This window comes from Carettochelys insculpta, chromosome 1 (genome assembly GCF_033958435.1).
Source record: "Carettochelys insculpta isolate YL-2023 chromosome 1, ASM3395843v1, whole genome shotgun sequence".
NCBI classification, from domain to species: Eukaryota; Metazoa; Chordata; order Testudines; family Carettochelyidae; genus Carettochelys; species Carettochelys insculpta.
This window is the reverse complement of record NC_134137.1, coordinates 249,218,246-249,645,141: the sequence shown is the minus strand read 5'-3', so window position 1 is coordinate 249,645,141 and position 426,896 is coordinate 249,218,246. Positions and strand designations below refer to the sequence as shown.

The 426,896-nt window shown below is 44.4% G+C and overlaps 5 protein-coding genes, 1 long non-coding RNA gene and 1 other non-coding gene across 23 annotated transcripts; 4 read left to right on the top strand and 3 right to left on the bottom strand.

Moving 5' to 3' along the window:
* Window positions 1-58,753: 58,753 nt before the first annotated feature.
* PPFIBP1 (PPFIA binding protein 1) lies at window positions 58,754-254,480 on the top strand. 17 transcript variants are annotated; one of them, XM_075004068.1, is made up of 33 exons: window positions 58,754-58,912; window positions 76,659-76,842; window positions 117,878-117,966; window positions 167,504-167,601; window positions 170,076-170,281; window positions 187,085-187,171; window positions 189,760-189,873; window positions 190,726-190,857; window positions 192,651-192,752; window positions 200,445-200,537; window positions 201,078-201,170; window positions 203,969-204,083; window positions 207,314-207,463; window positions 209,661-209,722; window positions 210,562-210,646; window positions 215,409-215,566; window positions 218,690-218,820; window positions 221,144-221,197; window positions 221,830-221,890; window positions 222,921-222,950; window positions 225,282-225,453; window positions 226,858-226,890; window positions 229,976-230,117; window positions 230,578-230,706; window positions 231,821-231,971; window positions 233,781-233,892; window positions 235,032-235,120; window positions 239,824-239,946; window positions 243,337-243,462; window positions 244,532-244,720; window positions 246,765-246,944; window positions 247,604-247,669; window positions 250,043-254,480. In XM_075004068.1, exons 4-33 carry the CDS (start codon window positions 167,538-167,540, stop codon window positions 250,127-250,129), a joined length of 3,336 nt encoding a protein of 1,111 aa, XP_074860169.1. In that variant the 5' UTR covers window positions 58,754-58,912; window positions 76,659-76,842; window positions 117,878-117,966; window positions 167,504-167,537; the 3' UTR covers window positions 250,130-254,480. The 17 variants fall into 17 exon arrangements, with proteins under 17 accessions (XP_074860169.1, XP_074860164.1, XP_074860185.1 ...); XM_075004063.1 differs by lacking the exon at window positions 76,659-76,842; XM_075004109.1 differs by lacking the exons at window positions 76,659-76,842; window positions 207,314-207,463 and adding an exon at window positions 207,650-207,682 and having other exon boundaries at window positions 58,755-58,912.
* On the top strand, window positions 244,783-244,891 carry TRNAL-CAA (transfer RNA leucine (anticodon CAA)). Its single transcript has 2 exons — window positions 244,783-244,820; window positions 244,846-244,891. It is a non-coding gene; the product is annotated as a tRNA-Leu (tRNA).
* Window positions 254,481-254,948: 468 nt separating the features above from the next.
* Window positions 254,949-258,116, top strand: REP15 (RAB15 effector protein). Its single transcript, XM_074983716.1, has one exon. The coding sequence runs from the start codon at window positions 255,975-255,977 to the stop codon at window positions 256,674-256,676; it is 702 nt and encodes a 233-aa protein (XP_074839817.1). The 5' UTR covers window positions 254,949-255,974; the 3' UTR covers window positions 256,677-258,116.
* Window positions 258,117-262,138: 4,022 nt separating this feature from the next.
* CYB5R3 (cytochrome b5 reductase 3) lies at window positions 262,139-283,695 on the bottom strand. The gene is made up of 9 exons (XM_075004050.1): window positions 283,576-283,695; window positions 275,951-276,082; window positions 271,625-271,697; window positions 270,830-270,936; window positions 268,409-268,538; window positions 267,054-267,137; window positions 266,861-266,946; window positions 264,738-264,837; window positions 262,139-263,984 (listed from the first exon to the last, which is right to left on the bottom strand). Exons 1-9 carry the CDS (start codon window positions 283,594-283,596, stop codon window positions 263,812-263,814), a joined length of 906 nt encoding a protein of 301 aa, XP_074860151.1. The 5' UTR covers window positions 283,597-283,695; the 3' UTR covers window positions 262,139-263,811.
* A 9,376-nt stretch (window positions 283,696-293,071) lies between these two features.
* LOC142007162 (uncharacterized) lies at window positions 293,072-324,897 on the bottom strand. The gene is made up of 3 exons (XR_012643898.1): window positions 324,824-324,897; window positions 294,395-294,521; window positions 293,072-293,213 (listed from the first exon to the last, which is right to left on the bottom strand). It is a non-coding gene; the product is annotated as an uncharacterized LOC142007162 (long non-coding RNA).
* On the top strand, window positions 296,963-316,493 carry LOC142007161 (poly(U)-specific endoribonuclease-A-like). The gene is made up of 7 exons (XM_074983715.1): window positions 296,963-297,023; window positions 306,847-306,946; window positions 310,232-310,343; window positions 312,094-312,215; window positions 312,304-312,416; window positions 312,939-313,092; window positions 315,957-316,493. The coding sequence occupies exons 1-7, from the start codon at window positions 297,013-297,015 to the stop codon at window positions 316,218-316,220; spliced, it is 876 nt and encodes a 291-aa protein (XP_074839816.1). The 5' UTR covers window positions 296,963-297,012; the 3' UTR covers window positions 316,221-316,493.
* A 26,181-nt stretch (window positions 324,898-351,078) lies between the features above and the next one.
* Window positions 351,079-423,655, bottom strand: A4GALT (alpha 1,4-galactosyltransferase (P1PK blood group)). Its single transcript, XM_075004036.1, has 2 exons — window positions 423,445-423,655; window positions 351,079-359,836 (listed from the first exon to the last, which is right to left on the bottom strand). The coding sequence occupies exon 2, from the start codon at window positions 359,785-359,787 to the stop codon at window positions 358,714-358,716; it is 1,074 nt and encodes a 357-aa protein (XP_074860137.1). The 5' UTR covers window positions 359,788-359,836; window positions 423,445-423,655; the 3' UTR covers window positions 351,079-358,713.
* Window positions 423,656-426,896: the final 3,241 nt, after the last annotated feature.

Sequence of the window (426,896 nt, the reverse complement as noted above, 5' to 3'; positions counted from 1 at the left end):
CTGCACAAAATACTGGGATGAGTGTGTGTGTGTGTAATGTCTGTAGGAGGTTTGAGAGTGACAATATGGGGTATGTTAAATTTTGTTAGAATGCTTAAATTATATAACACCTTTTGGAGAACTTGTATTTTGGAGAAATTGAGAGTTTTCTATTACTTAATACTGATTGAAAATGCTTTTTTTTGCCACTGTAGTCTTTTAATAGGTAAATATTGTATTTAGCTTTTTTCTTTCTAATTTTATAACCTTGCAAAATATGTGATCCAGTTACGACAGATAACCATTGGGCACGTTACCCTTAATATACTGTATTAAAATGAAATGTTAGTTTTCAGGTATGGGTGTCTTATCTCATACATCATAGCTACGTCTACACTAGGACGCTACATCGAAATAGCTTATTTCGATGTAGCAAAATCGAAATAAGCTGTTACGACGTGTAGCATTCACACATCCTCCAGGGCTGGTGCCGTCGACATTCAGCGTCGACATAGGAAAGCACTGCTTCGAAATGGGCCCTGCAGGGGAGCGTCTACACACAAAAGCAGCCCCAATCAGAATAAGGGTGTTACGAAGGCCTGCAGACAGGGTCACAGGGCGGACTAGTCCTTCCAGGGCAACAGCAAGCCGCTCCCTTAAAGGGCCCCTCCCAGGCACACTCGGCCTGCACAGCACAGGTCCGCAGAGCCCACAACCACTCCCAGACCCTGTGCACACAGCATGGACCCCCAGCAGCAGCAGCAGCAGCCAGAAGCCCACACAGCTGCCCCCAGGGCAGTGGCCGCCCTGCTCGGTGCCATGGAGGAGGCCGCCCAGCATCTCCTGGAAGATGAGCTGTCCTTCTCGGGGGAAGAAGGAGCTGCCCCAGACCACCATGTAGCCGTCCCGGCCTCCCACCGCTGGGTGCGCCGCCAGCTATGGAGGTACCTCTCCAGCACAGCGTGGTGGGAACTGCTGGTGCTTGGGGAGTGGGACAACGACCACTGGCTCCGGAATTTCCGGATGAGCCAGCAGACGTTCCTCGAGCTCTGCCAGTGGCTCACCCCTGCCCTACGGCACCAGGACACTCCCATGTGGCCCTCACTGTTGAGAAACGGGTCGGCATCACTGTCTGGAAGCTGGCCACTCCAGATAGCTACCGATCCGTAGGGCAGCAGTTCAGTGTGGGCAAGGCCACTGTTGGGGCTGTCATCATGGAGGTAAGGGGACCCCGGGGGGGGAGGGGGCTAGGGGAGGCGGGATCTCGGGGGAGGGCCAGGCACACCCTGCACACCCCTCATGGGTGCTCATGCCGGAGGCCCTGTCGAGGCTGGGTGGGGGCCAGGAGGACTGGCAGGTGTGGCTGGGCTGGCTCCTGAGCCCCACGGTCCCTCTTCTTAGCAGGCTCTAGGGCAGGTGGAGGGTGGCTGGGAGGGATGGCGGCGGGGGGGTGCCAACTGCTCAGCAAGACACTCGAATGTCCTCAGGAAGGATCCCCAAGCCTCCTGGCGCCAGGCCAGCGCGCTCTCCTGCAAACGGAGCCAGCGCTCCTCCACTTGCAGGTGGCGCTCTGAAACCTCCACCTGACGCTGGAGGGTGGCGAGGAGGTGGGGGTCAGCAGCCACCTGCGGCTGGCTCCAGTGGTGGTGGGCTCGTCCTGGGGCCGGTCCCTGCCCCACCGCCTGGCTGCCCCGATGTGATGGCCCCGATGGGCTGTCCGGCGCAACAGATGCAGCACCCGTGCTGTTGAGGCCCTCAGATGGTGCGGCTGCGGAATAGAGCGGGGAAGAGCGGAGACAGCCGTTAGTCTGGGCCCACGTCTCCCCACCCCTCTGCTGCTGGTTCCCCATCCCCTGTCCCCCAGGGATGACGATGGGTGTAGTGTCCCCCCCATGGGTTACCCCCTTCGGGGGTTCTGCTCCCCCCTATTCCCAGGGATGGGGCGTGGCACCGTCCTAGGGGATAGGTGCTGACAGGCTCTTAGGGACATGCTATTGCTGACCCGGGGCTGTGGTCTGGCCAGGCCATGGTGGGCCAGGGTCAGCTGGGTGTGTGGAGGGCCCTGGTTGTGTCCCTTGCCCCCGTCCCTTAACCCAGGGTGTGCACCTGGGGTACATACCTGACGGTCTGCTCCCAAGGTCGGGGGACACCTGGCGGGCGGACGCCCGGCTGGAGCTGTGGGAGGGGAGGTCGATCAGGAGCCCCCTGTTGCTGCAGCCCTTCTCCTCCTCCTCCGCTGTCCCAGGGGTGGGCTCCTCTGAGGGCCCCTGGGGTGCAGGGCTGGACTTCAGTTCTGGGATCTGCTGGGGCTCGTTGGTCGAGGTGTCAAGGGTGGACGGGGCGGGGGCGCAGTGTACTAGGGGCCCAGGATCTCCCTGAGCTCCCTGTAAAAGGGGCAAGCGGCAGGGGTGGCCCCAGACAGGCTGGCTGTGTCCCAGGCCCGGGTGTAACCCTGCCACAACTCCTTTACCTTACTCCTGACATGGTCAGGAGTGCGGACAGGGTTACCTTGGCCAGCCAGGCCTTTGGCCAGCCGGGCAAACGCATCTGCATTCCGCTGCTTGCTCCCCATTACCTGGAGCACCTCCTCCTTGCCCCAAAGCCCCAGCAGGTCCCAGATCTCGGTGTCAGACCAGGAGGGGCCCCACCGCCTCTTCCCCCTAACCCCCAGCTGGACGGCTGTGAGCCCTGTGGGTGCTCGGGGGGGTGGCTGACTCCTATGGGCGCTGGGTGGGGGATCGGGGCATCTGGAGGGTGTGTAGGCTGTGCACAGGTACTGCTGCTGCCTGCACGCTCTCAGCTTCCTGCCACAGGAAAGCAGGGGGCGTGGAGCTTTAAGGGGCTGCTGCACGTGGTGACCATAGAGCTCAGGGGCTGGACAGAGTGTCTCTCAACCCCTCAACTGATGTCCGCCATGGAGGACCCTGTTATTTCAACGTAGCGGGACGCGGATCGTCTACACACGCCCTACTTCGACGTTGGACGTTGAAGTAGGGCTCTATTCCCATCTTCTGATGGGGATAGCGATTTCAATGTCTCACTGCCTTACGTCAATTTCAACTTTGAAATAGTGCCCGGCGCATGTAGACATGCCAGGCGCTATTTCGAAGTTGGCCCGGCTATTTCGAAATAGCCAGCTAGTGTAGATGCGGCTCATATGTGCGGATAAATGAATGAATCAGTCAAAAGATTATGCCATAGGTTCATGAAATGAAAGAAATGCATTAAAAATATTTGAGATTTTCTTCTAGAACATTCCTTACACTTCAAAAACACAGATTCAGATGGTAAGCAGTAAGTCTTCTAAATGTAGAATTATGAATATTGTAATGGAAGAGATGGCAGTTTATGTAAACATGCCTAACATTAAAGGTGATGATTGATGCTCAGCAGATGTCAGAAACATCTAGTTAAGGTGCAGAATGGTGGATAGAAAATTTCCTAGGCTATTTCAGCAATAAAGAGTTAACAAATAATTACCCTGAATAGCCACTAGGTGTCAAACGTCCTCTGATAATAGTTTGACTCTGAAAGGGTGGGATACTGTAATTTTGTTTGATGCATTAATGCCTGTATTTAACTGGAACAGTTTATAAGAACAATATCTTATAAACAGTAGAGAAAAATACCAAGGCCTTGTCTGCACTTATCAGGAGACTGGTGCTGTGGAGATCAATCTCCCAGGGGTCAATTTTTAGTAGGTCTACTAAGGGCCGGCTAAATCGATCACTGATTGCACTCTCTTCAACTATGAAACTCCACCCGAGCAAGAAGAGTAAGGAAAGTCGATGGGAGAGAGTCTCCCATTGACCCCCTGCGGTGGGGGTGCCACAGAAATGCAAACTAAGGTACCTTGAATTCAGCTATGCGATTCACGTAGCTGGAGTTGCATATGTGAGTTTGACTTTGTCTCCTAGTGTAAACCTGGCTTGAAATGTCCAATATGTATACATTTCCAACTATGGAGACCCTGATATCTGATGTAATTTTAGTGCCAGAGCTGAATTTGTCCCTTGATATGGAGCAACACAGAAAATCAGGGCCCTCTTACAATGGTGATAGAATTTCATTTTTATAATTGTTTCTGTAAATGTATTCTAACTGTTATTTTAATTGTAGGGAAAACTATAAAACACAATGACATTTTGCTTCTTCAACATTAATGTAAAAATAAATTCTAATTAAAATAAGTTCTACATGAGTAACTTGAGAAATAAGGAAACAGTTTAGAACCAGATTGTTCAAAGAAGAGTCCAGATGTTCCCATGCAAGAATATGAGTATAGCTTCTTATAAGAGATATTATTGTGCATACTCAAACCACCATTTTGGGATTCCTTCCAGATTACTCCTAGAATATATATAATTTTTTTTTATTTTTTATTTTTTATATAATTTTTATTTATTGTTTATTTTTTTACTCAAACCAGTATAGAACTAGTTTTGTTCAGCTCATTTGCTGGGCCTTTTGTGATCAACAACCTATACAGTATGGGCGTCTGTTAGTACCTTTCTTGAATCCTTTCTGTTTGCAAAACCATTTTCCAATCCTGGTCATTTCACGCCATTCTACATTTTACAGTATCTCTTGTAAATACTTATGGTGATGAATGGAGAAGGAAAATTTAAAATGTATTTTACACACAGTTCAGGTAATTATGTGTGCTTGTCTAAAGCCCAGTGTTTTTAATTGTGGGCATGGTAACTTCATAGGAGTTAAGATTGTGCCAGGATTTCTGTTTTTAGCAGGGGTGAAAAGGGTCTTGAAGTGTCTGTCTTTGGAGTTATAGGATCAATTTCATAATCTGCTTGAACATTTCATGGTAGTTTTTGGTGAAGAAAAAATAGAAAGTTCTGATGGTTTGAAAAAGTATCAATTGCCTGAAAATGTTTTTCTGTCTGACTATTTGTTTCAATCCCCATTTTTAAACATCCTAGAGCAATGTGATATATGAAATTTCGGAAAATCTCTTCCAGAATATTTTATTTTGGAATAAAACGGCTGTTTAGACACAGCCTTAATGATCAGGGCCATTGGGTCCAATGGTCAACATACTGCAGCTCATCAAGGTTCTGTGAATGGCCTGCAAGACATTTTGTTCACAGATGTCAGGGTTGCTAGATTCCACTGGTTTCCATCCACATATTTTTTCCTACCAGTGTCGCTAAAGGAAAACTCATGTTAAGCAAGGGCACGTGAAGTGAGGTGTGTGCTGATTGCACACAACATTGACTTTGAGAGCCATGGATTCCCTCTCCACCCAGTCAGCACACACTGCACATTCTAGGTGAACAAGTGCATTTAGCAAAATTACTGTATCCTGGGAGGCGGTCAAAGTTATGACGATCTTACAGCTCGCTGCCATGAAGGAGGGCCACTATGCAGTGTACTCGCTAGCCACCGCTGTCTATCCCTGCATTAGGTCAACAAGAGAAGCAGACTCCTAAACCTCTGTGTGGTACAGGCCTTTTAATGAGATAGAGCACTGCCCTGTAAATTTGGGTTTGCTCAGCTTTGTCCAGATTAGGACTTTAAAAGACATTTGGCATAAATATTTATAGAATCATGGAAATATAGGACTGGGAAGGACCTCTAGAGGTCATCAAGTTCGCTGTGATGAGGCAGTGCCAACTAAACCCAAGTAGGCCATCTCTGACAGGTATTTGTCCAACCTGTTCCTTAAAACTCCAATGAAAGGGATTCCACAACCTCCCTCAGAAGCCTATTCCAGAACTTAACTACAGGTTGAACCTTTCTGGTCTGGCAACATCTGTGATCCTGATGTTGCTGGACCAGGGAGCCCCTGGACCAGAGAGCCATAGTGGCAGAGGTTGTCAGAAGACGGAAGCAGTGTAGGTCTGATGAGCCTGCAGAGCCTCCAGGTTGAGGGCAGCAGAGTCCATGAGGCTGGGATTACGGAAGCCATGAACAGCAGAACCAGAGGGGGCAGTGGGTCTTGGGGCAGCAGGGTTGAGGGCAGCAGAGCCTGCAGGGAGGCTGATACCCACCCCTAGCCCATAGGGTGACCTCCCCTAGTCCAGCAAACTCCCTTATTCTAGACCGATCATGTCACAAGGGTGTCAGACCAGAAAGGTCCAACCTGTACTCTTATAGATAGAAAGCTTTTCCTAGAAGCTAACCTAAATCTCCCTTGCTACAGAATTAAGCAACTTCTGCTTCTTCTTCGAGTGGTCCCCGTGGGTGCTCCACAATAGGTGTTGGGCTCGCCCGGCGCCGCAGATCGGAAATCTTCTAGCAGTTTCTCCTGGATCGCGCATGCGCCAGCACGCGCCGTTCCCTTGCGCGTCCCCGGCCACGTGTGCGATCCGGTCCCTGCCAGTTCCTTCTCAACCGCCATCGGCTGCAGACGGAATCCACTCAGGCTAAGGCCAGAGTCAGATTACTTAGTGTGTTTTCTTTTCCACGTGTGATTTGTTTTTCGGTTATTAAACAAAAAGAAAAAAAAGAAAGAAGAGAGAAAGCAAAGACAAAGAGAATACCAGCAAAAAAAAAAAAAGGAAAAAGAGAGGAGCAGAGAAGAAAAGAGCGGACGTGAAGGCCATTAGGCCGCCCGCTGCCGCGGGCCGGTTATCACTCTTTGGGGTGGAAAGGCACGGATTAAGTGCTAAGTACCCTCGTAACAATAAAGGACTCACCACAATGGCCTCTTCAGGTTTTACACAGTGTGAGTCATGCCATGAAGCTATGCCGCCCTCCGTGGGGCATAGCGAAGGCACCCAACGCCTGGGGGAATTACAGGCTTCCCAGCCGCATTCTCACTGTGCTCTGACCCCCCTCCCCTCAGTGCAGAAACGGAGGGAACTTTCCCTGGCTCGATCCTTGCCGTGCATCTGCAGCGAGCAGGACGAGCGGAGCACACAGCTACCGGCCGCATACTCGGGGCGGCACCGTCACAGGCAGCACAGACCCCCCGCGGCACCAGCGGTGCAGGGGTGCCAGGCACAGAGCCTGCAGGCACCGGAGGGGGATACCCGCGCGGCACCAACAGCGGGGCTGAGATCCCTGCCACGGAAGGGGGCAGTGCCGGCCCCGCAATGGAGGGGCAAGGCAACATCAAAAACCCGGCACCGCAGTCCATCTCTGGACAGGGCTGCACTGCTGTTAGCACCAATCCCTCCCCCTGTGATATACACGCCGCACCGAAGGCCTGTGTCTCCACTGGCCCATCAAGGGAAAAAACAAAACAAAACTCCTTCTCTGTTCCTCCAACCAATGTCATCATGGCTTGGGCCACCTTCACCATTTTCTGGGATTGGATCCCCTGGAGTACTATCACAAGCCAGTTTCACCTCTATCGGTGTCGTCGCGGAGGTCTCGCTCTCCGAGACATCGGGGGTACACACCCCGTGAGTAGTCCAGGTCTCCATCTCCGGACCCTTGCCCATGCTGCCATGGTCGTCCTTATTATGCTGGACACAGACAAACCACAGGCCTGCACCCAGGGGTAGGCCCCCCCCAAACCCGGCCGCTCAATACCCCCGTGGGTGCTCCCGATCGGGGATGGGAACACAGTTGTCTCAAGGGGAGTTAATTTTAGAACCCCGAGACTTTCCTTCACAATCCTCCAGCGAGCAAGTGTGTCGTCGCCCACGGGAACCCAAGGGTTCGAGGGAGGTTTACCTTAGTGGTTCCTCCTCATCCTCCCCAGATGAGGCCATGGCCCCCGGGAACGTCTCTCCCCAGGATGACCTTAAACAGTTTCAGGAGCCGTTTAGAAGGGTGGCTTTCACGCATGACATTCAAACGGCAGAGGCGTGGGAGAAACATCACAAACTTCTGAAAAATTTGAGACCCCCGGCTTCATCCAAAATTGCTATTCCGCTGGACGAAACCATTCTGGAGTCAGCCATTACTATATGGCAGACTCCGACCTCTGTTTTGCCTACGAGCAAGAGAGCGGATAAGAAATACTTCGTCCCGGCAAAGGGCATGGAGTTCCTCTTCAGTCACCCTCAACCAAATTCTTTGGTGGTCGGGTCGTCCCAGCAGAGGTCAAAGGCTTCTCAGTACAAATCGGGGGATCGGACAAAGATGCTAAGAAGCTAGAGCTGTTTGGCAGGAAGGTATATTCCTCTCCTATCCTGCGATTGAGAATGGCAAATTATGGGCACACCTAGCAAACCATAATTTTGGTAATTACTCCGGGCTTACTCCCCTCATGGATTTACTTCCGGAAGACAAAAAGCCGGTGTTAAAGGCGATTGTTCAAGAGGGCTACGCAGCATCGTGGACGGGAGCTCAGATTACCCTGGACGTGGCGGACACGGCGGCACGTTCAACAGCTACAGCGGTGGTCGTGCATAGAGAATCCTGGCCCCAGACGTCGGGTATCTCGAGGGACCTACAGGCGAAGATCGTGGACCTTCACTTTGATACACAAAAGCTGTTTGCAGACTCAACCAACTCGGTCCCTCACTCCAGTAAGGACTCTAGAGCTACACTTAGAACCTTGGACATTTATACTTCCCCATACAGGAGGGGAAAAAAAAAAAAGAAAAATTTTTATCCTCAGCAAAGACGCTACGCTTACAACCACAGTGTGCTCAATATCAATGGGGCTACGGCCAAGGCGCTATCAATAGCGGCAGCAGTACAGAACTCCTAGGCGACGTTCTCAACAAAGCCGTATGCCCTCAGGTCAGGCCTCAAAGGCAACAAGTTTGATGGTATGTCAGTACCCTCGCTCAATGCCACTCTCAGCTCATGTTTCATCATCGCCTCAGACCGTTCCACTCCCAATGGCAAAAGATCACCACAGACATATGGGTGCTGGAGATCATAGCCACGGGTTATGCGATCCCCTCCCAGTCGCTTCCACCGACGAAGCTTCCCACCAGGCCTCACCTCAGGGACGCTGCCATGAGGCGAGGCTCAAGCAGAAGGTGACTCACCTTATGTTCATAAGGGCAGTAAAAAGAGTGCCGGAATAATTCCAGGGGAAGGTTTTTATTCACGCTACTTCCTACCAGAGAAGAAAACAGGACACTAGAGGCCCATCTTAGATCTTCGGGGCCTCAACCATTACTTGCGCAAGCAACGGTTTCAGATGATCACAGTTGCTTTGATACTCACGGCACCGGACGATGGAGACTGGGTTGCAGACCTCGACTTAAGAGATGCTTACTTTCATACAACAATCCACCCAGCACACAGACGCTTCCTCCGCTTCACGGTCGGCCAGGAGCGCTTCCAGCACAGGGTTCTGCCATTTGGCCTCTCCTCGGCCCCCCAGAGTCTTCACCAAAACCTTGGCAGTGGTGTCAGCCTACCTGCACAGACAGGGGGAGTTTATTCTCCCAGATCTGGGCGACTGCCTGCTGAAAGGGGACCTCGAAGGCAGAGGTCTCACGCATGATACGCGTCACAGCGGACACGTTTCTTCGCTGGGCGTAGTCATCACCCTCGCAAAGTCAAAGGCTGAACCCACACAACATATAGAGTTTATAGGGGCACGCAGAAACTCTATCACAGTAAGCGTGTACCTACCCGACACCCGCTTCCACGCAGTCAGTTCGCTGGTGAAAGTCATTACATACAGCCCCACGGTGCCGGTCTTAACATGCCTACAGCTGCTGGGCCATCTGGCGGCAGCGACGTTTGTGGTACAGAATGCCAGGTTGCGCATGTCAAGCCTGTAGCATTGGCTGGTGAGCGTTTACAAACCGGCATCCCACACTGTCCACAGGGTGGTGTCGCCCACAACAGAGGTGCGTAGATCCCTGGCATGGTGGGAAAACCCCGAGAATCTGCTAGTGGGGGTGCCTTTTCACCAACCACAAATTTCTATTTTTCTTACCACCGACGCCTCCCACATGGGATGGGGAGCGCACATCGGCGACAAGGTAACGCAAGGGCTATGGTCCCCTGCGGAACAGGCACTGCAGATATCCATACTGGAGCTCAGAGCAGTGTTCAACGCCTGCAAACATTTTCCAGATTACCTACCTGGCAAAGTAGTCGGGATTCAATACCGACAATACCTCCATTATGTTCTACATCAGTCAACAAGGAGGAGCACGATCCTGTGCCCTATGTGCGGAAGCAGTCCGATTGTGGAATCGGTGCATTGCCAACAACATAACGTTGAAAGCCTCGCACTTGCCGGGCGCTCACAACGTGAATGCAGATCAGCCGAGCAGGCGCTGCGCAATCACTCACGAATGGCAGACCCGCTCCGATCTGCTACAGCATGCTTTTCGTACATGGGGGTTTCCCCAGATCGATTTGTTTGCCACCCAGTAAAAAAAAAAAAAAAAAAAAGTGGTCCCCAGTACTGCTCCAGGCCAGGAGTGGGGCGGGGGTCCCTGGGAGACGCATTCATGTTTTCATGGAAGGGCTCCCTACCTTACGCGTTTCCCCCGCAGTGCTTATCCGCAAGGTCTTGCACATAGCCAGAAGGGAGAGAGCTTGCATGATACTCATAGTCCCGCTTGGGATAGGCAGCAATGTTTTCCCTTGCTTCTGCGCGTGTTGGACCGCCCACCACTCCCTCTACCGGTGGCACCGGACTTACTCACGCGGGCTCAAGGGTCCATAGTGCACCCGCACCCTCAGGGTCTGCACCTACAAGCATGGCTAATCCATGGCTCAGCTCCTTAAAGAGCACATGTACGGAGGGAGCACAACAAGTCCTGGAATGTAGCCGAAGGACCTCCACCAGGAGGACTTATAAGCAGAAATGGACTCGATTCACAGCCTGGTGTTCCGCCATGCAGTTAGCTCCCCTTGACGTCACTATACCTGTAATACTAGAATACTTATTGGACCTCAAGAAAGGCGGGTTTTTCTGTATCCTCGCTAAAGGTCCACCTCGCCGCTATATCAACCTTTCGGCATACAGAGGAAGGGCCCACGGTATTTGCCCATCCTATTGTTACCAGGTCCTTGAAGGGGCTGGTAAACCTGCACCCCGCCTCGGAAACCACTTCCACCATCGTGGAATTTGGACTTGGCACTCAGCACACTATCGGATCCACGTTTTGCACCATTAGCCACAGTTCCCATACGTCTCCTTATGATAAAAAACAACCTTCCTCCTTGCAACTATGTCAGCCCGCAAGGTGCGTGAGCTCGTGGCAGTGATGGCAACGCCACACTGCACAGTATTCTCAAAGGAGGCGGTAACCTTAAGGCTGCACCCAGCCTTTGTTCCAAAAGTCTCTTCGGAGTCCAATCTTAACGACCCAATAGTTTTACCCTCGTTTTATCCGAAGCCTCACAGCTCCGGCACGGAGGCACGCCTGCATCTCCTGGATGTGAGGAGGGCGTTGGCCTTCTACACAGACAGAACTAAGTCCTTCCAGAAAACGGACAGGCTTCTAGTCTCTCTCGCTCCCGGGTCAAAGGGAGAAGGTCTCTCTTCACGAAGAATCTCAAAGCACATTGCGTCCTATATAAAAATGTGCTTCAAGCTTCGAAAGGCTCCTTTGCTGGCCCCGCCTAGGGCTCACTCAACCAGGGCGGTGGCGGCGTCAACAGCCTTCTTCAAGGGCATCGCGTTAACAGACATCTGTAGAGCGGCGACCTGGTCATCATATGACATCTTCACCAAGCATTATGCCCTGCCTCGGGTATTCCAAGAGGATACCCATCTGTCGACAGCAGTCGTCTCGGGGACAAGCTGCACATAAACCGATTTCCCGCCTCCTTACTTGGGTTACTGCTGGGTAGTCACCTATTGTGGAGCACCCACGGGGACCACTCGAAGAAGAAAGAGAAGTTACTCACCTGTAGTAATGATGGTTCTTCGAGATGTGTCTCCGTGGCTGCTCCACCACCCGCCCATCCTCCCCACTTCGGATCTCTGTCTAGTGTTTTTCAGGAGCATCCGAGGCGGTTGGTCAAGGAACTGGCAGGGACTTGATCGTGCACGCAGCCAGGGGCGCACTGGGGGGGGCGGCGTGCACTGGCGCATGCGCGATCCAGGAGAAACTGCTAGAAGATTTCCAATGTACGGCGCCGGGCGAGCCCGACACCTGTTGTGGAGCATCCACAGGGACACATCTCGAAGAACCATCATTACTACAGGTGAGTAACTTCTCTTTTTAAGGTAATGGGGAACAATTGATTACAGTCCTCTTTATAATACTCTTTAAAAAATCTGAGGACTTGTCAGTTCCCTACACCCCTCATCTTTTCTCAGGACTAAACACATGTCCACTTTAACCCTTCCTCATCAAACAGGTTTTCTAAATGATTTAACGTTGTTGCACTTCTCTGGACTCACTCCATCTTTCTGTAAGCACCCACAGTTGAATGCAGCACTCCAGCTGAGTCCTTACCAGTTCCAAGTAGAATGGGACAGCTACCTTTCATGTCTTCTACACATCACTCTTGTTGATATGCCCAGACTATTTGCTTTTCTACAACTATATCCCATTGTTGACCTATATATAGTTTGGGATCCACTATAACCCTCAGATTTTTTTCAGCAGGATTTCCAGCTAGCCAGTTATTTTCTGTTTTGTAATTTTGCTTTTTATTTTTTTCTGCCAAAGTGAAATACTTTGCACTTGTTTTTAATTGATTTCATCTTGTTGCATTCAGACCAATTCTCTAATTCATCATGGTAATTTTAAATTCTAATTCTGTCCAACAAAGTGGTTGCAACCCCTCCCAGCTTGGTTCCAGCTGCAGATTTTATAAGCATACATTTCATACTGTTGTTCGCGTTATTATATAGCATTATTCAACATTTTCATTAAGTACGTACTTTCTCTCATTGCTGGCCCTAGCAGGGTTTGGATGAGGGGAGTTAGTCTTAGTCCTGGGAGACCCCGTCTCCCAAAACTGGTCCCTTTTGCCTAGAGCAGAGTTCTGCAACCTGCAGCTGCAAAGCCACACACAGCTCTTTAAGGATTTCTTTGTTGTTCCCAACACTATAATTGCAAAGTGTTTAAAAAAAAAACGGATTATTTTCGATAAACGGTCAACATCTAAAAGCCCAACAATGAAGAACTCATATCCCAATAACAAACAATGTATGATCTCAAAACATTGATTAACTCCTCCTTTAATATACGCACTACAGTTTGGGATATGATACTGTATTTGTTTTGACCATGTTGCTAATAATAATCTTGCTTTTGAAAAGGAAAGGAAGCTTGTGGCATTCCTGCTGTGAAGAGTGACACACATTTTAAGAAAGAAAACTGAAACATAAAGTGAAATGGGCACAACTGAAGTGGGTTCAGGAGTGAAAGTCAGGAAGACAGGAGTACAAACATGTAAAGTGCGAGGAAATGAAATACATAAAAAGTTTGTGAACGTCATGAAGTAAACGTATCACATTACAAATCATTTGGTGCTGTTCCTCAAATACAAGTTACAAAATATGGTTTGATATTATTTATTAAAGACTATCTTGTATTTACATGCTGGTCCCAGCAGGTGCTTGAGTTACTGAGTTTTTACCAAATTTGAAAAAAATGGCTCTTCTTACTATTTTGGTTGCTGACTCTTGACCTAGACCCTCATTTAAGCTTACAGGATGTTCTGGATATCGACGAATGACAGCAGCTGCCATGTTTGTACACTGGGATGTTAACAAGAATAAATGCATTTTTTTTATGCCACGCAAAAAATGTGGAGTGTGCAATCAAATTTTATGATCATGTTTTGGCCATCTTTCATGTATTGTGAGTGCTGGTGTCACATGTTCTCAGGTGTAAGGTGGAGACATATGCCTCGCATGGGTAGAAAAAGAGGACCCTGAGAGAGGAGCAGCATTGGTCAGATTCCTAGCTTTTCACCACTTTAAACTGACCACCTGGTTCCTGGCTCCTCACCGCTCATGGGAGCAGGGAGCCAGGTGCAGCCAGGACAGGGGAATGAAGGCAGCAGGGCCCCTCCCCCACCCAGTCCCAACTTCTGTGAAATTTGACTTACGTGTGGTGGCCCAAGAGCACAACCTATGTGTAAGTCAAGGTCTACTATATATAAAAAGACAAACTTGGAAAGCTATGTAAACAGAAAATTTGTTTAAGGGCAGTAAAGGTTTCAACAAGACACACCAACCAATGCCAAACCTTGGAAAGCATGGAAATATGTCCTTGTGTATTCTTTAAATTCACAATGCCTGCAACACCATGGTAACGCTGCCCAGGTAGTATGCATCTTCCATTGCTAATCCATGCTTAGAAGTATTCTGTCCCTAACTTCATCAGACTGGAGCTGTCATGCAAAACTTCAGTGGAGACCTCATCAAAGTTAAAACAATAACTTTTCTAATGGACTTTGGACAGCTATGTCACAGTTCAGCTTATGTGATTTGGCTGAACTGTGAAGTCAGTCTTTCGTTTCTTGTGGCAGGAATCACATCATGTGTGGTCTGTAGAGGAACTGTTTAAGACAAAAATATTTTAAAAGACAAATTTGCTTGACAAGAGTCCCTTTCTCATAGTGACAGCATTTTGTCAAACTGGGAAAGCAAGTGAATCCGTTCCTCAATGTCCTCCCGTTTTGTACCCATTTCTGGCCTAGGGAGTCTTTCAGAATTGCATCAACCTTCATTTCACAGTTCAATGTAGTTGCAGTGTCAGATTCTTTTTGTACCTCCCAAGAAGTGGATAGTCTGTAAAAATCGGAAGTGTTCAGAATGTGCTAGTAAGTATAATGTCCTTAGGGTGCAATCAGCTGAGATTTTTTGAATGGCTGTGACTTGATTTCATGTAGAAACTCATACAGTATCATTTTTCCTGTTCATTTACTGTTAAACACAGTTGTTTCCTATTTTGCCTTTAGAGTTTCAGTATTCCAACTACAAAGACAATTCTTCCATATTAAAAAAGTTTTCTATTATAGTTGTATATGTGTATTTATATAATATAAAGTTCTTACCTGCATAGGGTACGAGACTTAAATATTTAATATAGTTTTTTTTCTTTCATGAATAACATTTTATTTTAAAGAATTCGGTACGGGTGTGACTTGTTGGTGAAGATTTATGATAGGAACACTGTAGAAAGCGATATTAAGATTCTTGATTTTAGCAAACTGCCACTTGAATTTTCATGTAAACAGCTGTCACTGGTGAGGTGTTGATTTGTAAATGTTAGGCTTCTTATGTAATCCCTGAGGTGCATTGTATTAAAGTAACTTAAAATATGGTTGTAGGTTATTATCTGAAAAGCAACTGTTTTGCTGTAGTGTGTTATAGCTCTTATGGTGGTATATGTGCAACTGAGGCAAGAAACATTTTAAGCATCCAAGATAAATATGTGTACTGCATATCCCAGAAACGAGAGGGAGGTATTTCCGAGTTCATGGGTGATCTGGAAGGAAACCCTGCTATCTGCTGTAACTTTGTGGGTGCTTAGATATGAACAGAAGATCAAACAGAATGAAAGATAAAGCCACAGGAAAACAGAGAAGATTTGGACAAGTACTTCAAATAAGTGAGCCAAGCATAATCCTTACAGCACCACACCATTTCACTTTGGCAGAAAAAAATAAAATGCAAAATTACAAAAGAGAAAATAACTGGCTAGCTGGAAATCCTGCTGGAAAAAATGGTCATGGTGTGCAAGACCTTTATCAAATTGGTCTCCTGAAGTTAATATTTTCTTTCAGTTATTCTGTGTTTTTCACTTAATAGTTGACATGTTTACAGTTCTGAGGCTGTGGCCACACTTGACCCAAACTTCAAAATGGCCATGCAAATGGCCATTTCGAAGATCACTAATAAGACGCTGAATTGAATGGTCAGTGCCTCATTAGGATTAGGATGCTTCCGGCAGCGGTGCTTTGAAAGCACTGCTTTCAAATGCATGCAGCTACATGGGGGTCCTTTTCAAAAGGACCTCGCACATTTTGAAATCGGAGGGGAATAAGGGGATTTCGAAATGTGTGGGGTCCTTTTGAAAAGGACCCCCATGTAGCCGTGCCAAGCCGCATGCATGCAAAAGCAGTGCTTTCAAAGCGCTGCGGCCGGAAGCCTCCTGATGCTAATGAGGCACTGAACGTTCAATTCAGCGCTTCACGAGTAATCTTCGAAATGGCCATTTGCATGGCCATTTCGAAGTTTTGGCTAAGTGTGGCCACAGCCTGAATGTCTACTGAATGGAGGCCATGTCTACATTAGGAGTTTATGTTGAATTTAAAGATTTAGAGTTGATTTTATAAACCATCTGTCTACACCACAGTGCTCAATATGTCAATTTTTAAGGGGCTCTTAGGTCAATTTTTGTAATGCAGAATTCCCCAGGAGTAACTCCTAAAAGTCAGTTTTACAATGTCAACCTGTACAAGTACAGACAGCAACTTTATTGAAATCTGTTTAATTAACGTCTGAAACTGTCCCACAGTGCCCCTTGATGTGTCCTTTCTGGTCATCACTTCACCTCCATTCCAGGTGAGCAGGAAGGAGGTGACAGGAAGCAGTGGTCATCAGCCCAGGAATTTTGATTTGATTTCCTTTCCTCTCTGGCCAGCATGGCAAGCAGATGTCTGGAGAACACCTCTGCAGCACACCCTATAGCCATGAGTTCCCAGGATCACTAAATAGCCCCAGCATGGAGCCCTCAGGAGATCTTGGACCTCATTGCAATGGCGGGGAGGGGAAGAAGCTATCGTCCTTCAGCTCAAAGCCAGCAAAAGAAACGCTGATATTTCCAAAGATATCGCAAGGCATGATTGTTAAAGGGTACACCAGGGACCCTCAGCACTGCTGCATTAAAATCAAGCAGCTGAGGTAAGGCTACCAAAAGTGCAAAGAAGCTAGTGGTCAGTCTGGGGCATCTCTCCAGAAATGCTGATATTATGAGCTTCATGCTATTTTGGGGGGCAGAGGTAACCTCTTCCCCCAGAGGACACATCAACTCTTCAATAAACAGTGCTGCCTGGCGGGATTATCAAGTGTGGTTTGATTTGCTGAACAGGGAAGAGGTGGACAACAGCAGGGTTCAGATGAGTACAGAAGCAGATCCTGTAAGCCAGGAGCTCTTTCTTGACTTGGAGCCCATCCTGTTATCCCAGGAGGAGGCTTCGAAGGCAAACCAGGATGCTGGAGAGGGCATTTCCAGTGAGCATGCTTTTGTCTACTGATAATAGCATGTTGCAGTTGTGTGGGGGAGGGGGTCTAGGCCTGGTTCTCTTAGAACGGCTTGTTATTACTTCTGGTGACGGAGTACTGGTGCTGTTTGGACATCTTACTGAAGGTCTTAGGTAGGCACTTAAATTCTCCTCACAAGATTTTTGGGGAGACCTGACTTGTTCCTGCTTCCATGGTAAGACACCTTACCACGCCAAGCCACCATTAAGTAATCTGGAGTCATAGACGCACAGGGCATTCTTGCAAATTTCCCAGCATTGCACCCAGACAGAATGAGCAATCTTTCCTTATCCCTTTTTCTTATTCTGAGGAGGCAGATGTCTTGTTTGACAGTGTAGCACATACAGGAAGTTTCATTAGTCACTAATGATTTTTCTTTTTGACCCACCCAGCACAGAGAAAAACTCATGCAGTCTGACTGGCTTTTAAATCATGGTGCATCAAGCCACCACCACCCCTGGGCCAGGGACTTTTAATGATTTTTTAACTCCTGCAGCTGCCTGTTTTTACATCAAGGCACTGCTTTAAGAAGCCCATGTAGCAGTCTCTCTCCTTCCCCCCGACCTGTGTCATGCTGGCAGCCAATTGGACATGTGGCAGACTTTTTTCCCGTGAACTGAAGATAGCTTGCCATTGCGTTGATGGTAAATATCAGCTGCAGAAGAGCTTAATTCGTTCTGCTTGGAATCATGCATTCTTCAACCTTAAGGGTCCACAGAATGACCTTTCATTTGCAGTATGTTCTTCCACAGAGACAGACAGCCGCTCATTCTGTCAGTGTGCTCATTGTTCTCAGTAAAGATAAAAATGTTGCTATTGACAATGCCTTTAATATTTCAACTTTTTTTTTTCAGGAAGCAGCCTTGCAAACAGAAGCAGAGGCCCCATTCCCCTGAAATGAGGTTGCCACAAATGCGGATGAGGACGAAGTCGCAGCAAGAAATGAGGGAAAATTATGTTGAAGCAGCAGCAAAGGAAAAAAGATGAGCCGAGAGAGAGGAGGAAAAACAGAGTAGACCATCAAGCAAAAATGACATGCTTCAGTGCTATCAGTAATGACAAGGCAAACTGACATAATGGAAACAATGCTTGAAAAATCAAAATCAACAAACTCTGCACACCCTGTCCAATTAGGGTGACCATCCGTCCTGCATTGAGTGAGACAGTTCCATATTTAAAAAAGGACAAATTGTCCCGTATTCAGGCCATCCCCTGTGACCTTTTTCACCAGCAGCTGCGCAGCTGCTGGCAGGTCACTTCCCCGAGCCTCAGGGCAGCAGGGGAGTGGGTAGCATGGGTGACTGCCACATCCCTGCCGCTTCCCTGGGGCTCCGGGACAGGGCCAGTGGCTGCCACTTCCCCAGGCTCCTGGGGAGCACTGGCAGCTGCAGCGTCCCTGGGGCTCCAGGGCAGGGCCGGTGGTTGCTGCTTCACCAGAGTCCCTGGCAGGGCCAGCAGCTGCTGCCTCCTTCCTGGCTCCCCAGGGCTTGACGGAGGCGGGAGGAACCGTGCCTCCCCCTGTATCTCCCTGTTCCATATTTGGAACAGGGAGATATGGTTGCCCTGTGTCCAATATATGCCCTATTACATGCCACCTTATCCATACTCACTCCCCTGAGCTGGTCAGGGGTCTGTATCCCCCAGCCACTGGAGGCACCCCCATTACCTGCCACCCTTACCACATTCATTTTCCTCCCCTGCTCAGTGCCCCATATCTCCTGGCCACGCCAGGCTCCACCATTTGGGACCTCTGTCAACACAATCAGTCCCTTTCCCTGCTTGGGGGCCTGCATCCCCAGTACAATCTGTGCCCCCCATACCTCCTCCCTCTGTGTATTCTGCCCCCTCTTCCTGGTGGGGACCCAAAATGAGGGTGGGAAGGTCATGGAGATCCCTGCACTTCACCTGCAGGGAATTACCCACCAGCAGAAGGCTAACATACAATAAACCATGAGCTTAGTATCCTTCTGTTTTCCCTTTACCCACCACTCTGCCAAAAGGGCCCCCTAAATAAAAGCATTGTAGGTTGGAAAAGAAAGTTTTGTTTATTAGTTAACATGTTTTGGGGTTGGATGTGGTATTGAAGGCAGTCATGCGGTTGGCGGGAGTTTCAGAAAGGGAAAGAAACAGCATGGGTGTGGGGGGGGTAATGTTAGTTAATGCCCTTCACACTTGTTCACAGACTTGGTTTTCAAAGCATCCCTGATTTTCATGGACATGTGTTTGGTTGCTGATAATTTCTACCTAGGATATCTGCCTCTGCCTGTCCACGCTGGCATGAAATTCTCCCCCTTTGCCTTACCAATATTATGAAGAATACAGCAGGCTCCAATGACAAGGATAGTGTTTTTTTCACTGAGGTCTGAGCGGGTCAGAAGGCAACCAAAATCTGGCTTTTAAACAGCCAAAGGGATATTCTACCACCATTCTGCACCTGCTTAGCCTGTAGTTGAAGAGCTCTTTACTGGAGTTCAGTGTGCCTGTGTATGGCTTCAAGAGCCAAAGGGACAAGGGGTAAGCAGAGTCACCAAGAATAGCTATGGGCATTTCCCTGCCCCCAGTGTTCATTTTCTGATCTGGGAAGAAAGTTCCACTCAAGAGCCTTCAAGACAAACTAGAATTCGAAAGATTCATGTGACGTGCACCCTTCCTGACCACCCCATGTTGATATCAGTGAAATGATCTTTGCGATCCACCAGTGCCTGCAATACAGTAGAGAAGTACCCCTCACAGTTAATGTACTGTGAGGCCTGGTGGTCCAGTGCCAGGATGGGGATGTGTGTTCCATTTATGGCCCCACAGCAGTGAGGGAACTCTATGGCAGCAAATCCATCCACTGCATCCTGCGCATTCCCCAGAGTCACCGTCTTTTGTGGGAGAAGTTCATTGATTGCGTTTGCTACCTGGATGACAATAGCCCCCACTGTAGATTTGCCCACGCCAAATTAAGTTCCCAGTGACTGGCAGCTGTCTGGCATTGCAAACTTCCACAGAACAATTGCCACGCACGTCTCAAACAGGTTTCATTCTGGTATTGCTTCAGGGCAGGAGAGAGCACTTCACAAAGTTCCATGAAAGTGGCCTTATGTATGTGTAAGTTTTGCAGCCCCTGCTGATTGTCCCATGACAGCAAATGATGTGATTCCACCAGCATGAGCTGTTTTTGCAGGTCCAGAACATGCTTTCCATGCTGTGCAGTGACGTCAGTATTGCCAACAACGACACAGTATCGGAGGGGTAGCCATGTTAGTCTGGATCTGTAACAGCAACGGAGGGTCCTGTGGCACCTTATAGACTAAGAGAAAAGTTTTGAGCATGAGCTTTCGTGAGCCCAGACTCACTTCATCTGATGAAGTGAGTCTGGGCTCACGAAAGCTCATGCTCAAAACTTTTCTCTTAGTCTATAAGGTGCCACAGGACCCTTCGTTGCAACTACACAGTGTTATTCTTCAGCTCTTCGGGTCCATTAGTGCACTCAACATCAATCCAGTGAAAGTACATGGACATTATGTTCAGAATACATTGCATCGCCGTGTGGGAAGTCACCACAAAACACCACCAAACATTGAAGTGTCTCGGGATCCATGTTATTCTGTGCAAGGGTGATGATAAAAAATTCTTTGTTAAAGTGGCTTGAAAATTCCCTTGTCAGCTTCTTTTCAGCAAGAAGTGAGGGAAATGCATTCTGGGATGATGACATCAAAAGCCCAGACTCACTTGTGGCCACTTTTTTTCACCACAAAACACTGGCGCAGAATCCCAAAATGCAATGGGTCTGCAGAAACTGTGGGATAGGTGCCCACAGTGCACTTCTGCCACAGTTGAACTTAGGCAATCTGATGGAGACACAGTAAATTGCTTTTGTGAGCAGTTTCTGACATTCAAAGTTGACTTCAATAAATTTGACTTTATTCCCAAGTGTAGCCATACCCAGGCTGTGGCCACACTTGGCCAACACTTTGAAATGGCCATGCAAATGGCTATTTTGAAGATTACTAATGAGGTGCTGAATTGAATTTTCAGTGCCTCATTAGCATTAGGACGCTTCCGGCCACGGCACTTCAAAAGTGCCGGTTTCGAAAGCGCACGCCTCAGTGCGGCTACATGGGGGTCCTTTTCAAAAGGACCCCACTCCTTTCGAAATCCCCTTAGTCCCCTCCGCTGAGTCTTTCAGTAGTGCGCTGTTTTTTTATGTCATGCATACAGGAGCAATACATTCAGAAAAAATGTTGAGGGTTGCTACTGGCAACATTTAGTTGTGGAAAATATTTTAAACATACTTGGCTGGATTTTTCCGCTACCTATGCTAGTCTCACACTTGTGTAATATCACTGACTTAAATGGAACTGATCCTGATTTTATAGGGTATGAGTGACAAAGAAGTAAATCAATCCCACTGAGTGACGTTCAGTTTTCCGTTCAACTTTTGTAGTCTGTTGCATTTTAGATTGAGGTGAGATGTATTGAGAGAGACTTTGTGGAATTAAAACGCTTCCATTAAGGCAACACAAGCTGGACTTACAGAAGTATTAATTGAAAATTTATCCATATAATTTTTAGCTTAACTGTGCATCCTGCTGTTCCTTGCATGCTTTGATACCTTACTCTTTGATTAGCCAAACTCAGATATATTAAGACACAGTAACAGGAAATTCTTTTCCAAATTTAGCCACAGATGAGCTGTATTTAAATCCTGGAGGCGGTCCCACCCTAGTAAGAAAAAAAAAAAGATGAAGCTGTTCAAGTATTTTTGGAACAAGAAATTACATTACTTGGTTTCCCTAAATAGCTTCTGTCTTGGAGAAAGGTATGGGGAGTAAGTTTTGTGGTGAGATTGCAGAAAATCTTTTAGGAGGCAACATTGAACAAAGGTGACTAAAAATTAGTAGCAGTGTTCTTCGGTGTCTAAGAGTAACTCAAATTAGTGGTGATGGGAGTTAGGTGCTTGAACTGAGAGAATCCCCCACCCCTACTAAGTCAAAAACTTGAATAGCTATTTTTCAAAAAAGCAATATATAATTTATATGTGAATTACTCAGGATAAACCTATATGATTAGATAGTTTTGGTAGAATTAGCCAGAATCCTGAGAATATTTTATTTTCAGCCCTTTAATTTTTTCCTTATCAGTCTTTTGTTTCTTTAGAGGCCTTCTGAGAATTGGTGCTCAGTGAAGGTTAACAAGACTAGACGCTGTAATGCTCCTAATATGTGCAAGGTGAACCCCTAAATTTCTACTTTCATTGTAACAGAATTGTGAGTGAAATCCCGAAAAGCATGCCAGCCTTGAAAGAAAAGCCTTAAAAAGTGAGAAGGCCAGTGCTAGTGGGTTCAGCCCAGGGAAAGAAACAGAACTTGAACCTCAGAGATGAGCTGCTTCAGATCCCTTGGGTGGTGGAGTGGGCACATAGATAGCAAAAGATACTTGTTGAACAGAATGGCTGGTGAGTGTCTTTACATTAGCTTAGTTTTCTTTTCTTTGTTACATTGTGAACTGGAACCAGGGTCCTTGTCCAAGGCAGAACCCTGCTAATAATTCAAGCCTCCTGAGCAGAAGGCAGGCTGACATAGGAAGTAGTCCAGGGAAAACCAAGATGTCTGATGATACAGATATACTGCTCACTTCTGTGTCCCTGGAATGCAACCTAAGGGTCAGGGAGGGACTGGGTTCCTTTATAGCCTTGTTGATGGGAAACTAGCTTCCAGATACACAGAATGGAAGGACTACCAGACCAGGATTAAGGCTGTCAATTTAGGTTGTACGTATTCCTGCAAGTTTCAATATGACATAATTTTTAATGAAAGATTAATTTTAGTCCAGGGCAATCCTGAAGCATTGGCAACCCTAGTCTGTATCCAGGCTGATGGCCTAATCTGAGGTCATGGAACTATTGTTGAGCTAAATTCTGGTTTACCTCAAAAGCGATGACAGTAAATGAGACCTGGGCCTAGTCACAAGATGGAGACCACAAGGGGATCTGAAGAGATGGTCAGTGGGGCTACCGGAGTGGAAAAACCTTATAACACTCCTAGCCACAAGGCAGCACACCATCTGGTGAGTCACTTGGTCACACTGTCTAATCCAGTTCCCTTCCGATGGCTTTGAAACTCTCAGCCATAAAGTGCTATGATGTGAATATTTTTATTCATGTTTTCTCCTTGAAGATATGATGTTTTCATGACTGTTAAATTCAAGTCAAAATAGAAAGGAGCAGCGCTCTGTAATCCTTCAGCAGGACTATAATTAGAATTTAATAACACTAATTAGAGAGCGTTTTTGCAAGTTAATCTTTTTATATAATGTGTAACTGATTGTATGCTTACATTTTTTCAACTGAAAACCAGCTAATGGTTCTGAATTTAATGTGCCGGTATGGATTGTATGACATAAGTTGTATTGTAATTATCATGGATATGATTTGATGATGGTCACATTTGGCAAAATTCACATAATTCAAGGTAAAAATGTACAAAAGCAGGGCATTGTCTCAGCAACCAGACAACTCCACTGCACATGAAGGAAATGACACTGAGTGACCTACAGGCTGTGTGACCATGCCTCAGGACTGAAGGTACTGCTTCCTACATGAGCTCCGCAACCTGGGATAACAGCTGAAGCTCGAGCACACATCTGGAGCTGAAGCCAAAGAACTCATGGACTGTGGCTGAGGGGCTATGGTAATATGGCACTTTGGAATATGCTAATGAGGTGTCCAGGAATATGCAGCACCTCATTAGCATAATGGCAGCCATGCGTGCTTTGAAACTGCCAGTTTTGAAATGCAGCTGCCTGTGTAGCTGGGGGCCTTTTGAAATGGACCCCTGATTTTGAAAGCCCCTTATTCCCAAACCAGATAGGAAGAAGAGGCTTTCGAAATCAGAGGTCTGTTTCAAAAGGCTCCTGGCTACATGGGCAGCTGCGTTTCGAAACCAGCAGTTTCGAAATGTGTGTGGCTGCCATTAGGCTAATGAGGTGCTGCATATTCATGGAGCACCTCATTAGCATATCCCAAAGTGCCACATTACCGTAGCCCCTCCAAAGGGACAGGCTAGTGTGGCCACAGCCATGGACATTTGTTAAAGTTACAGACCGTAACCTTGTGTGACCAAATCATATCCTTAATATGTGTATGCTTTTTTACTTTCTCTCCTCCACCAAAATCCCATATGCACTACGTCTGTAACTAAAAGCTTGATCTTTGCAGCACTTAGGCACAGCAGTAACTTTACTCACATGAGCAGTTCTGTTGGGAATTGCTCACATATTTAATAAGCATGTTCGGGGGTCAGGCCTAATATACAAATTAGAGACCAATCGTACAGTTCAGTCGCTTCAGCCACCTTTGGAAAAAAGACAGCAGTTGTTTTAACAGAGAAGCTTACAATAGGAATTAAGAATTTGAGGGAGATTATTACCAATGGAATAGCAGGTTTGACCTTATGTAGGCCAAATGTCATTACCAGAATTGAAATTTGACCAAGTTGTTCTACCCTTGTAAAAATGACCATACGGTGGGTGAGTAATGATCAAAAGTGGTCCCCATCTCGTCTGACCTAGTGTAGCTGCTTTTGTTAAACTGGGTTTTGAAAATATATAGGGTGACCATTATTTACAGAAAACCCATGAATAGCTCTTTCTTGCTTTAATTTTATTAAGCATGAAAAATAAATACATATCTTTTCAGTTCTCTGCACCTCACAAACACCACTTAGAAATCCAAAGGGCAGCTGGTGAAGTATTTTAGCTACTGTAAATAATGCTGTGTTGATGGGCCCTGCAAAGCTATCCATTAGCAGTGGGAAATTCAACTAAGACCAAAGCCATAATAACATGTCATTTCAGTGACAGAGCTGAATTAAGCAAAACTGTCTAAACTGGATGCAGACATCACCACAACAAACATCACCTGCCTTATATGAAAGTTCAGTTCAGTACAATTCCCAGATTTTTAATTTTGCCTATCAAATTCCTTAATCTGACTTCTAACTGTTCTTATTTTTTAGAGCCATAGAAATTAGCTGCTAAATACACTGTTCAGAAAGGATCTGTGTAACTTAGGTTCATATGTCCCATTTTCAAGAAAAGCTAAGCATCCTAAGTCTCACTGACTTACAATGAGACTTATATTCCTAAAGCATTAGGCTCCTGTAATTTTTGCCTGTCATCTACTTTAAGATGAACGGTCATAATCAGGAGTTGACTTTACATTTTCTTTCAAACAAGTGAAATGATCAGTTACGTATGCTTTAGATTTATTAAAAGAGCAGTTAGCAGTCAGAACTCAAGCTTGTTAAGTGGCTGGTCTATCTAATACATTTACCTGTCTTGTTTTTAAAACTAGAAGTGATGATTCAAAGGATTAGATAACCTGCCCACAAGGGTGTGAAAAATCCACTCTCCTCCTGTGAGACAGTTAAATTGACCTAATCCCCAGTGTAGACAGCACCAGGTCAATGGGAACTGGAGTACCTACGCTGCTGGGAGAAACCCTCCCACTGGCATAGCAGCTTCACTGACGTGCTAGAGTGGCACAGATGCGGCAGTTTGTGCAGTCATGCCCCTAGATAAGCAGTTCCCAAACTTTTCAGCATCACACCACCCCCCCTTGTGAGTTTTGCGAAACCCTCACGCCACCCACCTCTTCTTTACCCTCATCCAACCCCGCCTTTAACAAAAATTCAATTACTAACTTACAATAAACACAAAAACTTGATATAAAATGTTATTTAAAATTAAAAATAAGCACAAATAGTTTTCCTTGGCCTTTTGCTGGTGCCTGGTGCAGCTCCAGCTGCCTGAGCTGCCTGCGCCAGCTGCCCTGCTCGCCTGAGACCTGTGCTGCCAGAGCCACCTGCCCAAATCCCACACCACCAGGGCCAGCTACCTGCTCATCCACCAGCTGCCCGCCCCAGCTGCGGGTCAGTCACCTGAGCTGCCGGCCCAAGCCCCATGAATCCTACAAGCTGGCCGTCTGCCTGAGCCCTGCCAGCCCTGCGAGCCACCCACCCAAGCTCCTCCCCTCCCTCAAAGCCAGGCACCACCAGCCCCCCTGCTCTTATCACATCCCCATCCCCCTTACCTGAGCCAGGCACCCCCAGCCGCACATCTAACCCCATTCTCCTCCTGCTCCCCCCCCTGCCCCCACCCCGCAACCCACACTCACTCATCTTTGCATGTGGGTCTTTGCCGGCTGCCCGCTTTTTATAGCGGCTACATCAGGTCACCCACGTAAATGGCAGGGGCTGAGAGCCAGAAGCTAAGTCTGGCTCTTTCTTTGGGTGGGGGGAATGATGGAGGGACTGGGTCACCTTGCACCCCCACCCCCTGGAATTTCTTCACGTGCCCCCCCCCGCAGGGGTCCCACCCCCCAGTTTGGGAAAACAAGCCCTAGATTATGCCAGCTGGCATTTGCAAAAGGCTGTGAAAGGAATTTGGTGCCCAACTGCCATTTCAGTGGGAACTGAGCATCTAACAGCTTCAAAAATCATAGGTTCTCTCCCACACACACACAATCTCCTTCCTTTTCCCATGTGCAACAGACAGAGGAAGTTTTGGTGCCAAGACAAAGTGTGTAACTGACATTAGAGAGGGATATATGAGGCATCATGTTTCACTTGTGCAAGCTGACAGATTTTTCATTTGTAAACCCACCGTTGGTTGAGCTGTGACTCCTGAGGGAATTCTACACCAAAATATTAAAAATGCATCATCAAAAAATAAAAATTCTCTGCAAAACATTTTAAAATTCTGCAAAAATGTTGTAACGTTTGTCAAATAAAAGTGGGGGAGCACGGCACTTTGGAGTACAGGCCACTGACAGCACAGAAGTGTGGGGTCCCTCAGCAGCTCCCTCTACCCCAATGGGACATGGCTCAGCAGTGAAGCTGCACCCAACCCTGACACAGTGCAGAGACGAAACCTGCCCCAGAAACAGCCCAGGGCCCTGCTCCTCTGTGCTAAGTGCATTTGGTGTGAACAGACAGGCTCAACCCAGCATGAGTCAAATGTGGACATGCTTGGTGGGGACATCCAGATATAGGGTGTGAGGATTTGGTGTGGATCAAGCTAGGTGCAAACATTGATGTGGCTGTACAGGGGCTTGTTGCAGGGGGGTTCTAGGTGCAATGTTAATGGGACCCTGTGGAGGGGAGCATGTCCAGGTGAAGGTGGTTGGGACTGAGTAGGACAGAGTTGGGAGCATAGAGCTTGGCAGGGGTGGTGGCTGGATGTGGCAAGTTTAGTGGAGGATCCAGATGGTGTTGGAGTGGGGATCCAGGTGCAGCTAGTTGGAGTCAGTGCAAAGGGGAGCTGGGTGAGGGTGTCTTGTCAGGGTGGTGTAGGTGTGGTGGAAGTGGGGCTCGGCAAGGGGCATCTGGCTGTGGGGTTCAGGGGAAGATAGCCCCACACTTTGCTCCCTCCCTCAGCAGCTGAGGAGCAATGAGTGCAGGAATCAAGCATGGGGGCAGTTCACAGAGATTCCTGCAACCAGGGGAGATGTCTGGGGGGAGAGTGCCATGTGGCCCCACATGCCATGCAGGGAAAGAGGAAGTCCTAGACTCCCGTGTCCATCTAGGGCTAGCAAGTAAGCCTGGTGCAGGATAGGAGCCAAAAACCCAGTCCTGGCCCAGACTTCCCCAGTCTGGTCTTTGCCCCACAGTGATCTACCTCTTTGCTGGCTGCCCTGAGTACCTAGAACATGCTGCTAGTGAGGATCACATGACCACTCGTTTCTTCCCTTTGCTTCTCCACCAGAAAGTCTTTTTTTCTGCAGGGAAGCAAAGAAATCAGCAGGGAGACGTGAATTCTGTGCATGCTTAGGGATGCAGAAATCCCCCAGGAATAATCATCAGATCTGAGTTCCATTGTATGCACACCCAACCTTTCTTTCAGTGGGGGAAGGAGCAAACTCATGCAGGTTTGATTTAGGACTTTCAAAAATCTTACTCATCAGGTTTTGTATTTGAGGCGTCAGGATGTAGTTGATTTGATTACATCTGAGCTGTCAAGTTCCTAGGTTCAGTACTCCCTACCCCAAACGATTTATGCAGTTAAGGAAGAAGGAACCATTTGATCATGTAATTTAACCTACTACGTAATAACATTTCAGCCAGTTACACATGCATCGAGCCCAATAACCTGGATTCGTTAAAGCATAACTTGTGTTTGGCTAAAGCATATGTTCCAGACAGGCATCTAGCGTTGATGTGAAACACCAAGGCTATATCCAAAACTGCAGGCTTCTGTCAGAAGCGTTCTGCTGACATCCCTTCTGCCTCCTGGAGCGAGGAAGATGGATGTCTCGGCAGAGGGGGATTTCCCAACATTTGGCCCCATATGTAATTTGCATATCTTTTGCCAATATTCTCAGCAATCTAGACATAGCCCAAGAAATGGAGAATCTACCATTTCCCCCCGTAGACTGAGCATGATTAACCACTTGAACACTGTAATTATTCCTCTTTATTTGGCACTGGTGAGGCCACATCTGGAATATTGTGTCCAGTTTTTGAGCCCCCCCCCCCCCAGTATAAAAAGGATGTGGATTTGCTAGAGCAGCTTCAGTGAAAGGCAACAAAAATGATTAAGGGCCTGGAGCACAAGACCTATAACGATAGGCTGAGGGATTTTGGGCTTGTTTAGTTTACAGAAGAGAAGACTTAGAGGTGATTTAATTGCAGCCGTCAACTTCCTGAAGGGGAGCTCTAAAAAGGAGGGTGAGAAACTGTTCTCAGTGGTGTCAGATGGCAGAACAAGGAGTAATGGTCTGAAGTTGAAGAGGGAGAGGTGTAGGTGAGATATCAGGAAAAACTACTTCACCAGGAGGGTGGTGAAGCATTGAAATGCGTTGCCTGGAGGGGTGGTGGATTCTCCATCCCTCGAGGTTTTTAAGTCCCGGCTTGACAAGGTCCTGGCTGGGATGACTTAGTGGGGGTTGATCCTGCTTGAAGCAGGGGGCTGGACTAGATGACCTCCTGAGGTCCCTTCCAGCCCTGTGAGTCTGTGCCTAATTTCTAATTTGAATTTTATCTTCAGGGGAGAATATGAAATAAAAATAAGTCTTGTACATCTTGATGTTTTCATGACCCTGTTTTTTTTCTCTTTTTTTTTTAATAGCTGAATTGAGAGTTGTTGCAAAAGGTATTCTTGATTGACAGCATTGAAAATGAAATTCTCTTGCTTCAGAAAAGGTACAGTGTGAGCATACCAAAATACTACTTATATATGTAACATTTTTTATCTTCAAAGCATTCTTCACAAGCATTCCAAAGCGAACAAGCATTATTATAATTTTAACAATGGCAAAACTTAGACATAGAGGTTAAATGACTTTTACCATGGGTAAATTCACACTGTGAACTCCATTATAAAACCTGTTAGTGAGGGATATGGATTATTGCAGTCCTGAATGTAACAAAAACAAAATGCATGTGTGTTGAGACAGCTGACAAAGAGCATGGAAGCTGACATCATGATCAAGAGAGGAGCTGTCGTGGCAGTAGATGAATTTAACAATCTGGGATTATATTTATCCGAGCAGAGAGACTATTCTAAAGAAAGCGGAAGATGACTAGGGCTTACTCACTCAGCTACAGGCTCCGGTAAGTAAGAGTGGAAAAACTATGGCATCGCAAAACTTGTGAAGGTGAACTGTGTGAAGAAAACTGAATCTTTAGAAATGAGGTACTGATAAAGACTATTCCATATCTTTGGACAGGAAAAAAAAAAAGACAAATTCATATGCCGCTTGTTGTACCCGCTGATACTGAACATACATTTTTGTAATTATATGGTGGTATCATTTCAGTTTCTGGGGCACCAGTGTTCCCTCATCACAACGCACTCAATCACAGCCAACATTCAGGCTGCATCTACACTGTGAGATAAAATCAATTTTAAGTCAGTTAGCCTGATTTTTCCACGTGCTTGTCCTCATTGTAAATTCCATTAGCTCGATTTATGGAGCACTAAAATCGACATCGAAATCCTAGAATCGTAGTAACCTGACATGTGTAGCGTTCGGTTTGAATTTAAAATTCTGAATGAATGGTAGTGAAGATGTGGCATGTCTTTAAATCAAATTCATTAGCCTCCAGACATGTCCCATATATGCCCCACAGTTCTCTACTCTGGCCCCTTCCATCTCCACTGCTCTCAAATGCACAGGAATTAGACAACAGGAAGACCGTTACAATTCGAAACCTGGAAGCCTTTGACTGTAGGGTCATGAGAGGCTGAAAAATCTTCCTTCTTTTTCTTTGCTATTGGTGCGGCTGTGGGGTCTGTGCTTCTGTGTCTGCCCCTGCTAGCTGCATTTTTTTTTCCTGCGCTGCCTGGCACCAGCCTCTGCCCTGCCACACCATGTGTCAGCTAGGCTGTGGGTGGGGGTTGTGCTTGTCTGATAGGACAAGAAACTTTTTTCAGCCGTTTACGTGTTGTCCTGGCCCCCACATCCCCTCCCTGCCCTCCCTGAGAGGCCCCATGCATTCTGGAACTTTCCCTCACCCACATCACGTAGCAGCTACTCTGTGGGAGGGGGTCATATTTGGACAAGAAACTTAGTTCCAGCCATTTACATGTTGTCCTGCCCCCCACATCCCCTCCCTTCCCTCCCCCCCAGAGGCCCCACACACTTTGGAACATTCCGGCGCCCAGCCGCATCACATGGCTTGACCTTGAGCCAATAAAAAGACATGCTGTGCAAGGTGCCAGGCAGCTTGCACCCGGTGAGGGTCACGATTTTCAGGGCTGGCTCTAGTCCAGAGTCTTTTAGCCACTGGGGAAGTCTACCCTGGCAGTCACGATTTTCGGGGTTGGCTGTAGCCAGGGGTCTTTTATCCACCAGGGGGATGTCTCACTCAGGGGACACTATTTTAGGTCAACTGAAGAAAATAATTTGTCATTTCACCCTTACCACCAGACTATCCAGTTATGTGGACTCCCTCCTCAAACCCCATACCACCAACACTCCCCACTATCTCCAAGATACCACTGACTTCCTGAGGAAATTACAAAACATTGGAAAAGTTCCTGACAACACCATCCTTGCCACCATGGATGTAGAGGCTCTGTACACTAATATTCCACCTGAAGATGGATTACAAGCAATCAGGAATGCCATCCCTGATGTCACCACAGCCAGTCTGGTGTCTGACCTCCGTAACTTTGTTGTCACTCACAATTCTTTCCAATTTGGGGACAATTTATACCTCCAGATTAGTGAAACTGCTATGGGCACCCCCATGACCCCACAATATGCTAATATATTTATGGATGACCTGGAACAATGATTCCTCAGGTCTCGTCCCCTATTACTCCTCCTCTACGTACGATACATCAATGACATCTTTATGATTTGGACCCATAGTACAGAGATTCTAGAAGAATTCCACAGAGACTTTAACACTCTGCACCCCACCATCAACTTATGCTTTGACTACTCCACGTGAGAGATACATTTCCTGGACACTACAGTACCACACTCTGCCAGAAACCCACTGATCACTATACTGACCTACACACTTCTAGCTTCCATACTGCACACACAACTAGATCCATTGTTTACAGTCAAGCTCTTAGGTACAATTGCATTTGCTCTGATCCTACTGACAGAGACCAAAAACTACAAGATCGTTACCAAATATTCATAAACCTGAATGACCCCCCAGGGGGATTAAAAAGCAAATCGACAGGGCCAGACAAATACCCAGACAGCAGCTACTCCAAGATAGGCCCAAAAAGCCAAGAACTGAACACCACTGGTCATCACCTACAGCCCTCAACGCCAACCACTGCAACACATTATTAAAGACCTACAGCCTGTCCTTAATCAGGATGCCACACTCCAGAAGGCCCTAGGTGACAGGCCTGTTCTCTCCTACAGACAACCTTCCAGCCTTATGAGGATTCTCACCAACAAACACAGTCTGTACCACAGGAACACCAATCCTGGAACTTTTCCTTGTAACGAGGCCCATTGCCAACTTCGTCCACATACATATTCTGGAGATACCATCACTGGACCTAACCAGGTTATTCACAGAATCACGTGCACATTCTGAAGTTCTTCAACTAATATCATATATGCCATCATGTGCCAACAATGCCCACGTGCTTTGTATATTGGATAGACGTCAAACTCTCTTAGACAAAAAATTAATGGGCATAAAACAGACATAAAACACTCCTGATTCACAAACCTGTCAGCCAGCACCTTAATGGAGTGGGCCATTCTGTTAATGACCTGAAAGTTTGCGTTTTACTGAAGAGGAATTTTCACAGCAGTTTGGAAAGAGAGGCTGCTGAACTCTCTTTTATATTCGAATTCAGCACATTAACACATGATTTGAACTGGGATGGGAATTTTATAGCTCATTAGAAGGGCTCTTTTGCATACTTGGCGTTATCTAATTCTTGACTCCCGCCCCCCCCACACCTCTCTGCTCTCTGATTTGCTCACTTTGATAATAATTTTTCTGATTTGTCAACCTTGATTACTATTTTTGGTTCTCTGTGCCTTAAATATTGAGTCTGTTCTGGTATGGCTGTGGTCTGAAGAAGTGGGTCTGTCCCACGAAAGCTAATCACCTAATAAATTATTTTGTTAGTCTTTAAAGTGCTACTGAACTGCTTTTTTGTTTTGATAGTATATAGACTAGCACGGTTATTTCTCTGTTACTATTCCACAATGCTAAGATGTGTGTGTGTGAACGAGTGAGAGAGAGGGAGAAAAAGATGAGAGAAGTAATCCAGGGGTTAGGCTGTTAGCCTGAAACATGGAAAACCCAGGTTCAATTGTTCTACTCTGACACAGACTTCTGTTTGACCTTGGGCAAGTCATTTCGTTTCAGTGAGCTTCTGTACCCCATTTGTTATCTGTTCCCAAGTGTAAATAGCACTGCACTACTTTGTATGGATGAGTTAAGAACAAATACATTCCACTTTTTGGGGTTGCTCAGATACTACAATAATAGAGACCATACAAGTACCTAAGATACCAGCCCCTGATGCAAATACCATCTGCTGCCCTTGTCTAGTAGCAGCAAAGTAGTGGAGTTTTGATAACAAGCCCCCTTTCACATCAAGCAACTGTGTTCACATCACAGGCATAGGGTAAGTATGCAGAGTCCTGAAAACATAATGAAAAGAAGAGTGTAGTTTGAATTCCAGTCCAAACAGATGGGAAAGTTCACCTGTATATCTACTGCAAACAATTGATCTAATTGGCTTTTTAAAACAATTGCCAATCTTAAAATACGAAAACTATTCTGCTGACACTGGCCTCTTGCTATGAAGCATCCGATGAAGAAAATCATATGGAGAACGCAGAATGATAGGACTTAAATCAATGGAAAAAAATCTGTTTGCTGATATTGGCTATGTGCCTGTTCCAGAACTGTACATTCCTGAACTTTGCAGCCTTAGAATAACTGTCTTTGGTGATAACCCTTGAAAAGCAGGAAATTAGCATGATGAACCAACCATGAGTTACTGCAGAGGAGCTGTGTTCACAACCAGCCACACCATTTTTCAGGCTGATTAATTTGTGACACATCTCCAGCGGAGACACAGCTGTTCTCTAAGAAACCTGCAAAGAGAAACAACACATTAACCAAACACTTCTGCTCTTCCTCAAACACTGTTAGATTTTTCTGTCAGCCTGATGAAATTCCTAACCGGAGTGCTAATTGTGACTCTTTAAATTAAGCTTTGAAGCAGGTGTGACTGTGTGTGCAGTTTAATGCAAGAAGCCAGAACTGTGCTATACTGTTGTCTGTATTATTTCCTGTCTCCGAATAGCTCATCCAGATGTTTCCCAGCCTTCTCTGTCTAGATATCCTGAATGCTAAAACCACAGATACTAATGAGCCTAAGGTGCAGCAGAAAGTATTTTATTGCTGTAACAATTCATCAGCAGAACAAGCTGCCAGTGGCAGTTGTAGATTCACCATGGCCGTGTCTACACTAGCCCCAAACTTCGAAATGGCCATTTGCATGGCCATTTCGAAGTTTACTAATGAAGCACTAAAATGCATATTCAGCGCTTCATTAGCATGCGGACGGCCGCAGCACTTCGAAATTGACACACCTCGCCGCCGCGTGGCTCGTCCCGACGGGGCTCCTTTCCGAAAGGAGCCCGCCTACTTCGAAGTCCCCTTATTCCTATGAGCTGATGGGAATAAGGGGACTTCGAAGTAGGCGGGGGTCCTTTCAAAAAGGAGCCCCATCTGGACTAGACGCGCGGTGGCAAGATGTGTCAATTTCGAAGTGCCGCGGCCGCCCGCATGCTAATGAAGCGCTGAATATGCATTTCAGCGCCTCATTAGTAAACTTCAAAATGGCCATTTGCGTGGCTATTTCGAAGTTTGGGACTAATGTAGACGTAGCCCATTATTGCACCATTGCAAATATATGCCTGGGATATGCCATGCGTTTCAGAGACATGCTTGCCATATGCTTCAATCCCATTTTATAGCTATCTCTTTTATTTCTTTGCGCTCACTCATAAGACTGAAAACAAAAAAAGAAAACTGCTGCTTTTCTGAAATGACATTTTACAATACAATGCCAAGTCTCCAGTCCCAGACAGTTCTCAGTTCATGTTTATGAGTTTTTTTTTTCTTTTCTTTTTAAATGTCATAATGCCCATCAAAGGAAAGTAGTTTTTTTTTGGGGGGGGTGTGTCATATGAACAATATTAGAGCAAGATTTTATTCAACATATTTGTTGCTTTTTGTAATTCATTCATTGAGTTATGGTCCCAAAATCCTCCTAGAAGTGTCACAGACCCACATATTGGGCCAGTCTTCACCTACTGCATTGGAAAATTTAAGTCAATTAACTTTTGCTGACTTACACCAGCTGAGGATTTAGCCCAGTGTTTCAGAGCACTAGAGTCTGCATGTGCTTCTCTGATTTACTTAACAGACATGCATAAATCCATCTAGGCTAGCTAAGTGACTCCCTAGTGACTGCACAGCTATAAATGCTTCAGGAACAAGTAATTACAAATAAAGTTAGCGTTAGCTTTGAAATCTTCTCTCCTGATCTGTTTGCTCATATTGATAACATTGCCCTTTAATATTGTTTTGTGCCATATTTACTCATTTTCATCAAAGTACACTGGAGTTAAGCTTTTTAGTACAGTGGGAACTAAAAGCAGATACTTGGCTAAGATGCAGAATACCTACAAATAAATAAATGACACTACCCAACCACTGAACACAGAAATTTCAAAGCTCCACAGTGCTGCTCATTTCATACCTGTGTGTCCCTTAAAAGCAATATATGACTAGAATTGCTTTTTGTTGAACCTGTCTCCTCTGGCACCCTTGTTTCCTGACTGGTGCTGGATGAGAGAATTTGCTGGACCACGGGAGGTCAGTATTGTCTATCAGCATTACCAACACTCCCACTGCTTACAGGGCACTTAGAAGACATTTAGGGGTAAAGTACAGCTAAATAACAGCACAGAACACTGAGAGCCAGGGCTGGTGGCTGTAAACAAACTTTATTCGGACCATGGGAAATTTGGCCACACCCATGATAAGTGGTTGTCTGGCTAACTAAAATCATTCCGGATTACAGATGTTGCCGGACAAGAGAGTTCCAGATTAGACAGGTGCAACCTGTACTGCAATCAAGAGTGATTAGGCCAGGAAAGACCATTGTGGTCAGCTGGTTCCTATGGAACCTCCCCCAAAATAATTCCTGTTTGAAGTAAAGCAAATCTTTTAGAAAAAATAATCCAGTCTTAATTTAAAAATCACCAGTGATAGAGAAGCCACCAAGACCCTTGGTAAATTGTTCCATTGGTTAATTAACCCCACTGTTAAAAATGTGTCTCATTTCCAGCCTGCATTTGTCCAGCCTGAACTTGCAGCCTGTTAGGCAATTCACAGGCGATAGGCATAGTATACACCATGCAAGTAGGTGACATGTGCCTGTAGTTATACAATATACATTATCTATGTATGTTAGGAAGTTACGTTAATTGAAGGTACAATGCTCTTGCCACGGTTTTGTTCACCCACATCCTGTATCACACAACCCTTTGGAGAGTCGAAGTCATCTTTGACATTAAAAAACAGAAAACTTGTCAAAGTCGATGGCTGACTGCTTTGTACAAAGTCTAATAAGGTAATATTTTCAGGCTTATCTGTCCTTGGAATGTGGTATTTAAAATGACTTATGGCAAAGTATAGGGAGGTAGTTTCATGAACCAGTATCCTGAGTGCCAGTATCTAAAACAAAGATAAGGTACAGAGCAACAAATTAAAGCATTGCTATGACCCAGTGAGTTTGATTTTCTTCTCATATGGATAGGTTTGTAACTTGTAAAATGATAGGACACATACTGCTAGCTGAAAAATTTATCCTGGAAGCACAATCCTGTGCAAGTTGAACATGCAGTGGGTATTTGGTTCCCAGAAGGACAGTAGGTATGTCTGCCTTGTCTATGGCATCGGTTTGTCTTTAGCCAACATATTTGGCTAAATTCAGTTATTAGGTCCCTCAACCATTTTAAGAAGGAGCCACAAGAGTCGTCGAACAATTGGCTATATCTGTTAACTGACTTTGGATTTTGTTACCAGTGGGCTCCATTGCACTAGGTGTTCCTAGTCGTAGTCTCTACCTCAGAGACCTAGAGCGTAATTTGAAACTGACTGTAAGGTGCAGTGATACAGGAACATTGAGAGAGGATAAGGGCTGTCTAATGAGATTACATGACAATTTAGATTGTGTAATTTGATGCTGAGCTATTTGAAAATGGTATTGTTAGAATTTATAAATGACTAATTCCTCTTTCTGCCTCTCCCATAATCTAGCTGATCTGTCAGCAGGGGACCTTCATGGGTGTATGATGGGTGATCAGTCCATTATAAAAAATGTATTCCCAGAGAATCTTTAATGGACAAAGTACTGATACACCAAGTGTATTGTGTGTTAGCTTTGTACTGGACTCTCTTATCCATTGTCTGTTGACTGTTAAGGCAGACTGATGTGGCCCTGTTTAGCATATCTGTGGTTTAGACAATTGGTTTTTGTTAGTCTTCTGCATCTCTGATGGAAAAGTCCATTTTCCTCATTTTAACTCCATTCAACTTCCATTCTGAAGGCTCTACAATGGTCATCCTTAATTTATCTGCAGAGACATGGACAGAACTCTCTCCTTTCAGCCTCTAACAACCAACCATAGTCTGACAGATGTCTCCCAGAGGTGGAGCTAAGAATGCTGCCACTGTGGCATGTCCAGTCTCTAGCAGGTCATGGAAAATTACCAGGATGGGTTCACATAATTCATGTATCTTCAGCATGCAAGTGTCAGGTGCTACCACTAGGACACAACACAATGAATTGTAGCGGCTCTCTGGTGTGTGGTCTTAAAGGACACGGCTCACAGAACATCACTCAGTCAGATGTCTGCTACTGCCTGATTAGCGCCTATGGAGAAATCCTTGCACGTGACTTCTTTGTTTCTTTCTTGGACTATAAAAACAACCCCCACTTCTCCAGTATACGCACAATATTCACTTCATTTTCTCACATATCGGAAGCAGAACAGCTGCATCTCCGGACAAGCTGAGGATTCATTTCAGGATGTAGCTGAAAATGATAGGGGACCATGGGTACTGGAACCAGAGTTGCTGCAAGTGCTGACACACCCCCTTTGAAGTGGCTTCCGTCGTATTCAGGATTTGCAATTTGGTTCAATGGCTCTCAGTACACCCACTATGTGCAACTTTCCAGCACCCCTGGAAGGCACTCTCTGCAACCTGACAAAATAGACTTTGTCTCATCTAGTGCAGCACCTCCCTCCAGCACCCTATCGCTCTTTGTGCAGGGCCCACAAGATCTTCCAAGATGAAGGTCTTTATTGGGTCCATAATCAAGAGAAGAATTTCATAAGCGGTTGCAAAGGACTCATACCAAAGTCATGAGGAGTGACACACATGCATCTGAGGGGGGCAGAATTTGGCGCACAACACTTTTTTATTAAAATAAAGCTGGGTGGGGCACAAAATGCTTTGATTCTGCTAGCTTCGGAGATTCCAAGATAAGAAGAGACCACTGTGATCATCTAGTCTGATTTCCTCTAACCGCAGGCCATCAAACTCCACCTGGTAATTTCTGCATTTTATTTGATGATATGGAAGAGCAGCTGTTCAGTACGAAAGGAGATTGGATGCTCTTTGTCGTCACCTGTGAAATGCCAAGAGATGCTGACAGAACGGCATTAATATTAGGCACCCTGATGTTTCCAAAGCAAAACCTAGATCCAGAATTAAAAAAAAAAAAAAGTACAGAAGGATGATGTGAGTTCTGAGCAGAATGAAAATCCAGCCTGTTTCTGTTGTTGACATTCTACTGTTATGTTCCAAATTGAATGAGATGAATTTCGGAAATGTCCTAGAACATACTTGGATAGTTTTTGTCTTTAGAGGATCTGCACCAGTTGTCTGGCACTCCTTTGATATATGTTGCCTCATTAACGTGAAAGGGATGAGCTACATATTTTTTTATGAAGAGCAGGAATGCAGTTTACGTTAATGTTCTGCTCTATATAAGATAAGATATGGTTAATTTAAAAGTTCAGCTGCATACATAATGCAGCTCTAATAGTTGACAGCCCAAACTGCCACCAGGGATTGTCTTAGCTGAGAGATGATACAGAGCATCATTTAATTTAATCCTGAGAAAATTAGTCTACATTTTGTTTGGCGGTATTGAAATGTCTTCTAAGGAAGGCTGGCTGTGGTTCTGTCTGTCTGTTTTTCTTTCTGTCTCTCTGGATGCATAATCAGATGGTTGGATGACTAGACATCAGGACTCCTAGGCTTTATTCCAGTTTCTTAATTGCCATGAGTAAGTTATTTACCTTTTCTATGGTCCAATTTCCCCATCTGTGACACGGGTGTAAGTTCCTGTCTTTATAAAATGTTATGAGACTTGAAGATAAAAAGCATTATGTGAGTACTGAACTGTGAATAAGCAGCAGCAAGGTGTGATGCTTAATTAACACTGTGAAAAGCCTTGCTTCAGTTCCAAGGCCACCAGGGAGTCAATAGGTGAACACAGGACTGTCCACTCCACTGGGTTCCAGCGCAGGGCCCTCAAGTTGGAGAAACCATATCAAGCTTCTTCAAGTCTTACAGTGCCCTGAGCTCCTTCCAGCTGTCCCCTGGATCTCTGTAGGCTCTGGGTGCGGTTTGGTCACAGAGATCCCTTGGAGACTGTCACTTGATGTGCTGAAATACCATGGAGCCAGCCAGCCTGCCCTTGGGAGCTCCCCACCACCCTGTTTCCATGCTTCACCTGCTGCCCATGAGAAGGGAGCATGTGCCACTAAGGATCTGGATGATGGGATAGATTGCACCCTCAGCAAGTTTGTGGATGACACTAAGATGGGGGTGCGGGAGAGGTAGGTACGGTAGGGTAGGGATAGGGTTCAGGGTGACTTAGATAAATTGTTGGATTGGTCCAAAAAGAAATCTGATGAAGTTCAACAAGAACAAATCCATAGTCCTGCACTTAGGACAGAAGAATCCCATTCCCTGCTATGGGCTGGGAACCAACTGGCTAAGTGGCAGTTCTACAGAAGAGGACCTTGGGATTACAGTGGACCAGAAGTTGGATGTGAGTCAATAGTGTTGCCTTGTTGTCAAGAAAGTTAGCCACATATTGGGCTGCATTAGCAGGAGCATTGCCTGCAAATTGAGAGCGTCATCATTCCCCTTTAGTTGGCACTGGTCAGGCCACATCTTGAGCACCCCCACGACAAAAAGGATATGAACAGAATCCAGGAGAGGACAACAAAAAGTATTAAGGGGAATGGGTGCACGACTTACAAGGAGACATTGAGGGATTTGGGGTCTCTGCAAAAGAGAAGAATGATGGAGGATTTGATAATAGCCTTCAATTACCTGAAGGGGGGTGGTCCCAGAGAAGATGGAGCTAGGTGAGTTGTTGGCAACCTAAGTAGCAAGAAGAGCCATTTTTTTCCAATTTGGCAAAAACTTAATAAAGTAGGGTCCCCACATTCATGAACTTAGGGTTTGTGAATTAAATTATTCATGAGCCAATGCTTCCTCGGGCTCCGGAGTGGGGAGTGCCGGCAGCTGCCACTTCCCTGGGGCTCCGGGCAGGAGTGCTGGCAGCCACCGCTTCCCCCAGACCCGAGGGCAGGAAGCGCCGGGAGCTGCCGCCTCATGGGGGCTCCAGGCAGGAGCCCTGGCAGCTGAGCTTCAGGCAGGGAGTGCTGGCGGCTGGCATGTTTACAAAATTCAACATTCGCAAGGGTTCTGAATATGGAACCCTCACAAATGTTGCGACCCTACTGTAATTCCAGACCTGCAATGCCTGTGAGTACAAGACAGTCCTGAATAAATCACGTCAAATGGTAGTTTTTGCAGCCCCTATTTTAAGAACAGTGCGCACAATCGTTTGTAATGCAATACATGTTTGCTGCAGGACATTCACAAACTTTTTACATATTCTGTTTCCTCCCATGTTACATGTGTGGTTGTACCACTGTATTACTGACTTTCACTCCCAAACCTTCTCCTTCTTTAGAGGACACCTGGGGGAGTTATCCACATATTGTTTGCTGTTGAGATATGAGTTGTTCATTTTTGGGATTTTTACACTTCCACTATTCGTCAAAAATAATCAGGAGGATTTATTTTTTTTAACTTTACAATTATAGCATCAGGAGCCACAAAGAAGTTCTTAAAGAGCCACATGTGGCTCCAGAGCTTCAGGTTGCAGGGCCAGAGAATTGTTTCAACCTCCCATGCACAGGGTATGGTGGAGCAAGGAGCCCGGCCTTGTTCCCAGGGCCCAGGTTCCTGAAGCCCCAGAACGGGCATGGTTGGAGAAGAAGGGGGCTGGGGAACAGCATGAGGGTATGAGGAAACTTGGGGGTGAAGGTAGGGAGGGCCAGAGGGCGAGGCCCAGCAGACCAAAGAGAAGGTGGAGGCCCCACACCAGGTGTAGGTGTTTCGCATGTGGGGAAGTGGGGCACATAGCCACACAGTGCCCCAATCAGGAGGAGCCCATGCAATGTGGCATGGGGTGCCCGCAAGATCCGGGCGCCCTGATTCAACTTGCTGGTGTTTCAACAGCCCCCCCATCAGTACACCCGCTCGGTGAAGAGGAACAGGATGGAAACAACTGCATTGGTAGACTCTGGGAGTTCAGTTACTTTGGTATCGAGGATGTTAGTGGGACAGGACCAACTGACCCAGGCCAAGCACACAGGGATCTCTTGTGTTCACGGGGACATTAATTGTTATCTGGACATCCTGGTAAAGATATAGGTCCAAGGTAGTGTCTCAAACATAACTGAAGGGTGGTTCCCAGGCTCCCCTATCCCATGGTCATAGGACAGAACTTCCCCAGGTTCAATGACCTACTACAGTGGGATGGGGCCAAAGGGAATAGCTCAGTCCCAGCCTTTTGTGAATTTTCCCAGGACATGTTCTCAGGGCCAGGGAAGGCCTGTAAGACGAGGCGGGAGAGAAGGGCAGCCAAGAGGCTGGGAACCAGGATATTGTGCCACAACCAGGATATTGTGCCACAATCTGGAGCAGGTGCTGTCAGGGGGACAAACCTGTCTGACTACTAGGGAAGAAAGTAGGGAAGTAGGTGAGCCAGAGGTGGGCCTAGCTCATCGGGGAGGGGAACAAGGGGGCCCACTGACCCTGAACATGTGGGTCTCTCCCAGGAAACGTTTCGACAGGATCAGACCAATGACTCAGTGTTCCAAAATGTCCATAAGAAGGTGGTCAAAGTCAATGGGACCCCTGTAGAGGGAAGGAGCAAAGGTATATGCCCTTATGTAATTAAGGGGGACTTGTTATACAGAGTAGCCCGGATACAGGATCAAGAGGTAGAACAGCTTTTGGTACTTCAGAAGCACCGGAGGGCGGTAATGGAGCTGGCCCACACCCACTTGTTTGGGGGAAATCTGGTGGTGGACAAGACCCTAGACTGCATACTGTGGAGATTCTTTTGGCCGTGGATCTATATGGAAGTCCGGAAATATTGTACTTCCTGTCTGGAATGCCAGTTACACGGGCCCCAACTGCACCTGCGGGTCCCTACCGATCATCAAGGTCCCCTTTCAGAGGATTGCCATGGACATAATTGGGCCACTAGAAAAGCCTGCCCGGGGGCACCAGAGTATCCTAGTTGTTGTTGACTATGCCACCTGGTGTCTGGAGGCTGTGCCCCTGCGCAATGACCTGTCCAAAACAACAGTGAAGGAGCTAATCCCGATTTTCTCGTGGGTGGGGACACCTAAGGAAATCCTAACTGATCAGAATCCTCTTCGTGTCCAAGCTCACGAAAGACTTATGTACCCTGCTCTGGATATGCACCCTGAGGACATCAGCCTACCAACCCCAGACTGATGGCCTTGTTGAATGATTTAATAGAACTCTGAAAAGTATGGTAAGAAAAGTTGTGAGCTGGGACACCAAGGACTGGGACATGCTGCTGCCATTTCTCATGTTTGCGGTAAGGGAGGTCCCTCAAGCTTCTCTGGGTTTTCCTCATTTGAGCTCTTGTATGGACGTAACCACCAAGCAATCCTGGACCTCGCCAAAGAGGCCTGGGAGGATCAGCCCAACCCAAAGTGGAACATCATTGACCACGTGCTTCAGATGAGAGACCGAATCGCCAGAGTCACCCCAATAGTGCGGGAGCACATAGAGAAAACGCAGAAAGCCCAGCAAGCGACACCCTGGAAATTCCAGGTGGGAGACCGGGTGATGGTGGTGGTGCCAACAGCTGAGAGTAAACACCTCACCAGGTGGCAGGGGCCATACGAGGTGATAGAAGTTGTTGGCGAGGTGGCTTACAAGGTCTGCCAGCCTGACCGACAGAAGCCAGAGCAGATATATCATGTCAACTTGTTAAAACTGTGGCAGGACAGAGAAGTGCATCTGATTGTTCTGGGAGCACCAGCTCCAGAGGAGGACCCCCAGAAGCAGGTGTGAATATCTCCTGAGTTGACCCCAGACTGCCGTATTGAAGTAGCTGACATGATAGAGAGGAACCCTGATGTGTTTTCAACTAAACCTGGAATAACAACAGAGTTGTACCATGACATTGTCACCGATCCAGGAGTTAAGGTGAACATCAATCCCTACCGGGTTCATGAGGCAAAGAGAGGGGAGATCCAAAGAGAGGTTAAGAAAATGCTGGAGCTTGGAGTTATTGAAGAGCCATACAGCCAGTGGTCTAGCCCTATCATATTGGTACCCAAGCCCGATGGAAGCCTACGGTTTTGCAACAACTTCCAAAGGCTGAATAAGGTATCAAAGTTTGATGCCTACCCCATGCCACAGGTAGATGAACTGATCGACCAACTGGGAAAGGCCCAATTTCTGTCCACCCTCGCTTTAACCAAGGGCTACTGGCAGATCCCTCTGCCCCAGGGGCCAAAACGAAGACAGCCTTCTCAACCCTGGACGGACTCTTCCAGTGCACCATCCTCCCCTTCGGTCTGCATGGCGTACCCACAACATTCCAAAGACTCATGGACAAGCTATTAAGTCTAAATGCCAAGCGGCTGCCTACTTAGACAATGTCATTGTCCACACTCCGGATTGGGATACTCACGTTGAGAAGGTGGAAGCTGTGTTGGAGACCCTGAGGAAAGCTGGCCTTATGGCAAATCCCACCAAGTGTGCAATTGGGCTAGCTGAAGCCAAGTACCTCGGGTATGTTGTAGGAAGGGGTGTGGTAAGACCTCAACTGAATAAAGTAGAGGCAATACAAAATTGTCCCCATCCATCCTGAAAGAAGCAGGTCAGAGCCTTCTTAGGACTGATTGGGTATTACTGCTGGTTCATTCACCACTTTGCTTCCAGGGCGTACCCATTGACTGATCTGACCAGAGCCCATGGCCCTGATATTGTGAAATGGACCCTCGCAGCAGAGGAAGTTTTCATAAACCTGAAAACCACACTCTGCAGTGACCCCGTCCCTGTCGCCCCTGATTTTAAGAAGGAATTTGTCCTATAGACTGATGCCTCAGAAGTTGGGCTGGGGCGGTATTATTGCAGTTGGTAGGGGAGGAGGAACATCCCATTCTATACCTTAGCAGAAAGTTACTACCATGTGAGCAAAGATATATCATCGTGGAGAGAGAATGTCTCGCGGTGAAATGGGCCACCCTACGCTATTACCTCCTGGGGCGGAAGTTCACCCTGGTCACCGATCATGCACCCCTACAATGGATGCACCACAACTAAGACAAAAACGCGAGAATCACCAGATGGTTCCTGTCCCTGCAGCCCTTCAATTTCAAGGTGCAACATACATCCAGGAGCGAAAATGGAAATGCAGACGGCTTGTCAAGAGTGCACTGTTGCCCGACCCAAGTAGCCCAACCCTAGGGTGTTGAGCAGGGGTGGGGGGATGTGTGGCAGGCCCAGGGTGGAGGGCCCCTCAGAGGAAGGCCAAACAAACAGAAAGGCCTGCAGGACAACCACAGGCAGCTGGGTGGGAGATGGCTCAGCCTAACTGGGGCCAGCTGGCCCCAATGACTGGGCTAATAAGAGGCCTTTAAAGACCCTTCATGGCGGAAGCATGGGGAGAGAGTGTGAGGAGACCAGAGTAGTGAGAGAAGCAGGTTGGAAAGGAGCAGAACAGGAACACCAGGAACCACAGAGGGAGAGTGGGGAGCTGCAGCAGATTGAGAGAGGGACTCGTTACAGCTGCAGCCTGGAAAAGGTACTGGGGGAATCATCTGGGGAAGTGGCCCAGGGAAAAAAGCTGCTGCACCAAGGGCTGAGGGAGTCAGCCCTTCCCACTAGCAGTGGCATAGGGTCCCTGGGCCAGAAACCGGCATGAGTGGGCGGGGTTGGGTTCTCCCCCAGACCCTCCCTCACCCCAGCAAGGGCAACTGGGCCCTTGAGTGGGCCCAATGGACTGCATAGAGGCCAGAGGCCCAGGAATAGGACTGACTTTGTCACACTTGAATATACAATTTTTAATTAACCTTTCTGTTTCAAAATTGTTACTTGCTTTTCTTAGGTAACAAATTTAAACTTTGTTTTTCTTTCATTGGATTTAGTTAGTCACCTAACTTTGCTATTTATAAACTGTTCAGCTTACCCATGCTAAACCAAACAATATTAACCAACCCATAAATGAATTTTCTTTGCTCTGCTATAAACTATGCTTAATTGTGTAATTAACAGTGATACTTGGAGGCAGGACTCACTACAAATGTTGGTAATAATATTACTAGTCTTATCTTACCAGGAAGAGTGAGTCCCCATCTAAAGAGGACTCATTCTTAAGGTTTCTCTGTTGAAAGTTCTCCACAGAAAGACCTACAGAAAACATTGTGTCCGACGTAACCATTGTTACTGCCTGAGTTCTGTTTAGTTTTGTCTCATGTTATTTTTCTTTCTTTAGTAATAAAATAATTGTAGTTAACAACTGTGGTTGTTTTGCTTTGCAGACACCACTACTAAAGACAAGAACCCCAGGTGATTAAAAGAGTGGGCGTCAGCTCCAGGAATTGGCATTAGAAGAGATGCTTACTAAGATCTGGTCTGCCATTTCATGTTTCGCTAGATTACAAATGCAATTACTTGGCACTTTAAAATGCTCATTTCTATCCCACATATACAAAGGATGAATGGGGCCCCTGGTGTACAGTTATTTCCCAAGTCAATGAGTCAGGGACTTTTGGGGGAATTACCTTATTGTCTTCCTCTTTTTAAAGTAGGAAAGCTGGGTTTGTAGTTAAAGCACAAGTGTGAGAGGTTGTGTTCCTGGCGCTGTCATTGAATCTGTGTGTTTATGAGGAAGTCACTTAACTTCTTCATGCCTCATTTTCTCTGTCTGCAAAATGGAGCTAACTCTTTGCTATCGCACCAGAGGCTGAAGTTTAAGTTATTCACAGTTCAAAATGCTTTGAGATCCTCTGATGAAAAGCACAATAGATACAAAAAGTATTCTTTTGGTGATTTTTTTTTTTTTTGGTTACCTGCATGACTGTTTGATGAAGGGTGACAGGCATTAAATACATACCTCACATACAATCCCTGCTGACAATGTGACAGACTCCATTTAAGGACACCAGCATTTTTTAAACTCTGATGCATTTTAGGATAGTTCTATACTGCTCTCTGGAGCTGCATCCACACTACAAGGTAAATTTGAGTTTCAGGCAGATAGCTCATTATTATCATGTGACTGTCTTCACCGTAAATACTGTTAGCTCGTTATTACCATGTGACTGTCTTCACTGTAAATACCATTAGCTGCATTTAGGGAGCACTAATATTGATATCATAATAGTGTTGGTACCCGCTGGGTGTAGCATCAAGTTTGAATTTAAAAGATCAAATAAAGGCCAGTGTGGAAGTGCCACGTCTTAAAATCAAATTTATTAGCCTCCAGAGGGTTCCCGTATGTAACCCACAATGCCCTACAGTGCTATGCTCTGGGTGCTAGTCCCCAGGCATGCCAGAATTAGGTAACAGGAAGACTGTGAATTTCACAAAGGAACCAGGAAGCCAGTGGCTGTGGGCTCATGTTTGTATGAGAGGCTGAGAAACATCTTTCTTTCTTTGCTATTAGCACTGTGAGTGCGTCTACCCATTACAAATAGCCCCAGCAGGGAGTTTGTGGTTCTGTCTCTATACTTGGTATTTTTTTCTGTGCTACCTAATGCCAGCCACTGCCCCACTGCATCACATAGTAACAAGGCTGTTGTGGGGGTCGTGTTTGCTTAAGAAGCCAAGAAAGTTCTTCTCCGCTGTTGACATTTGTGCACAACCCCTCCATCCCCCACAGGTGCCACGCAGTTGAGGTCTTTCCCACGCTCAGCCACATCATGCGGGTAGCCCGCAAACCAATAAAAGAACATGCCTGCTGTTTGGTGCTGCCCATGCTGCCAGGCAGCACCATGTCCTGGCTTGTGCACAGTTAGGGCTCCAAGGGTGAGAGAGAATTGTGGGGGCTTGCTGCCACACGGGGGACTACTTCAACTGACTCCCCACCAAAAATATTTTCAGGGCCTTTCTACCACCAGGGGGGACTACTTCAACCAGCCTCCCTACCCCGACAAGGACCCAGGGGGCTAGCTGCCACTGGGGGGGAAGTCTGCCCTGGTGACTAAGATGTTCAGGGCATTGCTGCTATCCCCCCACATTGGCAAATTCCATGTAATGAAGAAGGAAGACAAAAATATTTTTTCCTAGCCTTTTCTATCCCCTTTCTTCTAACTTTACAATGAGAATACAGACAGTGCTCAGAAGCTGAATAATGAACTGGGAATCGAAAAAATCCTTCCCTCAGCAGCTCTCTTTTTTCCAAATCTTTACTGTCAACTATTTCTCCAAGCTTTTCATTGTCCCTCTTATTTTCAGGGATTAGATGCAATCATAGGAGGAGGGGAGACAGTTGGTGGAGGGCCAGTTGAAAAACACGCTTGCTGATTTTTATAAAATCCTTGATAATTCAGTTACAGAAGAAAGAGAGTTCTGTTAACTTTTCCATCTTTGTTGCTGCACAACTGGAAAAAATGGACACTTGCTTACCACGGGAAGGGAATGAAGACACTGCAGTGTGGGAAGAAGATATAAAATATCAACGACCATACCCAGAATGCTATGGAGATGAGGGAACTGTGGGATAGGTTCCCACAATGCTCTGCTGCAACAGTTGATGTTTGCCAATTGAGGGCAGCAGCAATAAGTCGACTTTGTGAGGAACATGGGGGGAGGTAAGGCTAGTCAGACACAAATTTATAAAATGCAGCATTACAAAATCCATATTAATAAATTAGAATTTATATCGTAGTGTAGATGCAGCCTTAGTCTGACTCTGAGCTTTGATTCCAAGACCATTTACCATTCACACACAAATTAATCCAACTCTCATCAGCAAGCTTTGAGGACCTGGGTCCTAGAGCCCTGCTGGAGGGAGTAGATCAGAACCTGAGTTCCAGTAAGACTCTGGTCCAAACCCTGCTCTTTTGAGTGCAGGTCACACTGCAGGCCCATCTGAGAAAATCTGCTTTATATAGTACTGATGCATTAGCCTGGGGTGGCAGGATGTAGGTCCAGCAATTGTAAACCCAGGTTTACAAGGAGTGTGCACACTCAATTGTGGGCTTGGAAAACACTGGATCCACAGGCCTGGGTCCCACAGACCAGGGTTCAGGACGTCCATAGGGTATATTTACCTTGCAGTTAGATACCTCCAGCTGGCATGTGCCAGCCAAGCCTGATGGAGGTGGGGGGGCGGGGTTGGAGAGAGGGCAAAAGAGGCAGTTGCCATGGGTCCTGGCAATTAAAGGGCTGGCTGTAGCCTCAAGCCCTTTAAATCACCACTGGAGTGCCGCACTGTGCAGCCCTGAGGGCTGGGGAGGGTCCAGTGTCACACTCTGAGCACTGCTGAGGGCTGGCTGCCCCTGGTACCACCCCTTCCACTCAGCACTGCACCTCCTGGGGGCACAAAGCTGGGCTGCCGCTCACACTTCGCACCAGGCCCATGAAAGCTGTCAGACTCCTGGTGTGAGCTGACTTGGGCTCATTGGGTTGGGCTAAGGGGCTGTTTAATTGTGGTGTAGAAGTTCAAGCTTGAGCTGCAGCTTGAGCTCTGGGACCTTCCCACTTCAAAGGGTCTTGGTCTAAACCCAAACCTCTACAGTGCAATTAAACAGTACCTTAGGCAGAGCCCAAGTCAGCTGCCCCAGGTCAGCCATGAGTGTCTAACTGCAGTGTAAATAGAGTCTGCAGCTTGGAGCAAATTGGACCAAGGTATTATCAAGGAAGCCTCCATGCAACTGATTAAAAGAACAAGAAGTCCTGTGGCACCTTATAGACTCAGAGATATCTGTTAGTCTATAAGGTGCCACAGGACTTCTTGTTTTTGAGGATACAGACTAACACGGCTACCTCTCTGATACTGATTAAAAGCAAATGCCACTCTTCCGCTCACTTCTCTGGTAACTGGTGAAGTCGTTAAAGGGGAAGTTGTGAGATATTGTTATGAGAAAAATATTTCTGTCATGAAAATGTCCTAGGCAAGCTGCTGCAACAGAGGCTCAGGATAGGTGTAAAATGAACATAAGAGTCTTCCCTAGAGTTAAAGCTGCAAACATAAGTGAGAATGCTATGATGATAAATACCCCAGGTAAGGCAGTGGTGTGCCAAGGCAGAGCAGGGTAAGGCACAATATAATTGACAAGCTAGGTGGTGCTGCATAGTGGGCTTACAGGTGTCTAAGGGAGAAAGCACGCTGTCATAGCAGATGTTCCAAACCAGCTGGACTATTCATAACAGCCATTATTAGGCACAGCTACAAAATGCATCTTTGCTCTTTATTGTGGTGTCCTTCAGGCTTGCTGTACCCTGATGCCATTTCTCAGTATTTCTATAGACTCCTTTGCCCTGATGCTAGTGCTGAGTGAGCAGTGTCCAGTCCTCTGTGTGTGTGTTTAGAGAGAGAGAAAAAATTGCACTCATTTTGCACATCCACAAAAGGCCTGTTCAGTACAAATTAGTCAGAAAATGGGTGTAAGCATAAGAGTAATTGCTCTTATGCTTTTTCACTAGTTTTATAGCTTAAGTAGGTCATTGTAGATTTTTTCAGATCCGAATCCAAACATCTTCAGTATTAGGAAGGGGTGTCCTGGCTGGGGCTTGATCCAGCAATCAATTTTAATAAAAACATCAAGCAGGAGCTAGTGAAAAATTTTCTTCAAATTGAGAGAAAGAGAGAGACAGAGTTATATAAGAACACTGTACTTGCATGAATTCACTAAATAATACAGTCAGATTAAGATACATTTATATTCAAATGCAAAATTGGAAAATCTCTGAAGTAGAAAAGCAAGGCTCTCACAGGGACAGGAGGCCTAGAAATTTGACATAAGGATGCGAAAATGACTTTCAAGCTGCAATCTCTTCTTCACTGCTCCCAACAGAAGGGATCACTAACAACAACAGGAAGACAAAACCCCTTTCACATGCTAAATCTTGGCAATAATAAAAACACAGACACTGAAAAAATACTCTGTTTGACTACCCCGGTATTTCCTGCATACCTCGTGCAAACTCCATGTAAATGGAGCTTATAGATTTTATTTTTACATCACTCTTACAGATGCCCATTGAAACTCATCTATTAGTCTCCATGTTCAAGCTGGCCAGATTCCAGGAATTAATTACTCTGTTTTCACACCAGTTGGTGTATGAAGGTTTTCTTTTAATCTGGAGCTTTCTTACTCACTTGAAAAGAATTTTGTAGTGGTTGTTGACCTCTCTTTTTCTGCTTGTGCACAATGGAGAGAATAATTGCTCAGAGCTTTCAGATGAGAGAAAACATGTGCAAGAAGCATCGTCTTGAGAGGGATAATAGTTGTTCTATTGAGCATCCTGCAAATGAAGAATGAAAGGGCACATGCTTGACACAAGCAGAGGCCTTGGCAAGTTACCACCTGGATGAAGCATCGTAGTCAGTGTTTCTTAAATTATGTTCCATGGAACACTGGTGTTCCATGAACAACTTTCAGGTGTGCTGTGGAGGCATAGCAACTAGCAACGTATATATATTTTCTGTTACTAAAACCAGATACAGTGTTACTACTTCATTACTAAGATACCTGACTAAAGTACTTCTTTGGGGTGGGCTGGGGTTGTATACAGGTTGCTGGGTGTTTTTTTTTGTGTGTGTGTGTTTGTTTTGTTTTGTTTTTTTGTTTTGGTCTGGCAATTTTTTTAAGAAAATGTTCATAGGTGTTTTTCATTAAAAATATTGTTTGGTGTTCTGTGGTCTCAAAAAGTTTAAGAAACATTGCTCTAAGTGACTATTATGCCAAACCCATGGGAGATAATTTTACTGCCCACTGATCTGGAATTCTGAAATTAACCAGTTGCTACTTTTCTTTTAAGGGCATCCATAAAATTTAAGGCTGGGACAGCTAGGAGTTTGATTCAAACCATGCAGCTGAAGTCTTTTGGATCTACCCAGTATTTGGATAGAAATCACAAGCATGGATGCATTATCCATCGTTTGCAAGGTCTCAGTCTTCCTGCTGAGAAATTTAAATAAACCGTATAGGGCAGCGATTCCTCACTTCTGCATCACTGTCCTTCTCCTATTGACACAGCTACCACTTCTCAGGAAGGTGGATTAACTACGTCGATGGGGAAGATGTTCCTGTCAGCACAGTCTTTCTCTTGGTGCACAGTTGATAACGAGTAAGACGTCTTTGTGTCACTCTCCTATTTGTGAGTCTGTTGATGGCTGACCAGCCCAGTTTTAGAGCCACAGGACTTATGGCAGAAGGGGCGGAGGTTGGTAGCTGTTGGAGGGGCGTGGGGCAGTTTGACGCTTTTTGCCTCTCCTCATCTGCACTGCAGCAAGACCTTTCAAACTGTGCCACCCCCTCATGGATTACCTCGCTCCCCGGGGACAGTCCTGGGCAAGGTTCTTTCAAGTATCAACACGGATGCTGTGTTTTCTCCTGTGTGCCTTCGGTGTGCCCTTAAATTGCTTCCTCTGGCTCCCAAGTCTCCTCCGACTTCAGCATAGTAACGTCTTCACTAAGGCATTACAGAGGAGTGGATACCCCTGTGCAGCTATGCTGCTGTGGTGCTGTATGTGAGGCCAAGCCCCCGCTTCAGTCTCTGAGCAGATCTCCTTTGTTTCCTATCAGCCTGTACAGCTTTATGCCTCAGCCTGTTTGGCTTGCTGCACCAGAATCAAACGCTCACGGAAATGTTCTTTGTTGCTTCTCGGAGGTACATTTAATCATCCTTCAATCAGTTCATGATACCAAATTAGGGGAACAGCCGCCATCAGGAGGACAGCCCCAAACTGCTAAGTGACCTGGATTGACTGGGGAACTTGGGAGCTTCAGAAGAGAGGGTTTGTGTGCTAATAATGTGAAACCCTTTCCCCAGGGGGGCTCAAAATAAAGAACACAGAGATGAACCTACACCCCGTGTGTAAAAATAAGACTATGCTCTTTTTAATTCAAATCTGTCACAATGACTTTTCTCCATAACACAGCACTGGAGGAATTGCAAGTGCAGCTTTAAAATGGGGCCTGGACACATGTGAGCTTACCAAGAAATGGTTAAGAAGGTTAAGAGCCACTGGAAGTCCATGTGATATGGACACATAAGCACAGGGTTGGGCACCAGGCAGGCCTGAGTTTTAATCCTGATTCACTTTGGAATTTATGGAAGCCATTGCACCACTTTACCTCAGCTTTCCCATTTGGCAAAGATAACTGTGGTATCACAGGGTACAATCCAGGTTAATGAGCAGCTGTGTTGCCACTGCCCTGCGGCGCTGGGTGTCTTATAATGCCTTGCTGAAGTAGCCAGGCCACTCACAAACAGCCTCCCTGCATGCAAGCGACACCTGGTGTGTGGGTGGGTGTGTCTGATGGCAGCCGGCCTGTTACACTCAGGCCTGCCAATGGTGGGGGAGTGGGGAGACAAAGGGAGCAGTTGACCCTGGATCCACAGGGCTCTTAGGGAGCATGGTGGAGGGGCCCAGGGCTGACTGCCCTAAGCCCCACCCCTTCCATGCTTGGCTCCACCCCTTTTGGATCATGGAGCTGGATCCCTTTCCTACCTTGTCCCGGGGTCTGGTGTGGCTGTCAGGGCTGTTGATTACATTTAGGTTACATTCTAATATTCACTAGCTTTGGTTATACTGACTGGAGACCCCAACACATCTTCAGTCTGAGGTTTCCCCCTAGAAATGTGTGTCCTGTATTGCCCAGCCTTCTCCTGGAAAATACAAGTTTTATGAAGTCTATTATATCTTCAGTAGAAGTAACATGCACACAACTTGCCATCCTCAATGGAATTTTCCAGAAGCTTCCATTTAAACTCACTGGATTAGCTAAAACAATAAAACACATTTATTAATTACAAAGAGAGAATTTAAGTGAGTACCAGTAATAAGGCAAAAGAGTGAGAAATGTTTAGAAGAAAACTAAAGGACAATAAAGAATAAAACAAGAATAATAAAAATAATACCTAACGAAACAAACTGTAACAGATTCAAACAAAGTTTCTCACCATATGCTTTCAGCAATCTTACTCATCAAACCCTCTAGATCAGACCCTGTCTTGCAGAAAACAATTAAGGTTTTCTTTTACTTCAGTTGCAGTGAATTCAATGGAGTGAGCCACCAATGTCTTGGGTGTTTGTTCCTCCTTTTATAGTTTCAGTCCCCTCCCCTGAAGCAGAAAAAAAAAAAAAACATTTCCAGCTGGCTACCAGGAGACAAGAGATCTGTGTGGAAGGATGCTCCCTGCTACTTTTTTCTCACCTGTTTTGAGCTGCCTTTGTTTCCATTCCTGTTTGATAACCCTCTTAACTGCTTAAATGCAAATTAAACAGCGTACACATTCCTTTGTTTAAGACAGACCTTGTTACCAATCTCAGTTTGGAACATGGGTGGGGTTGCCAGGTGTCCAGTTTTCCACCAGACCACCCTGTTGAAAAGGGATCCTGGCAGCTCTGGTCAGCACAGCTGATGAGGTCATTAAAAGTCCATTTGGCATAGCTGGCATGCTCCCTACTTGGCTCTGGGTGGCACTCTGGAAGCAATGACAAGTCTGTTGGCTCCTAGGCATAGGTGTGTCCAGGGGACTACATGCACTGCTCCTGCCCTGAGCTCCAGCTTGGCACCTCCCATGGGCTGGGAACTGCATCCAACATTGGGCAGTGCTGGGGGGGGGCACCATGCAGGCCCCCCGGCTGCTCCTCTGCCTAGGAGCTGAGGGCGTGTTGCCACTTCTGGAGAGCCATTCAAATTATGTACCACCTGTAGCCCAATGCTTCATCCCTCCTGCACCCCAGCCCCCTACACGGAGCCCCCTCCTGTGCTCAAACTCCCTCCCAGAGCCCACATGCCACTCTTCCTTCTATAGCGCAACCCCCTGCCCTAACTTGAGCCCCCTTTTTCACCCCAAACAACGTCACCCCAGTCCAACCCCAGTGCCTGTATCCTGTCCTGCACCCCAACCCCTGACCCAGCTCTGAGCCTCCTCCCATGTCCCAAACCTTTGCCCCATCTTAGAACCCCTTTCCACACTCCAGAATCTGCAGCCTCTCTCCAGAGCCCCTCCTGCACCCCAAACCTCTCATATCCATCCCCATCCCAGAGCTCTTTCCTCTGCTCCCATGCCATGCCCAAGCCCAGTGAAAATGAGTGAGAGTGAGAAAGAGCGAGGGATAGAGGGAGGGATGGATGGAGGTAGTGGGGACAGGGACAGGCCTGCAGAGAAGAGGTGGAGCAGTAGGCAGGGGAAGTACAGGGTGTTTGGTTTTGTGCCATTAAAAAGCTGGCAACAATACATGTGTAAATAATACCATTGAGTGGAACTGTATAACTTCACATAACAATGTTGCCACATATATTCTATCACAATGATACTGATCAGAAAATTAAGAATTGTCAAATGATACCTCAGAAGAAATATTTTGTACAAAGATTATTTCAGCAGTGTGCAGGGTGTGAATACAAGAGTACATTGCCACAATAGTATTTACCCACCTGCTTCAAATAACTGTGTATAGAATGGGATAATAGCCTCTCACCTGAGCATTGTAAAGATAATTACATTAAAGAGAGTGGGATGTTCAGCTACAACAATAATGAGGGCAATGTATTTATTAATTAGTTCTTCTGTGCAGTGCTTTGAACATTCAAAATGATATATCCATGCTAATCCATACAAACATTTGAGCTGTTGGAGTTAAAAAGGCAAGGTCATGTACAGTAATTATCTTCAAAATGCCACTGGCAGCTCTCAGAATTATAGGCTTAAGGATGCAGACTCATTTTGAACCAAAAATACAGAGACTATTATCATTGTGCAAAATATATTAGACAATGTAAACCCTTCTAGAGCAAATCAGTGGTAGTGACAAGCTCCCAGTTGCCTTGCTAGGAGGGTTTGCTGAGATGTTTATTTTCTCAAATGTTGCATTTTCAGGAGTGTATAAAACAATACCCTTTCTTACAATTCAGCCTGAAGCAGTAAGGGCTAAGCTATTTTGGGAGATGAGGGATAAGCAAAGCAGAAAACCTTATCAGACGTTTGTCTTGACTTGCAAGGTATTTTCTTTAATGAAAGAATTCAAACAATGGGCATAAATGCTCTGTCACTTTAGATTTGCATTCAGACAAAACTTGGGCCCGGCTCCCAAAATAGCCCTGTTTGGATTAGATTATTGAGAGTTATTCCATGATTTTTACGATTAAAAGTTAGTTAAGAGTCAGAAAATGAAGAATGAAGAGAAATAAATGGACAATTCAGTACACAGACAGAGATTAGTAGTGTTTTTCACAAGCAATTAACGTTGGTTCAACATTTTATTAGGATCTGAGTCCAAAGCTAACAGGAGTAGTGAGCTGTTTAGATCCAGGATCTTTGTGTTTGAACCCAACCCTAATATTTATTAATTATCTGGAACATAAGGCGCATAGCCGAGTAGCAAAATGTGTTGAAGACTCAAAAATAATTAGTCAAGGCTTGGGAGCATGTCCAGGAAGGCCACCAGAATTAAGTAATTGGATAAAATAATGGCAGCTATATTTCTGTGTATTACTTCAGGTAAAATGCAATTGTTTACATACACACTGATTTTTTTGACTTTGTTGTAGCTTTCCAAAACTGTGATCCAGGACGTCATTCTGAAAAAATGAAATAAGATGTTTTCTTGACTCATTACACTGTATACAAAATTGATGTTACAGTATACCCTCACCTTGAGTACTGCTAGTCTCCTAATTTCTGAAAGTCTAGATCAGGAATAGAATAGAACAGTAATGCTTTTAGGGCTATGCCAATTCATTGTGTGTGTTGGGGGAGAGAAAATTAATCGCTGTGTGGCCAGTCAGAAAAAAGACCAGGCTCCAGTTAAATCCCAAATGAATCCTGACAAAGGATTTCTGTAGAATTTAGGTGATTTATAGGACTTTTGCTGACCATTTCACCTTCCACGAGGAAAAGGTGGTAGATGTGACTAATTTTGGGGACTGTTTGGGAGGATGGAATCAATGAACACTGGGTTACAGTGTCACACCACTTCTACACTCATGTCATTCCACTGACTTCATTGGTTTATACCAATGTTAGTGAGATCCATAGTTATCATTGAGGAAGATGAGGAGAGGCTAGCGAAGACGGTGCAGGTGTTAAATGAAGAAAGGAAGAGGTATGGACTGATTATGAACATCGATAAAACAAAAACAATGGTATTTGCAGCTAAGGAAATAGGAAGGAAGATCAGTGTTGATGGTATTGAACTAGAAAATGTAGAGAAGTTCACATATCTGGGGAGCAACATAAAGTATTATCTAGACTGTAAGAAGGAAATAGCAACTAGAATAGAGAAAGCAAGAACGAGTTTGAAGGTGACGGATAAGATCTGAAAAAGCAAAGTGATTACCTTAAGAACGAAGCTGAGTGTTTTGAAAATGTGTGTATTCAGCAGCATGTTGTACAGATGTGAAACATGGGTGATAATGAAAGATTCAAAAAGAAGAATATTGGCGTTCGAAAGGAGTTGTTATAGAAAGATTCTGAGAATAGGATGGATGCAGAAGGTCACCAAGGAGGAATTATATAGAAAGATACAGCTGAAAGAGAACGTGCTGCAGAAGGTTGTAAAATGGAAGCTACAACTATTTGGGCATATTTGCAGAATGAACGCTGAACAAAAAATCAAGACCCTACTATTCGGCATAATGGACAGTTCAAATAGGAGAGGCAGACCCCACAGAGAATGGATAGATGACATAGGAGATTGGTGCAGAGCTAGTCTACGGAAACTAAGCCACTCTGCACTGGACAGGGAAAAATGAAAGGAAATAGTGAGAGAGGCATCGGACACCAACCGGTGCTGAGCCCACGGTTATTGATGATGATGGTGAAGTGAGACCCCAATTCTGTTCTAATCAGACTCTGCTACTGCTGCTTTTCAGCACTATATGAGTGTTTTCCAGAGCGCTCTGAGTGATATGACTACCATTTGGCTCGTGTGGTCCTTTCTCTCACTCCTTTATTCAAGGATAAATGCTGTGGTATATTTTTATTTGCATGTTAAGAAACTGGTAATACAGCTCATTTTTTGTGAGAGGGTGACAGAAATAACTGAAGTGATTGGTGAAGTGTGGAAAAGTTACACAGGGCAAGAAAGATCATGGGCTCAACAGAAAAATGTCATCCACTGATGTTTCACAATTGGCTTCTCCTGATTCAAAAGCAGCTAGTTGGGGAACAAAGTTAGACCTTCCCAGAAGGTAAGCTAAGGGATGGTGGGGTTTCTGCTTGAATAAAAGTGATTTCACAGTGTAATTAAGATAAGATACACAGTACTTTTGGAAAAGGCCAATGTTAACTTTACTTCCTGGTTTCATTCAGGTACGATCAGTTTAGGACTAAAAATGGTTAATACCCCAGCCCATGGCCGAGGCCAATACCCATCATCTCCAGAAGGTACTGTTACCAAAAAGGCATTATACAAACTAACAAGACCACCTGTGGCACCTTATAGACTAACAGACATTTTAGATCATAAGCTTTTGTGGGTAAAAACACGCATGCATCTGACGAAGCCGGTCTTTGCCCAGGAACACTTATGCTCCAAAAGATCTGTTAGTCTATAAGGTGCCACAGGACTTCTTGTTGCTTTTGAAGATACAGACTAACTCGGCTACCCCTCTGATACTATACAAACTAATACCCTTAAATGCTTGTTTATTAATGTTATATGATTGATTATTATTATTATTATTATTATTATTATTAATTTTAAAGTGGTTTGTATAATTATTAGACGATCCCAAACATACAGGAAAAGCGGTGTCTTTCCCGATAGTCCCTAAAGGCGGGGACTTGTGACCGCTCTTCCTGTCTGGCTCGTTGGGAGTTGACTGTGCGCTGAGTTAATGAGCATGTGTTGCTCTGAATAAAGCGCGGATTGAAAGGAGCGGGCGTTGTCATTACGAGGGGGCCGGACTCCGGAGATGTTCCGTGTGCAGGACGGGCGTGCAGAGGTGTAGAAAGCTGCGCACGTTTCCCTCTCTGCGCTGGCCGGGGCAACTTTCTGCTCTCGTGGGGAGCAGACCCGTGCGGTGCTAGAAGTAGCCCCGTGCGTGTGGGTTTGGGTGGCAGTGCCCAGACGCTGGTCTCCGGTGGGCGCGTTGCCAGAAGATGAGTTTTGGCGGGAGGTGCTGGTGAGGCTTTCGGGTTTGCCCCGCCTCTAACCAATCCGTGCCGGGACCCTGGGAACCAGGGCGCGTTGCCTCCGCAGCGCTGGGCTTGCTGCTAAGGCGCTTGTATGGCGCCGCGGGGGGCTTACATCAGCCTCGTGGGCTCTGCGGCCAAGTGAGAAGAAGGGATTTGTAATGCATCGACTGCTCAAGTTCGGCTGTCCGCGTGCTTCGTGCGGCCCCGCCCCCTGCCAAGTCACACCGAGAACACCCCCCCCCCGCTCCTCATTTCCAGCGGGACTCGTGCGCCCCTCCTGGAATGCAAAACAAGTCTCGGGCCGCTGAGTGACTGTCGCCAGCCCCAATGAGCGAGTGGGTGCGGGTGCCACTCCGGCCCCGCCCCGCGTCTCTGCGGCCATTCCCCGCGGGGAGGGAGGTACCTGGAACGGGAGTGACGTAAGCGCCCAGCACAGCCCTCGCTCGGGTTTCTGCCATGGAGTGAGAGGCAGCGGGAGAGCCCGGGAGGAGACGAGGGAGTCGATGGTTCCCGGGGCTGCCTAGGGGGGGCGGGACCGCGCTCAGCCCGGGAGAAGGTGTAGCTGAACTTTGGGGAAGGGCCCCGGCTGTGTTCCGCCCAGGTAAGCGGGTCTGACTGCACTTAGGTGGAAGTCAGGAGAAGAGGGGGGATTGCAACACCGCGCTTGTGTGCAGCCGCTCTTCGGGACAGCTTCCCACTGCAGTTCCTGCCCCCTCCCCAAACAAAACCAGCCCCTTTGCCTTCTCGCCGGCCCTTGGAGGTTACTTACTTTAACTCACTTTAAGAGCAGGACTGTTCAGCAGCGGATCTGGCAAAGCAAGCGGTGGAGGGTGGGGAGAAAGCACTTCTTTTAGGCTGCCTTGTAACATCAGGGTGGCTGGGTTAAGGAGACTGTTTCTGTTTGCAGTAGTTGGAAGGATTTGGTGTGTGTGAGACTGCTACCGCCTCCCACATACAAGGAAAATGCTGGGATCTTGCAACCAGGAAAAAGGGGAGTGAGGAGAGAGAGGGTGTGATTTGTAGTACTTTTCCTTGGTTGTAATGCTGTTTAAAAAAACATCCTTACGTTGATGCGGGTTAGTGACTGAGACTCGGGTTCTCAAAGAAATTCTCTCATAGAAGTTGATTAGCATTGTGGGTTTGTATCAGCCCCAAGAAAGTGCAGGAGCCACTCATATATTTAAAAATCTGCACTCAGTAAGTTATTTGCATTTTGTGGGAGGCAGTGTGAAATTCAGCTGCATGTGTTAATCGCAAACCTGTCTCCGAATCTAATGGAAAGCAGGCTCTAGGGAAAAATTTCAGTGGAGCAGCACAGATAATCATCTCTGCCACTTCTCACCTCCCTCGTGTAATTTCAACACAGGAACATTTGCTGTTGCTTTTAAAGTTGTGCTCTTTCTGAAAAATGAAGGGTTGGTGTGAACATAGACATCTTTATTTCCTCTCTTGCCTGTGAAACTGGAGGCCACAGTAAAATTAGGCATTCTGGCTCCTGCTTATTCATTGCAGCAAGACAAATCCATCTTTTGCCTGCTAAAATGGGAGAGGTTGAACTACCTGTATCAAGCTGCTAGGTTATGAACTGTGTTTAAAACTTTAAAAGGCATATTTGCCGTTGTTACTTCTAGCTTGGCTTTTAACTTGTTTTTAGAGATTAAAATGGGCTAGAGCCGTTACTGTCCCCCATCAACAAACATTGCTTCTTCCTGGATATTTAACTAGGGTTTGGCTGAAACAGTTCCAAGTTTGCTTCCCTTAGTCCAGAGGAAAGGAGTCCTTTTTCCTCCCCAGTTGTATGATCCCCACAAGGGAACAGGAATTAGCCTCAGTGTGTGTGAATGGCTAGCTGGCATGTAGACTCATGGCACTAGAGTGGTGCATATGGAATAGCAGAATCTCCAAGCTAGCCAATGAGGATGAAAACTAGATGATGTATGTGCTCTTCACTGTCTATGTCTGGGGAAGTAAGCAGGCGATGAAAAAATTTAGATCACTGGACTCCTTGCCAACTGGCCACTTCATAGGCTTGAAAAATGAATTTAATTGGAAGGGCTAAATTTAAACATGCCGGACTTCTGTTCCTGAATAATACAGTGAACTATAGCAAGAGGGTTGAGGTTGACTTTCTGTTTGGGTTGCCTTACTGTGGGCACCAGGATGTACTTTCAGAAAGTCACTAGTTACCAGCTATGGAGGTGCACATCTTTAGGAAAGTGGTAGGAGAAAAGGGGTGCTTCGGTTTAAGTTCTTTAGTAATTCCTGGATTCAGTAGCAGTCTTCCAAATAAAACCACTATAGTAAGCCCTAGAGATATGCACAGCCAAGGTGTGTGTGTGTGGGGGGGGCGGGGCGGGGGTTAATGCGACTGCTGCCCCTGATGGGAGTGGGAAACCTCTGCACAGTTCTTGTATAACTACTTTGGTTATGCTTTTTTTGCAAGGATACACCAATAATAACCCCTGGTGTGACTACAGCTATGCCAGTATAGCTTATTTACCTTCTCTAATGGCATTAATTACGCTGGTGTAACTGTATCGGCATGAGGAGGGTTGTGTCTATTTGACTTCTAAATGTAGATGCTTTACCATGCACAAGAGTTGTTTTAACTTTACCTGTTTAGCTAAAGTTCAGTTATCTTGGGAACTTAGAAAGGCTTTACTAGTTCAGTTTGTTTTGCCTCAAGAAGGATTTCAGCAGTAAAATATTTAAGTGGCTTGTTAGACCAGGTGGATGAGGTAATATCTTTTATTGGAACAGCTTCTGTTGGTGAGTTAAGGTAATAAAATATATTGTCTCACTCTTCTCTCTGATATCTTGAGACCAACAGGGCTACAACTGCATGGCATAAGTTGCTCTTTGTGGTACATAGTGGAAAGTGTATCAGAGTTGAGCAAAACAAATATTGGCATTCCCCAGACTGAGTCCTCAAAGGGAGAATTTTCTTCATACTTGTGTGATCAAATATCTGACAATAAAATGTCTTGGCATGCCAAATCCAGACTGATTGCTTCTATTAAAGGCAGGAGTCATAACTTAAGAATTTACATTTCTGAAGTGCAAGTGCGACTTCTAATTTCTGATAATGTCATAGGTGCATATTTTAATAAAATCACTAACATGGTAATCAGTGAGACAATATTAGAGCACTGGATCAGGAACCAGGAGGTCTGGGTTCTGTTCTTTGCTTTGATGCCAGCTTGATATATTGAGTCTTCTAAGATCTGAGTGCCTCACTTCTTTCATCTCTTGACCGTGGCTAATAATATCTACCTTGCAGGGGTGATGTGGAGGCTCAGTCCATCAATGTTGGTGTAATGCTTTTAAGATCCTCTCCTTTAAAGTGCTATAGAGGTGATTTGTTTTTATTAATCATAATTAAAAAATTTATGTATCCATCCATAACCTGGATTTAAAAAAAAAACCCTGCTTTCAGTTAGCCAAGGTGATACTGACATGATATTGAATGTTATATTGTTCACTGATTAAGATTGGTGTGTTCTGTCCTGGAGTACAAAGTGTATTACTGTCCTTGAATTTAACGAGAGCTGCGCGTGTTTATCTGAGAGCACGGGTCAGCAACCTTTCCAAAGCAGAGTGCTGAAATTTGACCTTGTGACCTCTTTGTGGTCTAACCACTGTCGGTTGGTAGCATTAACTGGTCTTTTGTTAATCCACAGGCTTTGAGCAAGCTTCTGGCTGCATGGGAGAGGTGAAGCGGGGCTGAGCTCCTATTTTGCCTGCTGGGGGTTGCTGACCCCTGGCCTAAAGGATGGTGATTCTCTTAGGCTGTGTGTACACTACCTCCCTACTTCGAAGGGAGCATGGTAAGTAGGGTGTCAGGAGTTTATTAATGAAGTGCTGCGCTGCAAATGCAGCACTGCATTAAGCTAATTCTCCCCTGCAGAAACTTCAAAGTGTTAAACTTCCAAGTGCTGGCTCACGTTTAGCCGTGGCTAACCTGCTGGTATTTCGAAGTGCCTGGGCAACTTTGAAGTCCTTTTACTCCACAAAATTTGGAGTTTAACACTTCAGAGTTGCTGCAGGGGAGAATTAGCTTAATGAAGTGCTGTGTATTCAGCTCAGCACTTCGATAAACTGCAGATATCCTACTTACCATGCTCCCTTTGAAATAGGGAGCTAGTGTAGACTCAGCCTTAATTTTAGTAGCATCGTGTCGTTTTTGAAGTATGCTTCAAGTGAACAAGGCACAGCTATGCTCAACATAGTTTAATGGTCTTGTATGAATGTCCAGGATGGCCTGAGTCAGTGTTTGAATCCAGTGCATTTATAGCAGGAAGTTTGGTTTGGCCCCATGTCTAGTAGGTGTTGCATTTAACAGCTTTACTGAAGGATTTTTAAGTGGGTCTGCCCTGCACACTGATATTTAAAACAGAAATCCCCATTCCTGCATTTAAAGTTCTGTATGTTGTAATTCTGCTCAGTAACATCACTTGTTTACTGCACACCGGTTGAACCCAGCTAATCCAGCACCCTCAGTATCTGACCAGTGCCAAACAAGAGAATTTGCTCAACTACAGGAGGTCAATGTTGTCTAGCACATTACCAACACTTCCACTGCTTACTGGGCTCTTAGAAGACATTTAGGGGTAAATTACAGCTAAATGACCTCACAGACCACTGAGAGCCAGGACCGGCGGCTGTAAACAAATTTTATGGGACTGTGGGAAACTTGGTCACATCCGTGATAAGTGGCCACCCGGCTAACTAAAACCATGCTGGATTGCATTTGTTGCTGGACTAGAGAGGTTCAACCTGTACCTGGGAAATTTATGGGACATATGAGGGCCATTTATGCTCTGTAAACAAGTTGAAGTCAGTGGAGTCCCATGGAGTTCAAGTCAGCACTGAATTTGGTCCATTCTCCTCTCTGAGCTGTGCTCGGCGTTGTGCAACAGAGGGTGTGGTGTTGGTAAGAATCCTTCCGTCTCACCCTGACCCGCTTCACCATCACCACTAAACTGCTGCATAGCTCAAACATATCCCTCCTACTGGGCAGGAGCTACATGGCACCAGGTCTTTGTCATTCATGTCTTTCGCAGCCCATCCTGGCTGCATGCTTGACCAATGCCTGCAGAGATGAGCTTTATGCCTAGGGTCCCCATGCTGAGGCCCTGCTTCCCTCATCTGTTACAGCGGTACTGTGTAAGGTCTACTGCCAAAAGAAGCCTCTGCAACCACATATTTTGCCCATGATGTACACACACCTTCCCTCCAAATTGTTTAAGGCTTGGAACAAATAAAGATGCTTCCCTGAGAAACTCCATCCTCGATTTCTCATACAACCTTTTTTATCTGTGAGCTGTTTTCAGAAGAGTTTTATCTCTTCGTGTTTGTACAGTGCCTAGTACCAAGGCACCTGGTCTGGACAGGGGCATTTGGTTGCTGCCACAGTAGAAATTATCCTAGTCCAGAGCCTGTTGGGACAGAAGAGAGGAAAATAGGGAGTGCCACTTCAGATATGGTTAGCAAAGTTTCCAAGTGTGTTCCTGACTTCTATGTCTTTGCCTCTGTAACCACTCATGTGGCTCTCACCGTCGAGGTATGCATGTCACAGAAATGGTTTCTCTGTTGTTGAATTCATTATTTTTCCAGACTTCAAAAAGGAATTCACACTCTTCTGCAGCTTTCAAACCACTCAGTTCCTGTGTGACCTATTTCTCTCTTGCACATCAAGAATATGAATATGGCAAAATATTTAAATGTTCTAAGCTGATAGCATCTGACTCATTTTTCTTGGCCAGATTTACTGTATATTTCTGTGGTAAGCTTAACCTCGGAGACCTGATTGTGGTGATGTCCTCTCTTTCCTTTTTTTTTCTCTAAATCTCTTTAAGTGCTTGACAAAGGAGGTGTGAAAAGTGTGGATAATGGTTCCGATGAGGAAACTGTAGCCTAGTACAAACTTAATTCCAAACGCCCTGGAATCTGGAACCTCTTAATAGTGGGCACTCACTGTTACCAGTCGTTCACAGGTGACATGTGCGTCTTCAGTTTTGGGAAGGCGCTCTCACGTGCCCTGGAAGCTTCGTAAATGTGAGGGCTGGGGCCTCTGGTGCCTGGACTGTGGTCCCAACTCCCCTCTGCCTCTTGGCCCCAAAGCCCCATGGCTCACTCCTCTCAGCCCTCTCCTTTGAGGTCTCCCCACCCACCACTTGCTCCTGTCTGCCCCCTTTCTGGAACAAAACGCTTTTATCTGCCTTAGGTGAGCAATGGGGAAGGGGGATGGAGAGGCGGACATGGCGAGTGGAAGGAGGCCTTGGGGGAAGAGGTGCGTGGGGGCAGGGCAGTGCATTTGTGGGGCCATGGTAATATGGTTCTATCTCTTACCTTCATTCTACGGAGCTTTCCTTCTGGCCTTCCAAAGGTGGCGGTGGACCACGCTTTCAGTCATTTTATTGGTAAACTAGCTATGGCTCTGGGATCTAATCTTGATTAGCCTTAGCAAGAGGCAGTCTGGGAGGCAGGGGGGAAGATAGTCAGCACCACAGAGGGAATTAAAATGCCCAGCAAAGTGTGTGCCCACATTGTAACCGCAGGGTACAATTTCAGCGTGTGCAGACCTATCTGAGCTAACATAAATCTAGCTAGTTCAGGTCCTCTGCTTCAGTGCAGTCTAGATGGCTGGATAATTACTCAGAGCTCTGGGTGGTCTTGTATGGGCCCTGCTGCGGCAGCTTCACTGAGCCAGTCCCTAGATCAAAGCTAGTTCAGATATATGTGTGTGAGCTGCAATGGCTCTCCCTTAGAGTATACACATCCCACCCTTTTCTCATATTTTTAGTAGAACTGTCCAGTAATTATGTTGCTTTAACACTTTTTTAAAAATAGACCTACTAAGCCTGATTCTCCTCCCACACCAGTTTTATAGCTATTAACTCTGATGTCAGCGAAAGTTGAGAATAACTCCAGTCCTATTGTATTAGGTAGATGATCTGAAAACTGCTTAGAGTCATGGTGTCCAATCAGTCCTGAAATAGTAGCCATGTGGCTACTGCTTTAGTGAACTAGCCACATTATACTGAAATACATTTTTTGTTCAAACTAGCTATACTTAAGGGGCCGTATAGCCATGTGTGACCAGAGTGTTGGACACCAAAGGCTTAGTTCTATATGAAGACGAATTCGGACATGGAAATTATCAATATAGTGCAAGTTTATCTTCATGTTTTATAAAAGCTGATCTTCGCAGTACCCCAGGAGAAAGGGTGAGCATTATCCGTACGGGATATTTGTCTTTCCCAATGTATCAAATCCAAATTAGAACAGTGCTCTTTTCTGAGAGCATTAGATGATGGTTTTTCTAGCCAGTAGGTTATTGGAAGTATAAATGCATCACTGATGTGCAGGGATTTGCACAGGAATTTAAATTTGACTGCTTTTGGAGGGGCAGGTTAGAGCAGCAGCTGGGTTTGGGTCCACGGCTGGAGGAGAAATAAATATTTTTTTCGGTGTATATTGGAGAAGAGATCAATGTTCCTTCTGACTTTTTCCATCCATGGGCAGAGCAAATTTTATGTGCACTGAGGCATGGGTAGATGTGCACCACCACTAGAAAATAAGGTTAGAACTATAACCCAATGGCAGGAGCATGCTCAAGGAGTGCTGGGCATGGGGCCCTTATAATGGCCACCCAGCCAGGAGAGATTCAGAGGCCAGCCAGCTGATTAGCAGAGTGCCCTTGGTGCCTACAGTTAGCAGCATGTGTTCTCTTCACAGCCAAGGCCTCCAGTGCTGATTACATAAAGTGAGATAAACAATGGCGGTATCAGTGGGATACAGTGTTCTGAGATCTTTCCTGTGGAGGTTGGCTTTATTTGATTGTTTTCAAACAAAATATCCAGCTAGGGAATTAACAGGGAACATTTTCCAGGGTGATTTGAATTAGGCAGTCACTTTTCTGATGGAACAAAATTATTTGTATTTTTGGTTCATATCAAGCTTGGGATAGTGGCTTTTTTGCTCTTTTTCTAACCATAGTGAGCAAACTGTTCATTACCCGTGTGGGGTTTATTGTTTATACTAAAAGTTGGAATTTTGTATTTTTTTAATTGGTTGTCAAACTGGATTTACAGTCACCTGTGATGTGTATTGTGTCCTTCCTGTGAACATACAGGGTTCCCAGGTTGTAGCTTTCAGAGCTTTTTATTCCTTTATGTCTTTGTTGTGGACTGGAAAAAAATATGGTAGATAAAAGCTGTATTTTTTTGCAATGAATTTTTGTCTGTTTTCTGTCAGAAGTTCTAATTAAACCAACCATGTGATGAAGCTGATTGTGGTACCTGGAAGTATTTTAAATAAAATAAATTGCAATGATAGCTGCCATACACCTCTTTTGCTCCCTTTTGCATGGAAGCAATTTGAGGGAAGGAAATATTACCTGAAAATTTGGGCAAGGTTTGGGAGTTTTGATGAAGGTGGGGGTGGGGGGTAGAGGGCAAGCCCTCAAAGAGTTATAGAACTGTGAGAAATCGTAACTTCAACTCCATGGTTCCTCACCAAAATGTTCTGCTCCTTCACCTTTCTCTCATGGTGGACAGCGTACTTCTGCAGCAGCAGTGCTCTGTGTGTTAGGCTCCTGTTAAAGCCGAGTGTTTCCTCTGAGGATCTAGCTATACATTATAGCCAATTGACCACACCATGGTTGATCTTTTGGAATTCGAGTTTGCAATGTGTGTGAAGACATGGCAAAATCTTATCTTTCTGGGCTCGGCCATCAACCCTGGTGGAACGTCGGTGTGAGCCTGGATTTGCACAGGGTAAGAAGATCGATTCTGATACATTTGATTCTAGCTATGCTAATAGTATGGCTAGAATTGCGTATCTGGGATCGACTTTCTACCCTAGTGTAGATGTACCCGGAGTGTGGAGGTAGTTAAAGCTGCTTTAGTATTCCCTCAGCTTGGTCAGAAATGGTCCTTTCTAGGCAAAAGACATGCTGCATAGCAGCTGCCCCTCTCCTCTGTTCTTGACACACTCTACCTCTTCCATTAGAGCATTTTAGTCTAGTGAATGTAAGTGTGTACTTTAGGAACCAAGAATGTAAGCCAGGCTTATGTGATGGGGGACTATCCTGTGAAGGAATGATGGAAGTTGTGGGTAGTGCTGAATAATCAGCTGAATGTGGGCTTTGAGTGCGAAGCTAGTGCTCATAGAGTGAATGCAGTTTTTGGATGTACGCATGATGGAATATCGAGTGGGGTGGAGAGGTTATTGTACCTCTGCACTGGTTACAGGTGTGACTGCTGGCAGTAGTCTGTCCTGTTCTGGTGTCCACAATTCAAGAAAGATGTTGATAAAATGGAGACGATTCAGAGAAGAGCTTGAAGTACAATTAAAGGCTTTGAAAATCTGCCTTATGCTGATTCACTTAAGGAGTATGTCAATTTAACTTACTCAAGAGAAGGTTAAGGGGCAACCTGATTATAACCTGTAAGCTCCTATATGGAGAACAAATCTTTGATTGTCTCTCTAATTTTTCAGGGAAAGGTTTGACATCATCCAAAGGCTAGGAATTGAAGGTAAATGAATTCAGACTGAAATTAAAGGTAAAAAGTGTAACACAGAGAGTAATTGACCACTGGAGTAAGTTACTATGGTGGATTCTCCATCAGTGACAATTTTAATCAGACCAGCATGTTTTCTGAGGGTAGGTCTACACAGCAAAGTTATTTTGAAATAACTATCCTTGCATCTGAACAATGCAAACGCTATTTTGAAATAGTTTCAGAATAGTGGTTGGCTTAGTTGGAAATAAGTAAACCTAATTCCCCAAGGAATAGCACCTATGTTGAAATATCTATTCGAAATAGGGGCTGTGTAGACAGGGAACAGAACCCATTTCAAAATAAGTCATAGTGCATCCAATGGGTCTATTTCAAAATAGCTCTATTGTGTGTAGATTCTCCATTGCAACATAGCTGAGTGCTGTTTTGAAATGCATTTTGTGCGTAGCCACATTACTTTGAAATAAGCTATTCTGGAATAGTATATTTCAAAATAATGCTTCTGTATAGACTTAGCCTGAGAGACCTCCTCTAGGAATTATATTGAGTGAATTTCTATGACTTATGTTAGACTAGTTGATTTTGTTATTGTCCCTCTTGGTCTTGGAATATGGGACTAGGAAAAGTCCCCTCAAATGTACAGATATGTTATCTCTGCAGAAAGTGGAACATTCCCTTCACTTGGTCAGCTATGAGCAACATTTTCAGGACGTTCTTATAGTTTTCAGTCTACTGCATTGCGGAATGGAGGGGGAACATAGAATAGGGGTTTAAATGTTCTTATGGTTTGTTATAGTCCCTTTTTAATTTGAAGCCTGAGCCATGGGTACAAATGTTTGTGGTTTTCAGTTGCAGCACACATGTGACTTTTTAAATACTTCCTCGTTTGTTGTGAACCCCAAACACAATTACAGAGCATGTTAAGTCCTGGGAATCAGGTAGTGAAAATAATTCTGTGTAGATCCATTGTAGTTTTATTTTCTGTGTCCGAGCCAAATGTAAAAAATAAAATCCACATAAAAAAGCAGCCACAGCTTCTAACTGGGAAAGCAGCTTATTAAGAGCCTGAATGTGGGTTGAGGTGCCTACCTAGTCAGAACTTTTTTGAGCTAACTCAGCAGTTCCCAACCTTTTCCAGGCGAGGACGTGTTTTGACAATTCAGGAAGACTTGGTTACCCAAGACAATTCAAAAGGGGTGGTGGTGGGGGGAAGCAGGGCTGTAATTAGCTAATTTGCACCTGAGGCAAGAATATAAAATTGTGCCTCCTCATGTTTATCTGTTCATAGTAGTTATTTAATAGCAAAAGGGAAAACATGTTGTTAAAATAACATTACATTTTAGTATAGTTAATTATTATTTTATTATTATAGTTAATCTGAGTTGTGGTGGGGGGAAAGACCCTCAGACCCAAACTGCTCCTCCTCCATTCCCCCAGCTTAAACCCCATGCTCAGAGGCTGGAGGGGCTGCAGGGAGTCACACTTGGGGACTGGAGAGAGATACAAAAAGTGAAAACTGACAAATCAGCGATGAAGAACAGAAGGGGGAGCAAAAGGGGGGAAGAGCGCAGTGGGGCAAAAATTACTTCCTGCTAGAGTCTATTAAGTGGCTTGCCTGAGATGGCTACAAATATCAGAGGTGTAGAAGCTGTCTTTGTAATGTGTAATTGCTTCTCTATTGATAGAGCTGCTGGATCTGGCAGTGTTAAGGAGCTGCAAATGGCTCCTTTAAGAGCCCCATGCAGCTTCAAGCTGCTTGTGACCCTTAACAAATCTAATCATGACCTTTGTTTGGGTTCCAACCCATAGGTTGGGAATCCCTGAGCTGACTGCATAAATGGTGGACAGACCATTATGTTTTAATATTATGAAGTGTTATAACAAACATTCTAGTAGTAGTAGTAATGGTTCTGTAGCACTTTCATGTCTTCATACCACGTTAAGTCCTGGGAATCAGGCAGTAATTGGGTATCAGGGTCTTTCTCCTCACCACAACTCAACTCCCCAGCTAAAGCCTCTCCAGCGCATCATCAGTGATGTGCAGCCCATCCTGGACAATGACCCTTCACTCTCACAGATCTTGGGAGGCAGGCCTGTCCTCGCCTACAGCCAGCCTGCCAACCTTAAATTCTCGCCAGCAACTACAGACTGCAACACAGTAACTGTAAACCTGGAACCAATCCCTGCAACAAACCTCACTGCCAACTCTGCTCACGTATCTACACCAGCAGTATCATCCCAGGACCTAACCACACCATCAGGGGCTCTTTAACCTGCACATCCTCTGATTATAATATACGCCATCATGTGCCATCAATGCCCCACTGCAACTTACCTTGGCCAAACTGAACCGTCTCTAAGTTAAAGAATAAATGGACACAAATCTGACCTCAGGAGCGGTAACGTACAAAAACCTGTAGGAGAACACTTCAATCTCCCTGGACGCTCAGTAACAGCTTTAAAAGTAGCCATCCTACAACAAAAAATTTCAAAAATAAACTCCATAGAGAGACTTCAGAGGTGCAGTTCAATCCTTGGTTGATGGAGTCAAATTTACAAATGAACAGAGCCTGGGAGTGGTTGGCCCATTATAAAAGCAGTTTCTTTGCTCTTGATGTTCATACCTCCACATTAGCTACTGACAATGGGCCACGTCCTCTCTGACTGAACTGACTTGATTTCTCTTCTTTTGATGTTCACAACTCAACATTTAACTGCCGATAATGGGCCACATCCCCCGTGACTGAACAGACCTTCTCAACTCTGGCCCTCCCCTTGGCTGAGATTCCCTCTCTGAACCCCCCACCCCATGCATCTGAGAAGCATCTTTGCCCATGAAAGTTATGCTCCAAATTGTTAGTCTATAAGGTGCCACAGGACTTCTTGTTGTTTTCAAACCACATGTTAATCCCTACAACCACTCTTGGGATCTAGATAAATATCATCCCCATTCATCACAGGAGGAGAGTTAGGCAGGAATTTTGAGTGACTTGTCCAAGACCTGAGAGGAAATCAGTTTCACAGCTTGTTTGAAAGAGAGAACCTCCTCTGTTCAGATCACAGAACAGTGATGGCCTAGCCAGTTAAGGCATTCCTGATTTGCCAGAGCTGTGGGGTGTGTGTGTGGTTTTTTTTTTAACTAACTGTCTTTGCAACAACAGATTACCTAAATGGGTACATAAACATTGACCTCCTGTACCCTGGGGGCATGATCCTTAAGCTCTTACGTGAGTGTCCTTAAGGGAGCAGTTCCACTGACTGACTGAAACATCTGATGGGAAGTTGTATGCTGATCTGTGCAGATGTATGCTTTTCTCCTTCATTGTTTGCTTATATATCTTACTGGAGAGTGTGAGGCTCATACCTGTGAATCACCTACTGCAATGTATTAAATCCTTTGTCATAGGAATGAACAGGAATCTAAGAATAGGACTTCGTTTTAAAAACATGCTGATTTATGATGAGTAGTTATGTTCAAAGGCTTTTATGGCACCATATGAGACTGGTTTCAGAGAGCAGCTTTATTTGACTGTTTTTCATGAGAGAATTGATTAAAATAACAGAGGGATGGAAAAGCTGGGGTCATAAAATGGATGATGGGCACTAGGGGAGTTTATTTTGGCTAACTTCATACTTATTTAATGAATGGTCAAAGCTATGTTATTGACTAGTCAATTTTTAGGTAACCACCACTGGAAAATTTAGAACTTCCATTTCAAACATAAGAATAGAATCCAAGTTCTCATTACAAGAGCTTATCAAAGATTGTAATGACTGTGACAGGGGAATTTAAATTACTAAATATGATTTGAGCTGGAGACCTGCAAACAGCAATATTCTTTTTATTCCTTTAATAAAAACCTTCTTATTTTGAAGACTCTACCTCTATAGTGCCTTGTATGAATGACAGAAGGATACTATTAAAAACACATATGCGTTTACCAAATTAACAGGGTGTTGTTTTGGTGCTAGCAGAAAGGGTGGCACTCTGCTAAGTCTGTGACAGCTTTGCACATAGCTGTCCATCTGTTTCTCTGCAACGTGCAAAGTGATCTGAATTTTAATTCTATACCTGTTACATGATTCAACTGTTGTTGAACTAAATTATATTACTGAGTGAGCCCAGTCAGAGTACGGGTTGAATCTCTCCAGTCTGGCACCCTCAGGACCTGACTGATGCCAAACCATGGGAGGTCAGTATTGTTTAGCAGCATTACCAACACTTCCACTGCTTACTGGGCTCTTAGAAGATATTCAGGGATAAATTAGAGCTAAACAACAGCACAGAACACCTGAGAGCCAGGGCTGATGACTGCAAACAGCCTTTATGGGACCTGGGAAACATGGCCACACCCATGATAAGTGGACATCTGGCTATTTAAAATAAAGCTGGACCATGGATGTTGCCTGACTAGAGCTGTGGTCTCCAGTACGCTCTCAGTTCTCCACGTGTGGCAAACAAGGAAGCATATTTTGGCAAATGTGACTTGGGACTGGCGCAATGGATCAGGCGGTGGCTCCTCAGGTGCCACGTGGTGGCGGCTCAGGGACTTGGCACTGTGCCACGTGGCTCTCGGGGGGCTGCACAGCTTGGGCCTGGCCAGCTCCAGCGGCATGGCTGTCCGGGGCTGGGCAGCGGCTCTTGTGAGTCACCGGTGGTGAGAGGGAGGGGTAGGGCACTTGGCTGTGGGGATGGATAGGGTGCTGGGATGCGGGGAAGCAGGGCACGTGGCTATCCAGGTGTCTTGCTTTTGGACTAGCATATGCAGGACAAGAGCACATCACCTTGTACTTACATTCAGAGATAATGCTGACTCAATTCAACTGTACGCTGTTCTTCTCTGCCAAAGGAACCCAGTCTGTGGCATGAATCAAGAAAACTGGAACAATTCCTCCCGGTTCGTCCTCAGAGCCAAATCCCATCCCTGGTGTAGGCTGGTACGGTTGAAGTCTGTGGGTAGTAAACATGTTTCCCCACTCCTCACACTCTTGGGATGTTTTGGCTCTTTGTTTCTTCTACTTTGTATTACAGTAGAACCGAAGGGCCACCTTTTGGGCACCGTACAAACACACAGCCCATACTCCGAAAAGCCTACTCCCTAAATAGACAAGGCAGACAGTGGATGAGAGGGGAAACAGCTGCAAAGAGAGGTGAAGGTCTTGCACAGGATCTCAGCGACAGAGCAGGAAATAAAGCCAAGTCTCTTGACTGTCAGTCCTGTGACTTACCCACTGGACCTCTGCTTCCTCCAAATGTTTTTGGTTTGGTCTGTCCTAAAATACTCCAATTGTAAGGAAATGGCCGGTTTCTTGAAAAGCTGTCATGTGGCTCGTCGGTTGAATTTTCTTAAAGTTTGGAGGTGATCAGAAAAAGTTGGATTTTTGGTTCAGTCCATTTGAAAGGATCAGACCCATCCATGCAGCCTGGAGCTGAACTTCCCTAAAGTTTGGAAGTGCTCGGATGAGGGATGTACAGCTCAGGTCTGTCTCCTGGGTCCTTAACTCAAATTTTGTTTTTCTTCATATAAATCATTGCTCTGGGGTGGGGCTAGGCATGAGGGGTTTAGTTTGCAGGCGGCCCCGGGAGAGAGGACTACCTCAGATCTCTCTTGCCAAGCAGCTTGGGGCCAGGTGAGAAGCACCTGTCCCTGGCCACTGCAGCCAGCACAGCCAGGGTGGGGTGCATGTCATGTCATTTCCCACCCCCCCCCCCCCCCCAAAAACTGGAGAACAGAAATTCACAGAAACAAACTATATGAAATCTAGAGGAGACAACTGTCTCTGTGAGCAGACCCCCACATTTCCATTTTGTGAGAAACAATTACATTCAAGGACATCCCCTTGTCCTGACACAGCCAAACCCTCACCCAGCGTCACATTATAATACGAGGAAGCTGAATGCCATGTTTTGTGTTCTTAGCTCTTACGTTTAGGAGGAGTTCTTGAACAAATGGCCAGATAGCCTGACAGACTGCTTCACAGACCACCTCTCTCAAATACATAGTATATTTTCGGTAAGCCATGCCCTGGGGTCACACTTCTGCAGGTATTTGAACTGTGTAAGCATTAGCACAGATCAGTTGTTTAGAATGACCTAGATCAAGGGGAGTTTGTAAATAAAATGCAGTAAAAGTAAGAAAAAGAAAACATAGGTTCACTGGAGGCAGGAGACTTCTGAAACTGGGGAAGTGGAATTGACAGGTCTTTTGGGACAAATTAAGAACCTATAGTTTAGTAGAGAACCTAGTTCTGCTGTAGAATTCTGTAGGCTGGTATTCAACTTTCAGTGGAAAGGTGCCTGTTCATTATTAAACTTCCAAGATGTTTTTCCCAAGGGATTCTGGCACTGATGGGTGGGACTTGATGAGCTTTAACTAATCTGATTTCCTCAACATGGATATTCAAAGATGCCTCTGGTGCCCTGGGATTTTTTGAGTCCACATCTTTTAAGTTCCAGATTATCAGCCTATCTACCAGAGACGCTCTCTGGAGCAAAATTGTTTTAGCAAATGCACCAACCCTAACCAGGAATTTTCAGGGAACCTGTCCATTGTAGCCAGTGCAGGGTACAAATACCTAGTAGAACAGAATTGGGCAGTGGGGATACCATGGCAATTTTCACTATTTGTAGCTTTAGTTGTACAGAATATAAATTAGGGCATGATATGACTCAGAGGTGGGTGCACTGAAGAGCCTGTTTTAGTCAGCACTAGGCGTTAAATTACTCTTTGCAGGCAGGAGGACATGCTAAACTTAGTTTTGCTGGACTTAGTCTGGCTGCACAAAACCATCCTTACGTTGAATTCTGTCTTGCAGGTGGGACAAAGGAAACTCTGTGTGTTCTTATTGTGAATCTCGGTGGAAAGGCTGTTTTGGTTTTCATTTTGACAGGGCCCTGGAAAGCTGGTCAGTTGGCTTTCCAAACCCTGCTGTGTTTGTCTGTCACCCATGTGAGGTTGGTTTTAGCCTGTCATAACACTTTATTTGTTTAAAGAAACATCAGGCAAAGTTCAGAAATATTTAACAGCTAAGCTTGTGTAGAGGAGAGTGCTGTAAATAAGGACACCTAATTGAGTAGGTATGCTTCAGTCATCCAATGGGCCTTTTTCTTGCCTTCTTGCTGATGCATGCTGTGGGATGCAGATAGAGGGAATTTAGAGGCAGTCACTCAAGTGCAGAAGGACACACATTTCTAACCTACATCCTTCTGGCAACAGTTAGAGGTACTGAAACTAGCATTTCTAGTGATGCTGTGGCACCCCCTCTTGAAGTGGTTTCTGTCATACACTGGGTTTACAGTTTGGTTCAGTTGCTCTCGGCATCCCACGCTGTCCCAGCATCCTGGCAACCATTATTCTCTTTTGGTCTACACCCTGTTGGCAACCACATACATAAATGTTTAGCTCCTAACTGAAAGCAGCTTCTGGTGTAAGCATGGAGTAGTTTTACTAGTGGGGGAGACTATGTAGTGTTGATGCTTTTAAAATTCTCATCTTGGTCTGCTCTTTATAGTGATAAAAACATCTGTCTCCTGTTTACACTAACATGTACACTTCCAGATGTAAAACATGTTAGCATACCAAGGCTATATAAGGGTATGCCTGCACTATGGGGACTCGCCCAGCATAGGCCCGTAATGTAAACTCAGCTTCTACTGATGGAAGGGATTTTTTGCCGGGTGTAGGAATACCAGCTTCCTCAGTGATGTTTGCTGTGCTGACAGGAGCCCTGAGGACTGCGTTGGCGTAACTGTGTTGGTCAGGGTAGGTGGTTTTTTCACATCCCTGACCAATATAGCTGTGCTGGTATAACTCTGTGTATAGACCAAGACTCGGCCACTTTCTAGGGCATCTTAAAACTGATCGTTCCATTTCTCCCTATTGACTCTTTCTTACCTTGGCTGCCCCAGTGGAAGCGAATGATATACCCACCTCCTTCAAGGTTGTTTCTGTCACTTAAAAAGTGTGCTAGAAAGTGAGTTTAACCTTAACAGTGCAGATTTCTCTGCAGTAATGGTTTCTTGTTCAGCGTTCCTTTGGCAGTTGCATGGCTGACTTGGCTTGTTCATGCAACACAGAGAGGAAAAAGTAAATGATGTTGTTCTAAGAGTGGTGCAGTGTAAACTTCTGCTTGCTTTAGTGGCTTGGTCCACAGAGGTGACAAGAAGAAATCTCTTGCCAGCCCGGCGTGTGCTTGTGTATGTGTTTCACTATATTTTTAGAATCAGTTTTGGATCTCTAACTTTTGCATAGTCTTATCCACGTGGCACAGAGTAAGGACATGTACTTGGGGAAAAGTTTTATAACTGTCTATCATGGTAGTTGGCCATAAATTTAAGGTAGAAAGAGACCTTTTTATCCCAAAGGTCAGGCAAAGGTATCTATGTGATTGAAATGGTGCCAGCATTCTCCTGGGGTGACTTCAGACAATATGGTCAAATTGCTAACTGAAGGTCCTACTGCTGTGTAGCCTGTCAAAATAGCTACAGGTCAGCTGTCGGAAAAGAGGGATAAGGGCAGAGTCACTCAGATCAGATGATGATCTGCTACTAGGCTGTAGTGTATGGAAAAAGTGGAAACACCTTAAGAGGGAATCTTCTTACCCAGCATGCTGCGGTCTGTGAACTTGTTGCTATTCTAGATAAGATTTCTAACTTACCCAGTCAGCGGCACCCATGTCATTCATTGGAGAGCTGTTGTTTCTAGGCGGTATCTTATTTGTGTTGGAAGTCATGAAAACTTCCCCTACTGACTTGATTCTTCATAATCCTGTAATGTAACTTGGCAGCTTTGGAATGGACTTCTCTTCCCTCTTTTCTAGTTTGCATTGCAGTTCTGAAGTGTCGAAAGTGATGGTCATCACTGGATTTCCACACTAGCATGGGCAGCATGGCTATAACAGGACCTCTGTGGGACTCCAGAGCACCACCCATCCGACCCACACTATTGTGTCTGGCAATTGTCCTGCATGACCACAGAGACCTGCCCCTCTCCATCTAGACAAGGTATATTTCACACCATTCTCCTTGGGACTGGCAGCTAGATGTTTTATTCTGGACACAGGTAGGAGGCTAGACTCCTTTCACCTCCATGTTATATAGATGTGGATCTTCAGGGCAGTCTGCAAGTCTCCTTGGGATTTAAACCTTCTCCTTCCATTCCCCCTCTTCGCAGGAATTTTACAAATAAATCAACGAGCTCCAGGTGGCTATAACAGCAAGAACGAAAAACAGAACTGGCTCCATTGGGAAGTAAAAGTACTTGTGCAATACCTGTGAAGGGTATGGTACCTCACAATGATGCCTTACATTCCTTCAGGACATACCTGAAATTATTTGAATTAGTTAAGCAATCATTGCAAGTTTGTACAATGAAACGTTCAATTATTGTAACAACTTTTCTTTCTTCAGTTCTGTACTGCCCAAAAAAAAAAAATCCAAACCAAAAACCCACACCAAAACCATCCTTGCAAATGATGGACTAATGGATCTAAATTTTTGGTCAATGAACTACTCCTATTAGACTAAATGGGGATTATCAATGACCTTAACACCCTCCATTTTGCCTTGCGGTGCACATAACTGGGTGCCACTTAATTTTGTAGCAAACAGACTCAATTATTTCTGTATGAATTATTCCCAGCAGGTGAGCTGTACTGCTGTGTCACTTGTGTATCATGTCAAATTTGAGTTATTCTCTCAAAGTGGCAATGAGTGAGATTAAAGTAAGTAATTCCTAGCTTGAAACCTCACAGTGGCACTCATCTATTTTCACTAATGTGTGAGGATATCTTTGCAGAAGTGTATCAAGCAAGAGACTGCAATGGGCCATTTATCAAACATGCCCAAAATAAATCTCTAACCGTGATTGCTTCAGTTAGAAGGCTGTATTTAGAATTTTGTCCAGCTGTTTTGCATTGCTCTAAAAGGTCATCTTGCTCTCAATGAAATACAGGACCAGACTACATAGTCTCAACAAAACATACACATTTGTGCCCTATTTGTATCCTTTTTTGTACCAGTGTTACTCCATTCACCTTGCTGGGACTGCACAGACATAACAGAATACCTAGTGGGGACTATCTTATTGTTAGGTTTGCGTAATGCAAATTGTGAGGGCTATTACTTATGCCTCTGAAAGGGCATTCATAACTTTCACTGTTCTTCCCTCATCAACTTCATTACATAGCTTAATATATTAAAATAGGCACATAACATTTTCTGTGGATGATACATTCAACCCAGTTGGTATAGTCATTGGTGCACCTGTCTGCGGTGCTGCAGCCACGTATTTGAAAACAAAATTAGGGGCCATAAGAGCTTGCAAATCTTTTGCTTCCAGCAGACTTAATCCGTGGAATAATATGGAGAAGACAGAATGACAATAGTTTTGATTTATAAGAATGCTTTTCATTATGAGATTCTCAATACCTCGATCTTTCCGTAGAGGAAATGCTTCTGTGTAGCCACCTCTTGGGAGAAACATGGCTGGTAGTGGTAAAATATCAGGTGGTCACTATATATACTGAAACTAAAATTTTGCAGTGACCCTATTCTCCCAGAATGTTCCATGTTATCATTCAGTGACCACCAGATTGTAGGATCTGTGTTTTAGTTCCCAGCTGTTAGATGGAGATTAATTTCTACAGTGATTGCACCTTATACCTTATTAATACAGCTGGCGTAGAACCTGCTCTTAAGGCAAATGTGGGGCTGTTGCCTGTATAATGGCTGCAGGATTTGTTCTTCAGCTGAAAAACTGGAAAGATACAGTTCTTCCTCGAGTGTCCCCGTGGGTGCTCCACCATAGGTGTCGGGCTCGCCCCGGCGCTGCAGATCAGATCTTTCCAGCAGTTTCTGCCGGACCGCGCATGTGCCGACGTGCGCCGCTCCCTTGTGCGCTCCCGGCCACGTGTGCGATCCGGTCTCCGCCAGTTCCTTCTTAACCGCCATCGGCTGCAGACGGAATCCGCTCAGGCTGCGGCCAGAGTCAGTGTATTTAGAGTTTTCGGAGTTTTTAGAGTTCTTAGTTAGATTGTTTGTTTGTTTCTTTATTGCAAAAAAAAAAAAAAAATATAAGTAGAAAGTCTTAGTAAACGAGAAGGAGGAGCGGAGGCAACCCGGGGACGTGAAGGCCAGTAGGCCTCCTGCCGCGGCAGGCTGGGGTCCGTGAGAGGGGAACAGGCACAGAGAAGGTGCTAAGTACCCTATTAACAGCTCAAAGACTCACCGCAATGTCCTCTTCAGGATTCAAGAAGTGTGAGTTGTGCTGCGAAGCTATGCCGGCCTCTGATGGGCACAGTCAATGTATTAGGTGCCTGGGGGAATCACACGTCACCCAGAAATGCTCCTTTTGTGCAAAGCTCATGGCCAGAGCCAGAAAGGATAGAGAAATGTGGCTGAAAATGCTGCTGTTTGGTAAGGCCCTCCAGCCAGACGTGCCGGAGAGGCCTCAACTGGAGGGACCCACAGGGCTCCATAAAAGGAAGGCGGTGTCCCTCACCCCTCGGTGCAGAAACGGAGGAAGCTCTCTCCAGCCCGATCCCTGCCAGCGGCCACAGCGAGCGGGACGGGCATAGCACACAGCCCCCATCCGCAGTCACAAACAAGCGGCAGCGCAGCAGCGCACGTGGCAGAGGCTGAGCCTCTGATTACTAAGCAGCCGGCCCGCGCAGCATTCAGAGCGGCGGCCAGGCAAGCGCCGGAACCAGCAGCACCGCCGCAAGCGGCACAGACCCCCGTGGCGCCAACGGTGCAGGGCCAACAGGCACCGGAGGAGACCACCCGCGCGGCACCGCAGATAAGTGTGCCGCCGACAGCGGGGCCGAGATCCCCGGCACGGCAAGGGGCGGAGCCAGCCCCGCAGGGGAGGGGGAAGGCAGCAGGGAAAACCCGGCACCGCAGCCCTTCTCTAGACAGGGCTGCAGGGCTGCTCTCAACAAGTCCTCCCCTTATGCTGCGAACACCAACCAGGAGACATGGGTCTCCCCCAGCCTACCCAGAGCATCCTTCTCCGTTCCTCCAACCAGCATCACCATGGCTCGGGCCACCCTCGCCCTTTCTGGGATTTGACCCTCTGGAGTACTATCACAAACCAGTTTCACCATTGTCTCAGTCATCCAGACGATCTTGCTCCCCCCAGACATAGGGGGTATGCACCTCGAGAGTGGTCCAGGTCTCCATCCCAGGAACCATGCCCGTGCTGCCACAGTCGTCCTTATCACGCTGGGCATAGACACCACAGGCATACACCCAGGGGCAGGTCCCCCTCGACCATCTAGTACCCCCGCAGGCACTCATGGACGGGGATGGAAACACAGTTGTCTCAGGGGGAGTTGATTTTGGAGCCCCGAGATTTTCCCTTGCAAGCCTCCAGTGAGAGGGTGTACCACCGACAGCAGGACCCTGAGAGTTCAAGGGAGGTCTACACTAGTGGTTCCTCCTTGTCCTCCCCCGATGAGGCTACGGCCCCTGGGGATGTTGCCCCCCCGGACGACCTCAAACAGTTTCAGGAGCTGTTTAAAAGGGTGGCTTTCACGCAAGGCATCCAAACAGCAGAGGTGCAGGAGAAGCACCACAAGCTCCTCAAAAACCTGAGGCCTCCGGCCTCGTCCAAAATCGCTATCCCACTCGACGAAGCAATCATGGAGTCTGCTACCACCATATGACAGACCCCGGCTTCCGCTCCACCTATAAACAAGAGAGCAGATAAGAAATACTTTGTCCCGGCAAAGGGCATGGAGTTCCTGTTTAGTCACCCACAACCAAATTCTCTGGTGGTAGAATTGTCTCAGCAGAGATCGAAGACTTCCCAGTACAAAGCGGGGGGAACAGACAGAGATGCCAAGAAGCTAGAGCTATTCGGCAGAAAGGTATACTTCTCCTCCACCCTGCTGCTGAGAGTGGCAAATTATGCAGCACATCTAGCGAACCACAATTTCGACAATTACTCCAGGCTTACTTCTCTCATGGATTCACTTCCAGAAGATAAGAAGCCGGTGCTGAAGGCCATCGTGCAAGAGGGCTATGCAGCTTCGAGGACAGGAGTCCAGATCGCCCTGGACGCAGCGGACACGGCGGCACGCTCAACGGCTACGGCAGTGGTCATGCGCAGGGAATCCTGGCTCCAGACATCGGGTATCCCGAGGGATCTGCAGGCAAAAATTGTCGATCTCCCTTTCGACACGCAGAAGTTGTTTGCAGAGTTAACTGATTCGGACCTTCATTCCAGTAAAGACTCAAGAGCTACACTCAGAACCCTGGGTATTTATACCCCTCCATACAGAAAGAAAAAGTATTACCCTCAACAAAGGCGATACCCGTACCAACCTCAGCGTGCTCAGTACCAACGGGGCTACGACCAAGGGCGGCATCAACAGCAACAACAGTATAGAACTCCTAGGCGACGTTCCCAACAGGGCTGTGCATCCTCGGGGCAGGCCCAAAGGCAACAAGTTTGACGGACAGGTCGAGGGCTGCACTATTACTACCATTGCGCAATGTCATCCACAATTAATGTTCCATCATCGCCTCCGACTGTTCCACTCACAATGGCAAAAGATTACCACAGACAAATGGGTACTGGAGATCATAGCCACGGGGTACGTGATCCCCTTTCGATCGCTCCCACCGCCAAGACCTCCGCCCAGGCCTCATCTCAGGGATGCCTCCCACGAGGCGAAACTCAAGCACGAGGTGGACCACCTTATGCTTATAGGGGCAGTGGAAAGAGTGCTGGAGCGACTCCAGGGGAAAGGGTTTTATTCACGATACTTCCTCACAGAGAAGAAAACAGGAGGCTGGAGGCCCATCTTAGATCTTTGAGGCCTCAACTGGTACTTGCGCAAACAACGCTTTCTGATGATCACAGTCGCCTCTATACTCACGGCACTGGACGATGGAGATTGGTTTGCAGCCCTCGACTTACAAGATGCGTATTTTCATATAACAATCCGCCCGGCTCACAGACGTTTTCTCTGGTTTATGGTCGGCAAAGAATATTTCCAATACAAGGTTCTGCCGTTCGGCCTCTCCTCGGCCCCCAGAGTCTTTACCAAGACCCTGGCAGTGGTGTCAGCCTACCTGCACAGACAGGGGGTATTTATATTCCCATATCTGGACGACTGCCTACTGAAAGGGGCCTCGAAGGCAGAGGTACTACGCATGATATGCGTAACAGCAAACACGTTTTCTTTGCTGGGCCTGGTCATCAACCTTGCGAAGTCAAAGATCGACCCCACACAGGACATAGAGTTCATAGGGCACACACAAATTCTATCACAGCAAGGGTTTATCTCCCCGATGCTCGCTTTTGCGCCATCGGTTCCCGAGTACAAGTCATTACATACAGCCCCACCGTGCCAGTTTTAACGTGCTTGCAGCTGCTAGGCCACATGGCAGCAGCAACGTTCGTGGTACAGAACGCCAGATTGCCTATGCACAACCTGCAACATTGGCTGGCGAGCGTCTACAAGCTGGCATCCCACACCGTCTGCAGGGTGGTGTCGCCCACAATAGAGGTGTGCAGATCCCTGCAATGGTGGGTAAACCCCAAGAACATGCTAACAGGGGTACCCTTTCACCAACCACAAATCTCTTTTTCTCGCCACCGGCGCCTCCCACATAGAGTGGGGAGCACACATTGGCGAAAAGGTGACGCAAGGACTGTGGTCCCCTACAGAACAGTCACTGCATATAAATATACTGGAGCTCAGAGCAGTGTTCAACGCCTGCAAACACTTTCGAGACCACATACAAGGCAAGGTAGTCAGGATCAATGGAGACAATACCTCCACCATGTTTTATATAAATCAACAAGGCGGAGCTCGATCCCGTGCCTTATGTGCGGAAGCAGTCCGGCTGTGGAACTGGTGCATCGCCAACAATATAACGTTGAAAGCCTCGTACTTACCAGGCGCTCGCAACGTGAAGGCAGACCAGCTGAGCAGGCGCTTTGCACTCACGCACGAATGGCAGATCCGCTCCGATCTGCTACGACCGATCTTTCATACATGGGGGTTTCCCCAGATAGACCTGTTTGCCACTCAGTACAACAAGAAGTGCCCCCAGTACTGCTCCAGGGCAGGATTGGGGCGGGGGTCCCTGGGGGACGCATTCGCGATTTTGTGGAAGGGCCCCCTGCTTTACGCGTTTCTCCCCACAGTGCTCATCCACAAGGTCTTGCAGAAAGCCAGGAGGGAGAGAGCCCGCATGATCCTAGTGGTCCCAACATGGGATCGACAGCAATGGTTCCCCATGCTTCTGCGCATGTCGGATCGTCCACCGCTTCCCCTTCCGGTAGTGCCGGACCTGCTCGCGCAGGCCCAGGGGTCCATAGTGCATCCACCCCCCATGGCTCAGCTCCCTAGAAAGTACATGTACGGAGGGAGTACAACAAGTCCTGGAAAGTAGCTGAAGGGTCTCCACCAGGAAGACCTACAAGCAGAAATGGACTCGATTCACTGCATGGTGTTCCACCAAGCAGTTAGCTGCCCTTGAGGTGCCTATACCTGTAATGCTAGAATACTTACTGGACCTCAAGAGAGGCGGGCTCTCCCTCTCCTCGTTGAAGGTCCATCTCGCCGCTATATTGGCTTTTCGGCATGAAGAGGAAGGGCCCACGGTGTTTGCCCATCCTATTGCTACCAGGTTCTTGAAGGGGCTGGTAAACCTGTACCCCCCTCAGAAACCGCTTCTACCATCGTGGAGCTTTGACCTGGTGCTCAGCGCGCTAACGAGACAACCGTTAGCCACAGTTTCCCTCCGTCTCCTTACGATAAAGACGACCTTCCTTCTTGCAATCATGTCAGCTTGCAGGGTGAGTGAGCTCGCAGCAGTTATGGCAACACTGCCCTGCACAGTATTCTCAAAGGAGGCGGTAACCTTACGGCTGCACCCAGCCTTCGTTCCGAAAGTTTCTTCAGAGTTCCATCTTAACGAACCTATAGTTTTACCCTCGTTTTACCTGAAGCCTCATAGCTCCAGCAAGGAGGCACGCCTGCACCTCCTGGACATGAGGAGGTCGTTGGCCTTCTACATAGACAGGACTAAGTCCTTCCGGAAAACGGACAGAATCCTAGTCTCTCTCGTTCCCAGGTCAAAAGGAGAGGGTCTTTCTTCACAGAGAATCTTGAAGCACATTGTGTCCTGCATAAAGATGTGCTATGAACTTCGAAAAACTCCTTTTACTGGCCCCGCCTAGGGCTCACTCCACCAGGGCGGTGGCAGCATCAACAGCCTTTTTCAAGGGCATCGCGTTAAAAGACATCTGTAGAGCGGCGACCTGGTCATCCTATGACACCTTCGCCAAACATTATGCCCTACAGCGGGTATACCAAGAGGATACCCGCCTCTCGACGACAGTCCTTTCGGGGGCAAGCTGCACGTAAACTGACTACCCACCTCCTTTCTTGGGTTACTGCTGGGTAGTCACCTATCGTGGAGCACCCACGGGGACACTCGAGGAAGAAAGAGAAGTTACTCACCGTAGTAACGATGGTTCTTCGAGATGTGTCCCCGTGGGTGCTCCACCACCCGCCTATCCTCCCTGCTTCGGATCTCTGTTTGGTGTTTTTCAGGAGCATCCGAGGTGGTTGGTCAAGGAACTGGCGGGGACCGGATCGCGCACGTGGCTGGGAGTGCGCAAGGGAGCGGCGCGCGCCGGCACATGCACAGTTCGGCAGAAACTGCTGGAAAGATCCGATCTGCGGTGCCGGGGCGAGCCCAACACCTATCGTGGAGCACCCACAGGGACACATCTCGAAGAACCATCGTTACTATGGTGAGTAACTTCTCTATTTGGAGTGTCCAGATACTCTCCTTTTTGTTTTGTTTGTTTGTTTTTTCTTGTTGATGTTGTGTGAGGGCAGGGGACTGGACTCAACAACCTTGCGAGGTCCGTTTCAATACTACAGGTCTATGAATCTATGTTGGAACCTCTTACTGTAGTCACACTGAAGAGTACCTTGTTCTAAACTTACTCCACTGAAATCCTAGGTTGTTGATATGTACTACTTAACCTGAGTCAGGGTATCATAACCTAGCACTTGTAAGCTGTTCAGGAACTAAAGGAAGGCTGAAATCCTGGCCTGGTTAAAGCCAGTTGAAGTTTTGTCATTGATTTTGATGGGACCTGTAGTTCATCTGCCATCTTCTTTGTTTTAGAAGTTCATACACATTTGTGGTGACAGAGCCAATGATGTGATCATTTAATACATATGGTTTGAAATAGCCCACATTTATTAAGTGGCTTTTTGCAGTGTGCCGTGAAAAATTATGGGGGATTCTGACATAAACCGGGAGCTTGAGGCATTCGATAGAGTGCGATAGAGTTTGTTGCTCTCTTTGCTAGCTGGTTTTCTGGCTTTTGTTCTATTGGGCTGCTTGGTGATATTTTAATTGATTTGTAAGTCTGGTTGTCAGGGCACCTTGAGCTTGCGTACAGGCAGTATTTGTATGTCTTTTAAATCTATGAATTAAATAAATGAGTGTGTTCTTGAAGTGTGTATACGATGATACACAGCTGTAAACCATAGCTTGTGTGTGTTGGTAAAATCTATAACGTTAAGAAATAACTGGAAGCCTGGTGCTTACTAGACTTTTGTGGGAGAAAAACATTACTTGGTTTCATGTAACAATGAGATTAGTGAATTACAGAATGCAGTTTGAAATCCAGTTCCTCACCTTTCCTTCTCTTCTATCAAAGCTCTTCTTTAAGCCCTTATTATCTTGTGCCTGCATTGGGGTAAACCGGTCCTCTCTCCCCTGTCTGCTTCTTCCCCTTTCCACTCCATTCAGTGTGTTTCAGCTAAAATGCTCTCCCATATTCCTGGTTTATCACGGTGATTGTTACCAGCTCCCACAGACGCCCTTCCCTGGCTTTCTCTTTCATTTTACATGAAGGCCAAATGTGCTGCACGGTGACACGCCTGCCTACCACTCTGCCAACTCCACTTTCTGTATTGAACCCCTCACCCCTCCCATTCACATTCTAGCGCTTTTTCTTCTTTCTGCCATTCCCCACGCCTGGAACAGACTCTGGCCTTCTCTGCATTCCTTCACAAATCCCTTCTTCTTTGCCATTTATCCCTACTCTTACACACATTCTTGCAGGTTCTTGTGGCGATCAGCACAGTATAGCACAGGTTGAACCTCTCTAGTCTGTCACTATCTCATACGGCAACTTCCGCAATCCAGCAAGGTTTTAGTTAGCTGGACGACCACTTATCATGGGTGTGGCCAAGTTTCCTGTGGTCCTATAAAGTTTGTTTCCAGCCACCAGTCCTGGCTCTCAGTGTTCTGTGCTGTTGTTTAGCTGTAATTTACCCCAAATGTCTAAGAGCCCAGTAAGCAGTAGAGGTGTTTAGTAAAGTGCTAAACCAGGGGTCAGCAACCTTTCCAAGGCGGAGTGCTGAAATTTGACCTTTGACCTCTACGTGCGGTCTAAGTGCCAGCAGTACTTTTTAAAGTCACTAATAGTCTACTTAAAACAACTGAAACAACTTTTACCAAAAGCCAAACCCTGATTCAACTAAGAACATGCTTGCTAAGTTTCAGTCTGGGGCCAAATTATACCCAGGACACACTTTTGTGCCCTATGCGCATCCTACATCTAACTAACTGTTACATTTATTTAATTTTACATACTTACTTCAGGCGCTGATTATACATCATTCCCCCAGCTTTTGCTTAAGGCAGGGGTGTGCAAACTGAGGTGGACATGAAATTTCACAAGGTGGGGCGCAGCATGACTGGCTCCCCCCGGGGCTCTCCACTGCCTCCCCATAACTTCTGTGCACAGATGTGCTGCGCTGCCTACCTCCCTGCCAACAGAGGGCTGGCTTCATTTCCGTTCTCCCTCCACCCCCTCGTGGGGACGCTCAGTTCCCTCCCTGCAGTCTTTTGGCTCAGCTGCCCATCTCCCTTCCTCCACCCACAGCCTCTGTCGTCATTTCTGCGCCCCGCCCCCCCCCCCCCGCGGTCACATTTTGCAGAGGCAGCTGAGTGGGGGGTTACCTTTTACTGGCACAGCCCCTGGTTTCAGCTTTCTGAGAGAGTCCAGGCTTTGTTTGTTTGTTTTTGCTTTTTGTTTTCAATTGCAGTTATCTTGATCTTTGTTTAGTTCTTTTGTTTCTTTTAAAAGGCTGCCTACGAGGGCTGGAAAAGAAGAGGGGCAGGAGCTGTCTTGTATTTTTTCCTCCTAAGCTGAGTCAGGCTCTTGAAACAGCAACATGAACTACCTGGGACTGCTGGAGTTGTGAGGTCTTCTTAAACAGAGTGAATTTTTTTTGTTTTAAGAGCTGCCTGGAAGGGCTTGGGAAGGTGGCTCTTTTGACATGCGTTGCCTCCATCTGCATAGTGAGTATTCTCTCTCTAGTTGGACCATTGCAGTTTATGTTGCTGCTTCATGCAGACTGGCACATGCCGAAAGGTTCCCCCCACCCCCGCTGGTTTTTCCATTGGTATGGATTTTATTAGACAGGTGGTGGTAGGGGGGGGTCAGGAAGGGGGCAGCTAATTGTAGGGACAAAAAGGTGGGGAGCAATGTAGAAAGTTTGCTCATTCCCAGCTTAAGGTGTGGGGGCGAGGGGTCAAAAATTAATTGAGCAGCAACACAAGTTAACACAGGTCCCAATCTGGAACACATGAAATGTGGAGAATGAATGCTACAGGCACCAAGCCCATGATATGTGGTTTGGGGGATGGTCTCCTTGGAAAGGCATAACAACAAGTAAAACTGGTGTATTTTTCTCTGCCTTCTCAAGCCCATCCTCTCATCTGGCCTTATAAATCACCAGACACATTTATTATCTTGGGCTCTTGGCTCGCACAAGATGGATACATGGACTTCAGCAGCATGCAGTAACTCGACATACGTTAAGAGAAGTGGGGATGTGGAATTATTTCGTCCTACCTCAGGGTGTGTTCTCTGTAAATGCTGCACTTTACAGATCTGATGACTGGAGCCATGGAGCTGGGAGCTCTTCCTCCCACCAAAGAAATTTTCGTGTTATGCCTGTGGCAGTATAAATGTACCTGGTGCTGTATTGACAAAAGAGAGTTAACAGCCCTGCCTGAACCACTTACAGTCAAAGGTCCCAAAACTGCAAGTTGACTCCAGTGGGGATCCACCCAGATTTAATAAACTTGCAGGACTGTAGTCTAAAGGAAGACCTGACATGGGTGACAATAGCAGCATGATGTGGTAGCTTTGGTAAGTAATCCATATTTGAGTTATGGCTTTGTAAAGGGCTAACATGGTAGTCATAGAATCATAGAACAGTAGGACTGGAAGGGACCTCGAGAGGCCATCGAGTCCAGCCCCCTGCCCTCATGGCAGGACCGACCAAGCACTTTCTAGACCATCCCTGAAAGCCATCTATCTAACCTCTTCTTAAATAGCTCCAGTAATGGAGATTCTACCACCTCCCTTGGCAATTTTTTCCAGTGTTTGATCACCCTGACAGTTAGGAACTTTTTCCTAATGTCCAACCTGAACCTCCCCTGCTCCAATTTCAGTCCATTGCCTCTTGTTCTATCCTCAGAGGCAAGGAAGAACAAGTTCCCTCCCTCTGCCTTATGACACCCTTTTAGATACCTGAAAACTGCTATCATGTTGTGAGCCGATGCCCAGGTGCCAGCTAAGGGTCCAGTGGGGCAAAAGGGGGTGATGCCAAACCTGCACCAGCAGCCACGCTAAGCAGCCAGAGCAGGCTGGGTTCTTTGGTTTGTGTTTAGTTCGGGTACAGCAGCAAGAGGAAAATTTCACTTAGAGAGGCTTTAACAGTTACTTTTTATTTATACAAAGATAGAAACAATTTAACTAAGACAAATGATTAAAGTACAAGTTAGTACTTGTGGTTTCTAAAGGGGAAACAACACAATTTAACTTAGGAAAAGTTTTAGACAAACTAGCTAGCTTACACTAATACAATTAATGTGTACACAAGAAAGGCACGTTGCAGGTGTGATTTTCACCCCTGCCTCTTAGACCTGGTGGAACCAGAGTCTTTCCCTCAATTCCTATAGGAAAGAAGTGTAATACAGGTGTAATTCTTACCCCTGCCTCCTAGATATGGTGTGACCCAGAATCTTTCTCTCAATCCCTTGGGAAGAAGTAGATACGAACCAGGCGTCCCCAGTCTCGGGAGTTAATTCCAGACCTGGCCAGCAGGTGTAGGTGATTGAAACTCAAAGGGGGGTGGGCTGCCAAACCCCTTTATATCCCTTTTGTCACGGAGGCTTCTTCCTGGTCTCAAGTGGCCAATCGGGAGGAATGTTTTTTTTTTGAACCCCAGGTTTCCCAGGGAAGGTGCAAGGCTCAATTTGCACCTGTGAATTGTGGACAATTGGGCACCTGTGGAGGTGATGGGCGGGGGTTCCCCGTTCTTCCTGGGGAAGTGATCAGGCGTGTCAATCACCGAGATCAGCCAGAAGGGCGGCCATTAGCTAGCCCATTCACTGTCTGGTTTTTGTGTATAGTAGAGAGGCTGGGCGAGACAGCACACCTGCGTTCCCAGGACATCAAAGGCTACCTGTCTCCCCTGCTTATTTCTCTCTGTGTCTCTCCCTGTGTGTGTGTGTGTGTGTGTGGGGGCGGGGGGGAGAGAAGAAGAAAAGGCCACATGGGGGGTTCATGTCTGGCTACACAGGTCCGCCCTCAATCTTCTCTTTTCCAAACTAAACAAGCCCAATTCTTTCAGCCTTTCTTCATAGGTCATGTTCTCTAGACCTTTGATCATTCTCATTGCTCTCCTCTGGACCCTCTCCAATTTCTCCACATCCTTCCTGAACTGCAGTGCCCAGAACTGGACACAATACTCCAGCTGAGGCCTAACCAGCGCAGAGTAGAGCGGGAGAATGACTTCTCATGTTTTGTTCACAACACACCTGTTAATGCATCCTAGAATCATGTTTGCTTTTTTTGCAACAGCATCACACTGTTGACTCATATTTATCTTGTGGTCCACTATAACCCCATGATCCCTTTCTGCTGTACTCATTCCTTGGCAGTCCTTTCCCATTCTGTATGTGTGACACTGATTGCTCCTTCCTAAGTGGAGCACTTTGCATTTGTCCTTATTAAACTTCATCCTGTTTACCTCAGCCCATTTCTCCAGTTTATCCAGATCCTTTTGAATTATGACCCTATCCTCCAAAGAAGTTGCAACCCCTCCCAGCTTGGTATCATCTGCAAACTTTAATAAGTGTACTTTCTATGTCAATATCTAAATCGTTAATGAAGATATTGAACAGAACCGGTCCTAAAACAGACCCCTGCGGAACCCCACTAGTTATACTTTTCCAGCAGTCTTCACAAGCTTAATAGCATGAGTGGTTTCATCTGAAAGATTGGGCTACAAGCACCACGGTGCCTGGTTAAACAATTTTGGTGACAATTTAATACAGGCTTTGAGGGAAAAGTGCACCTCATGACTGGCTACCACCACTCCAAGATGGGACCCTCCAGTGAACACCTTCTGGCCAAGCCTAATCCTGCCCACTTTGAGAGCCCTGCTGAGATCTCAGAACTGGGACAGAATGGCACATGACCAGGGTCGCAGTGCTGGCTATCTCTTCCTGAGTCTTGGGCTGGTTTATATTTTTATTTTGACCCCAGTATAAATTAGATGGGCCATGAGATGAGCCTTTATCACTTGAAGGGTTCTGCTTTGCGGAGCTGACACTATCAGGCCCTCTTCCCATCCCCGAGAGCTGGGCTGGGGAGAGAGAGGCAGCTGGCAAAGGATCTGGCTCTGCAAACCTTACACCAGCCAAGAGGTCACCTCCTTCTGCCAGAAGAATTCTCTGTTGAGCCCTTATGGCTAGAATCTGACTCTGGCTCACCCTGAGCACCACAAAGGGATCAGAACCGTGTCCATCTCCTATGAGATCCACCCATTTTTCTGGATTTCACACCTCTTCACATGCAGAAAAACATGAGTTTCCAAAAGGAAGTTGTGTATCCTGTGGTACATCCCAAAGCCAGTGGTGTGTACTGTGGTTAATGTGTATTATGGCTAACCAGAGTTTCAACTGGGCCCGCACTAGCAGCCCTACTTTACCATTTACCCCACCCTTCTAGAGCTGGCTAAGTTGAGCCTCTAAATTCAGATCAAGAATTCAATGTGCCAGGCACCAGGCAAGGGAGTGTTCATCTTCAGGGGTTTTGTTCAGGCCTATCTTTTGTTTAGTTGCTTTGGAGAGGAGGATTATGGGTACAATAAAGTATAGCTTTTTTTATCTTATATATAGTTTTAAGTAGTTGAAGTAAAGTAGTTCGCCTGATCTCTTTATTTATAATGCCTACACAATCAACTTTATGTGCTGACTTGTCTCGAAACTATGTAAAAACCAAACAGACTGGGCCAGCTTTTGGAAAAGAACTAATTTTTTCTTATACTTCAAGTTACACAACATGATAAAAGTGTGCTATGACGCTGGATCTACCATGCAATAAATAATGGAAGTTGGACTTAAGGCTGGCGCATGGTTATCCATTAGGTCTGCTAGAAACTTGGAGAGCCTCTCCTTCTCTTTTTGCTTTGCTATCTATTGTTTACACAGTGCTGTTAGCATAGATGGGACTTTAGAGCAGAAATCTTTTGCTGCATAGCTAGAGAGTTTACAGACTAAACCAGACAACAGTTACACAAAATGGGCCAGAACATAAATTGGTTGGGATGGACTTTTTAATTCGGAACTTGCCATTAAAAAACCCACACTCTCTTTATATTAGAAAGAGACTAAGATGAAGAAATAGGCAGTAAAGCACAGTAGAATGCACTAATGGATGGCATTCAGGTACAGGTTGAACCTCTCTCATCTAGCACCCTCAGGACCTGACCAGTACCAAAGCAGAGGATTTTCCAGACCACAGGAGGTCAATACTGTCTAGCACAGAGGTCAGCAACCCATGGCATAAGTACCAAGAACAGCATGAGCCAATTCTCATTGGCATGTGAGGCGGGAGCTTAGCTCTGCCCCTTCTCCCCCATGCAGCTGGGAGCTTGCTCAGAGCCATGTTGCCTGTGGATTAACAAAAGACCAGCTAACGCTACCGACCACCACCTGAGCAGTAAAGCTCCGCACCTTAATTTGTGTACTGATGAAGCTGTCGTAAGAAGGTCCATTAGTGACTTTAAAAAGTGTCACTGGCACTGCGACTGTAGATAGAGGTCAAAAGGTCAAATTTTGGCACTCTGTCTCAGAAAGGTTGCTGATCCTGCTCTAAAGTTTTACATTGTTTGTTTGGTTTTGGCTTTTAGTTATGTAAAAAATTCTGCATTTGTGAGTTGCACTTTCATGATAGAGACGTGTATTGAAAAATAGTCTTTTGTTACCCTTTTTAAATTGCAAGTGTTTGTAATAAAAATAATACCAAGCAAGTCCTGTGCACTCTGTGTTCTGCATGATAACTAATACCAGTGTATTTAAAAATGTAGAACATAAAGGTATTTATAATAAATTTCAGTTGGTATTCCATTGTTTAACACAGCCGTTTAAACTGTAATGAATAACTATGTACAGTGGACCCTTGAGTCCTGTGTAGGTTGTGTTCCTGGGCAACCATGCAGAAGTCAAATGTTGTGTAAGTTGGGACTGGGTCGGAGGAGGGGCTCTGCTGCCTTCGGGTCCCCCCAGTCCTGTTTGAGTGTGGCAGGGAGCTGGGAAACCGACTGGTGCTGCTGCACCTGGCTTCCGGCTGCCCGCTGCTCGTGGGAGCCAGGAAGATGGTCTGCACAGCAGTGCTGGTCAGTTTCCTGGCTCCCCCACAAGCTGCGGGGACCCAGGAACCAGGTAGCAGGGTGAGCGCTGTGGATGGCAGGGATGCAGCAGTGCTTGCTGATTTTGAGTTGCATTATTCCAAGAATAGTGCAAGCTGAAATTGTGTAAGCTGGGGAGTCTACTGTATTTTTAATTGACTTAATTACTTTTGAGCTGATTACTGTTAAGCATTTAACTGATAGCCCTGAAATATGTATATATTTCTGTAAATAAATAAATGAATTTAAACAGCCATATTTCCATGGCTTGATCCACCAGTGCCTGAGTGTCTTTTCCATTTTTCATAAACAATCAGACAAGGCAATAATATTTTAAAAAAAAAAAAAAAAAAAAAAAAGAGTTGATGCAACCAGATTTGATAAACTGTCTTTCAGATGAGTTAGAACTGAGGTCCTAGCCCCTTGTTATCATTAAAAACACTGTGGTGCCTTTAACAAGAGTAGGATTGTTACCCTGCGGTCCTGGCTAAATTGCAGCTCTGTGTGTGTCTTCTCTGCAGAGTTGAATTTATGCACTTTCAAATTTGGCGAGCTCTCTGCAGAGAGGCCATGTTGCAGCATAGCTCGTGAGTAAGACTTCACTGGCCCTGTGCTCATGCATGTGTAGTGCTAAGGCTTTTGGGGCTATATCCCACGATTTTTAGACCTGTAGTAAGAGGAGATGCTCTGTGCGTCCACTTTCAGGGTGTTACGGGAGAATTTGTCTGTCCTCTCTGGTCATATGGGAGGAACTGTGAGGAGGAGACTGGTGGATCTAGCAGCACTCAAGTGGCCATAGCCTGTGTCCATGCTGCAGAATGGATGTTAGCAGCTGACAAGTTGATTAAACACAAGGTTTATTTTTAGCCTGTGTCCCGGACAAGCCAGCCAGCTTGAGTGAAAAGCATCACCACTCTTCATCTGACGAAGCGGGTCTTTTGCCAATGAAAGCTTATGCTCCAAAATATCTGTTCTGGTCTGGCTATGGTGTGAAGAAGTGGGTCTGTCCCATGAAAGCTCACCTAATAAACCATTTTGCTAGTCTTTAAAGTGCTATTTGACTGCTTTTTGTTTTGTTTCCAAAATATCTGTTAGTCTTTAAGGTGCCACAAGACTTCTTGTTCTCGAAGATACAGACTAACACGGCTACCTCTCTGGTACGTGTCACTGCTCTTCAGGTTAGGGCTTTTGTGTGTGGATGGGTGTTTAGTTTGGGTCAACACTCCAATTACAATTTGGCAGGGAGGCCAAGTTCTCAGCTCGTTAGTCTGTTCATCTAAATCCTACAGCAATTTAACATCTCATCATTCTCTTATCTGTTGTAGTGCTTTGCTGTGGAATGTCAAACAGTCGCTCTGTCTCACCCTCGAAAGGGTTGCATTTCAGTAATGCACAGAGTGATTTCTGAGGAGTTATTACAAAATCCATTAAGTTATGGCTTCTAATACCATTCACTAACTTTTTTATAGTTGAAGCATGCGAGAATGTAGTTTGATGCAGTCTTCAACAGCATTACTGTGTCGGGTAGATCTAATAGCAGAATTGTATTTGGTATTCTTTTTTATTTTGTCTGTAGAAATGGCCTTTTCTTTCCTCACCTCTCCCCACCTCCAGCCCAGACATCTTGCTTTCCTTTGCCCATCTTCAATTCTAGTCCATTTTGGTTTGGTTTGCATCTGTTCCCCAGCTCTGTGTGGGAAGTGGTGTGTAGTAGTTAGAGCATGGGATTGATAGTCAGGACTTCTGGGTTCTTTTTTTGGTTCTTAGAGGGAGTGGAATCTGCTGGGTTGGAGGAAGAGGGTGTCATCAGGATTCCTGGGTTCTGACTCCAGTTTCGGGAGATGATATCAGCTTTTCTGTGAAACAATGAATATGAGTTTCTAAATCATGTTTCCATTGAAAAGTTTGATCATCTGCCTTTAAAAACAAAAAAACAAACGCCGCTTTTCAGATTAGTGGCAGTTTACCCCTGCTCCATAAACAAGACAATCCTTTAAATGAGGTTTGTCTCTCTGTACATTCAAATTATATACGTTTCAAAGTGCAGTACTCAACTTTACTACACAGATTATGAAGTCTGGATAATAGACCATTCATATTCAATCACTTTATATAGAAAAAAAAAACAAACTTACCCTGTGTTCTAGCTCATGGGAAGTATATCTCCAGTGCTTGGTGTTTTTGATATTATTTGGAAAAAGCTCCTGGGAATATGTTCTTTCAACGGCCCCCACCCCCCTTTTCTTTGTTTTCTGTTCTCTGTACTAATAATTTTAGCTCCTTGTCCACTTTCTTTTTCTTTTGAGGAGAGACTAGGAAAACAATGATTTCTTTTTGCTGCCACAGTATCTTACAGGACAAATAAGTCTCATTTTTCATTTTCTTGGCATGAAAAAAGCCTTTCATTAGTGGGAAATCATAAAATAAAGAAAAATACACTTTGACCTTTTATTAGATAGGAAAATAGTGTGATGTAATCCAATGGCTATTGGAGAGTATTTGTGAAACAAATAGTACTGAACTAAAGCCTTTTGTCTTTTACATTTTTCCTGACCTTTGTTGTCCAAGAAGTCCTGTACTTTGCCACAGCTGCAGGTCCCAACTCTTGTCATTATACTGTTTGTATGGATTTTAAATTTTAATTTTTTCAGATGTGGATCCAGTCAGGTAGCTTTGGCTCGAAGCAGGAAGGAGGGTTAACAGGAAGCAGATTACAGCTCCCTGATTGTGTGTCTGGCTCCAGACAGCCTATGGAATATGTGCTCCTCTAGCCTGCATCAGATAGCAGTAGTCCTTAAGAGATTATTTGCCATCTGAGTGTACCCAGAGTGCAGAGGACCCAAGCATAACTGCTTCCTCACTTAGGCATTTTCCTGCTTTAAGAGCTACTGGGAAGGTGGCTAGTCTTTGCCACCATCCTGCTAGGGCAGGTGGCTGTGGCTAGGCTCTGCCTCTCCTTTGTGCCATCTGATTATAACAAAGAGAGCTGATGATGTGATGGAGAATCTCTTCCTAAGTTTCTAATATGGGCCACATTCTGGCTGTTTTGTAAGTGACTCTACAATGGATATGTTACCTCTTATGATGCACCCGTCTTCTGCTCTTTCCCAGATCCCAAGTAGCGATGACTCGTGCATAATATCCCTGGTGGGCAGGTGAACGGTTCCCATGACTGAAGCAGTAGGCATGTGTGTGCAGATGTCTGAACCCACCCCCCCCGGACATCATCACTAGAATGCCTTTTTGCAACTCCCACCATAGAAAATCAAGAGCTCACATGTTAGAGTATTTTGAAAAACGACATCATGGGGGAGGAATCTTCCAACCAGCACTTTCTCTGCACTTGTTTCATGCTACCATTACATACAGACTCTGATCCTGCTGGACTAATTAAGATTGGGTTTGAACTGGTGTGAACTGAGGATTTACTCAGTGGAGTTACACCAAAGTAAAATGTGTGTGAGTGAGACCAGCTTCATCCTATTATGTTTAAAAGGGAAAAGCACGTGGTTATTGGCATATGCTCTCGGAACGTATTGTTAAGCTAATCTGAGACTTTCCATACCTTTCCTGTCTCACACACTGACATAGGCTTTAGTTTGCTTCAAGATGTGCACTTGCGAGATGGAAAAATGCATTCAGTGGTCCCTAATTTGCTGCAAGTCCCACCGAATGCTTTGTTACAGCTAGACATGCACGAGCCTGGGACCGGTCCTGTTTAACTTGTTCATCAATGATCTAGAAAATGAGGTAAGCAGTGAGGTGGCAAAGTTTGCAGATGACACCAAGTTGTTCAGGACAGTCAAAACCAAAAGGGATTGTGAAGAACTACAAAAAGATCTCAGCAAACTGAGTGATTGGGCAGCAAAATGGCAAATGAAATTTAATGTGGGTAAGTGTAAGGTAATGCACGTTGGAAAAATTGCACGTACAACATGATGGGGTCAAATTTGGCTACGACAGATCAGGAAAGGGATCTTGGAGTTATAGTGGATAGTTCTCTGAAGACATCCACGCAGTGTGCAGCAGCAGTTAGTAAAGCATATAGGATGTTAGGAATTATTAAAAAAGGGATAGATAATAAGACAAAAGATATCATACTTCCCCTATATAAAACTATGGTACGCCCACATCTTGAGTACTGCGTGCAGATGTGGTCTCCTCACCTCAAAAAAGATATATTGACATTAGAAAAGGTTCAGAAAAGGGCGACTAAGATGATTAGGGGTTTGGAACAGGTCCCATATGGGGGCGAGGCTAGAGAGACTGGGACTTTTCAGTCTGGAAGAGAGGCGATTGAGGGGCGATGTGATAGAGGTATATAAAATCATGAATGGTGTGGAGAAAGTGAATATAGAAAAATTATTTACCTTTTCCCATAATACAAGAACTAGGGGACACCAAATGAAATTGATGGGTAGTAGGTTCAAAACTAATAAAAGGAAATTTTTCTTCACCCAGTGCACAGTCAACCTGTGGAACTCCTTGCCAGAGGAGGCTGTGAAGGCCCGGACTCTATTAGGGTTTAAAAAAAGAGCTCAACAAATTTTTGCAGGTTAGGTCCATAAATGGCTATTAGCCAGGGATAAAGTATGGTACCCTAGCCTTCAGTACAGGGGCAGGAGATGGATGACAGGAGATAAATCACTTGATCATTGTCTTCTGTTCTCCTTCTCTGGGGCACCTGGCATTGGCCACTGTCGGCAGACGGGATACTGGGCTGGATGGACCTTTGGTCTGACCCAGTATGGCCATTCTTATGTTCTTATGAGCTTGATGCCATGGCTAGGAACAGAAGACAGTAATTGCTACAGACTGGAACCCTTTCAAGATTGAATGTAGTATAATCAGTTTTCGGAAATGCTTCCAGTCTTTGCAAGTGGTAATTTTACTTGGTTCTTCACAAAGCATTATTTAAACCATCCCCACATCCTGGAACAGAAACCTTGATTACCCGTCTGACAAAGGAATTTATTAGCAATACCTTTGTACAGGTTGTTCCTCCCGTGTCTGGCAACCTTGGGATCTGACTGTTCCCAAACAACAGACTTTGCTGGAATGGGGAGGTCAATGTTGGCCCCCCTACTGCTTGCCTATGAGCTCTCCCTGGCTGCTGGGCTCTCCTGTTGGCTGCTGGTCTCTGTCCCAGGCACCCCTTTTGACCGCTGGCCCTGCCCACAGCTGCAGGCCCAGATGCGCTGTTGGCTTTGACTGGGCCACCTGCTGCTAGTCCGGCTGCAATCCTGGCTCCAGCTGGGGTCCAGATCACTGGTCCTCCTGCCACTGGAATCCTGCCCAGAACAAGCTCCCAGGCTCCGGGGTTCTCTGGTCCAGGAACATCTGTGGTCCTGTTGGACCATGGTTGTCACTGAACCAGAGAATGCTGGATTAGAGAGATTCAACCTGAAGCTTATAGTTCGTGAACATCTTTAAATATTATTTGAACTGTCAGAAAAAAATTTAACTGTGGCATACTGAGTGAAATCACTGATTACTTTAGAACAGTCAGATTTCTGTTCACCTTGATAACAAAGAGTACATTGTTGCATACTCTCTCATGCATCTGTGGTGAAGCAGGTTTTTGCCCACAAAAGTTTATGTTCCAAAATATCTGTTAGTCTATAAGATGCCACAGGACGTCTTGTTTTTAAAGATACAGGCTAACTCGGCTACCCCTCTGTTACTTGTTGTGTAGGAGAACTCTCTTTAGGAATGGACAGAAGCATGTGAGTATATTAAAGAAGAATCTTTTTCTTCAACTGTTGGCTGTTTAGATGGAATTTTGCACTTTGGAAACCACTTTACGTAAATTTGCTCCACTTGCTGGAGTTGGCAATTACTGCCTGCTCCTTTTTTGGGTACAGATGGCTTTAAACCGGTAATGTGCTGATAAAGAGAGATGCGAGTTGTGTGCATGTGTATGGGGCAGGAAATATTTGTGTCAGGACCTAAAACCTCAGTTTTGAGCCATAGGGAAGTTCAGATACATATCTAGATTTATGTGGTTTAGGCTCAGCCTTAGTAAGAAATAATACTTATCACTGATGTAGCTCTTTCTGCTGTGCATGTTTGCATAACGTTTTCAAAACCTTGCACATTGGGGATGATACTGATCCTCTAATCTGGACCACACAGTGCCTGCTTTAAGGAGCATCAGTACATGGTAGTGACATGTCGATTCAGTACCTCCATAGTATGTGCAGATGTTCCCAAGCATTCATACAGTGGTCCCTCTTACAGTTAACACTTCCCAGTGACCACCATTATTCCCACGTTTATTTCCCTGCACTCAGAGTCCTGCTCTAGGGTGACTGTTGACTCTCCAGTAACAATCATGTTAAGTATCCTTTCATTGTGCCTAATAGGAATCTGAGGCAAGGAATGGAGGAGTGACTTGCCTAAGCCTTACTGAGTGAGTGAGGAGCTGACTGGGGTTAGAACTCTTTAGGACCATGGTTCCCTCTATTTTTTTTTCCATCCATGGGCAGAATCAATGTTTTTCTGTGAACCAAGGCATATGGGGATGTGCACCACCAGTAGAAACATATGCTGCTGGTTGTGTGTCACTTTGGCACACTGCTAATCAGCTGGGCAATACCTGAATCTCTGCTGGGCGGACACCCAATATCTGAGTTTACAGGGAACACTGTAGTGGCGCCTCAATCCAAATGCAGTACATGAGCCCATCCTGCAACTTATGTTCCAGATAGTATCACGCCATATCTCTGAAAAGTTTGTGTGAGCGGAAGGAGGGGACCATCCTGCATAGCTGCCTGAATATTGATCTGTCATCCTGTCTTTAGACAGATTTAATTTCTTTCTTTCTTTTTCTTATGCTGGTTTCACACAGGTGTAACTCCATTTACTTCAGCTGAGTTACGCTTGATGTACGTGGGTGGGAGTAAGGGCAGAATGAGTTCCAGGCACCCTCTTGCTTTACCTTGGTTAGGCTTTTTGGGCTAGAGTTTACCCTAGCAGCGCTGCAGCAAAGCAGTTGTACAGCTGCAGATGTGGTGCTGTAATGTATCTGGTGAAAGTGCTCCATGCTGACAGAAGAGAGCATTTCCCTTGGTATAATAAAATTTTCTCCCCGAGGGGTAGTAGCCAAGTCAATGGGAGAAACTCACCTGTCAACGTAGCACAGTGCTCACCACTGCATACACCATGTAACTAGTGTTAACTTGGGCAGAGGCGGGGAGGAGGGTGTTGTGTCTTGTTCACACCGCTGAGTGACACAAGGTATACCAACGTAGCCAGTAAGGTAGACAAGCCCTTAGACTGAGCAGGGTTTTTTTCAGGGAGTTGCTGGAAATAAAGTCGATGGCGTAAATATTGAATGATTGAATCTGTTTTTCCACAAGCCTGGCTTCATAAAATGTGAAGTTTTATGTGACATTCTTTTATAATGACCTGCTGTATCTGGCTCCATACGATACACTTAACCACCCCCCACTCCCATTCCCTGAAGCTGCGCCATGAAAGAGGCTGCTAACAAAACAGTTTGTTTCTAAGCATGTCCTTGGAATAAATACATTAGGAGGGCGGGGGCGGCGGAAGCCCTCTATTCCTGGCTGGCACATTTTTCTCAAAGGAGTTATACAAAAACCCTCTGAATGAGAAATTGGGCTGTAGACAGAGGGGAAAATACATCATAACAAACTACATTGCTTCTGCGCACACAAGGATTGCTTCGTGCAGTGAGCAGGGTAGTTTAAATCTCACTGATTTCATGGTGGTACCAGCTGGCAGATCTCTGACTTGGAGAACTGACCCCTTGGGGGGGAAAAAAATTGTGAAATTTCTGGTGGGTGCCTGTGATATACTTGGCACAAGAGTGACACGCATCCTCAGGGCTATGTAGAGAGAGTAATCTCTGGGTTGTGGCTGTAACTGGTCCTGAAGGATGTGATAAGGAAGTTCCCTGTGTTCACCCGTACAAGAGCCCACCAAAATCTAACACTTAATAGGAATTTTTAGTTAAACTACAGTTTGAAGCTCTCTAGTCCGACATGCTTGCGTCTGGCAACATCTGTAATCTGGCATGATTTTAGTTAAGTGGACAACTGCTTATCATGGGTGTGGCCAAGTTTCTGGTCATCCCATAAAGTTTGTTTCAAGCCACCAGTCCGGGCTCTCAGCATTCTGTGCTGTTACCTAGCTCTAGTTTACCCCTAAATGTTCTTTAAGACCATAACCCTAACCCAGTGAGCAGTAGAAGCTTCTAGACAACTTTCATCTCTTGTAGTTCAGCAAATTCTCTCCTTTGGCACTGGTCAGGTCCTGAGAGGGCTGGACTAGAGAGGTTGTACCTACAGTTCAAGTTGAATAGTAGAAACAATGACAGTGAAATTTGGATATTTCCCATGTGATCAAAGCTTTTATAGAACTAGCAATAGCATTTTTCTTTAGCTTACCTCTCCAGGTTTTAAATTCCCGAACTTCTAATAATAAATACTGTTCTTCTTTTGTTTTTGAGTCCCATGTAATAACTTTTGCCTGTTGGTGCTCGTGAGACCTGTAACTCATGCTGGCTTTGACACAAAGGTACCATATACTAATGGAGGAAGGTTGTCTTGTTTTTATTTTTAGTAGCTATGAGAGACAGTGTAGGTATCCACTGGGTGATTTGCTAATAAACTGCTGGGTCTTGGTTTGAACCGCTTGTATTTCCACCACTTCAAAAGCTTGGCAGATGTAACAAAAGAATTAATGGAACTAGACTGTTTGAAAGGAACAAAAATATATGTGCTTCTTTTGTTGTTGAATAGTTGCACTGCTCTATTTCTAGTTTAGCTAGAGCACACTAGTAGTTCTTTGTGGAAGGGCTGAGGACATCATGTACCAGTGGCTCATCTTTTTTACTTTTGTGACCAGTTTTGTCTCATTGTTTCTTCCTGGTCCCCTTGTTTTATCCATCTATTGTCTTTAGCCTTATCCTTAGATAGTCCCTGTCCCCAAGAGCTTGCAGTCTTTTTTGTTGTTTCTATAATGCCTAGTACAAGGGGTTCTGGGTACAGTCATGAGCTTCATTATTACAGTTTCCAGGCTGACATCTATGTGACAAGTGCCAGCCACAGGGATAGGTAAAGCACAGGTAATAATCCTGCAGAAACCCCTACATTGCCTAGACTTGCTGCACCGGCAGTGGTAATAAAGTAGTTCAGTGTCCATTAACATTCAGCCTGTTGCTTTCTGTAGCTGTGGTGTACATCTGTCCATTGAAAAATATGCCAAGGTAATGCATTTCATTAAAAGGTCAGCCAAAAATCCATTGGCTGTACACTTCAATTGTTATGTAATTGGGTTGGATTTGAATTGGCGACCTAGGGCTGACAAGGTTCTTGTATCCCGTCAGCAATCCCCTGAGCCGTCCTTTTTTCCTGCTTCTTTTTCTTTTCTTTTCTTTTTTTTTGTGTTTTGTTCAAAAGAAATACAGTCAGATCTTCCTGTCATTTCAGTCGGACAGGGCAGTATTTGAAAACCGACTTTGGGAGAGAGAGGCTTTATTCTTCTTGGTCTAATCAGAGCCTATTTTTCCTCCAGACATTAAAAATGAATTATGAAACTTTTTGGGTTGAATACAAGCGCATCATCGGTGTTGTGCCGGGGAGAAAAACAAATCTGTTGTTGCAAGACACTGACCTCTTTCGAGAAGTAGATAGACTGAAAGCTAATGACGCTTATTCTCTGAGGATAATACTCGAGAATTGTCAGTGAAATTGGAGTATTTAATGTTAGTGGCTGCATCTTTACTTACTGCTGAGATAAAATGCTGCACTCTGTGTAAGGAAGGGTTTTTGAGTAAAACAGATTAAAATGGTTCTAGCAGCTATGTTGGGAAGATTTTTTGCATTCTGGAAGCATGCTGAAGAAATGATAGTTTATAAATTATACCAATATAAATAAAACCTAATTCTGTTTAGCTGTCAGCTTTAAATATATATGTGTGTGGTGGTGTAGCCATATTGGTGTCAGGATGTTAGAAAGACAAGGTGCGTGAGGTGATTTTTTTTTTTTTTTTCCCATTGGACCAACTTCTGCTGGTGTGAGGGACAAGCTTTCCTGCTTATACTGAGCTCTTTTTCAGGTCTGGGAGATATGCAGTAGACCCTTAAGTTACGCAAAGGTTGCGTTCCTGGGCAACTTTGCGTAACTGAAATTTCATGCAAGTTGGGAGGAGCTAGGAACCAGGAGGCAGCCTGGCTCCCAGCTCCCCTGTGCTTGCGGGAGCTAGGAAACTGACTAGGGTTGCTGCGCTGGTCAGTTTCCTGCCCCCCAGACCCCTGGGGACCTGGGAATCAGGAGGCTGCCTGGCTTTGGGCTTCCCTCTGCTGGCAGGAGCCAGGAAACTGACCGGTGTAGCAGCACTGGTCAGTTTCCTGTCTCCTATGAGCGTGGTCCCCCAAGAGCCTGGTTCTGGATTGCCCACTGCTCACAAGAGAGAGGAAACTGACCAGCGCTGCTGTGCTGGTCAGTTTCCCTTGGTCCTCTGAGTGAGGAAGAGCTGGTGCCTGGCAGCCTGAAGCCTGACACCAACTCCCACCACTCAGTCATGTTAAATGGAGATGCGTACAAGTTGAGTGCGCATGTCTTGGATTTCTACTGTACTTGATGTCACAAGTTGGAAAAGATTGTTTTGTGTAAGTAGCAAACACACGTTTCAAGGGACCTGTCAGTGTGAAGTGGCCTGACGGCACCACTCATTCCCAGCCTAGAAGTTGTGTGTGTAGGCAGCATGGTCTAGTGATTGCAGTAGGAAAGTGGGGCAGGAACTTCAGGTTCTGTCCGTGTGGCTTCCAGTGATTGACTGAGGACTTGCTTCTTCAGGGTACTGAGTGTTTTGCAAGGTTTAGCACATTGCAGAAGATGCTCAGTATGGCATGGGATTAGGCCCTGTGTGATCACAAAGGAGTTATTTGACATGTTGTATGGTTCAGATTTTCCTCTGTAAAACAGGGATAATGCTTCCTTCCTCACAGCAGTTATCTGGGGCTAAATTTGTTAATGTCTGTGAAACGCTTGGAGTTGCAAGGGTGACAGGAGCATAGAACTGCGGATATCCACAATTCCCTTTACACCGTGCTCTTGCTGTCCCTTCACCCTTCCCGCTGACAACCTTGCCTTGTTGTGCTCCAGCCAGCATTTCTAAGGGGCTGCACGGGGGTAGAACCTGAAGGTTTCACCTAGCTTCCTATGTTCACAACTAAAATCCATTTTTCGGGTACCATCTTCCACAAGCTATCAAACTCTTCTGTGTGCAAGCAGGGGATTTATCAGCCCATCCCCATCACCCAGCTACTGCTTTCTTCTCTTAGGAACAGAAGACCACCTTGCATAATCCATTGCCCAGGACAGAGCTCTGGGGAAAGACTCCTGCAGGTGGATATGGAGTGGGACACTAGATTGTGGGGAGCACAGCCAGTCTGCAGAGCCAGGCCACATCCCGTGTTGCATCCTGTTCCTGCCTGTGCTCATAAATCAAGTAGCTAAGCACTTCACTAACCTAAATTGTGTCTGTCTCTCTCACTCCCACCTAGTGGCACGGAGACCAGTTAGAACAGTGGTTCCCAAACTTTGCCATCACACCCCCTTTCGATTTTTGAGAAACCCTCTCACACCCCCCCCCACATCTTTTACTGCGGACCAGCCACCCCTCCGTCCCCAAAGCAAGGCACCGCCTGCCCCTCATCTAACCTCATCCTCCTCCTCCCCCCCAACCTGCACTCACCTTTGTAGGAAGCACCTAACTCCACACGGGCCTTCGCCGGTTGCCTGCTTTTTTATAGCAACTGTGCCAGGTCGCCCATGTGAAATGGCAGGGGCTGAGAGCCAAAAGCAAGGGTTGTTTTTTATTTCAGGTGGGGGGAATAATAAGGGGGTTGCCTCATGCCCCCATGGAATTTCTTCATGCCACCCCAGTTTGAGAAACCATGAGTTAGAGAGAGATTAATGGATCTGCTTAACAGCCTGGGTGAAACCAAGTTCTAAATACCTATCCCTTTTAGATGTGGTCTAATATGTTGGAAAAATAATGCTGATATGGGTGTGTGTGTGCGTGTAAGTAACCCACAATATTAAAAATCTCTCTAATGGGATGGAAGAGATGAAACAGAGCAGATCAGGGGTTGGTGATGAGTTTATTTTGTAATCCAATTGCAGCACTTTATACACTCTGTAAAATAACACAGTGAGTAGGAATGGTCTTTTCAGGATTATTTAAAACTCACTGTTGACTGCTTGTGTGTCACAAGCTTATATTGCACTTGTGTTTGTCAGTGCATTTTAAGAAATAAAACAAACAAACCAAAAAAAACCTGCAGCTGCAGTTGTATTTGGCAACAGTGGAATACACCTCAGTTGTAATGCCATTGAAATGAATGACAGTCCTCATCGTGTCTACAGAATAGTATCAGAGAGGAATTTGTCCTTATGTGTCTCCAGGTAAGATATAAGTGAAATTAAAGGTAGACTCTTAAGCCGCTGTAGAAGGCATGGAGAAAAATTAGTCAGTGAGATAAAACGTGGTGGCTGCATTTCATATTAGGTAAAGCATTTTTCTTTTATAAAATTATCATAATGGCCCTTAATCCCACAGTTCTGTCTCAAAAAAAAAAAAATTGTTAGTTCTGACGTTTGGACCCCAGTATGTCAAGCATCAGGTGAAAGACTCTGGGTCTAAAAGACATCTGGAATTACCACAAGGATGGCTTGCTGTTAGCATCTCTTTTAATTTGTAAGCTGCTCTAACTTGTCATATGACTGGCAAAATCAATTAATGGAATCCAGGTGATAACAGCAAACTTAATTGAACTAAAAGGCAGACACAGCAAATGGTCTTCATCATTTTGATGTTTGCTAGAGGAAAAAGTCTTTTTTTTTTTTTTTTTTTTTTTTTTTCATAATAGGGACAGTTGTGAGATTTCTTGAATACATGACTAATTACCACCTTATTCCCACAGCAGGGAGCTGGGGCATGAGCATTTTTTTTGTAGTCAACCTTACAATGTACTTTTGGGTGAAAAAGGAATATTTGGAAGATTTTAATTTTTAACTTCTGCAACTTTCATCCATTTTTTTTTATAGGTGGAGTATTATGCAGAAAAAATAACCAGCATAATTCTGGTATTGTTATGTAAAGCAGAACTGAAACAAGTTTTATATGATTCTGTATCGCAGCCTAACCTAAATGACACAATTAGTGCAGAAGAGCACTTTAATTTTAGGGATGACCCAGTCAGTGATTAAGATACAAATTAGTCATAGACTTAAATTTTTTCCCTGCATAGGTCATGTCTAGTTTCATTTTTAGACTCTAAACAGCCACTTACATGAATAGTTCATTGAAAGGATTTTGTGTTATTTTCATCCTGATCACACATGTTTACCCCAGACAGATGAGTTAATGTAGTACTTATCTGTGTTCTCTTTTGGCAATATATAATAGGTCAGTGGATAGGAACCATTTTGGGTCAGGGGCCACTGCCCCACACAAGAATTAGTCATCGGGGGACCACACAAGTGAGAAGCCAAACAAACCCTTTGCTGGTGTGGCATCCAACTGAGAAGCATTAAAAAAAGACTCCCCTTTTCTGCACATATCAGCTCCACAGCCGGGGGGGAAGGGCTGGCTGGCTAGTAGATTTTGTGACCTCCCCTTGGCTCTGGGGTGGGATCAGAAAGAGGGGTTCTGTGTGTTGGAGGGGGCTGCTGGGAAGTGGCCTTGAGGTTGAGGGTGTCCAGGCGTGGGATACCAGTAAGGGAGTGGATGCAGGAGAAGGATGGGGTGTGGGGTCTGGGTGCGAGGGAGAGTGTAGGAACTGGTTTGAGTTGTATGGGCGGGAGGGGGGTGCAGCAAGCAGCTGTTGGGGTCCCTCCTGCAGCTGCCTCAGGTACCGAAGGGGCCCTGCCCTCCCCTGCTGCCTGGGGTGGCTCTGAGCGCCTGGCGGTCAAGCTGGAAAAGGTGCCTGCTCTTCCCTGCTGCCTCCTGTCCGCGCCGGTGGGGAGCACAGAAGTGACTCTTGTGCTCGTGGTGCTGCTGACCGCTCCCTCCGACCACCTCCCCTGCATGCAGGCTCTTCACTTGCCTACATGCAGGCTGAGGGGCTGGAAGCTGCAGGTGAGTGCAGGGAGGTGAGATGGGGTGGGGTTGATGGCCTCCCCCTGTGGGTGAGTTCAGTGGAACCCCTTGGTACATCAGCAGGCTTGGATCAAAGTGTCGGGCCTGGATCCAGACTGTGGGCTGGGGATTCCCCACACCCATTTGTAGGATAATATGTTTTTGATTCAGTTTTCTGAGGTTAATGTCCATGATTCACATTATAAGTTGAGGACAATTTCCTTTCCTGAGAAATGAAAAAAAAAACCAAAGGAGATTTAGAGTGAAGGTTAAAAAATTCTATGTCAAGTGGCCTTTGTCAAATGGTTTTGCCTCTCTGCCTCGACTTCCTCATCTGTAAAATGGGAATATCAACACACATCACATGAGGCCTGATTACTGTTAGTGAAGTAGTTGGAGATCCTTTAGATCAGTGGTTCCCAAACTTTTTGAAATCATGCACTGCTTTTGATTTTTTTGAGACCTTCATGCCCACCACCACCACCTTTTACCATCATCCAAACCCTCCTCCCCAACAAAAAATTCAATTTGTAATTTAAAATAAACACAAAAACTTGATATAAAAATGTTTTTCTTGGCCCAAAAATTTAATAACAGTGTAACTTAACATCAGAAATAGCAGAAACAAAATGAATTTAGTGCTGCATTTTCTTCACAAGTTGGGAAATCGTAGGTTTGTGCAATGCAAATTGTTTTTGACATCCAGTTGATTTCTTTGTTTCATTTTTAACGTGACTAAACTTAAAAAGCTTTTTTCACAGAAGTACATTGACAAAAATGGAATAATAATATGTAGCCCTTTCTCTCCAACTTTCAAGTACATGGGGAAATATTTTATCCCAAATCCCTCCAAACTTGAGTTTTTGAAATTTATCGTTTGCACTTGAATCATATTTTATTTCGAGTGCTTGTTCTTGCAATCCTTCTGGCAATGTGTCGACATCAACATTGAATGGATTGTGTACTAATTTGTAAATGGAGTTGCCAGAAAAGTTGTCTGGAAAATAGCAGACAGCAGATTCAATGGAGCCGTGCCACCCCCACCCTGAGCCATGTGCCGACAGCTGGAGCCTTAGTGCCTCCCCATCTGTGGGGCCTTCTTACTTCCTGCCAGACTTTGACCCCCTGCTGGGCCAACACCAGCCTAGCCATAGGCTGGGAAGGCTGGTTCCAGGCCCATGCTGGACATGGCCCCAGCCCCATGGGCACCAGCTCGGTCTCAAATGGGCTGCTAGCATGGCCCCAGAGCTGCAAGCGCATCGCAGGCCCTGCAGAGACAAACTGCAGTCCTTGTCGGGGTGCTGGACACAGCAGGCCCAATCCCAGCCTGGAGGCCACCTGTGGACTGGCCAGGCTAATGGCAACAGCCGCCACCTTGTGAGTGCCTGGTGCAGCCCCAGCCGCCCGCCCACCTACCCAAGCCCTGTGCTGCCACAGCTGCCCACCTGCCCACACGCCTCCAGGGACAGCTGCCTGCTCTCCCACCAGCTGCCCGAGCAGCCCATCCAAGCTGTGGGTCAGCTGCCCAAGCCTCATGAGCTGCCTTCCCGAGCCCGAGCCCGAGCCCCACCTCTCCCCTCCCACAAGCCAGGCACCACCAGCCCCCCCGACTCTTACCCCATCCCTCTCCCCTACCCCAAAGCCAGGACCGCCAGGACCCCATCTCCCTGTCTAACCCCATCCTCCTCCCCCTCCCAACCCACACTCCTTTGCAGGAGGCAGCTAGCTCCATGTGGGTCTTTGTTGGCTGCCTGCTTTTTGTAGCAGGTGCTCCGGGTCACCCACATAAAATGGCAGGGGCTGAGAGCCGGAAGCAAAGGCCGGCTCTTTCTTGGAGTGGGAGGAATGTTCCTTGTTCTCCCCATTTTGGGAAACCATACTTTAGATGGAAAGTGCTAAACTAGTGCTGAATATCAGAAAACTCATTTCTTGATACCCCAGGCTGGGGTATGCAAGATCTCTAAACTATGTGAAGGGTTTTCCTGCAAGAAAACCAGGGCACTGAGGGGCATTCTAACTATTTACTCTGAATTAAGCTATTTAATGTTACCTTTAATGTTAATTTTTGGGTGTTTTTGTAATTTAAATGCACAATCACTCTACCTTTCACATCACTCATTGCAGTAAATTATGCATTTTGAAGTGGGAAACTTGCTGGACAAACTGGCTTCACAAACATCAAAGTGAAGCCAAATCACAGAATGTGTAATTGCATTTTGAACATGCAAACCATATTCACTAGATGCTGTTTGCAGTAGCAATCAGATGTTGCTTATATCCCTTCCATAAGGTTAGCATGTGACTTTAGTGACCTGGTTTTCTTTTCCCCTCATCTCCAAACTTTTAAAATTTTGTAGCTGTTAGTAACGGTATACGAAATACCAGTGGTTTTGCTCACAGGGCTTCGTGCATACATTAAATTTCGGTCATGAGGAATGCATTCTGAGTGTTAGTTTATCTCTCAACTTGGGGTTGGAAAGAATGCAGAAGCCTAAAGTGAAATTCAGTTCAAACGCCTGCCTTTGTCAGCCTAGGTTCTGTTGAAAAGGGAACAATCTTTACATAGAGCTTGGGCTCAGCTATTGAGTTTGTGGTGAAACCCACTGGCAGGCAGACTTCTATGGGTGTTTTGCTTTTGTTGTGCATACTGCTACTGAAGACAAAACTGGTGGGCCAAGACTAAAAGGTTGGTGTTTTACATATTACAATTATATGACCTAACATTTTTTTTTAAATTCTTTGAAAGCATTGTTTAAGAAATTTATTAGAGGTACAGTGGCAGGAGTTGAAAACTTTCTTTCCAGAAGTATGCTGAACTCATTGCATTTTGGTATTTGGCATGATTAGGGGCTTTGTATCAATATGGTGAAGGGCGTTGGTTTTGTTCTAACTGTAATCCTCTTAACGTGGTTGCAAAACAGTGTTTGACTTAATGCCTGTTGTAACATAACTTACCAAATATTATACTGGAATAATAGAATATTAGCCAAGATCGTGCAGATTACTTTTTTTTTTTTAAGCTCTTACTCCCTACTCCTCCACCAAATAAAATAAAAAACAGCACTGGGCTTCCAGGAGACAGGAAAACAAATACTTCTTCAGTGTCTTGCTCTTTGATTATTGAAGGCCTTAGTATAAATTTATTGTCACTGCCTCAACCTTGGTATGCAGCCATCACTGATTTAAAAAAAAACAAACAAACCTGTTTGACAATTGGGTGACACATAATAATTGCAATAATTATTATTACTATGGTGATTGCTTTAGAAGTATGTGTACCAAGTATTCCTTTCCTTTGATTTTTAAAGGAGGCTCTTTAAAATAAATAAATAAATAAAAAGCCCCTGCTAAATCACACACGGTGCGTCTACACTAGGAAATAACTTCGACGTTAGCTTCGCAGTTAGGCACTACTTTGAAGTAGCCTGCAGAGAGTCTACAAACATTTTTCTTTACTTTGAAGTTAACTTTGCGGTAGGGAGTCCAACTTTGAAGTCTTGTACTCCATTCCCAGGAATGGAATATGCTCTACTTCGAAGTTAGGGTGTGTGTAGACACTCAACTTCAAAGTTATTTTTGTAGTGTAGACACAGCCGTAATGAACTAAATATTAAGAGAAAAAAATGGAGAAGTAGGGGGAGATTCCAAACTGTTCTCCATGGCTGTCAGTATAGATCAAGAAAAACCATTAGCAGTAGTGGTAGGGTTTTCAGGGAAGTGTCTGTCAATCAGAGCATTTCCGTTCTGGGGATGGGGTACAGCATTTGTACATAAAATACAGCAAGTACTGGGCATGTGGTTCTTGAAGGGAGAAAAAAAGACTGAGGGTCAGATCCTGGCTACAAGACCATCTATGATATGAAACTTGCAGAGACTGTGTAAGCCACCTGGGATTCTGATGAGGAAGAACATCTGCTGTGGGACAGCCCCTTAATTACAGCCTCTCATTACTGAGGGAAGTCTGACTTTTTGCAGATCCCAGCTGTCCTAACTACAAATAAGTTTTTGGGAGGAGTGCCCCACTGGGCCAGGTGTTACTCTGGGGTGAGGAGATGGAATGGGCTGTGCGGTCTGAAGACTTGTCCTGGGTGATATCTCTGTCATGGGCCTGCTGCGGAGATGGGGGCCCATCAGGCTAAAGAACCCCCCATATCTGTGAAAGCAGGAGAGCTGTCAAATGGAAGAAGACCTGGAAGATACCCACGTGCACCCCAAATGCTTCCACATTTAAAAAAAAAAAAGAGGGGTGGTGGAAAACCCAGGTCATTTTTCTTTTCCCAGTGGAAAAAGGTCAGGATAAGCAAAGTAGCAGTACCTGGCTCTTATATCGAACTTTGTATCTCAAGGCACTTTTACAAAAGATCAGTGTCAAACCCCCCATTTTACAGATGAGGGTACTGAGGCACAAAGGGAAAGCATTGATCTGCTCAGGGGGTAGGAAAGTTTATTTGCATAAGTTCCTGTTGCCAGAATACCTCCATGATCTCTATCCACAAAGCAGATATTTCTTGTCATCTTGCCTTCCCTTTCAGTGCTGGCTCCTGAATTGCTCCTTCACTATGTGCGTGTGCATGCGGGGGGGCGGGGCAGGGAATCAGCCAGTTCTCAAGCCCATGTGTTGCTTGCCACATGTAAATCCAGGACAACTGAGTTCATAAGTTCAATATGGAAAAAGATTTTTCATTGTTTTTCTGCAAGTTAGTTATAGAATCATAGAATAGTAGGACTGGAAGGGACCTCAAGAGGCCATCGAGTCCAGCCCCCTGCCCCCACGGCAGGACCAAGCACTTTCTAGACCATCCCTGAAAACCATCTATCTAAAGTTATTATAAAGTACTTCAGTCCAGTGTGGAAGAAGTTGTATAAATGCAAGTTTTTAAAGAATATGTTTCCTTTCTGTGGTCAGGCTCTGTTTTTGAGATTCACGTGGAGTGTCATCTTTTAATTGAATTTTTTTAATTTAGTTTTTTAATTAAAACACCATGTTTTAATAATTCTCTTGGAAAATAATGAATAAGCAGGTTGGTGGCTGGGAAGAGTCACCTGGACTGTCTTATGAGCCGTTTGACAAACTTAATTTCATCCTACTATTCTGTAGTGGAAGGAAGTCCAACAACTTTTTATAGTTTAAAGAATTCACCTTTTTTGCATCAGGAATAAAAGTAAACAGATCAGGCTAGCCTGTTACTTGGTAGTGAACGGATAGATATAAAGCAGACAGACCACAGCATTCCAGTCTTCCAGATAACATACTCCCAAAAATGCCTTTGGAAGAGCGCTTACAACAGGTACAGAGAAGTAATTGAGTCAGTCTGTGCCGCGTAATCTGGTACCAAACAGTTAAATTGCTCCCAGCACACACGCTCCTAAATTGTGTTTCTGATCCTCACTCCTTGCATTCTAGTTCCACCCATTTTTAGCTTTTTCCTTTGTTCAATTACCGGCTAGTCCATTCTCTATAATCTGCAAAAGAAATGAGTGATTGTAGCATAAAAACCCTTTGTTTGGCAAGGTAAAGTAGAATTACAGACTTGTTAAGATGCAGTGGTTAGAGTGAGTTCCCTGTTTTCTCCCTGATTAAGGCTGGAAAAGACACCAGATTTGTGGTCTTGTGTGTCAGCTCAGTGTTCTGTGTGTTGTGTAATCATGACTGTGTTGCATTACTGTCTCTGCCCTTTGCCCTAGCTGGGGTACGTTAGATCAGTGTTTCCCAGAGTGTCGTCTGTGGCCCAGTACCGGCCCTTGGAGAGGGGGGAAAAAGAAAGTCCTTAGAAAATAAACAAACAAACTTTACAACTGATAAAATTCTACTGGTTAAATTGTAATTAAGGTAATAACAATAAGTTAGGCACTTAAGTATTTTATATCAAAATTTATATTATTGTGAATAAATAAGCAGTGAAAATTTGTTCTTTTTTTTTTATATGTCTTTATATTTTTGGGCCACAGAAAAAGGTATTGAAAAAAACTGGGTTCCAACTATATAAAGTTTGGGAAACCCTGCATTACGTGAACTATGTATTGTATTTTTCTCTGTGTTAAGTCAAAAATTATTAATTTTCCCACAAATTTTTGGCAGTTCTGTTTGACCTTTTCTTAAATTGGGGTACAGAGAATCTGAATTTTTTTAGTGAATTCTGACGTTTCACCCTAAGAAGCAGTTTTCTTCTGTGGAGATTTGCTTTTTGTATTTTGTCTGCAAATCGCCTTAGTTTGCAAACATAGATTCTAAACCTCAGCCAGCTAGCTATTGAGAGAGAGAATTGTAGCATCATACTGCTTATTTTATAATCTTTTTAACCTTTATAGAAGGCCTACCACCATAATATTTAATAATAAGCCTAGCTATATCATGTAACTGAAAGATTTTGCCCGTGCCCTTTTGGTGGCAGTTTGTAACAGTATGTTTACCACACACCATTTTGATGCATCTATTCCCTAGTGTTGATCACTGAAGAGTAATATTAACGTCCATTTGAACCAAAACACTTCACCCTTTTCAAAGTAACAGAAGTCCAAATGCAAGTTCCAGTCTTCACTCTGTCTCTCTGGGATACAGCTGGTGCTTTTCTTCTCTTATGGAAACAGCAGCACTCCTTGCTGGTCCCTCACAGTCGAAGTGAGGTCACATCCTCTTTCCCTTTTCTAGAAGAGCCACTTTTGTGGTCCTCAGCTATGAAGGAGGCATCGGGTCTAATCACCTTCTTTTTCTCTCCTCAAGATGGTGGCCTTTGCTCTGCCATAAGCAATGCCTCTCCCGCGTACTTTAGCATGGATAACTGTCAGGGTGGTTTTTCTGGGACATGTTAGCATCTTAATAAGCTTAGCTCATTTTCAGGCCTTCTGACTGACAGGACATCCCCTTTTCCTGGTCATTTTGCCATTTCGCAAAGCATGTCTTGCTGTATCTCCTGGATTTCCTGGAAATTAGGTACACAGCACAGTGCAGGACCTGCAAACTGCTTCCCTCCCACATACATAAACACTGACAATTTTAATCATACGTCTCTCTACGATGTGAAACACAGCAGAAAACAGTTGGATAGTTATTTAAATAATTTCTTCTGTGTGCCTACTCTTTTACAAAATGTGTTCTTATTTATCCACAAAATGTGTCACTCCTTGGATTTTTAAGACTGTCAACCACCTGTAGTGTTTGAAGAAGCTGCACTCGTGCCGGGTTATCAACCATCTCCTTTGCTGGTGTGGGAGCAAAGAGGCTTCACTTGTAGCAGATGCTTGAATGGAATCTTCTCAATGGTACAGCCTGATCCTCTCTAGTTCAGCACAGAAACTGATTGGCTCTAGATGAGACAATTTGCTGGACCACAGGAAGTCGATATTGTCTGACAACATTGCCAACACTTTCATTGCTTACTGGGCTCTTAGAAGACATTTAGGGGGTAAAATACAGCTAAATAACACTACAGAACACTGAGAGCCAGAACTGGTGGCTGACAGATGTTGCTGAACTACAGAATACTGGATTAGAGAGATTCAACCTGTAGTGATGATTGTGGATCTCAACAGCTAACTAAGGGAGAGCAACAGAAATCTGAGCTATTTCTGTAGCAAAAATATTGAGGTAAGATGACTGCTAGCCATGTTGAAATATACTAATTTTTTAACCACCTTTAAAATCAAACCACTTACAAAAGTTATTAGGTGATGATAAGATGCACTTTCTAAAAACACTTGTCCTAGGTTTAGGGGTTCTGAGGTTTATAAAGTAATTGGAGATGCACATCTCCTAGAACAGAAGGGACCTCAGGAAGTCATCTAGTCCAGTCCCCTGCCCTCTTGGCAGGACCAAGCACCATCCCTGACATCTATTTGCCCCAATCCCTAAATGGCCTCAAGTATTGAACTCACAGCCCTGGGTTTAGCAGACCAATGCTCAAACCACTGCAATGGGCTTATTAGTAAAATCTAAGTAGATTTAAAATAAAAACTATTTTGAAAATTAGTATAGGCACACATTTGAGCTAAGTTTACACTGCCCCTCCCTTTTGGAAGGGGCATGCAAATGTGGCTGATCAAAAATACAAATGAGGTGTGGATTTAAGTATCTCACACTCCATTTGCATACTCCTGTGGGATCTTGCTTACGAAAGAGGTGTTTTTGAAAGTCAGAACAGCTGTGCAGACAGGGTTCATGCGAAAGGAAGCCCCATGTTTGAAAGTACCCTTCTTCCTCATTTTTTTCAGGAAGAAGGGTGCTTTCGAAGGTGGAGTTTCCTTTCAAATATACCTCATCTACACAACTGCTTTGGCTTTTGAAAACAGCTCTGTCAGAAGTGAGATCCTGTCTGAGTATGCAAATGAGGTGCTAGATATTTAAATTAAGCCTCATTTCATTTTCAATCAGCAGCATATGCATGACCCTTCCGAAAGGGAGGGGCAGTGTACACGTAGCTACTGTGTAAAACAAAATGAAAAAGCTCGGATTCATCTTTATGGTAACAGCTCACAATGTAGTGTTTGTACTTTTGAAATTTTTTCCCCTCTTCTTTCCACCTGTGAGTGACCATGTTGGTGGCTAGAAATGTGGGCTTTGCTCAATTGTGAGTCTGTTGAAAAGGAAATAAATAAAGCCACTTGCTTTCTGTCATGCCAAAGTATCAAAGAACAGCTTTGATTTACAGAAATAGCCATGGGGAAAAAGAGACAAAAATAACTACAGTGTTTATAAACAGATGTTAAGGGCACTCCACTGATGGCAGAACAAATTAATGAAAGCTCCGCCTTTGGGGTAGAAGTCCGTGAATATAGCTCTCCTTATTGAAATGAACTACATTGGGGGTGGGGAACCTCGCATAACTAGAAAAAGCTTCACCCTGACAGCACATTCTATTCTTCTTCTTCTTAACACAGAGCTTCATAAAGTCCACGACAGATAAGGATGGAGTGGCCTTCGGTTCAGTTAGCACGAGTGGGTACAGGCCAGTTGGGGGCCTGAATAAAGCAAATTTATGATTTCCCCCCCCCCCCCCCACCTCAAACACTGGGAAGACTTTTCTTTCCTTCCTCTCCTCAGACTCTTACCCTCGGCCTCCACAGGATACTGTGTTCCTCCTATTGCTGAGTTTTTCCGTCTTCCTGTCAAATGAGCAGGCTAGCTCATTTCAGCTGGCAGCTAGCTCCTGGCTCTGTTCAGCAGCATGTCTACTGTGCCTTCTGACTCACTTCTGTGTCTAGCCCTGGCCATGTGAAGCCACAACCCTGCTACAGATCCGGACAATTAATGAAGCTCAAGCATCTTGCCATTGGTTTAATATATGGGATGAAGACGTCCTTTTCCTTATTAAGATGTTTTCCATTTGGGCTCTTTACATTAGACTAGATGCACTTGAAATAACATTGTCAAGTAACTTTTTCCCTCGCTATCTGCTCTTGTGTGTAAAGTTCTGCAGTACCTTTTTTAGAAACTGCAAACATTTTTTTTCCATGAACCAGATTTTGTCCCGTTTCCATCTGACAAATGATATTTTTCCTAACCCTGGCAAACAGAGCTCAGATTAACAATTATTTTTGCTTAAGAGCTTGCGGCCCCATGTCTGCAAATGTATCTGTCAATAAAAATTCCTTGTGCCCACGTGGATTCTGACTACCTTGAGAGCAAGGGACCACTTACGTGACCTTTAGCAGGATCGGGGCCTGAATCTCTGTCACCTTATCTGGACAAACTCTCTTGGTGCCCTGGCATTATGACTGATGTTAGCAACCCTGGCCAGCTTCGGGGACAGTTAGATGCTGCAGCACCTACCAGTGCAAAGCTGGATCTACAAAGCCATTTAATGTATTTGGGTTATTTTCTTCAATTCACGTGTGGGTTGGTAGATTCATTAGTTGATTTCACAGTGCTGTGATTATGTACAGAAAGTGCTTGTGGCATTAAAATACAGTTGACCTATGATGTGACCTCATCTTCTTGCCTTTAGGAATCAAAGATGTCAGATTTAGAAAAGATCTAGCCCAACCCCCTGCCTATGTAGAATTCTTTCCTTTGTTTGCTTCCTAATCTTTCTGTCCATTCAAGTTTAAAAGATTTTTGGAGCCGATGAACTTTTAGCACTACTCTTAGAAGACTGACTGAAAGTTTTCCCTGACATTCAGTTTAATATTCCTTCTCTGAACTTCATACAGTGTTCCCAGTTATACCTTTATGTATCTCACCCTCCATTCTCTTCACTCCTTTTGTGTTTTTACACTTTTGAATATTAGTAGACAGTTATCATTATGCTGCTTCAGCCAGTCATCCTGTTTGTACTTAATCCTCTTCACTTTCTTTCCAAAGTTTATCCCTCCAGGATTTTCATCATTTTTCTTGTAAAATGGAGTCCAGACTGGAGTCCAATATATCTAGACACGGTTGCAGCAGACGCACCTAGAGAGAGGATGTTTATTACCACCTGTTGCTCAGTGATGTGTGTTTACTGCTCAACATACACAGCCCAAAGTACATCTGTCTCTTTACCTGCTATATACCTCATTGTAAAGTCACGTCTAATTTACTCCTTCTAATATTATCCTCCTGTGGATTCATACAAATAATTTCTTTTATTCATCTATTTATCCTCTGAATTTTGCTTTGTTTTCATGTTTGAAAGAATGTGATGTCTGAAAGAGAAATTTAATCGAACCCATCAAATTCAGTGGTTTCATTTTGATTGCAAATGTGGGATAGAATCTGTGAGGAGACACAATGCTGCTTTGAGCAGCAAGTCTATGTGGGGCTCAAGTAAGTGGCACTTGTGGCTTTCTCACTTTCTGATGGCTGTGTCTCTGCTCGATGAGTGCTGTCTGTAGAGCGTAAGATTAGGGGCCAGCCAATTGCAAAGCATTTTGTCTTTGTGTCACTGCTACATGCTCTTGATCCTCTTGGCCAGTGGAGAGAGGTATCTGCCTATGGTATAAAAATAAGTATTGGGAACAAATTTCATTAAGGATTACTAGGAATTAATAGAATAATTTCCAATCTGCATTTCGTGATTTCTCTACTCGTATCCTCTAGTTTGTCTTTTTCATATTCACTTACATGTGACACCATGTTTCTTCTTCATCCAGTATCTCACCTAAGAGTTATTTATTATTTTAAATTACCTCAAACTTTGTGCTGATTAATAACTGAAAATTTCTTGTTGTTTTTTCTGTTTTTTAGTGCCAAAAATTTATATGGATCAACTTGTTAATCAGCTGTATAGTCGGAAGAGCGTCTGTTAAGATCAGCATTAAGTCTCCTTTCCCAGTGTGAGTAATGCCCCAACCTTTTGAATCCTCATTATTGGCATCTTTAATGTCCCTAGTTACTTTTGTTGCTTGTACATTATACCTACAAGGATCTATTCAATGTTTCCAAAGCTGGGGAAGGTTTTACAGTATAAAATCCTTTTGGTGAATTCTAAGTTGATACTGTCCTTAGTATTTTCTCTGCTTTAAGGTAGTAGGACTGTTAGCTGTTAGTAGGTGTTATTTTGCTGTACTGTATATCACATAGAAGACTTCCACACACACACACCTACAGGAAGTGTCTCTAAAAATATTCATGAGAACTATTGTTCTGGTAGAACCCCAGGTGGAAGACCATTTTGTTAATCAATAAAATATTGTGGCTTTTTCCCCTCAGTATTAAGATCTATAATTTTACATGTATCTGAATTTGACAAATTTTGGGCTAGACTCTGGTCTAAAAAACTGATCATGTCGGAGTTAGGCAGTGTTGATTTATCTACATTTTCATATCCTGTATGCTGGGTAAAATAGGAGGGGACTTTGTTTCTGAAACTAAACTGTTTCTGTATTAATAGAATTATTTTCAGAGGGGCTGCAGCTGCTGCTAATATTCCAGCCATGTGTACATAGACTAACTTCCTGATGCTCCCTCCAAATTCTTCCTGCACCTATTCTTCTCCTTTCAGGCTCCACACAGGTTGCTATAATCGTCCTTTTAACAATTTCTGTTGTTGATTTGTTTTGTGTTCCAATGCATAAATATAAGTATTCAGGTTGCCAGTACACACCTGTGTTTTATTTTAAGAAAATATACATATATAAATGCATGCGCTCGCACAGTTTCATGTACAAACATTGTAGAGATAGCTACAGATATTACAGAAGCAGAAAGAAGCTTTATAGAAAACATGATGAGCAATCAAAACATGCCATCTGAGCAACAGGACAGTATTAAATGCCATTGAGGTTGCTAATCAAAGAGGATCATAATTCTGTTTGATTCACTACTAGATGCATAGAGATATAAGGCCACACAAACACATCTTCCATTTTTTAAAATGAATTTGTATTGCCCAGACGTACCCTGACAGATGTTGTGTTATTCATTGCGTGAGTGAACATAACCTCAAATTTGAAGGAATGAGGAAGGAGCAGAAATAAAACCCAAACAATATTCAAAAGCACGGAACACTTGGCTGTCCGTTGCACTCAAGCATGGAGGCAAATCGCAGCACATCAGCATAAAGAAAATTCTTCTTGTTCTAAGGAGTTGATATTTGCAAATGGAGCATAGTAAACTTATCGAGACTGGTAGTGTGGACCTGTGCTAAATATTAAAATGGATTATTCCATTCTGTTCTTACCGACAGGTTGGAGGCTGGTGGTGATAGAATTCTAAGGCGAGTGAGGAAGGGGCATGGTGTTGTTGGAATTTCATTTTTTTTTTTTAAACAAATGCTGATTGTTGTAGAAAATGGTGTGTTCTTGGAATTCATAATATAAAAATGTCTTGTATTGCTTGTGGCTCAGGCAGTAGCCATGCTGTTTTGCAGTCTTTTCACCTAAAACACCAACAGAGATGCTCCAATACAAAGAGATAAGGAGAACGTACATAAATATTTAGCATACTTCGCATTTTTCTCACATCTGACCTCTCTGTGGCATCCGTTGAATGGTGTGTCCCCCCTCCCCCCCCAGTTATTTATGATGGCAATCACTTCATATTCAAAAATTTTAAACTCATCATACCCAGAGTTTTTGAACATAATTTCCATTTTTGAGCTGTCATCGTTTTTCCTCTCCAATACTTCACATACTTTTTCACGTTTATTTAGACAAGCTTATTCTGCCAACAGAAAGCCAATTGAGTGGTATTTTTTCTTTTCTTGGATGCATAATCCTATAAAGTTTATGTGGTTAGAATAATCTTCCTGAGGTGGCAAAGAATTATGCAACCTGATTTAAAATGTCCCACTTTCTGAGTATCTCATTTCGTTGCATGTTTGTGTTTTTCCGTAAATACCTTGAGGGAGAAAATACATAATTTCATCATCTTATAATACTACTTGGCACTTACGTGGCCCTTTGGATCTTCAAAGTGCTCTATGAACATTACGTAATTAATTGTTACAACAATACAGTGTAGTAGTTAAAGTGAATAATAATTACTATCTTACAGGTGGGAAACTGACCTGGAGTGGTTAGGTGACTTGCCTTAGGCCATGACATGGAGGGCAGGGCAGTCATTTTTCACAGTGAAATTATAACTCTAGAGATACTGACTGCCTCACAAGTCTCTGCTAAGACAGTACCACACCCTTTTGCAAACTTTCTCTGCTCAGGAAAACTTTAGAGACAGGCAAAATTAATATGTCACTAGTGAAAGAGAAATATTAATTCATATACTTTAGGAGGATGCTTTTTTTATTTTAAGTGGTCTAGTCTGGCTTTGTGAACCAGTATTAGTTATTTACTTGTATAATGACCAGTTTTACAAGTTACGAAGAAATGGTCCCTCCCCCAAGAAATATGAAGTTCAAGGTCCCAAATCTACAATTGGATTCATGTGGGCAGAGCCCTGTTGATTGCATGAATCTGCTTGTTTGTATCTGATTACAGGAATCTGGGTTAAGCAGACAGCCTACGAATGAGGGATGGGGCTTGATAGTGACTTCAAAGCGGAATGAATGATCAAGCAGAGTGGTGAAACAATATCTTGTTTACTCATTGATTTGTTTTTGATTTCTTCATTGATTGTGTTTTGCTTATTGTTGGTTTGGCCGGCTGGCTGACGTTTGGGTGTGGTGAGAAGGAGTGGTTTTATTAGCCTAAAGAGGGGTGTGTGATTTACTGGAATGTAGAAGAAATACACGATTAGGAACTGGTGGACTAGTTTGGTGGGAAACCCTCTTCCTCCATCCCACTCCCTCTCTGTTCCTTCCTCCCATTCCATACTTTCTCCCCTTTGCAAAGCCTATTTCAAAACGAACCTTTTTTGTGGTGTTTGGAAAATGTTCCTTTTATTTCTGGATTCCAGCTGGGACTGGAATTAGGGTTGCTGGAAATAACAAGAGGAAGCTAAGTCCCAAGCCAGTTGTGCAGACCTGAGATTGTTACATACTTCAGCTAAGCACCTCATAGAACATGAACCCTGAACTATGCACCTGTGGTTGAGTCCTTGGGCACAAGCCAACTCTGTGAAATGCATAGGATTTTTTTTTTTTTGTTTTAATTTTTTTCCCAACTTCAGTGGAAGTGGTTGGACCAGCCCCCTCTGAGTGCCTCATCAGTAGACTTTGTCGAAGGATTAGCAGGGCACGCACTGGATTTAGTGTAATTTAATTTATTATTTTGTAGTGCCCGAAAGTGTGCTAGGAGTTTTACAGAACAGATAGTTCATTTAAATATTAAATTGTCATGCCTGGTGGAATAGACATGTTGTCAAGCCTGACCCCACTCTGGCATTTCGAGTGGAGAAGGTGGGTGTCTGCAAGCACTTGTAAGCATCCTGTCCCTAAAAGCTTTGGCTTTAAAAACAAGCCTTCCCAAAGTCGCAGATTCCCTGATCTGGGGAGATATGCTGCCACCAACCAAGTGCAAAATCTCCTTTTTAGAACCCAGAAAGACTCGGGATGTCTCCTTCTGGGGTAACCCCAAACTCTTAACTCTACCTTGGGAGGTGGCTTGAAAACAACTGCAATTTCTTAATAGCTGATCTTTGAGTCACAGGTCTGTGCACACACAACCCCCTGCTAGGTGTTACAAGGCAATTGAAAGGAGGTAAAAAGGATTAAAGCACAGATAATTATTTCCCTGGGATTCAGTTTAAAAGTTACAGTGTATGAGGGGTTGGGGAAAAGGTACATAAATCTGCTTGAGAAGTCCCACAAACCAACTCCAGAATTAAAAAAACAAACAAAAAAAAACAAAAACCTGATCATGTCTGACTAAACTTCTCTTTGTACTCACATACCTGTTGTTATTCCAGGATTCCCCTCTGGGTATGGATATTTACTGAAAAATTCCATGCCTGGTCCCTAGCTTAATCCATCTCTCCCAGCTCACCTTTGCTCACAGAAAAGACAGCATCAGGTAGTCAGATTCAATTTAAAAAAAAAAATCACACTTTCTTCCCATTGGCTCACCTGGCTCTTTGCCAGCACTTCCTGGTGATATTCTGGGACCCCCTACATCTCTGGGCTTAATCCTGTACAGGGAGTTTAGTTAACGGAATGCTGGGATGTCTAGAAAAGAATAGTAGCCCTCCCATCCATCACACATGTAAATAATACAAATAATCTTCAACTTCTAGTTATGATAAAATACTTTCCCTGGAACAAAGGAAACACATTTTGTTTGGGTCATCAAAGGATGAGGAAGATAATCTGAGAATAGAATAATTTCAGAGCCAGGTAACCTTGTGGAGGAAGGATATTTCATCTGCTGGCAGAGAAGTGGGAATTGCACTGGGAATATTTTCACCTTGTTTTAAATATTCTCAGTGGTGCTTTCCAAAAGGTTTTCCAAATGGCTTGTGCTGCTTTTCTGGCCCTTACAATGGTATTTGATGAACTTTTTGCAACAAGAGTCTTGTGTTGCTAACCAGACTTTTAATGGGCATACTGCATTTACTGCCATGTTGATACAAAGATTGGAGGATTGGCTGTTTTCAGCTGTCAACTCTAACTGCAAGTATGAAACCTTGTCGGTCCATTTTGGTCTGAAGATGGAGGCATACCCAGTTGCCTTTTAAAATCTTGAGTGATCTGTTTCTGAAGCTTTTGTTTCTGCATTTCAGGCAGCAAATATTGTCTTCTTTAGGAGGGGCTACACTTTCAGAGAGGCAGACAAGTGTTTTGCTTCCCCTTTAAAAGAATGCATTTTAGTTTTCAGCGTTCTGTTGTTTGTAACACCATATTCTTTTTCCTACCCCCCCCCCCAAATTTTGTGTGTGCTTGTGCACATGCATGCATACTGGGAAGTAGGAACTAGGAGAACCTTTTCTGTATTTGTACATGGTATCGACACAGGCATATCTGAGTGCCAAATTTAGCCCTAAGTCTTAGATTTCCCCTCACTTTGCTTCTCTTGGTCATTTTGAATGGACCAGGAGGTATGTCTGTTTTGTTTGACTCCTATTGCATTCTTTAGTTTGACAGTGCCTTGTTGCTCACAGCACATTTGTTCATGGACCTGAGTCACTGACAGATGTCAGTAAAGCTCTGAGGATTGATGTGTGAACTACTTGAATGTGCGACCCTCTCCCCATGGATTCTTCAGAATTTGTGATTGTGTATGAATTGCTCATCTCAGGGTCAGCGAGGGAGGGCAACCCTCCAGGACTGTCTTGGAGTCCCTGGGAATTAAAGATTAATCTTTAATTCAAGATCATGTCATGTGGTGAAACTTCCAAGACTACGACCAACCAGATGTTACCAATCTTAACGTCACCACAAGTATATAAAATAATGGTATTAGAGTCTACGAAACTAAGGTCTCTGCAGTGATTTGGCTGTGTATCTTTTATATGTATATTTTCACCTACATAAATTTAGCCATTGGCTTTACTTTGGGTGGTGCTAGTAGCTCCACTTATAGTTACAATTTCATGACACGTCCCATTATTAGACTTTGGTTTTAGTTGCATATAACATCATCAAACTTGAGCCCTCTAGTAATAAAATCTCCAAAAATAGTCAGTCTGATCCAGACACTCAGCATGGAAAGTTTGAGGAAAAATGGTTCCGGTGTTTTCAAGGACAAGCTTAAGGTAAAATATGTGGGCCATGCTAATTAGCTGTAAGAATTATAGTGAAAAGTGCTAATGCATCCAGGCTGTGGAGTAAGGAACATGAAATTTGGCAGGGGCTGTGCCTTACTGTGAGGAATGGGCCTTTTTCTTTTGACTGTGAAAATTCCCACCCACATTTGGCGATGTTATAAACCTGTGGAAAAATTGCAGTTTGCAAATCTCAGTAGGGACTTATTAGTTTAGCTGTTGGACTTCCTGAGGATTCAGTCTGTTCCCTGTGCTCCAGCCCCATTTGCCAACCAAACTGTGCAAATATTTGCATCTGAAGGCATGTGTCCACTGTGTTGGGGATCAATGATGTATGCTGCAGCGATCAATTGACCGGCCATCGATTTATCATGTCTGCTTAGGCATGATAAATTCATCTTCAAGCACACACTCATCAATGCTGAATAGAAACAGAGAGGGAGCCATGCTAGTCTATACATTATCAAAACAAAAAGCAGTCAAGTAGCACATTAAAGACCAGCAACATAATTTATTAGGTGAGCTTTCGTGGGACAGACCCACTTCTTCAGACCATAGCCAGACCAGAACAGACTCAATAGCTATAATATATTATAGCTCACCTAATACATTATGTTGCTGGTCTTTAAAGTGCTACTTGACTGCTTTTTGTTTTGATCATCGATGCTGGTACTACACCAAGACAAGAAGAGTAACCGGCATCATCAGGAGACTGGCCCCCACCAACCAGGCTATAAATTACATAGCACCATCCAACCCGACAGATCCCAACATGCTTTACAAGCTGCATATCTTACACATACATGTATCCCTGGAGTGGAAAGGTGCCAACCAATCGGTGCAGAAGAATAATAAGAATGGATAAGTGTGTTTTGCAACACTTTTTTTTGGAAGTGGCACCAAAGTAAGCTCTTTTTTTTTTCGGAAAAGTTTGTGGAATCTGTAAGATTTACAGAGCGTACCAGGTAGGCCCTCAGTTTTTTATGACCGTGTCAGCAAGACTTCTGCACAGTAAACTGCATGCCTCTCTATGCAATGCATATCAAGAGGATGAAAAGATGAGCTGATGATGGCAAGATTTGAACCAGTGATTCCTAGGAACCTACGTATTTCCAGTCTGCTGATTAAAGCAATAACTTTCCTGCTGACTTCAATCAAGCACGGGTTTTAAGTTTCAGGAATTGGAAGATGTTAACGTGTAAGTGGTAACAATGAGGTGTAAATGGTAACAATACATCTATAACAGTGTAGAACAATAACAGAGAGGAAGCCATGCTAGTCTATACACTATCAAAACAAAAAGCAGTCAAGTAGCACTTTAAAGACTAGCAAAATATTTTGCTAGTCTTTAAAGTGCTACTTGACTGCTTTTTGTTTTGATAGTGTAGAACAATGGTCACGCAGAGTCTCTTAAAACATGCTTGTGAAATGTTAATTCCCAACAGGAACCTCTGTGGTCTGACCACTCCTCCAGAGCCTGTTTTTTCTTAAGCATGGCAGAATTAAGGCACTGTAGTTCTGTCATGTGAACATAAAGCAACAATGCTGTTGAAAATTAGAGACTGATCCAAACAGGAGTCTTGGATCTCAACCTTGTAAATTTGCTAACCCCTTTTGGAAATGCAGTGGGGGAATTCAGAGCTCCTATATAAAATCAAACTTTGTGGTTCCAGCTTATCTCAACTTTTAAATTTATGTAGGGATTTATGGGGTATTTAAAAATAAGATAGATTTGTTCAAAAGTTCATCTCAAGTTTAAGAACCTTTTGAAAGTTGTTCATTCAGCATTTGGAGGTGAGCCAGTATCGTGCAAACTGTCTTCATACTTTTTTCAGGAACACAGCACGTTTCAGAATCGTAGTACTAAGATAATTGGCAATGAGCCAAAGGGAGAGAAACATTAATTGGCCATATGCTATATATCAGAAATACCTTTAACACTTTTTTCATCCAATATATAAATGTCATGATTTCTGTTTGCAGGGTCTTAAACCGCATGTATGGCAGTATCAGTACATTTTTCCCCCCGGCAGAATATATGGCATATATAGTTATAAGCACCATTTTTCATTTAGCCACCAAGAATAGCACACACACAAATATCATTACTACAGGTTAACCATCTCTAATCTGGAACTGTTTTGTCCGGAAACTCCGTAATCCATAATGATTTTAGTTAGCCGTAGGGCCAGTTATCATGAGTGTAATCAAATTTCCTGTTGTCCCATAAAGTTTGGTTATAGCCGTCAGTCCTGGCTTTCAATGATCTGTGCTGTTGTTTAGCTGTAATTTACCCCAAATGTCTTTTGAGAGCCCAGTAAGCAGTGGAAACGTTGCTAATGTGCTAGAAAATGCTGACCTCCCCTTGTCCGGCATATTTTCTCATCTGACACTGGTCAGGTCCCGAGGGTGCTGGCTGAGAGAAGGTCAACCTGTATATGACTGTAGCAAACCCCAGTTTCTACTGTAGAGTTGGTGTGTTACACTTGGAAAATACCTTCCTCGTACAAAAGATGAGAAAAGAGGAATCACACTGATGGGGTCCCTGAATGGCTGGAATGTCTGTCCTAGCAATGTTGCTATACACATTTTCCTCTTCCCCCTCTTTAACTGCTAATTAGTACTTAAGCAATATTGGTTATAACACAAGACACTTGGTGAGGATTCAGAGCTGATTGGCCAATTTGTCGTGAACTATTAATGATTTACTGGAGCTAATTAGTCTTTTAGCTCCATCCTGGTTAACTGGTTCTGCAGTCAGTTCCACTTACTAGATCATCATCATGCCTTGGGACAAGGTAGGGAAGTCTCTTCTCCTCATACTGAGTCAGGCCAGCCCATCTCAGTGTGCAATTCTGTGCCATGTGGCAGTAAGGCAGCAGCAGGAATGTCTTTCTGCAAATTAGACTTGGGTTGAAACACAAGCTGCTGGACTTGATGCTGGGATGACTGTTGCTTGTGGTGAGAGTTGCTGAGATGAGCCACAGGGCTTCTGCAGATTCAGCCAGATGGAGGCTGCTGTTGGTGCTCTGATAAACCTGGGTCTGTCGGTATCTCTCTGTAAATTATCTGAATGTCATCTTATCTCTCCACCTTGGTTGTTTGTGCTACCAGATGTCACTACAGCATGCTATGGGACAAGACAGACTGAAGGGGTGGGGTGTGTGTGTGCGTACACGCCTTTCCCCATCCACATGTGGGTCAGACCAAGGAGAACTTTGCATGCACTGCATACTCATGACTCATCTCATAGCATGGGTGAGGTGGGGGGGCTGTATTTTACTTGGCTAATTGGCAGGTCAGATAATTAAGAAAACTGGAGACGTTCAGCAGCAGGTTGACCTCTCCATGGTTGTCAGCTTGTTTGCAGTGCTAGCTGGGGGTGGAGGGAGTCTCTGCTGTGCCCCACCAGCACCGTAGCTCCTCTCTCTAGCTTGTAAGTTGCCCCTGCAGGGATCAGGTGTTGCCACCCCTGTGGCAGTGCAGGGGCTGTCCAGAGTGCCACTGTCCCAGTGCCACTCACCCCCCCACTTCAGGGCTGCAGATGGCTCCCGGCAATGCCACTGGAACAATTCATCAGTAGTGTGATCTCCCCTGTGGCTGGGGACTCAATCATCTCCTCCTCCTCCTCCTCACAGTCTTGGCTGGGGCAGGGGGTGTCTCTGTTCTATTATTGGAGCTTGTTTGTTGTCTGAATCTGTTCCTTGTCCCACAGCATGAGGGCAGGTAGCAAAGGACGGGTATCTCATGCTGGGGGCCAAGAAAATGATTTGGTATACTCCTGTTTACCACAGGGCTCCTACTGCCCCAGCAGCACAAAACTGAAGGATCATTTTTTAGCAATTTATATTGGTGTGTAATAGCTCAGTCAGCTAGACTTAGCTCAGACAGGTGACAGAGAGAAAAGATGGTCTGGCTCGAATGGTAAACTGGGATTTGGGAGAGCCAGACTCATTTCCCTAATCTGCATAGGATTTCCTGCATGATCTTGGTCAAGTCTCTTACTCTCTCTGAACTTAGTTTTCTATCTGTAATATAGAAATATTTCCCTGTCATACGGGGGGTTTGTGAAGACATGTATTAAATATTTTAAGAGGAATTCAGATATGGTGACAGTAGGAGCCAGATGAGTACCTAAGATGGATAGAAGAGGCAAGAAACCCATCTTTTGCTGGTACTATAAAGCAATGTTTCTTAAACTTTTTGAGATCACAAAGCAGCGAACAATATTATTTTTACATGGAACACCTACAAAAAGTTATTTTAAAAAATTGTCGTCAGACCACAAAGAAACCAAAGAGCAATGTACGCAGCTAAAACAAAATGAAGTAATTTAATCAGGTATCATAGCAGTGAAGCAGTATCATTGTGTCTGTTTTTACGAACAGAAAATATAGACCATCGGTGTATGATATCAAAAAAGCATCATACGCTTGCGGCAGCCCTGCGAGTTGTTCACGGAACATAGGGTGAGAGACCCTGCTGTAGAGCATCATGGTTGTGAGAGACAAACATCAGTATACAGTGAAATATGGTGTGTTGGTCTCAGAGCTGTTCCTTTCATATATGTAAGTTTGCTTGACTATTAATGCCTTCTAATTTCCTACCACCAAAATGTACTTAAGTTAAAGGCTTCCACTATTAAAATAAAGATTGTATATAATTTACAATATGGTACAATAACCAAAGTTATTTCATAATCCAAACTATGATGGGCCTGTTTACAGCTGAGAAAATATTTATTATCTGAAAATACACTGCAGCTTAGCTGATGCTCCTGCTGCTTTGCTTGCGTAAAATAGAACTATGTGCAGTAATGCAAGTGTCACCAAGCATTTGCGGATAGTATCTTGGAATCAGTAAAACCAAAGTGATGTTAAAGGTCACACAAACTCTGCACAAGACGAGCTTCCTGGCCTGCAGCCATGCTACCTTGTTGCGATCCTGTCAGATCGCATAAGTGAAGTAGCATTAGACTGGGTCAGTACTGGAATGAGACCTGCAACATACACTTTGCAGCTGCAAAGACACAGGATATACCTTTGCAGTGCCACGTGTGCCTTCGTGTCTATGTCCCTGTCCTGTTTGGTACCTTTTTTATATTTGCATGTAAGCCCTTCTCCCCCTTCCCCTCAAAAATAGAGGTATAAAGGCATGCTGGGAGCAGGGCAAAGTGAGCAGTTGCCCTTGGGGGTGAAAGGAAGGGCCGAATGCCCTAACCTCCCCCATTCTTTCTTCTTACAGTTATTTTTTCCCCCTTTTGAAAACCATCTGCAGCTGAAGTTCAGACAATAGTCTGTTTGCATGGGAACTTCTGGCTGGTCCATTCCAATGTATAAATTTCTCACTCTTACCCTTCTTCCTTCCAAAAAATAGCTGCTAAATCAGAGGCGTTGTTTGATTATGCTGACATTTAGCAGAGGTGTTGGCGACTGTTTTATCTCGGGGGAACTGACTTGAAGCTGTTTCCTCAGGCTTGGAACAAGTCTTGTACAGAATATTGTAACTTTACATGAAATGTTGCTACACACATTTCACCATCACAATCATGTTCAGCAGATCGTGACTTTTCACAGGGTAACTCACAAGAGGTACTTTGTACTTCTCATTTACATTCACCACGAGGTATAATAGGGCAGCATTTGCATTCTAACTTACCTGTCCTTCCCCTGCACGATGACATTCCTTTCCCTTCATGGCGACTTTCACCTTCCCCTGCTCGCTGCTCTATTTCTTGGATGTTTAGCTCCCCATTCCCTTCCCAGATGGGTCCCTACTTAGAGGCCTTGCTCCACAGCAGACTCTTGTGAACTCCCCATGTGTGGAGCCCCAGAGGCATGGGCAGTGGGGTAGAGGAGGCTGTGGAAGACTGAGCTTCTCCATATTCACTCCCATGGCCCTGCTTTAGTGGCAGTGCTGGGCTCTGGGACCAGGGGAGACATGGCATGCTGCCTGCCTGCCTGGGACTGGGGAGGCTGCAGCACTGTGCTCTTCCCCCCAGTTGCTCCAGGACTCTGGAGCAGGATGGAGAAGGAAGAGTGGAGGCTCCCACTTGGAGCTGTGTCGGGGGTAGGCTGCCATGCTGCTGCCCTGTACTCCCACTTCTGGCACTTTGGAGGGGCTGCAGCACTAGCTAGCCCGGGGTGGAAGCTACTAGCCATGATGGGGGTGGTACTCTGGGGTTCCCAGAAGGGAGCGGGGTTGGTGGCTAGCCTTCTCCAGCCAGATGTTCACAAGCTGCCTACGCTAGCTTTGCCATAAACCACCTCGGGAGCAGGGACTAAACTGGAGTCTTAAGAATCACCAGCCACTTCCTCGTTCCCGTGAGGCTGTTGCACCTGCAAGAAGCTGTTGCTATGTGGATGGATATTTGGCAGCTTTCCCTCGTCCATGTTTTCTGAGCTCACTTCCTTTCACAGGCTAATGACGGTGTTAGAGGCCACTCTGACAGCCCCCCACTTTCTGTGGCAGCAAGTGTTGACACTCAATATACTCAGTGGTCTGCAAGGATAAGAACTACGCCAGGGAGGGAGTATGCCAAAGCATCCCTGGGAAATAACCTTGCACTGAGATTGGTTACCATTTTCAGTTTGTAACAAGAACAATGTGACTGATGCAATTCTAGCTGGTTCGTACAAGGCATTTCCACTGGATGAATTTCCTCTGCCTTAACCAGCCAAATTGCTTGAGCCATCTCTCAGCACTACAGTCAACACCTTTCAGCCAAGGCTTTCTTTCCAGCTAAGAAAAGGGTCTGCCTTCGCCTGGGCCATGACGCTGGGTGCTTGCTCATAAGCCCTTCTGGAGAAAGCTTGTAGTGCGCCAGCCTTGCAGCTGCCCACATGCATGCCTCATCTTTCAAAAAGAACATTGCGGTGACATGGAGCTTTTCTCTCGAGGGAGTGGATTAAAGGGGCCAGTGTGGTGGAAGAGGAATACTCCACACTAGGGTTCCCTCTAATTTTTCCACCCATGGGCGGAATAAATTTTGTGTATGCGCATCACCCGCAGAAACACATCCTGCCAGCTGTGGGTGTTTGGGTGCTTTGCTAACTAACTGGGCGGCACCTGAATCTCTGCTGGGCAACCACCCGAGCATTCAGCTTACATGGAACACCGCTCCATACTTGTGTAATGCCTTTCACCTAAGGCCTGCAAGCCCTGCCGACGAGTACATTGCATAATGTTCCTGGGAGGCGGAGAGCGACTTGTCTTCACGATGCCGATGGCAGAGAGAGAACGTGATGTACTAAGCAACTTGTTCACAGTTGGCTTTGGGGTCTGTGGCAGAAATGGGAGTGTAGTCCAGCATACATGACTTTAATCTCCTTAAAAACAATGAGACGTCCTGTGGCGCCTTATAGACTAACAGATTGATTGGAGCATAAGCTTTTGTGGCCAAAGGCCCACTTCATTAGATGCAGCTTTGCCCACGAAAGCTTATGCTCCAAAATATCTGTTTAGTCTTTAAGGTGCCATAGGACTTCTTGTTGCTTTTGCGGATATGGAATAACACAGCTACCCCTCTGATACTTTCATCTCCCTAGTTTTTCCAGTGCATGTGGTGGTAGGTGCATCACTGGGAAATGCCCCTTTCTATTCGTTCCCTTTAAACTCAGCAGATAGGGCACTGGACTACAACTGCTTAGGTTCCGAGTGAGCACAGGCAACAACCGTGTGCGCTAACGGTCAGGTATGATCTTTCGAAACTTCGAAAGACAGGTTCTCTCGTGTGCTGCAGCACTGGTGCTCACGTGTTAGGTCGTCATTGCGGTGTACAGGTTGTACCTCCTTTGCCCGCCCTTGGGGCCCGAGTGGTTCTGAACGAGGGGTTGGTTGGATTAGGGGAGGTCAGGCCTTCTGGATGTCCTGGGGCAGGGCGCCTGCCGACTGGGCTCTCCTCATGGCTTCCACCAGCTCCCTGTCGCTAGGCTGTTGGCCGGGGCTCCTCAGTGGGCATTGTGCTCCAGCCAAGCTCCCAGATCTAGCTCTCTGCCGTGGGGATGCCCCTGGGGCTCGTTCTCTAACTGGACTCTGCAGCTGGCTCCCACCGCAGCCAGGTTCCCGGCAGCCATGCGGCTGCCAACAGGGTCTGTTCCCCAGCTAGGCTCCCTGGCCTGGCTCCTTGTCATGGGCCTCCCCTGTCCTGCTGAGCTCCTTGCATCCGTGGGGCAGCTGGCAGGGCCCATGCCTCATCCAGACTCCCCAGCCTAGCTTCCCTCCTCAGGGCTTATGGGCCTCTCAGCCAGACTCCCTGACCCCAGATGGGGCCCCCACAGTGGAGCTCCCAGATCTGACTCCCCACCCTGAGGCTGCCCTTGGCACTCCCCAGAATGGGTTGCCAGTGGGGATTGCTGCTACCAGCAGGGCTCTGCTGCGCCTCACCCAGCTGGTGCTCCCTGGTCCAGTTGCGCTCTGATCCAGCTGTGTCTGTGGTCCTGCTGGATGAGGGGTGTTGCTGAATGAGAGAATTTCAACCTGCAGTAAATTCTTAAGAGTAACAGTTCAACAAGCAAGTTTCCTTGATCGTAACAATTGCATTTGAGTTGTATCAGAGTCTTTGCATAAGCCTGATAATCAACACAGGTGTGCAGAAATGTTGCAGTTCTCTAGCAGATCAATCTTGCCAATTTATTTTTCTATTTTTTCCTCAGATTCCAATAATATAATGCAAGCAAAACATTTGTAATGCCACTGCTTTCCTCTCAAGTCTTTGATTAGTTGATAATGCTGAGTCAGATTTTGCAATCACTGCAGATTACTGCACATATGCTTTTCCTTTCTTACGGCACTATACTTTCTTCTAAAGCAAATCTAAACAGAGTATTTTTAAATCCGTCCAACTAGATGCACAAATATGAATGTCAAGAATGTTAACTAGTATTTCTCTGAAAGCGGCTTAAGATTATCTCATTAAAAAGCAATTTTTGTCTGCAAACCAAGTAAAGTAATCAATGATATTTCATTAAAATTTGGTCTGAAAAACCAATATATTTTTGATTTACGAAGCTTCTTTAAGAAACAGAAATTTGCTAATTGGAACTCTCCAGAGGGATTTAAAAAAAAAAATGGAAAAACTCCAGTTCAGAAATAAACTGTTCAAAGTGCAGTACCCTGGCACTTATCATTATGGGATACACTCTCTCATTATCTTTCCTTCTGGGCAGCGTGATGGCATTTTATAAAGGGTATCTATTGCCCGCCCTAGCTTGGAAGAAGATGTAAAGTTCATCTAAAGTTGAGTTTGAACTGGTAGTTAGAAAATCGTAATACCAATTCCCGGAATTTAGTTTTATTTCCAAGAACATTACAAAGACATGCCAGGCTGGGAAATTGTTTCCATTGCAGTTTCCTCAGTTAACTAGAGGTGGGGACAGTGAACGGTATATAAAATCTACATTTTTCTTAGTTGGGCCTCCTGCAGGTCACCCCTCCAGTAGAGGAGCCAGGTTTCTCAAAGAGACTCTCATTCATTTGACTTTGACAAGTGCCGCCCAGGAGCTGAAATCAAAAGAGAATGTGATATATATATAACGTCTATAAAACTGGGGACTGTTTGCACATAAAGTATTTTATTTGTTTTGTTTTAGAAAAGCCCTGCATACTACTATAGAGTAACTGATAAATGAAATACATGTTGACGCTCTTTAGTCCAGCATCCTTGGGATCCAACTGGTGCCAAACAAGAGAATTTGCCCAACCATGGAATGTCAGTATTGTCTAGCACGGGGGGTCAGCAACCTTTCCGAGCCAGAGTGCTGAAGTGTGACCTTTTGACCTCCTATGTATGGTCCCAGTGGCAGTGATACTTTTAAACGTTACTAATAGTCCTACTTACAACAGCTTCACTAATAAATAAATGAAGGTGCAGAGCTTTCTGTTTGCAGGGCTCCACCTACAGGAACAGAGAGAGAGAGCACCTAAGTCTGAAGTACTCATTGATATCACTGATACTCCCTCAGCATAAGGACAGCTTGGATGTCACTGAAAGAAGCAGTGCCGCCGAGCGAGGGCAGTGTTTCACTAGTTCCAAGGGACTTCAGTCAGGGATTTAGGCCCAGCCATGATGCAGAGGGGCTGGTGGGGGCGCCAACTCTGATGCCACAGCTAGGGCTTGGCCCCAGCCTCAGATTTGGGACACACCCGCCCGCCCACCCTGCTGCAGTGGGGACCTCCACAGAAGGAGCTCTGGCCCTGGCCCCAGCTCAGTGTCACAGGCTGCACCCCCCGCTGCACTGAGCGCCTCCCTGGTGGGGCACACCATGTTGGGAGCCTCTGTGTCCATGGCTTGGCCTCATCCTCGTCATGTGGCCCACTCCTGTGGTACAGGGGAAGGAGAGATGGGGCTGAGCTCCCACTGCATGCCACCTAAAATCAGCTTGTGTGCCAGGAGTGGTACATGTGCCAAGGGTTGCTGACTTCTTGTCTAGCACGTTACCAACACTTCCATGGTCATTGGACTCTGAGAAGCATTTAGGGGTAAATTACAGCTAGATAACAGCACAGAACACTGAGCCCAGGACTGGTGGCTGTAATAAACTTTATGGGACCACAGGGAAACTTGTCCACATTTCTGAAAAGTGGACGTCCAGCTATCTAAAATCCTGCCAAATCGCAGATGATGTTGGATGAGAGCATGCTGGACTAGAGAAACCTGTAGCACACAAGTCAGTGTATAATTTATAGAAAGCTCTTGGTACTTAGCGTCTAATATTTTTAATAATGTTTTATCTCCAGATTATATTGTTAAGTACTCCCATGTTGAGAAAATAAGGATAAACAAACTTTTTTTAACGGTTTTCAAGAGGCTTTTCCCCCACCCTCACACTTTTTTCACTTTTTTCAGCCTTTTTGGAGACTCAGTATGATTATTTTTAATTAAAAGCTTATTGTACAAAGAGAGGATATATCCTTAATGGAAAGTGTTATTTAAATATCAAACCCCCCTTTTTTTGCAAAGCTAACTTGTTTCTAAGGCCTTGATCAAGGTCTCTGCTTCATGTAGTCTGATCCCTGTACCCTTGTTGAATTTCCTTGGAGGTTCTGTGTTGGGTCTGGAATCTGCCCTACAAATTGTATTACAGCACTATGGTGTGTGTGTGTGTGTGTGTGTGTGTGTGTGTGTGTGTGTGTGTGTGTGTGTGTAAATATGTAGCTAGTTACATAAATGATTATGCATCCAACACTGAACGCACTCATTTACTGAACAGCATTGAAAGTTTGTTGGTGAGAATTTTGATACATTATTGATTTTTTCTTCTTACTCTTATTAATGAATGTTTGTTCTGCAAAGTTTACACTGGAAACTTTTGCTAGTATAGTGATGTTGATTAGGGCAAAGCCCCAATGTAGTTATATTGGCATAAAGATTTTTTTAGTTTGTTTGCAGAAGTGATATAAACTATACTGGCAGAAGTTGCATATAGATTAGGAGGACTTTGCTAGTGTACTTTTGCTGGTATAGCTTTATTGGTAAAACTTTCAAGTCTTGGTTAGACTCTGCCACTCATGCAGAGCACTAGCATAAGCCATGAATCGTCTCGTTGATTGCAGTGTTAGTGTAAGGAAGCTTGACTCTTTGCTTGCTTATTTAGTACCACTGACACTTACTGCATCACAGTAAATTACTGTGTCATTGCTATTTGGAAACATGCACAAGTACTAAAGTAGCTAGACTTTTTTGTATTGTCATACTAGAATATAAAAAGTAATCTCTTTGTGCTGGACAAGCTCTAATTTAGTCCATAATATACTGAAAAGTAAATGTAAACCAGTCATGTCAAACTTGTGGCCAGACTGGGGTGGTTTTATTTTTTTTTTCTTTTTGGGGGGAGGGGAGAGGGTTTGGCACACTGACTAGATGTAAATAAAACATCTAACTGTGGCCCGCCCAGTCACACACCCTTCTCTGGCACACATGAACAGCAGCAGGCAGGACAAACACTAATCCTGGCTCCTTGGGCTGCCTATGTCTGGTGCACGTGTGTTAAAATCCCAGGGAGCCAAGGGGGTTTTAATATGCATGCACCGGACACAGACAGCCCAAGAAGTCGGGATTGGTGTTTGTCCTGCCCACTGCCACTCGTGCATGTCAGAGAAGGGGGAATGACCACTCTAAGGAGAGGGACTGTGAAACCCAGGTGGGCCCAGGCAGAGAGGTGCAGCTGCCTGGGGCAGTGGCAGGTGGGGAGCTGTGGGAGGCAGAGCAAGGGGCAGAGGAGCATGAGGCAGAGTTATATGGGGAGGGGATGCGGGAGTGTGCAGTGCAAGCCTCATGGGGCCGGGGAGGACAGTGCGTGGAGGGGGGCAGTAAAAACCTCAAGGGGCCTGAGGGGACAGTGCAATTGGGGCTGTACTGCAGTGGGTGGCAATATAAGGAGTGCTGCACTGTATTGGGGAGCAGTGCAGGCCTCAGGGGGCAAAGCAATGGGGGCTGCACTGCAGTGGGGGGAGTAAGACAGCGGGGGAGAATGCAGTGCAGTGGGGGAGAGGGGATTGCAGCATAAACCTCAGGATGTCTGAGAAGGAAGCACAAAAAAACTGCGCAGGGGGAATGCAGTGGGGAAGGGAAGGGAGGGGAGGGGAGGGGAGGGGAGGGGAGCACAGGGTTTTTCCTTCGGTGGAACTGAAAGGAAATCTGTGTTCCAGACTTTGGACAACAGCCACAGAAGTTGTGAGATCCTCACCTGGTCTCTTTCCCCATCACCCCTCCCCAACTGGGGGCCGCCCAGTCCCACGCAGGTCCTCAATCCTTGCTTCCGCTGTGCAGGAAAAATGTTGGATTGTGATGTCTTCTATGGGCCACTGAAAGGTGGGGGAGAGGGGATCTCTAACCTCCCTATGGGGAGAGAGGCTGCTCTTGGACAGGGGAGGGTTTTACTGTGTTGTGCCCACCCTGAACAAAAGTGAGAGGGAAATGCATAAAATCAGCCAAAGCATCAATGAAACATGGTCACAATGATTGACAAAGCCAAGCCTGTACAATGGAAACATTCCAACCTCAGCACAGTACTCCCTCTAGTTACGCAAGGGTTGTGTTCCCAGGCACCCTCACGTAAATCGAATTTCACGTAAGTCATGGGGCGGCTTTTCCCTGGTGGAGTGCACGTTCTGCGGCCGGGGAAGCAGCAGGAGCACTTGGAGCTCCTTCTGAAAGGTAAGTCCTGGGGTCGCGGGGGCAGCTGGGGAGGGTTAAGCCTGGTAGTGGGGTGGAGCCATGGGAGGGGGGCTAAACCTGGGGTGGGTTAGGGCTGCAGGGGAGCAGGGGGTGGAGTTGAGCCATGGCTGTGCACGGGGGCGTTCCACCAGCGGAGCTGGTGATGATCAGTTTCTCTCAGCCCTAATCTTCATTCTCTGAGTCTGTACAGCTTCATTTCCTTCAAGTACCACTTTTTAAAATTAACTCTTGTTGTAGTTCCTTCCAGCCACAAATCTCAAAGCCCATTCATTCATTCATTCATTTGGGTTGGTAGCTCACAACTTTCCTGTGTGGTAGGTTAACCTCCTTTTTAGAGATGATGAAACTGGCAGCACAGAGAGCGCAGAGCCGGCCATAGAACACACGTCCTGACGCCTGGCTTTGCTTTTTCACTGCAAACCATCCGTCCCTTCTTTCTTCGAGATCTTTTTAGCTTTTCTCCCTTGTCTGCTTTTATTATCAGTGTTTTCTATCTCTTTCTTCCCTCACTGCTAGGTTTGTCTTTTCTCAAATTTTATGAACGAGTAATAAAATTATAAAACAACAAAATTCATATTAAGTACTAAATTCTCCATTAAAATTGTGTTATAGTTGAACAAGACCTGAAATTATTATAAAATATACCTAAAACGTAATCTCTAATAAATAATTACGACTTTCCGATAGAAGTACATTTTCTTCGGTGGGCCTGAAAGCTATCCATTTTCATTTGTGCAGCTCTCACTAGGCTTTGAGTTTGACTTGCCCGTTGTAAAGGCAATTGGTACTGCAGGTTAGAATTTTTGCTTGTTTGATTCATTTTTCCTTTTTAATATGACTAGAATGTCATATGGTCAGGTCTCAGCATGACTAGTGTCTTCTGGAAACCTAGAATAGGTTTTATAAGATGCTTTCTTTCCTGTGGTGATGGTTGGGGGCAGGGGGAAGATAAAGAGTGGGTGAAGCCAAGAGCATGTCATAACTTTAGCCATGGAAACAGAATCCAGTGCTTTAAAACTAAGTATAAATATCGCTGAAAACAATTCTTCTATTTTTAACCTGAGTCTTGAACCAGCCTCAGAGTCAGTGTTGACAAAAGCAGTTTCAGTAGGAGGAAGCCTTAATGGGCTTAAGCAAAATCTTTTAGAACATGTATTACAGTGTGAAGCGCAGTCAAAAAAATTATTCAAATACTTTCCCGATGGACTCTATTTTCTTATAGACCTTCTGCCCTAAATTCTCAGTCACTGAGGGCCGGTCTTCACTCTTTGTTATATTTGCTTTCCACAGTCAACTGTCTCTGTAACTTTTCATGTGGTGTACTTAAATACTTGGATGCTAATACCTAAATTTATCTTTGATTAGATACTATCTGTATCTTTGACTAAAAAACAAACTTTGTATTTGTGGATAATCTAAGCACTATACCAGACGTACAGACCCACTTTTTTTTTTTTTTTTTGCATGTATAACGTGTAAACTTTTAACATAAGCTTTAATAAGATTTTTAAATTAGTTCAGTGAGCGTGAGAGCCTGTAAATAGTTCCCAAGACCAAGGCACAGTTCTCTGATCTAATTCCACTGCCTTCAGTTACACTGAGGATGGGGATCAGCCTAAGGTGTTTAAGGCTGCTGCTACACTACCATTTTCTCCTCTGAGGTGCCATGGAAATGATGCAATTCAAATCAGGCTAATGAGGCTCTAACGTGCGTATTCAGCCCCTCATTAGCATAATTGTGGCCGCACGAACAGACTTTGAATTGCAGATTGACAGTGTAGATGTGGGCAGCTTAGTAATAAGCGCCCCACTTAGATGTTTTCTTATTTCCACAGGACTAATTGGGAGTAAGGGAATGTCGAAGTGGGGCACTGGTTTTGAAGCTGTCCCCATCTACACTGCCAGTCTGCACTTTGAAGTCTGTTTGCCTGCTTTGAATTGCCTCATTACCATGGCACCTCCAATGGGAGAATGGTAGTGTTAGCAGCAGCCTAAGTGATTAGTTGGAGAGCTGCGGCTGTTCTTCCCTTTAACTGCATTGTACAGCAAGGGGCAACTTCCCTACCCTTCAACAGCAAGCCTTGCTGTAATCTGGAGGAGGAGCCTGTGTTCTGTCTGAGAGTCTAATTCTGTCTTTTAGTCTCTCTGCCAAAATTGCCAACTAGCATGACTGCCACTGTTTGATTCTGACGCCTCATTACAAAAATGTGGGCAGATGCTACCAATTCATTTCACCTTGGTCACTGAATGGATGAGGGCTTGATAATGTAATCGGATATATGGGAGCGGTCCCTTGCACTCAGGGGGAGTCCTGTTCACTTCAGGAGAGCTTTGTGGTACTGGACCCTTCCATCTCTGCAGACAGCACCCGCTCCCTCTTGACGTCAGTGCTAGGACTACTTACATACTTACAGTTAAGGCATGTTTAACTTCTTTGCTGTCTTGGGACTTGAAAGTTCTCAGCCCCTGGCACGATCAAGCCTTGTACACGCACTTCCATTTGATCTCTTGATACCAAAAATATTGTTGCTAAAAGTGACCTAGTAAAAAAGCTCTGTTTCCAAGTGGAAATCTCTGCACAAGACTGATTTAGATGCAAGGACATTTGGGGAGGAGAGAGACTGTCCAAAGCTTGCTTATTTCAGCCTTGGAGATACAGCCTGACCGGAGCTGGTAGGTAGTAAAATTTGACATTTCAGTGAAATGCAGGGACAACTTGTGAAAAATTGTTCTGTTTTCTGTTCAGCTATACTTTCAATGTAATACTTAAATCAATTAATGTCCCTGAAGGTTTTTGTAAATTTAAAATTTGTTCTTTCACAGCAGAGCAGTTATGCAGTAAGCTTTCATAATGGGCAGCCCTGGGACTGGGCTGTGATGGATATTCAAATATTCTGTGTAAAAGAGAGGTATACCTAGCAATGCATAATATGAAAGACAAACAAGATTAGATACTAAGAAAGCAACAAAAATGCATGCAGAGTACTTTATTTACCAACAACAATGGTATCGTACACTGTAAACTGATACTGTATTTGCTGTGTTTATTTGTATTTACTTTCTCTACTGTACTTGTGGAAAACATATCTAAAATGTACTTAAGGTTAAAATGCTGGTTATTTGAGAGTTTCAGATAATAGCATGTCGGATAGGAATGAGTTTACTCAACTCAGGCACTGCATTTCTTTCATCAGACAGAACCCAAGTGCATTGCAAATTGGCATGGCTGGCATTTCTCATTGTTCGCTAGTGAAAACATATACATGTAGTGACTGGTGATTTCGGGTCCTTTAGAGTTGTCTTGAAGAGGCCTGATTTTCAGAAGCCATCTGAAATGTGTCCCCTTTAACACACCTCGAATAGATCTGGTTAGGGAAATTTCTTGTTCCATGAACAATTCATACGAAAATGGAGGGGTTTTCTCATTGTTTCTAAATTTTTTTTTACATTTTTTGAAATTATTTTTGAACATAGTTGAAAAATGTTTTAATATTTTTCAGCAATTGAAAACAAAAAATAAACCAGCTGAATAAAATTTTTTTTTTCTATTTAAAAAAGTTGCCCCTCCAGCTGAAAGTTTTTTGGCATTTGTTTAGTGACAATTTAAAAAAAAAATCAATAGCAGATGGAATGTTTGCATTGTGATGAGAGAGCCATACACCAGCGGTGTGCAAAGTGGGGATCAGTCCCCCTTGGGGGGCTTGAAGTTTGGTAAGTGGGGGTGCAGTACAATCGGCCTCTGGGTCTCAGGTGCATCCATCTCATTAAAAATATTGAGATATGTCGCTGTTTGCTGGTTTTACGTCTGTGTATTCACATTTATATAGCAATCAATAGTTTTTAGTTTCTACATATTTTCTTGCATGTGCCAAAAGGTTCTGCCCCCCACCATAGGAAGGTGACTGAAATTTCCATTGGTTTGGATTATATTAAGACTAGGGTGGGGGGGCTGCTAAGTGCAGGGCCAAAAATGGGGCCTGACATGAGAAGTTTGCTCACACCGTCTGAATCGTGGCCTCTGCAGACTAATGAATCTGACATCCATGTGTCCATTGAGAGCTTTGAGTGCGTATATTGCACTTTATTTTTATGCAGCTTTGCTTCTAAAGACCGGCCATGTTCTCCCTGAAAAACTACCACCCATAAGACCACGATTCGGGACATAAAACCACGATTGTCTTAGACTGCTATGACTTCCAGCATAGCACTTCCTATCTTCTGCAGAGCTGCACATAGAAAGCTCTCTTCAAACATTGAGACTTCAGACATAAACCTGATTCAGTCAAGTTTGGTATGAAATTACTGTGTGAAATGCCTGCAGATGTGCCTGTCTTGATCTGCTAAAGAAAGCCCCTCCCTCAGGCTGCTTAGCGTTTGTCTCAGTTTCGGCAGTGCGTTCCAAACGAGAGAGTCTCCAACAATTTTTGCCTTTAGTGTTTTGGCCAAACTAGCAAAGCACTGAAGGAAGTGGGTGCTACTGAAATAGCTCGTGGAATTGTTGAAAGGCACCATCAAGCACTTGAAGTTGCTGCTGTCTTTTGCGACTTAAAATTTGAAAATGTCTTTCAGAATAAATCGAAACTTCACAGGGAGGAGCAACCTCTTGTTGAGATCCAGAATAGCAGGTGTTCAAGCGCATGGTTCGTGCTGCACAAAACCATGCTTGTTTGTATTTTGGCCTGGGAGCTAGTAGTCACTGCCGAGTCACCTAAAGTGTCTAGAATTGCCCACCCTGACAGCTGTGCCAGGGAAATTCCCTTTGGGAGCACTAGAACGTGTGGTATTTCCCTTCCACTTTCCATGTCACATTTGGGACAGCCGCTGTGTTGAGAAGCCAGACCTGAAAGTAAAACCAGCAGCGCAGCAGTAGCTTAAATATGGACTAGCTGATGGTGCTGAAGTCATTAGAGGGGTTTTTTTAATTAGATTTGATTGGACTGTCTGTCCCCTGTGCTTTTTAGCTGTTTGCTCCATCACCTTCCTGTCTTCTCATTGCCCAACCCCCTGTCCCCATCATCATCTTTCTATTTACCTTATCTCCTACCAAATAAAGTTCACCACAGGCAAAAAAATTTAATGCTAGCATGGTGAATAGTCTCAGAGGTAGGTGCGTGAGTCTGTATCTTCCCAAAACAAAGCAAGCAGTCGTGGACCACCTTAGACTCAACAATATTATTTATTAGGTGATGAAAGACCCGCTTCTTCAGATTCTGGAGCAGAACTGAGAGGAAAACTGAGAAACTGGCTAAATATAAAAATTAAAAAGGAGGGAGGGGAGGGAAGGGAAGAGGCAAAAGGGGCAGGGAGGGCGGGGAAAAACCTCTGGAAAGTGTCATGTAAGTGGGATGTCTGCCTTCCCTGTGAATATCAAAGGTGGGGAAATTGTCCTTGTAATGTGTAAGATAATTGAGATCTTTGTTGAATCCATGGTGATACATTTCATACTTGAAAATGAATTCCAATTCAGATGTCTCCCTTGTTAATCTGTTGTTAGAATCTTTGTTGTAATACACAGACTGTTAAGTCATTCATAGTGTGTCCTGCCAAGCTAAAGCACTCACTCACCAGTTTGTGTATTCAGATGCCTAATGTCTGATTTGTGCCCATTCATCCTTCTAGAAAGGGACTGTCTGTTTCATCCAATGTACATGGCAGAGAGGCATTGCTGGCACATGACGGCATATATCACATTCGTGGAAGTGCAGGAAGATGAGCCCCTGATGGTGTGACTGACATGGTTAGGTCCAGTGATGGTGTCTCTAGTGTAGATATGTGGACAGAGCTGGCAACAGGTTTGTTGCAAGGAAAGGTTCTAGGGTTGGTATTTCTGAGGTATGGCGTGTGGCTGCTAGTGAGAATTTTCTTGAGGTTGGGTGGCTGTCTGTAGGGAAGAACAAGCCTGTCATCTAGGTCCTGTGAGAGTGAGGGGTCATCTTCCAGTATTACACATAGTCCAAATTACAAAGGGAGACATCAGAACTGGAATTCATTTTCAAGTTGATACTTATCATGGTAAACTAAAAGATCTCAATTCTCTTACGCATTCCAAGAACAATTTCCCTACCTTTGATAGTTGTAGGAATGGCAGACGTCCCACTTAATTTAATTGACGTTTCCAGAGGGTTTTTTCTCTTTCTCTGCCCCTTTTGCCTCTCTTCCCCACTCCTTTTTAATTATTATACTTAGCTGATTCTTCAGTTTTCTCGTTACCTAACAAATAATGTTGTTAGTCTTCAAGGGGCTACAGGACTGTTCGCTTTGTCATCCTAACATAACATTTTGTCACCATCATCTTGTTTATTTTGCTTCTGTTACATCTCTTTCTGCTCTGATATGTCTGTCCTGCCTTGGGCCAAAATTTGACCTCTGCCCTCTATGTACAGTCCTAGTGCTAGTGATGCTTTTTAAAGTCACTAATAGTCCTGCTTACAACAGCTTCATTAATAAATTAAGGTGCAGAGCTTTACTGATGGGAAGGTGGTTGTTATCTTTAGCGAGTCTTTTGTTAATCCACAGGCTACATGGCTTTGAGCAAGCTCCCGGCTGCAGAGGAGGAGTAAAGCTGAGCTTGTGCTTTGCATGCCGATGAAAATTGGTTTGCATGCCAACTCCTGGCACCCACGTAGGTTGTTGCTGACCCCTGTTAAAAGCTCTTCATGGCAGGGACTGCATGTTTGTGGATAATGCTTAACACAATGATACCTGGACCTTAATAAATCCTTAATTGCTATCATCATAAACATACTTAGTAACCAAACAGAAGGGGGTGAGCAGTAAGGTGGCAAAGTTTGCAGATGACTCTGAACTGTTCAAGATGGTCAAGACAAAGGCACACTGTGAAGAACTTCAAAAAGATCTCACCAAACTGAGTGATTGGGCAACAAAATGGGAAATTAAATTTAATGTGGTTAAGTGTAAGGTAATGCAAATTGGACAAAATAACCCCAAGTATACTTACAATATGATGGGGGTTAACTTAGCTATAATTAATCAGGAAAGAGATCTTGGAGTTATCACGGATAGTTCCTTGAAAACATCCACACAGTCTGCAGAGGCAGCCAAAAAGGCAAATAGGATGTTAGGTATTATTAAAAAAAGGATAGAAAATAAAACAAGGAGTATCTTACTGCCCCTATATAAATCTATGGTACGGCCACATCTTGAATACTGTGTACAGATGTGGTCTCCACAACTAAAGAAAGATATCCTGGCATTGGAAAAGATTCAGAAAAGCACAGCAAAAATGATTAGGGCTTGGAACAGGTCCCGTATGAGGAGAGGCTGAAAAGATTGGGACTTTTCAGTTTAGAAAAGAGGAAGCTGAGCAGGGACATGATAGAGGTATATGAAATTATGACCGGTGTGGAGAGGGTGAATAAGGAGAAGTTATTTACTTGTGCCCATAATGCAAGAAGTAAAGGTAATGGGTAGCAGCTTTAAAACTAAGAAAAGAAAGTTCTTCCTCACTCAGTGCATAGTTAACCTGTGGAACTCCTTGCCAGAGGAGACTGTGAAGGCTAGGACTATAACAGAATTTTAAAAAGTGCTAGATAAATTCATGGAGGTTAGGTCCATAGAAGACTATTAGCCAAGGGCAGGAATGGTGTTTCTGGCCTCTGATTGTCAGAGGCTGGAGATGGAGGGCAGGAGACAAATTGCTTGATCATTGTCTTCAGTCCACCCCCTCTAGGGCACCTGGCATTGGTCACTGTCAACAGACAGGCTACTTGACTGGATGGACCTTTAGTCTGAGCCAGTATGGCCATTCTTAGACAGTTTCCAATCTTGTGCCAATTCAATGTATACAGATGACTGCTTTGCCACAGACATATCTGTAGGTCTAGCGGCAAACAAGGGTAAACCCTTCTTATTTCTGAGCCAGAGGTGCCTCTGCCCCCAGGGTGCTAGACATACCTACATCTGTTCTAAGTGATCTACCTGTGAGTTTTCATGGGAAAAAAAAGTTTAACAGCTGTCAGTCGGGGGACAGGTTTGTTGTTTGCCAACAATATGCCTAAAGCTCTGTGATTGAATATACACAGCTGTTTTTACCAGAGTTGCAAGTATCTCTAAAGGGACAGTTGAAACTTTTGTTAAACATTATATTTGTTTATTATATATGTGTGTTTATTGCTTATTATAGTTGTGACTTCATTTTGCCAGACCCCATAATGATAGACTTAAAAGGCCAGCTTTAAAATAGCCTTCAGAATGGGAAGCCAGGCAAGCCTGAATTTAAGACTTCCATGGGACAGTTAACTCAGCCCAATAATGTCTAAGCATTATAATACACACGGCCCTCTGTCAAAACAACTCATAGCATTAGACTCTGCTAAAAACAATGTCTGATTTTGCTAACAGAGGTTTCTTTGCTACTCCCCAGTATGGCATGTTGAGAGTTTTTCAGGAACCGCATTGTTGTTTTACAGCTAATATACTGGTAATTAAAGCCCGGTCCTGCATAGCATTCAGCAGACAGGATTTCATTCCCATTGAAGTAAATAAATATATTGTCATTAACATTAGTGGGGCTACGACCTGACCATGGGCATCGAGGGTACTCGGCATCATGCAGGATTGAAGCCTTAAACGGTGGTTGTGCAAAGAAGCCCTATTGTTATTTAAACTACTTTATAGCCTCTGTATGGTACAAACTAATGTTCAAGGTTCAGCATATTAGTTTTTATTTAAAAACAAACAAAAGTACTGCTGCATACGCTCAGTAAATTTTTTCAAACTTAGTACTTACTTAAAAACTACTCTTCACCTTGCTGAATATTTTAATGACACCAGACGATTAGTTTCATTTGATTACTGTGAGTAAAGTTATCAGTTATCTCGGGTAAATTATTTTGTGTTAGACCCATAGGCCATTTCTGCACAGGCCACTTTCTTTGAAAGTGGCATGCTAATAAACAGCCCAAAATATGCTAATGAGGTGTGGATGCTAATTCCCCACACCTCACTCGCATAAGGTCACGTGATTTGGCGCCCGGAAAGACGTTCTTCCGGACTCCAAAATGCCATTTAGAAGCGCGGCCTCTGGGGGGTCTTCCGGAAGGAAGTCCTTCTTCTGGAGGCCCCTTCTTCCTGAAAATTTTTGGGAAGAAGAGGCCTCCAGAAGGAGGACATCCTTCTGGAAGACCCCCCAGGGGCCGCGCTTCTAAATGACATTTTGGAGTCCAGAAGAACGTCTTTCCAGGTGCCAAATCACATGACCTTCTGCTAATGAGATGTGGGGAATTTGCCCCTCACCTCATTAGCATATTTTGGGCTGTTTATTAGCATGCCACTTTCAAAGAAAGTGGCCTATGTAGAAAGGGCCATAGTGATTAGAGATGTAAAGGGCTGATCAGATTATCAAATTCATTATGTAAAAATAAAATTTTCACAGATTTCCTTTACAAATTCTTAATAAGATGCCTCAAAATAAAACGATCACTATTCAAACAGACAAACTGCATTAAGAACTGATTTAAGTTCAGTAGGACAGAATGTGAAAACTGGGTCAAAATATATTGAGGGTGCTACTTTTTTCAGCTTTATAACTTTATTTTTTCCATTGGAAAGGAGAAATTCTTGAAAATCGAGTTCATAAACATGCCCAGTTTTATCTCTTTTAACTACAGATCACCAAGACAGGAAGTGCAGAAAGTCATGCTGTGTGGTGGAAATCCCTTCAGAGCCCTTCTCGCAGCATGTTTCAGATAATTGGAAATAATGTGATTTTTATATTTTGGGTTCATTTTATTTACCATCTGGGTTTTGAAGCCTTAATGGTGCATTCATCTCACACTTGCAAACTTTTTCTTTTCAAGCATGAAGGATAGAAATAAGCTTTTCTTTTTTTTTTCCCCCCTCCAAGGAGTTCCTTCATTTGTCTTGCAGTGAGGTGGCTTTAATAAACGGATGAAATATCATGAGACCTGCAATCAAGTCACAAGAATTGGCCCACTATACCCAAGTTTCATCATATTAATCCACTGTGAATCCCCTTTTTAGCTGTAGCGCTCTAATGTGGCAGTTGGCAATTGTGTGCCAATTTCTGGTGCAGTAATCTCCCAAGATATGCACATTGGATATGCGCGTATCTCGTAATTGGGCGATTCGGACAGGGGATCCCCCTGTGACGGGGGCAGAAGAGCTGGCGGAGCACTGGGCTCTGTCAGCTCGCTCCGCCACCACCCCTGTTAAGTGGGATCCCTGTTAAAGGGCAGCTGCTGCCGCCGTGGCACAGGGGACGCGATCCCTTGCCCTGCCCCCCGCCCCCAGCAGTGTTTGGTGGGGCTGAGCTGGTGGAGCCAAGTGCTCCTCCAGCTCTCTTCCCCCTTCACAGGGGGATCTGCCCCTGCCCGGTTAAAGAGCAAAGCTCTGCCAGTGCCACCCCAGCCACTGCCGTTGGGGGTGGGGGGCTGCAGCTGGAAGTTGTCTGGATGCATAGTCCTGCCAGCAGGCATGGGATCCCTGGCTGGCAGGGGTGCGGGGACCCTGCAGTCTCATGCTGGGAGCTGGCTGGGGAGCGGATCCCAGCCAGCAGTCCCAGCTGTGGGAACTCCGGCTGGTGGGGTCAGGGTTCTTCCACTACTGCGCAGCTTGGAGGTGGCTTGTCTTCCATCCCAGATGAGGGCTGTTTTTTGGGAAGAAGAGGGAATATAAGAAGAGCCCCAGATGAGGCTGTTTCTTGGTGCTGGGTTCCTGGTTCCCCTCGGCTAGAGGGACTCAGGAAAATGACCAGCCATGTTCTAGTCAGATTCCTGGAATCCCACGAGTGACCAGGAGATGGGAACCAGGTTGCTGTCTGATTCCCAATTCCCTACCACTGTGGGAGCCAGGAAACTGACCTGCCCTGGTTCCCATCTCTCCCAGCTTGCACAAAAATAGAGTTGCGTGGGGGTTACAAGGTCATTTTACCTCTGTATTCCTATGACTCAGTAAGCAATTGTGCTGCAAATTCTCAAATTGGAAAGTTGCAAGTTTGGGGATTTGTGTAGAAAACATTTGGATTTTTTGGCCCCTATCTGTTTACGGGTGCAAAAGTGGGATAAGCACATTTTGGGTGCTTACTCTAAAATGTTCAGTAGTGAAGTAGTTAACAGCGTTAAATTTATCTGTTTTTTAGCATTCACAATTAATGTCTTGTGCTGATGTGTGATGAGCAGCTCCCAATCTTGTCTTTGGCCTTATATGTGCGTACCCCACACACTTCCTGGGTGTAGTTCACTGTGCCATGTAGTGGCGCCTAGATCAGTTACAGAGAATGAGTCACTTCCACAGCCTTAGCTGAGAGCCAGCCGCCTTGTAGCTGAAACTGTAGAGGCTCCTGCACTAAATTCCACAGTGCCCAGGTTCAAATCTGCCTGTGGGCAATTACCTGTGTACAAAAATTTTGCTTTTGTTTATACAGTGGTATTGCTAAGCAGTACAACTCTCCGGGGATGGGGGTTGGGGGGCAGTTATATTGGTATAAAGATGAAGTAGTTTTACTGGTTTAAAATCAATATGTGTATCCCAGTACCTCAGTTGATCTTTGTGCTCTCTCTCTGTAGTCTGATGGCGGCAACTCCTGCATCCTTTTGCATCAGTTCCCTTCTTCAGGTTTTCTTCACAATCGTGAAGGCTAAGTATTTTTTTTCTGAAAAATCTAAACACTGAAAGTTTGGCTAACAGAGCTGTAGTATTTCACAGCAAATTCCACAGCTGCAGAGTATGTTGCTGTCCTGGTTACAGTACTTAGCCATGTGGCAAAAGTGATGTCTTAATCTATTGCATACATCCAAAACCATTATTTTCCAGAGATGGGCCTGAAGCAAAACTCTCAATCCAAGCATCCTAAGTGGCTGCATCAAAACCTTTGATTCAAATACTCATGCAATTAGAGGTTTTCAGTCCAAATTTGAATTCATCCAACTTTTAGGGCTTTTTCCAGTTTGGGTGTTTGGATTTGTTTGTTAAAAGAGAGAGGCATGAGCTGTGAACACTAATCTTAACATGGCTTTGGGTTTGTGATTTCGGTGGTTCACTACATTTTTGAAGATTTAGGACTCTGAGTGAACAATGTCTCGCTTGTTGTATGGACTGTGTGGCCACAGAATATCAATATTGTGTTGATGGGGAATGTGTGGTATTTCCTTGCTTGTATTTCCAGTCTAAAAATGAATGTCTTGACTGTTCTTTCCAAATCAGCTGATCTCAGCTAAATGTGTGAGAAAATGAATGTATTGATTACTCAGATTATTTCATGTGACCCATTGAAAAGAATAATTAAGATATGAACTGCATAGTCTGAAATGTATCTATGCCTACCCTGTGTCCCCTCCTTAACCTCAGAGCACTTGGATGGTAATGGTAGAGGTAAGTCCAAACAATATATACAGCCAAGGGCCTTCTTCAGGTAGACTATTGGTGCATTTACTTTCTGAAATTCCTTGCAAAGTGCTAACTTGTTCTTCACCAAAGAAACTAACTTGCATCTTACTATGATTTTGAAATTCCTTAAAACAGAGGGTGTCTAGGGTAGGACAGACAAGCCAAAAAAAAACAACCCAAATACCTTTAAAATTGTGGAACAAGGTGGATATTTTTGTAAATAGTCTCAGGGGTTAGCTTTGTTAATCTGTAGCTTCACAAATAATAAGCAGTCCTGCAGCACCTTTAGGCTATTTCTAGACTGAAGAGATCTGTCTGCAAAAGGTATGTAAATTGCACAGCACATTTGCATATCTCCTGCTGACAGTTTTGTCAGGAAAGGCTTTCCTGACATTTGGCCCATCTATATGGGACCAAGGAAAAACCCTCTCTGCCAACACCTACCTTCTTCCTCCTGGAACAAGGATTACCAGGATGTTGGCAGAAGGCTCCCTGGAGCAGCAGACTTCTGTTGGGAGCCTGGAGGTCTCCTGACAGAAGTCTGCGATTGAGACATAGCCCTAGAGACTAACAAATTTATTAGGTAATGAGCTTTCGTAGGTAAGAACCACTTCAGATTATTGTACCATGTTGTGTTTTGTACCATGTATGTTTTATAATCAGAGATGAGCCTAAACCTTAAATTTTGGATCTGAGACTTTGGAATGTTTTCAAATCCCAATGTTTATAATATATGTACTCTCCCTCTCTCTGTGTATCTACCTGCCAAGGTATTTATACCATGATTTATACCACTCTTGATCTAAATGTTGAGGTTTAATGCCATGTTTGCGTTGTTATAATGTGAAGTATAGAAACTGTTTAGAGAAGCCAGAGAAAATGTATTCTAGAGAAAATGTGTTCTGTGACTGGAAATTGATTGATTGTGCATTTTATAATCGGGGAGCAAGTAACTGGGAGAGGATTTTCCTGGCTTTCCCAATATAAATGTTGGAAGAATATATTGGAGGAAGTGTACCATCCTTTCAAATAGTAAAAATTTAATCTTTTGTTTTTTACCTGAGGATCTTAAAACAACTTTGGATGTTACGGACTAAATTCTCTGCTGAGGTAAATGAGAACAGTTCCGTTGACTTCTAAGTTCCATCCACTTGCATGAGGTAAAATTTTGCCCTGTATGATGGTACATTCCATTTTAGATACTATAACAAAGGTCTCTGATGAAACTCCCTGGGCAAAGAATCCTCAATTATAAAGTATGTGATGGGATTTAAAGCTATTGTGGTCTTTAGCAGTTGTAAAATCTGAAAATTGTTTTGATGTCCATAAGTGGAGTTTGGCAATGATAGCCAAAAAAAAAAAAAATTGAGTGAATAAATCCCACTTATTCATTTAGTTGGTCTTCAAACTCCCCTTTATTTATTGGTGAACATTTGCCTAAACTAGGTTTTTATTCATAAGGATGTTTATGCAAAGGACCAATATCCTTGGTAAACATTCACATACATTTGCATAAATATTAACATGGGAAGAATGTTCATGGCCATTTAGAAAAGATTATTTTTATTGACTCAAATGTCAAATATTGTCTAGCAAGATATTACATTTGTAAAATAAAATCCTGACTATTTTTCAGATAACAGGTGAGCAGAAAATGGAGACTTTTTATGTTTATAAAACCGTGATGATCCAGGAACGGCACAGAAATTGTGCCAGGTGACTTATGTGACTAATCATAGGACAAAAATAGTGAGTCATAAATACTCATTGAAACCAATTCACACTTCATTTCAAAAAGAACGTTACAGATTAGGGAGGATTCAGAGAAGCGTGATGAGAATGCCTAAGGGTACAGGAAGAAAATGTTCCTGTGAAGAGAGATTACAAAGATTGGAATTGTTTATCTTAGAAAGTAGGACAGGCTAAGAATATTTAAAACATGGTTTAGAGAAGGTAGATCAGGAGCTTCTGTTCTCCCTGTCTTAAAAGCCAATAGCACAAGACTATTTAATTAAATTAAAAAATAGCAAATTCAGTACTGATAAAAGGAAAAATTTTTTTTTCACTTGAGTATTTTGGCTATGGAACTCATTGCTGCAGGAAGTCATTGAAGGCAAGATCTTTCAGAAAAGCAGGATTGGACATTTACATGAATGGCAAGAGTTATTAACAATACAATTTCTGAAGGCATGTTGAGCCTCGTAGTTCAACTCTTAACTATTGGAGATCAGGATGAGGCGTAGAATCATATGGTACTAGAATTGTAAGGGACCTCAAGAAGTCATCATGTACAGGCCCCTGCCCTCAGGGCAAGACCAAGCAGGACATCTAAGATAAAGGGTAAGTTACACTACATTTTCCCATGAACCATATGGGGCTGGCTGCTGTGGCAGACAGAAAACTGGACTAGATGAATCTCATGTTTGATCTACTACGGCAAATTGTCATGTTCTTATTATCGGTCAAAGTACAAGTGACTCCATTAAAATCATGATTAGTTAGGCCAACATAACTCCTTACTGCCTTGAGGAATTAGAGTTCAAGGTTGGACTGAGCTCCTGAGTTGGCAAGAGACGGAACAGCAGTGCAGCTATGGCTCCCAGCATGGGGGGAGGAAGCCGTTTATCACTGTTTTATGTGTGCTCTTGGTGACCTTTGAGCGATGCAGTGTCATGGGGATCTGGAAGACCCTGCCCCAGTTCATGCACATTCTCACTGGGTCTTTTAGTTGTGGCATGATATTTAATGTCTGTTTAGCTATGGTAAGGACTTTAAGAAAGATATTAGGGGATAAAGAGGAAAGACCACCCAAGAATGAAAGGGGCAAAGTGCACAATGGTGGGGACGAAATGAGAAGGGTGCCGTGCAGCTCTGTCAGAAGAATGAATGTGTGACCTAGGAAAACAGTTTGCTCTAAAATCTAATGGGCTGTAGGATTCTTAACATCCCCCAATATGGTGAAAGAGTCCTTCCAAATTTTTGTGTTTGCTGTTCAGATAAATCTTTGTGCTCTGGGCAGAGAGTGAGCACTTAAAAAGCTGCTTGAGTAACTCAGAAACAATGACAGCGGGGCCCAAGCTATGAGGTGTTCTGCATGAATAAGTATTTAGAGGGACGATACTCCTGCTGGATAGACATGGTCCCAGGCTGTGTGATGAACATGTACCTTTGGGAAAAGGGAAAGAGATGTGTGATGTCATAAACCAGGGGTGCCCAACCAGTTAGGGTAAGAAAACCCACTATATGTTATATTTAGATAATATGTGGCTCAATGACCCCTCCCAGAGTCATGACCTCCCCCCCACCCCGGCTAACTCAATGTTGGCAACACACCGAGCCGCTGGAGCCGCCGCTGCTGCCATGCACTTCTCCCACCAAGCACTAGGTGCGTGCACGAAGTGGCAGATGGCACTCTCGACATTCAGGTCCAGGCAGGAAACGCATTTAATTGCTCAAAAAGCCGCATGCAGCTCAAGAGCCTTGGGTTGGCCACTCCTGTCATAAACCAACGCTGTTAGCTAGCTCTATTCTAACATCGTCCCAGTGAGCTAATGTACAGTCCTGGGAAGTTTCTTGCTACTAGCCTGCCCACTTACCACTTCTTCCTGTAGTACCCCCAGGATGTCATATCTCGGTAACACTTAATTCTTCTTAAACATCCATCGTTTTCTTTATATCTACAGTTACTTTTATCTTCCCTCTTATTGTATGGTCTGAGCACTCCTTTTGGTGTCTCTGAGAAGATTTATTCTGCTATGCAGTAATAATTTTTCATTCAGGCTAACAATCTGACTAAAATCTACCGATCCAATATTACGATCTGAGCCTGCTACACACGTGTAATTTTCCTTTCCTTGTTTTGTTTTAGAAATTCACTTAACAGTTAAAATCAGGTAATCTTAAATTCCTGTTCCTCTCTCTGCACTTACTGATGTATAGAATTTGCTTTTTAATTACCTGGTTCATGGAGTATAGATCAGGCTGAGCAGACTTTTTATGTTGGGCTCCACTTTTCTTCCCTGCAATTAGCCCCCCCCCGCCCCCGGCCCCCCGATTCCCCACCAGCACAACCGGTCTAATGTAATCCAAACTGCAGGATGGTAATGTTCATTTATTTAAAAAAAAGCAGCTTTTGGAATCTCATGAGTGAGTGCAGGAAAGGGGTTAATCCCTCCTGGTGTAACTTGAGTCGAGGTCAGCCAATGGGAATGAAGAAACTTTGTTTAAACTGAGAACAGTTGCAGCTTTTGGGGGCTGTTTTCTGTAGAACAACAGAGAGAAGGCCTGCAGGGAGAGATGTCTACTAGGCAAACTGAAATGAAAATCAGAAATATCCTGACTGTCGCAAAACCAGACATTAAGGTGTAAGTAAAAGGGAAATGTATAGTTATACATGATCAGGTTATGGTTGTTTTAAATGTGGTTGGACTGGTTGATCTGTGTTTCTCTTTTGTGTTGTTATTTGACTTGAGATTTCCCCCTTGTAACTTTTAAGCTGAATCCCAGGGAAATACTTTTCTCTGTGTGCAACCCATGACTTACCTTTCTCTTGTTTTGTGAATAAATCACTGTTTTTAAACAATTGATCTGAGCCTGTGCCATAAGAACAGGCTGGAGTTTCCCCACAGGGGGCATTCCTCAGTATGCCTGCCTGGGTTAAAGGGGTCTCCAAGGATTAGGGTGTTGGCAGGTGCCATCCAGGGGATCTGCAACCCTGGGAAGTTTTAAAGTAAATCCTATATATAGGCAAGGTGTTTTAATGATTGTGCAGGACCATACTTCCAGCACTCGAAGTGTGGAGTGGGGAAAGATCCCTGACACGGAACGACCAAGAAAATAAGTATGTACAATGTAAAAAACTTTATTAATGGGTTTATAAATGTGAATACGCAGACATAAATACAGTATCGTATTTCAACATTTTTAATGAGAGGGATGAGCCTGAGCCCCAGCAGTCAATTGTGCTGCACCCCTCTTACAAAGTTTCATGCCCCCCCGCACTTAGTGCACTCCTGGGATAAACGGCTTTTTTTCATATGTTAGTAGTGAGTGTTAAAAATTGCAATTTAGTTCTAGCTACACTACATATTGTAGTATAAGGCCAGATGTCTTCCATCATGATTTTCATCACCTATTTGTTTGTTTGCCTTAGGCACAGATTCGAACACACTGCTCAGAAAAAGTCTTGAGATAAATTTGAAACACAGGCAGTTTATTTTTTCTGTCTTTGTATAAAGATGTATTTCCAAATTGTTCTCATTAAGTTACTCCCTTGCCAGCATTTATTTTATTTTACTTTAACGCTTATTTATTCTCCTTCCTTGAGAGCCAGAGTAATGTATTGAATACAGTTATACTGTGTTTTTTTCAGGCTGGAGACTCATGATATTGAACAGTTTCAAAGACCTATTTGTGTAACTATTAAAAAATATCAGCGAGGTAGCCGTTTTAGTCTGTATTAAAAATGCTTCAAGGTAATGTTTAAAAATCAATTACTTGTTAAATATTGAAGTTTTTCTGCACACTTCACCCATTCTCTGCCATTCTCTAAAAACCCTTATGCATTTTCTTTAAGAAGTTAATAGTAAATAAAAAAAATATTACAACCATAAGACTTGTTGAATCTAGAAGACATGGAATGGATGTTTAAGAGCCACTCCAGGAGAAGTGCATTGGTAATGTCCTTTCTTTGCTCTTTATGTTGACTTTAATAAACCAGTGCTTCATGTGTTTAATTATTTGCAGAATGATGTTATCATGCAGGGAGCAAAACAGAATTAATCAGTTTGATACTTATCAGAGGGGTAGCCGAGTTAGTCTGTATCTTCAAAAACAAGAAGTCCCGTGGCACCTTATAGACGAACATCTGATGAAGCGGGTCTTTGCCCATGAAAGCTTATGCTGCAAAATATCTGTTAGTCTATAAGGTGCCACAGGATTTCTTGTTGTTTCAGTCTGATACTCTGTTAAACAGGCTGTTAGCTTTGTACCCTTAAGAATATCTTGTGGGAAATTATTCTTACTGATTAGCTACTTCATGTCTGAAACAAGTCTGTTTGTAATTGAAATATATTATACAAAGAATTCTGTGTAAAGTATGTTTTATTTGTCCTGGCTCTTCAGAGAGAGCACAAATTGGTAACACTGTGGGTATGTCTTCACTACCTGGAAGATTGACCCAGTCACGGTCGTTTTTCCAGGATTTGATTTTGCACACCTGCTAGGGATGCATGAAATCAAACTATCAATCTCGTGAAGAATAAGGGAGTTTGATGGGAGAGTTTCCCTTGTTGACCTCCCTCAGTAAGGACAGCCAAGTAAGTCAATTGTAGATAGACATAGCTGGAATTGCATAGTTACAATCAACTTTAAGGTTTAGTATAGATCTGGCTTGTGTCTTTGAGATAATGTTTATTTTCGTAGACTACAACTTTACCTAGCAATACTAACCAAGTGAAGGATGTGATGGTATTTTTCTGGAGCTTTAAAAAAAAAAATTCCACCGCATCATTCTTTTTTAGCGAGTTTTGTAACTTGGTGGAGTTAGTTTGCTCTAGGGTGAAATGTGGCATATTGACTCTGTGCCTGGAATAATTGCCCCCCTCCCACTTACAAAAATATATATTGATTTGTTGGTCTGGGATTTTTGGTTTTTTGTTCTTGTTTCAGATACACTGCCAAGAAAATAAACTTTTAAACTGTTCTTTCCCTCCTCTCAGCCCAAACTGTTTCCTCTGGTTAAAAAACAAAGTATAACCAGATTGGAAATGTGATAGGCAGCAATTACCAACACATTGGAACCACCATACTCTGGGTATCCCTTATCTGGGAAAACCTGCAGGATGGGAGGAGGAAGTGGCTCTGTGCTCTACCCTTCCCCTTTCCCCTCCAGCTAGGGAAACGGAAGCTCAACAACATGTTTCCTCTGAGGCTTTTCCCTGTCAGTCCGATAATGGCAGAGGGCAGAGCCTGGAAGTGGCAGGGGGGTGTGGAGCCACGTGTGCTCGCAGGAGCACGCTGACAGGTGAGCACCCGGCCCACATCCCCCTCTTTTCTAGACTACACAGCACTTTCTCTGGCCAAGCGCATTCTTTAATCCAGCATACCCTGTTTCCCAGGATTGCCAGATTAAAGAGAATTCAAGGGTACTAAAATACGCCATCAAGCAATGTGAGAGAGAACTGGCTATCAAGTAATATATCATATATGGCTGCTAATACTAAGCGCTTACCTAGTGCTTTGCAAGGATTAGGTCACACATTAAGACCAATCTAGACTGTTTGGTAAATTGAGGCAAACAAATGCGTTTCAAGAAGCCAAATGTAAGTGTACACGTTTAGGGACAAAAGAAGATAGGATCCTGCTTATGGGATAGGAAACTTTGTCCTTATGTAGTGTCTGCAGAAAGGACAAGGTCACAGTAGATAACAAACTGAACATGAGCTCTTAATGAAATCCTGTGGCCAAGAGGTTGAACACGATTCTTGAATGTACCAGAACGGGGATGGGATGTGGGACCAGCATTAATGAGATTACTGAATTGGTGTGTCTGGTGTCCATGTTTCAAAAAGGTTGTTGAAAATTTTGGAAGAGCCATACAAATAATCTGAGAACTGGCAATCTTGCCTTACAGTGGGGGAATCATAGAAAATTGACATTGTTGTCTTATTGACGAGAAGTTTAAAAGGCAAGCTGATTAGAGTTAATTAAGTACCATTGTGGAGAAAAGATGTTTCATAGAGAAAGGATGTTTAATTTATCAAAGGCATAAGATTTTTTTTCTAGTCTGATTTTTATATTGTCTTCATGACTTTGGCATCTCTGCACCTTCTAGTATGTTAAGCATTGTAAATACACTTGCTGTGTGTCATATTCTTCTTCATCTTTCTCTGTTTTTCTCACCAGTGAGAAGGACTCCAGTCTTATATATAACTCCCAGTGAGCTCTAAAGTTAGGTTTGAGAAAATCAAAAAGACACAAAAAATGCAGAGAATACCATTGGCAGCTGGCACTGACAAGAGATACTGTCATTTGGAAAATGTTGCAGGGTCCTAAATTATTATGCAGCTCCTTTGCATGAGAATTAATAAAATAATTCTCATTGATGTAATTTGTATCGATGGGAAGAAGACAGAGTTGGTAGATTTGACTAACTGGGTCTTTTTCATATATATGTAATTTTCCTTTAGGTATAAGGAACTTGGAAATACAGAACTAGAGGTTTTACTCAAAATAAATCTGGATGTTGATTCCCAAAGAAAATTTATAAATAGAGAGGGCTTATAAATATTTCTCTTGATGCACCTCAGTGTATTGAAGTGAACATACCTTTAATTCCACATGTCTGTGACTATTTTCAGTGTTGCCTGAGGTAGAAAGAACACAGTTCTGAGTATTTAAAGCTAATTTTACAGCACTTGTATTGTATGATAAGTAGAAGAAAGAATAGTGTTCTTGCTTAGATTTTATTAAGGTTCAGTAGAGCAGATTCTTTATTTTAGTCAAGGGTGATTGAACTTTTTAACCAAAATGGAGACTTATCCCATTTTTGTGTAAATGGGAGAATAATTCGGTCCTGGGTGTATTTAGGTGAGAGTTAATCATTTACATACATGTAGGAGTAACAGACATGTATCAAATTGTAGACAACCATGAGAACAAATAGTAGCTGTGCATGGAGTTCTTGGATGCACTGGAAGTGCTTACTGACTTTCTTTTAAACCAGAAGGCCATTTTACCTTTCCTTAGCTAAAAAAGAGAGAAACGTACCTCTCTAGATTCTGACAAGTTTTGAAGCTTTCTCTTTCAGTGAATGCAAGACTTAAGATGTTGCTGGGTTTTCTTGATCAGGGAATGAATCCACAAGTGTTTTTCTCTCTGAATTCCCTTCTGACCTTTGGATAACTCTACTGCTTTCATTTTACAGATTGCATATATGTGTTTCCTTGGGGGTCAGTATGGGCAGGTCTACACTACGAGGACAAGTTGATCCTAACTATGCAATCTAAGTTAGGTTTAGTAGCATAACTCAAATCAGCATAGCTTAGATCTATATACTGGAGTCCATACCTCATGGGTCAACAGAAGAAACTCTCCCATTGACTCCCCTTATTCATCTTGTTCTGATTAGAGCACTGGAGTCAGGAGAGTGATCGGCGGTTGATTTAGCGGGTCTTCACTAGACCTGATAAATCAATCCCAGGTGGCTTGATTGCTGCAGTTTTGATTGACACCTTAGTGGAGACACACTCTAAGACATCGGTACGTTGGCCTTCCACATATTGACACTATCTCATCGATTTGTTGTTTCTTTGTAAGTGAAGGGAGCTCAATTTTGAAATAAAGGAAATGGTAAACAAACACCTTTCATAAATTAGCTACACTGCTCTGAAGTCTACACGTTCATTTTCAAGTTTGGGCCATAGTTTTGAAAAACATCCACTAATGTTGATGCTAAACATCTTGAGACAATTAGCACCTTCTTTTCATGGGTGCTAAGCACCAGAGTCTGCCATCAACATCAGACTGCTTGCATCCAGAAGCAAATGCACCTGAAATTAGGGGACACATTTGAAAATGGTGCTACTTTTGCGCTAGAGTAGAGTGTCTCTGGAGGAGGAAATTATTTACATTTTGAACTTAAGTAATAAGTTTAAGCACTTCATTTTTGCTTGTCATCTTCCTTAAGGAAGCTGAAGTCTTTATTTAAACAGATCTCCATTTGAAGCTGATATGAGCTTCATGTGACTGAGTACTGCAGCATAACCTCCCACACACTGCACACTTTGGCTTTCCTTAGGTTTTCCCACAAAGCAGTGTTTTCTTTTCTTTGTGGTTTGCTTTTCATATTCTCTTTAAGTGGTTTGGAATACAGCTGTGCTATTGACGTAGCCAGAAGGGTTTGTGTCTCTTTCCTGAAAGTGGAACAGTATAAACCTAGCAACCAGAGTGGTGGCTGGAATAAGTAGAAAGGGTGTTTAACAAATAAGACTAAATATCTCCTGATGGTAACAGCCAGAGACGTTCTGTGAATGTCAGCAACTGATAAGTCATTAGCAGGTGTGGCCTGGTGTGCAGGTGTGACAAGAGGTGGCTGAGCTATGCCAAAAGGCAGCAGGGAGCTATTGAAAGAGCTGGCAGGCACCTGGTTGCAATAGGGCAGTACTGTTAAGAAATGTTAAGTTACTTTCACCCCTTAGTAGAAATAATTGTAGTTTGGGATGATGTCTCTTGTCAGTTCACCTGCATGAAGAGCTCTTTTGTTCTCCTTAGCTTGAGCGAGGTATTCAGCTGTGGGCTCTGGCAGAGGGGTTTGAAAAACATCTCTCGAGTGATGAGATTTAACAAAGGCACTAGGGCAGTAATACAGATTTTCTTTTGGGAAGAGTGGAAGAGTTTGTCGTAAATAGTCCCTTGGGTACGTATTTTGAGAAAAAGACATGGCAGGCCTCCCTTAATTCCTGGTGTAGCTGCCTTGACGTTGGTAAGATTGAGTGAGGAATGAATTCCATGTATATCTCTTTGTAGGTAAGCGTCTTTTTCTCTCACTTTTTGTATTATGCGTATGGACCCATTTATTCTTATGTGTGAATAAGAGAAAATGGTTTATTCTATTTGTTGTGGTGTTTATATATTAGTTCTGGGGGATTGTCTGAACCACCTTGTAAGTTAATAAAAAATTCCCAGGGTTCTTGAGTGCTTCACCATTCTGTGGGATTGCTCAAGCAATTTTTTCCACAGCGTTACCTTGACTAGCTTCCCCTGTTTTTCATTTTGGTAGGGTTGTACCTCCTTTGGAATAAAGTAAATTAAAAGGAAAGAAAGTGTTCTGTTCACTAACAAGTATCTGTTCCATTTTCATTGCCAGTACACCATTTGTTCATCTGCTACCTAGTTAGGTGTTACCCACTCTGTTTCAGAAGTCAACAATTCATCCTTTTTGGTGTGTCAGTATTCATTTTGTTCTTAATCTTATTTTATTTCTACCAGAAGCATCAAGCACTCAGGTGATATGTGCAAAGCAAGAAGGGCCACTATCCTGGTGTATGCAATGGTTTGGGATGCTTGTCCCAAAAACATGTGCTTTGTGTTCCCTTTCCTTCTGCTTTTATGGTGACCCCATAGTTTCCCCTCTCTTTCTAGTGCGTTGTCTTTTCTTGCCTTGTTTTTCGTCTGTTGTAAATTCCTTGGAGTGCAGAGTATTTGTCTTCCTTCCTGTCATTTAAATGCCATAAGTAGCAGTGGTAAGATGTAAACAATGAAAACTTCTCTGTTCCTGGAGCAGGGGAAGAAGCCTCCAGTATGCTTGTTATGTCAGTAATTTCACTTCCTCAAACATAGATGAGGCACTGTCCAGGGAGGGTGGCCAGACCGTTAAATTCAGTTCAGGCTGTGTTAGTTCTAAATTACTGCTGCTTCTTTTCCTCAATCTTCCCCAGTCTTTTACCTCTCAAATTTCTTAGTCTGTGGCCTGCTCGGTAAAGCCCTGAGCAGACACGTAATTTATATCTGCATCCCATTTTCATCTGAAAAAATGTGTGGCTATTCGCATGTATAAAGCAAATATCCACAGATTTGCAGGGCTCTGGATAGACAGTTTGTGTCTGCACTTGTACCTGCAAAAATGAGCCATGAGTATCCTCAGCCACATCCTCAGATTTGCAAGGCTCTACTGCTCAGCTTGACAACAGATGCTCTTGGAGAGGTGGCAAAAGGTGATGTGGAGGAGTCCTTTGTTCTCTTTGGATTACAGAAAGCAGTGATATTTCCTTATTTTGCTTCACTGGACTTTATTTTATTTTGCCCTGGCTCCTACCCTCCAGAGCCAGGTAACAGTGGTGGGAGCTCTGTTGTATGGCTATCTGGGTTTTAACCACCATGTCATCCAGCCCCACTTAGAGCAGGGCTAGATGAACTGATTAAAACACTAGTGACCACATGGGCCCTGTCAAGACCAGTATTCTTGCTAATGCTACTATTACAGGTTGAACCTCTCTAGTCTGGCACCCTTGGGATCTGAATGAGAGAATTTGCCAGACTGTAAGAGGTCAGTGGTGTTGAGCACATTACCAACACTCTCACTGCTTACTGGGCTCTTAGAAGACATTTAGGGGTAAATTACAGTTAAATAACAGCACAGACCACTGAGAGCCAGGACTGGTGGCTGTAAACAAACTTTATGGGGTCACAGGAAACTTGATCACACCCATGATAAATGATCATCAAGCTAACTAAAATTATGCTGGATAATGGAAGTTGCTGGATGAGGGGGTTCCCGACTAGAGAGGTTTAACCTGTAGTAGATCTGTATTGATGGTAGCTTTGTTGATCTTAATGATTTGTAGTCCAATAGAGACAATGTCCTTGTTCATAAGAAAAATTAAGTGGGAAATATATTTAGCTGAAAATTGCAAGATTGCTTTACCCTGATGTAGCAAAATGGTTCCATTTTTTTCATATGAGGGTAGGTGGTGCCTAGGTGCCCCAGCCCCATTGTTCGCTAAGAACTGTAACAGACCGTCCGTACCCCAGAGAGCTTACATGTATGCATGGGACAAGATGCAGATATGATGGGGTGCACAAAGTAACAATGAAATAATAATTCTGCTCCTTATCAAAGCTGTGGTCAGCATCTTGTCTTTCTGATATTTTCTCTCCATGAGGAGTTTTTTATGGGTGTCCTGTTCCCAAGCGCATTCTATTCCCATTAAAATAAATGGCAGATCAGGGTACTTGGCACTTTCCAGTATAGGGCCCTGAGTCCACAGACAGTGGAGAACCATCATTTTGTCTAGAGCAGAAGCTCAAAGAGAACTCTCAGAACTATCTGCTTTAGAGGACTCGAGATAAGTCTGAAGATGACTTTGAACATTAAGAATTTTCATTAACAGAGAGAAATTATGGTTGGGAAAGCAAAGGCGAGGAGTCCTTTAATTGTCTAGGAGAATTTCAAATGAGGGGGGAGAGGTTTTTTTTTTCCTCCCTTATTAAACATATAGGCAGCTGATTGTATATGTTTTAAGGAAGATTTATTGTATGTTATGGCAGGCAATCTATTGTTTGATCTTTATTGCAGTTATAATTCTTTGATTTGGCTATTCCTTTTTATGTTTAGCTTCGTTACTTTTTCTCTTTCAGAAAACAATGCAGCTTCTCAAACTTTGGTAATTGTTTAAAAAAAAAAAACCCTGCATATGTCATTATGTATGTTCAGTACAGTAGTCTTTATTCAAAGGGTATCCTTAAGGTTCAGATCCACGTCTTAATTTGCTTCAGGGAAGAGCTTTGATGGAGAATATACAATGCTCACTGGCCTTTTTTCAGTGTAGCATTTTAGCAGAGATAGCTGGCTGTCTGCAATAAAAGTTACCTAGCAGGTGGTTTATACCAAGAAGAAGACAATTATGTAGGAACACTTAAGAAATTTTTTTGCTTTTTGGGGATCTGAAGTCTATAATTTACATCAAAGGTCAAATGAATGACTTTGTTATTGCTTGTGGTGGAGTTGAGAGTTGCTAACGAGTCTGAAAACGATCTGACCTTTGTTAAAAAGACAAAGTGGCAGGGCATTTAAAAGGTTAAAATAATTCTCCATGTCTGATTTTTGTTTAGCCTTGTGCAGTATCTATATTTGTAGTAGTCATGTTCTCTCTCACAGATGAAAGCCACAACAATCTAGAGGGTCCCTGGGACTCGTATCTTCATTGTGCTAGAATGGAAACTACTGTACCTCTCTGATTGCTAAAGCTCTGACTCAGCAAAGTATTACAGCATGTGCTGAACTTTAAGCATATAGATACATTGCCTTTAATGGAACTACTGATGTCCTTAAGGTTGAGTACATTGCTTAAGTGTTTTGCCCATGTGTTCTGTAAGTACGTAGCACTTGTGTATAAACTCCCTTTTGGCACTGTGGCTTTCCACCTTGCTAAAGACAACTGCCTTTTTTTAAAAGGCAAAGTTAATGCTTCTGAAGGAATCGAGACTGACATCCTGGAGACTCAAGCCTCCCACCAGAAAGGATGTGGTTACACTGGAGCTCGGGATGTAATTGCCAGGCCAGGTAGCTGTACACACACTAGCCCTGATTTGAACTAGTGCACTAAAGAGGGTGTCTATAGCGACATAGGGTAACCGACTAAGAGTCGTTAGCTATGTACAGTAAACCCTTGAAATGCGCAATTTCGAGTTATGCTTAACTTGTATGAACGTGAGTTAAGCGCAACTCAGAATCATGTCCCCTTCCCCCCCGGCTCTGGCTCAACCCCGCACAGCCCTGGTCCAAACTCCAGGATGCCCAGCTTACCATCCACTCATGGCTCTGGCTCACCCCCCTGCCCCTGGTTTAACCCCACTGCATGCAGGTCCAGCTCACCACCTGCCGTGGTTCAACCCAGCCCCAGTTCAAACCCCCCATATGTGGCTCTGGCTCACCCTCCCCCATCCCCCGTTTAAACCCCCTGTGCATGGGTCTGGCTCATCTTCCCCCCCCCCCCGCCCCACATGGCTCCAGCTCAGTTCCACTCCCCCCCCCCAACCCCAGCAGCCCTAACCCACCCCAGGCTTAACCCCCGTCTCCCTCCAATGGCCTAACTTAACCCTCCCCAACTGCTCCCCCGCAGCCCCAGGACTTACCTTTCAAGAGGAGCTCCAGGTGCCCCTGCTGCTTCCCTAACTGCAGAACCCTCCCCAAATTACAGGAAATTTGAGTTATGCGAGGGTATGTGGGAACACAGCCCTTGTATAACTTGAGGGACAACTGTATGTGGGTGGCTAGTTGTGCCACTGTAGTTACGCTACTATTTGTAGCACACTAGCTCAATTAAAGTTAGCACGTGTGCCTCTACCCAAGCTGGAAATTATAGCTCCCGTTGCAGTGTAGCCACACCCAAAGAGGTAAGCCAAGGCATGGGAAGCAGCAGCATGAACTTTCTCACACTATTGTGGTACAGCTTGGCTTGGAATAGAAACAACCTGACGGAGAATATGGTAATTCAGTTTTCGTGGCCATTTAACCCTTGCCCTCCTCTGAGACTGTCAACAAGGATAACAACCGTGTTGGTGGTTTTTGCAACGTGGCTGTGTTCACAATAAAAACTGAATTGACATCACCACCTCATTTCATATAAAACACTAGACAGCTTTCAGACAGTGGTAACTTTTTGTTACTTCTGGCCTGTGTTGGAAGTAATACTTCAACGCAGAGGTGGGGAGCCTCTTATTTCAGTGGCTCTCAACCTTTCTGGATGGCTGTACCCCTTTTAGGAGTCTGATATCTCCTGTGTACCCCTACGTTTCATCTCACTTAAAAACTACTTGCTAACAAAATCAGACACATAATGCAGAAGTGTCTCAGCCCACTGTTACTGGAAAATTGCTTAGGTTCTCACTTTCACCAGGTAATTATAAAATGAATCAATTAGAATATAAATATTATTCTTACAGTTCAGTGTATAGTACAGTAAAATCCCCTTTATCTGTCATTTGGACAACCAACATGTTTGGTTAATCAGCATGTCCAGCCAGGACCAGTGGCTTGGCGGGGGGATTCGGGACAAAGCACAGAACAAGGCAATCTGTCATCCACAGCTCTAATTAACTGGCACATTTTATTATCCAGAATCCTTGGTTTCCTCAGGGATCAATCGATATCGTATTTATCATAAATTTAAATTGGCAATCTGTTTAACGATGTGATTAAAACTTCAATTAATCATGATTATTTTTTTCCCAATCATTTGACAACCCTAATAGATCTGTACAATCTTCTTCATAGCTGCAGGATGTTTTTTGCCTTGTGTATATTTGTTTCTTTCTAATAAGATATGTGAACTTGTTTCTGAGCTGCATGGAGCATTAGATTGTAAATGAAGAATGTAAGCTTGTTAATTAGGAAAAGTTCATTGGCTATAAATATGTGGGGTGAGGGGTTAATACTTCACTTAGCTTAAAATAAAAGCCTGAAAGATTTGAACTCTGGCATACCAGGTACTCCTCGGTTTGCTGCCACTAGTGCATTTGATTTTGGGCCCTTCCCATTTGGATTCCCACTGAAAGGTTATTACAGTTACCTCAACAAGGCACAGTGGGTAGATGCTGTGGCTAGTCTTGGTGTTCGTTCTGGTATAAGCCAGCTCTGATTCAGTCAGTTGAAACTGGTTCAAGGACAGTCAGTTGCCATTTTAAAAAGCCTGTTATGTTAATTTTTTCAAAGTTGAATGTTCTCATGACCTAAAGGATAACAGGAAACAAGGATGAATTTTTGCAGCTGGGACAGTGGGAGTGATTCAGCTAAAAAATAAAGTTTGAGGATCAAAACTTCTTTCTTCTTGAAATGACCCATTTTAAATTCCAAAACTCCCAGTTCACCATCTTGAAAAGTGAGCTGCAAGTTAGCTTTTCCCAGGTCTGCTTGAAGTGTCCATCTGGGAAAAGTGCTGTTTTTAAATCCTTCTTTATTCCTCAGTTTGTAAACATTAGATTAATTGAGGTGTAACTCCATTGTTGTCTTCGGATTTCTCCCAGGAGATGGTTTGGTTCACACACTGAAAGTGCTAGAAGTACTCTCCTTATGTGCAAGGAACGCTTTTTATTTAAAAATTCATTTTTATTTGGTATTTATGAAGTACAATGTCTTTCTTCTATTCCACCCCTCCCCCCCAATTGGTCATCTTGTTTCTACGGACACAGGCCTAAAGTTACACATGGGTGTTTTTCCTTGCTCTCTATTGAAGTAATGAATGCAAAACTAGACCCCAATTTACCTGAACTTCCTGAAACCCGGATTATCTGAAATTAGATTCTTCCCCACCGAGATGCACCATTAATATAGAACCGTGCCCTGTTAACCGAAAGAGTTGTTTCCTTTTTCTTCGAATGTGAAACCGTCTTTGACTCTTGAGGCATTACAGAAGAGAGGAAGGGCTTTGAGCTATAGGCAGCTATAGAAAAGAGACTCAGGCTACTGCTGTGGTTGAAGATTTATCCTCAGTTTATCTCCTTCGTGGCAAATTTCAGTTGTCTAATGGAGCGTGCGGTTTCTCCTGTGTGAGTTGTACGAAGCTTCACGTGCCTCTGCTGGTGGAAATTGGAGGGCAGTTGAAGCACATGAACAACAACTATGAACAGCCCTGGGCAAGAGGCATCTGCTGATATTGCTGGTCATCCAGAGGGAGCCCTACTGCTCGTAAATTTGAGGGTACTGAGTGACACGGTGACAGCTGAGTGCACAGGTGTACCCTGATTGTAAGCTGAATTGTAAATGAGTATATGAAAGTTCATAAGATGTGGCAATAACCTATACAAATAGTGTTGGTAGAAAGTGGTTGCTTTCAATAATTAATGTAATAAAAAGGCATGAAAGTGATTAGAAAATACTGAATCCATATAAACAGAGGACTAGTGAAAACAAAAAAGCGTACCCAAAACTTAATGAACCAAAATTAATGTATCAGATATTAGAGCTAATTGGTGGACAGAATTAATGAGGGGATAGGTGGTTCCATCTGCCACTCCCTTTTGGGGTCCTTAAAAAGGAGCCTTTGGGACTCAGGTCAGGTAAGAGCAGACTGAGGCTACTGGAGCAACTTTCCCATCATGACTGTCCCACAGTGTCTCCTGGGACCCCAGCCTTTCCCTTCTGATCCTGAGAGATGTCCTGCCCAAAGGAGCCAGAGAGAGGGATCAAGGTGGCAGCACCAGTCCTACCAGCTTTGAGTCTCAAAGACAATGTGAAATCAAATGTGATCAGACTTTAGGAACAACAATGGCTCTGGCATAGTTCCACTAACTTCTTTTCTCCAAAAGGACAATTATTACCATCTTAAATACCATCTAAGAGACTGTCAAACAAAGTGCGGAGAGGTTCCTTCTCAAAGCTTTCTCCAGGTAAAGGGAAAAGAGCAAGGGATGTTCTTAAAATGAAAAACTGTCTGACTATGTTTCGTAGCAGAGGGTTTAACTGTTTTTCCTTCTTTGTCTCTGTAATAATTTTTAATGGTGTGTTTGCCATAGTATTAAGCAAGCTGAGGTCTGTGTATACCAAACCCCAGGCTTTGTTTAATTCTGTTTTAATGTGGGCAGTGACTGGATTATGTTAACATGTTTGGCTCATGTATTCCATCTCAATTAATACAAAAGTGAGATAAATAGCCACTTGCAGACTGATTTGCGTAGTCAAGACTTTTGAAGTATTGGTGTCCATATAACAGAATTATTATTTCATTTCTTGTTAGGGTGTAGCAGTGAGTACCTGTGGGAAACAGGAAGATGATGAGCGATGCAAGTGACATGCTGGCTGCAGCTTTGGAACAGATGGACGGCATTATAGCAGGTAAAAACATAGTGCTGTTTGTTTAACCAGTTCAAACCTCCTTTTGTCTCGGTAGGGCTGAGTTCCAGTCCAAGGAGGATGCACATAGAAGTCTGGCACCCTACTAAGTAGTTGTAAAACTCAAAGGGAGCAAATGAATTGGAAAGACGATTGTGCAACCCCCTACAAATGCGTAATGCCACTTCGATTGCAGATTTTCACCTACCTCCCTATGACTATACATCCCACAAACATTGGGCAACGTGGTTTAACTTCAAGGATTGGCGTAGCCAAGGATGTTTCAAATCAGGATTAGAGTGTGTTTGAAGAATGGCAGGGTGTCAGGAAGGGAAAACTTGTCTAGTGCTATACTCAAATCTTCAGGGAAAAATTAATTAAATACGCCTAAATGGGACAATTCAGATCAAGAACTGAATTTTGATCCCTTCAAAGTAGGTTTTTTTTTTCTGAATCAGGCCCAAATCAAAGCCCTATCTCTAACTTTAATGTTTTCATAAGTATGAGCAATTCTCCAACAAAATTTTACTGGGCTGGGGAAAGAGATGAAAAAGTATATTACTTACTGAACTCTTAAAATTGTGTCCAGTGAGCTGAAGCGGAAAAAAGCTACAATAATATAGAACAGAGAAACAAAGCAGACAGGCGTTTTTGGTTTGATTCTGTTCCAGCAGAGCTTGCCAAACAGCTGTTCAAATTGAATAAGTATTCTGTGTAGGCAGTGTCAGAGATAGGAAGGCTTCAGCAATCCCACATACAATAATGTGTCTTAAAAGTTTCAAAAGAAAAAAAAAGTGCCTGGCTTTCTAGAACTGACTTTTCTCTACAATGCTGTCTTCTTAAAGACCTTTAGCACACATATGCAGCAGATACAGTGGGGTTATAATACTGTTTTGGGATTGATATAATCTGTCTGTAAAAAGCTCTATAAATAGATATTAGTATGCAAGTCTGGTCAAGCATCTGTATTATGAAGGGCCCAAGTAAGCTTTAATGTAAAAATAAAGGGTGGCAATCAGGATGCTTAAGACACCAAAGACTTAATTAAATGTGGCTGTACAAACCTTTTAATAATAATGCAAAGCAGGAGTTAAATCTCTCCTGTCTCCTCCTATACTTCTGTAAGGGATTTTTCTCTCTAATTTTTTCACATGGAATTGATAGTTGAAACGCTTGCATTTTTCAGACTTCCAGGCAGATGAAGGCTTAGAAGGAAGTGTATATTCTGCACATATCTGCAGTATCCAGACAGCAGCACAAAAACTGATATTTTGTGATAAATATGTCCCATTGTGTCGTGACATTACAGTATTACGTCATTACTGATATGGCATCTCAAATCAGTGTGTTGAAATATTGAGACAGAATTAGCTCAGCTAACTTCAGTCAGACTTAACTGTGCCTTTCTTCACTTTATTTAACCTTTTAAATTTAGAATGAACATCCTTTTTGTTAGTGAATGGTAAGTTGTGCTTGTTAATGAGCAAGTGTGAACCCCATGATGCCAGTTTGTGTGGGTTTAGAGTTTTAATTTTAGAGGAAGTCATTTAGGCTGTGTCTACACTAGACCTTCTGTCCACATAACTCAGGGAGCATCTAAACGCACAAAGTGTTGTGTTGACAGTCTTGACAGAACTCTGCTTTTGTCTTGACAGCGTTATCTGTCACAAATTTGAGGAATAACATTCCCATTGACAGAGAAGGCTTCTGGTTCACGGGGCAGCCCTGTTTGCAGACCTTCCGGTCAGCTGTTCTGTCAACAGAGGGCAGGGCAGTCTGGCTGCTCTCAACAGAGCAGATTGCTCTGTTGATCTGCTTTTCTGTGTAGATGCACTCTGTTGATAGTTTCTGTCGACAGATACTTCTAGTGTAGACATAGCCTCAGTATTTCCTTTCTCTCCCTTTTCATTTCTTCTTTAAGGCTTCCAATTTGTTGCATCAGGGTAACTTATTTTTTTGAGTGAAAAATGTTGACTGCAGCTCCCTGGGGAGAACCCATCAATGTTTCTCTTGTAATCATGGTAGACTGACACGAAGCACTAGTAAGGCTCAGCCTGTTTTTGACTCCATATTTCCAGTTTCTCTTAGCTCAGGGAGGTGGTGGACCAAGCTGTGCCTTTAACTCCTTTGGGCTTTGGATTGGCATGTTAGTCTTCTGCAAGACAGTCTTAACAGTCCTTGATTTATCATGTTAGGTTTACTGTTTACTAAAATTGTAGAGAAGTTACAAATTACAGGCAGCATCACAACACCTGGTATAAATCAATAAAGCATTACCTATGCCTGTGCTATAAAATCTTTAAAATCTGGGAGGTTCAAAATCCAGATCCAGGCCTGAATTTTGTTGGAAATAAATGCCACTTGGAATCCCTATTGGTGTCAAACCTTCTGTGTGTTCTGTAGCAAGTCTTGTAGTTATATTTATTTACTCTTGTGTCTTGTCCAATATAATCCTTGTCTTTTTACCTTTTGTCTAGGGTCCAAGGCTCTGGAGTATTCTAATGGCATATTTGATTGTCAGTCCCCTACGTCCCCATTCATGGGGAGCCTGCGAGCACTGCATCTTGTGGAGGATTTGCGTGGATTATTAGAGATGATGGAAGCAGACGAAAAAGAAGGCTTGCGATGTCAGATCCCAGATTCAACAGCAGACACTCTGATTGAATGGCTCCAAAGCCAAATGGTACAATGCTACCTTGACAGGTTTTTAATAGATCATTGGTATTTTCTGTTTTACATACTACCACTGGTCAGAAAATGAATTTTCTGTCAAAAACTGAAAGCCAAAGTATTTGAGACAAAATGGGAAATAATTCGGTTGAAAAGAACGGTTACGGAGCCCCATGATCTTCTTTATAGCCTGTGGCCTTGATTGGACTACGTTTTCCAAGACAAGATATACTGTTGCTGGGAAAATTTTCCAGGGGATTGGCCTTTCATTATCTTTTAAGAAAAAAAAAAATCAAAATTTTCTCCGGAATGCAGACATTGTAAGAGGAAAATTTTAGGGTAGTTGAAACCCAATTTTCTATCAAAACGGGTTAGACTTGCTCTTTATACTTTTCAGTATTAATAATCGATGAGGAAAACTTCCAGAATGACAGCATCTTTAACTCACTCTTATGTTAGTTTAAGGAAATTAGTGGTATATCATATCATTCAGCATCAATTGCATATTACAGATCAAATCTGTTCTGGTTACTTTCTGTGTGTGTGAATTCCAGTTTTTGTTATTCTCACTTGGAAGGAACCCCAGTGTGTACTTGGCAGGTTTATTTTTCCCTTGCCCATGACTTGTTATTACTGCATTTGGAAGTGGTTTGTTAGTCTGTAGTGGAGTGTGACTTAGGAAAGCATAGAGAAAGCACTTAAGCACTATATATGCAAGACATAATTTAGGGCAACATTTTCGGAGGCTTCAGCCTGACCACTAGTTTTTGCACCCCTAATTCCCTTTCTGTTGCTGTATTGCCAGCTTTCTTGCTTGCAGGTACAAATGAAAGAATATTGATGTCTTTCTTGTTTGTGACTAACTTTGGTGCTGGTTTGGTGGCTTAAGAGAATATGTATCTCAGAGGAACCTGGTGGCAGAAGTGAAAATTACGTATTAGACCTCATACTTCAGAGATTGTCCGTGTGTGAGGCTATGTACAAATTACCCCCTATATTGGTGTAAGTAACTAAGAGTGACTAAGTTGAGGGGACAGAGCCCTCTCCCATCTGCTTAGTGCATCAGTTCTAGCAGCTCTACCTCCTTGTAGTGTTGCCACAGCCAGAGTGTTAACAGTCAGAATGGCACCTAATGCAAGGAGGTGCAGAGACTATATTATTTCACATCTGCCAACTGCAGGGTTTTGCAACTTCCTCTAAAGTGCTGTTTGCCAGTGGAGATGGTTATCAGACTAGATGGACTTTGGAAGGGTTTAGTTCTTGTATTCCAAAGACAACATTCCATTAGTAACATGCACAACACAGGCCGTTTTTGAATTTTTGCCCTGTAAGAATGCAGTGCTTTTCATTGATCTAATTTCCTTTGGTTTAACTTCAGATGCCATCTAGTGGCGCCTGTAGTTCTATGTAATCTCAAATGAGAGAGACCAGTCCTGGGAATAATACAGGTGCTGAATGTTCTAAGAAGAGAACTGTGGTTTTTGAAGTAGTTTTTGCTTTAAACATTTCAGTGACCTGGGGCCTGACAAAAACCCTACTGAAGTCACGGAGTCTTTTCATTGACTTAAACGGGCTTTGGATCAAGCCCCTCAGTGTCCAAAATCTGTGACCAAGACCCAAAGTGACATCACACTTATGTCAGAAGATTGAATTATGCAGGATTCAGTTCCTCAAAGTGTATAAGGTTATCTGTCATTTCAGCATCTCTAACGCTTGTAGTTTATAGTAATGAGCATCCACTCTTGCTAATACCAGATCTGTGTGGAATGGGAATAAATGAGCGACTCAGTCAAGCTTAGTATGGCTAATACAGTCTTGGATCGGCTGGCCTGCCAGTAGTAAGCCTTAGTCGTGAGCTGGAGGGGCCATCTGCAATGTTCCCTCTAATCTGTTCCATCCAGGTGCAAAGTAATTGTTTTATGTGCCCCAAGGCATGTGTGAATGTGCACCACCAGTAGAAACAAAAGACGTGGATGTGGGTGCTCTGCTAATCAGCTGGGCAGTATTTGAATCTCTCCTGAGTGGCTGCACAAATGCACTTTCAGGAAACTCTGACCATCCATGCCCGCAAGAAGACAGTTCCCTCTCTGTGCCCATTCAGTTTCTCTGCTAAGATTACCTTATCGAGTTGCCAAACCCAGTGCCAGTTTGGTGGTGGTTTTGTGATGATGATGTTCCTGACTATTAGAAACTGGAAGGAAACCACTAAATTCATCAACACATTCATTTTATATAGACCACCAAACAGCTGTCAGGTGGTAAATGATTTCAGTTACTGCTGTCACAGATGGAACTTGGACTTGTGACCTAGATGGGGGAAAGGGTCTGGATTATCATTTCTCATATTTTTCTTTATGCTATGGTACCATTAACTTTTTTTTTTTTTTTTTTGCTTACACAATATTTAAATTTGCTGTCTTAAGTTGTTCTCAGGGCACTTCCTGACCTCACACCAAACTTTCCTGGTGTACTCCCACTGGGATGACTCTCAAAGGACAGAGAGCAGAGTTCTACATAGTAAAGCTTTTAAAAACAGAACAAACTTACTGTTTCAGATGCCGTTTTTGTACAAAGGGACAGGGAGTTAAAATACAGATGTGAACTATTTTGAGAAACCAGCTATATGTAGTATATTATCTGATGAATGACGTAAAGTGACCAAGTAATTTCCATTGGGGAATTCAGAAGCAAACTAATGTTTCTGTTGAACAAAATGAACTTTTAACATCTCTGTTGGACATCCATGGTGTGCCATTTAACTAAATGGGGTAGCACTAAGACTGATAGAGAAAGCTCAACGAAAGAACAAGAACCTATACCCTTGATTCGTCGTTTTTCAAAAGGTGTTTGATAGTATAGATCAGAAAGTGATTTGAGTGATGTTGGAGTCATACGGAGTGGATAGCAGACTGATACGGTTGTTGAAGGATATCAGTGACAATGCAGAGGCAGCAGTGAGAACATGAGGGAGTTGGGAAGTTGGTTTAAAACAAGTAGAGGTACAAGACAAGGAGATCCAATATTGCCAAATATCTTCACTGCACGTCTGGAGAGAGTGATGGACAAGATCAAGGAAGAGGTAGAAGGGATGTCTCTGCATGAGAAAAAAAATTAACAACTTGAGGTTCACGGATGATATAGTTATCATTGAGGAAGATGAGGAGAAGCTAGTGAAAACAGGGCACGTGCTAAATGAAGAAGGGAAGCAGCATAGTCTGATTATGAACATAGATAAAACAAAAACAATGGTATTTGGCGATAAGAAAATAGGAAGGAAGATCCTCGTATTGAACTGGAAAATGCAGAGAAGTTCACATATCTGGGGAGCAACATAACATGTGATCTAGACTGTAAGAAGGAAATATCAACTAGAATAGCGAAAGCAAGAGCGATTTTGAAGGTGATTGATAAGATCTGGAAAAGCAAAGTGATTAGCTTAGGAATGAAGCTGAGCATCTTGAAAATGTGTGTATTCAGTGGCATGTTGTACAGATGTGAGACATGGGTGATAGAGAAAGATTTGAAAAGAAAAATATTGGCATTCAAAAGGAGTTGTTATAGAAGATTCCGAGAATAGGACAGATGCAGAAGGTTACCAATGAGGAATTAGATAGAAAGACACAGCCGAAAAAGAACCTGCTGCAGGAGGTTATAAAATGGAAGCTACAACTCTTTGGGCATATTTGCAGAATGAACAGTGAATGAAAAATCAAGACCCTGGTATTCGACATAATGGATGGTTCGAGTGGGAGAGGCAGACCCCACAGAGAATGGATAGACGCTATGGTAGATTGGTGCAGAGCTAGTCTACAGAAACAAAGCCACTCCACGCTGGACAGGGAAAGATGGAAGGAAATAGTGAGAGAGGCATCAGACACCAATGAACACTGAGCTCATGGTTATTGATGATGATGGTGGTGATGACGACGATGGTAGAATTAAGCTGCTTTTCCTGGCTGCTCTTCTTACTACAGGTTGAACCTCTCAAAAATGGAATTCTCCCATTGGCAACATCTTTTGTCCAGCAGGACCATGGATGTTACTGAGTCAGAGACTCCTGGCTGGGAGGTTGCAATGGAAAGGGAAAGTGGCAGGCAGCCCTGCTTTGTGGGAACCCAGTGATAGGGGAGCTGGCTGCTTGTGTCCCTGCTGGTGGCTCCCCTGCCAGGTCTGAAGCTGGCTCCCCTGCTGGGGCTTGTGCTGGCAGCCCAGCCAGGGCTGGATCTGGCGCCAGACTTCCTGGCTGGGGCTTGTGCCAGCAGCCCGATTTGCTGGAGCTGGAACCAACCTCCAAGAAGCCAACCAAGCCAGGGACCACCCACAGGTAAGGGGGCTGGTGGGGTTGGAGGTTGGCAGGAATAGGATGGAGACCTTCCATTGTCCCACAAATTCCCTCATTTGGGATGGATCAGGTCCTGAGGGTGTCAGATGGGGGAGGTACAACCTATACAGTAGAAGCTTGATTATCCGGCAACCCTGGGGAATAGGATTTGCTGGATAATAAAATTTTCCAGACAACTAAGTGGGGCAGCCTCAGTCGGGTGGCCAGTGGCAGAGCAGATGTCGGTCAGTTGAAAGTGTCGGTTATCCAAATGCCAGATAACACAGCTTTTTCTGTAATTTGAATAAAAATGTGCAGTGAAAACCATACATGCATTTCCCTGTGTGCATGTTACAGGTGGCTGGATGGTTGTGATTAAATTTAGAGAGTTACCCAGTCATTCAAAGTTTGGTTATGGATATAAACTTCCCTAATGTTCCAAAGTATTGGGACCCCAGGTTTTGATCTGGACTATAAGAGAGTTCAAAGAAGAGCTAGATAAATTCATGGAGGTTAGGTCCATAAAAGGCTATTAACCGGGGGGTAGGAATGGTATTCCTGGCCTCTGTTTGTCAGAGGCTGGAGGTGGATGGCAGGAGACAAGTCACTTGATCATTATCTTTGGTCCACCCTCTCTGGGGCACCCGGTGCTGGCCACTGTCAGCAGATGGGATGCTAGGCTAGGTGGACCTTTGGTCTGACCCAGTAATGGCCATTCTTATGTTCTCATCAAAGATATAGAGAACAGCTATGGAGTTTACAACAAGATTATAACTTTTCAGTTTGAGGGATTTTCAGATTGTTGCTGAAGATTAAAAATTCTCATGCTGTTCTAACTTTTATCTACTTAATTTATATGGTGCCCAGGGCAAAGCATTTATTCATAGTCTCTCCTTTACAAATGGATCATTTTTTGTTTCTACGTGCTTTCCAGTTCACATATGGTCAGTTTGCAAGTAATATATATATATGAGCCTCCCCAATTGAAAGGCAGTCTAAATTTTCTTTCTATTTTCATATAATTATGAATAATAATTTAAAACCAAATTCTGTTCTTTATTGTACCACTGCAACTCTGTTGCTGTCAGGCTGAACTCGATACACCATTCTGCTGGTGAAGTGCAAAAAGGAATAAAATTCAACTCTCTGTCCCAGAGTTGGCTCCAAGATGCTAATAATTAAATACAACAGAACCTTTTCACATTCTCTCACGGGAGCATCTCTTGCTAGGAACACATTTTCTTCTTCGAGTGGTCCCCGTGGGTGCTCCACAGTAGGTGTCAGGCTCGCCCCGGCGCCGCAGCTTGGAAATTCTTCAGCGGTCTCCGTTGGGTCGTGCATGCGCCGATGCGCATGGGCTCTTCGCGCGCTTACGGTCATGTGCGCGATCCGGTCCCCGCCAGTTCCTTCTCAACCGCCAACAGCTGCAGAGGGAATCCTCTCCGGCTCCAGCGCCCGAGACAGATAAATCTTATTTTTTTCTCGTGTTAATAGTTTTAATAGTTCATAGTTAGCAGTTCTATAGTTATTATAGTTTAGTTACCTTGTTACAGTTCGTTTAAAAGTTAGACTATCTTAAAGACTGCAGCGGCCACCTCCGGGTGGTCCCACTAGTTTTGTTTGTCAAGCCTCCAAAGGCCAACGGTTGTTATTGTCATCTAATAGACTGTTAAGTGTGCTATTAGCACATAAAGGACTCAGAGTTGAGCTTTAACAATGTCATCCCCCGGCTTTAAGAAGTGTGAATCTTGCCAGGAGGCCATGCCTGCTTCGGATGGCCATAGCAGATGCATACGGTGCCTCAGGGAGACACACGTTCCCCAGAAGTGCTCCCATTGTTCCCAGTTGACTAATAGGGCTAGGAAAGATAGGGAAATGAGGTTGAAGATGCTGCTATTTGACAGAGCACTTCAACCTGCCTCATCAGAGACAACGCATGCGGAGGGCTCTTCAGGATCACACAAGAGCAAGGCTGCCTCTTTGACCTCCTCTGTGCAGAAGAAAAAAAGAGCTTCGCCTACTTGATCCCTGCCCATTACTTCTGGGAGCAGGACGAGTGCAACGAAGGGCCTGCGCACACTGGCTTCTTCCGCTGGTAAAGCCGCGGTGCATGTAACCACTCAAGGGCCTACAGCTACTGGGGAGACAGCACTGAGAGCTGTGCAGGCACTGGAGAGACCGGCACCGGCTACTGCGGCACCGAGTGAGGCTGCCCCAGAGGCACCGGAAATGACGGCTCCGAGGATGACGGCATCGGGAGCGATGGCTCCGAGGATGACGGCACCAGGATCAATGGCACCCAGGACGATGGCACTGGCAACGACGGCACCGGGAGCAGTGGAAATCAGTATGACACCTGCTACGGTACCAAGCTCACCGATAAGACCACCTGAGAGGGCAAAGGCTAAAACAAAGATCAGGCACCGCAGCCCCTCCCCTGAGGTAATTACGCTGCCTCTGTCACCACGATCACCACCGGAGATTTGACAGGCAGCAACACCTTCAGCCTGCCGCAGACGTCCATCTCCTTTTTTTCGGAGTCCATCTCAAGGGGCTGCACGCTTCTCTCCATCATCTAACAGAGACCCCTATGAGTATTCCCACAGAGGCTCTCCCCATACGTCGGTATCTCGACAGTCTCGACATTCCCTGCACCACCCTTACATCTTTGGGTCATGGTCCAGGTCCCCATCACCAGGCCCCTGTCCCCGTTGCTACGACCGCCATCATTATGCAGGGCATCAGCGTAGGAGGTCGACGTCTCACCGTGGATCTCCGTCAACTCCCCCTCAACGCCACAGTGTACAGCTTCCATCTGGGGGAACACCACAAGTCCCCCAATCAGAGGCTGGGTCTAAAGACATTGAACCCCACCTCGAAGTTTCAAAAAGACAATCACACCAATAACAGCCAGGATCCAGAGGAATTGGAGGAGAGATACTATAGTGATGCCTCCTCATCTTCGCCAGAAGAGACGGTGGTTCCTGGAGACATTTCTCCTCCAGATGACCTGAAACAGTTCCAGGAGCTGTTCAAAAGAGTAGCTCAATCCCAAGATATTCAAGTGGCGGAGGTGCGGGAGAAACACCACAGACTCCTTAAAAATCTCAGGCCCCCATCCTCTTCTAAAATAGCTATTCCTCTGGACGATGCAATCATGGAGGCAGCCACTAATATATGGCAAACTCCGGCATCCACTCTTCCTACCAACAAAAGGGCGGACAAAAAGTACTTCATCCCTGCGAAAGGTATGGAATTTCTCTTTAGTCATCCACAGCCAAACTCGCTAGTGGTTGAATCGTCTCAACACAGGTCCAAATCGTCCAAGTACAAATCTGGGGGACTGGACAAGGATATAAAGAAGCTGGATCTCCTGGGTAGAAAAGCCTACTCCTCATCCACTCTGTTGCTCCACATGGCCAACTATGCCGCTCATTTGTCAAACCACAATTTCGACAACTACTCCAAGCTTACTACCCTCATGGAGTTCCTTCCAGAGGATAAAAGGCCGACTCTTAAGGCAATTGTACAAGAGGGCTATGCGGCTTCTCGAGAGGGCATCCAGGTTGCATTGGATGTGGCGGACACAGCGGCCCGCGCCTTAGCCACTGCGGTGGTAATGCGGGGGGAGTCATGGCTTCACACATCCGGCATTCCAAAGGACTTACAAGTCAAAATTGCAGACCTCCCCTTTGACAAAATAAAATTGTTTGCTGAATCAACCGACTCAGTCCTACACTCGAGCAAAGACTCCAGAGCGACACTTTGGGGATATATACCCCACCGTTCAGAAGGAAGAAGTTTTATCCTCAACAACGCCGTTATGGTTACCAACAGCAGCGTACCCAATTTCAACGGGGGTATGATCAGGGACGTCATCAACAAACACATTATAAGGGCCCTAGGCATCGACCTCAGCAGGGCAACGCCTCCGCAGGGCAAAGTACAAGACAGCAGGTTTGACGGGTATGTCGAGGGTCGCGAAGCCAAGACCGTATCTCAGTGCCAATCTCAGTACATGTTCCATCACTGACTCAAACCATTTTACCCACAATGGAAAAGCATCACTTCGGACAAGTGGATATTGGAGATTGTAAGCATGGGATACACGATCCCCTTCCAGTCGTTACCTCCACCAAATCCTCCCACCGCACCCCTCCTCAGAGACCCCTCTCACCTACCGGAATTAAGGCGGGAGGTGGACCATCTCCTATTCATAGGGGCAGTGGAGAGAGTACCGGAGCAATTTCAAGGCAAAGGTTTCTACTCCAGGTACTTCTTGACGGAAAAGAAGACAGGAGGATGGAGGCCCATTTTGGATCTACGCGCACTAAACCTGTATCTGCGCAAACAGTGCTTCAAGATGACTACGATGGCTTCAATAATCACGGCACTAGACGACAGCGATTGGTTTGCAGCCCTTGACTTACAGGATGCGTATTTTCATATCGCAATTCCTCCAGCCCACAGGCGCTTCCTCCGGTTCATTGTTGGCACAGATCATTTTCAGTACAGAGTCCTTCCATTCGGCCTCTCTTCAGCTCCCAGAGTCTTCACCAAGACCTTCGCGGTGGTGTCAGCATACCTACACAGACAGGGTGTTTTCATTTTCCCGTACCTGGACGATTGCCTGCTAAAGGGAACTTGCTGGGCAGAGGTATTACGGATGATCCACATCACCACAAACACATTTACCTCATTGGGCCTCATCATCAACTTCTCAAAGTCAAAGACCAACCCCACGCAAAATATAGAGTTTATAGGGGCTCGGATAGACTCAGTCACGTCAAGGGTGTATTTACCCGAGGCTCATTTTCGCGCCATGGAGTCTCTCATACAACTACTAACGTACAGCCCCACTGTTCCAGTTCTTACGTGCTTACAACTATTGGGGCATATGGCAACCACCACGTTTGTGGTGCAAAACGCCAGGCTGCACATGCAAGGATTGCAGCATTGGTTGGCAACCATATACAAGCCCTCAATCCACACCGTTCACAAGAGGGTGTCACTTACAACAAAGACACGAAGGTCGCTAACATGGTGGGAAAACCCCAAGAATCTACTAACAGGGGTGCCCTTCCGCCAACCACAAATTACTGTGTTCGTTACAACAGATGCCTCCCATACGGGATGGGGGGCACACATGGACAACAAAACCACTCAAGGGTTATGGTCCCCCACGGAGAAGACACTGCACATAAACATATTAGAACTCAGAGCAGTGTTCAATGCGTGCAGGCATTTTCAGAATTATCTGCGTGGAGAAATAGTCGGCGTGAATACCGACAACACCACCACCATGTTTTATATAAACTGGCAGGGGGGAGCCAGGTCTTGTACGCTTTGTGCGGAGGCAGTCCGACTGTGGAACTGGTGCATTGCCAACAATATAACCATAAAGGCTTCATACCTACCGGGTGTCCACAACGTCAAGGCGGACCAGCTCAGCAGACACTTTGCACCCACTCACGAGTGGCAGACCCGTTCAGACCTACTTCACCAAGTGTTCCGCAGGTGGGGTTTTCCCCAAATCGATTTGTTCGCCACCCGGGACAACAAGAAATGTCCCCAATACTGCTCCAGAGCTGGCATGGGACAGGGGTCTTTGGGGGACGCCTTCATGATCCCATGGAAGGGCCCTCTACTTTATTCGTTCCCTCCCACGACACTTAAACACAAGGTCTTGGAGAAGGCCAGAAGGGAGAGAGCACACATGATACTCATAGTCCCAACCTGGGACCGGCAACAGTGGTTCCCATTGCTCCCACGCATGGCTCAGCATCGGCCATTTCCCCTGCCAACAGTACAGGACAGTCTCACTCAGGCTCGGGGGTCAATACAGCACCCGCACCCGAAGAGACTTCGGCTACAAGCATGGTTAATCCATGGCTAAGCGCCTTAGAGACTACATGCTCAGAGGGAGTACAACAAGTCCTTGAATGTAGTCAGAGGACTTCTACCAGAAAGACTTATCAGCACAAATGGTTGCGTTTTTCCAATTGGTGCTCCTCCAGGCAGCTAACACCGCAGGACACCACCATACCTACGATTCTGGACTATCTGCTACAACTCAAACAAAACGGACTTTCTCTATCCTCTATAAAGGTGCATCTGGCGGCTATATCAGCGTTTCAGCATGAAGAGGATGGATCAACCACGTTTGCCCATCCTGTTGTCTCGCGTTTCCTAAAGGGGTTGGTAAGTCTGTACCCCCTTCGGAAACCAATACCGCCATCATGGAGTTTAGACCTAGTTTTACACACCCTCTCGGGACCGCCCTTTGAACCATTGGCTACGGTCCCCCTTCGACTACTCACCATTAAAACGACTTTCCTCCTGGCAATCACGTCAGCTCGCAGAGTGAGCGAGCTCGTGGCCATATTGTCCACACCACCCTGCACGATATTCTCAAAAGAAGCGGTGGTCTTACGTTTGCACCCAGCCTTCGTTCCGAAGGTCTCTTCGGATTTTCATGTTAACGAACCAATAGTGTTGCCCTTGTTCTATCCTAAGCCTCACAACTCAAATGAAGAGGCACGGTTGCACTTACTTGACATAAGAAGGGCACTGGCCTTCTACATCGATAGAACTAAACCCTTCCGGAAAACGGACAGACTCCTGGTGTCCATTGCATCCAGGTCAAAAGGAGAAGCGCTATCTTCACAGAGGATTTCAAATCACATTGTGTCTTGCATAAGACTGTGTTACGAGCTTCGCAAGACTCCTTTGCCAGTTCCACCAAGGGCCCACTCTACTAGGGCAATGGCGGCATCAACTGCCTTCTTCAAAGGAATTGCGCTGAGAGATATCTGCAGAGCGGCGACGTGGTCTTCCTATGACACCTTCGCCGAGCACTACGCCTTGCACAGGATGCTTGATGAGGATACACGCCTGTCGACAGCACTCCTTTCACGGGCAAGCTGCGCATAAATCGGGTACCCACCTCCTTTTTCGGGGTGGGGGGTTACTGCTGGGTAGTCATCTACTGTGGAGCACCCACGGGGACCACTCGAAGAAGAAAGAGAAGTTACTCACCTTTGTAGTAACGATGGTTCTTCGAGATGTGTCCCTGTGGGTGCTCCACTACCCACCCGTTCCTCCCCACTTCAGAGCTCTGTTTGTGTGTTTTTCAGGGGCGTCCGGAGTGGTTGATCAGGAACTGGCGGGGACCGGATCGCGCACGTGACCGTAAGCGCATGAAGAGCCGACGCGCATCGGCGCATGCGCGACCCGACGGAGACTGCTGAAGAATTTCCGAGCTGCAGCGCCGGGGTGAGCCCGACACCTACTGTGGAGCACCCACGGGGACACATCTCGAAGAACCATCATTACTACACAGGTGAGTAACTTCTCTTTTGGCAGCAAGTCTCTTGTGTGAAGAGGTGTACATTTTACCTACTCACCTGTATGAGTGGAGCCTCATTTTAAGCAACGTAGAGTAAAAAAACCTCAGAATCTAAGAACACCTGTCACTATAGCTGCACTCTCTTCTCTGGGTAGCAGGCTGTCCTAAACTTCCCGCAAGCCTTTTAAAACACTTTCCCGTAACCATGAGTATCGCCTTCATCATCTTCTCTGAACTTTCAAATGAAAAGTGGATAATTTGTTGCTGCTTTTAAAATTATATTAATTATCCATTACTGAAATAAATAGGGACAAGTTGTGCCAGTGTCTTGTGCTTTTCTGGGAAGAATGCATGCATAACTCATGATGTCTCATTTAAAGCTGGGACTGATCCAGAACTCCTGCTGTCAGCTCCCCACTGTTTAGATCCAAACCTTTTATCCTTGGCTCATCTCTAACAGTGGTGATGTTGCTCCGTGTGCTTTTTATACAGTGGAGCCAGTGACTTTTAGCAGCCAGTGCCCATTTTTTTAGCCAGGTTTCATGTTCATGTGTATTTTCAGCTTGTGCTTATGAGTTGATTTGTGTTGCTGACAGTGGTTTGCTGGTTCCGTGCATGTGGTTGTTACACCATGGAAAAAATATGGTCCTTGCATATAATTAGCTGAAGGTTCTGCCTCCTCTTTGATGAGTTAATTCTTTTATAAACTGGCCAAATTCCTGGGAGCTAATAAAATAGTAGTCTTTATGAAGGCATATTAGATTTCAAAGATAAGTTTGCTTATATAAGATAAGTGTATGGAAATAAATCAGCGCTTTTAATGATGCAGAATGGTTTCCATGTGGCAAAATAGATCACTAGTTAAGAAACATTAAAGGTGATGCATTCATGGAAAAAAAAGTCCTGTATTCAATTAAAGATTTATTTGATTTTCTTGGTGTGAAGATAAGGAAGATTTAAGTTAAGCTAGTCGGTTCAGATCCTGAAAGTATTTCGTGATAGTATGTGGCATATTTAATCTCTCTCCCTGGAGACCTGAATTCAGACTCTTCCAGAGATCGTAAGTTAAAAGGAGTGTGATGATTCCATGCTGGCCCTTAGTGGAAAGTGCCTGTATCACAGATTGTCACACAGTTGTGAGTTTTTCCTCATGAGATACCTAGCTGCAGTGTGCTCTTTAACCACAAGATTATCCTTCTTGCTAGGGGTGACTATTGGATTTGGTGCATCTTTGATTAAATAAGTGATTTCAACATAGCACGGAGCCAACCACTATGCTACTTTGCTTGACATCTTTGAGTTCATACTTTGTATCTAGCTGTTGTTGAGCAGCCAAGAGGATAGTTTTGCCACCCAAAACATGAAGAATCTTGGGTTGTTGGGGGTGGGGTGGTGTCGCAAAGTCACGATTGTCCAAAAAATCCTGAGGTTTAATGAGTAATAAATGGGAGGTTCTTTTCATTTGCTTTCTGGTGTTTTGATTCTTTCAGAGTTCATGTTTCAAGATTTTTCTCTGAAATAATGAGGCTATACATTTTTTGGTCATAAACAAAAGCTGGAATTTCTAATAATCGGTAGACTCCAGGAGCTCAGGGGTTATGCACCAAAGATTGAGATTTGCAATGAAATTGTGAGAGATGGCAAAAAATGTAAGAGCATAATTACCGTGGCAATTTAAAAATTAAAATAACGAGATATTTGGCATTGTTGTGAGGATACCATATAACCTGACTCCAAAATCTTCTCCTAAAACTTTAAATAAATCATGTTTGATACTTGCAAATGTTCAGCAGATTTTTCAATTATTTTTTGTTTTTGCTTGGTTTCTGCATTGAGTCCCATCTACCCTTCCACCTATTAATAGTCCCCTAGTGAAATCAGAGTAAAAAACTTAATATTTTTAACCACATTTATATCTTGATGCTTGTAAGTAGGAAACAGAATCAGAATCTCCGTTTTTGTTGAATTCTTTCCTTTTAAAAGGAGGTTCATCCTCCTGATTTTGGTAGAACCTAGGGAGTTGAGAGGGAAGTTGCTAGTAGTACAGCAAAAGAAGCTAAGGAAGTCCTTATGACTCTGCCAGATGAGCCATGGATCATGGGGAAAAAGGGAAATGGTTAATGGAGGGAAAGGAAGCTGATCTTTATGGATAAGCACCTTGCTTTCTGAAATTTTGAGGTACAAGTTTGAACCTCTCTAATCTGGAACACAGTTGTCCAGCAACATCCGTAATCCAGCATGATTTTAGTTATCCAGGTATAACCACTTATCACGAACCATAGCCAAGTTTCCTGTGGTCCCATAAAGTTTTTTTACAGCCATCAGACCTGACTTTGTGTGCTGTGCCGTCCTGTTTCTTAGCTGTATTTTACCCTTTAATGTCTTCTAAGAGCCCAGTAAGCGTTGGCAATGCGCTAGACAATATTGAGTCCCATGGTCTGGCAGATTCTCTTGTGTGGCACCCATCAGGTCCCAAAGATGCCAGATTAGGGCAGTCCACCCTGTACAAAGGGAAGGAGCTTAGAGTGGTTCAACCCGAAAAAGGGGAAGGGGCTTTGGTGTCTGAAATTTGAACCAGTTAGGCTGTTTAGGGGGATGGGGCTTTGTTATCTTAAATTTAATGAGAAGCAGCTTTCCACGTACAAGAGAGCAGGCATCCTGCAGCCTCCCTTCTCACCCCGACCCCACATTCTGCTAAGTCTCCAGGTAGCTGAGGAAACTGGCCATTGCTAGCTTCTCCACGAAAATCTCTGCTTCAGGAATCGTTGATGGCACACAGGTGCCACCTTGTGCTTATGCAGTATGCTAGCTCCTTGCATGGCTGGTGCTTCAGTTTTTGGTGTCTCAGATGGACACAAGGTTCAGTTACTTCTGTAAAATGCAGAAAATGGAGTGTATCTGGAACACTCACAAGCACCGTGCTTCACTGCATAGGATAAGAATGTCCATTTTGGTTCTGAGTTGTGGGTAGCAAACTGAAATATGTGCACGTAACACTGTTGTGGGAAGGTTTGCATCTTTGTGTGGCAGGAGATTAACAAAGGAATTGTCCGTTTTGAAATACTTTCCCCTCTCAATATCAGCAGCAGTTTTATTTATTTATTTATTTATTTAGCAAGCATGTTCAAGGTTAATTCTAAGGTTTTGTTTATTTTCAGACTTTCTTCTCCTAAGTTCTTTTAATTTTAGTAGTTTTAATTTACGATGATGTGTCACAGAAGTGTTTAGTATACTTTTACGAGCATACTGTCCAATAGTCGATTGATTATAGCTGGATAATTTATAGCTGTGATGAAAAATCACAAGGGTAACATGGAAGACCAGTTCAAAGCAAATGCAGGCTTTTAAGAGTAGAGGTGGGCTTCTATGCTTACTAACTAACTTACTACTAAGCAAGGTAGTGGAAGCTATTGGTAAATATGTAGAGCCTGATGTAAAGCTTGTTAAAGTCAATGGGAGGAGAATACAGTAGACCCTCCATTTATGCAAGGGTTCTGTTCCCACACACTCTTGCATAACCTGAAATTTGCATAAGTTGGGGGTGGCTTCTTCCACAACGGAACACATGTTCTGCAGCTGGGAAAGCAGGAGAAAGGTAAGTCCTGGGGTTGTGGGGGCATCTGGAGAGGATTAAGCCTGGCGGTAGGTTGGGACCATGGGAGGGGGTAGGGGAGTTAAGCAAGGGGGGGGATGGGAAATTAGGGCTGCATGGGTGGAGTTGAGCCAGAACTGCGGTTGGGGGGGGGTTGAGTTAGATCCATGCATGGGGGTGGGGGGTGGGTGTTGAACTGGAGCTGTGCGGGGGGGGGGGTGTTGAACGGGGTGGGTAGCCGGAGCCATGCACAGGTGTTGAGTGGGGCGGGGGTTGGGGTCTGAAGCCGGGGCTTCACAGAGCCAGGGGGATGGGGGCGGGGGGCGCAGTTTGAGCCAGGGCTGGGACAAGAATGAGATTTTGAGTTGTGCTTAACTATCATTAATGGGAGTTAAGCGCAACTCAAAATTGCGCATTTTGAGGGTTTACTGTATTGTGTATCTGATTGTGACATGGTATAAAGAGTTCTTAGTCTGAGTTTGGGATAGACCTTGTACCTTTTATGATACAGCACACAGTCCTATCAGATACAAATATGGGGTAAATGGTTTGGTGGCCAAATCTACAGGTAGCACAAAATGATATAGATTAGTCAGGACTAGAGGAGACTGAGGAACTCAAGGGACCCAATTAAGCTAGATGAAGGGACAATATGGTGGCAGATGTTTCATGTTGACAGATGTGTGTTGGGAGGAATAACGTAGGCTACATACACGTATTGGTGGGTTCTAAGTTAATGTAAACAGTCTGTAGAGGTGAGAGTATTTCACTGGACAGAAAAATGAAAAAATCTATGTTCAAGTTGCAACAGGTTGAAAACAGCAAACAAAATATTAGAATGTATTCTATAAAGGAGGAGACAAAAATGCTATAATGGAATGTGGCACAGTAAAAAGCAATGCTAATTTTATAATGCCCGCATATAAATCAGTGGTGCATCCTCAGATGGAATCCTGTGTTCAGTTCTGTTTTTTTAAAAAAAAGCAAAAATAGAGTGGTCCAGAGATAGTCAAGGAAAATATCTTTCATAGGCCACAATGGCTACGTCTGCACTAGCCAAAAACTTTGAAATGGCCGTGCAAATGGAAGTTTACTAATTAAGCACTGAAATACATGTTCAGTGCCTCGTTAGCATACGAGCGGCTGCGGCACTTCGGAATTGATGCAGCTTGCCGCCGCGCAGCTCATCCAGGTGGGGCTCCTTTTCAAAAGGACCCCGGATACTTCGAAGTCCCCTTATTCCTATCTGCTCATGGGAATAAGCAGACTTCGAAGTAACCAGGGTTCTTTCGAAAAGGAGCCCTGTCTGGATGAGCCGCGTGGCGGCAAGCCGCGTCAATTTCGAAGTGCCGCGGCCGCCCACATGCTAATGAGGCGCTGAATATGTATTTCAGTGCTTCATTAGTAAACTTTGAAATGGCCATTAGCATGGCCATTTCGAAGTTTTTGGCTAGTGTAGACATGGCCAATGAGGCTTAATTTTGAAACTACGTTGTTGAGGAAGATTGACAATATGATAGCATCTAATCCAAACTTTTTTTTTCCTCCCTCTCAGACTAATGGACACATCGCTGGTAATGGAGATGTATATCAAGAAAGGCTAGCACGTCTGGAAAATGACAAAGAATCTCTTGTTCTGCAAGTGAGTAATTTCCGAAGTTAGGTTTTTTCCCCTCGTGGGTGTATAGATTGTGTGCTCTAACCAGTGCTTTTTTTTCTAGGAAAAGAGGGGAGGAACTCAACCCACAAACCACACCCCTGGCAGCTTAATGCCCCACCATGTGGGGCCCAAGCTACCCCCCAGGGGGTCCCTAACTGGCCCCCAGGGGCTCAACCACCTGCCGTGCAGGGCCCAAGCTGCCCCCCCAGCAGCTTAACTGCTCCCCATGTAGGGCTCACACTGAGGCCTGATCTGCACCCCAGTGGCTTAACTGCTCCCATGCGGGGCCCAAGCTGGCCCCCAGCAAGGCCCAAATCACCCCCACACCAGCAGTTTGCCCCCTCCGTGCAGCGCCAGCTGCCCACATGGGCCCAAATCCTCCCTGCATGGCCCCTATCCCTGCCCCACAGCTTACGCCCCCATGCCACTCCTGAGCCTCCCCCCTGCATGGCCCCAACTCCATCCTCCATGGCTAAACCCCCTCCATAGTGGCCACAACCCGCCCCCAGCTTATACCCTGCTCCCCCCAGCACCTCACCCACTCTACTTCACCTCCTACTATGCTGCTGCCTCCTCCATGTGGCTGCCCTCTGATGGCATTTCAGAGCAGGGAGGGAGTGAAGGAGGAGGAATCAGCTGGAGGCAGCTGCATCCCAAGCTGCAAATGGCCAGATGCAGCTTGGATGCAGCTGTCCAGCCAGTTTTTGGGAAAAAAAGGTGCCGGAGTGTCGTTCTGGGGCTTCCCAGCAGAAAAAAAGCCCTGACTCTAAAAGACTGAATCTACAGCTTTGAGTTAGAGTCAGAGCAGGGATGCTGCATATCAGCTTCATGGCTGTTTGAGTTCTCGGTGGGAGTTGGAGGAGTGGGGACAGCGCGTGAATCAGGTGATCTGTAGCACTCAGAGTGCTGGGTGGGGGAGGAGAAGGACAGGCGAGGCTCCAGTCATCTAGAGCGCAAGAGGTGCTTGGGGGAGGGGATCAGGTGGGGTTCACGGGACATGGATGTACAGATACAAAGATGGGTTCTACAATGTCTGTTACCTCCTAAGAAGCAGGTCCTGGAGTCATCATGGATAGTCCTGTGAAAGCTTATGCTCAGTGATCCGAAAAGATTAACATTATCGTAGGAACTATTAGCAAAGGAATAGAAAATGTATACCACTTTCTAACCCCATGGTGTATTCGTATCTTGAATACTATGTTTGTTTCTAATTGCTGGATGTGGAAAAGATTTAGAGAAGGGCAAAATGATGGTCAAGGGTGTGGAATGGTTTCTGTACGAGGAGAGACTGAAAAAATTAGGGCTGCTAATCACAGAAGACAGATAACTAAGAGGAGATATGATACAGGACTATAAAATCATGAATGGTGTAGGAACAAATAGAGAGGTATTATTTTCCTTTCACACAATACAAAAACTGGGGTCACTTAATAAAATTAATAGGTAGAAGGTGTAATGCAAATATGAGGAAGTACTTTTCTCATAATGTACAATTAACCTGCGGAATTCATTGCCATGGGATGATTTAATGTCAAGAAGTCTAGCTGGGTTCAGACAAGATTAGTTCGTGGAGGATAAATTCATGAATGCATTTGGTAGTCAAGATAGTCAGGGATACAGCCCCATCTTCAGGATGATCCTGTGCTTCTGACTATCAGCAATGGAAGACAAAGGTGGATCCACTACATCAGGGTTCAGCAACTTTTCTGAAGCGGGGTGCCAAAATTTGACCTCTGTGTACAGCCTGAGTGCTGGTGATACTTTTAAAAGTCACTAATAGCATTAGTTGGTCTTTCGTTAATCCACAGGTGCGTGGCTTTGAACAAGCTCCTGACTGGGTTGGGGAGGAGGGGCAGAGGTGAGCTCCCGCCTTGCATGCCGATGAAAAATTGGCTCTTGTGCTCTTTTGAAACCTGTGCCAGAGGTTGCTGACCCCTGCACTACATAACTGCCCTATTCTTTATGTTCCCCTTGAAACTCTGGTATGGGGCGCTGTCAGAGACAGGATACAGGGCAAGTTGGACCACTGTCTGACTCATTGTGGCGACTCATACGTTTCTCCTCAGCCTGTACAGTGTAACTGCTGGAGAATGCCTCCTATGTGTAGGCACTTACTGCATGGGTGTTTTGGGGTGAGAGCACCCATGGGAAAAATTAGTGGGTGGCACCCACTGGCAGCCAAACTCGCCTTTCCTCCCCAACTCTCACTTGCTGATGACTCCGTCGACCGACTCCTCCTCTGCCCGCCCCGCGTTTCTGGAGCTCCAGGAGCAGCTGATTGTTGGTGTTGAGGAAGCACCAAGAGGGAGGGTAGGGGTGTGAACAAGGCACATTTGGGGGAGGAATTGAGGCAGGGACATGGGGGCAAGATAGTGATGGGGTTTGGTGGAAGGGTTGGAATGGGGAAGGGGCCTCGGAGGGTTGGGGGGGGCCCCTGGCTACAGGGGAAGTTGAAACCTGCGTTCCTATGTGCTGTCGCTGCAAAGGTTGCCGCTTATTATTTGTGTCCTTCAGGTGCTGTATAAGGTATTTAAGGTAGTTCTGGATTTTCATATTTCTGTACTCTGCAGGTAAGTGTGCTTACTGACCAGGTGGAGGCACAAGGAGAGAAGATCCGAGATCTAGAATTCTGCCTAGAGGAGCACAGGGAGAAGCTGAATGCCACAGAAGAGATGCTGCAGCAGGTATGGCGAGGGAGCCAGAGCAGTTTGTGCCTGTTTGTACTTCGTAGATCCTGCTGTAGCACTGAATGCTGGGTTGGCTGCATCAGTCAGACAAGTGTATTTTAGCACAAAATTTTGGAACTGGTGGTGTCACATGATCAAGTGATAGCTTTTTTGTTTACATTTCCATTGTGTTTGTTACAGCTCTGCTAATTCTTAATCATATCAACCCTATCCCATACAGGAAGTATCCAGTCCTACTCCCACTGGAGTCCATGCTCTGACTTCTATGGGAGTTACACTGAGGACCTAAGTAGAATGAATGTTGTTTGTTAGCTCTTATTTCTTGAACTGTATCTGGTGTCCTTTACAACTGTGACAACCAGTAGGTTTATTGAAGCAGCTCTTCCTGCGTCTGGATCAGCCCAGCCCCCAATACTTTCTAGATGCATCCAGGTTCACTGCAGCCACTGCAAAGTTCAGGGATCATCTCTGTCAATGACTACTGAGTGGCAGAGTTAGCAAGTCTAGAATAAATTGATTTACATAGGGCTCATGGATATCCATTATCAATATCCTAATCTTATTGGGATAGAATGGGCATTCTAGTGAAAAGTCCCCTGTATAAACTAAAGTTATAAATTAAGCCCTGATTGGAGAGAGAGACATGAGTCCAGATAGACATGAAGTCAACCAGGTTAAGGGGGGCAAGTATCCTGGGCTTGATAGACTGAAGGTGTCCTGCCTTTCCACCCAAGAAATACATAGGAAGGCTACTTTCCTGTTGTCTTGTTTCTTGGGCCTATTTTAATGTGGCACTAAGCAATTAATTTTGTCTCAGAATAATAACTGTTCCTCTTTCTCTTGAATCAGGAGCTCTTGAGTAGAACATCCCTTGAAACTCAGAAATTGAATCTTATGACAGAAATTTCCAATTTGAAGCTAAAGTTGACTGCTGTAGAGGAGGACAGGTTAGACTATGAAGATAGATACGGAGACACAGAGGTGAGTGAAGTAGATGAACTGATTCTCAGAACTTCACATGGCTTCCAGTTACCCTAAACTCTCTCTGTTTTAAAGAAATATGTTTTCATATTCCAGTCATGCTGAGTCAGAAAGAAATGGGAATTGAGGTGGACTTCATGGGGGATGTGAACAGGTACATTGCCTTGCAGTGTTACAGGCCAGCAGGTCACATATTTTGTATATAGTTGTGAATGTCGCATCAAATTCTCAGGCATGTTGCTCTTGTAATGAAAGACTTTTCTCTGCTGTTCATTGAGAGCCATGTAATGTCTCGCTGATAGTTTGAGGGTTCTTCTAAGTCTGAGTGTAAATCCTGGCTCTATTAAAGTCAGAGGGAGTTTTGCCATTGATTTCAGTGAGGCCAACATTTTACGCAATATCTGAGGTGTGTCTTGGATGTCCAAAATGCCAGCAGATGTTCCCTAAGGTCTGGATTCTGCCAGACTTTTACATGGGGTTACGAGGATAGGAGGCAGTGGGAGATGAATATAAAGAACCATCCTGTCCATCTAAAGCTTGAATAAGGGCCTAGCAGAATTGCAACTCATGGCTTAGCTTCCTTTGGCTGCATATGGGCTAAGAAGTGGTAATTAAGTATGCTGCCTCCATGTATCCAGAGCTGTTGCACTACCCTTTAGGGTAACACAATCAAGCCCATAATGAGCCCAGTAAATGTTTTAATTTCTCTTTGGAAGATGGATTTCTCTGGTGAGGCTAACCAGCTCATTAAACCATTCGGTGTGCAGGTTGGTTTACATAGTACAGATACTTTTTTATTTTAATTTTTAAATTGAATCTTTTTTGGGTGGGTTTCAGTTGTAAGGCCAGCCTGGTCACACACGGTAACAGCGAGGTGGAATTGAGCCACCATGTGGCCTTGAGCTGTACCATGCCAGCAATCTTCTGGTGGCTGCTCAAGTTACTGAAGATAATTTTAAGCTTTGACTTTTTATAAAAAGAATCTAAATGTCTTGCCCTTCATGTTGCAAAGGTAGAGTTCTAAACGTGAATGAATCGGTCGAAAGAAAAACGGTAGTATAATGCTGGAGGGAATGACAAGCCCCATTGACTTCAATCGTGCACTCATTCTGAAGGCTAATGATGATAATTTAAATGTTAACATTCATCAGTTTAACAAAAATACCTAGCTGCTGTGGAGCTCACTTCAAGTTCTGCCTTTTCCCTGCAGTCCAATTGCAATTTTGTCTGAATGATTGCTATTGCATTAAAGCAGGAAACATAACCAGTTCAGACTAGTGCCATTCATACCAGTGCTGTAGAAATAAGGTCTCCATCTGGCAAAGACAGATTGACTTCTCAGTATTAGTAGTACTGTCATGGATCAGTCAAGTTAAAACTGTTTGGTTTTTGAACTCCTACAACTTGTAACATTCTTTACTCACCCAGCAACAGTCAGTAAAATGTGCAATTCTTTCCTTATGTAGAAAACATACGCAATAATGTGATCTGACCCTTATGAACGAAGACTGTGTGTGCAGTCTGAGTGATGGGCAAACAGATCCATATGAATGGCAGACTTTTCTTTTGGGAGGCAACATTTGACCCAAATAATCACAGGAAATGTGTATAGCTGAACCTGAATTATTCTGTGACTCTGCTAGGTTTCTTGAATAAGTTTTGCAAAACAGGTAACAAAGTGGTTGATCTTGTAATGCTTTTCCTTTATCCTTTTTGTGTGTTTCTATTCTGTTAACCATCTTTTTCCCAGTCTTTTCTGTGATCCCCTTCTTTCATTTCCCTCTGCACTACAGTTCCTCTCTAACGTACTAGCAGAACTCAGACAACAGATGGAGAAAGTGGAGGCGGAACTAGCACTGTCTCAGGAAAAGAGGTTGCAGTATGGGAATCAAGAGGTGATTTTTCCATGCCATGCACTGCAACTGTAGAGTCTGTGCCAAAGGCTGACTTGCACGGTAGCTGTTAATACCAACGTTTCTCTTAAATGCGTTAGAATATGCCAAATCATGGTCTTTTATGGGAGCAAAAGAAAATGCTGTAATAAAGTAACATTAAATTTAACTTGCACTTAAATGCAGTTATTAATTATAAAAATAATACAGTTTTATTTGTAGGACATCCATGCCAGAACTAATAAACTATTATTAAATGTTACTTGTGCTTTTTTTTCCTAAAGGCAGCATAGAGCTACTTGTGTTGTTATAGAACCTACTAATTCCATGAACTTAGCCTTCTGTGGCAGTAAAGACTTGGTGGCAACTCTGAATATTGATGTCCCATAATTTTGCGGAGTAGAATTGTGGAATTGCTCCTTGTTGACCTAACTCTTCCTCCACTGAAGTCAATGGTCAGTTGATTTCAAGGAGGCCACTGCTGAGTGCTTTGAAAATCCTGCCTCTGAGCTTCTTGTACCAGTGGATGGGATATACCTTGACTTCAGCAAGTCTTTTGATACGGTCTCCCACAACATTCTTCTCCATAAGTTAAGGAAATATGGATTGGATCCTTGGACTATAAGATGGCTAGAAAGCTGGCTTGATGGTCGGGCCCAATGGGTAATGGTCAATGGCTCAATATCTGGATGGCGGTCTGTTTTAAGCGGCGTGCCGCAAGGCTTGGTTCTGGGGCCAGTGTTATTCAACATCTTTATTAATGACCTGGATGAGGGACTGGATTGCACCCTCAGCAAGTTTGCAGATGACACAAAACTAGGGGGACATGTAGATTCATTAGAGGGTAGAGGGAGAATCCAGAGAGACCTGGGTAAATTGGAGGACTGGGCCAAAAGAAATCTGATGCAGTTCAATAAAGAGAAGTGTAGAGTCCTGCACCTGGGATGGAAGAATCCCAAGCATTGTTACAGTCTGGGGACTGACTGGCTCAGCAGCAGTATGATGGAAAGGGACCTGAGGGTTATGGTGGATGAAAGGCTGGATATGAGTAAACAGTGTGCCCTTGTAGCCAAGAAGGCTAACGGCATACTGGGGTGCATTAGGAGGAGCATTTCGAGCAGATCTAGAGAAGTAGTTATTCCTCTTTATTCGGCACTGGTGAGGCCACATCTGGAATATTGTGTCCAGTTGTGGTCCCCCCAGTATAAAAAGGATGTGGATTTGCTGGAGCAGGTTCAGCAAAGGGCAACAAAAATGATTAAGGGTCTGGAGCACAAGACCTATGAGGATAGGCTGAGGGATTTGGGCTTGTTTAGTTTACAGAAGAGAAGACTTAGAGGTGATTTAATAGCAGCCTTCAACTTCCTGAAGGGGAGCTCTAAAAAGGAGGGTGAGAAACTGTTCTCAGTGGTGTCAGATGGCAGAACAAGGAGTAATGGTCTGAAGTTGAAGAGGGAGAGGTGTAGGTTAGATATTAGGAAAAACTACTTCACCAGGCGGGTGGTGGAGCATTGGAATGCGTTGCCTAGAGAGGTAGTGGATTCTCAATCCCTTGAGGTTTTTAAGTCCCAGCTGGACAAGGTCCTGGCTGGGATGACTTAGTGGGGGGTTGATCCTGCTTGAAGCAGGGGGCTGGACTAGATGACAATCTGAGGTCCCTTCCAGCCCTGTGATTCTGTGATTTATTCACAGGCACAAAAAGACCAAAGCCGAATGGAGATGTTTTGTGCCCAGTAGAAACAGGAAAAATGTCCTGGCCCCCCAAAAAGGCTGTTTCCAAGTACTAAACAGACTTGTTTCCAGTTGAATTAAATAATTGATTCCCACACAGCTATCTTACTTAAATATAGTACTGTTGCTTCTCCTTCAACTGGAAGTCAGTTTATTCTCTTCAGTGCTCCCTTGTTAAATGAATACCTCCTTCAACTCCTTGTACTTAATTTACTTTGCCAGTTAAATATTTGTGTCCTAGAGTGGCTCTGTCCAGTATTCTCAAAGACAGTAGCTTTTCAAGCTTAATGATATCATTAATGTCAGTAGCTCAGTCTGTACTGATTTGTTTTTCTGTATCAAATTGTCGTGATTGTGTCAATTTGTTCTCTGGTAAAACTTCTCCATTTGTTTCCTTCTCTATCATCTTTTCAGAGCTTTGCTCTGTCCAGCTTGACAGCATCTCTCTTGATGATGGCCAGAACTGGATCCTCTGATCCAAATGAGGTGTGTTAGATCAGGTGTGCGCCAACTTTTTATTTCAGGCCCCACATTCCATCTCCACAGTTAGCAGGGCCCCTCATCATGCCAGCACGTGTAAGAAAATAAATCTGTAGAACTTTATTAATTGGTTTATAAATGTGAATACACAGACATAAAAGCAATAACATTTCAACATTTTTAATGAGGTGAAGGAGCCTGACACCCAACAGCCAATCATGCTGTGCCCCCCCAGCCCCCCCTTAGGAAATTTCACACTCCCTGAAGGGGCCTGCCCCCTCACTTTGCACACCTGTTTTAAATAACTAAACATACCTCGGTACATGATGTTTTCCGAATTGGAGGAAATTTGATTTACAGGAGGGGTTCACAGCCAGATGTGCTGCCACCCCCCATCGCCCCCTTTTCAGAGCCACAATCTGAAGTTAAAACAGTCCTCTCTTCAGCGTTCAAATGACACCACACTCCGTAGTTCCCAGAGCTGCCTGTCGCATCTGTATCCTGTCACCTGAGTTCTCATCTGCTGCCTAGCCACAAAACAATCCTTTCTTCCTACTGAAAGAGGCCAAGCTTACTGCAGTTCACTGTGTGGTACCCAGTCAAGTCCAGGAACACAAAGAGTGGGGGTTGTTGCTGCTCGCTGTGTAGATGCATAACAGAGAGGTGGAGGCTGCTTATGCCCCTCTTCTTGCGTGGCTCATTGCTGCAGGAACACAATCTGGCCTTGGTGTGCTAGTGGCAAAGGTTTTATAGCACTATGGACTTTTAACCCACTTCTCTGCCTTGAAATAGACAAAGGAGAGTAATTTAGATTATGCTTATGGGTTTTTCCATTAGTTTATGGGTTTTTCTATTACTTGGTTAATATATCCACTCTTTGGCAGGAGATGAATTATGCAATTTTCTTCTGCAAAACATACTGGTAATATTTCTGTGTTTGAAAAGTGGCCTTAGACGTTCTTTAATTCTTTTTGCTCCTTTGCAAGCGTTGGATAGTAGTTTTAATGACACATATGTAGTAGCACTCAAATGTGACTGAAGAACATGATAGAATTCAGTAAAAAAAAACCCCAAGATTCCAACCCTGAAGAGTTTACAATCTAATATTAGGCATGACAGAGAAAGACAGAGTAGTTAACAATGAGGACTGGGCAAAAAAAACACTTGGCATATTGTAATAAGATTACTCTGTGAGGTTGTGTGTACCTCTTAACAGGTCTATTAAAGTTCATTTTTTCATTAAATTAGTGGGTAGGGAAAATTGGAAAGGATTTTGAATAAGGATTTTATGAACGTCTTTTTCTGGGTTTTTCAATGTCAAGCAATAAGGTTATAAGCACTGTACTGGAATGCAAAATTGTCAGTTGTTTTGAAAACAAACATATAGCAAAAAAACCTCCAGAACAATCACCCTCTTTTAATTATCTTTCTCGTTCCAGAAGTCTAAATTGCATTGGGCATAGCTATATATTCTGGCCTTTGAGACCACTGTAAATCTTTCAAGTAGATGGAGAAGAGCTGTTTCATGTGGCAAGTTTATGGGTTTTTCCATTACTTGGTTAATCCGTTTAACCACAGAAAAGAGTTTCTTCCCATCCCCCCGCAGTTCAGAGTTGCAGCTTTTTAAGCTCTGTTCGTGGTTTACTGACATTTGCAATTTTAAATAGTCTTGAGTTTTTTTAACTGACCCCTTGTTGTTGTTGTTGAGGGCATTGATTTGTGTCTCTATTAAAAGCTATTCCGCTGCATTCACACCAAATCTCTTGGGCAGAGTTCATGCTCCAAAGACATGAGCGTGATCTTCTTCAAACTGGCAGGGGAGGGCAACAGCTTGAGGGAACTATGCGCCAATTGCTAATTAAAACTAGACGATGAGAAATCGTGAAAGCCAGTGGGACGGGGAAGATGCCTGGTCTGCCTGTGACATGCTGCTCCTTGTTCCAGTTGTTACTGCATCTCAGTTCAGGGGAGCAGCCCAGTCCCTCACAGCTCACACTAACACCCCAGTTCCCAACCAGAACCAGCTGCTCACTGGGATAAAGGTGACACTACGGTTCCCAGAGAACAGGGGTGCTTGTGAAAGACTTATTGGTCCTGGATAATATACCTGATTTCCCCTTTGACAGGAGGATGGCATGTTCCACCATCTTCCAAATGAAACAAGGTTAAGAAACCTGAAATCCCAGAACCCAGCAAACGACACAGTCGGGGACAATGTTCCCGCTAATCATTTCCATCTGTGCAGGGATTTTTTCCCTCCATGTGTGGAATTAATTTTAGGTGCACTGAGGTATGTGCAAATGTGCACCATTGATAGAAACGAAAAAAAAACCAAAAAGCTGTGAGCGCTCTGCTCATCAGCTGGGTGACATTTAAATCTCTCCTGCATGGCCTAGGAAGCACACCATTTACAGGGACCCCATTTAACCCCTACAGCCAGAAGTACTTGTTAACCAACAGGAATGACTTAAATTCCTGTCATAGTTCAGGACTATGTTGACTGAATGCCCTAGCCCCACCTTTCTTCTGTTAAGAATTATCCACTTTCTCAGTCTTGTCTGATTTTAATTAAGCAATGTAAATACTGGTATCTGATCTTCAGGGTTGTTGGGTATCTAGCACAGTATAGCCAGTGAACTAGGGTGGACACAGGTAAAAGACAAGTGTAGGCTGAGAACGTCAGGAATCGCAAGCCATTCCAGACAGCCATAAATATAATGGGGTGGCAATGTTGCGTAGCTTGTCGCATAAGAAGGGTCTATGTTACTGGCTGGCTGCCACGGGTGAAAGTAGGTTGCAGAACCTTATATAAAAAGTGGTAAAACTAAGCAACATGTTGTCCTTGGGGCTCAAAAGTTGTTAAAACACAAGACTTTAGTCATTTTTCCATCCTCCTGTGCCTGCTTTCTAGGACTCATAAAAAGTTAATATATTTTTTGTGATTGTTTTTCAGTGAAACAGCATCACAATTGCTGCAGTGCTTTCTTAAAATGAAAGCAATTTTAGCCAAAATGTAATACTGGTCTTAGCATCAGTGCGGAAACCTCAGATTAACAAAACAGACGTGTTTGAATAAAAAGTTATCCAAAGGGTTCTTTCAGACCTCCGGCCTTAGCACTTGGGTCGTTGTTTTCTCCTGCCAAATAGGAAGAACTCTGGTTTTTATGGTTAAATACCTTTTGTTGTTTTTCCGGCAAGCCATGGCTTGTTTACTTTTACGGAGAACACTGTCTTGTGGTGAATGTTTGGTGTTAGAGAAGCTGAGGGTTCCAAATACATACACTGCTCATTTCTTCTTGGTTTAATTACCCTAGGATCTTTGTGAAATCTGTTCCCTCCACTGTGCTCTGCAAATACAGATATAAAGGACTCCTAATTCACTGTCTGTAATTTGTGATTAGGGTGACCATATGTCCCAAGGCTAAATATGGGACATCTTTGGCGGGGGGGTAACGACACCTTCCTGGTGCCTGAAATAGGGGACTGTCCCAGCCAAAATGGGACAAATGGTCACCCTATTCTGGCATTGGCTGCCTTGAGTGGGGGCTGCCACCCTGCTCGGGGGATGGGAGCTCCCTGGCTGTGAAGGGCAGCTGTGGCTCCCGGCTGCCCCATGCCTTGGGGTGCCAAGGGGGGGGCCGCAGCCCCACCAGAGCTCCTCCGTGTGCTGGTGCTCCTCCCAGCTCCCCGAAACTACAGGGAACCGGGTGGCAGCTGTGCCAGTTTGGCTCCTGGTTTCCCCAAGGTATGGTGAGCTGGGACCAGGCAGCAGCTGCCCCCTCACCCCCCACTGCATTAATACAGGGCAGTTAGCCCCTTTGTTAAAATAAATCAGGGCACCTTCCTGGCGCCTGAAATACAGGGCTGTCCTGAACAAAATGGGATGGACGGTCACCCTGTTTATGATGGATAATCCTTAAATAGTGTGGCAGCTGAATCTACGTGAGAGGCAGGAGAGTCTGGTGGTGATGACACTGCACACCTGGATTCTGTTCTCGGCTCTGCGATGGACTTCCTGTTTGATCTTGAGCAAATCACTTCATCTGTCTTTGCAGCTGTGTAAAACGGAAATGTTGATGATAATCACTGGAACACTTACTTGCTTTTTGATTGAAACACAGTCAACCGTGGGTTTAAGCTGATTTATTTTTGTAAAGAGTTCTACAACTGGAATTTCGTGGCCCAGAATGCTCTGCCCCTGCCACCCCCCACCCTACTGCTAGAATATTGAAAGCTGCTTGTCCGTACCTGTGTCACGCTTGGTGAAATGCAGCTGCTTCGAAAGGTTCAGGAAGGGCAAAGAAGGACATCTTTGTGGAAGACAGTTCCCAATCCATGAGGGATAGGCCTGATTCTGAAGCAAGTGGGGAGTAAGTGGATTTCACAAAGCCCACACACAACAGTGTTCACAGCAGTTTTTATTGCTCAGGAGGCAAACAGCTTGTGAGGGCAGTTGCATTTATCCTCGGGAAAAGTGCATTGCTATTCCATTTCCCTTAACATGAGCAAAAATACAGAACCTTAGGGATAATGTTCTGTCTGTTTCAGTGACAATATAGATATAACAATCAATAATGAAATGTCACCTACTGAAATGACATACATAAATAATTTGGATTCATATTATGTAATCTTTTCTCACTTGCTCTCCAGTAAGAGGTTTGTTTGATCTTGGTGTGCAGTCTTGGATAAAAGTAACTTGCTTGTTTGATTTTGTATAAGTAGAGGGTTTGTTTTGTTTTTGTTTTTGTTTTGTTTTGTTTTAACGGGTAACTGGTATTTTCCCATTTGTATTTTAGAGGGAGGACCAGAAACAAGACCTAATCTCATAGAAATATTGCAGAGTTATTAGGACAGAGTCTCTCTTTCCTTGTTATTTCCTTCACGCCTTTGCAAAGTGGGTGTCAAGGGTTACCAGATCAGGACTGTAGCATTTTGTATCCACATTCTCATTATTTTATATAGCTATAAATGACTGCAGGATGGCAGAGGATCAGGCTGGTTTTTTCACTTAAAAGTTAATAATTCAGCTGATTGTTGCCTGCGTGCATTACTTTGGTGCTTTGAAGAGAAAACTGGGAAATCCATGGGTTTTATTCTAAGTTACGTAACAGTCTCTGTGCTGCTCTGGAAATATAGAAGTGCTCTAAATGTGGCCAGACTGTGGCCTGTTTTGATTTATACGTGGCCAAGAAGGAACATGGAGAGCACATCAGCCACAGAAAGCTCCCTTTGCTCACCTGCTTCTCTCCTTCGTTCCTGAATTCCTCCAGAATTGGAGCCCATGGATGGTCCACCAAGCTCTGAGTTGCTTGAATATTTGTCCTGACCTATTTTTGTACTTTGTGTATCTGTATGCATGGGTGTAGGGGAGCAGGGAGGGAAGCTAGTGCTTTGTTTTTACTTCCCCACTGATGTGTGGTTAAGTTGTTCTGTTTTGTTTACTGAATTTCTTTGTGGTTTTTTTTCCCCCCTCTCATGCAGGGTTTGATGCAGGAAATCAATGAATTACGGTTAAGGGTGGGAGAGATGGATAATGAAAAACTTCAGTACGAGAAGAAGCTTAAATCTACCAAAGTGAGTTACACAGTGGGAAAGAGGGGAGAGGTGAGCGTAGGTTGCAAACTTTAGAATTGCCTGGTTTTCCACTTACTAAGGTCTTCAGAGTTTGCAGATCCAGGGTTTTTGTGGTGCCTTTTTTTTAAAGAAAAGAACCATTTGTGTATAAAATTCTGATTTCAAACCTCAACACAGAAATCAGGGGTGAAGGTTCAGATCAGGGCCACTGGTTCAACCCCACTTCTGAGAAGCACCCTTGCATTAGTTAACTAGCTGCTAGCAGCAATGCTGTATTTAAATTCTGTTTAGATATTCCTATGCTTGTGGGTCAGGAAGTAAAGTTTGTAATAAGAGAGGTTTGGGCACGGGATGAAAACTAAGCATTATTTTCTTTCAAATATGCTATAAATTATCCATGTTTATCCTGAAGAGAAAGCCATGCCATGTGCAACTCTAGTGTCATCTCTCTGAAGTATCTAACTCTTGCGAATGCCATTAGCAATCTAGCCTGTTTCTTTTCTATCTAGTTTTCTCTCATTCTTCTGTCTCTGTTACCAGTCTTTAATGGCCAAACTTTCTAGCATGAAAATCAAAGTGGGTCAGATGCAGTATGAAAAACAGCGGATGGAGCAAAAATGCCAGATATTAAAGGTGTAGTAGATCGTGGGTAATATTGGGCCTGTTTGAATCCTTTCTGCGCAACCCGCTTTGTGGTCTGTGTGTTATCTTGCTGTCATGCTGTCTGTGTTCTTTATCGATTACTTCCTGTTGACATGCAGTGTACTCTTACCAGTAGAAACTAAACCTTCTGAGGCAAGATGTTCTTTATAAATTTTAAAGCATAAATAGATGTCTAGAGGAATTTCAGAGGTGCATGGTCCTTCAATGTGTTACCTACAACTTTATTTTAAATTTAAATGATCTCCCTTCAGAACGGTAATTTTCACGTCTCTGGCTTGCATTCGTTATTCAGAAAAAGCTCTTACTGCCTAGAGCAGAACAGACAGACAGACACACACTAATTTCTCAAATAACAAGCAGTCCTTTGGCACCTTAAAGACTAATACATTTATTAGGCTATTAGCTTTTGAGCTTTTACCCACAAAATCTCATGACTTAATAAATGTGCTAGTCTCTAAGGTGTTACAGGACTGCTTGTCATAAAGAGGCTTCTTGTCACATCATAGAACTGGAAGCGACCTTGAGAGGTCGAGTCCAATCCACTGCTTTCACAGAAGGACCTGTCACCATCTCTAACATGTTTTGTTTTTAATCTAACCTGCCCCATGCCCTGGAAAGGCCCCCTCAAGGTTTGGGCTCACAGCCCTGGGTTTACAAGGCTGGTACTCCTAACCACTTACTTGTTGTTTGTGAAGCTACAGAATAACATGGCTGTGAGTCTAGTTTCTCAGTAATGTCTCACCAAAGAGTTGATAATGTATTTTAAACAAGTAAATAATTGTAATACATCACCTTTCACGTACGTTACTAACGTAAACTAATAGACCACGTTAAGTTCACTGAGAAAGGTACAGAAAACCCTTGAGTTACGTGGGGGTTGCATTTCTGCAACCCCTGCATAACTTGCCTTTTCATGCAAGCTGGCGGGGGATGGGAACCAGACAGCAGCCTGGTTTCTGGCTCCACTGGGCTTTCAGGAGCCAGGTAACTGACCAGAGAAGTAGGAATGGTCTGTTTCCTGGGTCCCAGAGTGGCAGGGAGCCAGGAACCAGGGGGCAGCCTGGTTCCCATCTTCCTGCTGGTTGCCACTTGCGGGACCCAGGAGACTAAGCAGCTGATCAGTTTCCTGGGTCCCTCAGGTGGTGGGGAGCTGGAAATCAGGGGGCAGCCTGGCTCCTGGCTCCTCTCCCCTCTTAGCTTCTGTCAGGGATGGCAGTCATGTTAACCCAAGACATGAACAATTTGATTGTGCGTATCTCAAGGGTTTACTGTACTCTACATGAGACACTGAATGGAACTCTCATTTCAGTCTCAGTTCTTATTTTAAAGACTCTTAAAGATTCTCAGGGACACATTTGTGGAAGAGTGTAGGGGCCCAGACCCACATGCTCTGTGGAACTAAACCTTGCACTGAAATCTGTACTGGTTTGAAGCGTCTGGGGCATTTAAATCTAAATGTTAAATTTTGACTTATTAGTTTTGTGATTTAATAGAAGTGCTAGGAATTGCAAAGACGTTTTTGTGTTTTGGTTTTAGAAAGGAAGTTGAGCAGATACCATTTTATAATTGTAAAATACACTTCCATAAAGGGTAAATCCTATTCCAGCTACTCCCACGAGGAGTCCAGTTGAGGCCAAAGGGATGTGTAATAAGGTGAGCAGAATTTGGGCCCCAAGTCTGGAAACAAAACTTAATGCTGCATCAGTTCAGAAGCATTTTTCTGATCCCAAGCACTGTAAGAGCTTTGAGTATTCCAATGAAATGAGACCTGAATCCTACGCACTCTCTGATGTTTAGTTCTAAAAATCAAATCACTGCTAAGGAGATGCAATGGCAAACCATCTAAAATGTAAGTTGTAGGTGAGCTAATCTGCGTAGCTACAGGGACACAATCCTAGATTGTCAGAATGGAAAATGAGCTTAGATGGAATATCTAGTCCATGAGGTTTGGTCTGGTTTTTCCATATTTAGAGCCACACTGCTAAAACTGCCTGTGACTTATTTTCTTTCATTTTTGTCTGAATTGCTTTTCAGAGTGTTTTGCTTTTATTATATTTTGATTGATTTTCTTTCATAGCCAGTTGTTCGAATTGATAAAATTGTTCATGGCCTGTTTTGAGACAGTGCTGAATTCAAAAATAAATAAAGCAACATCTATTAACCATCAAACACATGCCATAAGCATACGCATTTTGTGTGTTCAGATGCTACCAGATAAAATTCTAGACCCCAAATACAGCATGATTTAATTATTATGCAACTGTATTTCACTTTTGGCATTTCAAACATACAAAAGTGCTGTGAAAGTGCCATGAAGCATTTTGTGTCATCCTCTTTAATTCTACTATTTATGCATGCTGAAAAGAAATAACCCTTTTTCCTGTTGCTATTTTTAATTCAGACAAAAAAAAGTATACATTTAAACTGGTGATGGGACTTGCATGGAAAACTCGGTTTGAATCCAAACTATTGCAAAGTTTGGGGCTGTTTGAACCTAGGGAAAGGGTCTGTTCTGTTCTAGAGATAGTGGCTTTTGCTACAAAGTTCAGGTTCAAAGTTTTGGGGACAAATTCTCAGCTGATGTTATTAGCCCAGTGTTATGATATTCCATAACAACTTACACCAGATGAGCCTCTTCCCCGGGGGCTTTTTAGGTGTGAAATTTCCATTGGGAACCATCTCTAACTTAAATAGTAAAAAATATTTTGAAAGCTCCTTTTAAAATTCAACTGCTGTTCTTATGGATAAATGATTATGGCTCTGTACAGGATGAACTGGCATCTTTGAAAGGAAAACTGGAACAGAAGGAAGCAGAAGTAAGAAGGCTACAAGAAAAATTGGTTTGCAAGATGAAAGGAGAAGGAGTTGAAATAACTGACAGAGGTAAGAAGGAAGGAGGCTTTCTGTTAAGTGGAAGAATCTGGCAGTTTCTCTTGCAGTTGTAATTATGGCTTAACTCTTAAATCATTGTTTCTGTCGGTTGTTAGAAGGGAATCGTTTGTTACAAGTATAATTTACTATTCTAATGGAGAAGGTTATATTGGTAAAATGACACTTTTGCTGGTATAACAGTGTCTGTGTTGGGGCTTGGCTGAGCCAAGTCAGGTAGAGGTAAAGGAAAAAAAATACACCCCTGACTGACTTAGCAGCGCTGGCAAACATTTTAAGTATAGGCCAAGCCTATGTGGTTGATAGTCAGGATGTGCACAAGCCCTATAGGCACTGTTTAGAAGCCCCACGTAAGCCCTAGCTGAGTCCTGCTTGAACTGAAATTCTTGTGGATGGTTTTCATTGTGGTCAACATTTTGCACTTTCTGAGTGAAAAACTGGAAATTTCACCCTTTTCTAGAACTTTTTAAAAAATCAATTGGGGAGGTTTTGTCAAAATGTTACAGGGATTTTTAAAAAGATGGTTTTCCTTAAAAATTTGTAACCAACAATAATTGGCATTTTTTGACCAGATCTCACGCACCTCTCAGCAACATATGCCTGCTCTAGTCAGTCTTTAGATCGCTAAGGCTGCATCTGTAATATGAGGTAAATTCAAATTTAAGGCAGTTTGATTGAGATTACAATATGATGTGTCTTCACTGTAAATACCATTAGCTCGATTTAGGGAGCATTAGTATTGATATCATAACTGGGTGTAGCGTCAAGTTCAAATTTAAAAATTCGAGTAAAGGCCAGTGTGGAAGTGCCGCATCTTAAAACAGAATTTATTGGCCTCCAGAGGTGTCCCGTATGTAACCCACAGTGCTCCGCTTTGGCCGCTGTTCTTGGGTGCATAGGAATTAGGTAACAATTAGGAAGACCGTGAATTTCAAATTGGGACTAGGAAGCCTGTGGCTGTGGGCTCCTGTTTGTATGAGAGGCTGAAAAACAATCTGTCTGTCTTTGCTGTTAGCGCTGTGAGCATATCTACCCATTACAAACAGCCCCAATGTGGTTCTGTTTCTACCTGTGCACTTGGTATATTTTTCTGCACCTCCTGGTGCCAGCCTGCTGCTTCATTTCACCACAACACACCATGTGACAGCAAGGCTGTTGTGGTGGTCCTCCTTGTATGAGAGCCCCCCTGGCCACCCCAGGTGCCAGACAGTCAGAATCTTTCCTACGCTCAGCCACATCATCTGGCCAGCCCCTGACCCAATATGAGGACATGCCTGCTGTTCGGTGTTGACCATGCTGTCAGGTAGCACCATGTCCTGGCTTGTGCTCAGTGAGGGCTCCAAGGGCAGGAAAAATTTTCAGGGTCAACTGCTTCAACTGCCCCCCTCACCTCCACCAAAAATACTTTCAGGGCCTTGCTGCTGTCTGGGAGAAGTCTCCCCTGGGCAGCTAAGAATTTTGGGCCCTGGCTGCCACCTGGGGGAGACTTCTGCCCGGATACTGCTTCAGCCCCCACCCGCACTCAACCCCTTCCACACACACACCCTGCCACAATAAGGACGCTGGCAGCTAGCTGCAGCCAGGGGAAAATCTCCCCCAGGAGCTATGAATTGCAGGTCCTGGCTGCTGCCTGGGGGGAACAGTTCAAGTGGCCCTCGAGCCACAGACCCCGCACCCCACTGCCAAAAAAGATGTTTGGGGACCTTGTCAACTGGCCATTCAACCTCCCAAATACCAAACCAACCCACAAAGGCAGTGAAATTTGGCGAGCCCCATCCCCCACCCCCCACATTGGCAATGCCTGTGTGGCAAACAGAGAAGCCAAAAATCTTTTCATAGACTTTTCTATCCTCCTTCTTCTAACTTTGGACCCCTTCACCCAGGGAAGAGTGGGTGGAGGGCCAGCTGAGAACACAAACTGTGCACAGAAGCTGTATAATGAACTGGGAAGGCAAGAACCCTCCCCTCACCCAATCTTTTTTCAAAACCATCACTGTCTACTCTTTCTTCTTGCTTTGCGTTGTCCCTGTATTTTCAGAGATTAGACATAATCAAGGGAGCAGGGACAGTCAGTGGAGGGCCAGCTGAGAAGACATGCGTCTGCTGCTTTTTATAAAATCTTCCATAATTCAGTTACAGCTACTGTTTTAAAAAGCAATTTAGTTATAGAAGAGTTTAGGCGGTCTTTGATGATGCATTAGTTTTCCTTCCTTCTACCTGGAAAATGGATGTTTGTTTATGTGGCAGAGGAATAAGGGCAGTGAAATGTGAGAAAATGAAGTCAGATACCAGCAACCACTTGTGGGGCATTTTTCCCATGCTTTACCAGCGATAATACCCAGAATGCTACAGGGCTGAGGGAACTGTGGGGTAGGGTCCCACAAAGAGTGCACTGCTGCAACAGTCAATGTTTTGCCAATTGAGTGTGATAGCAATAAGTCGACTTTGTGAGGAGCGCATGAGGAGGGGAGGATAGTCAGATTTGAATTTATGAAGTCCAGCATTATAAAATCAATATTATTAAATCTGAATTTATGTCATAGTAGACGTAGCCTAAGATTCCATTAAGAATATAAGAACATCTATATTGCATCTGACCAAAGGCCCATCTAGCCTGGTATCCTATCTTCTGATAGTGGCCAAATGCCAGTTGTTCCAGAGGCATGAACAGAACAGGTAATCACCTCCTCTCTCACCCGTTCCCAGCTTCTGACAAACAGAGTCTAGGGACACCATTCCAATCCAGCCATTGATGGACCTATCCTAGAAGCATATTTTTTTTTGTAAAATATGCTTCATTACATTTGCCAGACTAGCATGAAGAATTATCGCACTATAAATAAACTGGGCTTCTGCTGCAAAGATGAATATGTACATTATCCTCACAGTTTTTGTTTGTTCATTTGTATTGCATTTATTACTTATGTTGAGCTTTTTCCTGAAGGGTGCTGAGCATTCTCAGCCTCCATGCTCTCATTAACTTGTGGTATGGAGACATAATTTGCAAAGTTCGGAAACACACAGAGTCCCTGGCTTTACTATGAATAAACCAATATACTGTTCTTTTTGGAAAAATGTTAAACAATGCATTTATTTGCGATGAATGCAATTGCATTATTTGAAGATTATCTGCTGCGGTTCACAGACATATGCTTACCTGAACGATTACATTCTGTCATCTTCTGTTAGTTGCTAGTAAAGCATAGTACATTTCACGTCAACAGTGATACATGACACAGTAAGAGCATCCTGCTGGGAAAAATACATACAACACAAACTATGTGAAAACGTACAGGTGGGAAAATATGCTGAGACCTTTTATAAGGCCAAAACAACTCTCATGCCAGTGCCCTTAGAAAGTTTGGCTTCAACAGGTGAGTGTTGTGTGCAATCTCAGAGGATTGGGCTGTTAAATTATAAATGTTTGTTTTACTCTTGTTATCTTGAGGGTAAGGAATGATTCACTGATGACATCAACAGTAACTGTGTGTGATACTAACTGGTATTTAACATCCATAATCTGTATGCTAATTTCAAATCCACTGGGTTTTCCTGCACAGATGAAAATTGTAAAAAGAAGCTCAAAGACAAAAGTAAGGTTTCCTGGTGTCTTTTCACAAGCATTTGTACTTCGGAAGTCCTCTCCACTATAGCTTTCTGCATGTGTTTTTTAAAAACTGCTTTAACAAAAGCTGCTAGGTTGCCTCATCTATAACCGTCACTTACATTATTAGAAAAGAAGAGAAATTTCAATATGCTGTGACTTTTTTTAAATACAAATCTTTTTACTGCAAATATCGTAAACAAAATCTTTGATGTGGTTTCCTGAGACAGCCAGTGAGAGGAGAGCCTGCTATGCTTGCTCATTTCTAGGTGTTTTATGTGCCTACTGGATGTGGCTTGTTATAGAAGGGCTTGTAAGAAATTAAATTGTTCCGCTTAAGAAGCATATTTTTACAGATGGTTGAATAAATAGATTTTTCTTCATAAAGGCATCTATAAATAAAAAGTTTCCTTCTATATTAAGCGCAGTCACAATATACTAGGCCAAACTCTGCTAACATAAGTTGACTGAAGTCAGTGGAGTTGCACTATCAGAGAACTTGTGCATCTAACTTTAGCCACCTGAATTTATCCAGTGAGCGACTCTTGCACAGGATGATGCATCTTGCACATCTTTCTTTGGCCTTATGTTTTGCTGAGAATGAACTTTCTTCTCCCTCTTAGCAGTAACCATTGGTTATAATTAGTAACAGAGAGAAAGCCGTGCTAGTCTATTTACTATCAAAACAAAAAAGCAGTCCAGTAGCACTTGAAAGACTAACAAAATAGGTGATGAGCCTTCGTGGGACAGACCCACTTCTTCAGACTATAGCCACACCAGAACAGACTCAATATTTAAGAACAGACTCAATATTTGGTCTGGTTCTTGGGGCCCCCAGCCCCTTTCCTGCCCCTTTTGCTCTCTGGTTTGCTCACCTTGATAGTGTTTTTCTGATTTGTCAACCTTGATTACTATTTTTGGTTCTCTGTGCCTTAAATATTGAGTCTCTGTTCTGGTATGGCTATGGTCTGGAGAGGTGGGTCTGTCCCATGAAGGCTCATCACCTAATAAATTATATTGTTAGTCTTTAAAGTGCTACTGGACTGCTTTTTTGTTTTGGTTACAGTTGTTAGTGTGTGATAACTGATAACAGGTTAAAACTCTAATCTGTGATGTTGCAAAGCAGAATTTTTACATCTTGGGCTTTTGATGCCTCTTTTATATTTCTAACGTATTAAATTTTAAAACTTCATTTGCTCATTCAAAAGAGGTAGTTTTCCAAAAGAGGAAGAGAGCATTGCTGCCTCTTAAAAACACCAAATGAAAAAAAAATCCATTTTGATTGCCAAAGTAAACAGTGGCATTTACCTATTTTGTAAGCGAGGATTATAGATGAAGCACAATTTGCACTCATCTCTGTTTTAAGGATTGTTTTCCAGATCTAAACTACAGCGCACACTCTAGCATGACTGCTCATCACAGTGAATAAGATATGCCATTCCATCATGCTGTTCCCATTTCTACATACATTCTGGGTTGTGACTAAGCCTTATGACACAATGCTTTTCCTACCATGTCCACAATCCATTGCTTTATTCCATTGATTTGTATAGCTGGGTTGGTAAAATGCCTTGTGGAATGTTTGGCTGTTACCATAATGGACTGTTTTATTGTACTCTGATTTGTAATATTTTGTTTGGAACTCTTATGTGTAGTTATTCCGTTATTTAGAGGATAGAAGTAGCACAGAATAAGCATCGTTCAATGAGTAAGCAGTTTTCTTAGAATCGTTTGGGATATGAATATTTTCTGAATTCAGTCATTTAGTACTTGAAAGCTGCTTCTATCGAGAGAATGTTCTGAATCTTTTTCTTGCTTTACATTTCAGATCAAAATAATTTTTCCTGGTTTGCATTTTGTTTGCTAATTTATTGTAGGCCTCACTTCAGAAATTGTCAGGATGTTTTGTTTTTTCCATTTGCCTTCTCATTTCCTCTGACCTGTGCAATTGTGTTGTGTATTTCTAGATGTAGAGGTACAGAAAATGAAGAAGGCTGTGGAGTCGCTAATGGCAGCGAATGAAGAAAAGGTAGCAAAACAGTCACTCATTAAGTTGTGTGATATCACGTCTCTGTTGCAGTCATCTGACGTGAATGGTTACGGTTCACTCTGAAGATTAATCAATAAAGATCTGATTCTGTCTTCATTGAAGTGAGCAGGTGCATTGCAATCGCTTCTGATGGGAACATAAATTGGCACTTAATCATTGTATACTGCAAATCCTGGCCTTGAAAGTAATCCTTCCTCCCACAAGTAGTGCCACTGAATTCAGTGGGGCCCCTCACATCAGTAACGTTTGTGGCTCAGGGCGTATCACATAAACTACTTTGAAAATGTAAATCTCTGCTTAGAAGACCCGTGAGTTACTGTGGGCCAGATTTGAACAGGAGTTTTCAATAAAGTAGGTAGCACATTTTGAATGTGGATGCCCACTGTTTGCACATGCGCATATCATTTTGTGTATGCGTATGAGTTTGTGTAGAATTTGCAGATGTCTTTTGAGAATTTGTCCCTGTACCTCATCTAAGCCTCTAAAATCAATAGACTGAGTGCCCTTTTCTTTAAAAATGGCATAAAATATGAATACATGATGTTTTTGTTTTCTTTTGGAGATGGGATAAAGCTGCAAAATTTGAGGCCCACCTTAAATTTTGGGGAATTTGAATCTTCTACATTTAGATGCTAAATTTTGGTTACGTCCTTTATAAAGAACCCAGATTTTACCAAATATAGATCCAGGTTTGGATGTTCAGCATTCCGCAGGCTTTGAGTTTTTATGTTAAACTGGTTTAATTTATTTCGGCTTCCATTTCTTATTTTTGACTCTTCGTACGAGAAATGACTTGATGGACCCCATCTTTATTTTAGGATCGGAAGATAGAAGAGCTGCGACAGTCCCTGAATCGCTATAAGAAAGTGCAGGACATGGTGGTAATGGCTCAGGGTAAAAAAGGTACGGTGCAAGTGCCAAGATTTCCCATTTTGCTGACATGTAAACTGGACACATACCAGGGCACTATTAGGTATTTAGCTCTTGCACTTACTATCTTTCCAGGTAAGGTTGTATTAAGAACCAGTTCCTCAAATGATGTAAATTGGTATAGCTCCATTGCAGACAAAGCGGTTACACCAGTTAACACCAGAGAGAACTCGCCTTGATGATTTTGTAGGGAGCAGGTAGCAACTCCTATAAATTAGATGGCCTGATATTTTCCATTTTAAAGGGATTCTCATGACTGTATTTTGAGAGGCCCTGTCACCTCTGTTGACTGCTGCAAGCCTTTGAAATCCAGGAAGGGGAAAGTCCTTGGGCTAGAGAAATTCCTCTTTCTTTGACCCACAAAATCCCATTGAGGTTTAAACTGTTAAAAATAGCAGGGGCGAATGCTTGGGGAGAATTGGCAGCCTTCCAAAATAATACCCGGACATGACTGTTTTGAAGAGCTGAGCATCCTCCATCACTGTAGCAGCATCACACGCCAGCACTAGGAATATTTGAGGGCTGACAAAGCAACTGCAGTAATAGGCCAGCAGTACTGAAATTGGGAGGTCAGGTTCCCAAAGTGGGTCTCAGACCCCTTTTACTGGGGTCACCAGGGGTCGCTTAAACTTGCTGGAACCCAGGGCTGAATCTTGAGTCCTGCCACATGGGGCTGAATCTAAAGGCTGAGGGCTTTAGCCCTGGGCAGCGGGGCTCAGGGTATAGGCCCCTGCTGGGAGCTGAAGCACTTGTGCTTTGCCGCTCCCAGCTCCCTGGGCCTGTAGAGTTTGTATATAGGCTCAGGTTTCATTCCCTACCTTACTGAGGCAGTGCAGTAATTTTAGTGTCGGAAGGGGATCGCGGTGTGGTGGAGTTTTTGAGAACCCCTGGAATAAGTGATGGGCAGGAGAAAGCCAAGCTTGACCTCATCCACCTTCATCACATTCTCTGAGCCAGCATGTGCCTCAGGCTCCCATTCTCCCCGTGGAGAAGATGACCTAGAACAAGAACCTTCTCCCTCACCCATTATGTGGAATGGGAAGAGGGAAGGAACCAGAATGGACCAGACTCCCGCGACCATCCCTTAAAAGCTGGCACATGTTACGTATGGCCTTCCACCCCTCTGCGATCACAGACTTCTCACCTGCCAGATAATGCACTCAGTCCCATAGCTCAAGAGGTAGAATTCTGTGCTGTAAAAGGGTTATTCAGGTTTCCTAAGCAAACACTCAAAAGTTGGAAAATGCCAGAGAATGAAGATGAGCTGTGCAATCTTATTTAGCCCCAGGACCATTTTTAAAGAAAAGAGGAATTTCTGCCGAAAAACTTCATGGTGGTGAAGATCAAGGTGGGGGGTGTTTGTGGCCTGAGTGCCTTTGACCTTTCAAAATATGGGAATTAAACACACTCGAAAAACTCAGTCCTAGGGTTTCTGTTTGGAAGCAAGACATCCAAGCTACCTTTGTTCTGTCCCTGTTGCACCACCCTGAGAAAATCACCAATTCGTGCCTCCGTAACCATCCGTAAGGACCAGATGAATTCTATCAATGCCAAACTGTCAAGCTTACAGTGAGTGTGCGGCTTTGCATCTCTGTTGTTGTTGTCCTATGTAACACACACAGACACACTTCTACAAATTCCTGTTTAGACAAGGTGCATGGTGAAAGCAGTCGTTTTTGGGTCACTGAGAGCCTGATGCTAAGGCTGTTGACGTCAGTGGAAGGAATGCCATTGACTTCAGTGGGCTTTGGATGAGAATGTAGGAACGTAATCTTTTCTGGAGCTGAGAGGACTAACCTCCTCATGGTAAATGATTTAGCTACTAGTGTCATTAGACCCCAGCTTGCATGTCCCTGTATACAAACTTCATATGTCTATGTCATAAAATTTGATCACTGACCTGAAATGAGCAAAGATTGGTATGACAAATTAACCTGCTTAGTAATGGGGATGGAGAGAGAAGGTGGGAGATTGAATCCAAGGTTCAGTGGTGTGCATTTGAGACACTTCACATGCCGCAGAAAATGAGTCTGTTTCTCTCTTGTATGGTTCACAGGACAAAGCGGCCACAGTTACACTAGTGAGTTTTGTGCACAAACTCCCAGTTTTCTCCACACAACTGTTGGAACAGCCACGTGCAAAACGCCCTACATGCCACAAGAAATGATCGCTTGTCGACGAAACTCAGCACTTTTGCCGGCAGCGTTCTGCCTCTCAGGCGTGAGGCATAATATCACTGTTGATAGCTTCTGTAGACAAAAAAGCTGTGTGGACGCTCTGGGAGGCCTTCTCTTCACAAAGAGGACGTGTGGAACAATGCATAGTAACAGAGAGATAGCCGTGTGTTAGTCTGTAGTCCAGCAAACCAAAGCAGCAGAAGTGTAGCACTTCAACGATTAACAAAATGATTTATTCAGTGATGAGCTTTCGTGGGACTTACCCACTTCATGATCTGATAAAGGGGGTCTGTCCCACAAAAGCTCATTACCGAATAAATCATGTTGTTAGTCTTTAAAGTGCTCCATTTCTGCTGCTTTGATCTAGAATGGCCAGCCCTGCTTGCAGTGCTTCCGGGTGCCTGTTTTGGTCAAGAGAGCGGCTGGGCAGTCCGCCCGCTCTGTCGACAGAGGACTCCTCCAATTGGCTTTTGTGTGTGACCAAACTCTGCGGACAAAAGTTTTTTCGGGAAATCTTTTCCAACAGTGACTTCTGTTGACAGAGCCAATGTTTTCAGCTAGAGAAAGAGAGGCAGTAAGGTTTAAATTTTACTTTGATACTATATCATAGGAGCTAGAAACACAGTGCTGCGAATGCCTTGCAGCTGCTTCTTTTCACTGTCAGTCATCTGGTACTTCGGTGTTGCTCCGAAGCGTAGAAATCCATAGCCTTTTCAACATTACTGAACCACTTAAAGAATGGCTGTGCTATTAGTGAAAGCAGAATGCACAAGCTCTAACATGGCAGGGAATTGGCAGAATGAGGCTCCATTGATTTGTGGCACAGTACAAACTGTCAGATTTTTTTTTCTTATTTAGAAGCTAGCACAGTAATTGATTTTGACTGTTCTTTTTCCAATTATTTACTGCTCTGAGCTGTGTCCCCATTTTCCCCATGAATGACTCAAGTGACACAGTGGGGGCAGATTTTGATTCTTCATCTTACATTTGAGATAAACACGTCTGTTCCTTTTGGTTCATTGAGAATGGCAAAAGAAACCTCTGTGTGTAGCATTTTGGGGCTTGATACATTAATAAAAAATGTTCACCATATTGAAAAAGAACCCGCAGAAATGCTTGTGTGCAGGGTGTGGGTTTCTGCTGCTGTTAGGAAATATAATAGTGTGAGCAGGATGCTTCAGTCCCCTGTGGCTCTTTGATGCAGCCACAGTTCTGTAAATGAGTTGTTGGAAACCTGGACCCAGCTAGGCTAAGCTTCCCTCCAGCCCAGGCTCTGTATGATCTGGCTTTCCCACTGCTCCATGTGGGCCCCACCATAAGCCCTGCTTTAGGTATAAATGAGAGAGGACAGCAGTCAGAGGGACAGAGCCACAGCACAAAGTATGATGGGGATTACAGGCAGTGCTGCTACATAGGAACTGGGACACAGGCAACTCTTCAGGGCTAACTTACTCCAGGGACCACAGTGGCCTTCGCAGTAGCTTGGAATTGGGAGGGCACCAAGCCATCATCAGTCCTTTTCCACTAACCTCAGTGTCTGTGTCCAGCCTCGCAGTGGCACAGTAAAATATCTTTCCTCATGTGTTTACGTGAGGATTATGCTTTCTGATTCCACAGGAACCCCAGATAAACCTCATAGACTCTGTCTGGAGTTCACTTACTATACTTCTTTGAAAGAACATTCATTTGAAACTATAAGATTTATCTGGCTTTGCCTGGGGCTGGCCTGGGTGGAGGGACCACACAGGTCTCGCACCAGCTGCTCCCCTGGGGCTGGGTACTTGCTGCCCACCCACCTCTAGTCGTTCATGAGCATAACTGTCCCTCTTATCACACTCCTCCCTTTCCATTTGATGTGAAGCAATTGCATTCCATGTAAATCCCATTTTCCTGGCACAACCAAACCCTGACTTTGCTGTAAGTTACGATAAGAGGAAGCTGTATACCACATTTGAATGACTGGATGCATGGATGGACGGATACACAGACAGTAGACAGCGATTTAGAAGAAATTCAGCCCTCTTGGATTTAAAAAACATGTTCGCTTCTCAGCATGCAGGGTTTGTTCCAAATATTGCTTAGACATGAAATTCCAAATAAGGATTCAGAAGACCAGATTTTCAGCTTGAAGTTGCCATAATGCTGTTAAAGCCAGTGGAGCTATGCTGAATTACACCAGTTAAGGATCTGACTCTCATTGGGAAACTTAACTTGCCTTTTATTGTATGGGCCTTGTAGCGATGGGTATTTTAACTTATGGCCTGCTTTGGTATGGCTGGAATTTTGGAGCTCCTTCTATTAGCCACTGAGACATTCTTTTTATTGTTGGAGTATTGCTTTAAACTCTGTTAAGGGAATCATGGTGCCAGTCAGGAAGAGGTTAAAGAAGCCAGCCATCCCACCCTTGCACCCTGTCTACTCCTATCACTGTCACTCTCCCCCAACCTCTCAGTCTGTTGCCCTATTGAACCCTTAAATAAAAGTCCTGGCTTTGTCCTCAGAATACTACTCAAACATACTGAACTAAAGCCAGTCCGTTTGCATCTCTTTTCTGTTAGGCAAAGAAAGTGAATGTGAGGAATTTTTAAATTCAGGATCTGTTTCAGCGGTTTTTTTGGACATGCAGAATTTAATTGATCAAGAGAAAAGCTCATTGCCTGTTCCAGTAATCAGCTCTCCAAGTCATGAGGAGTCTAATACCAGTGCTCCCGAAGAGGTATTGTTCTATACTTTCTCTCAGTGTATCAATACTTGATAATGTGATTCATACTATACTTGCCTGGGTCTGTATTCTCATTGATTTTATGCAAAATCTTATTTAAGAGCTTATTTTCAGTTATCTGAAATGAACTGATTTTAAATACTCAGTTTAATATATATACTGCAGTAAAGGAACACAGTGAAGTTGAAATTTTCTCCATTTCCAAAATTGAATTACAGGTAGTTTATGATCTGCCCCCTGCCAACGTGCTTGATTTTACAAGTATGTTTTCCTAAATTTAAAATATTCATCTCACCTTTCAAAGCTCTCATGCATAATGAAGAACTAATTGATTATACAGAGAACACCAGTGGAAATAGCTGTACACCAAATGCACTAAGCAAACTGAAACAAACTATTTCCTTTCCGGTCTTACCTCCCCTCTCCCACACATACACACAAATATTTACTTTATAGTAATCTTCAGGGTACCTTGTAACAATAGTGGGTCAAAAAATTTCAGAGGAGTCTGATTCTTTTAAGTTGATAATAGTAGTGTCCCTTTAAACGTAGGGCATGGCCCAGCATTCCTTCAGCTGGTGATCTAGGTGAACAGGTAGTGGAGGGTTGGGCTTTAAGAGAGAGTACTGTATCATGGCAGTTATGTATAGCATCAGGTAATATATTACACTGAGGTAATGTGGTGAATTCTCTGAATAGCAAAATTTGCTGCATTTTATAAGCACGTATTTCTTCACACAACACTCAGTCAAGCTGTGGAACTCTGCTAGAGAAAGTTGTGAAGGCCAAGACTATATGAGGCTTAAAAAAGAACTAGACAGATTCATGGACAATAGGTCCATTGATGGTTGTTAGCCAGCACGGGCAGGGAGGGCATCGTTAGCATCTGTGTACCAGAATCTGGGCATGAATGAAAGGGAGTAGATCACTTGATGATTACCTGCAATGTTATTCCCTCTGGGGCACTGGGCATTGGCCATTGTCGGAACATATGACCCGAGGACCTTTAGCCTGACCCAGTAATGGCCATTCTGATGTTCTTATCTTCAGTACTCTTCAGTCCTCCTCTTTCTGGATATCTGTTTTGTACTTCTTTCCTCTCACTGACTCAATCCATGTTTTAAAACACACTGTGAATTTATAGCATGCGAGTTGTCTTGGCTTCTGAAGTACCCTAAGTTTTGAATAATTGTTCCACATTTTATTTGTTAACCATCTTACGTTAGAACATTTTAAATGGTCTGAGCTCTTACAATTATCTGTCATGGTCTTGATCTGTCAGAGATACATGCAAGTAACATTATATGTGTGAGTAAGCCTTGTTGACTTCTGTGGGACTACTCATATGTGAAAAGTTACTCATTTGTGTCGGTTATTGGTGAGATTAAGACTCTAGTTTTTATTTAGTATATTTTCCAAGTCTGGTGCTGCTGCCTTCTGAAAGGCACTGAATAGCATGGAATAGGGTGTTCGATTCTGTGTGTAGAATGTATACATTCATATATTGCTTTTCTTGGTGCCGATTTAAAGAACGAGGGTGGAAATGTATTATTGTAGTACCTAGAAGCCCTAGTCATGGACTGAGAAACCATTGCACTAACAGTTGTACAAAGGCAGCTGAAATCCCATCCCAAAGGGCTTGCAATTTAAGTGTAAAACAAGAGAGGGCAGATGGAGATGATGAAGATACCCAGCTGCATTCTATCTTCAGTTTCCTTTACAAACATGTCTTGCATTTGCATTGTAAAATAATGGGGAAGTATTTATCTACTGTCCTGTTATACTACATGTATTTAAACTGTTCCTTGTGTTTACTAATATCTGAGATTAAAAAAAATTGGAAAAATATAATTTTCTCTTACTTTTATGTTTGGACCTCAGTTCAGCAAATTACTTAAACATCTGGGCATATCGCACTGAAATAGCATTTAATGGGACATAAGCACAAACACAAAGTTAAGCACCTGCTTAAAGGCTTCCAGGGACGGATTTAAACAAATACATAAAGTGAATTCAGCTATTAACGTTATGTAGATATTAAATAGGGGGTTAAAATTACTTTTTAAAAATCCACATGAAAAATGATAGAGAGTACCATAGCCCTCGAACTCACGTGTGGGTTGTGTTCCTGGGCAGCCACGAAAGTCAAATTTCTCATAAGTTGGGATGAGGTCCGGGGAGGGGCCCTGCCACCAATGGGTCCCCCAGTCCTGACTGCACTTGACTCCCAGCTTTCCATCACTGGTGGGAGCCAGGAAACTGACCGGTGCAGTAGCACTGTTCAGTTTCCTGGCTCCCCCAAGTTGCAGGGACCTGGGAACCAGGCTGCAGGGTGAGCATGGCAGGGGTGCAGCAGAGCTTGTGGATTTCAACTTGTGTTTATTCCAAGAATCGCTCAAGCCAAAACCATGTTTGTATGGGTATTTTTGAATTATACCATTGAATCAAAGAGCGAGCATATAATTTTCTATTAAAACCTAAGTGATGTTTCAAATGTCCTGTTGGAAATTTAGTTTTCTATTACGTTCCATAGGACTTTTCCTGGTAGTGTTTTTATCAAATAATTTTAACAGTATGCATGTATTTTACTGTTCTGTTCTGATATAAATGTGAGTAGTCCCATCAAACCAATAGGATGTATCCCCTGCGTAAAGCTGTGTGTGTGTAAATAAGTCCGTATTCAGCCTGTGTTTAAGTGCTGTGCTGGATCAGACCCCTAGTGCCTACAGCCACAGAGAGGCACTTTCTATCTGAAAGGAAATAAATAGATTAAATAATTGTCAGCCTTGTTGGGTGTCTCGTAGCAGCCCAGGAGTGAACAGAGACGGAGAGTGAACTACTTTTTCGCATCATATGGGAGTTCATGGGGGAGAGGCATTGATCAGGCAGCATCAAGAGTTTTATGCTGCTTTTATCCATCCTATTATACCTTCTATGTATATCAGAGGATTTTAAGCTCTTCAGCCCGGCTCATCTTTATAGGCACTCGACTATGTTTATAGTAAACAGAAAATATACCAGGTGCTTTGTGTCAGACTTTTATTTTGTGACTGATCTATTTGATTCTTATTTTCATTCAGAGTTTGTAATGAAGGATACTTTTTTTTTTTTTAAAAGAATTCATTGCAGATTCACACCAGCATCTTGCAAGTATCAATCCCAGCTTTTTCACCAATATCCAAAAGCTCAGAAGCAGCTACAGAAAAAGTAAAAGCACAGCTTAAACCAGACATTACGAGTGATGTGAGGTATAGTTATTGCAAACTATTTCTAACTCGTATATAAAGCCAAAGTTTTGTTGCGACATGTTAGGTGTAATTTTGTTTGTTAGTCAAACTAGCGCTGTCACATATTATACTGTAGGGCTAAACTGTATGCTTATCAAACCAACTTGTTTATTCATGTCTATTGTTATCCATTATAGCACCAGTAACGTGCAATGTGCTTGCTAAGAAAGAAGGCACTGAAATTGATAGGATTGTTGTGGGGATATGTTGCCCTGTAGTGTCTCCCCGCTGGCTGAGTGTGACGTGATAGGTGTTCCCTGCTTCAGTTTCTTTCCCTGAGATGGGTCTCCATCGCACAAACTAGTCAGTGCTGGAGCTGTGGCGTAGCTTTCTGGCCAAGTCTCTCTCTCTCTCTCTCTCTCTCTCTCTCTCTCTCTCTCTCACACACACACACACACACACACACACACACACACACACACACACACACACACACACACACACACACACACACACACACACACACACACACACACACACACACACACACCCCCCCCTCCATAAGCCCTTCTGGGGTAGCAAATGTCCAACTAAAATATCCCAGCAAACATAAAAGTTCTTCTACCCTTGGTTATTTTTCTTCTGCTCATGCTCTGGGACCGGATTTTGGGAAACCTCTGAGAAACTTTATGGCTCTGGGCTAGAGCACTCAGCCCTTGATTACAGTTCTGAGCCCCTGCTGGGCCCTGGTCCAGTAGAGCACTGGTTCCATTGGAGAACCCTTTTTCTGCTGACCCTAGCACTGAGCCAGCCATATACAAGAACCTGCCCATTCCCTATGGTTCTACAGGGAAGACTGAGCTCTCTCAGCCCTTGTACTATCACTGTACCTTGTGCTATCACTTGACCCTCCTTAACCATGCCGCCTCAGTCTGGAAGTAACTGGTGACCTATGGCAAATACATGTCTGGCCGCATTTCCCCCTTAAAGAGGCCATCACCCTCTTTCAGGGATGAACATCAGGCTGATGGAGTGTGGTAAGGAAACAGGGTAATTGTTTTTATCTTTTATATAAGCAGCTTAACAGTAACAGAGAGGGAGCCGTGCTAGTCTATAAACTATCATAACAAAGAAGAGTCAAGTAGCACTTTAAAGCTTGAGTGCTAATTAATTATTTTGCTAGTCTTTAAAGTGCTACTTGACTGTTCTTTGTTATGATAAACAGCTTAGTTTGAGATATAATATCATAATGTGTAGTGTGAATTTTTTGTAAGTGATTTGTTTGTAGAGGTTTTCCATAGTTACTAAAAATCACTGCACAAAGCACTGCAAAAACCAAATGAAAACGGAGAGTGGCTAGCTAGCACTGATCACTAGAGCCATAACTAAACTATCAGGAAGATGAACCACCTTTTCAAGAAGTCTGAGGAACAGACTTCCTTAGGCTTGGCTTATAACAGTGGAATGGGTTTTTCTCGCCTGGAGCCTACATAAGTGCAGATTTTAATAAGGGGCACTGGTTGACCTTTTTAAAGCTGACTTAATGAGTACAGCCTTAACTGCGGAACTCCTGGTAAAGCCTGATGGGGGGGCGTTTGGCTAAACTCCTTAAATTGTCTTTTGAAGATCTCATACATTATTTTTATTTATAATAATATGCAATATTGGGAATCGAAATGTCATGAATTCTCATTGATATAAGATTATCTTTGATGTTAGTGAGAAAACTAGAGCAGACAAGTGTTGAAGTGTGCTTTCTTTGGCCCTGATCCAGGAAAGCATCTCCACCCAGGACAGCACTTGTTCTTATATATTTCTGAATCAGGATCTGTGTCTTTCTCTGCTCTCTCCTCCACACCTTCTTCCCACTCTTCCACTGATTTATGTATTTCTTCATGCTGTGCTGCCACTCGTGTAGCTTAAGCCTTAGGCAGTGCGAATCTCATTTCTTGTTCATTTCCTCTATTTCTAAAGAAAAACACCGGGACCACACTCATTGCCAGAGTTTTCATAAGTTGCCTGTGTCCTCAATTATTGCAATGGCATGTGAAATGCGACACATGCTGTGACCTCTTCATTTACTCAGACTCAATGCCAGAATATGTTGATTAGCCTGTAGTGCTTGCAGTGATGTAGGAAGTCTTTGTTATGTTTTTTGAGTTCACTCTCACCCTTTTTCCTTTATAACAAAAGGGAAAAATTTGATTTGTGATAATAAATAACCATTCAGGTGAAAAGAGAGTTAAAATTCACTAGATGAGAAGACAGGAATTCTGTACCAATAGGATATGTATTGATGGGATTCTTAGGTGTCTTATAATGTAGTGTGCTATTTGATTTACAGTGAAGGAAAAGCACCAGGTTCCTCTGTAGAAACACAGCCTTGTGACAGTCCACTGTAAGTACTATTTCAAGGAATTAAATGCTTCTGCATAGATGCCTTTCCACTGTATTTTTAAAGATTTTTTTAGTGATCATGTGAAAATATGTGCACTAATTCTAACCATATTAAATTATTTAAAAATAATATGGTGATGTTGAAAGTTTCCTGACAACTTCAGTGTTGACACCTATATCCTATAATAATTTATCATGCTCTTTCTACAAATGTATACTGGTGTCTTACTTCTGTTGTAGCATGAAATATTTTCAGTCTAGTCATGTAATATCAGTGGGCTTGGAGATTTTGTTTTTTTTTACCATGTACACATGACTTACGTTTGCTTGCAAGTTATGCATGCAATTTGCCTCATGCAAGTGTATGTTTTGGATGTGTATTTTCAGCTTACCTTTTGGAAAATGTAACTTTGAAGCAAAGAATTTCAGAGTTTATCTTCCTGCCACTCCAGCATTAGTATAATTAGCAGTAATTATGCTATGGAACATCTCCTAATAAGTAGCCACCACCATGGGAGGAATTAACAAAGGAGTGCTGTAATACAATTTTTATGTAGTTGTTCAGTATACATTTGTCTTTGAAACAATAAATTTGATCCTCTACTAATTTTGATTTTTGTGTTCTTATTGTAGAGCTTCAGCCCTGCAGGAATCTAGCTGTCTGGGCAATCTGAAGAAAGAGGCCTCAGAAGTGGTTAGTTTTGCTTTTTAGTCCTTTTTTTCCACCTTATTATTTCAGCTCAGGTTGTCTACCCCACTTGTGGCCTCTTGAATGGTGCAAGGGACTGGAATTTGGCTGTCGCTGGCTGTCTTAGAATTCATATGGCAGTATGGAAGTTCTCTTAGCTGGCATAGAGCTACTTCCTCCACCAGTTCTGCCTCTCTTTCCCGCATGAGGTCTGGAGCAGAGTAGAGCTCTGTTTGTTCAATTTACAGCTGGTTGTGGCCCCATTTGTAACAGAATCCTGTGATGTTAAGGAAGGAGAAAATCTGTCACTGAATGCGAGGCAGATTTACATAAAGAAATCTCCTGCACTCCAAAGCTGTGTCTTCATTAGATTAAAGGGTGTATCTTAACTCAAGTTGCCAACTAGATGTAAAGTCATAGTAAAGACAAGTCAGTTTGCCATTGTCGTTCGTGTAAGTTTGCAGAGAAAGTTAAAAACTAGAGACCTGAGCATATCAGAGCTAGAGATAGGTGAATTATGGACATGTAGGAAAGTGAATTTTGCTTAGGGTTAAAAATCTTCATCTGCCTTTAATGAGAACCAAAATTAAATGGTTAGGGTAGATCTGAGTCCTGCTATATTGAAATCTGATAATCAGCTATAATTCAGACTCACTTCCAAATGGAGAGCTATGGCAGGGCAAACCTGCAATTATACTTGGTAAGATTTATTTGCACTGTGCTCACAGAAAGGCTTTTTGCCAAAATTATGTGTGTGTAATTTTTATAATTCGATCCAATCTCATTTGTACAAAGTCATTAATAAATCAGGAATTAAAAAGGACTATATTATGAAATCCAAAATCTAAACAGAATGGTATGTATGGGGTGGGGAGAGAAAAAAAAACATTAAGCATTAGCATTAATCTAGGGGAAGTATAGTTTTTAAGTGATTTCTTTTGAAAAATAGCAAAGAAAGCTCACTATTATTAACTGATATGATTTAAATAACTGTAATAACTAGGAGTTTTAACACTTCTTTATCCTTCCCAAACAGGACAAAGAACCTGAACAGAAACCGATAGAGGTAACTTTTATGTGTATCTGTGTGTGAAGTGATGCAGAGAGCAGAAGGTGTTTTGCATAGTATTGCTATATTAACATACAGCCTCAGAATTTTTCAGGCAGAATAGCACACCTGCAAGTGAGGTTGTGGAGTGTGATTCAGAGAATGTATTTGGGTCCCCACTATCCCTTTTGTGTCAAATTGACATTCTCTCTCTCTCTCTCTCTCTCTCTCTCTCTCTCTCTCTCTCTTATTTTGACTGGCTGAGAATAAATAAACTCACTGAATAGCTATTGTTCCCCGACTTCTCTGGAGGCAAAGATCTTCAAATCACTGCTTCCTAGCTGAGCTTCTCCCCTCATCTATGTTCACCCTGCCCCAAAGATGTCCCTTATTTTTATGGGTTGTCTTGGCTAAGTAGGACTCCGTGGGACTTGCCACCAAAATCATTTCTGCATCTCCTATGGAAGCCAGAGGATTCCTTGCAGAGCAGCAAAAGCAGCTCCTGTTCCTTCAGCATGCTCCACCCTTCTCAGCCCAGGATCAAGGGATATAAAGTTTCTCCATCCCTGTGAGGTTACACACTGCTCCACCATGAACTAAAAAAGCTGGTCTCTGATTTATTTATCTTTATAGCATTTGCATATAACTTGTTTTTTTTCTATTTGAGAAACCTTCCAAGTTCATGCTGTTTTGTAGTAGAGTTGCAATTATCTTTTTACAGTGGTTGCCATTAAAAAGTAACCATTTACCAACCGCTACCTAGTATGCAGCCACTGTTTCCTAGTCGAAGTAATTGGAAAGAATCCTCATATCTCAGATTACACTTTAATAGGCATGACTGTTTTTCTTCAGGAGAATTGTTGTACTTGAGGTGTGAGTGCATTTACCTCACCAGTCAGAGACCATGAAAAGTTACACACCATTTGTTTAAAAACCCAGCATAAACAGAGAGTGATTGTTAATATTATAGTTCTCATCTTGATGATCAAAGCTGCCAGAATTTTACAAATCTATTTTATGTCTCCACAATATACAGTAAACCCTCAAGTTACATGGAGGTTGTGTTCCTGCAACCCCCAGGTAACTCAAATTTTTTCGCAAGTCAGGGAGGAGATGGGAACCAGGCTACAGCCTGGCTTCCAGCTCCCCTGGGCTTGCATGAGCCGGGAAACTGACCAGCTGGTGGGCTGACCTGGTCGGCTGGTCAGTTTCCTGTCTCCCAGAGTGATGGGGAGCCAGGGACAGGGACGGCCTGGTTCCCATCTCCTCACTGCTTGCGGACCCCAGGAAACTGACCAGCACAGCGCAGGAGGGAACCAGGCTGCTACTTCAGGGGCCTGGTAAACTGACCAGCCATGAGCTGGTCAATTTCCTGAGTCCTCCCCACCCCCAAGCAGCAGAGAGCTGGGAACCAGGCAGCAGCCTGGCTCCTGGCTCTCCTCCCCTTACAGAGCTGGGAAACTGCATGCTATTTGCTTGCTGCTTTTGTTTCTTTCAATTGGACAATGGAAATAGACTGCTAGTCAGGCCCAAGGACAGGAATAAGTTGTGGGGGGAGGGGCAAAAAGCACAACTGCCCAAGTGACTCAGGAGATTTAAAGGGCCCAGGGGCCTACCTTCAAATCACCCAGGCAAGCTTCAGGGTTCTTTGGCATGTGTGGGGTGGTACTGGTGGCAGCGACAGGGGTGGGGCTGACATGTGGAAGCCCAGGCCATGACGGAAGAGCGTGCTCAGCCACTGCAGGGCGCAGTTCTGCCCAAATGTCAGGCAGTCCTCATCCATATGGATGCAGCTTGTGCATGAGTGGGGGCCCATTAACTGTTCTGCCCTGGGGTCCAGCAATTTCTGTCAGTGGGGCTGCTGCTAGTCCAGGGATTTATTCATTTACTTATTTATTTTTTCCATACTGTGCTCTGCAAATGGCGGATGGTTCATGGAGACTTTCTGGCAATCTGCAGAGAGCTGGCCAATCATGAGGTGCTTGTTCTTCCTCTTTTTTCCCAGAAACTTTCAGAGGGAGACAAAGGAGCTCAAGATTTCACGGAATCGCGCCTCGTGTGAATGTGTAGTTAATGTATTATTTCAAAATCTCACTTTTGCGAGACATGAAATGTTTAGAACAGAAATGCCACTGTTTAACAGCTAGTGACTGTAACTGAGTTCTGAACGTATTTTAAACTGAAGATCTTGCTTATTTAATCTAAACTCAGTACATGCATGCTATATGCTATTTTACAGTACAAATGCTACCTTTATTTCCAGATTATCTTCAGAATTGATTGTACACAATTAAAAGCTTTTTTTATGGTGCAGTTGAGTTTTGAAGTTTTGTTCTCCTGACTCATCAGACTAAAGCGCTCGTGGAAGGTACCAAATGTGGAACCCTCCCTCCAAAATCCCCAAGCCATAGCGGTACCGGAGAGGACGACAGTTTTGGTACCCGGAAAGCCAGGTCTTCATTTGGACGCGGCTTTTTCAAGATAAAAAATAACAAGAGGACAGCAAGTGCACCTAATTTGGGTAGGTACTACGCGCTGAAAGCATCTCCAGTGCATTTTGAACAAGAGTCTTTAATAAGCGATGAGGATTTCTTTTTATGCATATTGTAGCTGTCGCAAATGGGGCAGAGCCAGCCACAGTCTGACCCAAAGGCCATACTGTGTATGGAAGTAACTGATGGCTGCACAAGAAAAGTGGCGTTCTAGTGCATAGCAGTTCGGTCCAACCCTTGTTTTGATTTCTCTGCTCAGAGCTTAAATAATGTTTTTTTTTAATTAATTTTAATCCTTTGGGTTCCTAATGGAGCATAGAGCCTTCACAGTCATTCTCCATCTCTTGAGGTCCTTAGTGATACTTTAAACTGCAGTATGTTGTTTAGACAAACAGTTTCCTTACGGAAATGGAGCTTCTCATATGCATTTTTGTTCTGTTCCAGTCTCTGCTCAATATGTTAATTGTATCCCAAGAACAGTGTTATTACCACTATTATACCTATAGTAGCATGTCTACTAGTGTTGCCTTCTGTAGTTTTATTAAAAGTGTCAGCAAAAAAGTGTGCACCTGAGATACATCCTCCCAGAATTTTAATTTTCCTGGGAGAGGAGCAGTGAAAAACCTCCATCCTTCAGAAGTTCAAATGGTATTACTTCCTTCTTGTTCAGAAGAGGACTTGCGCTCTTGCCTACTTAATGGTCATTCCAATCATGTGTCCCAGGGAGCTAATTTACCCACAGCTTTGTTACATATGGCCCGTGTCATCTTCTCCCAAATATAATATGAAAATCTGTTGGTGAACTGGGAACAGATTTCAGTGATCAGACCAGTTGTGCTGTCCCATTAGGAAAGATTTTGTGCCCATTTCTTCACACAATATCTGCAGGGCAATAACAGTAGCAAATTTAAAATAAGTTTTACTAGCTGAAACAGTGGGGTACAGTGGTCACAGAAGAGAACTGGGAGTGGAGACTCTGGTTCTATTCCAAGCTGTACCATGAATTTTCTTTGTAAATTTGAGACAGTTACTTACATTGTGAGCTCTTTGGTGTATCCATCTGCAAAACTCATCTGTGGTACTTATCCCCCTCGCAGGGGAGTATTGCGACGTCGAGACACAATAAATTACAATCACACGTGCAATCTGTTACTGTGCTCAAATGCCGAGTGAAATCAAGTGGATGGTGTTTTACCCTCATTAATATACAGCTTTGCTGTGTTACATTTTGGAGAGAAAGAGATTAACAGTGTGTGGGTAATCCTAATCTGTGTGATTTCAGTGCTGAGTGTGGTGCATGTGTCTGTTTTACTTTTCTACCCTTGTCTTGTATTTTGCCAGTGTGGATTTTGATATGTGTTTTATCTTGTCGTTCTGCGTGTTCTCTCCCGTTGTGCTGCGTGTGGTTATGTGCATTGTTTGGATATCTGAAGATCGCAGTCGAAGTGCAAGTGCACCTACCTTAGGTATAGTAGTCCTGCATGTCTGCCTGTACCAGTGCTCTGTCGTCATGGCTGCTAACAGCTGGTTATGGCCACGTGCTTTTAAAACAGTGCTAGAAACAAAATCTTTATCTTGAAACGCTAAAATGTATATTCTGTGTAACACTAGCCCACTACTAAAAGTCTGCTGCATTGTTTTATGATAACCACTACTAATGTAAGATGTTGCGGGTAGACTTGCGAAGGTTAATGAGAACAGGACCTGGTTGTAGAAGTGTTTGCAATCCACAGAGGCCTGGCCATGCATTCTGCTCACTTTTATCATCATGACTTAGTTATACAGATCGTCATCTCTCATCATGCAACTCAGAGCTTCTAGGAGATGCCAACAGGTCATTACAATATGAATTTTGGAAGTGGATGTTAGGCTGTAGTTAAGGTAGCACTGTTCCTCTTTCCCAAATAACTAAGGAAGAAATTAATGTCATATGCACACATAAAAGAGAAAAAACACACGTGACAGCTGAGCACCTGTCAGAACTACCAGCTGTGCTGGTGATGAGGACAGTATAGGAAGCAAAATGGAATGTATTGCCTTTATGTACACCCATGTGACCTTAAACCAGCAATGGTAACTGAAGGAAAATATGGTCCTGGCACATAATGGAAATATAGGCAGTGTCTCTATTTCTCATTAGTGTTCCAAATTTCCAAACATCAATTTCATGGGACAGCTCTTCTGGATTATTTCTGGGATGACGGAGAAGCAGAAAGCAGATATTCTAAGAACCCACATACCTCTGATTCATTCACCCATGTCCTATTATTTCTCACCAAGAATGCTCCTTAAATATGTTTCTCCTCCTAAGTTTAGATGCCTTTCTGAAATACCCTACCCACACAGTAGCTCTGTCCTTCGGCACTGAAAGCCTCGTTCGCCCATTGGTAAAGCTGAATAGCTCAAAAAGCACTTGTTAGAAGAAATTGTATAGTTGTGCCCCTCTTCACTTCTGGCCATTAGAGAAGATACGGATAAAATGGGACCTACTAAATACCCTTATGCTAGGGCATCGAAAGTTTGCCCAACTGATGGGCACACTGCTGAGTTCGCAGGAGCCACAAGGTCATGCCTCACTTGCATTCATTGGAGCCACCTTCGTCATCATTCCCAATATAATTATGTACCATCTTTGTCTAAATGACTTTCAGTTGCTTTGTGAATGTGGTTTTCTCTTGAAAAGCAATTGTGAAGTTTTTTTTTTTTTTAAGACAAATGATGGCGCCTGTAGCTGTCCATAAGCTTGAAGATGGCGAAGGTGGCAACAAACCCTTCTGTGGACTCCAGGGGCACTACATTTTGGCTGTGGCTGTTTCACTTTAACAGACTCAGGCAGTGGATTTATACTCATTCTCCTTCAGTTTTGTTTTAAGCTTCCATTAGCAAATAAGTGATGTAAACAAACTCCTCATCATTTGTTTGCCCACACCTGTATGGCACTTGCTGGCGCATCCCTGCTTAAGTAGAGTGTTGAGTTATGCAATTTGTTTAATTTCAGTTTAGCACATTTTTCTCTTTGTTTATTTTTCATTTTATAAGTTTGGTTGCCAAGTACAATATTGAGCAGTCAGTCCCCAGGTCACCTGGACTGGATGCGAAGTCTTTGTTAACAGGTACAGGATAAAGACGTAAGATTTCTGCCATGGATGGTAATGTTGTTTCTCTGTGCAGTGGTGGGTATTAGTTACATCTATCCTTTGGCTCTTAAAAGAAGCATCAGTGGCTTTATAGTCAGGACACAACCCAAAGCTCATGGTACTTGTCGGTGAAGGAGCAAAATATTTCAGTATGTGCAGACACATAAGGTTCTCTTTTCCCAACTATGTTTTTGAGTCAGAAGGAGATGGCTGTTGATAGATCTTTCTAGGAGGAAATCTACTCAAACATCATTTTATTATTAAGAACAGTGGTATGGAACAGTAACAGAGAGATAGCCGTGCTAGTCTATAAACTGTCAAAACAAAAAAGCAGTAAAGTAGCACTTTAAAGACTAACAAAATAATTTATTAGGTGAGCTTTCATGGGACAGACCCACTTCTTCAGACCATAGCCATACCAGAACAGACTCAGTATTTAAGGCACAGAGAACCAAAAATAGTAATCAAGGTTGACAAATCAGAAAAAAATTTATCAAGGTGAGCAAATCAGAAAGTGGAAGTGGGGGAGGTCAAGAATTAGATTAAGCCAAGTATACAAAAGAGCCCCTATAATAACCCAGAAAATTCACATGGCTGTGGTCTGAAGACATGGGCCTGTCCCACAAAAGGTCATCACCTAATAAATTATTTTGTTAGTCTTTAAAGTGCATTTTACTGCTTTTTTTTACTGGTATGGAAATACTTCATCGTGCTTAGGGCATCCTAAGTAGGGTGACCATATTTCCCTAGGCCAAATGTGGGATGAGTGGGGAGGGGGCTCCCTGGCTGTGGATGCAGATGCCAAGCAAGTGCAGCTCCCTGGCTGCTCCATGCCATGGGGCACCAGAACGGGGCTGCTACCCCATGGGAAAGCTCCCCAGTTTAACCTGCAGCTGCACTGAATTGGGGGACAGGCAGCTCAGCAGGGAGAGTGAATATACGGGACAATTAGCTCTTTCGTTAAAAACAGATGGGAGGCCTGCCTAAAATATGGGACTGTCCCAGTGAAAACTGGGATGGATGGCCATCCTAAGCCTAGGGTACTACACCCTGATGAGCCACTAAATTCCTGTGGGGCTTCCTTGTGCCTCAGTGTCTGTAAAATCTGTCTGTATAATGGGGACATAGTACTTCCCTGACAGTTCTCAAGGCCTTTTAATTTATTAGTGATTCATAAAGTGTCTTGTGCTCTTTTGGTGCAAGGTACTTAATGAATGCAACATACTGATGTTTTGGGATGCTCCTTTTCAAAACTAGACTGCTGAAAGGAACACATTTTATCTCCTTTGGATCCCTGTTTTCTTAAATGGATGGTTCATGGTAATTCCGGCAATGGTGGTTACAGCATTGACTGCTGTAAAACACAGATGAAGTTCTGCCAGGTGACGTTCTACTGGGGTTTCTTTTGAAATAGCTGAAACAGAAAAGGAATGTGCGGATCACTTGGACCTAGCTGGTTTGCCCGCTCAACCAAAAGAAACTGAGAGTGGGCAGATGTCTCCTTCTTCCCCAGACTCCAAGAAGAGGGCCAGAGGAATCAAGAAACTATTTGGAAGGTAAGTTGTTTTTGGTTTTCAACTAAACATCATTTAGAGCAGGATCAAGAGTGGGATGGCTAATGGCATATGTAACCTTTCATCTTCAGGTCACAAGACATGCAGCTCAAGCTGGATTTACCAAGGTCTTTGGTGATCTGTGTAGAATGATTTGGTGCTCACAACACATCCTTACCACAAAGTCATTGGCATACCTGACATTTTTGTGTGTTATTTTTCTCTTTGTCCTCAACTCTTCCTCTCTCTCTCTGTCACCCACACACTCCCGGCCACACTCTTTTCTCCAGCCTACCAATTGGATTCTACCAGATTTAAAAATAATGGAGATTAAGTGCAAAAAATTCTGCAACTTATTTCAGAACTCCCCCGTGTGTTCTACGGCTGCAGCAATAAAGGGGTTTTATTCCTGGTTATCTTGTGAGAGAAAAGATATTGAATCTTCACTGCCTTCTTTATGTAGGCTTAGAAGGAGCCAGTCTACCACGTTCAATCCGGATGATATGTCTGAGGGAGAGTTCAAAAGAGGAGGAATAAGAGCAACTGCAGGACCGAGACTGGGCTGGTCCCGAGATCTTGGACAGTCTAACAAGTAAGAGGAGCTATTCTGCACCGGAACATGTGCAGCTCTTCCACTGTTGTTTGCCCTTGTAGAAGACTTCCGTTTTACTGCTGTAGTAAGAGGAAATTTGCTTTGCAAAGGTTAAGTGAGATCAACATTAGCATTGCTAGCAAAAGGCAACAGGTAAGACCTGGCCCTTGGGGATATGGTCCTCCTTAAGAGGATGGTCCAGAAATTAAAGTACACTTGAACTGCCATGCCCTGGGTGTCCCTAATCCGTGAACACCCATGGTGCAGACCCTAGCAGGGGGAGGAGGTGTCTCTGCTTGCTGCTGCTCCCCTTCCTCCCTGGCTGGGGGCAGAGCAGCTTGCATCCCCTGGGGCTTTTCCTGCTGCTTCTGTAGCAGTCGGGGGTGGTGCCTGCAAGCAGCTGTAGGTGAAGAGCCCCTTGTGCCCTCAGGAGTGTGGGGCACCAGGTAAGCGCCCCGCCTGCATCCCCCTCACACCCAGGCTCCACAGTGCTCTCCGTGGCCTGGCAAAGTCTTTAACCTGGCATACCCTGTTTCCTAAAGTTGCTGGATTAAAGCGGTTCAGGTATACTAAGTGTACCCCCACCCCCGACTCCTGTGGTGTAATTCACGTGGGCAGCATCCCATATCTGAGTGCAGTCGCTTTGACCGCAGTGGGGCTTTGGACTGATCTGTGGTGATGCACTGAAGTGAATGGGATGTAGATATCAGTCCCCCACGTGGATTTCAGGAGGCTCAAGGCCAGGGTCATGGCATAAGCTGATTAAGTTCCCTTCATTATAATTAGGTCACTGGAGTATCTTTAGTTATCTTGAGTAAATAAAGCATTTCAGTCACATTTTTATGCTGTAGCCAATCTGGAACACACAGCTTGATCATGATGATGTATAATAACCAACATCATGTTTATTACAGTAATTCCTCAGACTCAACAACTGAGATCAGGGTCCCATTTTACTAGGCATTATACAAACACGGAGCAGTAAATACCTCTTTTCCCAAATAGCTTACAGCTTGAGTAATACAGGCACCCGTCTTTCCCTTATATGGTCTCAGATCTCCAAAACACTTACGAATTTGTAATAAATATACATTATTATTTTGTTTTACTTTAGTGACCTGGATATGCCATTTGCTAAATGGACAAAGGAGCAAGTTTGCAACTGGCTTCAGAGCCAGGGCTTAGGTTCATACATGAATCATGGCAAACACTGGATACTGTCTGGGCAGACTCTCTTGCAAGCTTCTCAGCAGGATCTGGAAAAGGTAAGAAATAGTCGGAAAATATTTATATTGGGATAAGTTTTAAACATTGGTGGACATCTTGTGGGTGTAACAGTCAGGGCCAGGAGATGCGGCAAATAAAATTGAAAACCAAGCAAGATTCAAGCAAGTGAATTTTTAGAATACATTTGTCTAGTGATGCAAAAAAATAAGAGGTGCTGAATTGTATGGTTTAACCACAATATATGCATGCACATCGACTTACTCTTCCACATATTACATTTAAAAATACATTCTGGTAAAGGAATCGCTTGCCACAATATCGCTGGCTTTTGGTCCTGATTCTCTGCTGCGTTATGCCTTTCTTTACACCTGTGCAAGGTGATTGTAAAAGGCTACTATTCTAATTTAGTTATATGCCCCACCTACGTGGTACAGTTGTGATAACATCAGAAGCTGCAAGGCACTTGAGAATTAAGCCATCAGTTCATGTAAAATTTCAATTAAATTGTCTATGCCACAATTTTTTGACTACATTAATGTTGCAGAAAGTTAATTATTTTCCTGCTTTGGACCCACACCATTTGTCATGAGTTACTTCAGTTACAAGTCTGGCAGTACTGAATGTTTGGCTTTTTTTTATTGTTGTAAACAAATAAAACATCCACTTCCTGGGTTAGTTCAAAGATGCTACAGTAAACCCTCAAAATGTGTGATTTTTGAGTTGCACTTAACTCACATTAACGTGCAACTCAAAACCCCTTTCCCCCCAGCTCTGGCTCAGTCCCCCCAGTCCCGTGCAGCCCAGTTCAACACCCCCTTGTACCCCCGGTTAAAACACCCCACGGCCCAGCTCCAGCTCCCCACCCTGCACATTGCTCTGGCTCAACCCCGTGCCTTGGTTCAGCCACCCACCCTGGTTCAGTACACATGCCCCCACCAGCCCAGGTTCAAACCTCTCCTGTGTGCAGCTCCAGCTCACCTCCCTGCCCTGGATCAAACCCCGGCACGTGGCTCTGGCTCCAGCTCAGCCTGCCACACACACGCAGCCCTGGCTCAACTCCACCCACGGCCCCAGCCCACCACCAGATGTAACCCTCCCCACCTGCCCTCCCCCCACAACCCCAGGACTTACCTTTCACAAGGAGCTCCAGGTGCTCCTGCTGCTTCCCCGAAGTTCGTACAATATAATGCAACATCAGAAAACAGTTTATTTTTAATTAATAATTCGTATGGCCATAATCCATACCGTAATAACTGGTATGGCCGCTTCACCCACCGATGCCCCAGTGTTTACCTTTGATATCAGGTGTTTGAAACTTATAACTAATAAACCTCCCAACCTTACCAGCCTCACTCCAAGGTAGGTAGAGAAGTATGTCACTCCTTAAAATATTATGCTGAATACCATCAAATTTATTGAGCAGAGTGTTTTTGCTCCACATAAGAATACTGGGGTTAACGATCACCAAAGGGATGAGGCATCTAAGTCCTTTAGACGTGTAACTAAACGGCTGGATTTTCAGGAGTTGCAGTCCCATTAACATCCTAGAGTGTTTGGGTGCTCAGCAAACATCCGGATGTGCTCAGTCGGTTCTTCACTATGAATTTAGGTGTCTGAATTTAGGCACTTGACCAGACTGGCTCTCTGATACAGGTGCACGATACTTGTTAATTTCAACAGCAATTGCTGCATGTGTCAAATTTGTTCTGTGGAGTTTTGTGCTAGTTTCTGTGGGTTGGGTAAAAAATATTTTAATTATTCTTTCTATTTTGATTCTCTGTAAACCATGTAAAATCTGTATGCTGCTCAGCTAGAGATAAAATGCTCTGGTTTCATTGTCTTCACAGGAACTTGGAATAAAGCATCCACTGCATCGAAAGAAACTGCAGCTTGCTCTTCAGGCGCTGGGGTCAGAAGAAGAAAACAATCATGGAAAACTGGATTACAGCTGGGTGACGAGTAAGATGCATTGCACTTGAAAATAACATCACGGCCTTCTAAAAGTGTGTCTGTGCTGCACACTACTGGCAGCAGCATGGTGTGTGTGTGTGTGTGTGTGTGTGTGTGTGTGTGTGTGTGTGTGTGTGTGTGTGTGTGTGTGTGTGTGTGTGTGTGTGTGTGTGTGTGCGCGCGCACAACGGTGAACATCAGGCTGCATCCACACTGGAGATTGTAGCTAAACAGAGCTGAATAAGGCTTTGTCAGGAGGAGGCCACTGAGAGCTCCCTGTGGTGTGGAGAAGTGCCAGCGGTGTGGAGCACCTCCCTGCTTCGTCTGCTGCAGGAGCATTTCCCAGCGGTGAGGAGAGACTAGCAGAGGAACGTTTTACTGCCAACGGTAGCAGTATAAATGGGAGAGGTGCTGCCTGCGGATTTAGAAAGCTGCACGTGATACATACGCTCAGGCTGTCTCTACACTTGCATTTCTGCTTTCACAAGAGGCGTGCAAAAGAGGGAAATCGAAAATGCAGATGAGGTCAGATTTCCATATCCGGAACCTCATTTGCATATTATTTCAAAAGAAGGAAAGCGGTGCACATGTGGCTCTTTTGAAAGTAAACCCCATCTTCAAAAGAACCCTTCTTCCTTTAAAAAAAAAAAAACAAAACAAAAAAAACAAGAGGGTGGGGGGTGGGGGGAGAAGGGTTCTTTTGAATGTGGATAGATGGGTTTTACTTTCGAAAGAGCCATGTCTACACTGCCTTTCTTCTTTCGAAAGAATATTCAAATGAGTTGCCAGATATGTAAATCTGCATCTCATTTGCATTTTCAATTTCCCTCATCTTCATGCCTCTTGCAAAAGAGGAATGCAAGTGTAGAGACAGCCGCAGAGTTCACGCATGTCTTTGTTCACGAAGCAGTGTCTCCCCATCCACACAGCTGTTTGTACCCATGCTGGGGGCATGAGCTGTTTGTGTGCTGAACATGCTGCTGTAAGGCATGAGCAGTATAGATGTGACCTAGGCCAGGGGTTATGGATCCTGGATAATTCACGTTTCTGTGAATAGCTGGGAGTAATGATAACATGAATATTGTTAGCTGGATCCAAAACTGTCTTAGTCTAAAGGTGATTTAGCTTGAAATGTGTCTGTTTCTTAGGGTGGTTGGATGACATTGGACTTCCCCAATACAAGACTCAGTTTGATGAAGGAAGGGTGGATGGGCGAATGCTCCATTACATGAGTGTTGTAAGTAAATGGCAGAGTTTTTATTCTGGCATATTTTGTTTTCTGGGTGTTGGTGGTCTTTGTTGGTTTGGGCCTCCCTCCTACTCCCCGCCCTCCCCAAGTAAAATAGCTGTTCATGGTACTTTGCAGACTCAGTAATCAAAATAAGCTTTCTTTTCCTGCTGTATATCATGATGTTTCCTGGAAAAATTGCCATATTAAAGTTCATCTTACAAGGCCCTCAGAACAAGGAAATCAGTAGTCTTTCTCCTTATTATATCTCCCCTACATCATTACTACGTAGAGAGTAAAATTCGCCCATGTGCAGAATGCCTGTATATTGCTTAGGCCTAATTCTGAAAGCTTACATTGAGACTTTAATAATGTTAAGTGTTCTGCTGGCTGTCTGTACATGGGTGAATTTAACATAGAGTGAAGGAATCTATATACAGACTATAACTATAGTTTACATAAATTAAATAACTTAAACTAGTAACCTCCTTTGCTTCTACAAAACAGAGAATTGGTAAATCTGTCTATATATCTTAATAAAATTGTTCAACCTGGAAAAAAATCTGATTTGTTTTGTGGGACTTTCTGCAGGGAATTTTAAAATTGTTGAATTTTCAAAAAAACGTGTTCTGGAAATTTGTTGAATAGCAGCAGACTAATGTTTAATAGAGGTCAGTGTGTCATAATATCCCACAGTTGAAATTAATTTCAAAAATCAAATATTTGTGTGTATAAAAATAGTATACTTTAATTGTGTGTGTGTCCTCCCACAGTGTTGGGTACCACTAACCTATAATGGAATGTCAGAAGTTGCTAAATATTTTCAATTGTGTGCCAACTTCTCCTAGATACATCCTACAGAGGGTATAAACTTCAGTAGTTGCTAGTATGAAGTATTTTAAGGGCCAAGTTTTAAAAGACACTACAGTCTTCCCCTGCCTTACACGGGTAATTTGTTCCTGAAAAACCCCTCTTAGGGTGAATTCTCAAAAGTCGAAAATGTAATTACCAATAATTTCAATGTGAAAAAATGTTGTGTGTTCCTGAGCCCCAAAATTTACACCCATTTATGCTAAAACAACACCAAATCCCATTAAAATGAACACAGTTACTTCAATAGTGAACATTAGTTATCATAACATAACCTAACAAGGCATTTTCCCTTCATTAATTCCTCTGTAATATGGCTGTTTACCTGCTTTTGGGGGGGGCTGTCCCAGGTGCAGAGACAGGGCTGCAAGGGGAACAGAAATTGAAGAGCGCCTGGGAGGGGGACTCCAGGAAACCGCCACCGGGTGCTGCGGAGAGATGCGCTGGGTGGGATGCAGCTGCGGGCAGCTGTTGCCTGGAGCCATGGCCTTTCTCCCTCTGCAGGGCGGTTGCGTCCCGCTGAGGAGCGCAACATCCAAATCAGTCCTCGTAAATGCGAAGAAATGCCTCATAAGCCGAAGTAGGGGTATTAAATGAAACTCCTTGTAAAGTCGATTTCTTGTAACCCGAAAGGGCGTATCTCGGGATGTGACTGCATCATATTACAAAATATACCCACACTTCTGTATGGTGCCTGAAAATTTGAGAACTGTGTATGTACATATGTAATGTGCAAATGAGGTAACCCTGTGCTTATTTAGTTAGCACACAAAATTGCATGATTTCAAATGCATAAGCAGTATTTATAAACACAGTTGGGGAGACAATTATATAGTCACAGCTTTAGCATCTATGCCACTGCTGAAAATTAGACCTCTGTTAAAATTTTAATTCAAGTAGATGAACTTAATCCTTCTAAAAATGGAATATTAAATGTTCAATATATTGTTACAGTTCATTATGATGAATGGTAGGAAAATCAAACCAAGTTTAATTAATCTTTAACTCAAGATTTTCCTTTAAAGTTTATTCCAAATAATTAAGACGAAGTTTTATTTAGTTCAGATGATATTTTTAGAACAAAATAGAACTAACCAATTTCTGACCCAGTTCCATCTCCTTACAACACTGTGGGTGAAACTGGCCCAGGATGTTTTGTTGGAAGGCTGGTAAGATGTAATGCAATTGAGAGTCAGGGTTCTCTGCTTCCCTACAGATTTGAATGGAAGTAAGGGTCATATGTGTACCTTTTAAAAAGATGAGTCACAAAGTGTTTTCTAACAACTGGTGCCACAAACATGCTGAATGCTATGATCTCATGCCAAGGTATTGTTTGTATGTACTCTGTGCGTTCTATAAGTTAGCACAGGGGAGAAGTCTAAGCTCTTCCCATATTAACTTATTTATATTGCACTAAATTGAGGTGGGTATCTAGTGAGATTTTCAAAAACAGTGAATCAAGTTAAGCACCTATTTCCCGATTAAAATCAGTAAGGGTTTGGCACCTTATTCATTTTGCATACTTTTTGTCAATCCTACTAGGTACCTATCTGCATCGTTAGGTGCCCAAATATCTTTAGAACTCTGGGCCAAGATGAATTGGGTGAGGGAAGGATGGTCTTACCCAGCACAGGTTAGCTGTCTGAAGCCTCATGACAAATTTTAAGGAAATGTGCTAAGTACCCTGTTGCTTACATAGCGTGCTTTTCTGAATTTCCGTCCTCGTGTTTTGTGTTTAATATAAAAATAGAGTATGTGCTCTTAAAACCAGATTTGCTCCTGCTGTTTGAGCCTCTGTTGAAAACATAGGGCCAGCAAGTCCCACGGATGACTGTTCAGTTCAGTTGTGGTTTAAACAGTGAGGTAAATTACGTAAGGACTGAAAAGTATCAGAGGGGTAGCTGAGTTAGTTTGTATCTTCAAAAGCAACAAGAAGTCCTGTGGCACCTTATAGACTAACAGATATTTTGGAGCATAAACTTTGATGGGCAAAGACCTGCTTTGTCAGATGCATGAGTCTGAAAGCTGATTTTAAATAGGTATAATCTGCATCATTTGGTATTTAAAAGCAGCGTAACTTACACGTGAAGAGAAGAAAGGGTGTGTGGCAGGAACTGTGCCTTCCTAATAGTTGCTTTTCCTATGGCACTTCCCCTTTAATTTTAGATTCATAAATAAGTGTTTAGACAGCATTCTAACGATGCTCAGGGAATCCCATAATAATTGACTTACCCAAAATAATTAACTGTGATAGAGAAGTGTGCAAAGTCAAACTGAAATCTAAAAACCACATGAAACACACCTGGTTCAAAGAGGAAAAAAAATAGACTCAGAATTCAGACATACATTCATCACAAAATTCATTAAAGTGGGGAAGATTTTGTGAGTGAACCTGGCATCATTTTGAAGCAACCTGGCCAGATGTGGGGGTTTTATATTTTTAACCATGTGTAAATATCTTGGTTTTGTATGACTGACACACACAATCTAAACTAGTTAAATTAAGTTTCATATGTCTTTTTGGAGCAACTTGAACCTGAAAATTGCAGTAGTATTTGCAGGGGGTTTAAGTGGGTTTTTATAGAAACCCCTGCAGAATGAAGACCCTGACCCAGAAGTGGGATGGTAGAGTCTCTCTGAGGTGCTTCCCTAGCTGGGCTGCAGCCCCTCATCATACTCAGGTTCCATGTCAGGATTGGCTTAGTAGAGGCCACAGCCTCCTAGGGTACATCTACAAGGGATGAAAGCCCCACTGCATGGCCACAGCTGACATACATCAACTGCTTGGGCTAACAGGGCTTGGGCTGTGGGGCTAAAAACTGCTGCATAAATGTTCAGTCGTGGACTGGAGTTGAGCTTTGGGACCCTCCACCCAAACTGAGCCTGAACAGCTACACAGCAGTTTTTCAGCCGAGCCCCTTGTGGGGTCAATAACAAGGTGAAAGAGACATCATCTTGCTGCGTTGGTGCCTGGGCAGAAGCCTTACAATGGTTCTTGTGGCTGAATAAGCCTCTCCCGGTTGGGTTTGCCCCTGGGGTTTGCTGGACTTCTTCCACAGCTGGGAGGCTTGTGGTGTGAGGATTCCTCCAGCGTTCCAGGAGCGCTCTAATCACACTCTTCCCTTGCTGATGGCAGCTTCCCACTTTTAAGCCCTCCTCCCTATTATGCATAACTGATGGGGGAAGCGGTACTTCAGAACCCAGTGCATCACAAGCCCTCTCACTGCAGGATTTATGTACCGGTGGGACGTGGGTGAGGGGGTTAAATGATTTGGTTCACCTTGGTTTTATAGGTGCCTATAGCCGCTAAATTATTTCACCTAGACCTCTCAGGAGCCTTCATGCACTAGTACTTTTCCTCTCTAGTTAGCTAGTGGTCAGTTCCTGTTGTGATTCACCCGACCACAGGTTCCTTAACCAAAGTGTCTGAAAAACATTACTTGGCTACAGTAGGGTTTATTTTCTTTTCCATGTGAAAGCTTGTGCCTGGTTGGGATTAAAATTTAAAATGAGCTGTTGGCTGCACTGGTGAAGACAGGAAATAGCACTGTCTTGCCTAACAATTTGCTAGAATCCTTTGCACTAACTTTATTGCTGTTTTGAAGGAAGCTGCACAACATCTGATGGAGAGAATTCTGGGAAACGTAGTGGGGAGACAGAGCTCTCATGAGGTGAAAATAAATTTTGGCAGTTTTAATAATTACCAAAAGGAGGAGCTATCCCAGCATTTCTTATTGCAGGCAGACACCTACATCTATTGTTTTCAGGGCATGCTTCATTATAAATGGCAAAAATGTGCCTCTGTGTGTGTGGGTTTTAGACACCTTTTCAATTTTTCACAGGATGACTTGCTGTCCTTGAAAGTTGTTAGTGTCCTTCACCATCTTAGTATTAAAAGAGCCATTCAAGTCCTGAGAATAAATAACTTCGAACCCAACTGTCTGCGCAGGAGACCGTCTGATGAGGTAACAAGTTTAAATTGAAGACTTTCACGCAGGGAAAATATATGCCATTGGATTACCATACAAGTGCTGCTTACTCTGCCTACCCGCAGCATTGAGTATTGCCTGTCCCAACTCTTCCCTGTCCCTTGCTTATACCGTGCTTTCAGTTTTTGTGTTGTGCATTACCTCTCTGGAACCCTGGCTCCTTTTCTTCCCCTCACTTCAGCACATTGAGCATCTTCGTCTTGTCAGATGTCCCCTTTCTCTCTTCAATTTAAGACTGACTTTTTCTGGGATATATTATTTTACACCGTGATAAGGATGGCATTAGATGCTATTAATTGTCTTGAATTAGAGGCACAGTTCCTCTACAGCCTTACGTCTTGATTAAATCTGTAGTTTACTTAATATTGACCTTCTAAAGTGGGCTGAACCTTGTAATCAAGTATTACCTTGAGCTGTCACTGTAGCTGTGTTTGCTTTGCAAGGCTTTGCCTTGCTCTTGAAAGGAAATTATGAGATTAAGATAAGGCCACCAGAACTGTGGTTCAAGCACTGTCCCATCTTTCTCTAAGGCTGCAGTGCCCAGACTGTGTGGCACACTCTCTTAGGGGGACACCAAAGAAATGTCTAGAGAGGCATTGGAGGGTCTGGGGCAGCCCCTGCAGAGTGAAACCCAGGCCTGTCCTGCCCCTTCTTCCCCACCCCTGCCCCCTCCCAGTTCTGCTCTAATCACATGCTTGACCCCGGTGCCAACCTGGCCCCACACTCTGTTGCAATCCCCTGTCTCAGTCCAGCTGTGGTTCTGCTTCCAGCCCCACTTTTGGCTTCTGGGTGTGACTCTGCTCCCAACCCCACCTGCAGCTCCCTTCTGTCCTTGTCCAGCCCCGAGGCTCGGGTGTCTCAGACAGGGATAAGGGAAAGGCATGACCCTAAAAAGTTTAAGGACCACAGCATAGCTGCTCTTTGCGATTAAGCGACTCTTACATATGCTAGAGTAAATTGAGGTCACTGTGCTATAGTTAAGTGGCATAAAACTGATACAAGTGACCGCAGAACTAGGTTTTTTGCATTCATGGCTGCCCCTCACATAATTTTACTGCACTTGCTGCGTGACAGATGGGGAGGAGGGGAATGTTGACCTCCAGCAAACCAGTCGGTTGACCTCTGATAACTAATCAGATGCATATGTGTTGATCAGATCAATATTTCTTCAAAACTCGTAGGCTACATCTATACTACAGCAATCTGTCAACAGAAGTTACTGTCAAAAGATGTCTTCTGACAAAACTTCGGTCGACAGGTCGCTGTTAAACACAAAAGTGGATCACTCTGTCAACAGAGAGTAGCAGGACTGCCCAGCCACTCTCTCGACAGAACAGCCAACCGGAAGCACAGCTGACAAGGCTGGCCGGTGAACCGGAAGCCCTGTCTATCAACAGAGGGCCCCCAGGAGCATCCACATGGCTTTTTTGTTGACAGATTCCATTGAGAGGCAGAAGCTGTCAACAAAAGTGCAGAGTAGGTCAACAGTCAACAAAACGCTCTAGTGTAGACATAGCCTTAAAGATTTGGAGTCGTGAATAGTTTTGTAAATACATCCACTCAGTGTGCAGTGGCAATCAAAAAAGCAAACAAGATGCTGGGAATCATTAGGAAAGGAATAAATAAGACAATGGATTTCATATTGTTTCTATATAAATCCATGATACACCCATATCTTGAATACTGTGTGCAGATGTGGTTGTGCCATTTCCAAGAAGCTATACTGGAGTTGGGAAATGTTCAGAAAAGTGTAACAAAAAATGATCAGGGATCTGGAACAGCTTCCATAGGAGGAGAGACTGAGACTGGGACTTGACAGCTGGAAAATGAGATGACTAGGGGAATATGATAGAGGTCTTTAAAATCATGACTGGCGTGGAGAAAGTCAATAAAGGATGTGGTGTTTACTTCTTTTCATAACACAAGAACTAGGGGCCACCAAATGAAATTAATAGGTAGCAGTTTTAAGGAAGTATTTCTTCACATAACACATAATCAACCTGTGGAACTCTTTGCCAGAGGATGTTGTGAAGGCCAAGTGTATAAGAGTGGTCCAAAAAGAACTAGCTAAATTCATGGAGGATAGGTCTGTCAGTGATTAAGAGCCTAGGATGGGCAGGGATGTTGTTCCTAGTCTCTGCTTATTGGGCCACTTACAGTGTTAGAATAAAGTCTGGGTACTGTATGTGTAACAACAAAGGTTTATTACAACCAGCTGGCAGAGTGATTCTGAGCTTGGTTGAGTTTCAAAATGCACTGACAGGCATCCAGTTATGATTGGCTCTATAGAGACCTGAGAGGCAGAGGAAGGATTAGGAGCAGACAGTAAGGAAATGAACATAATCAATGAACAATCAATGAGCAATCCAGATGAATTAACAAACAATCTGGGAGTTACCGAGAGTTTCCATGTGCAGTTAACAGAACATTTTATCTATAAACAACAAGTCCTTTGAAGCGTGCAGTCGTCAACACCGATGTGTAAAGCAGTGATGTCTCATCTGGCATCCTGATGTAATCTTTGCACAGATATGACCATTCACGTTATCTCTACAGTATGAAAGCAAATGGGCTATACAGGATCAAAGCAGACTGTAGCGAAACAATCATTCGCCCTTTAACTATAGTCCAGTTCCCCTCCCTGCAGGGTCCCTTCCTGGAATGTGGCTGCCTAGGGAGTTATTTACACCAACTGGGATGACCTCCCCAGATGCCTGGGGGGTGGGCTGTGGGCACTTGCTAGACTCCATTTTGGAGCAGTGGTTCTTCGCAAATATTATGGTCTACTTCAGAAATTTATCCTGTGACAGCAAACAGGATAATGGGCTAGATGGATCTTTGATCAACCTGAGAAGTATATTCCAAATTCTGAAGTGATGTCTTGGTTAAAGTTAACTGTTTCAGATCACAAGTCCTCATATCATTCACAGGAGCATTATGTAGTTTTCTTTATTTCACCTTTCAGCAGCAGTACCATCAGCCTGTTCAACACACATTTATAAGTGATCTTGAAAAACCAGACTTGGAGTTATGGATAGTGAACAAGGAACAGCAGCCAAGAGTAAAGGAGAGCTCATCAACTTGTCAGGCACTTTGTAGTGTGCCTCCTAGGGCAGCATCTCCAATGAAGACATGGACTGGAGCCCATAAAATGTAGATCTGATTTATAATTTCCCGGTGTTGGAGTTTGGATTGTGGTCAGGGCATATCTCCAGTTTGATGGTATGAAATGCCACCAGGTACCGGTGAAAAAGAGAAGTGTTATGCATTTGAGAGTGCAGGGTTGGTTAAAGTGAAGGGCAGAAAAAGAGTTAAATTAAAGCTGGAACTAAGAAATCTTCATGACTTCAAGTACTCTTATTACAGAACAACATCACCCCCTCGGAAGTTACTCAGTGGACCAATCACCGTGTGATGGAGTGGTTACGCTCAGTTGACCTAGCTGAATATGCACCGAATTTGAGAGGGAGTGGTGTGCATGGTGGACTTATGGTAAGTGTATAGTGTTTCACTTCAAGTCCAAATAATATTTTAAAACTAAATGTGACTAAAATTGAGCCATGTTAGAAAATCTCCTTTTTATTTCATTTATGTCCAGATGGGGGGACGGTCATCTTTAGTATGCTCTGTGTTGTTAGGATCCATTATAAACCCTGATGTATTGGCCAGTTGAGTGACAACGTTTCTGTACATCTCAGTTTTTGCCTTGCATTCTCATTTAGGTAAGGCAGTTTCTACCTCTTGCCCTAAGCTGCTGTTGTAGTGTTGCTGTGTGTTATTTACCAGTTGGATGTACTTTTTGTAGTGGGCAAGTATTTTGATTGCTATATATAGTCTGTATGTCACTTGGTAAAGTACTTTGGAATCCTTCTGGATTTCAGGCACTGTCATTAGTAAAAATTTTCTTTGTATAGTGATCTTAATCTCTGGCACAGATACTGCAGTTAAGAGGGCCATGTAAGTAGCCAAACTGGTAGACCAGATTCTTGCACAGAAACAGATTATAGAATGCACACCACATGTTCACTATCCATTACTTTGTTGTCCAGCTTAAACCAAGTTCCCAACATTAAAGCCAAGGTAAAAACTACACACAGCATATTATTATCAGTTTATGGATTTCTCAAACACAAGGTCTCCATTCAGCCAAACAGAGTAACCTTTTTAAAAAGAGAAAAGGGTGGTGACTTGTACCATACTAAATAAATGCATATTTTAAATATGATGGTTGGTCAGTCTGTTACTTTCTCTTGTTTACTGGTTTGTTACCACTGAGAACTCTGCAAAAACATAGGAATAGCCTTTTCTAAACCCAGCAGATGTTAACTGGAGAGGGTGGGTGAGGTTATATGCCCTGCAATGTGAAGGGCATCAGAGTAAATGATCCTGACAGTCCTTTCTGGCCTTAGAGTCTGAGTCTTTCTTCTATTTTATAGTGCATTTCTCCTAAAAATGGCCCATGCGGCTCAAAAAGTGCCGAAATATCTGGCCTGACTGCTGGCATCCTCAAGACCTAATCAAAGGGTTCTGATCTCAGCCTGACTCCTGGTTTGTTTCATAGGTCTTGGAACCTCGTTTTAATGTGGAGACTATGGCACAGTTGCTGAACATCCCACCCAATAAGACACTGCTGAGACGCCATTTGGCAACCCATTTCAATTTACTGGTTGGTCAGGATGCCCAACACCAAAAGCGGGAAGCCATGGAATCTCCAGACTATGTCCTTTTAACGGCTACTGCCAAAGTGAAGGTAGGTCAGTGCTTGTTACTTACTGTCCAGTGTTTGTGCATTTTAATGTGTATAGTGTATATGTCAGGATGGCCGAGTGGTCTAAGGTGCCAGACTCAAGGCAGGGTCTTTCTCTCACCTGGCTGTTCTGGTCTCCCCAAAGAGGCATGGGTTCACATCCCATTCCTGACATCAGTTTGTGGGGGAGGGATAGCTCAGTGGTTTGAGCATTGGCCTGCTAAACCCAGGGCTCCAAGTTCAATCCTTGAGGAGGCCATTTAGGGAGTGAGGCAAGTAGATGTCAGGGATGGTGCTTGGTGCTGCTAAGAGGGCAGGGGACTGTACTAGATGACCTCCAGAGATCCCTTCCAGTTCTAGGAGAGGTGTATCTCCAATAATTTATTTAAGCAGCAGTTAGACTGCCACTGTCGGACATTTCACTGAGGCTTTGTGGGGGAGCAGCGAAGAACGCTAGCTCAGTTAGTAAAGCATCACGCTTCTAAACCGAGAGCCCAGGGTTCTAGCTCCTCCACAATCCAAGTGATTTTTAGAGTTGGGGCGGGGGGTGCACTGATCAGCAATGAAGACATTAGAGCTGTAGGACCCTACCAAATTCATGACCATGAAAAACACATCATGGGCCATGATGTGTGTTCTCCCTTTGAAATTAGGTCTTTTCTATACTCTTACCCTATGCTATACAGATTTCATACAGCATTTCTCAAACTGAGGGTCCTATCCCAGAGAAGTAGCGAGGGGTTGCAAGGTTATTGTAGGGAGGGGGGTTATGGTATTACTACCCTTGCTTCCATGCTGCCTTCAGAGCTGAGTGGGCATAGAGTGGTAGCTGCTGGCTAAGTGCCCAGCCCTGCAGGCAGCAGTGCAGAAGTGGGGGGTGGTAATACCCTAACTCCCCTTCAAAAATCTTGCAGTTTCCCTCCCACACACACAATCACCCTTTGCTCAGGACTCCTGCAGTTACAACACTGTGAAATTTCAGCTATAACTATCTGAGGATCTGAAATCCAAATATATCTGAAATATAAATATCTGAAATTGTGACCTGTTAAAATCCTTTCACCAATGTTCCCTTTAATCCATATGCAGAATAATATATATTATGTGCACCAAGGCACGTGTGAATGAGCACCACCAGTTGAAACAAAAGCCTGGCTGTGGGTGCTCTTCTAATCAGCTGGGGGGCATTGGAATCTCCTGTGCAGCTGCACAAAGTGCTCATCTTTAGAGCAGGGGTCTGCAACCTGTGGCTCTTTAAGGACTTCTTTATGGCTCATGATGCTATAATTGCAAAGTAAAAAAACAAAAGAACACAAACAAAAAAACCCCAAAAAACTCCCAAAGCCTCCTGATTATTTTCAATAAAGGGCGGACATTTAAAAGCCCAACAACGAACAACTTGTATCTAAATAGCAAACGATACATGATCTCCAGACTTCGGATAGCTCCCCTTTACCATTGTGGGATATGACACTGTATCTGTTTTTGATCCTGTTGCTAATAAAGTGTTCTACCAAATTTGAAAAAAATGTCTCTGCTGACCCTGGCTTAGAGGGAATACTGCCTATGACTATGAAATTGGCCAAAATGGGCTGTGAATTTTGTAGAGCCTTACTGGTCTAAATCAGTTCCTGGCTCTGCCACAGACTTTCTGTGTTACCTTGTGCAATGTCTCTGTGACTTAGTTTTCCAATGGTAAATGAAGGTAAAAATTCCTTTCTCCTGCTTTTGGCCCTATCCATTTATATTTGTAAGCTGTTTGGGACAGAGGCAGCCTCCTACTCTGTGCATGTTCAGTATTTAAAACAATCAGACCCTGATTTCAGTTGCGAGTCTCTAAAAATAATAAGAGTGAAGATCTGTTTCTTCCTGGTTTTGGTTGCAGTGAAATTGGAAATATTCAGGCCGATGTTTTTAGGAGAGCTATTGGATTGGAGTCTGTTTCTTTGCAGTTACATAAGCGATGCCAAAATAAAAGCTTAGTTGAATGTAGAGGAGTACATGACTGAGTTCCTGATTTCATGACAATGTTTTCCAATGTTTTAAGCCGAAGAAGCTTGCTTTCAGTAATTTTGGAAGCCTGAGGAAGAAGAAGCAGGATGATGTAGAAGAGTATGTGTGCCCGATGGAGTTGGGACAGGCCTCTGGAAGTGGATCTAAGAAAGGATTTAAGCCTGGCTTGGATATTCGAGTGTATGATGATGATGATTTGGATAGACTGGAGCAGGTGAACCAGCTTTGTCTGCTTATGTTCAGTGGTGGTCCTGCTGGGTTCCTGTTTTGGTGGCGGTTTAATTTGGCTTGTTTAACTCCTTGTCACCAGCAGTAATGGAATACCTGGGTACTGCCAAAAGTAGGGTTCCTAACACAAGGCCTTAGGAACTACAGGTTGAACCTCTTTTGTCTGGCACCCTTGGGACCTGACTGGTGCCAGATGAGAGAATTTGCTGAACCGTGGGAGGTCATATTGTCTAGCACATTACCAACACTTCCACTGCTTCCTGGGCTTTTGGACATCATTTAGGGGTAAATTACAGCTAAATAACAGCACACAACACAGAGAGCCAGGACTAGTCGCTGTAAACAAACTTTATGGGACCACGGGAAACACGGCCACACCCAAGATAAGTGGTTGCCCAGCTAACTAAAATCATGCCGGCTTATGGAGTTTGCTGGACAAGAGTGTTGTGGATTAGAGAGGCTCAACCTGTACTTCTGCACAAAATTTGGACCCTAATTTGGCACAAGTAAGTCTTTCCACAAAACCAAAACCTACTGCCCCAGGTCTTACAGTGGCATAATGTATTATGTTTGGTGTTTAATGTAAGTATTTAATCACCATTGCAGAATATTATAAATTATTTTTGTGTGACCTGTTTCTTGTAGATGGAAGATTCAGAAGGGACAGTGAGGCAAATAGGAGCATTCTCTGAAGGCATCAACAATTTGACAGTAAGCCTTAAACTATTACCAGTGAAATTAAAATGTCCATGTTTTGAATATAGCCCCAAACCTTAGACAACCTCCTGAACTAAGAAATGAGCCAAAATACTGCCAAGCATGCTGAGTACAACTCTGCTTCATTCTACTTGGCAGGCCTTCTGTGTTAAAGAGCTGATTCTTTTCTTCCAGTCTTTTGGCTGGCTGCTTTGGACAGGTTTCAGTCTATTGCAGAACTTGTTGAAAGTTAGTTTTCATATTGTGAAATGCCATCAGTACTTAAATAGACTGAAGGCCCAGAGTGATATACAAATCAGAGTTCTGTTTAGAGTTAAGGCAAAGGTTTTGTCAAGATTATTTTTAGTAAAAGTCAGGGACAGGGGAATAAACAAAAATTAATGGAAGCCTGTGACCTGTCACTTCACTAAAATATAAGAGGGGGAGGGGGGGGACTAGGTAGAGGGTGGAAGAAGGACAGCTGGATCCCATGGGTGGGATTGACAGGCCAAGCCCCCCTGCTGGGGGTGGTGTACAGGCCGAGCTTCAGCAACTACATGGTGGGGCGTGCAGCCTCTGCTCTGGAGCTGGCCACAGCTGCAAGACAGGAGCACAGAGACTCAGCTCCAACCCCAGCTATTGGTCATGGTGGTGGGGAAGGGTGCATAGTCCTGAGAAGCTGCAAAGGGGTCCCACCTTCAGCCCTGGCTCCAGCCACAGGCAGCTGAATCTGAGAAAGTCATGAAGGCTGGGTAAAGTTCCAGCATTCTCGTCTGCTGCAATCTCTGTGGCTGAGTCACAGGCTTACTTATAGTGAGCACTGCAAAGGGGATGGACAACAGCCAGATGCCCCAGCTGAAGGTTCCCTGGGTGGGGAGGAGTCTCCAGCATGTGCAGAGCCTCCTGGAGCTGCCTCCTCCATTACCACGGGTATAGGGTAATGCTGCTGGGGAAGAGGGGTGTGGCCACTGTGCTCTGGCAATCCCTGACTGTTTGATGGGCAAAGGCACCTGGGTGTACTGTAGAGCAACCCTGACACTGCTGTATGTTATGCCAAGTGCCAAAACTGCCCTAGGATCAGGCACTGGCACACAGGCCCGCTTACACAGGGGGGAGGCAAAGGGGCCATTTGCCCCCAGGCCTGGCCTTTCAAAGGGGCTCCGAGCTCCAGCCACTGCCGCTGCTATTTTGGGCCCTTTTAAAATACCACAGCAGGGCTGCTCCAGCTGCGTGTGGCTATGAGGGAGTGGGGAAGGGGGCCAGCACCGAGGGCTGACTGCCCTTGGTCCCTCCCCTTCTGGGACATGGAGCCAGGCCCCGCTCCCATTGTGTCCTGGGATCCACAGCAGCTGTCAGCACCACTGAGTGCAAATAACACTCCACTGCCCTCTCCACCTACTACACTGGGTGCAGAAGAGGACTGGGCGAATGACTTCACCCTAGACCAGGGATGAGCAGAGTAGGCGGGGTGTGAAATTTTGAAAGGGGGGCATAGCATGGCTTACTCAAGCTTGTCCATCTCATTAAAAACATGTTCGTTTTTATATATGTGTATTCATACAGTAGACCCCTGACTTATGCAGAAGTTGGGTTTTTGCACAACCCCGCATAAGTCAAATTTCGCATAATTCGGGGGAGCCAGGAAACTGACCGCGCAGCAGTGGTGGTCAGTTTCCTGTCTCCTGTGAGTGGCGGGCAGCCGAAGGCGTGGCTCTGGTCAGTTTCCCAGTGCTGTCAGTGGCAGGCAGCCAAGAATCAGGCTGTCGTCCCTGACAGGAGCTGTGAAACCACTCCCGTTGGGGCGGCAGGCTGATCTCACCACCCATGAGAGGAGTGGGAAAACCGCTCCTGTCAGGGACAGCAAGAGTTAGGCTGACAGGAGTGGTTTCACAGCTCCTGTAGGGGTAGCAGCCTGGTTCTTGGCTGCCCGCCACTGTCAGGGGCTGGGAAACTGGCAAGCACAGCAGCACTGGTCAGTTTCCCAGCTCCCCTGAGTGGTGGGCAGCCTGGCACCAGGCGCCAGCTCCCCTCTACTCAGAGTTGCATTAACCCAAGATTTGGGCAACCTGAGTATGTGTATCTCAGGGTTCTAGTATATGTATATACCGAATTAATTAAGTTTTTACATCCTACAAATGTGTTCCCTTACACATTCTTTTTATATGAACGTTACCGAAATTTCCATCCGTTTGGATTACATTAGACAGGTTGAGGGGGCCCTGATAATTGCAGGGATGAAAAGTGAGGCCCTATGTAAAAAGTTTGCTCACCTCTGACCTAGAGGAGTCACTGCAGTTGCATCACATTTTATTTGCTTGAGACTACACAATTCTGAGCTCTTAATTTAATCAGCATCTGTCTCAGTTCTTCCTTTTGTTTCCTTTGCAGCACATGTTAAAGGAAGATGAAATGTTTAAAGACTTTGCTACTCGCTCTCCTAGCGCCAGTATAACAGATGAAGATTCAAATGTGTGACAGTAACTGCCAAATACCGATAATGAATTCAATTTCTTATATGCTAGAAACATCATTGTTATATGTGATGGGTAGCAGATCATGTACATTACATTGCTCTTGCTTCTGTTTGTTGGAAGTGATATTTTTGGGTGGATAAGGAGGAAACATGCCTATTTTAAAGTTGCCATAAAAATAAATCAAGCAGACACTGGTGAGTGGTAGTATAAGTGTTTTTACTATATTTAATGTACAAACCTGTGACACATATTTCAAAGTATTGCATTTACGATTTGCTGCCATAATGCGCTTTATGCTTATTCATGTAGTGAAATGTGCTGTTTCCGAATAACATAAAACATTAAGTAGAATATTCAACTGGTAGATAACCTGTGTCAGCATTCACTGTGGTTTTCAGTTGCAAAAAAAAAAAAAAAAAAAAAGCTCTTTGGTGCCCTAATTTAAAGGGTTTGTCCAAAGTAAATACCAGTTCTTTCCTGTAGTATGATGTAGTATCCAGTATTAACCTCTGGGTCCCACAGCCCTGCTCAAAACTCAAGGTAACTTGTGACTGTTGCTGTCTTATTTTTATACTGTTTTATATAAAAAAATGAAATGCATGTAAAACAAAAGTTTTTATTTTATGACACAAAATGATGAAAGGTTCAATTTTTTTAAAGGGATGATCCCAGTTTGCAAACCAGCTGGTTACTGGAAAAGTCAGACTGACCTTTGACCTATTTGCTTCCTTTCATTTTTTTATTTTCGCTAAGCGTTGTCAACATTCTTACTGGCTGGATGAAGCTGTTGTGAAAGGTAGATCTGCTTGCATTGTGTTTCTAAATCTGTGCTATCTGGATTTTACTTTCTTTTTAACTCCAGCAGCACCCGTTAACATTGAAATAAAGATCTAATAGGATTGGGTTTTTAAAAATACTCACGGCTTGAAATCGAGGAATGCTCAGTATGGGGAAGGAAATTTCTGTGTTGTGTTTACAGTCGGATGGCTTGTATAGTTCCAGAAGTCTTGTGTGGAGAAACAAGAGAAAATTTCCCAGTATTAAACCCAGAGCTTTTTTTCCTAGGGAAAAAAAGGTGGCGGAACTCAAGACCCAAACTGCTCCCATCCCCTAAACCCCGCTCCGGCAGCTTAATCCCCTGTGCAGGGCCTGAGCCACCCTCAGGCTTCGCCCTCCACTGCAGCCCCAGACCAATGTCCTACCCCAGAAGCAGGCACCCTCAGACCCCCCTCCCTGCTCTAAGTGAATGCCCTTTCCCTTCCCCAGTAGCAGGTACCCCCAGTTCCCCCCAGACTGAGCACTGGCGAGTTACTGACCTGGTGCCCCAGGGAACGTTCCAACTAGAGGCACTTTGGGCTGCCAGAGCCATGCAAGCGCCCCACTGGACTTCCAGAATCATACCGGGCCCCTTGGACCGCACCAGGCTGCAGGCGCCAGGGCAGCAGGAGCCGCGCAGCTCCCGGCATGGAGCCGCAGAAACCATGCCAGGACTAGAGGAGCCACATGGCTCCCAGCAGGAACCACACTCGTGCAGAGCAGGGGAAGGGGCGCTTCACTTGTGCAGCTCTAATGAGCTACACTTCGCCACTGCCCCATTTGCTGCCACATTTGGCGAGCAGGGAGCACAGCCCAACAGCCTTCCAAAATAGCGGCAGCAGTGCCAGGAAAAAAGGTGCTGGAGGCGTGTTCCACGTTGTTCTGGCAGGAAAAAAGGCCCTGATTAAACCTAAGGTCGGTTTTGCCTCAAAAATAAGTCAAATACCAAAGCATACGGTTCCTAATACTTATGCCTCTTTAAAACACAACTCCATTCTGTTATCTGCACGAATTTCTTTAGCCCCTCCCTTTACCCAATCCTAGGGCTGAAGGTGTGACCCTGTTAATGTAAACGCCCACCCTTACCCAATTCCTAGGGCTCAGGGTGTAATTCCCTGCAGGTACGCAGGATCTGTGCCACTGAAAAAGCCTTATACAGTAATATTCTTATTCTCTTTTTTACAATTACCAAGAAAGCAGAATACAAGCTAAGTACACAACATCATGCTCACCAGTCCAGATAAAGGCAGGCAGACTTCCCCTGTGGGACAAAGTCAGACTCTCTGGATGCTGGTTGCTGCACTTTAGGGTCTGGCAGCTCTGGTCTTAGGGGTGAGTCCTCCCAGGTTTTTCCCTTCTTCCTCCTTTTCTTGCTGTTCTTTTCTTTCCTTCCTTCTTCCTGCCTTACTTTCTTGGATTCCAGTTTACCTAGTGAAACTTGAGCCCTGCTTAGCTATACCTTGACCAATTATCTTAATACAATGCTATTAACCAATCATAACCTACTGTAACAGAATTACCTAACAAATCATACCCCACCACCGTAATTTACACCTAGCAAAACTAATTGTACAGGAGACACAAACAATTACAAACCTGACAGCGATCATATAGAAAACAGCAGAAAAGTGAAGACAATCATCGTAGAATGGGGATTCCACAAACTCAGTTATTGATAGTTTCTGACAGACATAGCGCTGTTTTATTTGGTGACAGCGGCATTAGGATATCTCCTTAACAGCCTGGTGTGATGCTGTTGTAATGAAATTTAGATGGAAATGTGACTTCTAGCCTTACAGTTAATGGTGGGTGGTGCACTGGCTTCAGATGAGCTTTAGGCCTCTCAATATGATTATAGAAAAAACGTGCTATACTGTTACATTTCTGCTTTGAAATAAGCAGCTTTCTAAAATTCTAACTAGCCAGTGAAAATTGTCCATCAGACATTCTGTAGAATGTGGTATTTCTTGCCAAAAATTACTAGCTTTTTTTTGTCTGTTAATTTATGACTGTTAGAGTGCTGAATGTTGCATGTTTTGTAAGCATGTTGGCATGATGCTTCCTTGCTTGTGAAGAAAAAGTCCAGCTAGATTAATTCCCTTACCATGTTGTTTGCTGTAACAGAAGGGTTTCAACATACTTCTTGTCATAGTTCTTGTTGCGAGCATTGGGAAGGATGCTGCTCTGCACAAGCTGCTTACACAATGTAAACGACCTTTGATTTGTGGCAAGTTCAGGACATCTCATGCTTTATTACAGAAGTTGGGAAGGCAATTGAGACATTACCAGGATTTTTAATGTGGCCTTCTACAAGTGCTTGCAGGCTTTGTTCTCTAATAGCATAACCATATACTGGTTACCAGTCTGGTTCATTAAAGGATGCGCAGCACAGGTTTATATTTCATTATAATGTATCTTCCCACCATGTGTATCAGGGGCAAGGGAGGTTATGAAGTATAATTGTTAACCAAGTTAAGTGCTTGTTATGCAGTAACCCACCTCCAGGCCGCAGATGACTTATGTGTTTTATTTCTTGCCCTGTGCAATTTGGCTCTTCATTGAGTGTAAACATTCACTCAATATAACTACAATGGATTCAGTTGAACCAGTTACATTATGCATTACATTGAACTCTGCTATTTACTCTTTACTAACTGGAGAGAGACATATCATTCATAATGTATTTATTCATTATTCAAAGTTATTGATGGAATACTTTCTGCAAAAAATGCTTGGTCTGTAGCTGGTTCATCAGCAATGTCTTGTTGTAATTGGATCTCTGAGCTATTTAGAATGGACAGGTAAGACCACGTGTCAAGTGACCGCTTCCTGACTGGCCACATGTAAGACTTAAGGTTTCCAGTGTGAATACTTACAATTTTGAAGTTTGCTTTCTGTAAACATTCTGCAGGGTAATTATTATTTGTACTGAAGTAGTGCCTAACCAGGCCCCTTCAGGATCCAGGTCCTGTTGTGCTAGGCACTGCACAAACACAAGAAGACACGGGCCCTTGCCCTTCAGAACAAATCTGTGCTTAAAATTTGTTCTTTTGCAAACTCTCTTGGAAGTGAAAACTATAGAAAGGCATCCAAAGGGGATTACAAATAGTGAAACAAATATTCATAGAGGGGCTGTATTGGGGGGAAAAAACTACCAATAAATCTGTTGAGACCTTTTGATGTTCGTTTGTGTTTAATTGTGATGTAAATAGAGGTCTGCTAAAAACCATTTTTTTCCAGCAGGTTACTGGTTGGAAAAAGGCCTTCCTATCATCTGAACTTTGATTATTTTATGGTGAGAGTAATATAAATGCTAAAATAAAGTCAGAAATCTAAAACAAACATGTATACTTTATGACATTTTAATTTTTTTCTGTGTAAAGAGAGCAACATAAACTAATGTGTGTGGCTGTGTAAAAGCAAATAAAGTTTGAGAGAAAATGCCAACTATTTCAGGGCTTCTGCGTTTTTAGAATAATCTCTCAAGTGTCCCACGAAAGCTCATCACTGAATAAATAATTTTGTTAGTCTTTAAAGTGCTACATTTCCACTGTTTTGTTTTGTTGGAGTATAGACTAACATGGCTCTTAAGTGTCTGTCATCTTTATAGTTTCAATTGACATTAGAGTACTTTTCAAACTAATTTTCTGGCAAGTTATGCTCGTCATTTAAAAAAAAGTGAAGCAGAATTTTAGTGTCTTTTGTTTTATTCATCCGTCTATTTCTAAAGTCTTGTTAGGCCAGGTGGTCCTTTGACTTCTAAGAGGTTTCATGTTCCATTTCTGAGAGACAGGCATAACCCAGCCCTGCTTGATGGGCAACCATGTAATGAAAAAACTTTGTCCTCTGCTCCTGGGTTGATCAGTAATTCTCTCTCAAAACCACATTAGTTGGCCCCATTGATCTCTTGATACCAACTTCTGTCGACAGATGCTTCTAGTGTAGACATAGCCCCAGAGGGGAAGGAGTGGGAGGATAAGAACTACAAGCTGATGGTTGAAATACTAAAAGCAAAGGTAGCAGGAAGATCACCGTGTCAATGACCGGGCTGAAAGAGGGAAAGGAGCATTGAAGAGGAGAAGGAAGAAAGTTCTTACAGCATAGTGTTAATCTTATTTTTGAAAATATGGATGAGCTCTTGGGCAGAGAAAGACGTTTAATTGCAGAATTGATGTTTCGAAGTTGCAGAACTAAAAGTGGCCTCAGTTTATCCACACAAATGCAACTGGTAGGGATGTTTGGTGAATCTGAGGAGGGAGATGGAGTTTTTAAGCCTGAAAGAACTTGTTCATATGAATGGCGTTAGGCATTCATAAAAGTACTGTATTGAAATGCCCTGTTGCCTGGGATTCCCACAAAAAGACAGCACAGGCAGGGAGGGACAGTGTCATGCAAATGTGCCCCCTTCTCTGAGTTCAAAGGTGTTTCTCTGGGACAAGTGGATAACTTAGTTTCTGTTCTTTCCTTGGCCTTTCTCCTGGGCACTAGTTATTTCTAACAACTTTTGCAAAATGGACACGCATCCACGAAGAGTGCACCTGAGACCACCCACTCATTTCACACAGCCCCCAGAAAAGCTGTCAGATGGCAACAAAGGTTGAAATTTGAATCGGTGTTTATCCCCATGAATCGCCCAGGCTTCCTGGAACAGCTTCCTTGTTGTGGTTTTAGATAGAGAAAGGGATAAGATACACTAAATGGTGCTGGAATTAACGATAAAGTTTTAAAGCCTTGAGGAAGGCATGCCAAAGAGCTGCTACTGTGTGTGAAAGCTACCCAACCTGTTCAGCTGGTTCTTGGTTTTGAACTGGATGAGAACACGCCCAGAAACATGTGTATCAGCCTTTCCGGAACCAGGACCTGCTTGCATAGCTCTGCTCTTGGTGTGACTTTTTTTCTGGAAAGCAAGGGGTGAGCATTGTGCATATCTGAAGGCAGAACATAATCCAGTTACCATCTGCCTTTCACTGAGAGAGGAGAAGTTACCCCAGCGAATTTTTGCATGGGACTATATCGTTCTTGAACAGAAAATGGGCCAGAAACTCTCACAGGAATATGATGAGAAGAACAAAGTTGACATTCTCATTATAAATGAGGTATTCAGCCAAGGAGTGGTTTATGCATCTCAAAAGGTGAAAGAATATCTTGGATTTGATGATCCTCAGAACATATTCCACCCAGCCACGGATACTTTAAATGAGATCTTTTTGGTTAACTTCATCAGTTTCTGTATTGAAAAAGGAGTGGAGGAGCGTATCACGACCAGCAAGATGACAAAACAACAATCTTTGCTCCTTGGGATCGACTGGATCTGGACTTTATGTGGAGCTGACAAACAAACCAAACTTCAGATTGCCGTGCAGTCTTTGCAAATGGCTGAACTCCTCCCCAGTGAAACTGGGCCAAGCAAGGAAGACGTATCAGAGGACCAGCTTTTCAAAAATAAAAGCAAGTTTGAGAAACTGAAAGAGTTCTGCATGCTGGTGGGACAAGATTGTCTGGGCCTCTTCATAATATTTGGTGTGCCAGGAAAGCCAAAAGATATCAGAGGAGTCATGCTAGACAGCATCAACAAAGAGAAACGAAAAAATCACCTGTCAGGTGAGAATGCTTTAAGGCAGTTTGTCTTGCACACTGATAGCTTCCTCTCCACAAAAGAAATGCTTGAAAACTGCCTCTGTAAGAAAAATGGGCTCAAGGAGGTGGGCAATGTGTACATTAACTTTCTTTAAACTCTTTCTGGGTGGTTAAATGCTCTTCACCCATTCAACAAAGCATATCCAGTACTGATCCTTCAATCATCTGCACTTCTCTCTCTCACATTCACTGTGGAACGTAGTTACTTAGTCCAGGCAGGTGATTTTTATGGGAGATGATGATTAAATCTCTCCAGTTTTTAAAATGTACTTTGGAAAATGTGCTGAAAACCTAATTTTAAGAACATTCTGGTCTTTAACACTCAAACATGATCTTTTGAAAGAGTTGAGTTTACTACATTTACCTAAACAGAAAATTGATATAAAGAAAATGTTTTTTTTTTTGTTTTTTTTTATGATTTGGAATGAGAGAGAAGGGCAACCATTGCATGATTTTATAATGTGAGATGTCAAATCTAAGTTGTTTCATTAGTGCAGGAGTCCTGCTTTGGCATGTACATAGACTGAATGACAGTAGGGACCTTTCCTATCTGTAACTCTTCTCATTAGTAAATGGTAGTCTGTTAATTATTCATTACTGTCTTGCTGTAATGCCTAAAACTCCCAAATGAATCATACCTTGCAGAAACTAAACAATTCCAGTTCCCAAATTACTAAATTGACAAGGCAAACAAAGGTGAAGGGAGGGAGGTTAGAAAGGCATTAGTGTGTTCGGTTAAAGGAAAATTATTTTGCGGAGTATTTTAAAGACTATAAAAATAGGGGGTGAATTCCTGGTGTCACTGAAGTTCATGGGAGTTTCACCATTGATTTAAATGGAGACAAAATTTCATGCTGTGTTGTACTTGAAGTTAAATCCCATGTGTATTAAATATACTTTTTCTGAACTCTTTAAGAGGTGGATTTTTTTCAGAGATTATCATTATTATGATCCACCTTCAGCCACATGCTTGATTTCCTTCTCCTTGCCTAGTTTCTAATTGGCAATATGAATTTCAAGTTGTACAATCCCAACTACTTTCTTTCAAAGGAAAAGTGGTAAGCTGTTTCTTCACATGCCACATGCTAATAAATGGCCTGAAATATGCTAATGAGGCACAGATGTAAATTCCCCACTCCTCATTAGCATAAGATTACATGATGTGGAGGCCGGAGGATGCTCTTTCGGACTCCAAAACAGCATGTAGAAGTGCGGCCCCCGCCGGGGTGGGGGTTTCCACAAGGAAGTACTCTTTCCGTAGGTCCCTTCTTCCCAAAAATGAATTTCAGAGGAAGTGGCATGTGTCGAAACGGCCATAGTGATTGTAAGAGGAATTTGCAAATTCATTATGTGATCACAAATTAAATTACCTTGGTTATTTGGCAGTGTTACTTTACAGTGACTAATAATTTGAAAGAGACCAGTTTTAAATGTGGATATTTAATTTTTGGGATACTAAGCTCCTTTTCACAAACCTTTCTTCATATTTTTTTCTATTTTAAGTTGCATAGTTAAATTTCTATTTTAATGTTAAAACTTTAGTCAACAAAATAAAACATCTTGTATTAAGAATTCATTACCTGTACCCTATTTTATTGACTTTGCAATCTGTGTGGTTATGAAAATTGAGATACTAAGACATGGTGTAACTCATATATACCTTGACTAAAGTCAGTTGCCTTACCCTATTATAAAATCTGTGTAAGAGAGCTCAGAATCAAGCCTGGAATTTCTTGCGGATTTCTGTGATGCATGATATTAGGCCTTTTGGAGGGGGCACATTAATGAGGCAATTTGGAAGATGCTAATGAGGCACTGACATGAATATGCAATGCCTCATTAGCATAATGACAGCCGCACGTGATTCAAAAGTGCTGCTTTTGGAACGCATGCTGCCTGTGTAGATGGGGGCCTTTTGAAAGGACCCCGAGTTTGAAAGCCCCTTCTTCCTATATGGGACACAATAATCGTCTGTCCTATTAGTAGAAGCCTTGCATATGCTAAAATAGTTCTTTGAGATGAGGGTTTTCCAACCGATGGGGTGTTAGTGTAATGTATTTTAAGTCTGTTGAGGGCTTGAGTAAGGGGATAAGACAAAACTGTTATCTTATAAATAGCTGTATTGTGGGTGACTATCCAGGGTTTGGTTTTTGTTTTTTTTTTTGAACATGGTAGAACTTTTGATTCTCTCCATTATAAATCCTTGCAAAGAACCCAAGCCTGTGAAGTCCTGAGATATCCATTAATTGGATAACTCTCATTTATTGATGGAGTTAGTCAGGAATATTTTGAAAACAGAAAATGCTATTTTCACACTGTTGAAATTTTTCAGTTTCTCTTTGGGTAAATCAAAATGAAATGTTTTGCATTAGGTTGGGTTAACCCAAATTTGCACATTTCAGTTTGTCAGGGTCCATAGGAAAGTTTAATGTTAGGTCAGTCTGTTAATTTGTATTCCTTGTATTTTGTGAATTGTAGTTTGCATGCTTCAAATAGCACATGGTGAAGGTGTTAAAAATTTCTCCATTCCCTTTTGCAGTGTTGTACACTGAGGCTGTGGCCATGCTAATGGCCAAAGCGCAGAATACTAATGAGACACTGAAATGAATAGGGCTTGTCTACACATGGGGCCCTTTTCAAAACAACCCTGCAGAATTTGGAAATCCCCATCAACTGTGTGTGATTGAAATGTGGCACTTTCGAAGTGCCACAGCTGGCAGCTTGCTAATGTGGTGCTGAATATTCATTTCAGTGCCTCATTAGTATGCTGCAAATTGGCCATTAGCGTGGCTACGGCCTGAGAGCTGAAGGGGTTATTTTTTGCCTAGGCCCGAGAGTAAGCAATGAAGTGAGCAGGGTATGCCATGGCAGGGAAATGAATGGTGTATCAAGAACAGTCCATGTATGAATGGAGTTACCTTAAATAGATGATGATGGATTGGATCAGAGGGACAGATATAAAACATGAGACCACTGTGACCAGACCTCTCACCTCCCCAACTCTGAAATAAGGGACACAAGCATGAACATCAACTTATTTTGTTGAATACATTGTTTTATTTCAATGTAGAAGCAAGAAGCAGCTTCCTAATGCCTTTGTTTGGGGTGGGGGGGGAGAGAAATAGCTTAGGTGCCCCAGAAACAAACAACTGCTGAAGAGCAAATTTCCAGTTTCTATCTCCCACTCCTCCCCTTCCCTTCTTAGCCCTTTTCTGGTTCCTGTTCCCTTGTCTGTCACTACCTATCTTCCCATTTCTACCCTGCAAATTCATGTGCCCCAACCCACCAGCACAAAGCTTCTGCCCAGCAACTAAGGACTAGGCCTTGGTTAGTGCCTCCAGCGAAGTTGCTGCGCAAGAGGGACCTTATGCTGTTATCTTGCCACTTCCTGCCATGGGACGGTGCAATGGCAATGTGAGAATCACAAGCCACTCTTAGAAGTGAGTTGCCAGATGTGGGAAGGAAGGTCTGAACATGACCAATAAGGTGACCAATAAAACTGAGCACCTGTTTTATCATGGCAGGACACTTAAGCGAGAGAGATGATCCTGCAAACAGGTACATGTGTTTTTGCTTTAACATCCTAGGCCAATGTTCCATATCTCACGCCCATTGACAAATAAAATGTCTTGTTCAGTGACAGGCTGGCAACAGGTCTGTGGGCTGTAGAGCTCCTGCAAGGGTAAGTCAAGTCTCCAGCCAGGGCTTTAGGTTCTTTGGAGCTTGTGAGAAACACAGGTGCTAAAGCTAGCACCCTTGTTGGGCTACCCCATGCCAAAACGGCACCTGTAAAAGTAGGATTGACAGCCCCATGTGCATCTGTCACAGAGCATGCCATTCTCCACAGTGCCATTTTTTGCTTCCACACAACTTGATGTTTCAACTTTTTTCTTCTGATTTGTGATGGTCAAAACTTTGACTGTGTTACTGATGGCCCAGCGTCAGCCTGCTGTGGCAGTTGTGGGCCATAGGTCAGCTTTCCTAGCTTTCCCTGCAGTGTTTTTCCTGCATCTTTAATCTTGCTGATAGCTTTAATATGACAGGCAAAACGGTTGGATGCAAACAGGAGTGGAAAAGTCCCTCCACTTACTGTGAATTAGCTGCCAAGTATAAAAGAAAAGCACCATTTTGCAAAATCAGGTATATTTTCACTCAGACAAATACAGCTGGATCTTCAGCTACTGTGTAACAGTGTAGCTCCATTGGATTTCTGTGGATCTACACTCATTTACTTCAGGTAAGCATGCTGGAAACTGTGTCAAGCAAAGCCCTTTCATACTGTGACCTCCCACGGTCTGGCAAATTCTCTCGTTTGGTACCAGTCAGGTCCTGGGCTAGAGCAGTTCAACCTGCATTTAGTATTCTAATAGCATAGCAAGTTGTGCATTATTCTCAGCCCCTAAGACAGGTTTTTCTTAAATTTGATAAAGAGCGTTTGGTGGCAGTATAAGAAGAGGTAATGCTACAAATCAATTAACCCACTCTGCTCTTAAACCTGCAGTGAGGCAGGGTGAGCAAACAGAATACGGGCTGGTATACAGCCTTGTAGCAGCCATGCGCACCACCATTCTCTAATACAAAAGCAGACCCGGTTCCTCAGACCTAAAATATCAGTCTGAGGAGTTGTATGAGCCTTACTACAACCGGGTAAAGAATGAGTCAGAGTGGCAATCGGTAAGTGCTGTCTAGAACTGGATGTGTTTGTAGCAGTATTTTCAGAAAGTCTTCAGACTTGTGATATGAAGCATTAATGGCAGATGTCAGTCACAGGATGAACTTTGTGTGTGATTAAACTAATCTATTCAGGACACTGCCCTCTCCAAGGTATTCAGCACCCAGCCATGGACAAACATGGACATCAATGTTTCTTACTTGAATGTGGACCTTTCTAGAAGTTGAACAGTATTGACCAGCTCACACTGAGGCCACTGAAGGAAGATTGCAGCAGAGCTGGGACTGTTCTTCCCAATCATCCTAAAGCAGAGATGGTTTTTCAAGGCAGCTGTAACCAGAGGGACCATTTCCACACCACTTGTAAGTAGAAGGTACTGGAGAAAGTAAAGGCAGAAGGGGTCCGTTGCCTCTATGGGTGCCCATGAGGATGACTTCTTCAAGTAGTTTCCCTATAGCTGCTCCCTGTACGTGTGCCCCCCTTGGGCCAACTCATGCCTTTTCGCCTGCTGTGCCAAAAAACTTCTCAGACCTAAGCAAAGCTCCTTGTTGGCTGTGGCACAGAATCCTTAAATGCTCCTTTTTTTTTTTCCCCCGCCCCATTTCCTTCTACTTTGACTGATTGACCAGTCCATAACTCTGGTGTTTGTCTCTTCTAATGTATTAAAATCCCAACAAAATACAGATAGTTTCTTATAGGATGAAGTTGTTCCTCTGTTTCCAGCAGCAGATATAGGGAAGTAAAAATTCTATTTATTCAAATTGCTTATTTATTTTTCCAGTTAGTTTTCTTCCTCCATGAGATTTTATTAAGTAAAAGCAAATTTTCAGCATGGTACCTGACAGGTGGCTTTGCAAAGTTACACAAACACCACTCACAATGAAATGATAATCAGCAAAATATTTTATTTCTTGCACAGACATTTTGAAAAAGCCAGTAAGTATATATTCATAATAGAAAACAGCTCGTGATTAACCAGCTATAGAGTTGCTCATTAAAAATAAGTCTTACCACAAGGAAAAAAAAGTCTTTGGGTATGTTCATCCCTTAGCAGTACAAGCAACATAAACGCTTTAAACGCACACACTGCCTGCTCCAAAGCCAGATTTAAACTTGTAAGGGGAACACCTCAGTTAGACACACAGTACAGTTCTACCAAACACCAACTTTCAGACCTGAAGCAGCACACCTTCACAAGATCTCCCACAATGCAACAAGCCTATTCAAGGTGGTTAAACGTAAAGGAAGCCAGAATGAATAAGATTATGTTTTCTACTTGTTAGGTACACAATACCAGACAAGAGGAGGTTCTGCATATAATAAGGGTATAGTATCAGTTACTTTGACAGAAGAAACTAGTTTATGGCCCAGAGCATATAATTTTTCAGGTCACAGTTTTAGCAATCAAGAGCAAGATTTTATAATTTGATAGCCTGTTGCTCGAAAGCATAAAATTTGTGGAAACAGCACAATAGCTACAGGCTGATGAAGATATAGCTAGATCAGCCCAGCACTTTTGAATAGGGCTAGACAGTTGTCAGTTAGTGGATTCTACATATCCATTTTGGTTGAGCACTGCGGGCAGGGGAGATACCTCTGCTTTGTAACTCATCACAGAAATGACCATAGACAAGAAAAAAACTAATACTTGAATGCCTCTTTAAATTGAGCAACTGGGAGATTTGCAGTTAAAATCTGCAGCTGTACCAGTCAATGCTGACAGCACACTACTTATGCATGAAAACCTAGCTGGAGTAATTAGGAAAAGTTGTCAAATCTACAGACGGAACACAGTCTACCAGCCAAGCACTCTGGAACCTGCAGCTCTTTAAACATAACTGATTCAACCGTCTATCTTCAATACCTAGAACCCTGCCCCCCCAGTCTGCTGGGGGATTAGTGTGCAAAACCCCCTAGCATTCATCTGAGGCCCTTAGGAGGGGAAGGGCTGGGAAAGGTGGGCAACTGGAAAACATCTGGTGTAAAGCTCAGTCCATTCAAAATACAAATGGAAATGATGTTCCCAGTATGTGGATTTGTTAGTGACATCTTGTCTTCTCTTTCATGGCCACCTCAAATCTTTCACCTCAGCGAGGTGAGTGTCAGATGCAGCTGTTCTTGACCTTCCTACCATAAAAGCTTTGTGATAAGATCTGTCACTAGTCAGGTAAATAAACGTACACTTCCCCATCATTGCCATCTTTCATACCCCCTATAACAGCCAATGTAGCTAGCTTAACAAGGGACTGGGAAGTTACTAGCTAACACTATGACTACAGTGCAACCAACCTCTTCACACCCCCCCCCCACCCAATTACACTTGAGTCCTGAAAACTGACACAAGGGTCAGTCTCTCTAAAGAGCCAAAATTAAAATGAGTCTAAAAATGGATAGCTTGTCTTCCAAACTCTGTAAGAAATCTAAGTGAGTAACCTAAATGCAGCTTCCCTGCATTGCACACCAGCCACCTGTGTGTACACTTTGTCTTGTTCCCTGTTAACTAGAGGCTTTTCCTTACATCAGCTTTCTTTCCACACTACAGCACGCCTACATTGTCTTTAGTAGCAGAATGTCATGTCCTTGGTGTAGCCCAATTTTTCCAGGTTGGGAATGCAAGCATATTGGATCATTGGAGGAGGGCCACACATGAGGATCAGAACATCATCTTGAGGTGGGGGCAGGTGGTCTCGGATCATGTCCTGGTTCACAAATCCCTCACTATACTCCCAATCTGAATAGGAGGAGGAGAGAAGATATTTTATTAACAGGTTTTTATATAGCACTCACCTGATTTATTATGGGCCAATCAAGAAGAGGGCTCCATTGTGCTAGAAATTTTACAACATATCTTATGGAGGATAAATGTATCATCTACCCTCTTATTAAAAAGCAGGGAACTGAGATAGAGAGGAAGTAAGTGGAAGTTTTTGGCAGAACTGTGAATAGAACCCAAGTATCCCCCCTCAGTTTAGTATCACAGGACCTTCTTTCTTAAACTTACAAAAAAAAACAAACAGCAGGTGTTTAGCATGTGAACCTTTTAACAGGAGAATTCAGCACTCACCAGCTTGCTGCTGTGCACGCAATAGCTGACCCCAGAAAGGAATGAGATTGCCTCTTTGTTCTCTCGTATTTGCATCCTATTTAATCCTCAATACTCCTTTCAATAATGCACGTGTTTCTTAGAATATAGTGACACAAGCCAGGAGAGTAGGGGGAAAGGAAGCTTTACTCAGTTTTGCCTCCAGAGCTCATGTCTTCTCTCACAGTTGCCAAAAAGTCACAGAAGAGGACTATGCATTCTTATGACGAGTTATATAGCTTCGGAGGCACTAGCTGACAGTCTCTCTTACAGAGAGTCACCAGGTCAGCTTTGAAAGCATCTAACTAGCTTAACAGGGGACTAAAAAGTTAGAGGGGATTCTAAAATTGTAATCAGCACTAGAAATGGTGCATTTGACAAGGGTGGCATAGGAGTTCTTACTTGCTGGTGCTCTGTCCAATGTATACCACAACTTAAAGCGGTCTTCATGCTGAACCTGAACTTCCTCCAGTTCTGAACGTAACAGAATATCTTGCTCAGTCTGCAGGAAAAGGAAAGGAGTTACACTTTATATTTCAGTAATTCATCTAGTCTCTTAATTAAGCCTCACAAAACTCCAGTGAGGTAGTTATCACCTCAGCATTGAGGGACAAAAAGTTTGACAGACAAAAACTGTGTGATTATGCTAGAAAGAGTCAATAAATTCCCAGCTTCCTGAACTTGAACCTCCAGACAGCGCCTTCCCTCCAAGGAAAGAAATAAAAAAAAGTGTTTAAATGTTTTTTTTCCACCCCCCATAAAAAAAAAGACAATCCCTATCCCATAGTTATTAGATGCAGCATCACAGCAGCTATTCTAAAACCTGGGAAATTAAATATTACTGTGCAATGCTAAGAATCTCCTCTTCAGCCTCACATTATGAAGTGGTGCCACTCCCTCCATATTCTATCCAGCAAGTTGGCACCAATGAGAGTAATATATTTGGGACAGCAGAGGAGGAGGGAGTTTAATCGGCACCTGGTGTTGAGAAGTCACCTATTTCTGGATCTAACATGAAACCGCATGTTAAAAGAAAGCTATTTCTGGATCTGACTAAATCAAAGCAGACTCTGAACTGGACAATACAAAAACATTTTCAATGACCTGCGGGGGGAGGGGGGGAGAAACAATATGCATGGAGATTAGCGGTAAGTATCACATGTGTCTGTGCAGACCACACAGGGACAGACAATACAAGACTGTCTACAGTGTGTACAAATATGGGCAGGAATTAAAGTAAGTTATATCTGGGGTAATACAAGATATATATAAAATCCTAAACACCAGATAAGAGGGAGGAAATCTTGAAAGCAGCAAAAAGGAAGAGTGTTTTACAGGTAATAGACAGAGAAGCTAGGCATTTCCAAGACGATATTGTGTTAAACTATGAGTTATGGATGGTGCATAGACCCACATACCATGTCACAGAACAGGGAGACAGCAGACTCCCTGTACCAGGTTTTTATTAAGGCTATACTTGGGATATAGGGTACCCTAGTACTAGACATATACTGACTGGCTGAAGAGAGTTCACAAAGAACAAAAGCAATTAAGGGTGTAAAGGGTGCACAGCTAGAAGGAGAATCCTAGGAACAGCTCAGTTGCAGACTGAACAAGATGGGGGAAGGGGCAGATGAAAACATGCTGCTTGCTGTACGTATGCACGCTCTGCTAACTGCCCATGCAGACCAGGGAGAAACGTGTGGCAGCCCAAATCTGGCCCCCAGGGCTGATTTTGCCCACCCCTGCTCTATGATGCCTTAAGAATCTTGCCCTTCGTACATTTTGGTATGCGTGGCATCTGTGACAGAGCAGCTGGCTTGGTTTTAAGAAACAGGTTGTTCAGTACAACAAAGGGGTTCTGGTACCATTTAATTAGGAGACATTCAATTATTAGAACCAAATGGGACTAAGACCTCTTGTGCACTTACAGTGGACAGAGGTTTGTATCCTTATTGAGCCATCATGGTGGACAACACTTATTTCTCCTCTTTAAATAAGGGTTTGTTCTAAACTTGAAGATATTTCCTGGAACCACATTAAGCCAGATTCCTACTTACACAAACCTGGATCCATGCCCAGGGGTTCAGTGGAGAACACAATCTTGAAGCAGGTCAGCTTATGATGCACCAAAAAAAATGAGGAATGTTTAAAATTCTGCCAAGGTATCACTGCACCACCACCCCCAAAAGAAAAGGAGGGCAGGACAGCAGTGCTAAGCACTTCCAGGAAACGTACAGAAGAAAGAATCCATCTCAAACATTTACAGCTTGCATACACACGCATGCACACACAAAACAGTGTGGGTATATGGCAGGGCAAGAATTAAGAGGTGGTAATGTAGAAGACTGTGCTCACTGGAATGGCCTCATGTGACTGTTTTTACACTTCCTACTCATTTCATCTTAGGATTTTACCATACATATGTTCTGGGCTGTCTTGAGAGACGTTTGCTCACACCTTTTTGTTTTGTTTTTGTTTTTCAATTAAAGACGATTTTTTCAAGGTATTACAAGAAGAGCTACCTGATTAGCAAACAGCAGTTGACAACTGGTGTGATCATCTTTGTCCTTCATTATAGCACGAATGAGCTGCAGCATAGGAGTTATGCCTGAAAAATTGCAAATAACTAAATAAATAAAAATGGACCACCACCAATATAGGCAATAGCCTCACAGAAACAAGGCTTATAAAGAATGAAAATCCATTCATACATACCAGTTCCACCTGCAATCATTCCAACATATTTCACTGTTTTAAGAACAGGTTCAGATTTCTTCTCAGCCCGAATAGCAAATTTTCCTGGAGAAAAGAAATACTAGGAGTATTAGTAAACGCTAATTTAGACAGAGAACTCGGAACACACAACTTGAGTTCCAATTCTGAAACACAGTGACTGTCTTGGGCCCTGAGCAGTCACCTCTCCCCTCACTTTTCCTATCTGTAAAATGGGAATATGTCCTCTTTTGCCTCATAATGCAAGGACAGATGGTTGAAAAGTCTTAACTATTTTAAAATATGTATAATTAGATAGGCCTTAACTCATTATCATTTGCATTTCAGTAATGTCTAAGTGCCCTGATCCAAGAGCAAGAGCCTACTCTGGCAAGGCTCCCCTTCCAACCAGATCAACCTGCCCTCAAGAGCTTATAATCTATTCTCTGTATATAATGAATGGTCAGAAGTGTGATTTTGGTGCATCATTTCTAATGGCAGCAAAAGCCCGATTGAAGACAGTGGCACAGAGGTACTTTTGCTGCTCTAACTTATTTTGCTCCAGGAAAACACCTACAATTCTACCAGCAAAAACACTATGGCCACATCTACACTGCCCCCTCACGCATTTCCAGAAGCGGCATTGTAATGAGTGGAGTGGAAGATGCAAATGAGATGCAAATTAAAGCATGGCTAATTAGCATTCCCCACACAAGCTCATTTCTGGAAGATCCCCTTCAGGAAGCAAAAGCTGCCATGTAGATGGAGTTCCTTTGGAAGAAAACAGGAGAAAAGCAAGTGCTTGCAGAAAAAGGGTCTTCCAGAAGGGGGGTTTCCTTCAGAAGGACCCACGTTTCCTTCCAAAGGAACCACATCTACATGGCAGCTTTTGCTTCTGGAAGGGGATCTTCTGGAAGCAAGATCTCACAGGCATATGCAAATAAGGCATAAGATGTTTTAATCTGTGCCTCATTTACATCTTCCACTCCACACAGTACCATGCCACTTCCAGAAGAGGAGGGGGCAGTGTAGACTCAGCCTCTGGGTATACGCTGTGTCTGTACTACCAGACAGACAGACAGCCTGTACACCAGCAACCTTCGTTATGTGGATAGGGCCTTATTCCCGTTTCTACATAAGCATATTTACAACATTATGGCCGCAGCTACACTAGAGCCGTTGAACCTCTAAGTATCCTAATGCAGTTAAAATGGTACAATTATGTGCAGGCAAGGCCACAACCTCTACTGAAAAAAAAAAAAAGTTGCGATCACTACTCCTACATTCTGGTATATCACAATTTTATATGATTTTTCTGTGATTTTCATTCTGGACACTATTGTCATAAGCAGTCTTACCTTTTCCCTTGTACACAAGTAACCCACTAGGTCCTCTGAAGTCAATGGTGTCCCCTCGTTTCAGGCTGTCTAAATATTGAGACATCTTCCCTCCATTAGGGAACTTTGGATTGACCCCTTTGAAATAAATCTGTTAAAAATAAAGATTAAAATTAAATTGTTTTAATACAATTAAATTACTGATTAACAGGAAGTTAAAGCCACAGAGAATTTCTGCCTCCATCATCTGGAAAAATACAAACTCCTATGCCCAAACTCCATAAGCAAGGAGACATAGCTGTCATCAAGCTAAAAAACAGTCATCATTGGAGAATCCAACACAGCTGAATAGGCAAAAACTGTCTAAAGCAGCTTTGTTACACATGGCTAGATAGCTTCAAGACTTGTCGGCACTTGGTAGCTCAGCAATGGGCCCAAGGGTTACAGCTTCCAAGTACAAGTAGTAAGACTAGGAGGTGCTAAGTGTGTCAAGATCAGACCTCTTACCAGCAGAACAACAGGTTTGTGTCACCTGGGAAAGGGTTTAAGCTAAGCCTTCCAATGCTTCAAAGTCACTCTTATACCAAAAATAAATGAGAGGGTCATGATGAGATAACAGGTAGAACTGTCCCACGTAGACAAGACCCTCATTTAACATTCCCCTTAGGCGTTTATTTAATATTAGAGAGCAAGTCTGTGAAAGGCAAAAGGTTAACCAAGCAAAATGGGACAGAACTCAGACAGGCTAGAGCACAACGTGGGTTATCCCTGACAAGAGATACACAAAAGAATGTAAGATGATGTTCTTTAAGTATGTTAGGAATAAAAAGAAAACAAAGGAAAATGCTGCTCAACTACTTAATGGGGGAGAACAGAGGACCTGAAGAAGGCTGATGTGTTTATAGCCTATTTTGCTTCAGTCTTCACTGACAAAAGGGTAAAAGATGACCAAATTCTCAACACAATTAATATTAACAACGGAAAGAAATGGAAGTCAGAACAGGGAAAGAACAGGTTAACGACTATTTAGATTAAATTAGATAAATTTAAATGAGCAGGGCCTGATGAAATTCATTCTAAGGTAGCCTAGGAACTAGCATGCGATTTCAGAGCTGTTAGCAATTATCTTTGAGAACTCACTGAGGAGAGGGGAGGCCCTATTTTTGTAAAAGGCGTAAAGGGGGAAAAGAAATATAGGCTAGTCAGCTAACTTCTATATCCCGTCAAGATACTGAAACAAAATTAGCAATCAATTTTAAGCACCTAAATGATAACAGCTTTGTAAGAATAGCCAGCATGGTTTATTGACAAATCATGCCATGCTTTCTTTGCACAAGGCTACTGGGACAGTGGAGCGGAGGGAAGCTGTAGCTCTTGATTTTAGCAAGGCTTTTGACACAGTCCCAGATGACAGTCTCAAAAGCAAACTAGGGAAACATGAACAGATGAAATTACTAAGGTGGGTGTATAAATAACTGAACATTCATAGTAGTTTTCAATGGTTTGCTGCCAAACTGGGAGAGAGTCTCTAGTGGAGCCCCACAGGCACTAGTTACTAGGATTATTCAGTGGAGAGAATACTTACAAACTCTGCAGCTGATACCAAGCAGGAAGGGCCTCAATTGGAATATTGCATCCAATTCTGGGTGCCACACTTTGGAAAAGATGTGAACAAACCAGAGAGTCCAGAGGATTCCAGAACAACAACAAAATGATAAATCTGGGTTTGTTTAATCTTGAGAAGAGACAACTGAGGAGGAACCTGACAACAGTCTTAAAATACATTAAGAGCCATTATAGAGGACGGCGATCAATTGTTCTCCATGTCCAGTGAAGATAGGACAAGTCCTTAATCTGCAGCAAGGGAGATGTAAGTCAACTATTAGAAGGAGAAAAGACACCTAATCATCAGGGTAGTTAAGATGTGGGATAGGGGTTCGAGGGAGGCTGTAGAATCCCTGTCTCTGGAGGTTCTGAAGAACAGGTTGAACACACCTCCATTAAGGATGGTCTAGAGAGATCAGTGGTTCTGAACTCAGGGTATGCATACTTCTGCACATGTGAAGAGGTTGTCTGGAGGTACGTCAGTGCCTCTAGATAGTTACAAAAGGCAGGATAAAGGGCATTAGCAAGTCAGTACAAACTAAAATTTCAGACAATGACTTGTTCACACTGCTCTATAGATATTATACACTTCAGAAACCTGGAAATGTACAGATATCCTTAAATCCCTGCCTTGTCATATATAGCTGAACAGATATCACTTAAAGAACACTATATGGATAATACCTGATTGATTTGCATACAGAGATACCACTGAATGGAAGCCAACAAGCCACAGAAGGTTACACATCATGGAATCACACAAGAGTAGCTTTATAAATACATGGTTTTATTGTACCCTTTAAGGGCTTGTATTGTATGACACAATGGTATCCTTACCTTGACAACAAGATCCACATAGCCTTTGTCATCATCACTGGAAACTGGTGTATAAGGTCTGATAACCAGATTCCCATCAATCCGTGCAGAAAGATAAATATGCTGTCCTACAAACAGTGGAAGGGAAGGAAGAGTAGATTTATTTCTACAAAGTTATTTGAGCAAAATACAATGTTCTCTTTCATTACAGCTGACAATAACTGTGGAAAATCCAGACCTGGTCCCAAAGTTATCTTTTGCCAGAAGAAAGGTTCTTCTCTTTGCTTTCCTGTATTGCCCTACTACCTTGCTAGATTTCTTCCTCCAATGTGTATGAAATCCCACTGAGTAGACAGAGGGTTCAGCAGTTCTCCAACCCAGAGCTTGACCACATTTGTTATTTACTTTGGCAGCCATAAGCTTAGATATTTTGGGAGATTTTATATATTACATAGATGTATAAAGGAATGTTCAAGGATGACTCACACTCCAGTGTTATTAGCACTGCATTAACATGTGTCAGTTACACGTAACACAGATGGCTGCCATCCAAAGACATACTATAAACGGTGCCTAGGAACTCCATATTTAAGACTGCATTTTGTTTAAAGCAAAAGTTACGTAATTTCATTTTATTTTGCAACTGGAATCAGATGACATTACACAGGAAGATTCAAAATATTTTAAATGCTACAGACACTATTGTAAGCTGTTCTTGTAGCTCAGACAATATATTGCTTCATAGCTTTGTGACAGGTATAATTAACAAGGCTTTGACTCAGGATCATAAAACTAGGCTGGCAATATAAAACATACCGACAGGGAGACCTAGAACATGCTCTCGAGTTGGAAGGGCAAAGCGAAATCTTCTTGTGTCATGGCTAACCTCCTGAAGTAGGGGAAAAAGAGGAAAAAAAAAAAGCCACATCACACACACTGCTGGAAATACTTTATATTTTGTTGTCTATGATTTTTGCTTTGTATTTAAATAGACCGTTTCTAAAAGTTAGTTTTACCCTAAAGCACAGGTATGTAACAGAAATTGTTTCAGTACTGTTCAAATGCTACAAATCAAGATGTCCATTTAGCACTGTTTCATAGCTGTGCCAAAAGTATACTTTTTATTCAAATTCCTTCAAAACCTCAAGGAATAAGATTGTTATTTCAGTTTTTGAAGTGGCAAAAAAAATAACCGAAGATAAAAATGCCAAAAAAAGGGAGAGAAACTACAGGAAAAAATTCAGATTGAACAACAAAGATCAATAAATCCTAATCATTTACAATTTAGCATAGCAAATAACTTTATAATGGTCTGTACTTTTATAGACCTTCATCTAAAGAGCTCAATAAGGATCTAATCAGTTCTCCATTCATAGTTTAAATTTAGATAAAGAAAAGGAGGAAGTTCAATAGCAGAAGTTTCAAAACCAGCTCTCCAACAAAAAAGACAGCCAAAAATAACTTAGGTCTATGTTGTGAATCAGACAAATGAGTTATTCTAATTTAGATTTGAAGCAGAATACTGGAAATAACACTGGTGGGTACAAGAGCAGAATTACAACTACAGTAAACTTTCGTATCCAGCACCTCTGGCACTGAGCAGTTGCTGGACAGTCAAATATTCTGGATAATAGAGAGGTATACTTAGCAACACAGAACGCTAAAGAAAAATAAGATTAGATATTAGAAACAAACCAAAATTTATGCCAAGTACGTTATTTACCAACAATAGTATTGTTCACTGTAAACTTACAGGGCGTGTCTACACTACCTCCCTACTTTGAAGAGAGGATGGTTAAGTGCTGAGCTGCATATGCAGCACTTCATTAAGCAAATGCCCCCTCGGCAGCAACTCCAAAATGTTAAACTTCAAAGTACCGGTGGGTGAGCCGCAGCTACACGCAAGCCAGCACTGCAAAGTTTAACACTTTGGAGTTGCCGCGGTGGGGGGGAGGAATTTGCTTAATGAAGTGTTGCATATGCAGTGCAGCACCTCATTAATAAACACACTACTTACCATGCTCCCTTCAAAGTAAGGAGGTAGTATGGACACAGCCACAGGCTGTCTATGTTTGTATTCCTCTTTCAAAGGAGGCTTTCAAATAACAGAAATTGAAAATGCAAATGAGGTTCAGGTTTACATATCTGGCACCTCATTTGCATATTCATATTTCAAAAGAGCTTCTTTCAAAAGAACAAAACCTGTGTAGACACTGCTGTTTTGAAAGTAAACATCTTCAAAATACCTTTCTTCCCTTTTCTAAATGGGAAGCTCTTTCAAAATAGAGTATGCAAATAAGGTGCCAGATATGTAACTCTGCGCCTCATTTGCATTTTCAATTTCCCTCATTTGCATGCTTGTTTCGAAAGAGGAATGCAAGGGTAGACGCAGGCATACTGTATTTATTTGTATTTACTTTCACTATACTGTACTTGTAGGAAGTGTAACTAAAATTTAAATACCAGTTATTTGAGTGTTCAGGATAACAGAATGCTGGATATGAATGAGTTTACTCTATCAGGTTGGTCTCTTTCGTAACATGAGTGGTTTTAAAATATTCAAGTCACTTGGACTACAGCTGTTAACCTAAGAGCCTGATCTTAAGTATGTCTACACGGAAGACCTACACAGTTGCTCCCATGTAGTCACTTTACACCAGGGTGGACAATTTCTGCCGGGGAAAGCCGCTCCACTGATTTTGACAAGCCTGATTTAAAGGGCTCCAGGCACCCAGCCTCTGTTGTTACCACATTGCCTGGCCACTGCCTGGAGTTCCTGTAGCTATTTTAAAAGCCCACACTCAGCTCCTGGACCTCACCGCTGCCCCTGCAGAGGGATATAAACAATATGATCCAAGTGTTAGGCTGGATCCAGCCCACAGACCATATCTTGCCTGCCCCTGCTATATTCCGGCAGGAGAGGTCTCCCATTGGTATATTTAAACCAACCCCAATGAGCAGCACTAGCTCGGTCTATGGGAAAGCATCTCTTGCCAACATAGTGATGTCCACAACAACACTTGTCTTGGTGAAGTTTGTGTCAGGCAGGGGTGTGTTTTCTTCCACACTTCTGACTGACAAAAGTGCTAGTGTAAGACAAAGTCATAGTGCTTGTCCATACTAACACTTAGTTCGTGGTAAACTGGGATGTCAGTCTTCCTCACGCTAGCCTGCCACACACAGCGTCCATGAGGATCCTGCTGCCACACCTTAGAAGTTCTATAATATTCTACAAAGTAAGGTCATGTCTACCCTGTGGGCACTATAGTGGCAGACATATGGTGCCACAGTTATGCTACTGTAACATAGACACTACTTACAGCAGTGAAATGGATTACTAGGCCACCAGAAGCGTTCTTCTCTCAACCTACCCGAATCCATACTGCGGGTAAGGTTGGTATGGCTATGCCACACAAAAGTGTGATTTTTTTTACATCCCTAAGCATCACAGCTATTCTGCCCTAACTTAAGCACAGGACAAGCCCAAGCCCCAGGGATGTGCTATAGCCTAATGATAGTGAAAGTTACTGATAGCTGCTGCTCAAGTAGGAAAGTCACTGAGTATGGGATTTATTCTGCTGCACCAAAGGATTATGGTTTATTTAAACCAGTGTTATATAGCTGTCAAATTAGGATGTTCATTATACAGTAATCCAAACAAGAATCTAGAAAGAATTAAATGCAGTGAATGTAATTTTTGTTATAGTAAACTGACTTCTCCTTATTACCTCATTTAATTGGCTTGTCAAGTCTACCCACAAAGGTATCCAAATATGATGATTTTACTACATCATAAAATATGGTTCTATTTGCATAGGCCTTCCATACACTACAAAGCCGACCCATCAGAAGCATAGCTGATGGCAACAGCTGTTAAACCAGGGTATAACAATTTTTAGGTGAAACCGCTAAAAACAACTTGTTCTGAAATTACTAACATTGCTATTTGGTAGCAGGGGAAAAAGGCCCCATTCACAAAAATGTGAATGGAACCTAAACAAATGCAATAATGTCTGTAGGGGCAGCCTGAAGCACTGGCTCTGACAGTGACATTAACTGGTATTCACTTTAAGAAGGGGTGATAACAGTGAAACCTAGTCACCATTCAGGTTGTAACACTCCATGATCTCACTACCTGATCTAAGCATGCCGTACTAGAGAGCAATTCTAATATTAACAATAGCTGCACAATCTAAGGAACGTAGTATTTTGGCATCAGGGTGGGCTGAATCTGGGTTGAGCTTCAGAGAGTAGCTAATATTTTTCCAAATCAGCTCCAGATTTCTAAACATGTTTCCTGTTTCTGTGAAGTCTTTTTTCAATGCCCATCCCCCTGAGATACAAGTGCTACAGTGCAGATTGTGCCTGCAGCTGATCAGATAAGAGGTCTCTTATCTCTTCCCAACCCCATGGAAAGTCTTGACAAAAATGAAAAGAGTTTACGCAGAAAGACCATCTAATTTTGCAGAATGCAGAGTGGCACGTTCCACAGAGTAATGCAGAAGAAACAGCATTTCCCACATGCTGTGCATGAACACAAAACAACACTAATAAAACAGTAGAAACAACTAGGAGTCCTGTAGCACCTGAGACATTCCCCTGTGTTTTTACAGATACAGACTAACATGGCTAACCCACAAATAAAACAGCATGGCCGTTTTCACACAGGCCACTTCCTTCCAGAAGCCCCTCTGCAGGGGCTGCGCTTATACATGGCGCTTTGAAGTCCAGAAGAAAGGTCTTCTGGACTCCAAATCACGTGACGTCATGCTAATGAGGCACGGGGAATTTGCATCCACGCCTCATTAGCATCTTTCACTCCCTGTATTAGCACTGTCGAAACGGCCTATGAGTTTAGCGTCTGTTTAAAAAAACATGAGATGTTGTCATGTTTACACTGCGCTGTAAGTTTCAGGTAGACTAGAAAAAAAGCATTTACGAATAATAAGCTCTCTCCTTCGTTTATAAATGTTTATATGGCTTAGCCAGAAACAACTCTACAGTCTCAGAACTTTCACGGTCCCCCACAGGGGACAACAGTGCTCCACCACGAATGCCTGTATCATTCTAAACCGGGAGTAGATAAGCTAGAAGGAAGGCCTGTCAGTGTGCCTAGTGCTGTACAGGGGTGTATTTACTTACCTCTTTGTCAATCAGCCTCAAAGGGTATTTCACTTCAGGGTCCTCCAGGGTAATTGCAGGACGGGGTTTCCCGAAAAGTCTCAGGATGAAGCTCCAGACTAGCCATACGGGGTATATCACGATCCCTCCAAGCTGCAACAGTTTAGAAAGACAAGAATATTAACTTCACTGTTTGTTGCCATGGGTATCACTTTGTGGAAACAATGTCCTGTCAGAAACAACCCACCAGACAGCCTTAGTTTCTGCATGTTTCCAGTATGAGCATACAGAAAAAGATTCCATTCAGGTACCTCACTGCACTAAAGCATAAATACTGGTTTACCCTAGAAATAAGGAGGCAGTTTAGATATACACATTTAGTTTGCATTAGTCTTTCTCGACTCTTAGCACTCAGATACCACAGCACTGAGCAATTATAAACCTGTTAGCTGACAGCTCTATTCTGCCTCCTGTTTTCGTATGTCCAGTTAGTCATTCAGAACAAACATTCCCCCTTTGCAGAGGGTCCATACAAGGGTGGCATAGGCTTCACAAAACCCCTTAGACTTGATTTTTATTAATTTAGGAAATAGTGCATAATACCCATTACCCATGTCAAGCTGCAGATGTGGCAGCAGTACATTAGTAAGGATAAGAACTCAGTCAGGGTCAGCAACCTGGAGCCACAGCCTCCAGCCCCAGCCACACGCCATGGTGGGGATGCCATAGTGGGGGCCCACGCATGCCAGATCCAGCCCTATGCCCTGTTGGAGGCCTCGACCCCGGGGGCTAAAGTCCCAGCCCAGTACCACAGTGGAGATTCCATGCAGGGGCAAGGACTCCCTGGAGGGGGCACCACCCACCATGCCCCAGCCCAAGCTCCAGTGGGGGCCCCAGCTCTGGCCCCCAAGACTGGGGATCCAGCTCCAGCCCCATGCCATGAGTTCTACAGCGGGGCTCCAGCCCTGATGCTCCTGCCCCTCCCATGATGCATGGGGGAGGATGGGCGGGGCTGGAGCTCCCGCTGCGTGCCACTCTAAATTGGTTCTCATGCCGAGAGTGGCATGCATGCCAGGGGTTATTGAACCATGAACTAAGTCAAACACAAAAACAATAGCACTTATATCAGGATGGACTGCAAAAAAACAAAACAAAACAGTGATTCTTTTTTTTTGTAAATCAAACAATTGTTTATTTAAATCAGATTTTTGATGTTTTAAATATCTTAAAATAATGTCTCATTTAAAAATAAGTTTAATTAAATTGCATCATAAACATGCCACCACATACTTACAGCCTCATAAAAATGAATTGAAGATTCTAGTCTGCCCAGCAAAACTACTAACTCTTGCTTCTTGAAAGATCTGGGCTTTCAATTTCTGCTTCTCAGCAGACTAAAAAGTAACTTGTGCAAAGAAAGACACAAGCTGGATGGGATTCTTTTTGTGCTGTGCTCTGCTGACGTGGTGGAGGACCTTGGCCAAGCACAGCAGAGAAGTTAAGACATTAACACAGAGACGACGTACAGGAAAGGACAGAGGCAGCACAGAAAGGAACAGTGCAGTGGACTGGACTAGAAAGAAAAAGGGACGACATTCTGTTCATGTAGCACTTCCTATATTCCCCCACACAGTTTTGCCACAGAAATTGTCATGGCTTCTGGGTGTAACACAGACCCCTATCTGGGCCTATTCTGAAGAAACGTGTTCCCTGGGTAAGAAAGGAAAACATGTCAACTGTAAGCAGTGCAAAAAGATGATGAAAGGCCTACTTGCAAGAATTAAATATCATAAGGGAAAACTGCTTATTTAGAGAAAATTATGTGGACCTGGCTGAGTGGATCAACTGAGGAGTAATTGTAATTTATTTTGCAATGCATTATTCTGCAAGACTCTCTATGCCTTTTAGTATAAGCGTGATTTGACAAGTAAATTCTCAAGCTGTTTGCTACGTTGTACGTTGCTAGAAATAAAAAAGTTTAGCTTGGCTAATCGTTATGGTTTTTTAAATTAATTAGGTGTATAATCCAACAAAACAAAAAACAGTCATGTACCACTTTAAAGATTAACAAAATGATTTATTAGGTGATGAGCTTTCATGAGACAGATCCACTTCTCCACTCAAGTATAGTAAAGGTTGTTTTCTTATTTTATATTACATTATGCATGCCTCTTCTTGTGGGACATCATGGCCACAGACCTTAATGGTGATGCCATTAGACTATTCCCTATTGTACTTCAGCATAATGCAGTTTTTTCAAAGGAACCCCATTCTATACATGTTTTCTCAAAAAACCAAAGTGCTGGTGAGGTCAGTAGGGCATACGCCAAAATTAAGTGCGCGCTAAGCAAAACAGTCTTAGCTTTCTTGGTAACTTGATTGATCATTGATTTAAATAAACATTTAAGTCACCAAAAATAATTGATTAAAATCAACATTATTATCGATATTAGGGCAGACTAAATTCAGCTAATGACATTTACAGTGAAAACAGGGATGTTTTAAGGTTGAGCTAACTCCTTTAAATTCAATTTTATCTCATAGTGTAGACACAGCCTGGGACAGGGAGCATGAGAGACAGTTACACTGAAGTGTGACCACTGGGGCCAGCCACACGAGCAAGAGATGGGCCACCTGGGGATGGGGCTCTGTATGTTACCCTCCAGGAGACCTTCCCGCCACCAGAAGAGACCACATGCCAGGACTGGCCCCCAGAACCTCCCTAACCCACCACAAAACAGGCTGCAGACTAGGCCCACTCCCACTGACCAACTGCAGGAAGGTACTGAAACTGCCATAAATGATTGTTTACATTAGATCATTTTAAGTGTGTTACGGAGGCATCGACTCATAAAAAAAAATCAAAATGAAGCTAGAATAGCTTAAACCCTCTCTTCTGGAAACTTTGCTGTACTGAATAAACATACAGAAGTCTCATTTAGGCCACCCTACTAATCTAATCTGAACTGTAAATATCGGTGTTATGCATGCGCACCAGTTTCTAATGGAGCTGAAGCTAGCAAGACTATTTACAGTTCCATGTTTCTGTGGCACCATTAGATGTTAACAGAGGGTTTGTCTACAGTTACTTTTCTGCATCAGTGCAGTTGAGTAACTGCAGCACTAAATGAAAACATTACCTACGGTAATGGGAGAGCTTTTTCTGTTGGCACAGGTACTTTACCTCCCTGACAGGAAGTAGCTACATTGATGGGAGAAGAGCTGCCATCAACATAATGCTGTCTATACCAGGAGTTCCATCAATACCACTGTGTAGCTATAAGCTGTAGATTTTCCATAACCTTGAGTGAAACAGTTATCTTCCTTAGTCTACCCCAGCGGTTCTCAACCTTTTTAATAAAGTACCCCATTTTCAAAAAAAAAAATTATATCTAATATAAAATTACCCCCAGACTTCTCTCACGTACCCTTGGGGTACACATACCACCATTTGAGAAACATGGTCCTAAAGTAACTGGAGGCCTTGAAACAAGTGCCATTCAAGCTTTCCAGATTCCTGTACCCTTTGCAGGAATCAGATTTGTTTTGCATATCAACAAGTTACACCTCACTTGAAAACTACTTACTTGCAAAAACATAGAAAAATATCACAGAAAACTGCTACTGAAAACTTGCAGATGTTCTACCAACATATTAGAAAATAAATGAATTGGAATCAACATGTTATACTTAAATTTCAGCATAAGGCCTATGACACAGTAGAAACAAGTCATTGTCTGAATGAACTTTTAGATGGTACTGACTTTACTAGTGTTTTTACGGTCGCCTGTTGTAAAACTAGGCAAATATCTAGATGAGTTGATGTACCCCTTGGTAGACCTTAGTGTACCTACAAGAGTACACATATCCATGACTGAGAAACACTGGGGGTCTACAATGTAAACTTATGACAGAAGAGCATAGGGTCTAAAGCCCTGCACTCTACCACGTGAGGTCTGGTGGTATTACAACTGGTGCATTGGCTGGGAAGAACTGCTGGAAGGTCTCAAAAGCTCGGGATGCGCTTCCTTAGCCCAGGGAAGCATGTAGTATCCAGCAGTACTGAGACTTCATCTGGGGTGAGTGAAGTCTCTGCTCCACAGCCTTGGCTGACAGCCAGTTGGCCTTATGACAGAAGAGTGTTCTTTAATTACTGACACAGCAATAGCAGAGATATACATCACACAAAAAGGGTTATTTTTTATTTTTCATTCCTTGGTGACAGAGAGATAGGCAGAATACTGAATAGAGACTCCAGATTACAGAAGACATTTGAGGCAGACCAAATTTTAGGCCTAACATAATGTTGTTCCTTTAAAGATGTAGCTATAAATTAGCAAAGGAACAGCTACCTCTAATTAAATGTGCCTAGGACTGGGAATCAGGAGCTGAGCTCTATTTTCTGCTTTGTCACGGATATTACTTAATGACCTTGGGCAAATCACTTCATCTCGTCCATTTCTCCATCTGTAAAATGGAGCTACATTTAACTGAACTTTGAGTCCGCATCTGGAAAGAACTGTAAGTAAACAGTGAGATAAAATAATAATACATCATCTTCTGAAGCACGTGACAACCGCCACTCTTGAAGGCCGTGTGCTGTGCTACAGATGTGTAACATTATGGTAATTTCTATCATTAGGTTTGCTCCATATGACAAATACACTGGATGCTTCATAAATGCAGAATAGAAGGAACTTTGTCATTTATGGTCAGTTCATGCAAGAGTCTCATGGGATTCAGCTTCAAAGGAAACATACAGTAGGATAAGCTCAGATACATTCTGATCCAGCAACTAAATTTATTGTCAGCTGATGGGAAAAACACAGGCTGGTTACTTTCCAAAAATAATTAATCATTCTTGCTAAGAAAAGAAGCCTGAAAAATACTAGCAGAACCTACCATGTTCTGCACACTCAGGGTAGCTCCCCAGAAGTTAAAGGAGCCACACCAATTTACAATAGCAGAGTAATTGAGGCTTGGTCCATACTAGGAAAATAAGTCAATTTCAGACATGCAATTCTAGCTATGACAATTGCATAATTAGAATTGACATATTAGAAATAGACTTATTTGACTATTTTCACTGTATAAGGTCAACAGGAGCATTTCTCCCATCGATCTCTTTCACAACAGCAAAGAGTACAGGAGTCAAGGCGCACAAATCAAACTCTGGAAGATTGACTCAGCCGATCATCACGGAAGCGAAGACAAGCCCTCTGAGAAGGGAAGTTCTCTCTCCAAACTTTGGTCTGGCAAGTCCTGCTTGTGCTCTAACAAGGCACATCATTACCCCACTCATAACGATAAAATTATTTCAGAACAGGAGGTTGTATTATTGCAATTAAACACCTTGTTGGCAAGGAGCGATAGCTCAGTGGTTTGAGCAGTGGCCTGCTAAACCAGGGGTTGTGAGCTCAATCCTTGAGGAGGCCATTGAAGGACTGGGGAAAATAGATGCCAGGGATGGTGCCTGGTCCTGCCAAGAGGGCAGGGGACTAGACTAGATGGCCTCCCTAGGTCCCTTCCAGCTCTAGGAGATGTGTATCTCCTCCAATCATATATACAGATTTTGTTAAAAGTAGAATTTTTTTCAGAATGGCATTTTATTACAGCACCAGGATCCTGAGCTGCTATACTGGGATGTGGTCAGTAGCATATAAGAATACATTCAGGATTATAGTCCTCAGAAAGTACGTTTGATGGACAGGAGTTATTTAGCTGCTACGTTTATCTAGAGGAGTGGTGTCCAACACATGGCCCGAGGGCCAGAATCTGGTCTGCAGTTCCGGCAGTAGTGCCATTTTTAAAAGGCAGCCCACATGGCTCTCTGGGCTCCAGCACAGCTCTAATTGCTCGTGCAGCTCTCAGGGCTGCGGGTGTGGGGCACAGGTTGCCTCGCTGCAGACAAGGACCAGGACAGTGGTTAAACCTGGGGGTGGCTTGGAGCTATTTTGTGTTCAGCCCCTGGAACATGTAAAAAATTGCCATGTGGCCCCAATGAAAAAAAGGCTGGACGCCCCGATCTAGAGAGAGGACAACAAGTGAGAAAACAGTGTTATCTGCCAGACATACTCTGTCACAGAATCATAATTAAACAAGTGCAAAGAAAACCTTTCTAGAGAACAGAAAAGCAGTCCAGTAGCACTTTAAAGACTAACAAATAATTTATTAGGTGGTGAGCTTTTGTGGGACAGACCCACTTCTTCAGATCATGGCCTTACCAGAAATGGGTCTGTCCCATGAAAGCCCATCACCTAACAAATTATTTTGTTAGTCTTTAAAGTGCTACTGGGCTGCCTTTTTTTTTTTTTTGATAGTATATAGACTAACACAGCTATCTCTCTGTTACTTTCTAGGAGAGTGTTTTACACCATCCAGGATGCTCAGCTGCTACTTCCCCACCCCAGCCTAGATGCATTTTTAAAGAAAGTTTAATTAGCACAGAGGGATTGTTTGTGGTTTTGGAAGGTAGGGGTATACTTTGCCTTTATCATTTACCCATCTTCCTTCCTCACCTTTGTGGTCTAGATGCAAAAGTATCTGAAGTACTATCATTTATAGCTGTCTCCATCTAGTCCTGCAGGTCACCCTCAAACACCCATAGTTTGACATATTGAAGCAGGTGCACGTGAAAAAGGGGGTGGAAGTGAGGGGTTAGACAGCTGCTGAAAGAGGGTAATGATGCATACTAATGTCCGTTAGCACTTTTCCACACAAATAAACTACATGACTGTGCAAAGATCTCAGCCACATCAGTTACAATGGTATTGTCTTTTTAAAAATCAAATCATGGCAAGGAAAAAAGAAATACACATTAATAACCTAATTATTTCATAGAGTCTTTACTTCAGCACGTATGCTGAGGCCTGTGTGCACTGTGTACACAAGCAGAACAGTGGGGATAACAGTGAAATGAAAGTGTTTGGCAACAGGAAGAACTCAATGAGAGACAACCATAATGCAGATCCTATCAAAGTGGATTTTGCCCAAATTTATACTCCAAGTTAATGACATTTAACAGTACCAAAGAGCCTGCTTTTGCCTAATGCTGATCTGTCAAAAGCCTTCCACCAGGACGATGAGCATGGTTGCATTGCTCTCTACCACACCTTCCGTGTCCTGTCCTCTGTACGGCGAAAACATTAAAATACAGTCAGTCCCAAGCAAAAAGCGGGACTAGGTCAGCTCATACCAGCGTTTTCACAGCCTCCCAGCGCCTGATGCGAGAGAGGAACTGGGTGGAGGCAAGCTGAGACGCCCTGGCATCCACAAAACAGGAATCTCAAGCGTTTTTCCACTGGCAAACACGATGAGTCACAACCTCCAGCGCACAGTCCTGGGGGCGGCTGCTGAGGCCTCGGAGAGGCTGTGTTTCCCTCCCTGGCAGCTCCAACAGGCCCCTGCCGCCCTCCTGTCAGCCCCCTGCCTTTGGCAGCCAGCCGCGCCCCTCCCTGCCCCACTTGCTCGCTTTGCGCCGGTGCGCACCAGCCCCTGGGGCCGCAACCCTCGAGCCACGCCAGCCCGCGGGACCGCCCGCAGCCAGGGGAGGCGCCGTGCACGGGCTGCAATACCACAGGGATGAGGGAGCCGCCCCCGGCCCGAGCCCCAGCGCCGGCCGTGCCCCCGCCTCGCCGGGCGCTTACCGTGCTGAGCTGTGCCCCCATGGCCGCGCTGACTCCCTCCCTCCCAGCGGCGGCAGAGCTGGCGCTGAGCAGACCCTGGAGGCCGCGACCCGCCCCCTTCCCCGGTGCTCGGCAGCAGCGATTTCGGCTCCTCCCTCCCGCGCGCCCCGCCCCCCCGGCCGGACCGGCCTCGCCATTGCGGCAGCGCCCCGCCCATCACGCTATCTGACAGCTCGCTCCTCGGACCCGCCCCCCGCTGGCCCCGGCCTGCAGGGCGGGGCGCCGCGCCCGGTTCCCTGTTCCACCCCTCTGCAGGTCCCGCCCAGGGGCGCGGCCGTGCGCTGCGGGGAGGGCGGGGGGAATCGAGGGTGCAGGGGGCGGGGTAACCAGCCTCTCCGCGGCCCGTCGGGCGGCTTCCACTTGGGGGCAGAGCTCTTGTGTTGCTTTGCAGCAGCTGGGGGCTCCGCAGGGGGGCGCTGGCTGCGCGCGGCTGTCCTGGTCGGAAATGCGGTGGAGTGAGTGCGCGGCTCGGCAGTAGGCCGGCACTAAATGCATCGCCCGGCCACATGCCTCACGGTGCCTGAAATCTACCCCCCCCCGGGAAATCCAGCCACGTGTGTGCGTTCGGCGTGCGCTGGCCCGTTTCCCTCGGGGAGGGGGGAGACCAGAGTTTCTGTAAGTGGGACTCCTGACGCAACAGGGAGTAGCAGTGGCCTCCCATGGTGCTACTGCCGCCCTTACTTGTGTGCCTGGCTAAGAGCTGGGCAGTTGGAGATCAGTGATTCTAATGTTGGCCTGGTGCCCAGCTCTGAAGGTGGCAAGCTCCCAGCAGCAGTGTAGAAGAGTGGCAGTGCCCTATCCATGCCACCCTTCTGTACTGCTGCTTTCAGTGCTGGGCAGCGGGAGAGTGGCAGCTGCTGACTGAGGTCACAGGTGTGCGGACAGCAGTGCAGAAGTAAGGGTGGTAATACCCCACCATCCCATCCTTACCTTTGTGCTGCTGCTGACGGTAACACTGCCCGCAGAGCTGCACTCCCAGCCAGCAGCTCTGAAGGCAGTGCTGCTGCCAACAAAAGTGCAGAAGTAAAGGTAGCATTGCTAGAACACTTGCTGTCCCTTCCCCCACCACACACACAATACAATAACCTTGCAGCAGTTCCTTTTGGGCCAGGCCCTCCACAGTCACACCACCATGAGATCTCAGATTTAAATGTCTACAGTCATGAATTCTCAGAGGGATAGCTGTGTTAGTCCATATCTGTGAAAACAATCAGGAGTCCTACAGTGTCTTTGAACCTAACAGATTTGTTTGCAGGCCAGGTCTTATGGCAAGGCAGTTGCCTTGGGCCACACACCTTCAGGGCCCTTTGTGCCAACTGACTATAGCATCTACCACCCATTAGCAAGGCCCCACTGTCAGCATGCCACCTTGTGCCCGACCTAGCAGCTGGGCCCCAGTGAGCTAGCTCTGTTTATTGTCAGTCTGTAAAGTGCTACAGGACTCCTCACTGAAATCATAAAATCATAAATCATAAAATTTACCATTTTTAAAATCCTATGACCATGAAATTGACCAAAATGAACCATGAATTTCATAAGGCCCTATTCATTAGTGCCCTTGCTGCCAATAGGCAGTCTGAAGGTGTGTACTCTAACAGCTGGAGCAGTTGGAGCAGGGGTCTGCAACTAAAATAGTGAGAAGAGCCATTTTTTCAAATTCAGTTACAAAATCAATACTTGAAGAGCTGCAATGCAGGTGAATACGAGACAGTCCTTAATAAATAACATCAAACTACTTTTTGTTACCCCTATTTTAAGATCAGCGCACACACAATGATTTGTATGTTAGAAAGTTGTTACCCCCATCTCCAGGCTCTATGTGCCTCAGCTCCCAAATCTGTCCCCCCATCTCCAAGCTTTACCCTCCATCCTGCTAACTCACCCCCTATCCCCAGGTTTAACCTCTCTCAGCCTCAAACCACTTCCGCACGCCCAGGTTTAACTCCTTCAGCCCCAAATCTGTCCCCTATGCCCAGGATTTACCTGCCTCAGGCAATGAGCTCTGCACGCTGCAGCTGTCTAAACAGTGCCAAATATTGAAATAATGCACGATTTTGAAGCATCCCTTACTCCTCCTACAATGAGGAGAACAGGGATGCCGAAACAGCGCAGCTGTTACTTTGAAAAATATTACAAAATAACGGGCACGTTTCACAGGCACGGAGCAGCTATTTTGGGGTACCGAGGTATCCCAAAATAGCTCTGCTATGTAGACATAGCCAAAGTGACCTGCACAAGATTTGTTTTGAATTAGTCTCTTTTTGTTTCTTTTTGAAGTATTTTTAAGAGCCTGAAGATTTTTTGCTTTTGTGTTGTTTTAATATATTTCCAGCTTATTTTACATTAAAACTACACGTTTAAGCTAAGTTGGCTACTGGACAACTAGTTCACTGGTGAAACACATACAAGATAAGCTATGAAAGGGATTTCTATTTAAAGCTCTTTGGTTTTGACTTTTTACAAAAGGGCAAAGCCCAATTAAAAATTCCTTTGTGGGTCACTGTTGAGGGTGGACATTGCCAACAAAAGGATGCGGGGTGTTTCTCTCCATTTATTGCCTGGGATATCTTGCCCCTAGTCGACTGCCTGGCCAGGATGAAAATAGCACCAGGAAGGCATTCATGAGCTGACTCACTTGAGTCTTTTGCTGTGTGTCAGGGTCCTGGTTGATGAATTCTTGGGGTTCCATCTCTGGCCCTGTAGGTGCTGGGACTAGGGCTGCTGGGGCAGTGGGGCCCAGGGCAGGGAGGGCCAGGGCCAGGGCCAGGGAGAAGGGGCTGGACCTATGGCAGTCAGCCTTAAGCACTGCACAGATTACGGTGCTGCCCCGCCCCATCACAGCCACAGGTGGTACTGCAGCAGTGCTGTTGTGGCACTTCAGAGGAGCCTGGAGCAGCAGCTGCTGCTGCCAAACACCGGGCCCAGGGCAACTGCTCCTTTTCCTCCCTGGCTGGGGGTGGTGTTGTAGCACCACCTGGCTTGAAACGGTTTTCATCATATACAAGGTTTCTATGTTGGTTCAGTGGCTCTCAGCAGTCCTGGTATACAAATGGTCCCAGCATCCCTGTGTGGCCAAGAGGATATGAAGTGATAAACAAGCCCTCCTGCTCCTTCCAGAGCTTCTAGTCTTCTTCGTCTTGGGTTATCTGAGTTCCGACTGAGCTGGTCCTACTCAACCGATTACTTTGAACACTCTTCGCAGTTAGTGAGGAACTTGGATTTGGCATTTGGGAGCAGTAAGAGTGACCTGTCTCCAGTTGCAAACCTGCTTTCCTGAAGCGGAGACTGCAGGAGCTACAGCATCCTTTGTCCAGTTTTGGGCCTAGGGGACCAGGGCCTTCCAAAAGGGACGAGTGGGAGGCTCTGCAGCTTATTGGGCCCACAGGGTCTGATGCTGTTGGAAGTGGGCGTGATGTGTTGTACCTCAGAGCACCGCCCTGTATTTCTCATGTTCATCATCTATATGTGGTAGTGATAGTTCATACAAAACATGCTGTGTAGCACTTCAGATGAAGCTCAAGGCTCTGACAAAATATATCATGAGTGTCTAGGGGTTTGTGAACAACAAGAAGTCCTGTGACACCTTATAGACTAAAATATTTTGAAGCATAAGCTTTTGTGGGCATTTCATGGGTTTGTGAGACTTGCTGTAATTCTGTTAATGAGATATGCTGTGAGTTTAGGAGACACCTCTTGCTGGGTCTTCCATGACAACAAAGGTGGTGACCCACGTCCTAGTTGCATTCAGTGACTATCAGAAGCCATTGTACGAGGACCTGGATGAGGGACTGGGCTGCACCCTCAGCAAGTTTGCGGATGACACAAAACTAGGGGGAGAGGTAGATACGTTGGAGGGTAGAGAGAGAATCCAGAGGGACCTGGATAAATTGGAGGACTGGGCCAACAGAAATCTGATGCGGTTCAACAAGGAGAAGTGTAGAGTCCTGCACCTGGGGCAGAAGAATCCCAAACATTGTTACAGGCTGGGGGCCGACTGGCTCAGCAGCAGTACGATGGAAAGGGACGTAGGGGTTATGGTGGATGAAAGGCTGGATATGAGCAAACAGTGTGCCCTTGTAGCCAAGAAGGCTAACGGCATACTGGGGTGCATTAGGAGGAGCATTTCGAGCAGATCTAGAGAAGTAGTTATTCCTCTTTATTCGGCACTGGTGAGGCCACATCTGGAATATTGTGTCCAGTTTTGGGCCCCCCAGTATAAAAAGGATGTGGATTTGCTGGAGCAGGTTCAGCGAAGGGCAACAAAAATGATTAAGGGTCTGGAGCACAAGACCTATCAGGATAGGCTGAGGGATTTGGGCTTGTTTAGTTTACAGAAGAGAAGACTTAGAGGTGATTTAATAGCAGCCTTCAACTTCCTGAAGGGGAGCTCTAAAAAGGAGGGTGAGAAACAGTTCTCAGTGGTGTCAGATGGCAGAACAAGGAGTAATGGTCAGAAGTTGAAGAGGGAGAGGTGTAGGTTAGATATTAGGAAAAACTACTTCACCAGGCACGTGGTGAAGCATTGGAATGCGTTGCCTAGAGAGGTGGATTCTCCATCCTTTGAGGTTTTTAAGTCCCAGCTGGACAAGGTCCTGGCTGGGATGACTTAGTGGGGGTTGATCCTGCTTGAAGCAGGGGGTTGGACAAGATGACCTCCTGAGGTCCCTTCCAGCCCTGTGATTCTGTGATTCTGTGACCTGATGGGGTGGTTGATGTGGTTTAGGGGAACACACCTACTTAACAGAGATCTCAATTATCTTACACATTGCATGGACAATTTCCCCATCTTTGATATTCACAGAAACAGAGCACATCCCACTTAATTTACTTCTTTTGGTGATCCTATTAGTGACAGGTGACCCCCCCATCTTTTTTTCTTCCTTCCTTCTTTCCTTTCTCCTCCTCCTCCCATCCCTGCTACATAAACCCTGGATTAGAATTATCTACTCCAATCCGAAAGCTCATGACCTGAATAAATTAATTTGTTAGTCTTTAAGGTGCCACAGGACTGCTTGTTTTTTGAAAGCAAACCTCTGAGTCCTTATCAGGGCCCATTTCCATGAGTTTGACTGGCAAGACTACAGCTGTCCAGAGCTACAGCCCCTGGAAATTAAACTCCAATGAACCTCTGAAGCTGCATCTGGGCCATTATCTACTGAACCTATTGTTGCTACTGTATTTGCTGTTGTGCCCCAGATTTGTTATTGATACTAAGCAGTCAGTTGCCACAGGAGCTTCTCTTGCTATTGCTGGATCTTGGTCGTCCACTTTAGAAGGCATCCCAGGCTTATGCTGTCACCCTCTTATCATCTCACACTCTTATGCCGAGGGTGCTTAACTCTTTGAGTCAGTCTGTCCCACTCCTTTCTCCAGGGATGGGAAGATCTTGGCTGCTTTCTCTACCATGTTGTGACTGGCAGGCTGAGGATAGAAATGCCAGGCCCCTGTGAAAGGTGGAGAAAAGGGGGCTGGCTCCAGACCCTTCCAGAAGGGGCAGGACTTTGGGTGGAAGAGGTGAGTTGGGGACTAGGCTACCCCACTAGCCCTTCTGTGCTTCCCGGGCTTCATAACCAGCGTTGCCAACAGTGATTTAAAAAGGCCCAGATTTCTGACCCCTGGCCCTTTTAAATCACCAGGCTCCTTTTCTCCCCACACCCTGCCACCTCTGCTCAGCAACCCTAGACACTGGGGTACCTATGCCAAATAGGCTTACAACCTTTGAAATGCAAAGGAAAAGGCAGCCCCCAACCCTCACACACAAAAGGCAAGCCTGCTGCAACCCCAGCTGTAAGGCAATTCTGCAATCCCCAACTTCGTCACTTATCGATACGTAAAACAAAGCAAGCAGTTCTGTAGCACCGTAAAGGCTAACAATTTTATTCATTAGGTAATGAGCTTTCATGGGTAAAACACACTTCTTCAGATTATGATGAATAAATAAAATAAATAAATACTCAATAAATACAATTATTAGTCTTTAAGGTGCTACAGGACTGCTTGGTTTGTGAAGTTACAAACTAACACAGCTACTACTAAGACTATTATCTGCAGTAAACTTTTTCACATCCAGGATTCTACCATCCGGAACTCTCAAATAACTGACATTTTAACCATAAGTATGTTTTAGTTACGTTTTCCATACGTACAGTGTAGTGAAAGTAAATACAAATAAATACAGGAAATGCAGTGTAAATTTACAGTGAACAATACTACGGTTGTTGGTAAATAAAGTACTCTGCATACATTTTTGTTTCTTAATATCTAATATGGACTATCTGGCAACCTCCCATTCCCAGGGCTGCTGGATATGAAAGAGTTTACTGTATATGTGTTATCCCTTCAGATAGTATATGATTGATAACATAATTGTCTTACTTAAACTGCAGGGCTATGTCTACACTAGCCCAAAACTTCGAAATGGCCATGCAAATGGCCACTTCGAAGTCTACTCATGAAGCACTGAAATACATATTCAGTGCCTCATTAGCATGCGGGAGGCCGCGGCACTTCAAAATTGGCGCAGCTCATCCAGACGGGCTCCTTTTCGAAAGGACCCCGCCAACTTCGAAGTCCCCTTATTCCTATGAGCAGATGGGAATAAGGGGACTTCGAAGTAGGCGGGGTCATTTTGAAAAGGAGCCCTGTCTGGATGAGCCGCGCGGTGGTGAGCCGCGTCAATTTCGAAGTGCCGCGGCCGCCTGCATGCTAATGAAGCGCTGAATATGTATTTCAGCACTTCATTAGTAAACTTCGAAATGGCCATTTGCATGGCCATTTCGAAGTTTTGGGCTAGTGTAAACATAGCCCAAAAGTGAGAACATTGTAGCATCTTTAGCTGGACATAGAAACTTTTACCATTAGATATCCCTATGCATTGTGATAATCATGCAAATACAGGCAGATTATTTTTCTGGCAACTGGTAAATCCATAAAGAAAACTGGCCAGGTTGATCAAACACTACCCATGTGTGAGCCTAATGCCAGGGTGGCACCTATGGTCTAGGCCAGGATTTGGCACTCGTAAAGGCCTCTGGTCTATGGTGTCTGGGCGTTTCTACACTCCAGTTGAGTCTTACAGGGCTCAGCCCCTTATGTGCTGGAACTAAGGATACAAAGGGTGCTGCAGCATCCCCTTGTTTGAAGCGGTTTCCCTTATACACAGGTTTTATAGTTTAGTTCAATGGCTTTCAGCACCTACACTCTAAAATGATTTCAGCAGCCCTGCTCAGTCTTCCAGCTGAGCCCCAGATAATCCATGGCAGGGGAAGGCTATCAATACATGCAAACCAGCTGTCCTACAGAAATGCTTCAGTAAAGCTGTGGGACCTATCATAGATCCTGGCAAGTACCTCTTCCTGGACTGCTGGGAGGGGAATCCAAACCTCTGTGTTCTGCGTTTCTAGTGGTGTTCTAAGCCTCCGGAACCTGACCAGAGTCCAGTCAGGGTCCTGAGGTACACTCTCAGGCTAGGACTACACTACCAATGACTGCTGTTATTTCGAAGTAACTTACCTGTCATCTATACTACACACAGGCTTTTTTGAAATTAATTCACAATAGTGGGTACCTTATTTTGAAATTGGTAATCCTCCAAACTACGTCGGCCCTAGAGCACGTATTCGAAAGGGCACTTTTCGAAAACGAGAACTCAAAAGATGCCCTTTCGAAAAGTATCGTCTGCACACAACCCGGCGCTAGCACCGTCAATTCATGCCTCCGAACGAGCCATCTACCCTTCGGAAAGCGGGCGTCTGTACTCTCCCATGCTTTCTTTCAAAAGAAAGGGCAAAGAAACGCTGTGAATGGGGTCGCGTGGTGGCCAAGCCGTTCCAGGGCCTCAGCCAGCCGCTCCTTTAAAGGCCCCCTCCACAACACCCTCGCCCTGCACAGCACGAGGCCTGTGGAGCTGCCCCAAGCCCCGCAGACACAGTGCCCTCAGGGAGAACCATGGAAGACCAGCAGCAGCAGCTCGAGACCCCACTGGGTGCCGCCATTGGATGGTCACCCTGCTGGCCACAGCAGTAGCGGCCACCTTGCACATCCTATAGAGGGAACCCCTCCTCCTGCGGCCCACCATGGCTATGGACACCCCAGACCGCTGGTTACTATGCCCCCTGCTGTGTACTCCGCTGGCTCTGGAGCCCCCCCACCAGCTCCGAGTGGTAGTAGCACCTTGTCACAGGGGAGTGGGAAAACAACTGGTGGCTCCAGAATTTCTGGATGTGGCAGCAGACCTTCCTGGACCTATGCCATTGGCTGTCCCCCTCCCTGAGACTCCAGGACACCTGGATACAACATGCCCTCCCCATCAAGAAGAGGGTCGTGATAGCTGTCTGGTAGCTGGCCACTCCAGACAGCTACCGTTCCATGGGCCACCAATTTGGTGTGGGCAAGGCCACAGTTGGGACCATCATGACGGAAGTAAGGAAGCCCGGGCCACACACCTACTCTGGGGAGGGGGAGCCCAGGACAGGGGGCCCAATGGGAACCGGGAGTGGGGTGAGGCATGGGGACCAGGGGGGCGGGATGGGACTGGGGGATCTGGCACACCCCACACACCCTCACTGGTGCATATATCCCCCACTCCCCTGCAGGTGGTGCGTGCGCTGAACACTATGCTCCTCCAGAGGGTGATCCGCATTGGGGACCTGGATGCAGCCATCACAGGCTTCGCTGCATTTGCGTTCCTGAATTGGGATCCACATCCCAGTCCGTGCCCCGGAGCACAGCAGAGGACAATATATTAACAGAAAAGGGCAACGCTCTGTGGTGCTGCAGGCCACGGTGGACAGCTGGGGCCAGTTCCAGGATATATACATGGGCTGGCCTGGCTGCACCCATGATGCGTGGGTGTTCCAAAACTCCAGCCTGTGCCACTGGCTGGAGGCAGGGACATACATCCCCCAGAGGGAGACCCCACTGCGGGACACCTTGCTGCCCCTCTGCCTGGTGGCCAGTGTGGCCTATCCCCTCCAGCCCTGGCTCATGCAGCCCTATACAGGCCACCCCACGCTCAGCAAGGAGCGCTTCAACGTGCAGCTAAACCATGCCCACAATGTGCCATAGTGCACCTTCAAGTGTCTGAAGGGTCGGTGGCACTGTCTTCTGTCCTGCCTGGAGGTAGGCCCCCTCAATGTCTCCCAGGTCGTGGGTGCTTGCTGTACGCTGCATAACATAGTGGAGAGCAAGGGGGAGGCCTTTATGCAGGGGTCGGTTGTTACCAGGGAACAGTAAGCAGAGAATTTCCCTGCTTTTACAGGCCCAGACCCCCTAACGTCTCTATCACTGTGCGTATTGAACACCTCACAAAGGAAGACAAACAGTAATGACTCATTTATCAAACAAGCATTAACCAAATAAACCTTTCGGTTGTCAAAACTATTTACAAGCAAACGGATCCTCCCCCTTCCCAAAGTCACTCCTACCGCAGTCCAGAGCGATCTATGGATGCCAGGCAGGTTGAGCTGTCCCACTGAGAGGGAGGGAGGCTGATGGATTTGCTTCCCACACGCTCTGCTTCAGGCACAGGAACAGCTGGAATTCTTCTCCTCTATCTTCTTTCTTCTGTTCTTGACCCGCAGTCCTGCGTGTAGCAATGCCTAGGAAAAATGATGGAGGTGGGTCACTACACTTCCCTGTTTAGATCCAACAAAATCAATAAGGCTCCTGGCCTACAAGGTCTTCACACTTCACACTTGTCAGTGAGAGTGCTTCCCCCTAGCCACTGGGGAGTTTCCTTCTCTTCTGCTCCCTCAGCTCAGAGCTGGGAGGGAGCAGCAGGAATGAGAGAGCCCAGAGCAGGCTGGATCACCTCCTCATACAGCTTCTTGTCTCCGGGCCGATTTGTACCATGTGATGCCTGATTTCCCGCCTCCGGTTTTGCGCTCTTTTTACTGAGGGGAATGACGACTTAGCAATTTTTCCAGACTCCATCTTAAAGATGGATCCCAACGGGGACTCCATTTTGAATAACAACTTTAGTTAAACACCCTTAATGTCATGCTTAACAGGGTAGCTGAGTCCATCATGAACGGGCCGCCACCCCAGCCGCCAGGCACACCATGATAAGGTCCACGTCCAGGAGGCTCTGCACGAATACTTTGCACAGGGGCCCCAGTAAGTGCTGCCATGGCCACCCCCCCAGTGGGTCCCTGCACACTCCCCTCTGCCCTGCGTGCCCCCCATTGCCACCTCCCACACACTGCCCCTCGCAATGAGCACATGGCATGCAGGGTCTGGGTGAAATAAAGTGGTGTTATTTTACAGAACAAAACCCTTTTTCTTTGCGAGATATGCAGAATTCAACAACCACATGAGTAGTTACAGGTGGGACGGGGCTGAACTATTTAGAGGTGGGGGGACATGGGGGGCCTGAATGGGGGGCCCTTACCGTGGGGCAGGGACAGAGAACCTCAACTCACGCTGGCCCTGGACCCCACAACCCCACCCCCCACTCTGGGGTCCCTGGCAGGGCAGGGAGGGTGCTGGAAGGACAGGGAGGTAGGGTCGAGGGTCCACCCCAGCTGGCCAATCGGCCCCATCAGGGGCCTCTCCGGGGGGGGACTGATGGGTGAGGCCGCAGCGGGAGGGGCAGCAGGAGGGGGCATCCAGGCCAGCAGCTCCCGGAATGTGCCCGCCACATCCTGGAGGTTCCCCATGAAATTCCCCCCAGGCTGCCCGGTGAGAGGTGGCCTCTCCCGCCTCCAGCTGGACGCACCACTTCACCACCTCCACCTGCCACTGGGCAGAGGTGGCGACGTGGAGGTCCTCCGCCACCCACCTTTGGCTCCTCCTGAAGCAGGGATGCCCTGGTGCCTGCAGTGGCTCAGCCCAGTCGTCCCTCGCCTCTGTGGAGCTGTCTGGCATGACGCAGGGTGCGAAAGGCTCCAGGCCCTCGGATGGCACAGCTGTGAGAACGGGAGGGAAGAGAGGGACAGACCGTGACTCCTGCCCCATGGCCCACGCCCTCCCTCCCTCCATGGGCGGTGGATCCCTGTACCCATGTCCTGTCCGACAGCAGGGCGGCCCTGGGGGCCCCTGGTGCCAGTGGGGGTCCCCCTCCCACTGGGAGCAGGCTGCAGCACTGTTTCTGGGAGCAGTTGCTGACGGCCACTGGCAGCCACTGACGGCCACTGGCAGCTGTCCCAGCTCGTTGGCATCCCTGGCCTGGGGCTCCTCGGCTGAGGTATCAAGGACGGCCGGCAGGGAGGTGGTGTCCGCTCAGCTCAGGGGGCGCCAGAGCTCTCGGTAAAATGGGCACAAAGCGGGGGTGGCTACCGACCGGCTGGCTGAGTCCAGATCCCAGGCATACCCCTGCCACAGCTCCTTGACATTGCTGTGCCCTTGGTCAGGAGTGCAAGCAGGGTGGCCATGGGAACTCAGGCTCTTGGCCAGCCAGGTGAAAGTGGCTGAATTCTGCCCCTTCGTACCCATCTCACCTAGGACCTCCTCCTCCTGCCATATGTCCAGCAGGTCCCAGAGCTCATGCTCTGTCTAGGAAGGGGGGGCTCACTTTTTCCCCTCTGGCTGGACCCCTGCAAGCCCTGGGCACACTTGGAGACAGGGGCCCTGGGGTTCCTCATGCTGCTGGTTGCTAGCCGTGGTGCCCCAGTAGCTGCTCAGAGTGTTGCTGGGACATGCAAGGGGCAGCACTCGTAAAGGCTGCTGCCTACACACTCTCAGCTTCCTGCAACAGGGTTTCTGGGTCCGTGCGGCTTTAAGGGCTGCTGCACACACGAACCATATAGCCCCGCAGGCGCAGGGCAGCACATCTCCGTGTCCCAGCTGATTGGTGCCTTGACGGACCCCGCTCTGTCGAAAGAAGGCTTTCAAAAGGGCGGCCTTTTCCTACTTCAAGTTTGGAAGAGCGATTTCGGAAGCTAGGGCGCGTTCCTTCGATTTAGTTTTCGAAAGAGCGCACACGCCGCACTCGCTTTCAAAAGAGGGCCTGCAATTTTGAAAATCCTGGCTAGTGCAGACGTGGCGAAAGCGAGAGGAACGGTGCTTGTTTCAAAGGAGTAATTTCACAGTAGCTTGTTTCAAAATAAGGCAGCAGTGTAGCCATAGCCTCAGGGTGCCCACCTGTCTGGTGTCCTGCTTCCAAATGTAGGAGCCTGCTCTCAAGCCAGCTAGCCCCTCTGGGCACAGCATGGACCATTAAGACTTGAACACACCCTTCTCCCAGAACCTATTCCCCACAAAGTGTGAACCTTCTTGCTTAGTGTTTAACTCCGTCAGAGAGCTGCTATAGCTGTGAAGCAGTCAGCACACATACGCGCAAATACACACATATTGTTCCGTCTCAGAGCCATGTTAGACTGTAGCTTCACAAAAAATCCCAAGCAGTCCTGTAGCACCTTAAAGACTAACAATTTCATGTATTAGGTAATTAGGTAATAATGTTCAGTCTCTCAGCATTATGCTCTTTTTTTTTACTGGTAAACCACAGAAGGTCATACAAAATCACAAAACATCCTAAACGCGAGGTCCCTCACTATCTCTCCCAGCCCTTGGGAACCCTGGTAGCAAGGCAAGAGGTGGGAGAAGGAGGAAATTATTTATGTTCTGCTAGGCCAGGCAAGGCAAGGGCCTCATTCTCATGTCCCCTGTTGCCCCAGCAACAGCCGCCCTCATCTGAATCTCCTACAAAATGGCTCTGTACTGATCTTAGACAAGGACTCGAGCGTGCCTCACCTGACACATGCCAAGTTCTGCATCTGTAAAACGCAGGCTTTTATAGCTCTTCATAGCACTGTCCAAATGTCTGCTAGCATCATAGTTGTGGGTGGGAAGGCAGGAGGGTGTTTTTTCCCTGTACGCTTGTGTTTTCATCAACATTCTCTCTGTTGATTTATAATAACCCCATACAATAGAGCCATAGCATGAGACTGACACTCAGGACTACACGCCTAGTCAAACTTTTTGATTTGAAGTGATTGTTTCTGGATGTAAAATTCACATGCTCTCCTGGAAGGTAGTGAGCAAAGAATGCAGCTACAGAATTCTCTAGGGAGCTCTGTTTGCTGTGTGCTTTGTAACTCTGCAATCTCCATCAGAACAAAATCTCTGGAAGCTATGAATGAGGAAAAGGCGGAGCTAAGCCTTGCTGAGCGTCTCCTTGTCTGCTCAGCACACTTAACAACAAAGAAGTTACTATGGTTATTAGCAGGTTGCAGCTGGAGGCGAGGTTACTATTGCCAGGTTTTGCCCTGCCCCACTATTCACACTCCCCGCCTATAGCCACATATGTGCATCTCCATTGCTTTCTTGCTCTGCCTGTCAGCTTGACTGACAGTTCTGAGTAACCAGGTTGTGGGAAAGGGACACTGAGCTGCAGACAGAATTTTGAGCTTCAGCTGCGATCCAGTGCACTTACCAAGAGAAATATAACCTCTCAGCATGGCTCATGGGTAAGAGAGACCCACTCTGCCCCATTATTCCTCTTTTTTAATGCCAACTAGACAGTGAGCTGTGCTTCTCCTGGGCATTTATATTTAAAGGGACTTTAACTGGAGGGTGGCACTGCAATAACATGCCTCTTATTGTTTCTGTTGTAGTCACTAACTGCAAGCTGAAAAGCTGCTGGGTTCTAAATCATACCCTGCTTTACGTAGAATGAGGTGATAAGAAGATTAGATGTTTTAAGACACCTGACGTTGTAGGACACCTTGCAAAGAGAAAGTTAGAATGATGGAAGCCCCTCCTTCTAGTCTTTCATCAAGCCCTCTTATCTTTATCCTGAATTATAGGGTCTTACTGGAGTGCTTATTGCACTGAAAGTTGTTATAATCTTCAAGCTCGAGCTCCACTCGATAGATACAGTTCCGTTTACTGGATCTGATTCTTCTCTCAGACATACCAGGTTGTAAGTCAGGCACAACTCTACTGAAGCCAATGGAGTTGCATGTACCATGGAGTAAAGAAAACAGTCAAGTCAATAGTTTATTTCTTTTGCTAGCCACTTAATAAAATTTTAAGGGAAACTTTAAATGCATATTAAATCTTTATGTAAAAGGTTTCCTTAGCAACCTGGGCAAATGTTTTTCTTCTTTTAAAATCATAAATGATGCAACGATTAGAGGATTTTTAAAAAGTACACTGCTGCTGTAAAAGGATAAAATTATAGGACAGAAGATGTACAGCCAATTTTCTGTTTGGGTGTTGCATTGCATATTTCCCAGTACAGTGTTGGTTGCATTGAGTTTGTAGAATTCATTAGAACTAGATTTTAGGTTGGCTGTTTTTGTGTGTTACAACAGCACTTATTTCCTGCTCAGAAACTGCTTGGACAAGGTGAAAAAAAAAATAAAAGGCTGGGGGGAGGGTAGTTGTACAACTGAATTTCACACAAAAACAAATGGCAGATCATACAAACCTCTTGTTTTAAATTAGCAGCAATGCTAAAATTAGAATTGTATTTTAAGTGTACAGCTGTTACAATATAGGAAAATTTCAATCGAGAAGCTACATCCCTCTTGCTTCTTAGAACTTCAAGATAGTTGTTTTTGCACTGAAATGGAAATATAGATTTGAGATGTCTGAAACCAGCATCACCCTTGCAAAATTCACTTTGATCCCATTCAAAACACAGCCTGTCTTGTCATGCAGAAACTGTCGAAACTGTTTAATTTTTTTTTATATGCAAACACCAGTGCTAGCAATTGAGGTGATTTCATCAAGAGTTGGAAGGAGGAATAATAGAAAGGAACCAAGAACATACAAGACTACTCCTGGATTGCAGCCACAAACACTACTGTTATTGAAAATTCGAGAGGGGAGTATTATATCCTCTTCCAAGGCGAATTTATCTAAATATTGACTGCAGTTTAAGATGTATTATGTCCTGGGACTCCTAAGCTCTGTTTGAAGTTATTGCACCATAGATGTTAAAAGGTATTTTTATGATATTTTTTACTACCAGAAACACTTTGTACAGAATGCCAATATAAATTGTTAAGCAAGATCTCTGTCTCGGCAGGGTTTGGTTTTGCCTTTTGATTTTTTTTCACTGGCATTCTAAACTTCAAGTACAATGTGTGTGTATGCTACGCCCTGTTTGAGAAGAAAAGGAATAAACAAAAAGAAGCTAGAAAGCCTCTAAGTAACTTAGGTTCATATTTTGGTCACAGGTAGCAGAGAAAGGAGAGAAAACAAAAAGTTATTGTGTATTCTGAAGTGACTTTGAACTTCTACACACCCATTTTCTGAGTGGCTGGCAGGAGTCTGCTTGTTAATTAGTTGCTAGTCATGTTTAACCCAAGCAAAAATGTTTGTATCCGGTCTGCTAGACTTTATAATCATATTAGTTAATGTACATTCAACAACACAATAAAATACAACTAAACATTCAAATATAAACACATCTTTTGGAGTCTGTCTAGCTCCCATTGCGTACCTAAGCACATATATGCTAAATTTTCTCAATTGTTGATTGAACATGATGATATTTATGCCCCACTGGAGGGTGTGAGGTTCAGTTCATGGTTGTTAATAACACACTTTAGGATCTTCAGATGGAAGGTGTTACAGAACGGGTGTAAAGCTTTATAATTATGAAAACTGTATATGAAGCCTGACAAGTGCTTAGTATCTGTTCATCAAATGTGGTTTATTTTTAAGCCTGACCCAAACATCTGTTTTATATTGATATTACTTTTTCCCAAAGCAGCTCTAAGCAAATGAGATGAGAACATCCATTACTTCCCTTCTCTCCCACACTTGTCATGCAGATTCTCATGGAAACTGTGATTTGGGTTCCACCCAATTATAACTTTAATCTCTGAACCCTTGAATAAAGAGAACCAAGAGTCCAGTATATGAAATTGTCCATTGCATTTACCAGTCATTTTAACCCTCGTCATCTCTCCTTTTCTGAGATTTTGTGTTTGTTTAGCTTAAAGATCTGTGGGTTTGGGGAGAATCTCTGGAAAAATGGCATGACCTATGGAAAGAGAGGAGGGAAGTTGTGAGGGCGGACGGGGCAGTGCACTGTACTGGAGAGTGAGATGAAAGGTGGTAGGGAGACAAGCAGCAAGGCCAGAAGCAGGAGGAGCTTCAAAAGCAGCCAGGGAGGAACAGAGGAGGTGGCCAGTTCTGTGACATTAAATGACTGTAGCACGATGGGAGCATGGCAATCCACTGCTTCCAGTGTTCTCCCTGCCATGTAACTGAATTAGCACGGTGGTAAGGACGGAGTTAATCTATCCTGCAGGTGTGGTGTGATGTAAAGGAGTCTGACCAGGAACACAGCAGGTGCACAAAGCAACTGTGGTTATACTTCTGAAATTGGGGCCTCAAGCTTGGTGATATTTTGAACCCTTTATGAGAAAAATAAAGGAGACCTGAGTTCAGTTTCCAGGTATGAGGCCAAGTGCATCCAGATTTAAAAGCCAAAGCCAGCTCCGCTAATGGATCTGGCCTCCCTTCCATATGCTTAATGCTAGTGATGGATTTGGCTCTTATTCCCCTTGATTGCAGTGCAAAGTTTGATTGAGCCTTTACTCCCTTCAGGAGCAGGGAGTCCCTCAGATGATTCAGGCTTCTTCAAATAATTTAAGAGAATCGTTTAATGGAATTTGAGGTGTGTTCTGTTCAAGGCCTTCAGGTCTATATGAACTGTAGCTGTGGAATAGGTCTGGTTTGTGTGGCAGGTGTAATGCTACAAGGAGTATGTGACAGAGGGTGAATCCACAGGACAGTTATTGCAAGGAGACCTTCATTTCTACATTCCCTTTTTAAGCCGGGCCATTGTGTTAATAGCAGTTTAATGTGCACATGACTGTCTTTGATGAAGAAGTATTAAATCACATGTATTGTTATTGTCAGTGCAGAAATGTGTGTGAAAATTTCCCTTTACTACAAGACATGGAGTTGATTTTTGCAGTTATGGAGATTAGTATCGTACGGTACATTCAAGGCACTGTCATTTCCTCCAGTGGTTTTGTTTCCTGCTACGCATTTACTCCGTAGGTTTTGTAATCGTCTGACTTTTACCCCATTTATCGTGCAGCATTATTATTTGGCAATTCATTCAATTATTTGTCAATTCCATTTTTTTCAAGCAGTTTGTTCTAAAACTAATTTAAGATTTCCAAATAGAATGGCAAACATCTACAAATATATATAGATGTGTGTGCACAAAAAGACACATGCTGTTCTCTTCCACTTTCATCTGTTTTTTGCTTATGCTTAATTCCCAAAGGGCCAAACTGTGCCCTCAGATAAATGCAGGAGGCTTCCATTGAAGTCAATCCTGCAAAAGTGTACCCAAAGGCAGAAATTGGCCCACAGCAGTCAGCTTAGATGTTTGACCTGACAATGTGAAGATGTTGAATGCTGTCTGGCTCTTTTGTTTTTCAAATTTGGTAGCACAAGGTATTAAACTTTGATTATGTTTCATTGTCTTCAACAAATGCAAAAATTTTACAACAGCCTGCATGGATTAAAAATCTCCATCCAGCCATATGAGCAGTGAGCAATAACATCTACGCTCAGTGTGAATGACCATCTGTTCCCTTCTCGCCCCCAGGAGTACGGCAAAGCCTCAAGAAACTGTGCATTGTTTAATGCAGCCTACCACTCATTTCAAAAGATTAACACAACTAGGCTTGCTCTGGAGTCTATAGGCTAACAAAACGTCTCCTAATTTCAGCAGGTGTTTGTTTAATAGCTACAAGGTTAAGCTTCTCTTTCATCTCCCCACCAAATTCAGCAGATGCTTTAAAGTAATTAGCAAGACAAGATGGGTGAGTTTATATCATTTATGGGACCAAGTTCTGAGAGTAAGAGAGACAGTTTCTGAGTTACACAGCTCAAACGCTTGTCTCTCTCACCAACAGATGTTGGTCTCACAAATGACATGACCTCTCCCAGTAGGTCTTCTGGGCCCAATACAAGACCACAATACTACCACAATACTGCATACTTAAAAAGAGTGTCTGGGCTCATACGTATAGTTGGTAGAAAATTTCCTTTGCTCAGCGCCTGCCTCTCAAGTTCTAGTTTCACTAAGCTCATTTGAGGGTTCTCCATATGTATATGCCTTCAGAACGCATATTGTATCTGAGGGCCAGCAGTTTAATAAACAAGAAATTGTGATCAGACCCAGTAGGGACTATAATGTGTGCATAAAAATCAACAGGTTTGAAAAAAATGGGAATAGTGTGGTTGTCTCCCATGTTAGCAGTAAGCATTACAAGGCTACTTTTGTAGGTTTAATGTATAGGGTTGCCAACTTTCTAAGTGCACAAAACTGAACATCTTTGTCCTGTGTCCTGCCCTGCCCCTTTTTTGAGCCACCATCCCAGTGGATGCTATCTCCCCTTCTTTTGCCACTCACTCTCTCCTGTCCTCACTTGCCGGTTTTTATTGGGCTGGGGCAGGAGGTTGGTGTGCGGGGGGGCGGGGCGGGGGTTGAGGGCTTTGGCTTGGTGTGTGAGTTCTGGGTTGAGGCCAGAAATGAGGGGTTCAGGGTGTGGGAGGGGGCTCCAGACTGGGGCAGAGGGTTGGGGTGCAGTCTCTGGGATGGAGCCAGGGATGAGGGTTTTGGTGTGCAGGAGGGGGCTCTAGGTTGGAAGGGGAGCTGAGGGGGTTCAGAGTATGGGTGTGGGCTCTGGGCTGAGGTAGGGGTTTGGGATGTGGGAGGTAGTACAGGCTCTGGGCTGGGGGTACAGGTTCTGGGTTGGGGCAGATGCAGGATGCAGGAGGGGTCTCCAGGATGGAGCAGAGAGTTTGGGATGAAGGCTCTGGGAAGGAGTTTGGCTGCAGAAGAAGGCTCTGGACTAGTGTAGGGAGTTGGGGAGTGGGAGAAGGTCAGAGGTGGTGAAGTGCTAATCTCAGGGGGAGGTGGTGGCATGCCCTTGGCTCCTAAGCAGAGCCGCAGCCAGGCCATTCAGTGTGGTACAAGCTGCCTCGACCCACAAGTGCCACCCAATTAGATCCCATGGAGATGGCACATGAGGCGGGGGGCTGCATGTGGAGTTCTCTGACTGTCCCTACACCTAGGAACCAGAGGGAGATGTCACTGCATCCGGTAGCTGAGCAGAGCTAGGTAGGGAGCTTGCTAGAACGTTCAACCGGTAATGAACCAGAGTTGCCAGACCCCCTTTTCATCCAGACATTCCAGTCAATGACTGGACATCTATTGATGTACTATGTATCATATGGTTCATTCACTGGCCACAAAAGATGACCTTCCAGAAAAAATCTATCCAGCAAAGATCCTTCCAGTTAAAGTTTTCACATAACTTTTTCTTCCCCAGGCCCTTTTTCCTTTTAATAGCTGCACATTTATTGAAGTGGGGGAGGAGCTAGGGAATTATTTGTGGGTGGATGGGAGGACATCTTTGTAGAGGTCCTCAGAGAGGTAGACATCGAGCTGGACAACTGGGAAGATCTAGCAGACGACCGCAGCAGATGGAGGCAGGGGTTACACAAGGGCCTTCAGAAGGGCGAGTTGAAGATCAGACAGCTAGCAGAGGAGAAGAGAGCGCACAGAAAGCACACTAAGGACTTGCCAGACACCCACTACATCTGCAAGAGATGCAGCAAGGACTGTCACTCTCGTGTGGGTCTTTATAGTCACAATAGATGCTGTAAATGAAGACCTCAATTGAAACTTTAAAGGGCGCGATCCATAGTCTATGCAGACTGAAGGATGCCTACCACTACTGGATGGGAGGAATGGTGAAGGCAGGGTTTTATTTGCATTGGGCAATGAAGGATTCTGAAAGGAACTGGCAAGGGTAGGTTCAGAGAAGTGTGACTGCACAGGGAAGGAGGAGGATCAGGGGCCAGTCACGGTAGCCTGGTTTGTCTTTTGTTTCACTGTTAGCAGTTTGATCTGTGTGTTTCAGGAAACCAGGATATGTGACTTAGTGAGGCCTTCTGGGGTCACACCAGCATTCTTATTACTCTCCAGTGTGCCAACATGGCATTGCAGTGATCAGTGGGTTGTTTATCTACAGTTGGTTCTTCTTGTGCCATTACAAATTTGCACATGTCCCCATCGTTTTTTTCTGAACAAATGTGCTGGACAATGCCAGTTCAAATGGCTAAGCCTAAGTTTTACCTTGTAAAGTCAGAGAGAACATGCTTTGTTGGGCAAAAGTCAGCATGGTTTCTGTAGAGGGAAGTCGTGTCGTACTAATCTATTAGGGTTCTTTGAAGGGGTTAACAAACATGCAGACGGGGGGATCCAGTGGACATAATATACTTAGATTTCCAGAAAGCCTTTGACAAGGTCCCTCACCAAAGGCTCTTATGTAAATTAGGTGGTCATGGGATAGGAGGAAAGATCCTTTCATGGATTGGAAACTGGTTAAAAGACAGGAAACAAAGGGTTGGAATAAATGGTAAATTTTCACAATGGAGGAGGGTAACTAGTGGTGTTCCCCAAGGGTCAGTCCTGGGACCAGTCCTGTTCAACTTGTTCATCAATGATCTAGAGAAAGGGGTAAGCAGTGAGGTGGCAAAGTTTGCAGATGATACCAAGCTGTTCCGATTAGTTAAAACCAAAGTAGATTGTGAAGAACTTCAAAAAGATCTCAGCAAACCGAGTGATTGGGCAGCAAAATGGCAAATGAAATTTAATGTGGGTAAGTGTAAGGGAATGCACATTGGGAGAAATAACCCCAATTATACATACAATGTGATGGGGGCAAATTTAGATACAACAGATCAGGAAAGGGATCTTGGAATTATAGTGGATAGTTCTCTGAAAACATCCACGCAGTGTGCAGCGGCAGTTAGTAAAGCAAATAGGATGTTAGGAATTATTAAAAAAGGTGTAGAAAATAAGATGAAGAATATCATACTTCCCCTATATAAAACTATGGTACGCCCACGTCTTGAGTAGTGCGTGCAGATGTGGTCTCCTCACCTCAAAAAAGATATACTGGCATTAGACAAAGTTCAGAAAAGGGCAACTAAAATGATTAAGGATTTGGAAAGGGTCCCATAGGAGAAGAGGCTAGAGAGACTGGGACTTTTCAGTCCAGAAAAGAGGCGATTGAGGGGCGATATGATAGAGGTATATAAAATCATGAATGGTGTGGAGAAAGTGAATATTGAAAAGTTATTTACTTGTTCCCATAATATAAGAACTAGAGGACACCAAATGCAATTAATGGGTAGTAGGTTCAAAACTAATAAAAGAAAATTTTTCTTCACACAGCGCACAGTCAACCTGTGGAACTCCTTGCCGGAGGAGGCCATGAAGGCCAGCACTCTAACAGAGTTTAAAATAGAGCTTGATAAATTTTTGGAGGTTAGGTCCATAAATGGCTATTAGCCAAGGGTGAAGTATGGTGCCCCTAGCCTTTAGTCAAAGGCTGGAGACAGATGGCAGGAGACAAATCGCTTGATCATTGTCTTTGGTTCACCTCCTCTGGGGCACTTGGCACTGGCCACTGTCGGCAGACAGGATACTGGGCTGGATGGACCTTTGGTCTGACCCAGTATGGCCATTTTTATGTTATGTTCTTAGATTGTAAAAGAGCTCATCTGAACAGTCAAAGCAAACTGAGAAATAGAAACTAGATAGCTCTTACTGGCTGCATATTCAGATTGTCCTGCCCTGGTTAGCTTACTTCAGTGTTGAAAGAAGTGAGTCACAATCCCATGTTCACTAAGGTGGTATCTTCACTGCAGGGTTCACCTGGGCAGCTAGCACTCTGGGCTGGAGACCACAGTGGCCTTAGGCTGATGGTGAGCAGCCACACTGCACAGCCATAGCCCAGTTACTGTGGCCTCTGTGATGTTATGCTCACCCATGTGCGTCTCTGGGAGACACCTGGCTCTTTGTGCTGCAGTCAAGGTTGTATCTTGGAGGACTCAGGGCCCAGAACATAGGCATCCAGTTGCTAATCTGCTGGTGGTGGTGGGGGTTTGCTCTCCTGGCTACGCCCAGGCCCTGCCACCACTACACCCTTCCCCCCCAAGGCCCTAGCCCCATCCTGCTTCACCCCACCACCACTCTGCATCTGCCCCACCTCTTTCCTCTGCCCATTTCTGCCCCCTCCCCTGAATGTACTGCACCTTTGTTATTCTCCCAGTGCCTCCGGATGCCATAAAACAGCTGATCCATGGCACAGGGGCGGGGTGGGGGGAGGAGGGGTGCTGATTGGCAGGACCCCTGGGTTTGCAGAAAGCAAGGGGTGAGGGGAAGGGGAGGGTCAGGTAGAGGGCCTGCTGGTGAGTGCTCAGCACCAACCATTTTTTTTCCTGTGCCTCCTCACCTACCTCCTCCCTGCCACTTGCTTCCCTGTTCACTTCCTCATCATGCTCACCCAGCCGCCTGCTGCCTCACCTCCCCCGCAGGATCCCCTGGAGAGGGGCAGTCATGAGGGAGGGCTCTGGCTGCAATAACCCAAGGTGCTCTGTGATTGCTTTCTAGTGAATTGTGGGAGAACAGATCTGTCCTTCTGGGTACGTGAGGGAATTGGAGGATTACAAGCACTTGGGTGGTTTTTGTCTCCATCCTCAGCAGGGAAGCCAAAAATGCAGCAGGTATCTTGTCTCCAGCTGTAGCCAATCTCCGATGCTTCTGGGCCACAGCAATCTTTCTAACCGATCTAGGTGTAGCCCTGAGGTATTCTCAAGGGAGTCCCAACCTCTCTGAGCAAAGGAAAGCTGTTCTGACATGGGAATTTGAAGGACTGCAAGGTAGAGAATTGGCAGAAATAGGGCCTGAGACAGATTAAAGGATCTTCCCTAGAAAACAACCATTAAAAATGATTCTTTGCTCTTTTTTCTATTCTGTTGTGTAGTGTTGTTTTTGGCTGTTAGACGTCTGCTGCATTCCACACTAGAGATGGCTGCATTTTTGTGATGTCTGTAGCATCCTCTGGATGAAAGATTGTCATCTTTATTTTAATTTTTTCTTAGATTTCACTGATTATAAAATTAACTGAAGTCTACTATTCAAAGATAATGAACTCAATTGTTTTTAAAAGGAAAAAAATTGTCTTAAAAGCTTACGAGCTAAACAAAAAATTCCCATCATTATAAAATACTTTGGGTAGTCTCAGCTGACTGTATTGCTATTAATATTGTCCCTTGGGTAACAGCAACATTCGCTGCGAGTGTCATGGATGGAGAAAGCTCTCCCGCTTCCTGAGACCAAACAGAACACTACTGAAATGGCATCAGAAATGTGGAGTCTGCCTCTGACAGAGCAGTATTGATCTGTGGCTTTTTAAAAAAGTATTGACATTTTTCTTAATTTCTTTGCAGGCTGGTCTTAAATCATGAACTTTCTAAACTTTTCAATGAGCTATGGGATACAGATGTTAACCGCTTTGTGCCTGGGAAAGACTATACCATTGACCTACAGGTAATTGATGCGCTGCATAGCACGGAGAGCAAGGACAGGATGAAGCTATATGAAATAAAACAAAAAAAGCAGTCCTGGAGCACGTTGAAGACTAACAGTGTAATTTATTAGGTGATGAGCTTTCATGGGACAGGCCCATTCCAGATCCGAAACAGTAGGGCTGTCCCATGAAAGCTTATCTATCACCCACTACATTATTTTATTAGTCTTTAAAGTGCTCCAGGACTGCTTTTTCGTTTTGTGAAGATACAGATACATGGCTACTGCTCTGTTACTCTATGAAATAGTGTGCGTGGGAGCACAGAGGGCTGTGTGTGGGCAGGGGAACGCTGTTCATCTGTGTACGTAATGAGCCCAGCACTTCTGTGTCATTCTTGTGATGCAGAGCGGCCTCAAACAGTCTGGATGCAGGCCACTGGGAGCATCCTCTGTATAACAGGAGTCCCTGAGTGGCACAGAGCCACAAAGCTAGCGGTAGTCTCACCCGCCCCCTCCCCCCCAGTCTCTGGTTGAGGCGTACGGGTAGTGACCAGAGCACTCCTGCAGTGTGGCCACTTCTGGCAAGCACCTCTGCCCCCCGCCGGTGGTGAAGGCATGGGCAATCCCCACACAGCTCCTTGTGGCTGGGTGTGGCTCTGCTGCTCCTTACCGGCGTGTCCATGCAGGTTCCTTCAGTCAGTTACCCAGACCAGATTAATTCATGCACAGACCTTTTTGTGGGGTCTGGTCTATTAATGCTTCCTAGTAACTACTTTAGTCACCCAGGTTCACTCCCACTCTGCATCCATGTACGAGTGCTGAGCAGTTTCCTTCCCCTGTTTGGGAGGTCCCAGATAATCCCTCTGTCCAGCCTCTTAAAACAGGAGCTTCCCAGTTCTCCTTAAGAGCTGGAGCTGTAATTTGGCTCAGTTGTAGAGAAGCAACTAATTTCTCCCCAACTTGCACTTCCCCTCAGGCCGTCCTTTCACCTTCAGGCTGAGCGCATCAGCTAGTTAACCTGCATCTATTGCTCTTTCCCCTGTTCTGAAGGAAGGTACAGAAAATAAATTTCTTCCTAGAGCTTGTTCCAGTTGGTGGGGAGAGAGGGAAGGCCCTGCCCCACAAGCACTGTAAGGCTCTTGGGCCCAGCCCCTTAAAGAAGGAGCAGTATGGATTTTTCCCAGGCCTTAACCATAACCCTGGGCTCAGCCTCCTCTCTTTCTCTCTCTCAAAACATCTAGCATTACCATCCACAAGCAGGTCTTGCCAGCCATGAACGATAAAGTGTCCCAAGGTTTATGGTGACACATGACAGAACCAATGTTGCGTGACCATGTTACTATCCTTAGTACCATAAAAAGGACAATTAACGTGTTATACAGCCATTGCAGCTAAATACAGTTTATGAATTAGCCTTAATATTACTCAAGCCTATGCCAAAGGCCTCTCTTTCCCTGAGCCTCAAAATTGGACCCAATACATGTAGTTTAAACTTGTTTCTCGGTGCTGTATGAAGAGAAACCCAAGTGTGTTTCTTTTATTGATGATACGTTAGATTTTTTTGCATTACCCTGAGAAACCTTCAAGACACAATGGATGGCAATTCTGGTCCAGTGTGCTAGCCAGTTTGCTACCTCTTGTAGCTGTTACGCGCTCTTCAGAGTGATCAGATTAATCTATTATGGAAAAATGTCTTTTGCAATGTTTTGATAAATGGGATTAAACATCAGGGCACTTGCTAATCTCTAACAGTAAAATCCTGCCCCAGATGAAGTCAGTGACAAAATTCCCATAACTTCAATTGCATGAGGATTTCATGGTAGGTCTTGGTTAGAAGCTAAGGACTAAGAGGTGGTCATTAGGGGAGGAATAGGAGGAATTTCTGGCCATTGCTGGAGCCAGTTTGGCACTCCTGTCAGACATTAATTCTGAAAGCCTCGCTATTTTCCTGATGAGCTTCATCCCTTACCAATCTGCTAACTCGCTGTCCTTCTCTGAGGCAGTTCTTTTTGGTCATTTGGTGTATAGTGGTAAAAGCACATTGCCCTCAGTTCTGGAATACAGTTAACCAGACGTAGGTAAAGTGGGAATGAGCTCTCTGCCACTTAGGAGGCATTCTTCTTTGAGTGCTTTGCAAGGAAGGTTGGTTTGTGGTTAAATTGGACTAGACTGGACTATAGGGGATATGGGGTCTTTCCCAGATCTATTATAGGCTTTTATTTGACTTTGAGCAACTCACTTCATCTTTCCAGTTCCACATCTGTAAAATGGGGATAACACGTCATTACTTCATGGTAGTACTGGCAAGTGTCAATTAAAAATATTAGGGGAAGTATTTTTTTAAGTGATGCCTAAATCTCCAAAGTTTTGTGCAAACTATTTTGATGTTGATTTTGCTGATTTCTGTTTTCTCATATTTGTATTTTATTACTGAAATTATCATTGGAATGCTGCACACCAAGTATTAAGTCCAGATCCCTTCCTTGGCAGGGGGGCTGGCACAGTTCTGCTTTGGGATGGCACGGGGAGCTAAATCTGGGAGGCCACGCAGGGGATGTGCACCCCCCTGTTCAGTACAGAACACGGCAGCACGTGGGGATGTGCAGCTGAGTGCACTAGGGGCAGCAGAATGTAGGGCTGCAGGATCAGCTGTTACATGCATCTTCTTTTCCTCTACACTGGAGGCTTGGGTGTGTGCCACAATAGCTTCCCAGTGCATCTACCCCATGCTTGGCCTGGATGCTAGGCTCAGGGTTTGAACCCAGGAGAAGAATTTCCATGCAGCAAAGTTAACTCTCTTGTTGAAACAGGGCTGACTGTCACCAACACAAAAGGGCAATGAAGTGCCAAGCTCCCACTCAACATCAATGTGGGTTGGGCATTGACTTGTACCTTTAGGAATCTCTCCCTCGGAGCTTGATGCCACAATTTTAATGGGGGTGCCAATATCCCTGAAAGCAATGGGAGTTTTGTTTGTGCCAGAAGTACAGCAGCAGGGCCACATGGCTCCACTTGATTGTTTATTATTCATCTAACACAATGGTATGCTTGGTCATTCATTATAGCCTATAGCCAACAAGTCACTGCAGTTAGGCCTAAGGAAGAGGCAAAAGGCCCTTTTCAAACTCTTACCATGACAGCAATTAATATTTTTATTCTTCTCGACGCCATGATTTATTGTCTAGTGATCTCTATTGTTTTGGAGTATAATAAATCTCCCTGTGCTTTGCTCACTACTAGGAGAGAAATTACGCCCTTTTAAACAATTTTGCAGCCTCCATTGTTTTGCTCTGCTCCGTCTCATAGGGAAAAGCGGGCTTTGTGCAGCAGGGTAGCAGTGTTACAAGGGACAGTGCGTCGGAACCTCTGTTTCGCTACGTAAATGAAGAGCGGCTGAAGAGTATAAAAACTTTTGGAGGTGAGATCTTCCTTGGATCTGTGCTTCAGTAAGGTTGCGTCTACACTTGCATTCCTCTTTCGAAAGAGGAATGCAAATGAGGGAAATCGAAAATGCAAGTGAGACCCTGATTTATATATCTCATGCTTTATTTGCATAATTTCTTTTTGTAAGAGATTCTTTCTAAAGGAAAAAAGCAGTGTAGACAGGGCTCTTTCAAAAGTAACCCCCCCCCCATATTTGAAAGAACCTTGCTTCCTGAAACAAAATAGGAAGAAGGATTCTTTCGAAGATGGGGTTTATTTTCAAAAGAGCTCTGTCTACACTGCTTTTTTTCTTTAGACAGGTGCTCTTCCAACAAGGGATTATGCAATTGAAGCATGAGATATGTAAATCAGTGCCTCATTTGCATTTTCAGTTCCCCTCGTTTGTATTCCTCTTTCTAAAGAGGATTGGAAGTGTAGACCCAGCCTAACTGTGCATCCTTTCTTTTCATTGTCGTTTTTTGTTAACATTGAACAGGGAATGACAAATCTGCATTTTTTTGTAACTGTAGACTTAAAATGTAGAATTATGCATAGCTTGGGTGGCAGGACTATCAGGAGATAAAGATCATCATGCAGTATGCCATTTGGAAATTGAGTTCCCCTAGATTTGTAATGAGGTCTTGGAGTTTACTTGTAGCCTCTTTCGGAAAGTACACTAAGCGCCAGAGGAAATGTGCAGGTAACAAATGTAAACGTGTCTCATAAGACTGGCTAGAATTATATGTATTTACAAGAGTAAACAAACAACAGAACCCAGCAACCTTTAAAATTTAACTTGTTTACACTTAATACCCATACAGTGGACTACAGTGGTATTAACATAGAGTCCCACCTACAAACTTTCCCTTTATTTCAAACAAAAGTGTCTGAGTGGTATTCTCATGGAAATGCCAATAAAAGCAATGGAAATAACATCTCTGTGTGCACACACAGCTGTGCTACTCTGAATAGAATTTGGTCTTTATGCCTATTAAATGGAAGTTCCAGAAACTGCAATTCCAATGTAATTCTTTTTCCTTGGTGCTTCTAGAAACCTTAATTAATTAAGTAACTGAAATGTTATTTCTCATTTTGCAGCTGTTCAAATGCACACACAGTGTTTTCTGTGTCCTTTTTTTGCATAGAGAACGTTTTCTGGCGTTACTACTTATACTGTGAAACAAGGACCTATTATTCATGCAGATCTTATTTTGTCAGGATTAGTGCCCACTCCAGGAATCAGTTCAGCTGGGGATGGACAAACTTTATATTGTTGAACAGCAAAGCTTTCTGGTCCTAAAACCCTTGATCAAAGCAAAGATTCAACAAAATATGGATTCGTGGCACTTCTCCAGAACTGCTACTTAGGGTGTGTCTACACTTACTGTGCTGGAGAGCAATCTGTCGAACATTCGGGGCATGTGGGTTGACGCCAGTATTCCTCACAGTCATGAGGAGTAAGGGACCTCGCCCATCAATCTCCTGCAGTGGGGATGGCAGAGAACTTCGATCTAAGGTATATTGACTCCAGCTGCGCTATCATGTTGCTGGAGTTGCGTATCTCAAGTTAACAGTGCCCCTGAATGTAAACCAGGCCTTACATATCTGCTGTTTTAGCTAGAATACCAGAAAGACAATTTTTGTGATAATGTTGCCATCTAGAGGCCGGTCTACAAAGGTGATTGGTCTGCTCACTGCTGAATACCTATAACAGGTGCCATGTTGAATGGTATCTTTCTCTGCAGCTTTTGTTTCCCTATTGGACAACTATGAAACATCAACTGGAGTAGCAGAAGTTGTGACCCCACAAGAAATGGCTGAAAACAATCGTTTTCTTGATGCTATCTTAGAAACAAAAGTAATGAAAGTGAGTACCGCAGTTCCTCATGCTTCCTCACGTGCCCCAGTTAACAGTGAATTAAACTAATTATATTTCCTTGTGTTTCATCCTCCAGCATACTCATCAATATTTAATTACTAAAAATTGGTCTAAACCCAGTCTTAATGATTTCAAGTCTCAGCTTTATGACATCTGGTTTCAGCTTTATGCCAGGGAACCAGGAAAGAGGTATGTATGGATCCGAATAGCAACTATATTTAATAGGATGTAAGAAATAAATCTGTATTTCACACAATTACCACAGAAAATAAGCCATATGTATTAATTGGGATCACATGGGTAAAAGTAATTTTTACTGTCCCACTGTTGTGTAATCAACTGTACTGGCTTGTCAACAAATACGTATTTTAATCTTTTGACAAGCGAGTATACTATCCTTTGTATGAAAACAGATTCATTTCAGGAACAAAATACAATTTACAGGTAAATTTCTATTTATATTGGAAAAGACAAATATTCTGGCCGGTTTGGGTTTTGTTTGTTTGTTTTGTACCTTTAACATCAAATAGCCTATTAGACTCGTGACTAAATCTTTACATTTTTATTTACAGACAAATAACAAAATAACAAGAAACTCTTCGCGAGCTGATAACTCTTAGCAAGTGCTAGTTTTGTTAATTTTTTTCTGGCCTTATGCATCTAGCAAATGTAATTTTTAACTAATTATTTTTATGCTGATTTTTGTTGTAGGCCTGATTCCTGTGGGTTTGAACACGTGTTTGTTGGAGAAACAAAACATGGAAAAGAGATTCTGGGTTTGCATAACTGGGTACAATTTTACCTTCAGGAAAAGCACAAACAAATTGACTACAAAGGCTATGTTGCCAGGAGGCAAAAGAACAGGGTAAGAGAGCATTGGGATTGGCTGTTTGTATGTGTACGGTTTATGGATAAGGTGAGTTAATCTGCTCAGGATGTCTCAGGTAATGAGTCCAGGGCATGGTGGCATTGGAGAAACAGATTTACTTTCCCTGTGGAGTTTGCCTGGGTTTAAAGCTCAATGCCCACCGAAGTTTTAATTCCCTCTGAGATCTTACAGTTCTCTGACCACCTTTTTCTCATTACCTCTTGAGGATTGAGGGAATTAATAACCCTCTAGTGGGTTAGTGTCTCCATTGACCTTACTGTGCTGGGCCCAAGAAGGAGGTCCTGATACTGTAAAACATTGAAATTCCTCTGCCTATAAAGTGACGTTGGACAGAACCTGCACCTATCTCCAAGGGCCTGTAATTGCCTCTCCTTCTGGAGAACTCCCACACAAAACTCCCTGTTAGCTCCTCCTGGTCACAAGTGCTTGATCTAAAGCCCATTGATTCTTCCAATGCCTTCAGTGGGTATGGGATGAGACCCTAAGGTCCAAGATCTCAGACCAAGCAAGTAACAAAAAGCTCCATTCCAATTCTAGGCTTTAACACATCATGTGAATTACAGAATTATGCTGCTTGTCTGGACCTATTGTTTGACCCCATTATCTTACCAGAACTCATAAGTTCCCAAAATCAGTCCCATTGAAATGTAGTGCATTGGGACTTAGTAGAAAGGCAGCAAACATATAAGGTGTGTCTACACCTACATTCCTCTATTGAAAGAGGCATGCAAATAAGGGAAATTGAAAATACAAATGAGGTCAAGATTTACATATCTGGCAAATCATTTGAATATTCTTCTTTTGAAAGAGCTTATTTCGAAAGAAGAAAACCAGTGTAGACGCTGCTCTTTCGAAAGTAAGCCCCATCTTCGAAAGAACCCTTCTTCCCATTAAACAGAAAGGAAGAAGGGTTTTTTCGAAGATGGGGTTTACTTTCAAAAGAGCAGCGTCTACACTGGTTTTCTTCTTTCAAAAGAAGAATATGCAAATAAGGTGCCAAATATGTAAATCTGCACCTCATTTGCATCTTCAAGCCCCTCATTTGTATGCCTTTTTCGAAAGAGGAATGCAAGTTAGACGCAGCCAAAGGGTTCTGTCCAACGTCACTTTAACGTCAGGGGACTTCCAGTGTTTTTCCAATATGAGGTTCTCCAGAGGCACATTAAGTCATCTAGATATTTTTCTAGTTTTACAATAGGTGACATAAAAAGCATTCATGAAGTCAGCACAACTTAAAAGTTCATGCAGACAGTGGCTTGCTTATTCTGTGCTTTATAGGCTGCATGGATGGGTGAGTAAACGCGCTATATTCCAATTGATTTTGATTTATAATTATATAGTAAAATGCTGTTTTGCTTTGTTGGAGTACAGCCTAAGATGGCTACCTCTCTGTTACTAATCGTAAAATGAGGACGTTGTCAGTCTTAGGCAATAGTGTGCTGCGACACTTTTTTGCATTTTATATCTAAGTTTGGAAGCCACTGGTTTTTTAAGCGAGGTGAAACTTGGGGTGCACAAAGACAAGCCAAATCAGAGACCTGAAAGGGGGACAGTAGTCTGGATAAGTCAAGAGCCACAGTTTATAGAAGCTCTGTACATAGTTTTGTCTTCACAATGCTGCAGTTTTCATTTGTCCTATAGAGGGCGCCTTTCAACCATAGAATCATATATAGTCATAGAACTGGAAGGGACCTTGCGAGGTCATCAGTTTCAATCCCCTGGACCATTTGGATCATACCTGACAGGTATTTGTTTAACTTGCTCTTAACTATCCCTAATGATGAAGATTGCACAGCCTCCCCAGGAAATGTATTGCAGCGCTTAAACAACCTGACAGGAAGTTTTTCCTAACGTCCAACCAAAACCTGCCTTGCTGCAGTTTAAGCCATTGCTTTTTCTCCTACCCTCAGAAATTAAGGAGAATAATTTATCTACCTCCTCTGTATAACACCCTTTTTAGGTACTTGAAAACCACTCTCATGTCCCCTCTAAGTCTTTTCTTTACCAACCTAAACAAACCTAATTTTTTTCAGTCGTCCCTCAGAGGTCATGCTTTCTAGACTTTTAATCAGTTTGTTGCTCTTCGCTGGCTCTTCTCCAGTTCCTCCACATCCTTCTTGAAATGTGGTTCCCAACACTGAACACAATGCTCCAGTTGAGGCCTAATCAGCATAGAGAAGGCTATGATTTAAACATCGTTGCAAGCGATACTGACAGAGGTGTCACTTTTTGACTGTGCGAGTAAGGGCTATGGGACATCCATGGGGCGGGTGGGGGAGAGGTTTGGAAAGAACCCATCTCACAGTGAATTTTCATGGATGCTGGGTGACTCACTGACTCCACTGAAAAATCTCAACTATGATTGACTGGAAATGGATTGTAGTGTAACAGAGGCTATTTCTGCGCATGCCACCAGCTTCGTCATGTCACTGCTCTAATGGCATAGGAGACTACACACCTCAGCCCTACCTACAGTGATGACTGCTATAGACATTTTTAAGGGTATGCAAATGGCATAAATATGTAGTGCCATTGACTGCAGTAGTACAGGATTGGCCTAGGATACTGTTCTAGGTGTTAGGATAGCCAAACCTGCTACCTGAGTTCTTAACCCATAAACAACAGGAGAGTCTAAGGAAGAATTAATGTACAATCAAGAGCTGTGTAATCCCCTGTAAAAGCTCCTCTTTACCTCCCACATTGCACAAGGAAACAAGCACCACGGCTGCTCAGAGGCAGAGCCTCCATATTTATATTTGCAGAATAAACCTGAATGGGAAAATGTCTGTCTGGTCACATCCAGTATTCAAGCTTTTCATGCCTTTTATTTCTGGTTACAGCCTGATGAAGATGATCAAGTTCTGAGCCTACAATTCAGCTGGAAAGGGCTAGTAAAACCTGTGGGAAGTACCTTTATTGGGGTCAGCCCTGAGTTTGAGTTTGCCCTCTACACAATCATTTTTCTACAGTCCCAGGAAAAGCTGACTCGTGAGATGGTGCACATAGAGGAGTATGAGCTCCAGATAGTTGTGTATCGCCATGGTAAACACATTGGCACAGCATATCCCGTCCTCCTTAGCAGCAACAATGAAGATTTGTATTGAAAAGGATCAAGCTAAGCTGAGTTTCTTTTTGAATTCAACTGTAATCTCATAGAATTTTAAATGTCACACCTGGAATAATGTGCTTTTGTTCCCTGTTATGATGCTTAACCTAAGATGTGTCTTTTAAAGTGGCTGTCCAGGCTTTGCAATCCCTTTTATTGTTGTGGCCAAAGATGAAAGAAATGTATTTAAGTGCCTTCCTAAATCAACAAGCTATATTTTACCTTTCTGTCCAGACATCTGTTTTTCAAATTAGGCTGTATTAAAAAGGAAACGGAGGTTGTTTCTCAATTACTGCACACCTAGAGAGACTGAACAAGCCATGGTAAAGTGCAGACCAGAATATCCCATAAGTGTATCTTGTGGTATTAATGGTGACATTAAGCCCTCTATTATGATAACGTAAAACAAGACTGCACAGTTGTACTTGGTGTTGCTATTCTCACTTACTGGCTGCGCATGAATTCTGTTGATGGCAGTCTGGATGATTATAACTTTATCCCTCCCCTTCCCAACCAGCACGATCCTTATAGACTCGTGAGGGCTTCTTGGGATGCAACTCAGTGCAGCATTTATCACGTTACATCCAATCCTTCTTTTACCAGACTGGCTACTTCTTTAAAAAATGATTAATGGAGACTAGCAGGAAGCCAGAATAAACTGGCTGCCTGAAGCCTGTGGCAGTGAAGTAATCTGTCTTCATTAACCCCTCCATCTACTACAGTCCTCCAAAAAAACAGAACGGAGTGAGGGAGGGATGGAATTCTCCAAAAATTAATTAAAAATCAGTACTATACAGTAAGACTATGTTCGCACTAGCCCAAAACTTCGAAATGGCCATACAAAAGACCATTTCGAAGTTTACTAATGAAGCGCTGAAATACATATTCAGCGCCTCAGTAGAATGCCAGCAGCCACAGCACTTTGAAATTGACGTGGCTCACTGCCGCGTGGCTCGTCCAGACAGGGCTCCTTTTCGAAAGGACCCTGGCAACGTCGAAATCCTCTGCTGATAGGAATAAGGGGATTTCGAAGTTGCCGGGGTCCTTTTGAAAAGCAGCCCCATCTGGACAAGCCACGCGGTGGCGAGCAGCGTCAATTTCGATGTGCCACAGCCACCGGCATTCTAATGAGGTGCTGAATATGTATTTCAGCACTTCATTGGTAAACTTCGAAATGGCCATTGGCATGGCCATTTCGAAGTTTTGGGCTAGTGTAGACACAGCTTAAGACTTTAAGCAAGGAAGAAAAATGCACTCCAGTCACTCACTTGGGATAGAAAATCATTATGTCAGCTGTGCAAGGAGAGTCCTCTGAGGCAGTAACTACAAATAAGTTGCTGAAAACCTCTTGACAGACAGCAAAACTCAGGAAGAGGAAGACAGGAAAACAGAAGAGGCTCCAGAATATGGTTTCCCAAAATGGGTGGTGTGCCCCCCCGGGGGGTGTGAAGAAATTCTGGCAGGGGGGAGGGCACAAGGAGACCCAGCCCCCCACCCCCGATCATTCCTCCCACCCCAAGAAAGAGCCAGCCTTGGCTTCTGGCTCTCAGCCCCTGCCATTTTATGTGGGTGACCTGGTGCAGCTGCTATACAAAGCAGGCAGCTGGCGAAGACCCTCGTGGAACTAGCTGTCTTCTGCAAAGGTGAGTGAGTGAGTGTGGGAGGGGAGGAGGATAGGATTAGATGGTAGGTTGGGGGTGCCTGGCTCAGGTGAGGGGGATGGGGTAAGAGTGAGGGGCTGGTGGTGTCTGGCTTTGTGGGAAGGGAGGGGCTTGGGCAGGGCTTGGGCTTGTGGGATTCGTGAGGCTCAGGTGGCTGGCCCTGGCAGCATGGGGCTTGGGTGGGTGGCTCAGGTGGCTGGCCCTGGCAGCATGGGGCTTGGGTGGGTGGCTCAGGTGGCTGGCCCATGGCTGGGGTAGGTGGCTACTCCTGGCAGCTTGGGACTTGGGAGGCTGACAGGCAGGCAGCTAGCAGGCAGGTGGGTGGCTGGCATGGTCAGCTCTTGCAGGTGGCATGGGGCTCAGGCAGCTGGGGCTCCACCAGGCACCTTTAAGGGGACAAGAAAAACTATTTGTGCTTATTTTTAATTTTAAATAATATTTTTATATCAAGTTTTTGTGTTTATTTTAAATTATGAATTGAATTGTTGTTAAGGGGGGGGTTGGATGATGGTAAAGCAGAGGGGTGTGTGTGAAGGTTTCTCAAAAACCAAAAAGGGGGGGGCATGATGCCAAAACCTTTCAGAACCACTGGTCCAGAGACCCTGCTGTCAATGGCAGAAGTGAAACACAACTGGAGAACTCAGACACTTCAGCAATAACCTAGAGCTGAACAAGGAGAGAATTCTTGGCAGTTACCAGGAATGAGCACTTAGTCACTTGGCCAGTACTGTAGAAAACAGTTTGCTTTAATTGCAGTGATCATAAGTCTATGACAGCAAAAACAGAAATGACAAAGGTTGATCAGGAGGAGTTGCCTGTTGGGTGGGAGAACAGGTGGGGGTCAGAGGAAAAGAGAGGGTTGTCTGGAGGAATCTTCAGGAATTGTGTGAATCCTCCCCATATAACTCAAGTGACTGGGTGGTAATGTGTCCGTTGAGGGGGTGGGTTAGCATCTCATCAGCACATAAAGCGTCTCCTCTGAACTGCATGAGAAGCAAGGCAAGTGTTTATGGGAACATGAGAGCGATTGGGGTTAGGAAGGAATCTGATGACTCCTTTACGTGCTATGCTGGCATTCTGCGTGTGGATTTAAAGTAAACGGAATGAAGGAGAGGTGGGAACTTACAAGTCATGGGGAATTACTAAAAGAAACAGGTAGGGAGGTTTAAAACCCGATAATCACACTCAGGTACACAGCTGCCAACACAATCAGTAACTAGGAATGAAACACTGGCCACCTAAGCGTTCACGTCATCAAAGAGCCTTCAAGAATCATCATAATGCCACATTTGCAATAAGATAAATAGTTATTCTCAAAGGCTCGTCCTTTCAAAGTCATCTCGGCCTGTCAAAGGGCTAACTAGTACTATTAAAGGCCTGAAACATTTAAGCTGTATCTACAGGTGCACAAACCATTGAAATAAGCGGCCATTTTTTGAAAGAGTAGGACGAGCGTCCACATGTGTAAAACCGTCTTTCAAAAGGAAACGGAAAGAACAGGGCACAGATGTCAAAATCCGAACCCCGATCCCGTATCAGGAAGATCGCTCCCTTTCGAAATTCTTTTTCAAAATACGGGTCCTCCATGGCGCCGGTCAGCAGGAGCGTGGGGCGCTTCACCCGGCAGCAGCGGGGCTCTATGGTCCCTGCATTCGGCTGCCTTAAAGCCGCACGCGTGCAGGAAACCCGTGGCAGGAAGCTGAGCGCGTGCTAGGAGTAGCCTGTGCATGTGCTCCAGCCCCACACTCCAGCGCTGCAGCGTGGCCAGCAGCCACCCCCACCCCTGCAGCTCCCCCTCCAGGCCCCCGCAGGGCTGCTGTGTGTGTGTGGGGGGAATGGGCCCCCTCCTGGATGGAGCGAGAGCTGCGGGACCTCCTCGGCCTGTGGAAGGAGAAGGAGGTCTTGCATGAGCTGGGGGGTCAAGCTGTGCAATGCCACTGCCTTTGGCCGCCTGGCGCAGGGCCTGCACACCAGGGGCCACCTGGAGCAGGTACACTTCAAGGTAAAGGAGCTGCACCAGCGCTATGCCCGGACCAGGGACCAGGCCGGCTGCTTTGGGGCAGCTCCAGCCACATGCCTCTTCTTCCAGGAGCTCCGGGGCATCCTGTGGCCCCAGGAGAGCTCCCCACGCCCCCCCCCCCCCACCGTCATTCCTGGACACCTTGGCCGAGGAGCTGCAGCTGGAGGAGGAGGAGGAGCAGCCCGGAGCAGGGACCCAGGAAGGCGAGGAGACCATGGAGTGGTCGTGCGAGGAGGAGACCTCACCATAGTCATCCCCTCCTCCTCCAGCCCCGGACATCCCCGGACGTTGCCGAGGGACCCTCCGGTACGTGCAGGAAGGGACACAGACCTGCTCCACTTGGGTGGGGGGGGGGGTGGGGGGGGGGCGCGATGCAATGGTTAGTCACCCACACACAGGACCAGTGGTCCCAGGCTGCACACAGGCCGCCCCCCCCCCCCCCAATGGGATGCAGCGCCCCGCGGTGGTGCACCAGCAATGCCCAGTACCCATCCTCAGTGGACAGCGCCGCAAGCTGCACAGGGGCAGTGGCCGGTCAGTGCCAGACAGCGCCTGGGGCCTGTGCACCGCAGGCCAGGAAGGGCCACCTGCAGGCGAGACCTCTGGATGCACCCCCCCCGCCCCCAGGCTGGGAGGCCCAGCCCTTGGGGCCGGGGGGGGGTCAGTGCCCCTTGGGGAGTCAGTGTCCTTTGCGGGGGGAGCAGTGGGTGGGCTTGGGCGGGTGGGCCACAGCCTGGTCCCCTCCATCCAGGCCCATTACTGCCATACTCTCCTCCTCGCCACACAGCCGCACCACCCATGGGCCAGGAGAGCCCCGCGCCATCCCTCGTCCCGGAAAGCGCCCCCACAGCCCTCAGAGGCGCCCGGACACCCCCCCATGCGGTGCGCCATCGGGGCTGTGACCGGAGGGCCCCTTGCCAGGCTGAGAAGGACCCAGCCAGCCAGTGCCAGGCCAACATGGCCGAACAACACCTGCAGCTCGCCCAGGCCAAGATGGAGTGGCGGAGGGCAGCCTGGGAGAGGCTGCTGACCACACTCGAGGGCATTGGCCACACACTCCGGGACCATGCGCCCACCGTTGCCTGCCTCCTGGTTCCTCCCCCGCCCCGGCAGTGCCCCCCATTGAACCCACACCCTCCGGCCCCACTGAGCCCACTCTCCGGCATTACCTGCTGGTGCTACCCACACCCTCTCCTCCCCACCGGAGACCCTGCACCTGGGGAGGCAGGGGCTCCAGGGGCTGACAGGGCTTGCAGCCCACCACCCCAGCCCCGGAAGAGTGCCCAGCCCCCTCCAAGTTAGGGTCCCACCCCTGGTACATAGTTAACAGGAATAGTGTAGCTAAATGTTTATTTTAATGTTCACCACTCCGTGCTGTGCACCTCAGGGGAATGGGGGGTGGTGGATGTGTGGGTGCAGTGCTGGTGGGAGTGGGGGTGGCGGGTACGGTAGGTGGCAGATGTGCATGGGATGTGGGCGTGCGTGCGGGTCAGAGGTGGCCGTCAGCAAAGGCCTGCCTGAGGGCCTCCCAGATGCAGTCGGTGGGCCTGGCAGATGGGAGCAGTGCCCAGTTGCTCATTGCTGGCACCAGCCGGAGGGCTCCCCTCCGGGAACATCAGCGTCCCCCTTTTCCTCCACAACATTGTGGAGGATGCAACAGGTGCCCACCACCTGGGGTACGCTGAGGACCCCAACCTCCAGCCACATGTGGCGGCACCTCCACCGCCCTGTTAAGCGCCCGAAGGCCCACTCCACCACGTTGCGGGCATGGTTGAGGTGCTCACTGAATGCCTCCCGAGTAGGGTTCAGGTGTCCCATGTATGGCCTCATGAGCCATGGCTGCAGGGGGTACGCCACATCTGCCACCATGCAGAGCAGCATGGTGACATCCTCTGCCACCGGGCTCTCCTGCTGGGGGACGAAGAAGCCGGTCCCCATGTGCCAGCAGAGGCTGGAGTGCTGGAAGACCCGGGCATCATGGGTGTGGCTGGCCCAGCCCACATCGATGTCAGTGAACCAGCCCCTCGCGTCCACCAGGGCCTGGAGCACCACTGAATGGCAGCCCTTCCTGTTAATGTACCGGTCGGCGCTACGTGGTAGGGCGTGGATGGGGATGTGCGTGTGCCATCCAAAGCGCTGGTGCAGTTGGGAAAGCCCAGGTCCTGGAAGCTGGTGACAGTATTGTCCAGATCCCCCAGGCGGACGACCCTATGGAGCACCATCATGTTGATGGCTCTGGCAACCTGCGGGGGGAGAGGAGGACACATGCTCTAGTGCAGGTGGGGCGTCCGTCTCCCCTGACCTCGGGCCCATTCTGCCCCCCTCCCATCCAGCCCCCACCCCGTCCAGCCCCCTGACCTCCTCCCATCCAGCCCCTTGCAGCGGTGGGTTCCCCTCACCCCAGCCCCCCCAACCCTTGGGGAACGCGTGACCCAGCCCCACCTTACCTCCATAAGTACAGCTCTGACGGTGGCCTTGCCCACCCCGCACTGCTGTCCCATGGAGTGGTAGGAGTCTGGGGTGGCCAGCTTCCATATGTCAATCGCGACCCTTTTCTCCAGGGTGAGGGCTGGCCGCATGGAGGTGTCGTGGTGCCGGATTGCGGGGGGGGCGGGGGGCGAGCCAGTGGCAGACCTCGTCGAAGCTCTGCCTCAACATGCGGGAGTTCCGCAGCCACCGTTCCTCACCCCACATCCCTAGCACCAGGTGCTCCCACCAGTCGGTGCTGCTGTGGTGGGTCCAGAGGCGTCAGGGCACCTGCGGGGGGGGAGGTGCCCAGCGGTGCCCCAGGTGGGGGAGCCCCACGGCCCCAGGGGGACCGCCCAGCCACCCAATGTGATTGGGTGCAGCTGCGGCGATGGTGCACAGCACTGCCAGCAGCGTGTCCATAATGAGGGCATCCTCCTGCAGGAGCTGTCGCTGGGCCTCCATCATGGGCATGGGTGGGGCTCTGCCGGGCTGGGAATGGCTGGGCAGCACTCGGCTTGTGCGGAGGGGAGGGGCCCTTTAAAGGGGCGGCTGACTGCAGCCCCAGAAGTGCTTGTCAGCCATGGGACCCCATCTGCAGTGTTTCCTGCCCCCCTTCTTTCGAAAGAGGGCCTGGAGCCCTGTGGGCGCTCTCTTCCGAAACACCTCGACGGGACTTCAAAAGAGCAGATCGAAACGCCAATCCGGTAATGGCGGCAGGTGCTCCCTTTCGACAGCCGCTATTTCAACCACTGAACGTCAATTTTCGCCCTTTCGAAAGGGCTCTCACGAGCAGACACAGCTATAGAAATATAACTAGAGGGGTGTAATGACTGTGTCCCCATGTAATGTCCCTTTAAACCAATGGTCACTGTTGTAATTGTTTTGCTTCTGATATTTACACATCTGTTAATACTTCATAATTAAACAAACAGTACTAAAACAATCCACCTCCGGGGCCAGTTCGCACAAGCCCCATACAAAGAGTGAGATGGGCTGAGGTAAAAAAACCCTGATTTCAGCGAGGGCAGGGCTCAGCCTAGATCTCATCCTCCATCAGCACCGTGTTACTGGCCGCATACACTGAACGAAGGACTGGAGCGCGCTGTGTAAGGGTTTAAATTTACGCTATGATTATTAGATGTCTGGGTCTACCTGGCAGCTAACAGTGTGCAATGCAGATAACTACCTAGGGGCACTGCACCAGCCCACTCTTTTTTCCATCCCCGTGCTCCTGCCAAAAACCCTACCATACCATGCCCCCTTACATGTGGGCTAAGTGGGCTCGAAGAAAGGTAGGGTTGGCTCCCTGCCGTGCCTCCCCCTTCAACCAACATCTGTTTGTTAAGTCCTTTACCAAGCCATTTATCAGCTCACTAGATCTTACCCCTACGGCGTACAGTAAACCCCTGAAATGCGCAATTTTGAGTTGGGCTAAGCGTGCATTAACATGAGATAAGCATAACTTGAAGCTGCTCTGTAGCTGTCTGCCTACCAGGCTCCCCCACCTGGCTCCAGCCTGGTTACCAGCTCCCCACCACTGGCAGGAGCCAGGAAACCGACCAGCCCTGGTGCTGGTCAGTTGCCTGGCTCCTGTGAGCACAGGGAGCTGGAGCCTGGCTCCCTGCAGCTCACAAGAGACTGGAAAGTGACCAGCACTGCTGAGTTACATGCAAGTTCAGCTTATGCAGAGGTTGCCAAGAATGCAATGCCAAGATCTGCTGTACCTGTCCTGGACAGCCACCCCACACTTACAGCATGAGCTGCAACACCATAGCCTACTCACCATGACAAAGCCTCCCCAAACCCACCGTAAGGAAGATGGTGGTGAGGGAAAAATGTCTTCCCCACCCTCCTCACAAGGAGTGGCTAGCACTATGCCTGCAGCAGGGCCTGGCCAGACCCACTATTTTGCCACCTCACAGAGAGGGAGAGTGAGGCAGAGCTGAGGTAAAGAAGCTTTTCCCATTGGGCTTTACAACCATTTTACGGCTCCCCTGCCCTTCTGGTCTCTGGCAATGCCTTACTGTCACCACACTGACCCAGCCCCCCGGCTGCAGCAGGCTCAGGGCCTGGCTCCCCCTCCTGTCTGTAAAACACTAATTCCTCTTCCCCTGCAAGCCAAACAATGTCCCCTCACCCCAGCCCAACTTAAAGGTGTGGTCATAAACGCTACTGAATCAAACAGAGGTATATGTATACTGAATCACCAACCAAAAAACCCCGTCTTCCTCATATTTCCTTCCTAAGCTTTAGAAAACAGATTCCCACCCACCCTTACAGAACAATCTATCTCACAGAAACACACCTGCCCAATCACACCCAGGCTCTGCTGAGGTCTGCCTTGGCTTCCCCTTCAGCAGTCCACACATTCCAGGCATCCTAAGATGCGGGGAGACGGGAGTAACTAACCAAGCCCTGCACAAAGTCTTTCAAAATCGAATTCAAACCTACCAGGATTTCAGCCAAGGTTTGGCTTGGTTCCAGTCTGCCTTCTGCTGCTCCGCTCCCATAGCCCGAGGCTCTGGATTCCTGCTTGTCTAGCACCTCCTGCCCAGACTATAGCAATCTCTGTACGCCTTCCATGCTGGTATCTTCCCTGGTCTGAGTCAGATCCCTGACAAAGAATTCTTTCTCACAGGCCATTTCTACACAGGCCACTTTCTTCAAAAGTGGCATGGTAATACATGGCCCGAAATATGCTAATGAGGCACGGATGCAAATTCACCACGCCTCATTAGCATACAGTCACGTGATTTGGAGTCCAGAAGACCGTTCTTCTGGACTTCAAAATGCTGTGTAGAAGTGCAGCCCTGGGGGAACTTCCAGGAGGAAGTCCTTCTTCTGGAGGCCCCTTCTTCCTGGGGAATTTGCATCTGCACCTCATTAGCATATTTTGGGCCATGTATTACCATGCCACTTTCTGCATAGAAACGGCCAAAACATCTGCAGACATCTATCAACCACCTCTCCTCTTTTCATAAGGCTCGGGTCCCTACCCTTACACCCAATTGGGCACCAGGTAATCAGTCCAGGGGCACTGCCTGCCTTGCCTTAACTAAACCCTCCATGTGTTAATGAAGGACTATTCAAATTTGACCATTTTAATTAAACACAATTCTAGTACATTTTAAAATGTAATTCACAAAAAATGAGTTCACAATTCTAAGGAAGGGAAGAAGGGAAAACAGCAAAATAGAGATAATGGATTTCAGGAGGGCGGATTTTGGTAAACTCAGAGAGCTGGTAGGTAAGGTCCTACGGGAAGCAAAACTGAGGGGAAAAACAGCTGAGGAGAGTTGGCAGTTTTTCAAAGGGACATTATTAAGGGCCCAAAAGCAAGCTATCCTGCTGCTTAGGAAAGATAGAAAATATGGCAAAATACCTCCTTGGCTTAACCAGGAGATCTTGCATGATCTCAAAATAAAAAAGGAATCATATAAAAAATGGAAACAAGGACAAATTACAAAGGGTGAATATAGGCAGACAACACAAGAATGCAGGAGCAAGATTAGAAAGGCTAAGGCACAAATGAGCTCAAACTAGATACAGGCATAAAGGGAAACAAGAAGGCTTTTTATAAATCTATTAGAAACAAGAGGAAGACCAGGGACAGGGTAGGGCTATTGCTCAGTGATGAGGGAGAAACAGTAACAGGGAACTTGGAAATGGCAGAGATGCTTAATGACTTCTTTGTTTTGGTCTTCACTGAGAAGTCTGATGAAGGAATGCCCAACACAGTGAATGCTAGTGGGAAAGGGGTAGGGTTAGAAGTTGAAATAAAAAACGAACATGTTAAAAATCACTTAGAAAAATTAGATGTCTGCAAGTCACCAGGGCCTGATGAAATGCACCCTAGAATCCTCAAGGAGCTGATAGAGGAGATATCTGAGCCTTTATCTATCATCTTTGGAAAATCATGGGAGACAGGAGAGATTCCATAAGACTGGAAAAGGGCAAATATAGTGCCCATCTGTAAAAATGGGAATAAGAATAACCCAGGAAACTACAGGGTAATCAGCTTAACTTCTGTGCCAGGAAAGATAATGGAGCAGGTAATTAAAGAAATCATCTGCAAGCACTTGGAAGGTGGTAAGGTAATAGGAAACAGCCAGCATGGGTTTGTAAAGAATAAATCTTGTCAAACTAATCTGATAGCTTTCTTTGATAGGATAATGAGCCTTGTGGATAGGGGAGAAGCGGTAGATGTGGTATACCTAGACTTTAGTAAAGCATTTGATACGGTCTCACATGATATTCTTATAAAAAAACTAGGCAAATACAATTTAGATGGGGCTACTATAAGGTGGGTGCATAACTGTCTGGATAACCGTACCCAGAGAGTAGTTCTTAATGGTTCCCAATCCTGCTGGAAAAGTATAACAAGTGGGGTTCTGCAGGGGTCTGATTTAGGACCAGTTTTGTTCAATATCTTCATCAACAATTTAGAAATTGGCATAGAAAGTATGCTTATTATGTTTGCAGATGATACCAAGCTGGGAGGGGTTGCAACTGCTTTGGAGGATAGGGTCATAATTCAAAATGATCTGGATAAATTGGAGAAACGGTTTGAGGTAAACAGGATGAAGTTTAATAAGGACAAATGCAAAGTACTCCACTTGGGAAGGAACAATCAGTTTCACACACACAGAATGGGAAGAGACTGTCTAGGAACGACGACAGCAGAAAGGGATCTAGGGGTTATAGTGGTAGGTAGGTAGGTATCCTTCAGTCTGCATAGACTATGGATCACGCCCTTTATAGTTTCAATTGAGGATTTCATTTACAGCATCTACTGTGACTACGAAGACCCAGACGAGAGTGACAGTCCTTGCTGCATCTCTTGCAGATGTGGTGGATGTCTGGCAAGTCCTTAGTGTGCTTTGTGTGTGCTCGCTTCTCCTCTGCTAGCTGTCTGATCCTCATCTTGCCCTTCTGAAGGCCCTTGCGTAACCCCTGCCTCCATCTGCTGTGGTCGTCTGCTAGTTCTTCCCAGTTATCCAGCTCGATGTCTACCTCTCTGAGGTCTCTCTTGCAGACATCTTTGTAGTGCGACTGGGGGCATCCGGTATAGTGGACCACAAGCTAAATATGAGTCAACAGTGTGCTGCTGTTGCAAAAAAAAGCAAACATGATTCTGGGATGCATTAACAGGTGTGTTGTGAACAAGACACGAGAAGTCATTTTTCTGCTGTACTCTGTGCTGGTTAGGCCTCAGCTGGAGTATTGTGTCCCGTTCTGAGCACCGTAGTTCAAGAAAGATGTGGAGAAATTAGAGAGGATCCAGAAAAGAGCGACAAGAATGATTAAAGGTCTAGAGAAAGTGACCTATGAAGAAAGGCTGAAAGAATTGGGCTTGTTTAGTTTGGAAAAGGGAAGATTGAGTGGCGACATGATAGTGGTTTTCAGGTATCTAAAAGGGTGTCATAAGGAGGAAGGAGAAAACTTGTTCTTTTTGGCCTCTGAGGATAGAACAAGAGGCAATGGGCTTAAACTGCAGCAAGGGAGGTTTAGGTTGGGCATTAGGAAAAAGTTCCTAACTGTCAGGGTGGTCAAACAGTGGAATAAATTGCCAAGGGAGGATGTAGAATCTCCATCACTGGAGATATTTAAGAACAGGTTATATAGATGTCTATCAGGGATGGTTTAGACAGTATTTGGTGCTGCTTTTGGGGCAGCAGCCTGGACTCAATGGCCTCTCGAGGTCCTAGTAGTCCATGATTCTATATGATTCTATGATTCTATGTGAAAATGTGGTTTTTAGTTTAATATGTTATTGCTCTGCTGTGCTCCTCAGGCTTGGCTTTCTCTCACAGGGCCACAGATATCGTGCCAGGCTTCTTGGGCCTGGCTCCTTTTTGTGTGGGAGGGGAAACAATAAGTGCCAAGCCTGCCCATTACCAGCACCAAACTGAAGGGCATTCAGCGCAGACTGTGCTGATCATCATACCATGTTATTTTCCCCTCCTGTCTTGCTGCTGTGATGAGCAGTGACATGCTAACTGGGGTTCTGCTTCGTACCAAGGCTAAATGGCCTATGGGCTCTGTGTAGCACTGAAATTGTGTAGTGTCTCCACAGGCAGTTACAGCTACCCTAATTTATCATCCTTGACTTTGGGCATAAAGGCGCCGTAAGTGGGAACTGCTCAAAAAGCCTCATCAATTTTCATTTAATCGTTTGACTTGATATTAATTCAAGGCTGGTGGAGGTGGCAGCTACACTACACTTCTCCAGCTAGGCTGGGAGATGGGGAGCAGGGTGAGAGAGCAGGTGGGCTGTATGCAGATGGCAGGTAAACACTTGAAAAATTGTACACTGTTAATCACTTGTCAGGAGCTTGCACAGGGTTGTGCTATCATTGTCTATACAGCCCATCTCCCATACAGGAGTGCACCAGTCATTAAAATGGAAACCCCAGCAGAAATACACTTTTTCGCTAAACCTTCACTGTCCATGATTGTGGGGGAGGAGGGTTCTTGATAATATTGTTATGTTAACTAACAGGCAAAGGTTCTTATTTAATTCTTGGTGATTTAGGACACCAGGCAGGTATCATTCACTCGGTTGCTACATCTTGAAACAAAAGAGACCTTTTTAGCTGAGACCAGCTCGCACCTGGTAACATGCTTCTGAGGTCACAAGTCTTAGTGATCAAGACACACTGTCATAACCCTGGATGCCAGCTTGCTGAATACTTGACAGAGCACAACCACCAAGGGGCTCTTGACTTGCACACACACTGCACAGGCAGGGTTTTCTTCCTAAGAAATACTATGAGATCGTTAAAAACTGCCTGCAGTATCATGTGTCACAATTTCACAGTGGAAATGTCTGTCGGACTCATTATGTGACTTGTTTAAGAGCTTGTCTTGTGAACACTTTATTATTCCACTCTAAACATCTGAAAAAATGAGGAAGCTTAATAAACGTAATATCCTGACTGCCTGGACCCACTCAAGACATATTTCATCACATCCCCTTGCAGTGAGTTTTCTAGCCATGTTTCTCAACAATTCCACAATGTACATCACCATCACATAAAGCAACTATGGGATAACTTTAAAAACTAACAAAATGATTTACTTGGTGATGATCTTTTGTGGGACAGGCCCACTGCTTAAGCTCATCACCGAATAAATCATGTTGTTAGTCTTTGAAGTGCTACATTTCCGCTGCTTTGTTTTGTTGAAGTACAGACTAACACAGCTACCTCTCCGTTACTATTGTATAACTTTTTATTCTCCCCAGAGGGGTCAAAATAATCACTCTGATATTGTCAAAATTTTCAGTTGATAGAAATGTAAAGCAAAGTTCTGTGAGCAAAAATCATATTTAAAAATGAAGTCATACGAAGCCAAGGAACTCTGTTAAAGAATTATAGCTTTTTATGGAAAAAAATTCCTAGCTGAGTTTTTACTGTGATAAGTTGAAAAAAGCTGCTTCCTTCATTCCCCCGCCATATTGAGCTGTGGTGCATTAAGTCAAAAAGATTTTATGTTAATTGTGGAAGCAACTTTACCCTCTTACTATCAGATGTTTCTATGAATGTTTCAATTAAAGTCTTGTTTATCTCCCCCATTGGCCATTCTTTGAAATTCTTGATTTAAGTAATATCACGTCACTAGTTTCAGAGCAACTTTATCTAGAGTTGCCATATAAAAAAGAGGACACCTCTAGTGGGAATGTATCTGTATCAGTACACTCATCCCTTGTTAAATGAGTACTTTACTTACGAGTACTTGCTTAAATGAGAGACACATATACCTCCCTTAGTTCACTCAGTGACTGAACTCCCCCCACCCAGGTATTACGAGCTTTACCCTACACCCTGCGGTTCCAACCTGCCATACTCTGACACCCTCTCACAGCCCCGTGGCCCCAACCCATGGCAGCCTGACTCCCTGCCAGCCCAGCAGATCAGCCCCAGCAGCCTTAACCCCTTCCACTGGCCCCACCCCACAGCAGCCTGACCCCCACCCCCCACTGGCCCGTAGACCAGCCTGCAGCAGGCTGACCCAACCTGTGGCAGCCTTAACCTCACCCCGCCCCCAGCCCCACAGACCAGTCTGGCAGCCTGACCCCCCCAGCCCCGGCTGCCTTAACCCTCGCACCAGCCCCAGAGACAGGCCCAGCAGCCTGACCACCGCCAGCCCCACAGCCCTGGCAGCCTTAACCCCCGACCAGCCCCACAGACCTGCCCTGGCAGCCTGACCCCTGCCACCCCTCACCAGCTTGCAGACCAGTCAGTGGTAGCCTGACCGTCCACTGGCCCCACAGATCTAACCCACCGCAGCCTGACCCCCTCACGCCCACAGCAGCACACCCAAACTGGAGCAGCCTTACCCCACCCCGCAACCTGCCCCATGGGCCCTACCCACCACCAGGTTTTAACCCTCCCTCCTACATATGGCCCCAAACTGTCCCCCAGCCTTTAAACTCCCTCCCCCCCCAGCCCAAGGTTCTCTTACCTTTCAAAAGCAGCACTACATGCTGCCACTCCTTCGCCAGTCAGAGACTTTTACACGTATTTTAATGGGACTTTAGTGTCCCACTTTTGAGTTTTCACCTACGAGCGGAAAGGTGGGAACCAATTGTGCTCATATAGCGAGGGATGAGTGTATCTACCAACTCACATTGTGTTAATGTGCTATAGGGTATCTGGTACAGTCATACGACAGTTGGTAGAGCTACTGATACAGATACACTCCCTCTCAAGGGTACCCTACTTTATCTTTTTATAGGTAGCTGTCAAATGTATTTGAAAGGAACTTACATAAGTTTACACCAGCTGAGAAGCCTTAATCAACAGTAGTTTGCATTTTAGTAATTTAGTTTAGTGCATTTTAAATGTCTTAAAGGAATGCTTGCATTTTCTGTCTTTTAGCTTCTGTCGTATAATGTGGTGTCTTACAAGAGCGCTTGAAAAGTCATTCTTGCACACTAACTTTTCCCTTCCCTGTGAAACTGAAGATCTTAAAGGAGAAATGCATAATCTATATTCATATACAAAGAGATTAGAAACTAGCCCCAGTTTACATTCAGCTAAGTGCCATGTATTCCAGCAGAATAAGAAAAGGCAAAATAAAGTAAAAAAAAAAATGACTAATCATCTTGTTTGTCTATGAAGCTGTTGTGAGGAGCCAACTTCCCCAGCTGGCACACTGTTAATGCTCCACAGATGAAAAACATTCCAACGAAATGAAATTTGAGTCAGCAGCTCCAGGCGTCTGCTTGCAAGTCCTGGGTCAGGCTGCATGCAAAAAGCAAAGCTTAAAAAATCTGGGAGTTGGGGGGAGAGCAAACCAGGATAAACTGTCACTTGAGCATTTTCAGATGATTTTTCATTGGGTTCATCTTTTCATTCAGATATCTACTGCAATTTATATTTTTTCCATAGTATTAAGGGCAGGAGGGACTTTCAGTTCATCTAGGCTGACCTGTGTAATACAGATAACCAGCACCACTAACCCCACCCACTGAAAATAGATCAATATATTACAGGCCACAGGCATAGGGTTGCTATATCTCCCTGTCCTAAATACGGGACACGGAGCTATGAGGGGAGGGGCAGCTCCTTCCAGCTCCACCAAGCCCCAGGGAACTGGTGCTCCCTGGCCCACCCCAGCCCTGGGAAAGCGTCAGCCGCATGTGCTACCAGCCTGGAGCCCCAGGGAAGCAGCAACTATGGGAACTCCCGCCCCCACCCTCAACCCCCAAGGGCCTAAATATGGGACAATTTGTCCCTTTTAAAAGATAAGTTGGGACACCCTTTTGGTGTCTCAAATACAGGACCATCCCTCCCCATACAGGACGGTTGGTCACCCTACCCAGGAGTCTTCACTAGTATGTCTCACAAGTACAGACTAGGAGGGGCTGACATCCACCAGTGCTCAAGGCCCTGCAGCGGCAGGGAATGATTAAATGGCACATACACAGGTCAGCGCCCTTGATCCCACACCACAGAAGGCAGCAAAGAGGGTTAAAAAAAAAAACCAGAAAACAAAATATTTTGTTTTGAGTAACAAAAATTTTGCATTTGACCTGAAGCAAATTTGTAAGAGTTTTGATCCACTGATTTTTTTTTTAAATAGAAAATCATTTAAGATCAGAACCCTGCACTTCAGAGTTCATACTCTTTAAAAGCCTGACACAATTCCCATTTATTTATTCCTGGTTTATTTTTCTGTCATTAAGATGTTTTCTCTACTTAATATGTGCTGCAGTTTCCTTCCCATGGGAGAACTCTTCTCTCAAAAGCAGGCCCAGCTCTGAGGGGATCAGAAATCATCTCTGTGTGCTCTCAGTCTGAGCATGCTGACAGAAGAAACGTTGCAGGTCTAAGAGGTGTCACGAGTTCCTGCCTTTTCTTGTTCTTTGTTGCTCATTGTACATTCCTTCTCCCTTCTGAACCATCACCAGTAAAATCTAATCTCTTCATTACAATATGTTCACTATGCTCTGCCAAGGCAAAAACACACGCTGTAAAAACAAACCAATGATTGCTCGGGGTCATTTCCTCTGTTTTGTTTCCCTGTTGAAGCAATCTTTGCTGTGATCTTTCTTATTTGGATTTGGATTGGGGATTTTTTTTTATTATTTGGCGGGGGCAATTTACTGTAATGGTAGTTTGACTCATAATTCCATACAGTGCATTAATGCTGATGCCCAGTGTTGGAGACCAAGCCAGGATAGATTCAATAAGAAATCCAATACTGGGGGGACGAAAGCCTGCCACTCTAGCAACGCCTTTGACACCTGCAGAAAGTGTCTCAGACCGTGAGGCTGAGGTTCTGATGCAAGATGAAGGAGCCACAATTTAGAAGAAGACACACCTGAAGCTCTGGAAACAAAAAAAGCATGTTATACTGTCCAGAACAGGCATATGACAATGCAAGGAAGCCTGGCCTCAGTTGCAAGGCTGCTGATTAGGCACACAAAGGCAGAAGAGAGCAGGGGCCATTACAATCAACTAAGAGACCTGAGGGGATTCTCACAGTTTTACATAAAAGCAAAAATGTGGGACACTTTAGAGATAGAGAAGCTTACCCAAAAGAACCAAAGTGGATATTCCAGGCCTGGATGGTACACGGCAGCTGCGGACTGGGTAAAGTCTTGTTATTTCACTGTGGCCCATAAGATTACTCTGACTTTAATCAGAACACCTAAGGTTGCAACCCAGAAGGGTGGTCCTCTAAAGGGACTAGCCATGGATATTCCAGGATATCTACCTGCCCCAGGGAGGCGTCAATATATTCTCACTATAGCAGACTCCTTGAAGTGAGCAGGGGCTCCCCCACTGCCTGACCACTAAGTACAGGTAATTGTTAAGTACTTGTTGAGCAGTTTGTCTGCTGGTACTGCATACCTTGCCACTGTCCAATAATGAAACATTGAGTCAGGAGGTGTGCGACGTGTTTAGAATAAATGAGATCCACACTACCTCTTACCACCCACAGTCTGTGGAGCACCTAAACCATTCAGTGGCATCTACCATGTTGCGAGGTAACCCCAGGGTCCCATGCCTCTCCCTTCATCTGGAGGGGTGAGGCTGCATCCACCTCTGCCTGCCTGGATCAGCTGGTCAGTCCTTTTCCCACAGCCAGGGCTTCAGTCTTGCTAGGGGTGGGGAACCCAGGCACTCTCTTGGTGAGCTGCTCCCTCTCCTCTCTGAGCAGTTTTGTAAATCTCTTCTCTCAACCCCCAACACTTGCTCACCTTCTCACCCCCCCGCCCCCTGGCTGGAACTGCTTTTTAAGCTCTGCCAGCCACCTGGCCCTTGTTGGTTGATTGCCGCAACTCCCTATTGCCTTCACCTGGGAGCTCAACTGGCTCTAGCCCTTCTTCCCTTAGCCCAGGCTGTGTTCTGAGCTGCCTTCTCCCTTTCTGCTGGGGTATGCTAGCCTGACCCTGCTACAGTAGCCATCTACCGACAGAAATGGGACAGCTTGGTTCCCTACATCATGATGGCCTATGGGACAAGTGCGCAGTCATCCACAGGTACACGTCATACATGGGGATGTTTGGGCATGCAGCTGAAGAGATGCGACAGAGGGATATGCTAATTTCAGAGAGTAGTGACTGCAGTTGAAAGGCATCCTCAGTCACGTCAGTCAAGCAGTAAAGCATCACTAGAAGAGAGCCAGCCAGAGATGGAAGAAATACTATGATTTAAGGGCATTTAGCCAGCTAATCCCAGGGGGTGATTGTGTTTGCATCGGGGGCCACAGAAGGAAGAGGGAGTTGAGTGCTAAGTTGCAACAGAAGTACAAAGCCCTAAAGGATGGCCACCTGCTTGTCAGCGGTACTCTACGAACCATCCCCTGTCCTCCCTTGTAAATCCTCAGAATAATATGGTCCACCAAGTTGCTTTTTATGGAGCTGGAGGGAGAGGTGGGGCAGGAGCCTTTGTCATCCACAGTGACAACAGAACCAACAGAAATGTACATGTAACTTAGCTAGATGCTTTTCATCAAGGGGAGAGAGAGAGAGAGAGAGGAAAAAAAGCAGAGTTCAGTGTGATGAAGGTTTGGAGACTCAAATAATGCTGCTGGGCTCACAAGAACTGTGTTTCCATGTGCATTCCTCCTTCGAAAGAGGAATGCAAAGGAGGGAAATCGGAAATGCAAATGAAGCACTGATTTACAGATCTCACACTTCATTTGCATAATCTCTTTTTGGAAGAGATTCTTTTGAAAGCAAGCAAGTAGTGTAGATGGGGCTTTTATGAAAATAAACCCCCATCTTCGAAAGAACCCTTCTTCTTTAAAAAAAAATTAGGAATAAGGATTCCTTTGAAGACAGGGTTTATTTTCAAAAGAGCCCCATTTACACTGTTTTTAATTTTGAAAGAATCTCTTCCAAAAAGAGCATATGCAAATGAAGCATAAGATATGTACATTAGCACCTCATTTGCATTTCCAGTGCCCCTCATTTGCATTCCTCTTTTGAAGGAAGAATGTACGTGTAAACACAGCTAAGGAGAAGTTAGTGCCCAAGAGCGTGACAGACTTACGGAAGTCCTGGGAAACTGAGTGATGATATGCTGGGCCTACTTCCTCATCCACTTTGGGCACAGGCTATAGATTCCGTGTCTCCCCAGAAACTGAGGAGCCCTGTCAACAATTACGCAAATGACTGGAATGCTTCCAGTGCCATGGAATTGCAGAGGCTTGTTTGCTGATGAGAAAAGGACAGAGGACTGCTATAGTGCATTCCAGTAGTGCTGAAGAGTTCAGGGGACCACACCCAGCACTTAAGCACCACTTCAAAGAGTAAGCCCAGGTCTACACTGTCATTTATGTCAGCAAAACCACATCCCTGAATGACGTTAGTTTTTAATCGGTAAAAGTTGTAGCGTGCACAATGGTGTTAGCAAAAGAGCTTCTCTAACCGGGAGAGCTACCACCACATACTGGGGTTGTTTATGTCAACAGGTGAGTTCTCTCCCATCAGCACAGAGTGCCTACACTGGCACTCTTACAGTAGCACAGCCTCCAGGCCCTTTGGAAATGCCATAGAGTGCTGTACCGCCACTCCATGCTCAGTGGGGGGGCCCCCCAAAGCCCTGCCCCTTCTGTCCTTGACCCCACCCCTTCCAGGGGTCAGGAACCAGGTGCCTCTCCTACCTTGCTCCCAGGCCTGTGGCGGCTGTTAGCACCACTGCTGCCTGGCCATAGACGGTAATTAGATGTTCGTGTTGGTATCAGTAGATCTAGCCACTACTGGTGAAACAGCTTGTCAGCAGGTGTTGTTGACTTGCCAGCAACACTGGTGGGAGTTGACAAGGGTGCTTTTCAGAGCCTCTTTCTTTTCTCTCAGGAAGATCTCAGTGGATAATTGTGGGCAATCATTCTTCTTCTGGAAGGGTTATCACGGGTGGTGCAGCACAAGCTGCCACTCAGTCACATTCAATAAATACGTGGCGTTATTAGGAGCACTGATAATGTGGCATGGAGTGTAGTGTTGTTCACATGCTAAGAAGGCCACCCTATCTTGTTCAGTACAGATAATGTAGTTCCACTCCTCAGTACCTACTTGAAGGAAAGTGAGTTGGGTGAAGCTAGGTCTAGATAAAACAGGTGCTGATGAGAGAGGTGAAGGCTGCAGAGGAGGGAGTGCATCCATCCAGCTGCTGGCAGAAGTTTAGATCACAACAGTGACCAAATCACATTTTTACCATCTGTGTCTTGCTAGGAAGCTGCATCTTTTCCTTTTAAATGTGGCACTTGCATAATTATTTATGCCTTTGTTCCCTTCCCCCAAGACAATGACATCAGGTAGGGTACGCTGCAGAATGCAGCAGTTCACTTACTGATCTTTTCAGCCAGAGTACATGAGATCAATTCTCCAGGATCTGCACTGTCTACAGAGCGGTCTGCTGGTGGAGGTCAAGGCATAGGTCATCATCTTTAAAGCTCTGAATGGCCTAGGATCTGCCTGCTTCACTAGGCATATCTACACTAGGCAGTTTTGTCGACAAATCCCAGAGCATCCACATTCCCAAGGCGTTCTGTTGACAGTAAATCGACAGAATGCGGCGCTTTTGTCAACAGCATTCAGCCGCTCACCATGAGGCAGAACGCCTCTGTTGACAGAGATCTAATAACAGAAAGCTGGTCTGGACATTCCAGGGGGCTCTCTGTCAATAAACAGGGCTTCTGGGACACCGAACAGCCCTATCTGCTGTGCTGCCGGTTGGCAGTTTTGTTGAGAGAGCAGATCGCTCTTTAGATCCACTTGGCAGCCTGGGCACAATCTGCTGACAGAGGTTTTGTCGGAAGATATATTACGACAGTAACTTCTGTCAACAGATCGCTCTAGTGCAGACATAGCCACAGAGCATTTCGCCTTCTTTGGCATATGGACCCAGCTGTGGCCAGGGCCCTCCAGTTAGATTCCCCCAGGGGCTACCAACTGGGTAAATCAGGGAGGGGGTTTCAGTTGAAACAGTCACTGTTTGATGGCCTTTTAGACATTCTGTAAAGATTGTTTATTTGACATGGCTTTTGAGGATTATTAAGGGGAGGAGAAGGAGAGAACGGTAGGATTCCCAGAGGAGAGGCTATGGGAAGAGCGGTAAGAGGGAGAACTTTTCCGCTTTGATTATTGACTAAGCTAATTCACTGTTTGTGCACAACTATCCTTTGCTGCTGGGTCCTCGTTTGTGACTGTAATGTTCATTAATTGCTAAGACACTGCCAACTTTTTATGTGTGTATTTAAAAATTGTTATTAAAAGTTATTACAAGTTGTCAGTGCAACCCTCAGTCCTACTAGGCTCTGGCCTCTGATCTAAAAGAACCAAATATTACCCCCCTACACACCTGCTTAGTTCTGTTGAATGAAGCCAAAATAAAGGTATGGATCTGAGGTCACTCCATTCATACAGTATAGCGTGAAAACCAGAATGACTACAGTTCTTGTAGTTAAAAGGTAGGGCATAGAACCATTCAGGTAACACCTGACCTAAGCATTACAAAATAGCTGTTCGCGTTTCCCTCATTGTATTTTTCTAGCACTAGCTCTATTACTTTAACTAACAACTTGGCGAAAACTTTATTGTCAGAGGAAATAGGCATCCTCAGCAGGGGATTTCCAAAAGCACCTGCCAACTTCAGACACCTCAAAAGCAATAGCATCCAGAATTCTAACCCTGATGGATGATCTTTTCTTGCCTAATACTATACTCACCTCAACACCAAATGAGAGTAGGTTTACATCCCCCTTAGGAAAGACAAACTAGAGTAGAAATGAGGGAAAGGAAAAGTGTAACAGAGCAAATGATATGCAGCTATATCAGCCCAGCCTAAATCCCCTTTGTGCCACTTCCCTAGTGCAAAGGAGATTTAAGTCTGTGCTAACAGGGAAGTGAGGAATTCCCCTGTTACAGTGTAACAGCAAGTCCGTGCCAAGTGCATGTCCCTGTATGTAAGGACATTATGTCAGGGACTGGAGCATGCTCTCTTCCAGCACGCTTGGATCAACAGAATGGGCCTATTGGATTGTTCTCTGCCATTGAAACCGGAACAGTGCAGAGGATAGTCTAACTCCTGCCAGTCACAAGTTTGGCCCTAGGATCATGGGAGACGGTTAGGTGACTTGGAGCCCTGTCTACAGTCAGCACACCTAAGTTTAAAACCTGCAACACTAATAATAACCATTGCATCGGCAAGGCTATGGGACTTACGTATGCTCTGTAGAGTCAATACCGCATGTCCATTCAAATTCAGACGCGTGACTGTCAGTCAGTAGTGGTGTCTGACCTTTCATTTGGCTCTAATACCTGGGCCACCACAGTGACACAAATGCAATCACTGGCTGCTTTAGACATAACACAGAAATGATGCGTTGAAGGCAAATGGTGTGTTCATCATGTTATGAATGAGAATGTTAGGCATCACTTACACTAGCCTTCATTGTCTACCCAAGTGATTGAACACCATTTCATGTGGCTTGGTTGTCTATTCCACATGCCAGGGTCCATACCAAACCCACAACTCAGCAATGATGAGGGGGACTTAAATGACTCAGACATCTGTTGGAAAAATAATACAGCAATGCACAGATTTTCCAACAAGGTTTTGGAATTCATTGGAGACAATTTTTTATTGGCGGTGGAGAAAGTGACTAGGGAAGAGGCTGCATTGGATTTGATTGACAGACAGGGAGGAATTAGTTGAGAATCTGAAGATGAAAAGCCTCTTCTGTGAGGGTGATCATGAAATGATAAGAGTTCACGCTTTCAAGGAATGATAGAAGGAACACCCCCCGCCTCTCATCAGAATAAAGGCAGTGGACTTCAAGAAGGCAGACCTGAGCAAAAACTCAGAGATCCCATGGAGAGTAATTTTAAGGGAAAAAAGAGCTCAGGTGAGTTGGCAGTTTTTTAAAGGGCAACAGAGCAAATTATTCCAATGCCTAGAAAAGACAGGAAGTGTGGTTAGGGACTGCTTGGCTTAACCAGGAGATCTTCAATGATCTGTAACTCAAAAAACCAGTCCTACAAAAAGTAAAAATTAGGTCAAATTACAAAGGAGGAATTAAAAAAACCAACAAACGTGGGTACATTAGAAAAGCTAAGGCACAAAATGTGATTAAACTAAACTAGGGACATAAAAAAGTAACAAGAAAATATTTTACAAACCAGTTAGAAGCAAGAGAAAAACCCAGAACAAGGTAAGACCATTAGTCGATGGGGAGGGAAAGAACAGGTCGTGCGGGTGGCGGAGTGGTACTATACGTGAAGGATAATATAGAATCAAATGAAGCAAAAATCCTAAAGGAATCAAAATGTTCCATAGAATCATTATAGATAACAATTCATTCCTCTAATATGAATATGGCATTAGGAATATATTACCGACCACCTAACCAGGACAGTGATAGTGATGCTGAAAAGTTAAGGGAGATTAGAGAGGCTATCAAAATAAAAAACACAGTAATAATAGGAGATTTCAATTATCCCCATATTGATTGGGTGCATGTCACCTCAGGACGGGATTCAGAGATTAAATTTCTTGATGCCTTAAATGACTGCTTCTTGGAGCAGCTAGTACAGGAACCCACAAGGGGAGAGTCAATTCTTGATCTAGTCTTGACTGGAACGCAGGATCTGGTCCAAGAGGTAACTGTTACTGGACCGCTTGGAAATAGTGACCACAATATAATAACTTTTAATATTCCTGTGTTGGGAAGAACACCGCAGCGGTCAAACACTCTGGCATTTAATTTCAAAAAGGGGAATTACACTAAAATGAGGAAGCTAGTTAAACAGAAACTAAAAGGTAGAGTAATTAAACTAAAATCCCTGGAAGCTTCATGGAAACTGTTTAAAGACACCATACTAGAGGCCCAACTTAAAAGTATACCCCAAATAAAAAAACACAGTAAGAGACCTAACAAAGAACCACCATGGCTAAACAGCCATGTTAAAAAGGCAGTGAGAGAGAAAAGGGCAGCTTTTAAAAAGTGGAAGTCAAATCCTAGTGAGGAAAATAGAAAGGAACATAAACACTCCCAAATTAAGTGTCATAATGTAGTAAGAAAAGCCAAAAAAGATTTTGAGGAACAGCTAGCCAAAAATTCAAAAAACGATAGTAAAATGTTTTTTTAAATACATTAGAAGCAGGAAGCCCGCTAAAAAAGCAGTGGGGCCCTTGGACGATAAAGATATAAAAGGAGCGATCAAGGAAGACAGTGCCATTGCGGAGCGATTAAATGATTTCTTTGCTTCAGTCTTCACGGCTGAGGATGTTACAGAGGTTCCTAAATCTGAGCCAGCCTTTTTAGGTGACAAATCTGAGGAACTCACTCAGATTGAAGTGACATTAGAGGAGGTTTTGGAGTTAATTGATAAGCTGAATAGTAACAAGTCTCCAGGACCAGACGGTATTCACCCAAGGGTTCTGAAAGAACTCAAATGTGAAATTGTGGAGTTATTAACAGTGGTTTGTAACCTATCCTTTAAATCCACTTTGGTACCAAATGACTGGAAGACGGCCAATATAACACCAATATTTAAAAAAGGCTCTAGAGGAGACCCTGGCAATTATAGACCAATAAGTCTAACATCAGTACCAGGCAAATTAGTAGAAACACTAGTAAAGAATAAAATTGCAAGGCACGTAGAAGAGCACGAATTGTTGGGCAAAAGTCAGCATGGTTTCTGCAGAGGGAAGTCGTGTCTAACTAATCTATTAGAATTCTTTGAAGGGGTTAATAAACATGCGGACAAGAGGCACCCAGTGGACATAATATACCTAGATTTCCAGAAAGCCTTTGACACGGTCCCACACCAAAGGCTTTTATGTAAATTAGGTGGTCATGGGATAGGAGGAAAGATCCTTTCATGGATCGGGAATTGGTTAAAAGACAGAAAACAAAGGGTGGGAATAAATGGTAAATTTTCACAATGGAAGGGGGTAACTAGTGGCGTTCCCCAGGGGTCAGTCCTGGGACCGATCCTGTTCAACTTGTTCATCAATGATCTAGAAAATGAGGTAAGCAGTGAGGTGGCAAAGTTTGCAGATGACACCAAGTTGTTCAGGACAGTCAAAACCAAAACAGATTGTGAAGAACTACAAAAAGATCTCAGCAAACTGAGTGATTGGGCAGCAAAATGGCAAATGAAATTTAATGTGGGTAAGTGTAAGGTAATGCATGTTGGAAAAAATAACCCAAATTACACGTACTACATGATGGGGTCAAATTTAGCTACGACAGATCAGGAAAGGGATCTTGGAGTTATAGTGGATAGTTCTCTGAAGACATCCACGCAGTGTGCAGCGGCAGTTAGTAAGGCAAATAGGATGTTAGGAATTATTAAAAAAGGGATCGATAATAAGACAAAAGATATCATACTTCCCCTATATAAAACTATGGTACGCCCACATCTTGAGTACTGCGTGCAGATGTGGTCTCCTCACCTCAAAAAAGATATATTGGCATTAGAAAAGGTTCAGAAAAGGGGCGACTAAGATGATTAGGGGCTTGGAACGGGTCCCATATGGGGAGAGGCTAGAGAGACTGGGACTTTTCAGTTTGGAAAAGAGGCGATTGAGGGGCGATATGATAGAGGTATATAAAATCATGAATGGTGTGGAGAAAGTGAATATAGAAAAATTATTTACCTTTTCCCATAATACAAGAACTAGGGGACACCAAATGAAATTGATGGGTAGTAGGTTCAAAACTAATAAAAGGAAATTTTTCTTCACACAGCGCACAGTCAACCTGTGGAACTCCTTGCCCGAGGAGGCTGTGAAGGCCAGGACTCTATTAGGGTTTAAAAAAGAGCTTGATAAATTTTTGCAGGTTAGGTCCATAAATGGCTATTAGCCAGGGATAAAGTATGGTACCCTAGCCTTCAGAACAAGGGCAGGAGATGGATGGCAGGAGATAAATCACTTGATCATTGTCTTCTGTTCTCCTTCTCTGGGGCACCTGGCATTGGCCACCGTCGGCAGATGGGATGCTGGGCTGGATGGACCTTTGGTCTGACCCAGTATGGCCATTCTTATGTTCTTATGTTCTTAAAATAGCAGAAAAGGCAGCTATGGCCAAAGTGATAAATGCCAATTTTGTTTGAATTTTCAGAAAAATAGTTGCCATGATCAGATGACTAACACAGTTAACATCAGTGTAAATGGGGTAAAATCCAAAGCTAATATAGGAAAATGTCAAGTTAATCACTTCGCCTTTCCCTACACCCCTGGTGCCCAACACCCTAGCCCCTAGCCTGTGGCTATTTGGCAGATTGAGTGTGGCTAGTTGGCTTGAACAATAAATATGTGTTCCCAGTAATATGGATAGTTCACTAGAGCAGTAGCCTGCTGCAGAACTGGTTGGACACCACGGCCCTACACCAATATACCCTCTCATTTTTTTCATTCCCGTGCAGAATAAATTTTGTTATGTTCATAGAGGTATGTGTGGATGTGCACCACCAGTAGAAACACAGGCCGCTGGCTGTAAGCAATCTGCTAATCAGCTGGGCAGCATATAAATCTCTTCTGGGTGTCCGCCAAGCACTCAGCTTGCAGGGAGAGCTGCCCTACACAGCTAAGTTCAAAGTGCTGCCTCAGCACTGCTTTAATACAGCAGTGTGGTCATGGCATCAGCACTGGGAGAGAGTTTGCTAAGGCAGAGTGCCAAAATGTGACCTCTTGACCTCTATGTACGGTCCGAGTGCCGGTGATACTTTTTAGTCACTGATAGTCCTACTTACAACAGCTTCTTTAATAAATAGACGAAGACGCAGAGCTTTACCATGTAGGTGGTGGTTGGCAGCATTAGCTGGTCTTTTGTTAATCCACAGGTTGCATGGCTTAGAGCAAGCTCCCGGCTGCACAGGGGAGGAGGGACAGGGCTGAGCTCCCACCTCATGTGCCAAGGAAAATCAGCTCATGTGCCACTCTTGGCACACATGCTGGGGGTTGCAGACCACTGGCCTAGATGAACTTATTATAAGGTGACTGCACAAAAGTTTAGAAAACAGCATTCAGAGAGAAGTTGTCAAACACTATTGCCTAAGCCTAAAATGCCTAATCTTTCTCTATCCTAAGTGTGTTCTGCAGCTAGCACAGCCCTCATGCAACCAGCACCAGTTTATCTAGCGCAGAAGTCACACCCTACTCAAAGCCAGGGTGTTAACAAGAGAAAACAGCTTTCCTCCAACCTCAACTTTACCTTCTATCTAAAGGACTCATTCTCACACATGTACCCCTCATTTCCTCATAGCTCTCACTGCCGTCATGGCAGACACTTGTGTTGTTTGCCTTTTTCTGGACAGGAGCTTGCAAACAGGGCGCAGGAGGGAGTTTTGAGAGGGGTGGTTAGAGGGTGTCATTTCCTTCTGACATATATCCCAAGCCTTTAAATAAAAACCCCATTCATATTCAGATTATACACTAGAGAAAATGCAGGCAGAAGCCCAGCAGCAGAGTGGGGGCTATCCTGTTTATTGCGTAGTGTGTAAAACATACGACTACCTGCCCTGTGGGTGGGTAGCATATGTGTACGCTCATTGCAAGTTGCTCCTGACCCTCAGAGACCAAGTTCAGGCTTTGGAAGCCAGGGTGGCTGAACAAGAGTCGCTCAGGGAGACAGAGAGGTATGTGGATGAGGCTTTCTGGGACACTGTAGTACTGTCCCACATCCAGTCTGAGAGCCCCAGTGCTCTTAAGGAGGATGAAAGGCTCAGGAGAAGAAAGCAGCCATTGGAAGCTCAGGAAAACCATCCCATAGTTGGGACCCTCCTTCCAAAGGATGTTACGGTATCCTCTCGCACTGAGGATACCTCTCCGAGGCAGGGAACGCCAGTTGTTAGGAAAAGGCAGGTGTTAGTAGTGGGCGATTCAATTGTTAGAAACATAGATAGCTGGGTTTGCGATGACCGGGAGAACCATGTGGTGACTTACCTGCCTGGTGCGAAGGTTGTGGATCTCTCGAGGCATCATGATAGACTAATGTGTAGTGCTGGAGAAGAGCTGGTGGTCGTGGTACGTGTTGGTACCAACGACATAGGGAAGGGTAGGAGAGACGTCCTGGAGGCCAGATTTAGGTTGTTAGGAAAGAGACTGAAATCCAGGACCTCTAAGGTGGCATTCTCAGAAATGTTTCCTGTTCCATGCACAGGGCCAGGTAGGCAGGCAGAACTTCAGAGGCTCAATGCCTGGATGAGATGATGGTGTAGGGAGGAGGGTTTAGATTTGTTAGACACTGGGGGCGCTTTTGGGAGAGGGGGAGCCTATACAGGAAGGATGGGCTCCACTTAAGGCAAAGAGGATCCAGACTGCTGGCACTAAACATTAAAAAGGTTGTAGAGCAGTTTTTAAACTAAGAGATGGGGGAAAGCCGATTGGTGCAGAGGAGCATGTGGATCAGACAGAAACTCCTCTGAGAGGAGAATCCATCGATAGAGATACTCTAGGCTTTAGTACAAAAGAGAGGGGAGATAGCAAACAATGAGCTAGATCAGACAATCAATCACGTATAAAAGAATCCAATACATCTGGGATGGGAAGACAAATAAGCAGAGGCAAATCTTAAAAATGCTTCTACACAAATGTTAGAAGTCCGACTAATAAGATGGATGAACTAGAGTACCTTGTATTAGAGGAGGAAATTGACATAATAGGCATCACGGAAACCTGGTGGAATGAAGACAATGTATGGGACACAATCATACCAGGATATAAAATATATCGGAAGGATAGAATGGGCTGTGTGGGCGGCGGAGTGGCACTGTATGTGAAAGATAACGTAGAATCAAATGAAATGAATCAAAATGTTCCCTAGAATCACTATGGATAGTAATTCCAAGCTCTACTAAGACTATAGCAGTAGGGATATATATTATTGATCGCCTGATCAGGACAGTGATAGTGATGTTGAAATACTAAGGGAGATTAGAGAAGCTACCAAAATAAAACACTCAATAGTAATGGGGGATTTCAATTATCCCCATATTGACTGGGTAGGTGTCACATCAGGATGAAATGCAGAAATAAGATTTCTCGATGCCGTTAATGACTGCTTCTTGGAGCAGCTGGTACGGGAACCCACAAGGGGAGGGACAATTCTCAATTTAGTACTGAGTGGAGTGCAGGATCTGGTCCACGAGGTCACTGTGACAGGACTACTTGGGAATAGTGATCATGATGTAATAACATTTAATATTCCTGTGGTGGGAAGAACACCTGAGCAGTCCAACACTCTGGCATTTAATTTCAAAAGGGGGAATGATGCACAAATGAGGAGGTTAGTTAAACAGAAATTAAAAGCCAGAGTGACTAGAACAAAAACCCTGCAAGCTGCATGGAAGCTTCTCAAACACACTATAATAGAGGCCCAACTTAAATGTATACCCCAAATTAAAAAACATACTAAAGAGACCAAAAAAGAGCCAACATGGGTTAACACCTATGTAAAACAAGCAGTGAGGGATAAAAAGGCATCTGTCAAAAGGTGGAAGGCAAATCCCAGTGAGGTAAATAGAAAGGAACACAAACACTACCAAATTAAGTGTAAAACTGTAATAAGGAAAGCCAAGAAAGATTTTGAGGAACAGCTAGTCGAAAGCTCAAAAAGTAATAACAAAACGTTTTTTAAATACATTAGAAGCAGGAAGCCTGCTAAAAAAACAGAGGGTCCCGTAGACAATACAAAAGGAGCAATCAAGGACAATAAAGCCACTGTGGAGAGACTAAATGATTTCTTTGCTTCAGTCTTCACAGCTGAGCATGTTGGGGAGATTCCCAAACCTGCACTGTTTTTGTGGGAAATGAAACTGAGGAACTGTCCCGGGTTGAAGTGTCATTAGAGGAGGTTTTGGAACAAATAGATAAACTTAATATTAACAAGTCACCGGGACTGGATGGCATTCATCCAAGGGTTCTGAAAGAACTCAAATGGGAAATTGCAGAGCTATTAACACTAGTTTTTGTAACCTGTCCTCTGGATCAGCCTCTGTACCTAATGACTGGAGATAGCTAATGTGACACCAATATTTAAAAAGGGCTCTAGAGGTGACTCTGGCAATTACAGACTGGTAAGTCTAACGTCAGTCCCGGGCAAATTAGCTGAAACAATAGTAAAGAATAAAATTGTCAGGCACGTGGAAGAACATAATTTGATGGGCAAAAGTCAACATTGTTCCTGCAGAGAGAAATCACGTTTTACTAATCTGTTGGAATTCTATGAAGGGGTTAACAAACATGCAGACAGGGGAGAGCCGGTGGATATAGTATACTTAGATTTCCAGAAACCCTTTGACAAGTACCTCAAAGGCTCTTATGTAAAGTAAGTTGTCATGGGATAAGAGGGAAGGTCCTTTCATGGACTGAGAACTGGTTAAAAGACAGGAAACAAAGGCTAGGCATAAATGGTAAATTTTCGGAATGGAGAGGAGTAACTAGTGGTGTCCCCCAAGGGTCAGTCCTAGGACCAATCCTGTTCAATTTGTTCATAAATGATCTGGAGAAGGGGGTGAGCAGTGAGGTGGCAAAGTCTGCAGATGACACTAAAGTGTTCAAGATAGTCTAGACAAAGGCACACTGTGAAGAACCTCAAGAAGATCTCATCAAACTGAATGACTGGGCAACAAAATGGCAAATGAAATTTAATGTGGATCAGTGTAAGGTAATGCACATTGGAAAAAATAACCCCAACTATACTTACAATATGATGGGGGCTAATTTGGCTATAACTAATCAGGAACAAGATCTTGGCGTTATCGAGGATAGTTCCTTGAAAACATCCATGCAGTGTGCAGAGGCAGCTAAAAAGGCAAATAGGATGTTAGGTATTATTAAAAAAGTGATAGAAAATAAAACAAGGGCCATGTCTACACTAGCCCAAAACTTTGAAATTGCCATGCAAATGGCCATTTTGAAGTTTACTAATGAAGTGCTGAAATACTCATTCAGCGCCTCATTAGAATGTGGGCAGTCGCAGCACTTCAAATTGACGCAGCTCGCCGCCGCACGGCTCGTCCAGATGGGGCTCCTTTTCGAAAGGACCCCGGCTACTTCAAAATCTTATTCCTATCTGCTGTTAGGAATAAGGGGATTTCAAAGCTGCTGGGGTCCCTTCGAAAAGCAGCCCCATCTGGATAAGCCGCACGGCGGCGAGCCACATCAATTTCGAAGTGCTGCGACCGCCTGCATGCTAATGAGGCACTGAACATGTACTTCAGCGCTTCATTAGTAAACTTTGAAATGGCCATTTGCATGGCCATTTTGAAGTTTTGGGCTAGTGTAGACGTAGCTAAGGAGTATCTTGCTACCCCTGTATAAATCTATGGTACGCCCACATCTTGAATACTGCGTACAGATGTGGTCTCCTCACCTAAAAAAAGATATCCTAGCACTGGAAAAGATTCAGAAAAGGGCACCTAAAATGATTAGGGGGTTGGAACAGTTCCTGTATGAGGAGAAGCTAAAAAGATTGGGACTTTTCAGTTTAGAAAAGAGGAGACTGAGCAGGGACATGATAGAGGTATATAAAGTTATGACAGGTGTGGAGAGAGTGAATAAGGAGAGGTTATTTACTTGTGCCCATAATACAAGAACTAGAGGACAACAAATGAAATTAATGGGTAGGAGGTTTAAAACTAAGAAAAGAAAGTTCTTCTTCACTCATTGCATAGTTAACCTGCGGAACTCCTTGCCAGAGGAGACTGTGAAGGCTCGGACTGTAACAGAATTTAAGAAAGGGCTAGATAAATTCATGGAGGTTAGGTCTATAAAAGGCTATTAGCCAAGAGTAGGAATGGTGTCCCTGGCCTCTGATTGTCAGAGGCTGGAGATGGATAACAGGAGACAAATTGCTTGATCATTGTCTTCGGTCCACCCCCTCTGGGGCACCTGGCACTGGCCACTGTTGACAGACAGGCTGCTGGGAGGGATGGACCTTTGGTCTGACCCTGTATGGCTGTTCTCATGCTCTTAAGAGTGTTAACTAGGTTTATGGGAACTACTAGCTGGGCATTTACTTGTAGTAGCTGGCTGTGACTAGTGTCTAGTGCCCAGTGTGCTCTCCATGTGCAGCTGGGTGTGTGTAACCAGAACACTATCCTTCTCTTTTCCGGGTTACAGTGTTCTGCTATCACAGTATAAAGGAGAATGGAACCTTGTTTGTTGCCTTCAGTGACCAGCAATTTTGATCACATTTTAGTGCTTGTTTAGGCCTAAGTCTAAGACCTATCTACTGTGCCAAGTCCCATGTGGGATACTCACAATTTTGACTGGAAGTTGTGATTACTGTGCGTGTCTCAAACGGCTCTGATAGAACAAGTCATGGAATTCTGGTCACTAACTTTGGCCCTTGCTAACAGAAACCTAATCTGCACTGGAGTCGCCAGCCAAGTATCCTGCAGCTGTTTGCTCACTCATTTTCTGTCTGGGGTTTCAGTTAGTTTTCATCATACTCATTACCAATGTATCCAGGCACTTTCCTCTCCCCTCACAATAAAGTTAATGGCTATTTATAGACATAAAACATTTCTGATACTTGGCGAGTCCAACATTTTGATGCAATCTGCTTTCCCTTTCCCCCTCATCTGCACAAAATTCATATTACATATCAACTTGCCAACCTATTTTCTGTTCTGATATTCTTTCCTATTAGGAAAGGCTCCTCACTCTTTTTGTGGACCCTAATATCCTACATTTCCAGATTTATGACTCCTATTTATATGGCATAAATCCAGCTTGTTCAGCTTTACATTATCAATATAATAGAGGGACATCACCGAGGCATTCTCAGATGGGTGTTCTATCTTGCTATTACACAAGATCCATTATTATTAATGTGCATTACAATTGTCCTTATGGCCAACCAAGAATGAGGCCAGAAAGGACGAGCGGAGGTCCCTGCCCTGGGGATTTTATAGCATACTAGACAAAATCAGACATGCGATAGGAAACAAGTACTGGGACAGCATTGGGAGACATGGTACACTGATAAGGCCAAAGTCCCAAGAGGGGTATATGAATCACCGTGTACCCCTTGAAATCTTTTCTTGTACCACCGGTGATACACATACCACACTTTGGGAAACACTTTTCTAGACCTTTAATCATTTGCGGTTTTGTTGTTCTCTGAACCCCTATCGCATGCCTGATTTGTCTAGCATGCTATAAGATCACCAGGGCAGAGACCTCTGCTAGTCCTTTCTGGCCTCATTCTTGGCTTGCACTGAGTGAATGTTTTAAGTTTGGGCAACACTGGTCTAGAAAACCTGACCTATGAAGAAAGATTGAAAACAAAGCACACGTAAACATTGTTGTAAGGAGGAGGAAGAAAAACTGTTCTCATTAGCCTCTGAGGATAGGCCAAGAAACAGTGGATTGAAACTGCCGAAAGGAGGTTGAGGTTGGACAAAAGGAAAACCTTCCTGCCCAGGTATTTAAGCATTGGAGCAAATTGCAAGGGAAAAGTTGTGGAATCTCCATCAATGGAGGTTTTTGGACCATGCTAGATAAACACATACCAGGAATGAAAACAAAAAGCAGTCAAGTAGCACTTTAAAGATGAGTAAAATAATTTATTAGGTGAGCTTTCATGGGACAGACCCACTTCTTCAGATCATAGCCATACCAGAACATTTCTTGTCTCGCTATGATCTGAAGAAGTGGGTCTGTCCCACGAAAGCTCACTTAATAAATTATTTTGCTCGTCTTTAAAGTGCTGCTTGACTGCTTTTTGTTTTGATAGTTTATAGACTAGCACAGCTCCTTCTCTCTTACTATATCAGGAATGCTTTGGGTATTACGTAGACTTGCCTTGGGTGCAGGGGACTTGATTAGATGACTTATTGAGGTCCCTTCCAGTTTTACACTTCCATGATAATACTGGACAAATTACTAGAAACTAAACATTTGGCTCCAGAGGTAAACCTGGCATATATAGGAAAGTGAACCTATTAAAAAAAACTGAAGTTGCATTAGCTACCTTCTAATCATCTGGTACAGAGGTTTGTTTCAGCAATTGGTTGTATACTCCTGTTACTAGCTAGCTCCAAAATTTCATATTTGAGTTCATGTTGAGATGGGTAAATACCATTTGGTCCAGGTGACCCATTATTGTTTACCAGTTTGTTCTAAAAACCTCTTCTACTGACACATCAATATGGTACAATACTTCAGATATAGCACCCAAAAAGAACACAAGTCTTCCACCATGAGGACAGATGCAAAGAGCTCATTTAGCTTCTCTGAAATGACCTTATCTTCCTTTGAAGCTTACTTGTGGTTAATTTGACAAGGGATACAGCTATATCATAAATGTAAAGTAAAAGTAAAAAGGATTTGTGACATGGCTAGTCTCCCATTCTATTTCCTCACCTGGGTATTCTTCCGCCCTCTGTCAGCAGGAGTCTCATCTTGTTAGAAAGATCACTGTCTATAATGTCCGAACCACAAGACCTCAATTAAGCAACAATCAGAGATGATCCAGCGCTTCCATCTCTTTCTTGAAAGTGAGTTAACAATGAAGAGACAAGGAGGTGAAGAAGGATCTTTTATGGGACTAACTTCTGTTGGTGAGAGAGACATGCTTGCGAGCTCTGTGCAGCTTGAGAACTTGCTTCTCTCACCAAGAGGAGCTGGTACAAGAAAGACATAACCTCATTTGTTTTGTCCCTCTAATATCCTGGGACTGAAATGGTTATACCATCATCACACGCAATTAGAAGAAAAACATTACTATTTCGTTTTTAAACAACACATTTAATATTTGTACATTAAAAGTGAAATCTGTTCCCTTCATTCATGATCCAGTATGGCCACAGTAAAACTTGAGTCACTTTTCTATTAACATGATTTGAACATACTGGAAATGACTTTACCATCAGATACACTTTTGAACACACAATCTGCCATTGCAAAGCTACAGAAATAAAGCTGAGCTAATATTTAATCATCGAAAAATAATCAGATATTTTAATATTGGCACAGGGGTGGGTGTTCATAAACCTGCTACTTTCACTGCCTATTCAAACCTTACAGGACCCAAGACAAACTTGGGAGCAACCTATTTCATTTTTCAAATCAGTTTTGTGATCAACGTGACAATACTGGTGCATCAGGTCCTTATTCATCCCTTACCTGCCTCAAAACAAAACAAATCCACCATCAAAGTCACTGGAAAGACTCTGCTCAACTTCAACAGGCTTTGGATCAGGTCCAAAAATATAGGCCCAGCAATGCAAGTGCAATGTTTTCCACGATTAAGACTAAGAGGCCGTGTCTACACTAGCCCCAAACTTTGAAATGGCCATGGCCCCCCAGGGAATCTCCCAGAAGGAAATCCTGAAAATTTTCAGGAAGAAGGGGCTTCCGGAAGGAGGATTTCTTTCCAGCAGATCCCCTGGGGGGGCCCGCATTTCTACATACCTTTTTTGGAGTCTAGATGAGCTTCTTCTGGACTCTGAATCACGTGACCATATGTTAATGAGGAACCAGAAATTTACATCCGCACCTCATTAGCATTTCCCGGGTTCTTTATTAGCATGCTGCTTTCAGAACAAGTGGCATGTGTAGAAATGGCCATGATGAGATGAAAATTTGATGTCTTGACTGTAACTAAGGTAGATTATCTAAAGGTCCAATCAGTCATGTGAAAAACAAAATGAAACAATTTTGTTGAAACGTTAAAAGAAAAAAGTAAAATTTATATATACTTCCCCTGTATAGACATTGAACAGTAAGAAAAGTGCAAAGACTGCTTTGGTTTTATCCCCTTCTTAAAAGGGATCATCTCTGAAAAGGCATCAAGTGGCTTAAACCCTGACAATAGCAGCTGTAATTCTTTATTTTAAAATATGCCAGTGTTTCTAGACAGAACTATGGCAATAAAAATGATGTTTGTGGTCTCATGCTAAAACACAAAAGAAGAACAAAAGTTTTTAAGCTGTTTTTCCATTCTTCAATATTGCAGGAGCTCCATTTGCCTAGAAGCTAAAATCCTGACCCAAGATGCCTCATAAAGGCAGTACCCTGAAAAAAAAGTGAGAAAAGATAACAGTGAACTATTCCTCTCTTTACCTTTGATTATCATAGAATCATAGGACTGGAAGGGAACTCAAGAGGTCATCAAGTCCAGCCCCCTGCTTCAAGCAGGCTCAACCCCTACTAAAATCATCCCAGCCAGGACCTTGTCAAGCCGGGAATTAAAAACCCCTAGGGATGGAGATTCCACCACCTCTCTAGGCAACTCATTCCAATGCTTCACCACCCTCCTGGTGAAGTAGTTTTTCCTAATATCCAACCCACTCCTCTCCTTCTGCAACTTCAGACCATTACTCCTTGTTCTGCCATCTGACACCACTTTCTCTCCATCCTATTCAGAGCTCCCCTTCAGGAAACTGAAAGCTGCTATCAAATCACCCCTCAGCCTTCTCTTCTGCAAGCTAAATAAGCCCAAATCCCTCAGCCTCTCCTCATAGGTCAGGTGCTCCAGACCCTTAATCATTTTCATTGCCTTCTGCTGAACCTGCTCCAGCACATCCACATCCTTTCTATACTGGAGGCCCAAAACCGGACACAATATACTAGATGTGACCTCACCAGTGCCGAACAGAGGGGAACAACCACTTCTCTAGATCGGCTCAAAATGCTCCTCCTAATGCTCCCCAATGTGCCGTTAGCCTTCTTTGCTTATCAGGATAAGCCCTGGCTAAAGCTTAAAAGGCCTCACCAATTTCCTCTCAGTGCAGGCTAAGTAATAGGAGCACGAGTTTATTTTTGACAGTTCTGCAGGGACAGACATGGGTGCCTGTTAATTTGACTAACAAAAGGTCACAGCAGACCTCTTCAGTTGTGGGGGTTTTATTTATTTATTGAAGTTAAAAATAAAACTTGAATTGTCCTTTTCCTCTCTAGATAATGATTCTTCTGCATTGCACTGCATTTGGTGGGTGCATCAGATAACATCACAGCTTATTAAAGCCACAATTTCCATTCTGTAGGAAAATCTGACTGTATTAGAACAAAAAAGCAGCTTGGTCTGAAGAAGTGGGTCTGTCCCACGAAAGCTCACCTAATAAATTATTTTGTTAGTCTTTAAAGTGCTACTTGACTGCTTTTTTGTTTTGATAGTATATAGACGAGCACGGCTCCCTCTCTGTTTCTGTATTAGAGTGTGACAAAAACACTGTTCCAACCCAGAATGAAAAGCCAAAATTCTGTAATTGCCTTTGAACCAAAATTCGTTTTAAAAAATCACCTAGGGACCATCTAAACATTTCAGTTCAATAGGTTTGAATGTTTCATCACTGTAAAAACATTTCAATGGTCATTTCATTTTGTTTTCACTTTGATACCACATTAAAATATTACATGTAGTTTAATACCAACAGCCAACTCTAAAGTACCCGAAACGCAATTTTTTTTTATTTTTGCCCATTTTACAATTTCATCAAAAAAATCTGTATGTTCCCACAAAAAGTTTTGATTTAGTCAAAACTGTGGCCCTGTGTCTACACATGCCCCTTCCTTTCAAAAAGGGCATGTTAATGAGCGGGGTCGAAAGATGCTAATGAGGCATGGCAATGAATATGCAGCACCTCATTAGCATAATGGCAGCCGCGGCAATTCGAAAGTGCGGCTTTTCGAATTGCATGCCACCCGTGGAGATGGGATCTTCCAAAAGGACCCTCCCCCCAGTTTCTGAAAGCCCTTCTTCCGATCACCAGATAGGAAGAAGGGCTTTCGAAAACTGTGTGTGTGGGGGGGTCCTTTTGGAAGGTCCCGTCTCCACGGGCGATGCGTGATTTGAAAAGGCGCACTTTCGAATCGCTAATGAGGCACTGCATATTCATTAGCCAATTAACATGCCCCTCATTAACAACCTGCTCGTTAACATGCCCCTTTTGAAAGGAAGTGGCATGTATAGACCCGGCCATACGGTCACCACTAATAAAACAAAACAGCAGTCATGTAGTACTTTAAAGACTAACAAAATAATTTATTAGGTGATGAGCTTCCGTGGGACAGATGTTAAGAAGTGGGTCTGTCCCACAAAAGTTCATCACCTAATTATTTTGTTAGGCTTTAAAGTACTACATGACTGCCTTTTTGTTTTTGATAGAATCCAGACTACCACAGCTATCTGTCACTAGCCACCACTAACTTGTCTAACCGCTAACTTTCCATGTACATTGATATAAGAGAGAGAGGCTGTCTTGATTTTCCTCAACATGGAGAAGGAAACAGCAGGCAGATGAAACATTTGACTTCTCCTGGGCACCCTCTTTTATCTGTGTTACCAGTATCACTAAGGCAGCAGTCAGAACAGACATATTCAAGATATGTGAGCCGTAATGTGCAAAGGCAGCCCTTACTATGCATTTCATCACAGGCTAGGCTGGCTTGATATTCAGCTGTCATGAATCAGTAATATTCTACCCACATCCTATATTTAGAATTAAATATACAACAAGCTAATCTGACACGACACAGCTCATCCAACTTCCCATGCTTTACTAGGGCAGAGGAACTCCCTGCAAGTGTAACAACTGATCTCTCTGTTCTATTTACAGCAGAACATGGTATTAGTGCAAAGCTCTATAGGGAGGTTGTGAATAGCATTGAAATAGGTCATTATATGAAAAGGCACTTTTCCACATAAGCAGAGCTATATTTCACATGAAATTCAGAGGCAAAGAGCGTGAACAAGCCATTGCTCAGCTACACTTAGGGCAAGTAAATAGAGAAATACCAGAAATAGGATATCGTACTATACATACCAGGGATCTGTTCCAGCCTGCAAATTCTTGCATTTTATCCAATTAAATCAGTGATAGGCAACCTAGGCTAGTGAGTGGGCTGCACAAGTGGCCCTCCTTCCTCTCAATGGGCTGCAAAATTGTCATAACCAAGACAGTCACCTGGGATAGGGTAGTTTTGCTAACTGTGCTTGTGTTCCTAGAATTTGCGGGGTATGTCGACTGAACCGTAGCAGGGTTTTGATCAGATGCAGAGCGAACACGGCTCTCACAGCCAATACTGTGTGCAATTCATGTGCCCTTGCTTTATGTACATGTCACTTTAGCAATACCAGTAGGAGAAAACTACACCGATGGAAACCAGTGGAATTCAGCAACCCTGTGCCACATAGACAGGCATAGCAGCTGCACTGACACAAGCTGGAGGTGGGGTGAAAAAGGCGCTATCGATGCTAACTAATGTCACAGATGTGAAATTGAGCTCAGCAAAATATACGGTTTACCCTCCTCTGAAATATCTGGATCTGAACATACACAGACCCTAGGGCTGTTGTAAGAACACAGTTCTTGAGCTCTTAAAACATTTTTTGGGTTTTGGTAAGTACACTTGTTTTGAAAAGCTTGTACTGGTCAGGTGCTCAGGGTGGGGACGGTGGGGAAACCAAGACAATCCAAAATGACAATAGAATATACACAAGGACAGTAAAACTAAGAATGTGACCTAAAATTTAGACAGAAAATTCCCACCCAATTACTCATAGTCTTGTGAAATGAGGGGCACAATTTCCACAGTGTGTCAGGGTTCTTTTGTGTTGCTGTTCCTCTGACTGGGGTGGCTGCAAGTGAACAGAGAAAGAAATAGGGATTTTTACCTCGCTATGCTTCAGGCTCTTTCATTTTACTCATTGGTTTGGTTCAGTTGAGCAAATCTATGTTTGCTTGTGTTCAAGCTGGGAAAAAGCCCTGAAGCAGCTGCGGAACTGAAGGTCAGATAGGGTTAGTAACATTGGTAGGCTCCTGAGTTAGAGAGGTTTTTGAGCAATGCTAGATGATACCCTCTGATGAGGATTCAGCATTAGTCATGTTCATGAAATGGAGCACTGAATCAGCCCTGTCCCTGAACTTCACAGAGGCTTATTTTCAGATCTGAAGTCAACAGCTCAAGCCCATCTTTATTCATAAGAAAGCCAACCATTTAAGGCTCAGCCCAGGTGTTCAGAATATTTCATAGTTCTGTGGTTTCCTCTACAGAGTACAGGGCAGGAGATGGGTCGTGCTGCACTCACCCATCACAACAACATCTCATCACGTCTAGATTGTGGGATGACCCCTCCTCTGACTATAAATCTCGTTTTAGAGTCCGTGCACACCGAGACCGATGCATCAGCTGGCAGCCTGCCTCCCTTGCAGCCACCAACATGTCTTTTGTCAGTTCCGCTGTGCTCTAAATCAGGCTGCAGAGTCACAACTGAACCAAAGAGCAGGAAGAAGGGGTGGTCAAGACAAAGGTGGACAGCCAGCAACTTTCCCCTTGGCAGAGGCTACAGCTGGATCCAACTTAACCAGGAAGAGACTATTCCTGCCACACGCCAACTGCCTCCTGTGAGACACGAAGTTCCTCCAGCTCCCATTCACTTCAGAGGAGATGGTCATTCCCTATCAGGGCCAGATCTCAAGAAAGGAGACAGCCGTGGGGGAGGGTGGTGACTTAAGGACAGCAGAGACCTCGAAGGGCAACTCAAAATTGGGAGATGGAACAGTAACATTTCTCTGCCACCCAATGTTTCCTCACCCTTTTCACTTAAGTATTCCCCCACCGCAGGATCCAATATTTCACTAGTTCCCTTCAGTCACAAGTCCCTCCCGTCTGGCCAAAGCCATCCCATTCATTGCCTTCCATCACTGACACCCTTTCCCTGACAGGTGGATTGGCAGCTCATCTCTGCAATCACATCATGCTGTGAGGCTTACACAACCCTATTAATCATGCTACATGGCTACATCTGCTGTGTAAAAAGGGAAATACGGAATTCCTCATTTATTGTACACAGAGTTTGTGGAAACTGGCAGTTCCTGTCAAGAGAGAAAGTGCCAAAGCTTTTATGGTCTCCCCTTGAACTCATCCCCTGTTGCTGGTATTCTGCAACACCACAGCTTTTTCCATACCATAACCTACCTTCACCTTCTCCTCCTCCTCCTCCTATCTCTCCCACATCAGTTAGGAAGATTCTGAGAGTCACTTCTGCTTTCAGTGGCATTTATTCTGATCTTTCAGAAGATCCCGGCACTTCCAGGCTATTTTCTGTGCCAGAAATAGCAGGAGAAGAATGCCATAGAAGATTTGGAAGTGTAAGAAGAATGGTCTTTTATGTACAGCACTAAAGTGAGGTTCAGAAAATAAAATCTAACATCAATTCCCATTTCTGCCATGCATTCCCCCATCTGATCTTAGGCAAGGAGCATAGGCCCATATCCTTAGAGGTATTTAAGCATCCAGCTCCTATCCTTAATCCCTCTGTGCCTCAAACCCCCATCTGTAAAATGGGAGAGTAGTACTTCCTTCCCTCTCACATGGTGTTGTGAGAATACAATGATTACTATTTGCTCAGATGCTATGGTGAGAGAGTTGGTGGGGAAAGCTACAGTGGGTGTATGCATCTAGATCCAGAGATCATTCCAATAAAAGGAAATGACATTTTACAACTCTCCAAGCAGAAGACAGTTGAGACATGACATGATCTGGAAGCACCCATCACTTGCATCTTCATAGCATATCAATTCCGACCCTCATTTAAAATAAAGTTCGCCCCAGGGCTTCTTAGAAATTTTACTTGGAAAAAAAAATCTTTGGAAAAACTCTGAACTCCTTACTCAGTAAAATTTCACACTAGAGACAATGGGAATTCCTCCCATTAGAACCACACAAAGACTATACAGCATATGGATCCTTGTACAGTATCTCTGTAAAGCTTTGTAAAATAAAAGCTGGAACATATGGCAGTTCCTTTCAGCTACTGGTATCTGCACCAAGGAAAAGAAATAGAAAAGTTTTTTTTAAAAGTCTTCCCTTTCCTCCTTCTCTGTTGTCTTCCTTCTTCCTTCCCTTGCTGTCTTTTCTGATCTTTCTTTTAGTTCCTTCCTCAGTTCATTTTCCCTCTGCTTCCCTCACTTTATTTCTTTGCAGACATTTGAGAGTTCACAAGAATTAACCAATGACCCAAGCACAGTGCTTCCATGTATAACTAAGGCCTCTTTATTCTGTGTTGGCAGTATAAAACTGGCTACTCCCACATGAAGATCTCTTTTTGCTGCCAGAGTAATGTTACATTTTTTCCTGTCCTAAGATCTCTTTACATAGCCAGAATAATATAGAGAGACCAGAGAGTAAGGAAAGAAAGGAAAATGAGGTAAGCCCTTCTCACTCTTTAGTTCACTCCTGCGTACAACCTACATTCAGCCTGCCCTGCATTTATCTTTGAATTTCATCACATCACACTGCCTGATAATGATTCACACAGATATAAGCACTTTCAAGTATATATTTTGCTTGGAAGGCTGGAAAGTTCTGGCTGCTTCCTCTGTTCCCTTAGGTGATGGGCGGGTCAATTAAATCCTTTCAAAAATACTTTTTCATTATCTCGTAGGTTGAAGGACAGTAGTGAGAATGTAGCTGAGCCAGCAAAGCTTTTGAGGTGATCTCAAACCTTGTCCCTTGACTCTTTTTATTCCAAATATGTACCGCATAGGTGTTCTTGAAGAGTTCGTGAAGCTCTGAAGAGCTAACCACCTCAAAGTACTTCTTCCAGTCCTGCCAGCGGATGGGATAAAAGGCTTCTCTGGGAAGAGTGGTAACTCCTTTACAGCTTTTACTGCTCTGGAGACTCCTGATAGAGCACCATTTTTTGAAAACACGGGTTAAAAGCTGTGGGCCCTGGTGCCCCCAAATCCAGCCATTGTAATTATCCACATAGTCCTGCATGCAAAGCTCTATGAACTTGTGTTTGGGTTCAAAGGAGAGGAAAGCTCCATTCAGTACATATTTGGACTGAGTTCCAAGCACATTGGTGAGATTGTTTAAATTCTTAAGGACTATGAAATCTGTGTCTAAATAGATACCCCCAAATTTCCACATGATAGCAATTCTACAGGCATCAGAAAGTATGGGTAAGAAATAAGGCTCCCATCTGTGCTGGACCACTGAATACCAATCAGCTAAAGGGGTACCAGTGAAAAGGTCATTCAAGTCCAGTGGCCAGATTTCCACATTGGGGAAACAGCTCAGCAAGGAGAATCCCCAGTGTTTTGGCAGAGTGAAATTTCTGTTTGCAAAGCCCTTCATAAGAATGATGACTTTGGTCTCGGGGTGAGCTCTGGCTGCTGATTCGACAGAGCACATGAAAAGAAAACTTGGGTTCATTCTCTCTGAGGTCTCCACAAAAAATATATCCCTGGATGGTGGAGGTGGCCTGCCAGATACAGCTGGAGGAGAAGAAGGCACAGACTGAGGACATTTCACTTGCAGAGGCAAGCCATAGAGCAGACTCTTGTCTTTAGCATCCTCGGTGATTCTCCAATAGAACATTATGGAGACAAAGGACATGAACTTAAAGGTGATGATAAACACAGCCCAGAGCTTATGGTTCATCACCATCCTGTTTAGTTGTAGCATGCAGTTGGGCATTTTGTACATTTTTGCCTCCTCCACAGAAGCTTATTCTTCCAATCAAAAATAGGGTGATCTGGAAAAAAATAAAAGGAAATCATTAAACACAAAAAAGACAACAGATAACACTAATCCATATTTTGCAACCTTATGCAACTATACTTTTGACTTTCATAATAGACTGGCTTACTTTATTAATCATCTGATTTATTTGTACTGTGGCAGCACCTCTGGGCCCCGGTTGGAGACTACAGTTTTATTGCTCAAGCCACTCATCATAACATGTATCCAAAAGACAGCCCCTGCATGCTTTAACACTATGCAACCAAATTCTGCCCTCTGTTGACACCCAAGCAACTGAATGCATTTTAACAGAGTTGCATGGGGCAGAATTTGACCCATAATTAGATTTTCCTTTCACTTACAGCCATATTCTTCCCCAGACTAATGTAGTAATGATTCTAGAGAGTGGGAAATGGCGTCTACTTTTGCCTCCTCAATGCTCCTAGAGCCCTGAAAAAAGGCACTGTGTGGCAGCTGCAGTTGTTACAACAGGCTGCAAGACAGTCATTTCCTGAAACAAATTGTTCAATTGCAACAAGCTCTGGTAGGAATCTCCTCAGAAGAACAGGAACAGCTTGGCAAACACACAAAGATCTTTGCTGACTTTGTTCTGCTCACTCATTTCCCGGATTATAACCCAATGTGCTGTTTATTGTTACAAAGTCCCACTAGCAGAGGTTCCAGCATCACACTCCTGGCTTGATTTTATACCGATTTTGCAAATTGGTTCAGTGGCTCTCAGCGCTTCCACCGTTCAAGTCGTCCCAGCCCCCCTGCCCCCAGAGCAACGTAATCCAGATTGCCCCCGGCCCACACTTCTGGCTCTGCTCCCTGATTTAATAAATATTTAGGCCTTTAGAATGAAAATATCTAAAATTTAAATATCATCCCCCCCACCTCACAACACAGGCCTAGGCCCCCTGTACCCTCGGTTTACCAACACCATCTCACAGGTTAGAAGGGGAGACGCCCAGTGCCCTTTTCTCTTTCCCTGCACCTTATCAGGGTCATCTGACCCACCCCCCTCAGAAGTATCACTACAAATATGGGGGGGAAGCTGGTCCACCCTCCCAGTCCAGAATTGGACCAGGATGCTCTACTGCTGTCTACTGTTGCTATCCCCATAACACTCTGCCTAGGGCTGAGCTCCCCAGAGCTCACGAGACAGGATTTCCTGCCATTCAGCAAGTGAAGTTATTTGATTTGCGCAGCCCACCTCCGCTACGCAGTTTATTTCCATACCATTCAAGCACCCAGCTCTATTACTGCACGTAGCCACATCTAACACATCTACATGAAGCAGTGGACCTTTGCCTCAGAACTAAACACCAACGCTTATCTGAAACGCGTCATCATCTGCCCAGTAACATTAACGGGAATTGAAGCTGCCCGGTAGCAGAGAAACGTTCTCGACAGCCAGGGGAGTGGAGAAGCGTTGCCGAAGCTAGTTTGGGGGTGGGGGCAGAGGTGTGGCGACAGACTGCGAAGGTCTCTGAGCACAGAGAACAACAGTGCTGCAAGAAGCAACATGTTTTCAGCACTGGCTTCTTGCAACACCTAAATAAAACAAACAAAAGCATCACTGGAAACAGTTGGTTTTAGTTCTAGCAGCAGGGTGGGGCCAGGAGAGGAAAAGACAGGAGTAAAAACAGCACAGATGGAGCTGACAATCGAAGTGGGAGCAGCTGAGGAGTAGGCTGCCCTAAATCAATTAGGGCCAGCTGATCCCACTCAGGGTGACCTTTATAAGCCCTTCTCCACAGAGGACAAGAGGAGTGGGGTTAAGGAGAGTTTGGAAAGTGAGTGAGGAGAGGGAAGGAGACTGAGAGGAACACCAGTGACAACAAAAGAGGAGAGGAGCCTCAGGGGTGGGGGCTGGACTGCCCCAGTCCAGGGCGGGCCTGAAACTCCACCAGAGACTTTGAGGAACTGGTCAGCCAGAGGAGCCAAACAAAGGAGGGAACTTGCTGCCACGGCTACCACTAGAGGAAGGAGGTACCAGGGAAATCGTATGGGTAAAGTGGCCCAGGGAAAGGAGCTGCAAGGGCCAGGGTGAAGGGAGTCAGCCCTCGCTGGTAGCAGCCATACAGGGTCCCTGGGCCAGAACCTGGAATGAGCGAGTGGGGACCGGGCTCCCCCCCAGACTGCCCCCTACCCCAACAAATGTAACGGGGTTCACATGGTGGGGCCAGTGGACTAAATGGAGGACCTGGGGCCCAGGAAGGAGGCTGACTCTGCCACATGGTCATTCTACTTTCCCATCCTGAAGAAATCATTTCAATCAGTAAACATCTTGATGGGGCTCTTCATTGCTGGTGCTGGCAAGAAAACAGGAATTTCATTGTGCAAAAAACATTTCAAAGTTTCACTGTCTTTAAAGAAACCACTCAGGCCCCAAAGCGGCCAATAGTCGAGTGGTTCAGACGCTCACCTGGAATGAAGAAAACCCAGGCCTGACGTGTGCGGCTCTTAGGGTTCTGCTGTCACACACACAGATTCCCAGGTTCATCTAGCGCTTTCTAACTGGGTTTGGTTGGAGTAAGGGGTTAAGTAAAAAGGAGTTAACTAAAAGGGGTGAACCAAGAAGGGTGTGAACTGGGAAGGGGCCCCAGTAGTGGGTCTGCCTGCAGCCCACCTGTCAGTACTCACATACAAACGCACACCACTCTGTCCTGTAGAACCCGGAGGTTCAGCGGGGCACTCTTCCCAGCTGAGGCAGCTTGCCTTCAGAACTTCCCCGTCATTGGGCCGGAGCCCTTTTGGGGGTCCTGGGGCATCTTTGCCCCAGCCTTACGTGTGGCCCTTACAGGCTCATGAACTAAGACACAAACACACCATGATACACAGTTGAGGGTAGCTTTCCCTTTAACCACCGATCAGGGTACTGGGTAAAAGAATGGATATGGGTGACGAACAAACAACAAGACGTAGACAGATTTAACACAAGCAATAGTTTTTACTTATGCAATTGAGCTTGTACAAAGATAAAACAATAAAACCGTTGCATTATGTTGCTAGAGCTACAGTTATACAGGTTTCTTCGTGGTACCGATAGGTATTTGCGCACTACTCTATCTTGTGAGCAGGCAGCAGGGGGTGGCGTAGGGTGATCAGTCCTCAACGCAAGCGACACTTGGCTTCTCCAAGATTTTGGGAGTTCCCCCTCCCCCCCATTGGGGGTTGCTGTTATGCTCCTTTATGGGAGTTTTGATGTCACTACTTCCTGGGGTGATGTGTGCCTACACATCAATTATTTTACAACACATTTCACTTAGTCTCCTATGTATATCTATACACCAATCATTTTACAACACATTTTGTTTTTTCCCTTATATGGGATATGCTAGGGGAAGGGTATTTTAACACATTTCACTTGATTCCTTATTTGGGATGTGGAATGGGGAGGGCTCACCAGCCTTAGCTTAATTATTATATTCACTGAGTCATGTGTTACTAACCACTCCTGCTTCTCCAGGTTCCGTGTTCATCTCATGCGGTCAAAGAGGCCCTCCCCCTACTTCCTTTTTTATTGAGACACTTCCCCATTTTCCTTAGCTGAGGTTAAAAGTACAGCGCTTGAGCTATGCACCTGAGGCCGGTCATACTGATATGGCCTGACTGACATTTGACAATGCTAAGCTCCACGTCAGCCTGATTTGGAACAGGAACCTGTCCTAATCAGTGGGAAATAGAGTGAGTCTTTCAAATCTCTCTTATTTAATCTATTCCACTTTGTACAAATCAGTATCCATGGAGCCAGAAAGAAAGTGACTTGAAAGATTTTGGATATCCTGTGCGTCATAGCTGTACTATAAGGTGTCCTGCGTAAACCATGGCAGAAATGGAGTAAAATTAAGTCAGTCAAATTCTCCATTCTCATAAGGAACCAATCAGACCAGCAGATGAGGAAGCTGTAGCCTCCTCATGTTTTTCCCAGACACATTTGATAGCATTGAGAAACAGGCAAATAATTAGAGCTGAGTGACTACAAAACCAAAAATCACAAAGAGAGAAAGAAAACTGGTTTTGAATCTAAAAGACTGCTTAGATTTGTATCTTGCTAATATAAAAACAAAAACCTTTTCATTCGTGTGGAGCAAAAATGATATTTTCCAAATGAAATTTTATTAGAACTGACATTTGGGAAACAGAAACCTTTCTTCCCAGACAAAAATATCAGAAAAGGTTGTTCTGACAAGGTCAAAATGAACCATTTGCCAAATATGACCCAAATTCACCAATGCAGTTTTTGGAGCAACCACAACTATTTTGGGGGTGAATTTATTATTTGCTGGGAAAAAAAAAGTCACCCAGTCATATCAAGGGTGGTATTTTCCACAATACTAAGTACCAGGACTACAGGTGCTGGAAATTAACCATACATTCCAATGTAAGCATAATGTGAAGTGAAATCAGCTAGACAAAACTCTTTTAAAAATTTTTCAAGACTACTGTGAACCAAGCAAAAAAATCACTTGGGAAGTGCACATTTCCTTTTATAATAAACTTGCTTCTGTGGGAGTCCATTGGCCATTACAATATTAGCCTAGGATTGTCCAACTCCTATGAATCTGAGCAGTTAACAAAAGAAATAAAAAATGAGATCAGAGAAAGGTTGACAGTGAAAATCAAACTGAGCTCTTGCAAAGGACAGTGGCTATCTGTAAAGCTAGTGAAATGTGTGCACAATTAACAGAAAAAAAATATATGTCAAAACTAAGACTGGTAGAAAAAGAGTGTGATATCACCACTGTTATCCAGTATGTTTCAAAGTGCTTTGCCCAGAGTCCTGCTTCTTCTCCCTGGATCCTGTCAGGAAAAGGAGAAGCCTTCTCAGAAACCCAAAAAAAGATTCCACACCATGAGGTTCCCATTTCTTCTTCTCCAAGCATCATAAGTGGGAGAAGGGGGCTGTCACAGGCTGTGTGCTGCAGATAGCAAGGAGCTATACCCTTTCTGGGGAGTCTCCCTTGATGACTATTATTAGTTCAGAGCATTTTTCTGAGTGGGAGGGAGACAGAGACTCCAGTATTGCCCTGGCAACCAACTTCTGCCGAGTCCCTCTGACAGAAATCAGTTGTGCAGGAAGGTAGTTGTTATTGTTGTTTTAGAAGAAATATCTCTCTGCCCAGCAACTGTCAAGTCACACATGCACAGGGCAGATCTATTGTTAATGTGGATATGAAACAGCAAACATTCAACAATGAAGTGAGACTGTCCCATAGAGGTTGAAACCAAAGCGGGCTGAGAAACTGAATTTCCATCGCATGGAAAATTTCAAATTGTCAAAAGAAAGAAGTCATTGCAAATCGAGACCAAAAAAGTTAATAAAAAATAAACTGAATTGTGATTCTGAAATATTTGTTTTGGGAACCTCAGAACACTAGCCATCCTTTCTATATCAAAAGAATTTGCATCAAACCAGCCAGTTAAAGTAAAGTAGTTCTTAAAGTGGTATTCTATGCCATTTTACTGAGATTTTATAAATGAAGATATTTAAAGCTCCTGTTAAACTGAATACATCTAGTCATTCCATGAAACACACATACATGCGTCTTTAAAATTAAGGAAGCCATCAAGAGGTACACTCGCCTTGTTGCAAAAGTGCATGACCTTCTTGTAAGTTTCATTCTTACTGGTAAAAAATGAAAAAAAAGCAGTCCTGTAGCACTTTAAAGACTAACAAAATAATTTATTAGGTGATGAACTTTTGTGGGGCAGATCTGAAGAAGTGAGTTTGTCCCACAAAAGCTCATCACTTAATACATTATTTTGTTACTCTTTAAAGTGCTACAGGACTGCTTGTTCATTTTGTTAGATACAGACTAACACAGCTACCTCTCTGTCACTATTCTTACTGATGTCATTTACAGCTTCGACTGATCTTTGTGTTGGCAACCACGTCTTTGCCTGTTTAGCGAAACACCCAACGAATTTTAATTTAGTTTAATATTAACTAAAGTTAAGAGGCGTTTTACAATTACTGATGCCAAACGTTATGGCAGTTTCTTCAAAAGATTAACCAGATATATCATTGATGTGGCCTAGGGTTAAAGGTGATTGTACTGAGCAAGAGTGGCTGCTCACTGACCAAGAGGGGAAGACCCCACCACCACCAAGCCTTGGTGGGCAGAACCTAGCCCCATGCCCTTACCTGACTGGAAGGCAGGGGGGAGGACTAGCTACATGAAAGCTTCAGCCCGAAGCTCAGTCAGGACCTCGTCACCAGAGAAGGCAGATGGTCGGACTTGAGCTCCCAAGTTGGGAGACCAGTACAACCCTGCAGGAGGCTGAGGGCTGGCCCAGACTGCTGGGTCTCACCAAAGAGGAGCTGCAAGCAGGGACAGAGTCCTCACTCTACTCATGCACAGAGAAATCTCACCTGCAGCCTCATGAGCTGGAGCACGCAGCTGGAGGTATGAGCTGGAGTGGGGAGTCTGGAAGTGGCCCTGGGATAACTGGGTCTGCATGTTGCAGTTCAGATCCCTGCTGACCCCTGGGGCAGACTCCTTTGCCACCCACAGGGTAGGAATAGCAGGGAAGGGAGAGCACAGGCCCTCCCACTCCAATGGGCCAGGTCCCTACTAGCAGCAGTCTCCCCATCTCACCAGTCTAGGCACTTGCCTGGGTTTGTCAGCCCTACGTCGTGCAAGGCCAGACTTTTGTGAAATGCTCTCATTTGTTGTCCTTCCCCCCACCCCACCCCCATCCCAGAATCTGGACCTAGTGATTCCTACCTATCCTGCTGTTTGTTTGTTGCCCTGCCCTGAACAGGACATGGACCTAGTGAGGCCAGAACACAGCCCTGAGCCACAGGACTAAGCCTTGGTGGCTGACAGTGATCTTGTATACTTGATTTAACATTGTGCAACAGAATCAAGCTTTAAAATTGATCATGTGAAGTCCTGGAAGCCATACTCACACACATCCTGGCTACAAACCAAATTTACCATTGGAGGTCTTCCAAAAAGCAAAAGGCAGCATCACAACCAAGTTACATCATCTTTGTGGCAGACATCTGTAAGAGCATCACACTTTTATGAGCAGATCTCCAAAAGATGGCCAACTAACTGGTATTAGTTGCATTTATAGGAGGCAAACCTTTTTCCATTATGGAAATTTTAATGAGAAAATTGCATTCCTATTTCTCGTATTCCTCTGCATTACCAGATCTAACACAGAGCTTTAATTATTAAGCGTCATGATACAAGAAGACAGCCAATTTGGTATTTAGGAATATCACTGGATTTTGGCAAAGTTATACATTCTAGGTTTACAGAGCCACTGACGGGGAGTGCAGGGGGAAGGTAAAAGGGCCTGTTGCCTGGGAGCTCAGCAATTTAAAAGGTGCCTGGGGCTTTGGACCACCACGGCTACTACTGAAGCAGCAGTCACAGCCCTGGGCCCTTTAAAATTGCTGCATTGTCCAGGCTGGTGGGAGGCATGTTTCAGGCACTGGGTGGTGGTGTGGTCCAGGCACTGCAGAAGACGGGCTGCCCCTAACCTCAGCCCTTCCAGGAGCCCAGACCTGAGCCTCCCCACTATGTTGCTCAGGGCCCGGCAATGTTTGTCACCAGTCCTGTATGTCTATCTTTAGCCCTGAAAGCAGGAATAAAACACCACTACAAATTTGAAAAAAATAAACATATTACTTCTCTTTCTTCCCTTTGGGGCCTGATCCAGAGCACTTCGAAGCTGGTGGGAGTCTGGCCTCTATTTTGTTGTACTACAGACAAAAAACCAGTGAGATACACACAGTATCTTACAAATGTGATTTTTTTTGTAAACAAAGTCACTATTAAGTGACTGTATGTTTTTATATATTATATATATATATATATAAAAATATAAAAGAAAGCATAGAATCAAGCAAAATAACAATGTTAAATGAAACAAAGTATTTCATAGAAGCGCTTTGGATAGTAATTTCATGCTCTACTAATAAAAATGTAGCAATAGGGATATACAGTAAAGGTTTGGTTATCCAGCACCCAGATAACTGGTAAATTCCGTTAACTGGAATGCCATAGGGCTGGCTGCTGCAGGGTAGGTTGCCCACTGACCAGCTGGGGCCAGCTGCTGTGCAGGTGAATGCATAACCTCAGCTTCCATATCCAACACATTTAATTATTTTAGTATTCCCAGGGAACTGGGCATGCCGGATAATAAATAGTACCAAGCACCTGACTAGGAAGGTGATAGCAATAGTGAAATGCTAAGGGAGATTAATGAGGCTATAAAAATAAAAATTAAAAAAACCCTCAGTAATAATGGGAGATTTCAACTGTCTCCTTTTTGACTGGGTAGCTATCGCCTCAGGATGGGATGCAGAGATAAAATTTCTTGACAACTTAAGTGACTACTTTTTGAAGCAGCTGGTTCTGGAATCTACAAAAGGAGAGACAATTCTTGCTTTAGTTCTAAGTGGAGTACATGATCTGGTCTAAGAAGTGAATATAGCTGGACTGTTTAGAAATGGTGACCATAATATAATTAAATTTAACATCCCTGTGGAAGGAAAAACACTGCCATTTAATTTCAGAAAGGGGGCCCACACACACACACTTATGAGCTACGTCTACACGTGAAGCCTACATCGAAGTAGCTTATTTCGATGTATAACGTCTACACGTCCTCCAGGGCTGGCAATGTCGACGTTCAACATCGACGTTGCGCAGCACCACGTCGAAATAGGTGCTGCGAGGGAACGTCTACATGCCAAAGTAGCACACATCGAAATAAGGGTGCCAGGCACAGCTGCAGACAGGGTCACAGGGCAGACTCAACAGCAAGCCGCTCCCTTAAAGGGCCCCTCCCAGACACAGTTGCACTAAACAACACAAGATCCACAGAGCCGACAACTGGTTGCAGACCCTGTGCATGCAGCATGGATCCCCAGCTGCAGCAGCAGCAGCCAGAAGCCCTGGGCAAAGGGCTGCTGCACACGGTGACCATAGAGCCCTGCAGGGGCTGGAGAGAGAGCGTCTCTCAACCCCTCAGCTGATGGCCACCATGGCGGACCCCGCTATTTCGATGTTGCGGGACGCGGATCGTCTACACGTGCCCTACTTCGAAGTTCAACTTCGAAGTAGGGTGCTATTCCCATCCCCTCATGGGGTTAGCGGCTTCGACGTCTTGCCGCCTAACGTCGATGTTAACATCAAAATAGCGCCCAACACGTGTAGCCATGATGGGCACTATTTCGAAGTTAGTGCCGCTACTTCGAAGTAGCGTGCACGTGTAGACACGGCTATGGTTAGTTAAACAGAAATGAAAAGGTGTAGTTCCCAGAGAAAAATCCCTACAAGCGGCATGGAAATTTTTAGAAGACACCATAATAGAGGATCAACTTAAAATGCACGTCCCAAATTTAAAACAAAACAAAAAACAAAAAAACAAACCAACCTCACACAAACACATAGTAAAAGAACCAAAAAAGTGTCACTGCAGCTTAATGACCAAGTAAAAGCAGCAGTAAGAGATAAAAAGACATCATGTAAAAAGTGGAAGTTAAATCTTAGTGAGAAAAATAGAAAGGAGCATAAACTCTGGCAAATGAATTGTAAAAATATAATTAGGAAGATCAAAAAAGAATTTGAAAAACAGCTAGCCAAAAACTCAAAAAGTAATAAAAAAAATAAAATTAAGTACATCCGAAGCAATGAAGCCTGCTAAACAATCAGTGGGACCGCTGGATGATCGAAATGCTAAAGGAGCATACAAGGATGATAAGGCCATTTCAGACAAACTAAATGAATTCTTTGCATCGGTATTCGTGGCTGAGGACATGAAGGAGATTACCAAACCAGAGTCATTCCTTTTGGGTGAGGAACTGGTCCAGAGCAAGGTGCGAGGATGTTTTGGAACAAACTGATAAGTCACCAAGACCAGATGGTATTCATCCAAGAGTTCTGAAAGAGTTCTGAAATGCTGTGGTTTGTAATCTGTACTTTAAATCATCTTCTGTACCATATGACTGGAGGATGGCTAATATGATGCCAATTTTTAAAAAGGGCCCTAGAAGTGATCCTGGCAATTACAGGCCAGTAAGTCTAATTTCAGTACTGGGCAAACTGGTTGAAACTATAGTAAATAACAGAATTGTCAGACAGATAGATGAACATAATTTGTTGGGAAGTAGTCAACATGGTTTCTGTAAAGACAAATCATTCCTAACCATTCTACTAGAATTCTTTGGGAGGGGCAGGTGTCAGCAAGTATGTGGACAAGGGGAATCCAGTGGATATAGTGTACTTTAATTTCCAGAAAGTCTTTGACAAAATCGCTCACAAAAGGCTCTTAAGCAAAGTGAGTGGTCATGGGATCAGACTATCAATGTGCTTTATTATCCAACAGTCTTATAACCCCTCTGCCTCTAACACAGCCCCTTCAACAGTCCCTGACTTGCACTGATTTTTGAGGGGTGCAAAGAATAGGACTCTGTTTATGCCACATCTCCTCCCACTGCTCAGGGTGGACACAAAGGGCGGGAAAAAATCAGTGTCATTTTTTCTCACCATCAAGCCAAGTCAAACATGGAGTTTCATAGAAGTTTGGCAGCTCTGTTGAAGCAGTAGAGTCTCACACATGCAACATGCTGTTAAGAAGTACAATATACAGTTTTTATCAAAACAAAAAAGCAATAAAGTAGCACTTTACTTTGGCGCTTTTTTTGTTTTGATAGTACATAGACTAGCACGGCTTTCTCTCTGTTACTGTTCAGTTTTTGTTTCTCGACATTCCAACTCTTAAGAGTGTGTCCGTCTGTGACCATTTGGTTGAATCGGTGCTAGTTGAATAGACTATTTGACCATGTGTTCAGCAGCCTCTCTTTCCAAACTGTTGTGAAAAATTCCTCTTCAGTAAAACACAGATTTTCAAGTCATTAACAGATTGGCCCACTCCATTAAAGCGCTGGCTCACAGGTTTCTAAATCAGGAGTGTTTTTATGTCATTTTATGCCCATTAATTCTTTGTCTAAGAGAGTTTGAAGTCTGTCCAATATACAAAGCATCTGGACATTGTCGGCACATGATGGCATATATGATGTTAGTTGAGGAACATGAGAATGTACCTGTGATTCTGCGAATACCCTGGTTAGGTCCAGTGATGGTATCTCCAGAATAGATATGTGGACAAAGTTGGCAATGGGCCTTGTTGCAAGGAAAAGTTCCAGGATTGGTGTTTCCTGTGGTACAGACTGTGGTTGTTGGTGAAAATCCTCACAAGGTTGGGAGGTTGTCTGTAGGAGAGAACAGGCGTAGGGCCTTCTGGAGTGTGGCATCCTGATTAAGGATAGGTTGTAGGTCTTTAATAATGAGTTGCAGTGGTTTGAGTTGGGGGCTGTAGGTAATGACCAGTGGTGTTCTGTTCTTGGCTTTTTGGAGCCTATCTTGGAGTAGCTGGTCTCTGGGTATTCTGTTAATGACCTGAAAGTCTGCGTTTTACTGAAGAGGAATTTTCACAACTGTTTGGAAAGAGAGGCTGCTGAACACTCTTTTATATTCAAATTCTACACATTAACACGTGGTTTGAACCAGGATGGGAATTTTCTAGCTCATTATAGGGGCTCTTTTGCATACTTGGCGTTATCTAATTCTTGACTCCCCCCACCACCCCCCTTCTGCCCCTCTGCTCTCTGATTTGCTCACCTTTATCATATTTTTCTGATTTGTCAACCTTGATTACTATTTTTGGTTCTCTGTGCCTTAAATGTGAAGTCTGTTCTGGTGCGGCTGTGGTCTGAAGAAGTGGGTCTGTCCCACAAAAGCTCATCACCTAATAAATGATTTTGTTAGTCTTTAAAGTGCCACTGGGCTGCTTTTTTTTTCTGATAGTACATAGACTAACATGGCTTTCTCTCCGTTTCTTTTCAGCAGTTTACATGTTGTCCTGCCCCTCACACTCCCTCCCTGAGAGATGCCACGCATTCTGGAACTTTCCCTCGCATGCATCACATGGCATCATCCAGTCTGTGGAAATGGGTCATGCTTGGATGAGAAACTTCTTTTCAGCTGCTTCCACTTTTTCCTGCTCCCCGCTTCCCCTTCCGTCCCTCCCCCCAGAAGGTGCCACACAGTCTAGAACTTTCCTGCGCCCAGCTGCATCACGTGGCTCGACCCAGAACCAATAAAAGGACGTGCTGCACAAGATGCGAGGCAGCTTGCACACAGCGAGGGTCCTGTAGCCGGCCAGGGGAAGTCTCCCTGGTCAGTCACAATTTTTTGGGTAAAAGAAGAAAATGCTTTGTCACTAGCTTGGCTGTCCTCTGAGAAGAAATCTTTGGATGTGCGTTAGCCAAAGGCCAAGGGGTTGGCTGTAGCCAGGGATCTTTCAGCCACCCAGGGGAAGTCTCCCTTGGTAGTCATAATTTTTGGGTGCTGGCGGTAGCCGGGAGTCTTTCAGTCTCCTTGAGCTGAAATTGTTTCAACGAAGGCAACATAGTACCTATACAATTACCATAGTTCTCGAAATAAGGCTTGCAGCGAGAAATAGTCTTCTTCTGAGAGTCTTTTTTGGCAGGTCCAAACCTGGCTGTAGTCTGGGGTCTTTTAGCTGCTCAGGGGAAGTCTCCCTCCACAGACACGATTTTTGGGGCTGGCTATAGTCTGGGATCTTTTAACTGTTTCAAGGATTCACTGCAGTTTCAGTATAGCACCTTTGTCTATTTAAAAACATACTTTTTCTGAGGGTCTTCTTTTCCAGGAGACCTAAATTCAGATTCAGGTCCAAACCTAGACCCAACCCGAGGCATGCTGTTAATAGGGGCAGGTGGTGGGGCTCCCCAAGCAGTCACGAATCTCAGGGCTGGCTATAGTCTGGGGTCTTTTAGCTGCCCTGAGCTGTAACTATTTCAATGATTCATTGCAGGTTTCAGCATCTACTTAAAAATATTCTTTTGAGGGTCTTCTCTGCCAGGAGGTCTAAATCCAGATCCAAGTCTGCAAAGATCCAGTGCTTTTGCATTCCGTTTTCAAAAACCTGTCGATTGGGATAGGTTTACTACCACTCCTCTCCCCTCAATTATAAAAAGCACATCTCTTACAAAGGCAAGCCAGACTCCCGTCTGGAAAAAGGGACGTCTGTTTAACACGGCAGGGGAAAGAGGGGAATGCAATGTGGGAAGATGTCGTCAGATACCCACATCCACTTTCAGGGCATTTTTTCCCACGCTGCACCAATGAAAATATCCAGAATGCTACGGGGCTCAGGGAACTGTGAGACAGCTTCCCACAATACACTTCTGCAGCACTCAATTTAAGCTCCTTGTGTGTGGCAGCAATAAGTCGATTTTGTGGGGAGCGTGTGAGAAGGTGAGGGTGCTCAAAATCAAATGGATAAAACTCTGTGTTAATAAATCCATTTTAATAAATTTAATTTTAGCTCCTAGTGTAGATTCAGTCTTAGTTGGGGTTGATCCTGCTTTGGGCAGGGGCTGGACTTAATGACCTCCTGAGGCCCCTTCCATCCCTAGGACTCTATGATTCTATGAAAAAGTGTATGTTAGAGGGCAGTATAATTGCTCAGAGCTCCAGTACAGAACAGGAGAAAAGCCTGTTTTGAGTCTTTGAGTTAAGTTTAGAGGTGGAAGTAACAAGTGAGATGTTGTTTACTATAGACCACCAGACCAGGAGGACGAGGTAGATGAAGTTTTCTTCAGATAATTAACGGAAGCTGCCAGATCATGGGCCCTCACCCCATAGGGGACTACTATCACCCAGACATCTGCTGGGAGACCAATACACCATTACTCAGACAAGCTAGGGAGTTTTTGGAGAATGTTGGGGATTAACTTCCTGGCGCAACTGCTGAAGGAACCAACTAGAGGTTGGGCTCACCTTCACCTGCTGTTCACAAACCGCGATGTATTGGTAGGGGAAGTAAATGTCAGTGGCAACCTGTGCAGCAGTGACCATGAGATGGTCAAGTTCACAATCCTGACCAAAAGGAAAAAAGAGAGCAGCAGAATAGAGGCCCTGGAATTTAGAAATGCAGAGTTTGACTCCCTTAGGGAACTGACGGGCAGGGTCCCCTGGGACACTAACATGAGGGCAAATGGAGTCCAGGAGAGCTGGCTGTATTTTAAAGAAACCTTACAGAAGGTGCAGGAGCACACCATCCCTATGTGCAGTAAGAAAAGCATATATGACTGCAACCTGCTTGGCTTAACAGAGAAACCTTTGGTGATCTTAAACACAAAAAAGGAAGCTTACGAGATGTGGAAACTTGCACAGGTGACTAGGGAAGAGTGTAAATATATTGTGCGAGCATGCGGGAAGGGGGGGGGTGTAATCAGGATGGACAAAGTGCAACCAAATTTCCAGCTAGCTAGGGATGTGAAAGGCAAAAAAAAAGGGTTTCTACAGACATGTTATCAATAAAAAGACGGTTGGGGAAGGTGTGGGGCCGTTACTGAACTACAGACCTGTCAGTCCCTGGAGAAATCAGAGGGGATGATCCTCAAGGAATCTATTCTGAAGCACTTGGAAGAGGGGAAAGTGATCAGAAATAGTTAACATGGATGCACCAAAGGCAAATTATGCCTGACCAACCTGATTGCCTTCTTTAATGAAGTAACTGGGTCTGTTGATAAGGAGAAGGTAGTGGATGTAAATACCTGGACTTTAGCAAGCTTTTGGTACAGTCTCTCAAAGTATACTTGCCAGAAAGTTAAAGCAGTATGAACTGGATGAATGGACTGTAAGGTGGATAGAAGGCATATTAGGTTGTCATGTTCAATGGTTTGTGATCAATGGTTCAATGTCTAGCTGGCAACTGGTATCAAGCGAAGTCTCCCAAAGGTTGGCTTTGTTCAGTATCTTCATTAATGACCTGGACAAGGGGATAAATTGAACTCTCAGAATGTTTGCAGATGTCACTAAGCAAGGGGGAGAGGTAAATAAACTGGAGGGCAGGAATAGGATCCAGAGAGACCTAGGCTGTGTCCACACTTGCATTGCTCTTTCGAAAGAGGAATGCAAATGAGGGAAATCAAAAATGCAAATGAGGTGCAGATTTACATATCTGGAGCCTCATTTGTATATTCTTATTTCGAAATAGCTTCTTTCAAAAGAAGAAAACCTGTGTAGACACTGCTGTTTTGAAAGTAAACGCCATCTTCGAAAGAATCCTTCTTCCCTTTTTTTATGGGAATAATGATTCTTTTGAAGATGGGGTTTAATTTCAAAACTGCAGCATCTACACTGGTTTCCTTCTTTTGAAAGAAGCTATTTTGAAATAAGAATATGCAAATGAGGCTCCAGATATGTAAATCTGCACATCATTTGCATTCCTCTTTCAAAAGAGGAATGCAAGTGTAGACACAGCCCTAGACAAATTTTAAGACTGGGCCAAAAGAAATCTGGGTAGGTTTAACAAGAACAAGTAGAGTGGCCTGCACTTAGGACATAAGAATTCCAAACACTGCTACAGGTTGGGGACCAACTGGCTAAGCAGCAGTGCAGCAGAAAAGGACCAGGGGGTTACAGTGGCTGAGAAGCTGGATGAGTCAATAATGTGTCCTTCTAGCCAAGAAGGCTAATGGCATATTGTGGTACATTAGTAGGAACACTGACAGCAGATCTAGGGAACTGATTATTCCCCTTTATTTAGCACTCGTGAGGCCACATCTGGAGTACTGTGTGCAATTCTGGGCCCCCCAGCCCCATTAAAGGAACGATGTAGATGCATTGGAGAGAGTCCAGCAGCGGGAAACAAAAAAGATTAGGGGGCTGGAGCACGTTACTTATGAGGAGAGGCTGAGGGATTTGGGCTTATTTAGCTTTCAGAAGAAAAGAGTGAGGGGGGCAGGGATTTCATAGCAGCCTTCAACTATCTAAAGAAAGGTTACAAAGAAGATGGAGAGTGGTTGTTCTCAGTGGTGACAGATGACACAACAAGGAGCAAAGGTCTCAAGTTGCAGTGGGGGAGGTTTAGGTTGGATATTAGGAAATTTTTTTTCATAAGGATGGTGAAGCACTGCAATAGGTTAACTGGAGAGGTGGTGGAATCTCCATCCCAGTAGCTCTTAAATTAGCAGCAGACTGAGCAACCAATGAGGGCAGTACAAACCAAGGAAGAACACCAGAAGCATGTAACCTCCAAGAGAAGAAAGCCAATTCAGTTATCTCCAATTCCACTAGAGGTAAGCAACCGTTTTCAAGCTCTCTGCATGGGTGATATGGTGGAGAACGCTATGGCAGAAGCCTCTCAGAGAAGGGATCTGAAGAAGACCCAACTGGCTGGAAGACATGGAATGTGTAGTCCTAGGGGTGGCGGTTCTACGAACACCACCCCCAAGAGAAGACGGGTGGTGGTGGTGGTGAACTTCCTTCTAAGAGTCATCCATCTGCCCTCCAGACCTGGAATCTAAGGAAGTTTGCTGCTTACCAGGAGCTAGAATCCAGGATGTGACAGAGAGACTTCCAAAAATCCTCAAACCTGTGGATTATTAGCCCTTCCTAATTCTCCATGTAGGAATCAATGACACAGCAAAGAATGATCTTGAGTGGATCACTGCGGATTAGGTAACTCTGGGAAGGAAGATCAAGGCATATGGAGCGCAAGTGGTGTTCTCATCCCTCCTTCCTGTTGAAGGAATGGGTCCAGCTAGAGATTGTCGAATCATGGAAGTAAATGCATGGTTGTGTGAGTTGTGTCAGAGAGAGGGATTTGGTTTCTTTGACCATGGGATTCTGTTTCGAGAACAAGGATTGCTAAGAAGTGACGGGATTCACCTAACTAAGAGGAAAGAGCATTTTTGAGGGCAGGCTTGCAAACCCAGTGAGGAGGGTTTTAAACTGGGTTCATTGGGGGACAGTGACACAAGCCCTGAGGTAAGTGGGGAAGGAAGAAGGTATAACAAAGGAGGACCACTCATTCGAAAGGAGAAAGTAGGCCAATCAGCTTATTATCTAAGGTGCTTGTACATGAATGCAAGAAACCTGGGAAACAAACGGGAGCAATTGGAGGCCCTGGCACTGTCAAAGTATGAGGTGATTGGAATAACAGAGACTTGTGGGATGATTCGGATAACTGGAGCACTGTCATAGAAGGGTATAAACTGTTCAGGAAGGAGAAGCAGGGCAGAAGAGTAGGAGGAGTTGCGTTCTATGTGAGGGAGCAGTATGATTGCTCAGAGCTCCAGCATATGGAAGGGAAAAAAGACAGTTGAATGGCTTTGGGTTAAGCGTAGAAGTGGAAGCAACAGAGATGATGCTGTGTTTGGTGTCTGCTATAGGCCACCAGATTAGGTAGATGACATAGACAGGATTTCTTCAGGCAACTGAGAGAGGCTTCCAAATCACAGTCCCTAGTTCCCATGGGAGACTTTAAACCATCCGGACATTTGGTGGGAGACCAATACAGCAGTACACAGACAATCCAGGAAGATTTTGGAGCATATTGGGGATAACCTCCTGGTACAACGGCTGAAGGAACTGACCAGGGGCCGTGCGCAGCTTGACCTGCTGCTCACAAACAGGGAAGAAATAGTAGAAATAGAGATGGGTGGCAACCTGGGCTGCAGCGATCATGAGACAGTAGATTTGAGGATTCTGACAAAAGGAAGAAAGGTGAGCAGTAAAATACAGACCCTTGATTTCAGAAGACCAGACTTTGACTTCCTGAGAGAACTGATGGGCAGGATCCCCTGGAAAGCTAATATGAAGGGGAAAGGAGTTCAGGAGAACTAGCAGTATTTTAAAGAAGTCTTGTTGAATGCACAGGAACAAACCATCCCAATGTGCAGTAAAAAAAAGCAAATGTGGTAGGCAACCAGCTTGGCTTACAAAAGGAAATCCTTGGCAAGCTTAAACTCAAAAAAGGATGCATAGAAGAAGTGGAAACGAACAGATGACTAAGGAGGAGAATAAGTATACGGCTGGAGAATGCTGGGGGCAAGTGGTGAGTAATCAGGAAAGCGAAAGCACAATTGGAACTGCAGCTGGCAAGGAATGTGAAGTCCAGCAAGAAGGGTTTCTACAAGCATGTTAAGAATAAGAAGGTTATCTGGGACGGTGTGGGGCCATTACTGGATGAGGGAGGTAACCTGGTGACAGATTATGTGGGGAAGGCTGAAGTACTCAATGATTTTTTTGCCTCAAGTTCAAGTTCCCAACTATGGCATTAGGCAGTGCAGTATGGGAAGGAGGTGGGCAGCCCTCAGTGGGGAAAGAATGGGTTAAGAGCAATTTAGAAAAGTTAGACGCACACATATCCATGGGTCCTGATTTAATGCATCCAAGGGTACTGAGGGAATTGGCAGGTGTCATTGCAGAGCCTTTGGCTATTATCTTTGAAAACTTGTGGACATTGGGAGAGGTCCCAGATGTCTGGAAAAGGGCAAATGTATTGCCAATGTTTAAAAAAGGAAAGAAGGTCAATCCAGGGAACTATCGACCAGTCAGCCTTACCTCAGTCCCCAGAAAAATCATGGAGGGGATCCTGAGGGAATCCATTCTGGGGCATTTGGAAGAGGGGAAAGTGATCAAGAGTAGTCAACATGGATTCACCAAGAGCAAGTCGTGTCTGAACAATCTCATTAACTTCTATGATGAGGTAACTGGCTCTGTGGACATGAGGAAGGCAATGGATGTGATATACCTTGACCTCAGCAAAGCTTTTGATACACTCTCCCACAACATTCTTGCCCATAAGATAATGAAGTATGGATTGGGTACATGGACTGTAAGATGGGTAGAAAACTGGCTTGATGGACAGGCCCAACAGGTAGTGGTCACTGGCTCACTGGCTGGTTGGTGGTCAGCTCAAGTGGAGTGCCCCAAGGATCAGTTCTAGGGCCAGTACTGTTCAACATCTTCATTAATGACCTGGATGAGGGGATGGGTTGCACCCTCAGCAAATTTGCAGATGACACTAAGCTAGGGGGTCAGGTAGATACATTGGAAGGTAGGGATAGGGTCCAGAGTGACCTAGACAAATTGGAGGATTGGGTCAAAGGAAATTTGGTGAGGTTCAAGAGGGAGAAGTGTAGAGTCCTGCACTTGGGACAGAAGAATCCCAAGCACTGTCACAGGCTGGGGACTGACTGAGCAGCAGTGCAGCAGAAAAGGACCAGGGGGTATCAGTGGATGAGAGGCTGGATATGAGTCAACAGTGTGCCCTAATAGCCAGGAAGGCTAATGGCACATTGTGGTGCATTAGGAGAAGCATTTCCAGCAGATCTAGAGAAGTTATTTTTCCCCTCTACCGGGCACTGGTGAGCCCACACCTAGAATATTGCATCCAGTTCTGACCCCCCCCCAGTATAGAAATGATGTAGATGCATTGGAGATGGTTCGGAAGAGGGCAATGAAAATGATTAGGGGGCTGGAACACATGACCTATGAGGAGAGGCTGAGAGATTTGGGCTTGTTTAGTTTGCAGAAGAGAAGATTAAGGGGCAATTTGATAGCAGCTTTCAACTTCCTGTAAGGGGACACTAAAGAGGATGGAGAGAGACTGTTCTCAAGTGGTGACAGATGGCAGAACAAGAAGAAATTGTGTGAATTTACAGAGGGAGAGCTATAGGCTGACTATTAGGGAAACCTGTTTCACCAGGAGGAAGGTGAAGGTCTGTAATGCGTTACCTAGAAAGGTGGTGGAATTTCTATCCCTAAAGGTTTTTGAGTCCCGGCTTCACATAGTCATGGCTGAGTTGATTTAGTTGGGGTTGATCCTGCTTTAGGCAGGGGGCTGGGCTAGATGACCTCTTGAGGTCCCTTCCAGTCCTAGAATTCTATGATTCTATGAAGTTCTGTCTTGACAAAGTCCTGGGTGAGATGATTCAGTTGGGATTGTTCCTACTTTGAGCAGGGTGTTGGACTTGATGACATCCTGAGGTCTCCTCCAACCTATGATTCTATTATTCTAGGACTCTAGTGTCACTCTCAGTACTAACAAAACAAAAAAACAATCAAGTAGCACTTTAAAGACTAGCAAAATAATTTATTAGGTGAGCTTTTGGGACAGACCCACTTCTTCAGACCATAGCCATACCAGAACAGGCTCAATATTTAAGGCACAGAGAAGGAAAAATAGTAATCAATGTTGACAAATCAAAGAAAATTATCAAGGTGAGCAAATCAGAGAGCAGAGGGGCAGGGCGGGGGAGTCAAGAATTAGATTAAGCCAAGAATGCAAAAGAGCCCCTATAATGCCCCGGAAAATTTGCATCCCTGTTCAAACCACATGTTAATGTGTCAAATCTGAATATGAAAGAGTTCAGCAGTTTCTCTTTCCAAAGCAGACTGAAAATTCTTCTTCAATAAGACGCAAACTCTTAAGTTATTAACAGAATGGCCCACTCCATTAAAATGTAGACTAACTGGTTTGCGGATCAGGAATGTTTTGATGTCTGTTTTGTGCCCATTAACTCTTTGTCTGAGAGAGTTTGAAGTCTGTCCAATATACAAAGCAACTGGGCATTGTTGGCACATGATGGCATTGTAAGATACTGCAGGAATCCAGCTCTGCTTAAAAACAGAAGCGTCTACACTGGCTTTTTGTCACCAGTAAAAGGAGGGGGTGAAAACATGTCTCTCATAGAGGTGGAAGTTTTTTGTTGCCAAAACTGAGTGCTTTCCTCAAAACAAAAAAGTTACATTGCACTGTGTACACACTGTTTTGTCATCAAAAAGACAGTTTTTGGAGACAAATCTTGGTGGTATAGACAAGGCCTCATTGACCCAGAAGCTGGCAAAGAATATGTGATGAGAAGATAATCCCTTCCTTCAAATATTTAAGTGAGAATTAGCAATATGGCACAAAAACGGATTCTGACCTTTTACCTCTGTCGCAGACACATCTTGCATCTATATTCACATTCCTACAGAGTTTTGTTGACAAAACAGTGGAAGTGTACACATTGTGATGGGATTGTTGGCAGCAAAAATACTCTGTTTTGATGACAAAATAGAAGTACGCTCACAAGAGACCTAAGGCTTTTTAGTGCAAAAATTTTATTACAGTCCCCATGTAGACCCTCATGCTTAATTTAAATTCCTTTAAATGGCTTCCAGGAGGTGCCCCACAATCCCATCCTGACCCCTGTGGTCAGCTGTGTACCCAGCTCTAGGGCAGTGGAGTTCAAACAACCAGTCTCCTGGAGAAGCACTGGGCATTTTGAAATTCTATTTCCTGTTGGCTAGATGTGAAGAGGTCTTAGTGAGTCTTCCTGGGTGACTGTGGGGGTTTATAATGGAAAAAACTCTCCCACTTGGGCCCCTGGGGAGCTGCTCACTATTTAGAGAGAGGAGTCTGGGCAGTCCCAGCTGCCCTTAACCCATAGGATTCCTCCAGGCTTGTGCATAAAAGGCTATGATGGGGACACACTAGAGTGCTGAGGGAAGCTAAAGGAGCTGAAGCAGGTGTACCATACGGAGAGAGAGGCGAACCCTTGGGATAGTGCTGCACCTAAGACCTACTGTTTCTACAAGGACCTGGACACTATCCTCAGTGGTGACCCCACCTGCGCTGCCAAGAGCCACATGGATATCTTGGCAGGTGGAGATGGCAAAGAGAACTTAACCCAGAGGATGAAGTCACTGATGAAGACGTGACGTTGGACAATGATGTGGAGCTCCCAGAGATGGTCATCTAGTGGGGTGAGCAGACAGGAACTGCAGGCTACTCTGGAGGAGTGCAGCCTATGTCAGCAGTTCTCTGGTCAGCAAGAAGCCAGAGAGGAAACGCCTGGCAAGTGGCTGTAGTTTGTGTAACGTGGAGGTGGGTTCAGGTATAGAAATGAACAAGGCTGGCTAGGTTTGTCTGCTGGGCACTTTGCTGTGCAGCTAGACAGTGTGGTGGAATAGGTTGTTGATGCTGACCGAGATCAGTCAGAGGAACTCTCCAGAGACAACTCTAGGAAGGTTTCCTGGATGAGCTCAGCAATCCTCTGCTTAAGGTTTCTTGGCAGAGCTGCTTTGTCATCTGCCCCATCGTAGGGAACTTTCCCACGCCATTTGGTGATCACTTGTGCAAGGGCCAAAACAGCACTCAAGCGGGCCTCAGAGGAACCAGGTCAGAAGCCACAAGCATGGAATATTTGTTCCCTAGCTTCCCAGCTTACCCTCGGGAGTGAGATATCTGCTTCAATGACTCCTGCCAGGATTAAAGTGTGGGAGAATTTTAGAATATCCTTCCTAGCTGGCTGCACCGCAACCCTTGTGGAGTGTTCAGGTAGTATACCCCCAGCCCTCACTATGCACTGGGTGTTCATCAAGATGCATTCTGGCTAAGGGTCAGGGAGAAAGTGATTGTTACGTTACCAGAGGAGTATTTAGTGAAATGTTTCAATGTTTGTGTGTATTATTCTTCGTGCTCTCTCTGAACATCTCTGCCAGATAAGAAAGCACCCAAGATGGACCAAAAAAGACACATTCTAGAAGTCAGTGCACTTTTCCAATGCTAAGAAAAGGCATACAAGGAGCGGGGGGCAGCTGAAAGACAGGACAGAAAAGAAATTAGTGAGTTTAATGATACTACTGTGAGGCTGATTCAAGTCCAGTTTGACAATTTACTGCTCATCTGTTATTTGGCTGAGTTGAGGATTACGTCATCACAGATAATAAGACAGAAAAAGATCATAATGCCACTATGTAAGTCCATGGTACTGTACCCTCATGCCTTGAATACTCTGTGCTGTTCCAGTTGCCTTATCTCTGGAAAAAAAAAAAGAGATACATTTGAATTGGAAAAAGTACAAAGAAGGTCAATAAAAGCTATTAGGAGTATGGAACCACTTCTGTATGAGGGAAGATTAAAAAGACTGGGACTGTTCATCTTGAAAAAGGGATAAAGGACAAATATAATAGAGGTTTATACAATCATGAATTGAGGGGAGAAAGCATATAAGGAAGTGTTTACCCCCCTTCACATAACCTAAGAGTCAAGGATCACCAACAAAATTAACAGCCAGCAGTGTAAAAACAAACAAAAGGAAATACTTCTTTACACAATGCAGTCTACCATTGGAACTTATTGCAAGAGAGGTTGTGACAGCTAAAGGTATAACTGAGTTTGAAAAAGCACTGGATAAGTTCATGGAGGATATGTCCACCAAGGGCTATTAGCCAAGATGGTTGGAGATACACCCCCATGGTCTGGGTGTCCTTAAACCTCTGATTGTCAGAAGCTGTGAGTGGATGACTGGGGATGGATGATTCACTAATCACCCTGTCCTCTTCATTCCCCTGGAAGCAGCCATTGTTGGAAGACTGACTACTTGGCTTGCTGGACCATTGGTCTGAACCCTGATGGCCATTTTCAGGTTTTGATACAAACCTTGCTCTAGCCTGATTTCTATTCTCAGCATGAAAAGCCATGTCAGGTACGAGCTGAAGGTGCAAAGTCCTGCTTGGCCACTGATCGTTAGCAAGCTAGTCCGGAGACAAGAAATTCTTTCACTCCGAGTTCCTCAGTGGCACTAAAATGGGGATAACTGTCTAGGAGTCCTATGCCTTCCTGCTTATGCTGTTCTAAAAAGCAATTGCCTGAATGACTAAAGGTGGTGAATTATTTTTATTCTAGCTGGAGCTGGTCATGGTGGTATCAAAACACAGGAACTAAGATCAGGAGACTCTCCTATGCCCCTCCAGTGCTTCTGTGACTGGTGCCCCAGCAGCATGGAGCCAAAAACTGCCTGCCTCAAGGGCAGAGGGAACAAAAGCTGGAGGGAGGAAGGAGGTGGGGGTGACCAAAGGAGTAGATTGGGGTAAGAGGTGTGAGGACTGAAAGCTGGAGAGAAAGAGGAGCCTGGAACTGGCCGGGCAAGGGGAGAAGCGAGAAACCGGGAAGGAATGGAGACGGGACAAGGAGCCACTGGGGAAGATTGGCTGGTAAAGGAGACTGGAATAAGGACTCTTTTCAGAAGAGGGAGACAAGCCTGGGATGAGGATGGAGGGGTGATCCTCGGATGGGATTGAGGGTCTAGTGAGTGAAACTGTCTGACTGGGAAAGAAGACTGGGATTCAGAGTCTGTTCGGTGGAGACCTCAGCTGACTAGGGGAGATCAGAGGATCTGGTACGAGCAGCCAGAAAGTGATGAGGGACAAGAATAGATGGATGCAACGAGGCAGGAGTCAAGCACACACAGGAAATGCTGTGCCCAGTAGCCTGCATTCTCCCTCTCTGGTTCGAGCTGGGTTTCTATCTCAGTGAAAGAGCTCATCTGAAGTGTGACTGGAGAGCACTGCTCAGCCAGCGACAGCCGGGATTGTTAGCTGCTCCAGACACAACAGATTCTTGCACTGTCTACTTTCCCACTCCAGAGCATGGGTGGGACCCCAGGCTGCTGAGTCATGCATCCCTCCGATGCCTGCAAGTGTCTGTGAAAACCACCCACAAAAGAACTCATCTCACACCCTCCTCCCCGCCACTAGTGCCAGTCCAGATATAGGAGGAGAACTTACTACTGCTATCAGTTGCTCCTTTAGCTCAATGGCACAGCTGTGTGCTGTGACTAACAGTTCAAACCCTCAGTGGTTCTCAGACTTTTTGTACTGGTGACTCCTTATGCACAGCAAGCTTCTGAGTATGCCCTCCCCCGTCCCTCACCTTATAAATTAAATGCATTGGTACATATTAAAACACTTGAAAATTTGGGGCAAAGCACAGTTATGGTGGAGCTGCTCCAGCTGCTAGCCCCATGCACATATAGGTACAGTTTGGGGAAATTGGAATGTTCAGCTCCCACAAACTGCAAAAATTGCACACACACACACCCCAGCACAGCCACATTGCCTTCCCGGGGCTGACTCCCTGCTGCCCCAAATATAGAAGTCAAACTGCACCTAAGCTGCGTCAGAGCCCCAGCTGCAAAGCACATGGATCATAGCTTATGAACCCCATGTAATAATTCTGCAATCCCCTGAAGGGTCATGACCCCAATTTGAGAAACCTTGAGAACTAGAGTTAGTTAGAAACTGAGGTTTTCATTGCACTAACATTTTGGAAAATTAGAATGGAGAATTAGAAGTAAAACCTAAAAATTCTACATTTCATACTCAATGAAACTTTTAAAAAATAGTTTCAGGTCAGTCAGCAAATTGTTTTAAAAAATCAATTTGGTTTGGTTTAGACTTATATATAAAAGTAATTTTTAAAAAAATATAATGTATAAAGTCATTCTGAAACAAAACAAACCAACACATATTTTGTTTCTATCTTATTTTAAATAAAATCATCAAAATTTACATGCTTCCAGACAATATTAAGATTTTGATTAACTGGAGTTTTTCCAAAGGAAAAAATATTCCATTGACACAGTTTCTACCAGCATTTAAATTCCAACCTGGCTCAATAGTGCGATACAAAACATCCACCATTTTTTTTTTCAAGCCTAAGAAATTGCATGTATAAAGCTATGTTAAAATAACATTAAGTTGCCAGATCAAACACTTAATTGTTAGGAACAGCCAGAATTAAGGTTGCCTGTGCAATGAGGAAACTAATAATTCTCCCTTCAGAGCAGAGTTTGAACATGTATAGTAAATAAGGCCTGTGGCCACACATTGAGCAATGAGAAGAAAATAAAATATTGTGCACTGAATGAGGCCTGGCTCCGGTGGAAGAACAGTATGTGCCAATTGACTTGATACTGCATGACTTGGATTAAAAACTAGAACTACAGTAAACTCTTTCATATCCAACGTTCTATTATCCAGAATTCTCAAATAAGAATGCCGACATTTTAACCATAAGTAAATTTTAGTTATGTTTCCGTAAATACAGCACAGTGAAAGTAAATACAAATAAATCCAGCAAATACAGTATAAGTTTACAGTGTACAATACTACTGTTGTTGATAGATAAAGTACTCTGAATACATTTTTGTGGGTTTCTTAATATCTAATCTTGATTTTCTTTAGTGTTATGCATTGCTAGGAATACCTCTCTGTCATCCAGAATATATGAATAACAAGCAACTGCCCTGTCCCAGGGCTGCTGGATATGAAAGAGTTTACTGTATAGAAAATTAATGTAGCAGGCATTAAATGAATGAAAAATTGACTGACCAATAGAGTTCAAAATTTAATTGTAAAATGGGGAATCCTCAAATGGATGTGTCTTCAATGGGGTCCCACAGGGATCATTGCTTGGCCCTACACTAGTCAATGTCTCTATCAGTAATCTAGACGAAAACAAAGTGATTCCCAATAAAATTTGCAAAGGGCACAAGACTCGGGGGAATATTAAATAATGAAGGTGATGAGGCCCAGATAAGTACCTATCTGAACAATTCAGTAAGCTGGATGTAAGCAAGCAATTTGTGTTTTAACAGGCTTAGAAACAAATAATATAGGCCATACTTACTCAATGCAGGAAGCTATGCTTAAGCAGTGACTCTAAAAAAAAAACAAACCCACAACATTGGGGGTCATGGCAGATAATCAACTAAACATGAGCTTCCTGCATGGTCTATGACCAGAAGGGCAAAGGCAAATCTTGAACACAAAAATGGGTAATCTCAGGCAGGTGCTGAGAGGGTATGTTACTTTGGCACAGGTGCACCTCTTGCTGGAATACTGTGTACATTTCAAGAAGGATACTGAAGAATGTTCAGAGAAGAGCCACAAGAATGACTAAATGGTTGGAATGCTTGAGTCTATTTAGCCTAATAAAGAGAAGGTGAAGGGATAACATGATTATAGTCCACAAGTACCTAGCTGGGAAACAAATATTTGATAATGGGTCTTTTATCTACCAGAGAAAGGCATAGCACCATCCAATGGCTGGAAATTGAAGCTAGACAAATTCAGACTGAAAATAAGGCATACACAGTTAACAGTGAGAATAAACTAGCCACTGGAACAAGTTATCAAGGATACTGTAGAGTCTCCTCACTGACAATCAAAGCTGGATGCTTTTTGTAAAAATTTGTCTCTAGACATTATTCTGAGGAACTTCTGTGACCTGTTTCAGATGAAGTGAGCTGAAGTCCATGAAAACATATACCCTAATACATTTGTTTTTGTCCTTAAGGTACCACAAGCCTCCTTGTTGTTTCTGTGACCTGTGTTATACAGGCAGACAGACTAGATGAGCACTAGGGCTCTAACAAATTCAAGGCCATGAAAAAAAACCATCATGGACTGTGAAATCATAGGCTATATCTACACTGAACACAGAAGATTGACTGCTCAGGTTCGCTCTTCTGGGGCGTCCTTTCATGCATGCATGATGGGGTCAATGCTGACGCTGGAACTCCTCACAAGCCACGAGGATTATGGAAGGTCGACAGAAGGAGTGCTCCCGTCAACCTTCTGCTGTGAAGACACAACTGGCATACCTAAAATTGCATATCAGCTGTTCACCTTCTGGGTGAGTATAGCCACAGCCATATACAGATTTCACTGCAAAAGCCGCATTTCTCAAACAAGGGCGGGGGGACGCTAAGGTGATTTTAGGGAGGTTGCAGTATTGCCACCTTTATTTCTGCAGTGGCTTCAGACCTGGGCAGATGGAGACTGGCAGCTGTTGGCTGGGAACACAATTCTGAAGGCAATCCCCCCCCTCACACTCCCCACTCCCACCAGCACATAAATAACGATGGCAGTACCATACCAGGTCACCTTACTTCTCTGCTGCTGCTGGTGGTGGCTCTGCCTTCAGAGCTGGCTTCTGCCTGTAGCTGCTTCTCTCCAGCTGCCCAGCTCTGAAGGTTGTACCTCCACCAGCAGCAGCGTGCAGAAGTAAGGATAGCAATACTGCAACCCTCCCTTCAACGATCTTGAGATTCCCCCCACAAGCCTTTTACGGTCAGTATCCCTGCCATTACAAAATCATTACGCCTCAGATTTAAATAGCTGAAATCACTAAATTTATTATTTTTAAAATTTGGTAGGGCCCTATCACAATGGCCCCGGCTGGCCTTGGAATCTACTGATCATACAATTCCAGACTGTTTCAGAATGTATATGCATGGGGGTCGGGTGCAATTAAGGTTTCACAGGCAACAGGAGTTCTAGCATTTCTTGACTTTTGAAGTTTTGACTTTGCAACACTAGTTTTGTGCACAGTAGGTTTTAGTGTACGATTACTTTTTGCAATTTACATAAAAACTTGTAGAGTTTAAGTGTTTAGTCTGTTTCCTTTTAGGATTTTTTTTTAACTGTGAAAGTCCAGGCTAACTGCCAGCTTTAATTCCCTGAATGCCCAGGGTAGACTTACCATAAACAGGTATGTCATAGCAACATCACCACCACACACCCACACAAACAGATGTGTCAGGCCTTTGCAATGCATGCTTTAGAGAAAATAAGATGGGATCAGGGTGTAGTGGCCTATTCAGGGTTTGCATCTGGTGTTCCCGATGCACCTCTCCTGTGAGAGTAGGAGTTCTGCACAAGGAATAGCTTTGTTTTGTTTTTAAATCAGTATTCAATTGTTAGAGGATGCAAGTGTTTAATTTACTGATGTTCTTTGGCATTTAAAATGTCCTGTAGAATTTAAGTGGGAAGGAAACTGGGTTCAAAGTAGTGCCTTTTTGGAAAAAAAAAAAAAAAGGAAGGAAGGAATAGCCAGGAACTTCCCAGCTTCCCACCCCAGCCAGCCCTTCAGCTGGGGCTGCTGAGGTGCCAGTACTGGCACATTTAAAAAAAAAAAAAAAGGGGGCACTGGTTCAAAGTACAGTGGTATAGTTCTACCCACTCCAGAACTTCCTGCAACCGTGAAAGTTTAAAAATGATTTGTTTCTTAAAAGATTAAATCCAGCAATTTTACACAATAGTGGAAATTAAAAATAAAACTGCTTAAAAACAGACAGCATTATCCATCAAGATTATACAAAAATAAAACTTAAGTTTTGCCAACCTCAACTACATGATAAAGTTAATATTACAACCCCACTAGAACAGATGCTGTTATATCACTATAGAAGTGCTTTGTACACAAAACTATTCTCATCCATAGGGAATAAGTATATTGGTACCAGCGTAACTGTAGCTACACCAGGGACTGTACCAGTGTAACTGGTAACTTCCCTTTAAAAGAAAAAATATATATAAGCCATACATAATGTGCCTTAATCTACCTATTCTGCTGTATCATGAAGATTGCTGGAAGTTTGTTGATGGGCGGGGGGGGCGGGGGGGAACAATTTACTGTTGCATACATAACTGATCAACGTCATACTCAATTCAATATCTGTTATGGAAGGACTCTGCTATTTATCATGGGCCTAATTGTTTCCAGGCCTAAAGCAGTCATGCATGAGTGTAGCACACATACATCCTTGCTTGGCTTCTGCATATCAGCTCAGGTGGTGGCACCAACAGCCACCGCAGGCCCTGGGGCAAGGTGTTTGGGGTGGGGGGGCGACTCTGGGCTCCGGAATGGGCAAGGGCAAAAGTGGAAGAGACGGGGCCAATGGCCGTTAACTCTCAGTGCCACCCATAGTGTAGTGCTGGCCCACCCCCTGCACTCCCTCACAGCCGTGTCCAGCCAGAGCAGTGCTGCTGTGGCATTTCAAAGAGGCCTGGGGCTCCAGCTACCACTGCCAAAGTAGGAGCGGTGGCGGTCAGAGCTCCAGGCCCATTTGAAACCCCAGGACCAGAAGCAACTGCACACTATGTCCGCCCATCTCCCGTTGGCAGGTGTGAGTGCAGGCACCTAGAGAAGTAGCAGCTCATGCAGAACTTGTCCTCACATGCAAGGTCAGGGAACAGATACAGCAGAAAATCCTTTGACACTGCCAACACCTGGCTATATTTAGATTACATTAGTTTGTCAACAAAAGTTTTTGTCTGAAGATCACAGCCAAATTAACAAGCAGATCGCAAGAACAATCCGCTCTGTCAACAGAGAGCAGCCCGACTGCATGGCCATTCTCTTGACAAAACAGCCAATTGGAAGCACAGCAGACAGGTCTGCCCAGTGTCCCGGAAGCCCTGCCTGTGGACAGAGGGCCCCCCCAAAACATCCAGACCAGATCTCTGTTGACAGAGGCATTATGCCTCATGGGGAGTGCGATAAGACTGTTGACAGACGTGCTGCGTTGTCCGTTTACTGTCATCAGAACGCCTTGGGAATTTGGACACTCCCTGGGTTTTGTCAACAAAACCCTCTAGTGTAGACATAGCCCCGATATATGCCAATGGGTTAGAAGCAAAGACTCAGTCTTATCACTATCCTACCAAATCAGTGCTCCAATTCTGACTGAAATCTGGCATGTCTGCAGCCATCTGATCTAGGGTGGCAGTACATACTATATACGCTAACCCAGGTTAGCACTTGAATTAGAGTTCTGAAGGAGAATTCTGCCAAGTAAAACCATAGATCCAAGAAACAGTACCCTCCTGTCCACATCAATACATGTCCAGTAACACTGGGTTACACAAAGAAATATGTTAATGGAGGAGATGTTTTTCAGATTTTTAAAAAAAAATTCTGCCTCATTTCTTGTGGTCTTTTAAGATACCTCAGTTCTTTGGCAAAGAAGAGAGTTTTGGCCACAGTGTCCTGGCTAAATTCCCAGTGTGAAAGTAATATCCTTCGTCTTCCTAATTTTCCCTCAGTAGTTTTGGTTAGATATAGTATTTTTCTTCATCTTTAGCCCTAAACTGTATGATTTTATTGTGTCTTCAATGACAAAGGGCAATTCACTCCAGGCTTGGCAGTATATTATTGATAGTTATCTTGTGTAATGAAATATAGTGTGTATTCATTTCATAATGTATTGAAATAAAAATTAAAATCCTGATTCATATTATTTGGTGTTGGTTAAAACTGTGGGGTTTTTTTTAAATCAATGTGGTTATACTGGTACCAGTGTACTTTTTCCCTTTCCTGCATGGGGAATAATGTTCTGCACAAAGTACCTTTATACTGCTGTAACTGCTTCCATTCTAGTTGGGATAGTCTATTTAACTGTGCCCTATTGTTGGAATTAGCAGAATCATTTGCTGAGACCCAAAGAGCATCCTCGTAACTGAACGGATTAAAGGTAAGACAGCTCTATACTGTCAAGATTTTTACAAACCATCAGATCAAAAGGAGTTATTGGGATGACTAGGTTTCAAGTACCTGGGCTCCTGGCTTATTAAAATACCATTCTTGTGTTTGGAGACTACAGTGCTAAACATAGTTAAATAAATAAATAAACAAACAAACCTACATAGACTTTATACAATCAGATCTAAGAATAGCAAAAATTATTTGTGAAGACATGAAGCCTCATTACTACACATGGAATAAACAGCAATGATGAGGTTAAGGTTGTCTCATGTCACAAGCAGTTTTATGATCCTGGATTAGAAGTGGAACTCATCACAAGAAAGCTTATTATCCTGGAATTTGCAGCCCTTTTACCAGATCTGAGAGACCTGGAAAATTAAGAAATATACCGAGGATTGGTCTGTGTCCCTCTTATTGGATCAATCCTTATAGCTCGAGTATTCCCAGCAAAGTCGGGGGGGGGGGTGCTCACAGAACTATAACCTCAGACTTTGGGTGATTAAACCAAACCCCAACACCAAACCTTAAAAGATAAGCATCCTACCCAGAGTGAGGGGTGAAATGGAGCTGTATGTCCCAGGAGCAGAAATGATGCTATCCCCCTCTCTCACTAGTTAAACTGCAAAGGGGTTTATAAGTTACTTCAACCCTTTTTCATGGGGGAGTTCCTGATCAGGTACCCCTGGTGGGGAATTAGGTGGCATGGAACCAGCATCACACCCATTTCCTGTCTTCCCATCCACTCTCTCCAAGGGAGAGTGCAAACATGTCTCTCTGCATCCTGTCTTTCTCCATTCACCATTAAAGTTCAATGCAATCAAACTAAGACTGAATAAAGATTTTAACTGGTTAACATACTACAAAGGCAGTTTCCCCGTCTCTTGATAGTCACCTATCCACTGCAATGCTGTGAATGAAACACATCCACACTGACATGATTAGACTCAGTTAACACTCATCCTGCACTTTACAAGGACTTACTTCATTGTTTTCTGATATATAGATTCCTGCCTCTGTAATTTCCATTCCAATTCATTTGATGAAGTGGGTTTTACCCATGAAAATTTATGCCCTAATAAATCTGTTACTCTCTAAATCATGGAGATCTGTCTCATAGCTCCCAGAAAGTTCCAAAACTGATATCACAAGAGAATTTGGTGAAGTTGTTTTAATTTTTAAAAGTAGTTTTCCGCCAACACATTGGATCGTCATTTATCGTGACTATAAAAGTTAAGGTTATCTCCAGGATGCCTCAAGAATAATTCTTGGGCCTGATTCACATCAAAACCATTTTATACAATTCTGGCAGTGATAACCATGGAATCATATAACTGGAAGGAACATCAAGAGGTCATCAGGTCCAGTCCCCTGCACTCATGGCAGGACCAGGTACCATCTAGACAAACACCTGTCAGGGATGACCTAATGTGCTCTTAATCTCCAAAATGAAGGAGATTCCACAACATCCCTAGGCATATTTTTCCATGTTTTAATTACCCTGATAGTTAGGAAGTTTTTCCTAACATACAACTAAGCCACCCTCACTGGAATTTAAACCCATTTTTTCCTGTCTTATTGTTAGAGGTTAAGGAGAATGATTTTTCTCCCTCCTCCTTGTAACAAACTTTCATGTACTTGAAAGCTGTTATGTCCCCTCTCAGTCTTCTCTTTTCCAGACTAAACAAATCCAGTTCTTTCAATCTTCCCTCATAGTTCATATTTTATAGACCTTTAATTGTTTTTGTTGTTCTTCTCTGGACCATCTCCAATAGGAGTTACAATATTTGAACTTTCAAAAAAAGAGGACACCCCTGAGATGGAGTGTATCTTTCAACTCATGTTGAATTAATGTACGGTGTATACTATAAACACATTCATAAAATGCGAGTTGGTAGATACTGACACAGATTCACTCTCTCTCATGAGTGTCCTCTTTTTCAAAGTTCAAATATGGTAACCCTATCTCCAATTTGTTCACTTCTTTCCTGAAATGTGGTGCACAGAACTGGACACAATACTCTATCTGAGGACCAATCAGTACAGAGTAGAGTGGAAGAATGACTTCTCATGTCTTGTTCACAACACTCCTGTTAATACATCCCAGAATTATGTTTGCTTTTTTTCCCCACAATATCACACTTTTGATTCATATTTAGCTTGTGGTCCACTATGACCCCTAGATCCTTTTCTTCAGTACTCTTTCCTAGACAGTCATCTCCCATTTTGTGTGTCTGAAACTGACGTTCCTTCTTAAGCGGAGTACTTTGCATTTATCCTTGTTGACGTCTTATTCTACTTACCTCAGACCATTTCCCTACTTTGTCCAGATCATTTTGAATTACAAAACTATCCTCAAAAGCACTTGCAACCACTCCCAGCTTAGTATCACCTGCAAACGTTATAAGTATATATTTTCTATGCTATTACCTAAATCACTGATGAAGATCATCATTGATGAACCGAACCCATTCCAAAACTGATCCCTGAGGAATCACACTTCTTATACTCTTCCAGCATGACCGTGACCTACTGATAACTACAGTACTCCCTCGAGTTATGTGAGGGTTGTGTTCCCACGCACCCTCACGTAACTCGAATTTCTTGTTAGTTGTGGGGTGGCTTTTTCCCTGGCAGAACGCATGTTCTGCAGCCGGGAAAGCAGCAGAAGCACCTGGAGCTCCTCTTGAAAGATAAGTCCTGAGGTTGGGCGGGTCAGATGGGGAGCATTAAGCCTGACGGTGGGTTGGGGCCATGGGAGGGGGGCAGAGGGGCTAAGGCTGGGGAGGGTTAGGGCTGCAGGGAGTGGGGGAGAGTGAGCTGGGGCTGCACGGCCCTTTGGGGGGCTGAGCTGGAGCTGGGGGTGGGGGGGTGAGCCAGAGCCAAGGCAGCGTGGAGCAGGGTGAGCCAGAGCCAGGCAGGGTGGGGGTGATCTGGGGCTGCGCGGAGTGGTGAGCCGGAACCAGGGCCACATGGGGGTGAGCCAGAGCTGGAGCCTTGCACGGTGGGGGTGAACCAGGGCCAGGGGTGTTTGAATTGGGGCCACACGGTCCGGGGAGGTGTTGACCCAGAGCTGCAGTGAGTGGGTTTTTGAGTTGTGCTTAACTAGCATTAACACAAGTTAAGTGCAACTCAAAATTGTGCATTTTGAGGCTTTACTGTACTCTCTAGGAACAGTTATCCAACTAGTTATGCACCCACCTTGTAGTATCTAGACTGAATTTCTCTAGTTAATTAATGAAAAGGTCACGCAAGACTATCAAATGCTTTATTAAAGCCTAGGTATAACGAATCTACTGCTTCCCTTTATCCACGATGATAGGATAACAAGGTAAGAAAGCTATCAGGTTGGTTTGACATGATTTGTTCTTGACAAATCCACGCTGACAGTTACTTGTCACCTTATCTTCTAGATGTTTGCAAATGGATCCCTGAATTATTTGAGCCACTGTCTCCCTGGCACAGAAGTTAACCTGACTAGTTTTTAGCTTTCTAGGTTGCCACTTTTTCCCCTTTTATAGATGGGCACTATATTTGCCCTTTTCAGAATCTCCCCAGTCTTCCATGACTTTTCAAAGATAAGAGGAAATGGCTCAAATATCGCTTCAGTCAGGTCCTGGAGTATTCTAGGATTCATTTAATCGGATCCTAGTGACTTGAAGACATCTAAACTTGTCTAAGTAATCTTTAGCTTGTTCTTTTCTTATTTTAACTTCTGAACCTACCACATTTTCACTGGCATCCACTATGTTAGGCTACGCCTATACTACAGAATAAAGCTTTAATATTAAGTCGACTTTGTTACACTGAGTTTTATAAACTTGAAGTTGAGTTTCTGCACCTGCCCATAAAGTCAGCTTAGTGCATTCCTGCTAAATTGCCAAAATTCGACTGTTGCTGCAGTGCATTCTGGGAACCTATCCCACAGTTCTCTCAGCCCCGTGGCATTCTGGGTTTTCTTGCTGGTTCATTATGGGAAAAAGTGTCCCACAAGTGGTTGTGGATGTGTGATGTCATCTTTCCAGAATGCACTGCACTCATTCCCCTCCCATTGAAAACAAATGGCCATTTTTCTGAAGTCTCTTTCCCCAATGAGAGGAACTTTTTGATTCATCCGCATTACGCACCCGTCCCCACCAAGCCATTTCTAAGTGTCCATTGCTGGGACTGTTCTTCACTTTGTCCCTTTTTAAAGAACAGTGACTTTACAAAATAACTTGACTGTAGCATGTCAACAGACAACTCAACTACTATTCCCCCAGTGAAAAGATACCAAACAGGTACCGCTGGGATTGTGGCTCCCCCAAGCCACAAGCTTTGGGAAGGGAGAGTGCTGGTACGTATTGCCTCTGAGGGGCCAGACCCCCCCCAAAATATCAGTTGCCCAGGCCAGCCCCCGGCGTGTGTTGCCTTTGAGGGGCCAGCCCATGAATATATTTGCTGCTGGGGGCCAAGCCCTCCCGGCATGTGTGGCCTCAGAGGGACCAGCCCTCAAAAAACTCAGCTGACAGCGGCCAGCTGAGTAACCCGTTGACATGGGTTGCATGCCTAGGCAAGGGTACCAGCCCTGAAAATATCTGCTGCCCTCTGAGGGGCCAGACCCCAAAAATATTTGCTGCTGGGGTCATCCCCCCAGCCTTGGTGAGCCCTGCCTGGAAAATGTGAAGCAGAGAAACTAATTTCTCACAGGGAAGAAGCCTTCATCTTGTGCGGGACAGGATATGCTGCTGTCTGGAAGCATGGTCCACACTGCACAGACAGCACATGGTGTGGTAGGGTGTGGGCTAGCCATGTGGTAGGGTTTTCTTGTTCCCTTTTACGTCTCTACCTAAGAGAATGGGTCTTAACATGGGCTAGAATGGTCTCCTACTCACATTAACCCCCCCACCCCACCTTAATGTTGTTAGAACAGTGGCCTTTAAAGGGGGTGGGGACAGGGATAATATATATGAGAATTAAGCCCTGTTAAAGAATCACATATGTAGAGCTGGAAAGCTCAAAAGGTCACTCAGTCCAGTCCAGTGTGCTGACACAAGATCAGGTAAACTAGACCATACTTGGCATCTGTTTGTCCCATCGGTTTTTAAAAACTGCTAGTGACAGGGATTCTACAACCTCCCTTGTTAATCTGTTATAGCATTTAACCAACCTTATATTTAAAATGTTCTTTCCTAATATCTAACCTGGATTTCCCTGGCTGCAGTTTAAGCCAATTATTGCTTGTCTTACTTTCAGTGAACATGAACAACTGTCCTCTATCTAAAAGCCCTTAACATATCTGAAAACAGAGAACAACAAGAAGACTTGTGGCACCTTATAGACTAACAGATATTTTGGAGCATAAGTTTTCATGGGCAGAGACCCTCTTCATCAGATGCATCAGATACATATTTGAAAACACTTATCCAGTCCACCTAAATCTTCTTTTCTCAAGACTAAACCTGCCCAGCTGTGTTTTGGTTTATTTTAACCCTTCCCTCATAGGTTAGATTTTCTGAACATTTTGTTGTTCTCCTCTGGACTCCCTCTAGTTTGTCCACCTCTGTCTTAAAAAGTGTGTTGTCCAAAATGGGACACTATACTCCAGCTTATGGCTCATCAGAAAAAAAAAACCCACAATTTATAAAAACTACAAACAAACTAAAGCTAAAATACAGGTGGGAAGTATGTGCATAATAAAAGCAGAGCAGGCTTAATGTCAACAACCGAATACTGTCAGTTTCGGATTTTACTAAACTTTGTGGCAAAAAAAGCTTAGAGGAATTCCAATCACATATGTACATCTTCAATTTAGATGACTTAGTAGATAAGCTTCTCCGGAGAGGCAGATCACAAGTTGCTACTATATGATGCAGATGTTGAAGATCTCTTTGGGTGGGCAAACAAAGGACTTAGATGTCACAATGCTGAGTATCACAGTGCCTAGCTTTTAGGCATCTGGAAAATGAGGACAATATAATCCATAAAACCATCTTAGGGTGGTCTATACTAAAAAGTTAGGCTGACACAGCTCAGTTGCTCAGGTGTGAACTATGTTGTTCAATGGTATGTATTTTTAAGACAACCTAACCTCCAGCCTAGAAGCCTTCTGTTGACCTACTTACAGCCTCCTGAGGCGGCAGGCTAGCTATACCAACAAAAGAACCCCTCGTGTCAATGTAGGTAGTGTCTACAGTGATGCTACAGCTCTAGCATTTCAGATTTAGACCTGCCCTTAGAGACCTAGTTTCCCTATGCTATGAATGGACAGTGATAAGCATCTTAGAATGGGATTAGTGAAAAGCCAGCAAGCTAAGTGGAGAACCACCTAACCTACGCAATCGAAGTTACGCTCAAGAGGGATATGTGCCAAGTCTTACCCTGTTCCACCCTGGGGGCAAGTGAGTTTAAGTCTGCTTAACAGTCCACACCTGGGAACCAGCCACCTATGGAGTCAGGCAGTTTAGGCACCTAAGCTGCTTCCTGTGCAGATGAGTTCTGCAGAAACAGCAAGGCAGCAGGAGAAGGAAGTCATGGTGTGACCTACCCAGCAGTGCCCAAACAATTTATACAGAGAGGTTGCTGAAAGCCATTGAACCAACCTGAAAACCCTATATATGATGGAAACCATTCTGAACCAGGAAGTCCCACCAGACCCCCAACTCCCATGTACTTGCCTTATAACTTTTAACCAAATGGTCAGAGCACTCACTGGGAGAGCCAGATTCCAGTCCCAGCCCGCCTTTGCCAGAGCGGGAGAAAGGATTTAAATGGGGTTGTTCCACCCCTCCCCAGAGAGTGCCCTAACCAATGAACAAGGGGAGACCCTGTTCTAAGAGGTCCCTCAGTCTCTTCTGTTGAAGCTGTTGCACTGCAGATAAATGAAACAGAGGAGGTGCTCTGAACCCAGGGTCTCCTTGTGACAGGACCTGTAAACCCCACACTGACTAGGACGGGGCATGGGCAGCTTTTTGTCCTGTGGTAATGCCACTTCTCCAGGCCTGTCCATTATGCACAGTAGGAAGGAGAACTTTAAAAGGAAGAAGCTGCAGTTGGCAAAGGGGAAGCTCTGAGAAGGGGTAACTCCTGACTCAGCAGGCGGAAACTGTCATGCCAGAGATCCCCCTAGCTCCAAGAGGAGTCCAGAAACTAGGAGTAAGTCTGGTAGGGAGAGATTAACCTGGCTATCTGGCCGTAAACCTGCCAATAAAACTGCCACCCCTGCAATAAGATAGCACCAAGGATCTTTTAGTTGATTCCAGGAGGGGCTCATTCTGGGAGTCTGAACTTTTGCTCTTCTCTCCATGGCTGAACAAAAGAAGCAGTCCTGCAAGGGCTGGGCATGCTTCAAGGTCAAAGAGGCTGGGGCCCAGACTGGGCTCACCCTGGGACAGTAACTGGATGCAGTAAGGGGCCTAACCCCAGCTAGGGAGGTGTCAGAGGGAGACTTTTTACACTTTCATGGGACCACCAAGACATTCTTATTTTTTCCCCTCTCTTTCTCGCTCAGTGATTAGTACACTGTGCATACAGATTAGCAGTCACTGGGCCAGAGTGTGAAAGAGAGGAATGACTTGAGAGCTACCTCTCACGAGTGGGAGGAGATCTGTTCAAATCTTTTCTTCTCCATCTGACAAAGAAGGGAGAATGGAACCTGGGTTCTCCGCATCCCAAGAGAGTGCTCTAAATCAAGGGGTTAAAGATAAGGTAGGCAACAGCAGTACTCCCTTACGGATTTTGAACGGGACCCAATCCAGTAGGCCTGCATAATGACCACTGTTAGATTGGGCCACACTCAACTTAGCATTCAGCCCACCTATCTGCTTCTGGGCTGAGGCATAGGTGGAAGATAGATGTCTGGATGCCTGGAGTGATACAGCAAAGCTTTTGTTGAAAGGCTGAAAGTTAGGTGCCTAGGGAACTTTTTACTCTGAAAACAGAGGCTCAGAACGTTCAGGTGCCTTTTAGAATCGTCAGGGATTTTCTGGATCACAGTTGAGCTAGAGCTGGGACTTTGACAGCTAACTCTGGGGTTTAGCTGCCCAAGCACCTTACTGGATCTGCGCCTTCAAACTTGCAAGAACTGGAAGTATTTTTACAGTTGCCCCCAACTATAAATAAGGACCCTGAACCTTAGCTTGGAGCTGTATGCTTGACCAGAATAAGATTCTAGGCAAGTGTAACCCACACACCTACGTGTGGTTAAATGTTCCATGTAGTGGTACTTAGACCACTTCACAGAGAAAGAATAAGAATCTTCCACAGCCTAAGCTGAAAGCCAGCTGGCCTTTAGCTCAAGCTGGAGAGGTGGCTGTGTAACTGCATACAGGCAGACCTGAATCTAGGACCTCTGGAGCTTCATTCAGGCACCTCTCCAGCTTGAGCTAAAGCCCAGCTGCCTCACAGCTTAGGCTGCAGAGGACACTTATTCTCTGTGAGATAGCCTTGGTACCACTACACAGGACAGTCTACCACATATACGTGTGTGGGTTCCACCTACACTAAGCTCCAGAGGTACGAGGTTCAAGTCTGCCTGTGGGTAGTTACACAAGTAAAACAGGCCACCCACATGGAGCCTCTTGCTTGACTGGGACATCAAATGTAAACACATGGCCTTTACAAATGTGTACCATATAGGGTAATTAAGACACTTTCACTGTTTTAAATGGAAGAAATATAACTGAAAAGTTAGATAGTCACACACACACACACACAGACAGTTTGGGGGAGAGGTTAAGAAGTTGTTGTATACTTTTATTTGTAAAGTGAAAGCAGAACCAGTCTCCCAAAATATGTAACCCGTTAGCTGGTTGAATAGCATGCCTGCTGTGCGGCTGGCACTAAATGTTTCCCTGGAATTTGCTGCTTCCCTTTACGTCATTTCAACCCAGATTGAGAAACAGGAATGAGTGACTGAAAAGATCATTTCTCATAGTTTTCATTTTCTTCAGAAAGTTTAATGAAAAACAGTTCTTAGCTTTGACAAGCAATGCTTTGGCAGTTCTATAGGCAATTTAACTGCCATAGGTTCCACCTTCCTCATCCAGCAACCTTGGGACCTGACTGGCAGGGCCTGTCCTAGCCAATTGGTCGTCCTGGGCAAATTTCAGTGGCCCCATGAAAATGGCAGCCCCCACAATAACCCTGAGCCCAGCACTCAAACGTAGCTCTGCACCCAGCAGTCTGCCCAATCCTGAAGCGTGTAATACAGTGGGAGACACCCAGGGGCGGAGAACCCACCCGGGAGCATGTGTGGGGTGGCAGGGGCCGGCCTGGAAGCGTGGGCTGTGTGGTAGGGGCTAGCCTAGAGCAGAGTACCCGCTCGGGAGCGTGCGGCATGGGGAAAACTGGCTGCTGAGACAGCAGCTGAGCCCAACACGCCAGACTGGCTTTGTGGTGGCCCCTTGAAAGTGGCAGCCCCGGGAAACCGCCCCACTCACCAGCCCCTAAGACCAGCTCTGCTGACTGGTCCAGAATAAGGGATTTGCTGGATGAAGATTGGTCCCCTGCTCTGGCCACCTAGTCTGCTGCTGGCTCCTCTTTTGACTGTGCCCACAAATCCATCCCAGGGCACCCTTACCTCCCTCTGGACCTTGGCCCCTGCTGAGCTGACACTGACCTAGCCACCTCGCTCTGCCAACCACAGAGATCGCCCCAGCCCCGGCCAGCCTGCCACACATAGCCCACTCCCTGCAGGTGCTGGCTCCAGCCACAGCCAAGGCCACATGGTGCTGGCTCAACCCTGACTGGGCTGCTGGCATGGTCCCCAAGGCTGCCAAATGGCTTTGACATGGGCTAGTGGTTTTGGCCCCAGCCCTGAAGAGATCAGTGCAGCCCCAGCCCAGTGCGTGCCTGGTGCAGACCTAGCCAGGCTGTCAGTACAGCCCCAGCTCTGCAGGCACTGGGTACAGCCCTGGCCCTGCAGAGGCTGGCTGTGCCTCTGGCCAGGGACACAAGCCCTGTTGGGGTCCCCTTCTCAAGGCAGCCAGGCTCTCTGTACTACATTCCAACCCCAGTGTCTCTGGTCCAGTAACATCTGTGGTCCTTCCAGAAGACGATGTTGCTGGATGAGAGAATGCCGGTTTTGGGAGTTTCAACCTGTACAATTGAAGTAGTAATTCTAGTTTTCAAAAAGTCATTATGGCATCCCACTGTTACATCCTATAGTGTAATTAATACTTAGAAACTGCATAAGGTTCAAATGAAGGGGGCCTTTGCTGAATATAAATCCTCACTGATCTTTTGGTTTTCCAAAAGTCCTTGTCCTGTGTAGTTATGCTAATCAATTTCCCCATGCAAATGAGCATCCAATGTTCCCTCTCACCCTAAAGTTGGAGGAGCAAAAACATTACAGACACCTGCAAAAGGACGTCTGGAATACTGTTGCAACAGTGTGTGACATGTTTTTGTCACAAGGTGTTACAATGTAGGGATTCAATCAGGAAGGAATTATTTTGGCAGGTGTGGGTTGGGGGGCGCTCATTGGATGTCTTTCCTTTCCTACTCACAGCCGCAGATTTTCTCTTTCAGTGAACCTATTAAATATAGAATAGATAACACTTTACATTTCCATATGAGGATCTTAAACTAATTTTCACATTTATTAATGAAGCCCCTGTATGTTCTTATCAAGTAAGTCTTATCCCCATTTTGCAGATGAGTATTTGGCACTGGTGCAATCATTCCTGGAGTGCTTTATCCAGTTTGGGTGGCAGCAAGCCAAGAAAGATGTCCACCAAATGGAGATGGATCAGAGAAAAGCCATGAGTACCAATAAAGGCCTACAGAACAGTGTTATAGTGACAATGTATTTAGTTTAAACAAAGAGAATGTTCAGGGGAGACAATCATAGCTCATTAGTACCTATACAGGAAGCAAATATTGACTAATGGAGTCCTCAAACAAAGGTATAATATAATTCAATGGTTGGAAGTTGGAACCAGCAAATTCAGCTGGGAAATAAAGTGTGCATCACTTTACAGAGAGCAAAGGGTGCTTGATGAGAGAGGTTCAGCCTGTAGAAGGGATCACCATGGTTCTCTAGTCCAGCAGGGAGTAAACTTTTCACATCCATCCCCACTTGTTATCCTTGCAATTAGCAGGGTCCCTCCAACCCATCTAATGCAAACCACACTGATAGCAATTTCAGTTATGTTCATATAAAAAAAACAACACTTTTGGAATGTGTAAGTCTGTAGAATGTAAAAACTTCATCAATCAGTATATAAATGTGAATACACAATAACACGTCAACATTTTTAATGAGATGGACAACCCCGAGACGCAGCAGCTGATTGTGCTGCAACCCCTCTTATGAAATTTCATTTCCCCCCCCGGAGAGCCCGCCCCTCACTTTGCTCACCTCTGCCCTAGTCTGCAATTATGCAGATTGCATAACACATACCATAAAACTTGTACGCATGTGTGAGGTGCAGCCCGGTGCGCTGCAAGGCCATGGCGGGCACGTGGGGGAGTGACACACATATGTGCGCGCATGTGCATGTGTGGCGGCACCTGGAGCGCGGCGTGGCTGGGACAGACACCCAGGGGAGATTAGTGGCAGATAGCGATGCTAAATCCACAATGAAATCTAAGACACAGCCAGACCATTTTTTTCTGCTGTCTAGTTGTCAGCACTTCTGATCTGTAGTCTTCTGCTATGATTTCAGCAAACAAAAAGCGGGTAGGTACAGTGAGGTCTGTGTTTGGCTAGCAGACAGTATACATTTAAATCACCTTTTGATTAGTCAATAAGACATTGTAAAAAATAAAACTGTAATGCAATAAGGCAAGGGTGTAACCTGTTAACGGTGGTTTGATTGCTGCAATGCTGAGCCTTACCAGAGAGCATGCTGAAATAAGAGGGAAGCTAAAATTAGATACTGAACTGGAAATGGGAAGAATACAGAGGAGACAAGTAATCTAATGAGAATGAAGATGAATAAAGATGTACTGATAGAACAGAGTATATGACTGGGGGAGGAGGGAAGGAAACATTTAGTATGAATAAATGAAGAAAATAGGCTAGGACATTTGAAAACATGATCATGTGAAGCTGTACATTTATGACAGAATTGTTCTATGGAATTTTTTTTTAAAGAGTTGGGCTGTGATCCAAAGTAAGCTGAAATCTTTCCATCAACATCCATGTGCTTGGATCAGCCCCTAGGATTTGTATTTGATTTGATTTGATTGTAAAGATCACCCCTTTGCAGAGCCAGCACAGGAACTATGCACATCTCAAGCCGTACGGTAAGACCTTAAAGTGAAATGTATGTGGTGCAACAGACTGGATCTCTGCACAAAGTGACTTTCACCATTTGAGAATAAAATTCCTCCCTTCTGGTGCACTCTCGCAATGGCATCCCTTACCTCACATATGGCGCCACATTTAAATAAAATCACATACAATGTGATGGGGTTTTGAATTACATTCACCTCATTTTGCCAGACAGAAAGGCACAAAGATGAGAGGAAAAATAAATTTGCTATTGTCAGTTATAATAGCATCGTGAGAGCCATAAATGCATACGGCAGTCTGTCAGTCCGTGAGGCCCTTCGATGGCTCTCATTACTGTGGTGTCTGAGTGACATTCAATCTTCTAATATATGTACCCCTCACAACCCATCTGTAAAGTAGGAAAGTTCTTGTATCAACTTACTTACTCACAGGCATGTAGCTACTGCTACACTATCAATTATTGTATTTCCATCCATTTTTTTTCCATTGTCTCTTCCAGTGCCTGCTCTGTAGTCTATTTTAGTGTAAATATTGGCAAGGATTTATAAATTCTGTTTGTATATGCCTTTTAAAGTCTATGAGCTGTAAACAATGGTGTCTCCAGTTAAGCAGGACTGAAAGCCAGAGTCTACAGATTTTTCTGGGCAATACCCTGATTTGTTGTAGTTTGGCACCCTCAAGAACTGACTGGTGCTGGACAAGAGAATTTGCCAGACCACAGACAGTCCGTGTTGTCTAGCATATGATCAAAACTTCCACTGCTTACTGGACTCTTAGAAGACATTTAGGGGTAAATTACAGCTAAATAAGAGCACAGAACACTGAGAGCCAGGACTGGTGGCTGTAAACAAACTTTATGGGACCATGGGAAACTTGGCCACACCCATAAGTGGCCCTCCAACTAACTAACATCATGCTGGATTATGGATGTTGCCAGACAAGAGAGTTCTGGATTAAAGAGGTTCACCCTGCAGTATTAAAAAAAAAAATGAAATTACTATAACAGTAAAGAAAAAGCTTTGAAATCATGTATATTTGCTTGGGGCATTTTGAATACAGATAGCATACACAAGCAGATGAAAAATCTAACACACACACCCTTGGTGACAACTTAATGTAGCTCAGCCATTCTACAGCCACTCCCTTTCCTTCTACCACAGAATACCAGTAATGTAGTGGTTAGATCAGGGGATTGTGTGCCATAACTTTGAGCTCTTCACATAGGGAGCAAATGACCCACACATAGGAACTGGAGCAGGTCATTTAATCTGTCTGTAGAATGGGTGTAATACTTTCCCTTTCCATAGGGCTGTTCAGTGACTTAGTTAAACACTTTTAAGTACACAGAAGTACGAGATTTTATTGTTGAGAGACTGAATTGCAATGGATAGTAGAGATTGCTGAGTTTTGTCTTTAAAAAAAAACCTTCAACTCAGGTCATTTTGTGAAGTGCAACAAGCTGGAGCTCCACGGTCCAGCATCCTCAGGGCCTGACAGGTCCAAAACCAGGGAGTTTGCCAGAGCAGAGGAGGTCAACGCTGGGCCGTGCTCCATCCTGCCAGGCTCAGCTTCACTCCATGCCACCAGCCCACAAGCTCCCAGCTATCAGCCCTGGCTCCTGGGCTCCCTCCAGGGCTGTGCACCCAAAAATCCATGGGCCTGACATGCCAGTTTTTCCCCCAAGTGCTCCAGCTCCAAAGCACCCAATGGTTCCGCAACAAAGACAGACCAGGCATGCTACTGAACTGGGGAGTCCCATACTAGAGAGGTTCAACCTGTACTGTGATACGGGTAAGTTTATGAATGCAAGCCACTGAAGCTCAAAAGGGGAGAGACATGGTCAGGATTGGAGAAAGCATTTCCATCTTGACCCCTCAACTTAAATTACCAGAAAGGTGCTCACCTATATTAAAGAAGAACAAAAACTTGGTTTATGAGGTTAGATCCTAAGCAGGTCCACCAACTGAAGTGGGGAGCAAAGGGGACATTTTCCCCAGGGCCTGGCAATTCAAAAAGATATGAGCTTCTTGGCCACTGCTGTGGCTACTGTGATAGCCTAAGCCTGCGGACATTTACATCACCACTAGCATGCCATGCTGCACGCTCCTGGTGGCTCTCGAGGTTGGTTAGGTGTTGGGAGATGGGCCCAGAGCAGTGCGCTCCAGGCAGGGTTGTGGGCTGGCTGCCCCCTAGTCTCACCTCTTCTTTATAAGACCCTGCCTCTTCCAGGAGTGCAGAGCCATCCACCACCTTCACCTTGTCCAGGGGCCCAGCAAGTCTGTCAGCCCTCAATTCTAATGACCTCTTCTTTGCCAAGATGAGAAGCAACTTTTGTTAACTCATCCCTCTCACTCTGTCTCCTCTCCTCACTTCTTCTGCGACTCCTTTCCTTTCAAAGGCTCGGTCACTCATGGCTCTGAGCTTAGCCCCTCTGTCTCCCTCTCCTCCAACCCTTCACACTTGAACGACCTCATCCATTTACATGGCTTCTTATCGTCTCTGCCTAGGAATCTCACACTCTTTTTTACACCAAGTTCTCTCCTGTAGTGTCTCTCTATTTGCCTTTCCAACATCTCATCAGAATTGCCCTGCTATCACCTTCACTGTTTCCTAGAGACTCCTAAATCATAGCAGAGAAAAAGATGACTGGCTCCTTAAGCACTTACCTACAAGGAGTTGAGAAAAAAATTGCATTATCATAGGGTACAATCAGTCCAAGCAACATAAGCCACATCTACACAGGCAGCTTCTGTTCACAGAACAGCCCTTTTGTCAACAAAACTCGCCGAGTATCTACATGGCTAAAGAGCTCTGTGTACAGTTTGTTGACAAAATTCAGCTGTTCAGTTGGCAGCATTATCCTTGTTCCCAATCCGGAATAGCACCTTTCTTGATTTTTTTTTTTGGACAAAGCGACCATGTAGACAGTTCTGTCCAATTCCCCAGGCAGCCTTGTTTGCAGAGCTTCCGGTCAGCTGTTCTGTTGAAAGAGGGCTGGGCAATCAGGCTGCTCTCTGTTGATAAAGTGGATTGCTCTTTCGATCTGCTGTTATGCGTAGATGCAATCTGTCGACAAAGGTACTGCTGAGGTTTCTCCTATTGACAGTGACTTCTGTCAACAGAGGCTGCCTGTGTAGCCGTAGCCATAAGGTGGAGTGATGTACAGCCATGTTGGCATCAATTTTTAGAATGACAAGATAGTAGAGGTAATATCTTTCATTAGACCAACTTCCGTTACTGAGAGAGCAGCTTTCAAACTTACACAGAACTCTTCTTCAGGTTGAGGCCTTGCACGGAGCTCTCCTTACGATTGCATACCATCAATACTTAAAGACATCCTTGCAATTTCTAAATAGTTCAGATAATATCTTAATTCAAAAAGCATTGTATCCATCATAGGGGAATTCTCTCTCAGATCTCACCTGATCACAGAACTAAAAGTATCTTTCATACAAGTAGTGAAAATGTGAGCCAAATGTGAAAATAAGTGAGTAAGATTGGTTGGGAGAGAGAATTTAAACATTAGAATTGGAAGGATACTTACAAACTGTTTAAGAATATTTTACTAGATGCCAAGAAACCAACATTTTACAATCAAGACAGCAAGCTATACTGATTTTTTAAAAAATACTTTCTTAGAGAGGAAGTGAAAGTAACAAAAGAAATATATCTGTATGAAATGTAGTAATGAATATGAATCAGAAGTTAGGAATTACAGAAAACTGATAAGGGAAGGAAAAGGACACAAGAAGAAATCTATGGCAAGCAAATTTAGGGCAACAAGGAGGAGTTTATGTACATTATGAACAAAAAATAATCCTAAAATGGTATTTGTCTATTGCTAGATTCAAATGGTAGAATTATAGATAATGCAGAAAAGATAGATATGTTCAGTACATATTTCTGGTCTTTATTTGGGAAAAAGCCACATGATACAGCCAGTATATGATAAAACAGTTTCCCTTGCAAACAAATATTAAAAACACTTGCTACAAAATTTAGACATTTTAAGTCAGCAGGTGTTGATAAGGTTTCATCCAAGAATTTTAAATGAGCTAGCTGAGATCTCTGAGCCATTAATATAGATTTTCAATAAGTGTTGGAACAAGTAGGGAGAAGGTCCGTGAGACTAGAAGAAACCTAATGTTGTGCCAATATTTTAAAAGGGTAAATGGGAGAACGCCAAGAAATTAGAGGCCTGTCAGCATGACATCTTGACAGCCAAGATTATAAGTTTGGTTGATAAAGGTAATAGCTGCAATACCCATCAGTAAGGTGTTTGAATTAGTACCTGTATGACATTTTGATTAAAAACTAGAACAATACTAAATATACATGGCACAAATTGAGTAAATTTAAATATAGGTAACTGACTGGTCTCAAATGATAATTGTAACTAGGCAATCACCACTGCCTGGATGCATTTCTTCTGGAATATCTTGGGGATTTGTTCTTGTTCCTAGATTTAGCTAATGTGCTGGCAGAAAACACGTGAACAGTCCTGACAAAGCTTGCAGATGAAATAGAGTGGGAGGGGGAGATAAAGATAACAGGGACATTTATACACAGTGATCTGAATCACTCAATAAGCTCAGTGTAATCAAACAGTATGCACTTCAAATATGGCCACATCTGAAGGCATACATCTAGGGACAAGGAATGCAGGCCTTCCTTCCAAAACAGGGGACTCTATCCTGGGGAGCAGGGACTCTGAAAAACACTTGGAGATAAAGGGGGATAATCAGCACAATATGCACTCCTAGTGCAACCCTAGGAGCACCACTGTAGGGCTGGTGCGATCTTCAGAAGCATAAACAAAGGACGCATGAGTCACAGCAGAGAAGAGCTGATTCTATGACCTCTGTATTTGGCACTGGTCTGACTTTACCGTGATACTGTGTCCATTTTTTCTGCTCATAATTCAAGGAGGATGCTGATAAACTGCAGCGAGTTTAGAGAACCATTAAAGGGTTAGAAAACATACTTCTTAATGACAGGATTAAGGAGCAATTTGGTTTAGCTTAATAAAGAGCAGAAGGTTAAGTGAGCGACTTATATTCAGACTTCTGTCCACAGTGCCCCACAGTTCGGAACTTCCTACTCATTGGGTGACCACCATTTTTCATTCAAATCCCTTTCAAAAAATCACTTCTTCACTGATGCCCATCAGGATGAATTCATATTAATGATCTGAGGACAGAAATTCTTTTTAATAAAAACATATGATGGGTGCGTCTACACTCGGAACTAACTTAGAAGTTAGGCACTACATTGAAGTAGCCAGGAGAGAATCTACACACTTTTTCCCCGCCCCTTACTTCAAAGTTAACTCGAAGCAGGGAGCCCAACTTTGAAGTCCTTACTCTATTCCCGGGAATGGAGTAGACTGCTACTTCAAAGTAGGGTGTGTGTAGATGCTCAACTTTAAAGTTACTTAGTTCGAAATCGTACTTCAAAGTAAGCAACTTCTAAGCTATTTTTGTAGTGCACACACAGCCATAGGGACCAATACTCAACTGTCATCAATAAGCACAGCTCCCAGATTTGATTTGGATGGGGAAAAAAGTCATTGTGTGTCACCACGTATCAGTGTAAGCTTATAAGATTATTCTACAAGCCAAGATCAGCAACAGTTAAATTATAATCACTAGGGCTACGTCTACACTAGCACACTATGTCAAAGTAGCCTATTTCGAAGTAAGGACATCGAACGTATCGTCTACATGTCCTCCAGGGCTGGCGCCATCGACGTTCAACGTCAAAGTAGCGACAGGGAGCATCAAAAGGAGCCGCCCTGGAAAGAAATGTAGAGCGTCCCCACACACAAGTGCTCCCCGTTGAAATAAGGGGCCAGCAAAGCCCCAAGCTGCTCCCTTAAAGGGCCCCCCCAGACACACTTGCCCTGCACAGCACAAGATCCACAGAGCCGACAACTTGTTACAGACCCTGTGCACGCATGGACCCCCAGGTGCAGCAGCAGCAGCCAGAAGCCCTGGGCTAAGGGCTGCTGCACGGGGTGACCATAGAGCCCCGCAGGGGCTGGAAAGAGCGTCTCTCAACCCCTCAGCTGATGGGCACCATGGAGGACCCTGCTATTTCGAAGTAGCAAGACGTGGATTGTCTACACACACCCTACTTTGACGTTGAACATCTTCGGATGGGAATAGCGATTTCGACGTCTCACCGCCTAACGTCGATTTCAACGTCGAAATAGCACACGGCGCATGTAGACGCAACGCGTGCTATTTTGACGTTGTGCCGGCTACTTTGAAGTAGCCGGCTAGCGTAGACGCACCCTAGGCTTCTGAGTTAACACCCACCTCTTGCCACAGCCACCAGTGAAATGAATAGGGAAACTTACAGAGTTAGTGTTTCAGGCTTTGTGAAAACTCAGCCAGCTACCTCTGCATCATTTTATATCAGGTTCCTGTTTTGAAGGTTGTTTTTGCCACCATGAGAGACATAGATTCCTGGTTTGTTTTTAAATGAAAGCAGATACTCTGGAGAACAAGATAGTATCCTCAAAAAAAGTGTTGCATTGCTGATCTGTCCCAGTTCAAATCTTGTATTGCTGTAGTGACATCAGTGGAATTATGCCGATTTACACCAGCCAAGGATTGGACCCAAAATTAATGGGGCTCCCTAACTGCTGATCATCCAGTACATACAATGTCTGAATTGTTTTCTCTGTTTAGATTGTTCCTTACGACGTGTTTCTGGTTCACGTGGACCCAAGAATGCTGCCAGACCTTAAAAGAATTATAATCCTAGCACAGGGATGTAACAAGGGTGACTCGAGTGAGGCACTCGCCTTGGGCGCAGAGCTGAGGGGATGCAGGATGCTGTTCAGGGTTCCTAAGGAGTTCCTGCTGCCCAAGACGAGTGCCTTACTCGCCTTACCCTGGTTACGTTGCCTCAGGCTGCTCCAGGTCATGGGGCTCTGTGGCAGGTCCTGGTGGGGAGAGGGGAGCAGGGCCAGCCTGGGGGCAGGTAGCAGACATGTTGCAGCTCAAGTCCCACGCTTGCTCAGAGCCTGTGCCAGGCAGCCACATACCGCCCAGCTGTGTGCCAGCCCCCGCCCCCAGGTGCCATGCACAGGAGAGCTGCACACATGGGGCACCCCTCCCACTGCATGGTGGGACAAGTGTGTGGTGGCAGCGGCAGCAGCAGCAGCCCCTACTGCCACTCTTTCCCTGGCGTGCCTCCTGAGCCCAGTGCAACGCCTTCATCCCCGGCTCCATCAGCGGCTGCTCTGGTGAGTCACCGGAATATACAGCTGGGTGTGAGGGGGTGGGTTGGGGGTGCCTGGCTCTGGGGGAGTGGAAGGGGACTGGAGTTAGAGCAGGGGCTGGGCAGGCCTGACTCTAGTGGAGCAGGTTAGAGCAGGGACCTGGGGATCCCTGGCTCTGGGGGAGGGAGGGTGTACACACCCTGCCTCTGCACACACAGGGACACCAGCACTTACATACACCAGCCCCTTGGTACAGCACCACCAAATTTGACACCCTGCCTGTATACACTTCAGTATATCCACACACCCTCTCCTGACACACAATACTACCAGCATCCACTCACGTACACACACACACAGCCCAATAGGCACAGCACCATCATACACACACTACTTGCACACAGCACTACCGGCACCTCCACACACCCCCTTGGCCCTACACACTGCACCACCTCCCACATTACTATCTTGGCTCTGCATCCAGTGCTGTCAGCATACCCATCCACCCCACACCCTCCCCCGCTTCCTGCCTGGCCTCGTCACAGCCTGCCACGAGTGGCTGCCAGGAGCACGGGCCCCACTGAGGTGGGACAGAAAGGCACAGCAGGTCCAGCACACACAGACCCACCACCAGTGAGCCCAGGAGCAATCAGACACAGCCCGCAGAGCCTGTGTAAGCAGTGTGTTATTATTGCTGTTTATGTATTTTCCCCTTTCTCTATGAAATAACTACCATGAATATATCAGGTGCAATTTTATATTCTTGCCTCATGTGCAAGAATTAGCTAGTTACGACACTGTCTTAGCTGCTTCCTTTATATCACTTAATACAAAACTGAATGTTTATACAGCATTCCGAAGCTATACTGCCTACTTACTGCCACTCACTGTGTGATGCTTGCAGTCCTCATTCTGTGCGGGGTGAGTGAAGTCACCGTCGCTTCCTTACCTCATTTTGTATAGCTTTCTAGTAGGTCCTTTTCTCTAAAAATATATTGCATCTTCTCACCAAAGTGGGATGTGCTAAGTAAAATATCTGCCTGCAAGTTCGTCTTTGCTGGTTTCTTTTCAAGCCCCTTCTGAATTTCCAGCCTCAGACCAAGTTCAAGTAAAAGAATAATCTGGGAGTTTAATACCACCTCCCTGACTAACATACTGGTCGATAAATGATGAAAATCGTTCATAAATGTTTGTGAAAATATTTGTTTCAAATAATAAACCTTTCTGCCAATTCTCCTGTCATAGCTTTAGAATTCCAGTTAAGAGATTTCTTCTTCTGACCTATTACCACTGTCTTTGTGCACGTGGATCTGGTAACAGCATAAAAGGGCTTCCTACTCCATACAGCTATTCAGGAAATGTGCCAAAAAGCATATTAGAAATCCTAAGCCTCTCCTTCTGCCTACACGATAAATACCAACGTTTGAATGAGTTCTTAGTCTTAATGGGATCATTAGATGTTTTAAGAAGCCCTTCTCCATGCACTGAAATCTTAATGACAGCGAGGTGGTTTTGTTATTCACCCCCAATTTTAAACTCCATGAAGCAAGGGAACATGTCTCTTTTCTGGAGATATGCTCCCCCGCTCTCTCTGCTTCTAAAGTAAACTTCCTTCAGTCTTTTCTGTTTTGTTTTCCCACACTGGCAATGGTATTAGGTCAGGTGTGCTGCCTTAGCTATGCCATTGTCTAGTACAATTAAAAAAGCTGTATTAGATTGGAAGTGAACACATGTATCTGAGAGGTATAGAAGGTGTGTGAAAGTTTGGCATGTGACTATTAGCATCTCCAAAATCATTGTGGAGTCCAATAGTTCATATTTAATAACTGGTTCTGAAGAACTACAGAGATAAAGAATTTAAGTATCTTCCACATTGAGCCAGATTTCTTCTCAGGTTTCTGTTATAACAGTAAGGCTAAATTCTCTCTATCTTTCTTTGATACTGAAATTGACAGGATAATGAAAAGCACAAAGCCATCTATAGGAAGGTGAGGCAGCCATGTTAGTCTGTATCTTCAAAAACAACAAGTCACCCTGTGGCACCTTATAGACTAAAAGATATTGTGGAGCATAAGCTTTCGTGGGCAAATACCTGTTTCATCAGATGCATGAGAAGTAATTCCAACAAACTGCTTTTGCTTACATATTTCTTAACACGTTCCTCTAGAGGTGAGAGAATTAAAACAGATCAGAACAAAAAGCAGTCAAGTAGCACTTTAAAGACTAGCAAAATAGTTTATTAGGTGAGCTTTCATGGGACAGACCCACTTCTTCAGACCATAGCCAGACCAGAACAGACTCAATATTTAAGACACAGAGAACCAAAAGCAGTAAGCAAGGAGGACAAATCAGAAAAAGATAATCAAGGTGAGCAAATCAGAGAGTGGAGGGGTGCGGGGGTAAGGTCAAGAATCAGATTGAGCCAAGTATGCAGACAAGCCCCTATAGTGACTCAGAAAGTTCCCATCACAATTTAAACCATGTGTTAATGTGCCGAATTTGAATATAAAAGCCAGCTCGGCTGATTCTCTTTCCAGAACGGTGCGATAATTCCTCTTCAGTAACACACATACCTTTAGGTCATTGACAGAATGCCCCATTCCATTAAAATGTTGACTAACTGGTTTGTGGATCTGGAGTGTTTTGATGTCTGTTTTGTGCCCATTGACCCTTTGTCTAAGGGAGTTAGAAGTCTGTCCAATATACAAAGCATCTGGGCATTGCTGGCACATGATGGCATATATGATGTTAGTAGAGGAGCATGAGAAAGTGATGGTATTTCCAGAGAAGATATGTGGACAAAGCTGGCAGCGGGCTTTGTTGCAGGGAAAGGTTCCAGGACTGGTGTTCCTGGGGTATAGACTGTGGCTGTTAGGGAGGATCCTCATGAGGTTGGGAGGTTATCTGTAGGAGAGAACAGGCATGTCACCCAGGGCCTTCTGGAGTGTAGCATCCTGATTAAGAATAGGTTGTAGGTCTTTAATAATTCGTTGCAGTGGTCTGAGTTGGGGGCTGTAGGTGATGACCAGTGGTGTTCTGTTCTTGGCTTTTTTGGGCCGATCTTGGAGTAGCTGGTTTCTGGGTATTCGTCTGGCCCTGTTGATTTGTTTTTTTACTTCTCCTAGTGGGTAATTCAGGTTTATGAATATTTGGTAAAGTTCTTGTAGTTTTTGGTCTCTGTCAGTTGGATCAGAGCAAATGCGATTGTACCTAAGAGCTTGACTGTAAACAATGGATCTAGTCACATGTGCAGGATGGAAACTAGAAGGGTGTAGATAAGTATAGTGATCAGTAGGTTTTCGGTACAGTGTGGTACTGATCAGGCCATCCTTGATTAGTACTGTAGTGTCCAGGAAATGTCTCTCTTGCATGTTGTAATCAAGGCATAAGTTGATGGTGGGGTGTAGATTGTTAAAGTCTCTGTGGAATTCTTCTAGATCCTCTGTACCATGGGTCCAAATCATAAAGATGTCATCAATGTATCTAAAGTAGAGGAGTGGTAATAGGGGACGAGAGCTGAGGAATCGTTGTTCCAGGTCAGCCATAAATATATTAGCATATTGTGGGGCCATGTGGGTGCCCATAGCAGTTCCACTAATCTGGAGGTATAAATTGTCCCCAAAACGGAAATGATTGTGTGCAAGAACAAAGTTACATAGGTCAGACACCAGATTGGCTGTGGTGGCATCAGGGATGGTGTTCCTGATTGCTTGTAATCCCTCTTTATGCAGAATATTAGTGTACAGAGCCTCTACATCCATTGTGGCAAGGATGGCATTATCAGGAACTTTTCCGATGTTTTGTAATTTCCTCAGGAAGTCAGTGGTATCTCGGATATAGCTGGGAGCGTTGGTGGCATAGGGTTTGAGGAGGGAGTCCACGTAACTGGATAGTCCGGTGGTAAGGGTGCCAATATCTGAAATGATAGGGCGTCCAGGGTTTCCAGGTTTGTGGATTTTGGGAAGTAAATAGAATAACCCTGGCTGTGGCTCAGATGGTGTGTCTGAGTTAATGAGGTCCCGAGTAGCAGCAGGGAGTTCCTTCAGTAGTAGTTGTAATTTCCTTTGGAATTCCAAAGTGGGATCAGCGGAGAGAGGTCTGTAAAATGTGGAGTTGGAGAGTTGTCTGGCTGCCTCCTGTTCATAGTCTGACTTATTCAGGATGACAACAGCACCCCCTTTGTCAGCTGGTTTGATTATGATGTCTGGGTTATTTTTGAGACTCTGGACAGCATGGCATTCAGCATAGTTGAGATTGTGTCTCATTTGGCATTGTTTGTGTATAATGTCAGCCTGAGCACAGTTGCAGAAGCACTGTATGTAGAAGTCCACACTTTCACAGATAAGCAGCCAAGCTGGCTTTTATATTCAAATTCGGCACATTAACACATGGTTTAAATCGTGATGGGAACTTTCTGAGTCACCATAGGGGCTCATCTGCATACTTGGCTCAATCTAATTCTTGACCTTCCCCCCCACCCTCTGATTTGCTCACCTTGATTATCTTTTTCTGATTTGTCCTCCTTGCTTACTGTTTTTGGTTCTCTGTGTCTTAAATATTGAGTCTGTTCTGGTCTGGCTATGGTCTGAAGAAGTGGGTCTGTCCCACGAAAGCTCACCTAATAAACTATTTTGCTAGTCTTTAAAAAGTGCTACTTGACTGCTTTTTGTTTTGATAGTGTATAGACTAGCACGGCTTCCTCTCTGTTACAAAACAGATCAGTTGTCTCTTATCCTTACTGCCACCATAGAGGACAGCCATTGAATGAGAGTTACATATGTAAGCTACCATCCTGTATCATATCTTTAATTTTTGCTCATCATTTTTCTATCCAAATTGTCTGAACCACAGAGCTGATCTTGATCAAGAGGCCCAGTCAATCCCAGTGGCCTAAGAGGATGAGTAGGATAAATAAGATAGAATGCGGTCATCTTTATGCATTGCAGGATGCCCCATATAGATGCACAGATTAAGGGTATGCATAGCCTTTTCAGCTATGTAAGAGAGTAAATCAAATGGCACAGTTAAGCCATTTTATTTTTTTATTAATTCATCTCAGACCAGTGCTACTAGATGGTATACAGAGCTACCAGAGGGGAATCACCTTACAACAGACTGCATTCGGAATTCTAGACAACATAGATACAAGGTTAGCAATTCCATACACCCACTGATTTTGTTCTCTTTCCTGTTCATGGTCACACCTTGAAGCGTCTTTAAGTAGCCAAAATAACCAATTTTGACATCTTCCAAATGAAAATTTTCAGATTTTTTTTCACAATTCAAAACAACTTTCATTCAAAATTTAAGTTAATTTATAACCAATAGGTCAAAATCTAAACAAAGTTTTTTGATTGGCCCAATCTGATTAAGATTATTTCTGGTTTTCAAAATTTTAATATTTTTACATTTCATCCAAATTCAGGGTTTATAGGTCCCAATCCTGTGAGTTTTTACACACATTTAAACTTTACAGCCGTGAATACTCCCATTGATTTAAAAGCGAAGCCCAAACATAAGTGTTGGCAGTACTAAGAACTTTCATTTTCTACTACTCTCAGGATCATAAAATTTGTTCTAAAAAAACCCACAAATTTATTTCCATCTGCCCAGATATTTATACTGGCACATATAGGTTTCAGTAATCAACTGAAGCCAATACTTTACAAAGCCTTCTGCTGGTGCTTAGCTTTACACATTGTGAGTGAACCACACAACACATACTGTAGTATTCACAAAAACCTTTGCAGGAGCAGGGCTAAACAGAAAATCACACAAAAAATTCTCCATATTTTTAAAATGGATTGACCTATCATAATCCAAAACCATGGTTTCAACTAAAGACAACTTTAAAATCCTCCAGCAGCTAGACAACAGTTAAATAATCTAATACTACTTCATTGCAAAGTATAATTATAGCAAGTTCTTTCTTTCTTTCTTTTTTAAATGTGGGATGAGTGGAAAAAAAACTAACAGCTATGTACCTTTTTTAGGCACAGTAGATGAATTGAGGAACCTTTTTTTTCCCCTACATTGTAAACCACACGCACGTCTGACATTTTTGGTTAGAAGGAAAAAAAAAAACCCCGAAGTTCTATCTTTCATTTCAACTAGTCCTCCTATATCCCTGTAAAAACACCATGAATGGGAGACAGACATGCTTAAGTGGTGTTTGTTTGTTTGGCAGAAGAAGGTGGGGCTGTTAGAGAAAGTGTGTTCGTGCATCTATTTTCAGGATACTTGAAGGTTGCTTTGGAGAAAAAAAAAAATGTGCCAACTTAAAAAAATCCCTCAAACTACTATTGAGTTTTTCATACACCAGTAAGTACTACTCAGAAGGTCCCTGATCTGTAAAGATTTCAGCCCATACATAACTTTACCCATATGAATGCAGCTGTACTGGAACTGCTCCTGTGCTTAAAGTTACATACACTTAAGTCTTTGAAGATTTGTGGCCTCAGTGTCTCATTTGCTCTGTAAAAAATATTAATATATTTTCCACTTAATGCTACTGCTGTATTAAATGTCTTAAATTTAATCTGTTTTTTCCTTCCTATTGTGAAAATTGTACAGTATATAGATTTTTAGAATGGACAGAGCATAAAGCAAAATGTAGACAACAACAATTTTCTTAACTGGGGAAGCATACATATATAGGTCAATGCTGTGAAAAATGGGGCCCAAGTAGCATCTAAAATCAAAATGGCCTACCAAGGAGCAGAAGCTATACCATCTGACACATAACGCTCATTCAAAAACAGCAAAGTCAGTATTTGCTCTTCAAAATCTATCACATAAAACAAATTTTAATCAACTACATGGTTGGCAGAAATTGCGATCTACACACGGACAACTCGAAAACATCATTAACAGTGAAAGGGGGAGAAGTGGCTAAATTTAACCAATAAATTATTCGCTGAGCACTTTGCTCAGCTCCAGCTGCTATCCATAGATGAGTCATGCAACCCTTGGCAAGCAACTACTAGCAAGGACTTTCCACATTATGAAATCCAGCAGAGGTTGAATACTGCACATTCGTGGTTCTCTAAGTTTCCATTCAGCAGACCTTTTCATAAGGGGGAAGAACCTAATACGCCCCTGCAACTCATCCCGCTTGCAGCATTTTCACACTGAGTTGCCTCTGAGCGCCTCCACCCTTCTGTCTCACAGGATGCTCAACACCCAGGAAGGAAAGAACTACCGGGAGCACAGGGCTAGACAGAGCCAAGTAGTGGAGCCACATTTACTTCAGAACCTCCAGTGGGAAGCACCTTTTCCTTCCCTGATGCCTGGCAGGCCAAAACAGAAACCCTGATCAGCAGCTTTGGCTCCTTTCTCTTCCCTTCAGGGCACACTCCATGCCAGCAGGTGCCAGCCCTGAGCCTGGTCAGAGGGTGTTCGGAAATGGGTCAATGCAGAGAGGTTGCAACCGAGGAGCAGACAGGGACCAGAGCTATTGGCAGCCTAGGGCAAACCGAGAGGTGAAACAAGAACTGGGCACCTGGACAGCAGAGTAGAGTCCAGGGGGCTTCCCAGGGCTTCACTCAACACCCCCACTGCCCCCATTTTCCTCCCAATCCCAAGTAGGGGACTCTGAATTCAGCTTTCGAGGGTGCCTGCAAGGGAGAAACACTGCCCTCTGCTCCCCTCCACGCACTACTGGATTTTACTGCTTGTATGTCTATACCACCTGGGTTCCAAACCAGGTCAACAGTCTCAGGATGGTAAGGATTGCAGCAGCAGATGAAGAAATGGTGGTGCAGACAATGCTTTGCAATTGTGGCTTGGACGGGAGCTCTGGCCCTGAAGCACAGGGAAAAAGGGGGTGCTAGCAATGCCAGATTTACATGTCTCTAGGAACAGCAACTTCAATGCCTCACCCCCACCTACAACTGGTCCTGCCCCCATATGAACATGAAGCTTACTGCGTATCTCACACCCATGCCAGCTGCAGTCTATTGGCCCCGTTCTTCCTCACAGCAGCCCCTCAAAGCAACACTGTCTGTCCCCCGTCCCCCTCTCTGTGGGCAGAATAACCCCAGGTCAGTGGGGGAGGCCAGAGCACAGGCTCCCCAGGAAGGCACAAGATGCTGTGCCACGCTCAGCATTCCCAGCTGGAGCCAGGACACAGCCCACCTGCTCCAAGTGAGGTGCAAGGTGAGGACTTCTCCTTCCTAGTGAGAGGTCCCTAAGTGTTTTCCATCCCTCTCAAAGCCCAGCATGGTGCCTGTGCTCTGGCTCTGCCTGTGGAAGCAAATAGCCTGTTGTCTACCCTCCTCCCTCTCTCTCTGCCCAGAGCAGGGCAGCTGTGATTGGAAAGGGGCTGGGACACTCCCAGCACCTTTAGCAGCTGCCCTGCCTCACAGCAGCCCAAGGTGGGCTACCTTGAACACTCACCTTGCTCCAGGCCAACACCTTGGGCAGCCACTGAGCTCACTTTTAAATTGCAGGTGTCACTAGAATGCCAGCAACCCTAGCATACCGCATACTGCACCCAATTGGAAATCTGGCCCTGGGTCCAAGCCAAAACTTCAGAGCAGCATCCTGAGAGCTGTTTTTAGACCACTAGCCTGAGTCTCTCTTCTGTGGGCTGTGCAGAAGTACATTCCACGAACCAAAACAGAAGGCTGCTTGCAGAACTTGCACTCCATCAAGCCACGCTTGACACTTCACTTACATCTACAGTGCAGCAAGGAGGAGTAACCAGTGCAGCTTGGGTAGACATATGTGCATTAGCTGTGCGCAAGCAGGCACATTAAAAACAGCAGAGTGGAATGAGTGGTGGCTTAGGCCTGTCAAAATCCAAGGCAGACTTGGATGGCTAGCCTGGGACAGTGCAGCCATTGTGCTAGCTTGAGCAGATTGGGCAGGCTTACATCTACTTGAGCTGGGAAATACTTTGCCCATCTGCAGTGCAGATGTACCTTTTGAGGACATCTGCCGCATGTCAAGATGAAATGTGCCACCTAATTCACTGGGCTGTGACACAGGAGAGTCGTTTCAGTTCTCTGCCTTGACCACCTACTGGTCCCCTACGCTTCCTGTGTAATACAGGACAAGTCATACACCATGTGCCTCTGTAAAAAGATGGTGGTTCTTAGTCTTAGTTTGATCATCAGACATTTTAAGGAGCATTTCCATGCACTGCGAGTCTTAATCACACACAGAGGTGGTTTTGCTATTTATCCCTGGTCTTAAACTCCATGAAGCAAGGGAACAGGTCTCCTTTTGGGAGATATACTCACTCATACTCTCCCCTCTTCTAGAGTCACTTATTCCAGTCTCTTCTCTTTGGTTTTGCACATTTGAAGGTGGCAGTAACAGTTCAGGAGTGCTGCCTTAGCCATGCCATTGTCTAGTTCAGTTTATAAAGCGGTGTTTGCTTGGAAGTCCCTCCTAACCCACCAGAAAGTGGTCTGGTTCCAGAAACAGTTTATATAGGAACAGCCATTTTGAAAAAGTCTTGACATTTGGCTTGTTTTATCCCGATTATGAAAACTGTTTGATCAAAATTTAGGCACATCCAGTATTTGTTTTCTCAAAAAAAAAAAAAAACAAACAAACAAACAAAAAAAAAACAACAGACGTTCCAGGGAATTCAATGGGGCTCACTCCAAAATTAAGCACATTCTAAGTGCAGTCAGTCTTAGCTTTTTTGGCAATTTGAAATAATAGCAGCATTCTTGCTGAAAAACTGCACATGATCAACCAAATAATAGAGTGAAACAAACAACTATTCAAAATCATTTTTGAATTTTGTTTCAGGATCCCATTTAAGGTAATAGACTTGGCTTGTTTTATCTGCAACAACTTCTAAGTCATCTATTGGTATTTTTGGCAGCAGTGCTGTAACTCAACATATTTCAGACAACAAAGTATCAATGCCAAAGCAAAGACTTCAATCGTCCAATAAAACCACAACCATACATGGCTTTTTAGTAAGCTCCAGCAAATACGTAGAAGACACCATAGAAGAAAAGACTGCTCAGTTCCTTTACGCTACAAACTCTCCTTTTTGCATTAGCAACACATACTTTAGTTGATACGTTTGAGCCCTTAGGACTAGGCTATGCTCCACTTGCTAGAGCAGACATTGGTGGAAAGTTGACAGATACACTGTATCAGAAGGGATTTGAACAGCATACCGTATGAGAAATAGACTGGAAATTTGCCAGTTTAAGCCTTGATGCATGGAGCAATGTACACAATGATCCAGTAGACATGATTCTGTTACAAAAATAACATGGGATTCCATCTCTTTCAGAAACAATGGATACATCAGGAAATGCCCGCGCAACAGAATACTTAAAAAGACAGGCAGTGAAAGCTGTAGTAAACCAAACAAAAATTCACTTGTCACAAGTGCTGTGCTGTCACAGGCAAAGATGAGAGGATATTTAGGAGGAGGAGGACTGCTCTTTAACAACATATGGCTGTAGTGCCCATTGAACGCATCTTTCAGACAAAGACTTCCCAAGTACATCTTCTCCAGGAATAAAAGAAAATGTTGAAGTCACAAAATACTTCCATAACAAACATTTTGCTTCAGCTTCACTGAACAGAGCAGGAGGACCCAATCTAATTCTCCCTCAAAATGTTCAGTGGAATTCTGTAGTTGATGGTTTTGAACAATTTATTAAGAATTGGCCTGTTCTCAGAAAACTTTGTGAAGAAAGCTGTGATTAAACAGATGGAAGAGGGATATGCTCACCATACATAGGCCTATGTCCATAGCCTTAAACAAACTTCAGAGGAATAGCTGCCGTATTGCTGATGTTATGGAAATTTGGAAGGCTTTTCAGGAGACATTGATGAAACAAATACCTTTCCAGAAGGTTAAGCTACAGGCAATAAAGAAGTGAATGGATCAAACACTAACTCCACCTCATTTTTTTGCAAATATTCTCAACTCCAAAATATAAAGGTAGGTGCCTAACTTCTGGGGAAAAAAAGTAAAAAAGATAGGCCTGTGTGATGGGATTATCAAAAACACCCCCCAGTCATAATAAATTTCAAGGCTGGAGCGAAACCAAATAACGAGTAAACATTTACTAATGATGTTTTGATCAAAGTCACTTCCCTGAATTAGTGGAAATCATTAGCCAGGCACCTTGAAACAGAGTTTCTTCAGTTGCTAAAACAGCTGTTCAGAGAGAACATTTTTATCATTTGGTATGATTCATACAAATCTAAGAAATTATATGGGAGTTGAAAAAGCAGGAAAATTCATTTCTGTTTCAGTCTATGAATCAAAACGACAGTGGAATTGGGGAAGATGAGACCGAGTTGTAGAAGTTTTAAGGACACCGTAATGCTGAGTTTTGAAGACTTGTCAGAGTGAATAAAATTTGAAAATATGAAAAAAGTTTGAGGACAGCCATCAGCCAACAACTCAGGAGACTGCTGCTGTTGCAAATGTGAAACATTTAGTTTAATAAAATATAGGCACTACTGTGTTTGTGTATGTGATTTAGTTCTTACCATTCCTAAAGCACCGATGCTCCAATATTATGTACTATTTCCTAAATTAATAAAACTCAAGTTATCATAAAAATACATGAAGTATACCTTCTTAGATGTTGTAAAATGCTGTACTGAGTTGTACATTAATATGCTTTAGTGATCAGATTTGCATGTTTGTTTAAGAAATATGTGATGTATCAATCTGAAACTTGATTTAAATCAATGAATTTTTTCCTGGGGATTTCAATCAGTGAGTAAAATCCCCAGGAAAAAAATTCATTGATTAATTTCAATCACTGGTTGAAATCACTTTGATTTACCAATCCACTCTGTGACAGAGCAAACTCCAAGCACTCTCCCACTGACTCTGGTACTCCACCAGGATGAGAAGAATAGCCAGAGTCAACAGGAGAGCAGCCTCTCTCTAACTTTATGGGTGGAAGACGCTGCGGTAAGTATGTTGACTTAAGCTATGTTATTTGTATAGCTGAAGTTGCATAGATTAGATTTACACAGAGGTGTAGCGTGCACTAAGGCCAGACCAGAGACAGAGAGAGAAAGAGAGAGAAACTTCCAGCCCAATAGAGCTACTATAGCTTCTGCTGTCTACACCAAGGAATGTGTCCTCTGGGCTCACCACGTAGACCTGACCAGAACGTTCCCATAACAGAGAGCATGGGCTCAAAGTCCAGCTACAGCTTGGGCTACTCTGCTTGTTGATCATGTCCTCGCTCTACTATCCAAGCCCCAAACAGTAGACACAAGTGACTGGAGAGTATATCAACCTGTGTAAAATGAATGGATTTGCTTCTCCCAAGCAAGCCATTTTCAAATCCAAGCAAGAACTGTCTAGAAACAGCTGACATCCTTCAAGCCCAGGGACAGGAAAATGTTTGTATTAATAGTAAAGCTTGTAGGGGAAAAACATTTAAGTGGCTGGGCAGGCTGTCATACAAAATTAAAGAAACATTAACTGGAACAAACACCCAGACCAAAACTTTGGATCCAAATTCCCCTGCAGCTATGGGTGTTCTGGTCCTAATTTTGGGGTTTCTGACTATCTGTGTGGTTCAACACACAATGCTGACAGTTCGTCCATCAAGTCCTTCTCATGCCTTCCTATACACCCCACTAAGAAAAATTACACTCAAGGGTCCAGATGTGGTATCCTCACTCCACCACTGCTGCAGCTACATCAGACGCAGAAGCTAAACCCTGGGCCCGCACATCATTTCCAAGCCCCTTAGGTGCGCCCTCCCCCAGCACACACCCAGCCTGGGAATGGAAATTTCCATCTGTTGTTTCAAACCCTCAAGGGAGCCCCAGCTGCGGCAGACAATGGACCCCAAGGCAGCCAAGCTTGCACTGCCGGGTGGGTCCCTATTCCCCCGGGACGCGGGGGCTGGAAGCGGCCTCCCCCTCGCCGCCTCAGCTCGCCCTTTCTGGGGACTGCCCCTTCCCCTCGAGCAGGTGCCATCGGCCTCCCCGCGCGTTGCCCCTGCTGGCGGCGCCGTGCAGCCCGGCGGCGGGGAGGTCAGAGGGCGGACCGGGCCGGGCAGCGCCGCGCCGCAGGCGCACAGCTCCCCGCCGGCGGGGGGCGCTCTCTCCCCGGCGCCCAGCGGGGCGGAGACCGGCGGCTCCCCAGCGGCGGGGCTCGCGGCAAGTCCCCGGCCGCGGGGAGGGTCCCCGGGCTAGGCGCTCCCGCAGCCCCGACTTGCCCCGGGCTCCGCCCTGCCGCGGCGTGCGGGGAACCTACCTCGAGGCGCTCCCGGGCTGCGGCTCCGCGCTGGCGGGGGCAGAACTCCCACAGGCGGCGGCGGAGCTGGGGGACCCCCCCGCCCGGGCACTTTCCCGTCACTTTCCCAACTGCTGCCGCCGCTGCCGCATCCCGCTCCGGCCCCCCGCGCCCGACTCCGAGTCCTGCTTGCCAGGAACAAAAAAAAATCCGCGTTTGCAGCAACACCTCTAGCGCCGGGGCCTCGCCGAGCCCTGCTCCCAGGCCACTCCCTCCCTCCGCTCCGGAGCTCAGCCCAGGGATGTCTCCTTAATGGCAATTAGCTGCCTTTGAGCGCCGCAGGTGGCACACGGAGTCCTCTCCCCTCATGCTTACTGCTGGGCGAAGTCGTACATCCCCAGTTGGCTCTCCTCTCCCTCATGGGCAGAGGCGTCTCTTCTGCCTATCGTTTGGTCTTCACGTCCTCCCTGATGAGCTCGTTGGAGAAGAAAAAACAACAAGCGCCAGTGTGGCCAGACAGAGTCCCCCTGCTCTACTCCATCTTGCCCCTTTTAGGTGCCTCAGAGCACAACAGCAAAGAAACTGCAGAGGCTTAGAATGTTTGAAAGCACAGATGCGCTTATCACAAGCACAGTTTTGATGTTTCAAAACACAATTGTGCTGTATCAGCATGAACCTGGACTGAAGAAAACATAAGGGGGGCTAACAAGCTAGCCGTTGACCACAGGGCCTCTAAGTGCCCTTGGCTGGTGCTGATAATTGATAACGCCCACATTTTCCTCCCAGAAGGGGAATCTCCCGCCCATACGAAAAGAATGTCCCGTCTTAATGATTTAGTTATCTCTATCTCACAAGTGTAAATTAAATTGCAGCTGCCTTGTAAGAACTGGCGTCACAAAGATGAACCAGTACAATTGGTACCTTTAGATAAGGAAGAACGTGCGAGACCGAAGGGGTATAAAGAAGGGTTCGGCAGACCACTCTAACTGAGCTCTAATTTCCTGTACCTGCCGGTCAGGTAAGACTATTGCCTCCCGAGGACCCAGGGGACACCCTCCTCATACAGTTCTTCCCGAGGGATTCAGTGAACAATGTTGGCTACGCCAGGAGTTGAAGGACGCAGGGATGAAAATGATACCTGCAATGTACTTTTGTGCACATTTAATAGTAAGAGCTCTTCAGGCTGAGGCGTCTGGTCCTCAAATGGGTAACTTTTCACTTGTAATCTAATTGGCATGTCATAGGTATCATCCTACTAGTAGTTAAGAAGATAAAGCAATAACCTTGTAGCCATTAAGATTCTTGCTTCTGCTTTTAACAAATAGCAACCATTTAAGCTTTCAGCCTGACTCCTTCCAGTTACTGTAACGCGGCCAAACACAAAACAAAGAACCTTAGCCGTTGGGCTATATCAGCCTGGTCAGTGGTAAGGTGCAGTAAAAGCTGAGCACTGAGTCCTGCTGCCTCCACGGAGCAGACTCTTGGGGCACCTGTCAGCCTCTCTGGCTGCCCACTGCGAAGGGACAGTCTGTCCTAGCAGTTAAAGACTCGGGTGGCATAAGCCTTCTGCACCAACCTTTGGGGCACCCGTCAGCCACACTGGCTGCCCGCTGCGAAGGGACTCCTGGTCCTAGCAGTTAAAGACTCAGGTGTGATAAGGCTCACAGACCACTCATTACCTGGCCATTGGCTAACAACCAGATGCTTTAGCCAGGCTTGAGAGCTGCTGGGTTAGCTGGGGCCAAATTCATCCCTGGAAGTGGCCATCACAGCAGGGAATTGTCAGTGTTGGACTCAGCCTTGTGAACACCTTCCCATATTTATCTGCTTGTGTGGCTGGTATGAACTGCAGCTGGAATGAAGAGGGCAGCCTCCCTTCCCCCAGTCACGGAAACAAGTTGCCTAGGGATATTAATAGAGTCAGAATAATCTCCTAAAGGCCTCTGTGATCTCTGAAAAATTCAGCCCTATAATGCCAAGAAGTGAGTTCCTGTGGAAGAGGACACCAACAGGGAGAATATGAGGTGGGGAGAGGTCTGTCTAGCTCTAAAGAACTGAGCCTGGAAACTCCTAGGGCTTGTCAATAATTGTGAAGTTTGCCACTGAACTAAACTTTTTAACTAGACTTTGATATAGCAAAAATAAATGTAGTTGCATCAGCATAAAAGTGCTTATAGCAGTATAGCTTATTCCTGTCCAGGAAGCAAAATAAACTATAAGGGCTGGTCTGCACTTGTAACTTAGGTCAACATATCCAGGATATTCGGGGATGTAAAAAACTCACTTTTACACCCATCTAACTATCTCTACACTAACTAGTGTACCTACGCCAGCAAAAAAAAACAAAACTCGCACTCCATTTTTATAAGGGTAGACTGCACCTAATTTAATTGATAGTGATCTTGTAAATGCTAAGCACCTGATAACAACAGTCATATAAATATAATTTGGTATCATTGGACTGATAGAGGGAGAGAGACACATCAGAAAAATACATGAAGTCTTAGTCACAAGAAGTATGGGTTTTCTTTCATTCCAAGTTATCAAACCAAGTTCTATTTTTCAAGAGATTAAAAACCTAAATCATGAGGATTCCTTGAGTAACATAGGAGATCAGAATTCGTTTTCCTAATGTTACCAGACCTGCAACATTAACTATGGAGAGGTTACCACCACTTCATAAACTAAATGCTTGTAGAACTAGGATGGGAACCCTGAATATCCCATTGCTCTTTTAATCTGCACTTATCCAGCATGCTCTGGGAAATCTAGAGTACCCAGGACTGGTCCCATTGCAATCCCTGGTTAAAAATGGGCACAGGATTATGTCCAAAACTCTCAGCAATCAATGGGAGGTCCCAAAAAAACACAGCATGTTGTTAATAACATTGCTTGATCACAGCAATTTTCTTCAATTGTAGCCCAATCTATAGATTTTGGGGAGATTTAACAGTATGGAAAGTTTAAAGGGACAGTAACAAAAATCTTTATTAAGCTGTGGAGTGGACAAAAGAAACAACATTTTGTTTGGAACGTAAAGAGGTTCACATTCATCCCAATATTTTCCAGTAGAGATTTCCAGATTCATAAGAGAATCTGTGATAAAGTATAGATCCCAAAGTCATGCAAATTATTAAAAAAATCCCTCAAGCTTTTAATGTCCTATTTAAAAGACAATACCAATTAATTTAGACCCCAAATGTTGAACTTGTCAAAAAAAATGAGGTTGTGCAGTTTATGAGAAAATAATTCCACTCAAGTTTGGAATGTTTTAAACATACAGTTGGGTTTTTTTAACAGATATTTTCTATGCATGAACTATATGGCTTATATGGTAGCTGACAGCATTGCCAGGCCCTGGGCAGGGTGAGGGGGCAACTCCATGCTCCCAGAAGGGGCAAAACCTCAGGCAGGAGTGAGACTAGGGGCAGCCAGCCCTCTGTGCTGTCTGGATGGTGTCTGGTCCATCTCCC

Coding starts and splice junctions, on each gene's coding strand:
- CYB5R3 (XM_075004050.1), bottom strand. CDS start 283,596: ATGGGGGCACAGCTCAGCACG. Junction 270,937..271,624: donor TGTTCTAGGTCTCCCTGTCG/GTATGTTTTATA, acceptor CACTGTTTGTAG/GACAGCATATTTATCTTTCT. Junction 268,539..270,829: donor ATGTGGATCTTGTTGTCAAG/GTAAGGATACCA, acceptor TATTTTTAACAG/ATTTATTTCAAAGGGGTCAA.
- REP15 (XM_074983716.1), top strand. CDS start 255,975: ATGGGCCAGAAACTCTCACAGGAATATGATGAGAAGAACAAAGTTGAC.
- PPFIBP1 (XM_075004063.1), top strand. CDS start 167,538: ATGATGAGCGATGCAAGTGACATGCTGGCTGCAGCTTTGGAACAGATG. Junction 230,118..230,577: donor ATCAAGAAACTATTTGGAAG/GTAAGTTGTTTT, acceptor TTCTTTATGTAG/GCTTAGAAGGAGCCAGTCTA. Junction 247,670..250,042: donor AAGGCATCAACAATTTGACA/GTAAGCCTTAAA, acceptor TTTCCTTTGCAG/CACATGTTAAAGGAAGATGA.
- A4GALT (XM_075004036.1), bottom strand. CDS start 359,787: ATGTACAAAATGCCCAACTGCATGCTACAACTAAACAGGATGGTGATG.
- LOC142007161 (XM_074983715.1), top strand. Junction 306,947..310,231: donor ACTATACCATTGACCTACAG/GTAATTGATGCG, acceptor TCCGTCTCATAG/GGAAAAGCGGGCTTTGTGCA. Junction 312,216..312,303: donor TAGAAACAAAAGTAATGAAA/GTGAGTACCGCA, acceptor TTCATCCTCCAG/CATACTCATCAATATTTAAT.